The following is a 576,716-nucleotide window of genomic DNA, read 5'->3' as shown; positions in this document are numbered from 1 at the left end:
TTTCTAGAAATACTATGAAATAGCATTTCTAGAAAGGCATTTGTAGAGAAATGTAGCCACATGTCCAGAAACTACAGGGTGAATGAATGTGGAAGTCTCTGTAGAATAGAATAATAACTAAGAGAGAAGATTATTGGCCAGCCATTTGAAGTGGTAGCCACCTCCCTGGAAAATGGATTCTGGTTTGTTTTGCTGATTCAGGAAATGGTGGTCCTCGTGCTCTGGACAAAGTTTTCCAGGATGTTCCAAGAATTAAGTATTCTGGGTAGCAAACACCTTTACCAGGATGTCTCCCTGAGTTTATTTTTGCAATTCATTTTCAAAATTTGAATATAGTTGACAGGCTTTTCCGTTTCCCCATTATCTGTTATCTTGTTGATTTTACCATACTTAGTTCTCTCTGACATCCACAAACTTACCTTTTCTGTCTTTGAGTCATCTGGCAATTAGTTAAAAATTCCTTGCCTGCCTTCATCTTGCCTGATAAAACTGTTAAACACGACAGGGACAAATGCAGAGCTGGGTGCACACTCCGGAGGCCTCCCTTCGGGCTGACATGGCTCCGTTAGTAAGGAGTTCAACTAGATTTGAAATCCCAGCACTATGCCGTCATCAATGCTGTGTATCGTGGGGGCCCATTAACTGGGAGAGGGGAGCACAGGCGGGGGACACTAGGATTCACCATGAACTGAGAAGCAGAAGTGAGTGCTGGGGCTTAAAAGTGTTTTATCCATTCAAGAAACTGCAGATGGAAGAAGCAGCCTCCTGCGGAAGCCAGACCTTCTTTCCTGAGCTGCAGGCCTGTGCGTCCAGTGAGTGATTTCCCGGCCATCTCCACTGGGCGTATCAGAGGGAACTCAACCCAAACAAGGCACCGATTAAACCCATCTCTCCCACCCCGCCAGGAACTGCCTCCTCTCCCCCTTATTTCATACCCCTAGTGTCCCTTCCTTCCACATTGCTTTCAGAATGAACTTTCTAGCACATCTAATATTGTGCCTTCCTTGTTTAAAATTTGTTCATGGCTTGCTCTGTATACAAGGTTGGACAATTAACTTCACGAACTTGTTGCCATGATGTTGCTAACCTTTTTTGATATCAGAGGGATTATTCATTATGAATTTGTACCACTGGACAAACAGTTAACCAAGTTCACTATTTGAAAGTACTGAAAAGGCTGCATGAAAAAGTTAGAAGACCTAAACTTTTTGCCAACAATCATGGCTCTTGTATCACGACAGTGTTCTAGCTCACACAGCACTGTCTGTGAGGGAGTTTTTAGCCAGTAAACAAATAACTGTATTGGAACACCCTCCCTCCTCACCTGATCTGGCCCCCAATTACTTCTTTCTTTACCCGAAGATAAAGGAAATACTGAAAGGAAGACATTCTGATGACATTCAGAACACCACGGGTAATATGACGACAGCTCTGATGGCCATTCCAGAAAAAGAGTTCCCAAATTGCTTTGAAGGGTGGAGTAGGCACTGGCGTCGGTGCATAGCTTCCCAAGGGGAGTACTTCAAAAGTGACCATAGTGATATTCAGCAGTGAGGTATGTAGCGCTTTTTCTAGGGTTAGTTCATGGAATAAATTGTCCAACTTCATATGCAGGACAAAGTCCGAAGTCCTTTTTATGGATGAAAGACTGTGATCTGATCTTGCCCAACCTGCCATCTTCATCTGCTCACTGCCTTGTTACTTTACATCCACACTGACCATCTTGGTTTTCCTGAACATGTTATGTTTCTCATTCTCTTACATTCGCATTTTTTATTGCCTCTGGTCAGAACCCCATGTCTCCCTGACAGCCCCCTATTTAACCTCCAAGCTTTAATTCCAGAGCGATGTTCTCTGTGATGCCTGAAGAGACTTTACAGAGAAGCCTTCACAGACCCTCCTGGCTGGCTCATGGGTCCCCCCAGTGCTCAGAGTAAACCATGCACGACACAGTTTTGTGCTGCTTGTGGGTATCATAATTGTGTTTTCCTCCTGAAGGCAAGGTCTGTGCCATTCCATCCTGAAACCTCCAGCACCTTATGGAGTATCTAGCTCCTAGAAGGTGCTTGTGAGATGAAGGACAACTGAGTAAGACTAGAGGTAGGGAACTATGGAAAGAAAGACAAGCAGGGACCATTAGTGAGGCTGGATCCTCACTAAAGGACAAGATTCCTATTTGCAGATGTTTCTTCTACACCCCACTTGTGGCTCCACCTAACCCATGCGGTGGTAGCTAGTGGTCCAGCTATCTCCATTCCTCTCTTCTTCCTTCAGTAGTAGAACTGCAGAGTTTAGCGGGGCACATGGGTTCCCAGCCAGAGACTACATTTCTCCCATTCCCTTACAAGATGTGGTCATGCAGCAAAGCTCTGGCCAATTTGATGTGAGAAGAAGAAAAACCATGTGGCAGTTTCATGTTGTGCCATTAAAAAGAATGAAGCACATTCTCCTCGACATGTTCCTGTGCCTCTAACCCTGGTCCACCAGGCCCTAGACTGTGATTCCAGGAGAGATAGTTCTGTCTTGTTAACCCATTGTAGTTTTGGGTCTCCGTAGAGATTGGACTTAAATAATAAATGTTTTTTTAAAGAAATGTTCATGAACTGCTCTTTGTTATTTAACAGAAACATGCCTTGGCATATACCTTTATGTACAAATTTTATCACATTTGTTAAAAAAATATGAAAATTTTCAAACATACACAATAATCTTTATTGTGGTATGTGCTTTATATTTTTTCTTTTCTGTTCTTTTATAGTAATAAGATGTTATATTTAGAGTTAATACTTATCTCTGATCCCAATTCTTCTTTTTTCCTCAGAAACAACTTCTGTTCTGATTTTATAGTTATCAATCTCATGCATATTTTTATACTTTTAACTATATGTTTATGTGCCTCTAAACATATAGCACTTTTGTGTGTTTTGAACATTTAGAAAAGCATATACTTTTTTCTAGTCAATATTAGGCTTTTGTGATTTGTCTATGCTGATTTATATTTTGTCTGTGTTCTTTCAATATTTTAACTACTATGTAATATTTCACTGAATGAATATAGTTCAATTTAGTGATCCTGTTAGTGATGAATCTTGAGGTTGTTTCTAATTTATAACTATTATGAACAATTGTTACACACACACCCTTATTACTGTCTTTTGCAGTCACATGCAAGAGCGATTATGCGGCAGAACCAATATTTGAAGAGCTACTAACCTAGCGTTTCCCAAAATGAGAAAATATACTAAACTGGCTAAAATTCAAAAGGTTTATGAACCCTAGAGCCAAGGTTGATGACTAGTCATCTTTTGGAACATTTGCAGGTATCATGACAATGGAAAGAGAGTTCTAGAAGGTTTTGTACTGACAAATGCGCTGGCCCAAAAGTGACACATGGCACTTATCTCACAACTATTGGCCAGAACTAGTCACATGCCCTCACCCAAGCACAAGGGGCCAGACAGTGTAATCCTAGTCTAACATGTGCCCAGAAGGAGAGAAGACTTGGGATGTGTGGCAATCAACAGTAGTCATTACCATAAATTCAAACTATGCCTCTATTAAAACCACCAAATCCAAAAGCAAAAGATATTATTTTAATATCTATTTGACAAATTTGTTCAGGATTGATAATAACAACAAATAGTGACATTTATTTTATTGTGGTTTTTTTTAATTAAAGTTTATTGGGGTGACAGTTGTTAGTAAAGTTACATAGATTTCAGGTGTACAATTCTGTATTACATCCTCTATAAATCCCATTGTGTGTTCACCACCCAGAGTCAGTTCTCCTCCCATCACCATATATATATATATATATATTTAAATTTATTGGGGTGACAATTGTTAGTAAAATTACATAGATTTCAGGTGTACAATTCTGTATTACATCATCTATAAATCCCACTGTGTGTTCACCACCCAGAGTCAATTCTCCTTCCATCACCATATATTTGATCCCCCTTACCCTCATCTCCCACCCCCCACCCCCCTTACCCTCTGGTAACCACTGAACTATTGTCTGTGTCTATGAGTTTCTGTTTCTCATTTGTTTGTCTTGTTCTTTTGTTGTTTTTGGTTTATATACCACATATCAGTGAAATCACATGGTTCTCTGCTTTTTCTGTCTGACTTATTTCGCTCAGCATTACACTCTCAAGATCCATCCATGTTGTCACAAATGGTACTATTTTATCTTTTCTTACCGCCGAATAGTATTCCATTGTGTATATATACCACAACTTCTTTATCCGTTCATCTATCGAAGGACATTTTGGTTGTTTCCATGTCTTGGCCACCGTAAACAAAGCTGCAATGAACATTGGAGCACACGTGTCTTTATCTCTAAATGTTTTCAGATTTTTTGGGTAGATACCCAGGAGAGGGATTGCTGGGTCATATGGTAATTCTATTCATAATTTTTTGAGGAACCTCCACACTGCCTTCCATAATGGCTGCACCAGTCTGCATTCCCACCAACAGTGTATCAGGGTTCCTTTTTCTCCACAGCCTCTCCAACACTTGTTACTATTTGTCTTGTTGATGATAGCCATTCTGACTGGGGTGGGGTGATATCTCATTACATCACCATATATTTGATCCCCTTTACCTTCAAAATAGGGACATTTGTTAAGTGCTCCCTATAATCCTGGCTCTGGGCTCTATTTTCCTTATTTAATTAAATGTTCTCAGTGACCCTAGGTAGAAGGTACTATTATTATTCCCATTTTACAAATGAGGAGATGGAGGAAGATGCTCAAATGGATAACTAAGTCATAGAGCTAGGGTCCTCAAGAGCCCGGATGTAGACTCCAGAGCCGGCCTGGGTCGCTTCTCCCTACACAGACAGCCTAAGTGAGCCATCAAAGCCTCTGCTTTCAGGCCTCCTTGTGTAACAGAACCAGCTCCCTCTGCCTCTCCTCACAGTTTAAAGCCACTAGACTACTCTCCAGAACAGAGTTTAGCAATATTATGCTCCCACAGTAAGCACTCAAAGCCCCTCAGTGTTCTAGTCTGGAGATAAAACAGCTGTTTCCTCCAAATGGTTTATACTGAAATGTAAATGAACAAGGACGTTCAAAAAAAAAAGAAAAAAAGGAAGATAGATTTAAGTTCTTGCCTTTTAAAATTTTTATCATATCCCATGCAAGCTTACTGTTTTTGTTTAATCTTGCCATTCCTTTTCTTCTTCCTTGTATGCTCTTTTTCTTAGGGATATGCAAACTTTATTAGTCAGCTCCTCTTTCAAGCTCTGTGTGCTTTTGTGTTTGAGAATTGGAAATCAGGTACTTTTACTGTTAGCCCCAGGGTGGATCTGAGCAGGAGGAAGCTTTATGAATAATCAAGGTTGACATCTCCAACGTTGTTCCTTCATTATAAATATTGTTAAAGGAGCTGTGACCACCATGGGCTCCCACTGAACAGAGTGTGCGGGGGGAGGCAGAGACAACCTTTGATTTCAGCTCTCTCCTGGTTATCACTCCACTGATGACCCTGGAGTTGACAGGTCTCTTAGATTTGGCTGCGTTTTTGTGTTTTTTTTTTCAGAAAGTTTCTCTTCAATTAGCATAAGTGTTTGGTCTGCAGGAAGCTGGGTTCATCTCACCAACTCTAAAGGCTAAGAACCATAGTTAATATTAGTGCTGTGCATTGCCTTAGCCTGAATCCCTAATGAATGCCGCACTGCTTTGTGACTTGACCATTTTAGTTCCATTTGGATTAGTTACAGCATCATGATCTTTTTCAGAGGGAAAACAAATGCTAGTGCCCAAGGTCTCTGGTCCTTCTCCACCTCCTGCGAAAGTGTAGGCTCCACAAATGTCTGAAAAGGCACCAGTATTCTATCCATATGTCTATTAAGGTGCCCCTACTCACTTGTACATTACTAATCCTTGGTAATAATGTTAACAAACCATTCTTTAGATTTTTCTTGTTTGCCTGACGCTGTTTCTATTTTCAAAATTGAGGACACATGCAAACTTGAATTTATACCACACGAGTCAACCTGTATAAATTTCCTCTGGCTTATCCCATACCCAGCTTCATTGCCTTCTAACCACTCCCAATCAATTCACCAAAGAGTGTTATAAAACCCATTACATACTAAGAAACGTTATGGACTTCACCTCATTTAATTGTCCTAATAGTCCTGTGAGGAAGGTGACATTGCTATTCTGATTTTCTTGAAAGGTACAGACCTAGGCTTGGGGAGTGAAGGGACTTGCCCAAGGTCACATGATGAGTCATGGTTAGAATTAGGGATGAAATGCTTGGCCTCTAGTTCAAACCCTCTACTCACTTGCTTAGTCCACATTTATTAGCCATATTTGCCATTCATGCATTCTGCCAGCATTATTGAGTATTTGTTTATGTCAGGCACTGAGAGCACGAAGATAACTAAAGCGGAGTTCTCAGGAGTTCAAATCCTAGTCAGGGAGAAAGCCTTATTAACTGGTGCTGATGACACTAATACTAAGATACTCAACAATGCAGTGGTTGAAAGGGGGAAATTTGGGGGCATGGAGAACAGCCATTTAACATGCTCTCAGAAGCTCAGGGAAACCTTCTTGGAGGAAGTGATATGTGGAGATGAGTCTTGAGATAAAAGGTAGGTCTCTTATTAAAAAGTTGCTGAGAGCCTGCTTTTAGGTATAGGGAGAGGAAAGAGATTCCTTCCTTTTCTAGACCCTTTTAAAACACTTCAGATACTTTTGAGTAAGCCTCCCAAGGATTTTGATGTGTACACATACATGTGTGTACTTAGGGTTCAAAAACCACATTCCCAAATGCAAAAATGCATTTTCGTTTTGCCAGATGTGGGCATAGGGAAGATAGGAGGGGCAGCGGCTTTGGGGAGGAAATTTGTGTCTATTTTGGGATGTGTTGACTTTGAGATGTTTGTAGGAAGTCCAAGTGAAGAAATACTGGCATTTGGCTGAGCAATGCTCATCTGGAGCTCAAGAGGGAAACCGGGGCTGGGGATGTAAATGTAGGAATCATCGTCATGTAGGAAGGCAGTAAAATCAGCATGCAAGCAGCAGATGAGAAGGCCAAAGCTCGAGCCCTGAAAAATATCCATGTTTAGGAGACAAGCAGAGAAGTGCCCTCAAAGGACACTAGGACAGACTTACCAAAGAGGTAGGAGGAAAATAAGGGGAGTGTGGTATCATGAAACCCCAGGGAACATTTCAAGAAGAGAGAGAACTCAATAGTGTGATGTTACTGTCAAGCATATGATATTCAGTGACACAGGTCCATTTGGATTTGGCATCTAGGAAGCATTACCAGCCTATTTGAGAGCAGTTTCAGTGGGATGTGTGTCAAACTCTCAACTGCAGGAGTGGAAGAGTGAACGGAGGGGTGGAAGTTGGAGATCACTGTTTAGGAGTTGGTCTTTGAACAGTGACAGACCACTCAGTTTCTCTGAAGAAGAGGAGAGATGTAGGGAAGTAGCTGGAGAGGGATGCAGTGTTCAGGGAGGAAATGACAAGGTGGAAGAGGGCATTAGGATGCTGATTGGGTGTGTCTAGCAGACAGGGAGGGGGCAGTCAGCTAGCTGAGGAAGTCTCCAAGATGGGGGAAAGGTAGTGGAGTCCAGGGCAGGGATGGAAGGATTTGCCTAAGCAAGAGAAGGAATCCTTTTCTCTTTGGCAGGGAAGACAGCAGAATGGCTCACAACTAGGATGGGTGGTAGGAATCAAGACTCCAGGATAGGGGCCGGCCCGGTGGCTCAGGTGGTTAGAGCTCCGTGCTCCTAACGCCGAAGGCTGCCGGTTCGATTCCCACATGGGCCAGTGGGCTCTCAACCACAAGGTTGCCAGTTCAATTCCTCGAGTCCCGCGAGGGATGGTGGGCTCTGCCCCCTGCAACTAAGATTGAACAGGGCACCTTGAGCTGAGCTGCCTCACGGATGGCTCAGTTGTTGGTTGGAGCATGGGCTCTCAACCACAAGGTTGCCAGTTCGATTCCTCGAGTCCCACAAGGGATGGTGGGCAGTGCCCCCTGCAACTAAGATTGAACACGGCACCTTGAGCTGAGCTGCAGCTGAGCTCCCGGATGGCTCAGTTGGTTGGAGTGTGTCCTCTCAACCACAAGGTTGCCGGTTCCACTCCCGCAAGGGATGGTGGGCTGTGCCCCCTGCAACTAGCAACAGCAACTGGACCTGGACCTGAGCTGCGCCCTCCACAACTAAGATTGAAAGGACAACAACTTGACTTGGAAAAAAGAAGTCCTGGAAGTACACACTGTTCCCCAATAAAGTCCTGTTCCCCTTCCCCAATAAAATCTTAAAAAAAAGAAAAAAAGACTCCAGAATAATTTTCTGAGTGCTATGTGTCAGGTACTGTGCCATTCACACACAGAAATGAACTGTTGCAGTTCCCATTCTATAGGAAATGGAGGCTCAAAGAAGTCGAGTAGGTTTGCCCAGGCCACAGCCGGTGTGCAGAACTGGGAGTGGAACACACACAGTCTAGCCGCAGTGTCTGCTTTCTGACCACAGGCTCTGCGGTAGGAGGAGGCAAGGCTAGTGACTCAAAGAGTCAGAGAGCTTCGAAAGTGGAGCAAGAGGTCTTCCTCAGGTCTCCTTTGTTGCCCTGGTTCGACCTCTCTCCAAGATGGCCGTCGCTTTCAGGAAAATTAATTCACTTTGCTCCTTGGAGGTCAAATAATGTGTGTGTGTTGAGGGTGTGAATATTTGACACCTTTTCACTATCTGTATTCATCATCTCAGAGTTATTTTGTGTGCTTGTGTGTTTCTCAAGCTAGAGTTTTCAAATAAATTTAGGGGACTCTGTGCCTTTTCTGTAAGAATTTACATTTTCATTTGTTTTTGCTTTAAGGAAATCATAAAATATCTTAATATAACTATTCTTTGGATCATTGAGGTGATCACTTGTAATTAGCCCTTACCCCAGAATTTTAGGCCCCATGTTACATTTGTATTTATAACTCTGTTGGCACCAAGAACCCAGCTATGTTTATTGATTTGGGCTAGTGAGAAAAGATCAGAGGCTTAAGATGTAAATAATATAGTCATAACAAGTGAAGGCCAAATGAACTCAGCAAATATTTATTACTGGGTGCTATGGAAGAGAATAAAAGATACAGGAAGAATCTAAGATATCAGTCATTCTTTCAGGGAGATTGCATTCTATTTGAAAACACTGGACTAACATAAATAAAACCAGTTGGAATGATTTTAGGGCTTAAGTGGCTGAGGTTTTGATAAGGCTCTTCAGCAAAAATGTGAAGGGAAAAAAAAGAAAATTTCTGTCTTAGACCCGGCCTAGCGTGAATAGCCCTGTCCCAGCTTGAATGGCTCATTATCACCACTCAACAGCTTTCTCATTCCTTGCCTTGTTTAGGGGGCTGGCGAGTCAAAGCACTGTACCTCTTCCTTACTGTGTGTACCCCTGTCCCTCAATACCCAGTGGGGTGGCTAATACTGCCAGCTTTGAACCCCTAGGAAAAATATGGAAAACTGTCTTCAGCTGAAAAGTGGTTACTAAGTGCCCATTAAAGCTCTAGCTGGTCTGAATACCAAGAAACCAAGAAGAGTTCATATGCTTGCTTGTGTGTGACTCATGGACACCTTCCTTTTCCGTGACTATAACCAGTGCTGGCGTACACAAGGAAACACAAAAGTGAACAGAATTATTTAAGTGGATGGAGAGCACAGAAAGAAAGATACTTTTCCCTACCAACAAAGGTTTTAGAAAGAAAGAATTTTCTTTAGAAAGAAAAATATATGGCTTTGGCTTGAGGACAAATGATACATCCTATTCCATTCAAAACCCCTACTTATCACCAAATTGAATATTGAAACCCACGTGTTCATAATCACAGGAATACAGAGTACAGCATAGGGAATATAGTCATACTATTGGAATTCCTATATGTGGTGTCAGGTGGGTACTAGACTTATTGGGGGAATCACGTCGTAAGTTACATAAATGTCTAACCCCTATGCTGTACAATTGAAACTAATGTAATTTGAATGTCAACTGTGATTGAAAAAAAAACCACAAAAAACCCCAAAAAACCCATTTGTTCAGTTGAACCTGTGGGAGTTGAGTGGGAGGTGATTGGGTCTATAGTCCCACCTATATTCCCATTGCAGAGAATGTGAAAGAAGAGGGCCATAGCTGGACCACTGGGACCCTGAGGACAGCCATCCTGTCCTCTCCTGTCAGTGGACTGACAAGTATCTCTGAGCCTGACCAGAGCAGCAACTTGTCCTCCCTTGAAGTTGGGTGGTGGGGGAGCGGGGGCGTCTGGTGGGGAAAAGGGGGCTGCAGTGGCCCCATCTCCTACACATTTAATGAGGCACCAACATGTTGTGTTGCTCTTAGAGGATCCAGGGCATGTTCGAGTCAGCACCAGGGTGGGAGTCTGCATGGTGCAGGTTGTGTTGCTCGGCTTTCAGGAACAGAACTCAATTCATTTCCCAGAGGGGATTAGGCTGAGAAGTCAATTCACATGCACAAATCCCACAGGAGACTAATGCTCAAGCTGGAGTGATGATGTATTAATTGGCAGTGGGAGCGTGTGCCCGGCATCAGCTTCCTGCACCAGACACACTCTCCTTTATGTTTGTACACTCAAGAGATTAAATTATAGGTTAGAAAATTGCTAGATGAGTCCCAAGTTTAAGTAGAGGAACTCAATATCCTTGAGCAATAACTTGAAGAATTGCTCTTCTCCAATCTAAGGATATGTCTGTCATAGGAGTCAATATTGATTAGATTGAGAGCAACAGTCTCACGGACAATAATTTTACTGTAAATTAGAAGATTTTGTCATTATATTTATTTTTATTGAGATATAATTGACATATAACATGTCAGTTTCATGTATATAACAATGATTTGGTATTTATATATATTGCAAAATGATTACCATGTAAGTCTAGTTAACATCCATCACCACACATAGTTATAAATATGTTCTTTCTGTGATAAAAGTTGTTAAGATCTACTCTCTTAGATTATATGTGTTGTGGTTCATTTGTAGATCATCTGACGATAGTTATGATTTGTACTGATGCTTTGCAGAGAACATTTTGAAGAGGCACCTTAGTCTTATGTTATAAGTCATCTCTAACTGTGGGCAACATTCTGGATGATTTCCACAAATGGCCAATGCATAACTTCACATTGACTTTTATTAATTTCAGTTTCTTAGAGCGTATTTTCTCTCCTGGTCTCATAATTCTGTGTGTATGTTGTATTTGAAGCTTAGCAGTTTACTGTTCTGAGCACAGTTTAGAGCAGAATAGAACAAAGGCAATGAATTAACATTGCCAAGTACTGTGCTAGAAATTCTGAGATGCCTGGTGAGGTAGAAGAATCCCCATTTTGTACGTTAGGAAATTGATCTGAGGAAGGGTCAGGAACTGTCCGAGGATATGTGGCTGGAAGTAGCTTGGAGTCCAGCTGAGGCTTCCATCCAAAGGAAGCACTTTGGGAATTCAAAATTTATCTCTTCCAGTTGAAGGAGGTGAGACTGTCTGTGTCCTGAAGGGCAGGTAAGAGTAGGAAGAGGAGAAAAATTTGATTTAATGAATAAGTGTTCATTGCCATGGCTGACCCACCACGTGGCGTTTACATTGAATTTCAGCTACTACACTTTTCAAAGAATGTAGATAAACTGGGGTGTATTTAAGGTGATGTTTCCAGCCTTTAATCCACCATGGATAATGTGATTGATCACATTCACAGGAGCAAAATATTCACCTGGGTATTTTTAGTTTCTTCCCAGGGTTTGCCACAAGATAACGTAGAAGCTATCTTTAATTCTGGGTGCAGTGGCTGTAGTCATTTACTCTTTTTTTTCTTATTGATCACAAGAATGATTGTGTTACAAAATCCGGGTTGAAATCCACTGATTTAGAGATCAGAAACCAGGATGATGATGGAATCAGAATCATGTTCTATGAAGAATGATGCAAGGAACTGGACATCTTTAAAAGAGAGTGTTCAGGACATGGTAGGGGTTTCAAATATTTGTATTTGGGGGGCTGTCATATGAAGGGGTTAGATATGTCCCAAAGAGAACCCAAGCGGCATAACTTGCATCATGGGTTAAAGCCCCAGGATAAAAAACTGACTCAGAATAAGGAAAACATTTGAAGGTCATGTGAGAGGAAGGAAGGATCTCCCTCATTAGGCAGTGAGCTCCCTGTTGCTGGGGCTGTTGGAGCGAGGGCGGGACAACCATTTGTTACAGATGCTGCTAAAGACTTTCAAGGTCTGGATAGGGGCTGGAGCTGATGGATTTAAAACTCATTTCAAATCTAAAAATTTAAAGCTAATAATTTAAAAACTATTTATTGAATTTCCATTGTTTATGAAACATGAGATAGTTTTAATAACCTGATTAATAACCAACAAATCAAAATTTTAGAATCTTTGAATTCAACCACGCATTTTTTCTTCAAAACTCCAAAGCCAAAAAGGTCTTGGCTTCTGAAGAGATGACAAAGTTGGTTGTAGATTATTGACTGTGTTTGAAAAAAGTATACTTGAAAAGGAAAGTTTTTCAGGAGCCATTGCATTAGAATAAAGAAATCCTTGAGAATAAAGAGGACTTAAGAATAAAGAAGTCCTTGGTATTTGTCAAGAGTTTATTTCCCTCCCCACCCGATACCAAGCTTATGATAAATGATTATTGAAGTAAGTTATCTATTTGCTGTCTAAGGATTTAGTATATAAATGCCATGGGAATGTGTAAAATTACTTCCAGGAAAAGCATATGGAAAGAAAGGCCTAAGTTATCTGAGGTTTTCTTTCTCTGTGTAGCATTTCCTGTTTATGTGTAACTTGGAACAGGTGTATCAGACGTGCTGTGTTTGTTTTAAGTTCCTTTGGCTCTCAGGTGTTTGTAGAACACAAAGGGTAGTCTTCACTTCAGATCTTATAATGGACGCCACAGTAGTACATTTTTATCACACGGATTTTTCTGTCCATCAGGAAGCAGTAATCTCATTCCAATTACTTTTTGAAATCGAGATGTATAGGTGTTGAAGTTTTGCTGTAACAAAGCAACTTTTGGTTAAGCATTTTGGTTTTCTTCCCTATAAGAATATTTGAAAAAGGAGCAATGGGGATGGTCACTGGATTCTGGTGGCTGATGGCCAATGACCACTGAGAAAATTGCTTAACAGGGTAGATAGATAACATAAGGTTGGAAGAGAAAGAGTTTGAAGAATAATTTTCATTCCTAGCACTATTTGTCTTCCATCTCTATATTCCCAACAGTAAGCAGAATACCTAGGGCACAGTAGGTAATCAACACATGTTTTGGGATGAGTGACTTTTAGGAAAAGGAAATCTACACTAAATTTCAGTTATTTCTTTTACTGAGACCCTATCTATTTGACTGATTGAAAAGCAAAAATTCCAGTCATCATCCAGTTGTTAAATATTTAAGCTGCCAAATCATTTATTTGATTGATGTTTATACCTTTAGAATTGACTGACTGCTTTGGCTCAGGGTAGATAGTTCTTGTCAGCCAGTGGTTACATTTTCATGTATAACCAGATGACTTATGTTGCTCACATCAGACACAAGCATAAATCAGGACAGTCCAATAATTGGTACTTGGGTTTCTTCTGGCTGGAATGATATCTTGGCCACTCTGGTGTTAATGACACTGAATGTGCAGTGATTGAACAGCAGTTGCCAGCTGACTAAGGAAGTTTCCTACCCTGAAGAGATCTTAAAATACATTGTAAAATAGAACTGGCTGGTGAATGAGGGTTCAGCTAAGTGTGAATACAATTCTAGATCATGGCAGAGAGTGACTCTCCACTGAGAGAAGCTGAGCAGAGGTAGACTAAAGTAGGTCACAAATAATATATTTTTTAGGTTTCTAGATGTGGAGGACAGACTTTAAGGTGGTCCCCGTGATCTCTGCTTCCTGGCATTTATGCTTTTGTATAATCCCCTCCCCTTGTGTGTAGGCAAGATCTGTGACATATTTCTAAGCAGTAGAGTATGCCTAAGGTGATGGGGTATCACTCCTGTGATGACATTACATCATATAAGGATCTATCTTTTTTTTTAAAAAACTAAAGTTTGTTGGGGTGACAATTGTTAGTAAAGAACATAGATTTCAGGTGTACAATTCTGTAATACATCATCTATATATCACATTGTGTGTTCACCACCCAGAGTTAGTTCTCTTTCCATCACCATATATTAGACCCCATTTACCCTCATCTCCCACCCCCCACCCACCTTACCCTCTAGTAACCACTAAACTATTGTTTGCGTCTATGAGTTTTTGTTCCTTCATTTGTTTGTTTTATTCTTTTGTTGTTTTCAGTTTTATATAACACATGTCAGTGAAGTTATACGGTTCTCTACTTTTTCTGTAGAGACTTATTTCGCTTACCATTATAATCTCAAGATCCATCCATGTTGTCACAAATGGTACTATTTTATCTTTTCTTACCGCCGAATAGTATTCCATTGTGGATATATCCCACAACTTCTTTATCCATTCATCTATCAAAGGACATTTTGGTTGTTTCCATGTCTTGGCCACTGTAAATAAAGCTGCAGTGACCATTGGAGCATACATGACTTTGTGGATAAATGTTTTCAGATTTTTTTGGTAGATACCCAGGAGAGGGATTGCTGGGTCATATGGTAATTCTATTTGTAATTTTTTGAGGAACCTCCACACTGCCTTCCATAATGGCTGCACCAGTCTGCATTCCAGGGGAGATTTTAAGAGGCTTACCTCATGCCACCATTTTTATGACATCATCTTCATAAGGCTCTATCTTGATAGCCATATTGCTCTAGAGTCTTCCTCTCCCTGCTGGCCTGGAAGAAACAAGATGCCATGAGTCCTACAAGGGCAAGTACACGAATTCTCCCAACAACCTAAGTGAGCCTAGAGACAGATCCTTTCCCAGCTAAGTTTCTAGATGAGAACCCAGTACAGCCTGCAGGGGACACAGCTAAGCTGTGCTTGGACTCCTGACCTGCAGAATCTGTGAGATGATAAACATATGTGGTTTAGCTTTGAGGTGATAATAGAAAACATATATACTAGTCATTTTTCTTACATAAAGTTTTGACTGTAGTGTCTGTGTTCATAATATACACCCAGGAGTCTACTGCAAGATGCCATAATATGCTAACTCTCCTGGATTCGCTACATAACTATTGAATACTGACTTTTACAAAGGAGGAAGAAGAAGAATAAAGAATGGTTATAGAGTCTGTATTCCTATTGTCAAGCCTAATAATTTGTATGTTTGAATTATTTACTAGGATATTTGTGTTGAAAGAAAATAGAAACATGATTGAATTCTCACACATGTGGTTAAATCTTGGATTGGAATTTATGGTCAGTGTGGAGATACTATGTGGTCACCATTGATCCCCTTTCTTTGCCCTTTCCTGGTTTCTCTGTTGGTGAAATATATTTCTTTCCCTCACTGATGTTGGGCTTAGCCATATGTCTTGCTTTGGCCAATGGGGATATGGTAAAAGTGATAGTATACAGCTCTGAACTGAGGCTTAAAAGGTTTGGCAAATTGCCAGCAATTTTGTGATCCTGCCCTATACCTTGAGAAAAGCACACCCAAGGTAGCCACTACTTTTTAGCTTGGATTTCTGAATGAGAAACACCCAGAACACACGTGAATTTGACCTACTGCTTGAAGCCAAACTGTCCCAGAGACTTAATAATGAGAAGTAAATATTTGTTGTTATAAATGTCTGAGATTTTTGGGATTGTTTGCTATACAGGGTCATTACAACAATTGCTGAATAATCTCAAGTCCAAAGGCTCATTCACATTAGATTTTAAATGAAGCTAACACTGTTTTTATCCTTGTTTTTATCCCTAGATAAACTTGTTAATTGCTTTTCCTTCCTGTAGCAGTCCATTTGGTCCTTTTTGGACAAGACCTTTTAGGTTGTGTTTCCTAGTTATGTTCTATTCAACACTGGTGTTATTTTAGATGATTACTTGTGTTCTGTGAAACAACAATTTTATATTCATGCAAGTTAAAAAAAGACTGATAATGTTTATTAGCTCTAAGAAATTCCACAGTGAAAAAAAGGACTCATACTAAATATAATCTAACCCAATATTTTTCAATCTTATTTGACTGTGAAACCTCTCCCCCACCCCCACCCCGAACAGTTCACACCTTGTTCCGCTGGATCCAGTGGATACTGCTGTTCAAGGCAGCCTGTGCTCCCCTACCTGACCTTGCCATATTACAAACAGACAGTGTGCAGTATAAATTTAGAATGGTGCCCTCAAAACTGAAGGCTATTAGGCTGATACTTCCGAAGTCACTGATTGGTATATCTCTCCATGAGATATGACAGAACCTGGGTAAGGAAGACGCCCAGAAGAAGGCAGATGATAAAGGCCTGGACATTGCAAAGTCCTGGATCTTCAGCCAGGTTCAAGAGTCGTCTTCTGGGAAGTCAGGGAAGAAGATCATGGGGACTCAGTCCTTGTTGTTCAAGGTGTGGCTGGGTGATTTGCATCCTGTGAATGATTGATTCCAGTCTAATATAGAATGACTTGATGTTTGGTCCAAATTGGTCTGACAGTGCTGCTTTGGAAGTCTGACATGTTTTTAAGTCCAAGGATCACTTGTTAGAAGTCCATATAAAATGAATGCTTAGACACATGGGGTTAATAGCATTTCCTGCTATCAATGAATTTGCTGGGGAATGAACGATTCCGATTTCTGGCTTGAAACGGGGTAATCTCAACTGCTTACAAGTACATTAAAAATGAACAAATATACCAGGGTGCCAAAAAAATGTATACAAGTGACTTGTATTCATCTTTTGTTATTGGTATATATTGAGTATTACAATTTTAATACAGTATTTTCCTTTCTTAAAATGTGTATATATTTTTTTGGTACCCTCTATATTGCTACAAGAAAAAAAAACTTTTAAAACATTCCCCAAATACGTTAAATCGCCAGTTTGGCAATAGGAAGTGATTATTTGCTCTCCCTCAGGCTGTTTTCAAACTACAGTTGACAATTCTTGCTAATCTAATATCTGCCTGTTGAAGATACTCAGGTATTAAAGAGAAATGAAAAGGGAGATCACGTTTTGCATATGCCCCTAGACCGAACACTCATAGTCACAAAACCAAAATGCACAACTGCCCTGATTTCCGCAAAATGCTGACTCTGACCTTAGAACTTAAGCTCTCTTCATGTCAGTGGGACCTTGTCACTTCCTAGCTAACCAGCTACAGACAAGTAAGCTTATGTGATGAAAGGAATGCAAGCTACTCGTAACAAGTCACAACAGAAAATAAGTGACTTGTTCATACTTTACAAACTGAGCTGTAACTACGGAGACCTGAGAACTTCTTAACCACCTTCTGTTTGGAAGTCTCTCTGCTCGTGAGCAGTTTGCTTCTCGCTGAGTAAAATATTCACATCAGGTAAAGCTCTCTGAATATTCTTCTGACAGATTCCTTTAATGGGTGTTCTGGTTATTTCATTTCAAGTGTTTGGGAGCTGGTCTGTGCTTTCAGATGGGAATGGCTAGGCAGTTCTAGGGCAGGTGGCATTGACTGTGAGAGCCATGGAGATAACAGCCTTAAAAATGGTTTTGATGGAAGAATGAGATTAGCATATTAATTAAGGCCTTCATATCCAGTAATGATCTCATTTGCTTATATAAACAGATGACAACATTGGGAGAAATATCTTAACTGCCACCCCCCTTTTTTTGTATATGAGTGAATTTTGGTAAAATATGAGAATGGCTATTCCAGAGCTCTGGAAGCTAAAACCAAATGTTCTGTTTGTAGCCACTGTGCCTGTTTTCATGTGCTGGTCCCCCCTTGTTTGCTTGCTTTTTCTCATCTACGAAACAGGGAACTGTGACGGGGGGGGGGGGGGGGACTGGTTATAATGTTTCTTGATAAACCTTCGTAAAGCAATGTGCTGTTGCGAGTAATAGGCTCCATTCATTATTAGCCCAGTTGATTTTCATTTACACTTGGCTCTAACAATTAGCTTGAGCAGGTGTGAAGGTGATGGAGGGGCTGGGACACCCAGAGGTCAGCCTTGGCTAGATGTGATAAATTAACCATTATTATCAGCAGTGAAAGTGGTTCTTTACGCTTGTCAGCAGCAAACAAAGGGACAACATATCTCACATAAACTCACTGTTCAGAGCTGGGTTTGCTGAAGTATCAGAGTTTCCTTCCAGGCCTTGCAGACCGATGGAAGGGAGGCAAGTACCCACATTAGTAGAGGTGAGGGCGCCTTGAAGGGATCACTTGGTTGAAGGAGTAGCATGAGGATGTCCCCACCTGGGTTGTTTTCCAATGTTCGCCCATTCCAATATGAAGCCATCAGTAGCCTTTGCTGGTGATGGGGGATTTACCTGTGCTTATAGATTATTAGGGGGTGATGGGTATGGACTTCAACAAAACAGACACAGTTTTTACACAGGGTGTAGATAGCTGCATATTTCCGTATACCAATCAATAGAACAATACCTTATAATTGAACATGGTTGTATTCAATGGAAAGAAAAAGTTCATCAGCATTCTTCAGTTTTCCATCTGTCCTAGTTCTACAGAACTTCGACAGACGTAAAACTCAGAAAGAAGGTGCGGTAGTGTCCACAGATATCAACCCCAGACCCTGCCTACTCTAGACCTAATGGATCCAAGTGTTCTGCTGCTGAAAGAGGAAGTGTTTTCCCACTTAGTTATCTCCTGGTGTGGAAATTCACTGAGCATACCCAGAGGTGAAATAGTCAAATAAGGGAAGAGGTGAGAATTGGCAATCACTACCCATATAGTGAAATCCCATAGGTATTGTTTGGTTTGACAATTTGGGGGAACTGTTATGGACTGGCCCTATTTGGAGATGGGGTCTATAAGAAAGTAAGTAAGGTTAAATGAGGTCATGATTGTGGGGCCCAGACCCAAAAGAATAAGTGTCCTCATGAAAAGAGTCACCAGAGAGCCACCTCTCTTTCTCCATGCACGTGCATGGAAAAGCCTTGTGAGTACATAGTGAGATGATAGTTGTCTAAAAGCCAGGAAGAGAGCCTTTAGCAGAAACTGAATTTTCTGTTCCCTTGATCATGGACCTCTAGACTCCAGAAGTGGGAGAAAACAGTTTTACAAATGTCTGTTTAAGCCAGTTTGTGGTAGTTTGTTATGGCAGCCCAAGAAGACTAAGATAGAGACTAAAACTCTGATTGGAATATTAGAGCACGTAAGTGGACTTTGTTGACAATGAGCTTTGTTTTAGAATGATTAAACTTAGCCTTCAGTGAGGAACTGTCGTGTCCCTATGTATAAGTCTTTGCTCTTGGGCTGCTAAGACCACATAGAGTTTTCCAGGCTCGGCCTGGGGGTGACTGCCTGGCTGCCAGGGTTCTCTAAGTTAAGCAAGGCATGGCTGGGGGGGGTGTCTCAGTTTCACAAGTTCTCCCTATGTTGTGAATGGTACATCAACTGTACCTACTAGTTTGTAGTCCAGATACCCTTTGATTTACCCTTGTCAGGAAAGAAAATAAAACCAACCTTTCAGTCGACTATTGGGGTGAGGGCTTGTTCCATGGCAGGGATCTTGGAGTCTGACTATTTCTTAAATAGCCTTCAAACAAGTATTACTTATTTAATTACCTACCCCCTTTACTCCCACCTCCAGATGCTTCCACTTCAGGAGGCTTTTGAAATTACTGTGATTCCTGCGAGTGACATACGTACTCTTGAGCTATCAGAGCTTATATACCTGAGGGATAGCAATGGTAGAGACGGGGGTAAGTTGGGTGTCAGCAGGAAACACTTGGGATCCAGTTCAGGTCACACACACAGGGCCTGTGGAACTACATAAAGGATCATACAAAAAAAATGGAAACAGCTGAGAAAAGAACCTTTGAATAGTGAAAACCAGCTAGTTTGAACAGTTATCCTGGTTCCCCTCTTAAAAACCATGTGCAAATGGCTGGTGCGTTAAAAACCAGCTCATTTGATAATAAGTGATGATAAAGTAACTAGAACAATGTCTGTAGAGAAACCCTGAGAAAAAAAGCAAAATGTATTAGCCGATGATCAACATTCACCAGAAAGATGTTGTCATGCGATGGATAAAAACTGCGATGAACATTTTGACATAAATTTTTTAAAAACTCAATGAAGCAATAATACTTCTATTAACAAGTACCACCAGGTAGAAATGCAATATTTGAAAGAGGAAATAGTGAGAGTAGGAGGAGAAGTAATATAAACTAGTAGTAGGACTCAGGAAAGAAGTAGAGGGGAAAAAAATAAATGCAGAAATGAAGACAAAATTAGGAGAAGTAACAAACAATGTGGAAACTACTGCTAGGGACATAAAAAATAAAAATGAGAAAAGTGAACACAGTGAAATAAAAGAATTTTTAAAAAAATTACGAGAAAATGATAGAGGAGATACACAAGGGAGAGCCAACAAGCATGTAAGTGGAATACTCAAAGAAGAAAACTAAAAACGGATACAGAACAAATATTTTAAAATATAATTTTGGACAGAAAAAGACTTGAATGTACACACTGAAAAGTCATACTGGGTGCCAAGGAAAATTAACTCAGGATGATAAACACCAAGACAGATCTTATAAAAGTTACTGGACTTGAAAGATGACCACTAGGAAGAGTTGGTGGAGGAAAAACGATTTCACTTAGACGAAAAAAAAAATTGGCTGGGATCACACTTTTCCAGAGCATATTTTAACAGCAGCAGGTTACAGGGCGCTGCTTAGCATTTCCTTAAGGAAAGAGTGAGCCAACCACACTGTTGTTCCAATATAATGGCTGATCATGCAGGAATCTAAGGAATATTAGGTGTCTGGGCACAAAAATGTAAGAGAATGCCCCAAATCTCTGTAATCAAGAATATATTTAATGCAATATTAAAATAAATAAAAGTTAATGGAAAAATTTATGAGAAGTAAAATATCAAGATTTTAAATAAAGACAGGATCACTATTAATGATTTCTTTTCCTTTGCACCTGCTACAGTATGATTTGACCCAGCAGTGTCAAGAACCCTTCCTGAAGAAATTACTAGAAGACAAATTTTAGCTAACCACAATATAACTAGGCTGATACTAGCAAAAGGATTAGAAGAAACACTGAATATACTTAACAGTATCATTAAGAGTGAGAAAAATGTGGGGTTTAGAATAACAGAAAAAATATAAATATCATATACCCTCTTATAATTAAATAAAATCTCTATTAAGCAAACTCAAATGTTGGGATAGCTAGGAAATAATAATTATATAAATACTATACATATCAGAAACTATGAGATATAGCTAAAGCAATTTTCAGAGGATAATTTATATGTACATACATACATACATACATGTATATATATATATATATATATATATATATATATATATATATATACACACACACATATACAAACATAAAAATAGAAATACATGTCATAAGCATCCAATTTAAAAGTTAGAAAAGGAAAAACAATAAATTGGAAGAAAGAATATAAATAGAAAATGATAAGTTTAGTAGAACTAGTAAATCCTATAGCTTTGGAAAGATAAAACATTTGCTTATTCAGTATAAAAAGGAGAAAGTGCAAATATAAAAAAATAGGAAACAATAAGGGAGAATTATAGAAAAGGAGGAAACTAAAATAATTATAAGAAACTCACGTGTCCCATTTGGGAGACCCCCTCAGGGATGACGTAGATGCCTGATCTCTGCACTGTACACCTGAAGCTGAACAACAATGAATGCCAACTATAATTTTATATATATATAAAATACATATATATACATATATATGTATGTATGTACATACTTATAAGAAGCGGAGTACAGCATTAGGAATAGAGACAGTGGAAATATAATGGCTGTGTGCGATGTCAGAGGGATAGTGGATGGGGGGAGGGGGATTCACACAGTGTGAGGGATATAAATGATAAACGTCTAAGTATTGCTTTGTCTTGTGCACCTGAAACTAATAAAAATAAAAAAAAATCAATTAAAAAAATAATAATAATTATAAAAAACTAATTTGCTCAATTAGTTTATCAAAATAGCCTTGAAAAGATACAGATTTAAACAGATACATCACAAAAATAGAGGCCATTGTCCAAGAACCACCCTCTGAAAGTACTAAGACCAGATGATTTCACAGAGAATTTCTACAATGTCATTAAAGAGCAGTTCATTTTAATGATATTTCAGTTGTTCCAGAACATCGATGAAAGAGGACAATCTTCAAATTCTCTTCAGGAAGCCAGTGTAAAACTGGCATTAAAACCTAACAGAAATTACACAAAAAAAGAAAGTCACAGACCAATCTCATTTGTGAGTATAGATGTAAAAATTCTAAATAAAATATTCACAAGCATAATCCAGAAACATATGAAAAGAAGAAATCATGTGGGGTGTTGTTTAAAAACCACACATTTGAATATTAGAAAATCTATTACCATAATTCATATTGGAAAATCTAAGAAAGAAATCATATGATTATATCCACAAATGCTGGAAAAGCTTTTGAAAAAATTCAACACCTATCCTTGATAGAAAACACTCAGTAAAATTGGATATTTCTTAAATATAAAATATATTTATCTGGCTTCAAAACAAACATTTTTAATGGAGAAACCCTGGACTTATTCCCCCCAAAGTCAGGAATCAGACAAAGATGGGGAGTAGCGAACATTGTGCTGGAGGCTAGAGCTGCGCCTCAACATCTTAAAATAGAAGAAATACATTAAAGTGATAAAGGAGCAAACGTGATCTCTATTGGCAGATGATATTGTCATGTACCTAAAAAACATATGAGAAAAAAACCTAGAGCAAGTAGAGAATTTAGTAAAATAGTAGGGTGTGAAATTAACAAACAGAAATTAATAGTTTTCATGTACACAAAGAACAATCAAATAGAAGATAAAATGAAGGGGATAAAACCCATCTGCAAAACCAACCCCAAAGATAAAATACATAGGAGTAAATTTAGCAATAAGTGTAAAAGTTGTATACAAAGAAAACTTAAAAACATTCCCAAAGGACTTAAAATAATTGAAAAAAGTGGAGAAAAGCATATCCTGTCCTTGACTAGGAAGAGTCAGTGTCAGAGATATCAGTCTTCTCTAAGTTAATTTATAAATTTAATACTATGCCTCAAAAATACCCAAGAGATTTTCGTTTTCTTCAGAACCAGGCAGCGTTATTGCTACATATAGGATTTTTTTTTTCCTAAAAAGAGCTAGGAAAACTTTGAGAAAGCAAAAGTTAGGGGGGACTAGATATTCTAGATATTAAGGTATGCTATAAAGCCTCAGATATTAAATTAGTGTGTCATTAGTGCATGTAGTCAGAACAATGAAATAGAGTAGAAAGTCCAGAGATAGATCTTAAAACATATACAATTTTAATATATGAAAAGGTGGCAGTGTGAATCAGTGGGGAAAAGTGAACTGTTTAAAAATGATGAGACAATGGGGTAACCTCTGGAAAAAATAAAGTTGGATCCATATTTCACAGTGTATACCAAGAAAAATTTAAATGGGTAGACATTTTAATACGAGTAAATGAAGCCATGAAATTTTTTTAAAGAATGAAAGAAATACTTTATATCTCAGAATAAGAAAGGCTTTGTAAACTATGACAAAATCTGGAAGCCTTAGGAGAAAACATCAATACGCAATACGTTCAAGTGTGTGTGTGTGTGTGTGTGTGAATGTGCATATCTGTATGGTTTTTGTTGTTTTTTTACATGGCAAAAAATATCAACAAAATCAAAAGAAAGATGACCTATAGGGAAAAATATTTTAAGCTCATATTGCAAAGATCTAATTTCCCGAATATATTGAGTTTCTACAATTTCAACAAAAAAAACACTTATAAGACAGTTCATCAAAAGGGAAACAAAAGTGATCCTTAAATATATGCAAAGATGCTCAAACGCACACACAATAAGAGAGAAAGATCTGTTAAAACCACACTGAGATATCGTGATTTACAAGTTTGGCAAAAGCTAAAAGTTTGGTAACATATCATGTTGGTAAGGATGTGGGGAAACGGGCTCTTTCATACATTGCTGGTGGAAGTGTAAGTAAGTGTAACTCCTTTGGAGGGCAATTTGGCAATGGTATGAGAGTTATAAATGCATATACCCTCTCATCCAGCAATTCAACATCTAGGAATTTACCTTGCAGATATACTTAGGAATTTGTGTAGTAACTTATGTATATATATTGTAGCACTGTTTATTTGTTGAAAGATTGGAAGTAGCCTAGAGGTCTATGAATATGGGACTGTTAAAGAATACGATGAAACTGTAACAAAGAATGAGGATATTCTTTATATACCAATTTGGAAGGGTCTCTAAGGTACATCATTAAGTAAAAAAGGAAGGTGAAGGACAGTATAGTGTTTGGATAAAATAAGAGGCAGAAAAATATATACTGTGTGTGTATATACATTGTAAATATCCCTGGAAAGATAAACCAGAAACTAATAACAGTGGTTGTCTGTTGGAGGAAGGCGGGAACTCTGTAGATGGGTACATGGGTGGAATAGAGACTTCTCAGAGTATGCCATTTTGTCCTTTTGGATATTTGAACCACCAGCATATTTTACCTATTCAAAACAGTAAATGAATAATTTTTTAAAAATCTAGAGGTAGGTATAAGAACTTACATAGAACTTGCATATTTAAAATGGCAACAACAAAAAAATTCATTACATTACAAGAGAATTGCAACAAGATTCCCAAAGAGCTAAGCTCTTTGGAATTTGTGTTGCATTTAACTTTTGAGACAAATACCATATAAATAAGAACTGTAAACTTCATCACTAAGCACCATTCCAAGCTATGATACCTGAACCGGTGGATATTAAACCTCCTACACCACCATTCATGGTTCTGTGGTGATGATTAATGGTGTTTAGCTTCATAAGCTATAGTTCCTATGAGATGCTTAAATAAAAAGGAGAGATGTAATTGTGTTCAAATTATCTCAAACTTATGTCAAGTTCCTTATCAGCTTACCATTGTAATAACTTAATAGAAGTAAAAACTTAAGTCTTAACTGCTTTAGATATCACATATGTTAAAAAGACACTAATGGTATTTTGTAAGATTGATAGTTTCACTGAATATAATCAGATCATTGGATTTGTGTTGACCAGTAGGCAGGATAGGGACAAAAATACTTAAACCACCCCAAATTGCTTTGCATACTTTTTAGTTAACTAGAAAATATTATTAAACAGGTTAACTTACTTCCTATCATTATAAAAGTTCTTCACATCAAAATCATGTTTATTGTAAACATTTAGAAAATTCAGATAAAGAAAAAGGAGAAAATAAATAAACCATCATGTAAAATAATCTTTGCTAGTATTTTGATGTCTTTTCCTAGCCTGCATATGTTTTTTAAAAACCACAAAAATTGATCCTACTTTTTTATGACTTGCTTTGCACATAGGATTTTTATATAACAGCATTTCCAATGTCAATTAACATTCTGGAACATGATTTTTAATGACTCCTGTGCATTGCATTGTGTGGATGCCCCTACAAAACTGGTTTTGTAGTCCTAGACATCTAAGGACAACATATTGCCAAAGCACTAATTAAAATTTTCCTATATTTTGCTTATGATGAATTTAGTTTGCTTGTTTTTTAAGTTCTCTGTAGAGTTTTCATGCTGGCTGCCTGAGAAGGATGCAATCCTTCGTCTTGTCCTATAGTGGATGCAGTCCAAAAGGCCAGACTTGAAATGTGCCTGCTTCATTTTCCTCTGGGGTGAGAAGACTGAGCACCATTGGATGGACTGTGTCTCCCAAAGCCACTTGAAACGATGGTTTTGCTGGCTGATGATTGTTTAGACTGTCCCTAAGATGCTTTAAGATGTTATAGCAGCGCATATTAAAAACTAACTATGGTGAGGGTGTCTCGGCAAAGGATCTTTTCTTTTTTCCTTGTAGCATCGTTTTTGGAAAGCTAGCAGAAATTTGACAGTGTAAGATCTACTAACCTGGCCCAAGCATTTGGAATCAGGACCTTCGTCTCAAGTTTTGCCAAATGACATGATTTTAGAAAATCATCCTTTTGATTGTATTTTCAGCATTTTTTTTAAAATCTTTTATTTATTTAAGTGTGTTTTCCCAGGACCCATCAGCTCCAAGTCACGTAGTTGTTTCAAACTTATTGCACGCGGTGCAGCTCAGTGGCCCCTGTGGGGATTGAACCAGCAACCTTGTTGTTAAGAACACCACACTAACCAACTGAGCTAACCGGCCGCCCCTATTTTCAACTTTCTTTATCAAACAATATGTTGTATAAATTTCCACTTTGATTTCAGTTTAGAAAATGTACATTCGAATTATAATGTGGAGGATTACACGGTTTTAATTTTGCTTTAGTCATTTGCGATGTGATTGAAACTAGACAAGTTATGGTCTATCTCTAGTTTTCTCAGAAGTGAACAAACTTTCCTTCCCTGATAATGACTACAAAGATTGCAAACAAATGTTGGCTCAGTATATGCTATATGAGTGAATGAAACAGTTTTTAAGTATTCCTAAGCACATTACATAACTTTTCATTTATAAAAGAATAATATACTACTTATAAATAATTATGTTTTGTTTCTTACATTGTCTCCTGAGGCTTATTGGATGATATTATTAGCTTTCTGTGAGTTACTATACATATATATATATATATATATATATATATATATATATATATATAATGAGAAAAATGATAAAAGTGGAGATTCCTTTAAAATATCCGTAGTGAAGTTTTTGCTGGTTACAAATCAGCAGGATTCTGTTTTATATCCATCTGTCCTTATTTGTATCTCCAAGTCCTCTTACCTCAGATTTTTCTGGTGGGAGGGGGAGGGGGTGTTCAGGTGTATCTTGGAATGTGTGCTAAGGGCAAGTCAAGAGCAAGCTAGAACCTCAAATGGAGAAATAACAGAAGTCAAAGTAAGGACCCAGAAGGGTGTTGCTGGGGTGCCCAGAATATCGAGAGCCAGAGCATTTGCCCCACGTGCCATGTGACTGTGACACTGAAGCTAAAGGGACTCTTCCAGCTTTCTGTCTCCCACCTGACTCCTCTTGAGCACTCTGGGATGAGGTCACCTCACAGGCTTCCACACACCAGCGTGAGGAGCAGCCCCATCGAATAAACTTGGGCATATAACGTGACAAGGAGAAGTGTCTAGGGCAGGGGTGTCCAAACTGCAGCCCGCGGGCCAACTGTGGCCCACAATCCATTTTTAATTGGCCCGCAGCAAATTCTAAAAATATATTTAGTTTACTTAAATAAAGCAGGTGAGGCAATACGTACTTCACCTTGAGTGAGTGGCCCGGCTGTTTGTGTATTTTACTGCATATGGCCCTTGGTAAAAAACGTTGAAAAAAGTTTGGACAGCCCTGGTCTAGGGGATGCCTGAAAAGCTCATCCTAGAAGGGCAAAGTACCTTTGTCTCCAGGGCTGCGGAGCAGACAGCCAGGCTAGGACCATCGCAGTGAGTACTGGCCAAGCCAAGAGAATGGACCACAGATTTACTAGCTGCAAATTCCAGCCCTGAGGCTGTCAGGACCCAACAGCTGGTCATTGTTCTAGAAACCCAGAAGTACCAGCCAGCTCATGTCCAAGGTCCCTCTCTCTCAAGTTTACCAGGATGTGTATGACACCACCCTCTCCCGACACCCAGATGCTCTCTTAGAGAAAGAAATAGCAAGAAAGAAAGGCTGACAAACTGAATGTTTTCTAAAATGGCCGAATAAACAATCAGATCACACTTAGCTTTCAACTCAATTAAACATTTGGCTATTTTTTTTCCTTAATAAGTAGTAGATGGGAGCTTGTGAAGGAAAACATCAGCTATAGGGGAAGGAAAAGAAGCTGCATTTTCTCTCCACTTCTAAATCATTATAAATCAAATCTGTGGTTCTAATGTTAAGCAAAAATAATGAACTCCCTTCATTTCTTGAGTTGTTTTAATCCTAGGATATTAGTACTATTCACTAACTGTTATGATATTTCTCTGAGTGAGAAATATATTGGAAGTATTATCTGAGCTGCTATTCAGTAGTAGAAACGAGTAAGTCCACAAATGCCCTGGTTACCAATATTTAAATTCTGATATACACATAACGAAGGCAAGGATGTACATTGTGGAAGGAATGTATGAAACAAGTATAAAATGAGAAATAAGAATGGCAATTAATAGCTTTTGAAGAAATACCATAAAAAGTGAAGACAAAACAGGACTCTATGAGGTACTTATTTCATTAAGTTGAAAATTAAATTAAGAAAATGTAAAAATAGAACAACTTTTAGAAGAGAATCAGGGGAAATATCAGATTTAAAGCACACCATTTAAAAATGCATACAGTGTATTTGCTCTAGAGTAAAAAAAATTATAGATAGATAGATAGATAGATAGATAGATAGATAGATAGATAGATAGATAGATCGTGAATAGCTTTAGTTCTTTAAGCACCTCAAAGCACTTGGGAAGTGTTTCTTTGCAGAGGGCACCCAAAGTTGATTTGTTTGCTAAAAAGTGAGATTTGGGCATGGGGAATAATGAAGTGAAATAGTGTGTGCTAATTAGAAGTTGAACGAAGAAGGCAGTGGAGGTGAATTTTTATTCATTTTTTATGGCAAATAGTTGTGATGTAGATAATTATTCAGGAACCAAGAGAAACACTTTACTTGAACTGTTTTTATTCCATTTCTAGGGCTTTCCATCTCAAAACCTCTCTCAGCAAATAAAAGTTGTCTTAAAATTTAGATACCAAATCTGCTCTTGTGAAGGTTGAGGCAGATGAACTCTTAGAAGCTCAGTTACTATTTGTTGGGGAGATGGGTCCTCTCGCCTCTCAGTTGTATGAATGTAGTGTAGAAGGAGCAAAGCTTACTGATTCAGTCCGAAAGGGCTAATCTACTTTACAAGGGAACAAATTATCTCCTGGAGTCCATGTACCTACTATCTCTTCAAACCTCTTGAAATCAAATTCATTAATAAGTAGAGGGAGGAGGAAAGATGGAACAAGGTAGGAAGGATGGAGTGGGTATACTCAGAACTCTTAGAAAAGCAATTCAATTTACGGGTTACTAGCGTCAGCTTCAAATGAGAAAATACTTATTGTAGATCATTTGTTAACCCTACTAGTGCATGTGTTAAAGGGCTTTAATCCTGCTAACAATACTTTAAAAAAGTCCTTAGCTTGGAATTTTCCATACAGTATTGAAATAAGGCAGATCTTGTGATTTTTAGTCTGAAAAATCCCAGACTGACAGAAGGCAAGACTACAGATGGGAAAATGTAAAGAAAAAAATCCAATTGTGATACTGTCATTATCGCAGTACTTAAGTTGCACTGATCTATTAAAACTTTCACCTTCATATCTCCTGTATAGATACTAGAGATGAGTGAAATTCAAGAAATAATCTACAGAATTTGCTCAACCAGGAGTGATTTCGGGGAGCCTATTTTGAATGAATTCTCTCTAACGAACTAATTTCTCTTGTTCCTATGAAATCACTTAATGGATATTATCTAACAGCATGTTGGTGTCAGAAGCCTTCTGAGGACTACTTAACATCTGGTTGAAAATAACTGTGTTTTGGATGTAGCTGTTTCAGTCAATTGCGTGGTTTCCCCATCAGGTAGCATATTTTAATCCTAGTGGATAAGAAAGGTGTCTGTGGTTTGGCTTTTACAGAATTTAATTGTATTCATACTGTATAATTTATGGCTTAATTGTTCAGTGTCTGATATCTGCTAATTGCTTCAGGTGTGTTCTGCTCCCTCTACATAGATTGTCTTTCCAGCACCTTGAGGGCAGAGGCCAAATCTTAATACTTTTGTGTGCATTGCATCTCCTAATAAAAGTAGTCTCTTACTTTGATTTTCAAGGTTCCCCAGGGAACAAAAAGTATGCATGTGTGTCTGCATGTGTATATATCTATATCTATCTATCAATCTATTTATTTATAGCTCCATAGTATTGATTGCTTTTCTTTATCAAAGAACACATATAATGCAGATGTTTTTTTGTTTTTTTAAGTATGATTAAAAGGTGTTTTATTTTGTTTTTAACAACTAATTATACCATCTTCTCTCTCCAATAGGGATGTTTCACGCCTTTCCTTGGAAGAAAGTTATTCAGCTCTTTCTGACTACTTCTCCTGAAAGGTAGGTTTATCCATTTGGATTCATTCAGCTGCAAATAACAGAATATCCAGCTATTCACATTGCAAACTCTAGATTCCATTGATGAAGAAGAAGGGGTCAGGGATTTTTCTTAGGTTGGCCAACCAACAGTACCAGCACACTTGCTTTGGGAATCAAAGTTACCTCTATTGAATAATTTTATCAGTGTGTGTACTTCCTCTGGCTAAAATTTTAACTCCCTAGAATTACTGTCTATGAAATTTCATTCTGAATGTTTGAACATATGGAATAATATTCTCTTTTTGATCAGAAAACTCTTCAAATATTTCTTGACAGCTTTATGGAGGTTTAATTTATGTACATAAAGTCACCTGTTGTAGCTGCATAATTCATTGATTTTAGTGAATGTAAGGAGTTGTGACGTCACCACCGCCATCCAGGTTAAGAACATTTTCATTCCCCCATATAGTATACCCTTGTGCTCCTTTGTAGTCAGTCCCTAATTCTACCTCTCCCACCTCAGTCCCAGGCAGCCTCTGATCTGCTTCCTGGATCTAAATGTATTCCTAGGTTGGTTTTTTTGTTTTGTTTTTGTTGGTGGAATTGTAAATGGCTTTGTTTTCTTAATTTCTTTTTCTGATAGTTCATTGTTAATGTGTAGAAATACAACTAGTTTTTGTATATTGACTTTGTACCCTGCAGTGTACTGAATTCATTTGTTCTAACAGTTTTTTACTGGCATCTTTAGGGTTTCCTATATGTAAAATCAGGTCATCTGCAGATTCAGACAGTTGTATTTTTCCTTTCCGATTTGTGTGCCTTTGATTTCTTTTTCTTGCCTAATTGCTCTGGCAAGGACTTCCAATACTATGTTGAATAAGAGTGATGAGAGTGGATATCTTTGTGTTGTTCTTGATCTTAGAGGAAATGTTTTCAGCTTTTCACCACTGAGTATGATGTTAGTTGTGACCTTTATTGTGTTGAGATATGTTTGTTTTCTATTCTGTTTGCTGAGAGTTTTTGACATGAGTAGATGTTCAATTTTGTCAAATGCTTTTGCTACATCTATTGAGATAATCATTGATTTACAGGTGTTGAATTATCTTTTTATCATGGACAACTTGATCATGGTCTATGATACTTTTAATGTACTGTTGAATTTGGTTTGCTAATGTTTTGTTGAGGATTTTTGCATGTATGTTCATCAGGGACAAACATAATGATTATAGTTATTTAAAATTCCCTACCTGATAATTCCAATATCAGTGTCAAAGCTGAGTATGGTTCTGATGCTTACTTTGTCACTTCAGGCTGTTTATTCTAGTCTTTTAACCTGCCTTATATTTTTTATTGAAAGCCGGACATGATGTATTGGTTAATAGGAACTGAGTAAACAGACTTTTAGGGTGAGGTTTTATGTTTATCTAATTAGGAGTTAGGCTGTGTTTAATGTTTCCTGTAGATGTAGGTGTTGGGAGCTTTGATTTTCTCTCATGTTCTTGTTTTTGTCTCTCCTATTGTCTTTGGGCTTTCCTAGAAACTACCTAAAGAGAGTTGTTGTTTTGTAGCTCTCTTGGCTGTCATCCACTGTTGTAATACTGGAATTCTGTTGATGTGTCGGTAAGTATTGGGAAGGGGAAGCATTCTGTAACCTTATGATTAAATTTCAGGGTGTTCTTTTTAATGGACCTGATTCCTTTCAGATTTGTTTCTTAGCCTTTCTTTTTCTTCCTCCCTTGACGTGAGACAGAAAGGCTCAAAGGGTGCTCAGGCTGTCTAATTGCCATTCTCCTAGGTCAGATAAGGGTCTGGTGAAATAATTTCTCTTGAGGGCAGGCCTTTGTTATGGAGAACCGAATTCTCTGGTCATTTTTTATAATGGTTATTTTTTTCTCTCCCAGTTTCAGACTTATTTTGCTATTATAATAGTATCAGAAAGTGTAGGGGAATTATCTCCACAAAGAGCAATGAGTCAATTTGAGAATACACATCCCTCCTTGTAAAAATGATATATCCTGTGAATTATAACATGACTAATTCGGTAAGCTCTCCTGAGTAATATTCTTTTGCATTTTATAGCACTTTACAGTTTACAACGAACTTTACCTCATACCATGTCATGCTTACAACAACCCTATGATTGATTGAGTGGAACTGTCCCTTCTTTATAGATGAATGAGACTCAGGAGATCTGTATTGCACAAATACAAGCCCTTTCTACAATGTTACAAAGTAGTTAATAGGTGCATTTAGGCCTGGAACTTTTATCTGGGAGCCATGGCTCCTAGCACAGTGTTCCTTCCAGTATTATTAGGTCATGTTGCCAAATTTGGGAAGATTTATAGGCTCCTCCAGGTGTTTTCTCTTTGGCTTTACTAACAGTCTGAAATCATGCTACACAGCCTCCTCCTCTACTTGCAAACAGTGGTGCCCCATTGCTTTCACCCATCTTTTCTCTACCAGCCTGAACTATGACCAAGTCTGAGGGTGAACTGTGTTCCTTAATCCCAAGGTGAAAACGACTCAAAAAAAGAACAGCATTTTCAAGAAAGGAAGTCAGTACTCCACAGAGGCCTTGGCTGGTTTGAGAGAAGAGGAAAATACATGCCTAATCTTTTGATCTATCAAACAAAAGGCATGTTCTCAAGTGAATAGATGCAACACACAGGGGTTTAATTAGTGAGCTTGGGGAGGGAAAATAAAGTACACAAATAATGTGTTTATTTTGTGTGGGGTGTATAATATATGCAGGCCATAATCACAGAGATGCGAGGTGGATAATGTGTAAGATTTTCTTGACCATTCCCTGGAGTCAGAATGGGTTTGGGATCACTTTTTACTCCAGACTCCTCTGTCTCATCTAACTGGCAGCATGGGTAAGGGTTCTTTTGCCATTTTTTTTGAGTCAGAGATTCATCATGGAGGCGTAGGGTGTTATGTAAAGCCTTTTGGGGTGTGTGCATTGTCTTCTGTCTTCTCTGTGAATAAGGGGCCCCTTAACCCCTGGAGGCCCATGTAGTTCATAGATGAAGTGGGAAAAAAAATGAAACTCCTCGCTTTTCCCTGTAAAACCTACTTTTCTAAATTCTTAAATCAGCTGAGCTGATGGCAGGGGTGGTGAGAGGGCTGATTACTCCAGTTCCAAGCATCGCAGGCTGATTGCAGAATGGCTGCTGCTGTGATAACAACCTCTTACAGTGGTATAGGGCTTCTGAAAGTTACTACGTGCCTTATCATCCCCTCTTGCCTATACAATTCATAATAACTCTAGGAGAATGTCCAATAGGGTATGGGCCCCTTCTACAGGCAAGGAAACAGAGTCAGAGAGGGTAAGTGATTAACCCAAGGTCATATAGCTGGTGGGTGTTGAGCACAACCTAATCCCAACCGTTTGGTCCCACATCCAGCAATCCCTTCCACATAATTGGGGACAGGTTTTTGTCCCACTTTTCTTCCCTTAGAATGGTGAGTAGCAGGATTCAAAATAATCAGGGGGAATCCTAGAGTGGGGTGTGTGTGTGTGTGTGTGTGTGTGTGTGTGTGTAGTGTGTGTGTATGGGGGTGTATGTGTGTGTGGTGTGTGGTGTGGTGTGTGTGTATGGTTGTGTGTGTGGTGTGTGCATAGTGTGTGTGTATGGGGTGTATGTGTGTGTATGGTTGTATCTGTGATGTGTGTGTGTGGTGTCTGTGTATGGTTGTGTGTGGTATGTGTGAGTGGTATGTGGTGTGGTGTGTGTGTGTATGGTTGTGTGTGTGGTGTGTGTGGTATGGTGTGTGTGTGTATGGTTGTGTGTGTGGTGTGTGTGTATGGTAGTATGTGTGGTGTGTGTGGTGTGTGTGTGTATGGTGTGTGAGTGGTGTGTGGTGTGGTGTGTGTACGTGTGTGGTGTGTGTGTGTGGTGTGTGTACGTGTGTGGTGTGTGTGTGTGGTGTGTGTGTGGTGTGAGTGTGTATGGTTGTGTGTGTGGTATGTGTGTGTGGGGTGTGTGGTGGGTGTGTGTGTGTGTGTGTGTGTGTGTGTGTCTCCTACAGCATTATAAGAGAAAGCGCGGACAGCTGCCTTAGGATGGGCTTTCCAGGACAGTGGGCTATTTCTGGGAAGAGTCACTGACTAACAGGGTTTGATCCATAATTGTTTCTATTTAGAACCTTCTTGATTTTTGGCATAGTGGGGAAAAGCCCTGCATGTGGAATGAGGTGAGCTGGCTTCATGCTCTGTATCGCCTGGGAAATTTTAAGGAAGTTATTTAATATTTAGTCCTTAAATCCTTGTTCTCAAAAGGATTCAATAATTTTTAAAAAAAATGAATATTATGGCACAAGATAAAAATGGAAAATAAGTTAAAAATTGGTAAAGGGAAACATTAGGTAGGACATTTTGCAGCTCCCTTAAGAGTGAATAATGTAAAGGGGTAGGGCTCATGGATGTCAGGGGACAAGGTGTGGGTATTTGTTACAAGTACGACTTAGTGATAAAGGAATTGAAAAGTCTCATGGTTTGTGCTTTAGTGATGGTCCTGATTTCTTGAGCATCAAAAGAGTCACAACAAATATTTCCTTCGAGAACAAAATGGAGCGCAGAGTGACATTCTCAACACACATTGCATGAAGTCCCCTTCACTTTCTGGAGAAGAGCCACAAATTGGGTTCTAAGTGTCCATGCAGCCAAAGCAGGAGACAGCCACAGTCTGCTCCAGGGACCAGCAAACCTTTCTTTGACGGATCAGATTGTACATATTTTCAGCGTTGTGGGCCACATACATACATTTCTGTCGCATTTTCTTTTCTTTTTCGTTTGTTCTGTTTTGTTTTTCATAGCCCTTAGCGTGCAGACCATATAAAAACAAGTTGTGAGCCAGATTTGACCATCCTTTACTGATCTCTGCCAGATAAATGCTGTTAATAAGTTGCTATGGGGAGACACAAGAGTGGTAGATAACAAAATCTTAGATAAATGTGTGTAGGGACTCTTCATGGAATGGACACTACGGAGAAGCAGTCATATATTTTAAAAATCATCCCGGGGAAGGATTAATATCCACTGTTGAAAACGGGCGAGCCAGACTAGATGCTCCTGATTTCAAATATGTATCAGCTCCACGTAAGGTGAGAGGCAAGTCATTGTACCTGTACAAGCCGCTGTTTTCTCCTCCTCTCTAAGATGGGGATGATAATAAGTGTTCTGCTCTCCTTCCAGGGTAATTGCAAAGATCAAATGAATTTCTATATGTGAAATTGCCTTGTAAACAATTCTAACAACCACTAAAGTATAAGTTACTATTTATCAGCTCAGCCAGTCAGCTGCCAGGGAGCTGGCCAACCATACTCACAAGAAACCATACAGAGTACCTGTTCTAGAGAAGATTCCCATCTAGTGAGGGAAGAGGGGCAAAAGAAGGGAGAATTTCAGTGCAACCCACACGCAAAGACACATGCATGGACCAGCCCTGGTCTCTAGGAGCTCATGGTGAGTCAAACCAAAATGGCACCAAAGTAACAAATCCAAATATAAAATCATATGTATTTATAGAGAGGCACTCAGTAACTTGGTTATAGAGATGTATTTGCTGTTGTAACAATGTACTGACACCTGTGTTTACCTGAGCCCTTATTTTTATTTTATTATTTTATCTTATTATTTGCTAGACGTTGTGCTAAGCCCTTCACTAACATTATTTCACAACTATCCTAAGGAGTAGGTCTTGGTATCTCCATTGTCCAGACAAGGAAACTGAGGCTTGAGTCATCAGGCAAATATCACATGGCTAGTCAATGGAAGAGTTGGGAAGAATGGTTAGAAGTAGGCAAGGCTAGCTGGTAGGCTTCCTGGATGAGGAGAGTTTGAAGCATTGTTTTAGAGAAAGAGAAGGACAAGGGCAACTGGGATGCTTTGGGCTGTAGGATCTAGCAAGTAAGTTCAGTTTCCTCTTGTTATTCACACTCCCAAGTTCCCCAGGTCCTTCCTGTCACCTGACATGGCTTCTCTAATTCCTTCAAAAGGATGAGCTCAGCAGGCAGGCAGCTTGCAGGTGCCAAATGTGTGGCTGTCCTTTGCTATTGTACTTAATTTCATAGAAACCGTTGGAGGCTTGAATCCAGGGTCCCATGGTTCCACTCACCTCTGCCCCCTCAGCTGTTGTGGGACCTTGGGAGGTATCCACCCTTCTCTGGGCTCATTTGTTTTCTCTGCGGATTGAGATGTTGTTGGTCTCTCAGGGCCCTTCTACTTGTGGAATATGCTAGATTGAAATGTCCTTAAAGGCAGCTAATGGTTAGGGAATGATGCTTTCTTAGGAATGTCGGAACACCAAGCACTGGATCCTGGGCCCACAGGAAAATGAGGTGTCCTCTAAATGAATTTTCCAAATACCTGAGGCTGGTCTTCATAAACCATCAAACTGTGTTTTACATGAGGATGGAAATCTGTTCTACGATGTGTTATGCTTTTTATTTCTTATTAAACAGACCATTACAAATATTGATCTTTTCATTTACCATCCTGCCCATTTTTGTTCTGTAAAATTCTCAGATATATTTATTGAGTTATCTAAAGATGCTTTGCCTTACACTGACTGGCCCCTGGATAGTACGTTCAAGAAATCTTATATCTGATTTCTGTGGTTTTTCAGTCTCTATCATGTGATATATTAACCTTTTGCCATTGTCTGTGTGACGTCACTGCTAACTTCTCACATGTATGAATTTCTGGCTTCAAATATGCTCTGAGCTAGGAGACCAGATTCCTTTCTTTATTTGGATGTAAGAGGAAATAAGATTAGAATGGGAGCCCATGAATGAAGTGAGCTTTGGAGATGAACTTTTGGACATCCGTTTTAGGTCTTTTTTGCTTGTTTTGGGGTTCTTAGCTGTAATCAAGACTGACTGAAAAGCAAACTTTAGATTAGGGATGTTTCTTCATTTTGGCATACAAATCCCAAATGGCCCTGCAGTTTATTCCTTTCCCCACAGGTCAGCGTCCCAGTAAGCTAAGGAAGTATGATTCTTTTCATCTTTTTTTGTGTTCTCTGTTCTTATTGTCAAGACCTCTCATGATTTTAATATTGTTCCCTGAATTTCCACCCTCACCACCTCTCAGCTGCTGGGTTACTCTGTGGAAAAATGTCCAGAAAAGCACGTCCTCCTCTGTAACAGTACCTGTGACTGGAAGTGCCAAATTCTGTAGGTTTGGCTTTTTCTTGCTTTGTTAATTGCTAATTGATTTAATCGTCCTCAGCTTCTGTAACCTCCTGGCCATCATCAAGCCCAAGAACTCAGGAGACATCTCATTTCCAACCTCAATTCTTCCCTGAATGACATAGGGGGGACTCTGTAAACAGGTTGACTTGTGAGTATCATTTATGTTCATTAGCGCTAATTATTATGTACATGCAGCCAGAGGCTGAAACACATCTTTTATAAATGGAAAGAGTGCATAACTAAATGGCTACTTCTACATATTATGTTGACTATGGTTTCTCTTTTTCTTCCCTTTATTTCCCAGTCTGGTATGATTCCATGTACTAACCTCCCTCACCATTAGGAAACTTGTTCAGTATTTTCCCTGTCTGATTTCTTTTTGATAGGAGGGCAAGGAAGGGTGAGATACTATCACTAATATCCCTGGTGTCTGGCCTATTAGCCTTTCCCCCCCTTCTTTTGGTCCCATGATTTTATTCTACCAATACTTTCCATGTCATCAGAATGACGTTGGAAGATGACCTGATGAATTCTACTCTCTTGATCACAGGCCATGTTTCTTCATTTTGTTGGTAAGGGTGAGGTGCGCCTGGCCAGTCACTGCCCGAGATGGCACTTTGAGGACAGAGCAAGAGTGCAGTTTCCAGGCTCTTGGCCTCACATGGAAAGGTGCTGGCTCAGGTAGTAAATGGCCATCAACTGTGATTGGATGGCCATCAGCTGTGGCTAGTTGGCCATCAGCTGTAACCAGTGAGCCATTGGCCACTAATATAACTGCTGTGGCTATGTTGGGGAGTCAAGGAGAGCCGGGTCGGTCGGTTGGCAGAAAAGCGGACAGCAGGTCGCACGTTGTGTGAATCCAGCCTCCAGTGAGACTATAGTGGTATGACTCCCCTATCTATGGCTCCGTGGATGTTCCTTTTTGGCCTCACCACATCCTGCGTTCTTATGTGGGGAGCGGGAGCAGAGACCCCGCAGGCCGCCCAGCGTGACACATGGCGCAGCGAGCAGGGTTTCCCGCCCGACAGGCACTTAGCCAGAGTTCTTCACCACACACAAGGCTGGCTGGGCCACCAGTAGCAACAAGGGTCAGCAGCCCTTTCCACACAATCATTGGCAAATGGCAATTTAGCCTTTTCTACTTTGCAAAGAGGTGGTCAGCAATGGAACAGCACGCCAGAAGGAAAGGGGTCAACTTTTCAGCACACCCCTTTTAAAAGGTTGCTGCCCTCTAATCTAATCCAATAGTTTATTTACTGCTCTTGTCACCTTCCCAAAGTACTGTGAACTCAAAGGGTTTGTATCCACATCTCAGCCGGTTGCTCTTCACCTTGGAGTTGGTCTCTTAGTTCTGCTTGCATTTCTGCTGAACTTGGATCTTTGACTACAAAAGTGTGATGTACTACTTTCAATATGCAGATATCATAGTGGTTAAATATGGAATGTTGTGAAATAGAATTGTTAGAGCATATGAAACCTATCTGCATTCCTTGAACGTAAAAATCATTGACTAATAATAGCATCAAATTCTTATTTATGGGTTTGCTTTCAGTTTCTTTGTCCAATTGTAGTATCACAATTAAAAGTTCCATTTTCCCTCACAGTGGAACCAGTTATTAGAACTCTGTATCTTAAACTGTGGAAGCACTAAATTTTGATGGTATCTACAGTAGAAGCAGTTCCAGCACACAAACTGAGATGCAAACAGAAAATGGGAGAATCTCAGCTAATTCCTCAGAGTAAATTAGAAGATGCGTCTGCATTTACAATGGTAAAATCAATAGAACAAAAATACATCTAAGGGTAATTTAAAGCAATGGCGAGTTTTAAAAATAGCTATTAAAAAGTACTTAATCGTGTCTTTTTAGGTTTATCTATATTTATAAAGAGCGATTTTTCAATTAACATACATTGGTGTAATTCACTGAACCTGTCGGCAGAGGTTAGGGATGATTTATCCTCTTACTTTCTTTCAATGCGTATCTTTGCACATGCAAGCATTAGTTGAAGAACTTTATGATTTGGAGAAGATGGATAAGGCAACCTGGGCAGAGCGCCAAGCACAGGCTATACAGGAGCCCAGACTGAAGCCGAGCCTGGATAACGGATGGTGTCAGATCAGGGATGACCCAAACTCTGGGCTGACAGTTCCGAGATGTGGGCAGGCAGCTTGGGGCTTTGGAGCAGCAAGTCATGACCATGTAGGATCCGTTCTGGGTTTGTCATTGACAAGCTATGGCATCTTGAGCTTGGACAGCAACTTCTTCAGACCCACGTTTTCTCATTTATACCATAGGAATAACAAAGTCTGCCCTATGGGGATTATGAAAAGGCAATGAGATCCAGAAATAGAATTCCTATCAGAATAAACAGTGCCTCCTGAGCAGAAAGTACACCATATTGGCTCAGACTTCTTGCCAAACCAGCTTCCTTTGTTATTTTTTAGATGTTAAAATGTGAAATAAGAAACTAAAAGACAATGGGTAATACTATGTTATACTAATATTTAAATTTAAGTCTTATAATGATAAGGGTAAATCATGTGGCACAGATGGGGCTTGTTGGGGTCTCAAGGATAAAATTCATTGTCAGGGGTCTACCCTGAACTCCTGCTAAATCCAGGTCAAGTTTATATTAGTTCAAAGGCTATAGTACATACCATAGGCTATGTAGGCTATGTATGGATTTATTTTTAAACTAACGCAGAATGAGTTCTGCAAAGTACACTAAGGAAGTGAGAAAGTTGCATTCTACCTTTTGTTTTTGTGATTCCAAGTTCTCACTGGTGCAGCTAGAGGCTCTGAATTTTGAGACTTTCATGGTTCCTTTTCCTAGCAACCATTTTAATTTTCTCCCGTTCTGCCAAATTTTATTGGAAGTCTAGCAAATGTTTTAAATAAATGCTTCATTGGGAGTAGAAGCAGTTTCTGCAGCTGTATTAAAGTGACCGTTTCAAGTTGGCTAGCACGAGCACTGAATAAACACATATTGATATTATAGAACAAAATAATATATTAGCGCATTGCTCATTTGTGCTCCAGTAGTCACCCTGATACTATTCGTCATGTGGGAAGTGACAAACACAATTACACCCGAGTGCTAATAGAGTGGAAGGGCAAAACTGCCTGACCTCGGCATCCTGGGTCGATTTAAATGTTTGATGTCTCATTGAATTAGTATCACAGTGTGAAAGACAAAGCTCAAACTAATGGAAATGAGCCTGGACATGCAATACTGCTGATTGGGCTGACATAATTAGAATAATATTCCGTACAGAGCTAATAACAAGCCAAAGAAATAAATAACCAAGAGATAACCTAATTGCCGCACGCTAAAATGTTCTTTTGAATATGCTAAGGTTAGCATTTTCTATTTACTTATAAAGCACACTGGTGCGCTTAAAAGAAAAGCGTGGTGAGCATGGCCGAGGGGATGGCCACCAAAATACATGGCCGTCCGGAGGGCCCAGCCTCCCTGGTGGCTATTTGCCAATAAACCTTTTTGTGGACCTACTCTGTGTCGAGACGCATGTCTAGGAGAGGGAGATGGGGACAGTGTGAACCAGACACACACCTTACCCTCCAGGAGCGTATGGCCTTGTGGGACTGATGATATATGTACATAAAAACAGCACAGAGGGGGAGGAGATCAGTGTGAGAAGGCCAATCTGAAGAGTGTTAAGAAAACTCCACTGAAGGAGGCTTCACTTTTAACACATTTGCAAATTCTGTGGCCTGGAGACTCAAATCTGAAGTACAGTAATTTACTGGGGTTGTACTTTCAAAGTACTTACTGTTTGGTTTCTTATCCAGATATCTGGGTAAGAAGTTTCCAATTCGTTGTAGATTCCAGTCTCCCAAAGAAGGAAAGGCAATGCTGGGATTGTCGCCAGTCTTTGGTTATGCTGGAGGAGTACTCATAAAAATCCCTTCTATTTGTGTGGTTCTTTTACAGTTTTCACCTATGTTATTGTGCTCAGCTCCTGCAAGTTCTAAGGCAAAGAAGCACATTCTATATACCTGATTGTAAGCATCCAAAGGGGAGGGAGGCGGTGTAGGAAAACACTCAGAAGTGGACCACTCAGGCCTTATGGAAATGAGAGCTCAATTCATTTTGGTTCACTGCTGTATCTCCAGTGCTGAGAATGCCGCCTGGTACATAACAGGTGCTGAATAAATATTTGTTGAATGGATGCTTATGTGCTTAACCTCCGTTCTCTCCTTTAAACCTCCTAGCAATCTGGAGATGGGAACTATTAATAAGCTCTGTTTTACACAGAAGGAAATCAGAGCTTGGAAAGGTTAAGTGACTTGTCCCTAGTCACACAACTAAGAACTGGTGGGCCCATGCTGACCCAGAGCTTGTGGAGGTTGTGAGTGTAGATTCTTCTGAGGAATTTGGTTATGAAAGGATGAGGGGAAACAAAGGTATAGGTTGAGCTTGAGACAGGGATGCTAAGAAGAGATTTCTAGACAAAGAGAAAGCAGCTATGAAGAAGGAACTGTCAAGCCTCATGGAACAGTGAGAAGCAGGGCTGATGAATTTTCTGCCTTTAACAAACAGGAAATCTGAGATTTAAAAAAAATTAAGTGACGACTCAATTAGCAAGTGGCAAAATAGGACTAAATACTGGGACTTCTGAGGCGTGTTTACCATATCAGCATTATTTGCACGTCATTGGCTTATACGCTGCCAAGTTTCAAGTTAGATTTTAGTAAAATTTTCACACAAAATGAGCAAGCAGCATGGAATCATGAAAATACAGGGATAGGAATTAAGAATTATGTGTCCTGGTCTCAGCTTTGCTATTAATTGGCTGTATGGCCTTAGGTTAATCCCTTCACCTTTCTGGGCCAGTCTCATCCAGCTCTAAGTTCCTAGTGACCTGTGGAATATTTTTGAGTTATCTACTGTTTCAGATGACCCCCAGTCCAGCTCCTTGTGAATATAAAGCTAATGAGGAGTGGTTTCTGTGAAATCTCCTACGTCCCTTCACAGTTTCTCAAACTCTTTTGGTCAATGAGCCACCATAAACTAGATAACCTAAACCACTGTTTTTACAGTTAAGGCATCCTGTAAAAGACCTTGCCAAAGAAAAGAGGTAAAATGGCATGGGCTTTTGTGAGAATGTGATGGATAATATGTAGGTTTGTAAAATGCTAAGTGGAAGTTGTTCATACCCAAGTCATAGGTTTAACCCACTCACTGATTGATAAAAAAACAAAAAACAAAAAACAAAAAAAACAACAAAAAAACATTTGAGCATCTAGTGTGAGCCAAGTGTAGTGTCACTTATTTGCACAGATGTGGTAAGAGGTCATCCAGCCTGTGGCTTCCTTGTAGGTTATAGACATTATTCAAAGAACCATGGCCCAAGGTGGGACATCATAGAGATGTTCTTTAAATTCCTGTGGTAAAAGTTGCTTCATGTAAAAGAGGAGAAGGAGGAGGATGATGATGGTAAAGATTATTTTTTGTTGGTAGACATGGTCTGTTAATGTTTTGGTTAATGAAATCTTTTATTATGCTTTGAAGACAGCTGAGCCGTTGAGTTCTAGTACAATGAAACGTGAAATGGTAAGTTCATTTATGTTGGATTTCAAAACATGATGCTGTACCTATGAGGTTCATGGAGCTTGACTACAGTCAAGTCCTCTACGGGAAAATAACTTTGGGGACCCCCTGTCGAGATAAGTATTTTTTATTAAAGCAGTAGCAAAATGTTCAAGACTGGGTATTTTCTCCTATGCTTATAACTATTCATGTTGTGGTAGTTCAGACCCTCATCATTGCTCACCTGGATTATGCTCATGACTTCCTAACTAGTCTCTCTTTCTGGCCTCGTGGGATTGCCCTAGGGGGACCAAGGGCTAGTTCTGAAAATGAAACCCCTGTGTTTCCTGTGGCCTCATATCCTTTAGAGGCTTCCACAGCTCCCACGATCAGTCTAACCTTAGGTGAGAGCAGGGCCATCTTGGACTGGGTTCAATCCCCGTCACTGTTCTCTCTTAATCCTTCCCTTCTGCATCCTTTGCTCTAACTTTATAGAACTGCCTGGAGTCCCTGAGTAAACCATTCTCTACTCACACCCCCAGAACTGAGTCTGTACTATTTCCCCGTCACGAAGGTTTTTCCTTTTATTTTCTCCTTGGCTTACTCCTCCTGGTGCTTCAAGACTCACCCCAATAGTCACTTTCTCTAAGAAGGTGGACCAGATCTCAGAAACCCCTCTGAGTCCCTCTCTAAAGGAACCCGGAGGTATGATTGGTTGTTAGAGGTCTGTCTTTCCCATGAGATCAGAGTGCACATGGAGACAGCAGGCTCTAGAGCCAGGCAGCCTGTGCAGAATTTCAGCTCTTCCACTTACTAGATATGTCCTCAGGTAAGTTACTTAACCACTTTGTGCTGCAGTTTCCTCATCTATGAGACAGGAATAATAATGGTACCTCTCTCCTATGGCCGGTGTGAGAATTACACGTGTAATATTCTTGCCTGACAAATAATGTGTGCTATATGAGTATTGGCTATTACTATTAGTGGTAGTAGTGGTAGAAATAGATGTAAAATAATTTAGAATAATGCCTGGCACGTAATAACTGTTAAACAGCTGTTGATGATGATGATGATGATGATGAGAAGGAAGAGGAGGGTGATTGGCTCCCCAGGGAAAGGTGACTTGGAAGCCTTGCAGTAAAGGGTAAGGATTCAGAATGCAGAGGTTTGAGGTGTCACTGAGACATGTCCCTACGACGTTGAGTAGTAGCTCCTAACCTGCAGGAAGGTAATTATCCCCTGCACTCCTGGCTCGGGTGCCTAGAATCTCAGCTCAGGATAGTTAGTGAGCTTTGCTATTGCCCTGGAGATGCTTCTTGGCAAGCAGCAGAGTTCACGATCTATATAAGATGGCAGCAACAAATGTGGTTCACGGCTGGCTGGTTGGTCTTGGCAGTGACTGAGAAAGTCAATATTTAAAAAGCAATTTTTTTCCCTCTGGCAAGAAGTGATGTCAGTGACAGGTGTGATAGGCTGGATGAAACCTGCCCTTTGTGATATGGACGATGTTCGCAATGTAAAATCGCTCAAAGGATTCAACCCCAGGACTGCCTGTTTCCCATATTGCTCTGGAACTCACTGAACAGTTCTGGAACTTGGAATGTCTGAGCACATAGCCTTCAAAATGAGAAAGACAGCCTTGCCGTGGAGTTCCTGTGCCTCTTTACTGGTGAGGCTGCTTTGTTGTTTTCTCATCATAGCTTTTATTATTTCTCTTTAAAAGGATGGTGATAAATGTCACTTCTGTGTATGTGAGTATGTGTGCCTTCCTTGGAAAGAGAGGTATGGGCCTACCCGAAGAACACATTATTTCATTTCACTAAGGGTTAAAAGCATTAGTTCAGTTTATTACCAGTTGATCCTGAGAGAGGAATGCTGAGCCAGCAATGGCCACATGTGTTTTGTAGCCAGAGTATTTCTTTGAATTTGGTTTGCTGATGAGTTACTTAAAGGGATATATTCAAGAGGAAGCAGAAAGCCAAGGGTGGGAAATGCAAAGCCAGTTGCCAATTACAGTAGATTCCAGCCAGTGATGGGGAAAAGGAAAGCAGTATAACTTACTGTACTTAGTCCTTCAGTGAGATTGTGCTTAACGTCCTGGTGGGCTAGACCATTGATCTGGAAGCCTAGGGTATAGGAGGACACCCCCTCCTTTGCAAGTAAGCCTCTGAGTAGCCAGAAGGATTCTTCCCAAGTGTTATCACATAGGGATTTTCAAAACTCAAAGCATGCCCACACATTTTGAAACAAACCCAATACGAATGCAGCTCTCAAATTGCTTCTAGCCAAGATCATGAGACTAAACAAAACAATGAATTCATTAGACTCCTGTGCGATTTGTGAGTTTAAAAATCTTGCTGTAGAAGCTGAAAATATATCTGGGAAGGGATCATTTGACCTTTGAATCATTGGGGGTGTTGAAAAGATGCTAAATCAGTAGCAGGGAGTGGATGGCAAAAAGATAGGGGAAAATAATTAATTTTAATATTCTGACCTAGCATCCATCCATACAGGACTTCCAACAGACACAAAAGAAGCCCTGTCTCTGTTTTATTCAAAATGGGAATTACCATGTTAGTGCTTGCTGCTTTTGCGATGCAATTCACTGTTTTCGTCATTCAACTACTTTGATGGAGAGCTTCTTGTGTGCAGAGCACCAGTTACCATGTTTAAGAAAAGACAGTGTGCACAGCATATGTGCAGTGTGGAAGGTGACCCCTCAACTGTGCAGCCCAACGTTTCTCTTTTTTTCATATTGTTTCCGAATTGGGACAGACTTGGGAAGGACAATAGACCCCTTACTTGCTATATTTTAATCTAATTGTAGCAATGTTTAATCTAATTGTGAAATGTTAGAAAATACATCTAAAAGGTTTATGTGGAAGCAAGAAAAATTTGAAATCTCTTGATAAAATCCATTTCCATTGACTGCTCTTAAGAAGGAATGGGTAGGCCACCAACTTCTAATCAGAGGTTCAGGGATGTATTTTGGAGACGGACCACTTAAAACAGCATCATCACCCCAAATTAAACAAAGCCCTTATAAACAAAGCTTGGTTCCCCATCTTCTTCTGAATATTCCAGCTAACAGATGAACAGCTGAGTCATGTTAAAATACTGTCAGCTGATGTTGAAAATTTGAGTTATCTGCAATTGTGTCTTTTCCATATGATAGTGAACCCTGTAATCTTGAATGGTCAGGCAAGGGGTGCTTCTTATGTTGATACCAAAATGTATTGCCAAATTCACAAGTAATATCAAGTTGCAACAAGATACACTGTAGGAAATTTTGAATCAGGCACGTCAGAATTTTCTAGGGCATGAGGGTATTATAACATTGATTTTGGTAAATTTGACAGTATTGTAGTTAGAGATTCCTACTGGTCTGTGAGATAAACAAGCTTTACTCTTATGGAATGGAAATTCTTCTATTGGCCATACATGTAGATGGCATAAATAAAACAGTATGGGTAACCACCCAATGTTGTTGCCATTTGTGTTCACGTCAAACTGAAGCACGTCCCCTTTGTGTGCTGGTTCCTCTACCTTGAATTGTCACTCAGCTCTTAACCACAGCGCTTTACATTGTTGGACACGTACTATGTGTCAGGCACTGTTACAACATTTATAAACATTATCTCATAAAATCTTCTTAATATCCTTAAGAGGCAGATACCATGTCCATCTCCATTTTACTGAGGAAAACGCTGAGACCCACAATGTCAAGTCAGATAGTAAGTGATACAGAGCTGATTTTACACCCAGGTCCATCTGAGGCCAAAATTACTGTTTTGTATTTGAACACAGAACACATATGCCAGGAGCCCTATGCAAGTCCCAGGATGTAGGACCATTCCCGTGGATTCCATGGTCAGTCTGAGTATACATATTGTTAACCAATGGCTCTTTTCACAGACCAGTGGTTTACCCTCCAAATCTGGGAAGTGCATGTGTCAAGATCTGCTTGGTGCCCTGACCCCGTATTTCTTTTCTCCCCATTCTTGGAGTCCTTTTTCATCTGCTCCGGCCTCTGGGGACAGTCTTGAACAGAGAAGGTGAGCGTGGACTATTAGTTCAGCTCAGCCTCAGCCTGCCCCAACCTGGTACCCGGCTTCGTCTCGTTGCCAAGGCCTCACCTGTCCCACAGTTTCCCACAATTTGGGTAAATGGGGACCAGCTCTATGACGGGGCCCTGCTACCTGCTCAGGGACTTTCTCTAAGCCATCACCGACTCTGCCTTTCTGATGGCACCCATTTCTGTGGCATGTCTTTTACTTCTTAGCACCTGCCCATGGGCCCAGCCAGTTTTTGGCCTCAGCTCTTTTAGTGCCCAGTCTCTCTCCACAGTTTATCCTTCTGTGCCCAGCTCACTATTAAACAAAGAGAGTTCAGGATAGTACATAAGTGGTAGTAATGATTTGTCACCATGCGATTTCCATCCCTAAGCACAGTGTCTGGCACTTAGTGGGTCCTGATTCAGTAGTTACTGAATGGCTCAAATGCAGCACCCATTGTTTGCTTGGCACTTGCTAGAGTTTTATGTAAATTATCTCATTTTATTTTATATCTTTCTACACTGAAGTGTAGTTTATAGACATTAAAATGTACAAGCCTGAAGTGCACAATTTGATGAGTTGGACACCTGTGTGACAGATAGAAACCTTGTGTGACAGATAGAAACCTTCTGTCACCCTAAAAAGTTCTCGTGTGTCCTTCCCCGTGAGTCCCTGAGCTCTGCCCAGAGGTAAGCACAGTTCTGATTTCTTTAGGCATGGTTTGGTCTTGCCTGTTACTGAACTTCATATGAATAGAACCACACAGCATGTCTTTTCTGTGGTGGGTTTCTTTCAGGAAACAGAGTGTTTTTAAAAACTTTCATTTCATGTTAATCCTTAAAACAAGCTTGCAAGGGGTACATTGTAGTGTCTTATTAAGTAACTTACACAAGGCTACAACTGACAGGTGACCTAACCAAGATTTGAATCCAGCTCTGGCTGCAAAGTCATGGAGCTGCGACTTGAAACATGGAGAAAACAACAGCACGCCATTCTGTGAAAGCCCTTTCTTAGGTCCTAGATCCAGCATCCAGCCAAAATTCCTCATTAAAAAAGATCTGAAAGCTTGTTTTTCTCTTTTTGCTCAAGCATGCCAAAACCACAGGAATTTTCCTGAGGGTTGATTCCCCTGCAGTGTTGTACATCCCAGTGAGGCAGCCATTGTCAGCCCTACAAAGATGGTCTGGAGCTTGTAGAAATGCTGGGGCTTAGCAGTTAGGTGTTCTGTCTGTCTTTAAAATGAGGACGAGTCCCGGGCAGGTGTGAATTGTCCCTCTTGTGATGGCACTGATCCTGTGTCCACATTTGCTCCATCGACCACCTTTACTAAATGCTTTCTGATTGGGCATGATCTTCAATAAGAGGCAAGGGAAGTAAAAGACGCAGTCATGGTCCTTGAGGAATTTGCATTTTAATGGGGCGAGTGGATGACCAAAGAGTGGGATGTACAGAAATGCAAGCAATAGAAACATGGACACATGTATACGTGCCAATAGTAGATGTGTTCTTGGAGGGATTCCTGGTATGACTGAGTTGAGAGACAGAGAGAGAGTTAGTGAATTAGTTAGTTAGTTCTGGGTCTATGGGGCATATGGTGGGACTATTATCAATGAAATCTTCGTAGAGGGAGGAAAAGGTAGCAATGATCTAAGAAGATTTAGAGCATAGATTCTAGAGAGAGAGACTGCTTACTAGCTGTGTAATTTGGGGAAGGTATGTGATCTCTCTAAGTCTCAGTTTTCTCATCTGAAATACAGACATTCTGGGAGTGACCTTTTCGGGTTGTTGTGGGGGGTCAGGGCAGAGACTGTGAAGCACTTAGCACGTGCCTGATGTACAGTAAATGTTACAACAGCTCCCCCTCCTCCTCTGTCCGGTGAAATGGGATGATTTGTACGTCAGGTAGAGTAGTAGGAGCTCTCTCTGTATTATCTCACTTAGAACTTTCACCACGATGACAGTCAGTGTCATCATCCCCATTTTATTATAATAAAGCTGAAGGCTAGAGAGGCAAGTGATTTATCCAATGTCTCAAGGTAATAAATGGCAAACTCAGGAATCCAAGTTAGGTCTGAAATTCTGAGCCCAATCTTTCCTGACTTTGACGTTTGGAAGCAGTCCCTCCAAGGACTTGTAAGACATGGTGTGACAGAAAGGAATAAGAATAGCAACAGCGGTTGCTATTAACGAAGCTTGCCAGATGGCCGGGATTGTGCCAGGTCCTTCCCATGCGTCCTCTCGGATCCTGACCAGAAGCCTATAAATCCCCTTTTGTAGAACAGGAAAGTGGGACTCAGGGAGGATAAGTCTCCCAGTGTTCATCAGCGGATATTGGGCAGAAATTTTGTGAGGAAATGGGGATTGCTCTTACGGTATTATAGATTTGGATGAACACTGGACATGCAAAACTCAGCTATGGGCCTGTCCCAGTGCCCAGAAGAAGTGGTTGGGGCACGTACTTGTGAACATACACGTGAGGAAATGAGACCACTTGGCCAATAATTGCAAAGCTCCCCCTTCCCTGTTTTATACAAACTTATCATAATTGTCAGTAGGTACAAATTCCAATTCTGCCACTTACTGGCTGTGCAGCCTTGTATAAATTACTTTACTTCTCAAAGTACCTCACTGGTTAGAGAATGTAGACAAAAAATGCTACTCCACAGAATTGTTATGCTAATTAGCTACTGTGTGTAACATACACGTTGTGGTACATACACCTGGCAGGCCCGCTATAGATGGCTATGACTATTCCACACACCATCCTTGCGTTGGAGAGCACAGCAGAGAGAGGAGTTGGGATGGATTACAGGTTATCAGCAGGGGAGCTGTCACTACTGTTACTGAGGTGGGCACGTTGAAGGGGAGGAATGTTTTAGGAGGTTTCAGATTGTGCCGGGTGGGAAGAGCTCATGGATTGCATTTTGGATGTGGAAAGAGCGTTAGAAGTAATAGTTGGAGGTAAAGATTGGGGAAACTTATTGGCATACATGTAGCCATTAGCACCATGTGGCTAGACGGCTTGCTTACGTGCCATAATAAGTTACAGAGAGCTAGAATGGGCAGGGTTGAGAAGCTGTTGGTCAGGAGTAAGGAGTGGAGAATGTGTGTGTGTGTGCATGAGGGCAAGGTGGAGGTTATGTTTCTTATTATAAATGCTGTGGAACAAGCACTGGCATATCAGATCAAGGACATTTTCCCCTGTCTTAATAGCTTTAAATAATTGCGACAGAACCAGTGACTAAAGTAAGATAAATTTTACATTTAGCATATGTGGAAATATTATGAATAGTTGCAGACTCAGTTCACTTTGATGCCCTTTGACAATCTGATAATTTTTGCAAAGATGTACTTAAGATGCTGTTTCATGCGAAGTTCAGATTTTTTCGCCTTGTTTAAAAAATACACGACATCATTAATTTGCAGGCCTGTATATTAATTTTGCTGAGAGCACCGTTTATTTCTTTTTCTCTCCACTTTGTTTAAAGTCAGTTGTTGACAACTCTCAAGCGTGTCAAACTCTCACCGCCAATAATTGCTTAAGGACCCCTAACTTCTACAAATGTTGGTTCCAGCTCCAAACCCCATGCTAGCCCTGGAAGAATAAAAAAAAAAAAGAAAGAAGAAGAGAGAGAGAGAAGGGGGAAGAAAGAACTTCTTCTGATGAATTTTTGATTTTCCTTCTTAACAAAGAAATGTCTGAGATTCAAAGCAATAGCTTAAAGTGATATTATAAAATAGAATATGGAGTGCACTGTTCTGAATGACTCTTTGCTTTTAATGTGGGGCTGAAAAATTGTCAGTGCCTTTTTTGATTAGATGGGATTTTTTTTTTTTTTTGTTCTTGATCTAAGAATTGAGAAAAACATGCTACTTGCATTTGAATATGGCATGAGCAGAGCTGTAATGTACTGGAGATAAAGTAATAGCAGCAACGCCTGAAGGCAACACCTGAATCTCCAGGTCAGTGCCATCTCTCTTCAGATCGCTGCTGCGCCCCTCTTGCTGTGGCTGCTTTATTAGGCCTAATTAGGTGGGCTGTCACTTTTATTGGTGATGGGAAAAGAAGATAAGTAGATCACTTGTGTCATCTATCTCTATCCCGATGTGTCTAAAAAGTCTAAAGTGATTGCTGTAGGCCACAAATATATACCACAAGAGGGAGAGGGAGCAGAGAAAAAAAAAAAAAAAAAAACACACCCAGAACTGTAATAAAAAAAAAGAAAGAAAGAAAGAAAAGGAAAAAAATCCTCTAGGAATGCCTTACCTTTGGCACTGCTGTGTGTAATTTCAAACCCAGAGAGAAGAGCCTCAGGAGCATCCTGGAAGCCCTTTTGTTCTGAGGGAGAAGGTTGTCTAATGGGTTTTCATAGCTGAATGGAGTGTGGGGTAGGAAAAAATGCTTCTTACTTAGAGTGTGGCGATAGGTTCTCAAGAAAAAGTTTGTCCAAGTTGTAACAAGAGCCCCACCTATGGTATTGCTGCACAGTAAAGAGGCACATTAATTAGAACCCCAGAGCTGCAGTTTTTGTGTGTGTGTGGTGATTGCAATAGTGACAGGGAGGAGATTTCTGAAAGTTTTAATAATGGAATTCTATGTGGGAAAATATTTCCTTCCTTGCCAGTAAAAATGGTGCCAATACAGATAAATAGCCCAGAGGACATTGTAGTGTTCTCTTCAGCTACAGCCAACTGCTTGAATCTGTCAGAACAATGGCTTCCTTTCTTCAGGAAAGGACTTCTGACCTAACGGCGTTTCTGAAAATGACTGGCAAATCCAGTTCTTTCCAAACACTACTAGCTCGATGCTCTCTCACCCACTGGTTGTGGGATAAACTTTGGCTGCTGGCCCTTAATTACAATCTGTTGATTATGACTTTTGAGTGGAATCCTTTTGCCCAATTGTGTCTCCTCAGTGTTATTATAAATTATATGTGGGGACCATATTTTTATACTTTCTATCCATGCCATGCCTAGAACCATGCTAAGTATGCATTGAGGGCTTGAAAAATAGAGGTTTCATTAATTTCTTAATTCCTGTGACTGAGTGAGTGGGTTTTTCAGTGTCCAATGAGAACTTTAATTTGCTGTGTTATACAGAATGATAACCCCATAAAATAATTTAAAATTACGTATGAAGTACTTCTTGATGATGTTTACATGATACCAGATGTTTGGACTGAATCTGAATTTTTGCTCATCACTTTGATATTTATTATATACATTATCAAATATATAGATTGATTAGATAGAATTTATTCCTGAGGCGACTGTAGTTTACACTTTCTATTCTGGAAAGATAGAAAACATTATAATCAGAAAACTGTTGGGGAGGCAAGGTCACATCAACTAAAATTAGTCAATGTACTAGTAAACTTCATCATTTTTTAATACGACTTTAATCAACCTGGATTATAGTAACTGCAGTTCATAGCCCTTACTATGTGCTAGGCACTTGGTTAAGTGCTTTACATACATTACTTCATTTTAGCTTTATCAAACCCTTTAAAAGATATTACCGATTTTACAGATGAGAAAACTGAGACTGTGAACAATTAAGTAACTTTCCCAAGTCCGCATCGCGGGTAAATGAAAGAACTGGAATCTAAATTCATGTCTGTTCAATTGCAAAGCTTACACTCTTAACCAGTGTTCGGCTCAGTCTCCTACTTCTACATGTTGCTCAAGAAAATGTTTTGCTTCTTTGAGAAAAATAATTTCATCAACTCATAGACTCATGGAATTTTAGGTTAGAAGAAACTTTTATCACTGATTTTCTGAGTTGATTGAGTTGTCTTAGGGTAGGACTGTTGGACTTAAGAACAATTTTTATTGTGATCTTTGACATTTAAACATTAAGCAATAGTGAAAATAATTTGGATTCATTTTGTCTGAAATAAATGGTGCAGGCATCAGATAATGGAAGCATTTGTCACTCGAGTCAGGAGGACTGTCCCTAAGTAGAGTTGAACTTTAAGGGTGCTGAAATCCTGTCTGACCAAAATTTTGCTTCCCTTCATCTTATCGGTATATGGTGTAGTAAGAATTTTAAAGCATTTGTAAAATGATTGCTATATGCCATGCATGCCCATATATTATTTAATTCTTTTAAGAGCATTGAGATTGTGGTATTGTCTCTTTTTTACAGGTGAAGAACAGAAGTTCTCAAATCCAGTCTCTATTCTTTCTACTGTTCTTTCTGTTTTCTAGCAAGAGGGTTTCTGATGGGGCATAAATAAAATGTTTCATCACCTGAAAATTCAGAGGAGGTATAGTGGGGAGGGGTGAGGTTTTCAACACTTTGGTAATTGAAAGATTGGACCAGGACTCTTGTCTAGAAAAATGGAACCTCCCGTTCAGAAGTGGTGACATGAGGAGTAAGAGTGGGAAGGACGTAGGCATGTTTTGGTCACCTGACAATCTTGCTGGTACCAGTTTGTCAATTGGTACAAGGCTTGATCTGTATCCAATGATCTTTTTGTAGGAGCCATTTGCTGGATCCATTCAAATCTGTTGTCTTGTTCGATTCATTTCTAATGAGTCAGCATCATCTGGTGCAGGCCCAGCAAAATTCTGACATACTGCCACCCACCTTTCTTGTTATCATGGCAGACATCGTCAGTTTGCCGCAGTAGCTTGCCAAGACCAGACTTGATATCAGAATCTCAACATAGTGCTTGAGGGAATTATTATGAATTCATCAGAGTTGGTAGACAACTTGAGACCTATTTGTCAGCCCTGGGTGACTGGGGCTGACAGTAACTCTTCTCTGCTGTCTGCATGGACTGAGGCAAGCATTCATCTCTCTGAGCCTCAACCATCATCCATAAAGAAGACGCATTCCCAACCCATAGGGGTTACTTAACCCAAACTCCCAGGGGAATCAAATGAGATTTATGATAAATAAAAATAAGACTCATTTTCAATGTGGAGAGATATTAGTTTTACAGAAATTGACTATTGTTTTGAGAAAACTATAGTCCATTAATCTAGTCACCCAACGTAGAATCATTATTGGTTTCGCTCTTTGCTTTACTCCCCGATATCCAACCAGGTCTCTAAATTTTGTTGATTTTTCCATTTAAATAGCTTTCGAATCCTCCCTGCTTTCTTCCCAAGCACACTAGAACAGAATACATGCCCTCATTATGGGCATTTTAGGTCACTGGCCTCTCTGCCACTAGTCCCCCCAGCTTCTAGTATATTCTCTATGACTCTATGGCTAGAGTGACTGCTTCAGACAGATCAGGTCCCTTCTCTGCTCCCTAGTCCGGCACATGTGGCCTTTCCCTTCCCACCCCCTCCATCTCCTCTGTATATCCCCGTTCTCTTAATCCCTCACTCTCTTTATGACACTGTGATTTTCCTCAGGCTGTGCCCCTGCAAAGGCCATTCAGTGTCATAGTCCATTTGGCAAAGTCAGACTCCCCTCTTGTGGCCCAATTCAGTGTTGCTTGGCTAGGCCTCCAGAGGGGCTGCAGAGGAGAAACATTTCTGCAGATGGTTTGGGATGGGTTGCCCACCTGTGTCCCCGGGTCTGGTTGTGGTATTTTCTGCAGCTAGGGAGTGAGCCCCAGGGGACAAAGGGCTCCAAGACGGAGGCAGGTGGCAGACTTTAGGTGCAAATACTCACAGGCAGTATGGTTTCCTCAAGTAAAGATGTCTAAATCTCAGAAGAGTCCACAGGGCCTGAGAATAAGAAGGAAGCTGCTCACATGGAAGGGAAACTGGTTGTGTAGATTTAAAATTTTGGCAAAAATCCCTGTCTGCCCTATTCAACTAGAAACGTCACCCGTGCACACACCTGACTCTGTGGAGCATGACAGGACTTGTGCTTATTGTCAGTGCCCAAGCACCTCGGTACATGCTCGCGTGGTTCTCCCTCTCCTCTCCTCCTTTTCCTCTACTTTATCTTCCCTGCGCCCCTGAAGTTGATAAATAATTACAATGACATTTAAAATTTTACAATACTCACATAGATCAGTTCATCTACATGACAACCAGGTAAGGTGCGTTCCTGTTTTATCCAGTTTTAGAAATGAATGAATGAATTGAGGTCCAGAGAAGTTAAATTTTTTCTTTAAAGTCACATAGTTTGGAGGTCATGGAATTGGGATTGACACGAAGGGTCTTCAACTCTACATCTCAGGGTATTGTTGTGTGTGTGTTTTTTTATAAGTATTGTGACATTGGTATTTAACTTGGCATTATGCTTCAATTTGTAGCATCTTTCTTGGCATTGACAGATTTTGTTTTCCAAACTCTCTGAGCAACTTGCTTTGGCTGCTCTAGATGAAAAGCCATTTAATGTGTTTGTACGTATGCTATCCTGTATCATAATTTGCCAGTATCGTTATACTTGCCCCTTGCCTTATAAATTCCTCTTATGTAGGTCTCCCAAGGACTGTGAGTAACTTCAGGGCAGGGTATATCATATATCACTCCTGATTTGTCACATATCATCAGGCCCAAGCACACAGGCCCGGCACAGAATAACTGTCTGATCAAAGTTTATTAAATGAGTGAACGATTCATAATAAAAGCTATCATTTGATTAATGCTCAGTATTACTAGCCACTTTGCTTTATTCTTTATATACATTAACTCATTCCGTTTCAATTAGAGCAAATCGAGGCCTGTACTATTATGATTCCCATTTTACAGCTTGGAAAACAGAGGCTTGGAGAGGTTAAGTAACTTGCCAGGGGTCATCCAGCAACAGTAAATGGTGGAGCTGAAATGCAAGCCCAGGTCATAGTCTGCTCACTTATCCCGAGGTTCTGCTGTGTCCAGCGAATGAGTAACACCTGTACCAAGGGGCCTGATAAGAGGGAGGGGCTTTGACATCAGAACATCTGAGTTTCAATTTTGCCTTTTACCAACTGAGAAGCTTCGAGAAAGGAACTTTAGCCTCTCTGCATCTCAATTTCCTCCTCTGTGAAACAAGTGATAGTCTGTGCTTCACAGGTGAGGTATGAGGATCAAACTCTGCTATGGCTGGAGGCTTTGTAATTCCAAAGAACTTTCTAGGTGGTTCGTCAGTGATGTTTTTGCTGTAGATGTCACAAGGCTGACAGCAGACCCCTGCTGGTGAGCCACAGGTCTCTTGTGTGTCCTGCTCAGGGCTGGCCTCCAAGAGGCTCCCTGGCCTGTGCTGAGTCTGGTGGGGAGCCTGTGCCTGTGGACTCATCAGTGAGCTATGCTGGGGTGTTTCTAACTATACTTTAGCTAGGGGGCCAGCCAGCACACTTTATCTTCTCAAAAGAAAAATAAAATTGTCTTTTGACTTTTGGGTGAACTCATCTGAATTCTTCTCTTTTTTTAAATTTATTGGGGTGACAATTGTTAGTAAAATTACATAGATTTCAGGTGTACAATTCTGTATTACATCATCTATAAATCCCACTGTGTGTTCACCACCCAGAGTCAGTTCTCTTTCCATCACCATATATTTGATCCCCTTTACCCTCATCTCCCACCCCCACCCCCCTTACCCTCTGGTAACCACTAAACTATTGTTTGTGTCTATGAGTTTTTGTTTCTCATTTGTTTGTCCTGTTCTTTTGTTGTTTTTGGTTTATATACCACATATCAGTGAAATCATGTTTCTCTGCTTTTTCTGTCTGACTTATTTCACTTAGCATCATACTCTCAAGATCCATCTATGTTGTCACAAATGTTCCTATATCATCTTTTCTTACCGCTGAATAGTGTTCCATTGTGTATGTATACCACAACTTCTTTATCCATTCATCTATCGAAGGACATTTTGGTTGTTTCCATGTCTTGGCCACAGTAAACAAAGCTGCAATGAACATTGGAGCACACGTGTCTTTATGGATAAATGTTTTCAGATTTTTTGGGTATATACCCTGGAGAAAGATTGCTGGGTCACATGGTAATTCTATTCGTAATTTTTTGAGGAACCTCCACACTGCCTTCCATAGCGGCTGCACCAGTCTGCATTCCCACCAACAGTGTATGAGGGTTCTTTTTTGTCCACAGCCTCTCCAGCACTTGTTACTATTTGTCTTGTTGATGATGGCCATTCTAACTGGGGTAAGGTGATATCTCATTGTGGTTTTTATTTGCATTTCTCTGATGATGAGTGATGTTGAGCATTTTTTCATATGTCTATTTGCCATTTGTATGTCCTCTTTGGAGAAATGTCTCTTCAGGTCATCTGCCCATTTTTCAATTGGGTTGTTTGTTTTTTTGTTGTTAAGTTTCATGAGTTCCTTGTATATTTTGGATATTAGCCCCTTATCGGAGGCACTGTTCGCAAAAATTTTCTCCCATTCAGTTGGTTGCCTCTTTATTTTGTCGATGGTTTCTTTTGCTGTGCCGAAGCTTTTTTGTTTTTAAGTTTATTCACTTAATGCTTATTTATTGAATGCTTACTCCGTGCTAGGCATGCTGCTAGGAGTAGTTTACAAAGGTGAAGAAGACATAGTTGCTGTGTTCAAAGGTCTCACAGCTGAGTTGAGGAAATACATACATAAACAGATACTTAATTTTTTTTTTTCTTTTTAGAAGCTTTTAAGTAATCTGAATTCTTGACATGTTTTGCCTTTTGCAGGAAAGGTAGCTTCCCCAGGCACATTGCTCCCATTCCTCAACTCCGTTCTTTATTTCTTTTCCTTTCCTTTTGTTGCTCACTGACCACGTAGAGCAGCAATGAGAAGCTCATGTAACAATTTGAAAATCAGATCTTTTGTGAACTACCTCTTCAGTTTCCCTCTGGCCAGTAGGATTTCTCTGATTTCTCATGTAATGTAAAAATTAAGCTTGTGAACTCAGGGGTCAGATTTGCCTGGGTTCAAATCCCAGCTCTACAACTTAGCGAGTGTGTGAAGCTAGATACGCTACTTAGCTCCTCTAAGCCTCAGTTTTCACATTTATAAAAGGGGGTGACAACAGTAGTCATATGAAACCTAAATGAGTTAATGCAGGGAAAACACTCAGAACCATGCCTAGTACTTCATAAATACTTCAAAAAGTTATATATTTAAAAGATGTGCCATTGTTTTCAATTCTACTCCATAACTCTGTGCTGCTGACCATGATATTGAGAACTCTGAAAGGACTTCAAAAGAGCAGGAACTGTAACATTTCATCAGGCTAATTTTTATACGACACCTAAATTAAACCGCTGGCTGAACAGAGAGAAATTGACCACCGTTGGCTTTTATACATAAAAGCCTAAGCATTTGGCTATTTCAAAACGATTGTATAACAATAAAAATGTTGACCTTCTTTCAGTCTTAGCTAGAAATGTGGAGTCAGCTCTGGTGCTTGGTGTGCGTGTGGCTATCACTCCATCCTGTCATCCAGGTTCTTAAGCGCAGGGTTATGACACCCTCAAGTGTTGTGGTCACTTGTGAAGTGTGGCCCAAATAATTGATCATTATTGATAAAGTACTCAAAATTGTGAATACTTTCTAAAAAATTATCCCTTTTACAAATGAGAGTAGATCAGTAATAATGTATTTCCAATTCTCTCGTATTCTGGGGGGTTTCTTGAATGGGTGAGGTGGGCCAAGTTATAATTAGCTCCCTGAAACCTGCGAGTACTCTTAACACTGTGGAGCCTGGGAATTTTGGTGGTGCTTCACTTCCCCCTTTTGTTTTGGGATATTTGAATCTGGGCATGCAAATGGGTTCAAGTTTGATATGTTGATTATCACCAGTACAGAAAAGCTTGAGAATTGCTGATTAGAATAAGTTCCCACCTAGTTTAGGAATATATCTTAACAGCAGTGGTTTTTAAACTGTGTTCCTTGGAGCCCAATGGGGTTGGCTGAGAGCCTTCGGGATTAAAACAAGGTGAGTGAATGGAATTCTAGGTTCTCCACCTGCTACTTCCACCAGAGCAGTGCTATTTTCACTTGTGTCATATTTTGGGATTTCACATGGGAGTTTGAGAAAAATACGCTAATTTTTTTCTTTTTTAAACTGTTAATAGCACCCATGGTAGATAGTCTTGCAGCCTCTGAGTGTCTTTACTTTTTAAGTTACCCTATTGATTTTATTACTGGACAGTCTGCTAGTTAGTTCTCCTGGAGGCCCGGAATCTGCTTCATTGTATCCTCTAACCCCTGGTCATAATTTTGTCTCCTGAAAAACACAGAGCAGGTTAGCTCCTTTATTGCTCAGCAACACATGACCATAAACACTTATAGAATTAATGCTCCAGAAAAGTGGCCCAAAAGGCAATGAAGTTGTGTTTTGGTAGTTTTCCTGGGGCATGGATTGGGGTCATTAGAGGATAGTAATGAGAGCCAATCATCTGCTAGGAAGTCCATCACCCATCATCCACATCGTTACCATTTCCCGTCGTTATACATGCAACAATTCTGAAAGGCTTAAGAAAACATTCTCTTCTTTCTTCATGAAAAGCAGTTGTGAAAAACGCCATAATTCCTATTGTTGTTGATGAAAGAGAAGAAAAGGCAATCACATCTTATGAAGTGATGGTAACAAGATTTGTGGTAGGCCCACTCAAGAATTGTACAACTCTCTATGCTTAATGTGATCGTAGGAATATTTGTGTTAACCTGGAATTATAGTTACAGCCAAATGTTTTCTCTTAATGGTCAATAAGAGCAAGGAGAGTTCATTATGTTAGCTTTTCTGTTATTCAGAAAATGGTCTAATTGTATTAATGATTTTCTGAGTTTCACTATAATCACATTAACATTAGATTTTTTTTTTATTCCTTGGATTAAAAAAATACACTGCTAAAATGCTCAAATATTATTCTGTATTAATGGCTTCTTGGTCCAATTAGTGAGCATTATTGTTGCAATATATTTATACTCACACAGCACACCAGAGACGGCGCAAAACACTCCTGTATACAAACAAGCATGAAAAAACAGATTTCCGGAACCGGTTTCATTCTTTTACATTAAAAAAACACACCTCATGGCTAATTTCCTAATTGCCACTTGCTTGGCTAACAACTGCAATGAGAAGGACTGTTGATGGGCTTTTCCCGCTTTTAAAACCCCTGTTGAAAACACGGTTGTGTTGTAGCCCCTTTTTGAATATTGAGCGGGCTTACTTGGCTTGCTCCTGCCTCATCTCTTCAGGTGGCAGCACAGGCCACCTCCTGGCAGAGGACGGCACTCACTGCCCACTGCAGGTGATATAACCTATTTGTGAGGCAGATTTTAAAGAGAGATTCCGTATTTTAATGGTCAGTTAGTAGCTGGCTACCCAGCGTCGGTGCTCTCCGCCTGGGGACAGCAAGGCTGGGCTTATTAAATATTGAAAAGTTGTTCATTACTGTGTGGATCTGCGACAACAGTCCATCTGCATATTGAGAAAACAGCAAGTTTACCTCCTTCAGAATAGCTGCTCCAGTTTGGAGGAAGGACTAATGTTTGTCTGGCTAAAGATGCATAAAAATGCAGCCTCTATCTTGGAGAGCTGCTTTGTTGCTTTTTTTTTCCCCCTTGAAAGTGAAAATTTTAAAAACCAAACCTGCTTCTGGAGAGAGAATTAAAAACAAACACACCTTTTGACAATTTTGTTATCTAATACTGGCTTTTTGGAGGAAATACCAGATTGTGAAATACTAACTTAAACTGGGTTGGTACATTATAAGAAAATACTTTTGATTAAATTGCTTTGGATTCTAAGCAGCTAAGAAATTTGGTAGGATGTAAGTAAGTTGTAAGGGATAGACTAATGAGATATGAACCCTTTCCCTGAAGTTTTCTCAACAATTGGAAAACTATAATCACCAAGGGCTCGGTCAATGCCAGCTGCAAATTAGGAACCCAGGCACATGCAACCCATCTTGTCTTTAGAGAGATTTTGTATACATGACGTAGTTGTTAATTACCAATTAAATGCCAAGATCTCATGAAGAATATTACACAGGTGTTAGACCAGTGGTCCAACCAGCCCATTGTTTAGTTTCTGACCCGGATATGAATCACGATTGCCCAAAAAGAAGTCCCTGAAAATATCTGGGATATAACCGAGCTGTGCACAGTTTTCCGTCATGATCAGGTATGGCTACATCACTAATGAGTTTCCATAAACCTTGCTGACTCGACTTCATTTTCAAACTGCGATTCAGTGATTCAGTATGAACGAGGACCAGTGTCATCTTTCTGTCGATTCCCATCAGTCTGCATTGTGACCAGACACATGAACTTCACCATTTCCCATGGGTTTTCAGGTGTGTACGGATATGGATAAATAAAACAACGAGGCCGTTGATCGCAGGGATAATTCCTGGTGCATTCTGAACCGTGTGCTGGTGTTCCTCCTTTGCTCCCCGTTCCTTCTGATTCCTCGCCTCCTTTGGCTGTTGCATATTTGAGAGTCTTTCTCTTTTAGACATGTTAAATCAGACCAATGGTCCTTCTGAGAGTTAAATGGTGGAAACATAGCCTCTACAATGCCATCCTTACAGATTAGAGATGTCCTCTAGCCATCACTAACCTCTGATTGCTGGAACAAAACTTCGTTGGGATTTGCATTTCATGTTTCTCAGTGGATGTGTTCTGTGTTTTACATGTTTTTCCATCTGTAACATTTGCCTTATTCCCTAGCTGGTAACTCAGTTTGTTACCCTATAACGCTGCTTTTGAAGAACGTAGTGAATAAGAGCCTGGGCTCAATTTTGACCATCACTGTGGATCTTTTCTTCACAACTTATTAGTTCTGGAACCCTGGGCAAATAAGTCACTTTTTTATGTCTCAGTGTTTCAGTTGTACAGTGAGGGCAATAATAATATCAGTCTTATGGGGTTGTTATTTGTATTAAATAATTAACATCAAGTGCTTAGTGCCAATGCTTACTTAGCACATAGTAAATGCTTAATGTACGTTAGTCATTATTACTATCATTGTGGATTCAATAACATCATCCAACGCTAATTGAACACCTTTTCTGGACAGTCACTGGGGATAAAGAGATAGTAAAACATAGACATTATCTTGGAATAAGCACAGAGTCTAGTGGCAGAAATAGACAAGGAAGCAATTGCAGCGCTGGGTAATGAAGTACTTTTGTAATAACATGTTCATTGATTCTTATTTGGTTTTTAAAACAATTCGGTGAGATATTAACCCCGTTTTCATATGAGGATTCTGAGGCCCAGGCAAGTGAAATGAAGAGCCTGCAGCCACGGGGCCGAGACAAATCTCTTTTAAGCCTCTGGCCTCCCATCTCACCTCTTGCTATGGGCACCAGGCCAACCTGCCTCACGGCCACACATGCCTATATTGTTGCTGGTGATTTTGCACGAACTTCCTGCCTCTATTTGGCTCTATAACTTCCCATGCATTATGGCCTCCATTGATTCCATTAGGGACATGGTGCTATAGAAAGAGCATGGGGCGAGGGTGCAAGGTTACTCTAGGCACATTCCACGCCTATTATGTTGCATAAATACTTACCTTGTGTGCTCATCTCTGTGGACCTCAGTTCCTCCCATTGTTTAATGAAGGCTTTGATGAGCACAGTGGTTTTCAGAAGGTGGGTTCTGGGGTGGTCCCTCAGTTGCCATCTTGGAGAGTGAGATCCACCCGCTCTGTTAAAGGTTCCTGCTTTTACCTGTGTCAATATATTAGTGTTTCATGAAAATTATGTTTGAAAGAAGGAGTCTGGTGCTTACAGACATTTTTGAAACCCTATCAATGGAATGACTTTGAACATCTTAGTCTAAACTTCCATGATTTCAGTTGTTGAAAAAGCAATGAGAAACCCTAGAAAGAGGAAAAGTTGTTTACTATATATCCCCACCTTCTCAACCTCTTCCAAGAAATGCTCAAAAACAAAGTATAAATTATTTTTAATAGCTAAATGAGTAGTAATTAGGTTTCTTAAGATTAGATCTCCCTTATATAAATAAAATTAACAGCTGTTTAAAAATCACTGTGCTACTGTGTAATGGAGTGATTGTGGAGTTAAAGGACCCAAGTTCTGGCTCCAGTGTGTGCTGTGCGTCACTCCACTGTTCTGAGCGCTGGTTTTCCTTGCTCGGCCTGCCTCCCAGGATTAAGACAGAGATAACTGAAGTGAATGTAGCAGCTATGAAAACGTTAGTTCTTCTTTTATGATTGCTTTTAACATGTTGATAAAGTTCCAGTTAATATTTGTAAGGTTTTCAAATCTTTAGCTTCTCAGTGTTTCAGACATTTCTCTCCAACATGCTCCCATGGCAGGATGTCTCTGGAGTTTGTTCCAACGGATTGGTCTTTAGTTAACAAGTAGGATGTGTGTGTGTGTGTGTGTGTGTGTGTGTGTGTGTATTGTTGTTATTGTCATTGCTATCCCGGCTGACAAATGGGTTTAGGTCCAGACTTCCCCCTACATTATTCATGAAAAATTTCAGATCACCTGAGGCTAACCTAGTTCCTCTCACAAGTCTTTGGCGACTAATAATCTCACTGCCATCTGAAGAGAAGTCTGCCAAGCAAAGAATCTCCTCCCTGCTCTTTCCCTTAAGAAACACTTTAGCATGTCTAGCACACGGCAGCTTTAAATTAGGTTTGAATAAAACACTGTGATAAATAAGTAAGTGTCTCCCCTACACAGATTGCCACTTGTTTGGGGATTACAGTATCGATTTTCGAATGTTGCTGAGATTTAGACACGGGTTAATTAAACATTTACATATATGTGCTGAACAATATATTGCATGGTACAATAATGTGCACTTTAATCAGATACCGTGGGTGTTTGTGTTTGCTTTTTCCATGTTAATTGGCACCATGCTGGCTCAAGCTTAGGTATTTGGCTAGATGGAAGAAAATAGACATGGTGTTTTAAATATTTTAATTAGGACCAGCAGTTCTCTGCTCCCTCATTTCTCATTGGATTGTTTTTCATGCATGAATAAATTAGCTAGCATGGAAGTACCCTGTAGAAAGCGGTTGCCCTCTGGCCATAAAAAGAGTCCTGTTCATTAATACTTTAATGAAATTAGCTGTGAGCAAAATATTATTCCTTTTAACTGTGTTCTAATTTCTTAATTTTAATTAGGCACATAATTGTAGGGAGTTGAAATTATCTTCATGTTCAGCAACTATGTTCCATCATCAGGAGCCTGTGGCTGAAACACCACACACTCCCAATGTGTTCCAGCAGGAAATTTTCTGTCCAACTTTTTTTCCCCCATTTGCTTCGCCAAAGATCCCTCTCACCCTCACTTCACTGGAGATCCATGATGTGATATTTCAGAGCTCCTGCTCCTGATTCAAGCCACTGGTAAGGAGGCTTTCAGACTGTGGATCCCTTTAGGAGTGAGGCAGTGTGGAGGACTACAAAGAATCTGCTCTGGTGATTTTTTTTTTTCTTCCAGTTTTGGTCTCCTCAGGCCCCCACCTCAACTATCTGCCCTCTTTGTTTTATTTTAGCGTTTCTGTGTCTCTCTTCATGACTTAGTATTTTATTGGCTGGGTCAGATTGGATATTGGAGCTCTGTGAGGGCAGGGAATTTCTTTCTTTATGAATCCCCAGTTTGTGGCACGTAGTTCCTAGTTTATACTAATGTAGTTGTTGAATGCATGCTACTTAATGGAACTGTGGATTCCATACTGCTGCAGTTTCCTCATATAAGTGGTGGCATTTTACAATGCTTTAGGTAAATAAGAGAGTCCAAAGGTAAAAACCAAAATGAAACTTCTGAATTTGATAGACTACTATTCTGAACTTGCTGAGTTTTGATTTTAGAAGAAATGCTATGGAATCTGGATTAAAATATAAGTGAGAAATAAAAAACTTATATACATTTCTTCATAATACTCCCTAAAATTCAAACTGTTTAGCGTGATATGTATTGAGTATATGATATGATAACTACTGAAAATAACAAATTTATTTAATTGTTTGTGTCATTCTTGCCAATCACCCCTAGCACCCTTAACATAACATCATACACCTGGACTGATGGTTTTTAAGTGAAATGAGTAGAGCACTGACTCACTAAAATATTTTATAGATATTAACTAAGTATAGGTAAATATATTATGGATCCATCAAAAAGTTACATATTTGATCTGATATGTAAAATGGGAATAATAATAGTACGTCTCTCATGAGTTTATTGGGCGTGTTAAGTGAGTACATACCGGACGCATAGAAGAGTACCTGACACATAGTGAGTACTCAATAAATTTAAGATACTATTATTGACATGCTTATTAATACTTGTGTCTAGATTGTCATTTTGCAAACTGTATAACATTTGACAGTATTTTATAATGTGAAAAGCCTCTTAAACCTTTGATCTCACTTAATTTAACTGCATCTATTTAATAATAAAAAAAGATAAGATGTCCCATTTTACAGAATGAGGCAAATCTTATCACACCCATTTTCTTAAAATATAATTCCACTAATGAGACCATGTCTCAGATTTAGGTAGATGCTTACTCAAACCAGAATTCAGGGATTTCAGTTATTGACTATGTAAAATGCTATGAACACAGGGGAAGCGTCCTGCCTGTTGCCCAGACCCCTCTTCCCGTTCCCAAGGTAAACAAGATCCCGCAGTTGCTTCAGATTCTTCCCATGCATGTTTTTAGCTTTTAATGTATGTAAATCATAAATAAATAATATATAGTGACTGAGGCAGATTCCAGTTTTGTACACCAGAAACATAAAATTTTGGTAGCCTTTTAAGGTAAATATTCATTTATAATGAGAAAGAAAATTATAACAAATTATAAAAACTTAAAAATATGAAAACCACAAAAAATCTTATAAAACATTTTTGTTAACTATTTGACACACCTCTGTTATACTTTTTCTTTAATTTTTTGGCTGCATAGTTTTTATGTTATATGAAATATTTTAGTAATATTGTCTATATGGTTTTCTAAATAAGCTTTTTCTAAATAGATACTATTTCCTGAACCTTTAGAGAAATAATTTTAGTTAAATAATAATCTGAGTAAAAAGACAATTTTTTTTCCTTTAGCATGGTTGGTCAAGTATTTTTTAGTCTTGATAGTTAAAATTCGTAAAGCATGTAACTTTACAGACAGAAATACTCATTTTGCGTGCTACTGCTATGGGTTTTTTGCTTTACAAACACAAAAATTATGCTAAATTCTCATTTGTAAGATTTACCCCCCAAAAAAACAAAACAGTGTGTTCATAATTGTATATACAGCACTATGAGTCTATTCCTGACAAGAGAGAACTTTGTTTTGACTAGGAGTCAATGAAAACCAAATCTCCTTTTTATGATTTTACATGTCTGGCTGGAAGAATTTCTCACAGACCAGCTTCTGCTTCCATACATTTCAAACTTTGTTGTTGATTTTGGGGGGTGTTGGGTTTTTTTGTTTGTTTGTTTTGTTTTGTTTTTGTTTGTTTGTTTGTTTGTTTTACTCTTACTATACTTCCAGAGCCTGGTGCTATAGGGCACGTTTATGTCTTGATCTGACCTTGGACAATGTACCTTTGAGTCAGATGCCACACCTGAGGGTCCACTGATGGGCAGCAGGAGTATTCCTGGAAACAGTTCCTACATTGAATGAGTAGTGAAGTCCATGAACATGTCTCACAAAACCTAACTTAAATGTGTCTCCAGCTTAACTTCTAAGTCAGATTCCCAAAATTCCCATGGTTGCTCCAGTGTCACCTGAGATTAAGGGAAGGGAGAAAAATGGCGAAGTTGGTATAGGATGAGACAACGGTTTTAACCAAGTGTGGTTAAAATATTTTGCTTGTACAAATTTTACAAAACATATGAATATGTGAACACATTGCCAGAGCCACTCCCAGGGCTTTGGATGGGGCCCAGACAAGTAAGAGGCCCTGGATCTTATTTCATTAGCATTGGAGTAATTCGTCTTAATAGGATAGTTACGTATAACGACAAATTCTCCATCAGTATTATGATACTGTACTTATCTTTTGGTAACTTGTTTTATTACTTAAAATTAAGGTTTTCAGATTTATCCTTATTTGTAACGTGTCAGTTTTACTCATTTTAACTTCTATGCCATATTCCATTTAATGAAACTACCACTGTTTATTTTTATTTTTTATTTTTTAATTAAATTAATTAATTAATTTACTTATTTAAATTAAAGTTTATTGGGGCAACAATTGTTAGTATAGTTACATAACTTTCACGTGAACAACTCTGTAATACATTACCTATATCTCACATTGTGTGTTCACCACCCAGAGTTAGTTCTCTTTCCATCACCATATATCAGACACCATTTACCCTCTTCTAGAGCCCCACTTCCCCCTCTCCCCTTACCCTCTGGTAACCCCTAAACTATTGTCTATGTCTATGAGGTTTTGTTCTTTCAGTTGTTTGTCTTGTTCTTTTGTTGTTTTTGATTTAATACCACATATCAGTGAAATCATATTTTCTGTCTGACTTATTTCGCTTAGCATTATAATCTCAAGATCCATCCATGTTGTCACAAATGGTACTATTTTATCTTTTCTTACTGCCGAATAGTATTCCGTTGTGTATATAAAACATAACTTCTTTATCCATTCATCTATCGAAGGACATTTTGGTTGTTTCCATGTCTTGGCCACCATAAATAAAGCTGCAATGACCATTGGAGCACACATGACTTTGTGGATAAATATTTTCAGATTTTTGGGTAGATACCCAGGAGAGAGATTGCTGAGTCATATGGTAATTCTATTCTTAATTTTTTGAGGAACCTCCACACTGCCTTCCATGCGGTTGTACCAATCTGCATTCCCACCAACAGGGTATGAAGGTTCCTTTTTCTCCACAGCCTCTCCAACACTTGTTACTATTTGTCTTGTTGGTGATAGCCATTCTAACTGGGGTGATGTGATATCTCATTGTGGTTTTTATTTGCATTTCTCTGATGATTAGTGATGTTGAACATTTTTTCATGTCTATTTGCCATTTGTATGTCCTCTTTGGAGAAATGTCTCTTCAGGTCCTCTGCCCATTTTTCAATTGGGTTGTTTGCTTTTTTGTTGTTGATTTGAATGAGTTCCTTGTATATTTTGGATATTAGCCCTTATTGGAGGCGCTGTTTGCAAAAATCTTCTCCTATTCAGTTGGTTGCCTCTTTATTTTGTCGATGGTTTCTTTTGCTGTGCAGAAGCTTTTAAGTTTGATATAGTCCCATTCATTTATTTTAGCTTTTACTTCCTTTGCCTTTGGAGTCAAATTCATAAAATGCTCTTTGAACCCAAAGTCCACAAATTTAATACCTATGTTTTCTTCTATGCAGTTTATTGTTTCAGGTCTTACACTTAAGTCTTTGATCCATTTGGAATTAATTTTGGTACATGGTGACAGATAGCAGTCCAGTTTCATTCTTTTGCACGTGGCTTTCCAATTCTCCCAGCACCATTTATTGAAGAGGCTGTCTTTTCTCCATTGTATGTTTTTTGCTTCTTTGTCAAAAATTATCTGTCCATATTTATGTGGTTTTATTTCTGGGTTCTCAGTTCTATTCCATTGGTCTATGTGTCTGTTTTTCTGCCAATACCATGCTGTTTTGATTATTGTAGCCCTGTAGTACAAGCTAAAGTCAGGGAGTGTGATACCTCCAGTATTGTTCTTTTTTCTTAAGATTGCTTTGGCTATTCGGGGTCTTTTGTGGTTCCATACAAATCTGATGATTTTTTGCTCTATTCCTTTAAAAAATGCCATTGGGATTTTGATGGGGATGGCATTAAATCTTTATATTACTGTGGGTAATATGGCCATTTTAACTATGTTGATTCTTCCAATCCATAAGCGCGGAAATGTCTTTCCATTTCTTTGTGTCTTCTTCCGTTTCTTTTAAAAATGTCTTATAGTTTTCAGCATATAGGTCTTTCACATCCTTGCTTAAGTTTATTCCTAGGTATTTTATTTTTTTGTTGTAATTGCAAAAGGCATTGTTTATTTCTTTTTCTGAGATTTCATTGTTAGTATATAGAAATGCAATGGACTTTTGTACATTGATTTTATAGCTGGAAACTTTATTGTATTCGTCGATGGTTTCTAATAGCTTTTTGGTGGAGTCTTTAGGGTTTTCTATATAGAGCATCATGTCATCTGCAAAGAGTGACAATTTAACTTCTTCAATCCTAATTTGGATGCCTTTTATCTCTTTCTCTTGCCTGATTGCTCTGGCAAGGACTTCCAACACTATGTTGAAAAGCAGAGGTGATAGGGGACAGCCCTGTTGTGTTCCTTAATGTAGAGCAATGGGCTTCAGTTTTTCACCATTAATTATGAGATTAGCTGAGGGTTTGTCATATATAGCCTTTGTTATGTTAAGTTGTTTTCCTTCTATACGTATTAAGTGTTTTAATCATAAATGGATGTTGTATCTTGTCAAATGCTTTTTCTGCATCAATTGATATAATCGTATGATTTTTATTCTTTATTTTGTTTATGTGATGTATCACATTGATGGATTTGCATATGTTGAACCATCCTTGTGCCCCTGGGATGAACCCCACTTGGTCGTGATGAATAATCTTTTTAATGCATTGTTGCATTCGATTTGCTAGAATTTTGTTTAGGATTTTTGCATCTGTATTCATCAGAGATATTGGTCTGTAGTTTTCTTTTTGTGTGTTATCCTTACCAGGTTTTGGTATCAGGGTAATGTTGGCCTCATAAAATGAGTTAGGGAGTGTTGTCTCTTCTTCAATTTTTTAGAAGAATTTGAGTAGGACAGGTATTAGATCCTCTTTGAAGGTTTGGTAGAATTCACTAATGAAGCTGTCTGGTCCCAGACTTTTGCTTTTGGGAAGGTTTCGGATGACTGATTCAATTTCCTTACTGGTGAGCGGTATATTTAGATTTTCCAGTTCTTTGTGATTCAGCCTAGAAAGGCTATATGCTTATAAGAATGTATCCATTTCTTCTAGGATATTGAATTTGGTGGCATATAGTCCTTCATAGTATTCTTGGATGATCCTTTGTATTTCTGTGGCATCCGTGATAACTTCCCCACTTTCATTTCTGATTGTGTTTATTAGAGTCTTCTCTCTTTTTATCTTAGTGAGTCTAGCCAAGGGTTTGTCAATTTTGTTAATCTTTTCAAAGAACCAGCTCTTTGTCACATTAATTTTTTCTATTGTCTTTTTGTTCTCTATTTCATTTAGTTCTGCTCTGATTTTTATTATTTCCTTTCTTCTGCTGACCTTGGGTTTCTTTTCTTTTTTTCCTAGTTCTTTAAGGTGTAACGTGAGGTTATTTATTTGGGATATTTCTTGTTTCTTGAAATAGGCCTGTAATGATGTAAATTTCCTTCTTAACACTGCTTTCGCTGCATCCCATAAATTTTGGTAGGATGTATTTTCATTCTCATTTGTTTCTATGTGTCTTTTGTTCTTTCCTCTTATTTCTTCTTTGACCCAGTCATTCTTTAAAAGTATGTTGTTTAATCTCCACGTATTTGTGGTTTTTCCTGCTTTTCTTTTGCAGATGATAATCTAATTTCAAAGCCTGTGATCAGAGAATATGCTTGGTATGATTTCAGTCTTCTTAAATTTGCTGAGGCTATGACCCAATATGTGGTCTATCCTTGAGAATGTTCCATGTACACTAGAAAAAAATGTGTAGTCTGATGTTTTAGGATGAAGTGCTCTGTAAATGTCAATTATGTCCATTTCATCTAATGTGTCATTTAGGGCTGCTATTTCTTTATTTATTTTCTGTTTGAATGATCTATCCATAGCTGTTAATGATGTATTTAGGTCCCCTAGTATAATTGTATTTTGGTTAATTTCTCCCTTTAGTTCTGTTAGTAGTTGCTTGGTATATTTCGGTGCTCCCTGATTGGGGGCATAAATATTGATGACTGTTATGTCTTCTTGTTATATAGTCCCCTTTACCATTATGAAATGTCCATCTTTGTCTCTTGTTACTTTTTCACCCGAAGTCTGTTTCATCTGATATCATTATGGCTACACCTGATTTTGTCTGGATACCATTTGCTTGGAGTGTCAATTTCCACCCTTTCACTTTGAGTATATGCTTGTCATTGTAGCTGAGATGTGTGTCTTGGAGACAGCGTATGGTTGGGTTTCGTTTTTTAATCCAATCTGCTATTCTGTGCCTTTTTATTGGTGAGTTCAGTCCATTTACATTAGGGTGATTATTGATATGTGAGGATTTCCTATCATTCTATCTTTAGTTTTCTGGTAAGGCTGTGTCTCCATTGTTTCTTTGCCTTTTTGTTGTTGTCTGTTATTTCTGTGTGGTGGTATTCTATGATGTCGCCCTCTGTTTCTTCTTTTACTACAGTATATATTTCAGTTCTGGATTCTATGATGTTTCCCTCTGTTTCTTCTTTTACTACAGTATATATTTCAGTTCTGGATTTTTTTTGAGTGGTTACCCTTAAGTTTATGTAAAAGAAAGTTTGATATTTAGAGTATTCCGTTTTCTTCAGCATGCTTACTTTCTCCATTCCCATATTCCGGTTCAGGCCTTTACTCTCCCCTTTTTTATGTTTTGGTTGCCACAAATTGTCCCTGTTGATGGTGGTCGAATAGCCTCCTTTAGTATTTCTTGTAGTGCAGGTCGTGTATTAGAAAATTCCCTCAGCTTTTGTATGTCTGGAAAGGTCTTTATTCCTCCTTCATATCTAAAGGATATCTTTGCTGGATATATTATTCTTGGCTCATAATTTCTTTCTTTCAATAGTTTGAATATTTGATTCTGCTCCCTCCTGTCTTGTAGAGTTTCTGTTGAAAAATCTGATAATATTCCAATGGGCTTTCCATTGTAGGTTACTGTCTTCTTTTCCTTGGCTACCTTGAGGATTTTTTCTTTGTTGTTGATTTTTGATAGCTTCAATACAGTGTGCCTTGGAGAAGGCCGGTTGGGGTTGAGGTAATTACGTGTTCTGTTGGCTTCTTGGATTCAAAGATCCAGTTCTTTTCACAAGTTTGGGAAGTTCTCATTGACTATTTGCTTGAGTATGCTCTCTGTTCCCTTCTCTCTTTCTTCTTCTTTTGGTATGCCCATTATTCTTAAATTGCTCTTTCTGATGGAGTCAGAAAGTTCTTGTAGAGTTCTTTCATTTCTTTTAAGTCTCAAGTCTCTTTCTTCTTCCATCCATGGCATTTCCAGTCTTCTATCTTCGATGTCACTGATTCTTTCCTCCATCTGGTCAATTCTACTATATAAGCTGGCTATTTCATCTTTCATTTCTTTTATTGAGTTCTTAATCTCCAGAAATTCTATTTGGTTCTTATTTAAAATTTCAATCTCCTTGGTAAAATGTTCATTTTGTTCTTTGGTTGTGTTTCTGAGTTCATTAAACTGCCTGTGTTTTCTTGCATCTCGTCGAGTTTTCTAAGAACTGCAATCTTGAATTCTCTGTCATTTAAGTCACATATTTCCATGTCTTTAAGTTCATTTTCTGGAGACTTTTCATTTTCTTTCTGAGCTGTCTTGTTGCCTTGATTATTCATGGCAATTAATGATTTATTATTTCTCTTCCTAGACATCCACAGGAGTGGGTTCTGCAACAGGTTGATAGAAAGAGGTCTTTCTTTTGTTTTCCAGTAGGTGTGGGTAAAATGTTTTATTTTCTCTCTGACTGCAGCCTTTTATTCTCTCTCACACTATACTGTTACATTTTCTCTGCACTATTCCAGCTTCTCACACAATGTGGGGTTTCCCTGGAAGGTGGGCTTCTCCTCGGTGAACAGTTCGCCTGGATCTTAGGGCGCTGCCTCTGTGGGGGGATGTGGAGAGCTTCTGAAGTTCCAAAGCTCTTCCTGCACCAGATTCAGAGCCTGTGTGTTTCAGCAACTCTGTTTACTCTTGAAGTGATCCACCCAGATAGATGGGGAGAGAGGCAGGGTGGGTTGTGAGAGGTGGCCCAGAGCAATGGTGGCAACCACCACCACAGACAGTCCTGCTTCCACAGCTCCCTCGCCTTTGCCAGAAAGCTGGGCTGCAAATCCATGTCTGCGGACCACAGTTCTCAGAACTGCAAATATTCTGTTCTTTTGATCTGACTCTGCTACTGTTTCGCTTCTAGCACTGGGCAGGTGGGGGTGGGGAAGCTCTGGGAAGGTAGGGAAGGGGTGGCTGGGCTCAGTGCCTAAGGATTCCGCTCTCTGCTTGGCAGTGAGGGCTTAAACCACCGTTTTCAGCCTTCTTCCCTCAGTCTTTTCTCCGAAGTCTCTGCTGTAAGCGTTGGGTTCAGCTGTATTATATGCTGTCCCCTCAGCCCTGTGGGCCATAAGTGGAGCCCTATCAGTTCGAGTTCCTCTCTTTCCCACAGCTGCGGTAGTTCTGGAATGCAGTGAGCTCGGAACACTAAGCTAGGTCTGCATCCTGCACCTGTGTGGCCCCGTCTCTGCACTTCTGCTTTCCCTCCTCCCCTGCTCCCACAATTTGCCCACCGTTAGATTATTTCAGTAGTGAGCCGCTTCATCTTGCCTGTCTGCTGGGCAGGGAGTCCTTTGTGGAGTTACAGTTGTTCAATTTGTTGTAAATTCCAGGGGCAATTTCAAGAGGCTCACCTCACACCACCATTTTTATGACGTCCTCTTTTTATTTTTAGTTTCCTCTTAATAGCATTTAGTTAGTTTCCAATTTTTTACCACTAGACCTTCTTTTTTTTAATTTTTTTAATTTGTATAGTAGTTAAAATTGTATCCATAAAATTCTTGCACATAGTACTTTTTTGTTTTTTCTATCTCTATTTTTTAATCTGTACTTTAGATATTTTTATTTCTTTTGTGAACAATTATCCATTTCTCCCTTTTAGCTATGTCTAATCTGCTGTTAAAGCAATTCATTTTATTTTATGATACAAATAATACTGAGTAAATGTCCTTGTACTTGTCTTCTTATGCACACATGCAAAAAGACCTCTAGAGATGTAGCATAGCATACTGATTAAGAGCATGAAGTCTGGCATCAGATTATTGAGGGGTTTGTTTGTTTGTTTGTTTATAGATTTTATTGTGGAACAGTGTGTTTCTCCAGGGCCCATCAGCTCCAAGTCATTGTCCTTCAATCTAGCTGTGGAGGGTGCAGCTCCCCTCCAAATCTAGTTGCTGTTTTCAATCTTTAGTTACAGGGAGCGCATCCCACCATCCCATGCAGGAATTGAACTGGCAACCTTGTTGTTGAGAGCTGGTGCTCTAACCAACTCAGCCAGCCAGCCACCCCTCTGGAAGCTCAGCGGCAGTTCGTTGTCTTCAATCTAGTTGTGGAGGGCACAGCTCACTGGTCCATGAGGGAATCAAACTGGCAACCATGTTGTTCAGAGCTTAGCAGTCTAACCAACTGAGCCATCTGACCGCCCCTAGACTGTTGAGTTTTAATCCTAGCTCTGCTGTTAACTAGTTATGTGGCTTTGGACAAGTCATTTAACCTCTCTGTGCAATGAGTACCTCCCTCAGGGGTTTGTTGCAAGGATTAAATGAGTTAATATATAAAACATTTAGAACGGGGCTTGGCATATAATCAACTTGTGTGACGGTTTGTATTATTATTCTTGTTTACCAAGGATTGGCATTACTTGTTTGTAAAATATGTACATATTCCACTGTATTAGATGTTGCCAAGTTGCTTTTCACAGTTGTACATATTTATTCTCCTTCTCAAAATAAATGAGAGTTTATGTTATCTTGCATCATATTCTACTTTTGGTATTGTTAATGTTCTTAAAGATTTTGACAATCTGATGGTATGAAATCATATCTCTTTGTTGTTTTAATTTGTGTTTCTCTCCTTTTTACTGAGGTTGAGCACCTTTTCTATGGTATTAGTCATTCAAGGTTCCTCTTTTATGAATTACTTTTCATATTCTTCTTTGCTGATTTTTTCTTTTGTATTGTTTATCTTTTTCTTACTGACTTGTAGAAGTTATATATATATTCTGGGTACTAATTTCTTATTGAATTCTGTGTATGAATAGCAAGATTTCTTCTGATCTGTGGTTTTGCCTTTTAACTTTGATTTCTTTTTGTTAGAAGTTTTAATTTTAATGTACCCCAATTTAGCAATCTTTTCTAACATACTTAGGCCTTTTGTGTTTTTGAGAAATTACTCCCATACCATTAGGTCCTAAAAATATTCTCTTCTATAATTTTTTTCTAAATGTTCTGGAAGCTTCTTTTTCACATTTAGTTCTTAATACATTTAAAGTATATTTTTGTGTATAATATCAGATTATGACATAGTTTCTTTCTTCATGTGGATAGCTGGTTGTTCAGATGCTGTTTGGTGACTAGTCCTTCCTTTCCTTGATGCTTGTTATGACTCCAAGTTCCCTTGTACATGGGGGGTCACTTTCTGGGCTGTCTGTTATATTTCACTGATCTATTTATCCCCGAGCCACAGCACAATTTTTGTTATGGATTTATAATATGTCTGTAAAGCTGGTGAGCTCCCCTTGTCCTTATTCTTTAAAATTGTCTCAGCTATTTCATAGTCATTCACTTCCATGTGGATTTTAGAGTCAGCTTGTCAAATTACACACACACTCACACACACACACACACACACACACACACACACACACACACTGCACATCACAGCCATGTTGGGGCTTTGATTGCAATTGCATTTTATTTAGAGGTCAGTTAGAGTGAGAAGTGACATATTTATGACATTGAGTCTTCCCCTAATAATCACTATATATCTTTTCACTCATTTAGATCTTCTTTTCTGTCTTTTAATAGTTTTATAATTTTATCCATAAAATTCTTGCACATAGTATTTTTGATCTTTGTTTTTTCAGTGTGTACTTTTGCCTGGCTTTTTTTCTTACTGTGAACAATTTTCCAATTCCCAGTTCTCCCTTTAGCTATGTCTAATCTGCAGTTAAACCAATTCATTGAATTTTTAATTTCAGCTACTGGGGTATTTCTTTTGTTTTGTAATTTCTATTTGAATCTTTTTAAGCAATACTTTTCCATTTTTTGCCGTAACTCTCTACCGTCCCATCTACTTTCTTAAACATATTAGTCCTCTTAAAGTCCTTCTCTGATAACACCAATATCTGTATATGTAATGAGTCTAAAACTAGTGGATTTTTCCTCTTAATTGTCAGGTTATTTTTATCTTTATGCATGTTTGGTTATACAGTGGTACCTCTGTTTTCTAACTCCGTTCTGGAACACCATTTGAGTTCTGAAATGTTCAAAAACTGAGGCACTGTTTCCCCATAGAAAGTAATGCAAAATGGATTAATCCATTCCAGACCTTTAAAATCAACCCCTAATACTGCAAATTTAGCGTGAATTTTACTATCTAATGATACCATAGATCCATAAAATTTACTGCGTTCGTAAACCGAAATGTTTGTCAACGGAGATGTTTGAAAACCGAGGTACCACTGCTGTATTTTTATTAACTGTCAGGCAAAATGTATACAAATTTTAGAGCTAATTTGAAATCTGGATATAATTTTATAGTCCTCAAAAGAAAATTTATTTTTACTCTGTAAGGCATTAAGATAGAGGGTGTATTAGTTGTCTATTGCTGAGTAACGAATTACCTCAGAACTCAGTGACTTCAGACAACAAACATTTATTATCTTAGTGATTCTGTATATAAGGAATCTAGGTGTGGCTTAGTGGGTGACTCTGTCTTTAAGTCTCTTACAAGTTTGAAATTCAGGTACTGGCAGGGTCTCTGGTCTCATTTGACAGCTCCCCTGGGGAAAGACCTGCTTCCCAGTTCACTGGCATGACTGTTGGCAGGACTCAGGGCTTCACTGGCTATTTGCTGGAGATGCTGATTCCTTGGATATAGACTTCCTTTCTGGATCGCCTCATTACCTGGTATCAGGCTATCCTCAGAGTAAGTGAGAGAAGCAGAGGGTAAGACAGGACAGGTTTCTTATAACCTGATCTCAGAAGTGAGCTCACGTTTACCAGTTCTTTTTGTTAGAATGCAGTCACTACCTCCAGCCTGCGCTCAAGGGCATGGGTACCAGGAGGTCGGTATCATTGAGGGTGACCTTAGAAGCTGTCTACCACAAGGACAGATGATCTTATCCAGTGCGGGATTACACTAATGGGAAACTGAACTTCAGTCATTGTGACGGCTGGCCTTTTTCCAGTTCATGTTTAGCATGGCCACTGTCCCCTGGTGAACCCTAGGTTCTAATTATTTCCCCTACAGTCCCGTGAGGCTACTGAAGGTTCTGCTCATTTTCTAAGCCTTTCTGCCATCACTTTAAAATCAGCAGATGCCTAAAGGGCAAAATTGTATGGTTCAACTCTCTAAGCCATCTCCTTCTGGGATCCTATTTCCCCAAGTCTTGATACATTTTAGTGTTCTTTTGCCTTCAAATAGATATGTTTCTTTATTGTCTATCTTTTCTAGATATTTTCAGTGGGAGGGCTGTTCTGATCCAAGCTTGTCCACTATAGCTGGAAGACAAAGAACTAACTCTGGTTGAAACCAGGTTGAGTCCCATGTTTACTCCTGGTTCATTAGTGATCGGGAGGGTTGGGTTTCATAGATTAAGCTTCACTTGGGGGCTATGTTCTCTCTCTCTCTCTCGTGAATATGTGTGAGCTAAGCAGACCCTTTTGGAGGTATTCATTACACACGTATAATTGTCTTTTATCGCTCATCATCAGAAAGAACAGGTATTAAGCTAATCAGAAAGAATATGAAATTGAAAAAGACTTGTATTTATTATATACTAAAATTCCAGAAAACATTCAAATTTTTTAATAATCAAAGTATTTTTTTTTAAATAGGTTGTTCCACCCAATTAGGTTTATGAGGTATCTAGTTGTCTAGGGAATTCATGAGACTGGGTTATGTCTCTTTATTTCGGAGTTCCAGTATCTAGAATGGTGTCAGAATAAGTTAGATGTTCAACAAAAGTTTTCAAATTGAGTTAGATTAATATTACAATAAAGTTACAACATCTTGGCTAATTATGGGTAGGGAGTTAGAAGGTGATATGTTGGTAGGTCTAGGATGTAAAAATTTTTCCATATAACCAATATTCTCCTGAATGATTTAATTTTAAAAACTATCCATCTCAACAGTAAATCCTCAAAGCATGAGCTATATAAATAAAGAAAGGAAGAAAGAAAGGAAGAGGGAGAAAGTATTTAAGTGGTGGAGGCTTGGAAGTGGGCACTTTGTCCCTTCTAGTTAATATACTTCAGGCATGTGGGAAAGCCTTCAATGTACTCTTCTGGTTTGGAGTTGGGATGTGGTGTAGTGGCCACAAACTTCTGTGGGTTTCAATACAAAATGGCTACATAGATGTGGCCCAAATGAAATCATATGGACTAAATGTGCTATTAGATATTTGCATTTTAAAACAGTTTCAGCCGGTTATGAGAGGAGGGGTTGGACAAGGTTGACTATCTGTTAAAGAGCAATTTGGCCAAGGGTGTTTACTGCATGAGTTCTAAGTAGTGTGTGTTCTAGGTATTATTGCTACAGCCTGCCTAAGGCAGGTAGTCCAGATGTTGTAGTTCTTCATTATCCCTTTCCTCTGTGAACTGAATTCGGGTTGGTTTGTAATTCACAACAAAACATTATAAAACTAGTCTTGCTATAACTTGGGAGCAATTTTCTTCTTTTTCACAGATTGCTGCTAGAAACAAGAAGGCTAAGAGATTTGTCATTTCCAGTGGCAATCTAGCTTTGCTATATAAACAATTTAAAATATAATGTGCTGTATGGTCTGGTAGCATGTGACATGTCCATGTGGAGTATTTACTTTTTACCTGTGGTCAGTCTTCCATCAATCTGAATACTCTTAGGACTCAAGATGGAAAGGCTGGAATTACATAACCTCTAAGCCATCATTCATCACTTGGCCAACAATTGCTTCTGATCGAGCAAGCAGGAGTATTATTTATTGATAGAAGTCATTGGAAAGAAACAATTTTGATGTTGTCAAAGAAGCAGCTGAGGATTTAAATCATGTAGTACTGAAACTGCAGGGAAAAATGTCTGTCTGTCTGTCTGTCTATCTATCTATCTATCTATCTATCTATCTATCTATCTATCTATCTACTGTGTTTCCCAAAAAATAAGACCTAGCCAGACAATCAGCTCTAATGCAATGCGTCTTTTGGAGCAAAAATTAATATAAGACCCAGTCTTATATTATATTATATTGTATTATATTATATTATATTATATTATATTATATTATATAAGACTGGGTCTTATATTATAGCAAAATAAGACTCCGTCTTATATTAATTTTTGTTCCAAAAGACGCATTAGAGCTGATTGTCCAGCTAGGTCTTATTTTCGGGGAAACACGATATCTATCTATCTGTCAATCATCTATCCATCTCTTTATCTTTCTATGCATTTCTCTCATTGTTCCAAGATGGACTTAAGAGACTGATACAAATACACATCACACATATATTCTCTCTCTCTCTCTCTCTCTCTCTCTCTCTCTCTCTCTCTCTCACATACACACACATAAACACATACACACACACACACACCATTCTTTCCTAAGGAAAAGATTGGAAGATGATAAGTATATAGATAGGCATAGCAATAAGATTGGAAGACTATACTCCAAAATCTTAACTAATATTATCTCTGAATGGTGGGATTATAGATTATTTTTATTTCCCTCTTGAGCTTTTCTACATTGCACAATGTTTCTGCAATGGATATATACTAGGTTGGTGCAAAAATAATTGCAGTTTTTTAATTGCAAAAAATGCAATTACTTTTGCACCAACCTAATAGCTTATTGTGATAATATGATGTAATAAGAAATGCATATTTTTGTCTTCATTCCCAGTTCCTGGCATAGACCTCCTAAAACCCTTATAATTTTCTGAGTGATATAGGTAATAGAAGCATCTTTTGTTATAATATTTATTTTTACTCCCTGGTTCCTGACACAAGAGCTTCTAAGACCCTTGGAATCTAGAGTGATAAGAGTGTCTTTTGGTAATGAGATGACTGATGGCTGAGGACTCCTGGATAGCTTCAGGATGGGGATTGGGTACCAGAAAAACCAAGCATTACTGGCCTTTCCAGATCAACCTCTCATCTTCTGGGGAGGGGAGAGGGACTGGAGACTAAGTTAGTAATCAATCGTGCCTACATGGTGAAGCCTCCATAGAAACCCCTTAAACTACGGTAAATGCATCCATTTGCTGAGAGGATGGCACACCCCAACTCCACTGGGACAGAAGTTCCTATGGTTGGGACCCTTCTGGACCTCATCCTATAGACTTTTACCTCTGACTGTTCATTTGTATTCTTTATACTATTCTTTATAATAAACCAGTAAATGTAAGCTAAGTGTTTTACCAAGTTCTGTGAGCCATTATAGCAAATTATCAAACCTGAGGAGGGGGCTGTGGGAACCTCTGATTTGTAGCCAAGTTGGACAGAATTGTGGATACCTGGGCACCCAATACTTCTGACTGGAGTCTGAAGTGGGGCAATCTTGTGGGACCGAGCCCTTAACCTGTGGGTCTTCACTAACTCTGGGTAGTGTCAAAATTGAATTAAACTGTAGAACACCTAGTTGGTGTCTGCAGGAAACTGAGCAATTGGTTGTGTAGAAAATCTACACACTGGTGACAGAAATATTGTAAATAGAGAAATAGCTTTTCCTTTTATATATTTTAAATAAATGCTAATAAGTAACTGATTTTAAAAAATAATTTTCTATTAGAATCTCGCTAAACGATAAATAGTTATGTGTCAAAAATTACGTATACTCCATATAACAAAAAAATGTTTTAGAGAAGAAAGTAAGAATAGAAGCAAGCTGAAAGAAGGAATGAGTTTAGCTACAAAGAAGCAGGCTGGGAAGTATGGTATTGATGGTGAAAGTGGCCTCAAATTTGTGGAGTTTTTCCTCCACCGACACAACAAAGGTGCCAATCCTTGGTGATTGTCTGACAAAGTACCTAGGGCTAAAATAAGTCTACTGCTCAGGAGAAGCAAGAGGATTTTTGGCCCTGATACCAAAGACTACTGTCTTAAGAGTCTTCCTAAAAAGTAGCTTCTGTATATCCATGTAGACATTTTGGAGGGCAGTCCTCTCAGGACCCATGCAGTACCTTGGTAGGAGGACAGTGGGAGGGAGCCAACTCATGTGGCACCATAACAGTTCTCCATGCATGCTGCCTCTCTCCTGGCCCAGACCATCAGCATATCTCACCTGGGCGGCTGCACCTGCCAATGAACGCCTCTCCCCATGTATACTCGGGCTTCCCTCCAGCTCATTCTACACATGGGAGCCAGTGATTACACATCAAATCATGTTGTCACTGGTCTTCCTACTTCTGTTCTTTGATCCCCTTTGATTTATTTTAACATGACAGTCAGAGTGATCTGCAACCTTAATTAAATCATGCATGTCACTATTTACAACTTTGCAATGGCTTTACATTCCTCTTCAGACAAAGACCACAATCTTTACAACCGCCGTCAAGGCTCTTGGCGACTGGCCCTGGCCTACCTTTCAGCTTCATTTCTACCTCTCTCCCCTTGACCCTCCTTGACAGGTAATGTGCCGCCCTGCACTCCGTCTTACTTCAGGCCATTTGTCTTTGCCATTCCCTGTGCCAAGGATGTGCCCTCTCTTAGCCCTTTATACCTGTTCATCCTTCTTTTATTTATAATTCAGTTAAAAAATCCAAACAAAGTCTGCTCCCCCTTTTATAATTTCCAATATGATCTTATATTTTTTTCCTTCCAAGAACTTACCGCAGTTTGTGGATTTCTTTTGTTTGTGTAATTGTTTCATTTGTTTTGGTCTCCCATCCCTAGATGGGTTCCATGAGAGTGGGGAATCTTTTGCTTATCACCATATGCCTTGTGGCCACAGGGCTTGAACACATGATAGAAGCTCAATCAATGCTCGATGAATGAATGAGTGTCTTAAAAATTTCACTGGAGGGTCTTTCATTCACTCCTCCCACCATTCTGCCTTTAATCACGAGTTTGGAAGCAAGATCAAGAAGGAAATTGGAAGCCTAGTCATCCCTTGGTCTGGAGCATCTCTCTGAAGAGAGTGGGGATTATAGGTTCCTGGGCAACAGAAGAAGGTCCCAGAAGAACACAGCTAGCCAACATCCTCTAGTCAATATTTTAGATTTTGGGATTCAACACTCTGTTTTCTGTTTGTAGTTTTTTGGGGGATGGAAACAACTTTCAATTTTGAAGGAAAGGAGGCATGAGCTCTAAAATTGCATCAAAGTCATATTCAGAGTTCTTGCAGGAGAAGGAATCATGGAGTAGCTGGATGGAATTGTGTGAGGATGAACAAAGAAGGTTGAAAAATGTATGTAAAAACATTTATCAGGTTTTGGAAAACAACATTCTTCAGAATTTTGACTTGTTAATATAAAGCATGGGATTTTAATTTGGTAATGTTCCACCTTTTGCTGATTCTTCCTATTCTTTTTTTAAAAAACTATGAGAAACGTTTATATTCAGGATCAAAATCCAATTTTACACCTCCAAATGTGTCTCAGAATATTAGATGACAAGATGGTGTATAGTATTTGTAAGAACGTCCTATGGGAACGTGACTGTTCAGTTGCAGTTAATGATCCTTGCAATTCTGTTCAAAACTACTTTTTTTTTTTTTTTTTTTTTTTGCTTGATGGTTGCTTCATGGACTGGCACTTTCTTCAAGCTTAGAGTTGAGAATTCTTTGTTCATACCATGTTTGCAAAATAGCTATTTGGCTTATTAGTTTGGCCATTTTGCTTATTAAAGTCATCTTGGACCCATGGAGGTATTCTTACGGTAGCTTAAAAATAAAACTTTCTTAAATTTGAAATAAATCTTTCATTGCATACCATGTTTCCTTGAAAATAAGACCTAGCCGGACCATCAATTCTAATGTGTCTTTTGGAGCAAAAATTAAAATAAAACCCAGTGTTATATTATATTACATAAGATCATAACAGCCGGTCTTTATATTATATTATATTATATTATATTATATTATATTACATTACATTATATTATATAAGACCCAGTCTTATTTTAATATAATTAAAATGTATTAATTATATTAATTTTTATATAATATAATTATATAAATTTTAATTTATATAATATAATTATATAAATTTTAATTTATATAATTATAATATTAATTTTTGCTCCAAAAGACACATTAGAGCTGATGGTCCGGCTAGGTCTTATTTTGGGGGAAACACGGTATATGCCATGTGATAGTGACAATTTATTTAGCAATACTTAGTAGAAATAAACTAGAATGTATATCACCAACATAAGACATACTTTTTATTACCATCCCTTAGCTCATTTCTATAAATGGGGGGAAAGATACAAATGTTTGCGGAGGGGAGGAAGTGAAGGGGGAGAGTAAATACATGGAAGTTAATAGAGAAAAAGAGGGAAGGATGAGGGCGATTATGCAATTTTGGAAAAGGAAGTCTTAAATCCTGAGGTCTGGAACAAGGACTCTCCACCCATTTATTCAATAAATAATTACTGATTGTATAAGAGTTAGGCACTATGCTGGTATATTTAGAAGCAAAAAAAAATGATCAAGGGCCCTGTTTTCATGACGCTTGCCATCTAATAAAGAGAAACAGGCATTAAACAAATACTCATACAAATAAATACACACTTGCAAATTATGATTTCAAAAACCCAAGAGATTTAATAAGATTATATTAAGGAGACCTGCTTTAGATGTGGGAAGAAGTCAGGGAAATTTTACCTATTAAAGAACTTTTAAGCTGAGACCTAAAAGATATCTCAGATCTGGCTAACTACAAAGGACAAAGAGCATTTTCGGTGAAAGAAACATGCAGAGAGCATGACGCCTTTAAGAAATTGAAAAGTCAGTGTGGTTAGTGCAGAGGACAAGAGGAGAGGTGAGAGGTCCTTGTTGGCTGTGTGGGGTAAAGCGCTTGGAGTTTCTCCGTAACTGTGATGGGGAGGTACCTAAGAGTTTACAGTTGGGAGTGGCATGACCCGATTTGGTTTTCAAGATCACTCTGGCTAAAGTATGGGGAATGGATAAGGAGGACAAGAGATATGATGGGAACATTTAAAAAATAGCAACTATGTGAGATACTGAAAGGCCCCCGTCTAAATCATTCATATCTGCCTATCACTGATTCTGAAAAATTACTTCCTTTGGGTTGAGATATTAAAACCCCCTAATGTATTATGGGGTGCAGTGACAAACCATTATTATGCACCCTAATATGAAAAACTAGGTCCTCTTGCAAGCTGCTAATGGCAGAGCATATGGATACAACCACTTGACAAAGGATCTTTTGTGGCTTTACCTCTATTAGCTCAGGCAGTAATGATTTTTTAAAAATTTTATTTTAAAAAACTATAGCAAATGTGGCAAAATAAGAACATTTGTTAAATGTGTGTTGTGGTACATGGAGAACTATCGTATTACTTTATGTAAGTTGGAAGTATGGGAGTAAATACAGAAACATTTTGAATTTAAAAATGAAATCATTTAAAAAACCAAAAACAGAAAGAGAATAGAGCCAGGGAAGGACACGGAAAAAGAAAAGGAAAATACCACTTGGTGAACAGTTTTACCTAGAGTCTCCCTGCCTTCACAAGCTTAGTTCTGGTTTTATCAAGCATTGGCCTTCTGTGTTGGGAATATCACTTCATTTTGGAGAAGTTTACATATTTTAAATATTCAGTTGTTTCCCATCTCCCTACTCTAATGGAGATGATCTAGTGATGGAAAGAAAATGAGGGAAAAATAAAGTATAATCCCAGTATCAAGGATGCTGTCAGGAACAATTCCAGGGGCCAATGTGAATTACGCAACACAGCTGCCCTATCCAGAATTGCTTATTAACGGATTTTTTGGGAGGTGTGGGGGAGTGGGGCAATGAATTAGTTTGGGATACTCGAGGGGCCTCCGCTGTATCTGTAAGGTTTCATTTCCTTAAGAAAAACATATCTGGAGCAAATATGGCAAAATGTTAAGCTATGACAAAGTGAATGGTAAATTATGTTTGTGATTGTTACATGATTTTCTATTTTTGATTCCATTAAGTATTTCATAATAAAAATAACCTTTGAGATGTCTTAGAAGGAAACTTAGTAAGGGATGCTCATTTTATATGACTGTAGCTGTAACGGAGGTGCAAATATGAATGCCTACAAATGCAATTTAAGGCCCCCAGTTCTAAAATATTGGTTTTAATATTAAGTTTTTAAGTCTGTTTTTATTTCTTACATGTGTTACCTCCAACATAGATGAAATATATTACTGTTGGTATACAGTAATGTGGGTGAGCTAGAAGGTACATGTTAACCTAGTTGCCTATAAGAAATCAGGAAGTTACTTCCGTGTTTCTGTTCCCTAGATTGGAGAAAGGGCATCTAAGTCCCTTGTCTTTCAGTGTTAATTTCTTTTAGTTGCTGCAAGCTTCAGAAATTATTTTCATTTATTTTTTGAGCACAGAACAGACTGCAAATATGATGAAAATAGAAGAGACTTATTTAAATCCTTGATAGGACAACGTTACGTTTACTCCACCTAGTCTTGAAGATTAGCAGATGACATCAGAGGTGTGTTTAAATTGCCCAAATTTGATGTTTTTCTTAATATTAGTGGCACTAGAAATAGAAATGTCAAACACGGAAGCTCCCAGAGAGTTTCTCATGTCTACAAAAGCGAGTCACCTCAGTCCTCTCACTTAGTTTTACTCTAAAAGTCCAAGTGTTTGCTTTATAAATAATGATACCAAGCTGCCTGAAGCTAATGCCCTTTGTGGTCAGGGGAGATTTGGACATGAAAGCAAACATCATCAATTTTTTAAGAAATGGAAAGGAGTTACAGATGTGGAGAACTATAAGGGCTCATGTGTGCTGGGCTTCAATCTGTCTGAAATTGGGGACATTTTAAATGAAAATCAGTTCAATCATCAAGTTCTTTTGGGGAGAGGGAGGCTTGACTTTTGGACACATGCTCCCCTTTCCTAACTTGCACCCCTTACTCCCCCATATTATGAAGACAGGTTCAACTTCACCAATGACACAACGAGCAGTGACTTGTTAAAGGCAATCTGAAGTGCTCAGAATTGCGTTTATCTGTTTGAACTGAAACCCACATTGACTTCTGTTGGGATTTAGGACATGCTACTCCAAACATGGCGCCTTTGCATGTTGACAGTTTTAAGCTAAAGGAGGTTGAGAAAACAGCAGAAGGAAAGTCACTCTGTCCTTCTCCTCACCATCCTCTCCTGAAACACATCTTAAACACTCATGTGAGAGGTGCCCTCCTTATACCTGAAGGAAAGGAGCATGCTTATCTCTGCAGACAAAGAGATGCTGAGAAGAGTCTGAACAAACAACCGTTGCTAAGTTTTCCCCAGTTGACTAGTTACCGTAGACTCTTTGATGTATCATATTTCTACACAACTGTCCATCACTTCATCAAACCTAGCAAAAAAATACTCAGGTCTATTTCCTTGGGTCTTCATTTCCCTATGAAGGCTCCAGCGTCATGTAAAATGTATATTAAATAAACGTGTCTACTTTTATTAATCTGTCTTTGTCAGTTTAATTTTCCGACCCAGCCAGGGACCCTAAGATGGTTATGGAAAACTTATTCCTTACCTAAACTTCATGGTAAATTGAACACTTACACTCAAGTATCTCCTTTCACTTTTCCTTTCCTCAGCAATATTTAAATGAGTTCTGAAAGAAAAAATAAATAAACATAATTTTTCTTAAATTTTCATTTGACAGTTGACAGAATCCCTATTTTACAATTTTACTTTTTGTTTAAAGAAACCATAATTTCTGTAGTATATATTGTATATGTAATTGCAAAGAACAATTTTGGTGTTTCTTTTGTTCTTAGAATTATTAATTATTAGTGGATTAAGAACCATTGCTAATTGGCACACTGAATCGCTTTCCCAATGTTGTTTCAAACATGTTAATATATATTAAGCTAACTTATTTTCTATCGACATAGAATTTTGTGGTAGATAATTTTCTAACAGAAATAAAGTGCTCATTTAAAAAGAAAAGATTTAGGTGTGTGTAACAAGTCCTCAGAAGCAGGCAAGGCTGTGTTTTGATACCATTAATTACTTTTGAGTATCAAACTGCTGTATTCATGCTAATTGCTAAATCCTGTGGGATCTCACTAAGATGAGGTATAGCCAAGAATAGACAATAAAACCCCAAATCAGCTGAGATGATGATTTTAACATCTTAAAGACCATATTTAACAAGTATATTCCAGTCATGATATGGAGTTAGTAGAGCCAGAAACCCTTCATTAGTGAATAACTGTTTTGGGGGTGAAGACAGTTCTGCCGGGAAAAAGGAAGTTAATATGTTTGTTTACTCTTGAGGTCCCTTCCAACCCCAGAACAACACATGATTCCACTTCTAGATCTCTATGGATAAATTTAAGCTGACAACCTAGTGGCTAATATTTTTACGTTTACTTATTTTCAATTCACCTACATGGTGGAGATAAAGTCATGTGTCTTCACTCCACCCCCACTCTTCTCAACATGGACTGATGGAGAAAGATATTGTGAGAGAAGAACACTGAGAGAATGAGACAGAGAGAAGGATAGGGGGACAAATAAAGTCAAACAGAAAGCAAAGAGAGAAAAGTGGTGAGAAAAAGAGAGACACAGCCTAAGAAGGAGCATGATCGAGAGAGAGAAATTGGAGAATTGCAGTGATCATTTTCCAAGTAGTAACATACTATGTTGAGAACCATCCAAATCTCAGCTTATGCTATTAAATAGGTGCCAAAATAGGTTAAAGGTCTTTCATGCTCATGTTTCTGGAGAAAGAAGACAGCAAAAAGTGAGCTGGGAATTTGCCTGTAATAGGCCAAATCTCCTTGCTGGGCGTAAGAGAAACATGGCTGAAATTTGTGATTGATAGATGATCAGAATAAATTTCTTGAAATCACCTGCAAAGGCACCAAACCGAAATCCTGCTGATTGTTTCCTTTAGGACATAGCCATCATAAGAACCTTTCCAAAGCAGCAGCATCTTTGAAAGCACATTAATGAAATTGGGCATGATTAAATGGAAGCGAGTCTTTTGTTTGCTTTTATTAAAATGAGTCTCTCTTGAAACAGATCCATTTCCCATTTCTTACGGTCTTATCAGAAGATGCCATTGCAGTGGGAACCAAGTGCTCCCTTTCCAATTTAATGGGAAATCAAAAGTGCAGAGCTACCGGCACAGACAAAAACCAACAACTCTGAAGGATGACCCTTCAGTGGAAATGCATTATGGGGAGGCCATGTGTTTTCCTGGAACTCACATTTTAACCCCAGCGTGGTTCCTTGTACTTTATCTTAGTAAAATCCCAGCTTATGTTATATGTTACACAGTGTCTGGGGTGGGCAAACAGTCATTGTGATAGCTCAGATTGCTGTAAAACCTCATATTCTTAGAGAGGATATTATAGGTGTAAAGACCAGTGAAGTTGATAATGAAATAGCAAGTATTCCTTTAGGATTTTGATGTCAAAGAAAGGAGCTCGTTGCTTCTGTTGCCAAGAAACTGTCAAATATGCCTTAATTATGATTAATAACGTACATATACCTGAGAAGATTTTTTTTTTCCTCCCTCATGCTGATTTTCTTAAAATGCCCCTTTGCTAACTATTATCTCAGGGGCCAACACAGCTGTAGTTTTGGGGACAGACTAGGATGGTGTCTCTGTGTGCTGTAGTGTTTATAAAACATTTGTGTTTGGCTAAACAATTCAGGTTCCAACATCTCTCCATGTTCATTGCAGTTGCTAGTTTTACAATGAGAAAAGAATGTGTTTGGTAGACAATTTAAATCTTTTTCATAAATGAACTGTCTGATGTTCAAGCAAATCGGTAAATATTTATCATTTGCTCTGGAAGAGGATGGCAATCATTATGCCTCTGAGCAGTTTTATTGTTTTTAGATGAGGGAAAAATGGGGAGTAGTAATGATACTGACGTAGGAGTTAAGAAAGAAGCACATATTAATTGTGAATTGTGGCCAAACAAGTGTAATAGAGCTGTCTTGATAGTTGTAGTGTGGTAAACAATACTGGTCAGTGATCACACACACACACACACACACACACTCACACACACACACACAGAAATAAAAATGGAAACCATTTATTGCAGAGTTCTATGTAATGATGAACAGTTAGCTCTGTGTTATTTAGACAAAGTGAATTCAGAAGTATGTATGTTGAAAAAGGATATTAGAAAGAGTTGTGTATGAATTCTGTACAGGTTTTGGCTTCTTTTTTTTTTTTTTTTTTGTCTATACATATCTTTGCTTATCCTTGTTAACATTCCCAGAGTGTTTTCTATTTGCAAAGTGCTTTACTCTGGTTTTATTAGTTATTCCCAGTGTAATATACACCTGACATCATTCTATTGTTTAGGTAAAGTTAACGGGCCTCAGAATTCAGTGAGTTGATGGCTCTGTCTCCAGCTTAATTAGACAGTTTAAGCTCTAATTGGCTGATGTTAAGTCAATCAATCAGTGAGAGAGTTGCACGTTCACTCACTGGGAATTGTGGGAGCAATTGATCTAGTTGCTGCCAGACACTTCAGAAGAAATTGCTTATTCAGAGCGAACAGCATGTTGCAAAGGGCCCTGATAGCGGGTGTCTATGAACGTCTGGTCAAGTGTAGCCTACATCTCCACCTCATGTGCAGACTTTGAGGAAGAGCAGGTTACCCTATCCCTCATGCTAGAGAAGGGACACGCGTTAGAATCAAATGTGTTTGCTCACCAAGCTGGAGACAGGTGACTGTCAACTATAATAAAAGCTGCTGTGGAAAGGGATGCAAGGACAAGTCGGAATACCACATATGGTGATTGTTGTGCGGGATGTCATGCTTGCTGCGCCATTTGTCATGTGGGGCAGCCTGCAGGGTCTCTGCTCCCGCTCTCCACATAAGAACGCAGGACATGGTGAGGCCAAAAAGGAACACCCACGGAGCCATAGGTAGGGGAGTCATACCACTATATTCTCGCTGGCAGCTGGCTCGGAGACACAGGAAACAGGAGCCACACGGTCCGCAACCCTCACTCCGCCGCTTGCAGGCTCAGCCACCATCTTCTTGCTAGCCCCCATTCGCTGTTAGCGTAGCCACAGCAGTTATATTAGTGGCCAATGGCTCACTGGTTACAGCTGACGGCCACAGCTGATGGCCGTCCAATCACAGTTGATGGCCATTTGCTACCTGAGCCAGCACCTTTCTATGTGAGGCCAAGAGCCTGGAAACTGCTCTCTGGGGACTGTGTCCCCACAGTGATGAGACTGCTGTGTGATCAAGCGTGCTGGAATGTGGGTACCAGAGCCCCCAGAGCCACTCAAATTCTGATCTATTGGACTGTGAGTTTCTTGAGTAAAAACTGTCCCATGCATGTTTGTATCACAGGGTGTATTCCTTGGCCTCATGTGCAGTATTTACTGAAAAATTACTGAATAAATACACTAAAATACTACTCCAGTAGTAGATAAACCACTGCTCAAAACGTATGTTTATTTTCAAAGCCAGTTTTACCCAGTCATAAAAAAGAGGCTGCTTCCTTTCTTAAAATATTTGTTTTCAATCTGGAAACTCAATATGTATTAGTTAATATTTATCATCTGAGTGGTCGTCTACCTTATTTTTCTGGCTTTGGTTCTAAGCAGTGTCCTCAAGTCAAACCTCCCCACCTATGAATATGCACAAAAATGTGCTGTATCGATCAGTATGGGGATGGAGACTCAGGGTATCCACCTTGAAGACTGTGGATATTTGGTTGTATAAATTCTGATGTGTATGAAAAGAGCCAGTCATGACACAATGCTCATAAATTGTGAAGATTCATAATGGTTTCATGCAGTTCATTATGTATTCTCTCCACTTCTGTGGATTTTTTAAAATTTCCTATAAAAAAGTTAAATAAAAGCATCAACTACATAACTTCTATTCTCATGTTGTTCAATTTGATGCACAGACTTGTAGGGCTGCCAGATCCTCTAAAAGCCTTTTAATCCCTACCCTTTACTTTGCTCAAGAAGAAACTGAGGATATGATGGTAAAGGACTTCCAAAGCTCAGTTATAACTGAGCTAATGCAAGAAGCCAGTCACTATAAGGGACTTGGTTTTGGCTATTTTGAAGATGGCACCGTTGGTGTTACCTTAAATGTGTGAGTAAATAGGTAGTTGAGAAAGCATTTTAATCAACATTGCAGTCCTGTGGTTGTACAAGAAAAACCGAGGCAGGTAATATGATAAATAAATCCAGAAGTCAACCTTAGTCTAAATATCCAGAGAGTTTGAGGAAAATACTTTTAAATGTAGTCTTGAATTTCCTTCTAGTTGATTTTGGCATGTTAGATTTAATTTATAATACCAAAAAATCTCTGCATGATCTGGCCCCTGCTGGCCTCTCTGAGCTCTTCTGATATTTTCTTCCTCATTCACTACAGTGCAAATCTCCTGGCTGTTCTGACCCTCCAGTGTGCCACGATTGTTCCCCTGCAAGCCTTTGAGCTCATTATTTCCTCTGCCTGGAACTCTCTTCTGTATCTTCACAAGTCTGGGTCCTTCTCATTATATTTATTTTAAATAGACTTTATTTTTTAGTGCAGTTTTAAATTCACAGCAAAAATGAAAAAAAAAAAAGTGCAGAGTTTTCTATATGCTCCCCCCACCCCCGTCCCCCAGGCATAGCTTCCCCATTATCAATAGCCCCAGCAGAGCGGTACCTTTATTACCATTGATGAACCTACATTGACATCATAATCACCCAGAGTTTATAGTTTATGTTAAGGTTCATCTTTGCTGTTATACAGTCTATGGTTTGGACAAATGTATAATGAATGACGTATCATACAGAACAGCTTCACTACCCAGACAATCCTCTGTGCTCTGCCTATTCATCCCTCCCTCCCTCCTAACCCTTACCCAATATTTTTTACATCTGTTCATATATTACCTTCTCAGGGAAGCCTTTTCTCAGCAGTTTAGCCAAAATAGCAACCTCTCCTTACCCCTTACTCTCTTTTATTCTCACTATGGCATTTACTAATACCTGAAATTGTCATATCAGTTTGGCTGAATTTTTTCCTACTTCTATCCATTGTAAGTCCCCTCCTACCCCCTATCCCTGTCCCCGATTATAAGAGTAGAATATATTGTTCCCTGCTCTATCCCACAGCTCCTAGAACAGTGTCTGGCATGTGGTAGATCCTCAGTAAATATTTGTGGAATGTATGGATCTATGAGTTTCTTTAATGTGTCAGGAACCATACTGGTGATACAAACATGAGTTAGGCACAACCTCTTCCCTAAAGAAGCTTATATCTTAGAGTGGAAGACCATTGCATTTATAAAATAATCTAATAAGTGCCGTGATTAAGCATCGTGGTATGAGAATCAAGTAAAGGGCCATTTAACTGAGACTTGGGGAATCAAAGAAGCTTTACCAGAGAAAATAACACTTTGACGAAGACTTACAGAATAAGGAGGACTTAGTCTGGGAAGTAGATGCCATCAGTGTCCTACTCACATCTCCTTGACATTCCCCACTCAGATGCTCCCTGACTCCACAACTTCTAACCTATCTGAGAGCAAACTCCGTCAGTGCAGGGAGCAGGCTGGGCGTTCTGGGGAGTTAAGTACCCACCAGGAGCAACCCACAGTGACTAATGGAGCAGGTGATAAATACCCCAGCTTCCTTGTGGGCAACCCAAGGTGCATTCTACACTGTCTCTCAGTGATCCCCAGGGGGAGAAAGCCTTACTTGCTCACAATTTGCACTCACGATAGGATTCCTTCTCTTCCCTCTCTCACATTCCCACTTCCCTACCTGTGTTTCCTGGAGTCACCTCCAAAATTACTTTCCCTCAAATGCTTGTTTCAGGTTCTGAGTCTGGGAGAATCCAGCTTAAGACATCTAGCAAAGAACAAAAGAGCCAAGGGCATTCTGGACAGAGGCAAAAGCTTTTATAAAAGCCCAGATTGGAGAAGGGCCTGACATATTTAGAGAATAATGAAAAATTAATTGTGAATTAATTATGAGGTGAATGGCTGGGAGAAGCAGAAGATGACGATGGAAAAATATTGGACCAGTTCATTTGCCTCTCGTATGGATTTCTGTAAGAATAGTGGTAGCAGATTTGCACTAATCTACCCATAGTTCTCCCTATGTGAATAGGAAAAAAATATATGTATATACTTATGTATACACAGAATTTATACACACACACATATATATTTAACCCGGGTTTTTATAAGTGCTTAAAAATAGAGCAAAAGTACCTGGCTTAGGCTGGGAATTACACCCATAATCTTATTCCCTTTCAGACTCATCTTTTCATCAAATACACTAATTAGACACAGAGCGGTAACAGAGGTGAATGACAGTTTTGTATGTCAAGTTAAAAATGAGAACAAAAATCAGTCAATATAAAATAATTTGTACCTTGATCTGGAGTTTTCAAATAAAGACCTGAACAGCCTGCCAGGAATAAAATGGCTTGTGCCTGAGCTTTCCCCTGCTGCCCAGAAGATCTGATGGGACGAACTATCTGTGGCTTCCAAAGTGTTTTTGGTCCCCACGTCCCTGACCTCATGCATTTTTTGAAGGGGAAATCTTCAGAGAAACCCATGCTACATTTAACTTTGGGATCTCTCTTGTGGGCTTGTGTCTAACCAGACACAGCCGATCTGAATATTTCCTGCATGCTAAGCAGACCATTGTCAGACGCTTCCTCTAGGCTAGATTGTTATAAATGCTGTTTATGATCCTGCTATGACAACTGTGAAGGACATGGCAAAGAATTTATCACAGGATTATTCATCCACCAGCAGAATACCTAATAAGATTCTAAATGACCCAAGATGATAATAAGATCTAGCTTGTAGCAATAAGGTATTAATAAACTGCTTTTTTCAATAAGGGAGAGTCCTGGCATCATTACCCTGACATATTTGTTTTGCTTATATTTTGCGAGCAAAGTAGGGCTGCTGGATTGAATAGTAAATTTATAAAAACCCCTGATGTATGAAAAATACAACCCACATGAAGTGGAACCCATAGGTTACAGTCAAGAGCACGGTGTTTGCCGACGACATCCAAGAGCCAGACTCCCAAGCCATCGATTTTAATTGTTCCGTGCCATTTGCCTTTGTATTTAAAAATTATATAAGAATAATATATTGCCCGCTGTTGACCACAAGGCCATAATTCAAATGAAGAAATTTAGTAAAATCATAAACCAAGAAAGTGCAGTGTAGATGAATAATGGATGAAACGGGAATACTGAATTCAAAATGAAATCCGGGATTCTGCTGTGTGTTCCTGTTTTCAAAATAAAACTGTTTAGTACTGAGTTAATAAAAAATGGATCCTGTTTGTTGTCCCTCAACTATTCATAGGAAAGAAAGTGTCAAAGAGTTCAAGATCCCATCATTAGTGAATTTTTGAATAGCAGAAACTGGAAAAGTGAGAAGTAACTCCATACTGCCCTGGTTTTACCTTTGCCTTACAGCTTCTTTCAATGACAACAACACAAGGCCCCAAATGCTGGAAATACTTTTACTTCATTTCCAGGAAAGTAGCCTTGCACCTTGGAAGATGTTCTCTAGTGAATGAAATTCATCAGAGCAAATGTCAGCACTGAGATCCACAATGTTCTTTTTTTATTGAGTTACTGAGTTATGTGTAAACAATAAAATTCTCAACTCCCAAGTATATACAGTTTGAAGAGTTTTGACAAATGAGTTCCTGTGTAACTATCACTCAAAACAAGTTATGGAACACTGTCATCTCCTTAGAAAGTTCCCTTGCCCCTCCATTCCAGTTAGCGTCCTCCATGCTTAAGCCCCGGGGACCGTTGTTGTGACTTGTATCCTGTAGATTAGATTTGCTTGTTGTCCACCTTCATATAAATTGAAACATACAGTATAGTCTTTTGGGTCTACCGTTTTTCACTCATCATAATGTTTTTGAGATTAATTTATGTTGTTATATCAATTGTTCATTACTTTTTGTTGCTGTGTGGCTGTACCACACTGTAGTTATCCATTCTTTTGTTGATACATACTTCATGGTTCCCAGCTTAGGGCTATTATAAGTAAAGCTGCTATGAACATTTATGTACTAATCCTTTTGTTAACTCACAATGCGTCACAGCCTGGATATGAAAGCTAAAACTCTAAAACCTCTAGAAGAAAATTAAATCTTCACAACCCTAGGGACAGGCAAAAATTTCCTGCCCTGTTTCCCCAAAAATAAGACCTAGCTGGATAATCAGCTCTAATGCGTCTTTTGGAGCAAAAATTAATATAAGAGTAATATAATATAATTATATTATATTAGACCCAGTATTATACTATGTTATGTTATGTTATGTTATGTTATGTTATGTTATGTTATGTTATGTTATGTTTGTTATGTTATGTTATGTTATGTTATGTTATGTTATGTTATGTTATGTTATGTTATGTTATGTTATGTGACACGGTCTTATAGTAAAATAAGACCGGGTCTTATATTAATTTTTGCTCCAAAAGACGCATTAGAGCTGATTGTCCAGCTAGTCTTATTTTCAGGGAAACACAGTAGATAAGATACCAAAAGCATGAACTGTAAAATGAACAACCAATAAATAGGACTTCCTCAAAATTTAAAACTTCTACTCACCATGTACAAATCTTTTCGTGGATCTACATTTTCATTTATTGTAAGTAAGTACCTAGGAGTGGGCTTACTAGCAATACTAAGTCACGGGTTAAAATTTCTTGTATAAGAAACTGCCGAATGGTTCTTCAGCTTGTTCTATTTTACACTCCCACCAACCATGTGGAACAGAGTTCCAGATGCTGGCTCCATGCCCTTGTCAACGGTTAGTACTGTACATTTCTTTTTATCTTAGCCATTCTGGTGGGTTTGAAATGGCAGCTAACTGGTTTTCACTATCAACAATGTTTATAAATTTAAAAATGACCAAATAGGTAGATTAGCAACTGATTGGAATTGTATTGTAGTTTAGACTCACAATTTGCCACATTCCTTTAGTGTGAAGTCCACACATTAAACATTTAAAGCAGGATATTTTGATCATTGCATTTTAGACTGCCAGGTCATCTTCAAATTGCCTTTGATCACATTCCCTCCATGTTTGTCTCCAACTCCTGCTCTTTGGCCCACTGATTAGTGATAACTCATGGAAAAGATTTAATATTGTTAGTTAAGCATTCCACCTGACTGGTCTAAAAGACATACAGCTAAAATAACCTAAAGCCTGGGTAAAATTACTCAAGTTACAGAGTATTATTTCATGTGTAAGACATGATTTGCAGGAAATCTAAAACTGCTTTTTCATTAAAGAAGTAGATTGTGCGAAGCCTGTACTGGAGCACTGGGTTCAGATGAAAGCCTAATGGAAACCACATTGCTAGACCTTCTCAACAAGCTGGACCCTCATTAAAGTAAGATATAGTGAAAGTGCTGCCTGCTACCTACAGGTTATGGCATTTACTGTAAGAGAATCTCTTGGCAAATAAAATAGGGATTTTCACTCCTCTTCAACATGATTTATATACTTTCAATCTACCATGTGGGGCATTCTTACACATGGGGTGGGGCCTATTGAGTTGTAGCCAAAATGTCTATCTTCTTGCATTTCTTTTCATTAAGTGCCACATGAAAACGGCCTGTTCCATTATGGATACCCTCAGAGTTCTTTAGGATTGAACTTCACATTACTGATCTTCAAAGAGCTGCTTGTGCATGATGTACTAGAAAGGCCAGGAAGCCTCCCAGTGTCTGATGGTTACTCTGCTCCCTTCTGAGAACAGTGGCCAGAGGCTGGTCCCTGGATATAAATTGCCCTCTTTGTGGTGTGACCTTGCAGCTCTGGCCAGAGCTGATGGCCTGGAAATTGCTACCTGTCACAAAGGCACTTAACCATAGACTGAGAATGATGAAAATGATGATAATGATGACGATAACAACAGCCATTAATCTAACACTTATCACCATCAAGTGTAGCTTAGTATTTTTGTCAGGAAAATGACCCTAAGACATAGAACTTTTTGGGTTGCTGTGCTCTGCCACTAGGGGGTAGCATCATTGCTGTTGCCTGTGTCCATCAAATGTGAATTCTGTTTACATTTTCTTAATTTTTCCAGGAGTATTTTTTCCCACTTAGAATGAATATAAGCGATCCTCTTGTTAGTATAGTAATTTTATAATTTAAGAAATGAGACTGGTGTCTCATAAATGCTGCAAAAGAAGTACAGGGAGGGAATACAATTTTTTCTCTTTTCAATCCATTATTGTATGTCTTCATTAATTATTCTACCCATAGTAGTTTTGCTTGTTAGAAAGTGTTTACTTTCAGTAATAAATTATCATGTACTTTCTGTACTCTGCACTTGCTTGTAGCACTTAGTCTTCCACCCATTGTATGAGAAGGGGTTATTTATGGTTATTTTTGGGGGGAGGGGAAATGCATCTCATATGCTGGGGAACACGGCAGAAGACACCTACCCTGACCTCAAGGATCTTACATTTTAGTTGTAAAGATTAAATGAATGCACATCAATTAGACTTATCAGATATAAAACAGGAGTGTTTAAAAAAATCTCCCAGCATGATGGAGAATTTATCAATTTCTTCTTGTAATTTGGTTAATCTTTTTCTTTATATAGTTTGATTCAATTGATTTCATAATTGTTATATCTTCTTGCAGAATTGGTCATCTTATTTCTTATTTTCTGTTTTGTTTTGTTTTGTTTTGTTTTTAGAACCTTGTCTCTTTCTTTAGTTTTTCTTTTTTAATTAAAGTTGATTGGGTTGACAATTGTTGGTAAAGTTACATAGATTTCAGGTGTACAATTCTGTAATACATCATCTATATATCACATTGTGTGTTCACCACCCAGAGTCAGTTCTCTTCTTATTTATTATTATATGTCTTTTTAACTCCTGTTTTTACCTTTAAATTATTTTTCTCTGATATTAGTATTTTTTTAACTTTCTTTGAATTAGTATTTGACTGACATATCTTTTTTCATTCTTTACCTTTCAACCTTTGTCATTATATTTCATACATGTCTCTTTTAAATAACATATAACTGAATTATTAAAAATTTAAGAATATCTTTCTTTAATTGGTTAGTTTAATTCACTTAAATTTCATGAATTAAATCACAGTTTCTTTGGACTTTTTCCCATAATCTTGTTTGTTGTTTCAGTGTACCCTGCCTTTTCTTAGCTTAGTTTTTCCTTGTTTTCTTTTTTGGTTTAATTTTTTTATTAAAGTATAGTTGGCATTAACATACTGATTCGACATTTTTATACCTTATGATGTTGTCACCACACTAAGTCTAGTATCCATCTGTCACTGTGCAAAGCTATTACAATATTATTGACTATATTCCCTGTGCCATGGCTTATTTATTTTATAACTGGAAGTTTGTGCCTATTATTCCCCTTCACCTTTCTCTCTCATGTCCCCAACCATGTCCTTGCTGGCAACCATTAGTTTGTTTTCTGTTTCTATGAGTCTGGTTTTGTTTTGTTTGTTTTCTTTAGATTCCATATATAAGTGAAATCATATGGTATCATTCCCTGTCTGATTTATTTCACTTAGCATAATGCCATCAAGGTCCATCCATGTTGTCACAAAAGGCTAGATTTCATTCTTTTTTATTGCTGAATAATATTCAATTGTGTATATACATATATAGGTATGTGTATATATATATATATATATATATATATATATATATATATATATATATATATGTATACATGTATATGTGGATATACATGTATATCCACATCTATGCATGTAGATGTGGAATATGTATATTCCACATCTTCTTTATCCATTCATCTATCAATGGACATCTAGATTGCTTCCATATCTTGGCTATTGTAAATAATGCTGTAGTGAACATAGGGGTACATATATCTTTTTGAATTAGAAGTTTTGTTTTCTTTGGATAAATGTCCAGGAGTGGAATTGCTGGGTTTTATTATAGTCCTTTTTTTAGTTTTTTGAGGAATTTCCATACTGTTTTACAATTCACCAACAGTGAATTTACAATTTCACCAACAGTGCAAGAGGCTTCTCTTTTCTCTACATCCTCACCAACACTTATTATTTGTTGATTTCTTGACACTATTGGCTTAGATTGTTCTCCTTTACTGACTTCCCTTGGATAGACTGAATTTTCTTTATTCCTTTTCCCCTTTCTATTGGTTTGAAATTCATATATTCTATTTCTTATCTTTTAATGGTTGTCATTAAATTTTTAATATGCATACATGAAGCCAAAATTTGATATTTCTTCCTTTTTCTAAAATTATACAAGAATCTTTGTACCCAAAGATCCCACTCATCATCCATGGTATTTTTCCCTCAGGAATTTAATTATTCATTGGTTCAAAATGAGACATCTTTACCGTTGTTTTTTTCAGCACGTGTTTATTTAGATTTAACTCACATGTTTATCATTTTCTCCCCTCACTATTGCTCTTTGCAATGCTGTTCCTTTATTATGGGTTCAATTTCCTTTCTACTATGTACATCCTTTAGCAGTTTCAGCACAATCAGTGAATAGTAGTCTCACAATCTTTGTTTGATTGAAAAATGTCTTTACTTTATCATGCAATTTGAGTGATCATTTTGCTTACTTTTTCTTCTCAGTACCTTGAAGATATTATTCCTTTGTCTTCTGGTGTCTCTTTTAAAAATGTTTTATTGAGGTATAATACACACATAGAAAAGCACACATATTATGAGTGTACAGTTCAATGAGCCCATGTAATCAAAACCTAGATAAAGAAATAGAACACGGCCAGCACCCCAGAAGCTCTCCTTATGTCCCCTGCTAGCCACTAGTCCCCCAAAAGTTAAACACTATTTAGACTTCTACCAATATAGATTAGTTTTGTTTTGGTTTCTATTTTTGCTGATGAGAAATCTGCCATCAATCTAATCTTTATTTATAATTTATCTTTTTCTCTCATTTCTTTTAAGATTTTATTTTTGATAATCTGCAATTTCATATAGATATAGATATAGATATAGATATAGACATAGATATAGATATAGAGATATATACACTTAAATCTGGACAGATTTTCATTTAGTTTTATTGAATTAACATATTTTTTAACATTTAAAAACATTTTTAAATTATTTTCATTTTACAAATTAATGAATCAGCCCATCAGAATTTATTTAGCCCATCACTATTTGTTAAATATTTGGTCTCTGGTGATTCCTATTTAATAACACCATGTTATGAACCTCATTTTAATATGTATATGTTTAACAGAGGGTGTCAAAAAATGTATACATGTGTTAAGAAAGGAAAACTGCATTAAATTTGTAATACTCAATATATACCGATAACAAAAGATGAATACAAGTCACGTTTGACTTCTGCAATTACAAGAGGTGCTCAAAGTGGTTACCATCAGCGTCCAGACACTTCTGATTACGGCGAACTACTGCTTGAGCAATGTTGACTAGTGTCCACTTGTATACATTTTTTTGGCACCCCTGGTATATATGGATTTATTTCTATTTTCTCTACTTTGCATTTGTCATATTTCCTAAATCTAAGGATATGTTTTTCATAAATTCTGGGAAAATCTCATCCATTATCTCGTTGAATATTTGCTTCTCCCTCATGCTTTTTACTCCATCTTTCTGAAACTCCTAAGATTTTTTTTACACACACACACACACACACACACACACACACACACACACACAGAGGATGCCAAAAAATGTATACCCGTTTTAAGAAAGGAAAAGACTGTATTAAAATTACGCTGATGATAACCACTTGAGCACCTCTTGTAATTGCAGAAGTCAAATGTGACTTGTATTCATCTTTTGTTATTGGTATATACTGAGTATTACAATTTTAATACAGTTTTTTCCTTTTTAAAAATGTGTATACATTTTTTTGGCACCCTGTGTGTGTGTGTGTATGATCTTACTTTGTCCTGTATAACTGAACTTTTTTGTATTTTCTCTTAATTTTTCTATGTTGCATTCTGGATAATTTCCTGATTTATCTTTTCTTTCATTGATTCTTGTCTGTTGTATCTGATCTAATGTTAAATCTGTTTGTCATGGGATGAATTGTGTCCTCTAAAAAAGATACATTGAAATCCTAACCCCCAGTACTTTAGAATGTAACCTTATTTGGAAATAGGGTCTTGATAGAGGTAATCAAGTTAAAATGAAGTCGTTAGGGTGAGCTCTAACCCAATCTGACTGGTGTCCATAAAAAGAGGGATGAGGGTGGAATTTGGACACAGAGACATGCCCAGAGCGAGTATTGTGTGAAGAGACAGAGGAGAATGCCATGTGAAGATTGACGTCATGCTGCCACAAGCCAAGGAACATTTAGGGTCCCAGAGGCTGGAAGAGTCAAGGAAGAATCCTTCCTCTACAGGTGTCACAGGACCGTGGCCCTGCTCACACCTTGATTTCAGGCTTGTAGTCTCTACAACTGTGACACACACATTCTGTTGTTCTAAGCCACCCAGTTTGTGCTGTTCTGTTATAGCAGCCCTAGGACATTAATACACCATTTATTAAGTTTTAAATTTCAACGATTCTTGGTTTTTTTCTTTTTTTTTAATTTCCAGAAGTAGAACATGACTTTTTCAGATCTATTTCTTTTTATTATATGGTATCTTGCATTGTGGCTTCTAACCTTTCCTTATGTCTTTAATTGTTTTGAATATACTTACTTACTTGTATTGCCTGTTTCAGATTATTCTATTATCTTAAATTCTTAGAGTATAATCTTCCCATTGGTTCTATCTGCTTACTCTGTCTTTTGGAGGATCATTTCCTCTTGTAATTCATAATTTTTTTTTTTAATTGTGAGCTTACTTTCAGCAAGGGGACTCCCATGTTCCTTGGGTTGTGAAACCATCTGTACAGAGTAGCTTTGTATTTTCTTATGATGGGCATCTCAGTGGTTTTACTGGTCTGCACTGGGTCATGCCCAAACAGGCTTGGAGTTTTGACATTCCATAACTGACTTTCTTCACCACTTGAAGCTGATGAAAGACAAAATTCCTTGATTGCTCTCTGTGCCTTCTAGGATCTTGATGTCACACAGGCTTGTCCGGTCTATTAGTTCCTTACCTTGCATGGGCGCCGTTGCACCTGTCCTATTGCTAAGTGGCCATGTAAAACCCTAGCCTCTCACCATTTGGCCCTGTACCTGGATCCACACCCTGCTGGGCTACCAGACCATTGGTGCACAGGTGACAAGATGGCAGCTCTGGCTATGTATTCCTCTTCATTTCTAGTGCCTGGGAATTTCTTTCTTCTCTACTCTCTCTTTCTCATGCTTTCTTCCAAGTTTGGTTCTGTTTCAAAAAAGTTTTTGCTACATTTCCTCCAGCATTTCTATGCCATTTTAAAGAGCAAGAAGATTGCAGGCTGTGTTAGGGCAGTCTGCTGTGTCACTGAAATGCAAAGCTGGGACCAACTTCTGACACTAAACGATTGTGAAAAAACGGTCAGTGCCTGATGGTAGGGGTTTTCAGGAGGGAGAGGTTCACCAAAGAGTGGGAACAGCCGAACACTGAGGAATGCTAGGTGAAGTTCAGGTTAGGGAGGGTTAATATTTTTTACAATATTTCTACATGTCAATTAGACTTAGAGCTATGTGTAAGGACAGAGATGTGTGTCCACTGCCCAGCACAGTCGTGTGCGGGTGGCGTTGTTATTTTCTGCAGATTGACAACTTTCCTCTTCTTCCTGCTCTTTCCTATGTCTTTTCCTTTGTAGAAACAAAGCTGTGCTCTGTGAACTGCAGGAAGCCAGGTTTTTGCAGGAAGCACCATGGCTTCAAAAACCCACCATGTTAACTCCGTCCTCAGGGCAGTGGACGGTGTGAAGAAAGGAATTAGAAAGGTTCCTAGGGTGTTTCAACCTGCAGTTAATGGAGAAAGGAGGTTCAAGTCAGAATTTGGGGTTTTAATTTTTAATTTCTTCAACTGTGACTTCATTGTCAAAAAAAAAAGTAGAAAGCGAATCTGCTCCACTTTGGAAATGCCCTCAGTACCCACTGACGCAGAGATATCTATCTACTCTAACTCCTGGAGGGGGCTGCAAAAATTAAATGAAAAAGCAGAAGTGAACATGCCTTAGAATGAAAATGTATTATATAAGAGAGGGAGCATAAGCTAGTGGTTTAGTACACGGACTCCAGAGCCACAATAGGTTTGAAGTCTTCACTCTGCGACTAACTAGCTGTTTGGAAATGTTGCTTAAATTATCCGTGCCTCAGTTTCCTCACCTGTAAAATGGGGATAATAGCCAATGTACATCTTAGAATTGTGGTGGGCGTTAAAAGAGATGTAATAGTGCCTGACATATAGTAAGTTCTCAATAAATGTTACTTTATATGACATCCCTTGATATCATGTCTATATAAGACCTACTCTTAGGTCCAGAGGCCCCAAGCAGGTTTAGAAATAGGATCAGAATGTTTGCGAACTCTCTGGAATTGTACCCCAAAATGTGTGTGAGTGTGTGCATGTGCATGCACATATTTGTGAGGAGGTGGTTAATTTTTCTTGGGAGCCAGTCATTATTTTCCATCAAATTCTTTTAAAAAGATATGCAACCCCCAAAATGTGAAGAATGACTTCTGCTTGAATCAAAGGATCATAATGCTAAGTACTCTGACGCATTCACATAGGCTTTATGGCCCTTGTTTAGCTTGGTAAACATTGAATGGGAGCCTGGCCCTGGCCCTGGCCCTGGACAGTCACTCAGCCATGCAGGAGCAGCTCTGTCCCCCATGTGCTTTCTCTGTACCCAGGGAAGACCCAAACGAGAACCCCAGGTCACTCTGATGATTTCTGCTGAACGCCATCACTGTCATGACTTCCTTAACAGGCAATTCCAGTGCCAGGCAAATCAAACTTATTACTAAGATTGTCTGTAGAAGGACTGAAGATTCTCTTAGAGCTTTTCCTTGAGAGTAATGTGGGATTTTATCCCTTTCCATGAAGTGCCATGAGACCCTTCTGGTTATTTTCAGTAAAAACTGAAGGTCGTGAGATTGGGAGACCTTGGTGAAGTGTCCTAAGGTACATAATGGAGGGCTCCCCAAACCTGATAAACTGAGACTCATTAGACTATTTTCTTCTGTCCTTTAAACTCTGTCTTGCTTTGACTCAGCCCAGGCATTTAAACAGATTTGGCAAGTCTTGCAAAGGTGTAAATGTCAGACTTTTTCTTTTTTCTTAATGATGTGTATCCTCTAAATAGTGATGCCATCAATAGGGGATGTTGTGTTGCTGTTATTTCTTCCCTTCTAGTCTCAGAAGCCTTTTAACATATGTAAAAATATTTATATAGTGTTTCAAGTCCATCGCATTCAGCACCAACATGCTCCTTTGAGCTCTCCCTTTTGATAATATCATATTTAACTCAAAGGAAGTCGTAGGCATATCGAGGGCAGATAGTAGGTACAAATCTGACAAAAAGCTAATGAGCTCTCTGGTGATTATCAGGGAGGACGGTGACTCATTAAATCTCATTTCCTGGGCAAGTCCACATAGGGAGAAGAAATGATGTGAAATAAAGACCTGAGACCCTAATGCAGGCAGATTTATGGGCAGCTGTGTAAGTAGCCACATGCTACTGAGTGCAAATAGGGAGATGTTTTAATGCGGCTCTCTGAAATATTTCATTGGTTATTTTACTAAATTTTTAAAATAGTTTTATTGTTTTCTGTTAGGAATTAGCCCCCCAGCAGGGAGGGTCCTGAAACCACATGGGGATGTCTTTTGGCTGGATTCAATCCGAGATCTTGTTCCCCTACGTAATGTCTCTTTATGTGTGATCACATTGTCCTTGGTATTCAAGGCTCTGCTGAAAAGAGGTTCGGGATGGCTGGAATGCGTCAACACTTCTTTAGTTCCAAAGTGTATGAGTATCTGCTTAGAACCAATCCTCTTCTAGGTTCCTCAGTGTGAATCATTTTTCATTGAATCATTTTTCACGTCTAAGAAATTTTTTATTTTTAAAGGACAAGCCATAATAAGCAAGACAAAGAAGATACTGCAGTTTGTTTTTGACACCTTAACTTCCTTTTAAATGTCTTCCTTCACCTTCCTGGTGTTTGCTTCTTTCTATCTTGTTCCTCACCCTTGGGTTCTGGGAGGTTTCTTACCATGAAATAGTTAAATGACAATATCTTAAGATATTGCTCTTCTCAGGGACTCATAAATGAATTTCTAGTGGTAGAATTTTAGATGTCATAGCAGGTTGGGTGGAATCGTGGTATTTTGTATGTCTCACATCACACCCATTCATCAGGCCAACCTTGTTGCTCAATTGTCTCATGAATATTGACGTTTAAAACTATTTGTTAGAGGAATTACCTGTTGACTGGTGAGGGGAGACTAAGAAGTGGTGTGTGGTACCTATTGCTATGTGACCAGTTACTACCTCATCACATAACCTCATTTGGGAGCCTTGTCCTGAAACAAGAGAGATCACTCTTAGTTTCATATTCTTCCCTAATCTTTGTATTTCTAGATTCTACCCATGTCGTCAACTTCTAGACTTGCGACTAAGATCCATGCTTTCTGTCACAACCATGAAGAGAAGGGTCACCTACAGGTATGATTTACTTTTAAAGGGCTGTGGGCAGGATTTCTAATGGGGAAATCATTCCAGTCAGCCTTTACATAGCAAAGATGGGTTTGCCAATGCAGAATGTCAAGATGATTTAGATTAATTCATGTCCCAACTCATGTTCACGTTGAACATCCAGTATTTGAGACTGTTCATCTTTTAAGGTCATAGATATCTAAGATAGCATATTGGGGTAGACCATGTCAAAAGAAAGGGGGGAGGCGTATGTGAGATCTTAGTTCACATCGTGAAAGGTGAGTGAAAGTACCATATTTTCTTGATTCAAAAATGCATGTTAAGAAAAACATTACAATGTGTTATAGTTCATAAAATCACCTTGCGGTTTGTAAATATGCTTAATATTGTATTTTATTATTTTCTCCGCGAATATCTGTCATTAAATCTTGTAGGCAATGTTTCGTTAAAATTTAGGAAATACCATTTGTTCCCTCTGGGCTAGAAGGGCTCTTCACAAATTCTTGTTTGCATGTTGGCTTATAAACACACCACAGCTAACTCGCTTCTATTGCCGATGAAAGCAAGGCTAGGCAACTCCTTAAAAACAAATAAAAAGTGTTCAAGTTGCAGAAGACACAGCTTAGACATGATGGATGGCTGAAATATCTAAGCTGGGGCAAGCTGTCAAGGCAGAACAGTTGTGGATGAGGCCCTCACCCCAGTCCCATGGCAGACGTAAACGTGAGGGTGTTGAAGGTGTGTCCAGCACTGGAGACCAGAACAGTAAAAGAGACTGGGCAGATTCAGACAACACAGGTTTCAGAAGCAGGATCTATAGAGAACACTGGGAGCATGAACCGGCAGTAACACGTGCTGATAGATATGCTTAGAAAAAGTTTTGAAAGGATATAACCCCAAAGTATTAACAGCATTGAGGAGTGAGATGGTGGGGAGCAGATAGTTCATCATTCTTACTTTTCATTGGTACACATCTGTTGCTAAATATCTTTTTAATTTAAGAAATTATAAAAATCATTAAAGAGAGAAAATATACCCCAGAACTAAAAACAGTTTTCAGCTGCTAAGATACAGGTCTGGCAAATCCAAAATAATTTATTTAGACAACCGTTGGCACCTTGCTCGGCTTCTGTATGCCCAGTGCCTCTGTATCTCGGGCCAGCCCTGACAATGTGGGGGCACAGAAAGGATCCGATCCCGACAGCAGGGCCAGGACGCCTCCTCCAGTTGTTCCCAGGCAGTGTTTGAAGGAGGAATGCTAGGCTGCAGAGACCACCCACTCAAGAGCTACCCAGGATGGACCAGTGGCTGAGGTTTCCCTTCTCTGAGTGTGGGAGGGTATGTGGCTTGCTCCATGCCACTGGCAGAGGGGAAGATTGAACACCCTGTTTTATGAAAGCAAACATTAAGTTAGTCTCCTGCACTTTAGGACTGTTGTCAGTACCCACCTAGAAAGGAGCCTGTTTTCCCCCAAAGAGCGGGGAATGCTGAGCACCACCAATGCTCCCGTTTTCTGGTGCCATGTCAAGCAAGCCAGAGAGCGAAAAACAAACAACTTTACTTTCCCTTCTCTTTCGTGTGCGTGGAACAAGAAAATGAAGGTAGGTGGTGGCCCATCTGTGATTGTGAGTGGAAAATGTCTCCTATAAAGCATCATTCATGATTTAAGCAAAAGGGGAAAAGGGATGCCATGAAAACTACCAACACCATGTATTTATTTTCTGAAAAGGTGTTTACCCACAGGATGTACCTTCAATGTATTTGAATTCTTGCTTTTCCAGAGCCACCTCCATCCATGTTGCATTGTCCTTCTTCTGTTGTCGTCTACTGCCTGTTCCTAAACATCTTTTTTACTGGAGATACTTTGGCAACTTTGAAAACTAAGTCCTATGAACAAGTGTGGCTCTCTGTGTGTGTGTGTGTTTAGTGGGTGCTGTTTCTGAGTTGAAATTGAATCAGCAAAGAATGCCTGGATCTTTGTGGTTAAAAATTCTTAAAAAGCACTATTTTTGTAAAAGTAGCCAGAAATGGCTTGGTGGTGCTTTCTTTCATCTGGCCCACCTCCTTGCCTTACTGGGGAGTTGGGGCCATTTGGCATGAAGTGAAGAGTGAACACTAATGAAACATTACAAGTTCTGGGCAGCACCAAGCAGAATCAGAGTGGCTTTGCCATCTGCTGCTGCTCACCTTATGTGCTTGTGTTTTTTCCTTCAAACTTCAGTGTTTCGTTCCAGCGAACCCCTTTGAAAGAGATGTATGCGGCTGGCAATGGTCGGGGGTGGGGGGATCAACATGAATAAGAAATTATTCTTACACATTTGAAGTTATAGGCCTATTATACTTGCCTTGTAGGGAAACACTGGGCTTTACCCAACTATTGCTACATTCAACAAATTTCAGTACTTATTAGAGCTTGGAGTTGGGTTGCTCGGTTCCAGCTCGGCTTGTATGAATTGTCTGTGGCTTTTCAGAGTCTCCTCTGATTCCTGGATTCACAGTGAAGGAGGCTGCATGCGTAGGGCAACTTTTCCCAACCTGAAAAATTTGTAACTAGCTTTAAATTGTTTAAATCTTTTTCACCTTGGGCCTCAGGACAAGACAAAGTGTGTAAAGAGAACCCGTGGTAACTATATTTGTTCAGGAGGGAGCAGAGGAGAGAAGTGGGCTCCAAATGGCAATAGTTTGCCCTAAAACCCCCGGGGTGGTAGTTGGGAAATAGCAAAGAATTGGAAACAGCAGATTGAAGTCTCTGATCAAGCCCAAATCAGTTGTTTGAGTGTGGCAACTTGGAGCCATCCTTTGCTCATCTGTAATGTGAGTATGATAAAATACTGATTTCAGGTAATTTAGAGATGTAAATAAACTAATGAAAATTCCTTACAGTGTACATGCTTTTTACAACTATTCTTTTTAGTACCGCTAATACTAGTTTGCCTGTCTCTTGTATCTGAAGTTATGATGATAGCTTTGAAAAAGAGGGCCCTCCAGTGGGTTGAGTAAGACATCTATGTGGAAGAATATGGGTCAAAATAATATAATAAGTTATATCGAACACTTATCTTTGCATCGAGATTCAAAACCCAGCACCGCCAATTACTAGTTGTGTGACCCTGGGAGAGTTACCATTTCCATGCCTTCATTTCTCTCTCCATAAACCAACAGTCCCTATTTCACAAAGTTGTTATGAGAACTAAATAATTATCTCTAAAGCACTTAGAAGAGGGCTCTGAAACTATTTCAGCATAATAGGTCACCCAACCCCCGGGCAGCTCCATACCTTTCATGGTGATAGAATGAGAACATACTGTTTCCTGACTTCTGAGGCTGTACTACTGCTCGGCGTCCCAGAAGCGGGTCTGCCTCCTCCTCAGGGTACCATAGCGGCATTTGCAGAGTGGTTGTATCGGCCCATTTCTGGGGGGGCGGTTATATGGCGTGGATCCCTCTCAGCAGTGTCTCTACTCTCGGCTGTTCTTCCTGCAAGACAATGACCGTCGTGGACTAGTTGCCTGAGTTACAACAGTGTTCCAGGTTTTGCCATTAAGAAATTCTAAATCCCCAAATCCCACGAGACCATGTCTTTTTCTGTAGGAAAAGAGCAAGACTTCTTTCCCCTTCCTATCACCAAATGGAACTATGCTATCTAGGTGAAATATCTGATGGAAAGGAAGTAAATAGATGAATGAAACCATGGTGGAATTAAGATCAAATATTAAGATTATTCAGGCAGGGGGCTGAATGACGTACGCAGATATAGGCAATTGAAGTAATTCCTTTAAATATAAGGACAATTATTACCACACCACGTCCTGGCTGAGATTAATATGGGAGGCAACAATTGATCTAAGACAATTACTATAATTTTATACCAAGAATTACAGATGCATCTCATTTTATATAAATCTTGGTGTGAAAAGCCTAGATTTACAAAAGAGACTATTAGTGTTAAAAGATAAAATAAGGCATCTTAAAACATTTTAAGAGTTTATTTGCACAAAAAGCAATTCAAATTGGGCAGCATCCATTCTAGCTGGTAGAAAGGAGCCCCAACGAGCTGTACAAAATGAAAGACTTTTATAGACAGAGGGAGTGGGAAAAAGAAAGTAATACTGGGCAAAAAAACTGCTTAATTTATTGCAAAGTTACTTTCTTTTAGGGCAGTGGTCTATCTGGCAAATTATATAACTAGTGCTGATCAGGCAATTCCTGGTTAACTGGATTAAGATTCAATTTCTGGGAAAACCGAAACTATAATTAAGTCTCCGTTTGGTGATAAGCAACTCCATGTTGAGCCTGTGGTCTTGCTATTAACAATTCCCCCTTATTGATCAGACTCATTCCTAACTGAGAGATGTGATCAAAATGTACCAGGTACCACTATGGGGTCCTCACAGTTTATTGCTGAATCTCTGTATGGTATTTATAGGTCATGATGTCTTTTTGCTGAATCTCTGTGGTATTCACAGATCATGATGCCTGGTTCACCTTCTTTATGTTGGTATTCTCTTCATTCCTTTTCTAACATTCAAGTCTTAAGGAGATTATTTGCTTGGCGGTTAGCTGCTATAGATATACATTTAAAGCTTTTGAGAGAATGCAGTTCACCAGGGAGAATACTATGATTATTATAAGCAGCATACGATTGTCCCCCTCTTATCTGCAGTTTCGCTTGCTGTGGTTTCAGTTACACATGGTCAACCATAGTCAGAAAATATTACATGGAAAATTCCAGAAAGAAACAATTCGTAAGTTTTAAATTGTGCGCCATTCTGAGTAGTGTGATAAAATCTTGTGCTGTCTCACCCCATCCCATCCAGGATTTGAGTCTCCCCTTTAGCCAAAGTATCCATGCTGTATACATTACCCATTAGTCATTTAGTAGTCATCTTGGTTATTAGGGAAAGAGAGAGATTGAGAGAGAGATTGAGAGAGAGAGAGAGAGAGAGAGAGAGAGAGAGAGAGAGAGAGAGAGAGAGAAACAGAGAAACAGAGAAACAGAGAGAGAAACAGAGAGAAAGCACACATTCACATAACTTTTACTACAGTGTTTTATTAGAATTGTTCTATTTATTATTAGTTATTGTGTTTAATCTCTTATTGTGTCTAATGTATAAGTTAATCTTTACCATAGGTATGTATTACAGGGGGGAAAATACTGTATATAGGGTACTAGCCACAGTTTTAGGCATCCACTGGGGTCTTGGAACATTTCCCCCACAAATAAGGGGCAACTATTTCCAATGTTTGGAGAGCACTTCAGAGCCATCGTCCCTAAGACCCAAACCAGTCAGAATCAAATAAGTCAAAGGAAGACTCCCATTGAAGAAGTCACTTTCTTAAGCCATCTGGTTTTTTCAGTGATCTTATGTAGCTGAGTCTCACCCTCCCCAGAAGTGTCAATCCCAGTGCAGCAAGTGGTGTTGGCCGTAGCGCAAACACCTCCTGGCTCAGCTGAAAGATAATCGAGGATATTTTATTATCATGACAACTTCATTCAGAGAGTCTAGGGATTTTCGTTGGGCAGCTGTCACTTTCGCAGCAGATTCTGCAATGTCTTCAAGAGTTGAGAGGTTCCGGGTCACAGCCTCATTTGCACTTACTCCTAGCCAGGGCAGTAGCGATCTGCCCAAGGAAGCTAGGTTTGAATCAGGAATGCCTCCTGGTAACTGCCATCTGAGTCTGTGGCTCATGCCTGGGAAGGTGACAGCCCTGGAGACCAGTAAAATGTAAGGGTCTGTAGGCCACACAGGCTGCTTTATTCTGGTTAACCCTGCCTCATGTCCCTTTCTTTGTACAAAGCTTGGATGCTGGGTTTGGAGTTAACTGGGCCAAGCAAATGGAACCCCTATGCTTAGGGAGTCTGACACAATACAGGGGTCTGAGTTGGTTTTAGAGAAACTGAGGCATTGGACGTCAGGGAGAAGTTTGTGAAAGGCAGAACTATAGCATCACCAGCAGTTGGAGTTTGGATTGCCCCCCCACCCCGCAACCCTCACAATGGCCTGAGATGTGTGAACAGTGGCATTATCTTTCCAGGCCAGAGCATGACAAAAGGTGAACAAAAAGCTTATACAGACACTCATGGTGTAAGAATTAGGAAAAGAATGGTCAGAGAGGGAAGGAGGACTGGAAAGAAACATTTTGATCCAATGTCTTAAGAAGAAGCAATGTACCAGGTCTGACAATTAAGTTCATGAACTTGTTGCAATACTGTTGCTAACCTTTTTTGATTATCAGAGGGATTATGCATTATAAATTTGTACCAATCAGACAAACAGTTAACCAAGTTTACTAATTGGAAGTGCTGAAAAGGCTGTGTGAAAAAGTTAGACGACCTGAACTTTTCGCCAGCATTTCATGGCTCTTGCATCATGACAATGCACCAGCTCACACAGCACTGTCTGTGAGGGAGTGTTTAGCCAGTGAACAAATAACAGTATTGGAACACCCTCCCTACTCACCTGATCTGGCCCCCAATAACTTCTTTCTTTACACGAAGATAAAGGAAATATTGAAAGGAAGACATTTTTTATGACATTCAGGACATCAAGGGTAATCTGACCCTTTTAACAGCTAACCATCACCTTAAGTTATCTTTGTTGCTGACAAATTCTGTAACAGAGATAGCATGAGGTTATTTAACTTTGTAAACCTAGGTAGAATAAAAGTATTATATTTAATGATAATAATTTTAAAGGCATGTCTGTTTTAATTGAACAACAAACTTAAACTAGCTTTTATTTACTGAACAGTATTCTAAATCACGTGAACTTGAAAAACATTTGGGTTAGTTTTTATACTTCTGAGCATATACTTGATTTATATAAACTTGTTTGTCTTTTCAGCCAATTAAGTAAGGTTCTTTACAAATTAATTTTGGCAAAATTATTCAGAGGTAGAAAAAAAATCACACATTTATAACATACTTACATACACATACAGACAGATGCAAAGCTCTTACAGCTTTTGTTTTAAAATTTTAGCCAGAAGACAGGTATGATACTGTCTTTTCCTGAAAATAAGACCTAGCTGGACAATCAGCTCTAATGTGTCTTTTGGAGCAAAAATTAATATAAGACTCGGTCTTATTTTACTATAGTATAAAACTGGGTCTATAATTTAATATAATATGATGTAATATAATATGGAGTCTTATGTTAATTTTTGCTCCAAAAGACACATTAGAGCTGATTGTCCGGCTAAGTCTTATTTTCGGGGAAACTGGTAATGCAAAACTCACTAACTTATAAAAAGAACTGTTGCATCCAAATTATTTTTCTGGTAGATGGAATAAGTTAAGATTATTTGCTAATGCTGAAAAAAATTCCTATCAGACTCTGAATATCAGCTTCCAATTTGGCCAACTTTTGACCAATAGAGCTGCTTAAAAAACAAAATCATTTTGAATATTTTGTCAGGTTTCAGCTGAGACAAACAATAAATATTCCTGGCAGTATTGAAAAACCCCATGGAAACAATACGCTTCCCCAAAGAGGGTGCAAAAGATACTACCCTCCCAGGATCCAGAGCCACTCCCAAAGGTAACCAAAAGAAGGAAAGACTTAGACAATTCCCCTGAGAGCTGGCAGTAGTTGGTAGGACCCTACTGACAAATGGAATGCAACCCACATTTCTGTCCAGCCATATCTAGCCAAAATGGGGTACAACCCACATTTCTGTCTGGCCATATTATGGGGAATCCTTACCTGACAGTTGCCAAGCCAAGTTCTCAGGACCCAAAACAAGACAAACAAGAAAGCAATAGCTGTCTCTGAGAGAAAAAGAATAAAAAACCAAAGGGTACCTGAAAAATTCACAAGTCACAATTCAAAGACCTAATTCTTATATTCTTCCTGCCAATATAAATTTGGGAAGGAATGGACAACATGAAATGTTACCTTACTCTCTCAACCAGGCACCATAGATAGAGATCTGGGAGAGCTGACTTTTGTAAGAATTTTCACTCTTTGTGGGCTACTGTGTTTCCCCAAAAGTAAGACCTAGCCGGACAATCAGCTCTAATGCGTCTTTTGGAGCAAAAATTAATATAAGATCCAATCTTACAGTAAAATAAGACCTGGTATTATATCATATTATATTATATTATATTATGTTATATTATGTTGTGTTATATTATGTTGTATTATATTATATTATATTATATTATATTATATTATATTATATTATATTATATTATATTATACCAGGTCTTATATTACAGTACAATAAGACTGGGTCTTATATTAATTTTTGCTCCAAAAGACGCTTAGAGCTGATTGTCCAGCTAGTCTTATTTTCAGGGAAACACAGTTGGTTGTTGTCCCAGGATTCCATCTGCAGGCTCTGGAGCGAGATGCTCTCATCCTAGTCACCAAAAACTGTAGAGGAAGAAAAATCATTTTCCATTTACCCTTTATAGTGTGCTTGGCTGAAACCCCTTTTTCTCTATGGTACCTCATAAGTGGATAAGCTTATGGTTAAAAGTTCTCCACTGTGGCCACTGTAATTTAAGATTATCTTTGATAAGGTTAACCTACTTGTTCAGACTTGAAACAAAATTTTATTCCCCTGAGGCCTCACACTGGACCCAATCCCGCTTAGGTGATGCCCAGTTTGATGCTGAACCCAGTCCACGTTTTTCAGTCAATCTCATTTCAACTCCAGCCAGTTTCTGGACCCGGTGCAGAAACAGAAATGCTAAAATAAAGTCTGAACATTCATAACTTAGCAAAAGCTGTGGAGCTAAGATTCAAGAGGACCTACCCATCACCTCTAGAGGCAGCAAGAAAACAGTGAACTCAAGGGGCTCAACAGGTACTTATACCTGGTTGCTCATTGCTCCTGGCGGCTATCGGGGGTCTCCGTCAGTTCCTTCTTCTGACACCAGAACTGTTAAAAGATAAACTGAGGCATATTAAAAGTTTTAAGAGTTTATCTGAGCAAAAATCGATTTGAATTGCACAGCATTCAATCTAGCAAATAGAAAGGAGCTCTGAGAAATGAAATGAAATGAAAGACATATTAGCAGAAAGGAGAGGGAACAAGGAAGTGATACCAGCCCCAAAACTGCCTTGGTCATTATAGTCACTTTCCTTTGGAGGATGGTAGGGATCCATCAGACAGGTTACCTCACTAGTGCTGTTCAGGGGATTCCTGACTGACTGGTTGAGGAGTCCGCTTCTGGGAAAGCCAGAACTGTAATTAAGTCTCAATTTGGTGACCTGGGGCTTAGCATAAGTAACTCAATTTTGGGCTTGTTGTCTTATTTTTAATATTGCTAATAAGTAGTAGCTTAAAAACAACACTTTAAGGTTTTCAAAGTCTTTTACATCTAATTGGTCATTTTTATAGACAAGGAAACAGAATTCACTATAAAATACAGACTACTTGTCCATATGATATCTCCTGGGATGTTTAAAATACGATTATGCTTACCAAAATCCAACTATCTTCTACATTTTCAGGAATATACTTATAGAAAAATATAGAAAGGAAATGAAATTTTCTGGTATATTGTGGTTACATTTAATAAATCAATATTTTGGATGCAAAAATGTGTAATACAACACAGTTATTAGGGTGGTGCAAAAGTGATTGTGGCTTAAAATGTTAAAAATAATTGCAAAAATCACAATTACTTTTGCACCTACTTAATGTATGATTTATAAGACAAACAAGGGATTAAATGAAAAATATTAATTCACAGAGCACCGTAGGGAGTATGGACCATTAATGGGCCCAATTTAAAGTTTGGAGTTGAACCTTTGATCCTGTGAGTGTGTGTCAGTGACGATATATATGTATCACCTCATTTGAGGGTCAACCAAAAGTCTAAAATTTGAAGCTTTAATAGATGGGAGGTTCAGGCAACATGGCTCCTAGCTCTGCCTGTGACAGGCAGGTGCTTGGCACAGAGTGCACCCACAAGTTGCTTGAACAGGTACGCACCCCACTTTACTCAGAGCTCCCAGTTTCCCCTTCTCAAGCCCTCTCATCAACATGTTGGGGAAATAGCATCTCCTTTGCCTGCCTCACTTCCACTCCACTGCTGTGAAAGGATGCAAAGTGCAGCTGGGCAGGCCAGCAGCGTAGGCTTGAGCTGTGCTCCTCACGCGTAGTGGAGGGACCCAGGCTGGTCTGCAAGTGCTTTGTTACCAGTCTGAGGTGAAGGAGGCATAGACATCGAGGGTAAGCCTTGAGAAACTTTCACGTAGATTTGACACGGCTGCAACATCCAAGCGTCGCTCCTGAAATGTAATTTTATGTCCGTCGAATTTAATTGTTTTAAAATTGGGCTTGCTATTTGTATATGGTTTTGTTTTTATTTCATTTTTTTTCCTGGCAATTCATTTTTATTGTTGTTTTGCAAAGGTACAGGTGTGTGACAGGTTGGAAAGAAGGCAAACGGGCTCTTCATCACTGATAATTAAATCATTTGAGGAGTGCCAACATAGAGCCTAAGTGTGTGGACTCTGGAGTAATAGCGCCTAGATAGATGACGTGGTTATCTGGGTGACGACGATATGAGTGCATATCTGTATGACTTTGGGGAACTTACCCTCTTCTACCTTGATTTCCTTATCTGTAAAATGAGGGTAGTGGTAATTGGACCTACCTCATTGGCTCGTGAGGAGTAGAGAGATTAATACTTGCAAGGCTCTTAGAAAAGAGTCTCATACAGAGTAAGGGCAGGGGATCACTTTAGCTATTGTCACTTGCACTCCCAGACCTGCTTGCTCACCTGTCTCTTGGCATAAACCAGGGCTTATGACTTATGCATTATGGCTTCTGAGGGCCCTGGACACTTACTTTTCTGGGCCTTTTCTTCCACTGAAAAAAATTACACATTATATTTTATGACATTGTTGGTATAAAGATGAGTATGATCCGGGCTGGAGTCATTATTCTATATTCATTACCATTGTATTCATTTTTTCCTTCTGATTTTAAAGTACATTAGAACTGAGACATTTCTGAAGGCCCCTAGAAGTATCTTGGGCCCTGGGTACTGTGCCTTCTGTTGGCGAGGCTGGCCCTGGTGTAGCCCGCCCTTCCCTTGCTGGAAAGCTCTTCTTTTGAACATCTTCTCTTGAACATCATTCTTTCTCCTCTTGAGCATCTCCTCTTCATCATTTGAGACTCCATCCAAGTTTCCTTCTCAGTCTGTCCTTTGGGTATCACAGTATTCTAATTGTCTATTTACCAATCTGTCTCCCAGGCTCGATTATAAGTCCTTCAAGCTCAAGAAACACCTGTCTCCCCAGTGCTAAGCACATTATAGTTCACTTAATTAATCGCTTCATGTGGTTGGGTAAAATGTGTCATGGTAGAGGGAACAGCATGGATTAGGGACTCAGAAACTCTTGAAAGGTTTATTCAGAAAACAGGAGAAGTTTAACGACAATCATTTTGTTCCCATTTCCTGCTAGCACCTGAACACTGGTGGATTCCTAAACACAAGGCGGATATAATTTGAGTGTCAAGTAGCAAGAGCTTTACTGGACAGTTGCCACAGCAGTGGGCCCGTCCCCTGATTCACATTAACGAGAGCTCCATTCATACATCACGCTCGGAACAGACCCCTAAAGCTGATCTGCTGCCTCATTAAAAGCTCTCAGTGTTGAGTGATAGGTCTGGCTGAGCAGGCCCTAGAAGCAGAACAGCAACATGTTCTGCTCATGTCAGATGTGGCAAGGCTGGTGTCGAGAGGAGCCCTAGCAAGAGGATGCTGTGGCTGACCCACAGGGTAAAAGTCTCTACCAGGGGATGATCCAATCTGCTGGATTTCCTGCTGCAGCACCTTCCCAACAAGGCAGAATCATGCTTTATTTCACAGCGTTGCCCATTCTCACCAGCTACTGACTATGCAGAGGTGCTCCAACTTCAGTTGCCTGGAAAGCACCGTGTATCTTGTTGAGTGTGCAGACCCTGGGCCCACTCCAGGACATCTGCATCAGTGGGTCTGGGAGGGAGCCCAGAACTCACAGGTTTAACAAGCAGCCAGATAACTAACGTTGCAGATGGATTAGATCACACTTGAAGACCATGGATGCTGCTAGTTATTAGATAAGCTTTGAACCGGTGAGAATCCTTTCTTCTGGCCCCAATGGTCTATGTCCATAGCTCTTAGCTCTCATTTCTTGGATGTCTGGAACACAGTATAATATTTAAACATGGAAGGAAGCCAGAAATATTCCCTTTATGCCCCAAACCATCTCCCTTGCAGATCCTAAAGCCCCCACTTTTCTTGACCTTCTGGTTTTAGGGGTTGGCACATGGGCATCTGCAACATAGAGTCATGCGTCGTTTTTTCCAGCTCAGAACTGAGTTCTCTGCTGAGAAACCAGCTCGCTGGAACTCTGCACTGGAGTTCCATTTACTATTAAGGACTCTAATGAGGAGGGACAGGCAATTATTATTATTTATTTCACTAATTAGCCAGATAATCATTCATTTTGAAACTATTCAGGGTTGGAAATCTGTTCATTTTGTGCCCTTTGTGTAAAGCGGATTCATTTTATTTTCCCCCCTTTCCTTTACAAAAACGGCTGCTTTGTTAAATGAGCAGTAAAGGTAGGGGGAGAGAATGGGGGAATTAAAAAAAGAGAGAGAGATAATTTCTGAGCTGTGAAGATAATGCAACAATGAGCCAGAGTCCATAAAAACATCACCTTTCAGTCTCTGAAGACATAATGCTTGATGATAACCATAAAACATGTTAGTGCAAAATAAATTGCTGTTCTATTCAAATCCTTAAACGTACTATTGTGGATGTCACTGGAGACACGGAACTCTTTTTTCCGATCCCTAGGTATATTTTATCATAATTTGTGGGGTGGGTGACAGCCTTGTACACATGGTTGCCTTTTCCTGCTCAGTTAGCTTGTCAAGGTCAGAGTCCTTTGGCCTTTTATGAATGTAGGACTATTAAGAAATGAGCAGGATACCGAATAGCATGGAAAGGAAACTTTATTTTTCTTTACTAGTCAGTACATTACGTGTTCATAGTGTTTGTCTATAATAAGTTACCATTCTATTATCCAGGTTATTTTGGTGGGTGGAAGGGGATGTAGTTGTTGTTTTGATGCTCTGCATCTTATTTTTGTTGTGAGATGGGAAGAACTTCTGGGAGGTTGGGATGCATTTTCAATGTCACAAAATAAAGTGTTGAGAAGCACTTCCACTTTCAGGGAGAGTTTTTTTTCAGAGTGGATAATTACAATGGGGAGTTGGTGCTTCTACAGGGTGGGCATGCAGGATGGCACTGTTTTGTAAGCCAAGTCTCCTAGATACAACCAGCCTGGTAGATTAGGCTGAGAGTCTGTTTTCTTTCTTTTTCTTTTCTTTTCTTTTTTTATGACTTCCATTTTGAGAATTAAAACCAGATCAGAGGATGATAGAAGCTATAGCTAAGCATCTCAGTCCAATGAAATGTAAGATGATGGCCATTTCTCATAGAAATGGAAACCCTTGGTAAGCACTGGGGTGGGGGAAGGATCCAAGCAAACGGCAGAGGAGGCTTCACCTCCCTCAAGGATGACCTAGGTATCTCCCATAGCTTAACAATAGATGTTTGCCTTTGCGTACTTCTCAATAGGGTAAAGGATTCAATGTAGGGAACTTCTAGCCTGAATGACTCTTCGTAGGCTCCTGTGTTGTCAGTAACACTGGAAATTGCTCAGTAGTCTTGATGAAAGCAGTCAAAAAGACAAACACGTCCTTGTGCAGAAAGTTCAAGGAACCATTATTCCCAGGTCTTCAATTGTGCCTACTAAACTTGCAGAAGCTCTATCAGAGGGAATCTTTTATGCCCCAGTATGTGGAGGTATCAGGGTTAATTTTGATAAGAGCAGCAGCAAGAAAAATGCCCTAGGATCTATTCTACCTACCACCACAGTGATAAAATATTTACTGGGGAAAAAAAATAAAAAGAACTTTGAAAAGTCCTTCTAGCATTGAATATATAGATCCTAACATGTTAATTTACCGGAGTTGATCTGTATACTTTATTTAGAAGAAAAATAGATGTAAATGAAAGAAATGTTTACACTACTGAAGAGTGAGACACAATTACTGAATCCAAGAACCACTATAGTATAGTGCTGGCATATTAAAAAAAGTGAATTTGATTATTTTAAATAATTATGCTCTTTTCTTGAAAGCACTTTCAAGAGCACTAGGGAAAGAAAAATTTGAAGGTACTGAAAAACTAGTCAAGCTGCATTTCTAAAAGATTTTTTCCAATTTTTTTTAAATTGGGGAATATTGGGGAACAGTGTGTTTCTCCAGGGCACATCAGCTCCAAGTCATTGTCCTTCAATCTAGTTGTGGAGGGCACAACTCAGCTCCAAGTCCAGTCACCGTTTTTAATTTTAGTTGCAGGGGGCACAGCCCACCATCCCATGCGGGAATTGAACTGGCAGCCTTGTTGTTGAGAGCTCGTGATCTAACCACCTGAGCCATCCGGCCGCCCCTCCAGTAGCTCAGTGGCAACTCATTGTCTTCAATCTAGTTGTGGAGGGCGCAGCTCACTGACCCATGTGGGAAGTGAACCAGCAACCCTGTTGTTCAGAGCCCGCGCTTTAACCAACTGAGCCATCCAGCCGCCCCCTCTAAAAGATTTTAAATAACCTAGGCTTCTGAAGGTCATCTTTCCAAGTTACATGCACTGCATGATGACTACGAAAGAGATTAATGGACAAATGCCGCAGGTTAGATTGTACACTAGCCACGTGAAGAAACAGAATTTTGTAATAATTGTTTAATATGGTAAAGGATAGAAATTAACAGTTAAGAAAGAAAAATGGCTGAAATAGAAAGCAAAGATGGAGTGAGACAAGGTAAGCTGGAAGCCCTCTTCCCCGTTATAAGGTCCTACGTTTACTACAACATTCAGGTGGCTATGGGAGCATCACTTTTTAGTGTCCGTGGGTCTGGATAAAGAGAGTGGCAGCAGATGAGAGAGTATTTTCTCCCCTTAAGAACAGGCTTTCAAAGTGATACTTTCTCAGACTTTGAGACATGTACAAGGGGTTGTCAAAGTAAGCTTTGTAAGCAGTGGTTCCAGTCGATCAGAAGTTGAGAAACCCGAGGTCTATGTGAGGCCAGCACTTCCAACGTTCCATAAACTCGCTTGAGGGAACCAAAATATGTTTTTCTGATCAGTCTTATCAATAATGGTTTTCCTCCAACATTTTTTTCAAGCACTTGCCTGCATCAGAGTACTTGCACTGGTTCCCTCCTCCTAGAATGTTCTTCCTCCAGATAGGCGTGTCACTTGTTCCCTAACTTCATTAAGGATTCTGCTCAAATGTCACTCATCAGTGCTACCTTCCTTCCCCAACTAGGCTTTTGAGAATAACAACTTCCTGTCACTCTCTAACCCCACCCTCCTTTTTTTCCACTCCTTAGCCCTTAATCATCATCTGATGTAAAATATTTGTCTGTCTGTCTTCCTCATTAGAAAGTAAGTTCAATTAGGGTAGGATCTGTGCCATATGGAAACTCCCAGCAAGTTGGCCTTTGCTCACTGCTGTATGCCCAGTGCCTCTAATTGTGCCGCCACATCATAGGAACAAATGAATGTTTGTTGAATGAATGAATGAATAATAATAATCACAATACCTTCCCTTTTTTGTGCACTTTCCCTGTGCCAAGCTCCACACTGAGTTGCCCACACACTTTAGGGCATGCCATCTGCAATGGCCTACAAGCTGGATCACAGTCCTTTGCACTGCAGTTCACAGCCAAGGAGGCACTTCTAGTGACGCCACCTGCACAGACTCCGTGCTAAGGACTACAGAGCTGCCCTGAGGATATTAGCACTTTCTACCTTTTCCCTAAGAAAGAATTTGCTATGACATGTGAATTTAAAAAGAAAATGAAATTAAGAAAACATCAAAGTTACAAAAAAAAGTAGTAGGAAAGGAGAACTTGGCGCAGAAGGACTTTAATTTCAGCAGGCTTCTTGGAAGGGACCTTTTGCTTAGGACTGCCATATTGGGGGGGGGGGTATGCCGAATGCATAGTTAAATTTGAACTTGAGACTAGCAAAGAATGTGTGTGTTTTTTAAGTTATGAATATGTTCCATATATTGTGTGGCACATATTTAGGCTTAAAAATTATACATTGTTTATATGAAATTCAGATTTAATGGGGCATCCTGTACTTCATTTGGCAATTTCGTGATGAATTTCAGAAAGGTACTTTATCAACCCTCCCTCTACTGGTTTCCATTTCTAACAAGACAGAGCAGAAAAGATAATAATGAATATAATAGTAATAAAAACAGTTACAGTTACTGCTTCTGTTCCCCAAGAACTGGGTGCCCTTTGCATACATCCTTGCTAGTCCTCACGCGAACTCTGCAGGTAGATTATCTTCCATTCTTCAGATAAGGAAATTGAAGCTCAGAGCAGATAAGTAATTTGCCTAACATCACACAGCCAAGAAGCCAATTTTCCTTCTATAACACTGATCATCACCTGATGTACAATATTTTAATTTTTTTAGTTTGTCTTCTCCACTAGAAAGTGAGTTCTATGAGGATAAGGTCTATGCCCCAAAGAGCGTCCTGATGCCCAGGTCTCTCTGTCCCCCATGACCCCGCTCTGTGCTTCGAAGTACTAAGTTAGAGCCAATCCACAAGCAGGAAGAGCTGTTCCTACCTGACCCGCAGAAGGAACTGGCAGGGATCTAAACACCCATCTCTGCCTCCTTGGTCCTCACATCCTGAGCAACTTTTGTGCCTAATCTGGTCCTTCCCCCGTGGGATCATTGAGATATGGGACTTCCATGTTATTACTTTTTTGTTGGTTTCACTTGAAAAAAAACCTAAGGATAAATAGAAAACAGCAACAGCTTCTGCTGTTTCAGTTTCAGACTCACGTGCATTTTATTCTAAATGACAATATTTAACAACAAAATTGCTTCATTTCAACCTCATTGCATTCCTTCAAGTGGTAATACTATAATTTAAAACTAATAAATGCAACAGAATGAATATATTGCTTTCATTAATCCCCAATACTGCTTATTTTCAGCACTTTTAAATTATTTGGGTGTGCTCAATAGATTTAGTTGAAATGGAAAAAGAATCATTCAAATTTCAGACCATTTGTAATTATCCATTTATCTGCTGTTTCCCAGCCAAGTAACTGAACTTCAAAGTAGCATTTAGTTTGAATGATTTCTCCCCACCCCCTGCCTGGTATGAAACAGTGAATTAGTCAAGTAAAAATGTCTGTGGAATTGAAGGTGCTATAAACAAGGGCATCATATCCTCTGAATTATCAACCAGCACAGGTGATGTTGATTGCATGTCATAGTGTCCCAAGGACATCCAAAGTGACAGTGGAAACTTTCTGTGTCTATGCCCAAAGTGAAGTGAAGAATTAAGGCAATAATCTCAACATTTTTCTATGTGTCCTTTTCTTGATTCCCAAGTATTTAAAGGAAATATGAAATTATAAGGTCTTTAAGTACCAGAACTTAAGCACTAAATTGCTTAAAAGACAGGATGCCTCATTAAGTTTCAATTTCATATAGACATAGAATAATTTTTTAGTATAAGTATGTCCCAAATATTGCATCCTGTATTTTTATCTGCTATATCTGGCAGCCCTTTTGAGGACCAAGACCTTGCATTTTATGAACTTGCCTGGTATTGTTTTTTAAACATGGCAGTGACTAATCATAGAGGCTGGAATTTATTGAGTGACTACTATGTGCTGAGCATTTTCCTACAGGCTTTATGTTTATGATCATCCACTTCTCACAATAATCCTGTCAGTTAGGTATATTACTATCCCATTTTGCAAATACAGGAAAGTGAGTTTTGGAAAGGTTAAGGTACTCACCTGGAATCTCAGCAAATATGGGGTAGTGGAGGGTGATGGTTAGGGTCTGTACAGAAACCTTTCAGATTTCACTACACCATTGTGCTTTCCAATTAAATGAAAACAGATGTCCAGTTGAGGATAAGATCATGTGTCTCTCTAACTTTTCTTTAAAGGTACAAATAACAGTCTTAAATTTATATGTACATATTCAAGGTTGAGTTTTGCAATGTGTACATTAAGGCATACACACTAACAATTAAATTCACGAACTCATCCTAGAAAAAGTACTACATACCTTATTGCTAAATATCACTACGGTCACCTTCAAAGTACTCTCCTTGGGAAGCTATGCACCAACGCCAGCGCCTAGTTCACCTTTCAAAGCAGTTTTGGAACTCTTTTTCTGGAATGGCCATCAGAGCTGTCGTTGTATTACTCTTGATGTCCTGAATGCCATCAAAATGTCTTCCTTTCAATATTTCCTTTATCTTCAGGTAAAGAACAAGTCATTGGGGGCCAGATCAGGAGAGTAGGAAGAGTGTTCCAATACAGTTATTTGTTGACTGGCTAAAAACTCCCCCACAGACAGTGCTGTGTGAGCTGGTACATTGTTGTGATGCAAGGGCCAGGAATTGTTGGCGAAAAGTTTAGGTTGTTTTCATCTAACTTTTTCACGCAGCCTTTCCAGCACTGCCAAATAGTAAACTTGTTTAACTGTTTGTTCAGTTGGTAAAAATTTATAATGAATAATCCCTCTGATATCAAAAAAGGTTAGCAACATCATTGCAACAAGTTCATGAAATTAATTGTCAGACCTCGTACATGCAGAACTGATTGTAGTGGCAAATGGATTGACTCATCCCCTTATTAGTAAAAGGAACCTCCTAACTATGGCAAAAATACAAATTCATGGTGTGAAATACAACAGCAATAATGGGACAAAACTTAAAATGAGTGAAAACAGCTCTCAAAGAATTACTTGTTTTGAACTCAGTAAAATTGCTGTTATTTCATCTAAGTTTAAATTCATTGTGGTTGTCCTGAGGTGTTTAAATTTAATTCTGGTGTTTTTGAATTGTGGATTTGCTTAAACATAGGCTCCATCTCCTAATTGCATAATGCACAAGTTCATTTGCAAATGAACAGGTTCCATGCTGAGGGTCTTACCATAACATTTCTTCTTAAATATCTATTGCATGGAATTATTGAAAAGATGATGAAACAACGTTTTGGAAAAATTCAATAGAAGAAAACAGCGCCCACGACACAGCACAATTGTTTTCATTTTTGCACATTCGTTTTCTGTTACTGATTTCTGAAGTGCCCAGAACTGACAGAGATTCCACGTTGCTTGTTAGAAATGAATTCATGGTTTCTGTCAAGAAAAAACTGCCTACATAGAAGAAAAGGCAGACGAAGAAAGAAAACTCATCTTGCAGTTCAAAGCTATGCTATTTTTTTGGTTCTTTTTTTTTGTTGTTTTTTTTTAATTCCATGAAGAGGGCATGCAATGAAGGGTTAAGCTGGTTTTTTGTTGTTGTTGTTGTTGTTTTCCTCTTTCACCATAATTATTCCCTTTATTTTGGAGGCACTGAGGACCTGAGAATTTATTTCTGGAATCAGAGATCAGTAGGTCCAAGCACCTATCATAGAATTAATTGAAAGAAATTAAAATTCAGGTGGGACTCTTTGGTCCTTCCAATATTCATTTATTGAGCTCCCATCAGGCACTCAGCACGGGATTAAGTTGTGGGGACAGAGCCCCAGAGAGTAGTTTACAGGCTCTCGGCCTCACGTGAAGGGGTACTGGCTCGGGTGGTGAATGGCCGTCGGCTGTGGCTGATTGGCCATCAGCTGTGGCCGGTTAGCCAATTGGCCGCTGGTATAACTGCTGCGACTACGGAGGATTGCCCAGGAGCCGAGCAGAGCCGAGCAGAGCCGAAGCGAGCGGAAGAGGAGAGCCGAGGAGAGCGGAAGAGGAGAGCCGAGAGAGAGGAACAGAGGGGATAGTGGAGAAGAGTCCTCAGTCGGTCGGTTGGCGGAAAAGCGGATGGCAGGTCACGCGTCCGGTGGGCCCAGCCTCCAGTGAGACCGTGGTGGTATGGCTCCCCTACCTATGGCTCTGTGGGTGTTCCTTTTCGGCCTCACCATATCCTGCGTTCTTGTGTGGGGAGCGGGAGCAGAGACCCCGCAGGCCGCCCCGCCTGAAAGATGGCACGGCGAGAAGGCCTCTGCGCACGACAAATGGCGCAGCGAGCAGGGCCTCCCGCACGACAAAGTACTAGAAATGAACAAACATGTACTCAGCTTGAACTTGCCGTGCTATGGCAGCAGTCTGAGTGTGGACAGATAGCAGCATTGTGCTGATGGACTGAACCGACTGACGTGGCAAGGAGCAAGACGAAAGGGTCGTGATTATTCCAAGAGAGATGCCTCGATCCAGGAGGTACTGTGGGTCATTTGGTTACACTCCTCAATCAGCTCCTCAGGGTACTCAGTCAGTTAACAGGACTCCTTGAAGTGAGAAGACGGGTAAAAATTTAAAGAAAACAATGATTTGCCAGAAAATTAAGGGAATTCAACTGCAGCTCCAGTCGAGCTACCTTGTTATGTAATACAAATTGTTCAACCAGAGGATCAGTGCAGGGGTTGTGGAAGAGCTAGTTACACTTGCAAAAAGTGAAATGATTTACATTTCGAAGCCACAGCTGGTATGAAAATAAACATTGAATCAGTTCCTTCCTCTAAGTCCATGTTCCATTAGAATAACTACGGTAGGTGACATTTTTCACATTTTAATTGGTGTTTTGCTGATTTTATCAGAATTTCTGCTGATCAAAGCAAATTGGCTATTTATTTATTTTGCAATGAAGCTAACTGTTCACTGCAAGTTTAATGTACTGTAATGAATTTTAAATATCCTCCTAGTCAGATTACAAAGTGTTTGAATCAAGATGTCCTTGTTACACTTACATTATTAATTACTCAAATGACAAAAAGGAACTTCCAGATATAATGTTACATTTTAAATAGATCTGAATTGGACCAAAATATGGGGCCTGCATTAAAAGATGTCGGAAAAATAAAAATATTTCCTCCTGCAGTCTGCTTAACCCACTCATACCTGCTTCTTTTTTAGACATATGATAAATACTTTCATTATTAGTTTATTTTCATAGCTCACAGAACAATAAGTTTTTATGTTATTTACACTCCAGTGACTTTGGTTTAATTGGCTTCTTTTATGTTATTTATATAAATATAAATCATACTGGATTTTAAAGTATTAATGGAGCATTTTATGTTATAATGCTGTTTTCATCCAGGCTAGCACTCCATAAATTCATACTACCCTTGGGTAACTGCTAAAGGTCTGTACAAAATTACCTTACAAGTTGAACAAATGCACACTGAACTTTAACTGAACACGTGCTTGGGATGAAAAGATCCAGTGACTTATACTTCATTTGCGTTTGAGTTAGCAAATTAATTTATTCAAATATTTCTGGAGGGCAATTCTTAGGACTTGATGCTTGGAAAACTACATAGATTTGTCTTTCAAGGCACTATAACAAAGCAAAGCAAAAAGTCCATTTTCATAAAACTGAGTTTTACGTGTTGGCTTCCACTAGTTGAAGGAACATGGGTGAGTATACCCTGAGGACCCGCAGAGATGGCAACTGTCAAGTAAAGAGGTTGGCTGAAAGGTCTTTTGGATCCATTTAAATGTCTGCACTTGTAGGTTTTTATAAACACCCATTCAGTGAGCTTTGGACATTTTTTTCTCAAATCCTAAGACGATGTTGTAAGTAAATAGAATTCTCTTATGTCGCTCACATTTCTAAATAAACTTTAAGATTTTATAGATATTTAGGCTTTTGCAAGTGACTCTCTATGTATTGGCCTCTTTCAATGATGGAAGGCATATAAAAAAACAAAAGTCAATAAAAGATGTTTTCGAAGGGACAAGTGATGCAATTTCGATTGATGGTTAAAAGTGATGTGCCTTTCATTACTGAAAAGAACATCTTTTTATTTATTCCGTTTGTAGTTTGCTGTGCCTAAACCACTTGTCTCATGTATTTTGTCCAGTTTTATGCTTATTTAGAGCAGGAGGGAAAGTTTAATCATCGCCCTTTTAATTTTATTTCTGTAGAATATTAATATATTTAACTTCATTGTGTCTAATTGGAGCTTAAAGATTAATCACTTTTTTGTTAATACAGCATTAATAAATTTTAAAAATCATGTGCCTTAGGGTGGGGATGGGGAACAAATAAACCGATGTCAGTTTAAGCAAAAAACCAATAATTGTATAATGTGATGGAAGTGGTAACTTAATTTTGGTTTATGTAGGGAGAATTAGGTACCCATCTGGAGCACAGCCTTGATCTTTATGGTGACAAAGGTAGTGAATGGAGGACGAAATGTTTCTTGAGCATTTATTTCTGAGATGTCACTCGAACCCGACCCAAACACAGCTTTCGTTACTGAGAGGCACATGACGTGAGCTGGGTCACTTGTCTTTGTCCCTGCACTAGCATGTTCAGTTTTCAAAGTTCCAGAGAGATCCAGGACAAGAATATTTTGTGATTGAAAGAACTCTTGGAATCAAAGAGGTCTTCCTAGCTGGAAAGCTTTGGTCAAGTTACTTAACCTGTCTCAGCCTTGGTTTTCTCGTTTGTAAAACAGGGATAGGCATAGTGTTTGCATTATGGGGTTGTTGTGAGAAATGAAGGAAATCAGCACAACACTTTGTCCCTAACAGTTGCTCAATAAATAGTTATTGTAATGTGTCTTTGGTAAACTTATTCCATACAAGTTCGAAAGGGTATCAACAAGTAAGTCGTGCTGCTAACTATGGCACGTTTTCAAACTCAAATAGAAACTACTGGGAAAATAACAAATATTGATTTAGTGAGAATGATGTCACTGAAGAGAAGAGAGACTGTCTGGTACCTCAAGAAGTACTAAAATAAGTACTACACGAGATGTTACAAAAACAGCTTGTAGACAACAGCAGCTGTTCTCAGTATGAATTACGTGCTCTCTACAAAGGGGGCACAATGATCAAGCTGCTGGAAAGAAACTGGAGACAGTTCACTGAGTTTGGACTGCACCTAACAAGCGGAAAAGCAGAGTCAGGTTGGTGAATGTGGCATATATTTGCTTTCTTGCCTTAAATAGCTCTTCCAGTTTACAGAAAACTTACACATTTTCTCACTTTGTTGTCACACCAGCCCAGTGATGCAGGTGGTTCAGATGTAATTGTCCCATTTACAGAGGAAGTCATTGTGTGTCGGGATGTAAGGGGTTTGCCCAAGACAGAACTTGTGCCAGGTCATCCGTCCTTTGAAGGAGCTGCCTCAATAAGTAGTTTAACCTCATCGAAATAGCTAACAATTATTAAAACAATTCATTTAATCCTTACAATTGACCTATGGATAGGTATATAACCATTAACCTCATTTTACAGATAAGGAGAAACTGAGGCACAGAAAGTTGAAGCAAGTTGTACAATAACTTAGTAGGAGACCTGGGATTTGAAGTCTGGCTTCAGAATCTACACATTTTACATTAGTCTTTCCTACCTCCAATGGGCCAGAATTGAGAATAATCTGTGGTTCTCAAACTTTATCAAGCATCAGAATCCCCTGGAGGGTTTGTTCGACCAGAGTGTCTGATTCATCACATCTGGAGTGAAGCTGGAGAATTTGCATTTCTAACAAGTTCTCAGGTGCTGCTAATGCTGACGGTCTGAGACCATATTTGAGACCCTTGGTCTAGAGCAGAGACACACAATTTTGATGGCCCAGTGTCATGTCCGAGTGGGCTGTGGCCCCAGGGGTAAGGTGTCCGCAACTCTGGGAGCTGGAAGAAGATGCGTGGAGCCAAAGGCAGAGCAGACATCCTTTATTTACTGAATTCCTGGACACAGCCAGGCTCATTGCTGGACACGGCCAGCCTCGTCAGGGTGCAACCAGCAGCCCCATTTCTCAGCAGCCAGCCTCATAAAATGGCCGGACCTTTTATACCACGCCAAGACAAAAGTGGCACACAGCCAAGGTGCTTACATAAGGGTATACACAAACAGCAACATCTTCAGGATGGATGGCTCCTGCGCAACATTCCATTTCATGTGACCAGCGGGTCGCTGGGTCAGGGCCACCAGATGGTAGGGGAGGAAGTCCCTACACCCAGACACACTGCACACCGCAGGATTCTTTGACGTTTGAAAGAGGTAAACATCTAACTTGGGGGAAGGGGACTGCATCTGTATGAGCATTCTCCGTAGACTTCGTACCTCAAGGTATCTCTAGCATCCTCTAAATACCAAGGTGAAACCACTTGTTTGAATGCTTAGAATGGGCTCCCTGAGAAAAGCTAATTTGTGTAGTTATGGTCATTCCCAGGGATGGGGATGGGGGTGGGGAGCAAGAAGAATCACATGGACCCCCTTCTGATTATTATTGTGTGTAATCAGTTAAAGTGATTATCACGGGAGGTCTGGAAATGGACAAGAAAAGAGCAGATGGAAGAAGGAACATCATTTCTTTCGTTTCGTAACAAGGGGCAATGAGAGTTGTAGGAGGATTGTGTACATTCAGATCGCTGGAACCATGGCTGCTTTTCTGATGTTTTTAGCAATATTATTATTTTAATGACCAAGGTGACAGTTTGATTACATTGCTTAGAAATATCCAGACAATGGTGAACTTGTTTATTCATTTGCTGAGGTATTGCAATGAAAATAACACAGCAATAAGGAATAAAGACTTTGTGCTATTATACTCTGCTGTTTAATTATTTTTAATGTTATCCAAGCTCTCTGTTTTATGCATTTATTAAACTTCATACAAAAATATACTAATCTAACAGTCATGATTGATTACATTGGTCATTTGAAAAAGAAATTCAGTCTGAAATGGTAGTGAGCTCACCCTGCAGAGACCTGGTCCCTTGTTCCCCCTGCCTGGAATCCAGGCAATCTCTGCCCACAGATACCCTCAGCATTGCTTGGCATGGGGCCCCTATATACAGGCACTTGTTTTTGTCAGACTCCACAAACCTCTGCGGAGGGTGTCTGTTCTCTGTCAGCTTGGCTGAGTATTCAAGGTGTTTAATTTTACAAAAGAAATGAGTACATGGCAGGGAATAAAACTTTGAACCCAGGGCTGTCTGTTGCTTATCAAAATCGCTGTTGGAAAGAAACTCATTTATGGAGGATTTTCTGAAGGAGAGGATTTTCATCTCAGCCACCATGGTATTCTGCATCACTGGGTCGGCCAGGCTACCTAAGAGCCAGGTATCTAGTAGGTACCATTTTGACCACCTCCCCATCTCACTGAGTTGCTTACACTGAATTGCATTTCATTCAGCCATTTACCACTGGCTTTCATCAATCAGTGTTAAAAAGAAAGGGCTGAAAGACATACTCATTGCATTTACTTTAAGGTTGTTGAAGTACATTGCTCATTACATTACACACATACACTTTCAATCTTTTTCTTTGTATTTATGAAATGTTTCAAACACACAGAAAGTAGTAGACCCCAAAGTAGTCATGAAAAGTTTACTTTTTACCATATCTGTATTATTTTGAAAAGGAAATAGAATGTTTTAATTACCCTTTCCCCCAACCCCCCACCCTTCCCCTCTCCCTAGAGATAATCACTATGTAGGAGTTTGTGTGTATCTTTCCTGGTCACATTTTGTGTGTCGTTAGTACATGTCTACGTTTGTAAAGCATGTCTAATATTGTTTGGAAGGTTTTCAAAAGTTTCCATTAAGTGTCATGTAGTGTATCTACATTTGTACACAGTGGGCTCTGTATAAGAAACTTGTGTTGGGTATTATGCTGAGCGTCTGTTTTTCTCATGGGCACCGGGGAACATATAAATGTGTTGCTCTCTGTGCAGTGGTTGTTGGGAATCTGAACTCTAATTTGTCCACTTTCATTTTGTCCTTTTCCTTCATCTGAATAGTTCCTTACCTTATTTGCCCTCTGCCTACATTTCTTCATTTAATTTCTTGAAGTTTTTTGCATGTATATTCTTATAACAAGATCCTTTTTTCTTATATTTTTTAGCTACACCTCTTCCCCTCCCATTCAATGCCTTTTCCACTTATATACTAGTTACCAGTAGGCGCCAACTGTCACCCCATCCCCGCTTGAGCATTGAACCCATGACAATTGGCAGGATTTACTATATGCTAAGCATGACATTGTATTTAGAAAAATAAATTTGATAAGCCTAAAATCCAGATGCATTATCCAAGAAAACAGGTACAAAATATGTAATAGATTTCCATGTTAAAATACTTCCTGCCCAGGAGTGGAACCCTGTAGTTTATTCCCCAGTCCAAAAGTTGTTGTCAGTAATAGAAAGAGCCTTAGGCTAGCCAGTTGATGAGCACACATCACGATATTTTTATAATTCGGAGCCAAGATGATTGTACAGCAAAGGAGCAGAAGCCTGAGGAAGCTATTAACAATTTAAGAATTTACCATTTCCAGTTAGTGCAAGAATGTTAATAACATTTCCAAAGAGAAGTATAGGGATGGCATGTGTTATGACTCTGAGATATATTTTATATAGTAAAATATTAAAATGTCAGAGTTCGATGTTTTACCCTTTGAGCTTTTGCTAAGTTTCCTTCCAACTTATAGTTAAGCACGACTCTGGGATTTTTTTCTAAAGGCAGTCATTCTAAATACATCTGAACTCATCATCTTGGAGTTATAATGGCTACCTTGAATGGCTCTGTGAGCCTCAATGATAACCAAGTGAATCCTCCAAATTCAGTCATGAGACAAGAGTAGTTATATATTAATTTTAGTAGAAAAGAGCACTTTCAAACAGCATAGAAGTGTTTAATCAAGTAGGGGTAAATATTTCTACAAGACATACAGAGAAATTAGTATAATTTGTTTTTTAAATAAATAGTAAATATGAACTTTAATATCATTGATATCCATCCATGTGTTCAATTAAGGCTTTTTTTTTTCATACTCAGCACATCATAACTCTAATATCTATACAAATAATTGTGTTGTTAAATAACACAACTTTATTAATACACAAGTCATAATAATGTCACAATTACCTCATTCACATATCCATATGTGCATATACTTATATATAAAAAATATTTACTGAACTCATATTGTATGGTAGACACTCAGGTACTAGAAATACGACGATGAATAAGATCTGTACCGTGCTCTCAAGAAACCTACAATTTTTTTGTGAGTTATAAATAAACAATTGTAGTAAAATGTTACAACTGATATTTTTGATTAATATAAAAAGTGTGTGAAAACACTAATAAAGAAGTAAATTAATCCTGCCAGAAACCATCAAGGGCAGCAAGAAACAGAGGTTACATTTGAATAAGAATAGTTTAAGAAAGCATTTCCTGACTTCTCAGGATAGATTTAATCTTCCTTAATCTCTCTCTCTCCTGAATAATATATACTTATCTCCATACGTATTACTATATTTCACTGTAGTTAATACTTCCCATATCCTTCTAGTCAATTAGAGAGAGCTCCTTGAGGACAGAAAAAATGCTTTATTCAATTTTGTATCCTTAGTACCTAGCACAGGATAGAAGCTCAATAAAATGTTTGTTGAATGAATAAACAAGAGTCAAAAAACCTCAAGAGAGAATTTAAACTACTTTTAACTAAATGAAAATGTGTGGCAGCTGGACTCTCCCTGAGGACTGAAACAGTGGCAGCAGCCATTTTTGCCATGTAGTTCTGCTGTGTTGCTGCCAGCACTGGTGGATACCATTTTGGAATCCTCCCTCTAGCCTGCTAATGCCAGTGGGTGCACCCTGCTGATATCCTTGCCCACACTTACGTCTCAGGCCTCACAGCCAGCCACACTGGAGCCAGCCCCACCCACCCAGTGCGCCTGCCACAATAGAAGGGCACATCCAGCCCACACAAGGGACACCCCTCAAGCACCCAGCTTTGGTGTCCAGAGGGGATTATGCTGCTGGGCCCCGCAGGATTCCTCCTACATTAGTCAACTTCTTCAAGACTAGATAATGTAGTTAATCTACCTAATACATAGAAATAAACACAGAGAATTTGGTGAAATGAGGAGACAAAAGAGTATGTTCCAAACAAGAGAACAAGATGAAACCTCAGAAAAAGAACTAAGTGAAATGGAGATAAACAATCTACCTGATAAAAAGTTGGAAGTAATGGTATAAAGATGCTCACTAGACTCGGGAGAAGAATGGATGAATACAGTGAGAACTTCAGAAAAGAGATAGGAAATATAAGAAAGTACCAATCAAGCTGAAAAATACAATAACCGAAATGAACTATACACTAGAGGGAATCAACAACAAATTAGATGATACAGAAGAGTAGGTCAGTGACCTGGAAGAGAGAGTAGTGGAAATCACCCAAGCTGAACAACAAAAAGACAAAAGAATTTTTAAAAATGAGGGACCTCATCAAGGTCTTTAAATGATGTTAGGAATAACATTAAGCATGCTAACATTCACATTATAGGGGTCTCACAAGAAGAAGAGAGAGAAAGAGGCAAAAAACTTATTTGAAGGAATAATAGGTGAAAACTTCCCTGACCTGTGGAAGGAAACAGACATCCAGGTTCAGGAAGCACAGAGCGTCCCAAACAAGATGAACCCAAAGAGGTGCTCACCAAGACACATCATAATTAAAATGCTAAAAGTTAAAGAGGGAATCTTAAAAGCAGCAAAAGAAAGCAACTGGTTATGTACAGGGGAACCCCTCTGAAGGCAGACTATCAGCTGCCTTCAGCAGAAACTTTGCAGACCAGAAGGGAGTGACACAATATATTCAAAGTGCTATAAGGAAAAAGAACTACAACTTCTACCCAGCAAGGTTATCATTCAGAATTGAAGGAGAGTTTCCCAGACAAGCACAAGTTAAAGGAGTTCATCACCACTAAACTGGTTTTACAAGAAATGTTAAAGGGACTTCTTTAAACAGAAAAGGAAAGGCTATAACTAGAAATAAGAAAATGTGAAAGGAAAACATTCCCACTGGTAAAGTCAAACATAGTAAAGGTGGTGCATCAACCACTTATAAAGCTAATATGAAGTTAAAAAGACAAAAGTAGCAAAATCATCTATATAATAGTGAAATGATACAAAAAAATTTGTAAAATATGATGGCAAAAACATAAAATGTCGGGGGTGGAGGGGTAATATATAGTGCTTTTAGAATGCATTCAAACTTAAGTGACCATCAACTTAAAATAGATTGCTGTATACATGGGTTGTTATGTATGAAGTTCATGGTAATCAAAAACATATGATAAACACACAAAAAATAAAGAGAAAGGAATCCAAACATAATAGTAAAGAAAGTAATCACAAGGGATGAGAGCAGAGAAGAAGGGAACAGAGAAGAACTACAACAACGACCAGAAAACAATTAACAAAATGGCAGTAAATACATACCTATAAATAATTACTTGAAATGTAAATGGACTAAATCCTCCAATCAAAAGGCATAGGGTGGCTAAATGGATAAAAAACAAGACGATACATATGCTGCCTACAAGAGACTCACTTCAGGCCTAAATATTAATACAAAGACTGAAAGTGAAGGAATGGAAAAAGGTTTTTTTATGCCAGTGGAAATGAAAAAAACGCTGGGGTAGCTTTTGTCTGTCAGACAAAATAGACTTTAAAACAAAGACTGTAACAAGAGACAAAGACCGTTACATAATGATAAAGTGATTAATTTAACAAGTGAATATAACACTTATAAATATTTATGCATCCCACATAGGAGCACCTAAACAATAAATCAAATATTATTATAACAGACATAAAAGAAGAAATTGACAGTATTACAATGATAGGAGGGGCTTTAGAACCCCACTTACATCAATAAGGAAACATTGGCTTTAAATGACACATTACACCAGAGAGAATTTAGAACATTCTATCCAAAAACAGAAGAAGTCACATTCTTTTGAATGCACATGGAACATTCTCCAGGATAGGTCACATGTTAGGTCACAAAACAAGTCCCAATAAATTTAAGAAGATTGAAATTATATCACGTGGGGCAGCCAATGGCTCAGTTGGTTAGAGCGCGAGCTGTTAACAACAAAGTTGCCAGTTCGATTTCCACATGGGCCAGTGAACTGTGCCCTCCACAACTGGGTTGAGAACAACGGCTTGAGCTTGGAGCTGAGCGCAGCCAGTTGACTCAGTGATTGAGCGCGGTTCTCATGGCACCAAGGTTGCCGGTTCAAGTCCTATATGGGCCAGTGAGCTGCGCCCTCTACAACTAAATTGAAAACAACAACTTGACTTGGAGCTGAGCTGCAACCCCCACAACTATACTGAAAAAACAATGACTTGACATTCTGGAAAAACACACTGTTCCCCAGTATTCCCCAATTTAAAAAAAAAAAAGAAAAGAAATTATATTAAGCATCTTTTCTGAACACATCACTATGAAACTAGAAATCAGTTACAAGAAGAAAACTGGAAAAAACCTCAAGCACATGGAGACAAAAAACATGCTACTAAACAACCAATGGGTCAACAAGGAAATCAAAGAGACAATTAAAAAATACATTGAGAGAAGTGAAAATGGAAACATAGCGTTCCAATTTATGGGACACAGCAAAAGCAATTCTAAGAGGGAAGTTTACAATGATACAGGCCTACCTTCAGAATCAAGAAAAATCTCAATAAAACAATCTTACACATAACGGAACTAGAAAAAAAATCAAACAAAACTTAAAGTTAGTAGAAGGAAGGAAATATTAAAGAGCAGAGCACAAATAAATGAAATAGAGACTAAAAAATAACAGAAAACTTTAAAGAAACTAAGAGCTGGTTCTTTGAAAAAATAAACAAAATTGATAAACCTTTAGTCAGACTCATCAAGAAAAAAATAGAGAGGGCATAAATAAATAAAATCAGAAATGAAAGAGAAGTGACAACTGATACCACAGAAATACAAAGGATCATAAAAGAATATAATATGCCAACAAATTGGACACCCTAAAAGAAATGGATTAATTTCTAGAAACATACTATCTCCAAGACTGAATCAGGAGGAAACAGAAAGCCTGAACAGACTTATTACTAGTAATGAAATTGAATCAGAAATCAAAAAAGTCCCAACAAATGAAATGAAAGAAGAAGAGTTAACACTTAAAGAAGAATTAATACCTATGCTTTTCAAACTAGTCCAAAAAATTAAAGAGAAAGAAAGGTTTCCAAATTCATTCTAAAAAAAAAAACTACAAGAAAGAAAATTACAGGCCAATATCCCTGATGAACATAGATGCAAAAATCCTCAGCAAAATATTAACAAACCGAATTCAACAATACACTGAAAAGATTATGCATGCACCATGATCAAGTGGGATTTATTCCACATATGCAAGGATGATTCAATATCTGCAAATCAATGTGACACACCACATTAACAAAACAAAGGGTAAAAATCATATGTTCAGCTCAAAAGATGCAGAAAAACATTTGACAAAATTCAACATCCATTTATGATTAAAAAAATTATTTCCACAAAGTGGTTATAGAGGGAATATACCTCAATATAATAAAAGCCATGTATAACAAACCCACAGCTAACATCATACTCAATGGTGAAAAGATGAAATCTTTTCCTTTAAGATTAATACAAGAATGCCTACTCTCCTAACTTTTATTCAACAGAGTATTGGAAGTCTTAGCCACAGAAATTATGCAAGAAAAAGAGAAGGTATCCAAATTAAAAAGGAAGAAGTAAAATTGTCACTATTTGTAGATGACATGATACTATATATAGAAAACCTTAACGACTCCACCAAAAACTATTCAAACTAATAAATGAATTCAATAAAGTTGCAGAATGGAAAATATGAAGAAATCTGTTGTGTTCCTAAGCACTAATAATGAATTATCAGAAAGAGAAATCAGGAAAACAATTCCAATTACAATTGTATCAAAAAGAATAGAATACTTAGAAATAAATTTAACCAAGGAGGGGAAAGATCAGTATACTGAAAACTATAAGACATTGATTAAAGAAATTAAGATGACATAAGTGAATGGAAAGATATATTATGCTTATTGATTGGAAGAACTAATACTATTAAAATGTCTATACTGCCCAAATCAATCTACAGATTCAATGCAATCCCCATCAAAATACCAATGGCTTTTTTCACAAAACTAGAACAAATAATTCTAAAATTTGTATGGAGCTACAAAAGACCCCAAATAGCCAAAGCAATCTTAAGAGAGAACAAAGTGGAAGGTGTAATGTTCCTTGGTATCAAACTATACTAAAAGGTTATAGTAATCAAAACAGTATGGCATTGTCACAAAACAGACACATAGATCAAGGAAACAGAATAGAGAGCCCAGAAATAAACCCACACCTATATAGGCAATTAATGTGTGACAAAGGAGGCAAGAATATACAATGGGGAAAAGACAGTCTTTTCAATAAATGATGTTGGGAAAACTAGACGGCTACATACAAAAGAATAAACTGGATCAGATTTTTACACCATATACAAAAATAAGCTCAAAATGGATTAAAAGCTTAAATGTAAGACCTGATAGATAAAACTCCTAGAATAAAACATAGGCAGTAAACTCTTTAACCTCGGTCTTAGCAATATTTTTTTTATCTGTCTCCACGTAGAAGGACAACAATTGCAAAAAATAAATGGGACTACATCAAACTAAAAAGCTTTGGCAAAGGAAACCATTAACAAAATGAAAAGGCACCCAATAAACTTAAAAAAAAAAAAAAAAAGAAAAGGCCACCTACACAATGGGAGAAGATATTTGCAAATGATATATCCAAATAGCACTTAATATCCAAAATACATAAAGAATTTATATAACTTAATATCAAAAAATCCAAACAAGGGGTAGACAGTTAGCTCAGTTGGTTAGAGCGTGGTGCTGGTTCGATCCTTGCATGGGCCACTGTGAGTTGCGCCTCCTTAAAAAAAAAAGAAAAACAAAATCCAATTTGTTTAAAAAAATGGACAGAGGACCTGAGTAGACATTTTCCAAAGAAGACATACAGACGGATCAATAGACACATGGAAAGATACTCAACATCATCAGTCATCAGGGAAATGCAAATCACAACCACAATGAGATACCACCTCACACCAGTCAGAATGGTTATTATCAAAAAGACAACAAATAACAAGTATTAGTAAGGATGTGGAGAAAAGGGAACCCTTGTGTAGTGTTGGTGGGAGTGTAAATTGGTGCAGCCACCATGGAAAACAGTATGGAGGTTCCTCAGAAAATTAAGACTAGAACTACCATATGACCCAGTGTAATTTCACTTCTGAGTATTTATCTGAAAAAAAATGAAGACATTAATTTGAAAAGATATATGTACCTCTGTGTTCATTGCAGCATTATTTATAATAGCCAAGATATAAAATCTACCTAAGTGTCTATCGATAGATGAATGGATAAAGAAGATGTGGTACACACACATGCACACGCACACACACACACACCACACACACATATTAGCTAGTTGTGACAACATGGATCAACTTAGTGCTGCGTATTATGTTAAATGAAATAAGTCAGACAGAGAAAGACAAATACCTATGATTTCACTTATATGTGGAATCTAAAATGCAAAACATACGAACAAACAAAGCAAAACAGAAACAGACCCAGATACAGAAAACAAACTGATGGTGGCCAGAGGGGACAGAGGTAGGGAGATGGGCAAAATAGGTAAAAGGATTTAAGAGGCACTAACTTCCAGTTATGAAATAAGTAAGTCATGAGGATGTAATGTACAATATAAGGAACAAAGTCAATAATATTGTAATAACTACGTATAGCGACAGATGGTTACTAGAATTAATGTGGTGATCATTTCATATGATATTTAAATGTTGAATCACTATGTTGTACACCTGAAACTAATATAATACTGTATGTCAACTATACTACAATAAAAAAAGAAATTGGATAACAACTTCTCACTTTAAAAAGTGTCAGTTATAAGGAAAGATGAAGCATTTATGTTGTTTTCCATGTACAAAGAGTACATTGGGGTAATCAAATAGCCCTAGGTGATGAGTGAAAGTTTTCTTTATAAGGAAGTTCCACATAATAAAAATATAAGAATAGTAGAATCGGAAAGTCATCATTTTTAACCTCTAATAAATAATGGAGTCGGGCAATAATCATCAATGAATAAAACCATTACATGAAATTTTATTGGAAACTTTCAAATGGAGGGAGCAGACTACCATGCCCCAGACCTATGGATCAGTCTTCCCATCAGACAGTGAATGCATGTCTCCTGATATGCCGCCAGTTATGAAGCACTGTTGATGACCTAAAAAGCTGAACTGGAATATAATCAAACTTTTCAAAGCTCACTTCAATTTAGAGGAGGTATGAAGGATGAATGCACAATCAATTGAGACTACAAGTAAACAGACAAATCCCAAATGCTGGATCTTCTATAGGACATTTGGTTTCTTCACAAGTCAATTACCTGAAAAAAGGAAAAAATAAAGGCGGGGGGGGAGGAGAGACAATTCTAGATTGAGACACTTTAGATAACTAAATATAATGTGTGGACCCTCTTTGGATCCCAAAAAACTAAATGTGAAACCATTTTAAACACTTAGGGAAATCTGAACGTGTCTAAATTTTAAATGATACCAAGAAATTTTGTGATTACTTAGGTGTGTAAAAATGGTAATATGGTTATGGAAAGTAATGTCATATTTTCTAGAGATGCATACTCAAGTATGTGGAACTAAAATGACATGATGTCTGGGATTTACTTTAAAATAATTTGTCAAAAAATGAAAGCGAGAAAAGAGGAGGAGGAGGAGGGGGAAGAAGAAGAAGATAATAACAACAGGGATGATGAAGATGGAGAGAGAGAAAAATGTGGAATTAATCATAGCTATAATAAAATAAAATTTTCCTAAACTGAAGAAAGACTCAAGTGCTAGCATCCCTCAGAAATCAACATGTCATGTAGACTCAAAAAAATGTGTACTTGTTAGGGTGAAATTAACAAGCTTGAGTATGAATATATGTCATTTTTTCGCTAACAAGTAGAGAACCTGTTTGCCTTTCAGATAACTCCTAAACTTCTACTGTAACTGACACGTGATCACAAAGAATATGTTGGCTTTATTCTTTGGGTTTTTTTTAGTGGTAGTGTTCTGGAATTTTGATTTGCAAATTTATCTCAAATTGCATTTTGATTGTATTCTCTCTCTCTCTCTCTCTCTCTCTCTCTCTCTCTTTCTCTCCCCCTCCCTCCCCCCTGCCTCCCTTCACTCTCCCCTTGCCCCGCCTCCACCTCCAGTCCAAAAAGATGCTTATTCTGCTAGCTCTGGGCTCCTATGTTGTCATATTTAAGATAAATCCACTCACCAACACTGGTGGTATCTTAGCTGTGTCTTCTTTCTCCTGCCCGAATTTATTTGGTTATTCCTTATACTGATTACCTAGAATAACTTTGCAACCAGTTTGTCAAGTTCTATAAACTATCCCACTGCCATTTGTTTGGGATTGCATTGATTTTTGTAAAGAGAATTGAGATAATTGATATGTATGCAATATTGTATCTTCTTACCTAGAAACAAGGCTATCATTCTGGTCTTCTTTTATATCTGTCAGTACATTTTATAGATTTTTTTCACATTATTCTTGCACATTTCTTCTTTACTATTACTGTGAATGGGCTTTTTAAAAATTGCACTTTTAATTAGTTATTAATGGTGTATGGAAAGTTCTTGATTTTCATATGTTGCTCTTATATCAGCCATCTGGAAAAATTCTCATAATTGTTTAAAAATTGATTGGAAATAATCTAAATCTTTATCAGTAGAGGAATTATGAAATTATCCAGGGTAAAGCTAGTTAATGGAAAATTATGCAGCTCTTTAGAAAAAAAGAATATAGATGCATATATATGTATATATGTGTATATATATATATATATATATATATATATACACACACACACATATATATATGGAGAAAGAGAGAGAGAGAGAGAGAGAGAGAGAGAGAGAGATTGAGAGAGAAAAAACCATCTCCAAGATGAAATGTAATAAAAGTGAGTAAGCCAAAAAAATATTGGAGAACAATAATATAGTATAGTGTAAGTATGTAAAATGACTGCATCTGGATATATGCGTATACAATATAAATGCATAGAATAAGGTCTGGAAAAATGCATCCTGATGTTAACAGTGTTACCCTTGGGTAGGGGAGTAAAGGAGATTTATCACTTTTTTTCTATAAATGCTTTTGTATTGTTTGAGTTTTTTCTAAAACATGAATTTGATAATTTGTAATTAAAAGAAAAATATAAAAAAATAAATATGATACTGGGAAATAGACAAGTTAATAAAGATTGACAAGGAGAAACCTCCAGGAAGAGTAGATATAAGTTCATAGAAAACCCTCACGAATCATTAATTTCTACAATATCTTTAAAGTCCCTTCCATTCAGCTTTGGAAATCTGTGGCTCTACACAACCTGTCAAGAAGTATTACTAGCATCTATTAGAGCAGAAAATGAAGATAAAATGTAGCACCGCTGTCCAATGAAATCAGTGGAGAAAACCCCTCTCCGATGTTTATCTACCTCATGTGATATGTCCTATGCAAGAGCCATGGACTAGTAAAAGACCTAAATAAATTAGCTGGCTAAAGGAATTGGGTAATTTTCCTTGTAGCTCTCTCTCATTGCCAGCTGGAAACCAGATAAGACCAGCCTTTATTTCCCAGGTCTTTCTAGTGTCTAGAGTTTCTACATGGGAAACTCTTCCAACCTGAATTTAGGAAGGGAAGCCCTGTTGGTTTACCTGTATCAGGTGTGTTGAGAAACCCTTCTTTGTCTTGAAGCAAAGCTCTTCCTTGGCTTGGCACAGGAGTTCTTTCTGAAAGGCCCCTGACGACGTTATATTTCTATAGATGTTTGTGTCATGTCCCTTGCAGTGCGTTAAAGAGTTATATTTACGTTGTATCAGAAGCAAGTTTTGGCAGTTGTGTGACCTGGACTTTAATTTTTATACACGTTAAATGGAGATCGATGGTGAATACCCCACACAGAGTCTAGGAGTGCTTCTCAAAACTTGATGTAGGAAACATGTGAGGACACTGATTCAGTTCTGAGATAGACCCTTGCACTTGCATTTCCAAGTAGTTCCCAGGTTATGTGGATGTGGCTGGTCAGGGAACCACACTTAAAGTACCCAAAGTATATATAGCACATGCTTGGTACTCAAGTGTTTGTTGAATGAGTCCTCTTCTGTCCTAATCCCCAGAAATGTGAAACCTCCTGTAGCAACACTCCCTTCCTCTTCGATGTCCATGTTAGAGGGGGAGGAATTGTTCTTTCTGGAAAATTAAGTCTACCAAGCTATTGCATTCTACACACTTCCACCCGCATCACAGGGTTCTACCCACGTGGAGGAAGGACCCAGGGCTGTTTTTCCATACAGCCAGCATTGCGGTGTGCACCCTGATTTAGTCACCCTTTCCCAGCCCACTCTGGCATAATTAGCAGTCTCTGCCCCATAGAGATGCCCCACTGGCGCTACAGGTGAGCAGCACAGACAGCCACGCAGGAAAGTGGAGTTTCCTTTTGCAAGACCAGCTTTTCCCTAGAGCCACAGCCACTTTCTTCCTCTGCGGTACTGACCTACTCAAGCACTAAATTGGTTCACAAAACTTGACAAACCAAAACAATGAAAATCAAGCAGCGCATGGACTCCAACACAGAAGTGTCCTAAACAGAGCAAGGATTAACAGTTATCCAGACTGGTGTCTTGAAACATGTACTGCCGTCTTGGCTTTCCCTTTCACTGGAGAATGAACAGTGTTTGCCTGTTGAGCGGTGGTCAAAATGCCTCATAAATGAAAATCTCAAGCCTGGTCCTTTTGCAGTTATTTTCCTTAGAGTAGATCAAAAGCTCAGTTGGAAAACGCTCGAAATATTCTTTTGGAGTGAACTAGGTGTGTTTTGGGCAGATGGAGATGTTAGTTTTAGTGTATGGAACCATGTTTAATATTTTAAGAATTGTCTTGTTCAAGAGTACTGAATTGTGTAGACAGAAAAATTCTGTTGTTTTATGACCAATTTAACAGTCATTCTCGCCTATTGACTGCTCAGCTGAGGGCTCTGGGGGTGCAGTGTTAACGGAATTCACTTGGGGATTTTAGCATGTGCACATTAGCTGAATAGATCAGGCTGTGATTTGTAGCAGGAGCCGGTTTTACAGGGAGCATTTTCCACCCACCCACAGCTTCATGGTGACGTTGGAATCTGTCTAGTTGGTGTAGGATCAGTAGCTTAAGGAGCTAATGAATATTCATTTCTTTTCCCTGGGTACAGAGTAAAATAACCAGTAATTAGTATAATATTTAATACTTCTATTCAAAATAAATAAATCTTTTGTAAAAAAAAAAAAACCTAATTATTATAATATAGCAAATTCCACATATGTAACTAGAATTGGATGTGGTGTTTTGAAATGCTTCTAAGCCCTCATTTACATGTTTGAGATTAGTTAATTATTCCCCTTGTATGCATAAAACAGAACTCTAAATTTTTACCTGCATTTATTATTCATTTTCCTATCTCCCAAGTTTAGCTGATTCTAATATTTAAATTTTTCTTTTTTTGGATACTGAAGATATTTGTATTTTGAAGTAATGTGTTGAATTTGGATTTGCTCTTGTCCCTTCTCTTGTTCCATAGATATAGGATGCAAATGGCTTATGGAAATTCCCAAGGTGGTGTTTCTTATCTGATTCGTGTGGCAAGGTTTAGCTGTTCCAATTTTTTAAAATATATGTGTTTGAGCACATAATACGTGGTAGGCACTGTGCAGGGTGCTTTCACTTATGTCATCACGTTTTTATTCTGCAACAATCCTGTAGGATTTGTTTTTCTATCACCATTCTATAGTTAAGGAAACTGAACTCAGAGGTTAACTCCCTTCGTGCAAAGTGTAAAATGCTAAATTATACATGTAGCTGAATCCAAATCTAGTTTACAACTACAAGATTCTGAAACTTGTTTTTCCCAGTTGCTGGGAGGAGAAAGGTTTGGAGGAGGTGATGATATGCTTGTGTGCAAATAAAATTTCTCCAAGGTGTCGTCATGGGCTTGGGTGTTTGTGGGTGCCATCCTCTGCTGGGGGTGAAGGACAGCCCAGGACCTGTGGCCTTGTAAGCCCGTACTTTCTGGGCCTGTGATAAACAAGGAAACTTCTGACCTACAGCCCAGAGGTTTCTTAGTGATGCTGCCTAGTGCTTACCAAAGATCATTCACATTTTTGCCTAAATGCAAATGTATAGATCAGTGTAGAATGCAGAGTCCGTGAAGACCTAGGTAATTCATAGTGCTGCAATTCTCAATTCTATGAAAAAGTGCAAATGCTGGCCTGCAGGGAGTTTGTACGAGTCATCCGGGGTGGGGAGCAGAAGCTAAAGCCCTATTTCAGATTCTTTTGAAAAATCCCTAGGACAACTAGAATTCAGGTTTCTGATCATGGCCTGCAGGCCCCATGTGGCCCAGCTTCTGCCTGCCTCGTGTGTTCCCTTTCTGTGCTTTGCACCCTCCAGCCACACTCGTGTCACCTCCTTTCTGTTACTCTAACATGCACATTTGTTCTTGCCTCAAAACCTTTGCATTTATTGTTCCCTCTGCTTGGGGTGCTTTTCCTTGCTGTCTCCACATGGCTGATTGTTTTCTCAGTTCAGGCCTTAGCTCAGATACCCACTCCACACAGAGCCTTCCCTGCCACCCCACCCCATCTAAAGGAGACTCTCCCTATGACCCCCCACAACCCTCCAGGAGCTCATTATCATATGAACCAGTTCACCTGACTGCAGAGCACTTTGCTTTCTGAAATGATCTTTGCTTATTTTCTTTTTATTGACTGTTTTGTTTCTCACTTTCGCATCCAGAGGAGCTCTCGCACATAGCAGTTCCTTGATAAACATGTGTTGAATAAATGAATGAATAAATCCACGAATGAATGCAAGTTAGACTTAAAGAATTACAAATTCTAGCATTTGAGGGCACTTGCTCACTAATTTTTCACAACTTTACACCCAGTATCTCTATTTGATTATTGCCAGTAAGAGAAAGCTCATTACTTTATGAAACAGAGTCTTCATTTTTTTTATATTGAGAGGCTGTATAGGACTGTGGAAAATAATGCAAATCGAAATCTGTTATGAACTAGCTGTGGACCTTGGTTAGGTTAGTTCACATTGCTTTGTCCTGTTTCCTCATCTGAAAAGGGGGTGACAATACCTACTTGGACAATCTGTTGTTAGAAATAAATGAAGCCAAGTAGACAAAGTGTCATGCGTATGTATATACACATGGTATATGAAGGCTAGCATGTGAAAAGGGTCAAAAATGTTATTTTTCTTCTTCTTTTTTTTTGTTCTCTCTGCTACTTTGTCCTGTATTGTGCATCTCACACATATTCACATTTAATCCTACCCATGAGGTAGGTACTGTGCATCAGTCCTATTTTACAGATGAGAAAACAGAGGGTAGTGCTGTTAAGTGGTTTGCCCAAGGTTCCCCTTCTAAGAAATGGTCCAATCGTGGTGGTGAAGTTCTCTTCCTACCCTACTAAACCTACCTCTTCCCTCTCCCTGCAACACCAAACAGCAGACAGGTTGATAAAATGGAAAGATACAAACGTGTTGGCCAATTTAACTCTCAGAATGGCAGACAGCATCTGCTGCCCCCCCCACCCCCACCCCCAACCAGGGCAGCACAGTTGGCTGGAGCTAGAGGGCCTGCGCAAAGGAGATGAGCAAATGTGTGCAGAGGAGGATGCACCTACCTCTCGTGCTAGGGCCCCAGCCCCTCTACCCTTATAGCACCACACCCCCCTCTCAGTTAATTCGGGCTTCGCCTCTGAAATGAATGAAGTGATGAGCCCATTGCTATTACAGCTTGTCACTATCGTTGCTGCCAAGTAACTCTAGCAAATTGCTACTGGTCACGGCGACGCTCCAGCCATGGTTGCTGGGTATCATGTAAGCTAATTAGGAAGTGGACATTTAGGAGGCAGCAGAGCAATGAAGAGTGTGGTTTAGAGTCTGACTTGAGTTTAAACTCTCATTCTATCAGTGTGACTTTGGGCTACTTATTTTCTAGATTTTCTGTTTGCTCCTTCTGTATAATAGGAATAATTCCATTTACCTCCTAAGGCTTAGTTGGAGAATTAAATATACCCAGCACATGTCAACTGGTAGTACATGATAGCGGCTACAACCATCCCCTTTTACTGCCGATAGCATTATCCTCCAGGTAGAAAGAAAGTTGGCGGAAATGGTTGGAAATAGCTCAGGGCTCCAACCATGACCCCATTGTAACAGGGCCAATGCAGAAAGGCTCTTCTTGTTTCCAACTTGTGTTTTGTTTTCTGAGTGATAAGTGAATTCTGGAGGGATTAGACAGTTTACTTCTGAACACGTCTTAGTAGGGTGGAAGTAATGTGAGTAATAAATTATCCTCTCTTCCCCAAGATCTTCCCGGTCATTATTCTCTAATGTAATTAGAATCCCAGATGCAGATCCATCTATCTTCATCAAGAAGCTGTGGTCAACCAGGAGAAATGCTTACTGCAAAGGAAGGATAGAGTTTCCATGGAGTGCTAGAGATTCCAACTCAGAAACCTGAGCTGACATCCCAAAGCAGGGGTAAGGGCTTTCTTCTCAAATGTGCATGTCTAGGCAATTGCTTTCCTTATAACAGTCAACTCAAATGTATTAGTTAGAAATCTCTCGAAGGTATCTAGAGTATATTCTTGTTTGTGTGGTTCTCCTCCCTTTAATGTGATAGGAAAGCATCCAAACTTCCTTGGGTTTCCTCTCACCACATCCCTCAAAGTTTCTAGCACCTAGAATCTAGGCTCTAGTGTCATTTGTGGTCATTCGTGGCATCTTTGGCTTTCTGGGACATTGTGTGGCTAATACATCTAGATGATATGGCAGTCAAAATATCTACCAAATGGACCTGGGTGCTGCTAGAAGAAAATACAACAGATAAAGTTCTGTCTCCATTGAACCTCCAAAGGAAAATAAGTAAATTCTTATGGTCTATATCAGGGGTGTCCAAACTGCCGCCCGCGGGCCAACTGCAGCCCGCGATCCACTGTTAATTGGCCTGCAGCAAATTCCAAAAATATATTTAGTTTACTTAAATAAACCAGGTGAGGCAATACATACTTCACCTCGAGTGAGTGGCCCGGCTGTTTGTGTATTTTACCGCATATGGCCCTTGGTGAAAATCGATGAAAAAAGTTTGGACACCCCTTGTCTATATGCTTCTCTCCAAGGGAAATATAATCAGATGGTGTGATTAGAAGACTCGTTAGAGACTATCCAGCTCAAAATCGTTCTCCCCAAGCCCTAATATATTCATTAAAATTTCTGTATTTGAATATACCTTCCTTTTTCCTCCCTCCCTCCCCTCTTCATGTGAATGATTAAAGCTTGGGAGGGGAGGGATCCTGGCTATCTTGCTCACCACTGTTTCTTTAGCACTCAGGACATATAGTAGAAGCTCAACCAAAGTTTGCTAAATAAATGGATAAATGGACATTTACTGAGTACCTATTGTATTCTGAGTTCTTCAATCCTTAGAGTTAAAATTGCGTTTCCTGGGCCAGCCCAGTGGCTCAGGCGGGTGGAGCTCCGTGCTCCTAACTCCGAAGGCTGCTGGTTGGATTCCCACATGGGCCAGTGGGCTCTCAACCACAAGGTTTCCAGTTCAACCTCGAGTCCCGCAAGGGATAGTGGGCTCCGCCCCCTGCAACTAAGATTGAAAACGGCACCTTGAGTTGAGCTGCCGCTGAGCTCCCGGATGGCTCAGTTGGTTGGAGCACAGGCTCTCAACCACAAGGTTGCCAGTTTGATTCCTCGAGTCCCACAAGGGATGGTGGGCAGCGTCCCCTGCAACTAGCAACGGCAACTGGACCTGGAGCTGGAGCTGAGCTGCGCCTTCCACAGCTAAGACTGAAAGAACAGCAACTTGAAGCTGAATGGCACCCTCCACAACTAAGACTGAAGGGACAACTTGACTTGGAAAAAAGTCCTGGAAGTACTATTCCCCAATAAAGTCCTGTTAAAATAAATAAAATAAAATTATGTTTTCCAAATTCAGCTATTTACATACTTCCTTCCCAGTATGTGCGAGATCTATGAGCTAGTTTTTCTTCTATTATTTGTCATTTTCCTTTAAATTGCCTTTCTTTATGCTTAGCATCACCCAAAGCAATAATATCCATGAAATTACTGATTTGGTGTCTGTTTACATTTTTTTCTAATTTACATTAAATTTGTAACTATTAAAATAAAGACTCTTGTACCACCTAAAATCATCTCCAGGGCCTCTACTAAAATACTAAAGAGTTTTAAACGTTGCTGATCATACCCATTAGCTATGAACCTCTAAAGTAAAGGGGGCCCAGGAACAGAAGTTCTGCAGAACAGACTTCATAGTGGGGGCTGGTGCTCAAGGGGGCAGATGACTCACACATTCCGGAGAGGCAGTGGGTACTGTGGGAAGCGTCTGCTCTTGTGGTTCTAACTCTGTGACTTGGTTGGGTAAATCATCTGCTGAGCCACTTGTCCCTCAAATCTAGTATGAAAGCAACAACTACAACCATACATCAGGGTTTGAAAAGCATTAACAACGTGTGAAGAACCATTTATATCCAATAATAACTATGTAACAGATGCACAATAAATATTTTTAAAATTTATCATGAGGTCAATAAGCAATTAATATGAAATTGAATGCCAAAAAGCAGAAAAGGATTGGAAAAGTATTTAATTCATTCACTCATTCATTATTTGGTTTGTTCATCCATCCAATAAATACTTAACTATGTTCTAGCCCCAAAACTAGGTGCTGAGAGTATTGTAGCAAAAAGGCTGACATAGTTCGTCTTGTAGTCTAGTTGGAAACCTACTTTCCAAACTTTTATGAGACTAGGTGCGGCTCTTTCCTTATTGCTTACTCTGTTTCTCACCAACCAGTTAGAACTTGCCATTCTGGTGGGTTTATCTTCTCACTCCCTCGCCAGTTGGTGGAGCACATTGGCCACCGCTGCCTTAAAAAAGAATCTGGAAGTGTGACTTGAGAAAAGACCACAGAACTGAGAGAATTTCACACAGCAAAGCACTAATGAGAATCTGTCTCCATTCCTAATTATAAAGAATTAACTGTTAAAAATTTAGTGTTTCCACTTCTTGTGGGAATTCCCTTTGCCAAAGGAAAGAACAAATGTGGTAGGCACAGATTCGGAGTTTGTAAATGTAGGAAGGTTAGAGTGTGAAATCTATAATATGGCAGACATGCTTAGTGCAACATATAAATATCACTACTGAGCACATTAGACCCCTGAGTCCTAACGGGGTTTTCCTTGACAGGCCGGCTAAGAGAAGGGGCCATTAGCAGGCCTCAATGAAAACGAGCGCTATTCTGCTTATAATCGCCCCATCTCCCACCTGCTTATTATCCTCACAATGCTTCAATTTGTTTATTTTTCTTTAGTTGATTTTATTTTTTAAAAAAACAAGGAATGTATATTTATTGTAGACAAAAATAGCAAATACAGATTGATGGAAGAAAATGAAACAAAAATTATCTATTATCTCACTACCCAGGAAATATTAATAGCCGTTGCATTTTGGGATATAGTCATGTATATAATTAACTTGAGATCACATTGATATCACACTGTTGGTTATCAGTCTTTTATAATTTTTTTTTTAACTTTCAACAACGAGTGACTTTTAGAATAAACCTTAGGCTTTCTATGAAGCCAAGTCTCCTAAAAAAATCATTTGAGAAGATTACTCATCCTAATAATCCACAATTCATAATCCCCCTCAGGAGAGTTTGTTAACTTTAGGGATTAACAATTGCAATGCCATGCAAGTAGCTGCTTATGTGGAGACTTGGGGACTGGTGGGGTTGGGAAGCACTTTTGCAAGTTTGCACAGGAAAGTGTCACTTAGGCTTTCCCCTGTCCTTTTTCTTCAGTTTTCAAAAGTAGAAAAATAGCAATAGCCTCAAGCAGAAAAGTGACCGCAACCCCAGTTGCTAGGCGGTCAGTATTTTTGAGGGTTGCAAGAAAACAACCATTCTCCAAGATTAATAAAGATGAATTTGTACTCTCAGTGACATGGTAACTATATTCCAGGGTTAAAGCACAGGGCTAAACGCTGTGAGCTGCAGTTGGTTTGTTTCCTGTTTCCTGTTTCTAAAGTGGTTCACAAGACTGCCACATGGGGAAATGTGCTCCAGTTACGCCTGTGCTTTCCTGTTCCACCACCGATGGTTTCCAAACTCCTCTACATTTCCGCCAAGTTTGTACCCTAGCCCCCCAACATTCTGGGGCCTCTAAGCTTTAAATGTCCAGACATGGACCCGTCAGAGGAAGAGCAGGCAGTAGAAGGCACTGCAGCAAATTCAAAGGATTACTTTCTGGTGAAGGATAAGTTTGTTATGAAAATGATGCAGTTCGTATACCTGCTCAGCAAGGAGGTGACTGTTACATTGTTCTCCAGTGCCCATGTTGGCAGATTAAAGCAGAAAAGGAATGCAATATTGATAAGCACGTCTAGTATGGCTTACTAGGGGAGAACAGAGTAACAGCCCTGCTGAGGTACCTAGGGTTTAACTTGGCTTGAGGTCCCATTAATATTGAAAAAAAGGAAGGAAGGAAGGAAGGAAGGAAGGAAGGAAGGAAGGAAGGAAGGAAGGAAGGAAGGAAAGAAAGAAAGAAAAAGAAAGAAAAAGATTTATGTTGGGAAATTTATCTGGTCTCTCCAAAACAAAAACAATTAAAAGGAGTCCAAGCACAGACTACATTTGTTTGCCTACCTATATAACTATGGTAGCTAAGGTCTTTTTGGTACTTACTATGTCTGGCATTATCTTATTTATTATCTCATTTAATTCCAACAAAGACAGTATGAAATAGGCGCTGGAGTTTGCTCAGTGCTTCAGAAGAGGAAACGGAGTCAAGGAAAAAGTTGCCCCACTTCTGGTTGACATGACTCCTAAGGCCATGTTCTGAACACTGAACTCGGCTGCACTTCCTTTGTGTTGCACATGTGACATTCCTGCAGGAGCACAGGCTCTCTTGTCACATGAGAGAGATGAACTTGGGGCTTTGAAGTGCTTCTTAGCAAACCGAAGAAGCTTTGCAAAACATGCTGCTAATGGGTCTACTCTCAGAGGCTCATCTCTCTGGGCTCCTAATGCCAGGACAGAATGAGAGATTTCACTCAGACAATCAACTTGGAATGGAAACAACCCGTAAAAAGTTGTGGTGCTCAGAAATGATAAGAAAACATAATTTAATAGAAGTTGCAGTTTCACTTTCACTTGAGGTTGAGGCCTCTTCAAGGAAAGGGGGAAAAATACTAGGGTTCAGCCTATTCTGGCTCGGCTGTCTGGCTTGAGTCTTGACTAGTCTGAGGCATGATTTCTTCATATGTTCGGTAAAAGGATTGAGCCAGATAACCCCCAGTGTGACTCAGCGGAGTGTGAGATTGGTCTGTCTGTGCTGTGGCTGGGAAGTTACAGAAAGAGGGCAGCCTCTCTTGTCTTCCATTTCTCCCTTTTCCTCGAACTCCTCGTATTGGGCAATAGCACCCCTTTGGAGAGTCAGATAAACTTGTCTTTACAGTGAGGCATCACAAACTCAACATCTGTAGAGGTCAGATAGGGTGTGTGTGTGTGTAACCCAAAACCCAAAAACCAAAACAGAGAGCAGCGACCATTGTATGCTCAATACCATTTTCCTGAAAACATCTATCACTCTCAGTCCTCTCTCTGATTTTCCCATGTTTGATAAAGACAATGGTATACAGAGATATTTCCCTATAAGAAAAACAACTGAGCAGGTACCCCATGCAAGATACACAGAGCACGACGGTAGGCTAGACTGGGCGTCAGCCACCCATTCGCTTTCTCTGCAGATCGTGCATCCTAGATCAACAAGTGGAAGCAATGTCAGTTTTAAAATATTGAGAGAACTCTTGGATTGTTCTTATGCTGATCGCTTCTATTCACCCAGAAGTTTCCTTATGGTGTAATTGGGATCTGGCCTTCTCGAAAGTGCCTACACTTATTCTCAATTACTTCTGCAAAAGGAGGGGAAGTAAGGAAGTAAAGCCAGGCGGAGATCTGTCATGGGTAACTTACTCAGCTGTTGGAAGTCTATCAATTTCTGGAAGCAGCCATGCCTCCTTAGTGTAGAACCTAACTTACACTGGGCACTCAAAAAACCTTTGTAGAATGAGAGAATAGATGATAGATAGAGAGATAGATAGAGAGAGAGAGAGATAGATAGTCAGTCCATCCTGTGTTGATGACAGGTAACCAGTTGGAGGCAAAACTGGGACTGAAACCCAGGTCAGCCATTTCCAAACACAGTACTCATTCCACAATCTTCTTCCTGTTTTGTTTTTCTCATGTACAGTTTAGTTCTTTAAACTTATGCAACTATAAACCAACGGTCTCCTAGATGCTTTCCCATGCTTAATTGTGTGATCTCTTCTTACAATATAGCAGAATGTCCCGGCACTGAGCAGGTGGGAAGTGATTGCTGCAGCCACCCAGACAGACCCTTCCCCTTCTGGAGTAAACCTGGATGTGTACACAGGGTAAACTAGGTAGGAAGGAAAGAAGAGCCTTCTCTCCAGTCCCCAACCCAAGTTATCAAATAGCTGAGTTCTTCAGGTTCAGCAAAGTGTTAAGCCAAAGCCAAGTAGCTAGCCCTCTTAGAATTACTATTCAAGTGAAATGCAGAATACTTTATGTATAAATGTTTTCAGATTTTTTGGGTAGATACCCAGGAGAGGGATTGCTGGGTCATATGGTAATTCTATTCGTAATTTTTTGAGGAACCTCCACACTGCCTTCCATAGCGGCTGCACCAGTTGAAATGCAGAATACTTAACTGAGGGCCGCGTGCTTCTCCTCAGACGTATTGTCAGTGGAAAGCTGAAGGCAGCTCTCACCCAGGATTTACAAAGTTCCCTTGGCCTTGGCCTCCTCCCGCCTCGGTTTTACCTAATGGAACATCATGAGGAGTAATAGTTCCTGCACACTGTTTGAGAAACACATTCTGAATCTTTTAGGACATTCAAGAGGTTTCCAAGCAATTTATTTTATTTTATTGGGGAACAGTGTGTTTTTTCCAGGACCCATCAGCTCCAAGTCAAGTTGTTGTCCTTTAATCTAGTTGTGGAGGGCACAGCTCAGGTCCAAGTCCAGTCACCGTTTTCAATCTAGTTGCAGGGGGCACAGCTCACTGGCCCATGTGAGAATCGAACCAGCAGTCTTGTTAAGAGCACCCTCTCTAACCAACTGAGCTAACCGGCCGCCCCTGAGCCTCTTTTTTATCTTATCTATAGAATTCATTCACTTATTCATTCTTTCATTTAACAAATATGTAGTGCGTGCCCAGTGTGGCCAGGTTCTTGCAGTGGGCACTGTTCTAGAAAGAAAGTCACCTTCCAGAAAATGAGAGAATTCCATTCCATAATTCTAATTCTTGTGGATTATCCATGCTAGGATCCATCTCTTTCTTCCCTCTCCATTTTAGGTCACTGATTTATTAAGGATACAAGACCAAGGATACAAGTTGTCCTGTAGAATATATCAAAATTCTTGAATTGCTTAATTTTTTCCCACTTGTGATGTCATTTATCTTGCTTTTCTATCTCCTATATTTCCTATAACTTGGAAGTGTATCTAAAGGCTTGACCAGATTTGGGTGAGATATTTTTGATGAGAATATTTTATAGGTGGTGCTGTGTACTTTATATTGCATCTCATCAAGAGGCATATAACATCTGGCTCTCTTACTTTTGTAGTGCTAGCACTGATCTTGGGTTTATGTCACATAGCCTGATGCCCCACATGTTTTCCCCAACTAGTGGTGGAGGTGGGGGATGCAGAAGGTAGTACTTTGATACCAGGTAAATCTAATTTCCTATCAGCCTTTCCCCTATTGTCCATAGATGGTCCTTGGTTAAATCTATCATTCCTTTAGGGATTGCAAAATGGTGATTTTCTAATTTGATCATTTCTTCTACATTTATTAACCAGTATTCATCCATAAAGAAGACCTTACCTCATCAACTGGGGCTTAATGGTTATCCTAAAATATGTTATTTACCAATTCTCAGAGCAAGGAGTTGGCAAAATGGCTGACTCCAATGATAACACACAAATTTGTTTGCTTGCTTTCTCTTTTTTGAGTATCATTATGGACTCATGGATTTTTAGATATTCACTGTGCATTAATGAATCACAGTCAGCTATTTATTTTTGATACTTCAATTGCCCCCAACTTTGGGGGTGTCCCTTGAAGTTGGGTCAATATTTGAAGATGAAAAATGATGGAAGAGATATCCTCAGCAGAAAACACATCTCAGCACTTGGCCGTGTCTGGTATTGGGCTAGATGTTGAGCACAGGGTCACATTCATAGGCCCGGGTTATTCCATTAACACTTAAGAGATGAGTCCTGAAAGTCTTGGTGAGTAAGCAAGAGCAAATTGCAGAATGAGCAGGTTTGCCTTTGAGTGGGTCCTCTGTCACCAGGCAAATGGACAAATTGAGTCAGCTAAGCTCCCCTCCCCCCACTCCCCAAGGATGCAGTCAGGTCGCTAGTTCAGCAGATGGGAGCCAATGACTCAAATCTATAAAAAGGTAAATCAGAACCGAGATGTGAGGTGGGTTTCAGTTTTTCTGTGTTTGTTCTGTTTCAGCTGTTCTCCAAACTGCAGTTACAAAAGCCAAATCAAAATGATCTCAACATTTAAGGCATAATAGTTGGGGTGTGGTGGGGTGGAGATGAAGGGTTGTTGAGAAAAACAGGTCTCGGGTAAAAGATGCTATGTTTCTCCCTCAATATATACTTTTAGCAGTGGGGCACAGGCAAGGCAGCTAGCTGTCTTCATTGGGCAGAGCACCAGTTCTCCATCCACAGAATGGGCCCAAGGCTTGCGCTGCCAAGGCTGGTGGCGATGACCAATGGCCCATAGCAGACATGGACGCATTAGATGAGTTGGAAGATCCATTATTGTTAGATAATATTAAACAAACATTTTAACCTCCACAGCTGAAAATCTTTTTTGTTTTGTTTTTGTTTTTGTTTTAAAGCAGTTTTATTCAGGCAAAACTGCTAGACAAAAAGACCAGTCTTGGGGCATGAAGTCAAACCACCAGCTGCAGGGCTAGGTGGAAAAGGCGTGCATGTCTATCGTCTCAGAGTTTGCAAGTGTTTTTATACATCAAGTAGGGGTAGAAAGATGTAAGCCGTATGAAAGAATTTACATTCACTATAGGCAAGTGGTGGGTAAAGGTAAAGCAGGGCAAGCTCTGACACAGGCACAGAGTCTGCAAAAAGAAATGTCCGCTCCTGTGGATTGGCTGTGGGCAGCAGTCTGGAAACCCCACATTGAAACCTAGAGTTCGATGGTGACTGGCTAATGGTGGTTGGCTAAAGTAACCTTTGGAAATAGCTACCTGGAAATTAATTCGAAATTCCAACAGACATGCATAGGAATGAGAGCCATCTTTTCTGAGTTGGCACGCAGCCATTAACAGACTAACAGTTCTGTCTCTTTCACTCTCCTGATGCTGTAATTTAATTCAGAACATCTCAGTATTTTCTCCTTGTCAGTAATAATCGGTAGGATCCTGGCCAGTTGTTCTGTAGACTGTATCACAATTCTGGGAGTGTCTGATGTTTTTCCCTTGTAGTATCATTTATCTTGTTCTTCTACCCCTTGTGTGTTCTAAAGCCTGCAAGTAGGAGCAAAAGTTTGGTTAAATTCTGTTGAAATGTTTTTGACCAGAATATTTTGGACGCCTAATTACCTCTCAGAATAATAACAGGAGGTACCATTCATTTAGTGCTTGATTAATAACCCTTTCAACTACCTCTTTGATGTAGGTGCTATTGTTATTCCCATTTTACAGATGAGGAAACTGAGGCACAGAAAGGTTAAGTAACTTGCCCAAGATTACACAGCTAATAAATGACAGACACAGGATTTGAACAGAAGTTTTCAGGCCTCAAAGTTGGGGCTTTTAACTACTCTGCTATGAGTGAATACTTTCTGGAGAAATCTGTAATAGATGTCTGCATCATTTGATTTCCACATCACAGAGATGAATTTTTCATTTGGGCTTCTGGGGAGCAGAACATTGGAGGTGGTGCTTCAGCCAACAAGATGACTAAAACAAATGTTTCCATTGTATCTTTTTTTTTCTTGGTCCTATTGTTCCCTTCTCTAGTGGGTACCTGGAGGGACTTGACTGCCTGCCTAGAAACGCAAAGCTTATGTTTTCTGTCATTTACTATAATTTGGAAAACCCAAATACTGACTTTAGACAGCTTGGTTTGCCCCTCAGAGAAGAGCATCTCATTCGTGGCAGATAGTCCAATAGTTACATGCTCTCCACAGAAGGTTTGGGGTTGAATGGGGCTCTCTCTGAAGCTTTACTTGTATTTTATGTTAGGAGAACTTGTCTAGGGTAGTGTTAAGTGTGTGAACTTGAGAGCAAGGCTGCCTGCATTTGCAAGTGACACACAAAGCTTGGTGCAGGGTAATCACTCAATAAAGGCCAGCTATTGTTACTGGAATGAATGGCTTTCTGAGCTCAAAAGTGGGTTATGAAGAGTATCTTTGGGCTCCTCTTTGGAGATTAAGACCAAGAAACACTAGGCCAGAGATTCTCAACGAGGGTTCTAATACCACCCGCTGGGCGCAGCCTAGTTCAGGCGGGATTCAGGGTATTCATAACAATGAAGAGAAAGTCCCCTCCCTCGTCCCCCGCACACGTGTTACACCTGTGTCCTGGGACAAGCTGGTGTTAATCCCCATTCCCCCTGCCAAACAGCCAGTGTCTTTGAAGCTCCACTTCCTGTGGCTCTTCCTGCTGTGCTGCTCAGTCACTTGCAAAGAACTTTGAGTCCCACTGACCCGGCTTGAATCCCAGTCTCCCCACAGAGTCGCTGTGTGACTCTAGGCAATTTACCCAGCTTTTCTGAGCTTCATCTCCCCATCTGTAAAAGAGAGATGATACCTATCTCGGGGGTCATGTGAGCACTTAGAACGAATAATGCGTAAAACACAGTGCCTGAACCTCCTTCCAGACGCTCCCTCTTCCTACTGTAAATGTAACCACCCTCCAAGGCCACTGAGAGCTTCCGGGAGGCACCGGGAGCCAGGAGGTCATCTTTAGTACTATTGTTAGCAGGCAGAGTTGAGATCTTAAAATAGTGAATTTTAAAAATCTACTTTTTTTTTAATGTGCAAAGCTTTCCCGCCATCCAACGTCCTAAACAAAGATAATTTAAAAATTGCTGTTTACTGAACCAGATCGTACCAACAAAGGCCCAGTTTATTCTTAAAGAGTAATATGTTTACCCTTTTAATCTTCAAACATGTAAGGTTGGATCGGTTTTTTAAATGCCCAATCTAGAGTAGTTAAATTCATAGAGAGAAAGTAGAAAGGTGGTTGTCAGGGGCTGGGAGGAAAGAGTAATGGGGAGTTAGTGTTTAATGGGGACAGAGTTTCACTTTTGCAGGATGAGAAGACTCCTGTGTATGGATGATGGTGATGGTCGCACAACAGTGTGAATGTACTTAATGCCACTGAACTGAACACTTAAAAATAGTTAAAATGGCAAATTTTATGTTAGGTGTATTTGGCCATAATTTTAAAAAAGAAAAAGAAAATTTAGTGTTAAAAACATGAATGAGTACAAATAGTCTTAATTCCCTTAAGCCTCTCGGTTCTGACAAGGACGCTAAATGGAGGCACATCTGGCACCATGTTCTAGATTCTAAAAGCCAGAATGAATCACAGCCCTTTTCAGAAGCAGCATCCCTGTGTGTGGTCCTTCGCCGCAGGCTGTGGCCAGTGTTCGGGCATTCCTGGAATCTGGACACTTTGTCTTATTTCTAAACCGGAGCCCCCTGAAAGGAAGGAACCTATTTGTTGAGGACTGTGCTAAAATCAGGTTGGGGAGGATTTTCAGGGAAATAGCTCCATAAATTGTGTGTAGATGCAAAACTAACAGGCACATGAAAGATTTGTATTTTGAAAACAAAACCCCAGTGGGATTCTCTCAGCAGAAAATGAAAAGGTCTTCTTAACATTCAGTTGAACTATTAGAGCCATTTTTGCTGTTGCAAGCACTAATGCAGGTACGGACACTGCCACAACCCCAGATTGCAGCGCAGCAAATTAGCAAGGTTTTAACTTGGCTGCAAATATCAAGCTGGCTGCTTGTCATTATGCAAAAAGGAACGGGGGTAGGGGTGGGGGTGGGTGGGAGGGGGACCGGCACCTAGCGGCAAAGCACATTATAATTGTTTAAGCAGGCCCCACAAGTCATGCATTTCAATTATTTGTTCAAAGCAGCCTGCAATTAGGAGTTGCAAACAAGGCTTTTGAATGCAAAGTCAGACAATTAAAATGTTTCATGAGTGCATTAGAGAAAGAAGTTCTGAATTAGCACTTTGAATACACAAGACCTCTTTTTCTAATCTCTAGTCCCTTTCACTCTTTGGAAAAACAAAAAAAAGAGAGTGAAAGGGGAAAGAGATGTTTGGGGCTGTTGTGGAGGTGATTTTGGTGTTTACTTATTTATATCAAATGCCTGACTAATCCAGGAAAGATTGAACCATCCTAATCGTCTCCTCATACGTTTCCATGTCTCTTGTTACTCCCCAGATCCTTGTCCCAGAATAATGGCCCAGGTGCCAAAACCCCTCTCCTCGGGGGGTCGTAAATCACTTTAAGCATCTCTCCTCCCTCTTCCCTCACCACTCTCCATTCTGTCCTTTGAAGAAGCGGGTCTATTTGAACCAGTGATTTGTGACTTTCCAGTATTTAGGGCACAACCCGGGGCTGGTTGCACTGACACACAAGATGGGAGAGACGAGTATATTGGACAGTTTGGGGATCAAGAAGGAGTGTGTTCTGGGGTTACCGGTGAGCAGAAGCTGGTGGCTCTGGGGAAGCATGAAAAATACACTAACCTGCCTTATTTCTTTGAAGGAAGACCAGCTGCTCGGCTACACTCCTTCCCCTCCCCCACCCACATCCCCACCCACACATTCCCTTCCCCAACCCACAAATACCCTACTGATATTTACATTTTATGTTATGATTTATTGTACCTTAGGACATCTTTAATTTTTTTTTTTTTGTCACAAAGCACACTTTTAGGAGAGGAGGGTATATCCGACATAGGTAAAAAAAAAAAAGTGAATGTTCTTTATTCAACCTTTTTTTTCTTTAAATAATAAGACTTCCTAAAAAACATTATTTGTGCAAGGAATCAACCATTAGTACAAAGTAAGCAATTGCAACCCCAAGCACTTTATATTGTTATTCAACGTGTAAGAGTAATCAAGAAAATCCAGACAATTTAAGGTGAAAATTTCCAACATATCAGTTAAATGTGTATATGTGTGTGTGCGCATGCCTAATTTGAGTCTACTTGGTAGTGGCCTTAATTTATCATTTCTTGTCTGCAGCAGATTTATGAAATATCATTTAAATAATCCTATGTATCCTCCTTTATAAAGAAATCACTTTTTAAAAAAGTTACTTAGTTTGGATAGAGGGAAGTCCTTAAAAACATCCCCATCCTCCTCCTGGATACTTTGAATATTACCTAAGCAATTCTTTTTTAATTAATTTGCCTCCAAGCAATCATTGCAGATGTAGAACACTTAAAATGCCAGGTATCCAATAGGTTTGATGAGCCTTTCTATGATCAATACATTCTATTTGTTGGAAAATTTTTATGATTTTCTATGGGAAATAATTCTATTATGTAGGCTATGTAAAAATAAGTTGGTTTTTTTTTTTTTTTTTCAATTAGGCCATGCATAACTAAGGATGCTGACATGATAAGTTTTAAAATCATGTCATTTTAATATTTGAGATCTGTAGGCACAACAAAATAATTGCTTTCTTTATTTTTAGTTGGCAGCAGTTTAAAATCTCTGGCTTTTTTTTTTTTTTACAGCCTCTGACATTTAAAATTATCTTTTGACATACCCAGGTGATAAACTGAATCATTTCAGATTGATTGGACTTTTGCCAATCTGTTTTTGAAAGTAGTGAGTGCCATAAAAAGAGAGAGAGAGACTTTTCTTTTAAAATAGAAAAAGCTACAGATTCTTTACCATAAGCTGTCTCAGGTAATTTACAATAGAAAGAGGTGGGGTGGGGTGCAGCTGTGGGGAAGCCCTGCATAAAATCACACTTAGGTACAACATGATTCTACGCCCAAAATGCCCTTAACACATCTGTTCCAATGGGAAACTTGAATCTAAAGGTGAAATCCACTGAAATAAACAATATCCAGGTCATACATTCAACTACTGGAAAATGACAAATAGTGAATTATATCACATTTGATGATTTCTATATTGTTTCACAACTTTTTGGCCTGCTCATTTATTTACTCATTAGGTTTATGTGTGTTACTTCTATAACCGGCTTTTTCTCTACAGAGGTAACTCAATCAGAAAGTGTGCCTATAAATTGTACCAACGCAGCTGGAATTAAACTCTAAATAGCCTGAAAACCAGCTTCAGGACTCCTTCATTTGACTGGGGTGTTGGAGAGGAAGGAAAGAAATACCCCACAACGTGTTTCTCTCTCAGGCTACTGTCACAAGTAGATATTCCTCCTGAGGGTGAGTAAAAGAAAAAACAGTTGCTACTATAAATAAGAAAGGGAGAGAAAAAACCTTCCAATTCCTGCTTTTCTAGAACTTGATTGACCCTTGAGTCTGACAGGTAAGCTGGAGATGCAGCTGAGGCTTTTTCAGGAGAAAGCTAAGGAAAAGTGACTTCGCTATCCCCCTGTATTACTCCCATTTGCATTGAACATTTCATTCCAATCCATTTCACGATCAAGAGGTATTGGGACTCTTGCCATGAAAATGCCACCATCTCTGGAACCCAGGGCTGGAAGCCAACCAGCCCTTTGGATATCTCAGTAGGAGGCAGAGAGAAGTTTCTGCTGAAGGACACCAGTACAAATGCCTTTTATGCAAAGGGACATGGGAATACTTCAAATTATCTACCTTCAAAAGCCGAGTGTTTGAGTCGCTCCCCAAGAACAGATTCCTGAGTCTGTGAAATGGAAAAACAAAGGTGTTCAGGGCTGGGTAACGGGAGGAAGACTTTTCCCAGCTGTAGAATTCAAGGATGATGAAAAGGAGATGCAACAGAATATAAAATAAATTGTGCACTGGACGATGGAAAACACAGATTTGAAAGTTAAGTGTCTGGAACAAGAGAGAGATGAGTCACTGGAATTTACAAGTTACTATAGGAAACAAAGATAAAGAGATCATGAGAGAAGTGGTAATGCTCGTAGCAAAATGGTATTTGTTAACTGCAAAACTAGACGATGGCAGAAACTGTTTGTCACCTCAGGAAAGGGGTAGGAATTATAGAAGACAACAGCAAATAACATTTACCGAGTGACCTACAGGGACAAAATGGGGTGTTTGGCAATTATGTCAAATGGTAGCACAGATTTTTCTTCTCCCTCAAAATGGTAAATCAGAGAAAATTAGGTCTGGAGGGTGTTGAGTTTCTAGTACAGGAGGCAGTGAAGCTTGGTTTGCTAGAGGGCAATGCTATTCCAGACACAGGAAAACAGCTTTTCTCTGTACCAAAAGCATGTTTCTCTTATGTTAAGGTGTTAAAAACACCTTAGATGTTAAAAACACATCTGGCTTTTTGACCTTTTTCTGTATGGCTGTAAAATGTAATACATGTGAAGAATAGTATATAAACACCTGTATAATTACCACAGTCTATCCTTCCCAACCACAAATCCCTCCTTCCCTCAGAGGTACTATCCCAAGTTTTACTGGAAGAATTCTTTTGCTTTTCTTTATACTTTTATTTCCTCTGTATACTCCCTAAACTATATAGTTTAGTTTTGCTTATTTTTGAAATCTAGATATAGGTATAGATATAGATAGAAATGAAACCGCATTCTAAGTATCTTTTGGTTCTGCATTCTTTTGTTCAACATTATTTTTGTTTTAGATTCATTTTCATTGTTGTGTGTAGGTATAGTTTGTTCACTTCCATTGCCAGATCTCTTCTTCATTGTATGAGTGTATCACAATTTGTCCATTTTGTTGTTTATGCACATTTTGGTTTGTGACAGATTAATAGCAAATCACCACCCCTGTTTTCTCCTGGATAACTATTCTTCCTAGGAACATCTGGACTACAGTTCCTAGCCCCACTTCCAGTAACGTATGGACATGGGTTCTGCCTGTCCTATAAGAACCTCTTGGGCGGCCGGATGGCTCCGTTGGTTAGAGAGCAATCTTTGAGCAACAGGATTGCCGGTTCGATTCCCACATGGGCCAGTGACCTGTGCCCTCCATGAGTAGATTGGAGACAGCGAGCTGCCACTGAGCTTCTGGAGGGGCGGCTGGATGGCTCAGTTGGTTAGACTGCGAGCTCTAGGTTGCTGGTTCAATTCTCACATCGGATGGTGGGCTGCAGCCCCTGCAATTAAAGATTGAAAAAACAGCAACTGGACTTGGAGCTGAGCTGTGCCCTCCACAACTAGATTGAAGTCCAACAACTTGGAGCTGATGGGCCCTAGAGAAACACACTGTTCCCTAAAATCCCCCCCCCAAAAAAAAGAACCTCCTATGTATGATTCTCCATGATCTTTCCTATCCATCTAGACTAGAGATGACCTCTGGGTGACCTTGGAAGCCCTGTGTGGAAGATGGTAGAGCCACAAGTTAGAGAAAGGCTGGGTTCCTGAATATCAGTAGGATGAGAGCTGCCCAGTAGAGTCCCATGATAGGAATATCCACACGGGGCTATTATGGCAGTAAGAAAAAAGCTTTCATTGGGTCAAACCCCTGAGATTTCACAAGTTATTGTAACAGCAGCCAGGTTCATCTTAACTAATATGGAATTGTTTACATTTTTGGCAATGATGAACAATACTGCTGTGAACAGTGTTGAACACGTATCTTGCTGTACCTCGTCTGCATTTCTGCGCAGTATACCCTTGGGAGGGGAACTCCTGGGTCAAGAACTATGCATACCTCCAACTGTTTGAGATAATACCAAACTGCTTCCCAAACGGTGGACCAGTTTACATTCTCATGGGCGGTGTGTCAGAGTTGTACTCCACATCCTTGTCGATACTTGGTATGATCAGAATTTTTACCTTCTGCCAAACAGAAGGGAGTCATTTCTCATGGTGGTACATAACAAGTGAGATTGCCCAGATTGTCACGTGTTTATTGGCCATGTGGATTTCCTCTTATATGAGGTCCCTGAACAAGTTTTTGCCAAATTTTCTCTTGGGGTGTCCTTTTTCTATGGTGTATAGGATTTCTTTATATATTCTGGATATTAGGTTTTCATAAATTTTATGTTTTGGCAGTTATCTTCACCAAGACTATGGCAAAAATTGTCTTTTCAGGTCTGTTTGTTTTTAATGCTGTCTTTGGTAAATATAGTTTTAATGTAGTAGAATTTGTGAACTTTATGTTTAGTGTTTTTTTAAACATCTTCATTAAAAAATCCTTCTCATTCCTGAGGTTCTAAATATATTCTATATTATCTTATAAAATCTTTATAGCTTTGTCTTTTATATTTAGTTTTTTAATCACTCCATAATTACTATTTGCATATTGTATGAGATAGGGGCCCAGTTTCAGTTTTTCCCATATGGATACTCAATTGTTCCTGTTTCATTAACTGAAAAGTTAAAAATTTTTCCCACTGCTCTGCTTTGCTACCTGTTATATGTCAAGTGTTGATACATGCAAGGTTATGTTTTGGTACTTTGTAATTTATTCCAGTAGTCTCTTTGTTTCTCTCTGTACCAATTCCACGATATCTTGATTGTTTTTGCTTTATAATGCCTTGGTGTCTGGTATAGCAAGACATACCAAGAATTATTTTTCAAAAGTGCCTTGGATTTTTGAAGCCCATTCCATTTACATATGAAATTTATGATCATCTTGAATTATCCAAAATGACCTGTTGAGATTTTAACTAGGACATCACTTAATCTGTAAATAAATTTAGGGAAAATTGACAATGTTATTGAGTCCTCCAACCCATGAATATGCCATATCCCTCCAAATATTTAGATCTTCCTTAATGGCTCTCAATGATTTTTGTATATTGGTTTTTGTATCTAGAAACTTCCCAAATTCATGTTAATTCTAATAATTTAGAGTTTGCTAGAATAACTTATTTATATAGATTAAAATGTTTTTCTACTTAAACTTATTATCCACAAGTAATGAGTTTTGTTTCTTCCTTTCCAATCCTTATAACTTGTAATTTCTTTTTCTTGCTGTATAGCTTAGGGCCTCCTGTAAAGGCTCAGTGGATGTGGTCATAGCAAACATCCTCTATATTTCTCAGTACCAAAGGGAAAGCTTTTAATATTTTACCATTAAATGTGGTTTGCTCTAGGATTTTTATAGATATCCCTTATTAGACTAAGGAATTTCCCTCCGAATTCTGGTTTGCAAGAATTACATTGATTATCAAAAGATAAGTTTGCATACTGGTATAAACTCCATTTGATCATAACGTATTGTTATCTTCCTCAAACATTGTTAGAGTTTTGCTTACCAAAAATTTCTTAATGATTTTTGCATCTTAATGATTTTTGCAAGGACCTTTCTCATCTCTGGTCCTTGTGAAGTTTTAGAATAAAAGTTATACTAGTTTCATATGAGCTGGGGATGTGTCCATTTAATGTAAATCATCAAATATATAGGCAGACAGTAGTTCATCATCTCCTCATTCTCTGTTAATTATCCGAGGAGTTAATTTATAGTGATGTCTACTTTTTCATTCCTGATATTGCTTATTTGTACCTTTTATTTTTCTCAATCATTCTCAATTGTGACTTGTCACTTTTATTAACCTTTTCAAACAACCATCTCTTGTTTGTTGATCTTCTCTATTGTATATTTCTTTTCTATTTCATAAATTACACCTTATCTTTTGTAATTCCTTCCTGTTGCTTTCTTTGAATTTATTTTGCTATCCCTTTACATTTGTTTTTATGGCTGTTATTTATCTAATTTAATGCTCACTTGGTAAAAGGAAATAATGGTGACATCTGCTATCACATGGGGTTAAGGCGAGCTGAAATCTTGCCTAGCATGAACTCTTATTAGAAGTTGTACAAATGGAAGGTCATGAGCTCCAATATTGGAGATGCTCATTCAGATATCATTTATTTTAAGGATAAATGGGAATAAATTCAAAGGTTATTTATTTTAAAGCTTGGAAAGGAACACAGAAGTCCCTCTACAGCTTAGGGGTTGGGATCCTGATAGTTACTCTTATAAGAAAATTTGAAATTAAGTAACTTGGGATTTAAGGGGGGAAATATGATTGAGGAGCCAAGAAAAGAAGTAAATCTATAAAAGTCCACAAAATAGTAATGTGTTTAAGCTAAAACAACAGAGACCACACCTTCCATAAAGGCAATCTCAATGATGTTTTCCATACTTTAGTAATAATGAAATTGTATCATTGGTTTCCAGTGGCTATCTCTTGTTTTATAGAAATCTTTCTTTCTTTCTTTCTTTCTTTCTTTCTTTCTTTCTTTCTTTCTTTCTTTCTTTCTTTCTTTCTTTCTTTCTTTCTTTCTTTCTTCCTTCCTTCCTTCCTTCCTTCCTTCCTTCCTTCCTTCCTTCCTTCCTTCCTTCCTTCTTTCTTTCTTTCTTTTTGCAGTTTCAGTAGAAGACTTGTAAATTTACTCTGTGTATGTGTGCATGTCTCTATGTGTGTGTGTATAGGTATGCACCCTAAGCAGTCTTTTTGCCTGGGTCTCATCCTTCTCTTAATGTCCAATGCTCTCCTGACTTTATTCTTTAGGAATTACTCAGTTTACTTCCAAGAATTGTTCTTATATATACCACTGCACAGATACTATTAGAATGCATTTATAAGCCCACCCTTCCTTCATTTCTTCCTTCCTTCTATCCTTCCTTCCTTCCCTCCTCTTCCTTCCTCCCACAAACACCTATTAAGTACCTACTATTTACTGTCCAAGCATTGTTCAAAAGACTGAGAATAAAACAATGAACAAACTAGAGAAAAATTTCAGCTCTTAAGTAGTTTGCAAATCTAGTGGGAGCAGGCAGACAATACCAAGATAAACAAATAAAATATAAATGTCAGATAGTGTGAGTGCTATGGAGAAACATAAATCAGGTAAAGAGGGCAGGGGGCTCAAGGGAGTAGAAAATTTGGCTGAGGGAAGTTTGCAATTTAGATGGTATAATGAGGGGAGACCTCAATGGGAAGGTGACATTCAAGTAAAGACTTGAGGAGAACAAGGGAGGAACGTGTAGTTATGGGGAGTCTGGGACAGGGAACAGTCCAGGTGGAGGGAACAAGTGCAAATGCAAGGTCACGGTAAGGCTTTTAGTCTGAGGAAAACAGGAAGCCATGTAGAGGTTATAAGCAGACTAGTGACATAATATGACTTCTGCTCTAAAATATTACTCTAGTTATTGTGTTGAGAGTAGGCCAAGAAAGGGCAAGGATGGAAGTCGGGAGACCAGTGAGAAGGCCGTTGGGATGGAGTCAGAGGGGACAGGATTTGTTGATGGGTCAGGTGAGGACTGTGAGATAAAGTATGAGATCCAAGATGGCTCCACAATTTTTCGGTTTGAACAATTAGTAGAATAAAGTTGATATAAACAGGGATGAGGGCAGAAGGAGTCGGTTTGGAAGAGTAGATCAGGAGTTCAATCTTGGATATGCTACATAAGTGTGTGATGCAACCAAGGGAAGGATCTGGATATCGGAGTCCAAATTGAGGTGCAAGGTAGGCCGTCATTATAAATTTGAGAATTATAAGCATGTAGAAGTTTTGTGCAGCTTTAGCATAAAAATATCTTTTTGTTCTCCATCACTCACTTTAGCTCACAAGTTTTTCCTCCAAAATTCCATATTTCCCCTTTTGTAAATTATCCTAAACAAAAATGATTATCCTGGAACTGAAATTCTCCTAGTGTGGCTTCTAGATAAGAAATAGTTCAAACGTTCATCCCAAAATATGAATTTCTGAAAAAACATATATGAATTCTCCACCAAAATAGATATATAAATTTAGAAAGTAAAACACGGCAAGACAAATATGTAATTATTAATTATCTACAAATCCACTACAAACTTAAGTCCATATTGTATGGAGCAAGAATTTAAAACTGTAAACTCTTGGGCTCATTTGGTGCCATCTCTCTAATTTCAGTTCCTACTAACCTCAATGTTGGTTTTCCATTTTGCTTCAAGAAGAGCCTTTGCATTCTCTCATCCGTGTTGCCCACAGTTTTGACTTTCCAGTTTTACTTTCTGTGACCTCTAGTGTCTGAGGCTACCTGATTCAACTGTGGAGTCAAAAGGGTCCCCCCTCCCCCCACTTACACTGTAAAAAATGTTTATCACATGTAACTCGTACTCTTAGCTCTCATTAAATAAGCACATTCAGATAAGACTTCTCCTTGCCATTCTCAAACTCCCTTTCTTGATATTGGCCAAATCAGAAAAGTCAAAGGAGAGATCAAAATACTTTCCTTTCATCTCCTCTGCCTAATGATGCAGTACTCAGACTTCCAGTCAGGCGACATATGTATCTGAAATATTTCAATATCATATCTTTTTATACTTTCTTCTCTATCTAAGTATTCTATTTGCCTTTCCATCCAGCTCTCTTTCCTTCCTTTTATCCATCCACCTACCCATCAATCTATTTAACAACCACCCGAGGTTCTTTGTAGTTTCCAAACTGCTTTTGTTGTGGTCTTCTCACAGCAATGTACTGGATGAAGGAAGAAAAAAATTCTATATTTATGCAGCCTAGCCTCAGTGAATATAAGACAACTGTATTTCTACTCATTTTCCCTCTAATTTACTCCTCCCTCCTTTCAGATGTCCACCATCCATACTATATTTAATTCTGTTCTTTTTCTCATTATCTGGTATGTTCTAGCCATCTAGCCATGGCTAGACGTATATTACAGGCAGTTCTTAGAATTTACTACTTTGTCTCTTTGTCCAAAGTTACCATATTTTACCCTGTATAATGCGCTCCTGTATATAATGTGCAGTCACGTTTTTGGCCCAAACTTTCAGGGGAAAAAAATCTTTCATTTTAATTTTTTAATTCAAAATTTTATTTGTTTACATTCAGGTACTCGTTTTTTGTATTATAAAGGAATTTTAGCATTTATTTTTTAACATATTATGGTACAAGAAATTTTATGTAACAAATAATTACAAAACACAGGAACAGATGCAAGGCACAAGAAATTGTATATACTGGTAACAAATTTATGATATTTACGCATCATAGAAGGCCAAGAACTCTTCATTGTTGCAAGTTCATTGTAAGTTCAACAAAACTGATTATCATATTCCAGAGTATTATTTTGCTACATATATTGTTATTGGTTTCTAGAGTTATACTTTTAACTCATAAGCATGAATAAAAGAATTAAAAACATTCATATATATAAGGAATTAGTACTACTTATGTATAATGCACATCCTTATTTTTCCCTCGCAAATTTGGGCAAAAAAGTGTGCATTATACACGGCAAAATACGGTACACTCAGACATTCCCCCAAACCCACTTTTGGGGGCTTGAGATTTTGCTGTTATTAAAAGGTTTCTGATGCAATCTTCTGTAAAGAATTGAGGAAAACTGAAATCCTATTTTAACACTGGGGATTCCAGTTCCCTCTGATCTCAAAGCCTCTCCTTTGTCTCATCTATTAGCAATAGATGTCATTGTCATTACCTTGCCAAAGCTAATCCCTTCTCTGTGCCCACACCCACCCACCTCTGCTGAAAGCTTAGCTCTTGCATCTTCTGAGACGCTTACCTTAATTGCATCTTGCATCTTGAATCTCTCCTTCTCTGCTAGCTCTTTTCCTCAAGTCTACAACATTTTAGGTGTCTCCAGCTCTAACAGATACCCTCTCTGTTAGCTCCTGCTAATACTGCCATTGCCGCCACACACATTACCTGCTACTTCACCTTGCCCACCATCATCTTCTCACTCCTTCACCCCTTGCAACCTGGCTCACACTCTCACTGCTTTCCTGACAGCTCCTTTCCAGATCATCAGGGACCCAGGGCAATGGTGTTTTCTTAAAACATACTCTGTCCTCAACTCTGTGCACTTAACCCCAGGTGAAGTTTAGCAGAAGGAGCTGTTGACAGTAAAAGCAGGTTTTTGTTAGAGAAAGGCTGCTACTTGGTTAAGACTTGGTTTATTTACAGTGATTTGGTCCTCAGTTTTAAACCAGAAACTGGACTTTTTTTCTGTGTTCTCAGAGTTGACAATACCCTTGAGTATGGGCTGACTCTCAACTAAACTCTCAAGTGATTAACACAATGGTAGGGAGAACTTTATTTCCTGGTATGTAACATCCAGCAAAATTTGATTATACTCACAGTATGCCCAATGGAATGGTAACAGCTAAATGCGATGTCAGAGGGGTAGTCGATTGGGGTTGGGAGAGGGGATTATTACTATGTGAGGGGTGTAAATGTCTAACTATTACATTGTTTTGGACACCTGAAACTAACTTAAAAAAATAAAAAAAGATTAGTGAGAAAATTTCCAAATTACAAATAATAATATTCATCATCATCGCAGTGTGCCTTGTAAGTATTAGCTGCAGTGTGATGTATTGGAATGGAAAGGCTGTGAAATTAAATAGACTTGCGCTGGAATCTGACTCCATCTTTCATTGGTTAGTTATTTAATTTTAGAGACTTGTTTAGCTTCTCTGGCCCTCAGTTTCTGTATCTGTAAAAATGAGTATATTACCTATTTTGGAGGATTGTTATAAAATTGATCAACATGTCACAGTATTATCACATACAAAGTGCCAAATGTCATCAATATCATCACCAAACATTTGAACACTGGGGCATGCCAGGCATAGTAGCTGATTGGGCTACAAACTGTGACTGGTACACAAACCTTCAGGATAGCTTCAGTTCAGTGTGATGGAAGAGATAACCAGTTTGGTGCAACGTGAGAACTAGCATGGAAATATGTCAGAGGCATTCTGCATGCACAGAAGTACTCCTTATCTGCTTGGGGCTTCCCTCTTATCTTTGCTGGACTAACTCATGCCCTCCTCTACATCTCAGGTTAGGCGCCACACTTTCCCTGACGTGATTGGCGGCCATGTGTTCCTGTACTTAGTGTTTTATGGTATTCATCCTCTTGGTAATTACTTGTTTATTGTCTGTTGTAGACTATTAGCCCCTTGAAGCCAAGGAATATCTCGTGTTGTTCATTGCTATATCCCCATGACTAATGCAGTGACTGGCACAGAGTAGGAGCTCAAGATATGTTTTTAGTTGAATTGAGAACTGCAAGGGGTTTGATGGGTTGTATGAGGGATTGATTGGAAATAAGTGAAAATATTGTAGAGACAAGATAATAAAGAGCCTTTTTTGTTGTAAGGAGTTCGGACCTTATATAGCAGAGAATGGTGAACCTGTGAAAGATGTTAAGCAAGGAACATGATCAGATTGCTACCGTAGGCAGAAAGAATAGGGCCCCAGGCAGAGAGCAGGAGGAAGGGAAGGATGAAGTGCCAGAAACAAAGGAGGGAGGAGAAGAGATCATTCTTAAGAAAAGGTGCAGCTACCAGACCAGCCAGGAGTAGATTCTGGTGGCCAAGAGCAGACCCAGGACTCCGTCTTGTCACTCAAGGTGAACTTTAGCTAATTATAATGAATTATGATATTATTAGTATTGCAGACGGGGAAAATCTCCACCCCCTGTGCCGCCATGGCAGTTCTGACAAAGGCCGAATAAGGACGAGAGAATTCCACCTCCCCACGGGAAGGAGTGGCCGTGCGGACCCACCTAGGAAGGCGGATAACACCACCCCTAGCACTTGAATATTTCACACCCTCATTTTGAAAATAATAAATTCCTAGGCTTCCTTGTTCTTTGGGCAGTTGCTGTTCTCCTGGCCTGCCCACTCCCACCATTTTGGGAGTGTACTATCCTATTTCTTTTAATAAATCTGCTGCTTGTTTGGCTTATTCGGTGAGTCCTTGAATTCGTTCCTGTGGCATTCACCAAGAACCCGTTTTTCAGCAACAAGATGGGAGTTTAGGAAGTTCATTCAGGTTCAAGTGTAGTATGCTATGAGGTATACGTGCATGTTGGGCAGTGGGGGACAAAAGGGATCCTCGAGTCCCGCTGAAGACCCGGTAAGGAATCGTGAGGACCTAAACGAAGGCAATGGCAACGAGGATGGAGCAAGACGTTTGAAAGTTAGAATTAATGGGATTAAGTGAACAAGTAGATGTGAGAAAGAAGAAAGAAGAAAAAGTCTATGTTGGCTTCCAAGTTTGTAGCTTGTATGGTGGATGGTGGCAGAAATTCATTATTTCAAAAGGTGAGCTTTGGAATCAGACGTGACATCAGGTGACATTAGCCTTAGCTTTCCCAACTATAAAATGAAAATTTTAATAACTACCTTTTGGGGTTGGGGAGGTAGGAAAGGGCTGGCACCAAGCAAAGGCAACACTTAAGTTATTCCATTTGTTCCCACCTCCCTATAACCAGGCTCTGCCTAAAAGAATGAAAAGGGAGGAAGATAGAGAATTTGATTTTATAAACTAAGTTGTAGACATCTTTGTGGTAGTTACATTTTGAATACACAACAGAAAGTCTTAAAATTGAAAGTAGTTCCTACAACGTTGTAAGCTTCTATAGCTCTTTGTTTAAGAGATTTTTCTTAGCGAAGTCATGTATTTTTTTCCCCTTCATAGACTTTTGGAACCCGTTTTGAATAGAACAAGTTGAAACAGGTTTGCTCTGTGGAACATTAGAAATAGCATAGACTTCGGGATCAGACTTGATGGAGGGAGACTGTCTAATTGTGACTTAGACTCCTCACTAAAGAATGGAACAAATGGTTGTTACCACTCAGGATATCAAGGATGAAATACCTCGCAGGCGGATACCTATCAGTATGCTTGGAACACAGTCACTCAATAAATGTTGGTTTCTTTCCTTCACAGTCCTAAATCACAACACAAATATTTAAAAAAAAAATTTTTTTAAGAACCACTGAACGCCCACAAGCCAACCTGCAGTCTGTACACACTCTTTCAGCCAAATTTCCACTTCCTTTGACTACACTACTCAACAAAGATTGCTTGTGATAATGGGTTGACCAAAGACAATGGAATTAAAGGCCAACTCACTAACATTTGGGGTGAATTAGAAAACTAAACTAAAAATGCATGCTAGCGTTCATATTCAATGTGAAGAGTTAAAATGGAAAGTATAATTCAGTTATCTCTCAATTACCCAGAAAATAGTTTGTCACGGTGCCTCATGATTTCCAAGCACTTGGCACAGTTAAGATAAGAGGGCAAATCTATATTAACTTGCTTTGCTGCTAGTTTTGTTTGGAGACATCATCTCTAATGTCATCCTTCTCACAAGGGTGCATAACTTTGTAGAAGACATACTTTATCTGCGGGAAGAGAAAAAATGTCTTCTTTTTAAACCTCAAATCTTTTAATTTATAAAGTTGAGAACTGTTACCAATTATTCATTATTCTTTAGCCACCAGTTCTTGTTTTCATCCACAGTAACAAAGAAGTCAGCTGTTTGTACATAAGCTTTTTACTTAAAGCTTAAATTCCTATCATAGAAGTCAAGTTAAACAATAGATGCTGCTCAATTATGCCATTTTTTAATTTTAAGAAACAAAGATAAATGATATTTGCTAGTGAGAATGCTAACATTTTCACTGAAATTTTATATAAGCAAATATTTTGGAGCATGTCACTAATAATTTGGGTTGTAGTGAGAATTATATTTCTGTTCCTTCGGAGACGAGTTTCAGGCAGAATTAGGCATTCCCTCTGTCAAACTAGTCTGTTTCCAGAGCCTCTGTTCTTTCTAATATATCACAGGTTAAATCTGTTTAAACATGTTCTCTTCAAAAAAGATTTCAAAAATCTGCACGTGTGTGTGTGTGTGTGTGTGTGTGTGTGTGTGTGTGTGTGTGATGATGACATGGCAGGCCAAAGTTTCAAAACAGTTTTTTAATGAACTGATTAAAGTCAGTAACTTTGAGGAAAATGGGTAGTGTTTTTGAAAAGATTAAATTAAGTTTAAAAAATAAATCTAAGACCATAACTTCTGTGAAGACATTCTTGGTTTGAAATTGGATAAATGGCCTAATTTTCTCATTCTTGTTAGTAACATAATATCGCAGTTGCCATTTTATGAACTGACATGATCCTGACATAGGAGAATAAATGTGGATTTGCGAAAGATTCTCTAAAACTAAAGCTGGTGATATTATTACAGCACTTTTAGAAGAGGTATCAGAAATGTCTGCTATAATTTGACTTTATTTGTGATATTAAGTAGTCGAATAGCTTTGATAGTAAACAAAAAATCAATATATAATATTACACTCTTACTTACATACCACTATCGTTTACTTTTTTTATAATTAAAATGACCTACTGCCCTTGTTGGCCTGGAACTTTCTGGTTTTAGCACTGAAAGTTTCCCTCCGTCCCAGGCAAAAATACAGAGTGACCCTATTTTTAACCTTTGATATAAAGTATCAATGACTCTGAAATAGCATTTAGAATATTATCCCAAATTTTTCTTTTGAAAAGGATAGGGTGATATGTAAGTTTTTTTATCTTTTGGGGGCAGAATTACTGATGTATTTGTCTTTGAATTTGGCAGTTTATATCAAAATAGGTGACGTAGTATTTTCTTTTCAAATCTAAATGTTCCTGATTTTGAATCATGAGCACCACTACCGTTTTTCCCCCGAAAATAAGACCTAACCGGAAAATAAGCCCTAGCATGATTTTTCAGGAGTTCATCCCCTGAACATAAGCCCTAATGTGCCTTTTGGAGCAAAACTTAATATAATACCCAGTCTTATTTTCAGGGAAACGCGGTATATGATCTACTCCTGCAACTTTCTCTTCCGCCACCCCCATTGTTTTATGATCTCATTTTCCCATGAAGTGTAGTCCCGGATATAAACGTAACCAAGCAACTGAGATGGGCAGGTTCTTGAAATGCTTTGGAATGAGGAAACCAACATCGGAGGCAGCGTCTTTAATTCTTTGCAAACCTTGCTGCACCTCATCAAACCTGAAACCCCTGCCCCATCCCACCCCAAAGCAACAAGCTTCAACTGGACACTTGAGACTTCCTCAGTTTGGCTACAAAGGGGTCAGATCACCTTTGCCAGTGAATTCCAGCTCCTCAAATTGAGATTCTTGTCGCTGTCCATGTTTGCTTTGATTCCCAGCCAAAATTCTCCCCTTCATTGCAAGTCACTTTGCTCCAGAGTGCAAAGTGACTTGTGGTACCCCAAAATTCATATGTCGAAATCCTAACCCCGACTGTGATGATGTTGGGAGGTGGAAATCCTAACCCCGACTGTGATGATGTTGGGAGGTGACTAGGTCGTGAGGGTGGAGCCTTCGTGAATGGGATTAGTGCCCTTATGAAAGGAGTTATTTTCTTCTTCCTGTCTCTCATGTGATGGTACAATGAGAAATCATCAGTCTGTAACCCAGAAGAGAGCTCTCGCCAGAATCCAACCATATTGGCAATCTGATCTTGGACTTCCAGCTTCCAAAATTATGAGTAATAAATTTCTGTTGTTTATGGACCCAGTTCTAAAAAAACATTTTACCCATATTATCTCATTTAAACTTTATAAACCCCCATGAAATTGGTGCTGTCATTACCTCCATTCTACACAGAAGGAAACGGAGGCTCAGCCAGGCTAACTGTGACAGCCAGTTTCACCAGCGAGTAAATGATAGAAATGGGACTCTCATCCAGGTATGATTTTTGGATATGAGTTTGTGCCATCATGGGTTGAGACTTTAGAGGATATTAAGAGGGGGCTGAATTTAATTGTGTATGTAGGATGAATGTGAATCTCGGAGGACTAACAATGGTAGATTGAATAATAGGCCCATGAAGATATCAGGTCCTGATCCCTGGAACCTGTGAACATTACCTTATTTTGGTTTTTTTTTTAAAGGACATTGCAGGTGTGATTAAACTAAAGCGTGAGATCAGGGGAATATTCTGAATTATCCAGGTGGCACCTAAATGCAATCATATGTATCCTTATAAGAGGAGAGCAGAGGGAGATTTGCACACAGAAAAAGAGAAAAGGGCAGAGATTGGAAGGATGTGATCACAAGGAAGCCAACAATCCCAGCAGCCACCAGAAGCTACAAGGGGCTGGAAACAGATTCTCTTCTGGAACCTCTCGAGAGAGGGTGGCGCTACCATCACCTTGATTTCCTTCCAGTGAGTGATACTGATTTCTGACTTGTGGCCCATACAAGTGTGAGAGAATAAATTTCTGCTGTTTTAAGCCACCAAGTTTATGGTAATTTGTTACATCAGCCTTAGGAAACTAATACAAATGGTAATTAACATTTAGATCTCTGGCTTTTTTTTATCATTCCAAAGATGTAGATGTTGAATAAAGCTTCCTACATCTGCACAGTGGTGCGTAAATGAGGGACAAATCTTTTTATTTATTTATTTTTTTCTAACACTAACAGCAGTTGTAGGGACGGAGTCCCAGAGAGCAGTTTCCAGGCTTTCGACCTCACATGGAAAGGCGCTGGCTTGGGTAGTAGATGGTCGTCAGCTGTGATCAGAGGGCCATCAGGTGTAACCAGTTGGCCATTAGCAACTATTGTTTTGTATGTAAGTGCTGTGGCTATGCTGGCAAGCGGGGATTTTGGTTGGTTGGTTGGTTGGTTGGCAGTAAGCGGACTGCGGATTGCGAATCATGTGACTTCTTCTTCCTTGTATCTCCAACCCAGCCGCAAGCGAGAATATAGTGGTATGAACCCCCTATCCATGGCTCTGTTGGTGTTCCTTTTTGGCCTTACCATACTCTGTGTCCGCCCACTGAGAGGGGGAGCGGGAGCTGAGATCCTGCATGACACATGGCGCAATGAGCAGGGTATGGCGCCGGCCAAAATCCCCAAAGGGATAATAGAGCAGTTTATACATATGAAAGCTCTGATTCGGGAGACCCGTGAGGAGCTGAGCTGGGAGCATGAGACGCAATCTTCTTGGGAGAAACGTGACGCCTCGGTCAATTGGTGGTCCTCTCAAGCCTCCGGATAGCACGGCGCCCTATTGGCCATAGCAGGCGTTGCCTTCCTTTCGGTAATCTGCTGCTGCTATAGGCTCTGAGGGTTGTGGACATCTTATTCCGAGGCCACCACCCACTCGGACACCTGGCACAGCGAACAGGATTCCAGCCAAGTAAGAATGATGTCTGACTCTGGGCAGGAGGACATGTGGCCCCCACACAGTGTGTGGTGCCTGGGGCCCACTGTTCTCAGGAGTTGGACCCCCGTGGAGGGGTGGGAAGACGTGGATGGCTCTCTGACCAGCATAGTAAGAGCTGTGCAGCTGCGGGATAGCTGGACCCCCGTGGAAGGGTGGGAAGACGTGGACAGTTCTCCATCCAGCATAGACTGGAGAAAGGAAAGGTCATTGTGGCCATGTGGGCAGGGAAGTGCTCGCTGAGGCAGCTCAGATGTGGGACTTGTAGTCCCAGGAGGAAACGCTTGCTGAGTCCTCAGTGGAGGATGCAGGTGAAGTCAAGCTCATCCCTCATCCCCAGGTTGGGGAGGACTTGGAGATCTCGCCCTGCGGAGAGGGCACTCAGTGTGAGGCCAACGCACAGCCCTGGTGAATAACTGTGGACTCTGGGGAATTGAATAGGGTAATGCCACCTGTGCACGCTGCGGTGCCTTCCATCCCTGATTTGATGGACCGCTTGGCAGTGTGCTTGGGAACATACCACCATGTAGTGGAACTGGCGGATGTTTGCTTCCTATGTCTCAACCGGCCGCCATTGAGAATATGTAAGCGCCTTGGCTGTGAGCCCTATTGTTTCAGCACGGTACCTTGAGAAACTCTGGCTATGCCCAGGAAGTTTGGCTGTGCCCAGAAAAGCTGGTGGTATCCTGAGAACCCTAGCTGTGCCCAGAAAGTCGGTGGACATCGAGGGACAACCCCTGGGAGATTGCTTGGGCTGGACTGAAACTTTTTCTCGTGAGCTGGGTTCCTGGTACAGGGCCTCTCGCAAAAGATGCTTGTCACGTAGATTGTGACCCTAGAGGGGTGGAGTGTGGGGACAGAATTCTAGAGAGCAGCTTCCAGTCTCTCGACCTCATGTGAAAAGGTGATGGCTCGGTTTTTAGATGGCCATCAGCTATAATCAGATGGCCATCAGCTGTGATCAGATGGGCCATCAACTGTGATCAGATGGCCATCAGCTGTGATCAGAGGGCCATCAGCTGTAACCAGTAGGCCATTAGCCACTATTATTTTGTATATAACTTCCATGGCTATGCTGGCAAGAGCAGATTTCCTTTGGTTGGTTGGTTGGTTGGTTGGTTGGTTGGTTGGTTGGTTGGTTGGTTGGTTGGCAGAGAAGTGGACTGCAGATTGCAGATCGTGTGGCTCCTCCTTCCTGTGTCTCCAACCCAGCCACCAGCGAGAATATAGTGGTATGAACCCCCTATCCATGGCTCTGTGGGTGTTCCTTTATGGCCTTACCATACTCTATGTCCACATGCCTAGAGGGGGAGCAGCAGCTGAGACCCTGAATGACAGCAGTCATTCCCAAACTTAGCTCAACACTGGAATTACCTGGGGAGGTTAAAATTCCCCAATGCCCAGCCACCAAACCAATTACACCAGGTTCTCTGGAGGTAAGACTCAGACATCAGTACTTTTTAAAGTTCCCAGATGATTCCAAGATGTAGCCATGTTTGGGAACCAGTGACTTAGAGAGAGGGCGAAAGCTTCTCTTTTTGTGCTTGGAAGGCTGTCTATAATCTGGGTGTGGATTTCTAACTGCCTGCTAACTGTCCTCACCTGGTTGCCATGCACCTCAAACTAAATGTATCAGAAACAGGGCTTATTCTTTTCTCTCTGCAAACTCACTCCCTGTCCTGTACCCCCAGTGTGGGTACTGGCACCACCAGATTCTCTGTTACTTTGACACCATGTGACTACTCACTCTACTCCCACCTTGCCCCCACACCCCAGATACAGACTCTCCTCCCATCTAAGGCCTTGAGTGGGATTTGGGTGTGGTGGAGGGGACGAATGGACTCAAAGTTGAAGCCATTCCCACTGTCACACAGAGCTACTGCTTTTTAGAAATACCTGACTAATAAAGTTCTATGAAAGATATTTGAAAAATGAATTCTACTGCTTAAAAAATGGAAAAAGAAATGAATGCAGTATGACTGCCATTACACACACTGTGTGTGAAACAGAGGACACATTTTCTTAAGAGCTGTAATATGGGGAGCTGCTTGGAATGATAAACCTGATAGCTTACTGTGTCTGGCCAAAAGGCAGCTGCGAAGCTGTAGAAAGAGGCCCAGACACAATAAAACAGCTGTAAGAAGTCCGAAGAGGAAGGCAGGCCACATCTTCAGAGCCAGAAACTACCCCTCACTGTAAAACTAGGAGACATTCCTTCCTTTTCACATATAGGTAAACCAAAACTCAGAGAGGTTAAGACATGCATCCAAGGTCACACAGCTAGTAAATGATGGTTGCTAGATTTGAACCTGGATCTTGCTCATCCCAAGGCCTCCTGGCTTAAACTCCTAGGTTGGTCTTTCTATTTTCATCCTACCCATTGTTTTTCAAACTTTGGTGTATATAAGAATCACCTGGACTGTTTGTTAAGGATGCCAATTCCTAGGCTTAGCTGCTGGAATTGGTCCAGATACAGCAGGTTCGGAGTGAGGCCCAGGCACATGTGTTGTTTTTTAAAAAAAACAACAAGCATCCCAGGTGATTCTCATGCAAACAGGATATAGACCACACTCTGAAAAACCTGACCTACCTCTTACGCTGGATTTGTACATGGGGAAGATGCACTTGCTTTCAAGAACCTGCTGAAACAGTTGAAGATAATGAGAAGCTTAACCACCACCACTACCCCCTACCATCCCCCTCCCCCCCCCAACCCACACACACACACACACACTTTTCAGAGAGGGATCTTTGGGCTTAGGCTGTCTAGGGAATTGGAGGACTGGGCTTCCGTTGGCATTCCAGCAAGATCCGACCAGGTGCAGGAGCCAGGGGCAGTACCGTCTCCTGGGAAAACCTGGTTACTTCCCAACCCCTCCAAAATCCCATAGATCCTACATTCTATGGAGAGTGGGTGAAGTGGTTTTAACATTGCCAAGAGAACCCAATTTTAGGGTCAAATTTTGCAAGAATAGCCAAATGCTACTGAGTGTCCCCTTCGTGGCCTGCCTGAAAGAGATCATTAAAAACTCACTTATCTGTTGACTTGGCTCTCAGCTGCAGGACGCCTTCTGCTACTGAGGCTCATAATGGTAGCTTTGAAGTCCAGCGCAAGTGTGAATTTATTGTTTTGTAAAGACCAGATTCCTGAACAGGTCATAAATTACCTTGTTAGACAAAGGTTTCTGGGGAAATGTAATGTGTTGAAACCTTCAGTGGGTGATTATCCTAACACATTGCTGGCAGAGCAAATAACTAGCACACAGATACCAAAACCCAATAGCTGCCAAACTCCAGAGAAGCAGCAGCTATGCAAGGCTTTGAAATCCTAGTTACTCTTTTTCCTAGGTGACACAGTAGCAAGTTTTTAAAACTTGGCTCCTCATTCCTGATCTTGTTCAGGATAAGTCTGTTTGAGGAATCCAGTGAAATGTAGCTAAATACCATTAAAGTGGATTTTGGTGGTTCTATTCTCCTGGGTTACAAGAAGGTTCCTTTTCATTGTTGGTTCATCTTCTTTCCTGTGCTCACACCTTTCCTATCTGTCTAGGTGACCTTCCCAGAGTTACAACTGGCACGATTAGCTCTTTGACACTGTCACTGATTGGTCATTATCTGATACTTAGGGTCACCTCTCTTTTCTCCTGACCTGGTATGAAATAGCCTCTGTTACAAACCATGTCATCTTCTCTTCTTCAATAATTTTGCTATTTCTAGCTAAATGGAGGGCCTTGAGTAGACTCAAAATGCAAGCTGGAAAAAAAAGAAAAATCAGGTTAACATCTGGATTGTAATCTTTCTTTTAGAGTAATTTTTTTTTAATGTGATGAGAAAAATAATACATGCTCATTGTAGGGAATTTAGATAACACAGAAAATACATAAAAGGAAAATAAAAACTACCCCAAGCCTATCAGCCAGAAAGAGCCGCTATTTAGGCTTAAAAATGGGCTTATACTGAGCATATTGCTTTATAACCTGCTTTTCCACAAAGCTAGATATCACAGACATTTGCTCGTGTCATTGAAAATTCATTTACAACATCTTTTCAAATGACTGTAAAGTAGACATACGCCTAAGTTTGTTGGTTAGAAGAAAATGCTAGTACTTCTCAAGTACTTAGTTAAGGGATGTAAAAGATAATTGCCTTCCTTTCTGTGGGTCAAGAGCATCATTCATTTGTTGAACAAATATTTATTGAGCCACCTGTGTTACATGCTGTTCAAGATGCTATGGATATAGCCCAAACAGGATAGACAAAACTCTCTGTCCTCATAGAGCTCCATGGGAGTATTAGAGTATACTTTTTTTAATTGGTGAATTACCTTTTCAAAACAGAGACTATTAGTTGTATACAGCAAACTCCCATCAAATAAAGGCTACTGTTGTTATAAATCCTCAGGAATTAATGTTACCACAAAATACTATGTGTTTTTGTTTATACTCCATCTAGCAGAGGACCTAATACACAGTAGGTGCTCAAAATATTGGTTAAATGAATAATTGATAAGTTGGTGAGTCAAACATAATTGAACTCGGTCTGCTTATCAAAAGTTAGGAGTTCTTCCCAGAATTCAGAAAGGAAATAAAAGCTAACTGTGCCATGGTAGCTCTTCTCTCCTAGGACATTTGTCCACGTAGGAGAGGGCAAATGGAATCAGATAGCCTTGTCAGGAGTCCCCTCCAAGCCCAAGTTTTCTGCTTGTGGGCATAGAGTGCTATGCTAAAGTTCAAGAGACTTATCATGGCACTGCCACATGCCCTCTGGAAAGGAAGGGGCTGGGGCAGCTCTACACTGTTCAGACATTCACAGGCAAGGAGAGAGAATTGGCTCATTAATCTCAGTAGCAAAAGAAACAGTGCTTTACAGAGAATTGTGGGCTTTCAGGGAAAGCATGAAAGTATGTGCTGTCCGTGAGCAAGACATAGGCTTGATATATGTGGTATTCAGAGACTCAGAACCTGGAAAAAGCAGAGATCAAGTTCTTTTCGCCTATTTGATTTGTGTCTGATGCGCACATTTTGACAGATAATTAGCAGGTCATAGAGAGTATCTGCAAGGCAATGAAATACTACAACTTACAGGTCGCTGGCTCCAGATGGCAGACTGTATGTTAAGAGTCATCCTGAAGTTGGATTGCCAGATCTCTGACGTTTGCAAAAAATGATCATAGAAAATGGTTGAATTTGCTTTAAGGCAGAACCTAATAAATACTGGTGCATTGTGGGAACTGAAGCAGTAAATCTGTCATTTTTGCTAAGGACTAGTAAATGCTTTGAGAGCAGGATGGGATGAGAGGGTGGGTTTGCTGAATTAGAGAGGGTGAAATAAAATATGTAAATGTGACTGAAAGAAATGTTAATGAAGCAGAGCTCATTTCTGTAGGTGAGGAGCTTTTCGCCTCTAGAAGGGATGTGGAAGAGCTGGCTAGTGGTTTGATGGTCAAGGTTTCCTTTATAGAAGAGGGAAGAGACCCAGTGAGGGTTCATTTCAGGTCAGTTCTATGTCAGATCACTCCTGACTTCTGTGCAATATTGAACAATGATAATCAATCCCTATGTATAAACAGGGTGGGTTACTGGGAGTGAGTCTGAGAACGGGGATTCAGGCCTGGGGCTTTACTCCAAACCCCTTTCTCTGTACCCAACTGTTTGGGGGCAGACCCTGGCTACACAAATCTGGGTTTAACCCTGAAGCTCTTCCCCTTAATTGCACTGTTACTTGGACAACTTCCTCACCTCTCAGCTTGACAAGGAAAACTTCAAGGGGAATATTCTCTGAGTAGAAACCCACAGATAATGATTAGGGGAGCAGACTTTCTTCAGATCACATGAGTTTTAGAAATCCTATTTCTATGTTTAAACTTGTGGGGATGCATATTGACTTTAAGCCTCCTCATAGCTTTCCATGTGGCTGTTTCACAGACATCTCAAATTTGCCATGTTGAAAATATTGCCCACACGTGTCATAAATCCATCTGGGCCCTGCCACCTACACTACCATTGGACTGCAAGCTCCCGGATAGTCATTGTGTTGATTTCTTTTGTCACCACACCCTCAGGGCCTGGCGCAGCACCTGGCACATTGCAGGCATCCGATATTTGTTTCACGAACAAAGAATTGTCTCGTCCTTCTGTCTCTAGTGACTCCTTTTCTCCAGGACCTCAACACACTGTCATCGGAACTGAAATACCAGTCCCATGTATTACCTACTTAAATAGCTGAAATGGCTCCACACTGCAGGAAGGAAAATGTATGAACCCAGCCTATCTTTCTAACCCTATCTCCTGCTGCTCTCCGAGTCCCTTCTCTGAGCTCCAGCTAAATAGGAACAGCCCAGTCTTTCCAGCCAGGCCACGACTGCATACCTCTGTGCTTTCCCATACTCCTCCTTCAGGCTGGACACCAATCTGTGAGGAACAAGATGTCAATCCCATACACCTCCTCAAAAAAAAAAAAAAAAAAAAAATCCCAGAGATTTCTCAGTGGTGTTTAGAATCAAAATCATGTTATCCTCTATATTTTTTAGAGGAAGTGGTTGTGCAAATCATCCCTGGCATTCTCAAATAAACACATTGTTGTTGGGAAATGTATTTGTCAGGAGGGAAATATTCATTTATTTGAGTAGACCTGTCAAGTCACCTTTTTTTCTTGTATTCCCTGTGTTGTACTTTACGTCCCTGTAAATATTTTAAAACTACCAATTTGTACTTCTTAATCTTTTCACCCTTTTCACCCAAACCCCCCTACAACCTGGCAACCATCAGTTTGTTCTCTGTATCTATGAGTCTGCTTCTGTTTTGTTTTGTCGTTTATTTTGTTCTATAGATTCCACACATAAGTGCAATCATATGGCATTTGTCTTTCTCTGACATATTCACTTAGCATAATACCCTATAGGTCCATCCTTGTTGTCGGAAGTGGTAAGCTTTCATCATTTTTTATAGTTGAGTAATATTCCATATATATCTATCATCTCTTCTTTATCCAATCATTTATCGATGGACACTTAGTGTGCTTCCATATATTGGCTATGCACATAAGTGTGCATTATCTTTTTGCATAAGTGTTTTGGATTTCTTCCGCTAAATACCCAGAAGTGGAATTTCTTGGTCATAAGGAAGTTCCATTTTTAATTTTTTTTTCTGGTGGGAAATTTATTTTTTTTTAATTTTATTTTTTAATTTTATTTTTTTTTCCAAGTCAAGTTGTTGTCCTTTCAATCTTAGTTGTGGAGGGTGCCATTCAGCTTCAAGTTGTTGTCTTTTTAGTCTTAGTTGTGGAGGGCACAGCTCAGCTCCAGGTCCAGTTCCTATTGCTATTTGCAGGGGGTGCAGCCCACCATCCCTTGCGGGAGTCGAACTGACAATCTTGTGGTTGAGAGGATGCGCTCCAACGAACTGAGCCATCTGGGAGCTCAGTGGCAGCTCAGCTCAAGGTGCCATGTTCAATCTTAGTTGCAGGGGGCGCTGCCCACCATCCCTTGCGGGAGTCGAGGAATTGAACTGGCGACCTTGTGGTTGAGAGCCCGCTCTCCAACCAAATGAGCCATCTGGGAGGCAACTTAGCTCAAGGTGTCATGTTCAATCTTAGTTGCCGGGGGCGGAGCCCACCATCCCTTGCAGGAATCAAGGGGTTGAACTGGCAACCTTGTGGTTGAGAGCCCACTGGCCCATATGGGAATCGAGCCAGCAGCCTTCAGAGGTAGGAGCATAGAGCTCTAACCGCCTGAGCCACCAGGCCGGCCCCTATTTTTAATTTTTTGAGGAACCTCTATATTGTTTTCCATAGTGGCTGCACCAATCTGCAATCCCACCAACAGTGCACGAGGGTTCCCTTTTCTCCACATCCTCACCAACACCTGTTGTTTGTTGATTTATTGATGATGGCCCATTTATTGATGATGGTGCGAAGTGATATCTCATTGTAGTTTTAATTTGCATTTCTCTGGTGATTAGTGATGTTGAGCATCTTTTCATATGTCTATTGACCATCTGTGTATCCTCCTTGGTGAAATAGCTATTTAGGTCCTTTGCCCATTTTTAAATTGGATTGTTTGTTTTTTGGTGTTGAGTTGTATGAGTTCTTTATAAATTTTGGATCTTAACTCTGTATTGGATATATTATTGGTGAATATCTTCTTCCATTCAGTAGGTTGTCTTCATTTTATTGATGGTTTCCTCTGTTGTGCAAAAACTTTTTAGTTTTATGTAGTCCTATTTGGTTTATTTTTTCTTTTGTTTCCCTTGCCTAAGGAATTATATCAGAAAAAATATATTACTAAAAACAATGTCAGAGAGTTTACTTCCTCTATTTTCTTCTAGGAGTTTTATGGTTTCAGGTCTTACATTTAAGTATTTAATCCACTTTGAGTTTATTCTTATATCTGATGTAAGAAAGTGCTCTAGTTTTATTTTTTGTATGTTTATGTTCAGTTTTCCCAATGCCATTTATTGACTATCGAGCTCTACCCCATTGTATAATCTGGCCTCTGTTGTTGTAAATTAATTGACCATATGGACATGGGTGTATTTCTGGGCTCTCTGTTCAGTTCCCTTGATCTATGCCAGTATCATGCTGTTTTGATTACCATAACCTTGTAGTATAGTTTGATATCAGAGCGTGTGATACCTTCAGCTTTGTTTTTCTTTCTCAGGGTTGCTTTGCTATTCAGGATCTTTTTTGGTTCTATATAAATTTTAGAATTATTTGTTCTAGTTCTGTGAAAAATGCCATTGGTATTTTGATAGGGATTCCATTAAATGTATAGATTGCTTTGGGTAGTCTGGACAGTTTAACAATGCAAATTCTTCATCAGCATGGTATATGCTTCAATTTATTTGTATCTTCTTCAGTTTCTTTCTTCCATGTCTTGTAATTTTTTTCGAAGTACAGGTCTTTTTTTTTTTTATTTATTGGGTGACAATTGTTAGTAAAATTACATAGATTTCAGGTGTACAATTCTGTATTACATCATCTATAAATCCCATTGTGTGTTCACCACCCAGAGTCAGTTCTCCTTCCATCACCATATATTTGATCCCCCTTACCCTCATCTCCCACCCCCCACCAGAAGTACACGTCTTTTACCTCCTTGGTTAAAATTATTCCTAGGTTTTTTGGGTTTTAGGGGGTTTTTTTGATGCAGTTGTAAATGGGATTTTTTTCTTAATTTCTCTTTCTGATATTTTGTTATTAGTGTATAAAAATACAACCAATTTCTGAATGTGAATTTTGAATCCTGCTATTTTACTAAATTCATTTATCAGTTCTAATAGTTTTTGGTGGGATCTTTGGAGTTCTCTCTATGTAGTATCATGTCATCTACAAATAATGACAGTTTTACTTCTGTCTTTCCAATTGGGATGCATTTTATTTCTTTTTTCTTGTCTGATTGCTGTTGTTAGGACTTCCAATACTATGTTGAATAACAGTGATGAAAGTAGGCATTGCTGTCTTGTTCCTGATCTTAAGGAAACCGCTTTTCCCACTGAGTGTGATGTTAGTTGTGGGTTTGTCATATATGGCCTTTATTATGTTGAAGTATGTTCCCTCTGTTCCCACTTTGCTGAGAGTTTTTATTATAAATGGATGCTGAATTTTGTCAAACACTTTTTTTGCATCTGTTGATATAATCAAATGATTTTTATCTTTCATTTTGCTTATGTGGTATGTCATGTTAATTGATTTGTGGATATTCAGCCAACCTAGCATCCCAGGAATAAATCCCACTTGATCATGGTTTATGATTTTTTTAATGTGTTGCTGAATTCAGCTTGCTAATATTTTGTTGAGGATTTTTGCATCTATGTTCATCAGGGATATCAGCCTATAAATTTTTTTTTTTTTGATAGTGTCTTTGTCTGATTTTGGTATCAGGGTAATGCTGGCCTCATAAAATGAGTTTGGGAGCTTTCCCTCCTTTTGAATTTATTGGACTAGTTTGAGAAATATGGGTGTTCATTCTTCTTTGAATGTTTGATAAAATTCACCTGTGAAGACTTCTGGTCCAAGACTTGTTTTTTGGGAGATTTTTGGTTGCTGATTTGATTTTGTTAGTAGTAATTAGTCTCTTCAGATTTTCTGTTTCTTCTTTTTTCAGACTTGAAAGATTGTATGTTTCTAAGAAATTATTGCTTCCACATTGTCCAATCTGTTGGCATATAATTGTTTATTGTATTTTCTTATAATTCTTTGTATTTCTATTGTGTCAGTTATCACTTCTCCTCTTACATTTCTGATTTTATTTATTTGGGTCCTCTCTCATTTTTTCTTGATGATTCTGGTTATAGGTTAATCAATTTTGTTTATCTTTTCAAAGAACCAGCTCTTGATTTCGTTGATCTTTTGTATTGTATTTTTAGACTCTATTTCATTTATTTCCACTCTGATGTTTATTATTTTCTTCCTTCTGCTTACTTTGGGCTTTGTTTGTTGTTCTTTTTCTAGTCCTTTAGGTGTAAGATTAGATTGTCTTTTTGAGATTTTTCTTGTTGCTTTAGGTAGGCCAGTATTGTTCCTCTTAAGACTGCTTTCACTATGTCCCATAGATTTTGGGTCATTGTGTTTTCATTTGCTTTGTCTCAAGGTATCTTTTGATTTCTTTTTTGATCTCATTGTTAACCCACTCGTTGTTTAGTAGCATGTTATTTAGCTTCCGTGTATTTGTGTGTTTTTCAGTTTTCTAGTTTCATACCATTTTGGTCAGAGAAGGTGCTTGATATGATTTCAATCTTAAATTTATTGAGACTTGTTTTGTGGCCTAACATGTGGTCTATCCTGGAGAATGTTCCATGTGCACTTGAAAAGAATGTGTATGCTGCGGCTTTAGAGTGAAATGCTTTAAAAGTATCAGTTAAATCCATCTAGTCTAATGGGTCATTTAAGGCTTCTGTTTTCTTGTTGATTTTTTGTCTGGAAGATCTAGCCATTGATGACAATGCAGTGTTAAAGTCTCCTACTATAACTGTATTACTGTGGATCTTTTCCTTTGTGTCCGTTGATATTTGCTTTATGTACTTATATGCTCTATGTTGGGTGCATAAATGTTTACAAGGGTTATATCCTGTGCTTGGATTGACTCCTTTATCATTATGAAATGTCCTTCTTTGTCTCTTATTAGAACCTTTGTTTTAAAGTCTGTTTTGTCAGCTTTTTTCTCATTTCATTCACCTAAAATATCTTTTTCCATCCCTTTACTTTCTGTCTCTGTGTTTCTTTCAATCTAAATGGGTCTCTTGTAGACAGCACATATGTGGGTCTTATTTTCTTATCCATTCAGCTACCTTATGTCTTTTGATTGGAGCATTTAATCTATTTACAGTCAAAGTGATTATTGAAAATGGTTATTGATAGGTACAGAGTTATTGCCATTTTATTATTCCTATTTATGTTCTTCCCACCCCACCTCCCTTTTTCTTAATGAAGGGCCTTTAACATTTCTTCTAATACTGGTTTGGTGGTGATGAAATCCTTTAGCTTTTTCTTGTCTGGGAAGTTTTTTTGAATGATAGCCTTGCTGGGTCGAGTAATCTTGGTTGTAGGTTCTTGCTTTTCATCACTTTGAATATTTTGTGCCAATCCCTTGTGGCCTGCAAAGTTTCTGTTGAGAAATTGTCAAGGTCACCTTTAAAGATAAATGAAATCTTTACTACTAGGAAAATGCCCTATGTACAACTACACTATGTAGGAATCGCTTTCACATCTGTAGGAAGGTATTATTCTGCTGCCTTTCCTTATGTCTCATCTGGTGACAGAAATCATTTTGGAACCAGATAGATTTCTGTCCCCCCAAGGAGGGACATATGTGGAAGTAATTTGGGTATGGACTAGTGTGATTAAGAAAATGACTGGGAGAGATTCTCCAGGAAGCTTCTGGAAGAGTTGGAGAATGCCAGGGAGAAGTAGGCCTAACCTCTGCTTAAATCTCAGTCTTTTGGCCTGTAGTCCACCTCAAGATGCAATCTCAAGTCTGTGGACATTCTTCAGGAACATCCAGGGCTGCAGAATTTCTATTCCTCACGGCACCAGAACATCTACCTTCCAATTTCTGGTCAGCCTTCTCTCCCCAAAGGAAAAAATAAATAAATAAATAAATAAATAAATAAATAAATAAATAAATAAATAAATAAAACACCTCCCCTCCCTTCCCCAACGTGCTTTCTCCCTTCCTTCCTGCTCCGTTCAAGAATCTCTTTCTAGTTCACAAAACCCATTTGCCGAGCTCTCAGGCAAACAGAACTGCACAGAGTATGTCTTTGGTCACTTCATTTGTACTCGTTGTGCCAGCACCATGAAAACTTCATTGTGTCCTTGTCTCAACGTAGGGATCCTTCTCCTTCATTCTAGGAAGAGTTTTGTGTGTATATAGGGAAAACCTGAGCTTTCCAAAGAGGTGAGGTTATTAAGCAATAGGGTCAGTGACCAAATTCATGGGGAAGGTTGGACTCCATCCTTACAGACACTGTATTTTTCTCAGATTCGGAGTGAATTGGGCCTGTCTGTCTGTTCTTACCCTTGAAAGTTAATTTAGAATTTTCCAAATTCTTAGTATGGTTCATCACCCCTCCTATGACTGGCCCTTCATCTCTCTTGTTCTCCCTTGGGCCAGTGGATGTCAGTGGGAAAAGTCTAATGATGACTTCTCTTTTGATGGTGCGAGTCCCTGTGGGTATCTCCCAGGTAAAGAGGAGGCCGTGGGAGTAGCAGCATCACTGTTTAGTCAATATTGCCTTTTGAAGGTGTGGAAGGCCTGGATCACCAGCCTGCCTTTGCTTGACAAATGATGAAGATAATGAAAGTGAAGGTGCAGTGTGGAGCGGCCACGACAGTCTGGGCACGTCTCTCCTCACCACCTGTTTGGTGAGCTCGTGTTTATTCCTCACCTTTGAAGGGTATGCGGGCTGTGTGAACAGGGCCTGGGTCTGTGAACACCCAGATCCTGGAGCAAAGCAAGGTTGGAAGACAGATGAAGGGAATGCTTTCAAACAATATTGCTTTCTCTAATTAGTGCCTACAGAGAGCTCCCTGAGGAGCTTCAGGTGACCTCAGCCTTGCGAGGCTCAGGTATTTCTCAGTACCGACAGGGGCTGGAAACCTTTTCACTTTGCACAGACCGGTCTGGGAATCTTGAAAGCATTCATTTTCTTTCCACCTACTGTGCTTCTGGGTGTGTGTGTGTGGTAGGTTGGGGGTGGGGTGGAAGATTCTCTGAGATGTTTGTTCTCATTGTTCTTTTGGTTCTGGTAGTATTCTGTGCACAGGAAAGTTCCCATTCCTTGTTCCTTCTGTTTGAGACTCTTCTGGGAGGCTGCAGGCTACCCTGTGCATGACCTTTTCTGACCACACCCTGAAAGTTTCTGCTTTTCTATCTTACCTTTGCATTCTGTGGGGAAGAAATTGTAAGAACTCTGACTGTGGGCCAAGGCCTTTCTTTATTATACCCAGGGCTTTGCGAGACCAGAAATATCATCACAGTACTATAGAAGAGAAAACTGGAGTTCCCAGAGGCTAGAAACATGCCAAGGCCACACAGCAGCTATCTCCTAGGCAGGATTTGCACTCAGGTCTGCCTGGCTCTCAGCTGCCACACCATCCTGCCTACCTTGAGAAAGGGTGGGATGTGTGAGTACAAAGCAGCCTCCTGAAATCAGCTTTGCCTTAAAAGATAGAAGCTACAAGAGCCAAAGAGTAAGCATGTCTAGTGGCCCTTTGAAACCTCAGGACTGACAGCTTGGCAGGGCCGTACTAGGTTAGGAGTCAGATGAGTCAGATCCTAGTTGGACTGTACAACTCCCTGTTCACAAGAGCTCGAGACAAATCACCTGCACTTTCTGAGCTGCTTTCCTCATCTGGGAGATGGAGCTAATATTAGGTTGGTGCAAAAGTAACTGCGGTTTTTGCAATTATTTTTAACTTTTTAAGCTGCAATTATATTTGCACCAGCCTAATAATACCTGCCCATTCCACTTTGCAAGATGGTTTTGAAGGAGCTTTGTGGACTGATAAGTACTTTACGAACGTAAGGGCCTCCTAGATGAGACGTTTTCAAAAAAGAGCCATGATTACAGGAGTATATTGGGCATATTTTATTTTTTCATGGTACGTCACTGATGTGTTCTTAGATATGTTCAACCTTCACAGAGTCTCACCTTCAAAAACACAGTCCAGTAAGATCCTAGTCTTCCTTATGTCTGAGTTATAACAAATGAATGAACACCAACCCTCTGTGCTTATTAGGAAATGCAACTTCCTTGAAAGTCTCTTCTTGGTGACTATTCTTGGCTCAAATGCTTCCCAGTCTATTGGATAAAAAAATTTAATACGACCTTCTTTTGTGTTGTTTATTGGCCAATATGTTTCATGCCTCATTTACCTTCAATTCACATTTTTATTCATCAGAATATTTGCTCTGCCTGTGTGTGTGTGTGTGTGTGTGTGTGTGTGTGTGTGTGCGTGTGTGCATGTGTGTATGTATGACAGAAAATCTTTAAACACTAGCCAGATGATAGGATATTTATTTTGTATTTTGCCAAACTACATTATTTCTATACATTGTTTTAAAACCAAAAGAGCAAAGGAAAAGCAATTAAGAATTTTGCCTCAAATGAGCAGCCTCTGACATGCCTAAGATGACGAGGGTCAGTTTCTGCTCCATGCAAACCTTTTAATTGCATGCAGCCTGAATCAGCGTGGTCCTCTCTGACCTGGAGCCTCAGACCCCTTATTTTGCCCCCCACCGGTGCCCATCCTTCATGTGAGTTTGTAATTCTGTTATGCCCTCCCAGCAGGCAAGGGGGCTGGAGCCAGGCTGGTTTTCTTGCAATTAATGAACAGCAAGAGCACATAATTATGACATTCCTAAAGAGGACTCCCCTTTCAACAAGTGGAGAGTTCATCTTTTCTCCCTCCTCTTGCCAATTTCCATACCTACAGTCACATCTCGTCAGGTTTGAGAATATTATTGTTATTGGGAATCTTTTTCGCAGGCTTTATTTTTAAACTGCTACAAACAAAAAATTTTTAACCTGAGAAGTAGATCATTATATTAACCACACTTCTCTTGTTTTATGTATTCCTTTATTCCACTGATTCCCTTGCATACCATTTTCATGTGTTTATACCATGCTTATGTGTGTGTGTGTGTGCGTGTGCGTGTGCATGTGTGTGTGTGTGTGTGTGTGTGTGTGTGTGTGTAAATGGCCATGAGCTTTCATCATTGATTTTCCTTTGAACCAACTCTCTGCGCCAACTGTTAGGAGTTTTCAGTTCACTTTGGATGTGGTTTTGTACTATGGCAAGTGAATCCCATGTGTAGACACACAAGTCTGCCATTTTCACCTGGAAATGTGATCAGAGATTTTAGAAATTCTCTCAGTGAATTTTTCTTTTCCTCATATCTCCTAAAAACTCACCCACCTGATAGGATCTTAAATTCTGAAAGACTGTCCATTCCTGTGACTATCCGTTCGTTGAGGAAGAGGGGATTGATACCACGATGTGATGGAGGGAACCAAGTGACAGTAGTAGATGGGGCTGATGGATGGTAGAAGGAACACCTAGAGCTGACACCAGGTCAGTCACTAGGCATGAATCCTTGAGGAATCATATAAACCACCTCAGTTTTCTAAATTTGTAAAATGGACTTAGTACCTGCATTGTAATGTTGACTTGCAGTTAAATGAAATAAGTATTGACAAGCAACAATCTCAACGATTGGCATATACAAGGGGTTTGATAGGTGTTGGTTTTATCAGAACATCTTTCTTTGGAGTGATTTGAAGTTTCCGGCTGAATTCAGGTACTAGGAAAAAGCTCCTTACCTGGGAGGACAGCAGAAAATGAGTATGAATTGCCACAAGAGGTTTGTTATATTTGCACAAGAGGTGTGGGGAACAGCTATGGGCCTTTCAAAGCTAGTTAACCAGAGATGGGTTGTGCAGGAAAGCAGGAGTAACATTAAGATATCGGTCGATACATATTTTTAAATATTGCTTGTGTATTTTTATATATTGCTTCTCTATTGTTCAACCATAGACAAGTGACTATCTCTGAAATGGGAGTTGGGAGCTTGAATCCAAGACCCAACCATAGACTTTGGTTTCCTCACCAGTCAGTGGGGGTGGGGGTCAGAGTTTCTCTGTGGGACAGCGTAATTCTTCCTGTATGCGATAGGCCGGGGACTGGGGAACAATAGCAGCCCCAGTCGTTGTTACACCAGCCTCTCTCCCCATTCCACATGCCCCTTGGGGGAAGTGCCCAGATCCCCAGGGTGCCTTCCAGTGCTGGCTTTCAGTGAGTCTGTGCTCACCCAGAATGGGTAAGAAAGCATTGTCATGTTGGTTGGACTATATGGTCACTTCCTTTATTTACTTCCAAACCACCTTTATGACAGAGGGCAGATTGATTGAAATAAGATATAGGCTTGGTATAACAGTGACCAGGGAAGACTGCATGCATCCTTTTTTTTTGCATTCTTCCTCTCAGCCCAACTTCTCCCCTGCATTTTAGGTAAAACCACCCACCACACACCATCCTTGTAGGACTGAACGCTGGTGACATTCACTGAGGCAAAAACACAGTGCCTGGCTTTTACTATGTGTTCAATATGGTTTGTTTTTGTTTTTGTTTTCTTAATTGTGGAATATTGGGGAACAGTGTGCTTCTCCAGGGCCTATCAGCTCCAAGTCATTGTCCTTCAGTCTAGCTGTGGAGGGCGCAGCTCAGCTCCAAGTCCTGTTGCCGTTTTCAACCTTTAGTTGCAAGCAGCGCAGCCCACCATCCCATGCGGGAATTGAACCTGCAACCTTGTTGTTGAGAGCTCCCGCTCTAACCAACTGAGCCATCCGGGCCTCCCTCCAGAAACCCAGTGGCAGCTTGCTGTCCTCAATCTAGTTGTGGAGGGTGCAGCTAACGGCCCATGTGGGAATCGAACCGGCAACTCTATTGTTCAGAGCCCATGCTCCAACCAACTGAGCCATCTGGTCGCCCCTCAATATGGTTTTTAAAGGATGATTGTGTTAGTGGTTATCAGGTGCCCAATATGACAACCTTTTTAGATAACTGCACATACATCTGCATGCATCATAGAGAGTGTTGGCTTCCCTGAACGACATTGAAAATGGTCACAGTGTCACTCTCTGCCTCTTACTGTATCCGGGGACACCTCCGTGCTGAAGGTCTTTCTGGTTCGATGATATCCCCAGACTTCTTAGGGTGGCTGAGAAGTTGCATATGGCCACTCTGCAACGAGGAAAGGGAATGGAATGAGATTGGGAGAGCCCATGGGCAAACTGTTTAGAACTTTGGTTTACCACCTCCCAGAAACCTTTCCATATTACTTTGCTAGGCCAAATGCAAAGTAAAGTTATTAAATAGAACAAGACAAAGGTCCTCGTTGTTTTTGCGCTGAAATCCATGATATTTACCTTCAGATGTGGATAAACAGAAAGCCATCTCCTCAGCTGCAAACTGGGCTAGTGCTGGAGGGTCAGTTAGCAGCAGCCTTTGACATTTAGAAAACTAGACCAGATGCTTTTAGTGCATTAAAATCAGATTTTTTATTTATATTTACATATGTAAATACCCTTTTCTCTTTCCAATTTTTTCTTTGTATTTATATAGTTGCATTATACCCTGAACACAATCACTATGATTAGCAATATTTATTTACAATTAAGAAATATTTATTTTGCTGTGATTTGATTTCGCCCCTATTTTCAAATGCAGTAAAGTCAAATGCTTTAATGGTGAAGATGGCATAGGAAGAGGATTGAATCCAATAGCTCGTACACATTTGAATAAGGCTATGCTTTCTATTACTACCTCGTAAGGGCATCTTCCCTTAGCTCAGGTTCGCCAGGTCTAGAATTACCCTTATCCGTGCCCACTCCTTCACCAAGGCTAGGAGGATGGCAATCACTAAAACTGAAATCCTCAGAAACCCCATCGTGGGAGGGAGTGGGTCTTCTCCGTCTAGTCTACCCATTCTGATGAAGAATTTCAAGAAAGGTCTTTCCCCTACAGTGGGAACATTTTGGCTTCCTGCTGACTTCCTGGGGTTGGACGATGCTTGAGCATCGCATGTTAAGCTTTTATCATCTCCAAGGGTGACATGTTGGGATGAAATAGTCACTGGGCAGCTTTTGGATGGCTTTCTAATCCCTGTAATATCATCAATAATAGGTTCTTGGAAACTGCGACTTTAAGTGAAATGATGTATAACGAAACCAATTCTCCCAAAGGCTAATTGATATAAAAAAGAGTTAAGTTCCCACAGCATATTTCTAGTCACAAGAACCTCACCAAACTTCTAAATAAAGACCCAAAACACTTACATTAAGCAGTGAAATGAATATGAGCTATACATACTTTTAAGAAAGAATAATAATAGCAAATAAGACCATTATTTTCCAACCTGCTGATTCCAGTTCAGGGTCATGGGTGGCCAAAGCCTGTTCCAGCAGCTCAGGACACAAGGTGGGAACCCACCCTGGACAGGACGCCCTTCCATCACAGGGCACACTCACTTACACCCACACACACACTCACACTCAGATTGGGACAACGCACCAGTTCACCTAACGGGCACATCTTTGGGATGTAGGAAGAAACTGTAATCCCCGGAGAAAACCTACACAGACAAGGGGAGAAGGTAGGTGCAGACTCCACACAGACAGTGGCCCCAGCCCAGATTTGATTTTTTTTTCTTCTGATCAATGTTATGAAACAACGTTGAATAAAACAGTGTTATTCAAGGACCTGCTGTACTTTGGAAAATTAAAAATAGGAGTTTCTTTTCAAGTTGGATATTTATATTCTTGTCAAATTATATTTCTGCTTCTGGCTTCCAAGAACAGCAGGACTTGATGTAAAATGTCCACAGAGTGCCTGGGGCATGAGTGTGGCCTCCCTCCTCTGACTGGGGCTTCCCCAAGGCTCTCTGTGGACTCTCTGAGACCTGGGCCCAGGGCTCACCTTTGCGAGTCCTTCCTTTGGGGGAATGAATAGGTATGTCATTTAATCAATTTGGGCTACTAGCCTAGGGTTATTAAAAAGCAGGTGTTGATCATGGGAGTAATTACTAAGGGTTGCATACCCCAAATGATTTACAATCTGAGATCTAAAGCAAAAAATTCATTCTCACATGTCAGCTCTCCTTCTTTTCTCCCCCTGCCTCGAATGTGCTGCTATAATGAATGCACCTCCAAGAACCTCACCTGCCAAGAGGTGTTCTGCTGCCGGTGTCATGAGATTTCTCTAGAGATCTACATGTAGAGCAGGCTCCATGTACTAAATCCACACAAAGGGCCATCCCCGCCCTTCCCCAGCTCACATTTTATAATGCTCAGTCTGAAATGACCTTTAAAAAGCCAGATAATATTTTATTTACCTTTTTTCTCCCATTTACTGTTAAATGTTAATGAAGGTAAGAGATTCAAATTCCTGCTAATAAAACACTTTAATTGACTCAAGTGTAACCATAACTGTAAATTGGCTACTTTGTCCCTTAGCGCTTCCTGCCCCTGACTCTGCCGCCTGTGCAGTTTTGGAAGTTGGCAGCAAACATTTTCTTTGTTCTTTCTGGGCTTCACGTGCAGCCTGTGGGCCCTACTCCAGGACAGACAACCAGGAACAACCTCGGATCACTCCTTTCAAGAGAATTAACTGCCCTTTATCTGTATCTGTTGTGGTCTCTCTCTGTTGAAATTCTTCAGATTCAGGGCTCATTTGAAGCATCACCTCCTCCAGGAAGTCAGATAGGATCACTGCTTTCCTCTGTAGGATCCCTGCTTTCCTTTCATCCGCCTCCAAATGGCCATAGAATTTTGAGACTTTCTCTGTGATCCTTCTCACTTTGCCTTTTATTATAGTAACTTCTGCAGCTGTGTTTTCTCCTTACTCAGATTAGAAACCCGATGCATGGTTGTGCTCAGTAAGTCTATTAAATTGAATGAACTGATTTGAGTGAGAAGGAAAAAAAGATTTCACTGTCCTACACCATACCAATTTCCTAGGGCATGTTAAAATTATTTACTAAATGGTCTTCACCTGGATTTCTTAGGCAAGGCCACTCGCTATTCAAAACTTGTAATAACTTGCTGTTTTAGAGAGAGTTTCAAAAAAGAAGAAAATGGCATAATCTACACCCCCATAATTAAAAAAAAAAAAAAAAAAAAAAAAAAAAAAAAAAAACGGAGAGACAGCCTCTGTCTGATCTTATTCAGGGTGGGATGGAGCGATCAGAGGAAGTAACTGGGCCAGGGTTCACTTTCTCTCGGGCAGAGGCTGCAGGCTTAGCTACTCCTGTGCTAAGTGAAGCTCTGATGGACCATGGGCCTCCCAGCATGTTGTCTGGACTGTAGTTGAGTGGGTCTGTGAACGTTTTCCAGCTCTGGGAGAGGCCGGTTTTAGATGACAGATGGGCCAGTTTCCAGTCAGCAGCATCTATCACCAGTAAGCTCTGGGCTCCTGGGGGAAGAAGTGGCTTTAGTCAATGATAGTATGTGAAAGAGGCAGAAGAGCAGAGAAATTAAGACAATGCTCAATTAGTTGTGTGATCTTGAATGAGATAGTTCATCTCTCTGTGCCCCAGATTCCCCCTCTGTAAAATGGGGGTAATTGCAATTGTATCTCTATCCTTCATAGAGATATTTTGACAAGTGATTTTAGTGCAAAGAACATAAGTGAAAAGCTTTTGGAATAATGCCTGGCACACAATAAGTAGTGTTAGCTTTTATTACTTTTCCTAGTCTGGAAGCAGAAGAGAAGAATGATAAAAAGAAAAAAGGTGAAATAGTCTTTCTCCTTTTCATGGCAAGATCTTGAACTTTGGAGAAGGGATTCTCTGCTTGTACCTCACCAGCTGCCTTCACCCACAGTTGCTCCCTAGGAATCCTCCATTCCAGGTCCATTTCAAGAACCTCCTCTTTTAGGAAGCCTTTCCTGATACCCCACCTTCTCCCATTCTCCTCCACCTTTCCACAGTGTTTTGACACCCATTTTGGCACTTCTCCTAAATATGGCCTCCACCTGCTTTACGGCTTCTGGGGTCTCTTTCCAGTCATTTAAGTTAATGGGTCTCAACTAGGTTCCCACAGAATACGTCAGTCCTGGAGTTAAACGAAATATTCTGCTGCTGAGACCGAATAATGTACTTTGTTTCTCCATTCAGAGAAAAGTACAAGTCAGTGGATGGTGCTTCTTCAATTTTACGTTTTCCTCCCATCAACTCTGCTTATTCCATCTGCACCTACCTCCACTTAATTACCCATGACTGTCGCTCAACCCCAGCTCACCCTTTGGACTCACCTCGGAACATTAGCAACCATCATTGCTCATACACCTGACCAATTAAAAGAGAGATTCTGGGGGTGGGTCCTGGGCATCGGTAGAGTTTTTAAAGTCCCCTAGGTGATTGTAATGTACAGCCAGGGCTGAGAACCACAAATCAACAACGATCTTGTCTAAAGAACTGATCATCAAAAAGTGAGTGTAGAATATGTATCTTAGTGGGAAATTTTGGAGATAGATAATCTGGCTTAGTTTCATAATTTAATACATTCCGATGAACAATTGTTCATGGCTCTCTTTTTCCGCAGAAAACATCTCTCAGTCCTATTTTTGACATGTGGTTGCATGGCTCTTTTCTTTCAGGTTGGGTTGTGTCGTGGCCTGCTCTAGTGTTTTACCTGCTGAAACTGCTGGATGTCAGCAAACCTGTCTGCTGGTCAGCACCCACGCCAGCAAAGCTTTTGAAATCATAGGCTTCTGGTAGCGTGGTCTAGTGACTTTTGCCCTGTTGCTGTAGCTGCAGATGCCTTTGCTTTCATAGCCTGTTTATCAGTATAGCCTGTTGGCCACAAGAGGGACGAGGAGAGACAGTGTGAATGGCTTAACAAACAATTCCCCAGTACTGGGGCAAAGTAGGAAACACATCTTCCCTCTAAGGTGGGAGAGTGGCGTCTTTATATAGGACAAACAAACCGTACTAACAAGGATCTTTGTCACACACGATTGTATAGAAAATACTTTATCTATGAAGAAATTTGGAATTCCGGAATATGCCCTGAGTTAGAGCATTAGCCAAACTATAAGATTCGCGCTAAAATAGTCTGCAGTGCTCAGCAATGGAGCTAGACACAGTTGAAGCGCCATCGTCACTTCCTGTGTGACAGTAGGGGTAAGTCCAGACGAGATATGAAAAGCAATGTGCTTATTGGAATGCACTTAAAGAGTTAGAGTTAGGCTTTACCTAATTTTATTAGAAATTTAAGGAACACCTGATGGTCCATTTATATGTTTTCGTATCTGTAGAGAAACTGTAATAGTTTTCAGTTAATAGCTTTAATTAAATCAATACCCAAACATTTTCTGCCTTTCAATAACTAAATATTCATTTGTGACCCCACAGCTAGTTCTTATGAGTGAAATTCCTTTCACATAGCACGTGGCATTCACCTGTTCTTGCTCCCAATGAAGTGAAAGAGACTCAGTCAGGAGTTAGGCCTGATCATTAATCCAAAAGTATCTATGGCCTCTACTTCGCTCTCTTGTAATATGTCCAATTCACACTGCTAACCCAGGGCTCAACATCCTTTCCATCTTTTAACACTATGGACACGTTTGCATGGGCTTTATTACAGATTCCTGGTAGGGAGAGACACCTGTAGTAGGAGGAGGGTGGCAAGGGGTCTCAAGGCAGTCATGCAGTTATCCTTGTAACTCGTGGGCTTACTCCTAGGCACTGCTTCCTCATTACCTCACAATGCTGTAAAGCCTCTGTGAGAGAGAACCACCCTCAGGGAGGCGAGGAAACAAGACCTGGAGATGCTGTTTTGTGGTTTTATCTGCCTTCAGTCTCCCCCTTAGTACCTGTAGCTTAAACATGACAGGAACAGCCCTATAAAATTAGCTTCGTGGGATGAGACAGGAAGAAAAACGTCAAGAAGTCAGCCCCTCCCCTGACCCTCTTCTCAATCTGTGTTGATACACTCTCACTTGAGGAGTTTTTAGCCCACTAGACAAAATGCTCTGTGGCTCTTATTGGTTTAATAAACAGACCAAACTCTTGAGGACAAAAGAGGACAAACCTGCCCACTGAAAATTGTGTGACTTGGACTCTTAAAAAGCTTGTGTTCGACTAGGCGAATAGAATATTTTGAATTGAATAAATTGTGTCCCTCACCACTCTCTCCTAACACAACGCTCAGGGCTTGTGTAACAAGTATTTATTGTAGGCAACACCCCAGGCCATGCAGGATGGACCAGTGTCTTGTTAGGAAAATATTTTACAGGTTTGGTGGTTTTGAAGAGTGATATATCTGAGGTTAACGCTTCCTGGACTTCAGGGACATAAGGTTTTTTCAAAAGGTTTTTGCCTTCAAATATGGAAAATAGACTCTTTGTGGTGAGTGTGCTTTGCCTGCTACAAAGACTGAATTTATAAACATCTGTTTGTGAAAAAGTTGCAATTCTCAACATCATGGCATGATCTTCTAAACAAATACATAAATGATCTTTAGTACGCATGGACATCTTTTGCATTTGAATATAAAAATCCACTGAGGGAGGGAGAAGGGAGAGAAAGAAATGGGTAAATAAATACAAAAAAAACTCTTAAGAGCTTCTTGGCTAGTTTCAAGAATGCCCCACAAAACAGGTTTTCATGGTTGTATGAGGGTGATGTGATCCTATTCAAGTTTCTTTCCTTTCTTTGGAATTTCTGAAGAAGCTGTTGCAAATGGCTTTGGGAACTGTTCCTAAAATAGATTTTAGAGATGAAAAAAATGAGAGAATGCATAGACAATTTGAGACAAATGATAGCCTCTGATACTGACGCTGAGATTGTAAGATGACTGCTGTGCCTTGCAAGAAATGAATATTCAGGATGCCCCTGCTGGGTGCCTTTTCCTATTTGAACCAACTACTGTTTGGGCCATGATTCACTTGTTACCAGATTAAACACTCTTTGCACACAGCAGAGTAACTTTACGAAGTCGGATTTTGAAGTGCAAACATCTTTTCTGCTCTGGCCACGGAACCTGTCACAATCTTCATCGGGAACTGAATTAAGTTTAAAATATCATCAGAGGGTGTTGATCTCTCTTGGGCTTGGAGCTGTCCTCTGTACATCCGGCATTTTTCTGTTGACACTGCGTATCACTTAGCAACAGGCCTGAAAGGCCTTATATGCATTGATTGCTCACCATTGTCTTTACGGGGTGGAAGTGTTAACTGAATAACCCCCACACACACACCAGACGGTTGTTCCTCTCATGTTGATAATCTGTTTACATCAAAATATTGTTTATTCCATTCTCTGATCTCCTGATTGTTACATCTCTAGCTGAAGGAATGCAGTGAATTCCCTACGGGGTAAAGAACCCAAATCTACTTTCCAGATATAGAGTGATGAGAGCAGTTTTGTCCCTCGTTCTCCTGATAAAACATTAAATGCATTTGACAGCTAACTGCAGACGATAATGCCAAGGTTCTTCTCTGATTCTCAGAGGATGGAGAAGTTACAAGCCTGAAATTGCCCCATAAAGAGAAAATATTCCCTTTGGTCTGTGAATAGTTTTGAAATAAACGGCAGGATATGTTATATGGCTGTGAAGATGTTAAGGCTTTAAAATGAATGGCGGGCTCTGACATCATCTGAATGAAAAGGAAATATGGCCTATCCAAGGGGTGTTTTCAGAATGAATGAAATTTCAAAGTAGAAATTCTTGCTTGAGAGGCGAGGGGAGTACACATTTCTGCGTCAATAGCCATGGCTGAAGCAATAGACAGAGCTGGTGGGTCAAACAGGCAGCTACCTCAGACCGCTCCCTTTTACAGTGATCTATTTACTGAGGCAACTTTTTCTCAAATGTCTCAGACAATGACAGCATTTCAGCCTAGGGATTTTACATGCAGCAAAGCCCAGATTGGTGGGTTTGATGCCTACCTTCATCCAACCACGTGGCAGAGACAAAGTAGAAATATTGTGGCTACCTGCCCTACAACTAACTGCTAGTTTTCAGAAATCTCTTTTGCTCCTTTGTGAGTTTGTATCATACTATATCAAGCTAAAAGAGGAGAACAATCAATCAATGTCTTGAGAACTATGCCAACGAGGCAAGCAATTTCAAAATCAACCCACTAATTATATTGCTTTGGCATTACTTTCTGCCTGGTAAAAGAGAGCTGTAATATAAAATCATAGTGCCAAACGGTCCTTTTGTAAATTTTAAAGTTTTTGGGTTTTTTCCTCCCCACAGTCCACTTTATCAAATAAGAAATCTATTTTAAAGACTCCAATTGTATTCATGTTTCCCCTTTGATAAAGGCCTCAGGCCTTTACTCTATGCCTTGGTAGAAAGAAGAATGCAATCCCCAACTGTTGGACATAGACACATATGAATGGGGAGATGAGAACCACAGCAGGAAAAGATGGGGATTGTGATCGGTATTTATGTCATCCCTGAGGAGTTATGTGAATACCTTCATTATTAGAAATAAAAATATTTTTAACTATCATACAAGTTTTTAATTGATACCCATCTCCTCTCACATTCCTTCCCCCCCCAAAAAAAAAAACTCTCAGTATTCTCTCTGCATGTTAATTCTGTGGCTAGTCATCTTGGCTTGGGTCGAGTATTACATGAATGCTGCTTCTATAAACATTTCACTGCTACCAGTTGGATTTTTCACAGCATTAACTTTAACTACATGGGTGTTTGTAATGGAATAAAACTTCAAATTGACGTTTTGCCATATTGCTAGTTAAAGTGGGCCTTGAGTAGAGATGGATGTGCGCCTCATTTCATGGGAAAATTGTTATCTCGCAGGCCAAGTTTAAGTTGCAGGTGACTGTAGCTTCACCCAGAAAGTCTAAAAGAAAAAATATACACCAACAAAAACCCTACTTTTACATGAAATTCCTCAGCAATTTTCCAAGTGCATATTAATTTCACATTGATTTTAACTCTGCACAAGCTTAAATCAATTGAGTAGAAAATAACAGGTTTCAATTCAAACACCGGAGAGAAATTACTTAGTGTGGAACCAAGGAAGTAAGTTGGAAGAATTTGCTCACTGTCCCTTTCAAGATACTTGCCACTTCCTTTGCATTGAAATGCATTTAAGGACAAAGTTCGTAGCTGCTTCTGCCCAGGAATCAAAGGCTTCCATTATAAGAGGCAGATGATTTAATTGTGGCTTAGATGACCCCACAAATGGCGCAGCCACTTTGAACTCAGTTGAGCGGGTGATGGTGGTTTGTAAAAATCATTGCATTACCTGACTCCCAAATTTCAAGAGGGTTAGGAGCAAACATCACTTGAATGGCAATCAGTCCTTTTCTAAAGCACCCATAACTCCATCTAAAACGTCTTCCTTTTTCTCAGAATTATTCTACCTCGGTCTAACAATGTTGATATTAAGATGATAACAGGGAGAAGGCTGGAAGACGGGGGCCCCTCTTTATAGTTAAATGTTATCTGCTTAGACTAATATTGCAGTTGCCACCCACTGACATAATTTGTTTCACAGTCACAGCTTGGCAGCATGAATCAAATGTTGACATTCTAATTTCATGCACACATGGGCGTTTGGCTGAGCAGGCCGGCAGCCTCCAGACCATTCTCTCTGTACCTGTGTAAATCAGGCCGACAAGGCGAGCTCTCCACAGCCTGCCAGCCACGTTGCTCTTTTTCTGTTGAGAGAATTTCTGAGCCTGGCTTCTTCCCCTCAGAGTGTTTGTTTGTTTCTGCCTCCCACCTTACAGAGTGTCACACATGCTCTTTTACTCCTGTGGGCAACATGATTTTGTTTTTTATTTTCCTCCTTTTAATTACGATTTTCAGAACTTTTCTTGAGATCTCAATGAGCAGGTAATTTTCCTCGTTGGTGTCTGAATCCGTCACAAATGTCTCTTTGAGAAAACACCATGGAGAGTAAGTGAGAAAAAAACCACACTGATGAATGAGACAAAGAAATGCTGCTTTCCTTCTGGTATGGACTGGCTTATGCACCCCCAAGTTCATAGGTTGAACTCCCAATGTGCCTGTATTAGAGATAGGACCTTTAAAGAGGTAACTAAGGTTAACTGAGGTCATATGGGTGGGGCCCTAATCCAATGGGACTGGTGTCCTTATAAGAAGAGGAAGCGATACCAGGGACAGACAAACACAGAGAAAAGGCCATTCGAGGACACAGAAAAAAGGCCACCATCTGCAGGCCAAGGAGAGAGGCCTCAGCAGAAACCAAACCAGTGAACCCCTTGATTTGAAAGACTTCCAGTCTCCAGAACTGTGAGAAAATATGTAGTTTAAAAATGTATGTAGTTTAAGCCTCCCACTCTATGGTATTTTGTTATGTCAGCCCAAGCAAACTAATACATCCTCCCACTTAAAGTCCAAACTTCCTATGAGTGCTCTACCATTGATCAGGTGGCTTGTGGAGCCACCTGCGCCCATGGTTCCTCCACTAGACATTGTCAATGTGAAGAGAATTTTAGGGCTACAGCCATCAAAAACTTGAATGAAACCAGCAGAGCGTTGCAGGGCAGCCCCTGTTTGACCTTCCACTCAGGAAGGATTAATGGCCAGCCCTTTATGTTAGAAGAGGATGCTCCGACCACTTTCAGCTGGATGTGGGGAGTATTCCAGTGACAAGTTGGCCTAAGCCAGTCCCGTGTTCATACTTGGTTCTTCTAGGTCATGACTTAGCAGGGAGTGGGTGGGGTTCAGACGTAGTGTTGTTACTGTCGGCTGAGGCACGGAGTAGAACAATTGATTTATACAAAGAGGCAGTCACATCTACGTCTGTGGCCTAATTGTCTTGCCTTTTTCCAGCCTTGATTTCATTGAGTCTTTCAGGTCCATTTTTCCTACTAATGGGATGTTTCCAAAATGAGCCGAGGCCCACACTCAGTGGGAAATTCTTCCCAGAAATTATTTGTCAATCATTTGTCAATCATTTGGTCATCAAAGACTTATCCTTCTTGCTAGCCAAGAGTTTTGTATGGAAGCACAAAAATATTCTGAAGATGTTTGTCCCCCTTAAAGAGTTGATGCTCCAGAATCTGTCCCACATAGGAATGTTGAAAACTAATATTGTCCACCAAAGAGCAAATCATGTACTCTGGAGAAGAAGGTTTGGGACCCAGCCTGAGTGCTGTCTTTGGGATCCATCATTTGTCTTCTTGGCTGTCAAGGTCTTCACTTGTAGAACAAGGTTAATATCTCTGGTCACTTCCAGTTTATTGATTTGATGATTCTTCTATTTTACAAAAGTAAAACAGGTCACAAAAGTCCCCAAAAGCAATGGAATGAAAATCAGTGATTCAAAATCAGCTCAACCTCAACAAAAACATACTGAATACCTGCTGTGTGCCAGACACGATGCGAAGTGCTGGGTCCACAGAAAGGAGTGAGATACAATCCTCAACCTCTAAATACAAAGGGAAAATGAGATCAAACTTCAGGGGAGAAAGAAAGTCTGTAACAGCAGAAGTATTGTGTAGTATGGCTTATATGTCTGTTTAAGGGCAAATGTTATTTACTAAACTGAACTCGGTTTACAGAAGAATATGGAGTGATTCTTCCCTGGCCCATGGAAATAAAACTTAATGGCTACTAATTAACTGTGTGACCTGGAGGAGCACATAATCTTTCTGGGTCAAGGTCATCGTCTCTTTTAAATATGGGGATTGGACTATGCTTTCTAAGATTTCTTCCAGTACTGATGTTATATAATTATGGGACTGTAAACTAGCTAGACAAATAATACTGCCAAGAACCCCCAAACATAGAAGAAATTGACTGAATTGCTAGAAAAGGGTTTTCCCTCATGTTTCTGACATAACAAGGTATAATACAGCCTTCTTGTTGCCAACACATTTGTGAATTAGTTGTGAAAAAATATTCAAAAGACTAATCTATGTGAGTGGCAGTGACTAAAATTATCTGAAAGAATTTGTCACTGATGGATTCTCCCCTTGCCACCACCGCAAACTTTGTATTCCTTTGACTCAGTTATTTAAAACTAATTCTGAATTTCCTGTTGATGTGGTGCTGCCATAGTCATCTTTGTAACAAATGCCTCATGTTCTTTCGAGAATGTCCAGGGGCCTCTCAGGTTGAACCCAAATGTCTCAAGCTGCAATTCAAGCTTTGTGTTTTTCTTTTCTGATTCAGAACTGTTGCCTCGCCACCCCGCAAAAGTACCTGACTTCGTCACGCCAGGGCCTCCCCGTCCCCCTCACAAACCATCACTCAAACTTTCCTCCAGCTTCAGTACCTTCTCTCCTCCATCTGCTTCCCAGGAGGTCTAGGTTCAAGATTCCAACTCCGTGAACACTTGGTCCTTACCTAACTCCACAGAAGTTTCTTCTTTTACTCAATCCAACATTTCTGTATGTCATTTAGCTGCCTCACACGTGCTTACACATTTCCTTCAGGTGCTTCTCTGACTCGATGAATCATCTGGGTTTTTATCTCTCAGCTAGGATGGAAAGTGTTCTAACATAAATACCACGCCTTCCCTGTTTTTTACGCTTCCCGTGATGGGTGGCTAAAGTGCACAGTGATGCTCAATAAGTGTTTATAAAATTAAATTGAAAAATCTGAAAACAGTTATTTTGTTTGTAGCCTCGCTGAATTTCAACAATGTTTTCTCATTACTGTAACTGTGGACGAGACCTGGTGACCAGCAGAAACCTGAAATTTGGAGTCGGATAGATTTGTGTTCACATCCCAGCTCTGATAATTTACTCTATCAATCATGAAACATTTATTGAGCAACTACTGTGTGGGAGACTTGGGACTTGATGACGGATAAATAAATTAATAGGGTGTAGTCCTTGCATTTAAGAAGTTCAGGGTCTGGGAACTATATGACTTCATTGCTCTGAGCTTCAGTTTCTTCAACTGTAAATGAGAGTGATGACAATTACATTGGATTATTGTTACTTCAATAATTAGTTTTCTCTTATTTCTTAAGGGCATAAATTAAGAACTTGATTCCCTAATGGTTCTATTTTTTTCTTCTTTAAAATGACTCTCCTGTAGGTTCATTTTGTTGGGAAATTAGTCATGAATTTGAATCCACTTATATTTTAAATTTTAGATTAGACGTGGTCACATAAAAAAACAAATCCAACCATTGATTCTGAGACTGATGCTGATAATCTCACTTGTCGATTATTAGATTATCTTTGTGCATTATCTTTTTATCTTTTCGCATGAGTGCTTTGGGGACCCAGCCTCAAGAAGATAACCTTTAAAATTTAGGGAGACAGAAAGTATGCCTCAGGTATGAGTGATTCCTCCTTGGCGTGGCATGGTTTACATTCAGACACAGAGTGGTGACCTATGAGAAAGCAGGTGCCTTCCAGAAGAAGCTGAGAGGCAGACAGACTATATAACCTGGGGATCAAGTACAGCCAAAAGATGCTGTGATCAGTGAGACCACTGTCAGCAGTCAGAAAAATCTGCCTTGTCTCTGAATTCTTTGACCCCATGTGCTTCTCCCTTGGGAGAGAGGTGTTGGGGTTCTGTTAGAAGGGAACCCAGCTCTATCTGCCCTGCGAGTGAGTACTGGTTCCGCCCGTCCTAGAAGAGGAGCCGTGGAACCAGAGTATCCGCTGCACAGCCTCTGCTTGTGTCACTGAGGGGCACCGCGAAGTTTCTCTAAGGTGCTGGTTTGGTAAAGAGAAGTTCTTCTTGCCTAATAAACCAATCACAGTGTTGAATTTTACCATAAAGATTTGTTGAGGTGATCTTTGAACTTTGATTCATGGTACATGCAACTAGAAGTTAAACTTGGACAAATTGGAAGCAAGGCCTGATGTAGCAATGAGTCTAAATGGCAGCATATTTAAAAGGTGATGCAGTGATTCGGTTCCCCCACGCGTAAGATGAAGAGATTGGAAGGATTCTTCTAGTGCTAATCCTCAATGACCCTGAGAATAGAATAGAAATGAATTAACGCTGCTCCAAAGTACCTAAAGAAGTTAAAGAAATTGATGAATGTCGGAATGATTGTTTTCCTCTTACTTATGTGACATCATGTATAGTGTTAGTGATAATGCCACTAAGACATTTGTAGAAATATAAAAATTCAGGTCCTTACTAATTGCTGTGATTCTCTGCTAGGCACCTGACCTTTTGGTGCTACAAGTCCATCTCTTTCAACGGGAGATCCAAAGGCTATTATTCCTCCTCTGGCTTGTAATTGAAGCTCAATAAACATGTGTTAAATTATGAGTGAGGATTAAGCACAATACATGTAGAGTATTTTGTGGTCTGTATCTAATTTTCATTCGTTATCAGCAAACTTCTACTCTTCCTTTCAACACAGCACTGCCATCACTTCCTCAGGGAAGCCTTCCTTGATTATCCACCCAATAATAAATCTCCAGTTATGTAGTCTCTTGGCACCATATCAATTACTTGTGGAATATAGTAGCATTGTACTTTTCCTGTTTGGTTTGTTAGATTATTTGACTATTGTCTCTCACCCAACTAGGCTCTAAGCTCCGGCAGATAAGGCCCTATCTCATTTTACTCCCTCCTGTATCCCTAGTGAGAAGCATAGTGAGTAGCCTGCTACTCGTGGACACACAACACATACTATATTTATTGTAGGAAACAGGGAAAAGCAGAAAGAAGAATGAAAACATAACTGTTTTTAATAACCTGAGCTAGAGTGGCAAATATTGCCTAGCAGAATTCAGACAGCTTGCTAATGAATCAAAGAAAACAATTTGTGATAATCTTGGAGCTTCTGTACATGCAAAGGAATCCAAGAAGGGATACCAAGTTGCTTGTTATTACTTAGGTTGACTTTCTAGCCCTGGATTCTTCCAAAATTGTTTGGGGCTTTTACCAGTCTTATTTGTTCTTACAAGTAAGAACAGTATCAAAACAGAGATTAACCTAAAGGAAGTACACACAGCAGGTTTCCACCCCGCCCCTGGGATAATGACATTAAAGGGTTGAGTACTGATTTGGGCTTGTGTTTCCTGGCAGCTCAGGCAAAAGGGGAAACGTGCAGTTTTCTTTTTCTGACCAAAAAAACCATTCAGATCATCAGCAGACATATGTTTTCCCGGCACCAAGCTCCAGCAGAAATTTCTGAAAGCACAGTTTCTTCTTTCTAAGAAAGGTCTGTCCAGCAGGCGTTGGTGTGCCATTACATTCAGGCAAAACTTGTCTGTATTTTGAATTTTGTTTATAGGGAGTTACTTCTCTAGAGAAGACCAAAGTAATGTCATCCCAAGAGAGTGGGACTCTTTTGCTTTGTTTTAGTGCCTTGAGCTTCCTTGGCTTCTCCTGAGCCCCCAAAGCCCCCAGAATGTGAACACCTGAGGCTCAGAGTGAAAGAGCCTTCCTCCAGGCCTTCCTTCCACCGCACTGAGAATATTTGTGTGCTGTTGACATTTGAATGTTTCCTGTAACAACAGCGTATACTATCAGTATTTCATTAAGCAGAAGCGAGTATATTTTTCCTCTTTGCTCTGTTATTTATCCACCATCTGGCTAGATCAGAAGATGAAGTTTGGAAGGAAGTTTTCCTTTCTTCTTGCGGCTAATCCGGGATCTGACAGAAGGGTGGAATCAATCTCTAGATCAGGTAGAAGGAAATCAGCCCTCCCCTGATGTGGCAGGTGAACCACCCAAAGGCAACATACGGAGTTAACAGGCAGGTACAAAGGTCTTTACTTAAGGATGAAAAGGGCTGTCTGTGCTCTGCCAACTGGTTTGTGGGAAGGTGGTTTCTGGACTGCTCCATTTACTCGGCCACAGTGGCACAAATGGGCTTCTCAGGCATCCAGGCTATCAGGGGGAGCCCATGGGTATCAGAAGTGAAGAAAAGTCAAGAGCAAACCGTGACATTAGGCAAGGGGATTAGAGGATTCCAGATTGAATCCAGTTAAATTCACTTTTCTCTTTCAAAATAATTTTTATCTCAGTTGAGTCAAATATACAGTAAGTGAATGGTGAAGTGTTATACATTAGGCCCACTTACTAGGTCAACAGAAACTAAAAGTCTTAATGCTGCATTTAAATGATTTAGTGCCTGTTTTTTGTGTGTTTGTTTCTGATTTGTTAGGAATCTTCTGTGCTTGCAGGTAGGAAAAACGGAGAGAACAATCTGAGCGGGTGAGGAAGAAATCCGTATTACAAGGAGGGACATATAATAAGCCTTTTGGTCTCTCTTCACCTCTTTTTAGTTGTTCAGGAAGAAAACTGATCTTTGGTCCTGCTAATACTGTTTCAACTTGTCATGCCCAAGGTCATGTCCAGTGGCCACCCTGGAAGATTCTAACTATGTAAATGCTATTTCTTGCACACTAGGAAAGGCAGAAGTTTTTTATACTTGGGTTATTTTATCCCCTCTTAATTTATCATTTCAAAATGAAGCCTCAAATCATAAGAAAAATGGGTGAAGGCTTATAGTCATATAGCATGTGGTTAATTGAGAGAGACTCATCCAAATGAACTCACCTTGCCTAAGCGGAATCCTGCCAGCTGGCCATTTTGAATCAGACACTACTACGTATGGAACTTGGTAGCAGCAAACTGAAAAACACACATCCTGGGAAAATTCTACCAACGTGTTCCAGTCTCCTCAGGCGGATCTTTGGCATGTTTTTCAACTTTGGGGTGGCCTGTACCTTTAAATATAATTTTTATTTTTTTTTTTCTCAGAGAGAAGATAAGTCATTGAGAGTGAAATGTATCTTTAAGACAGAAGATTATCTTATCAAGGCAGAGTTTCTCAAACAGAGCCAATTTTGCTGTCCTCCAGGGAGCATTTAGCAATATTTGAGGATGTTTGGGGTCTGAGAGAGCCAGGGTTACTGCTAAGAAACCTACAAGGCATAGGACTGTCCCCACAGCAAAGAAGTGTTCAGCTCAAAGAGAATCTTCCTCCCAGTGTGTGGGAACAGAAGATTCTTCTAGACCCATAAAGAAGCCTTTCTCATCCTAAAAATATTTCAGTGATGTCTTCAGTACTGATTCTCCTTCTTTGTGGAAGATTCTAGTGCTCCATGGGGACGACAAATAGTAAATGCAGATTTCAAATGATTGATTAAAAAAAAAGAGCCTTCTAAGCCATTTGTCTGTCCTCGTCCTTAGTCTTGATGTGCTCTGTAGGTTACTCTTATCATAAAGACAGTATGAATGACTGTCTCAGCGCCTTTCCTCATTAATGCTGCTAGAAATTGATGAGTAGCTTTCTGGAACTGTGGATTTTTTTGGCAAGAATTATAGCTCTTATTTATTTTGGAGGACCCGTGCAGCTTTCTAAGTAAATATGTATAGAAAATTCCCCCCAAAATAAACACTACAAGTAATTGCCTGATCTATGAAGTTGACATTTTGGCTTTGTGATTTGCTCTGATATGTAAAAATCTAATTTTCTCCATGGAATGATGCCACTGCAAAATTGTCAGTAAATTAGAATCAGTGGTTTACTTAGAATGTGAGTAATAGCTTCTGTTATGATGTATCAATATTTATTTATAGTTTCTTAAATTGACCCAAATCTACTTGGCAAGTGTTAAATACACAAGTAAATATGGCAATAGAGTGATAGAGGCTTGAATTCTTCTCTTCTGAGCTCATGTGACAAAAATCTCTTTGAGAATGTATTTGATGATTGGTGTGTTGAGATCTTGGTCCACTTTTTTTGAATTGACAAAATACGTTCATCAGGTCTGTAATAAATTCAAAATTTATCTAAATCAAAAGTTCTTAGTGCTTTATCATCTGATCAGCGAGACAAAAAGCTGACATAAGTCTAAGAAACGCTTCTTTGAACATTGATTTCTATACCTGGGTATTCTTAATCATATAAATATGAAATTAGAGTGTCATAGCAAACAAACCATTGGGAAAAAATCTACCTCTTAGATGTACATTTATTATTTTAAAAGGCTCAAATTAGATGTAACAATATCTCCAAATAAATAACAGAAAGTTGCTGATTAATTGTCACCCCAAAAACACGAAACAAGGGCCTTTGCATGCTTAGGTTAGTCTGCCTTAAGCTCCTGTTAACATTCCAAAATTAATTTGAAACCTCTAACAGACACTGATTGGTTTTTTGTTTTTGTTTTTTAAAATCCAGTTTGAGCTCTTCTAAAATGGTACTTTCAGTACAAGTATCTGGGAATTATATGTATTCATTCTTTATGGGATAACTTACAAGTAGTATAAGTTATCTTGGATATCAGTGTTTCCTTCCTTTAAATTTATGTTGAAGGTACTATGTCAGTAAGTATATGGGGATGCTTACCACATAACTGATTATATGATAAAAGACTGGAAATAATTAAATGTTCAAATTTATGGAGTTAAATAAATTTTACTATAGCCACATGACAGAATATTATGCTGCCACTAAAAATGATGATGTCAAACAATACTGATATGGAATAATGATGATGAACTAGTAAGTGAAAAACACTGATTACCAACAGCGTGCATAATATTGTATAATTTTGAATATACATATTTGTGGTAGGCGGTCCCTAAGATGGCCCCCTGTGATCCTCACCTCCTGGTAGTCATGGTGTTGTGTAATCTCCCCACCTCCACACTGGGTAGGGCTGGTCAATGTAACCCATAGCACATGCAGAATTGATGGAGTGTGACTTCTGAATCAAAGTATATAGCACATTTCAGCTTCTGAATTGCTTTGTGGATCACTCTCTCTGGGGAAGCCGAATGTCATGTCGTTGAAGACACTCAAGCAGCCATGTGAAAGGTCCACATAACAAAGAACTGAGGCCTCCTGCCTACAGCCAGCACCAAGCCGGGGGTGTGACTGCAGCATCTTGGAAGTGGATCCTCCAGCCCCAGTCAAGACTTCAGATGACTGCATCCTGAGTGCCACCTCATGAGAAACCCTCAGAGCACCTCGTAAAACCCCAAGAAATCACCCTAGTTTCTCTAAAGGAGAAACCCATGTTTCTATGTTAAATGGAACAGGCACAGGACCTGCTGGGTTGTTTGGGTGGAGAAGATGGCCATGAGACATGAGGGGCCCAATAAAAATCCCTTCCCCATTTGAGGCATCAAATCTCTAGCAAGCCCCAGCAAAAAGCACACTATTCATCCTCTAGAAAGGGGAATAGTGAGCTATTCAGCATCTGTTGCCACACTAGTATAGACTCATTTATCAAAAGATTCAGAAAGTATATCAGGAAGGTATGCTGGAAGTCAGTTTGTGAGGTACATTCCTAGGGAACTGAGGCAATGCTATAGTTTGTTGCAGCCAGACTTCCACAGAGCTGGGACTCAGAGAGTGTGCAGTGTGATTGAAGGCTCCCAATGAAATGACACATTGATAATGCTGCACCTAACATGGTGTGACACGGGCTACTTCTTTTTTGGACTTGACTGAAGTCGAATACAGTCTGAGTGAAAACCACTTACTGGAGGGGGAGATAATCATGGGTAACCTCTTTGATGTGCCTTGGCCTATTTTACTTTTTAAGCTGCACACAGCCAAATTCTAATTTTGAGGAAGGGTTTCTACAATATATGCTAAATCCTCAGTTTCTGTGGTATTTTTATGACAGCCTTGACTTTTAAAGTGGAACCAAATTTCACTTGGAAAATGAGCCAACCAAGCATGTTTCTGGTCCCAAATTGAGCTTTGGTGCCCTTGGTCTGTCACTCTCACTCCTAAGGTTTCAGTAATTTGAGAAGGATAGAGGCCTGGGGATCCAGAGCCACCGTAGAGTTGGAGTAGGGGAGTATGAAGATGGGGTGTCTAAGGGAGGAAAACTGGATTGTCACACAGATCATATCCTATAAGTGAGCCGAGAGACACTGATGTATAAATACACACTGCCAAGTCTGGGGGACAGTGGAGATGGGGAGAACTGTGTTGATAACTGTAAGTGGGACAGAAATTGTGGGTATAGTCTGACAAGTCCACAACAAGCCTCCCAGTGCCATTCCCCCCTCACCCACCATGCTCTTCGCCAGCCTCTGGCTCTAATATGAGGGGCCAGTCTGTCCAGCATTGGACCCTGGTAAAACACTGTTAGATCTTGCCATTTGCTTAGGAAGAGAGCGAGTCTGTTTTTTCGCAAAACCAGTTGATGATGTGCCTTTTCCTTCTCAATTGTAAATAATTCTTTGTTTTTATTTTAACGTTGGGGTAGGAGGAAGGGGGGACATATAAATTTGTTGCATGACGAAAATGACTTCACTATTGGCATGTCCTCCAGTCAACAGGACATTTTGTTGAAGAAGAGCATCTTGGTAACTAAACCCTTTTCAACAGCTTTAAAGGTTTTAGTTATAGTGATGGAATGAAAGGCTTGGGATTGTTTCTGTAGCACTGAAGTGATAAAAATTAGAGTGCAGAAATTGGACTGCCCCTTGGAGTAATGTAAATTAAAATTATAAATAAAGGTGCAGAGGCTTAAACAATAAGAAGAAGAAGAACCACAAAAGGCTCAGAAAGCAAATAGAAAGATGTTGGATTAAAGAGAATGAATTGAACATATTTAATGGTGCTCCCTCCCCAAACGCCTTTCAAGTGCTATTAAAACGGATATTTTAAAGAATAAACTACAAGGAAAATTGAGTTTGCAAAGAGAAATGATTACAACAAAATTTTGGAGGACAGTAAGAAGAAGGACGGTGATAAATGTGTCAGATATCTTCTGTACACTATTTCAAATCTACATAGCCTCGGGAAGGGCAAGAGAGCTGAAAGACACTCCTGCAAGAACTCGGGGCTGTTCTGAGTGCACTGCAGGGGCTCCCCAATGCCTGGGACAGAGCAGAAAGGAAGACCTGAGGCGCAGCAAGCTGGGAGTTACACTGGAGAGCCAGGGGAACTGTCCAGTGATCCGAAAGGCTGGCAGCCCGGCTTTAAGCAGAGGCAGATACCTCATAGTCAAGACGTGGGTGCTGGGCGGTAAAGCACCAAGATCTTCAGATCTCCACGGCCATTTGGTTGGTGGCTTCATTGAAAGTTTTCACGTTTTGCAAAATACCTTTTAGTTTTTCCTCATAATTTTCTAACCAAATTTCCATAACTAAATTAATTTGTTACACCACCTTTCCGTCTGAAAATGATGTGTGTGTGTGTGTGTGTGTGTGTGTGTGTGTGAAAGAATTCAAGCCATTTTATTGTCGTCTACAGTTACGAGCTCATATTCTATTAAAAATTATTTGAGAAATTTTTGTTGAACGTTTCATTCTGATTTTAATTGATGTCTTCAGTTCCTTTTTAGCTATTGGGAGGAAACTTACCAAATTTGCTGTGTGCTTGCTTTCACGGGCTCTCAGTATTGGCCACTTTATTTTCGTTCTTTTACCATGATAGCTTTCTGTTTTGCTCTGTAGCAGCCAACTGCAATTGCCATGTGCTGGAGATCTGGAACATTCCTTGTTGTAGTCCTAGCCCTAGCTTCTGCATCCCCACTCAATTCCACATCAGGAGGATGCCTTCATGTTAAATTTTTAAAATTGTCAGTCCTTATTTTTTAACTGTACTTTAATTATAATTAAAATAAATGTTTCAGTTACCGATTATGATTTACACAGGAATCACTATAACTTCAGCTGTCTGCATTTTATGTTTTATATTCAAATAAACACATTATAAAGTTACATTAGTGCATAGGGGGGAAAAAATCATATTCACTGAATCAGTCTCCCCACTGGCTGGAGCAGTGACGTGCTTATTTGTAATAAGGAATTGATACCAGTGCCTGCTACACTACACGCACTACAACGTCATAATAATATCTTATGCAATGCAATGGTTACAGTGAAGTGTAGTCTTACCATTAAGATAAAGTTGAATTTAACAGAAGAGTATTTTACACTCCTTCAGTACTCACATTTAAACCGTAACTAGTTAAAATTAAATACAGTTAAACCTTTAGTTCCTCTGTCAGGGCAGCCACATTTCAAGTGCTCAGTGGCCACACGTTTCAAATGGCTGCCTTACAGGACAGTGCCACTATGGACAGTAAGACAGGGAAACCTATTAGAGCGCCAGGCATTTTGTTAGGTCCTTTCAGACATGATCTCGGTCATTCCTCCAAACAGTCCTATGTGTTGCTGTCTACGTTTTACCTAAAGAAGCAGGCTCATTGAGATTCACTGACATGTCCAGAGTCAGTTCATCAGGGAAGGAGCTGGAAGGACAACTGTTAGTCTGAACCCACAGCCCACGTGTGTGTCGTGTGTCGTGACGACGTGGCCAACGCTTGGGTGGAGTGATATGTATCATTGAGCAGGAAAACCTGTATGCTTTTTCCATATCTCCCTACCGCCTTTATTTTTTTAAGATTTTATTGGGGAAGGGGAACAGGACTTTATTGGGGAACAGTGTGTAATTCCAGGCCTTTTTTCTAAGTCAAGTTGTCCCTTCAATCTTAGTTGTGGAGGGTGCCATTCAGCTTCAAGTTGTTGTCCTTTCAGTCTTAGTTGTGGAGGGCGCAGCTCAGCTCCAGGTCCAGTTGCCGGTTTTTTTCCTAGTTGCAGGGAGCGCAGCCCACCATCCCTTGCAGGAGTCGAGGAGTTGAACTGGCAACCTTGTGGTTGAGAGCCCACTGGCACATGTGGGAATCAAACCGGCAGGCTTCGGAGTTAGGAGCATGGAGCTCCAACCGCCTGAGCCACCGGGCCCGCCCTACTGCCTTTTAAAGTTTACAAGCCTCTAATTGTTTTAATGATTTCGTATGAGTGAAAGCTGGAACATGCATTTATTCAAGATGTATTTATTGTCTCCCAGGGGCCAGGCACTATTCTAGCGAGCCAAACACTGAGTCCCTGCCTTCATGGAGCTTACAGTCTTACCCAAATGGAGCTGAAATTGTGAAAACAACAACAAAACCAAAACACTTTCAGTGAGACAGTTTTCTCAAAATTAAATTTTGAGAACGGGCTTAAAGTAAAGTTCTCAAGGTGATGGTGCCGTTTTGTGATTTTAGGATGGGATAAGGTCTCTCTGCAACTCAGTGATTTTAGGATGGGATAAGGTCTCTCTGCCACTTGGTGATTTTAAGATGGGATTAGGTCTGTCTGACACTCAGTGATTTTAGGATGGGATAAGGTCTCTCTGCCTACAGTAATTCTGCCAAAGGTGGTCATGCAAATAGTTGCTTAGTAGGAGCTTTTGTGAAGGAATATGAAGTAATTACCTCCAATTCAGGGTAGAGATGTTCATTCCTGTTTGTCCATTTTTATCCTTGGGGCTAACATGGTGCACTCTCTCAGTAGATGTGGGCAACAGAGCAAAGGGGTACATGGTAAACCTGGAACGACAATTCCTCCCCGATCCAGACCACCAGACTGATTAGGGCACTTTTTTGTCCTAGGGAAGCACAATCGGATCACCCTATGCTCAGATACTGATTTGATCAGTAAAATCATGATCTTACACTGTACCATAAGTATGGCTTATTTTGAAAGTACTGCAAAAGTTGCAACAAGCACGGTTTTCTTTGTCTGAGTGGTACAGTCAGCTCTGTAATATTGTGCCACCTGTGGTTTAGGATGCCGCTGAGTAGCACTGGGGGCTGGGTCTTCAAGGGTAAAGATTTATGCAAATGAAAGGTTTTTTTTCCTTAAACACAGCCTCAGGGAAAATAACTCTTAGTATTTTAGAATTCAACCAGATCATTGTACAAATAAGAAAACCTAAAATTCAGAGAGGTTAAGTGATTAATCCAAGGTCACAAAGCATATTCATTCAGTGAGACGAGGACCTCTACACTTTCTTTCCAACTAATGGATTATGTGGGTGAGGAGAGGAAGAAGCGAGGAGGAGGGAGGGAGAATCAGAGGCAGCTAAAGATTGTGTATAAAATTCAGTAAGGCTAAGGTTTTAAAAACCCTTCTGTCCTTTCTACTCTAACATTAGGCAGATTTCTTAACTTTGCTGAGTTTCAGAAACTCAGTTGTGAAATGAGGATGACACAGACTTCCTAGGATTCCCGTGCAGATTTGATAAGACGAAGCATGTGAAAATGCCTCAACCACTCAAAGATAAGACTTTTCCTTCACTCATATCTCAAAGTACCACTTCCTTTTATTGGTCTTTAAACTATTCATTTCAAACTTCAAGCTCCCCAGGCCCCAGTCTTAAGTGTTCTGGATTGGTGGATCAAACTCTGCTGCCCTCCACCTGCTGGCCCCAACCTCCCTTGGGACTCTTTGTCTCCCAAGACTTTTCCAGTTCTCCCCCCAGAATCCCATATACCAGCCTCTTCCTTGTCACCTCTCAGGATCTGGCCCATCCTAGTTGGAGTTCCACCTAACAATAGGAAGCCTTTTCAAGTATTTGGATAGTGTGACAGGCTTCAAAGTGCTTTTACAGGCATTCTCGCCTTTGATCCTCACAACAGCCCTGCAGGGGACCCAGGGCAGCTGTTATCATCCAAGTTTTACCGCTAAATCAACCAGTGTGCCTCGAAGTGAAGTAATTTGCCCAAGGCCACAAGCTGGAGAACCGCTTGGTCTGCACGAAGGAACACAGCCTTTGGGGTCAGGAACTCCTAGGTTCAAGTCTCAGCTTTGCCACCTCCTAATGGTGTGGCCTTGGGTAAGTCTTCCTGAGCCTCAGTGTCCCCCTCTGTAAAATGGAGATATTTGTTTGCATATAAAGATTGCATATTTTATATAGGCAGGACTTAGTGTAGATAACAAGTATTTAGCGAGCAAGACAAGAATCCAGTGCATCTCACCATCTCTTTACACAGTTTTTCAATACTGCTCCAACTGAAAGTAAGTGTTTATCCCTCAACGAGGGGAGCATTCATTGTCTTTGTCAGGCGTCTGGTTTCATGCCTCAGAAACAAACTCTGGCTGACAAACAGCAAGTAGGATTTTGCTAAGACACTGTTAGGGTCACAAGATGGGAGAGATGAAAAATCACTTCCTGGGAAGGAACCACGGCAGCCCCAGGGATCTTAGCAGTGCCAACCCTTTCATCCCCATGTGTTTCTCTCCACTCGAAATCTGAACTTACAGATGATATGATTGATCTGGCTTGAGTCGTGTGCCCATCACGTGGGCAGGGGTGGCTGGTAGCCCACTGGAAAAATATGGAATGGAGGAAAGGCAGTTCCACAAAGGAGAATGCTCTCAATTAAAGGAATTCCATTATTTAGTCCTCAGGTAACTCTAAAACCAACAGTCATGTGAGCCTAGTTGTATTCACTTGTACTTCTGTCTTAACATCCAGCTAGACCATTGGTCCTGGGGAGTCAGGGTGGGAGTCAAGGGGAGGACACCTCTGTCTTAATGGTTAGATTCAATATGGAAGCCCACAGACTGACCCGGTGGCTTGCAAATAATTGGTGCTCAGTAAATATCAGATGATTGATAGATTGTGCTGATTTTATTATAGTCCTTGATCTTTCCAGGCCAAAAAACAATTTAGATCTTTCCTTATCCTCGCTCTTAAACCTCAAAACCCCTACCTACATGCAGTCACCAAGAAAGCAATCCATCAATAACAATTCACCTAATTAGCTTGCTCACATGGACCAATAGAGTCCTCAGGCCTAGCCACTTCTCACCACAACCACTGGGTGAGGTGTCAGGTGTCTTACTAAAGGACTTGATTAATAAGTCATTCTAATTGAAGCTGAATACAATTAATTGCATAATTTTGAACTCTTCAAGTTTAATTCCACAGAAATTACATCACAGAATTGGGGTAGGATGAAGTATTTCTAATGAAAGGAATAAATAAAAACTTGCACAAGCACTGGTTTGTATTTGTGACATGTTACGCACACGCCAGGCCTGGACTCTTGCCATTCCTGCCAAGAAAAATTTGCAAAGCTCAAATACGTATATGAATCCCTAAACATGTGGCCCATTATTGAAAAACCAGACACTCTTATCCTAGTCAAGCCCAACAGTTTAATACCGTGACGCCCTATTTAAATCTGTCCTGGTATTGTTCTTTTTGTAGACAGAGATCCCAAATTGGCTCGTATAATTTGGGGGGTCTTTTGGTTTTGGTCTTATTTTCTTTCTCTTTGTAGTTCCCTTAAATGGGTTCTTTCAAATGGTTATTAACTTACTAGAGGACACGTCAGAAAACAGATGATGAATAAAAATAGTCCACCTTTGACAAAACTTTTACCCAATTGAGCAGGAAGGATTTTCATGAGGAAAACGGAGAAATTAATTAATTAACTGTAACTGAATTTCACCTCTTTAACCTTAACTCGTGAGCAAAGCTGAGCTAAATAAACATCTGACCATTCAATCTCTTCCACTTAAGGTTAACTTGAGTTTATTATTCAGGCTACTGCCCTTGTGTATTAGGCAACGCATAAATTACGCATACTAATTACCCTGGATGGGGCACCACTTTAATGAATTCTTTTAATTAAACTGCAACACGGTGGTTTTGCACAGGATGGTCTATATTTCATCCTTAAACTACGTTAACCTTCATCTTTGTCGGGACAGCTCACATGTCCAACTGAAGAAGGTCTGAGTTTAATTCATCTAAGTATGTACATTCAGCAACCCCTGCTCCCCTTGACTATCATAGGAAAATTTGAAAAATGTTTCTCTTCTGCTCTGGGGTTAAGAAATTAGATGCCTCTGAAAAGTTATGATTGTGCTATGGATACCAAGGTTGGGGGGAGGGAAAAGGCAAAACAAAACAAAAAATTGAAATGACGGAATCAACCAGCATAACTTTGTAGCCCTTAAAATATGAAGAATAAAAATCTTATTAAAATGTTCTTACTAATATGTGCTACTAAGCATGGGACACTCTTCACTTTGTGATCTTTATATTACAGAATTTACCGTAAATCATCTATATCATGAGTTTAGTTTTCAAAGATACAGTTAGTTTTCTGTTACCTGTAACAATTTGTGGATGGAGCAGCAGAGAAATTGAAACCCCTGTGTATTTTAACCGTGAATATTAATCTTCTCTTGTCTTTACTGAGTCCTGCTTCTAGGTATTAAAATGGACAGTTCTGAGTTTTACCTCCCTAATATCTGAAGGTGGGGGCAGTGCCAAGGGGAGGAGGGGAGAAAATCAAACAGCTGAAAGACTATCTAGATACCAGGAACCTTGATAACCTCCAACTCAGTCAACGCATATTGAGCACCTACTGTATTCCTAGCACTATGCTTGGTGCCAGAATATCATGGTGATTGAAAAATGCTCTATTTTTGTTTTTGTTTTTTTAAAGAAAAGGAACGCTTGCACATTTATATGCAAATTCAGGAAGGTGCACACACAAGAACACTGCTGAGGGATTTGCTTCTGGGAAGTATTGGAGATCTGAGTTGGGAGGGAAAGGTACTTATTATTCTGTATCTCCTCCTCCTCTTCCCCCTCCTATCATGGCTATGTCATACTTTTTAATTCAAAAAATAAAAAACAATAAAAATATCTAGAGAGTTTATATTCCACTGGGAGAGACAAACACATCACAATGTAATGTGGTAAATGCTGTGATAGGTGCACCTATAGACTATTCTGGAAACACAAACGAGGGATCATGCAACTCTGTCTGGTGGAGTCAGGGAGGGCTCCTCAGAGGAGGTGGCCATTTAAGTTGGATCTTGAAGCGTGAGTGTGAGAGCTTGTCAGGCTGAGCACCAGCTCTCGAGTAAAGGGAAAGGGATAATAGCATAAGATGATTCTTCCATCCACCCTACATTGTTCTCTCTTAGGAATTTTGTTAATAGTTATGCTCTTGTAGGCCTTTCCTGATGACATAAGGAAGCAGTGTTTAAATCATTCTAATTTCTGACAAGATGACTGAGAGTGATACTTTGTAAATGATCCCAAAGAAAAGTTACTCGCTCCAGAAAACAGTTGGATATGCCTGAAATTCTGACTTCAGAATAATTCCAACATCCCCGTAAATTTTTACCAAGCCCCAATTTAAACTGAAATTTATACAAAAGCAACTGACCTGTAGGATAGAACCACTCTTCATTTTGATGGGAAAGATAAAGAATACAGGCATACCATGTTCTATTGCACTTTGCTTTATTGTGCTTCAAAGATGTTGCATTTCTTTTACAAATTGAAGGCAGGATGCTCCGCCAGCAAAAAGAGTATGACTCACCTTATTGCAGCGGTCTGGGACTGAACCTGCACTATCTCTGAGGTATGACTGTACAGGGCATTTTTTATCAGCAACGTCTAGCTCTTAATATCGTATCATTGCATTTAGAAATGGAATTCTCACTCTTTCCTGACCTTCACCTTGTAGCTACAGTAGAGGAAAGATACAGAAAATGAAGACCATAATGGTCTTATATTCCATATTTTACCATTGATGGAGTTCTTTGGGGCACCAAGCTCCCTTATTCTGAGTCCATTATGGAGGCCTGTATGGACTGGGCTGTTCTATGTGCCGCAAAGGAAAGAATTCCTGTCTTCTAACCAGTGCAAGGAGTCCTAGAAAGAGTGTTGGTAGAATTTGGCTGGGTGCTTTGAGCCTTTTGAGAAGTCCATTTGCATAGGCAGTGGTTGCATAGGGTTGCATAGGCAGTGACTATTTGCATATGCAGTGACAGGAAGAGACTAGCAGATTTATCGCATCAGTATGCTGGCTGACGCTCACGCGTATGATCAATACCTTTCAGTTATTTACTGAGCCACAGCTATGCGTCAGATGTAGGGGATGCAGAGATGAATGTCACTTTTCCTGCTTTCCAATAGCTCACAGGGGAAAAAAAAGGAGTCACAGACAACACTGTAATACAGTGGAATGTGCTCTGCTAACCTGAGAGCCTGAAGGCCCCTAACTATAGTGCAAATACACCTTTGAAATGGGAGCTGTTCCAAAATGCTGAACTCCTGTTTTCCACTTTAGACCAAAGAAGCAGAAGAAAGAGAAGATGGTTGAAATGCACGGGTAGAATATAATTTAAAGGCAGAGAGTTCTGTAACTGGTAGGTGACTAAACCCTAAGGGAGATTTTTCTCTCTCCTGACCCTCAGCACATTTAGGAAGCCCCGCAGCTTGTTAAACAATCTATGACAAAAATAGGCTCCAGAGTGATTTTTTATGATGATGTAGGTGGCTCTGGTGTCAGACAGCCCAGTCCCCATCCGGATGTACTGTGTGACCTTGAGCAAGTCACTTAACCTCTCTACCTCAGCTTCCTCCTCTGTAAAACTTGGATAATAATAGGAGCTACATCACAGGCTGATGATGGTGATTAAATGAGATACTGCATATAAAGTACTTAGCAAAGTGATGGGCCTCTAGCAATCAGTAAGTGTTAGCTATTATTGTAATTAGTATGAGTAAGGTAAGTGCTTCTTGGACCTCAAAGCAAGAAGATTTTATTACTGCATTATTAAAATGAACCTAGGACTCTTGCAAAGCTGGTAGAGTATAAGAATGTAAGGTGTTTGAACACTGTAATCACATAGGCATGGCAAGCTTCAAAATACACACACACACACACACACACACACACACACACACACACACACATTCATTTCAGGTTATAAACCAAATTACTGCTACAGATGACCCATTTGAAAGGCCTGGGATGAATTCTTAATCACCTGAATGCTACTTTTCTTGGCCTGCTTAACAGCTGAAAGGAAAGTGTTCGTCCTTTCTGAAGCTGTGGATTCCTGAGATGGCTTGTCCAACAGAGAGGCTGAGTGCATGCTTGCTATCCAGTGTGCCTTAGAGAAGAGGGTATATCCCAAACAGCAAAGCACTGGAGGAAAGGCCCTTGCCCCCAGGAGGGCACACTCAGGCCACAGTGGTGACCTGGAGGCAGCCACCTGGGGCCCCCCATTCCCCAAGACTCAGCTTTGATCCCTTTGTGTTTCATGGCTTCCCGAGTGGCGTTTTCTGCCCCAGGCTTTCCACATGCAGTGTCTTGTGCTGCTCTCCTCGGAACATATGTTGTGACCCACCATCTGGCCCTTCTGCAGCTCCCCAGTGGCCGTGGTATGAAAACCTGGCTGTTTGGCAGCTACAAGTGCCTACAACCCCTTTGGTCTTTTTCTTGGTCTGAGTGTTTTTCAACATCGGTGGATGTAATTAGGAAGAACTAACCCAAGCATATGGACCCAGGACTGCATTATGACCACGAGGGGCGCGTTACAAGAGGAGCTGCTCTGGGCAGGCCCAGCCCCAGGCTTCTGGGCAACTGCAGTGAATGTGCCCGTGGAACTGGCTCGCCAGTTTACAGCTGGGTGCAGTGACACACAGGCTTAAAGCTCAACCTCTGTGAACGAAGCGCGGAAGGTTGGTGGTACTCGCTGACATCCAGGGCTTGGCTGAGGGGAAAGGAGGCAGCTTGCTGATGAGAACACGTGTCTGTTGGCACTATGCAGTGGAGAAAATACCAGAACTCCTCAAATCCTGGGGTCAGCAGCGTTTGTATTGCTTCTCTTTAAACAGAGGAAGACCCACCAGTTGCTGAATAGCGGTTATTTCCAGAGGGTATGGGGTGAAAAGCCAAAACCAAGTTCCAGAGAGTTGAAAATAAAAGATCAAATTTGAAAGTGTAAATTACTGTATGTACATACAATGGAATCCTGAGCAGCAAAATGAAAGGATGGGGCAAATTATTTATGTACTGATATGGAAAGAACTTCAGGATGTATTAACCAAAAAACAGGAAAAAAGATAGAAAAATAACAGTGTGCAGACCCTTCTACCATTTGTGTAAAATGGTTGGGGGTGAGGCAGGTATGTCTGTATTTGCTTGTGTATGCATAAGAGTGTCTGGTAGGATATACAAGAAACTAATAACATTGGTTACCTATTTTGGAGTGGCACGAAGAACCTGAGCTGATGGGAGGGAGCGGCATGGGAAGAAATTCCATTGTATACTCTTATTTATTTTAACCTAATATTTAAATGTATTTCTCCTTCAAAAATGTAATAAATTTAAAAGTGTTTAAAAGTTTTGAAAGTGGAATTATAAAACATTGACAGGCCAGTGAAGATTGCATGCTAGTACATTTATGAATATATTTTTATTACTTTGTGCACATCTTTCCACATGAATAGACTATTTGATTTCCAACAATGTCTTCCATAACTGATTATCATAGGATGGAATAACTTATGCATTGCATATTTTACACTGAGCATTTTTCTATCAAGGAAAAACAAAATAAATGTAAGTTGTATTAATTAATAAAGTCAGGGTTTGAATATGGTTATATGTTAATAACTAGAAGGAAGCATTAATCCTTTGTCCTTTTCCCTATGATTCAGCTAAGATTTGTTTTAACAGGTATAACACACTGTTGCCAATTTGGTATACAGTCCACAGTTTTCATTGCATGAAACCGGAGTTTATGTAGTATAGTTCATGCTCTATCTAGACAGGGATAGGTTTGTTCAGGAACTTTTCTGAAAGATTCTTTACTTAGTTCTTTGTCCAGAAAGAATATCAGTTGGCTCCTGCAGGTTCAATTTTTATTTTCTGACGGTATCTCGGGGCATTAGGAAGATGACCAAGATGCCTTCTTGGAATAAGCTATATACTATTTACAAACTGGTAAAACCAAGGATATTTGGGTTCCTTATATTCTCTCTCTGTCTCTGTCTCTCTCTCAAACAGCTTTAACCATAGTGCTTTTTCTAATAAATCCATTTTCACTTCTCTAAAAAACTATGGACATCCTTATTAATTTAGCTAAACTAGAACTGACTTTAGCTAAACTTAGCTAAACCAGGATTCCTTTCTCTATAGAGTCCCAGATTAGGATTAGCCACAATAGAAATTTGCATTAGGATTTGGAAATCAGAAGTGAAGTCGTATCAGATTTTAGCGTTAGGCTTTGAATGTTGGTTTAGGGTATCAGGCGCTGTAGTAACTTGCTAGGCTGTCGCTGATCTGCTAGCTCACTTTGTGGGTGTATCTGGGAACACAGCTCCTCTGGCTCCCACAGCGTTTCCTCCCTTTGCTTTTCCAAGTCTTGGATGACCAGTATGTGTGGCAAAACATACTAGCTTTTTCCTGCAAGTCATCCACGTCACTGATGATGGAGGCCTGGATAGACAGATGCAGGTTGCAGTACATCTTCCTGGGTTCTGATTTGTCCTTGTTTTCCTGCACTGCATTGTTAAGTCTTCTTTCTCGATTGCCAACCCAGCTGAGTGTGCCAAATTCAGACCCAACACCAGACATACAGGCAATAGCCTTGTATAGACTTCTCCATTTGCTTCTACAATTGCATAAAGCCTAATCCCCATAATTAATCTTTTGTCCTATATCTCTTATAGTGGTTCTGTGTTTCTGATTGCCCTTTGACTATACACTATCCCAAAATGTCCAGAGACACGTCTTAGTGTTGTCATTGCTAATAGCACAGCAAACGTAGGCAATAGTATCTCCATTTTGCAAGTAAGAAAGCTAACCCTAGAAAGAAACTCAGCGCCAAGTTGAGAATCTAACTCTAACTCCCACCACACTCTATTGCCTTGGCTTCCAACGTAAGAGAGGAGCATAGCACAAAAGAACATTGTCGTAATAGCTAAAAAATTAGCCTTCCGAACAGACTAAAGAGAACATTCCTGGCTCCTATTTCAGTACCGAGGCTCCAAATGGCACTTATATTGTGACACAAGGCAAACAGCTAGAACAAAAATGTTCTGGATATCTGGGGTTGAGGAGATGGGTGACATTAGCCGCATAACTTTCTTAGGTATTCTAAATGACTGCAAGGATGAGAGTTAGCCATGTGGTGCTTGGTACAATGAACTAAGGAATTTGTATTCATTCTATACAATGACAAAAAGTCTTCTACAACAATATCCATAAATATCCCCAAAGCCTGAGAATACTAAGTAATGTTTGACAATGTGGATTTTTTTTTTTTTTAAGATTTTATTGGGGAAGGGGAACAGGACTTTATTGGGGAACAGTGTGTACTTCCAGGACTTTTTGCCAAGTCAAGTTGTTGTCCCTTCAATCTTAGTTGTGGAGGGTGCTGTTCAGCTTCAAGTTGTTGTCCTTTCAGTCTTAGTTGTGGAGGGCGCAGCTCAGCTCCAGGTCCAGTTGCCGTTGCTAGTTGCAGGGGGCACAGCCCACCATCCCTTGCGGGAGTCAAACCGGCAACCTTGTGGTTGAGAGGACGCACTCCAACCAACTGAGCCATCCCGGAGCTCAGCGGCAGCTCAGTTCAAGGTGCCGTGTTCAATTTTAGTTGCAGGGGGCGCTGCCCACCATCCCTTGCAGGAGTCGAGGAATTGAACTGGCAACCTTGTGGTTGAGAGCCCACTGGCCCATGTGGGAATCAAACCAGCAGCCTTCGGAGTTAGGAGCATGGAGCTCTAACCGCCTGAGCCACCCGGCCGGCCCTGACAATGTGGATTTTTGAATACTTTCTGCTGGTTCCAGCTCTCCTTAGAAATACATACAAAAGTAATACCTCTTCCACTGGGTTATGCTAAAAATTTTCATTAGCCAAAAGTACTAAAAAATGTGATTTTCAAATCTAAATTAAAGTTGGCTGTGGAAAATGAAAGTCAGTACCAACTAGAAAACACAGAGCCAAAGAGAAATTCTCAATTTTGTGTATTAGTTGAAATGGAGCAGAGAAAGTGTTATGAGAGAGCAAGTCAGTTTGGGAATGACAGATTTCTGGAAAGCCCTGGGCTAGTTCATGTCTTGGGACACAGGAGGTTCTGGATCAATGCGGCAGAGAATTTAAGATCAGGCCTATTTGTAACCAAGTTCACTATATGTTGAGAGAATTGTATTAGTCTGCGTGGGTTGCTATAGCAGATACCACAGGCTTAAACAACAAACATTTATTTCCTCACAATTCTGGAGGCTAGAAGTCCATGATCAAGATGCCAGCCAGTTTCATTTCTTGTGAGACCTCTCTTGCTGGCCCATGACAGCCACCTTTCCGTGTGCTCACTTGGCCTTTCTTTGCGGCATGTGTGGGGAGAAAGAGAGAGCAAGCTCTCTGATAGGTCTTTTTGTAAGGACACTAATGCTGTCAGATCAGGTCCCCACTCTTACAGCCTCATATATTTTAATTACTTCCTGAGAGGCTTCATCTCCAAATACAGACACATTGGGGGTTTCAACATATGAATGCAGGGAACTAAGCACATTCAGTCCTTCACAAGAGTAAATATCTGTGGTAGAAAGAGAGTCATCCAAACCACAGCCTAGCATTCTGTCTGTATCTCCCTTATAAAGCTTGTCTAGATAAAAGATTCCGTTTTGATTAAGGACCACGAGTAAACAAGAGTAAATGAGAAGACCTTGGGATTTCAACTTTGTGTTTGAACTTCATCCATTTTGCCTTTCACATCACCATCTCAAATTTCTCCAACATGTTCAGGTTGTAACCCCTCTGATTAAGGAAATAAGGCTTGCCTTACCTTAACAGGCAATTAGCTTTTACAATTAAATTGGGAGAGTCATGATTAATGACCTTGCTAATTGTTCTCCCCTGATGTGCACATTAACACATGCAATATGCTCAAAATTCTGAGGAACATTCACTCTTTGAGCCTACTATGCTCCGTCATTAAGATCCAAAGCTGAGGGAGGCTCAAACCCTGCCCTCCAGGAGATCAGAATCTAGTACCAACGGTGTGTAAACAGACATACTATTACAAGGAAGAGATCGTGTCAATTTTCCTCATGTCTGGCACAGCACCAACATAATGTACACCTTGGCCAATTAATTGCCAGTAACCCCAGGAGGACAGTGGATAGGAAAATGGTACCATGGACATGCAGTAGAGATTCTGAATCATTGGTAGGTAATGTGGCAGTTTTCTAGAATGTTTTCAAAGTAAGGGAATATGTTCAAACTCCACAAACTAAGTGGAAGCCAGACTTTTATTCTAATAAGAAGCTAGAACAATATTTCCAATTGTCCAGTTAATTGTTTTCATGTAAAGAAATCCTACCCATTCTTTAGGACTCAATTCCTCTATGGAGTCTCGTTCAATTCTGACAGCTGGACGTGATGGTTTTCCCTCAGAACACTCTGGTACTCTGTTGTACTCACCTGCCATTGATCATTTAATGCCTTCTTACGTAATTCCATTATCATGTATGGGGAGTTTTGCATCCTAAAAGCCAAATATCAGAACTGTAGAAGGTTAGACTAGAAAGCTCTCAGAGAGAGCCTTTGATTCAGCTTGCTCCATTTACAAATGAGGAAACTGAGGCCCATTCAAAGAACAATCATTGAGAGATTAAGACTCTCTGGGATTGTGACATTTATCCACAGACTTACAGGAGGTAGAGACAGTTGGTGCAATGCCTTAGAGAGGGCACAGGCCTGACATGTTTGCAAAGGCCTCTTAGCCAGGAGGCTATTGTAGCCGAAATAGAGACAGCAAAAAAGAGGTGGAAGGGGGCTGGGGTTAGACCATGGAGGCCCTGTGGGCTTATAGTCATTTACTCTGAGGGAAATGGGAGCCATTGAAAGGGTTTGGTTTTTTGTATGTTTCTTTGGGGTTTTATTGTTGTTTTGGTCAGCTTTAGTGAGGTATAATTTACATAGAGTAAAGTTCACCAGTTCTAAATGTACAATTTACTGACTTAACAAGTGTATTTACTTGAGTAAATAACACCACAATCAAGGTATAGAATAGCTCCATCACCCCCCAAAAGTTCTCTCACATCCCTTTGGAGCCAATCTCTGCTTCTATTCCCAGCTCTTGGCAACCACTGATCTGATTTCTGTTCCTGTATTTTTGCTTTTTCCAGAAATTTATATAAAAGGAATTGGATAGCATGTAACATTTGTATCTGGTTTCTTTTACTCAGAATAATGCTTTTGAGACTCATCCAATCTTTTGCATATATCAGTAGTTTCGTTGTGGGGTATTCCATAGTGTGGACGTACCCATTTGCTTATCCATTTACCAGTTGAAAAATATTTGGATTGTTTCCAGCTTGGGGTCATTATAAATAAGGCTGCTAGAAACACCCTCATGTGTAGGACTTTATGCAGAATTTTTATTTCTTTTGGGTAAATCCCTAGATGTGGAATTGCTGGGCCATATGATAAGTATATGTTTAACTTCATAAAAAATTACCAAATGATTTTCCAAGATATATGTCCATTGTGTTTTCCCATCGACAATGTATGAGCGTTCCAGAAATCCTGCATCCTCATCATCACTTGGTATTGTTGGGTTTTAAATTTTAGTTATTCTTATTTATTTATTTATTTTTGGTCTATTAGAATTTATTTGGCATGTTTGAGCTGTGGGAGGTCAGATTAGAGCTGAGAGAAAAAATCATAACCTCAAATTTTAGTGATTCTAATAGTTGGCTTTTAATTTGCATTTTCCTATTGAGTGATATTTTTGAGCATGCATCTTTTCAAGAGCTTACTTGCCATCCATATCTCTTCTTTGGTGAGTGTCTGTTCAAATCTTTCCCCATTACTTTTAGTCTTCTTATTATCGAGTTATAAAAGTTCCTTATATGAGGTACGATCAAAACCTACAGTGAATGTTTAAATTGAAAAAAAATTTATTATAATAAAAGACATATTGCCATTAATCTCCTCAAAATACTCCCCCTTGCTTTGAACACACATCATTCTTGCCACTTTCTTTTTTTTTTTAGATAGTTTAATAGTTTATAGTTGTGAAGACTGTGAAATGGTTTTTTTTGTTTTTGTTTTTTTAGTTTTTATTGGGGAATATTGGGGAACAGTGTGTTTTTCCAGGGCCCATCAGCTCCAAGTCATTGTCGTTCAATCTAGTTGTGGAGGGCGCAGCTCAGCTCCAACTCCAGTCACCGTTTTCAATCTTCAGTTGCAGGGGGCACCGCAGCCCACCATCCCATGTAGGAATTGAACCGGCAAGAATTGAACCAGCAGCCCTCTTGTTCAGAGCTTGTGCTCTAACAAACTGAACCACCCGGCCACCCCTAAAAGAATCACTCTTGTGGCTGTGACTTGCTCAACATCAAAGCCAAGCCTCAACTATCCATTGTACAAGGGTATTTCAAATGATTGGAGAAAGTGAAAAATAATCAAGCATCATCATATCAATAAGCATTCTCAAATAAATCTCAACGTATTGCATCAAACAAAGAGACTGTATTAGTAGAAGATTTAAGAGTATTAGAATGTTATATGCATGTAGACCAGCTCCAGCAAGTGAAACTTCTTCATGCTTGCCTTTGGTAAATTATTTGAAGGCAAAGGGAGTCTAACTGAGCCCAAAAAGAATGCCTCCCAAAAGTGGAAGTCATTGAAACCATGATATGATCTCAGATCCTTTTTTCTTTCCTAGAAGCTGGGTGACTGCAAAAGTAACAATATTTTTGAAAGCAGACTGCTTGAATTCTTCTTGCTATTTTTGTAGGATCTTGGTTCTTCCAGAAATGTACTGGTTTTTTAAATGGAAGGAATATGAATGCTATTGTAATTCGTAAGTCAGCAGGGGAAGACTCTGTGGCTTCCCAGATAATCTCCCTGCCCTTTGAGCCTCATTCCTGCCAGTTTCCTACCTGTCAGAAATCAAGGTGTTTATATGCAAATAAAACACCATTCCCCACCCCCACCACCATTAACATTTTTTCTCTTGATAATATTGCTCATTGGTAGTGGTTCTCCCTTTCTAAAATATGGCAGTTTCTACCTTTGTTGGTAGAGTTGTTCCAACTACAAGTCATTTGAATGAGCTGTGTGGTATTACAGGAAATTGTGAAAGTTGTCATGTCATTACTGACTGGGTGATTTTGGGCAAATCATTTAAGCTGAGCTTTATCTTGTCCAGTAAATTGTAGCTATCACCATGAACTACCCTCTGCCACAAGACTTGTGTGAATCAGGAGCCCTGTGGTCACCATCTGCAAGTGGGCACATGCCCCCTCTGTGGGCCTGGCCATGCCGCTGCTGCTCTTCCAGGAGCAAGGCATCACCCTGCACGGGAGTGCGGAAATCATGGCCGAGTTCTTCTCATCTGGCATCAACAGCATTTTATATCAGCATGGCATATATTCATCTGAAGCCTTTACTCGAGTGCAGAAATATGGACTCACCTTCCTTGTAAACTCTGATCCTGAGCTCATGAAATACCTAAATAATGTGGTGGAACAACTAAAAGATTGGTCATACAAGTGTTCAGTTCAGAAACTGGTGGTAGTCATCTCAAATATTGAGAGTGGTGAGGTCCTTGAAAGACGGCAGTTTGATATTGAGTATGACAGGACTGCCAAAGAGGACAGTATACCCAGAGAAGTCTCAGAAAGCTATCCAAGATGAACTCTGTTCAGTGACCAGACAGATCACAGCTACAGCGACATTTCTGCCACTGTTGGAAGTTCCTTGTTCATATGATCTACTGATTTATGCAGACAAAGATTTGGTTGTACCTGAAAAATGGGAAGAGTTGGGATCACAGTTCATTACCAATTCTGAGCAAGTCTGTCTTCGTTCATTCGCTACTACAATCCACAAAGTAAATAGCATGGTGGCCCGCAAAATCCCTGTCAGTGACTAAAGATGAGATGAGAACAATACTGTAATTTTCAAATATGCTTTTCCTAAAACCAAGTGAACTGTAGTTCATATATTTTATTTCATTGGCTAATTTTTAGATGGGGAAACTTAACATACTCTACTGAACCATGCTTAATTGTCCCATTTTTTGTTACCTGTTTGTCTTTCCATAGGGTTCACATAATTTTTTGCATACTGTCCAAAAGGGAACCAGCAAAATTACATCGGCACGATAATGTCAATTCCTTTGAAGGTGGTAACTGTAGATGGAAAAACTTCCTATAAAACTAAATGCCTTGGGGCAGCTGGTTAGCTCAGTTGGTTAGAGCACAATGCTCATAACACCAGGGTTGCCAGTTCGATCCCCACATGGGCTACTGTGAGCTGTGCCTCCACAACTATATTGAAACAACTACTTGACTTGGAGCTGATGTGTCCTAGAGAAATACACTTAAAATAAATAAAAGTTTTGGGAAAAAAAAAAAAAAAAAAGCTAAATGCCTCCCTAAATCAGAACTTTTGGTCAAGTATCTTGACTCAAAATATAGGTAGAGAAATATTTAAATAAGACACACAGCAAAAGAAGTTTGAATATTCAAAATCTTTATTTAGTCCTAAAGTAACTGATAATCCATAATTAACAAAATATTACTATTAGGTCCTTTTGCCATTCATTTCATTTGTATAGTTTCCATATTGAAAAAAATCTCAAATTATTTTATTTTAATTTATATAACTTATACCCACAAAGCTATCAATATTTCTACTGTTTAAATTCTGGTGTTACAGAACTCTTAAATGTCTTTTTGTGTTTTATAAAATCAAGCTTTAAATGACAATGATAAATTAAGTTAAATATGTATTTAAAAAAAGACTTGTGCTAATCAAATGTGACAATGTACATAACGATATCCTAAGGACTCTGGGAGCACAGTATACAAGTGTTGGTCACTAGAATTGCAAACAATAGATAGTCTTGATTCTGTGGACCTGCTTCCATCTTTTTAAAAACATATTGAGCTAAGATGGTATTTATTGGGTAGCCACAATAGGCTTTGCATGGTACAAATTACTGTGGGGTAGAAAATAAGTATAGGTAGAGTGCTTATCCCTTGAAAGAGATTGTAATTTCAGCAGGGAGAAAATTTTTGTATACATGAAATAATGAAAGACCAAAAATAATAGCTTATCTTTGGAAATGCTTTTAAAGTTGCTGATTTCCTTCACATGCTTCCTCTCATCTCATTCTTACAAACAACTGTGTGTAGGACAGATATTTTTGTCTTCATTTTACAGATTATGAAACCTGGGTCCTGGAAGCCCAGGTGATTTCCCCAAAGTTATAAAGTTCATGAACAGTGGAGTTGGGATCCAAATCCAGATTTTCTGGCTTCTAGTCCAGAAAATCTATTCCAATGATTCTCAAACTTTGATGAAGTGAAGAACCAAGGAGGGAACTTGTTAAAAAATTCAAGTTCCTGAATCAGTTGACTGGGGTCTAAGAGTCTGATCTTTAAACAAACAGTTCAGATGATTGTCTTGTAGGTAGACTGCAATGGGTTTCCACATTTACTCTTCTAGCTCAGACCAGGCAGAGAGCTAAGACACTTCTGTACAACTGGCATGCAGAGTACAGTGGTTCTGAGTGCAAATAGTGGAGCCTGGCTGCCTGCATTTAAAACCTGCTTTCACTACTTACTAGCTGGGCAAATTATGTCACCACTGTGCCTCAGTTCCCCATCTATAAAATGGGCATAGTACCAGTGCTTACTACTTCACAGGCTTGTGATGAAAATTAAATAAGTTATGGATTATAAAGTAATTAGAGCAGTGCTGGGATACAGCAGGCTTTGAGTTTGCAAGAAGGGCAACGTGCCCCATAGAAACACTGCCATGTGAAGGAGGATGGGGGACAGTCTCTCTGAGATGCAGTGGCCTCATCCCTCACCATAAACAACTCGCGTTCCTTCATGTCATACCCACTCTTCTGACCTTGCATACAGCTATGGGTAGCCCTAGGTATCAATTCCTTGGGAGGCAGACTACAGCCAGTTATTACTGCTTGCAAAGTAACTGGAAGGTTCTAAGGGGCCCTTCAGCCTTAAGTCGACTTTGTTGCTTTATCCCATTTAAATCCACATTCTCTGTTGAAGGAAATAAACCAACACAGTAAAGCTTGCTGATAGCCACTCCATCTGTATTATGGCACACAATGATGGCTGGAAGTTAAAGGTTTGATATATAGGTCTATTTTTTTATTGCCAGTCCCTGCCCCTGAAGAAAGTATTAAAATTTCCAGATGAGTAACCAAACAATAAATAGATGAGACAGTTGCTGTGAATATCAGATTTTTTGCATAATAATGAGATATTGCTGGATAATGCACTCTGCCATCCCCAGTTTGTCTAAATTATCATTTTGATTGGTCAAATGCATAAGAAAGATATACCAATAAAGTCATGTCAAATGCTCCATTGTAAATTGATGCAGGATGGAGATTTCTTCAGGTTTGAGGTGAGGTGGGGGCAGGGAGAACGGTTCCTCAGTAAATAACTTTGGTGGGTGTTTTCTTCAGCCAAATCCTAATCAAAGGCATCCGAAGTCCTCGCTTTTCCAGGGCCACATGCATAAACATGAGGTAGCTTGTACCTTCTAAGGCCTTGTGTATTGTTTTTGGAATTGAAAATAAGAACCAAGTTTGGAAAAGAAGGGTTGTTCTAGGACATGTGAGGTTTGTTTTGTGTGGAGCATTTCCCCCTTGATTTTGCCTACCTGAGATATAACATCAGAGTTTTGATAGAACTTTTGAATCAGAAAGACCTGTCATTAGGGAACACGATGTCAATATATCCAAATAGCTCTTTTGCTACCTTAGAAAAATGGAAGAATTCTGTAAGTTCTAAATTGGAATGAAAACTAAAATTGCCTGAAGTATTTTGACTTTCAACTCCTCTTTCTTCTTGGTTATGTAACATGGGGTTTAATATGTTTGGTAGTTTACCCTGGATTTTATTTTTAAACTTTTCCTTTTGCTGTGTTGAACTATCATTTCCCCCGGTTTTGATTTAAGTTTTCTGTGGCCTGGCCTGTGAATTCTGTGAGGTGAGGAGCTATATCTTAGCATGACTTATGAGCCTTGAGGGGCTTGCACGTAGTAGGTGCTCAAGCAGACCATAGGCCTACCACTCAGTCTAGGATTGCTAAACATGTATCGTGTTTTGAAATTTTAAAAACAATAACCAAACATAAGATAGTGTGGTATTTATTATAAACAAATACAGCAATCGTTTATCAAAGACCAAGCATGCACTGTGCACCATACACACATTAGCTCACTTACTGTGTACCTCATGGTGAAGAGGAAACTCTTACCTATATTTTACAGGGAAAGAAATTGAGGCTCCAAAATGCTTGGTAGTTAGGCCAAGGTGACAGTCAGTAAGTGACTCCAAGGCTCCTTTCACAAAGCCAAGTATTCTTGGCCATTATCATTATTAAACTATATCACTCCATCCTTTTGTCTCCTGGATTCCTGGTCAGCAACTGAGCTGATATGCCCCCTGACATTTAAGTGATTTGCAGGTTGGAATGTGTTTTCAGAAACCCCACACATCCAAGGGGCTCTTGGCAAAGTTGAGATAAAGGACCTTCTTAGCGTGATGGAGCTGAAGATTTCCCAGCAGTCAGAAGGCTGCATACTCTAATAAAGAGGAAAAATGCATGAAGGAAAAATGGGAATTGTTTTCTAAAAAGATACTATATCTATAAAGAAATCCCTAGATGTAGTGGAGAAATATAATTAGGGCTTGTTTCAAAATCTGTAAAATATATAGTGTGATGACTTGGATATTGAAGGGAAACCATTGCAACCCCAAGGGAAGAACCTTTTGTTGGGTTGATTTGCTGTGATTAATTTATTATTAATTAATGACACTTCAGGATGATTTGAGGAAAAGGATACAAAGTGTGACATAGACCAGGGGTAATATCTTTCCTGTATTAGTCTAGTCACTATTGAAGATGACTACAAATGTTTTGGCTGTTATTCTGACAGATACTGTTTATAGCTCATTGGTTTAAGTTCTATGTATATCTGTGCACAACTTCCCATCCCCACGCCCCCTCCTCACCCAGTGAGTTCCTTGAAGGCATAGATTGACTATTTTCGAGGGCTGAGTATAATATCTGACCAAAAAAGTAAATATAATTATAGTATAATAAAAAATAAATATTTGGTTTTCATCCCAGGTTCCTGGCACAGAGCTCCTAAAAACCCTTGGAATTTATTGTCTTTTATATGCTAATGAATGACTCCTGGGGAGGCCCTAAATAGCTTCTGGATGGGGCCTAGTCACCAGAAAAACCAACTAAGTGGTTACAGAGTTAGAATTTTCAGCCCTACCTCCGGAGAGGGGAGAGAGGCTGGAGATTGAATTCAATCACCAATGGCCAGCGATTTAATTAATCATGCCTACATAATAAGACCACCACTAAAACCTCTAAATGATGGGGTTCAGGGAGCTTCCAGATTAGTGAACACATTGATGTACTGAGAAGGTGGCATGCCCAGAGAGGGCATGGAAACTCTGTGCCCCACTCTCTACCTCCAAATACCTTGCCCTGTGCATCTCTTCCATTTGGCTGTTCCTGAGTTGTATCCTTTATAATAAACTGGTGAGTTGTTCTACCACATTACTGAGCATGAGGGGGATTGCTGTGGGAACCCCTGAATTTGCAATCAGCTGAGCAGTAGTGCAGGTAGCCTGGAAACCTCCACTTGCAGCTGGTGTCTGAAGTGGGGGCAGTCTTGTGGGACTGAACCCTCGTTCTATATATGGGGTCTCCACTAACTTTGGGTAGCTAGTGTCAGAATTAAATTGAATTGTAGGACACCCACTTGGTGTTGGAGAATTGAAGAATTGGTTGTTTGTTTGGAAAAGACACAATATTTGATATCGGGAAAAAAAAAAACACCATCATGTTTTATGAAGAAAGGGAGAGAGGGGGGAGGGAGGAATCTTTGTTACTTAGTGCATTTTAGTCACAAGTAAATGAAAACCTGATTCCAACTGACTTCAGTAGTAGAGGAAGCTAACTGGTTCATTACATTTCAAGGTCTAAGGGAGGACCAGTATCAAGCAGTGCTCTATAGAATGATTCAACAATGTCCAAAAGACTATTTCTTTCCGTCTCTCCACTCTTCCTCCTGCAGTGCCAGCTGCATCTTAAGGTGGTGTTTTTGGGCTTCCCAAGAGGGCAGTCAGCAACTCCCAGCTACTTCTCTTTTAATTCCAGTAGAAAAGAGTGTCTGTCTTCGAGGAAGCCTTTCTGTCAGAATTCTGAGAGTCACTCTGATTGCACCAACTGAGGTCACATGCCCATTTCTAACCAATCACTGTGCCTGAGAATGCCCTGATTGGCTTAGTATAGGTTATTTATTTGGTAGAAACAGCTTTCTTGTCACCTCATGCATTCCCAAATTGAAATGGGATGTTTTGGAAAGGGAAGAATAGATGCTGAGAAGGAAACCAACTAATCTCTATTTAATTTGGAATGTTGCTTACGTGACACAACAAGTGATATCGTTCCTAAATATATTCATATGGTTGTTTACTACCTTAATGCAAAATATTTTAAGCAACTATTCCCTAACAAATGTTACATTCAGGAGAGGTCAGGCCTTACCATAAACTAACTATGTAGTATATTGCATATTGGATCAAACAAATGGTGTGTTTGACAGTACTTTGTAAACTACAAAGCCTGAAAAATATATGAGATTATTCCATGAGCAACTGGAGAAATATAAGCACATACTGAGAGCTGTGACAGAGTTTCAGTGTTTGATCCAAGTTCTTTAACAAGCTTGAATAAGTTTAATAGCCCCCAATTCACAATCAAATGGATTATTACTTGATGAAAATTTAAACTTCATCTTGACTTTTTGCCAGATTTATAGCTCATTTACCAACCAATAAACATAGGTATGATAGCAAAAACATCACAGACCAATTGGCACTCTAAAGTTTTTAGCCCTGGGATTGGCAAATTTTGTCTTAAAGAGCCACATAATAAATATTTTAGGCTTTGTAAGTCATGTAATGTCTGTTGCAACTTAACTCTGCTATAGTAACACAAAAGCAGCCATAGACAATGTGTAAATGAATGAATATTGCTGTATTCCTATAAACTTTGTATGTGGGTACTGAAATTTAAATTTCATATAATTTTCATGTATCATGAAACATTATTAATCTTTTGTTTTTTTCAAGTATTTAAATGGTAAAAACCATGTTTAGTTCATGGGCTGTGCAAAAACAGGTGACAAGCTGGATTTGGCTCATGGACTGTAATTTACCAACCCCCATTTTACTTCAGTGCTGCAAAACTGTATTTATAAAGAGGAGATGAAAATGGCATTACCTGAACCAAAAATATGTGCATTCACAAAAAATGTCACCCTACTTTGCATGCAGATTCTGTAAGTTTAGTCATTTTTTGGTTTCTTTCACTAAACTTTTCTTTTAAATTATTATTATTATTTTTTAAAGTTTTATTGGGGAGTATTAGGGAACAGTGTGTTTCTCCAGGGCCCATCAGCTCCAAGTCAAGTCGTTGTCCTTCAGTCTAGTTATGGAGGGCGCAGCTCAGCTCCAAGTCCAGTCTTTGTTTTCAGTCTAGTTACGGGGAACATAGCCCACCATCCCAGGTGGGAATCAAACCGGCAACCCTGTTGTTAAGAGCTCGCACTCTAACCAACTGAGCCATCCGGCCACTCCTGTTTCACTAAACTTTTGATACCAGTGAATGATCCAAAATTTCCAGAATTCACACCTCTACCTTTAAAGTTAGAAAGATTTAAGCTTTTTTGAAGAAACATGGGAGTGAATTCAGGTTATGACTGGACATCTTCAAGATCACTTAACATTTACCCAAATTCAGCATTTTCCTCCCAAAGTCCCTAGCTCTCAACCACTCCTATTTCCATTAATGAAACCTCATTGCTAGTTAAGCAGGACTGAATCTTTACAGTCATTGTGCAGTGAGCATTCTAAAGGAATCTTGCTTAGTCTGAGGGTTCTGTGTAGTGGACCTCCCTGGGCCCTGGGACATGACCCTTACCTGGTCAGAGTACCATATCTCCTCAGCTACAGTGATTGGTTTATTTTTTATTATTTTTACTTATTATTTATTTATTTAAGGAGGGCGCAGCTCTCAAGTGGCCCCTATGGGAATTGAACCAGCAACCATGGTGTTATTAGCATCACATTTTTTGTTTGTTTGTTTGTTTTTTAATTTATTTTTTAAATTTATTGGGGTGATAATTGTTAGTAAAATTACATAGATTTCAGGTGTACAATTCTGTATTACATCATCTATAAATCCCATTGTGTGTTCACCAGAGTCAGTTCTCCTTCCATCACCATATATTAGCATCACGTTTTAACCAACTGAGCTAACCGGCCACCCCTACAGTGATTGGTTTAGAGATGGACTGATGACCCAAAGAGAAACAAATATACTCCTTCATGGGACTTTTGTTAGAACTATCAAGTTAAATTGGGTTTCTGTTACTTGTAACCCAAGGAATCCTGAATAATTGAATTGCCATTTAATTCTTTTGAGTCTTACTTCTCCTTCGCACTCCCCTCTCTCACTACCTGGTCGGTCACTGTGGCCTCTAATTTATTGGATATATCTTTCAAATCATCCCTTTCTATTCCTAATTATTTCACCATTATCTCCTATTTCTCACAGTAGCCTCACGTGGTATTGTAGTCAGTAAATATTTTTGGAAGACAAGCTCTGTGCTATAATGGCAGTGAAATACATTGGCAAGAGCACTGGATTTGGAGTCAGGTAAAAACTGGGTTTGAATTTCATTCAGCCACTTAACAGATATTAGTTTCCCTGTTTATATATATGAGAATCACCTCATGGGTTAATGTGAGGATTAAAGGAGAATTAACACATGTGAATCAAAGAGTGCACATTCACCATCAGCACCCAAGTAATAAGGGTTCTTATTGGGTGAAACGAGCTGTGAAATACCCGTCTAGAATCCTTGAAGAACATTCAGCTGTCCTTTCCAAGGTCCTGGTTCTCCTTTCACTCATCTTGCTCACTTCCTGTCAAGGCCATTTCAGTGTACATCTTCACTGCTCATAAATCTCCTAAGATCTCCACTAGCTTCACAGACTCTGCAGTCTGGCCCAGGAACCCTCCATCTTCTGTCTCCAACCACTTTGACCTCCCTCTGGTCCCCACCATGTGGCCTCTGTCTGCCAGAAATGCCACTTGAAGTCCTTATGCTAATAAACTTGAGTTTGAGCTGTTGCCTTCATCTAGTCCTGAACCCCAAAAGCTCTCAAGGCCTTTTGTTCTTCTTCTTTCTCCTCTTCCTCCTCAGAATCTACATAGAACCTGTTCTCCAATGTGTGCACTCTCCTCCTCTTCCTGCAGATCAGGGTTTGTTGGGTATGTATGTGTAGCCATTTCTTTGTTGCCCAGCTCCTAGCACAGTGGAATACCCATTCCCAGGCTTCAGTAAACATGGGTTGAGTGAAGGAATATAGACTGTCCAGAGGTCATGGATTAAGTCACCCAGGATCATAAGGACACTATTATTCAGGATTCAGTCTGGAAAACAGAAATCACACTAGATATTTCAAACAGAGCAAATTTAATACAGAGAGTCAGTTACATGGGTGTTGATAGGCTTAGCGCACAAATAAAGGAACCCTGAGAAAACATCAAGGTAGCATCTGCAGGAAGCAGCTACCACTTCTGGGACCACAGAACAGAAAGGGAGAGATTGGAGACGGCAGAACCTAGGACTGTGGAGAGGGGCCCCATAGAGCCAAGACCCAGACCTGAGGAAGGGGTGCTTCCCAGCTGGCTGATGCCTCTGGAGGTCAACAGACTGACCCTGAGGAGCTGTTGCTTGGACCTCAGCGGTCACACCTCAGGGGGCATGGGGAGGCTGGCTCTGGAAGTGCTGAAAGAAGGTGGAGTGTGGAGCCAAAGCCACTTTGGGAGGGGAGCAGGGAACAGCAAAATCAGGAGGAAGTTTCCTTCTCCTCTCCTCTGTCCTTCCAACTTTCCTCTAGGACTTCCTCTTTGCAGAACCTCAGAGGAAGTTGGCTGGCAAATGAATTTGGGAAATAAAAGTTTCAGAACAAAGCATAGAGGGCTGAATTTGGAGCTTAGAGAGGATAGGTAACTAGCCAGCTCAACATTTCTAATATAACTCTCATTTTTTACAGGAAGAAAGTAAGGCTCAGAGGGTTTCAGTGATCGATTTTCTCAATGGCCCCTCTTTAAATTGATTTCATGATCTTAATCTACCTCCTTAAGAATAGTGCTGTTATTTTTATTTCAGGAGGAGATAGTCCCCAAACTTGATAAATTGTGAGAATATATTTCTATTTCTCCTCTCTCTTTTGGACACTTTATGCTGATTCATGGAATGTAGTATATACCATATAAGATAACACATGTTACTGTAAACGATTAAGGAAAAAGAGAAAAAAAAAAAAAAAAGCTTACTGCTTTGCCAAGTTTATTGCTTCCAAACCAGGGTACTTTTCATAAGGTTCAGGAAGGGTCATGTGAATCAACCTCCCCAAAAGCATATGAGTTTCCAGTTACCACCAAGTTGTTGGTGCGGGCAAGGGTATTTCAGGAGCACTCTGAAAAACAAGCATAACAAATTACAGCAAAAATAATCACAGAAAACTTCTACTCCAAAGTGGTAGCACGTTTTGTTTAATTTTTTTTTTTCCTGTAAGAAAGTTGGTAAATGAAAACAGAACAAGAACATCTCCTAACCAGATTATTTAGTATCTAAAAGCATCTTCTCCCAGTGTCCCCTTTCCTCTGCCAGCTGCTGAACCCCAGGGAATATGGACATTCACAGACATCAGTCCCAGAGGACTGGCAGTTGACTAGTTGAGCCCTGCATGGATGGAGATTGTGAAGCTCATAAATAGAACAGAGTCAGGGAGAAAAGTGCAAAAAGGACCCTGAGCTTTACAGTTGGATCCATCTTTAAAGATGAGGTGAGCTGTAGTGACTCCAAGACTAAGCATTCGAGTCTTTCTAGTAATAGACCCAGGACCTCTTGTAGGGGGCTCATGTGCAGTGTAGAGAGGCCAGAAACACAGGGTATAAACCCTAACTTGTCACACTGAACCACCAAATGAGGGTGAGGTCATCAAGAAGCTTGGGTGAACTACACTAGCATTCTCAGCCCAATCACATACAGCAAGCAGAGCTGTTAGGAAAAGGCTGAGACTCCAAGCTCACCACAAACGGGGAGCCTACTCCCCAAGTATCAGTACATACTGTGGCCTCAGGAGTCACTTACAATTGAGGCCCATGGTCAAAAGGGAGGCCAAAGCTGGATAGTAAACACAAAGACACACAACCTTCTTAAAATGCATAATACTTATAAAAATATATACATGCCAGCCTTTTGGTAGTTGGATTGAAAAAAAATATGTGAGTACCCAGCATACTCTTAGAAAGTACCACTAAAGAAATTTGAACATTAAGAGAGAACACCAAATATCGACCCCTTCAATATTTGGTTCCATCAGCAAGAAACAAAATTATATTTACTGAGATGGAAAGTTACATAAATCTTCTCCCTCCCTGCTTCCTTCCTCCCTCCCTCTCTCCTTCCTTCCCTCCTTTATCCTCCTTTCTTTTTTCCTTCTGTCTAAAATCACATTGAAAGTACAAAAATGGTACTTCTTCCCCCGTCGTTTATTTTATGATCTGACAGAGACTGTGAGGGAAGAAAAAGACACATAGGTTAGTAATTTTCTTCTAACCACATGAACACATTCCTGCATAGACTTCATAGCAGCTGCCTTCATTCCCAAAAGATTTTAGTTAATCGTGCATGGATCCAGGTTGGTTGGCTATACCTTACGTCTGTCTTTGAGGGGTAGGGGGTGGGGGGGCAGTGTTCCATTGTGACCTTTTTAGTATCTGATCTGAGATCAAAAATCAAAAATTGCTGTGAACATAAAGGGGTATTTTGGGTTCTATTGAAGGTGATCTTCTGTTCCCCCACCAATCAGTTTAATAGAAGATAGTTTAGTAAGAAAATGCAATGTAGTGAATCATAACTCACAGCCAAGCTGGGAAGGGTAAGAGAAGTAACAAAAGCATAATTAGATTGGCAGCTGCAAAAATCACCTTGTGTCTGAGATCATTAGCTTAAAACCAGCAGAAGGTAACCCTTCTTCTCCCTCTGTAGACCTTACTGAGCTTGCTATATCCCCTGAGTCTGGAAAATCATGTTAGCTGCTACCTTCAGTAAAAAAGTATCTTTATATTAAACCAGCCATTATTAGAGTCCATTGGGCACTGATACCATTTACTAGCCGGGTAACCTTGGGCAAATTAGTGAAATGCCCTGTGCCTCGATATTCTCATCTGTAAAACGAACATTAAAAAAAAAAGCAAAAAAAAAAAAAAAAAAAAAGCACCGCTCATAAGGTTGTTGTTAGGATTAAATGAGTTAATATTTGTAAAGAACTTAGGACAGCTCCTGGCCCATGGTAAATGCTATGTAGGCATTGGTTAAATATTGAAAAGTGGGAAGGAAGTAGCTTGTGCCATTGGTTGGTGGGGAAAAGAAGACTCAAATGCCTCGATTTTTAGTATCTGTCCCTATGTGTCTGGCTGTCACACTATTTCCTCTTGTGTCTTTTCAGCAACCTTAATACCAATTTGTTCACATTGTATCTCAAAATCTATGAAAAGGCTCACTTTGGGAGAATATGCAAAAATAAAGGAACAACAGTTTCCCTTGCCATAACACCCCTTTTCACTGCTAAGTTACTACACAGGGGTGGGAACAGGACTTTAGATGGTGACAATTTGAGGGTTAAAAAATAGCATGAAAAACAAACCTTCCCCCTTTGAGTCCACAGTCTGTCCTGAAGAACTTAAGACTAAATTCCTCTTAGGCAAGACAATTTTTTTTTTTTTAATTGGGGAATATTGGGGGACAGTGTGATTTTTCCAGGACCCATCAGTCGTTGTCCTTCAATCTAGTTGTGGAGGGTGCAGCTCAGCTCCAAGTCCAGTTGCCACTTTCAGTCTTAGTTGCTGTTAGTTGCAGAGGGCACAGCCCACCATCCCATGTGGGAATTGAACCGGCAGCCTTGTTGTTAAGAGCTCGCACTCTGACCAACTGAGCCATCCGGCTGCGCCTCTGGCAGTTCAGCGGCAGCTCGCTGTCTTCAATCTAGTTATGGAGGGCACAGCTCACTGGCCCATGTGGGAATCGAACCGGCAACTCTATTGTTAAGAGCTCAGGCTCTAACCAACTGAGCCATCCGGCCACCCCAGGCAGGACAATTTCTAATAGGAATTTTTATTTTATTGTTTCCCTGTCATAGAGAGTAATAGTAACTTAAGTTTGCAAGACACTTCACAGCACTTTCATGTACTTTGCTCCACTTGGTCACTGAGACAAGCCTTGGAGGGCACCCTTATTCTTATGTGAGAGGCAGGTAACTAAGAGCTAAGAAGATCTGCTCAGAACCATTTAGACAAAAGATGATAAAACTAGGACTCAAATTCAGGTCGTCTGACCAACATGTTTTCTTGAATGATCTTGTTTGTGCAGCTGATGCTTAGTACTATTTACCACATTGGATTGAATCAGACTGAGTTGAATTGGCGTGAAGTGAATTAAAAGCACATGGGGTCAGATGTCATGGGGGACCCTTTTAAAGGACCATGCTAACAGAAACATCAGATTTTCTTCCAGCTTCTCTTCCTCTCAGCCTTCTTTCCCCCTCCTCTTTATTTCTTTATTTCTCCTCTCTGTGTTAAGTGAGCCAAGACAGTGGTAGGAGTGATCCACTCAAGGGATGGTAGTTGGGGGAGTCTGGAAAAGTAATTGTCAACAAATTCCTTGAGTTTCATCATCTTTTTTGTGTTCCCCTCATCAAAACACATGGATTCCGATTCAGAAGAATGATGTCAACCTGAGCCTGCTTCTGCTAGTTGTTGCTCCTCTTCCTGGATGCCCTCCAACCAACAAACACTCCCCAGGTGCCTGTGTCGTGTCTCACACAGTGTAAAGACAGTTTATTAAAAACAAAGACTATCTCAAGGTCAGGGAAATCAGACATGAAGGTATCACATAAGAAAGGTCAAAATGAAATGCTGCTTGCAATAAGGAGACAAAAGCTGAAGCTCAGATTCTTTGCCCTTTTCTGCCCTCCCCTCGTCCCCTCACCCCCATCTCCCACTCTGAGAGTAACCCATAGCAAAGCAGCTGAAGAAATGATATATTCAGTATCTCCTGTGGCCCTGGAGCCTTCAGACTTGTCTGTCTGGAAGACTTTTTCAGTTTCAGGGAGGGTGTTAGGGACTTAAGAAATGCTTCAGATGGAGAGTGGATCCCATTCTCATTAGATGTGGGACTGAGCAGTGAGCATTCCCTGTAGTTACACAAACTACCCAAGAGCCCCACTTAAATAGTGCAGCTCGTCATGCTGTGTAAACTGCCTTAAGATGATGTGAGCCTATACTGTCAGAAAAAAACCTTCCTTTTGACAATTTCGATACCTTTATAATTTCTGATTTTCAATAGCATTTGTTGGGCATTGGTGGTAGGACTGAACACATGTTTCACTTTCAGTATCTGATTTTGGTGTTATTAAATTATTTCGATGTTGATAAAGGAATGTATCAATGGAATTTACCAAATGAATAAAATAAAAGAATTGGTTTTCCTGGAATTTCTCAGGACCTTTCCAGCTCTAATAGTCAGTGTGTTTCTGATTCTAAGTTGAGGCAATATTGCTCTGGGACCCCAGGTAGAGGGCAGATAGCAATGGGAATGTAAGAACCAAAGCTGGAATCCTAAATTAAATCACATTATTGAATTTGCAGGGAGCTACTTGGGAATTCCACATGCCAGTGCTAATGTATTTTACATCATTGGAAACAGTGTTTAGTTAAGTATAAAAGATGTTCACTGCAACAAGCTTTGTATTAGCAAAAACAAACAAATAAAAACAAAAGCTAAAATCTGTCAAAATGCCCCATCCAACCATTTAGTATGCTACTCAGTTGGCATATTATACAACCATTAAAATAGAAGGTTATGAAAACTGTGTATTGCCATGTTATGAAAACATGGGAAAACATGGGAAATGCTTGTATAATGCTGGGGAAAAGCAATATATACAACTGTATGTATACTGTATTTTCCATTATAATTATGGAAAATATTGCAAGGAGAAATGGGCTATTTTAAAATATGCATAGGGCAAACATAGAAAAAATTCCTATAACATAGTTGTAGCATATTTACAGTAAAGACTGAATTTCTAAATGAAATTGAACAGAACCAATTATATATTTAGAAATCAATATAAACCCCTTCATAAACTACCATTTCTCACTGCAGTGAAATTCCAAGTAATTATATGATTTATTCAGCATTTGTCATTTTAAGAATTGGATAATGTTTGGTTACACAGCAAAGAATAATTAGCAATATAATTAATCAAATTGCTGTTTATATTTCTGTCAAAGGTAATCATTTTCATTCTCTTGTTTTATGGAAGGGGTCCTCCTTTTATTAAAATCAGTAGCATCCACAAGTAAATTGAAATGCATTTCACATCTTTTAATTGTACAAACTTAGTATCACAGCTGAAACCTGCAGTCAGTACTTTCATTTACTGACACCAGGAACAAAGGCCTGGCGGTCTTACCTAAGCTAAACATACAGGACTATTGTCAGAACCCCTATTCATTCAGTCAGTTCTTCTGTGTTGGGGAGAGCAATCACTCTATATACACAACCTGTACTCATCTGACAGTCAGAAATTTTATCTTTGGCTGTTCTCCCCGCGTTCTCCCTACCCACCAACATACCCTACAAGGATGAGAACTGTTAGCATCTTCCAGGCAGTCATGAAAATAATTTGATTCAGTCTGACTAACCTGTTGATCATAGAAAGGTCGAGTAGTCATTTGTCAGTTTTTCTCCAATATGAAATCATGCCAGGAATCTTGAGACAGAACATTATTTCAGTTTTTGTTTGTTTGGTGTCTTTTGTGTGTTTTTTTTGGTAACAGACACAAATATCATGGCACCCAAGGTGATAGGGAACTAACTATTCAATGATCATTTTATTGTTATGAGTAGACCTTCAGTCTATCAAATATATGTAAATAAATAAAATATGTCCTGGTATTTCCAAGTGAGCCAGATATTTGCAGCTCTGTTTCACTGTAGCAGGTCTTGTGGGGGAGTTCAGATGCCCAGAATTTTCCTGTTGTGTGAAACCATTCTTGGCTGTAATGTCTCTCCAAGGAGCTGCTCTAATTAATGCAAAACACTCTAGATACTACTTAATAAATACTAAGCTTCCTTTAAGTGGCATGAAATAAGATCCTTCTTTGAACAGTTTCTCTACATGCTACTGTGTGCTGGAATCATCAGACCAATACATTGTGTTTCAAGAAGGAGGGGAGAGAAATCAAGAGCAAAAGTAAAGTTTAGAAACAATTATTTCTGCAAACCAACAACTCTTTCTGTACTGTATATCTTGGTAAACCCAGTCAACAGGGAATACTCTGGGGAAAAAAATTAACTGAGTAAATAAAAATATACAGACTGCACAGCCTGAATCAGAATCACAATGTCTCTAAACAACAGATGCTTAAAGAATGCTTTTTATCTGCGAGCTTAATCTGCTCTAATTAATGCTCCGAGTTTGTTCTTTCAAAAGCTTGCAACTGATTTGACACCGGTTATTTGCAGACAGAGGCAAGAGGAGGCTGCCTCCAAAGAAGAACGCTTTGTCCATATATTCTTGAAAATGTTCTGGAAGGAAAATCTTCCAAGGAAGTTTTTTTTTTTTAGCCAACTACATTTTTTCATGGATAATTTCTGATTATTTCATTATTAGTTCTAGTGAATTTGACAGCTTATGAACATAAAATAACCAATTCTTCAGTATCTTTTTTTGTATCTATAGATCAGAGCCACTTCCTGTCCCCAGCTCCAGACACCAATCCTACGAATTAAATGAAGAATAGCGTCAAATATGACCTTACAAATCTTGAAGATAAAATGAAAAGGGTTCAAGGTTTTGATATACCTGGAAAAAGTACCAGGCAAAAATTTTAAATACAATAGAAAACCTTTTAAATATTTTCTCCTTCACATCAGATCTCATTTAGACTTCAAGTTTGAGAAAAATTGGTTCATCCTTCTGCAGTCACACTTCAAAAGCTGAGCGGTCTGCTTCTTTATTTTTCCCTGCTCTGTCTCTAGAAGCAGTTCTAACAGTCACTGTAAGCTCTCTAAGATGTTAACACATAAAAGTCTATTAAGTTCACCAAAACAAAAATGTCAAACATCGAAGGCACAGGATAGAAGTATTGCCACAAAATTGTCCTAATTATCTCTGCCGCATGTGGCTCATTTTTTACCCCTGAGAATGGGGAATGAAAATGTAAGAAGATTCTGACTTGGAAATTCTAACCAAAGAGTATCTTCTCTCCTGACTTTTACCCAACAAGTTTACTAACATGGTGCTCACATAGTGGTGTGTGGAGAGAGAGAGAGAGAGACAAGCAGGTGAGGTGGAAGCTCAGCTTTCAAGTCTATTGTGACACCAATGACCAGATATTAGTTAAAAGAAGAAAACTGGATGACCCAGGTGCAATTCTGGTCTTTGAAAACAATCTGTTTATGTAATCCATGCCAAGCAAGTAGGGAAGAGACTTGGAGATGTGTGTGATATAATGATGTTTATATTGATGTAGATAAAGATTTGTTTACATCAAAGTTATTACCTCAGATCTGAGTCAGTCGATCACCAAGAGCTTCTTGGGAATCCTGAGGCCCACATTGCCACCTCCACTCACTTTCTTCCCCTCCCCCATTTTTCAGAAGCCAGAGGATGCCTGCTGCATCTTGCACTGTAGTGCAAACAGATCCCCGCAAAGGGAGAGGAAGATAAAATGAATTTAAATTCCAAAGGGGTTCCAGTGCCGGTTTCCTAGTCCCCGAGTCAGCAATGTGTTTGTGAAAATTCAGCCTTTTTGTCTCCCAGTAAAAAGGAGCTAAATCTACATCGGTGGCCTAGTCTCGGGTTGCTATTCTTTGCATTTTCTATTCGAGTGAATGAGAGTGAATGAAGTGGCCGGGACCCTTCATTTGATCTACTCAATTGCATAAAGTGACAGAATTCTAATATATTTGTTTAATGCTTTTCAATGGGCTTTCACTTTTTTTGCTTGCAAATGAAGCATCCATGGGCAAAGTTTCGTCCCCCTTTAATACCAGGACATATTTCATAACTCAGGCCATGGTTTTAAGTGATCTTGAGAGGAGTTTTAGACTCAAAAAGTGGAAAATAAAGAAACAGATGTGAAGTTATTGTAAATTCCTAGAGTGGGCTCTGGGGCTATTGTGCCCCCACGGCGGGCGGTCCAGGGGCTGTGCCTTTCATGCTGTAATTGAAACATATTAATTAGATAATTTGTTGTTAGTTTAAACGAAACAAATGCATCCCCTTTGAGGCTTCACAGCCAGTGGGTTGGGTTGTTTTTGTTTTGTTTTTTTGTTTGGGTGTCTCTCTGCATATGTGGCTTTAGGAAGAAAAACAATAATTGACACTTATATAAAGAATTTGAGAACAGATCCTGACCCTTTCTGTTCCTTAAATGGATGCCTTTTTCATTTGTAAAAGTATAAACCATCCCTCACCCACCCCCACCTTGCATAAACTAATGTAAAACCTTCTGTTTGCAACTCTGCATTAGATTTCCTTCCTCCCACCCTCCAACTCACCCCACTGGAGCACCTGGCCAGATTTATGCTTCTAAGACACTCAATGTTCTTGTCTATTTGAAAGGCATTAAACTCGCTGCTATAATATATAAGCCATTCTGAGGATCATTTGCTAGCACCGCTCTTGCTAGTCTTACTCCACGTTTCAAAACCCCAACCCAGGCAATAGAAGCAGAGAGAACTTGTGCAGCTTCTCTTGAGAAAGTGCACAAAATTCATCCATTGTAATGTAAGCATTTCCCCAAATCACCGAGAAAGCCGTTTATACAGTTGAGTACAGCATGTTAAAAACCAAAAGTAACAGAATAGCCAAGTTTTCAAATCAAACACCTAAGTTTAAAAAAAACAATCCTGCCCAAATTTACAAAATTGAAAATAATCCTTCTTAACTCGATTCTCAAGATAAGACCCTGAACATACACCTCACTGGTGGTATCTCTCCCAGTTTTATTTTAAAGCTGTGTGTATTGACTTTGGACTTGAGCCAGGTGAAAAGATTTAACATGACAAAGAGAGCCATTGAAGGTATCATAGTTATAAACTTCCTTATTTGTGGGGCACTTCAGCTAAACAGGGTGTAAGTCTCAAAGCTAGGGATAGAGAGGGGTGGAGACGTGTATGTTTGGGCTGCCTTTGGATTTTTGATCAAGGTCAAAATATCATCAATGGATTTTTTACTTGACTCATTCAACTTCGTCTGAGAAAAGATGCCTGCAATTGTGAAAGGAGGGTTCACAATGCCCAAGTTATTTCATTCTTTGCAATACACCATGACGAACTTACCAGCTGAAAAGGACGTTTTCAAATACTAAGTTGAAATCACTCCTTTGCTAAAAATCAGAAAGATCTGCATCTTACTTCCATTTAGTCAATGTATGTATGTACACATCACCTAACTCTGAATTCTACTGGCTATTATAGGAAGAATATTTTACCTGACTATCTAAGCTGATAATTTATAAAATGTTTGAGGCCCATGTTTGTATGTTTCCTTCATTCTCAGTTGGAATTGTTAGTAAAATAGATGAGATTAGAATATTCTAGAGATGGCCTTAAATTTATTTTGCAGGACATGATGAAAATGTATTTAATTTTTTTAAAATGTAGGTGATTTCTTGTTGAAAACAAAGTTTCAAGAGTTTTCTACTCGGGCGGCTAAGTTTTCCAGGCTTTCTTTGGCTGATCTTGTTGATTTAATTGTGAATTGGGCTTGATGAATGAGTTTGGTTGTCCCGTCTGACGAGCTTTAGTAGCTTCATGCATTTTAATCAGTCCAATGATTCATTTATTTTCCACTTTTTTTTTTTTTTTGGCTGTGTGTGGGATCCTTCCTTTTTAAAAATGGTCACAACAGGATTAATTACCCTTTGCATTAATCCTAAAATTTTTTTCAGATAACCCTTTAAATATATAAGGGTTGCAGGTGCTAAGGATTCTACTTGTGGAGTATAGTGATCACGATTTCTACTTGGGTTTCCGAGTTGCATACAGGGTCTCCTGTTTAATCATTTTACACAGTAAAGTGTTAATCACCATTTAAGTTTTTCTTTGTCTTGTAACTTCATTAGTTGAATACACCCCTCACTCTGGAAATATTGTGACCCCTTCAATAAAGTTTCAATTGGCCTTGAGCCATAAGTTCTTGGCAAATTTAAATTCTCTGCAAAAATCTGAAGAAAAGCAAATATTTAGTAGAGTCAAGCATTTAAAGTAACTTCATTCATTTCTTTCAAATAAATGCATCAAGCATTATTTTCCCACATGAAGGTGTGAAAAGAAATGTTTAATTCAAGGTGAACAGGTTTCTTTACATGCAAGATGAAATTTTAGGGAAATTCTGAAAAAGAATATTTCAACAACTGCAATAATTTAAAGGAGCAAGGAAATGAACACTCACTCCAAATAAGATGCCTCAGAATATAAGCACTGAGTAAGCAAATCTGTTTTTACTTTTTGTGTCTCCATGTCCTCTCTCCCTGATTTCCACATAAACCTTACATTTATAGAAGTGCTGTATTCTTTTTGTAAAATGTGTATTTTAAGACAAACAAAATACTTATAGAGTACTATATTTTTTTCAATTAGTTTTTCTTTCAGCACTACACCTGTGCACCTGATCTATACTAGAAATAGTTTGTTTCCTCTTTCTGCAGAAATATCTTTAAAAGTCAATCTGAATAATTTCTCTCTCAATCTGCAAGTGCATGAAGAGTTTCCGCTGTTTTAAAAATAAGATAGTAACAAGACAAACTACTCAATGTATTGCAGAAAGCATCTTAGAGAAGCACCACGTCTGTCATTTGTAAAGTTGATTCTTTGCAGCAACTCTTCAAAAACACACAAAACTAAAATTTGAATTTACATATTTTAATGAGAAAATATTATTTGGACTAGGTTCATAATTTAATGTAGACACCTTTTTAAAATTCTTTGTCTTAAAACAGGCATGCTGGGAACAAGGACATCAATATTTAAAATGCCATGCTAATTCTGTACAGGGAGGGAGAAAAATGAAAGGTAAAAATTTTACAGCTCTGATGACACTACAACTTTTTTAACTTAAGCGGGTCACACCGGAACAGCAGTTCGTTTTTTCAGCAAATTACCTAAGACTCTAAAGGAATACAGCAAACAAAAGTGCATTTTACACAGTGTATAATCATTCCTATTCACAAGCATTTACATCTCTTGGCAGCCCTTAGCTTCTTGGAAAAGTTCTTGTAGCAAACAAACAGGACTTGTCCCTGGGAGACCTACCCGGTGACATCTCCTTCATGTTACCAGTTTATCTAAATTCTTCCAGGGTTGCCCTTGATGGTGTCTTAGTCTGGGCTTAGTTCATTTTCTTTTCCTTCCAACTATAAAATAAATAGCTAAAAATGTCTCTAAGTAATCGGAAAGTTAACATCCCAATTAACTTTCCCATCCCACCTTCCCTCCCCTAAACGTGGCCAGAAATGAAGAGTAAACATTCACATTACAACAGGTAAAGTGGGCTTTGCCCGCTAGCCCGCCAAGCAATAGATTCAAGTTCACTGTTTACATTTTACCGGGCGCTTTGTAAACAATACAAGGTTACTTTTAGTTTTGTTTTGCTTCTGTTGAGGACAAGCCTCCCCTTCCCAGTTTGGCAGCCTCTCACCTAACTCCCAGCTCCTGGAGCCTCTGGCAGGACACAAAACCCAAAACAAAAAACTCGGCAGAAGCCGGGGAAGCAGATTCTCTACTCTGGTAAGCTGCGGTCCGCCCTTCCCCTGCCGGATGGGCGGAGGCGTGTGGGGTAGGAACATTAGTGGTCTTTTTTCGCGGCAGATTTCCAAGACGACAAGAGATCCGGCCCTTCGCTGGGCGGCTGCAGCCCTCAGCGAAGATCTGCTCAAGGAAACCTCTGAGGCGGTTCCTCTGTTGGAATTAACTGCGCTGAGTCCGGAGCCCCACCGATCCCGGCGGAAGGAAGACGCACTGCTCTCGGCGAAGGCGGGAGGCAGGATTTCCCCTGCCTCTTAAATGGGAGGGGGTTTCCGGGGCCCCCGGGATGGGACCGCTTGGCTCAGGTGGCCCCTGCCTTCCCTTCCTGTGGGGGTAGGACAACTCCCACGCGCCTCCAGGCCCATCTGCAAACTTTGTGTTTTGTCTCCTGGGTCCAAAACAAAGTTCTCATGGGGGAGACAGGGTTGACCGAAGGTGAAATGGACAAGTCAGGGTGGCGGTCCCAGGGGAGGGAGGGCAAGACTGGGAGCGGGGGAAGGCGAGTGCGCTGGCAGGGAGGGGAACAAGAGGGTCGGCGGCCGCTGCGGGTCAGTGCACCGCCACTGAGTGCAAGGCGGAGGCCGGGCTGGTGAGCGTTTCGCTGGGAGTGGCGGGGCTGCTTTGGCTGGTGGCTGTTTGCGAGGACGTGGGGCTGAGTGAGGGTGGCGAGTTCGAGAGCAAGGTCGGAATGGGCGCCGGCAGCGCTGGCAGCGCGGGCACTGCGGCGGGCGTGGGCTTAATGGGCACCGGGATGGCGGGCAGCGTCTGGCCGGCTGCGTGGCACAGAGGCTTCAACGGCACGCCATAGGCGCTGTATTCGCCACTAGCCATGGAGATTGGGGTGGCAGAATCGATCATGCCTGCGGAACCGTACACGTGTGGCCAGCCAGTGCCCAGCGAGCTGCCCATGGTAGTCAACTGGTTGGGGAGCGGGTAGGCGGCGGGCACTGGCTGCATGGCGGAGAAGGCCAGCCCCCCTGGCATCTTGTACTCGCGCGCGATGATATTCTCGATGGCGAAAGGATGCTTGAAGCCTGAAGGCTGCGCGACGCCGCCCAGGTTATAGGCGGCGGCCGGCATCTGCGGCAGGTGCGTGCCGGAGGCAGCCAGCGCGCTCAGGCGCAGCTTGGCCTGCTGCTGTAGATACTGCGCAGCATCGGCGGGCTTGCTGGGCGCCAGGTGGTCTGACTTGAGCACCTTGAAGCGCTTGCGGCGCCGCAGGAAGCTGCCGTTCTCGAACATGTCCCCGCAGCTGGGGTGCAGCGCCCAGAAGCTGCCCTTGCCTGGCTGGTCTGGCCGCCGCGGGATCTTGATGAAGCAGTCGTTGAAGGAGAGGTTGTGGCGCAGGCTGTTCTGCCAGCGCTGCGTGTTCTCACGGTAGTAGGGGAAGCGGTCCATGATGAACTTGTAGATCTCGCTTAACGGTAGCATCTTCTCCGGTGAGCTCTGGATGGCCATGGCGGTCAGCGAGATGTACGAATAGGGCGGCTTCTGGTCGCTGTACGTGTTGCGGCCCGGCCGAGGCATCTTGTTTGCCCCCTGTTTGCTCTGGGTCCGCACGGGCCGGCGGCTGCTCGGATCTGAGAAGAGGAAAAGATAATGGGACGGGGGGCATGGATGCACAGACAGACACCGCGAAATCAACCAGGCCGAGTACAGACTTGGGGGTGGCGCGTAGGGGCTGCGGCGCTGGACCAGGTGGCACCCGCGCTCTTTAGCCAGCAACTTTGCGTGCAGAGTGGGGCGCAGTCAGGGGGGTGGGAGGCGCAAGGGTGGTGTGGAAATATACCGGAACTGGAGCGGGTACCGGGGCAGGGATGCAACCGAGAGCGGCTCACCTCAAAGTTGCTCCAAGTTGCTCGTCCGCATCCGGGATGGAGCTCCTGCTCGCCGCGTCCTTCCTGGCACGCAGCCGGGGCACAGTGTCCCAGCACGGCTGGGCTCCGCAGCTCAGCCTCGCAGCGCCCGGCGCCGCCTGGTCCTCAGCGCCTCTGGCCTTGCGCTCCGCGGGCGGCGGAGCTCGGCTGCGAATTATCGGCGAGGATGGTGGCGGCGGCGGCCTCGGGGCGCCGGAGAGCGCTGCTGTGGGCTCCGCAGCTCCGCGGAACTAGGTGGCTGCCTCCATGTCCTCCCTCGAACCATCTGATAGTTTTAAGCGGTGACAGGAGCAGAAAAGACCCCTGTAGCGGCGCTTCATTAATGTGCCACTTCTTAGCTATCATATGACAATCGCCTTGGGAGGAGGAGGAAGAGGAGGGGGAGCAGGGGCTGCAGAGGGAGGGGACTGGGCGAGAGGGGAGAGCCTGGCCAGCTCCGGTTTCTTTCACACCTATTTACGTGGACACCTTGGCCAATAGGAATCACTTCTAGCTCAAGACTGGGCGAGGGGGAAGAACCTCGGCCACCGGCGGGGAGCGGGACACGCCGGCCAGGGTGCACGTTGTGAAGGTATGAGGAGGCGGCGGCCGCGGAGCAGGGATTCAGGCGACCACTCATGTTCACAGACCGAGCTGCTGCGCAGATGATGTTTAACATGGAAATTGCTTGGCTGGGGTGTTCTGTTTCCTCCGCATTGTTATCGGGTTTGTATTGTTTGCTAACTTCAGGCACGGCTTTCCCCTTTTCCTGTGCTTGGCATTACCCGGGGCTGGTAGCATGGGTTATTATAATGAAAATACACCCTTCTCCCTCGTCCTGCCTCCCAGAGGCAGGTCAAAGTTTGATTTGACCTTCCTAGGCTGCTGCCTTAGCTCTGCACAGTGGGTGTGTAGCTTTTAAGTGATGGGATTTTAAAAATTCTTATAAAAATATAGTAGGGCAACCCTGTAAGAGCCCAATTTGAACCTAACTATATTGACCACATTTAAAAGAAATTAAAATAACGTATGTGGGCGACTAGGCAGGTCTTCACTTTAAGTCTTCCAGGAATTTGATTAGACACAGGACGAAGGCTCTGCGGCTGTTGGGACAGACCTGAAAAGGGCCCGAGTTTGTCTGACACGCTTTATCACTAGGTGAACCGCAGGATCTCTTGCTTACCCCAGGTGGTTTGAAATTTTAGGAGTTAGGCGTTGCCTGGAAGCTTGCATTTTACAGCCGGAACTTTCTCCCCTCCCCCCTTTTTTGCATAGAAAGAACCTGTTTCGAGTTTGGAGAGTTCAGCAAAAGCTGCCTGCTACCCCACTAAAGCAGCCATACCTTCTAGACTTGCAAAGAACAGGGGAGTTTAACTTTTTTTTGAGGTAGGAGAGGGCGGGGATTTGCCTCGGGTCACCCTGCCTGCTGAGGGGCGGCAAGCTCCCTTCTGTTCTGATTTGTCTCAGGAGGTTCAATGAGATTATTGTTATTATTATTATTGTCGTTGTCGTCATCAAATTGCAATGAAATAGTGAGTCGACCCCGCCTGCCTGCACGCAGTGTAAGAGTAGACTCCAGGAGTTCCCACTGGGTTTTGCATATTCTTCAGCCTTTATGGTTTTAAAAAGAAATTTCTTTTACCATGATGTTAAAAACTCAGTACTTACAGCTCACACGGGATCAATCATCTTCAGTCTAGAAATGTGCGAACTTTTTGTTTCTTTTTCTTTTGAGAAGGAGGAAGTGGTGGTGGTGGGAGAGTTCTGAGGTTTTGATACTTTTCGTGATATTAGAGCATTATTTGTGGAGTTGTTTGGGATTAGTATTTAAAAAAAAAATCTTCCAGTGCGCGCGCGCGCGCGTACACACACACACACACACACACACACACACACACCACCATTAACCAGTTTCAGAGATGGTCAATAACTCACCAAAACGTAACTTAAACACGATGAATTTAGGAGATTAAACAATTTCATTAATATTGAAATGGCTCTCGCGCCTGGGCTGTCTCGCTTGAGATGCAAGCGCACGTTTTTCAATATTAACAGAAGTGCTTGAAGAAAAGAATAATGTCATCTTCCTAATTCGGAAAAAATAACCAGGAGGAAGAGGTGGGGGCGCGAGGGTGGGGGAGGGACGCTGACCTGTCTCTGGGGGCTCAGATGGAGGACAGATAAACTCCGCTGCTGAACCAGCTGGACCCGGTTGGAACCTCTGCCGAGCTTCGGCGGGAAGCAGCGGTATTTGGTGGAGCTGTATGCGCTTTACCTCCTAAGGAGGTGTGGCATTTCGGGGCTTATTTGGTGCGGCCACGTTTGGCTTCAGGGTCCTGGGATGGGAGGAGCTGGGGAGTAGGGTAGCCTGCGGGACCCCTGATGACGAACGGTAGTGAGGGCTTGTGTTACCCAGATGGAAAGGCTTTCCTGCTCCAGAAGGCAGCTGGTGGCCTCGGAGGTCCAAAACACAGGGTGCTCCTATGGACAAGGCAGGAGCGCTCCTGGGAAGGAGCATCGAAGTCCCTACGGACTTTTAGGATCCTCTTAGCAAATATGTGCATACTAATATATAGAGTTTAGATAAAATATTTAAAATGGTTGGTTTCGGGATATGGAATTATAGGAGTGAAAGATTTCTGTTCCCCCAGTGACAGCTAGGAAGATTCTTTTCTCTTGAGTGTGTGTGTGCGCGCTACCGCTTTCGCGCTTGTTGAGGGTGGGGGATGGCAAGAGAAAGGTTTTCTTGTTTTAACAATTGGCATTTTGTTGTCTTGAAAGGGACCTTTGTTTAGCTGTCGAAATCATTGCGTGGAGTAAACAGAAGATTAAATTATAAGAGTGGAAACGTTTGGGTTAAAAAACAAAAAGCCAAGTTTAATAAATCTTTGTCCATTTCTCTGGGAAAGTTGTCATCACCAAGTTTGGGAGATGTGAGGATACAAGTAGGAATTCGTGCTTGAGGAATCTTCAAAGTTTGGCCAGGGTGAGGATGGGAGGTGAGGTTCATTGCCTACCCCCAGGGCTAATTAAGGAAATCGAACCCGGTAGCACAAGTTTGCCTTGATGGGGGTGAGGAGTTGTGAGATGCACATTTAAAACGTGTCCTTGGCTACAACATTGTGTTTTGATTCCTACTGAAGATCCGCAAAGCCCAGGGGAAGAGGGAGAGGATTTGCATGCTATTTACAGCGTTTTAAGACTGGTATTATGGCGAAGGGGGTGAAGGGGGGAGAAGAAGCACTTTCCAGAAATCTTGAAAAGTGCATCAGAGTCTATTGTACAGAACCCAAAACAAACAGAAGCTTTGGGGAGGGGGGCACATCCGACCCGGAGGCTTAGGGAGTTGTTGGGAAAACTGTATAAAATACACATAAGTCAATTATACCCATGTGTAAACCAAATGGAAATCTCTTTCGCGCAATAGCCATTCATCGCCTCCGCGGAGCCCACCACCGACCACCTTTCTGCTTGGAGAGTTTGCAATAGCCTCTTTTCCCACAAGCTGGACCACACACGGCTACAGATTTCGTAATAATTTATGCTAATTTCCCTCCATAAATCCACAATTCGCTTCAGTGGCACCCGGGCTGCTGAGGGAGTAAAAAGGAGACAGAGAGGTGACAAATACAATATTGATTTTGATTCCTTCTGTTGTCAAGCAGGTGTATATGTGTGCGTGAACGGTGGGGCTGGCGTTTGGGGGCGGGGGCTGTAGGAGAGGAAAACCTTGCCGAGCCCGGCCGGCCCCTCTATCCACACTCCAGAAAGTAACGCACCCTGGTTTGTTAATATTTACCAAACACCAACGGGAGGTGGAGGGAAAGTACCCGGCAGCTTCCGAAGGTTTCCTAGGCGCCAAAAACAATACCCGCCTTCCCCACTTGGAAAGTGAACTCTGAGCTGCCTGGAGCGTTTCGACTAAGCCTTCCTTGGCCCCCCTCCTCCTCCTGTGGCGCTCCTCGCCCTTCCCTCCCTCTCCGCGAGTCTCTCCCCGCCCCCAGTCCGCGTCTCTGCTCCCTCTCCTCTTTACCCTTCCTTACTGCACCCTTCTCCCTCATTTCCGTTGGCTTCGCCTCCTCCCCCCCCCCCCCCCCCCGCCGCCTTCCATTTTTTCCATCTTCTCTAGCAAATGGGCTGTGAAATGTGCCGGCGGTTGGGGGAGAGGTGGAGGGCTGGTGCGGCGATTTCAGGTTTTAGGGTCTCCTTCGGCCCGCCCCACCTTTCCAGGCCGCCTCCCTCATTTGCCCAAGTTCTCCGCTCCCTCTGGGAACCCGCGCTAACGCACCGCGCTGCTTTGTCCCATCAGTCATTCTTCACCAAATCTGCATTTTGGTGGCGTGAAACGACTTAGCTTTCCTTTCAAAAGGATTTTGTTCCCGGGGCATTCAGCACTAAAACAAACTCCCTCAGCCTGTCAGCGGTCAATTAAAAAAAAAAAAATTGTCGTTCTGAGTGTCCTGGGGGGTGTTTGTCCCCGGAATCTGTGCGCCTCAGCCACCAAGCACCCCCACCTGCCACAGCCTGGCTCTAAGTTCTGCAGGTGGGGACTAGAGTGAACCTGCTCAATGAGTTCGCTCAACCTGGGGCCACGAGAACCAACGATCTTGCGGGTTCATGGGCCTCAGAGACCCGCACCCAGTTGGGCACCTCATTAGGGGAAACCCAGGGACCATGACTCTCCCCCGAGTGCCCTGGGAGTTTGATTCCGCACTGCCTGGCCACTTCAACCGAGTCTGGCGGGAAATCCTCCTACCCAAAGAAGAGAGGCAGGGGAGGAGACACATTGTGTTCTGGTGCCAAGGGCCAACAGGCAGTGAAATGACTCTGCTCCCCCCCTCCCACAAACACACCTCTTTGCCATCGCCCCCCACTCCCACACCCGTGCACTAGGCCCCAAAGTAGCACACCTGTTTTTCCCAACTAGTAGGAAAGAATGTCTGCCAAGGAATTTGGAACCATGTATTTCATTGGTTGGTGACTGGGTTACATGGGATTTGGACCTTAGTTCATAACAGGGAGGTTGGAAAGAAACTTTTGATGAGTATGTTGTCTAAAATCAATTCCCTCCCTGTCCAATCTTGCTGGGTTCTAAGAAAGGCAAGAGTCTCCACCACCTGCTCAGTCTTCTCTCTCATCCAAACTGGGGGGGGGGGGGGGGTTAAATTCAGCGGTGTCCCCTTCTTAGTCCCTGTCACCTGGTAAGGCCTGGTAAGACCTCTGATTGTGGCACCTTGTAGTTAAAACCTAGGTTTTCCTTGGGTTTGGGAGACAAGGTGTGGCAACACCTCACCCCTTTAGAAGTATTTTTCCTAGCAGCTGCTGCAATTTGCAGAGTAAAGAAGGCTCAGTTTTCCCTCCACCTCAAGCACAAAACAAACAGTAGCCAGTGTTAAAAGCCAGGTTCTGCTAGACTTCCATCCTCAAGAGGTGCTACCCCCACCTGTAGTGAACAGGCAATTTCAGTGCCTGTGAAAACTCTTGCCCTGCTGGCCACAATACCCTCTCTTTCGAATCAGTGTGCTAAATACCATTTGGTTTTTGCTTGCTGTGATTTGCTCTGAGATTTCAAGCCTTAGTTTCCAAATCCTAGTCCTCCTTTGCATGAACGATTGCATAGCTTTAAATTGAGCATTACCAAACCTACAAATGTATTTGTCTAAAAAGTTATTTGCAAAAGGTTGGTGGAAGGATTTTTGTTGTGGTTGCTAAACCCTCACCATAAGTTTTGCTCTGCACTGTGCGAAATCGAAGAAGCAATTCAATTCTATTATTATTATTGGAGGAAATATTGCTAAAGCCACCTTGGTATTGAAGGGATTAACTTGCTTTTCTCCCAGCCCCTAACTCTGGGGTTAAGACAGCAGTAGATCAACTGTATAATGTGTGCACTGTTCGCTCATTTGTACATGCAGAACAAAGGTTGGACTAAGCCAAATTGCATTGCACTTGTGAACCGAGTCCCGATGTGAAGTATCTTTTACAGCGGGGGGAATGAGAACAATTTCGTGTATGTCTAAAAGGGAATAACAAAGCCACTTTCTCGAGCATCTCAAAGTGAAGTAGCGAGGCGTGACATTCCCAGGGTGAGGAGGGACAAAAGCAGGGTCAGGGGGATGAAAAAGAGAATCAAACAGCCACTTTCACATGTCTGCCCTCAACTGCTGCACCTCTCCATAATAGGAAACAAATGTTGTAAAAGGGGGGATTGCTCCCATTCATTCAAAATAGCAAATGATAGCTAAACAACATTGTCAAAACTGAATCAACTTCTGTGCAGTACCACCCAGAAAAAGGTATTGTGTTTTGTTTAATAGCGGGGTGGAGCAAGGGGTCTTTTTAAAATTTTTTTTTTAAGAGGAGAGGGAGAGAAAATCACCCTATACTTTTCATATTAATTTTCTTTGTCAGGAATTAGTTTGCTCAGATCTTGAGGGGGAAATCAGTATCTCTGGCTATGCACCCACTCTTAAAAGGTTATGTTTGCAGGAATTTGGGCAATGCAGGAACAGGAAGACGATTTTTAGCTTTCTAAAGTGTTTCTAAGCTGCCAATAAGTGGGAAAACTGTTTTAATCTCCTTTGAATGTGTTATCCAGAAAAAATAAGATGATGGTTGCAATAGGATATTAGGGTAAATCCTGTACAGTAGACTAAATGTACTTTGCTCATAAATTGGAATAAAATCGATTCTGGGAAGAACTGCAGACATGTGAAATGGAGAATATTTTGCATCCATAATATTTGTTGGTGCACTCTGCCGTTTTGTTACGAAACCGGATAACCTGTAGGTGTCCAGCCTTAAAACCCCGTGCTTCTGCTTTGTTTGTTCAGGCTGACAAGGCAGAGAGCTTAACCCGGTGGACGTGTGCTTATGTGTTTTCTTAATGGCAGAACCAGGTTTTGCTGAAGAGCACAGCAGCCTTTAGATATAACTCGCTGTTTCTGGGAAGGTTAAAACTATTTGATCTCTCTCTCTCTGTCTCTGTCTCTCTGTCTCTCTCTCTCTCTCTGTCTCTCTCTCTCTCTCTCGTTTTTTTCTTTTCTTTTTCTTTCTTTCTTTTTTTTTTTTTTGTCTCCATGCTTCCCCCGCTGAGCTGCCACCCACAAAGCGGGTTTGAAAAAGAAAGAAAAGAAAGCAAGCGGCTGATCCTTACTGGCCTCCCCCAACGAAGAATGGCTAGGAGGCGGGGACTGGAGGGGCCTGCAGGGCAGCCCCACGCTCGCCGCCCCTGGGCGGCGAGGTCCTTCCGCTCAGGCGGGTCTCACCTGGGACTGGGGCTTGGTTTAGCTTGTCCCCACGCGGGGTGCCAACCTCTCGCTGCGCGCCCTGGTCCTTCGCAGCGCCCCTGCTTCGGGCGTTGAATTTGCTCACTCTTGGTGAGTTGCTGTCTATTGACAAGCTTTAGGGAGAAAGCAGGTTGCCCCGAGGGCTTACTGACGCCCCCACAAACAGATCCACCGCCCTCTGCGTTCCTTTATGTTTGCTTCCTTCTTTCCTCTCCCTCTCTCACATTCTGGTTTCAATTTCTGCAGCGGTGTGAACACCAGATTTTAGGTCCGTAAACAAACTAGCTACCTTCCCAGCAATGCAGAATGTCCGAATCCGCAGTGCATTTCCTTTTGTACCCAACTCGCCCAACCTAAAGAGATGGAGAAAGGGAGGAGGGAGGGCGGAAGGAAACAGAAAACTCAAGCATCCCCGCCCTCCACCCCCATCACCCGCACGCCTCGGCGGTGTAACGGGAGCCCGTGATGAGTGGGTGGCTCAGGAGAGTGGAATAAATCATTAACTACCCTTCATAGCATCCGTGCAGTTTTAGGAGACTTTGGAACTTCTGATTGTGACTGACATCGCTCACCGCCCCCATATCAGTGACTTTAGTAAGCAACTCCTCACTTCCTCATTTATTTAATATTTTTATTTGGTTAGAATTTTTGAAATATATATGTATATATTTAAAATAAATATTAAGTCGGCACTGCCATTGTATCCCCTTAAAGTGCTCCCTCCTCGCAATCTTTCGGGTAAATCCAGAACCTCGGAGCATTTAGTACTTCCAAAAAGACTGGTCCCGCAGGTGATTTTCTTTGGAGCGATCACCATTTGTTTGTGGTTGCCATAGCGATTTGATTGGCGGAGCCGTTGGCTTTCCGTCACTGAGGTAGGCTGTGGGCGCGCCGGCCTTAAGAAAACCTCTTACCTCTCACTTCACCCCACCCAGCCCCCAAGCAGTTTGAGTTCGTAGTCTTTAGCGCTCCTGAATCCCCGGAGCTTGGGGAGGCGATTGATCTTTACGTTCCGTCCGTTCATCCTCTTGTCACCTACTTTTCTTTAATTGAAAACAAAAGCTACACACAAACAGGGTAAAATAGATGAGCCATACAGCACGATTCAGATGCTCCCCCCACACACACACGTCTTTTACTCCTTTCCGGAAAGACAGGGAGCCTTGGGCCTCATAGGTTCCCCAGATCTTCCTTCGGTCATTATGAGCAACTTCGATTTTCCTTCGCGTCCGGATCCCCGCGACCTGTTGAAGACGCCGAGTCGCGGCGCGCCAAGCTCCGCGTCTAAATTGGTTATGTAAACTGCTTGTGTATTTCACATTATCATCCCGCTGTCTGGAGGCAATGTAGATTTTCTAAAGATCTAATGAATAAACAACCAGCAACTGCTGGCGGTGTAATTTACATTGTTAATGCCTACATGTGTATAATAAATATGCATTTGTATGTCTTCAAATAAACTCTTTTTAGTTTCTAACCTGTGGTGTTTTTTTTTTTTTTCTTCAAAAAAGAAGGAAGGGGTGGGGGGAACCTCGTTTTCCCTAAGAACAAGAGTTATTTCACTTGCGTGGATCTAGTGAAAATGGATCTATCGTGGAGCCCAGATGTAGGGTCTGCAGCCCGGCTGTCCCTCCCACCCTACGAGGAAAGCTTGGCTGGATGAACCTGCGCACTGGCCTCGCTAAGTAAGGGAGAACGCGCCCAGGAACCGAGGGGCGCGGTTTTGGGGGCCGCAGCGCTTCTCGAGGGAGTGGGAACCGGAAGAGAAGGGACAGCATCCACAGAATCTGGGTACTCCTCCCCCAAAGAGAAGTCCCAGGGGCTTCTCTCAATCGCAGCTTGGGTTGGGAGAATCGGGGCTGCTGTGGCTTCGACCACCTCTGGGAAGAGTACCCGGGGAATTTTTCTACCGACGACGTTTCCCCACGCGCCTCTGTAGACAGCATTTCGGACCAGCCTGGGGGGGCTGCAGGGAGGAAAGAGAGGGCTCGGGGTCGGGGTGCTACACTATGCCCTATCAGCCACTTCCTCCGGTACGGCAGCCTCTCGGAGGGCAGCAGGAACACGGCAGCTCCTGGGAGAAACCGCCTTCAGAGCCGCGGGGTTCGGACCCAGCCTAGCTGCTGTTTTCAGAAGTCGAACGCCCTCCCTGCACGTCCCGCGCTGCTTATTTCAGGCCCGGCGCCGACGTTTGATATCTCTCCCCTCCACCAACCAGGTGCCACTTTCTTAGCGCGCTTGAAGGCAAATGTCTCATCTTTTCCCGTACTGGATATGGAATACATTATTTTAATTAAGTCTATGGCGACTTACTTTCCTCTGAGATCTATTCCACGGTGCAATTAGGAACGTATTGGTGCTGGTTATATGAATATTCAGGAGCGTGTCAATTAATTAGCAGACAGAGGAATCTCATTATGGTGCTCAAAACCCTTTTAGTGTTAAGCAGAATTAAGGGAGTATTTGGTAATGCGCTGGATTAGTGAATATTTTACTGTGCACTCATTTAACTTCATTATCATAGCACTTACACTACTCTCTGATTTTATTAATTAAACTGCTCATTAATTTGTCCAAAAAAAGATGAAAGTTTTAATGTGCCGCCCAGTAACTTGGAAAGTAAACTTTCGCCCGCTTGGGTCTTCGCTGCCGGCCAGAAGAGGATAACTAGATAGCGGCTTGCACAGCCGGAGATAGAAGCGCGATTCCCCACTCCCTCCACCCTGCAGTTTCAGGGAGCGCAGTGACCTGGCTTCCCGCACTCGGGGAGCAGCGGAAGGTCTGGGAGGAAGGGCAGCGACCGGACACCTTTCGCTTTTTGCCTCCCGGGATGGCTTGGAAATGAATCGTCCTTCAGGACTCAAAAAAAAAGAAAGAAAAAAGAAAGAAAAGAAAAAAAGAAAGAAAGCCTTTCGCACTTTCACCGGAATGCGGGTGACTGGGCGCGGAGCGATTTGTTCAGGGACGTGGAAAGTGTCCTGACTCTTACGGTCCGCGTGCCTGGACGCCTCACCTCCAAGCCTTAAGGCTCGCTGTTTCCCAAAGGCTTGCGCAAAATGCACTTGGTGGGGTCAGCATCTACAACGCCCCCTAAGGGCCTGCTGAGCGCAGCAGCCACGTCCCCGGACGCTTGAGGCCTCTGCGGGAGTACCCTGCCCTAGACCTGGGCCACCTCTGAGGCATAATCTGGGTTTGTGCCCACGTGGGGCTCACGCCCACCTGCACCTCCCCCACCCTACCCTGAAAGGTTAGAAAGACAAATATTAAAATTACTTGCACAAAGGGAACTGCTAAAGAGATCCCAAATTAATATGCATGTAAAATTAATTAGTTGCATTTCGTGACATCAAAATAAGTACCTGGGAAACAGAACACCTTCTGGGCATTGGGAACATATGCTGGAATTAGAGTTAATTGACTAATTACATAAATTAGGCATTAATTTTGCAACACATCAAGTATAAAAGATATCTCAATTAATTGTGCATAAATTACCAGGTGAAACGGGGCGGCGGTCCAGCCAGGATCCAGGTTCTCCGATCTCTCTGTTCGTTAGGGCCCTAAACCTAGACGCTCAGGTTGCCACAGGCTGGAGGATGAGCAGAGACCCAGATTTGCGCGAGAGTCCCCGCCCCCGCGCAGGCTGATGACCCCGGGCAATCGTTAATGCGAAGGGAACTACCCCACTCATTAAAATCAATTACGTGCAGTTAGACTGATCAGCTTTTGTTGGAAAGAAGCGCAGCAGACCCCCTTTTACTAATGCTAATACCACCACCACCCCCGTCCATTTTAGCTAGTCCTGTAGACATCTGGGGGCCCTCGCTGAGTGCGTCCCGCAGTCCTGTGCACTCATTTAACTTATCGTAGCACTTCCTGGTCCTCAGTTTCCCTCGATGAGGAGGTTAATTTTTCTGGATTTGACGTCAGCTCTGGGCCACTTTCGATCTATCTAGCCATGCTGGACGCCTGCTTTCTCTTGTTCTGCATCCTTGTGGGCTCCCCACCACTCCTCACCCAGTAATCCAACTTGGAGGAGTGAGGCCAAGTGATTTGATTCTCTTGGGTTTTGAAGTGGGTGTAAATTAACCTCCGGGATGTAAAATCTAGGTAAATAAACCCATACATTCTCCTAGAGGACTGGTTTGTCAGAGTCCCCAATTCCCCCTCTCACCCCTCCCCCATATGATTACTTTCTTATGGATGAAAGATCAGAATGGATATAGCATAGGTGTTCAGTTTAATTGGAGGTCCCTGCTCCAGGGAATACACTAGGAATTTTCCCTCAACGAACCACCAAATGTAACATTTATTTTGCCTTTCAAACAGCTTATTGTTGGCAAAATATTAACGATCTTGGCAGCAAGTTTCCCCTATGTTCTTTTCTACACATTTTAAGTGAAAGAAAAAGGTGTCCCAAAGGAAAAGGGTTATTTGGGCAATGGATAAAGTGCCACCTCCAAACCCTAGTTTCAACAACTCTCATAAGCATTCCTCACATAAATTACCACCAATTACAACACAGTTTGGTTCTGTTGCTCTAGTGGAACGTTACTAATGGAGATTTCTCAGCACCTTGAGCAGTGGTCCTGTGCCTGGTCGTTTGTGGAAGTATCTGATGTCACAGACCTGGGCCATACCCCCAGGATCCTTCAGTTGTAATAATTCTCTTCTTTTTGCCAAAGCAAACAGAATGAAAGGAAATCCTGAGAAACCCTTTATCATCTGCTTATATATATCTTCATCAAGGTGCCTCGGTGACCTTAGAATATAATCCTCACTGCTGATGGGCTAAAGCAATCGATGAATTCCTGAGTTTACTGAGACAAACATTCATTTTGATGTAGAGGTTTCCTGCAGTAGTAGCCAGATGCTGAAGGTACTTGAGGGAGATGTTGACAAGTGGGTAATTGTCAGCAGAACTGAAACAGATACTTTGTTTACAGTTGAGCATGATTAATTAAGAGTAAATAAAACAGCACTTTATAAAATCCAAGTTCAAAAAAGGCTGTATATCTCTAGGAATACAAAAGTGGACTTAACATACAAGGTCTAGTTTAGCCAGACCCTTGAAGCAGCAGCTGGCAGAAGTGTGGATCAGAAGTAGATACACTTTATTACTTTCCAGCTAATCTACTTAAAAAAAAAAATTTTGTGTGTGTGCCAAATTTATAGAACTGGATTAGAAACATTTTTCTCCTAATTAGCTGAAATTTAAATTTCTTTTATTAAAAGATTATTCTTCCTCCCTCCATTCTTCCTTTAAAATGTGAAACTCACTTAATGGGAAATAATTTTCAGAGAGAGCCAGATGTAATAAACCCGAACCGATGTTGTCAAACGAGGTTATTAAATGCCACTGTGATTCTTCAGTTTGCAAGAGAGCGTTTCTATTCCCTGTGGCTCTAATAAATTGCAGAGGCCAGACTTTAGTAAACATCTGATTGTCCAACATAATAAATTTTAATGGAACAGGAAATATGTCTTTCTTTCAAAGCAGTGTGAGTTGTGTACACAAAGATGTTTTTCGTTTGTTCATTTTTTGGCCTCTATCCTGCTAGACGAGAGAAGACAAGGCCAACACCTTCCTAACAAACTTTGCTAATCATATTTGTGCGGATTAGTGCTGCAGACATGCCAATCAATTCCTTTGGACAGATGCCTTGGATGGATTGATCTACAGCTAACTGGACAGTCTTCGTATTGTAATATAATGCCCAATGAAGTTCAAAATAATGAGCCGAAGGCAGTTAGAAATAATTTTGGATCACTAACAAGTTAGTTAAATTCAGTGCTGTTGTCCTACTGTAAGCATGGACAGAGAAACAAACCAGGCAAATGACATGCAAACCAGGCAATAACATGCAAACCAGGACTTGGTGTGGGTTGTTAGGAAAGAGCTTTCTCTTGAGACTTCGTGCAGTTGAGAACTTTCTCTAGGAGCTTCTGAGACAAAACCAAAAACAGAGGTGAGGGAGAAGGAGAGGGAAGAGGAAAGAGGGAGTGGGAGAGGGAGAGAAAACGAGGAGAGAGATGGAACCTTCTTTTTGTGTGAGCCATGGACTTTTTGTGAACCAGTACTTTTTCTTTTCCCTTAAACCTGTTTGAGCTAAGTTCTTAAGGGGTCATGGCTAATATACTTTAACTATTGTCATGAAACCCCAGCAGCTTTCACACTAAAAATCTTGCCTATTCTTTCCATTTTTTTTCTCACTAGGAGGAGCAACTCATGACAGGCCAACTGGATAGCTCTTGGGCTTTGGGTCCCAAGGAATTTCATTTCCTTCCCTGATGATTGTATTGGTTTGATGATTGTAAACTTGTGGGGATACTTATCAAAGCTTTTAGAGCCTACCAGTCTTAGGATGAGGAGCTAAAGTAATTTCTCCATCAGCATATTCCTAAACCTTTAAGCAATCTTAGAAGTCAGGCAGCTTGCCTTCCCTCTCTCCCTCCCTCTTTTCTTTCCTCATATTCTCTTTCTCCCTTCTTCCTTTCCTTCTGTCCATAAGCATTTCTGAGGACTGATTCATTCCTAGGCCATTGAATAGCAAAGCAGGGCCCTGATAAATTAATTCCAGGAGTTTAAATGTCCACCGGTGAAAGAAAATACTCAAGATTAGGCACCCAATTTTCAGATTTGAGTTTTTCCATGTTGGAAGCTCTGCATGATTTCAGTCATTTAAAAACTGCGTTCTTTCTTTTGATCCTCACAATAACCCATAGAGAATGGAATCTATGAATAAAAATGGTTAACAGCCACTGAGAACTTTGAATTAGGCCAGCAGTTCTAAAATTATAGTTCTGGGACCCTGGAGTTCTCTGAGAGGCTTTCATGGGTTCCATGAGGTTAGAGTGAACTTCAAAATAACACTAAGGCATTATTTACCTTTTTTCACTCTTATTCTTTCACTAGTGTACAGTGGATTTTTCCAGAAGTACCGTATGTGCTTTTAAAAACATATCAAATACAGAAACAGACATGAGAATCCAATTGTCTTGTATTAAGCCAGGTATTAAACAGATTTGCAAAAATGTAAAACAATGGTACTATTCTGTTTTTTTTGTTTGTTTGTTTTTAGAAAATACAGTTATTTTTCATAAAAATGAGTTATTCATGTTAACATGTAATGGATTTATTATCTTTAGATGAATTATTTAAATATTTTTAAATGTTTTCAGTTCCAATACTACAGTAAATGTGTATAGATAGGACTCCGATAAACAAATGCTTTTGGGGTAGGCTCTGCGATCACTCTTGTTTTAAAGATAAGGAAACAAAGGTTGGGAAAGAGCTTAGGAAATTCCAAGTTTCCACAAATAGTTGACTGGGAGCTCAAGGCTCTCTGCTTCCAGAATTTGACATTTGACTTCTATTTTATATTTGAAATTGAAGTATTCCTATTCACGGTTGAAACTGCTAAGACCCAAAGAGGTTATGTGATTTGCCTAAGCTCCTACAGTCAATGATTGAGTTAGGGCTTAAACTGATTCTTCCCACTAGAGCTGGTGGCCACTGTACCCCCAGTGCCCTTTTCCGAGGTGTGCTAGGAAACTGGCTCTTGAAGGAGAAAAGCCTTCATTCGTAGTATTTGCCAATTTCTGTAGTGTAAATACTCCCACCACAGCTGATTTCAAACCATGACTTGACATCAGGGAAGCAATGAGCACAACTGGCTTTTATCACAACCGGTAAAAGCTAGCTTGAGGATACCATTGCCTCCACCCATCTCCCATATAATATTGCTCCCTGTTTTTGAAATTGTTTCCAAGTCACCTCAAGACAACCATGATATGGTAGACAATTCCATGATCTTGGACTCAAAAGACTTGGGTTAAACTCCCAGCTCTGCTACTTAACCGACAGAGTAAATTTGGGCAAGTAATTTCATCTCTCAGACTCAGTTTCTGCTTGTGACACAGGGACATTAATATTTGCCCTGCCTGTTTTTCACGATGTGTGTGTGTGTGTGTGTGTGTGTGTGTGTACAGGAAATACATTCATGTATATGAAATCACTTTGTGAAATGTAAAATGCTGCACAAATGTGAGACACGGTGACTGGATCCATCTGTTCCTTGTTAGGTGTGCCCAGCTCAAAGGCCGCCTCTGAGACACCTTACTCAGGGCCTTTATCCCTGGTAGAACTGATGATTTTCTTGTTACACCCCCGTAATACTTTATTCATACTGCTACTTCACTGCTCACATTTCATCTCCTGAGTGCTGTTAAATCTCTCTCTCATCAAAGCAGCAGAATGTGATGGTTAAATTCTCAGAATCTAGAGCAGTGCTGTCCAATAAAAATATAGTGTAAGCCACATATGTAATTTTTTAAAAAATATTTAATTGGGGAAGGGGAATAGGACTTTATTGGGGAACAGTGTATACTTCCAGGACTTTTTCCAAGTCAAGTTGTTGTCCTTTCAATCTTAGTTGTGGAGGGGGCAACTCAGCTCCAGGTCCAGTTGCCATTGTTAGTTTCAGGGGGTGCAGCCCACCATCCCTTGTGGGAGTCGAACCGGCAACCTTGAGGTTGAGAGCCCACTGGCCCAGGTAGGAATCGAACCTGCAGCCTTCTGCATTAGGAGCACGGAGCTCTAACCGCCTAAGCCACCGGACCAGCCCCTTTATGTGTAGCTTTTGATATGTTATATTTTTGTTTTCATTCAGTTGAAAACATTTTTTTAATTTCCCTTATGATTTCTTCTTTGATCCATGTGTTGTTTAGAAGTCTGTTGTTTAATTTTCAATTACTTGGGTATTTCCAGATTTTTAAAAACTCATTTGTAGTTCAAATCCATTGTTGTCAGAAACCACACTTTGTTTGATCTTAATCCTATTATATTTACTGAGACTTTTTAAATGGCATAATATATGGTTTATTCTGGTGAATGTTTCAAGTACACTTGAAAAAATATATTTAGTCTGCTGTTAGATAGAGTGTTCCATTACTGTCAATTAGGTCAATGTGGTGGAGACTGTGGTTCAAGTCTTATATATTCTTCCTGTGGCTTTCTGTTTACTTGTTCTATCATTTACGTACTAAGAGATGAATGTTGAAGTCTCTAAAATTGTGGATTTGTCCATTTCTTCTTTTAATACCATTAGTCTTTGGCTTCATGTATGTTGAATTTCTATTTTACTTGTATGCATATTGAGGATTGTTATGCTTTCTTGATTAATTAATCCCTTTATCTGTGAAATGTCTATCTTTATCCCTTGTTTATTCCTTGGTTTGAAGTCTGTGTTATCTGAGGTTTCTTTTTTTTAAAATTTATTGGGATGACAATTGTTAGTAAAATTACATAGCTTTCAGGTGTACAATTCTGTATTACATCATCTATAAATCCCATTGTGTGTTCATCACCCAGAGTCAGTTCTCCTTCCATCACCATATATTTGATCCCCTTTACCCTCATCTCCCACCCCCCACCCCGTTACGCTCTGGTAACCACTAAACTATTGTCTGTGTCTATGAGTTTTTGTTTCTCATTTGTTTGTCTTGTTCTTTTGTTGTTTTTGGTTTATATACCACATATCAGTGAAATCATATGGTTCTCTGCTTTTTTTGTCTGACTTATTTCACTTAGCATTATACTCTCAAGATCCATCCATGTTGTCACAAATGTTCCTATATCATCTTTTCTTACCGCCTAATTGCATTCCATTGTGTATATATACCACAACTTCTTTATCCATTCATCTATTGAAGGACATTTTGGTTGTTCCCATGTCTTGGCCATCATAAACACAGTTGCAATGAACATTGGAGCACACGTGTCTTTATGTATAAATGTTTTCAGATTTTTTGGGTAGATACCAAGGAGAGGGATTGCTGGGTCACATGGTAATTCTATTCGTAATTTTTTGAGGAACCTCCACACTGCCTTCCATAATGGCTGCACCTATCTGCATTCCCACCAATAGTGTATGAGGGTTCCCTTTTCTCCACAGCCTCTCCAACACTAGTTACTATTTGTCTTATTGATGATAGCCATTCTGACTGGGGTGAGGTGATATCTCATTGTGGTTTTTATTTGCATTTCTCTGATGATTAGTGATGTTAAGCATTTTTTCATATGTCTATTTGCCATTTGTATGTCCTCTTTGGAGAAATGTCTCTTCAGGTCTTCTGCCCATTTTCCAATTGGGTTGTTTTGTTGTTGTTGAGTTTTATGAGTTCCTTGTATATTTGGGATATTAGCTCCTTATCGGAAGCACTGTTTGCAAAAATCTTCTCCCATTCAGTTGGTTGCCTCTTTATTTTGTCGATGGTTTCTTTTGCTGTGCAGAAGCTTTTAAGTTTCATATAGTCCCATTCGTTTATTTTAGCTTTTACTTCTCTTGCCTTTGGAGTCAAATTCATAAAATGCTCTTTGAACCCAAGGTCCATAAGTTTAGTACCTATGTTTTGTTCTATGCAGTTTATTCTGTCAGGCCTTATGCTTAAGTCTTGGATCCATTTTGAATTAATTTTGGTACATGGTGACAGATAGCAGTCCAGTTTCATTCTTTTGCACGTGGCTATCCAATTCTCCCAGCACCATTTATTGAAGAGGCTGTCTTTTCTCCATTGTATGTTTTTTGCTTCTTTGTCAAAAATTATCTGTCCATATTTATGTGGTTTTATTTCTGGGTTCTCAATTCTATTCCATTGGTCTATGTGTCTGTTTTTCTGCCAATACCATGCTGTTTTGATTATTGTAGCCCTGTAGTACAAGCTAAAGTCAGGGAGTGTGATACCTCCAGTATTGTTCTTTTCTCTTAAGATTGCTTTGGCTATTCGGGGTCTTTTGTGGTTCCAAACAAATCTGATGATTTTTTTGTTCCATTTCTTTAAAAAATGCCATTGGGATTTTGATGGGGATTGCATTAAATCTGTATATTGCTTTGGGTAATATGGCCATTTAAACTATGTTGATTCTTCCAATCCATGAGCACGGAATGTCTTTCCATTTATTTGTGTCTTCTTCAATTTCTTTTAAAAATGTCTTATAGTTTTCAGCATATAGGTCTTTCACATCCTTGGTGAAGTTTATTCCTAGGTATTTTATTCTTTTTGCTGCAATTGCAAAAGGAATTGTGTTTTGTATTTCTTTTTCTGAGATTTCATTGTTTGTATATAGGGATGCAATGGACTTTTGTGCATTGATTTTGTAGGCAGCAACTTTACTGTATTCGTTGATTGTTTCTAATAGCTTTTTGGTAGAGTCTTTAGGGTTTTCTATATATAGCATCATGTCATCTGCAAAGAGTGATAATTTCACTTCTTCATTCCCAATTTGGATGCCTTCTATTTCTTTCTCTTGCCTGATTGCTCTGGCAAGGTCTTCCAACACTATGTTGAAAAGCAGAGGTGATAGGGGACATCCCTGTCGTGTTCCTGAACGTAGAGCAAAGGGCTTCAGTTTTTCACCATTAATTATGAGATTAGCTGAGGGTTTGTCATATATGGCCTTTATTATGTTAAGGTATTTTCCTTCTATACCTATTTTATTAAGTGTTTTAATCATAAATGGATGTTGCATCTTCAGTTTTTTGGAAGAGTTTGAGCAGGATTGGTATTAGATCTTCTTTGAAGGTTTGGTAGAATTCACTAGTGAAGCCATCTGGTCCCAGATTTTTGCTTTTGGGAAGGTTTTGGATGACTGATTCAATTTCGTTACTGGTGATCGGTCTGTTTAGATTTTCCAGTTCTTCATGGTTCAGCCTAGGAAGGCTATGTTTCTAAGAACTTGTCCATTTCTTCTAGGTTATTGAATTTCATGGCATATAGTCCTTCATAGTATTCTTGGATGATCCTTTGTATTTCTGTGTTGTCTGTGATAACGTCCCCTTTTTCCTTTCTGATTTTGTTACTTAGTGTCTTCTCGCTTTTTATCTTAGTGAGTCTAGCCAAGGGTTTGTCAGTTTTGTTAATCATTTCAAAGAACCAGCTTTTTGTCACATTAATTTTTTTCTATTGTCTTTTTGTTCTCTATTTCATTTAAGTGTGCTCTGATTTTTGTTATTTCCTTTCTTCTGCTGACCTTGGGTTTCATTTGTTCTTCTTTTTCTAGTTCTTTAAGGTGTAACATGAGGTTATTTATTTGGGATTTTTCTTGTTTCTTGAGATAGGCCTGTAGTGATATAAATTTCCCTCTTAAAACTGCTTTCGCTGCATCCCAAAAATTTTGGTGGGATATATTTTCATTGTCATTTGTGTCTATGTATCTTTTGATCTCTCCTCTAACTTCTTCATTGACCCAGTCGTTCTTTAAAAGTATGTTGTTTAATCTCCATGTGTTTGTGTTTTTTCCTGCTTTCTTTTTGCAGTTGATATCCAATTTCAAAGCCTTGTGATCAGAGAATATGCTTGGTATGATTTCAATCTTAAATTTGCTGAGACTGATTTTATGTCCCAATATATGGTCTATCCTTGAGAATGTTCCATGTACATTAGAAAGAAAATGTATAGTCTGATGTTTTAGGATGAAGTGCTCTATATATGTCAATTATGTCCATTTCATCTAATGTGTCATTTAAGGCTGCTATTTCGTTATTTATTTTCTGTTTGGATGATCTATCCATAGCTGTCAATGATGTATTTAAGTCTCCAAGTATAATTGTGTTTTGGTCAATTTCTCCCTTTAGTTCTGTTAGTAGTTGCTTGGTGTATTTTGGTGCTCCCTGATTGGGGGCATAAATATTGATGACTGTTATGTCTTCTTGTTGTATAGTCCCCTTTACCATTATGAAATGTCCATCTTTGTCTCTTGTTACTTTTTCACCCTGAAGACTATGTCATCTGATATCAGTATGGTACACCTGATTTTGTCTGGATACCATTTGCTTGGAGTGTCAATTTCTACCCTTTCACTTTGAGTCTATGCTTGTCGTTGTAGCTGAGATGTGTGTCTTGGAGACAGCATATGGTTGGGTTTAGTTTTTTGATCCAATCTGCTACTCTGTGCCTTTTTATTGGTGAGTTCAGTCCATTTACATTTAGGGTGACTATTGATATGTGAGGATTTCCTGTCATTCTGTCTTTAGTTTTCTGGTAAGGCTGTGTCTCCATTGTTTCTTTGCCTTTTTGTTGTTGTCTATTATTTCTGTGTGGTGGTATCCCATGATGTTTCCCTCTGTTTCTTCTTTTATTACAGTATATATTTCAGTTCTGGATTTTTTTTTGAGTGGTTACCCTTAGTTTATGTAAAAGAAAGTTTGATATTTAGAATATTCCGTTTTCTTCAGCGTGCTTACTTTTCCATTCCCATATTCCGGTTCAGGCCGTTACTCTCCCCCTTGTTATGTTTCGGTTACCACAAATTGTCCCTGTTGATGGTGGTCAAATAGCCTCCTTTAGTATTTCTTGTAGTGCAGGTTGTGTATTAGAAAATTCCCTCAGCTTCTGTATGTTTGGAAAGGTCTTTATTCCTCCTTCATATCTAAAGGATATCTTTGCTGGATATATTATTCTTGGCTCATAATTTCTCTCTTTCAATAGTTTGAATATTTGGTTCCACTCCCTCCTGGCTTATAGAGTTTCTGCTGAAAAATCTGATGATAATCTAATGGGCTTTCCTTTGTAGGTTACTGTCTTCTTTTCCCTGGCTGCCTTGAGGATTCTTTCTTTGTCGTTAATTTTTGACAGCTTCAATACAATGTGCCTTGGAGAAGGCCTGTTGGGATTGAGGTAATTAGGTGTTCTATTTGCTTCTTATATTCGAGGATCCAGTTCTGTCCACAAGTTTGGGAAGTTCTCATCGACAATTTGTTTGAATATATTCTCTGTTCCCTTCTCTCTTTCTTCTCCTTCTGGTATGCCCATTATTCTTAAATTGCTCTTTCTGATGGAGTCAGAAAGTTCTTGTAGAGTTCTTTCATTTCTTTTAAGTCTCAAGTCTCTTTCTTCTTCCATCCGTGTAATTTCCAGGTTTCTATCTTCGATGTCACTGATTCTTTCCTCCATCTGGTCAACTTTACTACCTAAGCTGGCTATTTCATTCTTCATTTCTTTTATTGAGTTCTTAATCTCCAGAAATTCTATTTGGTTCTTTTTTAAAATTTCAATCTCCTTGGTAAAATGTTCATTTTGTTCTTTGATTGTGTTTCGGAGTTCATTAAACTGCCTGTCTGTGTTTTCTTGCACCTCGTCGAGTTTTCTAAGAACTGTGATCTTGAATTCTCTGTCATTTAAGTCACATATTTCCATGTCTTTAAGTTCATTTTCTGGAGACTTTTCATTTTCTTTCTGAGCTGTCTTGTTGCCTTGGTTATTCATGGCAATTACTGATTTATTATTTCTCTTCCTAGACATCTACAGGAGTGGCTTCTGCAACAGGTTGATAGGAACAGGTCTTTCTTTTGTTTTCCAGTACTTGTTGGTAGAATGTTTTATTTTCTCTCCAACTGCAGCCTTTTTTTCTCTATCACATGGTAGTGCTATGTTTTCTGTGCACTATTCCAGCTTCTCTCACAATGGGGGAATTCCCTGGGAGACGGGCTTCTCCTCTGTTAATAGTTCGCCTGGGTCACAGGGCGCAGTGTCCCGGTGGGTACGCGGAGAGCTTTTGAAGTTCCAAAGCTCTTCCTGCACTAGATTCAGAGCCCGTATGTTTCAACAGTTCTGTTTGCTCCTGCAGGGTTCTGCCCAGATAGGTGGGGCCAGGGGAGGGGTGAGTTGTGAGAGGTGGCCCAGAGCAATGGCCGCGACCACCACCACAGCCGGTCCTGCTTCCACAGCTCCCTCCCCCTTGCTGGAACTAGTTGGGCTGCAAATCTGTGTCTGCGGTCCACAGTTCTCAGAACAGCAAATATTCTGTTCTTTTGATCTGACATGGCTACTGTTCCGCTTCTAGCACCCGGCAGGTGGGGGCGGGGTGAGCTCTGGGAGGGTAGGGAGGGGATGGCTAGTCTCAGTGCCTAAGGCTTCCGTTCTCTGCTCGGCAATGAGGGCTTAAACCACCGTTTTCAGCCTTCTTCCCTCAGTCTTTTCTCCGAGGTCTCTGCTGTGAGCGTTGGGTTCAGCCGTGTTGTATGCTGCCCCCTCAGCCCTGTGGGCCATAAGCGGAGCCCTAGCAGTCCAAGTTCTTCCCTCTCCTGCAACTGCCGTAGTTCTGGAATGCAGCGAGCTCGGAGCATTGAGCTAGGTCTGCGTCCTGTGCCCGCGCGGCTCCGTCTCCGCGCTTCTCCCTTACCTCCTCCCTGGCTCGCGATTCGCCCACCTTTAGGTGAATTTCGTAGTGGGCCTCTTTGTCGTGCCTGTCTGCTGTGCAGGGAGTCCTTTGTGGAGTTTATTGTTGTTCAATTTGTTGTAAATTCTAGGGGAGCTTTACAGAGGCTCACCTCACGCCATCATTTTGATGCCATCTCCTTATCTGATGTTAATATAGCCATTTCAGCCTTATTTTGATTAGGGCTCATACAGAATCTCTTTCCATACTTTTCTTTTTAAGCTTTTTGTATTTTTATATTTAGAGTGGGTTTCTTGTAGACAACATATAATTGGGTTTGCATTTTTATCTCCTCTGACACAGTGTTTTAAACAGAGGATTTAGATCATTTACCATCTTTTAGAGAGCTACCTTGCTATTTTGTTTTTGTTTTTGTTTTGTCCCATATGTTTGTTATTTCCTTTCTTTTCTTTTATTGTCATCTTTTAAAATACTTTTATGATTTCATTTTATCTTCACTATTATCTTAGTAGTTCTACAGTTTTTCTTTCTTTCCTTATTTTTTCTTTTGTGGTTGCTCTAGGGTTTAAAATACATGATTTTAATTTGTTAGTCTATTGTCAAATAATATTATGCTACTTCACGTGTAAAAACTTTATAACAATATACTCCTACATTCCTCCTCTTGTCTTTTGTACTATTGTTATAATATATTTTATTTCTACATATGCTCTGAATTGTGGAATGCAGTGTTATTATTTTTGCTTAAAACAGTGAATTATCTTTAAAGAGATTTAAAAATGAGAACAAATGTCCTGTATTTTCCTAAATATATACCTCATTATTCCTCATAACTTTGTGTAGATCCAAATCTGCTTCTGGAATCATTTTCCTTCTTCTTGACGAACTTCCTTTAATGTTTCTCATAGTGCAGGTCTGTTGGTTATGAATTCTCTCAACATTTTTGTTTTGTCTGTGAAAATATTTATTTGGACGTAAATTTTAATGATATTTTCACTGGCTGTAGAATTCTAGATTATCAAGTTTTTTTTCTTTTACTACTTTGATATTTTCGTTTTATTGTCTTTTTCTTTTTTTTTAAAGATTTTTTATTGGGGAAGGGGAACAGGACTTTATTGGGGAACAGTGTGTACTTCCAAGCCTTTTTTTCCAAGTCAAGTTGTTATCCTTTCAATCTCAGTTGTGGAGGGTGCCGTTCAGCTTCAAGTTGTTTTCCTTTCAGTCTTAGTTGTGGAGGGCGCAACTCAGCTCCAGGTCCAGTTGCCGTTGCTAGTTGCAGGGGCCACAGCCCACCATCCCTTGCGGGATTCGAGGAATTGAACTGGCAACCTTGTGGTTGAGAGCTCGTGCTTGAACCAACTGAGCCATCCAGGAGGCAGCTCAGCTCAAGGTGCCATGTTCAATCTTAGTTGCAGGGGGCAGAGCCCAGCATCCCTTGTGGGACTTGAGGAGTTGAACCGGCAGCCTTGTGGTTGAGAGCCTACTGGCCCATGTGGGAATCAAATTGGCAGCCTTTGGAGTTAGGAGCATGGAGCTGTAACCGCCTGAGCCACCAGGCCGGCCTGTTCTATTGTCTTTTGATTTCCATGGATTCTTATGAAAAGTCTCTTATAATTCTCATTTTTTGTTCCTATATACAGATTGTGTATTTTCTCTCTGGCTGCTTTGAAGATTTTATCACTGGTTTCAATAATTTGATTTTCATGCTCTGTGGTGTGTGTGTGTGTGTGTGTGTGTGTGTGTGTGTGTTCTGGTTGGATTTCATTGAGATCCTTGGATCTGTGAGTATATTTTCATGACATTTGGAAAAAATTTTAGCCATTATTCTACAAATATTTTTTTGTCCCTCCTTCCTCTTCATTTTGGAACTCTAATTTCACATGTGTTAAATTGCTCAATACTGTCCCACAGATCACTGATTTTTATGTTTTTTCTTTCTCTGCCTCATTTTGGGTAAATTTTATTGCTATATTTCAATTCTTGATTGTTTCTTCTACAGTGTCTGTTGTTATTCCCATTCAGTACATTTTCATTTCTGATATTTTGTTTTTGATGTCTAGAAGTTTCTTTTGGGTGTTTTTTTAGAAGCCCATCTGTGCTAATTAATCATCTCTGTCCTACCTGGATCTGTTTTTATTCAAGGATTTTTTTGTCCTCATTATGCTTCATATTCTTTTCATGTCAGGTAATTTTTTTTATCATATTCCATTCATTGTGAATTTTAAGTTGTTGAGTGCTGAAATACATTTGAAAGAGTGTTGAACAAAACTCAGTTATTTGATCACTCTGAATCTTGATTTCAAGCTTTATTTTGACTGGTTCGGAGCAGGCTTTAGTCAAGGGCTATTTTAGTTCTACTACTAAGGTATGACCCCTTCAGAGAATTCTACCTGATGTGCTGTGCATAACAAGTTCTCTCCATTTTACTTGGTTTAAAAGGAAACTATTCCTAACTCTGTGTGAGCTCCAATAATTGTTTTGCTTACTACTTTCCAGTACTTCTTTCCTTGACCTTGTAGATAGATCTGTACTCAGCTAGACTCTATGAACTCTTGTGCAGATCTCTAGTCATCTAGCCTGCAAAGTCTAAATATCCAATTCTTCCAAAACTCCAGTTTGTCATCTTAGCCAGTGATCACTGTTGGACTTTATTTGGATTCTTTCTCCTTATGCTGTGGCCTAGAAGCTACCTCTAGGCAGTAAGCTGGGGTTATCATAGGTTGTCCCTCATTTGTTTTCCATTGCTCAGGGACTACAGTCCTTCTCTCCCTGAAACAATTTTTAAATTTATTTTGCATGATTATGTAGTTGTTTAATGTGGGAAGACAATTCCCACAAAAGTTAATTTTTCATGGGCAAAACAAAAGTCTTTCTATGAATAAAATTTATTGTGAAAGAGTTTTACTGAGTAGAATATTCCCTTTTCTAGAAAGTTAATAAAAAGGTTTTGTTTTTTTTCCATTTTGAAATGTCACAAGTCTTTTGAAGATTAAGACAAACTGAAAGTCTCTAATTTTCAACATTCTTGGACTAACAGGAAGAATATCAGTGCTTTATTTTTTTATGGGGTCTCATTTTTTACAATATAAATCACTTTTTAAAAATCAGGCTTTATGTACACAAAGATATTGTAAGGAAATATATGGTATTGGGCTGCTTAAGATTATCTTTTCTAGAAAATGCAATACCTTCTTGATCATTTAAGCTCTTATTAAATTACTTTTTTTATTCCTAGTTACCAGTTGGGTTTTAAGAATTGCACAAGTGACAATTTATATAAATGGCAGTCTTGGTATCTAATGACTTAAAAATTAAAAAATGATAAACCATCAGTGACTTCATATAAAGTATGGATGAGTCCTTTCTCAGTATCAAAATTTTATGCACAATGAGGATAAGAAGAAATATCTATACATGGCTGGTATCAGAATGTGCACTTTCCACTTCAATAGAGACCATTCACGGATTCTTAAGAATAAAATTCTACTCTTAAGCTGTCTAAACAGGTTGTAAACATTTATGATTTTCTTTTCTTGAATTAACCTAATCCTTTGTAATAAATTGAGTTTCTGTGTTTAGCAGAGCTATTGAAGACTAATTTAAGAGGCAGGAGTTTGAGGAATTAGAAATATGTTGAATTAAATGTGTTCAAATATTTCTTTCCTCTTATGTGTTAAGTACTTTGTAAAAATAATTACTTTCATTCTCATTTGCTAGAGAGAAACTTTTCCTTATGTATTTCATTATCCCTCAATAGAAATAAGGTTTCCTAAAATACCTATCACATTTTATTGTCATATTACTTTTAACTGTAAAGACAGATATGTTTGGAGTTCTCATAATTTGGTAATTCCTCTATTATGTTGTATTTTTTATATCCTGATAATTAAGCGTGGTATCATCAATAGAGATGACAACCATAATTATGAAATTGTATAGCACCTATAGGAAGGGATGGTTAGATTCCTTATAAACACTGTATTGGTCCTTTATTCTTATATCTGAAAAAAATGTTAGAATTTTGCTGGTTGCCACCATATTTTGGGCTATTGAAATACTAATGCCTTTCTGTCCCCATTTTTCTTCTAAATAATCAAAATAAAATAATTGAATATCTATAAAAAGGGCTGAACTTTAAAAACTTCATAGATTTTATTTTCATTTTGTTTATAGCTTATTTGTGTTATGTGAAATTGCATTTCAGGGTTTGTATATTACTTAGAGGAATAACTGCAGCATCTTTCCTCTTGACATAATTATATTTTTAATGATAAAAAGAAAATCATGATGTCATGATGCCTGTGGTTCCTCTGGTGTTCTTTCTTATCAATTAAAAATAAACCAGAGTTTCTAATTCCCCAATCCCTTGGAGATTTATTTACAAAGCAACCTGAATTTTTACCTTCATGCGAAAACATCACATTGTTTACAAGATGAATATTAAAATAATACAATTAGAAAGAAAAGTGTTTTCCTTTGGGGTTGAAAGAGAGAGACAGACACGTTGGGATATAGCAGGAAACATGTTATCTGCAAAGCTGATTTGATATTAATGCATTCTGTTAATCAAATTTATTTTCTGTATTGAGTGAAGTTAACATTAATCCTTTAATTTGCAAATACTACAGGTCTAAAAATTACATTTCTGAGTTGATCACTGGTGGTTATGCTACATGATACCATTGTAAGCTTGCTGCTGAATAGATTATTTACACACACACTCTAGCAAATGAAATTATCCCCAACATATTTTTCCTGCAAAATTAGTAGAAATGCTGGTTGCTATTAAACCTGATCAGCTGGTATCACAGCAGGGTATTTGTGAAAAAATTACTTAATATCTCTTTGTTTACAGTCTTCACTGAGGTGAATATATTTAATGTAATTATTCAACTGCTAACCAGCTACTGATGTTAACTATTTCCTTTTAAAGAAGTTGCATTTTTAACAAAACCTATGCCACACCAAAGGGTTTATTTTCATTTTCGTAAGAATTTTATTTTGCATATATATCTAGAAAGGGAATCTAAGTGAAGAAGTCTTGTGCTGATTAAGTCCAAAGGTGTTATAACACAGGAAATTTAAACATTCTTGCATCTTCAGAAAGGATAGCATTTTGTAGAACTAAAAAATTTAGATTTCTTAATCAACCAGTGATTTGTAAGACAATTTGGGGACAATTCACTTTGAGTGCCTCAATTTCCCTTTTGAAGCAGCAATTAAACCTTAATAGGACCACTGTGGATTTCGTGAAATAGACTGGAACAAACTTAGATTAAAAACAGTGACTAATCTATAAACTTCTATTCTTTTATTGTTATAGGAAAAATTACTCCAAATCAGAAATGGGCAAAATATGTAAATATAATGCCCGTAGATATACATGTAATGCCTGTTGATTTTAAGGGAAGCCATGCCAACAAATATGAGTAGCGTTTGTTTTGTTGTTGTTGTTTTTTTAACTTTTTTTAAAAATAATTTTCAGGTGCACAAAACAATGTAATAGTTAGACATTTATCATTTATATCCCTCACACAGTGACAAACCCCCTCCCCCCATCAACTACCCCTCTGACAAAATGTGGGTAGCATTTGATTCTGAATGTCTTCAGTTGGTTCAACAATTTAGTGTTTTAGTTACATTTATATTTCACTATATCCTTCAAACAACTCCAAGAATGAATTTTATATCTTGAATCATTAGACCAGTCTTAAAACTGCATTCTCTTTCTTTACATATGTAACTAGTTGGCTAACAAGGTCACTTGGTTGGTTATCCAGGAAACCTCTAATCCAAAACCTATTAATTTTTCTTGGCTATGTTATGTGACTTTAAACTGGAAAAGAATCTTTTAAAAATTACATTGCTCCCCAAGCATCATTCTAAGGAGCAGAAGGTAGCTGGATTGGCTATTATTTGGGAGTTTGGAAAAGCAGCTTAATAGTATTCATATTAAAAATTATGAACCCTGAGAGTTATAACTTCTCTCTCCAGTACATTATTAACTGAACCTTGGCTCAACTCTTATTTTGATGGAAGAACTTGTGCTGTTTTCTTGTGTTTATTTGAGTTCTCAGAATTCTTGAATTAAAAAAAATCATAATTAAAGCAATTATTATGTAATAATTTTACAGATATTTATGTTATTATTTGTGGGAGGTTAGAAATGGTATACGTTTTTGTTCACACCAAATTCTTATACTGCGCACAATTTCCAACACATAGTGGGTACTCAACAAATATTTGTTGGACAGGTGAATGTCAGCTTCCTCTGCATCCTTTTGTTGGCATACGCTTGTTATACCTGTCTAACTACCGTGTTCTCCCTAAAATAAGACCTACCCGGACAATTAGCTCTAATGTATTTTTTGGAGCAAAATTTAGTGCAGGGAATTGGTTATACAGATACCAGAAGAGCTGAGAAGATTAAAAAAAGAGGATGGGAAGGCAACCCAAAAGTTAACAGCAGCAGGAAGTCACACCCCTAGACTAGAAGGGCAAAAGGAGGAAGTGGTATTACCACAGCACGGGGCCTGGGAGTGCCTGATAGAACCTGAAACTACAGGGGACCTGTGTGATGGACACTGACAGCAAGCAGGCTGTTACCAGGGAGGCATCAGAGGCAGAGAAGGAAGTGAGAAATACTCTGGCTTCTCCTTTCTTTCTGTCCTCCAATTTCTCATTGGAAAACCCTGCAGAATGCCCACTGACATGGGTGCATAAGGAAAGCTGCCTGCATTACCTCTCCTCCTCATTCCTCATCTACAGAACAGGGAAGGGGGAGGAATGAATCTGAGAACAAACAGGCCATGGGGTGATCCACTACCAAAGGAAGATGCTTTAGGATAATGCCAATTCTATGCTTTCTGTCTCCCAATCCCATGTCCCTTTCTGCATAGTTAACTCCCACCCCAGGATGACTTTACCAGTGACACTTCACCAGTGCCCTTTTATCTAAGAGATCCCTTCTTGGGGCACCTGATAACTCAAGATTGAGCAACTGGCCTATATTTTACACTCTGCTTGCCCGGCCCAGTAGAGATAAATCCAGCCCCGTGGACCGTACTTCAGAGCTCATCCTCCAGCCCCCGACATGATCTCATGCCAAGAACTGGAGGGTGATCCACAGAGTTTGAGGTGGAGAAAGCAATGTGATCTCGGTGACTCAGGCCTGAGTCCAAAATTTCAGTGATGTGATTAGAGCAGCCTCTCATCACAATTCTAGGTTTACACTCTTCAATGAAAATTTTTTTCATTGGCAATTATTGGTCTTTAACGTTTATTTTTGATTCATCAGGGAGAGTTTCATTTGTGTTGTGAAATAAGGGCAACTGTAAAATAATATACTATTATTGTGTTATTATTACTATGCATAAAATCTTTCACTAAGCATCTGCTTTGATCTCTATGATAACTCCATGACATTAAGGCCGAGTGTCTCACGCTCGGCCCAGTTGACTTTCTGGGCTGGACAGTCTTCTTTGGGGGCTGTCCTGAGCATAGTAGAATTTTTCGTATCATTCCTTGCCTCTTACCCACTAGACACCATTTGCACTCTCTTCCCCCACATTGTGACAACTAAAAATGTCTCCAGATATTACCGCATGTCTCTGGGGAGGTGAAAATCACCCCTGGTTGAGAACCACTGTGTTAAGGGGAGTATGATTATTATGATCCCATTTTATAGGTTAAGAAAATGAAAGCTGAAGATGTTAAAGGAACATGCCAGGGCTTCTTATACACTGCTCTTTTATTTTAAGTTTCTACATAGGCTATACGTCAAATATCAGTCGGAAATTCTTGGGGTGAAAACTTTGCTGGTCTATCTTCAAAGTTAAAATTGAGACCCAAAATGCAAGAAGAAAAGACACTACTTAACTTTTTTGAAATCCATATCTAGGCCCTAGAAATTGAAGTGAGAATCTTGATTCTGACAACTGAAAGGTTGTAGGATGGTATCCTAATAGTTACATGTTGTAAGAAATTGAGTGTCTGGACTATTGGGGACAGACCTGGAATGTGCTTAGCAGGGAAAATAGCACTAGTGGCTTTCCATCTGGCTTTGACTTAATGACTAAATTATTCTAATTTTTTCCCTACATTTTAAATCTTTGGTTTCTTCAAGATAAGAACACCTTAATTTCCCTTCTACATCTGTCTGCTCATTAATGTGCCTGTTTTCCTCTTTGTCAGCAGTTGGCTACCAGATGAAGTTTAGATAAATTGTCGTCAGCTTACCTTATAGTTGTTTTATGATGGGGTTTGGATGGAAGAGTTACAGCAGATACTTCCAATGAGAAGAGGCCGCTCTCTTTCTCTGTGGTTCATTGAACCCATATGGATCAGAACAGCTGGAAGGATGGATTTGCTCGAGGCCAGCAATTGTGTCGCCAACCGTGACTCCCACTTGCTGACCCTTGTATAATGTATTGCAGTTGATGGAGTGTTGATCACTCCTTTTCATTTAGTGATGGATGGTATTATTTAAAACTGATGGTTTTGTAAGCCATTGGTGAGTTTCCATATCTCACAGATGTGAGTGAGGCAGATAGTCAATAAATAATGCCATGTTCTAGAGGAATATGCACTGCTCTCCACCATGCGGGTGAAATTGTCCTGCTAACAAGCAGGTGTGAAGGTAGCTCAGACCTGGAATGGAAAGGCTTCTAGAAAAAACGATTTCTGGCTGGTATCATTATAAGCAAACATGCCTCTTTCCAGGCCTGTGTTTTAAGATTGCCTTATATAAGACGCCCGATTTCCTAGGTCAGCTCCTGAAAGTACTTGCGTTACCTACAGTGCTAATCTGTGGCTAGCAGTTATAGCAAAGCCTGAGAGGACACAGCTTTACTGATTGAGATACACTCACTCAGGGTGGGTAGTGGGTGCCACTTCACAAAAGGTGATTTTCTTTGATCATATAAGGTCATGTGAGCCATCCATAGAGTTTTCTGGAAGAACTGTCATGGTTGACACCATTAAACTTTTACATCATCCATATAACTTCCCCCTGGCACTGAGTCCATGCTCCGCAAGTGACTTTCCGTGTGCGACTTGGCTTTCCAAGTATCCCTATTTCCAAGTAGTGTACAGGGCAGAGAAACCAATGGGACTGTCCTCGGCAATATACATGACAGGCATATTTTTCATTATATGATTAATAAACTGGCATCGAGTTGAAAAATGAATAAAGTCAGTTAAAAGAGCTTTGATAGTCATAAAAAGGTCAGATGTAGTCTTTGTATTATAGGTACGTTCATTTGTATAGGAGAGGTAAAATGAAGCCCCAGAGTGGTTTTAGCACTTCACCAGATACTCTTCACATAGTTTTCCAGTTGTTGTGTGGAGTTTTCTCTCCCCCAGCACATGGTAAGTTTCCTCTGGCAGGAGTCTTTTTTTTCTACTATTTTTGTATATACCATAGTACATAGTACTAGGTACTATGCTAGGGACATGCTTAACATTCACTTAAAATGTATCACTTGTTTTCCGAATCCCCTAATATATTGACTTAATTAATTAATTCAAGTAAAGAGGGAGAAGAGTATATTTCAAGTACAATGGAGGGCTATGAAATGCTAACTTGATTGACTTGTAGTATTATCTACACTGGGGCCACCTGTGGTAAGCCCCCATTACTGTGTAATCCATGACGCCTTTTTCTAAAGGAGTATTTATTGTGAGTTCCAATATATGTGTGTGCCTTAAGGAGCAATAGTAGAGGCTACTGCTGTATTGAATTTATATAAAGGAAGGAAAATTCTAAATGCATCAGGAGGAAGGGTAGTACATTTATGATCTGAACTCCTATTGTGATATTTGGCTACTACACTAAACGGGACGACTGGAACAGTGAGGAGCTCTGCAAAACGGATTTCTTGGAATAATTCTGCCCTAGATGCTGGTGTGGATATCACATGACTTTAAAATTCGGGGACAGAGAGGGCCGATTCAAGTAGGAAATTCTCAGATAAAGGATAAAATCTTGCTGGTTAGCATCGGTATTTATCCCCAATTTCGCTGGTTAAAAATAATTTAATATTGTATTCACTTTACGTTGCTTTGAATCTTGGGATTTTTATGCCTTTGCTTGGCTTTAACACACTGTTTTAGTCTTTCTGGTAACCTTTGAGCGGTCATAGACAATGTGCTCATTTGTGTGTACTGCACCTGAAATTTCCAGTGTACTACTTGGGTAATAAATCCCTGTGTCAGTCTCTTGTGGCTGTTCTAATAAATGATCACAAGCTTGGTGGCTTTAAACAAGAAATGTATTCTCTCACAGTTCTGGAGGCCAGGAGTCTGAAATCAGTATCACTGGGCTCAGATCAATCAGCTCTTTCCAAAGGGCAGTGCTCCCTCCAGAGGCTCTAAAGGAAATCTATTCGTTGCCTCTTCCAGTTTCTGATGGGTGCTGCTTCCTTGGCTCGTGGCCACATCACTCTTTGCCTCCATGGTCACGTTGCTTCTCTTCTGTCTGTCAAATCTGCCTTTGCCTCCCTGTTCTAAGGACACGTGTAATTGCATTTAGGTCCCACCTGTATAATCCTGGATATTCTTCTCACCTCAAAATCTTTAATCTCATCAGCAAAGTCCTTTTTTCGGCATATAAGGAAACATTCATAGGCTTCAGGGATTAGGACGTGGATGTTTTGGGGGTCAGGGGAAATATTATTCAGTTTCCCTGAATTATTTATTAATTGACATAGCACTTTAGTTCAAAATCCTTTTCCCTCAGTACTTACAAAGCATTTTCTTCTATTGCTTTCTAGCATTCCATGTTATGTATAAGAAGTCCAATGCCATTTGATTACCATTTTTTAGAAAGTACTCCCTGCCCCAAACACACTTAGACATACTACAAGCTTAAAAGGTTTTCCTTTTATTCTCAAGTATTATCAATTTCTCAATATATTATGTCTCCCCCCTCCATATTTCTATGAAATATTTAGCATGTCCTTTCATCCTAACCACTTAAATCTTTCTTTGCTTCAGGGCAATACACTTTTTAGTATTTCTGTATTTGTTTTCCTCTATCTTCTCTGTTATCTCTTTTTAGAACTCAGATAGATTTTAGATCTCAAATATCATTCATGACTCTTAATTTTCCTTTGAACATCTTATCCCTTTGTTATATTTGTACTGTATTTTGCAAAAATAACCTCCGCTTAAGCTTTGTATAGTGAATTTTAGTCATGTTGTTTCTGATATTCAGTTGTCCTGTTTGAATTACTTTTTGTTTTGGCTCTTTTACTTTTAATTTCTAGGAACTCTGGATACTTCTTTTTAAATAGTAGCCATTATAGTTTTATGGTTCGGGTGTTTTGAATCTCTGAAGATTTTAACTACGTTCTTAAAAATTACCTTCCTTTTCCTGCATTAATCTGTTCCCTCTCATTGAAGTATTATACAAAGATAAATTGGGTTTCTTCTGCATTATTATAAAGCCACATGATAAGAACCTCTCTGTGACTTCCACACTTAACCACACCAAGCTCAGCCCTTAGGAGAGACATGTTCAGCCTCAGGTGAATGCAGTTGTCCAATTGTTGCAAAATATAATGATTCTAAGGTTACTCACAAAAGGAATGCATTCAATGGGCAATTTCCAACTAACGGAGAGCAAATCTTCCCTAACAGGTCATAAGCCTTTTGGAAGTTCAAACCACATTGATCTCTCCATTTTGAGGCACTACGGGACTTTTTATGTGTATCATACTACTTAGTATTTCAGTACACATTTTATCCGATGCTGTATGTATAGGACTTAGCACAGTTCTGGCCCATAATTGTTGCTTAATCAATATTTATTAAATAAAAGAATGAGCAAATATATGGAATTCCAGGGTTGGATTAGGTTATCACTTGATTTATATTGAAGGCAGAATCTAAAGAAAACGAAGTCTTTGGGGAAGAACATTTTATCCCATACTTCATCATGTATTGCCTCATGGATAGTTGGAGCGAAGTGAAAATATAGCCAGAGGACACATCTTACAGAGGGCTTCCTGGGCACTTGAGAATGGCCACCGTTAGTAAAGAGCACTTCCTCTGCCTATCCATTCTCCTAGAGATAAGAGGGAGGACAAACTGCTTTAATGCCCCTCACGTTTCCATGCCTTTGTCGGAGCTGTTTCTTCTTCCACAAGGACCTCTCCCCTCTGCCCCATCCAGCCTTCCCTGACTACTTCAAACCACATTGATCTCTCCATTTTGAGGCACTATGGGACTTTTTATGTGTATCACACTACTTAGTACTTCAGTTTTATTGAACAAATATTTATTTTCTCTGTACTTGGCTCTGAGCTAGGTTCCAAAAGTGACACAAAGATGAAAAAACTCACAGTCTTGCTTTCAAAGAACCTTCAGCCTGGTAGGGAATTTAGTATATAATAAATAACTATAATAAAACTCAGCAGAACAAGTAACATGGGACTTATGAAACAATGTGCATGGGCGGTTTAGGATGGGGAGAAATGACATTTATCTAATGTAGCTTCAAAAGGTATGTATCTTTGGCAATGGGCTTAGAAGTTGGACAGGATTTTGTCAGAAGGTAATGGAGGTCCAGGGAGGAAAGGAGAAGACAGAAGCAATTATGTATAGAGTGTTCAATTAAAATCACAAAGGGCAGAAAAAGAGTAGAACAAAAATAGGAACAAAGAACAAGTGTAACAAATAGAAAACAGTAACAAATATGGTAGCTATTAATCCAAGTATATCAATAATCATTTTGAATGTCAGTGGTTGAAATGCACCAATTAAAAGACAGATTGTCAGAATGGATCAAAAAACAAGACTCAACTATATGTTATCTATAAAAACCCACTTTAAATATAAGACACTTATAGATTAAAAGTAAGTGGATAGTGAAAGGTATACCATGCTAAGACTAATGAAAAGAAAGCTAAAGCAGCAGTATTAATTTCAGACAGAGCAGATTTCAAAAGGGAATTTATCAGGGATAAAGAAAGGCATTACATAATGATAAAGGGGAGGGTCAGTTCTCCAAAAAGATATAACAGAATATCTACAAAATATCTACAGCTAATATCATACTTAACTGTGAGAAACTGGATGCTTTCCTACTAAGATCAGGAACAAGGCAAGGATGTCCCCTTTCACCACTGAAAACAACATCATACCATCATGCTGGACATACTAGCTAATGCAATAAGACAAGAAAGGAAATGAAAAGTGTACTGATTGGGAACAAAGGAATACAACTATCTTTGTTCACAGATGACATGATTGTCTATGTAGAAAATCTGAAATAATCAACAAAAAACCCTGGAACTAATAAGCAATTATAGCAAGGTTGCAGGATACAAAGTTAAAATATAAAAGTCAATCTCTTCCCTATATACCAGCAACAAACAGAAGAATTTGAAATTAAAAACACAATACCACATACATTAGCACCCCCTCTAAAGAAATAATTATGAATATAACACAATAGGTATAAAATCTTTATGAAGAAAACTACAAAACTCTGATGAATGCCAAAAAAAAAGGAACTAAATAAATGGGGAGATAGTCCATGTTCATGAATAGGAAGACTCAATATCATCAAAATGTCAGTTTTCCCCAGCTTGATCTGTAGATTCAATGAAATCCCAATCTAAATCCCAGCAAGTTATTTTGTGGATATTAGGAAAGTGATTCTAAAGTTTATATGGAAAGGTGATAGACACAGAATAGCAAATACAATATTGGGGAAGAACAAAGTTGGAAGACTGACATACTCTAAGACTTACTATAAAGCTACAGTAGTGCAGCATGAACTCTCAAGTTTATTGCAGTTCCTCTCATGTTGCCCACATCACATATGGATGTACTCTGCCTGGTCTCAGTAGGCATGTGGTGATAAGAAAAAATAATGTTAGCTGTGTTTGGACAGCGTTTTTGAGGTTGCGATTACCATGATAAGGAGTTGGTTTTCTAGTTTTTGAGTGTTTCACACACATCATCCTGCAAACTGGATATACTATCAAGACTCTGAAGATTAGAGAGCAGCAGTGAAGAGCTGAGTCACTGAATTCCCAGAGCACAGGTGAGCAGACTGGGTATGCGGGCTTAAAGCTGTGTCCCACTGAGCTGCCATCAACCATTGAGAAATAGTGAGCTAAATAGAAAGTGCCTTCCATCAGAGAATAAACTCCTTGGGCACTGGGAATAAATATATCTCACACTTATCTTGGATCTTCTGTAATTCCAGCTGACTTCTACACTTGGACCAGAATTCACAAACTTTACCATGGCCTAAAGGTCCTGAATGATCTAGCTTCTGACTATTGTACCTTTTGAGGTAGACTGAGTTTATTTGTTTTCTTATCTCATTGTTTTACCTCTCAAATTTAGAAGTTATACATGTTATTTCTATTCTTTGATTCACTGTCCTCAAATGTTTTATGCATCTTTAAGTTAATTAACATCTTAACCACTTTTCTGAATAATACAAGAAAACTTTGATCAGATTACTACTTTTCAACTAATATAATGTTGTTGATCAGAAGTTTAGATCCTCTTTTAATTCCATGAATTATATATTATTATTTTTATACAGATAAATAATCGGTCAGTTCCCCAATTTCTTTGGTCGTCTTTCCTTATTGCATCTCAGACCTTTCTTCTGAGATTGTTTTCCTTCTTTCTAACTATAATCTTTTAGAAATTTCTTTAGTGAAAGTTCACTGATGGTAAATTCTCTCCATTTCTTTTTCTGTTTTTAAAATCAGAAAATAAAATTAATTTGCTTTCATTCTTAAAAGATGAAGAGGTGGTTGGTAGATGATGGTAAACAGGATCAAATATGTGGTGATGGAAGGAAAACTGACTTTGGGTGGTGAACACACAATGTGATATATAGATGATGTATTACAGAATTGTATACTTGAAACCTATGTATCTTTACTAACCATTGTCACCCCAATAAACTTTAATTAAAAACAAAAACTTAAAAAAATAGCTCTGCTAGGTACATAATTATAGGTGAACCTTTATTTATTTTTTGCTTAGCTCTTTAAAGAGATAATTTACCATCTCCTGGCTTCCATCATTGCTATTCATCTAACTGCTATTCTGTGGAGATGCTCTGTCTTTTCTCTCTTGGTGCTTGTAAGATCTTTTTTGTTTTGTCTTCAGTTCTTGGCAGTTTTACCACAATGTGTCTAAGATTTATTTAATCTTGTTAATTTTTTTGGTAGTAGCTGTGCTTCTTGTATGTATGGATTTATAGCTTTCTTCCTTTCTATAATATTCTCAGCCATTATTTTTACTTCCTCTTCTCTATTCTAATTCTATCCTTCTGCAAGTTTGATAAGGCATATGTTAGATCTTTTCATATTTCATTTCTCTTAAGTTCTATTAATATTTTCCATCTCCTAATCTCTGTGTTGCATTCTGATGAATTCCCCTGATCTATATTCTAGTAAATTAATTCTCTCTTCAACTATGTGCTATATGCTGTTTAATACTGAATTCATTTTTTCCTTTAGATGTTTATTTTTTAAATCAACTTTATTGAGGTATAATTTACTTAAAGAAAATGCACCTGTAGTAAGTATACAGTTTGGCAGTTTTTGACAAATACACTAACCTGTGGAATCATCACCCAAAATAAGCATACTAAGCATTTCCATAGCCACAAAAATTTCCCATAAAATTTTCCCTTTGGATCTACTCTCTTCCTCCCCCAACTTTGATCTCTGGCAACTACTAATCTGTTTTCTGTACCTATAGGTTAGATTTTTCTACTTTAGGATTTTATATAAATGGAATCATACAGTATGCACGCTTTGATTTTTGGTTTCTTTCACTCAGCAAAATGCTTTGAGATTCATTCACATTGTGTGTATCAGCAGTTCCAAACATTTTCTTTCTCAGTAGTATTCTATTCAATGGATATACCACAAATTTGTAGTCCATTTTCCTATTGATGGACATTTGGGTTGCTTCCAAATTTTTGGCTCTTATGAATGAAGCAGTTATGAATATTTATGTACAAGTCTTTGTGTGGACATATATTTTTGTTTCTCTTGGGTAAATACTTAGAAGTAGGATTGCTGGATTGTATGATAAATATATGTTTAACTTTAAAAGAAAATGCTAAACTCTTTTCTAATGTGGCTGTACATATTAATTCCCATTAGCAACGTTTAAGAATTCTAATTGTTCCATGTTCTCACCCACATTTGTTATGGTTAGTCTTTTTCATTTTAACCATTCTAGCAGGTATGTGGTGGCTTTAATTTGCATTTCACTAATGACTAATAATGTTAAGAATATTTTCATGTGTTTAATGGCTCTTCACATAGCTTCTTTAGTGAAACGTCTGTTCAAATATTATGACCATTTTAAAATTTGGGTTATTTATATTTTTATTGTTGAGGTGTAAGAGTTCTTTGTATATTCTGAATAGGAGTCCTTTATCAGGTGTATGTTTTATATATGTTTTGAGGTTCGGATTCAGGTTCAGGATTTTTTGTTTTGTTTTGTTTTGCATGTAGGTATCCATTTTTCCCGCAGAACTACTTGTTCATGAGACTGTCTTTTTCAGCTTGAATAACCTTGGCATCTTTTTTGAAAATCAAATATATATATATATATATATATGTATATATACATATATATATATATATATGTATATATACATGTATATATATATATAGCTGAACTCTATTCAGTTCCATTGAGCTCATGCTTCAAGCTTTCTCAAAATCTCTCAAACCTCAAACAAGCAGCATGTGGCCTTGGCATGCTCTGTACCTCTTGCTGAGCAGACTCAAGCCAGGCACTAGCAGCAGCCGGCCTTGGTTTGCGGCTTGGCCTCTCGAGGCACCTCCAAGCCTAGCATGGGTGACTGCCAGCTGAGGATTACTTTGTGGCTCATACCAGGTGTCCTAGAGCAGGCCACAGGCTGCAGCTGAATTTGACTTGTGGTAGGGACCCTCCAGGAAGCTCTGGGGCTGCCCCAGCTGGTGGCCGTTTTCAATTGAGTCAAAGTACCAGCCAGCTGCCTCAACAGATGATATACCCATAGGGTACACTGGGCAGGCACCAGAACTCTGCTTAAGCAAATCTTGCTCTATAGGGTCAGCTCCTGCACAACAGCTCCTCCGCTGTAGTCACAGCCAGTCCTCACAACAAATCAGCCTGAGGGTCAGTCCCTCTCATTGACGTGCAAATCACAACCAAGGCTCAGCTACAGCAGGAGGGCACATATGACTCACACAAGGGACACACCTGGAGCACCTGGTTCAGTTGACCAGGGAAATTGCACCACTGGGCACCGCAGGACACCTACTATGTAAGGCCACTCTACCAAGACCAGGAGACACAGCAGCTCTACCTAACACATAGAAACAAGCACAGGGAGGCAGCCAAAATGGGAGGACAAACATGTACCAAATGAAAGAATAGAACAAAAGTCCAGAAAAAGAACTAAACAATATGGAGACAGCCCATCTACCAGAAGCACAGTTAAAAACACTGGTTATAAGGATGCTCAGTGATCTCAGTGAGAACTTTAACAAATTATAAGAAGCATAAAAATAGAGATAGAAAACATAAAAAAGAACCAGTAGGAAATAAAGAATACAACAACTGAAATAAAGAATACATTAGAGGGAATCAACAGTAGATCAGATGAAGCAAAGAATTGAATCAGTGATTTAGAAGATAAAGTAGCAGAAAATACCCAAACAGAACAGCAAAAAGAAAAAAAGAATCAAAAAAAAAAATGAGGATAGTTTTAGGGGCCTCTGGGACAACATCATGTGTGCAAACATTCACATCATAGGGGTACCAGAAAAAGGAGAGAGCAAGCAATTGACAACCTATTTGAAGAAATCATGACAAAAACCTCCCTAACCTGGCAAAGGAAATAAATATACAAACCCAGGAAGTGCAAAACAAGGTGGACCCAAAGAGGCCAACACCGCGACACATCATAATTAAAATGTCAGAGGTTAAAGACAAAGAGAGAATCTTAAGAGCAGCAAGAGAAAAGCAGTTAGTGACCTACGAGGGAGGACCCATAAGACTCCGCTGATTTCTCAAGAGAAACTGTGCTGGCCAGAATGGATTGGCAAGAAATATTCAAAGTGCTGAAAAGCAAGGACCTACAACCAAGATCACTCTATCCAGCAAAGCTATCATTTAAAATTGAAGGAGAGATAAAGAGCTTCCAGACAAGGAAAAGTTAAAGGAAATCGTAACCATCAAACCAGTATTACAAGAAATGTAAGAGGGACTTCTTTAAGAAGAACAAGAAAAAAACATAAAAAATATAAATAATAAAATGGCAATTACATATCGATCAACAATTACTTTAAATGTAAATGGATTAAATATTGTAGTCAAAAGGCATAAGGTGGCGGAATAGATAAGAAAACAAGATCCTAACATATGCTGCCTACGAGAGATTCACTTCCGATTAGCGACACACAGAATGAAAGTAAAGGGATGAGTAAAAGTATTTCATGAAAATAGAAACGATTAAAAAAAAAAAAAAGCTGGGGTAGCAATACTTATATCAAACAAAATAGACTTTAAAACAAAGACTATAACAAGAGATAAAGGAGAACCCAGTAATCCCATTTCCGGGTATTTATCCAAAGAAACCCAAAATACTACTTTGAATGGAAATGTACATCTATATATTCATTGCAGTATTATTTCCAATAGCCAAGATAGGTAGGCATCTTGGGTGTCCATAGATGGATGAATGGATAAAGAAGAGATGGTACATATATACAAAGGAATATTACTTGGCCATAAAAATGAATGAAATCTTGCCATCTTCACAACATGAATGGACTGAGAGGGTGTTGTGATGAGTGAAGGAAGTCAGACAGAAAAAGACAAATACTGGATGATTTCATTTATGTGTGGAATCTAAATAACAAAATAAACAAGCAAGACAGAAACAAACTCATACATACGTAGATCACTTTGATGGTTGCCAGCAGGAGGGGTTTGAAGGGGTGGGTGAAAAAGGGGAAGGGACTAATTAGTACAGATCGGTAGTTACAAAATAGTCATGGGGATGTACAATATAGCATAAGGAATATAATCAGTTGTATTTTAATAACTGTTTATGGTGTTAGATGGGTACTAGATTTATTGGTGTGATCACTTCATAAGTTATATAAATGTCTAATCATTATGTTGTACACCTGAAACTAATACAATATTGTCAACTATAATTGAAAAATTAAAAAATTATTTAAAGAGAAGAAAATCAGGTAGTGTAAATCCTTAACTTTGATTTTCTTTTCCAAAATTGTTTTGGCTTTTCTTGGTCCTTTGAATTTCCATATACATTTTTGAGTAAGCTTGTCAATATCTATAGAATTACCTGCTCAGATTTAGATTAAAATCGCACTGGCTCTTTAGATCAATTTGGGGATAACTGATACCTTAACAACAGTGAGCCTTCCCATCCATGGTCATGGTATAGCTCTCCTTTTTATAAAGGTCTTCTTTAATTTCTGTCATTAATGTTTTGTAGTTTTCAACCAACAGGTCTTGCAAATATTTGCTAAATTTATCTCTTAAGTGTTTAATGCATTTTTTGTTATATTTTTTACAATTTTAATTTGCATTTTTATAGCTAGTATGTAAAAATATAATTAATTTTTCAATATTGACCTTGTATACATGTGTGACCTTGATAAACTTAATTACTAGCTCTATGAACATTTTGTAGTTTACTAATATTTGTCTAATACTACATAACGAATTAGCCCCAAACTTAAATGGCTTAAAACAATATTTATTATCTCACAGTTTTTGTGGGTCAGGAGTCTGGATATGGCTTAGCTGCATCCTCTGGCTCAGGGTCTCTCACAAAGCTGAAATCAGGATGTTGGCCAGAGCTGCTATACTTTCAGGGCTTAAATGGAGAAGAACCTGCCTGTACAATGTTGAACAGAAGTGGTAAGAATGGACATCTTTGAGTTGTATCTGATCTTAGGCGGAAAGACTTCAGCCTGTCTCTGTTAAGTATGATGATAGCAGAAGGATTTTTTTTTTGTAGGTCCCCTTTATCAGCTTGAGGTTCGTTTAAACATATTGGAAAGTTAAGTAATAAGAGTAAATTTTTAAAAAGGCATCTTTTTATAGGAAACTAAAATAAAGACTCACAATCTCTTTTCTAAAACCTATGGGCCTTTATGTTTAAGAATTGAAAAATTTCAGAGTTCAGAATGATAAATCAGTACATATAGTATTTATTACTTAAAAATTCCTTGTGAACATAATCAAAGACATAAATATTTCTGTAACAAAATATGAATGTTCACTCTATGAGGAATAAATAAAATCTTTAATAGTCTCATATCAGTTCAGGTGAGGTTTAGCCATTAAATGAACTCCAATCAGATCAAGTTTTGCTAACAGAGTATGATAAAACTGTTCATAGCTTGTTTTGGATTGTAGAATTGTAGATAAGACATTGAGGATTTATAATAGTAATAATAAACAGATAGAAGGTGGAAAATTTGAATGGAAGTTGAAACATGCTAAAAGCCTTGCCTTAGGAGAAGACTTTGGTAGAAAAATAATTCTAAAGCACCCAACATGTGAGGCAGAGTGACAGAGAAGTCTCAATTGACAAAGACAATAGTCTTAACTGATTAAAGTTGTATTGTTTTAGTTTTTCAAATTTGTAAAAACATATGACTACTTGAGCACATTGCTAAGGCCCCTCCCAAGGCCTTGGGAAAGGTTCGTACACATGAGAGGTCCTAAAGCTTAGACTGAATTTCGTGGTAAATCTGACTCTGTGTACAAGGAAACAGAATTGTTCAAGTAATGGCTCAGAGCCTGACTTTGTTTGCCCCCTTGCTCAACAATTACATATATCCTTTAGTAAAAACTGTCTATGAACTTTATATATTCGTATAAAAATAAGACAATGCTATGCTTGCTTTCATCCATACAAATTGTATTGAGCACAATTTTCCCTCTATTTTATTCTTTTAATGGCTGCATAAAATTTTGTCATACAAACATACCATAATTTAGCCTAACTCCTATTTGATGGAATTTAAATTGTTTATAATAGTTCTCACTAGCAATATTGCAATGAACATTTTTTGTAACTATATCTGCACAGATATGTATTTCTGTAAGAGAAATACCTAGAAGAGATTACTTTGTCAAAAAGAAATGTGTTTAAATTTTGGATAGATTCCTCTAAATTGACTTTCCTAAAAGTTTGTATAGATATGCTCCCTACTAGAAGTGCATGAGTCTGTCACTTTCCTTACTCCTAGTCCGTATTGGGTATGATCATTGTACATAATCTTGAAATCTGATCTAGTATCAGGTACAGACATGGTATCTGTAATGTTGCCTTGTTGTTTTGATTTGCATTTCTTTCATCATTAGTGAAATTGAACATTTTTATTTTTATGAATAACCATTTCCTCTGTTTCTTTCTGTATGTTTTATTTGTTTGTTTGCCAGTTGTGATATAGAGGTACTCATCATTTTCATTGATTTGTAAAAGACCTTCTTATTGCTACCGTGTTTTCCCAAAAATAAGACATAGCTGGACAATCAGCTCTAATGCGTCTTTTGGAGCAAAAATTAATATAAGACCCGGTAGTATAGTATAGTATAGTATAGTATAGTATAGTATAGTATAGTATAGTATAGTATAGTATAGTATATTTTATTATATTATAAGATCCGATAATATTATTATATTATATTATATTATATTATATTATATTATATTATATTATATTATATTATATTATATTATTTATACCTGGTCTTATATTATAGTAAAATAAGACCAGGTCTTATATTAATTTTTCCTCCAAAATACGCACTAGAGCTGATTGTCCAGCTAGGTCTTATTTTCGGGGAAACACGGGGTATTAGTAGTTTTTACATTTCCCCCAGTTTGTCAATTCCCGTTTGGTTTCAGATAGAGCTAGTTACAAGGTTTGACTCTATCATGCTTGCTGTGTGATTCTGGTGAAACAATTTAAGCCTTAGTTTCCTCACATGCTAAAAGGGAACAATACCAGCGTTGTATGTTGTATGTATGTAGGTTGTATGTGTCAATTTGACTGAGCCATAGAGCCCAGACATTTGGTCACATACTATTCTGGGTGTATTTATGAGAGTGTTTCTAGATTAGACTAACATTTGAATGTGTAGACTAAGTAAAGCAGATTGCTCTTCCTAATGTGGGTTTCATCCAATCAATTGAAGACTTAACTAGAACAAAAAAGTTGAGTGAGAGGGAATTCCTCCCCTGCCTGACTGTGAGCCGGGATGTTGGTCTTTTCTGACCTTTAGATTTAGATGGAAACATCAGCTCTTCTTGGATCTCGAGCCTGCTGGCTTTTGGACTAGAACTTCCACCATTGGCTCTCCTGGTTCTCAGGCCTTTTGACTGGGACTGGAACTGTACTTTGGTTATCCTGGGTCTCCAACTTGCTGACTACAGATCTTGGGGCTTCTCAGCCTTCATAATCACTTGAGCCAGTTCCTTATAATAAATCCCTTTATTACACACACACACACACACACACACACACACACACACACACGCACACACCCTATTGGCTTTGTTTCTCTGGAAAACTCTGACTAATGCAATTAGTGCTAGTGGGAGGAAAGGAATCTATATATGTGAAGACTTACTTCCTGTCACATAGTAAGAATTGAATAAAGGTTAATTCAAGTTAACTTTATTTGAATCAATTTTTTTGACATTCACAAATTTTACGTAGATATATGAATCCTCTCCTTTATGACTTATTCAAAAATTTTTTCCTAGTACTTGTGCATTCCTAAGTGCCTCTACTTTTTGTGTGTAAAAAGTTAATCCAAAAAAATCCATCTGGAAATTTATTTTTATATATGTGTTTTATATATATATTTTATATAATTTGGGATTTAATATTTTCCCTGAAATAGGTAGCCAGTTCTTCTATTTATTGAATAATCTATAGTTTCCATGTCTTTAAAAGCACCATTGTCAAGAAAGTCTTTCAGGTCAAGGGAAAAACATTGCTGCTATGAGGATTATAAATTGTGTATCTATATATTGACATAGAAGTATGCTCAAAATAATCTATTTCCTGTTTCTTGTCCTGACAACCTAGAGGGAAAGACAACAAAGGGATACTTGTAGTTTTCTTGTTCACATACCTGACTATGTAAACAAAGATGTTAAAGCTGATTGGTATATTAAAAGCCATTTAGTAGTTAAACACAATCCAGGCAAACAGAGGCAGCGGAAAGGTATTGATTTTGTGTCACATAAATGAAAGTGGAACATCTAGACCTGAAATAATGCTCCCAGGGCACTTTTCGGTGTGATCAGGCAAAGCTGGAGAACATGTGGTATTTAATGATGTGAGAACTCGTTTCTCTGAGGTCAATGGTATGTGCTTAACCTTTAGGCTCTCACATGGCCCGCTGCCCCACTGGTTTATGGAGTGGAGGCCGACATGATTGGGGATTTAGTGCAGTGATGACTTGATTTTGCTGATGCTCGCTGCTCTTACCCAGAAATGGTGAACAAATCCATGGCAGAGGCTGCTGCCTGAGCTCTTCTGAGCTGCCCACACCCATCTCTCATTTCAGACTTATCTCCCGAGGTGGAAGGAACACAGCTTTCTTTGGAAAACAGGACTTCTCACCTCACAGTGAGGAAAGAACGGCTTTATAATTTCGTTTTAACGTCTTAAACAACCTACAAAAGGCAAACACAAAGTCTAGATGAGTCTAGATCAAAACTGATTTTGTTTTTAGTTCTCATTTTCCATAAGTTTCCACCTTGTCATTTAGTGGTTTCCAACGTTGTTTGGAAAAAATACTAGTCCTTTGAGACTCTGCTAGGAAGGAAAGGGGAGGGAGGTTAAGCTGGCTGAGGTTTGGGACCTAGGATACCCCTTTTTTGGAGACTTGCAGTGTACAACAGCAAAGTTCAGCTCCATCAGTTGAGAAATGTGTTTTATTTAAAACCTGTCGACTTTCTATTTACATTTGACTCCCCAAAGCATTAAAAAAAAAAAAAAAAGTAACACATACACTGCTTTAAAAATTGTGTGTAAAACAAAACGTTGCTTTTTGAATGCTCTTTACCATTAGTTTCCAGGATATGCCAAGACGTGCCTTCTTATGAAAGGAAAATAATTGACCGTAAGACATAATCAAAATATCAGGGAAGAATTCCAACCTTCATATTAAAGCTCGCTCTCCCACCTTTGTCAATGTGCAGCGAATGCTGCCCTGTGTATCTTTCAAAGAAGTTAGTCAAGCAGAGGCATCCTGTAACTCTGGAGCACATGGGACCCTAACCAAGGTGGATACTGTAAACAGCTCCTCCTTTCCCAGACAGGCCAAGTGAGGCCTAGAAAGGCTGATGAGGTGGGTCAAAAGCCACATACTGAGTTATGTCAGCATCTGGAAGCTGGCTCTGTTTTTCTGTCCTTCTCTCTGGTTTTGTCCTCTTTATGGCAGAGTAAATCCTCAAACTGGAGTCTTCTGCACTTACGGGCCACAACCACTCACAGCAATGTTTACTGGAAGTGTCACGTCAAGAAGCTGTCCCTGAAAAGTAAGGAAAAGCAAATCCCTCCACCCCCGCCCCACCTCCTGAAACCTTAGGTCTGGCAGACTGTGATGAGATCTTGGAGGTTCCCAGGTTAGCATTACCTGAGAGACAGAGTGACTGATTCACAGAGGATGAGTTCATGGGCCAAAGTTCATGGGCCATGAGTTCATGGCCATCTGAGGAGCGCAACTATGTCAGGGAAAAACAAAAGCCTTTGTAGCGTCTTATGATATGATCATATTATTTTTCTCCTTTAATTTGTTGATGTCATAATTATGTTAAAAGACTTCCTAATACTGAATTATCATTGCATTTCTAGAGTAAAACCTACTTGGTCATAGAGCATTGTTATTTTGATACACTGCTAGATTCTCTCTCCTAATACTTGATTTAAAATTTTGTATTTAAATTCCTAAATGAGATCAGGCTATAGTTTTCTATTTTTGTGCCATTTTTATCAGGTTTTGGTATTAAGGTTGTGTTGGAATCATAAAATGATTTATTATGGTCTGAAATATTTTGAATTATAAAGGAATTATCTGTTCCTGAAAGGTGAGACAGAACTCAGCTGTGAAACTCTTTCGTTCTGGTTATTTAAAAATGATAGATCTTCAGTCATTGTTATAATGTCTTCTATGATAACTAGTCTATTCAAGTTTTGTCCTGTTTTGTAAATCAATTTCTTTTGCGAACTTCTTAAAAACAGCTTTATTGGGGTATAATTTACATGTCACAAAATTCAATGACTTTTAGTAATGTGCAATTTTTTAAGTGTACAATTCTACGACATTTAGTAATAAAGATCAACTTTAGTCATTCCTGTTTTTCTAGAAAATATCCGCTTCCTCCAGGTTTTTAACTGTTTCTGTAGAATGGCTGATAATGTTTTCTTACACACCAATGCAAATGTTGGCTTTACAAATGAAGGTGCCAGTGTGAGAGAAAAGAGAAGGAAATGGAGATAATGTCAGAGATAATAGAGATAATGGCAGCAAGTGAACTAGTGGGAGCATATTTATTAACACAGCCAAGCAGTACATAAGTCAGCAGCTGCAAACTTAACGTCCCCGATTGGAAGGACTTTCTAACTGCTTGCCTAGCTTAGGTGTTCAAAGTTCCCTACATCAGAGCCAGACTGAAAAGTTTCAGTCCAGGAAGGCAGAGCCACAGCATCTGTCACTTGCCATGTCTTTATGGGTTTTAGTTGGCCCCTTCCTTCAATTAAGAATTCTCATAATAATATGTGTATTTTACCACTTTATGTAAGGAAATTTCACTGTGGGCGTGACCATGTGTCAAAAGATTTTTAACACCAACAATCCTCCAAGCTGAAGCCATCACATTAAAATCAAAGTTGAATATAAAATTCTCAATACCACTAAATTGTAGAATGTGGCTATGTTAGAGAAAATGTAAGATAAACCAAAGCAAGTATGAATTTATGCCCTATTTTAAAAAACCCTCTTTTATTAAAGTATAATTTACATAGAGTAAAATTTATACTTTTGAGTTGTACAGTTCCCATGAGTTTTCATAAATGTATATAGTCCTATTACCCACCATCAAAATCAAGATAGAGACTATTTCTATCATCTCCAAATTTTCCCTTATACCCTTCTCATCAATCCTCTCTCACAACACCCAATCCCTGGCAATCACTGATCTGACTTCTGTGTCTATAGTTTTGCCTTTTCAAGATTATTATATAAGTAGAATTATACAATATGAGTCTGTGTTTGACCTCTTTATCAGTATTTCTGAGATTCATTCATTGCATGGGTCAGTTAGTGCCTTTTCCTTGCCGAATGCCACTGTGTTGTATGGATGCACTGCAACTTACTTGCGTATTCACCCTTTAAAAGATATTTGAGGTGTTTCTAGTTTGTGGCGATTATCTGTTAAGCTGCTCTAAAGATTCACATCCACGTTTTTGTATGGACATATGTTTGCATTTCTCTTGGGTAAATACTTTGGAGTAGGATTGCTGGGTTGTATGGTAATACGTGTTTAACTTTCTAAGAACATGGCAACTGCTGTTCCAAAGTGACTACCATTTTGCGTTCCCACCAGTAATGTAAGAGACTTGGAGCTGTTCCATATCCTCACCAACCTTCATATTTTCAGACTTTTTAATGCTTGGCCATTCTGGTATGTATGGTATTTCATAGTGGTATCTCACTGTGTTTTTCATTTGTATTTTCAAATGATTTGGGTGTTTATTTGCCATCACATCTCTTTGGTGAATTGTCTGTTTAAATTTTAGCCCATTTTAAAACTTCACTTATTTGTTTTCTTATTATTGAGTTGTAAGAGTTCTTAATATATTCTGGATACAAGTCCTTTATTTGTTTTGCAAATATTTTCCCAGTTTGTAGTTTGTCATTTCATTTTCATAACTGAGTCTTTAGAAGAGCAAAAATGTTTAATTTTGAGAAAGTCTAATATACCGAGGTTCTTTTTCTTCTGTGGTTTGTACTGTTTGTGTTCTAACTAAGAAATCTTTTTAAAAAGATTTTTATTAAACTATAGCTAACATAGAATATCATATTAGTTTCTGGTGTAAATAATAGTTATTCGACATTTATATACCCAAAGAAGTGATGACCATGGTAAGTCCAGCAACCGTCTGACACCGTACTACGCTATCACAATATTATTGAACTATATTCCCTGTGCTGTATATTACATCCCCATGACTTGCTTTTTTTTTTAACTTAAAGTTTATTGGGGTGACAATTGTTAGTAAAGCTACATAGATTTCAGGTGTACAACTCTGCATTACATCATCTATAAATCACATTGTGTGTTCACCACCCAGAGTCAGTTCTCCTTCCATCACCATATATTTCATCCCCTTTACCCTCATCTACCACCCCCCACCCCCCTGACCCTCTGGTGACTTACTTGTTTTATACCTGGAAATTTGAGCCTCTAATTCCCCTTCATCTTCCCCCATTTAAAAAAAAAATTTCAAGTACAGTCAACATTCAATATTATTTTATATTAGTTTCAGGTGTACTGCCTAGTGGTTAGACATTTGTATAATTTAGGAAGTCATCCCCCTGATTAGTCTATTGCTCACCTGGCACTATACATAGTTATTGACTCTCTAGGCTTTACCTTACACCCTTAAATGTTTAATTTTTAATGTTACTGTAAACAGTACTGTTTTGAAATGTTTAATTTCCAGTTACTCATTGTTAATATACAGAAATACAACTGATTTTTTAATATTGTCTTGTCATCTGTGACCTTACTAAACTTACTTATTAGTTCTAGTAGTTTTTCAGTGGCATCCCAATGCTTTTTTTGAATGAGTTATATCCTGTTATGTCAAAATACAATTGTGATCTTGGGGGTGGGGGCTATTTATTTTTTGTTTGATACGCACAGGTGCCTGGTTAAAGAGTGATGGAGATTTTCATAAGCCTTACAATGACCACAAAATATTTTTTAGGATTGCTTGAATGCATCCCCTATGTATAAAATAAATCATACTGTCCATCTTCTGCACACTATTAGAAATTGTTACTTCTCTCAATTGGACTAACAGGCATTTCCAGGACCTTCTGTGTTACGGGCTAGGATATTGATGATAGAAGATTATATGTGCGTATGCTATGGTGTATGTGTATGGATTTTGAAGCTGACTATAAATTTCCTGAGGTAAAGATGGGGGAGTGGGCTTCTATCAACAAGTAGCAGATAGAGATAGTGGGGGCAGAATTTGGAGACCTTATAGAAAAGATTTAAGATCCACTGGTATGTCGTAATTGTCAATGTGGGACTGTATAGTTTATATTGGTGTTTCCTAAATTGAGTTCTGTGATACTCCAGTGGTTTTCCCCCTTCTCAGTAAAAATTCAATGATCAAATAAATTTGGGAAACGCTTCATACCATATCCTCTTTTTGGAGTTTTACAATATCCATTAGTATAGTAAAGGTTGTAAAAAAAACCTGAAGACACATGTTTACACAGCTTTGTTTAACCCAGCATTCCCCAAACTCATTTGACCATGAAATCCTTCTTTAATATAAACCCTCCTAATATCCAAAAGCTCTTAGCCTAGTCTCTGCAAAATACCCTCAGGAAAATACTGCCATGGATATCCTATGATCTCTTTCTTACCTTCAATATGAGAACAATGCTCATATAATATTATTATGTAAGAACTGATTGCTACAAAATGTTCTGAGCAATAGAGTGTCCTTAGAATTCTAGAATGGAAAGAAGTTTATGTTTTAGATGTCTTTATTTCCTTCTGTTTCAACTTAGAAATGAGGAGCAAATATTTTCCCAATATATGCTATTCAACTAAGCCAAGGGAACGAGTCTCCCACACACTTCAGTGTTTGCTGGTCTTTCTTGATGTTCTCCTTTGCTTGTACTTCAGACTCTCTTTCTTGCTTTGTTCTGATTTGTTGCGAAATTGAGCCATCAAACTGTAAAAAAGGTTTCCTACTAGAGGCATTATGCCACCTGCTTATCTGCTTTGTGTGGTGATCAGGGCCATGGGAGAAAAATAGATACTTTTCATTTTTCACAGAAAATAGTTTTCTAATGACTGACAGCATGCAATTAAACCAATGAAATAAACAACATTGCAATGTTTAGTGTGAAGCAGCTTGTGTTGTAATTGATCTTATTTGAGACAACAGCTGCTGACAGGATTTGTGTTGATCCTTGACGCAAAGTTGTGGCTTTTAAGAAAAGTGCAGCTGGAAACCTGCTCCAAATTGCTTGCCTCTGTAATTAAAAGTATAAATGTTTCAAGTAGAATACATCCTATTAGTAAGATTTTAGGAAACAAAAAGTTAATTTATTCACATTCGATATGGTCTGTAAATGCCACCATTATAGGCCTTCTACTGGCCTTTGATTAGCTATGGATTAATAAAACTTTTATACCTCCTTTGTCAGCCTCATTTTGAACTCTGTTTTTGCATACTGTTACTATTAAATAAATGAATTAGTGTCCAGAAATGTGTCATGCATATTACCTAGCAGCAGGAAGCATAATACAGTGGTCAGCTCCCCAGGAGCGTTATAAATCCTAATGCGCTCAGTAACCTGCTCACGTGGACCTATTAAAAGCATGATGATTTAGTGGAGCAGTATTTGTGCTTAACAATGGAATTTTAGTTAATTCAAAACAATGTAAATCATCTCCAATTACGGTATTTGAATATTCACAGTTGCTTCACAAGTACATGTACTGTTGCTAAGACAAAAAATGATTCTTTTTTTTAAGCATTGAGTTACTTGCCTGGAGTAACATTCAGGCAGGTTTTGGTAGCTTATGGTGAAAGTAACCAACCTTGGAGAACAATATTTATCTGGCACAGCTTGCTAACACTCAGCCAAAGCAAAATAAGGTATCAAAGAAAAAAAAAAAAAGGGACGTGGGGGAAGCAGGAGCAGGGCCCCCAGTGCTGATGTACCTGGAGAGTCAGGTGAGCGGCTTAATTGTGCTAGTGAGATGTTGCTAGTACGCTCATTCCTCCAGGCAGCTGGGGGCTCTTTTGTTGCTGCTGTTATCAAAGTCCTTTCAGATCCATGTCAGTAGCTTCTTGATACCACAACTGCTGCTGCATCCCTGTGGGTACAGCACAGACCAGAGAGTATCTTCCGGTTTGAAAGGGCTCTTTTATGCTCAAGGTCTCAGAGGGCCTTTCCAGGAAATAATGATGATTAGCTGTCCGGTTGGCAGCGACTGCTGTCCACGTTGCAGGCCCTTGGTGCTCTGCAGGATCAGCTTGGACTTCAGCCTCAGAGAGGGGACCAGCCCACTTGCCTGCCAATCTTCAGCCTTTTCAGCGAGGTGAAATAGGAGGGAAAATAATGAGGAACAGGGTGACCTTTATTGAAAGAGTTTATTCTGTATATTGTGGATCTGGCCATGTAGGGACAAAGCACAACTTTTCTGCCCTTCCAAATAAGTCTGGGATCAATCCAATGCTTTCATTTGGTAAAAAACAAAACGTGGAGAGAATGCTATCAGACACATTTGTCCACCGTTTGCCAAGGAGCAAATTCCACTTTGTGTAGAATTGTACGTATTTGCAATACCAACCTGTTTTAGTCAGTGATCAATAGGGTTAGTGGCTTTGCAATCAGCAAGCCTGGATTCAAAACTTGATGCTGTCTCTTAAAATCTGGGTGCCCTTGGGTGACTTACTTTCCCTCTCTGAACCTCAATGTAGCCATCTGTAAAGGAGATACAGGTTTATGGGCAATAATATGTTGTTCTGTGGTGATGGAGTATAGATTAAGTGAAGTGATGTACATAAAACACTCACAGGGTAGTTACTGCTGTTTTTACTGCTAATTCACAAGGTGTATGATTATGTTGAATAAATGTGGTCTTGGTTAGAGGTTGTATGTATAGTCTGAGCAAGTTGTTTCTTGCTCTGATTTCACATAACAACCATAGTTCTCTATTGACTTTGTTTTCTCTTTCCCTCCACCCATTCATCTGTCCATCCAGCTTTCCAATCATCCATCCTCCATCCACCCAATTAACAATACTACATATGCATGGTAAAAAAAAAAAAATTAAACACTGCTAAACAGGAAAGTCTCTTACCTCGTCCCCCTGACCCTCAGCTCCTGTCTCCAGAGGTGACTGCAGTTACTAGATTCCGCTGTATCCTTCCAGAGGTATTCCATGCACACACAAACACATATGGCATACCCCAAAAGGAGCAGAGTACTATCTACACTGTTCAGCATCTAAAAAGTTCACGATATATCTTGTGAGTTTTCATATTAGTACATTATCATCTGCCTCAGACTTCTTAATAGCTGCCGAGTGTTATGTACTGTGGGAATATCTTAGTTTATTTGTCTGGTCCTCTATGGATGGGCACTTCTGTTGCTTTTCATCTTTTGCAGTTACACACAGTGCTGCAGAGAATATCTTTCTATGCATATGGGCGAATATGGCTACAGGATATGCTTACGGTATAGGATAAATTCCTAGAGATGGCTCTTCTAGGTCATATTTTTATAGAAATTGCTAAATTGCCCTCAAAAAAGATTGTACTAATCTACCCACCCTCCAATAATATGAGAATACCAGTTTCCCCACACCCTTGCCATCTTGTGTTGACTTTTAGTTTAGATCCTCACTAGTGTTTCAAAGCTTCATATAATATCCTGACCAAGTTAATTTACTTCTTTCCTAATTACTGACTTTTCAGAACCTACAGATCTAAGCAATAAAGTGTAGAAGCTAAAAGTTAAAGTTAAATAAGTAGAAACAAACAGAGCCATACACTTTTAGAAATAAAGGGGCTTTGGAGATGGTTTAGTCCAGCGGAAGAAAACCAAGGCTTTCAGTGCTCGGGTGACTTCTGTAAAGCCCCACGTTTCATGGCACTTAATGGCAAGTAGAGATGGGGCTTGGTTCTCCTGATCTGAGTCCAGTCCTCTTTTATCCCATCACACTGTTCCCAGTGTGTGACTGTCCTTGTGCCACATGGATCAGACTGTTTTCCTACATACAGTCACTTTCCAAAGGCAGACGTGATGAGGTGTGGTGAGTGTTGAATTCAAGGTCAGCTGGCCTGGGTTCAAGTACCAGCTCTGTAATTTATTGATCATGTCTTTGGCAAGTTACCTAACCTCTCAGAGCATCAGAATTTTCATCTATAAAACAGTGGTGGTGATTGCTAATTCCATGGTACCTACAAGGAGTGAGTGCTTTGCTAAGTGTCTGGCAGGTATAAATGTTCAGTGTTTCATTTTCTAATTTTTCATTTGCACAAGTACTTAGCATATTTCTGTTTCATGAGTATGATGTCTGTTGCTTATACTATTTTTTAATTCTAAAATAGTGTCCTTGTTTCATCAAATGTAGATTAAAAAGAACAGGTCTCTATGACAAGCCTACCCTTTTCTATTGATGGCAGTGGGGGTGTGGAAGAAGTTACACCTTATTTTCATGGCAGCAACCTATTTCTAGGATGCTTGTTTTGCTTGTGAATGGCCAATAGCCAGTACCCCTCATCAGCATTTCAGGGAAGGAAAATCTAGTGAATTCCCCATTGCCCTTTCATTGACGGGTGGAATGAGAAGGGAGGAACATCAAGTGTTACCAGTTTTGACTGTGGAACTAGAAATATTTGCATCCCTTGGAAAATTACCACAATCCTGCCAAATATTTGTTAAGAACTCACATGTGGGCAGGTTATACAGCTGTGGTCCTGGGCCTGGGCTGAGAGAGGAAGGGACAGATCAGGAGTAAGAAGTGAGGTCCTAGTGAGACCACTGCCAGTCATTAGCCATGTGATCACCTGATAAATCTCCAACCTTTCAGCATTTCAGTATCTTCGTCAATAAAACTGTGATAAGATTCTATTTGATTGACTTAGTGTTTATATTCAAGGTACTACTCATCAAGCATAGTGATACCTATGATTTAGCAGTCCCTTGCTATAAGCTAGGCACAGGCCAGCCTCCCTGCTCTTTGAGGCAGGTACTATAATTATCATCATCCCTGGAAGTACCCTTCCTTTACTGATAAAGAACTGGGGAGTTGGGGCGGCCGGTTAGCTCAGTTGGTTAGACGCAGTGCTCTTAACAAGGTTGCAGTTTGATTCCCACATGGGCCACTGTGAGCTGCACCCTCCACAACTAGATTGAAACAACTACTTGACTTGGAGCTGATGGGTCCTGGAAAAATACACTTAAAAAACAAACAAACTGGGGACTTAGGGAGGTGACCTACTTTGCCTCAAGTCACACAGCCAGTCAGTGGCAGAGTTGGGGCTTAGCCCCAGGTCTCTCTTACTTCAAAGACTGCACTTAACTATACCATCCTGCCTCTGGGGCCACTCTGTGGGGATAGATAGCATTTTCCCTATTTGGCAGTCAACTGAGATTCAGAGCTGGTGGGTGGGCATTACAGATCATCTCACAGGGTTTGGAGAGGATGTCAGAAAGTGCTATATAGATGCAACCCCTTTGTAGAGATGAGCTTTTTAATTGGACCATTGCAGATGTGTCATGCTGATGGGTAAAAGCACATACACTGCAAGGAATGATGCTGCAAGAGCAACTGGATAGATAGGAGGGGAGACTTGCCAGTGAGTTGCTTTGCTTAAACAATATGCCTAGCAAAAATTTTTGTTGTGTTTTTCATATAATCTTACTGAATTTTTTGACATGGTGTAAACATAACCATAAATGGTTACTATAAACACTGTAAAGTATTGTTTTATGTTCCAGATTGCAAATGACTGCATGCAGAAATTAATATACATGTTCACACAGGTATATACATATCACATTTATATACATATACACATTAATATACATATATCTATATGTGTGTATGTATGCTTAAGCTTTCTTGTAATTCCTTAGGTAGAAAGAATAGAAATGTGTGCCAATGCTTAAAACTATAGTTGTAGGGAGTTATTAAGGCAGTAATTTACCACTACAAAAATGAAAAAATAAAAATAGATCAGGTTGCCCTTTATTCATGAAAACAAATTCATTCAATAAATATTCTACTAAGTATAATAGTTCCAGCTTCTATTTAGTGTTTCTAATAACTCTTGTGTTTTATTTTCTAAGCAGAACATAAACGAGAAAGATGCATAGTACCCCAAGGCAATATAATACAATGAATATATGGTTTGTCGGGGCAGCCGGTTAACTCGGTTGGTTAGAACGTGATGCTCTTAACAACAAGGTTGCCGGTTCGATCCCCACATGGGCCACTGTGAGCTGTGCCCTCCACAACTAGATTGAAACAATTACTTGACTTGGAGCTGATGGGTCCTGGGAAAACACTTAAAATAAATAAAAGTTAAAAAATATATATATATATATATGCACATATATATGTGTGTGTGTGTGTGTGTGTGTATATATATAACTTTTTTATCAAACACTTGGAAATTAAAAAAAAACCAATGAACCTAGAAATTATTCATTATCTGACCATCTATTGATAACTGCTGTTAATATTGGTATATTTTTTCCAGTTTTTTTCTATCAGTGTGTTGTGAGCATCTCAACACTAGAAACTTGCTGAGGATCCAAGGAAAATTAATTCTGTATCAAATACCAGTCAGGAGAAAATGAAAGAAGTGGTGTTTAGTTATTCTTGTTTAAAGGACTTATATTATAATTGAGATACTGGAAATAATTGACCAAGACTTGCTGTAGCATATGAAACAATATGTAGCCAACCCATTTGCAAAATCTACACATGATCATTTTCTTAAGAGAATTCTTGGTTATTAGAAACCTAGAACATTTCAGAATTCCCATAAAACCAATAAATAATTAAAATAAACATGAAGCTACCAAAAGTATCCTAGTGGGTGACTTTGCTCACTTTTCTTTCCTCAGTATTTAACTGCAGCCTCGACCTGTCTTCTAGCTCCAGGCCAACATGGGTCACACAATGAGACATCCCAACTTGTCATCTTGCAAACTTAGTATGTCCAAACTGAACTCTTGCTCTCCCACCCCTACCTGCCTGTCCCCTGGTCTCCCCCATGTATTGACACATCCACCCTCCCGTTACTTGAACCAGAAATTTAGGAGTAACCGTGGCATTCCTTCTGGACTTCCTTTTCACATCCAATCAGTTTTGTCGTTTATACACCCCAAGTCTCTCTCCAACATGTCCACTTTTCTCCATCTCCTTGACCCTAACTCCAGCCGTAGCCACAGTCATGTTTTGAACCACAGTGAAAGCTCACTCACTGACCTCTCTGCTTCCCCTCCAGCTCAACTTCCAGCCAAGCATCCAATCAAGGGCATTACACATTTCTGCTCAAAATTCTTCAGTGGCTTCCCACTACTTTTAGGAAAAACCCAAAGTCTTTTTTTTTTTTTTTTTTTTTTAAATTAAATTTATTGGGGTGACAATTGTTAGTAAAATTACATAGATTTCAGGTGTACAATTCTGTATTACATCATCTATAAATCCCATTGGGTGTTCACCACCCAGAGTCAGTTCTCCTTCCATCACCATATATTTGATCCCCTTTACCCTCATCTCCCACCCCCGCCTCCCTTGCACTCTGGTGACCACTAAACTATTGTCTGTGTCTATGAGTTTTTATTTCTCATTTGTTTGTTTTGTTCTTTTGTTGTTTTGGGTTTATACACCACATATCAGTGAAATCATATGGTTCTCTGCTTTTTCTGTCTGACTTATTTCGCTTAGCATCATACTCTCAAGATCCATCCATGTTGTCACAAATGTTCCTATTTCATCTTTTCTTACCGCTGAATAGTATTCCATTGTGTATATATACCACAACTTCTTTATCCATTCATCTATCGAAGGACATTTTGGTTGCTTCCATGTCTTGGCCACCGTAAACAAAGCTGCAATGAACATTGGAGCACACGTGTCTTTATCTCTAAATGTTTTCAGATTTTTTGGGTAGATACCCAGAAGAGGGATTGCTGGGTCATATGGCAATTCTATTCGTAATTCTTTGAGAAACCTCCACACTGCCTTCCATAATGGCTGTACCAGTCTGCATTCCCACCAACAGTGTATGAGGGTTCCTTTTTCTCCACAGCCTCTCCAACATTTGTTATTATTTGTCTTGTTGATGATAGCCATTCTGACTGGGGTAAGGTGATATCTCATTGTGGTTTTGATTTGCATTTCTCTGATGATTAGTGATGTTGAGCATTTTTTCATATGTCTATTTGCCATTTGTATGTCCTCTTTGGAGAAATGTCTCTTCAAGTCCTCTGCCCATTTTTCAATTGAAAACCCAAAGTCTTCAGGGTGGTGTCTAAGGCCACTCGTTCGCTCTCCTGGCCCACAACCCTTCTTTAGCTTCATCTTTCTCCCTCTTTCATTTACTTTGTTCCAACCTCATTGGCCCTCTTAGTTCACTGAACTTGGCAGGACCTTCCCTCCTCAGGGGCTTTGCATATGCTGCTCCTTAATACTTTAATTCTCTTCTGTGTGGCCTAGCTCCCTCCTATTCATGCTTTAGATTTCACTGTAAATATCTCTTCCTCAGAGACCTTTCCTGAACTTTTCCTTTCATTCAAAAACATTTCCCCCCTTACATTTTCGTATAGAGCCCTGTAGTTCCCTTCACAGCCACCATGATGGTTTATTGTTATTACTTAATTACATGATTATTTAATCTCTTTCTTCCCACTAGACTATACGTTCCCTGAGGACAGGGCTTGTGTCTGTTTTGCTCATTGCTGCACCCTCAGAAGCATAATGCCCCAGCACATAGTAGGACTCAAATATTCATTGACAAAGTGAATGGTTCTTTTCTTCCTTTACTGCTTCTTTCTGGAATTAAAAAGGATTGTACAAACCTGGGAAGTGGAGGAAAAAGGTTTCCAGCAATTTTTTTCCAGCATTTTCTTCTCCATTGGCTCCAACTACCATCAAGAGGGAATTGCCACTGTGTGTGATCCCTGACTGACAAACTTCCTGCAAAAAATCCCTCTTTCCCATCCATTTATCTATACTATCACTTTAGTTCACTTTAGCCACCTTCTTGCTACCTAAAATTATTAGTCTCTCTTTTTAAAGATTTTTATTAAGATATAGCTAACATAGAATATTACATTGGTTTCCGGTGTAAACAATAGTTATTCGACATTTATATACCCAAAGAAGTGATCACCATGGTAAGTCCAGCAACCATCTGACACCATACTATGCTATCACAATATTACTGACTATATTCCCTGTGCTGTACATCCCCCTCACTTATTTGTTTTATACCTGAAGATTTGAATTCTTATTCCCTTCACCTTTTCCCCGTTCTTTTAAAAAGTTTTCAATTATAGTTAACATTCAGTATTATTTTATATTAGTTTCAGGTGTACAGCATAGCGATTAGACACTTGTATAATTTAAGAAATGATCCCCTGACTACTCTAGTACCCACCTGGCACTACACACAGTTATTACCATATTATTGACTATATTCCCTATGCTTTACTTTATATCCCCATCACTATTTCGTAACTACAAATTTGTATTTCTTAATGCCTTCACCTTTCTCATCCTGCGCCCAATCCTTCCATCTATCACTCCGATAACCTAAACCTAGTACCATCTGACACCACACGTAGTTATTACAATATTACTGACTATATTCCTTATGCTGTACCCTACATCCCCATGACTACTTTGTAATAACCAATTTGTACTTCTTAATCCCTTTTCCTTTTTCACCTATTCCCCACCCCCAATCTGGCAACCATCAAAATGTTCTCTGTATCTATGAGTTTGTTTCTGTTTTGTTTGTTTATTTTGTTCTTTAGATTTCACATATAAGCAAAATCACATTGCTTCTCTCTTTCTCTGTCTGGCATACTTTACTCAGTACAACATGCTCCAGGTCCATTAGTGTTGCTGCAGATGACAAGAACCCTTTCCCTTCCATGACTGAGCAATATTCCATCATATATATGCACCACCTCCTCTTTATCCATTCCTCCATCAACAGACACCCAAGCTGCCTCCACATCTTGGCCATTGTAAACAATGTTGCAATGAACATACAGATGCACACATCCCTTTGAAGTAGCATTTGGGGTTTCTTGGGATAAATACCCAGAAGTGGAATTACTGGGTCCTTTGTCTCTTGTTATAGCCTTGTTTTAAAGTCTATTTTGTCTGGTATAAGTTTGGCTACCCCAAACTTTGTTTGTTTGTTTCCATTTTCATGAAATATATTTTTCCCATCCCTTACTTTCAGTCTGTGTGTATTTAAATCTGAAGTGAGTCTTTTGTAGGCAGCAAATGTGAGAGCCTTGTTTTCTTATCCATTCAGCCACCCTGTCTTTTGATTGGAGTATTTAATCCATTTACATTGAAAGTAATTGTTGATAGAACGTAGTTACTGCCATTTTATTATTCATATTTTTAATTTCTTCTTCTTCTTCTTCTTCTTCTTCTTCTTCTTCTTCTTCTTCTTCTTCTTCTTCTTCTTCTTCCTCTCCTCCTCATCCTCTTCCTCCTCTTCTTCCTCCTCTTCCTCCTCCTCCTCCGCCTTCTTGTTCTCCAAGAAATCCCTTTAACATTTCTTGTAATACTGGTTTGATGGTTATGATTTCCTTTAGCTTTTCCTTGTCTGGGAAGCTCCTTATCTCTCCTTCAATTTTAAATAATAGCTTTGCTGGGTAGAGTAATCTTGGTTGTAGGTCCTTGCTTTTCGTCACTTTGAATATTTCCTGCTAATCCATTCTGGCCTGCACAGTTTTTGTTGAGAAATCAACTTACAGTCTTATGGGCGCTCCCTTTTAGGTAACTAACTGCCTTTCTCTTGCTGCTCTTAAGATTTTCTCTTTGTCTTTAACCTTTGGCATTTTAATTATGATGTGTCTTGTTGTTGGTCTCTTTGGGTTCATCTTGTTTGGGACTCTCTATACTTCCTGGGTTTGTATATTTATTTCCTTCACCAGGTTAGGGAAGTTTTTTCCATCATTATTTCTTCAAATAGGTTTTCAGTTCCTTGCTCTCTCTCTTTTCTCCTTCTGGTACCCCTATGATGTGAATGTTGGTATGCTTGATGTTGTTCCAGAGGCCCCTTAAACTATCCTCATTTTTTTGGATTCTTTTTTCTTTTTGCTATTCTGTTTGGGTATTTTCTGCTACCTTGTCTTCTAAATTGTTGATTCGGTTGTCTGCTTTATCTAATCTACTGTAATTCCTTCTGATGTATTCTTAATTTCAGTTATTGTATTCTTTATTTCTGACTGGTTCTTTTTTATATTTTCTATTTCCATTTTTATGTTTCCTATCTCTTTGTAGAAGTTCTCACTGAGATCACCGAGCATCCTTATAGCCAGTGTTTTGAACTCTGCTTCTGGTAGATTGGTTGTCTCCATTTTGTTTAATTCTTTTTCTGGAGTTTTGTTCTGTTCTTTCATTTGGGACATGTTTGCTTCCCCATTTTGGCTGCCTCCCTGTGCTTGTTTCTATGTATTAGGTAGAGCTGCTGTGTCTCCTGGTCTTAGTAGAATGGCCTTATATAGTAGGTGTGCTATGGGACCCAGTAGCACAGTTTCCCTGGTCACCTGAGCTGGGTGCTCAAGGTATGTCCCTTGTATGGGTTGTGTGTGCCTTCCTGCTGTAGTCGAGCCTTCTTGTCATTTTCATGTCAATGAGAGGATTGACTCACAGACTGATTGGTTTTAAGGACTGGCTGTGACTACAGTGGAGGAGCTATTGTGCATGGGTTGACCCTATAGAGCAGGATTGGCTTTAGCAGGGCTCTGGTGCCTGCCCAGTGTACCCTATGGGTGTATCATCTGCTGAGGTAGCTGGCTGGTACTTCATCTCAGTTGAAAGCCAGCCACCACCCATGCCTGCCCCAGGGTTTCCTGGGAGTGGCCACATCCTGTGCCCTGCTCAGGGCCACCTTGTATGAGCCACAAAGAAATCCGCAGATGGGTACCACCATGCTCAACTTGGAGGTGGCTTGAGAGGCCAAGCTGCAAACCGAAGTCAGCTGTCACTAGGGCTGGTCAGCCAGAGGTATGGGACACACCAAAGTCAGATACTGCTTGTTTGGGTTTTGTGAACCTTTGAGAGACTTTAGGAATGTCTGAAGTATAGCCAAGACTGACCATTTGTTAGGAAAATCTGCTGGAAGTGCCTTGGGTGTGCCTGGAAGTTGGGTGGGGCAGGGTCTTAGGGAATCAGGGTGAACAAACAGTGTTAGCTAGGTTGATGGAGACTCAAATATGGTAGCATCTGTGTCTGCACACCAGGACAGGGGCAGGGCTGAACAAAGAAATAATGGTTTCCGCCAGCTCCTCCATCCATGAGAAAGTTGCCTCTCTAGGCCTGGCCCTGAAGCCAGACAATTTGGTTCCTCTCTGTATGACCCTTGTGTCTTTCGAGCCACTGCCCCAGTGCTGGAGCTTAGAGTGAATGAGTCCATTAGCAAGTAAGTCTGTGCCCGGGCCCCTTAATAGGAGCACCTGAAAATCTAACAGCCCTCCATCTCACTCAGCCACAATCTCTTCTGGCTTTCACAGCCAGAAGTTATGGGATTTTTCTCCCTGGCACTGAAACCCTGGTCTGCAGTGCCTGGTTTGGGGCTGAGACCCCTTGCTCCTCCAGGGGGATTTCAGCAGCTGAGATATCCTTCCCTACATTTAATGGTCACACATGTGCGTGGGACCAGCCCATTCCACATCTCTGCCCCTCCTACCAGTCTCAAGGCGGCTTCTTCTGTATGTCCTTAGTTGTGGGGTTTCAGTTTAGCCAGACTTCAGGTGATTCTCAACGATGGTTCTGTAGTTTAGTTGTAATTTTGATGTAGTCATAAGAGTAGGTAAGCATAACGTTTACCTACTCTGCCACCTTGACTGGATCATTATCTTTTTTGAACTCCTTTGGTACCTATGGTCTATCTGAGTGGTATGCAGTGTTCATAAGGCTCCGGTCTTAAGAGTCAGCCCCAGGACAATGATGTGGCTTAGAGGACCAGCTAACCCTAAGTCTTTTAAAAGTGATACATAGTCCCCAAGCAATACTCCTTTTAAAATTCATATTGTTGTTTAATCCACTCAACAAATATTTATTCAACATGTGTCTGTGCCGAGACTGTGTTCTACCAGGTACACCATCAAGCCAAAGCTGACAGAGTTTCTGCCCTTATGAAGCTTGTGGTCCAGTGTTGTTTAAACATTGAAAAACACAGTCACACAGGCTCATGTGGACACCACCCAAGATTTACTGTGGAACCTGAACCAGACCAGAAAGATATTGCACAAAGGCCATGAAATATCCTACTGTCTTTTTTCCAGGAATACCACCAATAATGCCATATAAATTTCTAGGTTTCTGAACTCCAAATGTTATTAGGAATATTGACCACCTGTAGCTGACCTTTGTTCACCATGCCATATCCCTCAGCCTGTCTGATTTTGATAAATTGTGGCAGACTGTTCCATACACCAATTGTATGCACTGCAGAGTTTCTGCTCAGTGCTCTCTAATATACAGAAGACCACTCAGCCATGCACAGGTGCAATTCAGAGAGAGAGAGAGAGAGAGAGAGAGAGAGAGAGAGAGAGAGAGAGAGAGAGAGAGAGAGAGAGAGAGTTGGGTGATGGGAGGAATCAATGTGGGTCATGTGTCAATTGTCAAATGTCCCAGCCTCCCATCCCATGGTGGTGCATTTCCAAGGCTTGCTCTCCGTGGTTCCACAGAGGCTCTCTACAGGGGGATTGAGCCCAGTTTCTCAGCTGCACCCAGCACATGAACACACTTCTGTTGTACTTCTTTCTCGCCTGTCTCTTCTTTGAAACAGACTACTTGCTCCTGGTTACAGGGTTTGCTTTCAGAGGAACACAATCTAAGACACACCCCCAAACTCTGGATTGTCCTCAAATAGAGGAAATATTTAATCTGTTTTACACTGCCATTTTCTTCATGAAATTAACCCCATAAACTTGGACTAACGTCCCTGATTTCACTTTCACTCTTGCCAAGTTTAACAAGAAATTTAATGTTTGTTCGTTGCTCTGGGGGCTTATACAGATGCCCAGGTAGCTGGTCTTGCACCCCTTCCAACAGGTGGGCACTGCAGGGGTGAATGTGAATGTCCAGGTTTTCCTAGTAAGGCCACCCATGGCTGGAGTCACTGGAAAAACTCCCCAGCTGGGGAGGACAGAAGAGGGAGCTATGAGACCTTTATTCTTGGGTATATTCTAAGAGTAGGAAATGCCCTCTTCTATCTGCTACTGAGTTAGGGGCCAGGGCAACTTCCCGAACCCTGAAAAATGTTGGGATGTGAAGGGAGGAGCTGTAAGTTGGTCCCCTGCCTCGACTGCCAGAAGAGTACCTGATGGAAGCTTATGTGAGGCTGTCGGCAGTCGCCTGGGCATCTTCATTCTGGATGCTGCTGGTTGGGAAACTTCAGAGCTTTGACCTCCTAGCAGTGTTGCAAGAGGCTGATTTCCCTACTGGCCCTGCCCATAGCAGTATATAGCCCTGCTCAACCCCTGCTTAAATTTTCTCTCTTTGATCCATGCCATATACCTTTAAGCCTAAGAGCTCTTTAGGCTGGTGGCACCCATGACACCTAGTCCTTGTCCATTTTCAGACCAAAGCCTTTTCCATGGTCGGTGGGCAGCAGTGTGTATTCTCAATCCCATATTGCACCTCCCCCATGCCTACTCTGCGCGTGGCTCTCCCATCTGTGTGGGAATGCACCTCCTCCTGGTGATTCTAGATTTTAAGGAATCACCCAAATCCTATAGAGTCAACTTCTTTTCTTTCCCCACCTTCCTTTCCCCCCTTAGCTTATAATTAGCCATTTTTCTTCTTAGTTTTGAAGTCTGCTTATTTTAAATTCATCAGTGAGTTAGTCCTATGGGAGTTACTCTCAATTATAAATTGAAGACTAATTGTGCCGCGATCACTGTTGCTCTAAGACGCCTCCACTGTAATCGCTTCCTAAATTAACTCTTGCCTCTTATTTAACACGAAGTTAAGGCTTTAAAATGAGCTGTGATTTGTAGTAGGAAACCCAGCAGTTGGTGAACTGAAGTCACAATGACATTTTAAAAAAATTCCTTTTCATTTGAATTCTGGATTATTTTTAAAATCTAAAAGTAAAATTTGCACAATGGAAACAGTGTAGATTTTCCTTTTACTGTAAATAGTTTATCACATAACATTAAAGTTTTCCTGATTATCGCCAGTCTTGTTCTGAAAAACAGTTTCTGAAAAACTTAAATCATTCCCCCCAACACAGACCGTATTTTTTATATTGCCATGGTATGTTTTCTTACTCAGGGTGCCTCTTTTTTTGGGGTGAGGGGGGGCTGATGTTGGGAGGGGAAAATTACCTACTGATCAGAGTAGGTTGCATGATTTCCTCTATTTTGAGCTCCTCTTCGAACATTGGCATTCTCACAATTGGGTGACAGTCAGCTGGAGAGAGCTAATTGTGTATTAACCTGGAAGGGGAGAGGTAATAACGTAGTGCCCACAAGAGGAGGTAAGGCAGTGCCTTGAATCAAGATGCCATAATGGAAAAAAGACGAGCTGTTCACACAGACAGCATCCCACATGGTCGACCAAGGATTGGTCCCCTTGCAGACATTATCTTCAGGACACTTCCATCAAGGAATTGAAGAGGTGACTGCTACAAGTTTGATCCACACTGAAATTCAGACTCTGAGTTAGGAATACACTTGTTAATTTCTGGCAGGATATGGCTATGTGATTTTAAGTATAAATTAAAAAGTAACTTAAAGGGTTTCTTAAAAGGTTCTTTTGGTCTTAAGCAAAGGATGATGATGATATAAAAAGCCTCCAGTTGGTTTCCCCCAAAAGGACTGGCAGGGGCTCAGCTCACTTGGTTTGCTGTTTTTGCCACTCTACTCAGTTGCAGGGTCATGCCTGTTCTGCGTCAGCCTTCTGGTTACAACACAGGCACAGCTCAAGGCAGACTGGCCTTGAAGACAGTTATCAGATACCAAGGCAAAACCAAAAGGAAATGGACAAAAGAAATGTCAGACACATAAAACCATCAAATTTCTGAAGTATGTTTCAGATCTGACAAAAGCTGCTTCCTAGCCAAGTCTCCACCACAGGCTCTCTCCACCGGGACCCTGCTGCTCCCTGCCTGCCTCTTCCTCATGGGCACCATCTATGTCCTGCCACTGCAGAGTGACCCCTAGGGATTCTAGCCTCTTCTCTGCTGAGTTCTAAAGACATCACTTCAGCTCAGTTGGTCACAGTTCTTCCTCTGAGGGACTCTTCTCATCCACAGGCAATTGGAGTTTGGTGAGGAAGGGCAAAGACTGATCTCATGTTCCCAGCTCAGATGGTTACCCCTGGGTATCAGCCTGAGAATTCTGACTCGGCTTAGATGCTCCCCATACAAAAGATCAATTTCAGAGTTAGAAATGGAAGAGTGATATCCTTGAGCTGCCAACACACCCAAATTGAACTCAAGTCCTGAAAGGTTTGTGACCAGTATGGAGTTGCCAAATAATAAACCACAACTTCTCCATCTGCCTGTTGACCACTTGTGGCAGCAGTGGCAAATGTCCTCAACCATTTAATTCCAAAATTAAACTGCATTTCCATATTATAAGCATCAATTAATGTGTGTAGATAATACAGAAACTATAGAAAAGTAGGAGAAAGTGGGGAAACTCACCCATAGTTAGAGATACCTAGAGGTAAATACTATTAACATTTTGGTACAGTGACTTCCATTCTTTCCCCCTGATATAGTAGAGATTGCATTACTTATACAATTTTAATTTAACATTATAATATGCACATTTCCTTGTGTTCACATAAATTTATAAACATATTTCATATAAATATATTTGCACAATATATTATTGGCATATATTAATAATATATTTATCCAATATTTAAAATAATTATAATATACACAAATATCTAAACATGTATTTGTAAATATATACAAACATGGGTTTGCAAATACATTTATATAAGTTTGTAAATATATTTAATATATTTGTAAATATATTTAATGACTGCATGATAATCCATTGGATATAAGATAGTTTGCTTAACCTAAAAATGAGTCAAAATAAACCCTTTCAAGTCTCCCTGTTATTATAAGCATTCCAGTGAGCTCATTTGAGCTTCTGTGTGTATACATTATATATCATTCTTTTGTATATATATATATAAAAAGCATTGTTTTGTAAAAGGTCTGTTCTTTAGTTACTAGGAGAGTTAACCAAAAAAGTGTCATTAATGCTGTAACTAACCCCTTGTGCATAAACACTTTTTAGGTATTTAAGTAAACAGGCTAGTTTCTTCACAATGGGTTCCCGGAAGGGGGACGACTAGGTCAAAGAGTATAAACTGTGTGAAGGCTTTTTGATGCTCTTTGCCAAAGTTCCCTGTCCCTTTTAAAGGGACACTAGGAAAACTAGTTTTGTGACAGCCACAGAGGCTCTTACTAATTCAAGGGAAAGGATTTGCCCCTTAGCTGATTTGAAACTGAATAGAATGAATATTCTTTTACATACTGCAAAACAGCGCATTAGTGAGTGACCCTCATGCAAAAGTGCAGCCTGCTTTGTTCATTCCTGAAGGCAAATTAACATCCAACTAGTCTACCAAGGACATGCTTGTAGGATTTCAAGATTCCCCCAGAGCTATCTTCCAAATGTTAACAACAGCGATTTTTAAAATTTATGTCATTTTACATTAATGACACTTGTTTTGTTAACTCTCCTGGATAACTGGAGAATAGGCCTTTCACGAAACAATCCTTTTAATAAACATAAAATAATATACATATGTTATAATGTATATGAACATTATAATGTATATGCACACACACACGGACTCAAATGAACTCAATGATAATTCTTAGCATATATCTTGGATGAAGCAGATTTAATTTCTCCCTTTTCAACACATACAACAATTTGCAGTTGCATTTCCGTTGGACAGGATAGTTGGTACCACCTGCTGTTACTGCAGAAATGAAGGCTCCTCTCCCTTTTGTAATGTTACACATGGATGAATGGAAGCACAGGAATTTGCTAACAAATGACTCTACCTGCTCTTTGGCACTGTTTCCCCCTCCTTCCGCCTCTCAGACAGACATTTCTTGCCTATCCAAAGCCATTTGAATTCCCAGTTCAAAGAATCTTTGTGAGATGGCCAATTTGTTCCCAAGAGCATTGGACACATATTTCATGGGTGGTGTCTTCATGCCAGTCTGATCCCGCACACACCAGTTTCGAGAATGCTTGCCACCACACCCGCCAGCGCACAGCAAGCTGCCACAGTCAAGAGGACCATGGTTTAATCATATTCACATGGTGTCCTGTCTCCTGTGAGGTGTACTGAGTGCCCACTGGGTAGTTCACATCCCTGTGAAGAGCAGATTGGTGGCAACTCTGAGGGAAGCAAACATACTAACACATTGTAATCAGATTCCCAGGGCACAGTGTTTTGCCTAGCCCAGCAATTAGAGATTTCCCCTTGGAAATATTATTCACCTGAAAGTCTTCCAATCAAAAACACTGTACTAAAGGAGGAAAGGGTTACATAGAGCTCTATAGTCAGTCCAGAAATGTGTGCATAGATGTGTGTGTGTCCCTATTTTTGTGCACATTCACATACAGCACAAATTACATACCCCAAACATATGTATGAGATAAACAGCGATGCTGTTCCACCATCTGTGCACGGAAGCAGAGGAAACAGTCCTTTCCAAGGTTACACATCTCTGAAGGCTCTTTTAGCCTGGGCCCTGATCATATGCATAAATAGGCGTTTCACCAAGTGGGTGACTAATTCGTTCATCTTGATTGATAATTAAAACCGACAATGAACAGATCAACACAAATCACGAGGGCAAAAACATCTGGGACTCAGTTTAATGAGAATACCCCAAAACCTCTTTAGTGGTAATTGCATTGCAAGCACCAAATAGCTTTCACAGTTGTTTTTGCAAATGATACAAATTAGCACCCAAGATCTGAAAAGTATACTGACTGTAAAAACATTGGGGAATTGGACAGGGACCTGGGTAGTTTGGCCAAATATATGTATTAACCTAGATACATGCTGGCATATAATTTGGGGACCTCTTATAGCAAAAAAAGTTAAGACTACAGAATCCTACTGCTATTTGCACTTGGAACTCCCAGGTGAACAAGTTCATCTATGAGGCATTTTTTTCCTTTCCCCACAGAATTCTTTACCAATTTCACACAAATACCCTGAGACTATTTAAATATCCAAGATGCTTAAAATCAGCAGTTTAAATCCTTTTCTTTGTTAGGAAATGTAGATACCACACAAACAATTTGAAGGTTTTAGGGGTACTTAGTAATATCTAAAAAGTCCAGGAAAGCTGTAATAAGACATAATAATAACAATTGCATAACTCATTAGATCTAAACATACCTAGAGAAATAATAAGAAGAGATTTCCCAAGCGATCAACTCTGTTTTTGGTGTATTTCTTTCTTCAGGCACCTCTGCCTGTGTCCAGCACGAAGTCAGGAGTGGGTGCTTACTGTACAAATCCTGCAGAGGGAAATTTCAGACAGATAACACATGACAGGCTGGACCAGGCAGACTTCAGTTAAAAAAAACAAACACAAAAGAAGGTTTCATCAAATGTGGAGTGGTGAAAAGAATGCCTATGCCTTTCTCGCTATCTAAATGCTCTTTCCTTCCTGTTGCTTAGCTCCATTTCCTTTTTCAAGACTTTGCTGACAGCTGCACACCAGGAGACTGGGTGTTCCCACTCGTACAGCATCTGCTTGCATTGCTCTTTAGCACTTGGCCTCTTCTACTACCTTCACTGATTCATTTCTGCCTTCTAAGCTTCGAAGATGCTCAATGCATGTGTGCTAGTGGAACCCCATCTTTTTGAAACCCTGTTCTTTTGCAAAGCATTTCTATATGCAGTTTCCCCATGTGGGGATGCCCCCAAAGTCAGCAATGTAATGTCCCAAGGTCAGCCAGGCACATTCTGTGAACCCACTTTACAGAAAAGATGTTGTAGCTCAGAGAGATTGCATGACCTCCCCAATGTCATGCACCCACTAAGATACAATTAGAACTTCCAAGCAAGCTGCCCGGGCTGCTGAAATGAAACATGGTTAATCAGACTCATCAAAAAAAAAAAAAAAAAAAAAAATTTCTTTCTGTCTTTTGGAATTCTCTAACAATATTAATGAAACAACTTGAGATGAGTACATTTTAGGCTCCTCATCTTTTACCTATGGGGAATCTGTAGAAAATTAAGCGCTTGTTGAAATATAGTTATCAAGCCGCATTGGTGATGGTTCCAACTGCTTTGTCAAGGGACAGTGGGAAATGAGTAATAATACCCATATCTGCGTAACCTTCCAGAGAGACCTGGGGGCTCAGAGTCATTCTACAGAAGAACAGTAATGGATGAATAGTGTTGTGTCTTTTCAAACAATCCTCCTCCTCAAAGCCACAGTATTTTGCTTCAAGCGAAATCAAGTTAAAGTAACTTAGAACAATATGCAATAGGGAAAATGTCACCAAAAGTATTTAAATGAACATTAAAGGCATCCAGAAGGGGAGGGGTAGTCCCAATTCTGTCTGGAAGACTCTTAAGGAGACAGTTAAGCCCTCATGTCTGTATATAACTCTCTAGTCCTTTCCTTCTTTTTCTTTAACAGCAGCAAAGCCTCCATGTCTAATTCCTTGTTGCCGCATTACCTTTTGGATCTAATATGTGAAGCAACTTCTGTAACCAAGAGGCAATCATTTTGAAATTATAAATGACAGGTTATGATATGGACCTTGCAGTGGCATAACTGGAAGTAATGTCTCTACTAACCCTCAGTGTAGACATCTGTCCCATTGTAACTAGAATAGGGGTGGGGAAACCATGGCCAAATCCGGCTGCCACCTGTTTTTGCATAGGCTGTGAGTTAGCAATGGTTTTAACCTTCTTAGTGGTTGGAAAAAAACAAAAGAAGACTATTTTATGACATGTGAAAATTATATGAAATTCACATTTTAGTAGCCACGAAAAGTTTTCTTGAAATACAACCATACTCATTCATTTCCATGTTGACGCTGACTGCTTTCATGCTAAAACAGCACAGTTACGTGATTGTGACAGGGACCTATGACTGCAAAGCCTAAAATATTTGCTATCTGATTCATTACAGAAAAAGCCAGACCTAGAAGAAAGCATTGCTGAGACAACATGAAAGGTTGTAGACCTAATAAATGTATACTTTACAGATTAATTCAACACTGTGTTTGGAACAAAAAACACTATATCCTTTTTCTAAACTGATACACAGGTTTCTAAAATGTTAATGGCAATTACTAGGGCATATAGTCACAGGCTGCTTCCATGCCCCTATTCCTCGCCTCTGTTTCAGCATTTACTGCACTGTGAAAATTGTAACTAGGTGGCCAGATTTGGTTATTTAGTCATTGTCTTTTGCATTCTTAACAACTTGATAAATTATTTGTGGCACCACTCTTCCAAAATAGTTTCTAATCCAGATTAAACATTTTAGTTAGTAGCACAACTAATGGAATCCCAAAGTATTCAAATAAGAATTAAATTGTAAAAATATATCAGGCAAAGGTATGGAAATTTCTAAAGAGATGGCATTAATAACGGCTCAGTAATGAAGAGCAATCTGGGAAAATACAGTCTGTAAACAATTACCTTCCTACTTAATTCCTCCCGCATTTACAATATTACCAAGCAGAGATTTTAAGTGGAAAGATTGTCTTATTCTACGGGGAATCTATTGAATTTAGTACTTAGAATGAATTCATTTGGGGGTGTTTAAAGGGAATTTTTTTTACCTTGTCAAATTCATTGTATTAAAAAACTAATAAAAAGTGAAGAAATACTTTGTATCACACAGTATGTCCTACATCTCTGAAATTTCCATACTGTTAATACCTATAAGTAGACATGTTTGCTTTAAAAATTGAATTACTATACTAAAATTTGTTCCAGAAAATGTTTAATATATCCTTTAATGGGAAAGACTTGAAATTTTAAAAATAACGTGAAACTCAGATCTGGACAACTTTCTCCACATTAGGGTTATTCGAGCCATCTCATTTAGAAAGAGAAATGACAAAGAATTCCTTTTATAATCTTCGAAGCCCAGCCACTGTATGGTGTTAGAATTGGTTGGGGGTGGGGCGGGAGTGGGGGTGGGAATCTCTGAGCTTAGTCAATACTGTAAGTACGATGGCACATTCCCAAAACATTCACCAGACCATCCACAGGCCTCTGTCTTGAAAACTTACAGCTGCTATATTCCATGACAAAATCCTGTATGTATGTGTGGGTTTTGTTATTAACTCTAGGTTTGCATTAGAATTCCCTATCTTACAGCTTGGAGCTAAACTCTGTTTACAAAACAGTATTTACACTTGACTAATTTTGCAGATCAAACTAATTAAATCAATTAAACTGGTGATTAACCAAATGAAGGCTGATTGCAAAAATTAGTGGGTTTATTTTGGAGGACTGGAAGTAAGCTAATTACTGCAGTGATTACTTGAACCTGGAGTACTCTAAATGTGGTATAAATTGAAACCTCATAGTGAATTAGGCTGGGAATTCATTACAGTTTAAAGCACTGTTAATACTATTCAGTCTGTTCCTCCTTGGGGAAAATTTCCTCTCTCTGTGTTTTGTATACTGATAAACAACACTTGGGTCGTGTGCTTTTTATAGCGTGACACAGTAAAATTGGGGATACTGGAGAAAGTTATTTACTTTTAGGGTGGATATACACCAGTGCCTGTCAAACTTTAAAGTACCTTTGAAGCCCTTGAGGATCTTCCAAAAGGAGGAGTATGATTTAGTACGTTAGGGTGGGAGTGGTGGTCAGGGCAGGGACATGGGGTCCTGGGCGGAGGTGTATGGAGCTGTACACACGTGCAGGGATATGTGACTATGCCCAAGAGCTGAGATTCTGTCTGCCTCTCAAGGTCCTTGGTGACACTGATGTGGCTGGTTCCTGAACCACACTTTCAGTAACAAGCACATACACTGAAGTGGACAGACATATAAACTGTCAGAATTAGACTTAGTGCTTCAGGATGGGATATAGAGACCAAGTTAACATTCCTTGATGATGAAAACTGACCCACTATTGCTAGACAAGCCTGAGCATCAGCTGATGTTAGTAATGGCTACTACTGATGGGTCCTCATCAAGTGGTTTCTCTCATGATCTTCTCCTGCAGGCGTGTTAGTAACAGAGTATTTATGTCCACACATAATGCACTCTACTAATTGGTTTTTAAAGCATATCATTTTAACAAAATGTGAATACAGCTGAGTGTGTGGTCTACAGTTGCTGATTTAAATATCACTGAGCTTTCGGTTCTCTGTTTTGCCTTAGTTTCAGATTTATGAGATGGTATTTACAATAATAAAAGAAAGGCTTCAGCCTCTGTTCAAAGATGCAATTAAATCTAGGAGAGAGATGTCGGTTTTATGCAAAATTTTAAAGGGAAGCAAGCAGCTTCTTTTTGTAACCAAACTGTAGGATAGACTTATCTTTATTTTCAGTGTTGCATATTCATTTTAGATATTGGATGGGGCGGAGTTAATTTTCCCAGTTAATCAAGGAACCTGTCTTGACATTTGGTTTCCTGCATGTTGCAGGTTCAAAGCAACGAACACCTTATCCCTACAGGAAACCCCACAACCTTCAGCAACGACTATTCAGACTATTCGTTGCCATTTGATAAGCAGTGCCCCCTGTGTGCCAGGGGCTAGTGAGTGCAAATTTGAATAAATTAAGGCCACAGACTATGTTTTAATAAGAACAGAGCTTTCAGAAAGGAAAGACACATTTGAAGAATTTCCATCTGGTAGAAGAACAACACTCACAAGAAACAACTTGATGTTAGGAACACATTGCTCATGGCCTTGTGTTAAAGTGTCAAGAAACACTTTTTTGCAATTCTTTTTGCAATGCTTCTTAGATTATTTTTTTCATGTTACAAGTTCTGTGGTAGTACTTGAATTTTTCCTAGATGTTTGAGACCTTTGCAAGCTGCCTGCTTCCTGGTCCCAGTGTGAACTTGCAACCCTGAGTCTATGGATGGAGTTGGAGAAGGTGCAGGAGGTTGAGCTGAATCTGTGCAGATCCCAGAGAAGTGGCTTTAAAAAGTAAATATTTGATGTAAGCCTGTCCGACTGGCCTCTTCTTTCTAAAATGTAAATATAGTAAACAAAAGTTACCGGCTGGACTTTTTAGTTGAATAAAGTTTTATGATGGTAACCTTTGTAGATTTTTACCAAGCTGAATTAGTTGAAGATGTTTGACATAAACATGGAAGGATTTTCTTGTCTTATTGAGGAAACATCATCAGGATATTTCCATTAATTACCAATTAACAGACTGGAGAATTCCTAATTATGGATGATGACAAAAGCAAATGACTAATCAATTGAGAGGCTGTGCGGGTGACACTTGCCTCAGTGAACTCACCACTGTTAGGGACTACCTACATGGATTTTGTTCACTGACCTGAGTGGCGAAACTATTTGTCTCATGGAGAAAGATGATAGTCACTGGAAACACACACACACACACACACACACACACACACACACACACACACACACGCATCCAGGTGTGTCTGTATATAACTTTCCTGTATACACATGGGAATCCTAATATCTGTTACAGTATCAGGAAGTCAGTTCATTATTTTACAATGAGAAGCCTTAGTTCATTTGGGATGCTATAACAAAATTCCAGAGACTGGGTGGCTTATAAACAGCAAACATTTATTTCTCATAGTTCTTGAAGCTAGGAAGTCCAAGATCAAGGCACCTGCAGATTGTTTGTCTGGTGAGAACCAGCTTTCTCATTAATGGCCATCTTTTCACTTTAATGTCACATAGTGGAAGGGGCAAGGGAGCTTTTTTGGACCTCTTTTATACAGGCACTAATCCCATTCATGAGGGCTCTGCCCTCATGACCTAATCAGCTCTCAAAGATCCCACTTCCTAATTCCATCACCTTACAGGTTTGGACTTCAACATATGAATTTTGGGAGTTCAGATTGTTCACACAGAGCTGCCCAGGGCATCCATTCCTTATAAGAAAAGCTAACAGAAGCCCACTTATCAGAAGCTTGCTGATATTAGGGAAAGCATCTCAGTAAAGATAGTATGAGGCACTCTTACCTTGTCAAGGAAGACTTCCCTAGAGCATTCCATGCATGGGCACTGACAGTGATTGCCTCCAGGAGTCTGGTTTTTAAATAGTCTATGATTCTTCTAAATCTCTCTCTGTATACCTCTTTCTCTTAACAGGTTGCAATGATGTTGATTAGGTTATGGCTTATTAACTACCATGTTTCCCAGAAAATATGACCAGGTCTTATATTAATTTTTGCTCCACAAGATGCATTAGGGCTTATGTTCAGGGGATGTCATCCTGAAAAATCATGCTAGGGTTTATTTTCCGGTTAGGTCTTATTTTTGGGGAAACACGGTATAACCCTATCCCTGGTCCATCTTTAAGAGATGCATCCCAGATCACCTTGACTGTATTTTGGATCTTCCTAAACCTAGTCTCCTTGTTTTCTCCCACAGCTAATCACACATAGTATATGGACTTTGTTTCCAAGTTCTCAGAGGAATAGTTACCTAATTGTCATCTCCATGTACAATCCCACCAGTGAAAGCACTTTTCGATTCACATGTACAGTCAGAATTTGGAGAGCTTTTCTGAGTGTAATATCATCTCCCGTTTTCTATCTCTAATTAAGAAGGTACCCTGTAGGTTGTTAGAATCACTGAGTTCTTTGCATCTTCCTAACAGTTGTTGTGGCAGAAGAGTCCAATCCTGGAGATATGATTTCATGTCATTCTACAGAGTGTGTGTTCCACTGTGGGTTACTAGTTGATGTCTGTTCCTCCCTTCTTTCTTGCAAACATACACTCACGCTTATCTAGGTACCTACTCTGCAGGAAATGTGACCACAGCTCAGGGGTAAATCCTGATTAGGCTAACCCAAGCCTAATGGTAACCTCATTTCCATTGCCAGTGATTACTTGAGAAGAAGTCATGTGGCTGAGTTTTAGCCAATGCAACTAGAGTGGAAATCTGCTTTGGGCTTCTAGAAATGATGCCTTCTCTTATAAGGAAACATGAGGAAGAAATGGCTCACTTCTTCCTGTGAAAGTGAACCAGTGTATCTGCTGGCCCATGAAGGGAGCCAGTCTGAGGGCAAAGCAGACATGTTGACATTGGCAGATGGAAAAGATAGAAAGGACCTGGGCCCTTCATGACATCACCAAGCTGCTGATGGAGCTGGCCAACTCAGGACTTCATCATGTAATGCATGTCCTTTTTTTGGTTTATTTTTTAAATCTTAATTAAATGTATTGGGGTAACATTATATAAGTTTCAGGTGTACAACTTTATAAAACAATATCTGTACTATTACTCCATTGTGTGCTCGCCACTTATAGTCTCCTTATCTGTAGTCTCCTGTCACTAGCTGCAGTCTGACCGTTGCATTCACGAATTTGACACCGTGTACTTACATTGGCAGCTCTGTACAAACAGCTCGGTAAGGTTTCATAACCTTGGTATATCAGTGTCTCACAGCTGTGTTCCTGTTGACGTGTGGCAGTGTCTTGCTGAGTGACATTCTTTATTGTTGTTGCATGTTTTTGTGTGCTGTCACGAGAATGTCTGAGCTTGAATTAGAGCAATAAACAAACATTCAATTTCTCGTTAAACTTGGCAAGAGTGGAAGTGAAATCAGGGATGTGTTAGTCCAAGTTTACGGGGATAATGCCATGAAGAAAATGGCAGTGTATAAATGGTTTAAACGTTTCTCCGAGGGGAGAGAACACGTCACTGATGAAGAGAGGTCAGAGCGACCAGTAACAAGCAGAACTGATGAAAACATGCAAAAATTCGTCAAATTGTGGGTCAAAATCCTTGGCTGATTTTGAGAAGCATAGCAGACCAAGTAAACATCAATAGAGAAACAGTTCGAAAAATCTTAACTGAAAATCTTGGCATGAGAGAGGCGTGTGCGAAAATAGTCTCAAAGGAGCTCTTGCATCAGGACAATGCACCAGCTCACACAGCACTGTCTGTGAGGGAATTTTTAGCCAGTAAACAAATAACTGTATCGGAACACCCTCCCTACTCACCTGATCTGGCCCCCAATGACTTCTTTCTTTACCTGAAGATAAAGGAAATATTGAAAGGAAGACATTTTGATGACATTCAGGACATCAAGTGTAAAATGACAACATCTCTGATGGCCATTCCAGAAAAAGAGTTCCAAAATTGCTTTGAAGGGTGGGCTACCCTGTTTCCCCGAAAATAAGACTTAGCCGGACAATCAGCTCTAATGCATCTTTTGGAGCAAAAACTAATATAAGACCCGGTCTTATAAGACCGGGTCTTATATTAATTTTTGTAAAATAAGACCGGGTCTTACCTAACATAGTATAATATAAGACTAAGTCTTATATTAATTTTTTCTCCAAAAGACGCATTGAGCTGATTGTCTGGCTAGGTCTTATTTTTGGGGAAACACAGTAGGCGCTGGCGTCGGTGCCTTGCTTCCCAAGGGAAGTACTTCGAAGGTGACCATAATGATATTCAACAATGGGGTACATAGCACTTTTTCTAGGATAAGTTCGCTAACTTAATTATCAGACCTTGTATATATGACCCCCTTTACCCTGTTCATCCTCCCCCGACCCCTACAGTTTCTTTTTCTATTAAGCCATTTGAGTTAGGATCCCTGTTAGGTACAGCTAAAAACAATAGAAACTTTTATCCTTGATATGGAAAGCTACATATTTTTTCTTATGCAATCCAAACTTTTGACTCTTTCTGTGTTTGTTCTAGACAAGCCCTGGGACTTTCATCTTTCCTATTGATTCCATCTCTTTGTTTTTCAGATAAATAAATGGATTGAATAAATAAATCCAGGACGTGGATACACAAAACTGTACCAGAACTCTCTCAGTTATTGTTAGCCAAGAAGACCCCTCTCCAAAGCTTTCTCTTGTTGACTCACAGCTCCTGGGAAACTTTTCTCTTGGAAGCTGAGTAGACTGAGTCATTCTTTCCAAATCTGCCTTCTGCTGCAAAGAGTCCAGGTAAAGGATAAATTTATTTTGGCCAGATGCAAAGTCTCACCTGTACTGCTGCAGTTTGGAATTAGCAAAATGCCTATTTAAGATTTCAACCAGGTCACTTTTCCACACCTCTACACTTTTGCTGGATACAGCATTCAAAATGTTAAGCTAATTTGCATTTGATTATTTGATTATTTCAAAAAGTACACATTCAGGTATTGAATTACCAGTATGGGATGTTAACACAAACAAGGTAAGCAGCACAAAGTAAATTGCAATGTGGTGGTAAGTAAACATATCCACAGATTAGAATAGCAAACACGTAACCCACTAATGAAATTTATACTAACCTACAGTGGAAATATTTAATATTAAGAGTGCAGTCTCCTTTAACCTGGCAGCTAGGGAGATTCTTTTCTGAATATTCTTTTGGAATATGACTTATACAGGGTAATCAATCCATTAGCCCAACTTGCAGTGAAATGGATTAATTTATCTTATGATATTGCATGATTTCAGGTATGAAAAGAATCAGAGAGAAATCCTTTTTCCTTGGAACCTTGAGGAAGCCTGACATGAGCTTTTGAAAGATTTCACAAAGCAGCTTTCACGTAGATACATTCATGCAACAGTCTTGCACACCTGATACGTGAGAGGCATCTGGCATCCTGTGAGATGCTGGGGAGTTTGTAAGGATGAGTCAGACTTAGACTCTACACCCAGGAGGATCCCGAATAAGACATTAACTTAGAATAGTGACAGAAAAAGAGAAAAATGACTCTAAGATTTTGCACCTGGAGAACTGTGAGGAAAGTGATGCTGCGAGGAAGATGGAGAAACTGGGAGAGGTTTCTGGTTTCAGATAAGCTTAGATTTCAGCGTGTTTAATCTCAGAGGTCGCAGGCCAGAGCTGTAGAGATGTTTTTATGATGCTGGATATCACCAGACTGAATTCCCACTTTTATGAGATACTCTGATTACATTTATCTTAACGAATTTTCTTTGCACTAATAACTAGACCATCCTTAACAGGCAGATCTTTTGGTTTGGAAATGTATTGTTATTACATAGTAATTAAATATTAGACCTGGAAAGGAAATACTCAGGAGATCATTTTGTTTGACCTTTGTCAGGGCCAGTCCTGAGCACAAGATGGGGGAACATCATAGCCCAGTGAGAATTCTGTTTCTGACCATGACCCTTGGATGAGTCAGTTAGTCTCTCTGACTTCGGGTTTCTCATCTGTAAAGGTAGGTTGGGCTAATTAACTCCACAGACTTCCCCTGATTTCTGTAACAGCTTAGGGTCTTGTTCACATCCCAATTCTATTATGCCCTTGATACTCACCTCTGTCAGAATTATTTAATAAAAATGTGTACAACTTTTTAGCTTCCCAAAGTATGGTCATTATTTTCACATTTGTTCCTTTGTAAGCCCTGAAATGGTGACATTATTAATGACACCTCCAATCAGATGAAGAAATTGTGACATGGAGAGATTAAGGGGCTGCCAAGGTCCCTGGCTGGTGCATTGAGCCCAGGCCCCCTTTCAATTCTCCCTCCCCCCACAAATTCCCTCCATCCTATATGCTCCAGTCTCAGGTTGGTCCACTCATGAGTGGACTTTAATTGGGGACCTCTTAAATAGATACTGCTAGCCTTTGAGATTCCTGAAAGAGAGATTTTTTTAAACTTTTCATTTTGAAATTACATTTACAGAAAAGTTGCAGATAGCAAAGAGTCCTATATACTTCTCACCCATCTTCTCCTAATATTAACACCTTCCATAACCACAGTGCATTTGTCAACACTAAGAAATTACATTGGTACAATACTATGAACTAAACTACAGACTTCATTTGGATTTCACCAGTTTAAATTTTTAATGAACAAATCAGTAAATTGGAGACTGGAAATAGGGTCAGGGATATAGCCTTCTGGCCCCCATCACATAATACCATGTACTTATGTGTGTGACAGGGCTTGCCATACAGCAGCATAGACTTCTCACACCGATGCAACGGCCACAGGGAACATTGCTTACCCAAAGTTCCAAATGCCTCGGTTTGTAGACAGCACACCAGTGAGCAGACCAAAGACACATTTCAGATCCTGTCTTTAATGGACAAGATGCTGACAATCACCATCCATCATTTCCTACGTACAATCCTTTCCTGGAAGATACTGCAGTATTATTCAAAACGTGCCAAAGTGGGCAGGAGATCCCAAGAGTAATTGTGAGTTATGAGGTCATGGGGACCTCATTGCAAACTATTTGCAAAACTTAATTGGGGTAATAAATAAAGTAAGCATGTAAATTAGATGGAAGACTACAGGGTGAATTAGAAGGAGGCCATTAGCCTGCATAGTCAAAATGCCTTCTTTCTGTTCTGTAGTATTTGCTGAGTTGAACTGTTAATCGAGGAAGCATTAAATTCACATATCCTAAAATTTCACAACTAAAATAACTTGGAAGGAAAACCATTTAATGAGATCCTTTCTGGATAAGATGTGAACTTTATTTTGTTATGATTAGGTACTTAGGTATTTTCAGATAGAGGATGGTCTGGCATTCACATTAGAATCTACCTAGCCCCCACCCCCTCCACCAGGGTAGGAATTCATCTTAACCAGGGTACTTAGAAGCAAATGCAGAAGAAACAATAACGCTCAAAAGGAATGAAACTAGAAAGCCATTTCCAACCCTTGAAAACAAATAGATCTGTAGGCTGAAATAGGGCGATCCCTCTCTTTCTCTCTTTCCTTTTTTCATTTCTTTTATAAACTAGGTGGTCAAAAATAACTTCAGACCTGACCTTTTTTTTTCACATACCTGAAGAATGAGTAAAGGGGCTTCTTCCAGGTACAATGAATATTTTTAAAACAACAAGAGAAACCAAGCGCCCAAATACTGCCTCTAATCCTCCAGCCAAGTCAAGTCTTACAGCAGCTTTTTTTTTTTTTTTTAAGCAGTTGATTGAATGAATACAAATGCCTCTCTGTTGTCACTTGGGATGCCACTTGATATATCCCATTTTCTAGACTCTAATTATTCCATTTGTAGACATGAATGCTATTTAGATGTGAGCTAATTCAGCATGGTAACTCAATTAGATTTGTACCGACTTGGATTTATGAAACATCAATGGGTTCTTGGTGAGACCAATGGGACTGTGAGCGATTCATCCCGAAGTCACACCGACACAGCCTCTCAGGAGCTCAATTAAACATGCCAGCCACGAGGATGTTTTTTAGCTGGAATGTTTCACAATTAAAATAAAAAAGATTTCTGTGTTCCTCGGCATGCATGGCCCAGCAGAAAAGACCAGTAATGACACAGGCTGAAGTTTTCCTTTAGGTTATATGCTGTCGCCATCAAAGAAGGCTCTTTCGTTCAGCTGGGCTTCAGAGCACCTGTGTGGCTGGCTGCCGGCCTCAGTCCATCTATGCGGCAAAGATCATGAAGTTTCATATTGCCTCATGTTCAAGGGCATACAATAAATGTTGGTTGAACTAAATCGCTGTTCATCTTAGAGCCTGCATCTGCATCTTGGTTCTGAGAGCTGAAAGGCAGATGCTGAATAGCAAACAAAAATAGGAGAAATCTCAAAGTGTTGAAAAATTATACTATTTTCAGCATCAAGATGTGGCCCGTGGTCAGAACAGGAGGGAAACGATTTGAAACCAGGACTAGCCCCTAATGGATACCTTGTAAGAAGTACTCTTTTTATGGAAATGGTATTACTGTGCAATTCTGTGCTGGGCTTCGGAACACAGGTAAGCACCTGCGTGTTACATGCTTGTGCCTGGCAAAGATTTGCCTTGTGTTCCAGCTTCTTCACTGTGGGAGTGTTTGATGGCTCAAGCCTTCACTGGTTCTCAACACAGGGCCTGGCACAGAGGCCATCCAGGATTCCCCACTATCTAAGAGTAGGGAGTTCCTATGAAACCTTTTAAAAGCCTAACTGGCATGAAGCAAAGAAGCAATCACCTTAGGACATATCCTGCTAAGGGATGTGCAAGATAATTCAAGATAAAGCACAGATACTCACAGACACAGTTTAAAGCTATGGCGGCTTGATGTTGAGATACTGGGGGGTGTTCCCAGGAAGAAGCTTGGCACTGCCATTGTCACTGCTTAGGGTGCCGCTGCCTCTATAACAGCTCACTGCAAAACAAATGCTGAATGCTATTTTCGATTTTCACCTTTTTTTTTTTGTAAAAGTGAAAATCCTCTTTGGATTTCTTTTGGTTAATGAAAGCAGATACTAATGTAGGTCTTTCCTAAAAGCAAAGTGGCATAAAGCAAACTTTCAAAAAGTGGGGCATACCTGTACTTGAAAATACTGTGTGAATTCATGAAACAACCTTACAGGTCTGAATTCATTTTGTCAATGATGAAGCCACTTTGGAAATGTTTGTTGTCATTTTTCTAAGTCAAGCCTTAGATAAGAAAGACGATCATGTTTGTTTTTCCAAGACCTGGATGAGGGTCATCAATTTTTTAATATCTCCTTTTATCTTCCTCTCTATTTAACCCTAATATTTATTTCTATTGTGAGACTGATTATCATTAGTTATAGAACAGTAGTAGTAGAAGCAGTAATACTTGGTTAAATAGTATAAATAACATTTGCCTTGCATGTCATAATTTTCAAATTGCAGTTTTACAGAACTTCTGTCATTTCATCCCCATAACACTCCGGTAGAACCAACATGATTCCCTCTGTTTTATAACTGAGGAGACTGGTCCAGAGAGGTAGTGTGTCTTGCCTAAGGCCGTACAGCTAAATCTCGGTGAAGCTGATATTTCAATCTTATCCTCTCCAGTTAAATTCTTCTCGTGTGGTATAACAGAAAAGCGCATGGATTTTAAATCAGAAAACTCTGTCTTACATTCTAGTTTTATCATTTCAAATCTTTTAAGCATGGCTAGGGAGATAGATTTAGCCTCAGCGCATGATGAATCTGGGGGCATTCTTGAGTTTGATTTGAGGAGAACTTCCAAAATTTGATCCTTGAAATGAATCCCTGGGACGGCCTGATGATGCTGGCACAGCACCAGCAGGCTAGGGGCAGCACAGGAGGGCTTCATGTTATGCAGAGAGAGGAGGTTCTCCAAGCCTGTGCACCTCAGTCAATCTCACAGGAACCTTGGCTTACACTGGACACACAGGGAAGGCCTTTATTGTTCCTGTAGCAACTCCCCTTCTAGCGTCTAATTTCTTAGAGTAATGGTCTCTGCAAAGACTTTCTGAAGAGCCACCTGAAAGAGAGTTTATTTGTACTCTGTTTGCATCAATTAACAAATGTATAATTCACTGCAGTCTTGCTATTCCCACACAGACCAACCTACTCTCCTTGGCTTGGTTTCATTCCAGGAACTGCCCCCTCAAATAGCAGAGAACGTCAGAAAGACCACAGTGCTGGGTGTTAGGAAAGGCCACGCCCCCACCATCCTGCTCTGTGGCTGACCCTGTGGGACTAAGTGGCCATCAGCTGGCTGCAGCCTTCGGCAATTCACCCAACTCCTCTAGCCTTATTTTCTCCATCCGTACCAATAGTGCTGTCCTCAAAAACTGGTGGAAGCATTAAGTAAAATAACATGTGTGGAAGGAAACACTTTTTGTCTACTATTAACCTGTTTCCAAGGGACACCATACCATTCATGCTATATGTCTTTTTTTTTTAATCCATGTTTGTAAAATACCACACCTTAGAAATGCACAATGGGCTTTGGCATATCAAAGAATCTGAGAAATGAACTCTGGAAATTTGTTTAATGTAACATTTCACAAACTATTTGACCACAGAACCCAATTTTCTTTTATAGTCATGTGCCACTTAACGAGGGGATACGTTCTGAGAAATACGTCATTAGGTGATGTCGTTGTTGTGTGAACAGCGTAGAGTGCACTTACACAAACCTAGATGGCACAGCTTACTGTGATTGTGTGCACTATTATATGATTGTCAGCACAGCAGGCTTATTACACCAGCATCACCACAAACACACGAGTAGCTGTAGTTTAAGTCCTGACTGTTGGCTTTTTTTGTGTGTAATGCAGGTGCCTAACTTAAGCTTTGATTGCAGAGGCATCCATTTCAGAGTCATCCACCTCCAGGAAGGCTATCTGGAATGCACAAATCGCGCAGGCACAGGACTGGATAAAGAGCCAGGCCACCTCCCACATTGAGGCTGCTTTGTTTTAGAGATTTTGGTTGATTTAGATAACTGCCCATTCGGACTACTTTTTTTTTTCTTTCTCTTCCTATGCTTTAAATTCCTGCTCTCGTGTTTTAAATTCACCAATAAAGAGAACCTGTGAAACCCGAAGCTCCACCCTCGAACCCAATAAAAGCAGAATCCCAGGCCCACGCATGCGAACTCTCACTCGCTACCTGGGACCTCGCTTGTTTGCTCCAGGGCCTGTAAGTAACAAGCTCTTTTTTCTTTCCAAGTTTCCTAGTGGTTATCGCTGAAGGGCATCTCGTAATCGTAAGACCACAGGGTAGGTCCAGTCCTAACATTGGTTTAGAAAGGGGGACGTCTGTGGGAAGCTCACGGCTAGGTGAAGCCCCCAGGCATTTCTAGCGGATAGCAGGACCAGCGATAGGCTGAGGTGGCATAAAACAGTCATGCGTGGTGCTAGGAATTTAGGACTAGGCGATAGGGGTTTTTTCAGCTCCATTATAGTCTTATGGGACCACCGTCTATATTCGGTCCCTCCTAGACCTAGATGTCATCCTATGGTGCATGACTGTAATATCTAATGTCAATGTTATCGTCAGCGTTAAAGCATGAATCCACACCACTGGCTCCCATGGCTCTGCGATGGGCAGGTGGTTCTACCTCTGCACCTCTCCCCTCCCTCCACCTGCCTCAGCTTTCTTCTGTGTTGTTGGGCTTCCCCAAGTGTTCGCAAAGATGACTCACATTCTACAGCTAAGGAACCCAGGAGAAAGAGCATCTCCTTCTCCGTAATTCTAGAAATGGTGCTGCTCTAGCTCATGGGCAAACTCGTGAGTACTGTGCCCAAACTTGAGGCCATCACTGTGGGCAGAAGGAGGAATCTTCTCCCTGGTCAGGCCCAGGTTACACGCTTACTTCTGGAAGGGCCAGTCGTATCCACGTGGACTGAAAATACCATAGGAGAGGTTGGTTCTTGGAAAGAGTGGTGTTACAAAAATAAAAAGGCTGGTTTGAGCCTTAGTGAAGGAATTCTAGGTAAACAAACAAACAAACAAACAAAAACCCACAGTAGGTACACTTGTGTCATCCCTTCTCTATCATTCCTTTTCTGGGGAGAGAGGGTCATAAACTTTGGTACATATAAGAATCCCCTGGGAAATTTATTGAAAATCTTGATTTCAGGGTCTTACCCCACCTCTAAGATTCTGATTCCACCTTCTCAGGTTTTGCTCAGAATCTGTCCTTTTTGCAAGCACCAGATACAGGTGGCCCACACACCATATTTTGAGAAACACAGGAAATAGATGCTTCTAGTAGTTCTCAATCTTTGCTACATATCAAAATTACCTACCAAATCAACATTTGCAGGGATGAGGCTGGCCAAGTAAATTTAACATCGACCCTCAGGTGTTTCTGATGTGCCCTAAAGCAGTTTGCTGTGACTATGAATCAGCTGGGCATCTTTTTAAGCTGCAGATTCTGATTCCCTAGGCTTAGGATAGGGCCTGAAATTCTGTATTTCTAGCAAGGTGTCAAGTGCCGCTGCTGTATCTGGTCCATGGACCACACTTTGAGAAGCAAGACACTAGTGGCTGAGAACCACGTGTGTATTTGGTTTGTGTATTTTAAGACTGTGTCCTTCGAAGTCTTCCAGCCTGTCAGGCAAACATGAAAGGGCCTTTTCTTTCTCATAGGATTTTTTCATGCTGATGTTTCTCATTTTGTTCTGGGCTGTACAGACCTCATCTTCAAGAGGCTCAAAGAGAACACAGCCCAACCCCTATAAATTGGAGTGCACGTCTTCCATTTAACTAACGCTTCGATGCTCCAGATCTCATTTAGACTCTGGAAAGACAAAGAAAAGGGATACAGGATTCCTTAGGGAGCTCACACTTAGGGTGACCAACTATCCTGTTTTGCCTGGGTCTGTCCTGGTGGTTATAGCACTGAAAGTGTGACCCTGGCAGTCACACTTTATTGAGAAAGAATAAAGACTATTACAGGCCAGTAACTCTAACACAGGTAGTGACTACAGATATAGGAAACCAGCTAATTCAGCCTGAGGAAAAGCCAGGTTAGAGCTGGCCTCAGAGGCTGACTAGGAGTTCACTAGGTTGGGGGCTGAGGCTAAAGAGGGAGGGGGTATTAAAAGCCGAGGGAAAGCGTGTACAAAAGACAAAAGTACAGAGATACATGTGTATGATATTACGCCTAACTGTCGCGCACCTCATCTCTTTTGAATGCAGCCCCATCTTAATTTGACAAGGTTCAGTAATCTGAGCATGATGGTTCACTGGAAAGGATTCTCTCCTCCCTCCCCCATAAAGCCCTGGCCACCTGTGGGGAGGGAATAGAGCCCCAACCTGCAGCTCTGCGAACCAGCCTGTTTTCTCATAGCCAAGTCCATTATTTAGCTTGGCAAATGTATCATTTTCATGATTTGTGTCTGGATATTTTTCTGACCATATTTCTCTGCCCTGTTTTGGTTCATGCATCCATTCAACAAATATTTATCATATACTTACTGTGTGCCAGACAGTTCTAAGCACTTGCAATATATCACCAAACAAACACCCCTGCTTTCAGGAAGCATATATTCTAGAAGAGGAAATAGACAATGAGCAGTAAGCATTTAAAAAGTAAATGACACATGTTGGCAGGTCATTAAGTGCTGTGGGGGGGGGGAAACAGAAAGTAAAGGTTATCAGGACTTTACACAGGTAGTCGGGAAAGACTTTTCCAATTTGGTGATAATTTGAGCAGAAGTCTGAAGGAAATAGGGGACTGACAGGGAAGCTATCTGCAGGAAGACATTTTAGGCCAAAGGAAGTGCAGTGCACAGGTCCTGAGGGTGCCTGACGTGTAAGGACCAACAAGGAGACTAATGGGTTTGGAGCAGACTAAATGAGGCAGGGTGCATAGGAAGAATAGAGACTAGATGTGGGGCCCGGGGCTGGATTGACAGTGAGTGGGATGGGAGCCCTTGGAGGAGGTCTGAGCAGAAGAGGAACGTGATCCGACTTATATTTTAGAGTATCCTCTGACTTCTGGTTGAGAAGCCACCATTTGTGGGGCAAGGGTATAAGTAGGGAGCCTGGTTGTGAGGCTATCACAGTACCCCAGGGAAGAGATGACAGCAGCTCTGACAAAGGTGGGTGCAGGGGCGGGGTGAGAAGTGGCTCTCTGGGTCCGCTGATTCCTAACTCATCATGGCCTTACAGAATCCAGAGAATTTGTCCAACTACCTGGGTGATCTGGGTGAACCTCTCCATCCTCCCAGGGCTTTCTTTTCATCATCTATAAAATGATGCCAAACAGCAATATTTCCCTAACCAAACTCACAAGGTTCTCATGAGGATTCAATGAGATCACACCTTGGAAAGCAGGGAGGAAACCGCCGATGAGTCAGACGCACCAGCTAGATATCTAATCTGCCCGTACAGAGAATGAAATGCTTCTCTCTCTCATTGGTTCAGACAGTTCACAAAGGGGTGCTACTGAATTTGAAGGTTAAACCCCAAATCATAGATCGAGAGAGATGTTTATGATTATCTGGTCAAACTCTAGATGTCTCAAGTAAGGAAACTTAGATGCAGAGAGAAAGGCGGCTTTCCCAGGACAACCCAGAGAGTGGTGGAACCACATGAGGGTCCTAGTTCAGAGTCTTCCCTTACCAAGCGGCCCATTCAAAAGTGGTGACAAATGTCCCTATCTGGAAGGCTAATCGAAGCACAGTTCCTATAAAAAAGGAAGAGAAGGCTCTCCATTGTGAGGCGTACACAGCTTTGTAGCTTTGAGGCACATCATTGCATTTCATCCTATGATGCCAAGATGTTTCGAATGCCCCGTTTTTCAAATAAGGAAACGGGCTCCAAAGATCGGCTGAACCACCCCAGGTTACACACGTGGCTAGGAAAGGATTGCAGCTCATGTCTCCTGGCACCTAACCCAGGGCTCTTTCCCCTGTATTGAATGAAAACTTATGGAGAGAGCTGAAATTGGTTTAATTTTGGGAGGTATTATCTCTATTGTTCTAATTATTCTCCCTAAATCCTTCAGCTGAGGATTCAAAGGAGAATTGCTATTGCTATTTGTAGTCTAGTGCTTATTAGAAATTCTGAGCTTTTACACTGGAAGTTTCAACAGGCTTACTGTGATACTTTTGAAGTGTTGAGTGTAAATTTAAGTCTAAAAAACATTCTCAAGCCCAGCACACTGACATGTTTTTAGATAATGGTTGGAAGGGTTATGTAAGTGGATGCTTTACAGAGAGACACACACTGAGGTTCACACACTGCAATTCTCAGAACCCTAAGAGGAAAGAGAGCAAGAGAGTGAGGTCAGAAGGTACTGGAATTGGTGCAGAGATCACAGGCAAAACGGTTGTTGAGAAAGTTGACCTAAGAGACTCGTCTTTGCTGTTCATCTGGAATATGTGACATGTCGCTTGGTTTTAACTTTATTCTTTTGAATCAAGAGATAGAAGAAGGTTTGAGGAGGCAAAAATTTCTGCCAGAACACAAAACACAGGGTAAGGAAACTAAAGTTTGAAATGTCAGTATATTCTCTGGAACTAGTCATGGCTAAGGTTGATGCAGACTTGGAATCCACCATATGAATACAGGATCCTCGCAATTTACCTTGGCAGCAGACACAGAGGCCCGAGAGCTATGCGCTTAGCTACACCAAGTCCCTTGGCCAGATATTGGGGGTCCTCTGGCTGTGAATCTGTGGGTGGAGTCCCCAGGGCACCATGGCCCCAGAGCTGTGGTTTTCTCTAACAGCCCCCACTCCCCTGTCCACCATGACCATCTTATCACTGCTGAGCTATCACCCTATTTCTGATTTGAACCCTAAGCCCAGGAGGATTGAAGTCCCATCATACACACAGATGAGATCTTCCTAAACCCCTCTTTCCTGAAAGTGAGCCATCTCACTGACCCCAGCTAGTGGCTCACGCCCACTTCCTGTCCGTCAAACCTCTCCAGGAACTGCCACACTGCCACCTTCTGGCCTCTCAGATATGTTCGCTGGCAGCAGGCTCTGGCACTGCCCTCTCCAATCTATGGCTAGACTCTGGAGCCCATGATGTCTGCCTAGGGGGCTCTAGCTCCTTGGGATGTGGTGCTGGTGACAGCCTAAAATGGGGTTTCCCATTCTTCCAATAGCCACCCTGAGGGTTCCATTAAGTCTCATGGCTGAAGCTGTTTAAATTAAGGCTATCAATAAAATTACTAGTTATTATGATCATTGCCATTCATTGAGTGAAATCTTTATAGTTAGATCTGGGTTCCAGTCCCTATCCTGACACTTACTAGCTGTGTGACCTTAGACAAGTTAGTTTACCTCTCTGAGCCTCATTTTCCCATCTATAAAATAGGGGTCATAATAGTACCTATCTTAATCTGAAGTTATTTGAATGGATAATGTGTGACTTGTAGTTTTAAGTAAGATAATACATGCAAAGTGCTTTGCAAAGTACCTGGCGTATAAGCATTTGATCAACGCTAGCCATGACTATCTGTGGTGGCAGTAAGTACCATCATTAATTAACCAGTAGTAGCATAGGCCAAGCACCCTTCCAGGGGCTTCATTTAATATTTATGGTTACATAATATGTATTATTTCTGAAAACTTGCAAGTAAAACAACATTAAACCCATTTTACAGATAAACAAGCTGAAACTTAGAGCTTCTAAGTAATGCATCAGAGCCACACATTGGTAAGTGAAATGGCTAGAATCTGAGTTTGACTCCCAGCCTGAGCTCTTTAGTCTTGAGGATGTGGATGGCAATGAAAGCCTTGAATGGCAGCTCATTATAACAATAGAAGGGTAGGTGGTCACGTCCTCTGTGATTAATGGCCTCAAGCATGGAACAAATAGTGTTGCAAATAGTAACTACTTCAGGGTGCAGAGGAAGAGACAATTATTTAGGCAGGCTTATTAACAGACAAGCTTTAAGAGAGAATTTTTCACTCATTTTTTAAAACCCTTTTTCCTGCTTATCAGAGCAATACATATGCCATACATAAAAATTCAAAGACTTATTTTACTCCTAACTTTATCTTACCCTCCTATTTTTTTCTGTATCTATTTCTAACTCTTCCTACTACCCAGTACGTTGCCAGCATAACTAACCTGTTAAGCTTTTTTTGGTAATGTCTATTAAGATTACAATTGCACACACTTTCTGATCAGCACTGCTACTTTTAAGACTTTTTTTTTTTCAAAATAAAACACCAGTAATTGAGGACATATTCACAAGTACATTTTTGTAGCATTGCTTACAGTGGCCAAATTAGAAACAACACAGTGTCTTTATGTCTGTCAATAATGCCACACTTGTGACTGAGAGACCACGATGTGGCTATTAAAGGCTGAATTAGCTTTCTCTACGTTGACCTGAATGAAACTGTCTTAGAATCTTAACAGCTTATAATTTGGGAACCAAATCTATTTGAATGCACGATAAAGTAATATAGGGAGAAGTAAAAGCTTATGTTCACATTTGATCCAAAAAAGACATTTGCACAAGCACAGCACTGGGGACACATAACTCAATAGCATCTTGTGTGACATGGGCATAGGGGTTTGGGTAGGTGGTAAACTCAGTATAATCTAACTGTATGGGGGCCAAGAAAGTTAGTGGGTAGGTTGGGGAGACCTAGAGCATTTAGAGGAGGGGAGGAGATAATCCCGTTCTTCTCTAGGCTGACCACATCTAGACAATCACATTCAGTTGTAAAATAAGGATGCTCACGGGGTAGTAATGTTGAAATCATGTCATTGGAGACATACTCAAAGGAAATGTATTTCTTTATTCTGAAGAACAGCAGACTCAAAGCACACATTATAATTGGCACCCAATTTCATGTTACATGAACTATTAGGCTTTTTCTACAGAAACTCAAAGCTAAAACCAGGATCAATGGGCAGAAGCCATCAGGAGCTGAAGCTTGGCCCAATATAAGGAACACATTTATAACCATGAGAGCTGACCAAGTAGCCAGCGGCTCGGCCTGGAAATTCCAGTCGCCTGTCTTCTCTCCACAGGTGTGGAAGGGACCTGGTGGGAATAGTGAGCAAGGAGTCAGATATAAACTGGGAGCACCAGGGTGCCTACTACCATTTCTCTACCCATTTACAACCCTAATCAGAGGATATTCAAGGTTGTCATTGGATGCTGAGATCTGACTTCAGTCATGAGAGACTGGGAGAGGCAATGTAAAACCTTGCCTGTAACCTCCAGCTATCAAGTTGAACAGACCCAGGTTTAAATCCTGCCTCACCGCCTCTTGTTCTGTGACGCAGGCAAATTACTAACCTCTCCAAATCTGTTTGCTTATCTGTAAAATAGGAATAGTATTGCTTTCTTCCTCAAAAAGCTGTTTTATAAGGGTTATTTGAGATGATAATTCATATAATATGTTTAACCCATGAGTGCACATAGTGAATTCTCAATAGGTATTTTTAAGTTAAATTATGATAACGATGCTTGTCTTTCTCATTACATTAGTTAATTTTTCACAGCGTGAAGCAAGAGTGTTTTCTAACACTCTTAGACAGAACCATAAATATCTCTATATTTTCTGAGACTTCTAAAGTTTACAAATAGCAGTTCATCTGGTTCACTTAGTATATTTGATTGCTTTCCAGATAGATGTCAGAAAAAGAACACTGAATCTGGAGTCATTGGCTCCAAGTTCCAGAGATCTGGCTGTCATGTCTTAGGGAGGTAACTCGAGAGTCCCAGTTTTCTCCTCTATAAAGTAAGGATAGGCACCTGTTACTACCTAATTCAGAGACTTGTATGGAGGAAGAAATGGCATAACATATAGAAGTGCTTTTCAAATTATAAAATACTAGGCAATTAGGAACTATTATTATTGTCATGAAGTATAATTTCTCTGGCCCTAAAAAACTAAGATTACCAAAGGCAAAACTTAATCCTAAACCTTATAGGGTATAGGAATACATTTACAGAAAAGAAAAAAGAAAAAGAAAAAGAAAGAAAAAAAGGATGTCATACCCTGTAAAAATGGGCATTGTCAGCTTTACAGAAAACTGTCTGGAACTTCAATTTACCTTTCCAGGTAAAAGAAATAGAAGAGAAACTAGGGTATGACAAAGCATTTGCCCAGATGCTTTCCTTAAGGGTAGACTTTGCTTATATGATGATAGAAGGAGAACTGACTCTGGGTGGTGAACACACAATGTGATACATAGATGATGTAATACAGAATTGTACACCTGAAATCTATGTAATTTTACTAACAATTGTCATCCCAATAAACTTTAATAAAAATAAAAAAAGGAGTAGGCTTTGCTATTTAGTTAGCTATAATAAATTGAACATTCTTAGTTGCTAATTATAACAGAAGAGAGGGATGCACTTGAAGAAGGAGGGCTGGGCCAAAGCAGAATAAATACAGGTTTAAGGTCAAGACCTTTAGCACTGGATGGGCTCTTGGAGATGATTTTACCAAAGGGAAGGATTCAGTAAAGATATAAAGTAACTTGCCTGTAACGTTATTGCTCAAAGGAACAGCACTTGACAATGCCCTCCCAAGGTTAGTGCTTTGGTGTTTTTGTTTTGATTTCTAAGTAGATTCTGGGGAGCAAGTAAGGTAAGGAGGAGAAAGAAGGGAAAGGTAGAGAAAATGTCCTTTAACTGAGAGGAAATCATTTCTACTACCCCTCACAAAGGAATCGAACACATTCATGAGTATGTATGGGAAATGCTTGATTTTTGATGGAGGATAAACTTCTCCCCCCCAGGAAATAAAGTATCAAAGTCTCCACTATTTGAACTCGATTCTAAAGGGGAAAATATTAAAATTTGAGAAAAGGTTTCATGCTCTAAGATGTTTATTACAGTACCATTCCTGATAGCGAAGAATTGGAACAACCCATGTGTTCAACGAATGAGAGGATATTTAAGTAAATTATGACATAGCCTATCAAACATTATTCAGCCATTACAAATGGTGGTGGTACCAAGATTACAAAATAAAACAAGCAAATGCTTTTCTTATAGTGAGGAAAGGAAGGAAGAGAGCGTGGGGTGGACAATATTGGTCAGAGAGAGGATGCAGAGGAGGATTCTATTGTGCTGCAGGAGGAAAGGGATAAAAGTAGGTCAGTAGATACAAAATGAGTTAAGTTAGTAAGTTTATTAAAGGTGTGAATTTCAATAGGACTTTATGAAGACACAGACAAATCACAGAGAGGTGAGCACAGTTGAAACAGTTTGTACTTTTTTGACTGCAGGAAGAAGGAGGCCAAGAACAGAGTGGGAGGCTACCCAAGTGGGGTCATGGTGTCCATCGAGGCTGTCACTGAGCACTCTTCATGCCCAGTGGCTTTGACAATGAGGCACTTACCTTATGAAGAGAAATTCCACATGTAAATTTGGTGAATAGTAATATGAGGTAATGACACCGCGGGAGAAGGTCCCGGGAGGAATGTGAGAACAGACATCAACATCGTGACAGACAGTTTTATAACTGTGAACAAGAGTGTGCATATGTGCCAGGAGACTGCAGATCTCTTATTTCTCCCTAGTTTTGTTGCGTCAGATATTTTCCTTTCTGCACGATCTCACCTGGACATGCCAATGGAACTGTCACCTGGAAGGCACCTTCTGTCTAAACCCCTCCTGTATAAGCTGGCGGGGTTGTTGCCATTGTAACAGTCTGTTGGGTGGATTGCTTTCCTTGTTCTTACCACTCCGCAAGAAGACGGAGGGTATCTAGAGAGGAAAGCAGGCCAAGAACCAAGAGTCAACAGTTACAATATATATTCACAGTATTAGCATCAAAAACATGTATGGACATGCATGGAAAAAGAATAGTCGAAAAGAAATTCATTTCAGTACCAGCAGTAATTGCCTTTGGATGATGTCAACATGGAGGAAATGTTTTTTCCTTCTTTTCACATGGCTGTGAATTTTCCAGATTTCGTTTAATGAAAGAGTGTGACTATTATAATTTATAAAGATTAAGCATCAGAAGATTAAGAATAACCAAGCATCAGATTAAACTAGAAAGTAGCACTATTTGGTGGTGGAGGAAACTTTCCTTCGTATTTTTTTTCCTCATTATTAGAGTGATACATGCTAATTGTAGGAAATTCCTGGTACTAATTTAACCTCTAACTTCATTTTACTATGCTACTCTTGTTTTTTCTTCAACCTGTCAAAAATCCTTTTTTTAGAAAGAGAAGCAGTATCAACTCATCAATCTCCCATTTTTATGTATTTTATCAGATTATTTTACAATATCAAGGTGAATAAAGAAAATATTAACAATCTTCTCCATTCCCATTCTTACCCAGATAATGTTAACATATGATTTGTAATCTACCAGTCTTTCTCTGTTTTCATACACAAATATAGGGGCTTCCTAATTTTAAAATGATACTATATTAAACATATTGCTCTCTTATATTTTTCCCTTAACAATACATAGATCAGATATGAGACACAGAGATGAAGTAACTTGTCCATGGTCACACAGCTAATGAGGGGGATTTTAAATGAAGAAAATGCCTGGAGTCTGAGATTTTAGCTACCACAAAGGACTACCCCTTTCAGAAAAGAAGGCCCAGAACAGATCCAAGGGAGCTGGTTAGTATTTGGGGGGTGGGGGAGGATGAACAGGAGCATGCTAGCCCACAGTGATTTTCCCTCTTCCTTCCAAACTTCTAAAGTCAGTACTATTTACTGACTTTACACATCCCCTCTGTGCAGACTTTCCTCCCTTCTTAAAGAGGGGCAGTCACTTGCTTCAAATCTCATATATTGGCCGTACCATAGGTGCTCAGGAGATGGTGGCGGTTGGTCAGTTGCTTTGGGCATAACCCGTCTGTTCGTCTTTGGCAGGTAGCTGTGCATTTTGACTCACACAGGTCCCTAGTTGTTTGTTTTCCCACCAAGCAGCCTTATGGTTCTTACATTAAAGAGGAAGGATGTCAACATTTCTGTCTGCAAATGCTCTTGGGTTCAGGCAATTCTCAATGTGACAGACAATTTTTATAACTGTGAAAAAAAAACTGTACATATGTGCCAACTGACTTGGGACATTTAGTGCCTCTTTTAATTAAAATTCAGACAGAAGTTTTAGATTTGTTACTGAATATCCACTGTTAACACCAATGAATAGTTCATCCTGCATTGATCATAACCTGTAGGAAATTGCTATTTATAATTCACAAGTCACTTTCTTCCCTGCCTCTTTCCATTTCCATCTATACTTACTTCTCTACTCTCACCTCATTATTATTGTCTTCTTGCCTTTAGATAAAAAAGGTGGGGGGAAGCTTTGTTCATTAAATACTGCATTATTATGAACTTTATATTGAAAGTCTGATGTTCAGGTTTGTAAATATAATCATGGAGTTGCTGTTGGTCACGTGAATTCAATTTGATCCAACAAACATCTGCGGAGTGCCAGTGTATGCCCTGCCGTGTACTAGCCAGTGCGTGCCCTGAAGTGTACTAGGTGCTGCAGATACAAAGATCATGTACAATAGCATGGATAGATGATTTACAGCATGCTCTGCAAAGGACAGTGGAAGTGTGGGCACACTACAGTGGAAGCACAGAAAAGAAACTGATAGGAGAGAAGAAGAGGTGAGGGATGCCTTTGTGGAAGAAGCTGTTGTTTAGTTGGGTTTTGAAGGGTGAGGAAGAGTTCAATAGGTGGTCAAGTGGAAAAACAAAGTTATCAAGGCAAAGGAAACAGCATTTGCAAAGGCACAGTGGTAAGAAATTCCATGTATGTCTGCCATTTAGTGATAATGGAGTGTGATGGGCAGAGGAAGGAGGGGTACAAAATGAGGATGGATAGGTTTTCAGGGGTTATTTAGACTCTTTTTTTTTTTTCAGACCCTTAATTGGTATAGAGTGTTTTTTTTAAATCATAGTGACCTCTTCGTTTTACACGTGAGGCTTGGAGAGGTTAGACAAGCTACCCAAATCACACAGTAAAGTGAAGGAGCTAGAATTTGTCCAACTCAAAATCTGAAGTTTCTTCATTTCACACCTTCCTGGAGAAGGGCCAGAGAGAACTAGATACCAGACATTTTCCTCAAGCTACTCTCACCTGGTATGGCTACAGACACAGATCTATGCGGTGCTTTCTTGGACAATTTATTATGGAGTGTGGAAAAGAACAGGCTATCTCCTTTGAATACTTGGTATTTAAGACAGGGATCTGATGATGCTCATTAAATATATACTGAGACAGTGTGTTCTTTCTTTCTGAAGTTCATCACAAAATGGAACTTTAGGTGGGGACAATTTATGACATAGATTTCCTATTCCCCCAACCAAGTCTTAATAGATATGTCACGGGAGTCTCGGTTCTTCTTGCTGAGGCAGTGAAGAATCAAAGGTCAGCAAGCTGAGTAGTATGCAGGCAGGGTTTATTAGTGATATGCTCTCATTGAAGAGAACAGGCCTCACCCAGGTGGGAGAGCCCTAGCTGAGGTGGGGGGTGGGAGGAAGACAGGGCAGGTCGGCCCTTGTCCCGAGGACTTACAGTTTGCCAGGTGGGGTGAGGGAGTTACACATTGATTTGGCGGGAAAAGGTGGTGCATGCTCTTCCACAGGAGGGGGTGACCTCCTAAGATGAGTGGAGATCTGCTGACTCAGATCCTTATCTTGCTCCAGACCACCTCTCGTCATCTGTTGCTGTAAAAACTGCTACATGACTGGAGGCAGTTAATCAAAGCTATTTATGAGTTTTTTCTGTAGGCACCATGGACCCCCTCCCACTCCATCCTCTCTCTCCTACATTTTCTAACTTCTACCTAACAGATCTGAGATAGAAGAGCTGAAATTAAGCTGTTCTAGAAAAATTGGGATGTATGGTTATCATAACCCTAGTAGTTATTTTAAAAGGCAAATTCACAGGGGTAAAAAAGTTATTTTACAGGACTAAAAGTTCAAGAACTTTGAAATCCATATCCACAGGGTTGGTTTTGTTTTTTTCTTGGAGTTCCTTATGTTTTACGTTGGTGATTAAACAGCCCAGACTTACGTAACATTTTTTCCTCAGGAGTTCTGTCTCTCCTTTCTATCCTCTTTTTCCATTTCAGCACTCCCCTCCTGCTCTGACTCACCTCTAACTCTTCTGCTCTAACTCACCTCTGTGGTATTGCCTCATCTGCCCCTGTAACAGGAAGAAAAAAAAAAAGGAGCTGGTACATTAACTCACTCAAAGGCTTTGGGGACTAATGGTGACTTTATCTGCTATCCCTTTAAAGGTACACGATTTACATTTTAAAAAAGAAGGCTTGAGGCAGTGGTGTTTATCTCCAAGGAGTGACTCTCCCATGGTAGAATTTCTGACAATCTTTCTTGGGAGAAATAACAATGATAACAATCCACGGGCATTTTGCTGTGGTCTCTCATGAGCCCTGCACAGAGCTAAGCACTTGCATGTGTGAAAAATTCTCACAACAACCTGCCAAAGAGTCGTGATCATCCCCACTCAGAACAGGGCGCTATGATTCAGAGAGATGACGTTACTCAGGTTATTCACTAAGGCCAAGGGAGATTAGAACCTGGGTGTGTCTGGTTTACAAGCCCTCCCTTTTCTGGCCCTCTGGCCGCTTCCCAAAAAGGAGATGATAGTGTCCTTCCGGTCAGCTGGTCTCCTTGGTGCTGGATTGTTTCCTCCACCTACTTTTTCTGGGACAGGTACAACGTGCACCTGGCAATGAAAGAACAAGGCAGGATGCTGCAGGCTCCTCCAGAACAAACACTACCCCAGAGTTTTGCCAGCATGCTTGATCAGCAATGTGGTCTCCACTTTACCCTCTTTGGAAGACTTTCTGCTTCTCAGGTAGAGTTTCTCACACAGAAGGATTTCCTCAAATGAAGGAATCAAAAAGCAGGACCAGGGACTCAGGACTTATTGTGACATCTTTATGCTGACCCACGCTGATACACTATTTCACAGTGAGTGGTCTTTTCAAATTGCCTGCAGGTGTTAGTTTAAGAGAGCAGATAAAAAAGAAAAGTTAAAAAGATTTTTAAGGTTTCGTAAAAGGGAACGATTGATACACATCAGGCCCAGTAATAATGCCCTACAAACCTGTCAGTTTGTAGTAAAGTGACAAGAGTAGCTGAGGGGAATCTTGCATGGTTTATGGTCATAAACTTGGTTCACTTTGATGAATCAACTAGTTTGAATTATTAGAAAAGTGAAATGAAATATTTGCCCTGGTTCCAGAATTTCCAAATGCCCCTGCAGGATAAAAAATTCCTTTTCTCTGTCTATTTAGTTTTATAATATGCATAATAGTCTCCATGAAGCATCTTGTCCTGAATTTATCAGAGCTTTAAACAAATGTCATGATGTTTTAATTTAATGATTAATGTTATCCATTTAAATATCGTAGATCTTTTTTTGTCCTTGCTCAACTAGCCCACAGATGGGGACTTTCTCGTTACAAAGGCAGATTCTTAAATACCACTTAGAAAACGAAAAGAAAAAAAAGACAGCATGTCTGCAATAAATATTGCAGCCAATTAGGCTTCATCATAGTAATTTCTCTGGTTTTGTAATGTTTGTTTACTGGATTTTGTAGGGAAATTGTTGCCACTTCTGATATCCAGAATCATAAAACCTCCATCCTCATGTTTTCCTGCAATGGAAAGTGATGATAATGGGAAAGATTTTTCTTTCTTCCTGGACCCCATCTCTATTATGAATTAAACATTCGAAGATCCAGACCCAAACTGTAAATCTGTTTGTACACATTCAGGAAAGCTCTCATATATTTCCTAAAAACCCACACATTAATATTGCTTACTTTTCAGCAGGGGTAAATGGGGGTCTTAGAGACCTCCTCAGAACAGGCTGGAGTTAAATAATATTGCATGTTTTTCATTTTACTGTAATGAATGCAAAGCTATTAAATAACCTTTTAAAGAGTTGGTGTAATTATCTGTAAACAGTAATGTTACAAAAAAAAGGTCAAGTTGTCCTGCCATTAGATGTTTATGGATATAAACTAGATTTATGTTTCCATAAAACAGGCACCGACTAACTAGATTAATTCTCCACAAACTAAACCAACTGTAGTAATATTTAGACACAATAAAATGATACCAATTAAAACAATTTTATTTTTTGTGTCATATTGATTAATGGTGCACTAAAATTAACCAGAGACCCTAAACTCAGAATGGTTGGCAAAAGGCATCCACATCTCAATATTATTACCAACAAGAAGAGCAGTTAAGTGAGATGGCTGTGCAATAGTATGAATATTTAATTAATAATTAGTCATGTAATTTCTCCTCAGGAATTATTATCCCTCAAACTGGTTTGTGAATTTAATTATTAGCAGCCTTTTTGTTTCCATGTCCCCTCATTACTGTCAGGATTGATGTAACATAAACTTCATTAAAAATTAAAGCAAGAGTCTTAATTACAAGGCTACCCTGACTGAAGTTAGAATTAGCCAAGTCAGTGATGTGCAAATGAGTGCATTATTTAAGAAACATGCTGGAAGTAGTTATGCTAATGTAGAAGGTTCGCAGTAGCAGACCTTTTCACTTGCAGTTGCATATTCATTAAATGCACTATGCAAATTTAATGTAGCAGTCTTAGTAATGCGTTGTTAATTTATTCAGATTTATTGAGTACGACTTGTAAAAAAAGTACAAATTTAATTACTCTATCTAGTAGGGATGATATTAGGAGCTAGCAGAGGTTTAAAATGTGTTGATCTGGATTACTGTAGTTTGACGGAAGACACGGTATCAAAGGACACAATTTTGATAACTGGGCTTGAAAGAATATTTGATTTACTTATGGAATGATCTAAGAAATCACTAAAATTGCACATGTTCCTTCCCAATAGGAAAGTAAAAAAGTCTCGGTTGTATTAACTTAAGAGCTAAAGCAGTGCTGAGTCCACAGCCTAATGGTCGTAATGACTCTACAGAGACCAGTAAAGGTTATGGATTGAGATCGGCGTGAAGCAAACTGTCTTTGTGGAAAGTTCATTGGTGGCTGCCTGCGCCTCCGCCCCTGCCGTGCGCTGACAACCGCCCGGTGCAACAACTGGAAACCTCGCTTGGCTCTCCACTGGAACCGCCCTGGTGACCGTGCAGGGTGCTATCTTTTAAGATGGGCGGATGCTTGGGTGGAGAAACTGAGAGCGATCATAAACCACACCCGCACCAGACACCCTGGCATCCACATTTACTGAGAGGACCCCCAGGGACTGCTCTTTACACATCTGTGCTCACCTAATTCCCGGATAATCCCTTCAGCGTAGTTTTTCTTATCCCCATTTTACAGATGTGGAAACTGAGGCTGAGGTTGGAGCAGTAATTGATGCCGTTAAAAGAGCTGGGTTTCAGACCTAGACCAGTGTTCCTACCAAACCTGAGTTCACTGCTCCCCTCCCTACCGGCTTCTCTCTTTGCCACCTTTCTCCTCTCCTCCCTCTTTCCTTTTCCCCTTCCTTTACCTTTTTTTTTTTTTTTTGCCCCCTCCTCTTTCTTTGTCTCTCCTCCTTTCCTTTCAGAAATTCCTCTCATCCTGCAACTCTCTTGCACTATTTCAGTCCCTTTCCATTCCTTGCCGCTTGTCTCCTTCCTCACTCTCTTCCTTTCTTTTCCTCCGTCTGCCCTCCCTCCTTTCCTTTTCCTCCTACTCTTCAGTTGCCCCGTAATATCTTTTCCTTTCACTCCCGATTCATTCTTATGCATACACCTAGGTGTGTAGATATAATTTAAAAGCGGAAAATGGCTGACCTTTTCCTCTTAAACAAGAACTACAAACAAATATATAGGTTAAATTGGGATAAAATTGTTTAAAATTTAACAAAGCAGCCTGTGACAGCCCCATTAAGGTTGTGGTAGGAAACAAAACCGAGAGTCCTCTCTTTGACCTAAGGCTCAGAGGTCACTGTGAATGTCACTACTAGCAGCTTGATTGGCTTAGAGCTCCCTGTCCTTCTTGTAAAATGTTTAACAGTTTCTTGGCCTTTATAATCACAAAAATGAGTCCTGTACATTTTTAATATTATTAATATTTTATCTTGGTTCTGGGGTCTACTGCTTCAGATTGGTAAATCTTGGGGAAAAATCAATACACACTTTACTGCGTTTCAGTAATGAACAGGCCAAATGATTACTCACCCCACTGAATGTCTGGTTCTCAGCACCCACCTTTGGAAGTAATCCAAGCGCTGTGATATATTCAAACAGTCTGACCTGTACGTATTGATCTCTGTCTGACAGAGGGAGAAGCTGAGCAGCTCACCTTAAGGTGAGGGAGGGTATGAATTGATCGCAGGCTGAAACTTGGTACCTATATAAAGACCTTTCTGAATAATTAATAAGGATCCAAAAAATTAGTTAGGTGGCAAAGCAGATGTTCTGGGTCTCTTGTATGAATCTTTTCTTATCAGATCTTATCAGAATCAGATCTTATGTCCCACATCTGAAGGTGAATGAGTCACATCCTACCCACCCCCTTCCTGGCTGCTGTCCATTGCTCTGTTTAATGCATGTTATTCTGCCTTGCATCATGCTTAACTCGTGTGTGTGTGCGTGTCTGCCTGCCATTGGATTATACTATAAACTTCTGGGCATCAAGGAATGAGCTCGTTTGTCTTTGGGTAGTGGCAGTGGGGTACTGGTAAGTGCTTACCAACCAGCTCCCTAAAAAAATAATAAGCCCTGGTTTGTAGTGTTTACTGATTTCCTTGGTAAATGCTCCCACCATGTCGATTTCAAGCTCCTGACACGAAGTCACTAAATGCAAAGTTGGGAAGAGAGAAAGTGGCACACGGTTACATAGGGCATCTACCACCACACAGATACAATAGATGGAAATAAATAAAAAGAGCATAGATAGCAATAAAATGTAAAATAAACAGGAAGGGGTAGGTTTTGCACATTAACTACCTTTGCTTTTAATATAACATTGTACATTTATATAATTTTTAACACTGTTTGGGTTTAATAATCTCACAAAATTCCACGATTGGCTCCAGCTCCTCAGCGAGTATGCTGTTACAAACACCACCACAATCAGTAAAAACAAAAAACAAAACTGGGACTGTTTCTCCCATTAAAGTGGTGCTTTATTATTTCTATCAGGGGGAGGCAACCCAACCCCAAAATAAGAATTTGAGTCCAAAAAATCTTCAATGTCATATCAAAAATTAATATAAGACCCGGTCTTATTTTACTATAATATAAGACTGCGTCTAATATAATATAATATAATATAATATATTACCTGGTCTTATTAATTTTTGCTCCAAAAGACACATTAGAGCTGATTGTCTGGCTAGGTCTTATTTTCGAGGAAACACGGTATCTTAGGGTTTATTTCTTGGCTCTGTATTCTATTCCATTGGTCTATATATGTCTGTCCTTTGTCAGTACCACACTGGTGAGATTTTTGCCGCAAAAGGTTGGCATCTTGGAGCAGATAGAAAACTTTTAATGATGGCAGAGATGTGTACATGTTTATTGCCTGGATATATGGGGCAAGAGAAAGGAGGGGGTCAGTGGCACCTTATTCATTATTCAGCCAAAAAAAGAAAAAGAAAAAAATCTGTGGTTCTGGTACCACATACACCAGGTGCAGTGTTGGTGTGGTGGCTACAAAGATCAATGTGACTGGGAGTCTGCTGGTTTGGGGAATAGGGTGAACTCCCTGCAGAAGGGACAGTTAAGTCCAGATAATAGGAGGGGCAGGGTTGGGGACAAAGCCTGGTCCTAAGCCTGAAAAAAAGTTGGTCTGTTCACTGAACAGCTGAGAAGCCCGAGTGGCTGGCGTGCAGTTGGCAAGTGGGATGGGGGAGTGCAATGAAGCTGGTGGGTATCAGCAAGGGCCAAGTGACTCAGTCCCTTGTGGGTTGTGTTGAAGATTCAGAACGGAATTGGAATTGACTTTTTGAGGCACGCTGAGGTCATCCCTTGTTATACTCACCCGCCCCCCCCCGACACACCTACACTGTATGACTTTTGCTTGTACCTCTGTCTTGCCTGTTAGGCACTAAACTCCTGAAGGGCAGGCCCAGATATCCAGAGGGTTAGCACAGGGTCTAGTCCACCACAGGGACTAAATTAAAACATGTATGGAAGTGAATGAATGGGTGCATCTCTGCCTTCATTCTCCTTACAGCTGTGGGCTCGGGTTTGGGCTTGATCTAACTCAGAGGTGGCACTTCTGACTGAGCCAGACCTGAGACCTGCTGGAAAGGCTCAGACCTCAGGACCTCACTGCTCTCAAGAGGGGCCAGCCGAGCCATGAGTAGACATTCCTTCCAACTCTCTGCTTTTTGGCACCTCTGGGAGCTTTTTAAGTTCTCATAGAAACTGTGGTCAATGTAATAGGCTAAGACAGGTGCACCCTGTGCCTCGGGGAGAAATGGGAGCCCATGCAGCTTGGAGCTCAGGAGTACCTTCATTGCTTCACCTGTTCCCTAAGGTGTGCGTGTGTGGTAAGATTTCACGGGTACCTAAAGACCCCCATGCCCTGTCCCACCAACTGGATCTTGTAGCTAGCCAATTCTTTACACAGAAAAGAATACTAAGGTATCAAAAGGTTAAATAACCTGTCTGAGGATGTATACAGCTGGTCCTCTGAATAACATCGTTTCATTCAATGTCTTTTTCATTATCATGTTGATGAGATGTCTTAGGAACAGTAACTCTTGTGAATCAATTAGTCTATGGTAAAATTGGTTTTGCTATACATCATTTCGCTTAAAGTCACAGAACCTATGGATGATGATGATTATGATGATGATGTTAAGTGAGGACTTACTGTAGTTGATAAGTGATAGAGCAGGGACCAAATCAAGTGTGTTTGATGTAAAGCCTGTATAGTCAAAGCCAGGTCTGTTTGACATAGTGCTGCCATTTAATTTGGGGGCTGGAAGAAGTAGCAAAAGGTCAGTTTTATCTAGCATTTCCAAATTTCCTGGAGAAGCCACATCACATGGGGATACTTGTGAATCATGGCATTTTCCAGGTCGGTCCATGGGGATTAGAAATGCTTGATTGAGTCTGGGATGGGGTCGGGGAGTTTGTATTGAACAAGGCGATTGTTTTCAAGGAAGTTTGGGAAATACTAAAGTAGGAATGAGCCATGTGTGCTTTCTTCAGCATTGAAGCATATAAAGATATTGGCCCAAACATATACTCATATTCTCTCCACAAAAGAACTGGTTTAATCCATCAGAAACATGAATTCAAACACTAATTCAGAAAATGTGTCAAAGCCACATGCAATAAGAGAGAAGAAAGGAGGCTGAAGGCTGATCAGAAGACAGAATACTGGTGAGTTGTGTAGCAATAGTACCTGGGGGCTGATTGCCCACAAAATGGCTAATGCATTGATCTCAGACTGGTTCTTCAGTTTTCCTGAGCCTTGGTTTTCTAATCTGCAAAATGGTGACAATTATATCACCATGATAAAAAGTGTGAAGGTTAAGTGAGAACTGGCCTGGAACAGCATAGTGGTGAGTGTCAATTCTGGCCCCACACTGCCCAGGTTCATGTCTTAGCTATGCCAGTGCTCCCTGTGTGCCTTTCAGTAAATTACTTCTCTCTAAAAAAAGACCTACTCATAGGGTTGTTGTAAAGACTTATTGTAAAGTACTTAGCACAGTGCTAGACAAATAGTAGATGTTGTGATAATATCTGATAGAACATTATTGGACTACTTGGCACACGTAGGTCTTAATGCATATGATTTTCCCTTCAGATATTATAATTGGACCTAAAAGCCAGGTTCGTGGTGACTTTAGAGAGCAAAGCAGAGGCCACCCAAAGACAGTTGTTTGGACCTTGGCTCGTTTTGCTCTAAAGGCTGAAGTGAAGGGTATACCCATCCCTCTGAAGGAAGATGGAGAAACAGCCTCTCCTGGTTGTTGTCACTGATGATCAAGGCATTTCTCCTCTCTGAGCTGAGTTCCCTTATTTATAAGAGGTGATTTCTAGCTTTGAAATCCTATAATTCAATGAAAAATACTCCTTGAACTTAACCTTCAAATGTCAGTCACTTTGCTGGAAATTTGGGGACTGGGGAGAAATCACCAGGGAGACTGGGTCGTTATGACTTTCTCCTCAGCAAGTAACCTTTTTATTTAAGACCCCTCAGTCATACAGATTTTCACATGTGCATGGCTTTGCTTAGCTTGTCCTCCTGAAATGATGGCCTTAATCATAGATTCTAATTGGAACAGGATCCACCTCAATTTATTCCTAATGCCTCAGAAAAGCAGAACTGTTTCTACGAATAAATTGAGATGGATTCTATTCCAATTAACAGTTTGACTCAGTTAAAGTGTTGTTAACCCACTGCTGTCCTCTGATCACCATCCAATTCATGGATGGCAAGTTGCTGGCCTCGCCAGAACTAGCAAGGAGATGAGAGCCAGCTAAACATGGTCACCACTTTAAGTGGTGTGGACCCAATTCTCTCCTGTTTTCACCGTAGCTATTCAAGGGGCGCTATCAGTTAGCTTGCTTTGAGCTGGGATTGGGTGGCGCCATTCTTTCTAAATAGGAAATAGGATATTCTCATCGTATTCAGACAGATTCTGTATCAGGCTTCTCCAGAGAAACAAAATCAATAGGATGTATGTATACATAGACGTATGCTAAGGAATTGGCCTATGGGATTGTAGCATCTGGCAAGTCTGAAATATGTAGTAGAGGCCATCAGGCTAGAAACTCAGGACTTCCGTGTTACAGTCTTGAGGCAGAATTCCTTCTTCTCCAGGAAATGTCAGTTTTTGCTCTTAAGGTCTTCACTTGATTGGATGAGACCCACCTACATTATGGAGCATAATCTCCTTTATTTAAAACCAACTACCCAATACCTCGGTAGCAACATCGAGACTAGTGTTTGATGGAACAACTGGGCACCATAGTCTGGCCAAGTTGACACATAAAATTAAGCATCACAGATTCTACAAGTTATATTCCCAGTCCCCAGAAGGAATCTGCCTAGACTTGAGACTGGGTGTAAAGAAGGGCAGCAAGCATGAAGCACTGTAACTCTGAGGGACACCCAGTGCCACCTGTCACAGAGGGCTCACTTTTTGTTAGATGCCTTTCCCATACCACACCCCTCATCTCATGCCTCCAGGTATATTTTCCCCAAGGTAGGAGTCACGATGCTTTGTTGGGCAAAGGCAGGACCGGTTCTCTGTGATGATCCAGTAATGTCAGGCTGACAGCAATCAGCAAGCCCACAGATACCAAAGGAAGGGAGAGTAGACACAAGCTACGGATTTCTATAAACCAGGAGGTAAATATTCATGATTGAGCACCCAGCCTGGCAGGCACACTCAGGAGATTTTGACCAAAATAGAGCCTCAGAATTTCCATTTCCACTGGGCAAACAGGAAAATGAGACGAAGCAAAATTGATGTGTGTGGAAAGCAGAGAGATTGGGCATTTACATCTATTTAATTAAGGCACACATTGTAACCTCTATTTACTTCTGTTTAATTAAGGGATTGCTCATTTCAGAGGCGATATCATGCTGGGCCTTCTACTACTTTTGTGATTCAAAGCTCAACTAAAAGATGTATGGGAAATAGTTTGGTGATCTTGGCTCAGTCCCTAACGGCGAGAGCTTCATATTATAAAGCCAAGATACTATGCTGCCAGACTTGCAAAAAGAGAGTCAAAGGGCTTATCAAGAAAATGATGTCTTCCGGACAGGGCATTTGTAAGAATGTATGTTATTCTAAAATAATTCTGATCAAAAGTTAGAACTACAGTGGATTCCTTGTGGAATAACCAATTGTACTTGAATAGGAAAAGAAAGAGTCAAGGAAAATTATCAGAGCTTTATAGGTTCCTAACTTATATGAAATTTATTTGGTATATTCACCAAACTGAAAATGCCCCCTCAGGCAAAAAATTGGCTCTGCCCAGGTAGAGGCGGCAGAGGCAGCGAGGGTAAGAGGGAAGACAAAGTGGGGGGACATGTTTTTCTAAATACGAGCGTGTCAGAGTTTCCATCTTACTGAGGTGTCGATTACATTTTTTCTCCTTGAAGGAGATGTTTCAGGACTAAGGTGACTCATTATTTCATCTGACGTTTTCCTTTCTTTTCTTTTTTTGGCAGTGCTCTAAGAAATGCCCCTAGCGTGCCTCTTCTTTATAAGTTATGTGAGTCGCGGTTAAGTAGAAAAGGAGCATGGAAAGAGCTATGTGAGAAGGAAGGAGGGGAAGAGATGGTGAGTATTTCTAGGGAGTGAGGAGGGGGAAGAGCACAGTTTGGGGTCTCCATCCAACTTGCCAGACTCTGATTATCCAGCTAGATTCGCTATCTCTAATGAACATCACCATTTAATATCTACCACGGCATTAGCTGGCTAAGGGGAAAAAGTAATCAGCTGGGTCCCACCAGCTTCCTCAGTACCCTCCCCGTATCACCAGGAAGCAAAATGCTTCTTAATAGTGGTCTCCTGGAGACAACGCTCTCGACCCTTATTTAAGTCAAAGCAGAGAATGGGATGACATAAGAGATGAAATACTGCCTTGATTGCTGGATGTTTTTGCACAGTAGGTCTAGCCTGTAACTCCTCTGGCTCAGGGGCCACACCTTATACCCGTGTGATGACCTCCCAGCCCCTCGCTAGGGCTTTGCACTTTGAGTGCTGGATTAATACAAAAAGGATGGGTGAATGCTTTGCTCCTGTCAAGTTGATTTGTTTTTCTTAAACTCACTGCATATTCTTCTCTCACTTCCTGGAAAGCCCTTATTCAATCTTCTCCATGTACCAAGCCCTGGCCACTTGCCAAGGCCCAGAATATGTCCCTTTACTTCCATGAGGTCTTTCAAACTTACCCGCCCTTAAATAGCAATCCTGCCTCCAAAGACCTACTGACCACGACTGATTTCCTGGTTGGTAAAGAACATATGGTGCTTATTAGTTTTGTTTTTTTAATATATGTCCTGTCTCCTCAACAGATAGATACTGACTCTGTGCATGACCCATCTCTGGATGCTCCCCCCTCCACAACCTAGCACCGCCCCCATGCCCTGTGCATAATGGGCTCTCAGTTAGTGTCTGTAGTTGATAATGGATTTGGTAGCGCTCTGATGGAGTACACTGTGAGCTCCTCCAGGAAAAGGGCCCAGCCTGTCTTGTTCAATATTGGATTCCTAGTACCTATTATGGGAGCTGTTTAAAGAATATTGTTACATGAGTAGTTGAATACATTTATGTGTGGGAGGCAATGCCTTGCTGCTAAGTCTGAAATCACACCACGAATGTCCATCAGTTACTGACCACATAGGCATTTAAGGAAAAGTTTTCTCTTCCCTAAAGGGGACTGAATTTTAATTAATATATAGTGTCTCAACACTTCTGAGTAGAGAACTAATTCAAGACACTTTTGAGCCCCCACTACCTCAGGATACTAGGCTAGACATGGCAGGAATGAAGAGGTGACGGAGATGCCGTCCCTATCCCAGGAGAGCTTAAAGTCTAGTAGTGGAGTTCTTCAAGGAAGCAAGCAAAAACTACAAGGGGGGGATATAAAGCAAGGAGCTGTGGGGGAATAAAGTACATGTGGTTAGAAGGATCAGGAAAGATTTGATGGACATGGTAACTGTTAAGAAGGGAAGAGTTCATGTAGGCAGAAATAAAGGAGAAAGGCATTCCAGGTGAAGAGGAAAAAACAGCACCTGCACAGGTATAAAGGTGTGAAAAGTTATGGTATGCTCAAAAAAATAGCAAGTGGTTCAGGGAGCTTGGCAGAAAGAAAGGTTGGAGTTGAGATGGAAAGTTAGACAGGGGCTACATTGTAAAGAGCCTTGCCGCCATGGTAGGGCAGCTGGAGAATGTCTTACAGGCAAAGGGGGACGGGGTGGTGTACTTGCAAAATATTACACTCCCATGAAAACTTCTAACTCTCCCAATTCACAGCTGAAAAGCTGCTAGTTCTGTTCTATTTGCAGAAGTGGAGATTTGTTCATGAATCTAAATCACAGAGTGAATTCTTGATAAGCCGTCAACTCTGTCCTGTCAATAGTTTTGAGGGTTTCAAACTGCATTCGATGGAAATTTGGAGTTCTGCACAGGTTTGCCTGGATTCCATGGGAGTATTTCTTTCTGATGGAGTAAGTTTCTATTCCTGTGAAGGCACAGATTTATTTATTGGTTATAGTTTAAGGTGGTGAGAGACTACTGCGTTTAATTATCGTTCCTTTCTCGTCAGTTGCCATTCATTCAATGGGTACTGCATGCTGCTGAATTAAGATTATAGTGGTGAGTCAAACAAAGAGGTTTGAAGTCTATTATGAATTTCCTAGACCTTAATCGGAAATTATAATACAAAATGGTCCACAAATTACACCTTTACAATCTTAGGCAGTGTTGCAGAGACCGTCAACTGTACACCTAAACACATTCTCCCCTTCTTCTGTGGTATTACACTTGTAGTCAGTCTTAGCTACACTACATTTCCCAGCCTCGCTTGCAGTTAACTTTAGTCATGTGACATTCTTCTTGCCAATAAAATGTGAGCCGAATGGATATGTGCCTTTTCTCTATCTGGGACATAAATCATTAACTAGATAAGTCTCCTCTGGAGTCTCTTTCTCCCTCCCGATGGCTGGAACCTGAACATGGCTGAAAGTCATCTTCACTCATGCATATAATGACAGTACCCTAAAGGATGCTAGAGCTAGAACTTAAAAGGAACCTTGGTTCCTTTGTGACTTCAAGGAGGAGAGACCATTCTTCTCAGAACTGTTATGGAAAGAAAAACAAAGGGTTGTATTTTTGAAGCCACTTCCTCTTTCAATCTTTTGTTATAACAGCTTAGCTTAAACCTAATAATGTTGAAGTTGGTGCCATAGGTGTAGTGATACCATAACCCAAACCTAAACTACATAAACTTGGCTTAGCTGTCGGATGGTAGATGGTGAGGAAACAGATATTTCAGGCTAGAAAGTTTGTGACCTTTATTATGCCATGGCAAAATATTTCGTAATGTTCTGTCATTATAATTTGAAGGCAGGCTGTATAACAACCAACTCTATAGCTCCAGAGAAACAGGTTGGAAAGAGCCAGAATGTCAATGTGTATTATCTTGGCTTTTAGCAAATATTACAAGAAAGATTATTTTTAAGCAAGGGTGCAAGTGGAGATGAAAGAGAATAGAGAATGCCCAGAAATTGGAAGCCTCAAAAGTTGGAACAATAGCTACCTCTGTACCCCAAATAGCAGGAGATAAAATTGTAGGTGCTCAGACTTTGGCAAAGATAAAACTAAAGGTGCTGCCTTCTCACCTATGCACTTTGTTTCAGGTGCCCTCAGACTAGTCACTACGTACGGAGAGAGTGAGACACACAAGAGCCCACTAGAGAACAAGAGAGACAGGGAGAGGGAGAGAGAGAAGAAAGGGGGGAGAGGTCAAGTTGACTCAAAAACTACGTCTAAAAACACCTTTGGGTTGGTTACTGGTACATGAAACTAACTAGAAGCCACAAAGCTTACTAAATTTTAAGTATTGTCAAAGAAGCCAGAAGCGTCTACTGTAAAAACGTGGTGGTTCCAGCCTCAAGCAGGCCTTAGGGTCCCAAATTTGAACCAGCAAGGAGTAGCTGTGAAAGGTGTTTGACCACCAGTAAAGGCATGTTCCAAACCTACTTCCAATGTGGCCACGGAGGATGAAGGATAAGGCGGGACTTTTTAGAGGATGAAGCCATAGGCTGCATAGGAAGAGAAATACGTTTTTCTTGGTGAACATATCCAGGATCTCACCAGAGAATATCCTCCATGTCAGGGAAGGTTGGCTTTTCATTTTTTCCCAGTAGGATTTAATCATTGCTATCAGCCAATAGCTGCTCTGTGTTTTGCATGCTATAGTGGTTGTCCTGATTCTGCTCCACCACTGCCTATGGGAGGTGGGACAGATAACACGTCTTTAGTTTATAGGTTGCTAGACTTGAGAGACCAAATCTGGTCCTGTGAGGACTGTATCTCACAGAGAGAGATCCTGGGCTTGGAGTGAGATGGAACTTGTAGTAATCTTCCTCCCAGCTCTAGAAGGCAGTATGGGGGACGATGAGGGTGCACACAGAAGTGTGGACGATGGTGGGTACTGCTACCTGTCCTCCAAAACCCATTACCTCCTTCTTCCATAGTGATGAGTTGGCTATCAGCTAGTCATGACTGCCCAGCCTCCTTTACAGTTAAGTGTGGCCATGTGGCTAAGTGTTCGCTAATGGGCTGTGAGTTATTATGATGTTTGTCACTTTTGCTCTGGGGCCTTATGTTCTTCTCCACGTTTCTCTTCCCCTTCCCCTGAAACCTGGACTGCAATTGTGCAGGTGGTGACAATGCCCTAGAAATGGGAAAGCGACAAATTCGAAGAAATTGAGTTCTTGGATGGTCATCCTGAACAGGGCTGCCACCTCAGTACTGTTGCGTGAGAAAGATAAACTTCTATATTCGTGTGGTTCCTGGAACTTTAGGTCTCTTCACTATAGCAGCTTAGCTTCCCCTGAACTAATTCACAGATAAGAGTACATTTAATTCCAAGTGCAAACAAGGATCACATCATAAAATGCACAGTCCAGTTCCACAGTTTGATCAGGGTCATGCAAAATGTCTTGTTACTAGTCTTTGGTTGCAAAACTCCTGTAAAGTCCGATGTAAAGTTATTGGGCCAATCTTTGGTCTTATATAATTTCAGAACATCTCATATGGGAGAACATGATCATAAAATTCTTCAAAATAAAAATTTTAATACGAATTTTTAAAGGAACTAAGTAACTGACAGAATTTGGAGAATGTGAGTAGAAAAGCTCTCATGAAATCCATCCAACAAGATCACAATACCACAAAGTCTAGGGATGACTAGGTTATTTGAGAAGAACTAACAATTTTCTGTTTAAACCCGTCTGAATGGTTTTGGATGGCTTTCCATCTATGAAGCTAAGGAAGAAAGAGCTATTTCTCCAAACAAGGTGGATCTTTCCTACCACTGTATCTTTACTTAAACTCATCTCGCTGCCTGGTACATTTTTCCAGTTCCTTTCGTTCTTCCATGATGAAATTCTGCTCATCTTTAAAGCCCAGCTCAAGGGTGACCACCTATGAGAAGACTTCCTGGTTCCCTCCCCTCTCCCACTTCCCTCTCTCCCTGCAGCGCTTGGTTTGCAGTGCTGAGAGAGCATCTTTCATAGCAATTTCAGTTAGTAGTTGTTCCAGGCTAGATTAACCATGGACTACTTAAAGGCAAGGACGAGATCTTATTTGTCTCCATCCTTTGTTCTTGGCCCACACCTGGCATAGAGCAAGCTGCCCACAAATAGTTGTTGAATTAAATGAGTGCCCGTTCCCAGGTCCTACACACTTTCTATACCCAAAGGAGTAGAGCCAGTTGGGTGAGGGGAGGGGTGGCCCTAATGGCAGCCCCTTTGTGTAATTATCCACTTCCAGTGAATAATGGGGCTTCAGCACTGTCTGATTCTTTGATGAAGATGAAACTATTTAATAAGGTTTGGTTGCTCATCTCATCATCTTCCCGCATCACACCCTTCCTGACGAGTTCATTAGCTGGAAGAAAAATTGATGACCTCGTTAGTTCTGCACATTGGTTCACTTAGGACAAATCGGAGCTTTAGAATGTCGCTCAACTCAGACCCAGAGTGGGACAAGGTCTCACTCTCAGGACTGTTTGGATACACTGTGCCCTTGGTGTGGGTTGCTCGGGGAGTTTCTGTTTGAAATAGTGTCTTTTCCAATGTAAATATCCCTCTCTTAGGTTTTCCCTCATCTGCTCAGTGAGGAATACACCACTCCCTCACGGGGCCAAAGGCAGGCTCACCTTCTCTCCACACCCACCCTGAAATTTTTCTCTCTGCCACCCACTGAAATCTTGTCATCCACCAGGGCTTAGTTTACTTCCAGGCCCCACCTCAAGGCACGAAACAGTCGCTGCATCCTCAGGGTCATAACTCAGGTGAATTTGGAAACAGCATGAGTTGGAATCTCAACCAAAGGACCAGGAGAAGAGGAATAAATCAGGACAAGGTCGGGAGAAAGGCATGGAGTTGCAGGGACTGCTGGGCTCTATACATTTAGCCAAGGATCTGAAACACTGAGTCTGCAGAAGCAGAAGCTGTGGTTGGTTCTGGTGCTGTCCAAGGGACCCATTTTTGCAAGGAGAACATGGTGGCCACAGGGACCTGGGTGGTAGGTGATCCTGAGGGTCAGGGGCAGAGGTTGAAGGATTGTGGTCCTGGGTGATGCTCTATTCCTTCTTCCTCAAATGTTCTTTCTCCTTCTCTAACTTCACCCTATTTGCCTAACAAACTCGTACTGAGTTTTTAAAACTCAGCTTGTTCTAGAAAGTCTTTCCTGTCATCCTCCCTAATGCTGTTGGTCACTCCCATGCTTGTGTTAGCTCTCCATCTTGATCACATTTTTAGGGCTGCTTTTGTCACACGGTGTTGTGATTATTCATGAAAAGATGGGTTTCGTTGGCCTTCCAGAGAGCTCTTAAGAGTACAGATTTTGTTTTTTCCTCCCTTGCATCTTCAGTGCCCAGCTGCCACCCAGTAGACATTAAACAGTTATCTGTGAACTAAAAAGATGAATGAATGGTGACACCAGCTTGCAGCTGGTGAGTGAGTTCACATAAGAGGTGGGAGAGGATGGGCACAGTGGAGCCTCTCGGCTGCTGCAGATATCCAATGCTTCACGCCGTTACTACTGAATGACAGAGTGGAGTGTGATACCAGGACACCAAGGCAAAAGGCAAGTCCCAGGGCCTACTAGCGGGGTATCTTGTATAATAAAAATGTGGATTTGGGTTTTGACGGAGTTGTTGTTAAATGTTTTTGACACACGGTAACGTTGTTGACACTGGTTCAGCTGCTGCTTTACACTGGTTGATTGTGTTTATACTGGGTAATCGCTTCAATAGCTTCTTTTTAAATTTATTTTGTTTTTTTTAAATTTAGATATAATTGACATAAAACAGTATCTTAGTTTCAGATATACAACATAATGATTTAATATTTGTATATGTTGTGAAATGATCACAATAACCCTAGTTAACATACATCACCACAAATGGTTACAAATTTATTTTCTTGTGATAAAAGCTTTTAAGATTTACTCTCTTAGCAACTTTCAAGTATACAATATAGTATTATTAATCACCATTCTGTACATGACAACCCTATGATTTATTTACTTTGTAACTGGAAGTTTGCAATTTTTTACCCCCTTCACCCATTTTGCCTTCCCCCCAGCTGGCTTCCTGCAACCACCAGTCTGGTCTCTGTATCCATGAGCTCTGTTTGTTTCTTTTAGATTCCATATGTAAGTGATATCATACAATATTTCTCTTTCTCTGTTTGTCTTATTTCACTTAGCTTAATGCCCTCAAGGTCCATCCATGTTGTCACAAATGATAAGATTCCTTCTTTTTCATGGCTGAATAGTACTCTATTGTGTATGTATACCACAATTTCTTTATCCATTCATCCATGGATGGTCACTTGGGTTGCTTCCACATCTTGGCTATTGTAAATGATGGTGCAATAAACACGGGGGGTGCAACAAGTCACTGTTTTCATTTCTTTAGGTAAATACCCAGAAGTGGAATTTCTGGATTGTATGGTAGTTCTATTTTTAATGTTTCGAGGAAACCCCACACTGTTGTCCACAGTGGCTGCAGTTTACAGTCCCACCAACAGTGCACAAGGCTTCCCTTTCCTCCACATCCTCACTAATATTTGTTATTCCTTATCTTTTGGATAATAGGCATGAGGTGATATCTCATTGTCGTTCTGATTTGCATTTCCTTGATGACTAGTGATACTGAGCATCTTTTCATGTACTTGTCGCCATCTGTATGTCTTCTGTGAAAAAATGTCTATTCGGATCCTCTGTCCATTTTTTAATTGGATTGTTTGTTTTCTGCAATTGAGTTGTATGTGTTCTTTATATATTTTGAATATTAACCCCTTATCAGATATGTAATTTGCAAATATTTTCTTCCATTTGGTAGGTTGGTTGCCTTTTAATTTTGTTGATGGTTCCCTTTACTGTGCAGAAGCTTTGTAGTTTGATGTAGTCCCACTTGTTCATTTTTGCTTTTGTTGCCTTAATACCTTCTTCTTTTCCCTGTGTTTTCCATTTTAAAAAAATGGTGGCAGCACACAGACACATGGCTTATTGCTGGGCTAAATCCAGACATTTGGAACATTGCAAGCCAGCCTGGGGCCTATATCCTAAGGCCATGCTCATCTGGGAGAGAATGTCAAAGATCATTTGTTTATACGGAACAAAACCCCCCTCAAACTAATGTAAATTTTAAAAGACAGTGCAGGAAGTTTCTGCGACAGTCACTGGGACAGTTTGGAGACTCATCTGTTGAAGTAATGGATCTCCTTTTTGGATCTCATCATTTACAGGCCCCTTGGGCATGTGGCTGCTTCTTTCTGGCCCTTTACCAGTAGCCTGGATAGAGGCTATTTCTGCAAAAGCGCTTGTGTGAGAATCTATCCTGGAGCTGGCAGAGAGTCTCAAAGTAGCAGGGCTGTCCTTTCCAGGGGTCAAGTTCAATAAAGATTAACCTGGAAGAGAAACTGGGAACTTCTCTGCTTGCCAGGGAAGCTCATTTAGAAGTCATAACTTAGAAGTGAGTTCAAAGAAAGAAACTGGGACCAAGATGGAGTAGACTAAAATGGTCTAGGAGAACAAGAGCAAGGCAAAATCAAGGAAAAATATAGAGGATAGTAACAGGTTGTACAACAGGAAATGGAAATGGCTTTTCTTTGTGAAGTGCTCTTCAGTTTACAGAGCACATTCCTGTACATTGGTTGCCCAGTGAGTTCCCTAGGGTTGGAACTGAGTCCAGTTCAAATCTGTATTCCTTCAAATCCCTCTCACCAGTAATGCCCACTCTGGTACAAAGCAGGTGTCTGGCAAATGGAAACACTCAGTCCTTATGGTAAGACTATGAGGCAAATATGACATAAAGTTGTCCCACTTGATGGTAAAGGAAATAGAGTCTCAGAGTAGACAAATGACATACCCAGGAACATACAGATAGTAAATGATGAAAACAGGACTCAAACCCAGTACGTTTTTCTCCTGGCACAGTTGTCTTTCCACAATACCATGAGGAAATGAACTAGCCTTAAAGATCAGGGAGTGTGAAAGAGAACATATGGGTGGGGAATAATTTTGATGGATATTAACTGTTTTGACAAGATGCCTTTTAACTGCATTTTAACCCTTTTGTGGTACACTTAGAAATTAAATTGTAAATTTTTGCAGTAAGGACCTTGTCTTTCAGCGCCGCCCCCCCCCCACGGTACCCCCCTCCCCCACAGTGGGGTGATATCCTAGAATATCTGTAAAGAGAGGGTAGGAGCTTTGTTTCATTAAAACAAATCTGCCATCCACTTTCCACTGAGCTGGTTACAAAGACACCTCTTTAACACTCAGCATCAGCGTGACATATGGTTGCATAGCTTTCTAGGGAATTTCAAGGATTTTGTTCACAACCAATTAAGCTCACCTGTTCTTTCTCCCCCGTAGGAGCTGGAACAGGCAAAAAGGGTTAATGTGCTTTTCCAAAGCAGTGTTCCCCTAGCACTTATCAAATGCTACTCGCACCTCTTCCTTGCCTCCCCCTATAAATGTTAACTAGGCAGGAGAGGTTTGATGCTGGCGGAAAGGAATCAGGTTTCCATATTTGACAAGCTGACAAGTGGAGGAAATTCATGGATTATACGGCTAGGAGCAATAGCTTTCTAATTTGTTATCCTGCTTCTTATCCACAGTTTTTTCTTTTTCTTTTTCTGAAGCCTACCTATGTCGCAGGGCATAGGTAAGTGGCCTGAATCTCCTTTCCATCTCGCTTTGGCTGCTCTGTTTCTAACGAGCCACGATCTTGGAGCCCTTTCTTAGTAAGGTCTGTGTGCTGCTGGATGTCTTTGCCTCCTTCCCCTTCTACCTGCTGGGGTGTTCTGGGCCACTCTCTCCACCTGGAGAGAGTTTGCTCTATGGACAGGTGCCTTTGACAGAGCACAAAGCCCCTGCTGTGTGTGTGCCACATTTTCCGCCACCCTGAGCATCCGTTTCCTAAAAACAATCTTGAGAATTTAGCTGGAGTGGTGTTCCCCTCTGGGCTGCTCTGTGACTCAGCCTGTCACCAGAGAGGATTTGGGACAAGCAAAGCTGCTGCCCCTAGGCTTTGGGGAATTGCTGTTCTGCATTAGAGGTTTACACTGAGGTGATAAAACTTCCTAAGACCCTCTTAAGGAAACGGGGTGGTGGTTAGTATGAGGAGTCATGTGGTACTACCGTGTTTCCCCAAAAATAAGACCTAGCCAGACAATCAGCTCTAATGCGTCTTTTGGAGCAAAAATTAATATAAGACCTGGTATTATATGCTATGCTATCATGTTATGTTATGTTATGTTATGTTATGTTATGTTATGTTATGTTATGTTATGTTATAGACCCAGTCTTATAGTAAAGTAAGACCTGGTCTTATATTAATTTTTGCTCCAAAAGACGCATTAGAGCTGATTGTCCAGCTAGGTCTTATTTTTGAGGAAACACGGTAGAACTGGTACCGGAAGCTGACAGCTACCACGAACAGAGGCTGCCACATGACTTAGGCACTTTCCCAGTTTCCCAGTGAGATTGGTTTGGTTAATTACTGTTGCCTCCAAAGCACCTCATGGAGTCACCTGCTGGCTCACAGACAGACCACTCTTGTGTCAGGTGCCCTTCTCGTCTCCAGTCAGTGGTTGTCCCTGGGTAAGGAACAGTCTGTGCTGCCTCTCTCATAAGGGAGCTGAGGACAGGGCAATCCTAGCCAGAAGATGACAATGGGCATGTCATGATCAGAACAAATAGCCCGTGACTCATGCAGAGAGCCAGTGGGGGAAGGAGGAGAGTTGACAAAGAAGGTGGCTTTGTTTGCCACCGGAAGCCATGTAAGACCTGGGACTGGAATGGACACAGCTGGCTTATAATGTAATTCTTTTCGTTACCACAAAATAGTTATGGAATGCCCCTCTCTCTTTTACATGTCCCTTGTGACTTTTTTTTAAACTTTTATTTATTTAAGTGTGTTTTTCCAGGACCCACCAGCTCCAAGTCAAAGTAGTTGTTTCAATCTAGTTGTACAGGGTGCGGCTCACAGTGGCAAACTTGATTGAACTGGCAACCTTGTTGTTAAGAGGACCGCACTCTAACCAACTGAGCCAACCAGCTGCCCCCCTCGTGACTATTTTTGATAACTACTGTCCCCTTCAAGCCTGCCCTTTCTGATCATTTAAATTAGATCTTATATGCATAATAATTATAGTACATGTCTGTTTCTGCTTGTCCCACTTTTCCTCCTTCATGTTTTAATAGCACTTCCCAGTTTTCCTTTGGGGGATCATCCCCCACTGTTAGTCCACTTTCTTCAAGTGAAGCTGGTCCCATTCCCATTTCCAACCGGCCAGTCCCATCCTCTTGGATATGGTGATTGGTTTGGGAATGGCCACATGGCCCAAGCCTGACCATTAAGAAGCTGCCTGCTACTTTAGTTAACATTTTGGGAAAGAGAGTGTCTTTATTTCTGAAATTGCAGGCTCTAAGGTCCATACCAATGTGGAACTGCTGGGGGCATTTTTGACACCATGTTGGCCCAAAAGAAGAGAGCTAAAGACATTGTCCTGATGAAATCATTTAAGTCCCTATATTTAGTCAAGTCTAAAAACAGCTAAGCCTCTGGACATCTCAATGATACGAGCAAATAATCTACTCCCCACACCCCATTTTTGTGTCTAAAGCCAGTTTCAACGCATTTCTGTCATTTCCAACCATGAGTTCCAGTTGATACAAAAATATTCCAAGAGGATGAATGTTGGGGGACTGAAGGAAGAGATTTGTCCTCTGCCCAGTCCCAGGGTTATGAGTAGGTGGGGTCGGTCTGATTCTACAAACCCAAAGGAAATCTCAGTCCTGGAGAATGAGTTCTAAGGCTTTGGTGAGCATCTGGGATGCAAGGATTCAGGTAACTCTTCCACCCTCTGTCCACTCCCCACCAGCGTGTGGGCTCAGTCAGTGGTGCTGGGTTGGCTTTTTGATGTGGACTCTTAGAGAAGAGTCTCCCTCTTATAATGCACCTCTTTGGATTCCCTTTGTACTTAGGCTCTGAGAGTCCCGGCCACGTTGCCTCATGCTAAGGGACTGTTTCCTACCTTGTAAATGGTGTGAGAAGATGGCTCTGGACTGCCCTCCATGCAGGAGCAAGTCCTGTCCTCAGAGTAGACTCCACAGGCAGTTAGTTTTAGGCTTGGGAGAAACACTGCCTCTTCTGTTCCTTTGGAGATCTCATCTTTCCTGGTCATAGAATCGTAAGATCTTATTAGGGTATAAGCCAAGGGGAAAGAGGTCAGTTTGGCATCTCGCCTATGAGTCTATTAGCCCAGTCACCACAAAGTCCTCTCTGCTATCCTACTCCTCTGCTCTGACTGTTCCTCGTCAGTATCCTAGTGGCACAGCTACTTGCAATTGCCGCTCTGCTAACAGTACACGGGAGAATTCCGGTGTCTGGGCCAAGGCTCTACTCCCTGATGTTCCCAAGCCGGGGAGATTTCTCTTCTCCCTGACTCTGCTGTTCTTTGTCTCCCAGGCCTCCACAACATTATTTGTGCTCAGAGTCTCGCACCATCTTTCCTGGAAGTAGCTCCTTCCACTTCGGAACCCACCCATCTCCTCTAGGGCTGAAGGCCCATCTAGGGGAGTGAGGACAGGTGGCCCACCATCTCCTTAAAAGCCCCATCTTTCTCCTTTACACATAATAACCCAAATACACAAACAACTAATGTAAATAAACAGCCAACGTCCAGCTCTCAGGCTGGAATCAGGTGGAACAACAGTCATTCCAAGAAAACCCTGACCACAAAGAAGCCCAGGAGCTTGAAGAAAGTGTTTACTTTTTAGTTAACTACAGAATCTACTTTTCAAATGTCAAAATGCTTACAGAAAAAAGTTGCTTATTGTTCACTTGTTAACAAAGGGGTCTTTCTACCATCAAGGCAAGTGTTTTTTTTTTTCCAGTGGTGAGCTAATTTCTCTCCCTATTAAACAATGATTCTCTGCTCTTTCTCTCTCTCCTGCTTACAGGCACTTATTAACATCCCACAGGAAGTGGTGTTTATATAGGGCTCCTTGATTGACGAATTCCGGGGAATGAACCTTCTTTATAGGATGTGGGGCTGTGCTCAAAAACACCCTGTGTGTCAAGTAGCCAAGCTGCCCACGCAACCCTCAGTGCACAGCTCCTGTCTGGCACTGCCACGCTGAAGGTAAGGGGACAAAAGTTGTTGGTCATTCGTTGTTCCGTTTCATGTTCATCCTTCCATCTCCCCTAGGTGGGGATGGTCCGTCTCTCAGTCTTTCTTCCTGCTCCCTGTTCTCTGTCTCCCTCTTCCTCTCTCCTCCCCAAATCCTTTTGTCTCCTCCACCCACCCACACTTTACAACAGCAAAAAATGAAACTAATTTACACTGAAGATTTAATTAAACCAAACATTTGCTTGTTAAACTGAATTGTAGAAAAATAGGATTCTCTAACTCCTGTTAAAGGAATCCCAGGCACTAGATAGATTTCAGCAAGCAGGTAGAAAGGTGTTGTGGAAAGGAATGAGTCCCTTGAATTGGCACAAAGTCTACTCAGCTGTCTATGATTGCAGATAACGAAAATGTAGACCTTTGCCACCATCACTGGGTAGGACCTGGAGAACTGATTCAAGACCTCTTTATGCTCTAACCTTGGTCCATTGTCCAGTAGAGAAAATCCAAACCCAGGATCAGTTTTTGTGGAGCTTGATACTTATACAATCTGGAGGATGGGAGGGGGCTGACCAAAAATTACAAAATTACAGATATAAAATTAGGTATGAATGGTTATATTTATTTAGAATAATAATTGAAATCAAAATAAATGATAAATTTTAAACTATCACAAGCATCACAAAATCGGGAAAAATAACATTAATTAGAAACTCATTAGCTACTTGACATATTTTTATAATACTTTCCCCCCAATATTTCCTAGCTGCAAACACTTTGCCTCCTCAAATGCAATATTTCTATAAAGAACCTTAAAGATAATTTCATTTAATGTGATTGACCAAAAATTTTTCTCTTATTGACCATTTAGAAAATCTTTTTTTTCAGCTTTGCAAATAGTTATTGGTAATGTCACATATATTTTTAGGATTCTTTTTAAATTTAGGAAAAATCTCACTCAGTTTCTTTCATTTAAAACTTCTGACCATTTCAAATTTTGTTGTGCAAGGACTCATCTTAAATATTCTCTGAAGTGATACCATGCATTAACCATTCTGCTGTAAAAGTCCTCATTATGGGCACATAGTATATGGATATTGTGTTATCGTCATTCACGTTGTATTTTATAGAGATACATAAAATGTATGACTGGATTCAGTATTTTTGAGGAAAAGCATAAAGCATTCGACATGTCACGTAGCTGTTCGCAGTACTGCTAATGGTTTGTGCCTATCAACACAAGGATTCTTATATATCCTAAGTCATGCAATTCTTACCAAAATTCTAGAAAACATAGTAATTGTGTACCCTGAATTACCGAGTTTATTGTTGACAGGAGATCCAACTTCCGTTCTGAGTAAGTGGTGATGGGAACTGAATACTCTTCTTACAATTTTCCACATCTGATGATGGGAAGATTTCTTCACGTAATCATTTTCTGCATTTCTCCTTTCTTACCCACATATGTCTGGTGTCAGGTGGCCAAGGATGTAGTCATATGGCTCTAGCACCTCCTGCTCTGCATCTTTATGAGTCAGCAAAGTGAGCAATAGGAGTATTCCTGGAAGACATACCTATACTAGTGTGGTAAGTGATACTGGCATAGCTCTACATGGAAGAGACTCTGAACTACATGAATATAAACCACTGAGCCCAATCGAAATGGATCACTAACTCAACTTCCCCTTAGCTGGATCCCTAAGACGCTCATGACGACTTTAGCACCACGTAACACGAGGATCAGTATGAAAGGAGGGTCCGAGTGAAAGAGGGGAAATCAGGTGAGAAAGATATGGCATCTTAAACCACTTATTAACCATTTATAGCTAAAATATCTTACTTTTGCAAAGGTTATAAACACATATGACCATGTGAACAAATTGCTAGATTCCATCCTGGGGTCTTGGACAGGCTTTGCAAGTGAGGGGCACTGAAGCTTAATTTCCGTTAGCATCACAACTAATCTGCCTCTGCTTGTGAATTGCAGGACATGGCTAAACCAATGTGCCACTCCCTCTTTACCTGCTTTTTCCTTGACCTGGAAGACCCCTGCATTAACATGAGTCTGAAGGCTCCTTCCTCCAAACTGCCTGCCTGGACCTGTACTCCCTCTGCAGCCATCAGCCTTCTCTCCTGAACCCAGGTCAGCCCCCCCCCACCCCCAATCTCTCCTGACCTCAACATTCCGTTGTCTTTACTCCAAGAATACCAGGTACAATTTTTTATTGTTCCATTTGTTTTTTTTTCATGAGTCATCAATGATGTTTTTTTACACTGCAAACCTCATTTTATTTCTGCCTATATTCTATTTTCTGCCTATATTAATTCTGCTTCTAGGTTTGAGCTTTTTGACAAAGAGCATCCTTACTGTTTCATGGTATATTACTCTGCTGGGATCTGGTAGAGCTCTTGGCCTCCATGTTAGGGACCTCTACTTTGCTGTTGTCCCTCAGGGTTGTTATTTGTTGTTGTTTTCATGTGTCTCTGAATTATTGATGCAGTGAATTAGTCAGGACTCTTTCAGTCACCAGTGATGGACTTCCCAACTCAACATAGCTTGAGCAAATAAAGGGGAATATTTTTGGCTCTTGTCCAAGGTTAGTTCTGAGTTCGAGTACAGTTGGATCTAAGCGCATAGGCAGTGTCGTCTTCTTTCTTTTATCTCTTTATCTCTTGGCTCAGCTTCTCCCTGTGTGTTGGCTTTATTTTCTTCTTCTGTAGATGGGCGGTGAGGTGCATGGCTGGTAGCAGCTCCAGGCTTACATTATCATAGCTTATGATGTAAGAGGAAAGAGATACCCTGCTTTTTTTGACGTGTTCTATTAAATCCTGTGGAATGACTGATTGGTTTTTGCCTGGGTCCCATGCCCTTCTCATGGGCTGATCCCTACAGACAGGGCCTGGCGAACCAGGACTGGCAGCGCTTGCCTACTCCTACCTCCAGGGAATTGGACACCACCGTTGGCACCAGCTCCTCACGTCTCATGATTGGAGTGGGAAGAAGTCCCTCAAATGAACAGAGAGGCAGCCCAGATAAATTGAAACCACATGTATTCTCTACACATAGGTAAAGCTAAATAGCGACATACAAAAATGTTTTACATTAGAATTGACATAATATCTTCCTTGCTTCCCTAAATTTGCAATTTCATTCAATCAGTGTGAAAGTCATTTAAAACTAGCCTAGTACACAGGATCTCTGGTAATCTATTATTCTCCTATACAGCTGACCCTTGAACAACATAAGAGTTAGGAGCACGGACCATCCCCCTTCACAGTTGAAGATTCATGTACAACTTTTGACTCCCCAAAAATTTTACTGGGAGCCAACTGTTGACCGGAAGCCTTACCCGTAACGTGAACAGTCGATTAATACATATTTTGTATGCTATAAGTATTATACACTGTATTCTTATAACAAAGTAAGAGAAAATAAAATGTTATTAAGAGAATCATAAGGAAGAGAAAACACATTTATAGTATTTATTGAAAAAAGTCCACATACAAGTGGACCCATGCAGTTCAAACCCATGTTGTTCAAGGGTGAGCTGTAGTTCAACTAGGTCCCTGTTGTATGTCAGTTTCCCAGGAAACAGATTCTGAGGCTATGAAATTTATGTGCACGAGAAGAGTGAAGGGAGGAGATTTGGGCAGAGGAACTGAACTGCAATGTAGTTGCAACAGAGGCTTCAGGAGATCTTATGGGAGCTTTGGAACTAGGATGGCCCTTCAGAGTTGTCCTAAATGAGGCAAGGGAGGGCAGGGCTTTATATCCTCCTTTGATCAGCCATTGAACGGAGGCTGCCCCCAGGAGCAGTTCTGTGGCTGAAAGCTGTTCCTGGAGAGGACTCAGCTGTGAGCCAACAGTCCCAGCAGCTGGGAAAGTGCATTGCTAGATCCTGAAGGGGGATGTGAGTAGTGCTCTATTGTGTCCACTTTAGTAGATTTACAAAGAGTGGAAAAGAGTTACATAATTCTAATATTTAAATATTAAAGGCTAAGTGTGGCTAGATATGTCCTTATACATGTTATCACTTGATATATTTCTTTATAATCACAGATGTTGAGTTGTACACTTGAGAATCCATATTTTAAACTGTTTCTTCCAATGTGATAAATGTTTTTTGATGTTTTAAAATGAATGATGTAAATGCGAATTCTGGTAAGTTCTATAGAGACATTATAAACAAGACTTAAAGATGCAAAGCAGGGAAATTCTGAGAGCTCATGTTATGTTGCTGCCTTATATGTGTATGTGGAACCCTGACTTTCTGTAAAAGAGCTAATTATCTGCTAATCCCTCAAATGTTAGGCTCTTTAAACCAGGAATGGCAAAAGCACTGCACTCAAGGAACCACTATGGTTAGTATTCTTTCCTTCCAGCTTCCCAACCTCCCCAGCCACCTATCAACATAGTATAACAGAAAATCTTAGACTGGGGAATTTAGACAACAAACATTTATTCCTCATAGTTCTGGAGTCTGGAAGTCTGACATCAGGGTGACAGCATGGTTGGCTTCTTGGTGACAGCCCTCTCCCTGGTTTACAGATGGCTGCTTTTTTGTTGTATCCTCACATGGTGGGGAGGGAGGGAGGGAGGGAGGGAGGGAGGGAGGGAGGGAGAGAGAGAGAGAGAGAGAGAGAGAGAGAGAGAGGAGAGAAAACAGCCCTGGTCTCTAGCCCCTCATAAGGTTGCCAATCCCATCATGGCAGCTTCACCCCCATGAACTCATCTAAACCCAATTACCTCCCAAAGGCTTCACCTTCAAATATGAATGGGGGTGTGGGGGTAGGGTGGGGACAGGTTGGGGAGAGGAGGACACACACATTCAGTTCAAAGCAGCATCCCTGGTTTAGACCTCAGACTATCTATACTCGCAATTCACCTTTCTTAGCCTCTTTATCTGCATTTCTGTTTTAGACCTCTTTTGGTATTAATTATTCCTGTATTCCCACTTTTAGAAGAAGAGGATTTTCAACCCACTCCCATATGTAGAATCCTGGGATTTGCTCAATCTGCAAGCCCGTGTGGACATGCAAGTTGGATTTTTCCCCAACTGGTCCAGTTAAAGGCAGATCCTCTGCCATCTCTCCACCATTCTTGATCTCCCCACCAATACTCCTCATTAGTCAGATGACTTTACATTTGAGCTGAGCTATAAATGGCTTTAAAGCAGAAGTGACAAATGACATTGCAAGGGCGCGATCTGATAGGCAGCTGAATTTTGTTTGGCCTACACCATGTTTTAACAATTTGAACCAATATTTAACAGTCCGAAGATGTCACCCACAATAAAATCTGGATTTCTCTCCGCTCTCTCTAAAAAAAAATCAAAAAAAAAAAAAAATCAGATGACAGATGACTCAGCAATGCAAGTATTTCTACATATCAACTCTTGGCTCAAGCTGAAAAGCTGCCACCCCAGATCACCAGAGTTCCCACCACTCACTGTCATCTTACACCTGCTCCCTTCACTCATTTATGTTACCCACCTGGGTTCTGTAGTTTACAACCCTGCTTTTAGTTAATGTTCCTCCCAGGTGGTATTTGGCAGGCAGTGCAAGCTATTGGCAGGAAAGTAGGGCCAAAAGCATGATGCAATCATGACAGAAGGAAAGAAGAAAATCAAACCCCAGGGTTTTCAATAACATCATGCATGTTTCCTGATGTAAAGAAATTAGGCTCACCCCCTTGTCAATTTCACAGAACAAATGACACATCATCTGTGGAACGAATTGTGGCTTTTGACAGACGGTCCACAGTGAATCGCTGGTAACCTCTTGACACTTGTTACTCATCTGTTACTAAGGAAGAGACTCAGAAAATGTTGGAAAACTATGTGGCATGTTCCCTTCTCCTGGGTTAAGGATGCTGCCAAGTGAAAGTGTGAGGTGTGCTGCCAAAGAGAAGTCTTTTGTCTGACAAAAGGCAACATCCAATTTCCTCGCCTTAAGAACTATTTCCTCTACAGACTAGCAAGGCAGGCCCGTAGGAACTCATGCCAGCCTGCCCCAGCTAGACATTTTCTTATTTTAAGGCTAACAGAGGATGAAGAAACATAGAAAGAAAGGAATGAAAAATTGATGACACCACAGCAGCAGAGATACTAATGGTGTCAGATGAATGGGTTTTTCTTAGTAAAATATGAAAACTACTACTTGGTGTACACTCAGCCCTACCAATTTTAAAAGCAAAATACTTTCGTTTGAGTCTTACCAATGTTAAAACCTAAAATACCTTCATTCAGCATTTACGTTATGCTTAGACTTATCTAGTTTAAGTATGCTTTCAAATCAGTTGTAATGTTTTCTTTTCAAGGAAAAGAAAAGGTTTTAAAACTCGTATTGTGTAGAGGGGTATCTTCTTTGCAAGGCTGGGTGAAAGGGCTGACGCGTTTGCAGACCTCATTATACAGAGGATTCTAATCAGAGGTTGGTTCAGTCTCTGCTCCCCCACCCCGCACCCCATGCCTTCCCTTGGCACATTACTTCCTGTAATATGTACATTTCTTAATTTAATGGCTTCATTAGCCTATTGTAGCTTTCTTATAGCTGGAATGGGCCAGAGCAGTGATGAACGGTTTATCAGGAAAGTAGCTCAAGGGTAGACCTCATGGATATTGCAGTAGCACCTTAATCGGAAAATCCAGAGGACTGGTGATGGTGGGAGGGGAGAGAGAAGGACATTTGGATCACCAGAGAATTTCTTCCCCTGGCTCTTCTGCCTCAGAAACATTAAAAAACCTAATGCAGCTTTATTCTCCATCCTCCTTTACGCCTTAAATGTCTGCCTTTTGGGCATGGACTGTAATAGACTAGGGCTTTAGGACCAGTTTCTCTGAGAAGCAGCCAGTGTTCAAGAAGGGCCCTTGACACCATTCTGACTTAATGCTAGACACATCTGCAGCTACTTGGACAAAATTGACATTGTCTGGAGTGCAAAGCAATCGCCTCGCGCAGCATTAGGGAGCATTTACTCTTGAGCCGTGCTACCAGACAGCAAATCTTGACCTTTAGGAGTTCAGAGATTAGATTTCATTGCTGCAGGCGTTGAAGATATTGTTAGGAATTTGTTGCTATTCAAAGCAGATTTCAGGGGTTACCTATGGGTTTAATTCATCGCATCAATCATTTTTGGAAGGTTCTTTTAAAGCCAAGATAGCTTCAAATAAAAACTAGGATTACTTTTACATTGATTGTCAGTAGTTGGTGAGGAGCAAAGGGGGAACACTCTTGAGATGCTGTAAAAGTTTTTGTATTTGTTCCTTCCCTGGCAGGCATTCTGTGGCATTGGAGACAAAAGGCGTGTTTCTTCAATAGGCATGTGAGGCAGTTGCTGCAGGAACAGACAGGAAATGAGAATGAGGATTTGACTAACCTCTGATGTAGATTTCTCAAGCCCTTTAACACATTCAGTGCACAGAGCTCCTGCAGGTTATCTCAAAGTGCATCATTTAAAACAAAACCTGTTTAAGCCAATAGGGGTTAAATGGGGCTTATTTCGTTGGGCTAGCGCATATAGGGACCCAGGCTCCTCTTCTCTTTGTGCGTGGGTGTGTATCTGTGTGTGCACATATGGGAGTGTGTGTGTGCACGCTCGTGTGTGTACATGCCTGCACATATAGGCAGCCTCTCTTAACTGGAGGTCAGTTTCCCAGCTCCCTCAGCCCTCTTGATCCCGAGGAGTGTATAGGAAAGATTTCTGAGGGTCTCTGGAAAGGCAGTATCACACAGTGACTGGACTCTGCCATGTGCTTTCCTTCTTTCAGCAGACTTTCGTCTGATCCTTATTGATTTTTATTTACCAAGCAATTCCTATTAAGTGCTTTTCCTCAGCTCCGCAATCCATAGTGATTAAACACCTCCAAGGGGACCTTGTCTCCACTGTTTTTCTTCACATCTCTAAATTTGCTTCTTATTTCTCAAAAGAGGGAGATTGTCCTACATGATCCTATAGCATTGATTTTATTGCAACTAGAAGGTGATAAGGATTGCTTTTCAAGGCAGGTACAATAACAGCAAAAGAAACAAGAACTAAAGCTTAGGAAGGCAGCAGATACAAACATTAGCACAGGGAGAGAGCTGGCCCCCTACAGGGCAGTAATGGGGCCCTGAGAGATAGATAATAGGTTACGTGCAGGTCAGTATGTTTAATTATTGTCATTTAGAAAGATTTTTTTTTATCTAAAATTGTCAACATTTGAACGTTCCATTGCTGGAAAGAGGAAGCTCTATTATCAAGAAAAAGCCTATCTTTGGAGCAAGTTGTCACGTGATACTCCTGAGGACGCGAGACCCTGTTAGGACAGGTGCCTATCAGGTGAGCAATGTACCGTGCTGCTGGTGCTCAGCCTTGTGTCTGTGGCACGCTGCATGTCAATGGGGAAACGAAGAAGAACTGCTCTCCCATTCAAGTGGAAGATGCAGTTGCCAGGCCCTTGTCCCCATCGTCAGCGGAAGAGTTCCTGTGTGGCAGGCATAACACTCCATGAGGTAGGCGTGACTGCCCATTGAGCAGAGAGAAACACTGAGATCACAAAGCTAAGTAACTTGCCTGCGGTAACACAACCACCGAAGCACATCACTGGGCTTCACACTCGACTTGGTCTATTTAAAGGTTCTTGCTCGTACCATCAAGCCAACCTATTGCTCCCACACAGATGAGTAAACTGAGGCACATGGAGTGAAATGGTCTTGATCAAGTTGCAGAAGACAACCAGAACAAATATTTCATTCTCAGTCTACTGGCCTTCTGCTAAACCATACTTCATCTCTCTATATAAATTAGAAATCAGGGACATGTTAGTTCAAGTTTATGGGACTAATGTCATGAAGAAAACGGCAGTGTACAAGGATTAAACGTTTTTCTGAGGGGCGAGAAAGCATCACTGATGAAGAGAGTTCAGGGCAGCCAGTAATGAGAAGAACCGATGAAAACAGTTCAAAAATTTGTTGAATTGTGCATCACACTCATCGGCTGTGAGAAGCATAGCAGACCAAGTAAATATCGATAGAGAAACAGTTCGGAAAATCTTAACTGAAAATCTTGGCATGAGAAAGGTGTGTGCAAAAATAGTCTCAAAGGAGCTCTTGCATCACGACAATGCACCAGCTCACACGGCACTGTCTGTGAGGGAGTTTTTAGCCAGTAAACAAATAACTGCATTGGAACACCCTCCCTACTCACCTGTCAGGTCCCCAGTGACTTCTTTCTTTACCCGAAGAGAAAGAAAATATTGAAAGGAAGACATTTTGATGACATTCAGGACATCAAGGGTCAGATGACGATAGCTCTGATGGCCATTATAGAAAAAAAGTTCCAAAATTGCTTTGAAGGGTGGACTAGGCGCTGGCATCAGTGCATAGCTTCCCAAGGGAAGTACTTCGAAGGTCACCATAGTGATATTCAGCAATGAGGTGTGTAGCACTTTTTCTAGGATGAGTTTGTGAACTTAATTGTCCAACCTCGTATGTAAACCTAGATTGTTAAGAAAGGATCATAATGTATATTCTGTTTTATAGCCAGCTTATTTCACTTAAAAATATTGGGGCCATCTTTCCATGTCATTAAGTTTTCTGCAATGTCATTTTCTTTGGCTGCGTGATAACTTATTGAATGAATGTATCATCGCCTATGTTTATTTGGTTAATAACTTACCTAGAGTGCTTTTGTTGACGGCCCCAGAACCCCAGCCAGATGAAGGAGGTCTTTAAATATCACCTCCCAGAACAATGTCCTTGGGCCCTGTCCCCCCTCCTGTTATTACTACATGGTAAATGAAAGCTGCAGGCCCCATCCCTTCAGGTCCTAACACCATGTGAGGTAACATGCCATAACATGTGCAGAACCTCTGAAGTAAGTCCTGGGCTTGGTCGGCGCTTATTACATGGTTATTCCCACTCCTCTCACTCACACAGTACACAGCCCCGGTGGAGTACTGCACCTGTGGCGCCCAGTGTTTCCTCCTCTAGGTCACTCAGCACTGGGGATGGAGCATTCTAACCTTCCTCGGAGAAGTGAGGCACCTGAGGCTCAAGCTTCAGTGACTTACCAAGAGCACCCAACGGAGGGTCCCAACACTAGATTCTGAACACTGACTTTTAGATTCTAAGTTTACTAGAATTTCTATTGTAATGTGGTGCTGTGTGGGAACAAAAGGAAGAGGAAAGAAGGAAGGAAGGAAGGAAAAAAGAAAGGAAGGAAGAAAGGAAAACAGAAAAGCTTATCTTTTTAGCCCTGTTGGGGTGTGTGTGTGTGTGTGTGTGTGTGTGTGTAAAGACGGACACCTGTGGCCCTGGTGCTCTGTGGGCAGGCAGCGGGAGCAGGGGGCCTCCCCAGTCCATCCGGTACACACCTGATTGCATCTGTCCCACCAAGATAACAGAGGAACAGAGAGGAACTGCTTTCTGGGATCTCAAAAGACAAAGCCATTCTTTCTGTGCTTTTGCAGCTGGGAATAATCAACCACATGCATTTGTGCCTGCACGGTGGAGAAGCGCCCACTAAGAGGAGACACCAAGCTCTGTGATAACAGCTGAAGGAGCTGGGCCTGAGATCTGTCTTCACACGTTGGAGGGGCTGGGCTGAGCAGAGAAGTTATATCTGAGCTCTGAGGCCTCCTCAGGCCAGACATGGGGTCAGTCAGTGAAAGGTCCAAGGACAGCATTTTCTTCCCATTCTCAGAAGGAATGTTCTTACAGCCACACAGCATCACCTTGGTAGGCAGGCAATGGGGTCACAGACTCGGTGGAAAGAGCACGGACTTTGGCATTACCCTGGGTTTGGCTCTCACTGACTCTATTAGCTGCGGGCCATAGGAAAGTCATGCAATGTGTTTGAGTCCCAGTTTCCTCAGGGTAAAGGAAGGCAAGTAGTTACAGGGATATGAAAATAATGTAAGCAAGTGTGTGTGTATATGCATACAATGCTGGGCATATATCAAAAACTCCATAAATGTTGTCTTCCACGCTCCCCGTGTCTGGATGTTACATTAGAGGGGGTATTAAAACCACATGGATGGTCTGTTATTCTTGAAGTTTTCTGAATCTGAGAGTCTGTGATTTTGTGAGTTCATGAAATTGTGTGTGGGGGTGCTGGGGGAGACATGGTGGTGAGGTAAACAGAGCTCCAAGGAGAGAGCTGATGTAGGCATACCTTCTTTTACAAATTGAAGGCAAGACCCTCCGCCAGCAAAAAGATTACAACTCACTTTATTATGATACTGGCTTTATTACAGGTCTGGAACTGAACCTGCAATATCTCTGAGGTCTGCCTGTACTTTGAATAATGATTTATCTAAATCTCTTTAGCATGCAAATAGAGTAGGCTGTGTTTCTCTAATGTAGTGGCAACAGGTTGGCTAGGTGACCTTACCAGCCCTTCCAGAGTCTCCTTAGTATCTCCAAGATGACCCAGATAAGTACACAGTCTAAGCACAAATTGTTTGCTTATTGTGAAAATTCAGCATCAAGGCAAGTCCCCTCTTGTCTCCCCCTAGTCCCTAAGCTCCTCCCCCATAGAAAATTGGGAGCTGCCTCGCCCTGCAACTGTCAATGTGATGGGAAGGTGAAAATGCACACTCTGTTCTAATATTGCCAGTGGTTAATGATTCCTTGGATGACAGTCAGATGTTAAAAAGCTACATTGATTTTTTTTTTAGGATGCCAGTATAACATTCCCTTCACTCCCATAGTCAGCTTACCTCCCTCAGCTCCTAAAGTTGGCTATCCACAAGGAGAAGCAGGTGCTTAGAAGAATATATGAGGTCGGACAATTAAGTTCATTAACTCATCCTAGAAAAAGTGCTATATACGTCATTGCTAAGTATCACTACGGTCACATTCGAAGTACTCCCCTTGGGAAGCTATGCACCAACACCAGAGCATAATCCACTCTTCAAAGCAATTTTGGAACTCTCTTTCTGGAATGGCCATCAGCGCTGGCATCATACTACCCTTTATGTCCGGAATGTCCTTCAAATGTCTTCCTTTCAATATTTCCTTTATCTTTGAGTAAAGGAAGAAAGAAGTCATTGGAGGCCAGACCAGGTGAGTAGGGAGGGTGTTCCAATACAGTTATTTGTTTACTGACTAAAAACTCCCTCACAGACAGTGCCATGTGAGCTGGTGCATTGTCGTGATGCAAAAGACATGAATTGTTGGTGAAAAATTCAGGTCATCTAACTTTTTCACGCAGCCTTTTCAGCACTTCCAAATAGTAAACTTGGTTAACTGTCCAGTTGCTACAAATTCATAATGAATAATCCCTCTGATATCAAAAAAGGTTAGCAACATTGTTGCAATAAGCTCACGAACTTAATTGTGAGACCTCGTATCATTTGGGGCAGCAGGAGGAGACCCCAAGGAAAAGTATTCTTCCCATGAAATATTTCTTGATCCCAGAACAAGAGTCGCAGTCCTTGCAAAACAGTAAACTGTCAAACAACTTTTATTTGACATCTGGTTTATTGGTTTTTTTTCATCCAATCACCATGCATTTATTGAACAGCTTAGTAGGCTCTGGAAATGTCCCATTGATTCACGAGGTCCCTGCCCTTACGATGTTTGTTGTCTAGTGGAGAAGAGTTGCTTTGAAACTTGGGGACGTAGGTTGTGGTCTGCCCAGCCATGGTGGGCTGTCACATCACTTCACCAAACTAAGGGAGAAGTGGGGCGCTCTTGGGCATGGTGCCCTAGCACACTGGACCCCTGCTGAGCCAGGGTCCCATTGCAAAGGCAGAAGGATGGGCTCACTCACACAGTGCATCGCAGGTAGAGAAGAACAGGTGGTAAATCCTTTGCAAGGCTTTCTAAACTTCTGCAAGGTAATTCTAAAATAAACAAATGAGCCACGTCAAGGGGCTTACTGATGAATCACACCTGAAATGTTCATTTGTCTGCTTCCTGTGTTTTTGTGCTAGCTAGTTTTTAGGTTGTGCTCTCTACCCATTATCCAGAGTTTAAAAAATGTTGGTCCTTCCTTCTCTCCCCACCCCATCCTAAACAGTATTTCCCCTTTTAGATTCCCATTTCACCCAGTTTTCTTTCAGGATCTCACTCTCATCTGAGCTCAGTAGTGGCAGAGCAAGCAGTTCCAATCTGTGCCCCAGCTTGGTCCCCAACTTCAGGGTCTCCTTTGGAAGAGACCGTCACAGTCTGGGGATAAGACAGAGAAAATGAAGAGGAGAAGGAAGTAACAGTCACTGAGCATCTCCTCTGTGAAAGGCAAGGTCACGTTGAGTGTGATAATAACCACAGCACCAGATCCTTCTTCCTAAAATCCAAGAATCTGACAAACCAAGATCTTTCTGAAGTTTGTAGCGAACTCCCTGGCTGGCAAAACTGGGTCTGAACTGACATGAGTCTATTTATAGTCTTGTAGTTATTATACTTAGTATGAATATTCAGATATTTCATTAAAGAAATATTAATGTGTTTAGTTATGAGATGCTGCCATATACCCTGTTGAGGGTGTTATGTAATTTATGGAAAATGCCCCGTCTTACCTTTCTAAAATTCAAAACATTCTGAATTCTTAAACACATTGGTCTCAGGGATTTCTTTTAAGGGCTTGTGGAACTATATATTTTTCAGTCTATCTTACGATCTCATCTTTATCTTCTGTAGAGACAATTTTTCTTTAATACGCTTGGGAGTACAAAGCAGAAGCTTTTCTAAAACTATTTTTTTGCTTTTCACCACATATCCTTTCTGCCACGCATCCTAAATTAGCTGTCATTTCATGTATACTATACATAGCAGCTTGGGTTTTGGGGGGATTTTTTGTAATTAAAAAAAGTCCTTATTGGTTTTTTGTTGTTATTTAACAGCTTTATTGAGGCATAATTTATGTATCGTAAGATGCACTTGTCTTGAGTCTACAGTGCAATGACTTTTAGCCAATTTACAGAGTTTTGTGACCATCATCACAATGTAATTGTGGAGCATTTTCATCACCCCCCAAAAGTAACCTCACATCCATTTGTAGTCACTCTCCATTCCCACCCGCAGAAAACCACTGCTATAGAAACTTTGTGTCTATATTTTTGCGACCACACTATATGCTAGCCACAGTCCACACAATCCTTCGGAGAAAACCGAGGCTGAAGTGACTAGTAAAGAATGAAGCTGGGATTTGGTGCAGGTCTTCAGACTCTAGAGTTCATGATCTTTCCAAGGGCTGCCAGAGGAGGTCAGCAGTGGCCCCTCACCGGACGGGATCAGAGATGACGGTAGCCCAGACAGGGATGTGGGAGAAAGGAGTGATCCACAGGGTCATGAATTGGATGACCTTTAGGCTCCAGCCAGTTCTAAACTTTCCTGAGGCTATAAATCCATAAAATGCTTCCAACTAAGCCAGGGACTTACTTTAATGAATAGATAAGAATGATATGTCATGAACAGACTAATTGCATATAAAAGGAATGCTTCTGAAGTGTGCACTGTGTTCTCTTAAGCACTTTAAAAGCCCCCCCCAGAGATGCTGTTTGCAGTCACAATTTGCATTATCAATGAAGAGGCAGTTCTCCAAGCAAAGGGAAGCATCAGCCTTGCCCTGATTCAAATCACCGCACATTCCAACATATTGATGTTCAAATTAATGAAACCTTTGGATAGATTTATTGTCTCAGCTTTTTAAATGTGAAGTTGGTACTTCTGGTGTAATTGTCCTGGTATGCTAGTGTTGCAGTTACACGAGGCTAGTTGATAGAATGAAACACCCTGTGCTACACTTGAGGAAACATCTATTATGTTATTATTATTATAAAGAATTAATAATTTCCTCTCTGTGCATTAAGAGAAGTCCATTACCAAAGCCAGCCGAGTTTGCCTGCAGCCCTCTCAACCCTTCTCTCTGCATCATACCCTTCTCTGTGGCACAGACTATTACCTGCTCCTCCACCCTCCCCAGATTTCAGGAACCATGTGTTCTTTCTGTACTCTCTACCCAAGCAAAACCCAGGCCTTGGGAAAGACTTATGCCCCATCGTCTATGCTTTGGTATAATGTTTAGATCACTGAAATCCCCAAATAGAGATTCCAGGTCCCTGGGTTTTAAACCCTCTGGCAGTTTTGGAGTAAAAGAAAATTTGATCCCCGATGAAGATATTTCAGGGCAGAGATATGAGTTTTGTAATTTGTAGACTTTTCTGCATACTTCTAAAATTTCGTTGCATGTTGTTAAAAGATGAACTGGCGGCCTAATAAAAATGTTAAGTGTTTACATGAACAAAAATTGATTCGAACTGAGCAGCATTCAATCTAGTAGATGGAAAGGAGGTCCGAGGAGTTCTACAAAACTAAAGGTTTTTATAGGCAGAAGGGAGTGGGAAGAAGGACATTATACTGGGCAAAAAGGCAGGTTGATTATTGCAAAATTACTTTCTTGTATGGCATGGCGGTGGTCTGTCAGGCAGATTACCTAACTCGTGCTGAGCAGACAATTCCTCATGACTGGTTTAAGATTCCATTTCTGGGAATACCGAAACTGTTACTAAGCCTCGGTTTGGTGACGTGGCGCTTAGCATAAGCAACTCCATTTTGGGCCTGTTGTCTTTTGGGCCTTTAACAATATGTTACAATTAACATCTATATATCTTTTCGCTTGGCAAACAGTTGTAACCTATTTTCTATCACTTAATCATGATGATGATCCTATGAAGATGATATTGTCAATTGTTAATTTTATATATTATCGATGTTATCATTATTAGTGAATGGTAATAAGTGAGATAAGGTATATAATGCACTTAGTACTGGGCTTTCTAACTTAGAGAATACATGCGATAAGTTAGCTATTGATGTGATATTTTTAAATCCTCACCCTTACTTTTAGAGGCAAGGAAAATGAGGCTCATTGATATTACAGAACTTACCCAAGGCTCACAAAGCTACTAACAGTGGGGTGGGGATTGAAATTTCATGTCTATTTTCTCTGGGACACACCGTCCATAACAGCTTAAATAACATGGCCCTTACGGGCTCTGTGACCTTGGGCAAGGTCATGTTATTTATCAAATTATGCCACTGCCAATAAAATCACAGATCACAAAATCAAGGGCCTGAGCTTTACAGCTTAGGAACAAATTTCCCTGGACCTGGAATTCTTCATCTCTTCCTGGTAAATTAGAAAGAGTACACAGCTTTCCTTCCACAAATGGCAGCAATGTGGTTTTATTTAGCCTTAGAAATGTATACCCCTGATACATATATTACAAGGAGTATTTTTCTGCTAGAAGTAGTTTGTTATAAGTTAGTGCCCCAATGGAGACAGATTTTAAAATATTAACAACAAACTAGTAATATAGGATTTTCCCAAATGTTCTCTTACATCTGTGAATCTCATTATAATTTGTCCCCTTCACTTCTCAACAGCACCATGACATGTCCCTGCACCTAGTCAAATGCTTCCGTCTAAGCATATTTTCATATGAGAGCACTCATCTTGTTGGATAGTAAGGTTGCCTGAAGACGTACTTTGGGATGCCGGGGTCAGCATGACTAGGAGCCCCAGATTACGTTCACTTTCAATTTCTTCATTGGCAAGAGGAGGACTTCAGTAACATAGTGCAGCTGGAATTGGTCTATGACTCATTCAGCCTCCTGAGAAACAAGGTGGTAATGAGGTGGGAGGGAAAGAGTTGGGGGTGAGGATGGAGGGTGGCAAATGTGTTCCCTCTGAAAAAGAGAGCTCTGCCAGGAAATGCCATAATGGGTCTCTCCTCACAGTTGGAATGCAGCTCCTGTTAAACATTTGCTTAATACCCACCAGTGCCTTTTTTTTGGCTAGTTTTTCTATTTTGCTGACCTGCAAAATCTTTCTTGCCTCTTACCCTAATCATTGGTTTTGGAATTTATGCATATTTTAACATGGAATTTGATCATTGTTTCCTTTTCCCAAATAATATTGTTAAAACGACAAACACTGCCTAACATGGACAAGCTGTTTCTTCACTGACTGTGCAGTGAGAGCGATTAAGCTGAGTCCTTTACCCCTACGAGGGCTGACCTGAGAGACTTCCTACCTCATCGTGTCTAGCACACGTGCATCATCTAGACCAGAAGTTACAAAGCAAAAGGTCACGACCAAATCAAGCTCACAGACGTGTTCCATTTGGTTCGCACAATTGAAGAAAAAAAAATTTTAGTGGTTGCCAACTTTAAAATAAATCTGGAGTGTTCACATAAAAATAACAAATAAGTTTCCAGCATCTTTTGACAAATCCAAAGCGTTGCACACTGGGCCCACCATTGCCCATAGTGATGCCAGGTGCTGCTTATATAGCTGTGTCCTTTTAGAAGAGGCATGTTCTCTCCAGACTGCTCTGGTCTACACCTCCTCCTGGTGTCTCGAAAAAAGCTTGGCCCCTGTAGGCATTTGAGGTTACAATCACAGAAGATTAGTCAATGGCTGCCACCCTCCAAAAGCAAACACAAACCTACTACCAAACATTACCACTTCTAATTATTTATTATAAGGACACACAATGATACATTACCATTTGGGAGAAGGTATACATGGTCAGCCCACACTTAGGCAGGTGCATAGTAATTTGTTTCTGTGATGGCATCCACAGGGTGCTGTGTGGCTATGCCTTCTCCCCTGCCCCCATGTGTGGCTATGCCTTCTCCTCTGCCCCCAGGCCAGCAAGTCCTAGAGAGGGCAGAGAACAAGCTTTGACATGAGGCAGATCTAGCTCAGATTCTAGTTGGGCCATTCAGTAATCACACGGTGTTGGGCAAGTCATTTAACCTCTCCCACTCCTCCATAAAACAGGGATGCTATGAGGGTAAAATGAGCAAACGCCTGTTTGCAGAGACCTGACCCACTTAAACACTAAACACATGTTCCCTGCTTCTGTTCTCTCCCTTCAAGCCAATAACTAGATTGAGTTGGCAAGCTCCCTCACTGAACTGACAGCCAAATCCGTCAAAGTGATTGCCAGAAAACACACAGAACCCTCCATGTGGAGAAGTGGTGTGTTGTGGAACTCCATTTGATACAGAAAGCCCCTATTGGAGCAGTGTGGGCGTCCTGAAGGTACTGGTGCCCCAAGTTGGCAAGAGCTCTCAATGGTGCATCTTCCCTCAGGATGAACCTGGATATGTCCTTTGTCATAGTTGTTGCTGAACTGGAATTACTTAAAAAGGAAGTATGGAGCCTGCGACTTTGAGATCAGATTTCAGAGTGGAGCCCAAAGGCTTCCCGTTAAGTGTGAACACTGTATGAGAAATAACAATAGGGAGTGAGATATGCTAAACGTGTGATACATGAATTTACATTCAATAAAAAACCCTTCTGGCTATAATTATCACATTTTTGCTAATATTGAGATTCTAGATGTCAGACTTGCTATTTGAGTAAACTAATTAAAGAACGTTTTTTCCTAGCCTTGACAAACAGTCTTTTTCATAGAAAGTTTTCAAACGCATTTGGGGGTGAGGGGAGAGGAGGGCTGAAACAGCCTGGTCTACGTGACTGATCAACCCCAGGGGCAGCTCACCTCTGCTTTTCCTTTTCTCCATCCCTTTCCACCTCCCCCATTCCCAGCTTTGTTTTGTGTTCTTTTGTTAAGGGCACTATTTTCAGACAGGCATTAATGCGTCCTTTTTGATGCGTTAGCCAAATAGTTCTAGGTGGAATTGCCTCTTAAGATTTCCTCTTTGGCTGTGGCACATTCAGACTCAAATTGTGCTCAGTAGGGCCATTGTCACATTATAACTGGGAAAATGTTTCATCATGTGTTATAGAACAAGATGGAATCTTCCCTAAGGAGCTCAGGGATCAAAGCAGAGGAGAAAGATTAATTTTTATGCATCAGGTTATCATAGAGGGAGAAGGAAACATTAAGGTTGCCAGAGAGGAGATTTTCTCGTCTAATATCGACACAGAGGATGTTAGGAGCACGTTGGCTCTGTTCTCAGATTTGTTTTTACCGTTGAAGTGCTCAGAGCTCGGTCCTAAGCTTGTTTACACATATTTCAGGTTTTATAAAGGGCGTCCCTTAAAAAAGACATCATTTTCACAGCCTTTAAGCACATCTAAAAATATTTTGATTGTTTTGACTCCATAAAGATAATAGCTATATTTCAGACAATTTTGAAAATAAAAGACAGGAAAAAAAAAAGGGAAAGAAATGACTTTTGATTCTATTATTCTAATCCAGCAACTCTGGTGATTTTCTTTTCACCTTTTAAAGGATGTTACTTTTTAACGTGCTTGCAAACATATGTACGTGATTTTATGTCCTGTTTCTTTTGTTCACCTAAGAGTTTACTATACATTATTTTCCGCACCCTCATATAGATTTTTCTCAAGCACATGCACCCAGTTTATTCAGCACTTCTGTTATTAGAAATTCGGGAGACTTTTTTTTTTTCACTCTAAAAAATATATTTACACACCGGGATTTAGCCATATTTTGATTTATAATCTTAGAATAACTTCTCCAAAGTGGAATTTCTGGATCAAAGGTTTAAATACTAAGATTTTGATGCAAATTGCAAAAATTGTTTTCTAATACACCAGTGGAATGCCCTTTTATCATATCGGATGCCATTTTAGTTCATTTGTACTTTGTGAACTTTCAGAAAAAAATTATTTTTATATTTTGCTTAAATTTTTTGATAAATCACAAAGCATCATATATGGCAGCAATTATTCTTACTAATAATTGCCCTCGATAAATAAACGTTGTACCATTTAATGACAAAACATTAGTACCGCAGAGTGTTTGAGAGCAGTGTAGTGATGAAGAGTCTGGAGGTGGGAGTCAGGCTGCCTGGGCTCAAAGCTGGGCTCTACCATTTACCAGCTATGAGATTTTAGGTCAGGATTTCTCAGCTTTGGCACTATTGACATTTGGGGCTGACAATTTTTTTTTTTTTTTTCCTGTGGTTAACTATGCTGTGCATTTTAGGATGTTGAACAATATCCCTGACTTCTACTGCCCCCTCTCCTCAATGTGACAACCAAACATGTCTTCCACCAAGGCCAAATGTTCCTTGGGGACAACACCTCCCCACCTTAAGAATCATTGCCTTAGGCAAATTACCAAACCTCTCAGTGCTCAATTTCTGTGTGTAAAACGGGGATAAAAGTAATACCTGAAGGAGTTATTGAGAAGACTAAGAAGATTTGTCCCTGTAGAGCATGGAGAAGAGGGGCTGCCACATGCCAACCTCAGTATCAGCTGTTATTGAATTCCTGATGACTGCTTTTAAGTATAATGCGTGTTTGTTATTTTTACTGTAAAATGATTGCATAATTTGAAATATTTAGGAAAGTATCAGAAGCTAATAATGATCTCTTATAACCCTAACATCCAGAGACCACCCTATTTACCTTAAGGTGTGTTTTCTTCTTAAGCATCTAGAAGAGTTCCTAGCGCATTACAGTTGCTTAGTAAATGTGTTGGATGAATATAAAATGTGAGATCAAGTTATATATATATATATATATATATATATATATGTTATATGTATGTTATATATATGTGTGTATATATATATATAAAGTTTTGCATCCTGTTTTTCTCCCCTACCACTGCATTATGGCTATTTGCCTATGTGTTTGGAAATTCTTTGAAAAGATATTTAATAAATGCATAATATCAACTCTGAGTGCTCGCTAATTTAATTAATTATCATATATATTTTGGGGCATGAACATGTTAGTTTTTTTACAGATAATATTTTTTCTAACTTTTTATCATTAGAATTTTCAAACATATATAGAAGTTGAAAGAATAGTACAATATACACCCATATTTCAAACTTTTTAAAAAACATTGTGCCATATTTTCTGTGTGTGTGTGTGTGTGTGTGTGTGTGTGTGTGTGTGTGTGTATCTACATGGATATAGATGTGGATTGAGTATTTTTCATTGTTTTGTGGGACTACTTAAAAGTTAATTGCAAATATAACATTTCACTCATAAAGATTATAGCATGCCTCTCCTCAGAATAAAGACATAACCACTTTTTAAATTTGTCTAACTGTTCCCTTGTAGTGTCATATATCTTGTTCCTCCAGCCTCTGGATTTTCATAAACTGGAAGGTAGATCTAAAGTCTTCATTAGACTTAAGTAAACAGTTTTGGCAAGGACAGTTCACAGGTGATTGCATCATCAGGACGCTATAGCAATAGGCTGTCCCATGATCAGTGATGTGAAGTTTGATTACTTGATTAAGGCGGTGACTGCTAGATTTCTTTACTTAGAGGTTATGATTTTTCCTTTGCAATCAGTACATATTCTACAGGGTGCTACTTTGTTACCATATGACTATCCTATTCCCCAACAACTTTTCCCCTAATGGTTTTTAGCATCATTGGTGATTCTCGCCTAAACCAATTATTTCATTGGGAGCTTCAAATGGTGATTTTTCTAATTCTATTAGTTTACCTACATTTAATAACTGCCGTTCTTCTGATAAGAAGAGTTATCCTTCTCCAAATGCAAGGTTAATGCTTACTTCTTATGTTCTTACTTCTTAAGTACTAATTTAAAGAGTGAGATAAATGACTTTTGTTTGTTTTTCCTTCTCTTATTTACTATTTTTCAGTATTACCATGGACTGGTGGATTTTTCTTTAGTGTCTTACAATCAATTAGAAACACTTCCTGATGCTGAAGTTGTCTAATGGACACCCGTCCAGGTTGACTTGAGTGTCTTTTGATATCCCTCTGGTAGCCCTTGGGCATCCTTACTTCTTGGCTCAATGCGTTCCAGGCTTACTCCTACATTTTCTATCTCAGCTCTGGAATCAGCCATTTCCCCCACGGAGGCTTGGATCCTTTTAGTCCTGAATGATATAAATAATCTTTTGATGAATACTTTTATATGTAAGATTTTTACCAAAATTGCTTGATTTGAAATTATTTTGACAAAGATTGTGAACTTTTTAATGCCTTTAATATACTTACCAAATTGCTGTACAGCCACTAGGAATAATACATTCCCTCTCATTCTTGAGAATGCCTATCTCACTGCATTCACACTGACATTAATTTTTTAATACGATAAGTAACCCTTTATTACAAGTAAGACTGAACAGCTCAGTTTTATGGGTGTTTATAAGTTTATTCATTTTCATGTATTTTGCCCTTTTTCTATTGTGGTATATGAAAGTTTAAAAAATGTATCAAAGACTTGAATCTTTTGCCTACTGTGCTTGTTGCAGGTAATTTGGCTAGAGTCTTTTTGGTGTGTTTTTTTTTTTTTTTCTGATTGTCAGACTTTAATTTTTAAGTGGTTAATTGTATATAGCATTTCCTTGGTGATTTAATTCGTTTCTCTAGTGCATAGGCATTCCCTGCCCAATGTAAGAAAAGTTCAATTTTTCTGTATATTTTCTTCCCATTTAAAAATATAAGTAAAATTAAGTTTTTAATATTTACACTTAGTTTTCAAATCTTGTGGACTATACTTAGGGCTATAGTTTGAGGTGAGAATCTAACTTAATTTTTTTCCCAAAAGTGAATTTTCCTCATATCACATGAGGAATAATCCATCACTTTCTCACTGGTATGTGAGTGTTCCTTCATTTTATATACATATATACCAGAAAAATGTATGCAAGTGGACACTTTGGTCAGTGCTCTACTCAAGCAGTAGTTCGTTGTAATCAGAAGTGTCTGGACGCTGATGGTAACCACTTTGAGCACCTCTTGTAATTGCAGAAGTCAAATGTGACTTATGTTCATCTTTTGTTAATGTTATATACTGAGTATTACAATTTTAATAGTTTTTTCCTTTCTTAAAATGTGTGTACATTTCTTTGGCATACCGTGGGTGTGTGTATGTGTGTGTTCATATTTATCTGTCAATTTCTGCACCAGTACCATACTGTTTTAATGTTGAAGCTTTTAAATGTATTTTAATATGCAGGATGCTTCTTTTAACTCTTCTTTTACACTTTTTTCAAGATAAACTGTAGAATAATTTTGTCATTTTTAGAAAAGATTTTTTTTACGCTTGAAACAATTTCTCATTTCCTAGATGGGAATTAGGGATTTTGTAATAACACTAAAATTTGCTGTGGGATGAGGTAACATACAATAAAATGAAAGCATTTGAAGTTGTGATGTGCCTCTGAGACAGGGCACGGTCAGTGTTGATTGGGCTTACTAGCAATTAGGTCTTAAACGACTCTTGAGGTAAGGACAAACGTCCCCTTTTCATGGCATAAAAAGATCATCATGGTTACTGCAACTCTTGTTTCTAATTTAAAAGTTGAGACACTTGGTTTGATAAGTGGAATGATATTTATGAAAGTAGAGGGAAATGATATTTTAAGTGTGAACTTTCCTGGAAACTTTGAGATCTGTATAAGCATTGGTCATGCAGCCACCAGATTCAGTCATTTTATTTGGGGCTATACATTCCAGTCCAAGCAGTGTTTGCTTTCCTTTTAATAGGGGTTACACTCTCCAAGATATAATTTACATGGAGAAAGCCATCGTGGGCTAAGTCTGTGACTATCAAGATATACAGTAATTCAGATCCTTACAGTGTAATACAATGGGGAAAAGCATGTCCTTTGGCATCAGACAGACATTGGTTTGGATCTTTACTCTGCCTCTTCCCAGCAGCGTAACCTTGGATAATAGCAGAGTTGAGAAGATTAAATGTGATGCAGTATGTAAAGTACTCAGCAGCGCCTTGCATATAATAAACACTTAATCATATCAGCTACATTATCCCTATAACCAATACAATGACTCCTGCTGCTATTATTATTATTGTTGTTTTGGTTATTGTTCAGGATTGAGATGAATGATTGCTCCTTGAGCAACTTAGCTCTGTTGTATTTCCATATGGAGTCTCAGTTATAGTCAGCTCAGAGATTCTACCAACAGCTTTACAGTCCTAATAAGTGGTGTGTTTTTCTGTAATGAGGAATCAATACCAACTACGAATGTCGTACAATGAAGTACAGTGCCAGAACAATGCCCATAAAAGCCAAAGGAGGGGAAAGTAATATCAATTCAGAATTCTAAGAAAGCAATAATAATAATAATAATAATAAAAACAAGAATCCCATCCATTTTTAGACTCTCCTGAAAAGGCATACTTTTCATCTTGGACTAAACGAAGGTGAAGTCAAAGCTTTAACTTACGTATTTGCCTAGTATAAGTAGTGTATCTTATGCTCTTTCCTTGGCGTGAAAAGGTAATGTTTCTATTCTTTCTCCTAAAAGGAAATTAGGTCTGATTACCGTGCTTCTAACACAGCCTTGACAACAGAGGACAGCCTTATAAAGATTCAGCCTCTAATTTAAATGTGACATTATAGAGCTGTCTGGGCATTTGGATAATTCCTTCAGACATCTCAAAGTGGTGCGTACAGGGTCATTAATCAGCAGCTCAATATTTTATTCATATACTGGCTGGGATAAAGCAGGAGGAAGACTGAGATCCAAGATGAGGAAGGAATTATTAGTAACATATTGCGTCAAAATAATCAGGTTTTTAAATGAGCATGGAAAGTTAATAAAAACAGTTAGCATGGCCAAGACCTTAGGCTTCCTAAGAAAAAGCAATTACAGGTCTGATTAGTGAAAAACACTAAGCTATGACCCAAGTAATAGTTAGAGAGATTCCTATTTCTAGATCAGGGTAAATCCATAAACTGATTAAAATAAGGTGATTAAATTCTCTATAAGGCCCTACAGATATCCTAAGATGCCAGGTAGATCCACTTGAATCTCTCTGTCCTCTCCTTTCCCTTCCCATTGTCAGTGCATTTGTTCAAGTCTTAATTATTTCTTGTTTCGTTTCTGACAAACACTCAGCACTAGTCTCCTTTCATCTTAGCTTCCTCATACCACTCCCCTTTCCTTCTTACCACAAGGACTGTCTTTCTAAAACTCACAGCAGGCCCCATCTCCTCTACCTAAACTTCTCTTGTGCCTTTTCATTGCTTAAGATTTTTTCACATATGTTATATCTCAGTAAAAAAAATGTGAATGAAGTAGCCATGTTGACAGGGTCTGGGGAACATCCAAGCAGCAGGAACTGCAAGATTTCAGATTGTGGAAGAACTCATGTGATTATGTTAAGGGGCAGGAAAAGGCCACTGTGGCTGAGTGCAGGGCAAAGTGGTAGGCGGGATATATGAGAGAGAGTGTGTATTTCATTCTAAGTGAAGTGAGACCCCATTAGAAGGTTTTAAGCAGGGCAAATGCCGTATAACTTGATTTGTGCTTTAGAAAGTTCCTCTCCCATTAAAAGAGAATATTTAATGTTTAAAAGATAACACGTAACTTTATGGAAGAAGAACTATAGGGAGCAAAGACGAGGCAGGAAGAGAAATTAGTAAGCCGCCACAGGGCTCCAAGTGAGAGACGGTGGTAGCCTCCACTAGCATTGGAGCCACGGAAATCGTGCATATCCTCCTCAATGTATTTGTCCATTGAACTGCTGATGACCATTTGGGTAATTTCCAGCTGGGAGCTATTGCAAGTAATGCTCCTATGAATATTCTTGTACTTGTCATTTGGGTCACAGATGTACACATTTCTGTTGAATATATCCCTAGGAGTGGAATTACTGTGTCAATGAGTGTAGTAGGCACTAACATTCAGATAACTGTATACTCTTGTTATCTCAACACACCAAAAACACATGCATCTCTCTACTGGGGACTTTTGTGAGACCATGGTTGTTGCATTTGGCCCACAGAAGCCAGAAATGTCAGAAAATTAATGCCCCCTGCTATGGACTGAATGTCTGTGTTCCCCATAATTCATATGATGAAACCCTAGACCCCAATATGATGATATTTGGAGGTGGGGCCTTTGGGAGGTAACTAAGTCATGACCGTGACCATGGAGCCTCATGAATGACATTAATGCCCTTATAAGAAGAGACAAAAGAGAAGATCTCTCTCTCAGCCATGTGAGAATACATGAGAAGGTGCTGCTACAAGCCAGGAACAGGGTCCTCACCAGAGCCTTGCTGTGCTACTACCCTGATCTGGAAATTCCAGCCTCCAGAATTTTGAGAAATGTTTATTGTTTAAGCCACCCAGTCTATGCTATCTTGTGATAGGAGCCTCAACTGACTAAGACACTTCTAGAAGGAGCGCTCAGTAGACAGTGGATAAAAATCCAGATTCCTTGCTCTTTATTTGGGATAACTCTAGGCTGGTTCTACACAGTCGCTCAGAGTTTCCCAGCAGGACTGAGTGACGGAGCTCCAACTGCCGACGGTGGTAACTGGCATGATAAGGCACCTTATGGGCTTTATTGCCTTCCCAATATTACTTGCAAATTCCCTGCCAGTGGTTCTATGTCCCTTCTAGTCCTGGCTGCCTCAGTTGCCCTTGATACTTTAAAATAACGGATTTTGTTTGTGCCTACTTTTACCCAGCTTTCGTAAGGTATAAGAATTAATCTGGTACATGCTACTTATAACAGTTGGAAGAGTAGGACCTACGGACATTTCATATTAGCTTTTATTAAATAATTCAGTTTTGGGGGAATCTTCAGTCAGTAACTTGGACTGGCCATTCCATCTATATTTGTCAATAGTGAAGATCGGAGACAAGTTAGAAATAGAAGAAATAATTTGTTATGGTGTGCCCCCAAAGGAATATTGATGAAGGTCAGCCCACTCAATAGTCTATTAACCCTTAAATGTGTAGAAATAGAGGCTACAAGGCAAGCAATTAGACAACCTTTGCCATCAGCATGAGTACTTTTTTCTCTACATTGTCTATAGAGTATCGATATGTTTTTATACCTAATGCCTTGTATTAGAAAGAACACTATATATCAAACTGCTGAAAGTCATCTGTTCACACACATTTCTAACCTGACTGCACCATCTTTTAAAGAATCTGTTACAGATACAAGTTTTTTCACACATAATTTATTTTCTGTCCGTTGATTTTAAAGAGTACATCCAACACACTGGTATGCTTTGTTTAAACATGTATTATTTTCTCTCCTTTTGCCTCCGTCTTCTCTATTCTGAAATGTTGGAAAACAGAACCTGGGTAATTTATTATACTTGAGCTAAAAATTTAACCAAAAACAGACTGTATGTTGCAAAAAGGACCTAAAGAACATGAAGAGATTTTTCACTTACTGGTCTCTTAAAAATAATTTAAAAAGATATTGGGGTGGTAGAAGAAGGTAAACTGACTCTGAGTGGTGAACACACAATGTGATATATAGATGATGTATTACAGATTTGTACACTTGAAACCTATGTAATTTTACTAACCATTGTCACTCCAATAAATTTTAATTAAAAAAAGATATTTATTAAGAATCTACTATGTATTGACAACTGAAGATACAGTAGAGAACAAAGCAGTTTTAAAAAATCCTACCCTCATGGGACTTGAATTTCAGTAGGAGGAGATAGAAAAGGCAAATAAGTAAAATATACAGTATGTCAAATGAAAATAAGTGCTACATGAAAGGCACGGATCTTTCACTAATCTGGCAGATTTCACTTGAAGAGATAGCTACGGCTGGTGGGGTCAATTCTAGGGTAAGAGGGTCCCAATATCCAAACTAAGAGGAGTGTTTCTCCAAGGCACCTTGAGTTATAGAGCTGAGAAGTAGGCCTAGAATCATTGATGGAAGGAGTTATTGTGTTGAGTGTCAGGTCCAAAGAGTAAAGAAAGAATAAGACCAAGGAAGGAAGAGCCAAGTTGGGATTTGGGGGCTGGGAGGTGGGACTCAGTGAGGTGTAAGAACTTGGTCTGTGAGTTGGATCAGAACCAGGTTCAGGGGGGATGAGCATGAGAACAGTGAGCTAGCTCTGTGGTACAGGGCACTTCCGGCCTGTCATGCAAGTCTGGCAAAACCGATGACTAGTACTGGCTTCTTGTAGGTCCTTGACTAACACACTTCCCAGGAGTCCTCTTTATGACGTATATTTTGCCTTATGGCCTCACTTGCTACTTTTTCTTCACCTGGGAGAATGCCACGGAAATGATTTGCCATATCTTTTAATTTTACATTTGAGCATAGAGTACGTCTACTGCCCTGGATGCATAAGGACGACAGCATAATGAGGAGGCCATAGTTTGAAGCCCTAACTCGGGCTGTTGAGTCTTCTGAGTCCCTCTGTCCCTGTTTAGCTCTTCCTTGTCCCCCACTCCATGCTGAGGACAGACAACACCCCTTCTGCCAACTTACAGAAGCTCTCCCCTCTTTCAGGCAATCAGAGGACACCAAGCAAGGATGGAGTCTCAGGCAGAATCCCAGGGAGGGGAGCTTCTGCCTGACACTCTGGAATGTGAGTTACCCCTCAGAGTTGTCCCAGCCTGAAGCAGGGGAGCTGACACTTTCATACCCCGCTGTCTATCAGTTGGTGGTTAAGAGCTGCCCATCAGGGCCTAAATACCTGGACCATGCTGGCTGTCAGGTGTGGAGCAAAGCAGGCTGAGGGCAGCCTTCCCAGGACAGCTGCTGGTATTAGCTGCTGGAATCTGAAGCACTCTGGTCAGAGCAACAGTATTTTCTACTACCATGGGCTTCGGCTTAATATTTTGAGTCAAGCGGTTCTACTGCTAAAAGAAACATATGGTGTAAAAAAACCACTGTAGCAAGCAGAGGAATAAAACATGTTTTGGTGTAAATACTTCCCTTTCATCTTTTGCAAGGGGACATGTTATATCTTCAAGCAGAGTTGGTGATCCTGTTAATGAACAGCTTAGGTAGACAGGTTGATCCTGGACAAGAAAAAGTCATTGTGGATATCATCCACTAAGGACAATTAAGAGTTGACTATATAAATTAACAGGTGATGCTATATAAATTAAAACATATCTCATTGTTTTTATAATTTTATTTTTATTTATTTTTATTTTTTTATTTAAGTGTTTTTTCCAGGACCCATCAGCTCCAAGTCAAGTAGTTGTTTCAATCTTGTTGTGGAGGGCGCAGCTCACACTGGCTCATGCGGGGATCGAACCGGCAACCTTGTTAAGAGCATCACACTCTAACCAACTGAGCCATCCGGCCTCCCCCATATCTCATTTTTTTAAGCAGGAAGGCCCCAATGTGATTATTTCTGGTGAAATGTTTCACATGTGCCACTTTCCTTATTTCTCTCTGTCGGGTTGAGGAAACAGAAGGTACTAGCAGAAATCAAGCCTGGAAAGTAGTTCTTCATCAAATAGACAGGCCTTACCTTGGAGCTCATCTCCCTTGGCCGTGAAAACCTGAATATCCCTATTTTATTCTTGTCCCCATTATCCACTTCATTAGATAGTTTCCACTAACCATGGGTGTCCAGGCAACAAAACCCTACAGGCTGGGACCATTCATTCATCTCACAAAGGCACGTCGTCAGGTTCCAGCATGAGCACAGCCAAGACTTTGCCCTCCAGTCACTGACTCTCACTGCCCGGAAACATGTCTGTCTAAATCAGCATCTGCTCTAGTGTGTTTGGTATTTGGATTTCATTTTAAAAGGCATCTAGGCGTATGGCTGCATGAAGCACTTTATGATGGCTAAAACAAGCACCCAAAGAGGGACAGTGTCCTTTGGCCAGGCCTGAATAACAGTTCCCACACTTACAACATAGATTAATTGTCACAGACCTCTTCGTTTCTAACCAAGCTGCCTTCCTACATCTACGCAGTGATGGTGCTGTTATATATACCTGCTGTAAGAAAAATGCACTATGTCATATTGACTATCCATTTTATTTACAGATTTCCTGCTGAAGGATCTCTGTGGGGGCCGGGTGATTTAGGTAGCTGACACATCATTCAGCTCCTTTGCGAGAACTGATTAGCAAAACTGGATCATGCCTTCTGCTGAGATTTCTCTCTCACCAATAATTTGAGATAAGAGCTCATTTTTATTTCAGGTTCCTGAGCACACTGAACCTAATTTTGTAAAGGTGACTGGATACATCTGGGTGTAATTGCAAAATGAGTTTAACCAGGAAGATACAATAATTTTATACGTAGACCTCATAGTTTCTACAAACAAGGAGATGGGGAGATTAATTGGGACTCACACATCTTGGAACGCCAAAATGCAGCTGCTGTTGACATCTGCAGAGCCAGATGTTGGTGCTTGACTTGACATCTCTTGCTACGCATGGAGAGTGATGTCTGTTCACTTCTGATGGAAGAAGGGCAAAGTCAGCATATGTGTGCAACAAGCACTAAAGCATTGATTTGAGAGAAAAAGAAAAGTGATTTCACTGAAATGCAAGTCTCCTTTTACTCTCAAAATAAAATACAACTTAATCTATACTATGGCTAAAATAGATCCAGGTGTATTTGCTCCTACCATTCCCCCGTACTGGAAACAACCTCTTCTTCCTTCCCATCTCCCCACCACTGTGCTTTTGATAGATTTATGCCCACAGCTGAAAACTCAGTGAGCATTTCATGTTGAAGCCTTCATGAATTTCATCATAACACCATCTATTGTGTCTAGAGGCTTTTTCACTTACAAGGCACTTTCAGATAGATTTTCACATTCGACTCTCACAATATCTTTATAAGGCTCTTGTATTGTCATCTCATTGTGCAGATGAGGAAACAGACTCAGGGTGGGTTTGACAAGCTAGGTGACTTGCCCTCGTCAGTCCACGAGGAAGTGGCAGAGCTGGGGTGAGGACCCAGGGCTCCAACAACCCAGGCTGCCCTTCCCCCTCACACTTGGGTATGGCGTTTGCTTTTATTACCAGGTACATCAACATGTTGCTTTGTAATTCCCTCATGGACCTGTATGAAGACACAGGAGCAATGAAATAAAAATACCATATTTGATGCTTTCTTTCCTCAGCACCCCCTTATCTTGTGGAGGATTGGTCTTCTTTCAATTCTTCTGCCTGGAAATGGCTTCCCTTAACATGGCAGAAGAGACAATTACCTACCTGGAAAGGTTTTACACAGGCACCAGAAGGACCATTCTGTTCAAAACTATCCCCCATCCAAAGACCATTGCTTGGAAGTCCACCACCCTTTGGGTACCTCACTCTCTTTGGATCTCTTTTAAAATGCACATGTCCCTGGGCAAGGTGACATTGATTTAACTGGTGCTAAGGTGTTACTGATTCACTCGTTTCAACAGCATACAGTCAGAGATACCTAGGACAGCCTGGAGAAAATCCGGGGCACTAAAAAGGGAGGAGGGGCAGTGAAGAAGTGTGAGCACGAGTGTTTCTAAAAAGATTCTGGTTGGTAGTTCTTGGGACTGAGAACCCAGAAGCTTCCATTGTATGTGAGAATCCTTCCCTATCTGTGAGGCTACTGGCAGGAGGCCGGGGATCCCTTGGCTTCCCTCAGGGGTCTCCTGCTGGTTCATCTTGGGCCAACAGTACATTTCACCTGGGCTGCATTCAGCAGGGCCAGGGGCACAGCTGGAATAGGCAAGAACAGGCACTGCACACTAGCCAGCAGGTGGAGGGTAACTTCCGGAGTTCTCTGGCTGTGGAAGCCAGAGATGGCAACCTCCTTTTCGCGTCTGATAAATCCCTCGGCTGCTCTTAACACAGTGACTGATCTAATCATTATGGTAACAGAATGTAGAAACAGGAACTTTCAGGGAAGTCCTTTTTCTTGTGCTGGGAGAGAAAAGGTCCTGGTAATAAGGAAGCCTCGGGATTAAGGTTTAACTTGAGATCTGAATCCTACCCTGTTGTCTTGTGGATTGCTGCCCTAAGGTGGAGAAATCTGGAATTCTTTTCTTTTCTTTTTTTTTTTTTTTTGATTCACTAACCAACCTAGTAATATTGTCTTGTGCCATTTTTAATTTCAAAACAGTAATTTTAACTGAGAGCAGTGTGTGTTAGGGGCAAGTGGTTTCAAAATAAAAGGCGAAGGACCCCTGGGAAATTGCCTTCCACACTTCACATCCCACGTTGAGAATGTTTCTGGCCCCTCATGTCACTTGCAGCCAAGTTTGTCTAGGTGAGTTCAGTTGACCTAAATCGCCAGGATTTGACTAGTCAAGGGGGTGGCCCGTACGTTTCTGGCTTCCTTCATTATCTGCTGTGAGCTTGCATGGGCCCTAGCTGTGCCTCATTTATGTGGGTTTAGAAGTCGTTATTTCCAGAGTTTACTTCCATCAGAGAACGAGGGGAGGAAGGAGAAAGGAAAGGAGGAAGTAAATCTCCTTGCATAAGCAATTGCAGAAACTCTAGAAACATGCAGCATCGTTGTAGAGATACCAAATCTTCCTCCCCCCAACTGTAATTGCTCCTGACCCTGACCTACCTACCTATGATTCTCAAGTTCGATAATGGCAAGGATTCTAAAGCAGTCTCCTCAGTTCTTCAAACCCTCAGAGCTACCCTATTTTAGAGAAATCTGAATATAGAGGCAAATTGGTACTGGGCAGAAGAGAGACCATGTTTTCTATACCAGTAGTTGTGGCTTATTATCATGAAACAGTATATGAAATTGTCCTGTGAAAATCTAGGAAGCATAGGCCACAACTGTGGAATGTGATTCAGTATATGAAAAAAACAAAAGAAAGAGTTCAACGTACTAGCAAGCATTCTAAATACATTATACAGGTATAATTCCATTTGTGGTGCTAGATCTTAATATGAGAAGGAAATCACTTTAGTCTGACTTTGAAATTTTGAATATTTTCATGCAAGCTACCATTGTCCACTCCAGTGGAAGTGAAATGCTGGATGATAATGAAGATATTAATAATAAACAGCTATGACTTACTGACTGTTTTCTGTGTGCTGAGCTCTGTGCTCAGAGCTTTTCACATCTATCTCATTTAATCTTCAGAACAACCCTATATGGTGTTTTCTCTTCTTTATCTTTTTTTTTCGATTGTGAAAAATATTGTTGGTTTATAGGTGAGGAAAATGGAGTTTCGGGACATTAAAGAATTTGCCCATAGTGTCATAACTAGTACATGGCAGTACCAGGATTCATTGGGGTCTGTCTGAATTAAGTCTGGGCACCTAACCACTAAACTCAGCTCTCTCAAAAATAGCTTCTGGTACAGTAAATAGGACAGAAGAAAAAATGTATTTATTTGTCATGTATAGGATGGGGCCCAAGAAGAGTAATAGTCTGCCACTAGAATTCAGCCAAGAGTTTCATGGCAAATATTGAAACAATGAGTGTGAAATTTGTTCATTATTCCAACAGCAGGCCTCCCAGTGAAGTCACTGTTCAAATATCTTCTTCCAAATTAATTGAAAGCTCTGTGAAAGAAAGCCATTTTGCTCTCACTGTTTCTCTTGGCAGCCCCAAGTGTGTTGGCCAACTAGATAGCCCGTTGAGGAAATTGCACGAGACTGAGAAGAAACAGAATGTTTCTGGGACTCTCAAGGGTGCCGACTCCTCTCAAATTAGGCAAAAATTATTCTTGGTTCATAGCTTAGCTCCAATACTAGAAAGTCTAAGGGAAAATGGTCCTGCCTGGACTGTCCTGCATAGCTGAATGGAGCCCAAGAGTGGGCTCCCTAGAGGCAGCTGGGTAATGGCATCTTCGTTAGTCTGAGTCCCTTTCAGCCACTTTCCAAACCTCTTATCCTGGAAGGCGTCGTGAGCAAAAGAGTGGGTGAATTAATTAATCTCAGGGCTGGCAATTTTCCTAGCTAATTATGCTCTTGGATCACGGGGTTGCTGAGTGGAGTCTCCTTCGGGTAGATTCCTGGATTTTGACCTCCCTTTATTCTAGCAGAGTGAAGCAAAGGCGAGTGATAGCCATCTCTTTCCCCTTTCCAATTACTCCCCCACAATTCTCCCTACGCACTTCTGGTGGTCACAGATTTTGCTGGACAAGATTTAAACTACATTTGAAATCTGCAAAGAAAAGGATTTTACAGTTGATTAATATAATGCTCGTGGTTCCATGCCCAAAAGTGGTGTGCTTGAGAACAATGCATATTTCAGACAGAGATACTTGGCCCCTCCTAGAAACTTCTTTACAGACCACGGGGGCACCTTCTTGGTATTTTTTTCCAGAGCTGTGCATGAAGCGATTTGAAAGAGAGAATCCCTGTGTAACACCTCAGCTCATTGTGAAAGTTAAATGAGCTAATACAGGCAATGAATGAGACTAGTGCCGGGTACATGAGAAGTGATCAGTCAATGTTAGCTGTTATTAATTAATGTCAACCACCCTGTCCTCTTCAGTTTACTGACAAGGAAACTGAGGCCCAGGAATATAAATGAACTTTTCAAGATCACATTGAAAGCCAGTGGCAGGGTTGGAACTAGAATCCCAGATTTATGGTTCCTTTTACATGTTACTCATAAAATGAACAACTGTTTATTAAGTTCTTTATTCTGTGCCAGATCCTAGCTGAGGATACAAAAGTGGAAAAGAACAAAAAGACAGTGGAAAACCCCGCCAGGGGTTTCTTGTTTATGCAAAGGGACAATATGACACATACATGTCATATGGGTGACAACCAGCTGGGGTCTAAAGGTGATTTTCAAGTTATCTAGGTAGTTTTGAAATTTCCACTGGGTAAAGTCAATAGCAGTGGCTCCTGATACCAACTTTTTACAATTTGTTTTTTAATACTAAATATTTTAACTTCTTTAAAAATTTGTTGAGTATGCGATTTTCCTCATATTCACGTATTGTTTTTTTAAAGGAGGTTGCACATACTGGTAACATTCTGCCATCCCAGTCATCCCAGCAACGATCCTCATGGAAGCTTTCCATACATTCACCACCGTTCCTCCCACATGATCCATTTCAGGTCTCAAGATACCACCTGAGAGGATATTGGAGGCCATCTTTGTGCTGTTGAATAAGCCTCCTTTCCTCTCTCCCTTCCCGCCTTCCCTCCATCTCTCCCTCCTTACCTCCCTCTCTTCTTTCCTTTCTTTCTCTGATTAAGATCCCCTATTTAATAAACAAGGACCTTGAATGATCAGTCACCTTTGACACAGCGTTATACATTCCATACAGCAAGACTAGACAGACATGGATCTGGAAATCTAAATTTCCCCAAACGAGTAACGAGAAAACTTGGTGAGATACTGGGACGGTCAGAGCGCTTGCCATCTACTCTCCTTTCTTTGGCACGTAGCAGAAGTTCCCCTGGTCTAAGTCTTCCATGGAATACCCTATAGACAACTAGGGAAGACGTCATCTTTATATTTAGAATCTGAAATACAGGACATAGCAAAATGGATGGGGGAGGGAGGATTGAATGATACAGAGACGGAAGCAGTTGGTAGGACAGGTTGTGCCGGGCTTAGTCGATCCTGCTTTCTGGCTTCCTTCATTCTCTGCTGTGAACAGGCCCTGGGTCTGCTTGGAAAGTGTTTTCTACAGAGTTTATATCCATCAGGCTGAGTGGATAAAACTACAGTTGACTCTTGAACAACGCTGGGGTTAGGGACACCGACCTCCTGCACAGTCAAAGATCTGTATATAACTTTTGACTCCTCCAAAATGTAACTACTAATAAATAGCCGACTGTTGACCAGAAGCCCTATCCATAGCATAAACAGTCAATTAACACATATTTTATATGTCATGTGTATTATATACTATATGCTGACAATAAAGTAAGCTAGAGAAAAAAATGTCATTAAGAATAAGGAAGAGAAATATTTATTGAAAAAACTTCACATATAAGTGGACCTGCATAGTTCAATCCCATATTATTCAGGAGTCAACTGTAGTTTAATAAGAAGGTATTTAAAAGGAGACCCATTTTCATTCATTCATTCAGCACTTACAGCTCTATTAAGGGGACTTCCATGAGAGGCAAACAGGGAAAGGGGAGGCTGTACGTCCGCCAGCTGGTCTGACTGAATCCTGCCTGTGCACCATGGGTACATAACCATAGTGCTTACCTATGACATCATGAGGACACCTACGCACCCCGATCCACCCTCCTGAAACTTGCTCATGCATAGTGTTTTGGTGATGAGAAAATGACAGAACATACATGAAAAGTGTTTCGTAACTTGGGAAGACACCTGTGTGCAGGAAAGCATTGCTCCATTGTGTGAGTGACAGTGTCTCTAGTGTGGGAAATTGACGGTGTGATCATGCCAACTCCAGGCATGTTTATATGTGTTAGGTGAAAGCGATAGATAGGTAACTCTTTGCATGTGTGGGCAGAGTTTGTGAAAGTACAAGAAAGGGAGGTTTAGATACGGCTATGAAAATAACACTTGCTCACTCTTTTGGCGTCTCAGCCGTATCCAACTAAACCTATAAAAATCCCCTACAAAATTTAGGCGGAGTAGCATTTGCTTCTTTCTATTCTTCTTGTGTTTTTAAACTGAAAACCTGTGTTTTTAGGAGTTTATGTGTCTGTTTTTTCAGACCTGATTATCACTTATTGGGAAAAGCTTGACAAGGAGAGGAAGGAGCTGCCCGTAACACCAGAATACGAGGTGTCTTCTCTTGGGTCCTCTGGCCCAGAGTTGTCCTTGTGACAGTGGCAGTTCATGCCAGGGCATGTATGGCGTGAGGGGACTAGCAAGTCAGGGCTTAGAGACATATTAGTGCCGACATTTCAGTTCCACCAGCAGGTACTATGTGCCCACTCCGTATCAGCCATTCTGCTAGATGCTGAGGACGCCACAAGGAAGCTCTGAGGACAGACTTGTGGAGACAAGACACAACGTGGCAATTTCCAAATAATGCAGAAGGTACTATGCAAAAAGGCGTACGCAGGATCCTTCATGGGAGGTGGTTTCCTACAAAGATGACACTGGAACCGAGTCAAATATATGGAGATGGTGTGAGACTAGACTCTGGTTGGTGAGCACACAATGCAACATACAGATGTTGTTGTATTGTGGAATCGTACACCTGAAACTTACATAATGTTATTAACCAATGTCACCCCAATAAATTTAATTACATTTAAAAGAAGGACTATGGGGGTGGCTGGTTGCAAGGAGGGGAAGGTCACTGTGGGCAGAGGACTGGCATGAACAAAGACGCTGAGGAGGGAAATGTGGGCGGGGAGGCAGGTCAGAGGAAACCTACCTGGAGTCTGATAATTCTGTTATTAAATGCAAAGCCTTTGTACACTAAAATTCCACATTCCTTTATGAAAATCAGAACACACAAGTCATTTTGAATAAACCAAGTCATTGATTTTGTTTAAAAAAAAAAAAAGCAAAGCCTGGTGAGGTTGGTGAGAGGTAAGGTGAGCTACCTAGGAATGATAGAAGGGAAGATGCAAAATCCAAGGGCTTTTAGCCAAAGCAAACACAAGCAAACTGGTCGTGAAGACCCAGATAAGCAGGTTACAGCGCCCCAGACAACAGAACGCTTACAAGGGCGTTAGTATTGGAAAATGTGGCTTCTGGAGCAGGGCTGTTGCTCTGTGCCCTTTTTATGTTATGTGTTTGGAGCGGGACACAGATAAGAAGCCTATGCAGGAACAGTATCCCAGCTATGACAGGGCCAGAGATTCTGGGCTAAACAAACTGAAGACTACTTGGCGTGTCCTCAAAAACACTGTCCTTTACAGACCCATCAATGTCTCTCAGTCCCTTTCAACCTTATGCATGTACAGAGGGTGCCAAAAAAATGTCTACACATTTTAAGAAAGGCAAAAACTGTATTAAAATTGTAATACTCAATATATACCGATAACAAAGGAAGAATACAAAATGTGTATACATTTTTTTTGGCACCCCGGTATTTGTCTAATAGTGAGTTTCATGTTTACTAAAGGAATTCAGTAAAACCATAATAAGTGAGAATCTCTTAAGATAACCTTTTTCTCCAGATTAAAAAAAAAGATATATGATTGCTTTGAGGAAAATTCAGATAATGCAGACAGGTCTGGAGAATAAAATTTAATTGCGTCATCCAAGGATAAGCATTGGTAATATCTTATGTATGGCATATGTTTTTATTTTCCATTTCCACTTACCATTACAGACCGAATCCTTTCCGCACAGAGAAGGTGGGTGTGCCAGTTGCCAATTTATTACCTCTCAGTTTCAAATTCACTTTCCTTTGCCCCGCTTGGCGACACTGGAGCTGGGCCCTGTGGCCACTGCTCCTTTGCCAGCTGGCTGGATGTTGATGGGGGTGCTGGAATGCCACTGTGGCCGGCTAAACAGGAGGAAGGCCGGCTAAACAGGCCTTTCCCGGCCCTGGCGCCAGCAAGGCTGGAGGAGAAGGCCTGCTAGCGCTCACCGCTGCTTCTTGTGTGGACCAGCTCCACTACCTGCACCCTCCAGCAAGTTCTCCCATGACCGAGCGTCCATTCTCTGCACTAGGTCTGGTCTGCAGCCTCTGGCAAATTTCTCCACCACCTGGCAGGCTGACCCTACAGACCATTTCTGGCCCACACCCTCCTGCGCGAGTCTTTGCCACAAGCAGGCTGAGTCTTACCCTTACGGAGGGCAAGTTCTTGGTTTGTTCTTACTCCTCTCGGGATGTGCTACTTCTGAACTCCTTAAAGTTCTCTTTTACCCCTTTTTGTAAGTAACCACCTTTTACTAGTTAGCACATCTTGGTACTAAATGTTTCCTGTTCAAGTTGCTGGTGTTGTTTCTTAACTGAACTGTTGTTTCTACTTCTTAACTGTGAACGCTGACTGTGTACACAGCGGGGAAAAGAGAGATGTCAGAGTAATTTGGGAGAAAAGAACTGTTCTCTCCCTCTTCTCTGCAAAATTATAACACACACATGCCCCTACCCAAAGGCCATTGAGAATCACTAGGGTTATACATTCTTTTTGTTGTAGCCCAGGCTTTCCTGAAAGCAAACCTGAGGCACTGCTTATGTGCTATATTTTATTAGTGAGTACAGTCAAAGGGAGCAAGAATAAAGGACCGAATGACTAAAGCAGGGAAGGAGAGACACCTAATATAAAGGCACATTAGCAAGCTGGCTGCCTCTAAGTATGAGTGATTGCCCAAATTTGCCACGCTTCCGATAAGTGGCATAAACTGCTTTAGGCGTGCCACTGACTCCAGGTACCTACAAGGGGCTGGCATTGCATTTAAGTTCTTCACTGGGCATGTCTTCTTTGTGATGCATACTGCTACAATCTCTGCACATCTCTGATTATTTTTCTCAGCGCAAATTACTTAAAATATGTTTATTGCGTCAAAGTAAACGGAATGAGAATCTTTAACCAGAACTTTACTGGAAATTTCAGATAACCAGAATCCCCCACTTCCTGAGCATTCTGGTTAACAGAAACTTTTGTGTTTACTATGTTTTCTGCAGTTGAATATCTCAGTTGTAAGAACAGATGTGCCATTCATTGAATGGCATGGTTTTGCAAGTGTGTGTGTGTGTGTGTGTGTGCGCGTGCGCGTGTCTGGTGGGGACGGGTGTCGTGAGGTGGAACTACCAAAGGATACGCATTCAAACAGAATGTTTTGCAAATTCATATACCTTTATCCATAAAATTCCAGGATGTGTTATTTTCAATATCACAAACTTGGCATCTATTGACCTTCAAAGATTCTTTAGTTTCTTTTGAATCACTCTTGACCACTGAAAATCCTGGGGACCCCACTGAGCACCCCAACTTCACTGGATGGAGTAGCGGGCACAGAGTAGCTGGAGGGGAAGCACACAACTGTTGTCCTTTTAAAAAGTGCACACACTTGAAGTTGGTTAAAAACTGGACTAGCCAAATTTGTCATCCTCTCTACGAAGCACGAGCAAAACCAGGAAAAGGAATTGAAGCCAAAAGGTCGGGGCCAGGTAGACCCAGGAAATGAGGGGTGAGGGGAGTGAAGGAGAGAAGGAAGCAGGAAGAATGGGAACCAGGTATGCAGAGAAGGAAGCCAGAACACCTAACTACTTCTGACCAGTTTTTACAACTGGCGTGGGCAGAAGACCCTGACTGAAGGGTCACGCCAACCAGACCACTGAACTTGAACAATGACTGTGTCTTCTGCCTGCCAACTCTACCCCCACCTTGGGGTCGTGCTTTTGTCAGGGCTCACCTAGCTTTTAACAGAACATCAGACTGCCATTTATAGAGGGTAACAGTGTCTACAGCTTTTCCTCAAAATTATCACCCTGAATTTCTTTCCCTGATGTATGATTTATGCTACAAAAGAGAAAAGGAGAGTACACCACTATTTACATAATTTTATTAATTCTAGAAACTCTGATGGTGGCAACATAGCACAAGATGAAGGAGCCCTAGAGTGTGTGTGTGTGTGTGTGTGTGTGTGTGTGTGTGTGTGTGTGTGTTGGCAGGTCTTACTGGCCATTCTCTATTGCAGACACACTAGCCTCCACTTCAACTTCACCTGCCCAATATTGGACCCAAATTGTTGGATCCAATATTTAGCTTGAGTTCAGCTGTCTATTTGGCTGGCCCTGGCCTTTAATCCAGGGTCCTTCACCCACATGGGTCATAAAAACTGGTAAGGAGTTCTGGGCATTCTAGTTTTATTCCCAGTGAAAAGTCCTCCTTTTTCCTCAGTATTTGGATGAATCTGAGAAATTGGCATTTGCTTGCTTTCTTGGCTTCTCAGTTCACTTGATGGATTTAGATCTTTGTATGATTTGATTGCTCTGTTGGAGAAGTGAAAGGAAACTTATGGAACTGTTCTGTCCAAAACAAGATAACTCCTTGGAATCCAAGCAACTCTTCCCAGAGCTTGTAGCAGAGTAGGCTGGGAGCACATTGGACGGGAGAGAGGGAGGTAATATTATAGAAAGCATGATCCTGGCTCTTAATGTTTTGGGGTCACGGATCCCTTTGGAAATCTATTGAAAGCTATGAATCCTCTCTCAGAAAAATGCCCAAACACATAAAATTTTCCACATTAATTCTCAGCACTTGTGGCCCTCTTTTGGAAACCTATCCCTGGAGCCTGGTTTTAAAAGTTTCCAACTTAGATAAAACAAATGAAAAATAGCACAAGATAATGTTATGATCAGGAGCTAAATTGATGGTATATGTGTGACTATGTGTAAACTGACCGTGAATGCAAAAAGGACTTCTGGAAAGTGGCAAACACTGTAATTGTCTCCAAAAATACGATCCAGGAGTTTTGTGATCCAGATGGGCATTTCCTACATCTTTGACTATGAAAAGCTCCAGGAAATGGCTCTCCGTACTTGCCTCCTCCCCAGAGGAACTGCACATTAGGTGTCTCAGTAGGTATCCAATAAACACTGTTTTTGAGATAAATACACTTGAATTCCTCACATGAGCACCACGTCTTTGCTGCCCTGTAAAATCCTACCACCTGTGTGTTAGTCATCTGGTTCGGTGAGAAACACACCAGGGGGCCGCTGAGGCAGCTTAGAGCTGGGGTGACCAAACTTTTTTCAACGGTTTTCACCAAGGGCCATATGCGGTAAAATACACAAACAGCCGGGCCACTCACTCGAGGTGAAGTACATATTGCCTCACCTGGTTTATTTAAGTAAACTAAAAATATTTTTGGAATTTGCTGCGGGCCAATTAACAATGGCTCATGGGCTGCAGTTTGAACACCCCTGACTTAGAGGTAGGTGTGGAGTTTTGTTTGTGAAAGGACTCGAAAGCTTCCAGAAATTGTGCTGAAAACCATGAGTCCTGGGTAGAAGGAAATCAGAAAAACTTGAAACAATTGGCAACGGTTTTGTTTTTAACAGCAAATACAAGTTTAGAGTATAATTTAATAATGGCGTCCATTTAAAACCTAGAGTTACAGCAGTCTTCATATTTTCTGTTAGCAACCACTCACTGAGAGCCTGCTGTGTTCTGGATACGTGCTGGATCCTGCAGATCTAGGGCTCTGCCAGTGTGAGCGCGACAGATCTGAACCCTGTCCTCACAGAACTTAATCTGGAAGGGACTGCAGAGACCATCCCCCTGGTCATTTCGTAGGTGAAGAAAGTAGGTCCCAGTAAGAAGGGGAATGATTAGTCCAGGATCACGCAGCTAATTAGGGACTGAATTATGACCAGAGACCAGGGCTTCTGGCTCTCCAAGAGCACAATCATGTCACTAAGAATTTGAGGGTGAAATTGAGGTGATTGTAATTACAATCAAACATTTTTTAAGCTTCTCCTGGATTCTGTACCAACCCTTGGCTAAGGGCCAGAGATACTGAGATGTATAATAAACAGTTTCATCTTTAAGATATGGCAACTACAGCAATTTTGGTTGTAGAAGCCAATGATTTTAGTGGGGTGGCTTTTTACATGGCCCAACTCCAACCCACCAACAAAACAAACAAAAAAGAGCTTATTTAGGGGATCCCAGTCAATTCTTGGGGCGCAAAATAGGAAAAAGGAAAACAGAAGAAAGAGGAGACAAATGGCAACAATAAAAATGTCAAGCAGAAATTGAGCCATGTTTAGGTGGTGGGAGAACTTAGAGGAGGTTATGTTCCCGGTGCAACCTTGTAAACTACCCTGGCAAAGAGCCAACCCCCTTGGGGAGCCACATGTTTGTAGAGCCCAGTCAGCTTTGGAAAGGGGTGAAAGGATAGCATCAGAAAGTGCAACTACCTAGGGTGAAAAAGCCCTGACCATAAATACTTTGACGAGATAGAATTTCTAACACATTGTGTGCCTGGGGCTTCCAGGTGGGCCTTTGAAATCTTTCCTCAGGGTTTGGCAACAGTGTGGTACGACTTTATTGATGTATCCATTAGAAAGTGACATGATTTGCTTACTAAGTTTCTCTTTAATTTGCATCTTAATGTCCTATCATTAGGATATAAGTACAGGCAAAGAGAATTGAGTCATTTAGAAATACCCTCTGGGGACTGAACTCAGAAGGCTGCAGCCTGGAAAAGTGGGTATCCGATCTGTACCTTGGGAAGTGTTTTGAAATGAACCCACTTGCTGCAGTAGTGGATCTGAGAGGCTGAGGTGCAGAGGAGTCAGTCATAAGCAGCATGTGTGTTTCGTCTGAAGTTGGTGCTCATCAAGGTCAGTTTTCAGTGTCTCCAAGAAGCCACTGGTGATTTGGGTTTGGGTTTCTCCTGCTTGTGTTTGTGCCTTCGGAGGTTTGTAGACAGTGCCACAGCAGTTGCCTCCTGACCTGTGCACTTTTGCTTTGGAACTAACCTTCTTTGGTTTGGGTACCTAAGAAATAGTATCATGTAAGGGAACCAAACAGCCCTGGGTTTAATTCTTTCAGTGAGTTAGATAACATCTTTGAATCTCAGAGAGCTCTTACCTGGAAAATAGGTATAACAGTTCATTTGAAAAGCTGTTGTGAGGCTCAAATGAGATAATATACTTAGAATGTCTAGCATAGTATCTGACTCAGCAGGTCCCTAAAAGCATACCTGTTCCTCACTTTTCTGTGAATGCCTTGTTTGGTTTCTGAACTTTTTGAACTCCCAAATGACGCTCTCTGGGGACCAAATGCAGGGCTCCTGACCACCCAAAATGCACTTTTCTCTGACCCACTTTCTACAATGCACTTTGATTGCCTACAATGACTACTTCTTGTAAACGGGCAAAGAGCATCAAATGATTTGTCTAAGTCTGTTCAGGAAAGAATTTGATCCACCCTTCCTCTTTTGTCCTGCCAGAACTGAGGGCCCCAGCTGTGTGTACATAACACGAGGGCGAAAAGCGCACTAGACAGCATCTAGTCCAACCCTCTCAGTTTCGAGATGAAGAAATCAAAGGTGAGAAGGATGCAGGGACATGGCCAACGCTGTGTAGCCATTTAATAGCCATTTAATTTAGTTGCAGAATTAGGAAGAACAAATGTCGCCTGTTTTTATGGAGATTTTATCATTTTCAAAGTACTTTTGCATATTTTATTTTATCCTCACTACAACTTTGAAAAGAAGACAAAGTATTATCATTCCCATTTTACTGATGAGCAAACAGATTCAAAGAGGAGGCAATCCCTAAGTCTCAAACCCAGGTTTCTGAATGCTGGTTCTTGTGTCCTATCCAGGCCCCAACTGGAAAGCCGCCAATGCTTTCCTGAGTAGCTCTGAAAAGTGTATCCATGGTCCAAACCTGGGATCCCTTACATATCACTGGTCTTCCCTGACAAAGGGAGGAAAATTCTTAGATAAATCCTTCAAGGCAAAGAGACTCTGGGACAGAACACGTGGGGAACAAGGCAAAGAGACTCTGGGAAAGAACACGTGGGGAAAACTAACCCCAAGCAAATTTGTTCATTCATTCATTCATTCATTCATTCATTCAATTATATATCAAATATTTACTGAGCAGCCCAATATTGAAAGAACTATGCTAGGTGATGCAAGAATATGGAGCTGATTAAAATAACATCTCTGCCCTCCAGGAACTTATAATCTAGCAAAGGAGTTTACCATCTGTGAGCATTTATCTAGCAAAGGGACCCTCTCTTTTAAATAATAAAATAAAAATAAAACTTTACTATTTGAAATGTTTGGGTCTACCTTTAGATTAATAACTATAGTCTGGAGATCGTAAAAACAGATAACTGAGGGTCCTTCTAAATTCCAGGGCTGAAATTCTGAGCATCACTTATTGCTGTATAACTGAGAATGTAGACCAAGAAAGTCTGGACAATTGTATTCAGTCTGGACTGACACCCTGAAGATTTATTCCTAAGTATATATAGGTTTCATTGTTGTTTCTTTTCCTGATTAGATTCTAGGAACAGGGAATCTAGCATTTTGAGACTGTAATTAATTGGATTTTTAGCTGATTGAGCTGCTATTGTATGAGGTCTGACAATAAAGTTCGCGAACTCATCCTAGAAAAAGGGCTACATACCTCATTGCTGAATATCACTAGGTCACCTTCGAAGTACTCCCCTGGGGAAGCTATGCACCGACGCCAGCACCTAGTCCATCCTTCAAGCAATTTTGGAACTTTTTCTGGAAGGGCCATCAGAGCTGTTGCCGTATTACCCTTGATGTCCTGAATGTCGTCAAAATGTCTTCCTTTCAATATTTCCTTTATCTTCGGGTAAAGAAAAAAATCATTGAGGGCCAGATCAGGTGAGTAGGGAGGGTGTTCCAATACAGTTATTTGTTTCCTGGCTAAACACTCCCTCACAGATAGTGCTGTGTGAGCTGGTGCATTGTCATGATGCAAGAGCCATGAATTGTTGGCAAGAAGTTCAGGTCGTTTAACTTTTCCACGCACCCTTTTCAGCACTTCCAAATAGTAACCTTCGTTAATTGTGTGTCCAGTTGGAACAAATTCATAATAAATAATTCCTCTGATATCAAAGAAGTTTAGCAACATCATTGCAACAAGTTCTTGAACTTTATTGTCCAACCTTGTATATATTTTACAAAGAAAAATGGTACTAGGAAAAAAATCCATATTCATTCATTAAATAATCATAAAGTTCTATTTGCCAAATGACATGTGATAGTATGAGTCAGGTCTTTAACTACAAGGGGTTTCTAATCTTGATCACAGATGGCAAACATACAACATGAACGCTGCCACGTCAGCTTCTCGTGCTCATGACAGATAGTACCAATTGCTGACAGGACTCTTGATGCTTCTAGATTGGGTCTCAGAATAATTCTCATCACAAAGCTTCAGATTACTACCAATTATTAAAAGTTTTTTACTTGTTGAAACTTACTTGTCACCTCTGTGCCAAATGAACACTTTCTGATCCAATAGAGCTGGAGAAAACTTAGTGGTGTATCCAATAAGGCCAAAACAAAAGACCAGACCAAGATGAGTATAAATCTACTTCACTTCTCTCTTTAAATTCTTCCATGTATTTAAATTTATTACATGGTAGAGAAACTTCTTTTGTTAAATACTTGAAGCTTGGTTTTAATCAGGTCTATGTACAATTCAGTAATAGGGCAAAACAAAATTGTAAATCTCATCAACAGGTTTTAACTATATAAAAACTACTGGATAGTCACATTAACAAAAATGAAGAGGTACGCATTTAAGGTTGCCTATGGTCTATTTGAATTCTAGTTTTATAAGTCAGTTTCTATAAACGTCTGGCTAAAACACCTTTCTTGTAAACACTGACAGAAGTGTACCAAAGTGTCTTTTTTGTTGGATTTGAATTTTTTCCCTCAAAGTGGGCAGAGTTGGACCCGTCAGAGGAAATAATTCAGACTGACCTTGACAATTAAGATTAGTTACCCACTAACTATAAATCCTGTTACTCAAGACAGCAGAGGGTGAAAAAAGAGCTGGTGTTTTGCACAGACCACAGGTGATGCAAACACCGTGGGATGGGTGTGCTATGGAGTAAATCTGTCACCACCCTGGCCTGAATTCACGGAGCCACAGGCACCAGAATAAGATCTTACCTGACGCTACATGCCAGATCACAGGTGTGGCCTGTTGTCCAGCTCTAGATTGAAAAAGCAGGAGGCTGCTCTAGATGGTAAAAAACTTGCAGACCATGTAACTGAAGTACTCATGAGGAAGGAGCAAGCCTCCATGGGGTAGCAGATCTAGGTTTTATGGGGCCTAAAGTTTGTACAGTTGGTGGGGGGGGGCAGGGTAGGGAGATCTCCTGTAAGAAAAAGAATACAAAATTACAAATACAAGATTAGATGTGAATTTGAATACTTTTGAATGAGAAAATAGATCACAACAAATTACAGTACTGGAGCCTTGGAGATTCAGGTCACTTTTTTCTGAGAGCTCTAGGTAGTTTACCAGAAATATTTAAGTATAAATACTTCCTATTGGAAATCTGGCTCCTTCTGCCCTCCTAGGACCCTCGGTAACTCTCAGTACATAATGGGACTTATGCTAGTGAGGGGTCCTGATACTCGAGCTTTGATAGCTTCATGGTTAATCCACCCCTGGTTGTGTAGTGCACGCAGGTGGGGAGGAAGCCTTCGAGGGTTGGTGGGAAATATGCTACTAGCTGCGTCTACCAGTTCAAGGGCTATGGATTCGCTTCTCCTGTGTTCCTGGGCATAGAACTTGGGCCCAAGGTAGGAACCGCAGCAAGGTAGATTTGGACAACACAGTATAAGAACTTTAACAACCAGACCTGTTCATTCACAGAATTCGCTTCCTGGCCATGGCAGGAGGAAGAGCAGAAATGGAATCATCCCTTTTCAGAGTTCTGTAATCTAGATCTCCTCATGAGGGATAGTGTTTGCTCTGGAATTTGATCTTTAACATCCTTCAAACTCCCAAGCTCTGTGCCATTCCATTATCATCTGTTCTTCTTGCCAGTCCTGTTTTCACTTATCCTTTCTTTAGGGACCACAAGTGACTTTTGGGAGAAGCCACCCCCTCTCACTGTCAGCCAGTGTGGTTTGCCACGTTGTGGGCTCATACCGTCCTCCTCTCCAGCCCCAGGATAGACAAATGTTCTCGTTCTGGCCACTGGAGCCAATCCAAGGACAGGGCATGACTGAAGTCAGTGCGATGAGAGTAGTCTTGGAATGTTGGTGTTCTGTTAGGAATAGAAGAGCTCTCTTTTGGCTGGAGTTGCTGAACCAGAAAATGCTGAGTTCCTGTGGTCACCTTGCCCGTGTTAGAGAGAAGCCACTGAAAAGGAAATAAAGCTGAGCGATATACATTTGCTGGCAGTGTTTGGGAACCTGAATTAAGCCATACCTGAAGTTTGAATCAGTAAATCCCCAGTTTTCTCAAACTGGTTTGAATTGGACATAATTCGTTGACTCACTAAGCCCTGAAAACCATCCTAGAGACTGAACCCCCCACCTAACGTTTTTGCATAAACACCTCCTAGCTTTTTTTCCAAGGAGGTTATGGTTGGTCTCATTTATACTACTTTAGATGTTTAAAAGTATTGTTTTGTTTGGTTGATTTTGTTAGTATTTTGAATTTCTAGCCCACTTGTGGCATCACAATGCTTTTATAAATTAAGGTTCTGGTTTGCAGTTTTCACTCACATGACATCTATAATAGAGTTTCATACTTTTGCATATAGGTAATCAAACTTGCCCACTTAGAAGACTAAGGTGATGTATGTGTTTACCTTTGGAAAGTATGAGGAGAATTTTGCTATGGCAGGTATTTCACGTCTTTTTCATCTTGATTACTAATACAAGATTTATGCTCCCGCTCACAGACTATGACAAGCTAATAAATTAGACTTGCTGACAACCCTTCAATAAAGAACCTATTTTTCTACAGTTAACAGTCTTTTTTAGATATTAATAAGCTTACTTAGTGTTAATCATCTTGACATAGGCAAAACTGTCTCCTAAAGAATATAAACTCTAACGAAGACTAACATACTAAAAGTGCTATTTTTCTTATGTATAATTCTTTAAGTAAAACACAAACGTGAAGTCAACATACTGTACATGCAGTTCTTGCTTTTCATAGTAGTGCAGAAATGTAGACGTGACTGACCAAGATGGAACCCTATAAGTCATTCTTAATAACCATGAGAAAAATTACAATTGTTTCGTGACCTTTAAAAATTTTTGTCAAAACATTAAAATCTATCTTACTGTTGATTATAAATGTATAAGGAATCTTTTTAAATAGTAAAACTAATATTTATTTAGTACATTGTAATTTAAAACATTAGAAACATTGAGAATTAAAGTATTTATTTGGAAAAGACAAAAAAAACAATAATCAAAGTAGTTCAAACAGTGCTTGCCTTCTTTTCATCATGTAACTTATGACATGGAACAGGCATCTTTCTATGCCTTGGTGAATTGTTATACCTCTTTCTATGATTGATCAGCTTCCAACATTTTAACCTTTGTATTTTTAGTGGTGTGAAATATCTCCAAGTTTTCCTTTAATGTGAAGTTTTTTTTCTGGCGTCATTGCCTCTGGGACTTCTTTATCATTTTCATCATAAGCAAAATGGGTGGGATGTCTGCCTATAAATCAAGTCCCAGGACTCTATCAGCATTGAATAGACTTACTTAGGCAGAGTTTGGGGTCTGAAACCCAGACCCCAAAGCCAAGTCAGTGTTAGAAATTGTAGTGCATTATGTATTTTCCATGTGTCTTCCTTAGATCATGCTCTCATTTGGTTCTTATTATTACTGTTTGAGTTAGCCTTGGCAGAACCAATTATCCCCATTTTAGAGCTAAGGCAACTGAGACCCAAAGGAATGGAATGGCAATAGTTAGGAGGATGCTCATCAGCCCCATTTCCTGTTCCTGGGCACAGAGCTGAACTACATTTCCCAGCCCCTTACAAATAGGTAGCGACACAAGACCAGTTCTCACCAATTGAATGTGAGAGAAGGGATATGGCACTTATGTGCTGGGACAGTTAAGAGAAGATGAGATTTCTCTACGCAGTCCTTCCTTCCCCCTCTACAGTGACCCTACAGACCACTTGTGAGGATGGTGGGACCACAGTGGAAAGAGCCTGGGTCCCTGAGTCACCTCTTGGAGGAAATCTGTCCAACCTACATTGAACTGTGCATCTTTAGTTCGACTCATTTTTAAAACCTTTATGGTTTTGTTGTTTTTACAATTTATAGCTTTTTAACCTTTTTTAAATTTGTTGCTTGGATAGAGAAATACAATTGACTTCCGCATATTAAGTTGGTAGAAACTTAGTACACTTTTTGTTTAATCTAATAGTTTCTCAGACAATTCTTTTTGTGTATAAAAACACTATCATTTATGAATATTTTCTTTTTCAAACTTTTGGGTATGTCTTTTTCTTGTCTTGCTATCTAGGGACACCTTCAGAAACATGTCATACAGAAATGGTGCTTGGGAGGGGTATCACTATTTTGCTCTTGATCTTTCACAAATAAGTATGACATTTACCATAGATTTTATATAAATATTCCATATAAGATTAAGAAATTTTTCCATCTATTCTTAGTTTGCTCTATGTTCTACTTGTGTAAAAGTATACTTATTTGTATCTTGGATATTTGTTAGAACATCTCTGAAAAACCATCTGGGCCTAATGTTTCCTTTATGGATAAGTTTTAGCTATCAATTGGGTTTCTTTAATATTATTAGGACTATGCAGTACTCTTTTTCAAGTCTTTTTTGGTAAACTTTATTTTTCTTGACGTTTGTCCTTCTTATCCATTTATTTGATCATCATGTTTGTTAATTATCTTTTAAATTTTTTCTGCTTCTGTATTTATGTCTCCATTTTCATTCCTAATAGTTTGTTTATGCCATCTATCATTTTTTTCTTGATTAGTGATGCTAAGGGTTTGTCAATGTTTTGAGCTTTTTTCTAAAGAAAAAATCTTCGACTTTATTGTTTATTTTCTATTTCATTAATTTTTGCTTGCATCTTCATTATTTTTTCATTTAGTCAGTATTTCTTCTGCTCTTCTTTTTCTAACATCTTGAGAGAAATGGCAATTTGAGATACCTTTTAGCTTTCCTCTGACCATTTGAAGCTACAAATTTTCCTCTAAGTAGTACTTTGGCTATAGTCCACAAGTTTTGGTATGGAGTCTTTTTTGTTACTCCACTCTAAGTATTTTTTAATTAATTCCTTATTTGAACCATGAGTATTCAGATGTACATATTTAATTTCCAAACGTTTGGGTTTTCCTGTTTATCTCTTTGTTATTTTTTAATTTAATTGCATTTTGGACACAGAATGTGAATTTCATACACTTGCTTTATGACCATGTATGAGCACAATTTTGTATGTTCTGTGTAAGTTTGAAACGTGTGGTAGGCAGAATAATGGCCTCTCAAAGATACCTATGCCCTAATGCCTAGAACCTGTGGACAGGCAAAGAGAACTTTGTCAATGTGCTTATGGTTACAGACTTTGATAATGGGAAGATGATCCCAGATTGTCCTGTGGGCCCAATCTCAATACATGAGCCCTTTAAAGTGGAGGAATTTCTCCTGTTAGTTAGAGATATGGCAGAAAAGATGATGTGTGAGAAAGACTTGACCATCGTTGCTGGCTTTGAAGACAAATGGTTCCATGAGCCACACAATGTGGGGTGGCCTCTAGAAGCTAGTAACCCTAGGCTAACAGCCAGCAAGGAAATGGGGACCTCAGTCCTACAACTGCATGGAACTGAATTCTGCCAAAAACCTGCATGAACCAGGGAGCCTATGCTCCCCCAGAGCTTCAATAAGGGCAGCAGTCCTGGCACGTTGGTTTTAGCCTGGTAAGATCCATATGGATTTCTGACCTATAAAACTGAGATAATAAATTTATACTGTTTTAAGATGCTGTATTTGTGGTAATGTGTTATGGCAGCAATAGAATACTAACACAAAAGTATGTGTGCTTTCCAGTTCAGTAGAGTGTTTTATATTTATACATTAGATGAAGTTTGTTAATTATGTTTAGATCAACTATAGCCTTATTGATTATCTTTCTTATGAATAATTGAGAAAGGTAAACGTGAATATTTTTTCAGTTTCTCTTTGTAGTTCTATCAAATTGGCTTTACATGTGTTGAAGTCATATTATTAAGTACATAATCATTAAGCATTGTTATTTATAATTGTCATATTGTAATCCATTCTGAAAATCTTTGTTATTTAACTATATAGTTTAGTCTTTTAAATTTATTGAAGTTAGTGAGATGTTGGGGTTCATTTATGCTCTCCTATTTTGTGTTTTTCATTTGTCCTTCCTAATCTGTCTTTTTTTCTCCTTTCTTGCCCTTTTCTAGATATGATCATATTTCTCTTTCCCTCATTCTTTTTTTATTCTCTCCAAAGTTAGGAGTTTATACTCTACTTCTATGCTTTTATTGACTACCCTAAACATTTTAATATATGTAATTAATGTTTTTAAAATACAAAATTAATATATATTTTTTAAATTAAAGTTTATTGGGGTGACAATTGTTAGTAAAGTTACGTAGGAGAGGGGTGGTACATGAGGGTAAAAGGGATCAAAATTAATATTTTATCCTTTTCAAAAACAATAAAAGGAGCTTAGAACATTTTAATTCTGATCATCCCTATCCTTATTTGCATTTTCTTCCTATATTTTAATTATATCTTATTTTTTTATCAGTCTCACATATTACACAATTATTGTTTTATAAAATAAGCTTTCAGTTAGTTTTATCTATATATTTATCAATTCCTGGGCTGATAGTCTTTCTTTAAATATTAAACTTTCATTTGGGATCATTTTTCCTCTGCCTGCGTGATATCACAGAATTTTCTTTCATGATGATATCTTGGTGGAAAACTCTGTTTTTGCTGTTCTGAAAATATCCTTTCTTTACTCTGTTCCTGGGAGGTAATTTTATTGTGTATGCAATTCTATGTGAACAATATTTTTTCTCCTCTCAGAACATTAGATCAACTGTCAGACTAAGTAAATTCCTCTGCAGATAAACTATCTTTTTCCCATAGCTGGGTTTAATATCATCTTCTTTTATTCAATATTTTGAAATTTTATTTCATTGTCCTCATATGAATTTCTTTGTATTTATGCTGCTTGAGAGTCCTTAGGCTCTTGGAACTGAAAGTTAGTGTCTTTTGTCAATTCTGAAAAAATTTCAGTCATTACCTTTTGATTCCCTCTCACCTCTTATTTCATCTCTCAGTAACCCTGATTAGACATAAGTAAGACATTTTCACTGTATATTCCATGTCACTTGCTTTATCTTTAATGTAACATCTCTTTTCAATTGTTTGGGTCTGTGTGGCATTGTGAATAATTTCTTCATCTCTGTCATTTCACTGATACTCTCTTTAGCTGCATCTAGTTTATCCATTGAGTTTTATCCCAATTATTTGATATTTTATTTTTAGAAATTTTATTTGGTTCTTTTTTCAAATCAATTTTATCATTTTTAAGATTCCATGTCCTAATTCATATTAAACATTTTAAAGCATAATTATTTTTATTTGAGGCCTAAAGTTCCAATATTCTCTTGATTGATATTTCTGTTAGCTGTCATATATGCTACCTTGTTTCTTTATTATTATTATTTTACTATGACCTCAAATTTTATGACTATTTTGAAAAACTTGGTTTAAAGTATATTGCTCTACAAAGGGTTTAAGATTTGCTTCATCTAGAGGCCTTACACCATTTTAAACTAAATTTTTGGCTTGAACTTATTTATAATATACGGAAAGTGTAATTTGGGTTGCAAATCTGTATGTGGGCTGATTTGTGGTTATGAAAGATTTTGTTTCCCCTCTTCCCATTGCCAAGATTGGGAATGGTGATTTTCTTTTTGTTCCCCTCTATGGGTATGTTTAGTTGTTGTTCACTATTTTTCTGATTACACAATTCTCTAGGAATCCAGATTAATTCAGGGATTTCCCATTGGACTCTCCATCGTGGATGGGCTATAAGTTTTATCTTCTGTCTCCCTTTTCCTATGCAATAGTCAAATGGAAGCTCAAAATCACCAGAATTTATCAGAAACTCTTCAGTATGAAAGCTGACCTCATTTCTCTAATTTGTACTTCCACCATAGTTTTGCCATCTGAGAATTCCTTACTTTATTTCCAGCTCAACAATGTATTCCTGAAGGTTTTTTGTTTTGTTTGTTTTTTTAATTCATTTAGGGAGAGCTGTTTGGGGTTTCTACTTTACCATATTATTAGAAAGGAATTAAAAAACAAATTATATTAATTTATCCACTGAAGATGTATTGCTAAGTACCTGGCATATAAAAAATAATAAAATCCAGTCTGTTTTAAAAGAGATGACAGTCTTAGTGACTGGCTTCTCTGGGATTTCTTATTGGAATCCGTAAAATTTTCTGTATTAAATTTATGTGAGAAAATATAATATAGCCAGTATTCTCTCAAAAGAGAATCTAATAGCTACATAATATGAATGCATAAACTAATTGATTAATAAACAAGTCGGTGTTTGCTGTGTTACACTTGAGTCATTTTCCCCCCTGAGCCTAATACAGTACAAGAAATATAGAGGAGAAGCCTTACCCAAGAGACCAGAGGACAGCCATGCGTACAACCCCTGCAGCACTTCTGTGCTTTGTTTTGTTTTTCCCAGATAGGTTTTGTTAGTTGTCAGCGGCACAGTTCTAATGAGAACTGAGAGCCATGACTACATAAGGTAGGTTAAGCTGTTCCAGTTGTATGTAATGTATCACGTTCAGTAACAACTCTTTGTCTTCTCCTAACCACTTCCTGATTCCATTTTACAATTCTTTGCCATGTGAAGATGAAGACTAGTAACAGGCTGACACACTGTGGTAGGGAGGGGGTTGAGGGCCAGATAAATGCTAGCAATTCTAACTCATGCTTAGAAATACAGGTAATAGTTCATTTCCATAGAATTCCTTGACATGTGGAAACATTTAAAATGTAGTCTTGATGATCCGGATAGACAGGAGTTGTTGGGAAAGCCTGATGAGTAATTTATCTAAAACAATGGTAACCAGCAATAAGAATATTTTATGTCACTATAAAGCCATGTAATACCATCCTATAGCTGATGGGTAACTTGAATGGGGCACAACTCGAAACACTTCTTCACTGAAACAAGAAATTCTTCCTTTATCTCAAATATAATTATCCATTTAAATGTCATGGGTCAATTTATTAACACTTTATTCATCGGGGTGTAACCTTTATTAGGCTTTATAGCTCCCAGAAATTATATCCTACACAAATACAATAGAGATTTAAATGTTCTGCCGAGTGAGCTGACGGCTTCTGCCTTTATAGTGTCATTCAGTAATGGACCTTGACCAGCAAAAGATTTGATAAGTATAAAATATTACTGCTTGATGCTAATTTGGTTCCTTTTTAATGACTGATAATCCTTGTCAATTTAGTGTGATCGTCACAATCCAGTATTGTTTCCCACCCTGGATGTGATTGTAATAGGAGCCATTAAGTGTGTCTGCATAATAAAATTAGTCAGGGAAGCTATGTACATTGTTTCCAGGCCTTTGAATTTCCATTATAGTGGTGAGGGTTGTTGAAGTGAAAAGTCAGCCATCAGCTCAACCAAGTCCCTGGCTCCTCAGATGCTATGCAAAGGACTGGTGATGACTCTGTTAAGAAGTCTGTTCTTAGAGTCCTAGAAAATTCATCATGTATAAATAGGAGCTGTAGATTTTGGGCTGGGAGAGATGCTTTGGTCCTGATTTGCCTAACAAAGCTTTACACAGCTCCAAAGCTTAAATACATAGTCAATCTTTCACACCTAAAATTTGAAAGCGGGAAGCCTCTCTTCCGTTTGGAGATTTAGCGCTCATTTGGGATGTTGCTGTATTAAAGAGCTTGGAATTACTTGACATCTTTAAATGTATGATCCGATCGCACTGCCCCCTTGTAGGGATTTACAGGACTTGAGGGGAAGGCAGAGATAAGGACCTCATCACTATGTAAAGGCAGTGAAATAAATAAATGTATCTGCCTCCTTGCCCTTCCCATTCCCCCAGCTTATATGGGATCAAGTTTCGATTCCTTTTTCCTACAGCTTCTCTGACGTTGGTCCCCTGAGAACTATCTCCTTACCACCTGCCAGAGAAACACTGAAGACTTTGTACCAGAGAAAGATCTGTTTTGCTTTTGAACTAAGTAGTGCTCATTTTAACAATCCAGAAATTTATATTCTAAATGTTCAGAAAGTCTGGATTGAGAGCAAAAGGCAATCAAATGTGAAGGCAGCATCAGACCTTCCCAGCAAAGGACTTGTTGATGATATTATTATGTAACACTAGCTAAAGTTTTGTTGTTGTTGTTGTTGGTGTTGTTGTTTACCGAGCCCTCTGAGCCATTAAAACTTAGATTATTAGAAATAAGGGTGCTTGTTCAGCGTTAGAGTATAGAGCAAGCAACCATTCATTTTTCAACACCGAGTGTTACAGTAAACCAACAGTTCATGGTTTAAAAAAGAAAAATATTAATTAAAAACAAGCAGAAAACATAATGTCTGTATGGTAAGTGTCTATTATCATTTCTCTTCTGCAGGAAAGCAAAGACTATTACACAAATCAAAAATGAGGTTTGTTCCATGAAAGATTGCAGCACAGTGGACTTGGTACCCTTTGTCCATCGGCAAGCTCCATTCTTCCTCTGTGGATTTCAGCCTCTTTCTCTCCTCTATCTGACCAGTCTAGTTGTCTCCTTAGGCAGATCCAAGAACATCTACCCCCAGCCAGCTGCCTCTAGAAAGTAGCAGGGTTGCATGGTCTTTTGAAGAGTCCTGTAGGAGGTAACCCAAGGGCAGCCCTCCCTTCCTCTATCCCACTCAGATGTGGGCAGTGGCAGGCCCATGGGGATGCCGCCCTCTTTTGAGGGGCTTAAAGAAGACACATTTTTCCAATGTCAGAGTGTCCTGCAAGGGCTGCCTTAATTTCCAAACACCAGGCCTCTTAGACTTCTTGTGGTGGTGATAACAAAGGCTAGATTTTTCTGGAAACATAGCTTATTGTTTCCCCCCCTTGATGCCTACAACTATTCATTTGCTTGTCTAACCGTCTCTCGGTTATAAACTCCTTTAAGGGAATGTCTTGTTCTCTCATATGTCTCTGGCTCCTAGTACGGTGCCTGGTCACAATTAAGTGTACAATCAATGTTTGTTGAATAATCAATTACTTCCTCTGGCCTCTCTAACTATCCAAAACCTGTCCATCTTTAAAATCCCAGATCAAGTCCTCTATAAAGACTTCTCAGATAATTTCACACCATAGCAGTCCCTCAGAATGCATAGCACTTACTATCTATTTCACTCTTAAGGGAGTTGGTCACACAATTCTTTATAACACCTTTACCATTGGTGTTTTGTATTGCAACTTAAAGTTTTGTGCGTTTAAGTGTCTCATCTCTAACCAGATTGCAAAATTCTTGAGAATGCCATTATCATTTTGAGGTGCCCCCAGTAGAAAGGGCTCTTAGTCCAGTACTTAGCACATTACACGTATTTAATAAATGTTAGTCATTAGCTAACAAAGCCTAGCCCAACACCTCTTATATGGTCAGTATGTACTGATTAATGAATGAGTTGATAATGGGAAATCTAATAAAGACATCATTTAGTATATGCCAACCATTGTCCATTAGATAATACACACACACACACACACACTTTTAGGGGATCTGCCCTCCCTTATCTGCCCTTAATGCCTCATTAGTCATTTCTCAGAGTGACTCCAACCTCCTGATCGTGGTTGAGCAGACCAGAACTGCTCACCTAACCCTAGATTAGCCCATTGTTGGGCAAGTCCGTGATCAAAATGATAAATCAGAATAATCTGAGTCCTCTGTCATTGATTCAGTGTGGGGAAGCTCAGAGTCTTAAGTGGGTGTCAGCAGGTATTAAAACGAAAAAGATGTTCAAGAAGTCACAGCATGAAGACTGAAACGGAGTAGCCATGACAGGCCACATGCAGGCCCAAGTCATGAGGTAGAAACCCCACGTAAGCAGAAAAAGCCAGTCAGTACAATGAGGGAAAACCTAAACAGGGCTCCAGAAAGAAGCGGAGATACCAAGGCATCCAGAAACACATCCCTGAGGATATTTTCCATTCTGGTTCCAGACAGTTCATGCATCTCATTATCAGAACTCCCTTTGACCACCTCACACTCAGGATGGCTATGGTCCCCCCCCCCCCAAAAAAAAAACAACCCAGAAAATTACTGGGGTTTGTGAGTATGTGGAGATATTGGGACCCTGGTGCACTGTTGCTGAGAATGGAAAATGATATTGCCACTGTGGAAAATGGTATGGTGGCTTCTTAAAAAATTAAACATAGAATTACCATATGATCAGTTCCATACAAAAATGTGAAAGCAGGAAAGAGATATTCATATACCCATGTTCATAGCAGCATTGTTCACAATAGCCAAAGGTGAAAGCAATCCAAGTGTCCATCCACAGATGAGTGGATAAATAAAATGTGGTGTATGTATACAGTGGAATATTGTTGGTTCTAAAAAGGAAGAAAATGCTGACACATGCTACAACCTTGAACACATTATGCTAGGTAAAATAGGCCAGTCACGAAAGAACAAATATTGTATGATTCCACTAACATGGGTTACCTAGAATAGCCAAATTCATAGAGACAGAAAGCAGAATAGTGGTTGCCAGAGGCTGGCGGGTTATTGTTTAATGGGTACAGTTTCAGTGAGTGAAGATGAAAATGTTCTGGAGATGGATGGTGGGAATTGTTGCACAACAATGTGAACATACTTAATGCCACTAAACTGTACACTTAAAAATGGTTAAGATGGTAAATTTTACATTTCGTGTGTTTTACCACAATTAAAAAAAACCCCAAAACAAAACAACCTCCCTTTGACTTGAGGCAACTTGAGTTACAGCCAAACTAAAAAAGTACCATTTTATAAATGTGAAACATCCATTTTTCTCAAGACTAGAACAGAGACTCACTCAAGCAAGCAATGGCAGTGGGATGGGGGGATTGCAGGAGGGCGATGTTGTGAGTAAATGAGAGGAGGAATCCCAGAACAGGATTGGTGGAGACAGGAAATGCACCCTAGGTTTACATCCGGCCTGAGCAGCAGGAGTCAAGGATCTTCCCTCTGGCTCCTTTATGTTATTATCTTTCCTCCGGTCTCTGCCTTGGTGTGTCTTTTTGCCTCTTTTTCACTCGCTTTTATTCTATTTCAAATCTTCTGCTCATTCATGCCTTCAGTTTACTTGTAACTTTGGCCCTTCTTGGTCTAGAACAGCCGTCTAGCCTTTCTCGCGCCAGACTGTGGAAAGAGTATTGTAAACGGAAAATTCTTTAGTGCCACCTTGGTTAAAATTGTAGTGGAATCCATTTGCCATACCTTTCAATGATCTTTAATAAAGTGTTCTTGTGGTTAAGAGATTTTGAGAATGCAAAATACTGGGCTAGCCATTCTCTTTTTTAAAAAAGGTAAAGAAGAAGATTGGTCACCATTTACATGCTCATTCTCATATTTAAGGTAAATCCATACTTATTTTCTGTCTTTTGTCATCTTGTACATTTTGATTTGTATTTCTTAACTAAGAAGACCAGAGGACTTCCTTTTGTTGTATTCAGAGGTTTGCTTTAGTCATTCTGAAGAACCCTGACTTATAACCTCAAGACTATAAATATTTGTTAGTGAAAACCACATTTATTAGAATGTTTGTTATACAGAATTGGATTTGTTCCCTTAAAGTTACAAACTATGTTTGCTCACCAAACCTGTGCAATTAACCACTGAACAACACCTCATTCATTTACCTATAATTAATTCAACAAATACAAATGGCTGTGCAGAATGTTTTAAAATTAGGAACACTTTTAAAGACATTTGCCCTTGCAAAAGTTATTTTGCAAGTAAAATTTAGAGATGACTCTGGTAAGTAACCTTTCAGAATGGTTCCTAATGACCCTGCTTCCTGGTATTCACACCCTCTGTAATACCCTCTCATTGAATGTGGGCTGGGCCTAGCCACTTGCTTCTCATGAATAGAATATGGAAAAAGTGAAAGGATGTCCTGATGGAATTTTTTGATATGTTGACTTGGCTCAGCTACAGTCCCCAGTTATTCAATTAGACACTAATCTAGGTGTTACTGTGAAGGCATTAAATGTGATTAAAGTCCATAATCAAGTTACTTTAAGTAAGAGAGATTATCCTACATAATCTGGGTGGATGAGATTCAATAGCTGAAGCTTCCCTGAAGAAGAAAACTGGCGACCTGTGGACTGCAGCTCAGCCCGTGCCCGAGTCCCAGCCTGTCCTTCCTGAGGTCCCACCCTGCACATCTCTGACTTGTGTAGCCAGCTCTCACAATCACATAAACCACTTCCTTGTCATGAATCTCTTACATATGTCTCCTACTGGTTCTGCTTCTCTGGTTGAATCCTGACACAGATGTCACTTCAGAGATTAAGTTGTAAAGACTGTGACATTCGTCTTGCATGCATTTTCTCCCTGGCTCTTCTAACATGCATGCTCTGACGGAAAGCCACCTGCAAGGAAATGAGAGAGGCCTCCAGCCAACGAGGAACTCAATCTAACTGAATCCTGCCAACAACCATGTGAGGGAGCTCAGAAGTGGACCCTGCCCTTGAGATGACTACAGCCTCAGCCAACACCTTGATTACAGCCTCATTAGAGATCTTAAAGCAGACGGCCCAGTGAAACTGTGCCTGGAAATTATGAGATAAAGTAATGCTTATTGTTGTTTAAAGCCACTGCCTGTGGGAGTAATTTGTTTTGCTACAATAGGTAACTAATACAGATTGACTCCAACAAATTGATTTTAAAACACAGTGCAAAATCTCATTCTTCCAGATAAACTTTTAGCCACTGACAACACCCAATTTGCTTCACATTTTCCAATTCATTGTTCTAAGATAGAAATTGAATTGATCCAACACATGAAAAGAGGGACCTAAGAACAGGCCACTGAACAGAGCTGAACATAATTGTTTGCTGTCTTTGGGTCAGGTGCCCATCTATGGTTCAATCAGCTGGGGCCATGGTGGGGAGGGTGGTTGGGATGTAGAGCTTTGTGGTTCAACCAAAAGCTGATGTTCTGCAAAAGCTATAGGTGAGAAGAGTTGATGAGCCAATCCAGAATCATAATGTATATGCCTAACAAAGAGCCAGAGTCACAGAACTGTAAATATATCCAGCCATTGGTGATATTCAAATACAGAGGGTGCCAAAAAAGGTATACATGTTTTAAGAAAGGAAAAAAACTGTATTAAAATTGTAATAGTCAATATATACTGATAACAAAAGATGAATACAAGTCATGTGTATACATTTTTTTGGCACCCCCGGTATTTAATAACCTTATAGTAAAGGTACCTCCCTTTCCAAATGATCTTTGGTCAATCAGGTCAATCAGAATGGATGCCAGCTGTATGCCATCCTGGTATGTACAAATGAATATCAGTCCTGATATAAGCCCCAAACACCTTTATGCATATTTATTTTCAAGTATTTAGATACCAAAAGTGTTAAAAGAGCAGAAAACAGGTCTTTTGAATGAACTAAGTTTACAACATCAAGAGAAAAGATATATTAAAAAGCCTAGTGTCTCAGCCAGGGTCTCCGTTACTTTTTCCTTGTGAACAAATTTTCAAACCATGGAACATTTTACTAAGACTTGAAAAATCAGGAGCAAGCTTTCAAAATTCTCTGATGAGTCTTTCTAACAGGTCATAGAGGTCACCTCTTTATCATGGTCAGGATTTTTCAGTTGCAGAACAGCTGTCCTTGGCTGAAATGAAATGCACACTGATGGACTCAATATCTGCAAAATTTCACTATCTCACAAATATCCGTGCTTTCTTCATTTTGCGACAGGAACAGCATTGTGTAGTAGATTATTGGTCAGCAAATACCATGTTTTCCTGAAAATAAGACCTAGCTGGACAATCAGCTCTAATGCGCCTTTTGGAGCAAAAATTAATATAAGACCCAGGCTTATTCTACTATAATATAAGACTAGGTCTTTATGATATGATATGATGTGATGTGATATGATGGGATGTGATATGGTATAATATAATATAATATAATATAATATAATATAATATAATATAATATAATATAATATAATATAATATAATACCAGGTCTTATATTAATTTTTGCTCCAAAGACGCGTTTGAGCTGATTGTCCAGCCAGGTCTTACTTTTGGGATAACACGGTATTCACTTCTTCCCCCACTCCCAGTTTCCTGTGAGGAATATATGTCCCTGCCCCTTTGATGCTGAGCTTGGCCCTGTGACTTGCTTTGGCCTCATGATCAGCACAGTGTACTGCCCTGTCACTTGACTTGGGCTTGGCCATCCATGTGATTTGCTCTGGCCAATGTGGAGTTAACCAAAGCTAGAAGACTTGAAATAAGGTTGCATTTCACCATAGGATGAGCATTCTTTGGGTAAACTCTTGTTTAAGGATGATGAGACTTATGGAGCAGACCTTGATCAAACCTACAACTTTGTGATGGTGAATTTTTTGTGTCAACTTGACTGGCCTAAGGGATGCCCAGATTACCGATAAAACATTATTTCTGGGTGTGCCTGAGAGGGTGTTTCTGGACCGAGACTAGGATTTGAATCGGTAAACTGAGTAAAGAAGATCCGCCCTCTGTGATGTGAGCAAGCATCACCCAATCTGCTGAGGACCAGAACAAAACAAAAAGGCAGAGGAAGGGTGAACTCGCTCTCGCTTCTCGAACTGGGACATCCATCTTCTCATGCCCCCAGTCCTCGGAGCTCCTGTTCTCAGGCCTTCAGACTCAGACTGAATGATGTCATAAGCTTTCCTGGTTTTCCAACTTGCAGATGGCATATTTTGGGACTTCTCAGCCTCCATAATCACACGAGCCAATTCCTGTAATAATTCTTCTCCTATATGTCTCCATATATTCTATCGGTTCTATTTCTCTGGAGAACTCTGATTAATACAAGCTTGGAGCTAGATCAGCTGAAGCCCAAATGATCCACAGACATGTGAGAGAAAAAATGTTAAAATTGGTTGCTTTTTTTCATTTCTTTTTAATCCGTGCTTCTCCAGGCAAGATTTTTGTTCAGCCTTTGCTAAGTATATTCCTCCTGACTGTCACAAAGTTATTATGGTCTTTTTTGGACAAGATGATGTATTTAACTGTGGCCTTGCAGTGTCACAGAGAAACTCACAGATAAACAAAAGGCTATCACAAAGAAACCCCACACCAGGCCCACAGCACATGCCAAGCTTCAAGGAGCGGTTCCACAGATGTGCCCACAGAAGTTTAAGAGGCAGCTTAACAGATGTACAAAGCTGCAGATCAGAGGGGATATAAAACAGTTAAACTTGCTTAAAGGCACAATGTGTCACCATCTAACGGTTACACGCATCCTAAGCCCCACCAAAGAGGAACATGCGTAGGTGCTGCTCCTGGCTGTCAGCATGCCAGAAGATTCTAAAAACGCCATGCTGTGATATGTTGCCCTCCTGCCTGGGAAGCTACTATTAAGCGGAGTATTTACTGCACCTATTCAGACAGGAGCGGCAGTACAGAGTGCTACCTGTCTTCTGGTTGGATAAATTAGTTGTGGGTGTCACAAGATTATAGCTGCCTATTGTTCTGTCTGCTGAAGGTGGGAAGAAATGAAAGCCCCTGGTCTGCCCTTGTAATGTTTCCTGTGAAATGCAGGAGGCAGCCTCTTTTCTTCCCAAGTTAATGGCAAAACAAGATCTGGACTGACTATATTAGAGTTTGGGGCATAATTAAAAAGACAACACATGGCAAAGACGGAGGAGGAGGAAGCGTTTATTTATAGCGGGAGGGCATGTATGACAGGAAGGGAGGGCAAAGCAAGGAACCTGGGAAAATCAAATGTGCATGCCACAAACGGTGAGCTCCCTGCGCTGCTGTATAAACTGCTGCTGAAATCAGAACAGAAATGTTCGGTAGTCTGCAGAAATGATGTTCAATTTGTTCAACTCCTCTCAAAATATTTTTTATATAAATTGTTTTGCCCTCACATTTCCATGATATATGGAGCTATGAACTCTAAATTAGTGTTAAGAGAAATTGACAAGCTCTGCATTAAAAAATACCAGCCAGCCAGCCCTACAGGCTTAATTATAGAAGGAGGACATGATGGGTGCAAAAAGCATGTTTCAAAATTTTACCACATGCAATATAAATAAAAGATTATCTCGTCTACTAGTAACCTTACAGATCAAAAGGAAGATAGGAAAGTGACTTCACTGGCATTTATAATTATTTATCTTGCCTGAATATTTTTGTTGTATTTTGACAAATCCAAAATTTGTGGTTTTTATTTTTGTGTGTTTTCTTTTGTTCTAGTGCAGAAGTGGTAGTAGCCCTACTTTGTGCATCTCAAATGAAGGTTTGGGAAATCATGCAAATTAAAATAGCATACACTTAAAATGAAGAATGTTTTCTACAGTCAGATAAGACGATGAGATTTATTCTGCAGCAGCTATCTCTTGAGTACCTACTATGTGCAAGCATTATACAGGTGATTTTAAAAAGGTGTCCTTTATAATGCTTCTAAAAGTGTTTATATTTATATATCCTGAGTTTTTATGCTTATATTTTCCTTTCCAAAGCCATGCCCTTTTATAGTGGTTATGGTTTCACACTGGATTTTTTTATATTGTGATTCATCAACACAAAAACGAGGAATGATCTTAGACCTCAGCCTTGATGTTCAGTCCCATTGCCCAAACACCGTTCTCCCCACCGGCTGCCATTAGAAATTCCTCCATGTCTTATTTATCATTTTGATCATTGCATGGTGCCATATGATTAACGTGACCAGATGATCTGATTTACCCAGGACATTTTTTTTTGAGATTTTATTGGGGAAGGGGAACAGTGTGTACTTCCAGGACTTTTTTCCAAGTCAAGTTGTTGTCCTTTCAATCTTAGTTGTGGAGAGCACAGCTCAGCACCAGGTCCATTTGCCAGTTGCTAGTTGCAGGGGGCGGAGACCACCATCCCTTGCGGGACTCGAGGAATTGAACTGGCAACCTTGTGGTTGAGAGCCCACTGGCCCATGTGGGAATCGAACTGGCAGCTTTCGGAGTTAGGAGCATGGAGCTCTAACCACCTGAGCCACCAGGTCGGCCCTACCCAGGACATTCTTGATTTACTCCTATTGTTCAGCAAAATTAACAGCCCTCAATAGTATCCAAGTTTGGACAATGAATTATACTTCACCCTATATATAATGTGCTTTTATTCCTAGTAAAGCTAGGAAGTATTGAATAAGTGAGTGTGTGAGTGAATGAATATATGTGGGTGGAGATTATTAGATAATTACAGCCGGCTCTTTGAAATTTGCAGGCTCAGTTCAGTCCTGAAGGATGCTGCCTAAGGGAAAATTGACTTGAATCAAAAATGACATCCCCTTCAGATTAAAGCAAAGTTTCTTAATCTCAAAATTATTGACATTTTGGGTCAGATAATTCTTTGTTGTGAGAGGCTATCCTGTGCATCCTAGGATGTTTGGAAGTATCCCTAGCCTCCATCTACTAAATGCCAACAGCATTCTCCATCCCATCTGTGACAACCAAAAATATCTCCAGACATTGCCAAATATCCTCTGGGAGAGGACAAATCGCTCCCTAATTGAGAATCACTGGGTTAGAGAATGGATATAAAAGATTTCCTAAAATTACTGAAGATAAGGAAAGAAAGAAAGACACAGTGAAGCATATGAAGCACCAGAGCATTCTGCACACACCCAATACCATATACTTTTAAAGCCTAAAATACAAAATTTATTTTAAATTTTGAAATTCATGTAGTATATGATAGCAAATGAGAACGCAAAGGTAAGTCAAGTTCTGGGTTTAGCCTCTACTCATTTATTTTGCTGTGGGAGATCGTATTTAGTAATTTCTTCATTTGCTTATATGTTGGTAAACATGGACTCAATCAAATCATGTTATTTTGTTGCTTTGTAGTGCCAGCTTTATGAAAAAATGGCATGATCTGTGTCTCTTCTAGACTGGACTTGAATGAGAACCAATGAGAGTTTGGATTTTTTCTTTTTCACCCCTCTCCTCCCGAATTTTTTCTTTCTTTTTTTTTTTTTTGTACTTACATTTTTAAATTGAAATCACTTGTATTTTCCATAAAACAAATGAAGGTACAAAGAAGGTAAGGCATATTTCCTTCCAAATGAGAAAAATGTTAAATTGTAGTATCAAATGGATGTGGCTAATATATTTCAATTGATATAAAATACTGAAATTAGATGTTAGATTTCAGTTATATCTCAATAAAAATAAAAAATAAAAATAAATTTCTCCCCTACTAACCCCCCAAAACCCTGAAATTAGAAATAGGTTGTATCTTAAAGAATTTTAAAAAGAAAAAAAATCTGTTGCTTCAAATTATACTGCAAATACTAATTAATGCATTATCCATTATCTTTTTTCAAATTCACATAACCCAAGACAGATGCATATGAAAGTTTAAGTAGATTTCTCCTTTTAATCTTGAAAATATTTTCAGATTTACATGAGACTAGCTATTTTGACAGTTTTAGCTGTCAAAACTTATCTTCTATCAATTCATATATGATACATCACAATGATTCACATTGAAAATACTTGGCCAAACGCTCCTCTCTAATTTCTAAATGCTAAAAATTGCTTAAAGGAATTTTGGAAACATTTTCAATTGTAGTACATAGATTTAATCTAATTTTTAAATACAGTGTTGAATAAACCACCCACAGTGAGTGTTTTCACTCCATTTCTTTCTAAAAAAAAAAAAGCTCACTAAAAACACCCAAAAAAACAGAGTAGGCAATATCTTTACTCACTTACTGTGTCTACACAGTTCCTGATGATCTGAAAGAATTAGTAACTAATTCGTAACAAAAATGTATTTAGCATCTGCAAAATTTCACCTAGTTCTGCTATAGTGGAGTGTTGTGGACACAGGTGTGATTACAGAGTAACTCCAATATCCCAAAGTTTACCTGTCCAACACATGTATCATGCATGTCCCATATGCCATTTAAAATTGTCTAGTAGCCACATTAAAAAAGTAAAAATATGTAAGTGAAATTAATTTTAATATATTTTGTTTGAACCAGTGTATACAAAATACGTAATTGGTATCAAAATTATTAATGAGATGTTTTTACATTCTTTTTCTTCTTGTTCTAAGTCTTCAATATCCAGCAAGTATTTTACGCTTTCAGTACATCTCCATTTGGAGTAGTACATTTCAAGTGCTCAAATAGACCACATGTGACTGGTGGCTACTATATTGAGCAGTGCAGACCTGGAGCAAGGTCTCTGAAGTTTGATGCCCTTAAGAGCTCATTGGGGTTTGAGAAGAAAAATCTTTGAAAACCTGTATGTATTTATTTTTATTCCATTATTTAAAAAATATTCTCTAACACATTCGATTAAAGAAAATACACAGTTACAATTAGGGTTTCTAACAGATATATTAGATATATTCTACGTGAGAGAGAGGGAGAAAGAGAGAGAGACTATGAATGACTAAGATGGCAGTCACTGTGATTTTTTTATAACCTAGCCTTCAAATGCTTTCAGAAACAGAATCTAATTCCCCTTACTTTGCACTGAACTGAACTTAGTAACAATTCTAATGGATGGGCTAAAGCCGAAGTATTTTTTTTCTCTGTGTATTGCTGGAGTTTTATCTTTATGAATATTGATGCTGTTATTCTGTACTTCATTCTTCACTGTTTGTTGCACTTTTGAACAAAATAAGAAACCCAATTTTGACTCATTTAATGCTCATTGTCCTGTATACAACCTTGACTGACTTTAGGGTGACTAACTGGTTTTCTTTTGGTTTGCATTTGTCTGGTATATTTCACTCATTCTTTTGTTTTCGGCCTTTCTGAATCACTTTGCTTTACAAGTATGTCTTACGTGTGACATAAAGTTTAGATTTGCTTTGTGATCCATTCTAAAAGTTATTTTTTTAATAGGTGAATTGAGTCCATTATATTTACTGGCATGACAGATAAGTTTTATCTTATTTTTGTCATATTATTTTATATTGTGTTTTTTTTTTTTTAAATGGAACTCTTTTTTTTTTTTTTTTTTTTTTTTTTTTTAATTGGGGAGGGGGAACAGGACTTTATTAGGGAACAGTGTGTACTTCTAGGACTTTTTTTCCAAGTCAAGTTGTTGTCCTTTCAGTCTTAGTTGTGGAGGGCGCAGCTCAGCTCCAGGTCCAGTTGCCATTTTCCAGTTGCAGGGGGCACAGCCCACCATTCCTTGCAGTAGTTGAACTGGCAACCTTGTGGTTGAGAGCCCACTGGCCCATGTGGGAATTGAACCAGCAGCCTTCGGAGTTAGGAGCATGGAGCTCTAACTGCCTGAGCCACCGGGCCGGCCCCTATATTGTGTTTTTATTTTACAGTTTTGTGAAAGTTTTCAGCGTATGTTCTATTTGTTTACCTATATGCATTTTAAACCTGTTTTTCCATGATAAATAGGAAATTTGATATTTTTTACAAGTGGTTACCCTTACTTGTAAGTTTATATGATAATGAATCCTCAATTTCTTTCAACAATATATATTACTTATTCAGAGCATAAGGAATTTATATATTTCTTTTTTCTCCCCATTTTCTTTCCCATCATCAATTTTTGATAATTATTTTATCTTTCTTAGGGTTCTCTTTTTGTACTATTAGATATCCTCTTGCCTATATTAATTGATTTGTTAGTATTAAAATGATATCCTTTAACCAGCAAGTATTAAAGATGAGGAAACCACATGAAGATTTTTGTATGTGAATTTGCTTAGCCTTTATTTTCCAGCTTCTTTCACTTTTACCCTCCCAACTAATATTATTAGGTTAGTGCAAAAGTAATTGCAGTTTTTGCAATTTTTTTTAACCTTTTAAACAGCAGTTACTTTTGTACCAACCTAATACTTACATCATGTCTACATTGTTAGAGCACATAATATTTACTTTCTGTCCTGTAACTCAAATCACACATTTATTTAATCTTAGTGCTAATAAATTCAGTGTTTATGTTGGTCCCTTTTCTCTTGTATCTTGATTGGCTAAAGTTGATACTCTAGGACATTCCTCAAGAAGGGCTTATAGGAAAAACATTCTCTGAATTCTTGCATGTTCAAGAATATTTGCCTGTTGTCCTTCTACCCAAATAACATCCGTAGATTATATATTCTTTCCTTGAGGCTATCATAGGTGTTACTCCTCTGACTTAGAGGTCAGCCTAGCTTTGATTACTGCTGTGTAGAAGTCTGAGGACAGCACACCTTTTTAATTTTATAAATGACTCTTTGCTGAGCTGCCCAAAGAATGTTGTTATTGTCCTGCTGTTGTCTTCAAGTTCAATGATTTTACTAGGATACGTCTCAGTGTGGGCTGTTCTAAATCAGTTTTCCCTGAAATATGGTACGTCCTTTCATATGTAGATACAAATTTCTTTTATTTCAAGTAAGTTTTCTCAAATTTTATCTTAAGTATTTTGTAAGGATTCAATATATTCTTCTTTACCAACTCCAAGTACGTATATGTTGAATCTCCTGTGCCTATGCTATGCATCTCTTCCTTCTATCCTAACTTTCTTCATTTTCACTTCTTTTATCTTCCTTCCACCCCCACCTCCCATTTCTGTCCTCCATCCCCCAGTATGTTTTTGCAGCATCTTATCCCCATGGTGCTTCATCCAATTTCACTTTAATTTCTGTGATGGTTTTATTTTCCTTCAGCCCTTTTCCTAAGCTCTGCCAGATCACATTTCACCTTCTCCTCTCTCATCTCATGATCTCTTCGCTGAGTTCTTGCGTCTTTGATTTGTGTTCTTCCTTTGAAGAATCAATTGTTTCACCAAGTTTTTAAAATTTTTGGCAAAACGTTTGGTCATAATTTTCATGAACCCTGTTGTGAAATTTTGGGTGCTTTTTTGCCAGTTGTTTTATTCTCTTCCTGTGCTTCTGTTGATCCTCTGATTCGTTTTGAATAAAAATAAAATCTTTGCAATATGAGTTTTTCCTCAGCCAGATATTTGCAAAAAGTTCACATTGAGGAAGGGCCAGGGCCAACTGGAACTTTTCTTATGTGGCAGAGTTTTGTGTCTAAATTTGTTGTTCTTAAGTCGATATGCCTTAGCAACTATGAGGTTTTTCCAAAGCAAAGTTCGTCTTCTCCCCCTCTGGCAGAGAAAAACTGCTTCCTATAAATATGACTTGTCTCTCTGATTTCTCTTTCAGCCTCGCTTTTTCTTCTTCTTGGAATAAAACCAGGTACTAGACTCCTGGTACTAAACCAGGAGGCTGCCAGCATAGGCACTGTGTTTCTGCTGTTACATACAAGGTATTAGGTTTCATATATCAGGGGAGACTTCCACCTTTGAAGAGTGTGTTTTGTCTTTTTCTAAAATCTGTGCTGCAATGTCCTCTCTCTTCGTGCATTCATAAGTGATCTCCACTACTTTTGGCAACCCTGCCACTTATTTTATAGTTTGGGGTTCTAGCTGTGTCTTAATTTTGTCAGAAATGGAGTTTGTTTTTTCGCATTTTCCTTGTTGCTTTTGAGTTGTTTCAAGGAAGGGAAGGAAGAACTGCTTTATGGCACCATATACAAGCCCCAAGTCTCTTTCATCCTTTTAAAATTATCAGTATTTGGATATCTTTAATGCTCACAATATTTTAAAACATGTATAAAATTTATATAAAATATGCCATACCTACGTATCAATAGATGACATATAAATATATTAGGTTGCATGTTCCCTCCAAATTTTTTTTTTTGAGATAACTGACCAAAAAACTTAGAGAATACTGAAGTCAAGAAAATCGTATGAATTAAATGCTGTTATAATGGTAGCTGCCTAAGGCTGTTCATCCAGAGAAAAGTAACTTCTCCTCCTCTAATAAGTCTAGATAGATGTCATACACCATATGAGCAGTATGCGTTGAGGAAAAAAATGGTTTGAGTACTATTGGATAGAAATAATAACACTTTTTAGGTTTATAAAAATGTTTTATTAAGTACATACAAGAATTATTTATAAATATATTTTTTAAAGTAACAGTAAAATGAACACTGCATACCTTCCATTCAGCTTAGAAATAAAACACCACAAATAGCCCTGAAACCTCTGTGTACCTATTCCCAAGCCCAACCCCTTTTTTCTTTGCTACTTAGGGTAACCACAAATCTGAATTATGTATTTATCATTCCCTTACTAATCAGTATAGTTTACCACATAACAATAGATCTCTGAATAATACAGTAGTTTTCTACTTTGTGTAAGGTAATAATTCACTATGTATTTTTTTATATTTATCCGTTCTGGTATTGACAACAGCTGGGTTATTTTCAGTTTCTCTCTATGATAAGCAATGACACTGAACTTGCTTGTGTTTGACATTGGCAGCAACTTTTCAAGGATATCTATCTAGAAGTAAATTTTCTAAGTCATAGGATATGTGTCTCTTGAACTTTATTGAATAATACCAAATATTGTTCCAAAGTAGTTGAAATAATTTATATTCCCACCAGGAATGTATACAAAAGTTTCCATTTTTCTACATCTTCATCAGCATTTGATATTACTAGACATTTTAACTTTTGTCAATCTGGTCAACTTAAACAATTATTTTTCATTGTGGTTATCATTTGCACTTGAAGTTGATCAAATTTGTATTTGTTTATTTTATTGGTCATAAGTGGTTCATCTTGTTTGAAATGTCTTTTAATATATTTGCCCATTTCCTCTTGTGTTGTTTGCTTTGCTGCAATTTGCATTTATTTCGTAATGATTGTTAATTGTTACAGTTATTTTTCTAGAAAAATTTTGCTAGTTTTATGTGTCAGAAATACCTTTTCTCAGTTTGTGGCTTCTTTTCCCTTTTTCATTTTTTTCCTTTAATGAAGTTCTTTTTTAATTTTATTCATTTCAGGTGTACAAAACAATGTAATAGACATTTACACCCCTCACAAAGTGATAACCTCCCTCCGCCAATCTACTCCCCTCTGACATCGTATATAGCTGTTACAATTCCATTGACTCTATTCCCTACTCTGTACTCCACATCCTGTGACTGTATATATATTAAATTATAGTTGACATTCACTGTTATTCAGCTTCAGCTTCAGGTGTACAGCACAGTGGTCAGGCATCTACACCGTCGGTGAAATGTTTTCCCTAATAAGACAAGTGCCCATCTGACACCCTACAAAATCTTGACAACATTATTGATTATATTCCCCAAACTGTATTTCGTATCCACATGGCTATATTGTGATTGCTGATTTGTACTTTCTAATCCCTTTACTTTCTCCCCCATCCTCACCCCCTCCTACCTAACAACCCTCAGGATTTTTTTTCCCTGTATCTCTGAGTCTATATCTGTTTTGTTTGTTCGTTTGTTCTGTTCTTTAGATTCCACATACAAGTGAGATCATATGGTATTTGTCTTTCTCCGTCTGACTTATTTCACTTAGCATAATGTTCTCTAGTTCCATCCATGTCATTGCAAATGGTAATATTTCATTCTTCTTTATGGCCGAGTAATACTCCATTGTATAAATATATCACAGTTTCTTTACCCAATCATCTATCAGTGGGCATTTTGGTTGTTTCCATGTCTTGGCTATTGTGAATAGTGCTGCAAGAAACATAAGGGCACATATATTTTTCTGAATTAGTGTTTTGGATTTCTTTGGATAGATACCCAGGAGTGGTATTGCTGGGTCATAAGGTAGTTCCATTTTCAATTTTTTGAGGTAACCTCCATACAATTTTCCATAGTGGCTGCACCAATCTGCAATCCCACCAATGGTGCACGAGGGTTCCCTTTTCTCCATATCCTCGCCAGCACTTGTTGTTTGTTGATTTATTGATGATAGCCATTCTGACTGGGGTGAGGTGGTATCTCATTGTGGTTTTTATTTGCATTTCTCTAATGATTAGTGACGTTTAGCATTTTTTCATATGTCCATTGGCCATTTGTATGTCCTCTTTAGAGAAAAGTCTCGTCATGTCCTCTGCCCATTTTTCAATTGAGTTATTTGTTTTTTCGGTGTTGAGTTATATGAGTTTTTTATAAATTTTGATTATTAGCCCCTTTATCAGCTATATCATTGGCAAATAACACTTTTGATAGTTTTGCAGTTTGAGTTTGCAAAGCACTTTCATATACATTATTTCATTTGAGCCTCTAAATGACCCGTTGAAGGAGACATCATTATTTCCTTTTTGCAAACATGGAAAATGAGGCCCACAGAGGTGAAGTGACTTATTTAAGGCACACAATTGAATGTCAAGCCATGGTCACTGGAGTCCTCAACCGCTGCCTAGGATTTAGGGAATGAAAATGTTCCTTGGTAGGACATGAGCCCATACAAAGAGAGTCCTATAGTTTAAGAAGTTGCCAAGTCACAGAACTTTCCTAATTAGAACATGTTAATCCTGATTTTATTTTTAATGAGACAAAAGCAGAGTGAAATATTCATTTCTTCAAATATTTGAGGTAATCTTTTCAAAATCTCTTAGGTTGGCTCCACAGCACACACACAAAAAAAGAGATATATTCATTCTTCAGTTTATTTCATCAATACGTGTGCTCAATGCTGATAACTGAACCCAAAAAGAATTTCAGAATTAGAGCTGGAAAATAGTCTAATACTTGTTGTTATCTTAAACATTTTGTTTTCAACTTACTCAGTGTTCAGATGACCAGTGGCTTGGTATTAAGTCAATTATTATTTGAGAGTACATCAAATAACCAACAGTTAAAATGTCAGAATAAATATCTTGATTCTTTTGAAATAAACTGCCTCTTCCATAATTTATTCTGATGCTTCATGGCCAGATGCTATGCAATCAAATAATTGAAACTTCTATCAGTTCTAAACATAGCTTAGGCACAGTCAAGTGTGTCGTATTTTATTGATTTATTAATATTAGTATAGTCAGAATGTGTGTGTGTGTGTGTGTGTGTGTGTGTGTGTGTGTGTGTGTGTTGGGGAACACACAAGATAATCATGAATAGATTATCTGTGCGCAAAGATTTCAAAAGATGTATAAGCTCCATTTTGAGTTAGGCGTCATCTAACAACCACAACCAATTGCATTCATAAAGTTATACCCTCAAAACTATTTGAATAAGATTGTTTTTAATATAATTAAAAGAACTCCTATCACAGATAGCCAAAAGATTTTTTCAATGAGCATTTCTAAAATAATATTGAAAATTTGGGAAGGGTTGATTTTCTAAGTAAATTCTAGGTTTTGGCATCGTTGGTAATCTCTCCTTGACAAATATACTTGTCTAGAAAGTGTTCACTTTTTACTGTTAAAAGATAAATTGCAAAACTACAGAAATAACAGAAGGAAAGTAGGAAGGAAGAAATGGAGGGAGAGGAAGAAAGAGGGAGAAAGATTTCATTGACAATTATATATTTTTGTATTTAGAATATCATATGAAACTAAAAGTTGATAAGAGGCTTTTTTATATGAAATTATCACCCTACTTTCTGTACCTAATTCTACAGGCCCTAAAATGGCTAATTAAAACCTAACTGTATTGCTTAGTTAATTCAGTTGACAGTTAACCCTAGGGAATATTCTGGCAGTTAATTATATACGTTGACAATTTTTATATGGTTGGTATAAATTTATAGTGATACAGCTATAAAATCCCACCCCACCAACCAAAGTTTTGTTCATACAAAGGCCCAGATTAATCTTAATCAGTAGTGAGAAATGTAATTGAGCTAGTTTGATAAGTGATTATTCCTCAGCTTCAAGGAGCTCGTCATTCTTATAAATTATTTTTGTGCTGCAGTGCAATCTGCAGAAAGATGTATATGGTATTGCTAAGGAGCACACATTGGTGAATAAATAAGAACCTCTCTCTCACACGCACACACCTTTTAAAGTTAAATTTCTACTCACCTTCAAGTTTGACTCTATTTCAGACTCTAAATAAACAACTAGTCTGAGCCCATGAACTTGCTAGGTTAAGACTAGGATTGAAACTCAAACAAAAGGAATTTATGGTCTAACTGGGAGACAAGACTTTGAAGATGTAAACCAATCAGAGAAATAAGACAGAACTGAGTAGGGTACCAAAATACATGGGGCTTTGTGGAGAGCACTATGAGTTCTTGGGTTTCAAGGAGGAAGTGGGGCTGTGGGGATTAGAGGAAGCAGAGTGGTTGCCACCTTGGTGTGATAAGAGCTGCAGTAGCTTTGCTACCCAGGGAGGCGGACACAAAGCAAGCAAAGTCTGTCTACTCATGTTGGGTCCATGGGGATAGCTTGTCTAGGAATATGGTGTCTGAGATGAGTTTTAAAAGACATAGAGTTTGTCAAGAAGAAAAAGAAGGCCTGGGTGAATAGCTCAAAGACAGAAAACATTTTAAAATACCAAGACGTTTAGACTTTCCCCGTAAGTTACTAGGGCCTTGAGAGTTTTCAGGTAGGAGAAGGATATGGTCAGATCTGGATTTTAGAAAGTCCTTCTGACAGTGGAATCTAGACCGTTAGAGATGGGAAATGACTTCAGAGGCGTCACACATGGTAGGACCTGAACTGAAGGAGTTGGGGTAGAGGTGAAGGTTAGGAGATCAATTGCCACTGCATAAACGTGGACTAAAGAATTTTTTTTATTTTTTTACTGGTATTGAATAATTCTTTTTGGAAGGCATAGTCAAAGAGAGATTATAGGTGGTTGCTCTCTTCAGAATTATACAAGTTACTCCCTGCCACCATATGCTTTGTGAGGTCTGTAGTCTCCAATCCAAATCAACAAATAATTGTGGAGCAAGATTGTGCTCTGCCCTGGGAAGATTCAGTTTCTGTGCCTCACACATTCCACTCCAGCCATTTGGAATGGGTATCAGAAGCTGCCTTGCATGACTAAGCACCCTGCAATATGCAAAGCAGTCTTTTATGTAGGCAGTGTAGAAGAAGAGAAAAAAATTGATGTTTTCCATTATCCAGTGAGTTCCATCCATCCACCCTTACCAGTGAATTAAGTGTGAATAAATAAATACAACCAAGTTCACTGGTAACCTTTAGTGCCTTCCATTAATCAGAGTAATAAGGGGTCTTTTCTGGGGTCTTCACTGATACTCTAGAAAGAAAAATGGTGACATGAGGTCAGTTTAGCTCTAGCCCTATGACACTTTGTCAATATGATATTGGCAATTCAGTTATGGTAAAAAATAAGGGCATTATTTAGCTGTTAGGAGTTAGTAAATAGATTATTTATTATGTTGTCTGTCATCAATCAGAACCCCAAGCCAACAAGACACCAGCTGCCTCCATAATTTTCCTGCAAAGGTCTAAAACAGTTTGCTTGGGCTCCCTTCCTCCCTCCCTTCTCGCTTTCTCTTTCTCTTCCTCTATCCCTCTCCTTCCCCCTCTCTCTCCCCCTGCTTCTCCTTCCCTCTCTCCCTCTGTGTGTGTGTGTGTGAAAATGTTATAATATTTGAGGTTGATGAATGTGGAAATTTATTAACAGGAAATGAAAACTGATAGGTATTTAACATTTAATGTGAAATAATCTGCTGTAACATAAAAAACTCAAAATAATACTAACTGTTTTAATTGTGCATGATAATTAAACTGTCACTGTGGTGATTAAAAAGATAGGTGGATAGTAAGTTATTGACACAAGCTCTTCAAATAAAGTGGGCTAATTTTATAACTAAATTTAATTTAACTTGAATGATTACCTGCTTCTCTCATGTCTTTTTTTTTATTTTATTTTTTTAGTGACAGCATCAAAATCTGGTTTTATCAGTTTTTACCGGAGATGATAAACCCAAAGTAACTGAATCAGCAGGTGTTAATAAAAATATCCAGCAATAAAAATTTCTGATAAAATCTTCACTTTTGCTAACAGGAAATGATTATTTACTACATAGTGAGAGAACTGTAGGTTAGTTATTTGGGAAAAGTGTGTGTTTGTACATCTCACAGCATATGTCTGAATAAATTCAGGGTGGATTCAAGTTAAAATTTTTAATTCAAACACAGACAGAATTTTTAAAAAATGTAACTGAGTATATATAAATCTCTTGAAGGGAAATAAATTGTCTGCACTAGAAATTCCATAAAAATCTTATAATCTTCCATTCTTAATCTGTCATTGTCTGGTTTTGGTATAAAGGTATATAAGCCTTACCTAATTAGTTGGGAAAGTGTCCCCTCTTCCTGTGTTTTCTAGGGAACTTTGGTCTATTAGAGCTCAATCTGTGTTTTCTTTATGGGAAGATTTTAAACTAATGTTCTGATTTCTTATAATTAAGGGACAGTTCAAGCTTTCTGTTTCTTATTGAGTCAGTTTGGCTAAGTTATATTTTTCTAGGCGTTTGTCCATTACATCTAATTATCTAAATAAATTGGCATGAAATTGTTCATAGTATTCCTTAATTATATTTTTAAATTTCAGCTGTATGTTTATGTTTCCCTTTTCTTCTGTATATTAATCATTTCTATTTTCTTGGTCAATGTTACCAAAAATTTCTCAACTTCATTAGTCTTTTAAAAGAAGAAACTTTGTGCTTTTATTCTATTACATGTTTTCTTTTTCATTGGTTACTGTTTTGATATTTATTTTCTTCTTCTGTACATGTTTTATAGTTTATTCTGTTCTACCTTTTAAAACTTTTTAATTGGACACCATTTATTAATTTTCATATTTTATTCTTTTCTAATGTAAGAACTTAAGTGTATAAAATACCACTTTCACTACTCCTAGTGAAAGTTTTGACATGTATAATTTTCACAATTTATGTAATAAACATTTTATATATACATATACATATATATACATATATACATATATATATATATAATATATAATTTCATCTTTGACCCAGGAGATGCCACCAACTTGGCCCCTTCAACCTCCTTGGAAATTTAGGCAAGTTTGATCCTAATGTATGGTGGCTGGGGCAAAAGTAAAAATGGATATCTACATATTCATGTCTAAATGCTTAAAAGTTACAAATCAAGCCTACAACTGTCCCATAAAATATGTTCCATCCCCCTACTTTGAAAAATATATCTTCACACAACAAAATAGAGAATTATGTGTAAAACTATGTGTTTTATATGACTGAAAGATGGCAAAATACTAAAAGCTTCTGGAGTTTATTATTTTGTACGTGTCTAGGTATTCTTTTGATAGCTTAGTGAGATTTGACTGGCAAATAAAATAAGGACTTACATAATTCATAACTACATATAATTTCAGAAAATTTGTTTTTCTTGCATTCATTTCAGAAAATCCCTTGTTACCCTGCAATCAAGATGTTTACATAGTTTGTTTTCTATTAGCATAAATGATCTAAAAGATCAAAAAATAAATTGCAGTTGCATTCAAAGTATACATGTAAATATTTGCCCATCAAAATCATACACTGAATTCAGTTTTTTAGATCAAGAAACTGAAACTTTCTAACAATTTAAATGTTTAAAATTATTATATATTTGTATAATATAAAATCATTTGTCATTTTAGTGCTCAATATCTCTCTAGTTTCTAATGTAAAAAATAAGTGTTATATAAGTGTGATATCTATCACACTTCACACACGGCATATTAAACCTGCAGATATGTGAGTGTAATAGTACATAATATGAATTGTTTAATGTTGGAAAATTTTCTCTGCAGCCTTGTATATCTGTTGCAAATACTGTGCTAATTTGTGAGTCTCTCCAGAACCACAAATTGGACAGAAAGAGAAGCGGGGGGAAAAAGATGGACACTTGAGGCTATAGAAGAATACTTTATTGTGTGACAACCTATTGCATTTACTCCAAAGAAAAGATTTTAACAAGTTGATTAATTTAGCTTTTATTTTTTCTAAAGGCTTCTACCCCTCGAATCCTCCCTACCTGCTAATGCAGTAGCCATCTCCAACAACCCAAACCTCCTCATCTCTAGATTTATCAACCTTTGTTTAGATCCTACCCGCCACAAGTGGGCCTTAATAGTGAGTCGTGAGAGTGGTTGTGTAATGTACTGTCATGCTGTGCCAATGCTGAGCCCGTGTCTTTAACATATGTGTGTATGTGTATTGTGTGTGTGTATGTGTTTAGGACATGAGAAGCTTCTCTAAAGCATGGGCCCAAGGCAGGGTCCTCTCTTGCCCTGGTCTAACAGTGGTATAGGTCAGCTTTCACGTCCTTTCCCTGCCGGCCCACTTTACGTAGGCATGTATAACAGGCAAAGTTGCTGTCAGGTAGCTACCCTCCTCCTTGCTCCGCTGGCTTTATCCAACCCCACCTACATTTTTGCTGCTTTTTCTAGTAGAAAGACAGGGATCTTTAGCAAACTCCTCTACCTCTTATAAAGCTAGCAGTATCTCCAAGAGTATGTTCTTTCTAGGGTTTAATTCTAGAACTCCTGCACTGGTCTACAGTCAAAGGGTTCCTTTGAGTACCTAGTTGGCCATAATTCCAGAAGTAGAAGTCCCCCACCCCCGTCAATGTATTGAAATTTTCTGTATCATGTCCTCACATAGATTGCAAGCTCTTTGAGGCCACTGGTTGTGTGTTATTTATGTTTAAACCCACCACCAATATCTGGCACATCATACACATTTAATAAATATTTATTGACATAAAATGACCAAGGAAGTCACAAAAGAAAGGACAGATTTGATTTTGTAAAAGCAAAATGTTCTGTAAGTTAGAAACACTCCCGATAGCCTTAGGAAAATATCTGCAGCAAATATTGCAGAGAGCTGTCATCTTTAGTAAGTAAAGAGTTCAGACAAATAGATGAGAAAAAAACTACAACCAATATAGGTAAATGGGTAAAGTGCCTAAAAGATAATTCTGAAAGGAGGAAATAGAGCTAGATAGAAACTCCAAAACTAACACAATGCTTTGTAACCAACTTGGCAGTAAAAAGCCTCAAAGGATTCGCTTTATTTGACCTACTAATTCCACTGCTAAAAATCTATCTAAGAGAATTATAAATTTTGGAGGAGAAAGTTTATTTATGTAACTCAAGCATAGTAAGGCCTTTCTTCTTCTATCTCACTATCTCATAGGATGTTCTTTGATATCTTTGCTGGGGGATATAGTGGGAGGAGTGAGGACCCAGAGTTCAGGCATTCAGAGTCCACAAGATAACTACTAGAACATCATGGAACACTAGACATTTGCCTCCTGTTGAGTTTCATGCTGCCCACTGGGTGTGAGTAACCCTGCATCCTTGTAGCAGCCATCAACATCTGGGCCTGATGGAAACACAGAAAAAGATTCCCAGATGATCACACAGGGTGGAATGCAAAAGGTCTTCATTCTAATTATATCCAAATTAAAAGGTCTGCCCACCAACATTTAATGGTACTATCACAACTCAGAAATAGTTACTTCTAGAGAGTGTTGGTTCCAAGTGGCCTTGAGCCCCTTGGAAATCTGAGGCTTTAATTCCGGTGGAATGGTCAAAAGAGCTTATTAGCAGAAGGATTAGAACATCTCAGTTTACCCAGCCAGCTGCCCAGGCCATTTTATGGCACAGAAGCTCTCTGCCCAGGTAGCCCCTCCTTGATGATAATTAGTAAAAATTATCTTTCTTGGAACCATAATGACACAAAATCTAGATACAGACAGCACATCCCTAGCTGTCCATCAAGAAGTACTAATGTGCTATGCTGCAACCTGCCATTAAGAGAGCTTTTTACCACCACCAGGCCACTTGTCATTTCTCTGCAGAATGCACTCAGCTGGATCAACCTGTAATACGCTAACGTGATTTCAACTAAATGATAGAGCTAAATACCAGACAAGTAGGGCACTTGGAGTGGAAAAGAAAGGGAATGAAATAACTATCATTACCTCCCTAAACTTCAACAACTATGAAAGAGCCCTCTTTCCAAGAAGTCCAGATCCCCAATTTCAGGCGGTGTAATGGCAGCCAGCTTTGCAGAACAGGGACAGAAACACTTGTTCGCTGATGAAATCTCTTGTCTGTCCTGTTGAACAGGTGGAGATGATCCTCCGGCATCCATCCCAGCCCAAGGTTTGGGCCTCTGACCTCACAGTCCATTTGATCCTAAAGCAGTGGTTTGTAGACTCCATTTAGAATCTTAGTGAAAATTAATAACAACTATGGACTCCCATTCAAGAGAAATGCGCACATGCTCCTTTGTACACAGTATCAGTGGGGCACAAGGACCCCAGAGGGCCATCTGTGGAGCCCCTTAAACTATCAGCTCGTTCTCACTATACTCAGGTCACCACTCCCCATTCCTGTGTCTGTCACAGGCCTCCTTCATGGAGCGTGGGGCTCTATTCTGCGGAATGAGGAAGCAGCATTACAAACTTTACCAGCATAGATCCAGGAGGCCACTGGACTTCATTTCAGGAGGCCTGTGGGTAAAACTTCCTTGTCACTCTGTCCATAAATGTCCATACTGCTCTAGAGAGACCCTTCCCAGTCTGGCTTCCCTTTCAGTGGATTTATGTGTAGTTCTCTAACTATGTCGAAAAGCAGTTTGGTGCTAAGAAAAAAGAAAACCACTTATGGTAAGAAATTAAGAGGGAAATTACATGAGGCTTTTTTTTTTTAATTGGTATTCTAGCTGCATTTTTCAACTAAGAGTCATGAAATCATTTCCTTAGCCAGAAGTATCATTATCCTCATTTCACAGGTGGAAAACTGGGAATTACAGAGAGGTTAATGGCTATGTCTAAAAGCACACAGCACGCCCTCATAAGAAGGAGCTGGAAATACAGGTGTAGTCAAGGGTTCATACTGTTCTGTGATAACCCAAACTTGATGAACAAATTTGGCTTGGCCCTAATTGGCATTCAATTTTAAAAAATGTCTTTCATTAAAAAATATAATTTGAAGTACTGGGTAATTGCCTCACATTTGATTAAGGCAGAGTCTATTGGATTAACATGATTAATAGATAAAATTATAATCAAACAGAAAGCAGTACAAAAGGTGACGAAGTCATGTATCACATTAAGATACTAAATTTTTAAAAGATGGATGTGCTGAAGATCTTTTTACATTAGTAATATTCATTTCACAGTGGATCACACACTGTTCAGCTATTGTTAGTGATGTAATTAGAATGAAATTTGTGTTCAGGATTAAAAAAAGAAGTACTTGGGAAATGTTTTGATTTCACAGTAAAGAAAACCCCAGCTGTCCACTTTCTGATTCTCCCCAAATCATTTGGTTCAAGCGTAATTTCTCAAACTGATAATGCAGCGGGCCACTCAGTGGTTATCCCTGCTCAGAACTAAATATAGTTAATGCCACATCCAACTCCAAAGTCCCTTTCAGAAACTGTAACATTCACCAGCCTGAACTGGGATAGCATATTCCACAGTTTTTTACTATACATGCAAAATTGTAATCCCAATAGGAACTTAGTTAATTGATATGAAACTTCTCTAGGTAGCATCAGCTACGTTCGGACAGCCAGACTGGAGGTTAAATGAAAAATAGAATGCTTGAGTTTTCATTTGTCACTCAGTCTTAAACCCTTTTTGCCCAAGAAATGGAAGCTGCCCTGACATAAATGGGGGTGGGTGTGAATGTATTAGGTTGGTGCAAAAGTAATTGCAGTTTAAATGGTTAAAAATAATTGCAAAACCACAATTACCTTTGCACCACCCTAATAACATTCTTCTCACTACCAAGACTTGTCTGTTTCAGAATGACTGGGTGGTCACAGCCTCTTTCCCAGAACTTCCATGTCTGCATTAACTGAGAGGAGGGAAGGAACTGGTGGAGGTTTTAAGCATTCCATAATCTTCATCAATGTCCCAATAGCCAACTCACATCACATACAATATAAAGAAAAAACTGGCTTCCTAAGCAAACACAGTTCCAGTGCAGTCTCCTAGTCACCATCCAATTAACTTCAAGATTTTCCCATTTAGAAAATCTGAAACCACCACTGCAGTCCCTGTTCTTGTCATGTCATTACTTTCAGAAGCATACTCCGGTCAGGCAAATGTCTAAGAATCTGGGATTGAAAGATGGCCTTAGAACAATGAGTTAGACTTCCTTGGCTCTCACAATAACAAAATGTTTAAGGACTGATGGTATTTCCTGTTGGCAAGGATTTGCAGAACAAAGAATTTCATATACAATTTGTTAGAGTATATATTGGATGGGAGTTGGTAGTATCTATCGAAATATTAAGAAAATGTGCATGTTCTTTGACCAAGCCATTCCATGGACACCTATGCACAGTGATATGGATTCAAGGCTGCTCATTATAGCACTGTTTGTATAGCATAATATTGGAAACAAGCTAATGATTCATAAGTTGGAAAATGGCTAAAGAAATCATGATACAGTAACACTATGGAATACTTCTAGATCTCTTTTTTTTAAATCCAACCAAATGTCAAGGAAAGATTTCCCTGATATACTTTAAATAAAAAAAGTAAGTGATAGAAATAAATGTTTATATAACGCAATATAACTGCATGTATTTTAAAAACAGTATATGTGTATTCTATGTTCTTAAATGGATAGAAAAAAGATTGGAATGGGCACATCATCAGATGTTACCAGGGTTGACCTCTGGAGAGGAGAAATGAGTTGGGAGGTGAAGAGGGGTGAGGAGATAAAGGAGAAATTTAACTTTCTACTCAATCTACTTCAGTAATTTATTCTAATATGTATATAGTATCTTCATCATGTCGAAATAAAAGGAGACGGTATCTCCTTACAAGGCACTAGATAGTCAACTGCGATGAAGTGGAAATCCCACCTGATCCATTCAAGCAGGACAAACCACTTAACTTCTCTGCACCTCAGTTTTCTCATCTGTTAAATGGGAACAATACCTACCTCACAGGATTGTTGTAAAGGGTCACAAGACAGAATGCTTACAAAAGCTCTGTTTACTGTTAAACTTAAGTGATTATGAAATATTAAACCAGAATTATTTCAAGGTCAGGAAGAAAGAGTTGATATAATTACTGTGACTTTGGGAAATAACCAGCTAAGTTGTGATGGTTTTATAATGATTAAAGAAATCATTCTAAGGAGTCTGCCCTGAAGGGGATGGGTGCTCCAAGTCATAATAATCCTGGGAAGAGGTTTACCCTGGGACATTAAATGAGCAATGGAGGGGGGGGAAATCCTCCTCTTTTTGGGGCTGGGAAGTCGTTTGGAACAGATCCAATGTCCTGAGAAACCTGACAGAAGCCCCGTTAGAGGGTAAGCTTCCACCAGCCCCTTGCAGGCTGGCAGTAAGGCTGGGAATAAGCCCCACCTGACACTCTAAGGCAAGTTCGAGCCTATATGGCGTTTGTAAGTGATTTTCCATGTAGAATTTTTCTTCTGTTATAGCTGAATCTTCAAATAAATTCTCATTAAAAGTTGGAACCTGTTGTCAACGGTTCAATGGAGAAATAGCAACGGGCCTGGTCTACTGCTCCGTGCCTAAGAGTCCTCTCCTGGAATGTGGACGTTGGGCAGGACTAAAGACGCCTGAATCTCCTCCGTTATTCACGGCTTGGGGCCTTGTATCTATGGCTGCATCGGAGAATAGAGTGGCCGTGTTGAGGACAGGCTGATGGTCTCATCTCCTTCCATCTCGGGGGACCATTAGGAAGTTCCTTGGCTCAGATGCAGTTCTGCTTCCTACTCCTGATTTGGTTCTCTGTCAAGCTGCTTGCATTGTCTCAATACTTACATTCTCTCTGTCTAGGCACATGCTGTCTGTTTGGACACATCCTCCTGGCAATCTTTTTTAATGTTTGTATTGATTCTGCCTGCTCTATGATGTTGTTAATTGCCTCTAAGGACCTAAATGGTGACAGACTCAATGGTGCAGTTGTGCAGTGTGTAGATTGTTCCTCTGAGGGCCAGACTTTTAGAGACAGCTGTATTAACTTAGGTAGAAAATACCTTGCAAGATGTATTTCTGGGCAGAAACTGGTGATGCTGAAGGTTAAGATGTGGGAAAAATACAGGGAGAATACTCTCCATATTTTTACTCAAGAGCACAGAATCACAGATTGTATCATAGCTAGCCTCTTTGTGATTATTTTCATAAGCTGCTTTAAATCCTCTCTGGAACCATGGTAGGAAAATACACAAACAAGCAAGTAAACAAATACACGCCTACATAAATAAATAGCACTTATTGCGTACTTACTATGTGCCAAGTAATGTGCTGAGTGTTTTCCAATTCACTATTGCCCTTAATCCTCACAACAACCTGTTCATCATAATTCTATTCCCAGGGATTTGTCAGATATTTGCCATAAGAGATAGGGTCATGTGGGTCTTCTTTTCTTTTCTTTCTTTTTTGTTTTTTGTCCAGCCTCTGCAGCAGGCAAGGCAAGGGAAGCAGCAGGAGAGAAGGAAGAGTGCTGCCGCCGGGAGAACCTCTAAAATGAGGTGGAGGAGGTGTTCACAAGTGTTTAGGACACTCAAGCCTGAGAGTCAAGGCTTGACTTTGATTGCCAGATACGCTAAAGAAATTGTTTCTTTAACAAAACGCTAAAGCTTTGTTTCTGCTTTCTTTTTGGTGGCGTTTTCTACATAAATGGAAGATATCACTGAAGGGATAACTGGTCAAACAGGGCAAATAAGAAGCAAAACTCTCACTTTCCTTTTCACTTGCAACCCAAGTCCTTGTATTTCAGTGTGCATCTGTGATGAGACTCCTGCTTGTGTAGTACCCTGGACACTTCTTGTCACAATTCCCCTAAAGCCCTGAAAAAAGAAAAAAGGTTGTGCTTTTAGGATGCAATAGGTCTTTCATTTGCATGACTAGGTTTCTCTGATGTAGGAAGCCCACCTTCACATTTGTGGGTGTGTGACACAGTCAAGTCTAAAACACCTTCTGATGTCTGAACCTCCCCATGAGCAAGAGGGAAGCATGTGGCTCTGATTTGGTCAGGGCTTCTGAGGCCCTGAGCTGGTAGTGGGTGAGGAGTGTCCTGCTGAGAAACAGCATCCAAACATAAGTGTTGGTCTTGTACCAAATAGATAGTGCAAACAAAGTACGGGTCCAAAGGAGGTGGATGGAAAGGCAGCAACAAGAGGAACTACATACAAACCAGTGCAAAGATTATAAGAAGGGTTCAGCTCTTCCTGGAGAGATTCTCAGGGTGCTGGAAAGTGAGCGTTGAGGGCTTTTTATAGCACTTGTTGGGTGGGGTGGAAGTTGTTCATAACACTTACAACTGTTTCAGGGAACTTGGTTGGGTTCACTATGCATGAGAAGGAACTCCATAATATTAGCCCAATGGTTTAACTTTTGTTCAAGCAAAACAGCCTCTTTTAATGGTTATTGAAGCAACAGACAGTCAGAATGCTGTCATTTAGGTAAGTTGCAGCTGACTGTTTCAGACATAAGCTGTCAGAGAAACTAGATGCTGTTGTCATTTAGGCTGTCTGAGAGTTTACCTTGTGTGTGCACGTACAGGCATGGCCATGTACATGTGCGTATACACACACACACACACACACACACACACGCAAGCACACTGTTGTAATAAGAAACATACAGTAGGTGAACAAGGAAAGAATCTGCATTGCCTCAAAACCACCAGTTCTCTCTTGTGTTCATTTAATTCACTGGACAAAAATAGTAATATAAAATATTTTACTGAGCCAGACAGAAAATTCTTTTCAACCTATTAATTGATGTGGATATTTATGTCAGGTCCCACTATGTATATAGTATATGTCTATACAGATCTAGTATGTACTATAGGTAGCATGTACAACAGGAATGCATGAAACCGTCTTTAATGTTGAGGAATTTACAATCTTTTGTAAATGGTAAAAATTCAACAAATCAAACACTTCTCAAGACAGGCATAAATTTTCCTAAATAACAAATTATGTTGCCAGAACATTACATTTGCATTGTTCCCTCAAGCGGTCAATTCCATGGCCTAAGAGACATCAGAGGTTCCAATTGCTTCTCTTTGGGCAGGATTTGGCATCCAGCATCAAGCCCCTCACTATCATCAAGTTCTCCTCAACTCATTTGATAAGGTTCTAGAGGTCCCGTTATGGGCGGAGGTGGAGGAAGAGGTGGGACAAGTAATGAGGAAGATTCCACATAAATGCAAGAATCATCACAACATGACGAGAAGCCTAGTGTGAGAAGAAGCTGGTTATAAGAAAGATTTATTCCACAAAAGTTCTTATGTTTGCTTTATGTAATACCCAGGAGGGACGGTTGCCCTCACATCTGCTCTGGAGTATAGAAGGAAAGATTTCTATTGATTAGATTAGGTAGATTTTAGGGGGCTGAGTGAGTTGGTCATTGATTTTTTGTCCATTAAATTTTATTGGGGTGACAGTGGTTAGCAAAATTACATAGGTTTCAAGTGTACAACTCTGTAATACATATGCGTGTTCTCCACCCAGGTACAGTTCTCCTTCCATCACCATATATTTGATCCCTTTTACCCTCTTCTACCAACCCCCCTTTACCCTCTGGTAACCACTAAACTATTGTCTGTGTCTATGAGTTTTTGTTTATTTGTTTGTCTTGTTCCTTTGTTGCTTTCAGTTTTGTATCCCACATATCAGTGAAGTCATATGGCTCTTGACTTTTTCTGTCTGACTTATTTCGCTTAACATAATAATCTCAAGATCCATCCATGTTTTCACAAATGGCACTATTTCATCTTTTCTTATGGCAGAGAAGTATTCCATTGTGTATATATACCATAACTTCTTTATCCAATCATCTATCAAAGGACACTTTGGTTATTTCCATGTCTTGGCCACTGTAAATAAAGCTGCAGGAACATTGGAGCCCATATATCTTTACGGATAAATGTTTTCAGATTTTTTGGGTATATACCCAGGAGAAGGATTGCTGGGTCATATGATAATTCTTAATTTTTTGAGAAACCTCCACACTGCCTTCCATAGCAGCTACACCAATTTGCATTCCTACCAACAGTGTATGAGCTTTCCTTTTTCTTCACAGCCTCTGTTGGTTGTTGATTTAAAAGAATGAAGTCAAGTGTAGACAACTTTAAAACATTGCTACTACATCCGTGCATCTAATGGAGTCACTTGTGAGTCATCAGGCTCTAGAGTATAATGATTTATCAAGCATGGCACACAAAGTGAACCAACTTAACACTTGCTGCAGGGGTCAGAATTTCCATGGCCTTTGATCAGATATATATCTATATCTATATATCTAGATAGATAGATAGATAGATAGATAGATAGATAGATAGATAGATAGATAGATAGATAGATAGATAGATAGATATTTGGTCAGTAACATTTACAGGTAGGTAAAATAATCAAGTACTTGGTGAGAAATCAGATGGTTTGTGGCTAATTGGCAAAAGCATAGGTTACATTGTTATTTGGATTTTATCCACTTCATGAAAAAGTCTTGAGATTTTTAGAAAGAACACATTTATGTTGATACCATGATACGCAGCCCATTCAATAGTGTGCAAACATCTACCATCTTTCCTCCCTGACCTGCCCTCATGCTTGCCTGCTCACGGGAGCCTCAAAATCTGCAGTGACTTTTGTGTTCTGTCAGATAATAAGATTATGTGTGACACCTTTGTTCCTTTACTAATTTATTTTACAAAAATGGAAAATGAAACCCTCTGTTCTGTCTTTAACTTAGAATGGAACAGGATGAAGAAAATTGAAGCCTGAAGTATAATCACTAAAATGCCTATCTGTTCTTTGAAGCGTTTCTAAGCAACTCTTAGAGGCGGAGAAGAGTGCCAAAGGTGTTCCGTGTTGTTCCTTGAAGGCACTGTTCCCTCTCCACAGCACCAGCCCAGTCATCCTTTCTGGAAGAGCCTTCCCAGACCTAGTTAATAGCCTCTGAATGTGTGTCTGGGCCATTGACCACCTTTAAAATCAGTCACCAGCACTGCCCATGCTGCTCCAGGCGTGGGGCCCCACCCTGGTGGCTCACCGTGAGCTCATGCCCCAACAGAAGCAGTAGGACCTATTCTTATGACCCATGATTCATCACCTGCTAAGTCACTATCTTCCTGTTGTCTTTAGAAACAGGAGAAGGTATTCCAGAAGCAATTTCTCTGTGGAGCGTTTCCTTCCATTCAAAAAAGACAAATGTTGTTAACCTAGTGTCTGCTCAGGCTATCAGAGCAAAATGCCATAGACGATGGGGTGGCTTAAACAGTAGACATTTATTTCTCACAGTTCTGGAGGCTAGAATTCCAAGATCAAGATTCTGGCCAATTCAGTTTCTGGTGAGGCCTCTTTTCCTGGCCACCTTCTTATTATGTCATTTCCTTGGTGTGCGCTCTGGGAATGAGAAGGAGATTACGGATAGCTTCTTACAAGGACACTAATCCTAGCGGATCAGGTCCCACCCTTATGACCTCATTTAATCTTAATTACATCCCAAGAGTCCCCTTCTCCAAATACTGCCATACTAGGTGTTAGGGCTTCACAAATATTCAGTCTGTACCACGGAGTGTACTTCTAATTTTGTCTTTTACATTCTCAATTCATCATGCATGATCTTCATGTTGCTGCACAATCTTTATAACCATCTTTTCACCTTTCTCAGCTATATTATTTCATTTTTCCTTATTAAAAGGTTTGGGGAAATTCAGGGAAGTATAGTGAAGAAAATTTAAAATCACTTGGCTATAATCATTACTAAATTTTAGTGCATTCTCTTTCAGTATTTCTCAGTATATTTCTATATATTATATATAGAATATATGTTTACACAATGGATTATATAAATTTAATAGCCAGATTTTGTTGCTTGTATCATAAGTATTTCTCCAATGTTCTTAAAAATTATTGGATTACATATTTTAACAACTGCCTAATATTTTATAACATCATAGTACCACAATTTATTTAACCAAACTCATATTGTTGAACTTTTAAGTTGTTTCCAGTTTTTCACTATTATAAATAATATATTAAGTAATATTATGGCTTATAAACATTTGTGTACACTTCATATTTGTTCTATCCCAGGTTACTGCTAAATCAAATAGTAAAAATATTTTAATGCTCTTATTCATATTGTCAGTTTATTTTACAGAATCTCAACAATGATTATTCATGGTTTTAAAAAATACTATTTGAAAAAGAGAAATAAGCACAGCACAAAGAAATAAACCGGCAACCTTGTTGTTGAGAGCTCACACTCTAACCAACTGAGCCATCTGGCCACCCCTAAAGATTTTTAACATTAATGATGTTAAATTGTACTCCAAAAGTTTGTACTGCTTTATACTTTCATCAACAGTGTAAGACCAGTACCTTTGCTGGTAGGGAGAATAACACGTAATCACTGTACACTTAACAAGTGGAAAATCATATTTCAATTTAATGTCCATATTTATTTAAAAGATTGAATATATTTCATGATGTTTGGCCAATTTTATTATTTCATTAGTTACCTGTTAGTGTTCTTTGACCATTTTTTTTAATTGAAAGTATCCATCATTCTCTTTTTGATTTGTGAGATCTTCCTATATATTTAAGCAGAATTTCTTAAACTATGTTCCACAGATAATTAATGTTTCATGAAATGATAATAAATGTTCTGCTAAAATTGGAAAAAAATTGATATTGGAGATATTTTTATTAAAACTTTAAGTGTATATGTAAGAAAAATATTAAACAAATTTAATAGTTATTATTTGTATCTGTTTTTGAGATATTGTCTGTTATATCTGAGAATGCCAGGCAATTGCATGAGAAAATACCTAATGCATATACATTCAGTGTCACTACTGCTCATTCACCAAGCATCACCTCATGTGTCACGAGGCTGTCATATATCTATTCAGTGGTCACGAGGATGTCATATAGCTTATCTTACAATGTCAACATATATCTGTGATATATTTAATGTTATATGTAAATCATGAATCAAATTTTAACTCTTTTTGAATCAATTAAGTTGCTTTTGAGACTACCTATTCTTATCTATTTATTACTGTCATTTGTCAAGATATTTTCCATGATGTTTCTTTTTATAGTAGTATTTTTTGCTGTATATTTGTTACTGTAACTACAAATTTTTTGAATTGTCTAAATTTTCTAAAATTGTTTGAGCCTGTTTCTTTATCAATATCAATCATTAAAACATATATTAACTTTTTCTTATAAAAGTTGTGAAATTTACCATAATTTTACTTCCTTTCTCTCCCTCCATCTTGCTTCTTTTCTTGGTATGATCAAAGATTTTAAACCTAGATTCTTTTTTTTTTAAGAATCTTTCATTTAATGATTCCAAAAGACGCTAGGAATAAATTATAAACTTTTAAGTGTCTCAGTTTATCCATCATTGAAAGATATTTCCTAATAAAATGGAAAATCACCCAATTATCATTTTTTTAAGGATACTTGGGCAGGGTAATGATGACAGACAACAGTAACTGTAATTTTGAAAAAAAAAAAATATATATATATATATATATATATATATATATATATATATATATATATATATATATATATAATTGGGGAAGGGGAACAGGACTGTATTGGGGAACAGTGTGTACTTCCAGGACTTTTTTCCAAGTCAAGTTGTTGTCCTTTCGTCTTAATTGTGGAGGGTGCCGTTCAGCTTTCAAGTTGTCCTTTCGTCTTAGTTGCAGAGGGCGCAGCTCAGCTCCAGGTCCAGTTGCTGTTGTTAGTTGCAGGAGTCACAGCCCACCATCCCTTGCGGGAGTCAAACTGGCAACCTTGTGGTTGAGAGGATGCGCCCCAACCAACTGAGTCATCCGAAGCTCAGCAGCAGCTCAGCTCAAGGTGCCATGTTCAATCTTAGTTGCAGGGGGCGGACCCCACCATCCCTTGCGGGACTCGAGGAGTTGAACCGGCAACCTTGTGGTTGAGAGCCCACTGGCCCATGAGGGAATTGAACCGGCAGCCTTCGGAGTTAGGATCACAGAGCTCCAACTGCCTGAGCCACCGGGCTGGCCCCAATATGTATTTTTTTAATGGCCATAATCCCTAAGCAAATCTACTAATAAAATTCCTCCAAAGAATTGCATTCCTGTGGGTAAGCCAATTGGCTTAGATCTCTTTCGTGAAGGTAACTTCTGGTTCTAACAGGTAACCATGGAGCTATTCTTTCCTTTATAGCTTTCCAACCCTAGGATTGGGTTGTACAGATTCTAAAGAAGAAAAAGCAAATCTGTATAATCCTACTTGTAGTTAGAACTACCCCTAAACCCTTCAAGAAAGATGGTCCATTGCCTTGTTTTGTAAAATAGACCTAGATTCTTATTATTATTACTTTTACATTGTGAAGTTTCTTAAAGAATGCTTTTTTTTAAAATTAAAGTTTATTGGGGTGACAATTTTTAGTAAAGTTTCATAGGTTTCAGGTGTACAATTCTATAATACATCATCTATATATCACATTGTGTGTTCACCACCCAGAGTCAGTTCTTTTTCCATCAACATATGTTTGATCCCTTTTGCCTTCATCTACAACCCCCCCCCCCCCCCCCGTTTACCCTCTGGTAACCTGTGTCTATGAGTTTTCGTTTAAAGAATGCTTTTTAACATTTGCATTATCTCTGTTCATTCTACCATTTCTTCTATATTGCATCTTATCTATTCTTGAGTTCTTTATTTTGATTCACTTTTTAATCAAAATATTTTTACTTTTAAAAGAGATATATGTTATTGGTAGGTTCAAAATACTTGAATTTCTGATTATTTGTCTCTGAGTCTTTTGCACAGAAGATAAGAGTCTCTGGTCATAGTCCTTTATTTTGAACCCTCTGGTAGCTTTTGCTCCATTGTCTTATCAAATTTAGTGTTGTAGTAAAGAAATTTGACCTTTTGTTTTACTTTGTAAATAGTTATAGGAATTTTTTTTCAAAAATACAACAAAACCTGTCTAGGTATGAGTTTCTTCACTAATTTGCCAGCCACTCAATTAACTCCTTTGCTTTGAATATTCAAGTCTTTTATCAGCTGATGGAAGTTGTCTTCTATTATATTTTTTATTATTGCTTCTCTTCTGTCTGCTATGTCTTCTTATTCTAGAATTCCTTATATAAATGTTTTGAATTTTTGGTATCTCTCTTCAATGTCAATCTCTTCTATCCTGGTAAATCTCTTCTAAGTCATGGGGGAACATGTATAGCTATCAATTTCCTTCATTGTCTGTAGTTTGCTGCCTCCATTTTAGTTTTTAATTTAGCACTCATATTTTTTTATCGTTATAACCTCTTTCTTGGACTGAATTTTTCTGCTCAGGCTCTATTCATGTCTTCTCTAGCTTTATGATTCAAACTCCTCCTGAATCTTGACAAGACCATTTATTTGAAGTTTTCAATTTTATCTTGTTGCTTCAGTAATAAGAGACAAATTGATTGCTAAGATTTGTCCCCTTCTCTTGAACTGCTCTGTCTTTTCAATTGTTTTTCACAGTATACGCACTGGTCTGCTTTTATGAGTTCAGATAAGTCTGAAATTGTTGAGATCCCTATTCAAACATTTTAGCCCAAACAAATGGAGAGAAAAAAAAAAGTTTAAATGTGCTGTAGTTTTCTTATATCTGGAAGCCAGTGGAAAATAATGAATAAGGTATAGCAGGAATAGTTACAGCAGGGAGCTTCACCTCTGTGCCTATGAGTTTTGTCTACATCTTAGTTATGGCTGCCCAGAGTACTCCAGGCAGCGCCCCAAGTCCAAGGTTGCCCTCATAAAGAGTCAGCCACAGCAGTGCTGTATATTTGCTCAGCTTGTCTAGTCACATCAAACATAATAATAACAACGATAATAGCTAACATTTTTGAGTGCTTATAATGTGCCAGCCACTGCTTTGACCTTGGGTGGAAACACTACAGAAAGAGTCCTATTATTTGTGGTTTACTCTTCTTGGATGTTTCCTAGAGAAATTACTGAGATTGAGATTTGATCCCTTCACCCTAAGGCCAACCAATAATAGCTAGAGGGACCAAATAATTTATCATCTAAGCTGAGATAATTTTGAAAGCAAAAAGAAGAGAAAGAGAGAGCGAGAGAGATAATTACCAAACAACAAAGGTAAACTGGGACTGTCCCAGGTAAACTGGAATATTTGGTCACTGAAGTCATAGCACACCCTTGCCTCCAGCTTTTGTTGCTCTGACTTAGAGTCTACGTATGTGCTCAAATTGCCCTTTTAACTAAGAGGTCCTCAACCAAATTTTTAGTGACTGCCTAATAATTTATGTATTTCCCATTATTTAATCATTTCCTTATTGATGGGTAATTAGGCTGCATAAAATTGTAGAAACTGAAGATGTACGCTCCCTATAAGTATGTGTATCTATGTATCTATAATTCAGAAAGTCTTTTACGTTCTCATAGTATGAATGTGAAATGTTTTCCTATCTTTGGAGTCATTAATAAGTTACATTATGAAGTATTTTAAATTAAGGCACTCTGTTCTGATTGGTTTATAGAGATTAAATAAGGTCCTATAAGTTAAATAGTCTTAAAATTCCCAGAAAATAAAGAAATTGAACTCCGAATACATAAAGTATGCTACACATAAAAACTATTACATGGGGCAAAGCATAGTAGGTAGGGTGGGAGAAGCCCTGGAGAGTGAGAGGAGGTTGATTAGGGTGTCCCCGTGGGAACAAAGGTAGTGGCAGTGACTGGTTATGCACAAATGGGTTAATCCAATTAGTAAATATACTAACAATAATGGGAGTCTGATTTCTCATTGTCGAAGAAGGGAATTACTGATAAGGAGAAAACTACAACAAACCATGTGGTATCGGATTCAAATTGAAAGTATCGATTTATACTCATGGTTTAATGTGTAGATATACATATCATATCTATATAGCTATCTTTAGCCATGACAACTAAAAGCAACATGTGATTCTGATCTGGATCCTTTTATTATAAAGACATTATAGAAACAATTGACGAAACTTGAATAGAGTGTGAGGACAAGATGATAGTAATATGCTAATGTTAATTTCCTAATTTTGATGATTGTAGTTTGGTTATGTAGGAGAATATATTCATTTGTAGGAAATTTACCCTAAAATAGTCTTGGATAATAAAATATCATAACAGCAACTTACTCTCAAATGGTATAAGAGAAGTTCTTTGTACACCAGTTGCAATTTTTGAAAGTTTGATATTGTTTCAAACTAAAAGAAAATTTACATGGTGCAAAAGTGTGAACATATTGATGATTCTTGATACAAATTGCTAAGTTGCTTTCCAAAAGGGATGGACCTCTTCTTATAACCATGCAGTTCCATTTTTTTTCCCTATTAAATTTTTGTCAGGTAAGCCAGGCATTCAAAGACCTTATTTTCAGTCCTACCTGTCACATTTTATAATAGAAGTGCTGATTTTCATGAACTCACTTATTATCTCAATGTGGGGGTAATCACTCATTGTATCATTAGCTGATAATGACTAGATGAGTTGATTGAGCTGTAAATGACTGCGGTTAGAGATTGCAGCTCTAGCTGATTAGATAAATATGCCACATATTTCATTTTGATCGTATCAATTTCACTATCATTTGACTGGGATGTCTTCCTTCATCTTAAAGTTCTCATTAAGATATGGTAATTTCGCTGAACTATGATTGTATGCAGGACTTCTATCAGCCAAAACCAATAGTTACAAAAAAGGAAGGTTATTTTACATTTACCCAAATGCATAGCTATATGATTTTAGGCACTTTTGAAATCTGAAGGTCTTTCTTTACAAAGTGAAAAATGTCTTTATTATACTTGGAGAAGCACACACTCCAAGTGTGGTAGGGCAGGCAGACCAGTGCTTCTTTAATTGAGTATCTTGTGTAATTTAGGAATTTTAGTGAAGAGATTTGTGGGGTGTTCTCCAGTACATCCTAAAGAATGGCTGTCTTTGGTACCTGGTGTCAGGCATATTCTAGGGCATTGCTTCATACACTTTCAAGTACAGATGAATCTTGTTAAAATGTAGGTCTGGTTCAGTAGGTCTGGGGTAGAACCTAAGAGTCTGCATTTCCAACAAGCTCCTGGGCAATGCCAGAGCTGCTGGTGCACAAACCACACTCAGTGAGCTCACTTATGCAGTTTCTTCGAGACCGGACCTCAGAGGTTACGTGTGAGGAGAGGCTTGCACACTGGAGAATCTGCTACTCACCTCCTCGAGAGCAGTTAATCCAGCTGCAAGCTGGATAGACCGTGACAGTGACCACAGTGCACAATTTTATTGGGCCAAGATTGTGTACTTAAGAAAACAGCCAAAAGTGTGACAGAATTGACCATAGAGTGCTATGCTTTTTATTAGAATGTAGGCCATCTCTCTTTTTTTCTCTCCTAAAGCTCCTTGTATTATAAATCCCTGGGGAAGACAAGTCACTGTTGTTCCATGGAAAGGAAAGAGAGGGGAAGATGAGGAAATGGGGTGTGATGAGCTGCCTTCAGTACCTCCCGGTAAATAGGAATCTTGTCTGGTCTGGTGAGTCACAAAATGATGCAAGGTTTAGGTTTAAGTTTATTCAGTCATTTTCTCTATGTTGGATAATGGAAGGATCCTCTAGGCTGAGTGTCACTGGGCTTTTTCCATGAATAGCTTGGATTCAGAATTTTTAGGGATGAATTTTGCTCTATGGTAAACAAAGGCGTAATAAGCCAGCACTTTCTACTTCAAGTGGTCTCTTACCCTTGGGAAACTGGATAATACCCTCCCCATTTTATACCTGGAAATTAAAGCTTTAGGATGCAAATGAACTTACTCAAGATCATATATCTAATAAGTGGTGGAGGTGGGATTTGAATTCTATTACAAAGCTCAAGGCTTGCCTTCTAATATGCCAGGCTTCTTCTCTAAGAATATTAGTATAAGAAAAATATTCTAGTTTAAATCAACGAAAAATTGGTGATGTGCTGGGATTTTGTGGCTTGACCAAGATTACACAACTATTAAGTGATGGGGAAAGAATTCAAACCCAGGTCTAACCGATGCACAGGTTTTACATAACACCCACTTCCCCTAAGGATCCACGAATCGTGCTGCTAACAGCAGTAACATGAATACTACATCATACTTTTACAGCACTTTAAAGTCCTGAGTTGTCATTTGGGTCCCACAATATTCCTGAGAGGTGAGTAGGGCAGGCTTTCCATGCAGTTCACAAGTTTAGAAACCAAGACTGTGAAAGTTAAACCCAAGGGCTCACAAGAAAGAGGTGGCCCTACAATGTAGTTCATGAGCAGTGAATTCCGTGAGCCTTCACTGTCATCAAAAGACCTCAGCATGTATTGGAGCATTTTTTAATGGATATACCCCCAACCGTGCACAGAGATTTAGCTCCATTTTAAAGCAGTTATTTCGAAGCTAGCCATGGTTGTGGTCTACTTTTAGATTCCTTTAATAATAATGGTAGCTGTCTTAATAGGAATTTGAGTCCCTTCAATGCATAAAAATGAAAATGACATGGGCCTGCTTCAAGGAACACACAATCTAGTAGACATGCAAAGACAGAGACAGATGAAAAATTCATTTGAGTCTATATGTAAAGAAGTAAATACAAATCAAGGCAAGGATATAAGTGACTAAGGAATATAAATACCCCTTCTGGAAAAAGGAGAGCTACTTTGTATTTTGCAGGTGAATTTTCCATAAAGGACAGTTGCCATTGTTTTGGTACACAGAAAAGTTTGGCTCTTCATTTCTCCTTTCTATGTGGAAGAGCCAAAATAAACCTGTCAGAAATCTTTTGGAATTTTATCCTTGATAAGCAATTATTATGAGCCCTACTCAGAGTAATCTCCAGTTTCTCTGTTGGACCACTTCACTCCATTTGTAAATTGAACAAACAAAAACCTCTTCTCAAAACATGATTTTTTTTACCTGGACAACTCTTATTCATCCTTCAGGTCTCAGCTTAGCCTTGTGCACACTGGGAAACTTTTCTCATTCTCCAATTTTGGATGGAGTAAAGTATGTAGCAGTCTGTATAGGTTAGGCTGTGCTGCAATAAAAAACATCCTCCAAATCTCAGTGGCTTAAAGAAAAATAAAGGTTTATTTCTGATGCACACTGTATTTCCATAGCGGATAACTGGGAGTTCTGCTCCATGCCAGCCTCTCCCCGTGTTCCGAGCCCAATGGAGCCTACTTGTACTTAATGCCAGTCACCAAGAAGGAAAAGAGCTGTCCACCTAGATATGACTTGTGTTACTTCTATTCGTATTTCACTAGCCAAAGTAAGTCATGCCTAACTTTAAAGAAGTAAAGAAGTCCAATCCTACCTTGTGCCAAGGAGAAGACCCAGAATCTCAGTGAATATCACTAATAACGAGTCCAGAGCTCTTCCTGCTAGCTCCCAGTAGCCCAGTACTCCAATTACAGTACTTCTTACACTGCATTGCAATTACCTAGTTACAGTCAGTATCCCCTCACTAGACTTCAAGTTTCTTAAGGACAGGCACTCAAACTTACCTTTATATCCAATACCTGCCACGGTGTGTGGCACATGCATACACTCTGTGCAAAAACTTGAATGAAGAGGACAGTGGCCTCTTTTTTAAAAATGCAGGTCTGTGTCTTTACATTTATGATTTCAAAACAATTACAGTTGAAATGCTATTTATGTCTTGTGTTCCTTAGGAAAGATATACATATAGCCTTGAGCTGCAACTCTGACTTTGCTTTTGAATGCAAATATTTTAACAAGTATAACACACAGAAGCTTGAACTATCAATTATTCCTAGCGGTATATGTAAAATATCTTGTTTATCCCAGAGATCCTAAATTAGACTAAAGATAAAAACTCTACCTTTAAAAATACATCTCTGAGGTTTTATATTTGTCCTCAACTTATCTTAAAGATGAATCAAAAGTTAGAACTGGTTAATATTTAAGAAAAAAAGCAGTATTTATCTATTTTTCTAAATAAATCTTAGAAACTTATTTCTAAATTTCTAGATTAGTAATTGCTAATTAAGGATAAAATTCCAAAGGATATAGAATATTCAGAATATTCTAAAATTCTGTGTTAGAATGACAAGTAAATGCAAAAGATGAGTTATCCTTCATTGGTTTCTATGTTTATAAGTAGTTATTAATTTTCCTATATGTTTCAGGCTTTAAAAGAGATCAGTTGAATTTCTACCACAATAAATTTGTTTAGGAAATAACTCACCAATTTATTATGGAATTCAACCAAAATGGTAAATTCTTTAAAATATCCAATTTCAAATTAAAAATTTTTTTTTAAATATCCAATATCCAGTTACTGACAAATAGCTTGAATAAATTAAGTGGCATGTTCCCAGCAAGTTTGTGTGTATAAATATAACCATAAGGTTCTTTGGGAGAAAACACAATGTATGTGTTTGTAATAAAAATTACAGTCTGCCGAAATGTCACATTTCCTTAACTACAAATTTATTTTCAGAGGAACCATATCATCTTTTAAATGCAAGTATTGGAGGTAGCAATTATTTGATTTGATGTAAAGAATATGCTTAGTTTTAAAAGCGTTTTTAGTTTTAAAAGCTTTCATCAGATTGACCCCAGGAAAATCAATAGCATGTTTTATGTTTTTATATTATTATAACATTTTAATTTGATCATCATGATACTTTTCTCAGGTAGAGGAGTCTCAGCTATGTTAGCCCTCTCTAATTTGACTGTTTTCCTACTGTAATTCAGTGTCCTGTTTTCAGTCCACTCTCCAATAGTTACATATTAATAAAGAAATTTTAGTGAATCCTTTCAGGACCTAGCACTGAGTCAGCTTCCCTCCGATTTGGGCAAGGAAATTTATCTCCTTCAAAACGGAATTCTTCCTATGGAATTTTCTCCTTTTACTGATGACAAAAACCCCCTTGTTGACTTATGGAATGTATCTGAATGTCTATTTAAGAGAAATATGAGTTCCAATGAATAGACATTCATTTCTAGGGGTATAGCACCTTGTTTTTAACATTTAAAAACAACCGTGGAACTTGTTTGATGATATTAAAAAGTAACCAAATTGGAAATTATTCAAGACCCCTGAAGGATGAAGTAGATAATATTAGCTCTTCCTGAAAATCTGTAGCATGGTTTGAACTGGGTGAAACAGTGAAATAAATGAAGTTGATCTTGCTATTCTTTTCTCATCATTCAGTCTTTTCAACAAATATTTGCTGAGCATCACTACACACTAGGACCTGTGTGTTTGTGGTTAGTATTAAAATGGTGAGCCGAAACCAGTCGAGAGTATAATGGGAAAAGAAATACATTAATCAAATAGTTATCAAGTAATGCATAGTGACAACCTGAAATAACACTCTGAAGGGTGGTAACCATTCTTTGAAGGTAGATACGAAAGAACTTGAATTTGAGTGCCAGAGAAGCCTTGCCTGAGTTGATGACCTGTGATCTGAGATATAATGGATAAAAAGGTGTGGGTGGGACCTGGGAGAAAGAGCAAATGAATAGAATGGAAACACACAGAGCAAGCTGTGGTTGGGGAACAGAGGCTGACAGGGTGTAAGAAGAGGCTAGGAAGATTGGCAGGACCCAAACCACACAGGGCCTTATAAAGCATGCTAAGGATTTTGGTGCTCCTCATAAGGGCAATAGAGAGCCACGGACACATTTTAAACAAGCGATGAACATGATTAGATTCATGTTCTGGAAAACAAATTCCTCTAACTTCATTGTGGAGGTTAATAAGAAACCAGTGTGGTGTAGGGAGAATAGTGCGAAGTCTGAACCAGAGGTAGTGGTGGCTTAGATTTAGTATAGCAGCAGTGGCAAAGATGAGAAGTGGACAGATCTGAGAGACATTTAGACAAAATTGAGACCTGGTGGTGGACTGGCTCTAAAGGAGAAGGAAGAGAAAAGAGTCGAGGATGAGGCTAAAGTCTGTCTTAAACAATGTTTTGGGTGCTGGCACTATTTATCCAGTTAGAAAACATGAGAGAACCCGGGTTGAGTCTAGATGTCGGACATGCTGAATTTGAGGGGCCCTCGAAAGAGCCAGGGGAAGATGTTGAGGGCTCAGAGCAGAGGTCTGGGCTGGAGATTTAAATTTGCCAGTCACTGGTAATTAAAACAATGGAGATATATGGAGTGAGGGACGGCAAAAAGAGCAGAAGAACTAGGAGAGAACCAGAAGGAACTTCTTCTCGTGGCCTGGGTAGAGGCAAATAAGCCTGCATGGGAGACTTGAAATGGGATAACCAGAAGCTAAGAGGAAAACCAGGAAAGTATAGTATGTAGCTCAGAAGTAAGCGGGAAAGTGCTTTTAAGAAGGAGGGAATGATCACTAGTGTCAATTTCTGCTGAGGGAATCAAGAGAATTGAGATTGAAACATGTACCTTGGATTTAACAACAGAGCAAGTGATGGCAGAGGTGTGAATGTGTTTAAATATCAGTGGGAAGCCGTTGGCTGGGAGGGAGGGGCCACGTACAAACAAAACAGAGAGGCGACTTTAATTCTGACTCTCTCCAACATCATCCCAATGGTCTAGTCACTTTTTTTTTTTTTTTTTTTTTTTAAGATTTTATTGGGGAAGGGCAACAGAACTTTATTGGGGAACAGTGTGTACTTCCAGGGCTTTTTTCCAAGTCAAGTTGTTGTCCTTTCAATCTTAGTTGTAGAGGGTGCCGTGCAGCTTCAAGTTGTTGTCCTTTCAGTCTTAGTTGTGGAGGGCGCAGCTCAGCTCCAGGTCCAGTTGCCGTTACTAGTTGTAGGGGGCGCAGCCCACCATCCCTTGCAGGAGTCGAACTGACAACCTTGTGGTTGAGAGGATGCACTCCAACCAACTAAGCCATCCGGGAACTCAGCGGCAGCTCAGCTCAAGGTGCTGTGTTCAATCTTAGTTGCAGTGGGCGCTGCCCACCATCCCGTGTGGGAGTCGAGGAATTGAACTGACAACCTTGTGGTTGAGAGCCCACTGGCCCATGTGGGAATCGAACCGGCAGCCTTCGGAGTTAGGAGCATGGAGCTCTAACCGCCTGAGCCACTGGGCTGGCCTGGTCTAGTCACTTTTTATTCTACACTGTGTTAGACAATTCAGGGCATCTCCCTAACCTGCATTTTATCCTGTATAAAATGAGAGTCGTCCTATTGCTACATCACACAGGATGCTTCGGAAGATTAAAATAAGACAATAGATGAACAGAGGCTCTAAACTAGAAAATGGAATTAAAAGATTAGCAATGATTATTTCCCCTTAATCTGTGGTTCAGCCAAAGTTTACCTTTTCTATATTCTCTTCCTTCAGGTTCTTACTTGGTAGATAACACACCCAGTAACAGAAAGAATGTCACTGTCTCCCTCTCTCCCCCAAATCAAGTCACTCAACCTTGTGAGGTTTTCAGACGGTTTTGTTTTGTTTTGAACCAAAGGAGTCATTTAGAAAAATAAGGCAAGAATGCCATCTTGGGGTTTCTGCTGACAGCACAGGCAACCTGAGCAGCAGATGGGAAAACGTATGTTCCTAGAGGTTGTTCAGTGTCACTACAACAATGTACTCAGATCCTTAAGGGCTTTTTCTGGTTGACTAAATTTAACTGTTAGAAACCTATAATTAAACAATTAAAAATTTTAAAGTTAGACTAATTCACAACATTTGGGTTTGGGTCTTTCCTTATTGAGATCCTAGCTAGATCATGCTTAACTTTTGCATACCCATTGGTGGTCTTATCTATCCGCAATCTGCTTGACAAGATGACTCAGAGTTTGGGGACAGCGTTTGGTAACTTCCTTTCTCACCCATCTTTTCTGCTTATCTCAGGATATATTAAAAGAAACTGGTAACAGAATTGCATAGGTTTTCTGTTTATTTTACGTTGAGAGGGATGGGGTTTAACGCTTATAGAATCAGCTCTCAAGGTTCGACAGGGTTGACTACAAAGCAATAGGATTTCTGAGTGGAGATGAGTTTTATTCCTTAATAAGACAACTTTATAATCTTTTACTTGTATAATTTTCCCATCATAGTTTTGTTTTTTAAAAGGTAGCGGAGAAGGCAGTATCCTGTGGTTAGCATTCTTCATTGATTTTTCTGCACCTCACCCTTATCTACTAAAGAGAAGTAAATACAGTCAAAGTTGCAGAAAATCCACCAGCAAGTAATTTGGAACCCAATTTTGTGTGTTTCCTTCTTCACAAATTCTTCCTATTTAAAGAGAAATCTTGCTTTTAATAAGGTTGCCTGTGGAATTCTATGCATGAGAGACACCGTCTAGGGTGATGTGAAATTTGCAAGATGTAAATAAACACTGGTTTTCATTATGTCATAGTCACACATAGGTTATCGCCACCCAGCCCTGTTAGGTTTTTAAAAATTCCTTACCTATCTGGCATGGGGCTAGAAATTGGTAAACATTTGTTGAATCTAATGTGTGTCTGAAAGGTAAGGTTTACACCTTGTTGTTTTTTTTTTCTTTTCCTTCAAGTTTCAGTGGGTGCTCTTGTCTCCCACGAGTCTGGACATGTTATAGTTCTGACGACAGCATCTGTGAGGCATGGTGATGCAGCTACAAAAGAGAAAGTTGAGTATACCAATCAAGGCAAATACTGATTACTTGTTCCTTGTCTTTTCTACTACAAAGAACAGTAGGATAGTTATTTAAAATCAAAAGGCAAAGAAATTAGAAAAAAAATTTTTTTAACTGATGTAAAAGGGGGAAAGTATGTCAAGAAGTGAGGGGGTAGGAAAGTTGAAATGATTATCTTGATGCATGCTCAAAGTCTCCTCCTAAACCCCCAGAGGTGGGTTGGGACCAAGTTTTGAGTCTGGGCCCTTTGTGAGCTGTGACCTTGGGTAAGTAACTTAAACTCTCTAAGCCTCAGATTCCTCATCTGTAAAATAGGATTCATAATGGTACCTTAGTTCACCTGGAATTCCTACCAGTCCACTCACTCTCCCATACTGCCTTGGAAGGAGCAAGCCCCCTCCTTAACACGTATGTATGTTACTCCTGCCAGGGGAAAGAGTGACCACACAAAAATGTGGTTTGTTGAGATATACTAAAATCTCTATTAAGCAAGAACTGCTAGGTTGACTTGCAAAAATGAACATCAGATACGTGAATTAAGCAAGGATTTGAACCATTTGGAGATATAGGGAATGCAGGTTAAAGCAACTTCAAGAGTCTACTAACTATGAGAGGAAAAAATCAATGAGAAAGAATTGAAAAGAGGAGTAGTCACTGAATGTGCCCAGGCAAAGACAAAGTCCCAGGAGAAACAAATTAGTTCAAGGAGAGTTCTTCAAACGTCCAAACCTTCTCCCCATGCCCGCGCTTGACTGATGACATTGCTTCCTATTTCAGTAAAATTAGAGAAGTACTCAGAGAAGAACCCCTACTGATTCCCATCACATACATCAACCTGCCAGCATCTATGCCCAGAGCTGCCAACTTCCTTCCTGTTACTATATGTGGTGGTTTAAAAATATATCCTCAAACTCTTTGACATTCAGAGAATTTTCAAAAAGTAAAACCTAAATCCCCTCCCCTTGACTAAAACTTAATAACTCATTTCTAACAAATAGCATGTAGAGACGCTGAGGGTGTGTGATTTACAAGACTAAATTATAAAATCATTGAGGCCTCTACCTTGTTCTTTCTCGGATTCCTTGTTCTGGAGGAAACTGCCACGGAGAGGTCCATCTGGTGAAGAACTGGAGCTTCCTGCCACCAGCCAACGTGAACTTGCCAGTCATGCGAATGAGCCATCTTGGAAACAAATCTTCAGCCCCCAGTCAAACCGTCAGATGACTACAGCCTTGGCTACATCTTGACTACAACCTCATGAGTGACCTTGAGCCAGAACCACCCAGCTTAGATGCTGCTAAACTCCTGACCGATGGAAATTGTGTGAGATAATAAATGTGGGTTTTCTTGTTGTTTCAAGACACTAAATTTTGGGGTAATTTATGATGTATCCATAGATAACTAACACATTCTGGATGAATTGTCCATGCTGCCATCTTAGGTTAACCTCTCCTTTGTGTTCTAGGTCCTATCCCTTCTCACCAACTCAAAAATATTGTTCAAGCAAAGTGTCCCGTTTCACTTCTATATCACCAATATTTTCCTCTTTAGTGGGTCATTCCCATCAGAATACCGGCATGTTATAGTACCTCTCATCTAGAAAGCAAACAAATACACAACCCCCTTCTAGCTAGCCAATTTCTGTATTCCCTTCCATAGCAAAATTCCTCAAAAAAGTCTATACTCTTCTGTTTTCTTTCTTTCCATTCTTTGCTGAACTCCCTCAAGTTACTTCTTCCCCCTCCACTCCACTGAAAAAGCTCTTGTCAGGGTCTTCAGTGATCTCAACACTAAAATCCAATGTTCCCATTTTGTTTGATCTCTCAACATCATTGGAAATCATTGAACACTTGTTTTACTTTCTTTCTGGGGTGCCCCTCTCTCTTGGTTCTCCATCTAGTCTTCTGATCACTCCTCAAGTGTCTTTGGTTAATTCTTCCTTATCTTCCTGATCTCTACTTGTCATGATGCTCCAGGGCTCAGTCTTTGGATCAATTTTTTCCCCCAAGAAATCTGTCATCATTATCCCCACCCCCTCTGATGACTGATTAACTCTATATCGCCCATGACCCCTGCTTAGTGTGAGGCTCAGGATTCCGGGAACACTCAACCTCGGCTATAACCAACTGACAGCACTTTAGGCTGTGCCTCTACCAAGCCACATCAAAGTAACTAACTTTTTCAAAAATCAGCGAAACCAGTTATTTTTATATACTAAAACCAAAGTCACAGCAGATGTGGGATTGTTTTTGTCATTCTTCAACTGGTTGAGTGATATTAGATCAACTACCTTATACCAGGATTGCTGTGGGGGGTGGAGGAGGAACTAGCCTGTGCATTGTAGGATGTTTACCAACATCCCTGGCCTCTCCCTACTAGATGCCAGTAGTTACCCAACCCTAGGTGTGATCATCAAAATGCCTGCAGACATTACCAAATATCTTTAAATGTGCCACTTAAATATATTGCTACATTCGTCCTCTAGGGTACAAAACCACCCTCTCTCAGGACCAACTGCCTTAGACATAAGTTGTGTGTGTGTATAAGTAGGCACATAGCTTGAGGGATTCATTCAGTATTGATTAAGGGAGAAAAAGTCTAATATAAATCCTTCTTAGGCTATGGTGAATTAAGGCCTATAGTTATGGTAAATTAAGGCACTGCTACAAAGACCAGTCAACTGACAGGTATTCAAAAAGGCTGCTGGAAATGAGGGACTAAAAATAGGCAAGGCTAGTACGTCCCCACCCAGAGCAGCAATAGCTTATACATGCCTGTATTATTCTTCTATGACACTGTTGTGAAGTGGTCTTAGAATTTCCCTACAAGGCTATGAGCACATTGAGGACAAGGGCTAGCCTCTCACACAGTTCCTGGTACCTACCTAGTTGGTGTTCAATACTGTTTCATTGAAACAGAATGTGGTACCCCTCTATCCCAGGCCCAAAGCACAGGGTTCACTCGCCCTTCCTTCCACTTGCAGCTTTCTGACTGCATGTGGCCCCACTCTCTAAACCTGACTTTTGCTTTCATTTTAGCCAGGTTCTTTACAAAAACCTTTCACTTGGCAAGGAACTAAGTATGCCCTAAGTTAATGGAACAAGGCGGTATCCATAGCCCCCCGAGGAAACCTGGCTATTGTGATAATGACATTCTCCAGGGGAAGATACTAACTAGAAAACCCCATCACTCCCACCCCATCACCACCCATAACCCCCTGGTAGTGGACAGAGAAACCTAACTGCTTCCCTACAATTTCGAAAGGATAGCTGTTTTGGGGAGGAGGGATGGGGGTTGCTGTTGCTTGGAGGGAAAGGGGCAGCTAACATGATTCTCTCATAAGGAAACTTCTAGAACACTAGGGCTAGAAAGAACTGTAGAATGTGTTGTCTAGTCCTTTCTACAGAGAACAGCCTTCAATGCCCAGGGAGAAGTGACTTGTCTGAAGTCAAACAGAATTTTAGCAACACAGCGCTGACCAAAACTCTGGAGAATAATCGTGATAACTAAAAATGGTTCTCAATGCAGGGCTGTTTGCACCTCACTGTGCTGTCCTGGTTGGCAAACGTAGAGCATTTAGGAGACACCTCTGCCACAGAAGGACGAGCTCAACACTGTGGCAGAGCTCCGCTCCACCTCGGCACCCCAGCCCCACCCCCCAACCTTGACTCACAGCTCAGAGGCTCTCTGCATCCTTGGACAGTTCCTACTTGCATCTGCATCGATTAAACCTTGATCTCATTTATTATCTCAGGAAATGGTCTCAAGGTCACAGGGCTGGAAATTTAATTATGGTAGCAGTATATTAAGTGGCACATTTAAAGATGCTGAATTGTAGTAATTAATTTTTTGGATGGTGGTCTCGGAGGAACGGGTTTTCTTCACATTGGGTGTTTGGCATCCATCATGGCCATTGAGCTTGGCAGCTGTCTTTTAGCTTTAAACTGCCTCGTTATTCATCTTTTATGACTAGCCTTTAAAAACATGAGGCACCGATATCCCCTTTTATTGTAATATATGTGTGTGGTGGGAACGGAGCCATACTTCACCTTTGCTATAAAACATGAACCAAGGGTGCCAGCAGCTACCTGAGCTGGCCTCTAAATTGAGACAACAATTACCCTTCGCTGACATCTAGTGTCAAAGCATGAGATATAGCCAGAGTCCTGCATCCACTGGCCTGGAAAACTTATGCTTCCCCAGTGATAAAGCCACAGCCCAGGAGGCTCCAGCTCCAGCTGTAAGATGGGAAGCAGAAGGATGAATGTAGCCCTGGCTATTGACTTTGCTGGGGCACTAGGTTATCAAATGGGGCACCCGTCTGCCAAGGCCTTAAAGAGCTTGTAATGTTTAATGAAGGGACAGTCATTAAATGTGTTTGGTTCAAATATCAGGCTCGATGAGCCTGGGTGGTACTTAATAGAGAGGTGGAAAAATATGAATTAAATTAGAGAGATTCATTAAAGAAATTGGCCTGGAGCCCAAGAATGACTGGTTGTCAGAGCTGCTAGGAGCTAGCTCATCCGGGAAGGAAAACTCAAACTAGTTTTATGTTTTAAATTCCAGAATACTACTGTAAAATATGTTTAAATACTGGTCAGCCTGGGCTTGTGGAGAGAGGGATAGCCATAAAATCAAATATTTTATAGAATGGAATATGGCCAGAATGCCAGAAGGCTAGAATTTTTCTCCCCCACTGGAAAATCTGTGGCCTTTGCCTCCTACACAGAATTTATACATTTTCAAAGTAGAGATCCCAATCTCTCCCCATTTCAGATAAGGTCTGCTCTATCCTCTATTTGAGGGTTTCTCAGTCTAGGCACTATTGATATTTCGGTTAATTCTTGGTTGGGCGGGTATGTGGGGGGCGGTTCTGTCCTGTGCAGTGTAGGATATCTAGCAGCACCTCTGACCTCTACCCCCTGGATGCCAGAAGTCCTCCTTCCCATAATTGTGATAACTGAAAATATCTCCAGACAGTGCCAGATATCCCCTGGAAAGCAAAATTGCCCTGGTTGAGAACCACTGGTCTATTCTCATCTCAGGAAGCAGGCTCCAACCCCTACTCGATCTGCCTAAAGGACTATTTGTTGGCTCTAGTACGCGCTGTGGGCCCAGCACATCTGCGTTGTCCTCGTAGCTGGCCTGATGACCACTCGTGCCTGACTTTAACCACATCTTTGTTGTCTAGCTTGTATGTTGGATTTTGGCCTGGTGAACTCTAACTCAGCTCTGGCCACAGTCCTGGTGAAGTTTTACCATGAGCATCACTTGCTCTCCTGACCTTACTTTGGTAATATTCATCCCATAGCGGAGTCCCAATATTAGCTTAAGTATCTCCACCCCAGTCAGTCAGATAATCAACACATATTTCCTGCTGGGGATTCCATGGGAAACAAGACAGTCAAAAGCACTGCCATCACGAGATTTACATTTTAGTGGTGAGATAGCCAGCAAGCACATTAATAAATAAGCTATATTCAGATGATAAATGCAATAAAGAAAATTAACCAGGTAATTAGATAGAGTGTAGAGGAGATGGCAGGCTCTATGGTCAGTGAATGCCTCACTGAAGTAGTGAAGACAGACAAGATATGAACAATGGGAAGAAGGTGGCCTTGAATAAGTGTTCTTTCCATTACAACAGGCTATATTTCAAGAAGAAATTTAATAAGATTATATCATATGCAGAATAAAGTACATAAATCTTAAGTGTACGTCTCAATGAATTGTCATACACACTCAGTTACTTGTATATACTCATGTAACCCCCTCCCGGATTAAGATACAAAACCTTTCCATCATCGCAGGTTTATTCTTGCCCCTTTCTTGTCAGTACATACCTCCAGAGAAAACTATTCTTTGATCACCATTGATTCATTTTGCCAACAGGCAGCATTATATTTTATTTTGTTTTGTCTAGGAGAGCAAGTCAGTAACTTTTCATAAATCCTTGTAAACCTCCAGGTACTTTTAAAACCAAAGGAGGCCACTACAAATCCCTTAGGAAACTATAGGAACCAGTTGTGATGGGACCTCACAGCTTCAAGCCCCTGCCAGGCGAACCCAACATGGCTGATTCTGCGATGCCCAGAGGGGAGGAGAGACACCAGGGGAGGCAGAGTCTCTGTGCTTTCATCCCTACCTCATTCCTTCTTGTTTGCTGAACAAACATTCCTGCCAGAGAGAACAGCAGAAAAACAGTGGGCTCTGTCAGCTCCCCGTTAATCAACGAGGCTGTAACAAATCACAGGATGAAGGCTATGACACATCAATTACACTAAAAACTGAGGGCATCTACGGGAACTGGCAATCAGGCACAGGACCGTCAGGTCACCTCCATCCAGCCCGATGAGGCCTGGAGGCCTTGCTATTTATTGGTCCAGCTATGGGATGATGGCTCAGAGGTGAGAGGTGGCTACAGTGTAAGAAATGCTTCATGTGGTCCTTGGTCTGAGTGAAGATTCCAGGGTCTAAATGGACTGTGCTGGGTGTATGCTTCTTTGAGCTAGTTCTGGATGACGGTTTTTCACAGAAATTAGTTTTGATGAAGAGAAATGACCCAGTAATTGGAAACTTGTTTCTACCTCTGCCATTGACCAACTAGAAACTTGAGCAACTGAGTTGACCACTTGGTGTCTCAGTTGCTTCTGGTACATGTGCTATACCGCCTCATGAAAGCATTACCTTTTGAAGTCAAAAAAGGTATAAATTTATGAGTGATTATATCTATAAAAGAGTCAGTATTTATTCATCATCCACTCGATAACATTGACTGTGACCACTATGTATCAGTGCTTCATACCCCTCGAGGAGTTCACAGTAAAGATGAGAAGACACATTGAGTTGGAAGTGAGAAAACCACATGCAGGCAACCAACAAAAGCTACCACCTACATTATAGTCCACCAAGCTGTGAGTTCCCCAAAGAGAAGGCTTGCGTTGCATAGTTCTTTGCAATGAGGCAGCTGATGCCTGAGAACTGGAGCAATCAGATTTCTTAGGTTTGTCTGGGCCAGCCTTGTGTGGGGTGTAGTGGAACTCCTCAGCTCTTATCCTATCTATTCCCATTTCCCACTGCCTCACCACTCCCTCAATGTGAAAATGGAGCAGAGAAAAAAGACCTAAGTGGGAGGTGTCATGGAACTCAGTGGAGAGCAGTAAAAGGTTGGCTAAATTCAAGACAGTGCACTGGCACTGGTGCTATCAGAGCCATACATAGGACAAAGCACTTGCTCAAAGTGACACAGCCAATTAATGAGCTGATACTGGCTGGTCTTCTGATTCCATGCTATTTCTTGGTAATAGGAACTGGCTTACTAAATAAGAGTTCTTAGCTACAAGCAACAGAGACTAATTTTGGCTGATAAAGGAGAAAAGGAGTTTGTTCAATAAAAAGATATTGCCCCGGGGGCGGCCCGGTGGCTCAGGCGGTTAAAGCTCCATGCTCCTAACTCCGAAGGCTGCCGGTTCGATTCCCTCATGGGCCAGTGGGCTCTCAACCACAGGTTGCCAGTTCAATTCCCCAAGTCCCACTAGGGATGGTGGGCTCTACCCCCTGCAACTAAGATTGAACACAGCACCTTGAGCTGAGCTGCCACTGAGCTCCCAGATGGCTCAGTTGGTTGGAGCGCATCCTCTCAACCACAAGGTTGCCGGTTCGACTCCCGCAAGGGATGGAGGGCTGTGCCCCCTGCAACTAGAAAAACGGCAACTGGACCTGGAGCTGAGCTGCGCCCTCCACAACTAAGACTGAAAGGACAACAACTTGACTTAGAAAAAAAGGCCTGGAAGTACACACTGTTCCCTAATAAAGTCTTAAAAAAAAAGACTTTATCCCCAATAAAATCTTAAAAAAAAAAAAAAAAAAGATATTGCCCGGATAAAAATCACCAGTGGATAAGAAAATCATAAGGCAAAAAGTTTTTGAAGAACAGGTTACTCACAGTAGATTACTAAAGCACAGATAACTTACTACAAGGTTAGTTGCAAAAAGGAAACACCACGTATTTACAAATGGAGAGATCTAGCAACGGTCATGCTAACGAAGTTATCAAATCTAGCATCCCCAATAGTGGCACACTATCAGTACATAATAAACACAGCCCCACCTGTAAAATGCACTTGCCAAAAAGAAAAAGTAAACTTTAATCTAATCAGGACTCTAGCCCTAACTTCAGATTTACAGGAAATACAAGAGACACGAATAAATTAAACACCACAAAGAGGAAACTATTGGACTGATCAGAAATATCGCACAGCCTATGAGACAACTGTTTACCCTTCAAAAAGCCAATGTCATGAGTAAACTTTTAAAAGTTAGAAGTACTCTAGACTAAAAGAGAATAAAGAGAGACAACCACTAATTACAATATTAAACCTAGATTGGATACTATTTTAGAAAAAAAAAAAGTTATAGAAGATATTCTCAGACTGGAGGAATTTTAAATAGAGACTGTATTCCAGGTAGTATTATGAATTAATATTGTCAGATTTGATAACAGTATTGTGGTTTTATGGGAGATTATACTTATGCTTAGGAAACGCGCTCTGAAATATTTAGGAGTAAAATGTCAACTTCAAGTGGACAGTTTTCAAGTGGTATACCAAAAAATAAGAATAAAATAAAAAATACACACATATGCACGTACATGGAGGGAGATAGGGATACAGCAAATATGGTAGAAGGAGACCTGTTGTTGAAGCTAGGTGGAGATAACACACGTAGGTATTCATCAGAGAGGGGTGGTGAAGGATACTGGGAATTTGGAGAGTTGGTGTGAAAAGACTGGAGGGCCAGCAGGAGGCGACACTACTGGCCAGGTGAGAGCTGGCCACTGCAGCTGCCTCCCTGACAGCCAGAAGATGCCACCTCTCTCTGCCACATCTGCACCAGGAATTTACCCTTGAAACCACTTGGGTAAGTCTCTCATTGCCTCTGCTGCACCAAAAGCTGGGCACCAGTGCCACCCACTACACCGGCAACAATGGAAAAAAAGGCTACACACTTGTTTTCTCTCATGGCTCAGGTGAATCGACTTTCCTACCGGTGGATCTGATTGCGGGAGCCTACTTCTGAGGCCTGTGTCTTGCCGCAGGGTAAGCTGGTAATTGGCATATTGGTGCTGCTTCTCTTGGTGAGGCAAGCAAAAGATAACAGGCGCCTTCAATCGGATAGGTGCTGGCTGCGTAGAACGGTCATATATGTAAATCGCCAAAAGTCCAGTCTCTATCCTAGTACTTAACTTGCATGACTGCGAGATACTTCCAGGTGAGAAAAATAATTTTGACTTTCTTTTCCATCTTTGCCAGATTCATATATAGCATTTCTTTAATGTTGAGTCCTGGGTATAGGTATTTATTTATGGACCAACTCAGATTTATTCATTTGGGCATAAGCCTTGACTGTAAGTTACTCTCTTAGTTGTTTTCTGGTTAAATGCTGAGAGGCCTTCAGGCATGGATTATTCATAAACTAAAATGTATTATGATTATTATGTTCACAATCGTTCAACAATACACCCTCTCATCAGAATGCATAATCAAGACATTGCATAGAGGAAATTTTTTAAAGCCTTTGTTTTATCCATTGAAAATCTAAGAGGATGACAGTGAAGCTCCCCTGGCAGTTGGTGATAGATTCAAGTACAACTGAATTCGTATTTGCCATGACCTAATATTAATATTCATTAACACATTTTATATTGATAAATTCAGAAAAGGTATTCACGGTGCTTTCTCAGAGACTGCTAGGAAGTAGATTCAACCCCTTCATTTGTCATCATTATGGGGGAAGAGCTATGGTCCGCAACTTATCATTTGTTTATGGCAGTAAGTACAGCAAAGGAGCTAGCTATAAGGGGTGGCACAGCAAGGCTGCCCATCCTCCCTCCTCTTCCCTGTCTCCAGGGTTGAGAATGCCATGTATCCTCGAGACTCAAGCCACACACCTACGAGCCATCCCGGATACCTTCCTCTCCATTTCTGGCTCCCAACAATCAATCCATCCCTCGTCCGGTTGATTTTAATTCTTTAATATCTCTCAAATCCATTCACTTCTCTCCATTTCCTTCTATATCAATCTTTGCCTGGGCCACCGCGATTTCCCCTATATTTCAATACCCTCCAAACTGGCCTCCCTACTCTGCTCTTCACCTGTAGCCTGAAGGATCTGTTTAAGCGCAAACCAGGTTGATCTCACCTCCCCACTCCAACCTAAAAGTTTTCTCAGTGGTTTGCAGTTGCACTTACAATATAATCCTTAACTCGGCCTTTATGGCTTCCTGGCTGTTGCATCCTCCCCACACCATCAGCTTCCCAGTCTCACCTGGCAATCTCTCTCCCTTGTTCACTGGGCTCTGGCTACACCAACCTCATTTTAGTATTTATGCTCTGTTAAAAAACAAAATTCAACCAAGTAAATTTGAAGATCTAGTTGGCTTTATTAAGCGATTCATGCATCTGGTAGCATCTCTTCTAGCAACTAGATGGGCTCTCTGGGGGGTTGTACAAAATGGAAAGTTTTTATAGGAAGAAGGATGGGGCAAGGGAGCTATTAACAAAAGAAAAGAATTATTTTGGATCCAGGACGTCTCTTGGTGGGGGGAAGTGAGGGTGGAGAGAACCAAGGGTTTTTATCATGCAGATTGCCTCTTCTTTCTATGGGGGTGGGGGTAGAGAGGAGGGAGAGGGCCCAGACTACCTTACTGTCTGTCGCTTCACCAGAAAATTCGAGACTGGTTAAGATTACATTTCTGGAAGAGATTGAGACTATTGTTAGATCAGGTATTAAATCTAGGTTTGGCATCTTGGGCTATTAGCACTAATAATGCCATTTGGGCTTGTGGTTTTCTCTTTAACAGCTTCAAGCTCCTTCTCCCCTCCAAGGCTTTACATGTAGTGTCCCCTCTGCCTGCTATTTGTTCCTTCCCCACCTGTACCCATTCCAAGGTAATGCTCCCCACAAACTCGATCTGTTCTATATCGTCATAGCACCCTCCGTCTTTTCTATATCCATCACATTTGAAATTGTACATATGTTGGTGTTATTGTTCGATGACTTCTATTAACCGTACAAGACTACACAAGAGTTTGAAGGCAGGGAGAGTGTTTCAACCCCTTTGCATCCTCAGCTCCTAGCACAAAGCCTAGGTAAGTAAGATGCTAAGTATGGATTTCCTGAATGAAAAATACGTTTGAACAAATGAATGAATGGAAGTGACCACAGAGGGGGATGATCACAGAGAGGTCAGAGAAGGGTGACAAAGCCCAGAAAACATTTAGATAGCACCATGGATTAAATATTGTCTTTGAACCAGGATTTATACACAAGGTCATGAATGCTGGCTGATCTCGTGTCTTCTCCCCAATTGAGAGATAGATAATTCTAGAGATTTGAAGAGCAACAAAAATGGACTCAGACCTTGCTAAGATCTCAATCCAAACAGAGTTCCATGATTGAAATTCCTATAGCCACCTCCCCTGAATTGCACTCAACTTTCCTAAATGAGATTTTATGGGAACTGATTGTGATTAGATAAATGGGTGACTCCACTAATGTATAATACAATTTTCAATTACAGCATATGTACAATAATTTACATTTCTTGTTTGATGGTGTGATATTTATGTGACATATTCTGGATGAGACTCGGCTGCTGTTTACATAATGATCTTGCTTTTCTCTCACAGAAGATCTGGTTCTCAATCTTTTTGTGTGTGCTGCTAGGTATTGTCATTCCAAGATAAACATTGTATATTATAGGATGTGCAGGTTAAAAACATCAATAAAGTAATAATCTAGATGGGTTTTAATAATTCTTATTGATGCCACTGGATTAGGTAATAGAATGGTTCACCTTTCATAAAACGTTAGAATAAAAATGTCCCTAAAATTACAGTAAATTTTTTGTGATCTGCTCGCTCTGTGATCACTCCAATGGCACAGTGCCATTGAGCAGCAAAAACGAATCTTTCATCGAATATATTTGACCATTAATAACATGATATTCAGCACCTGCACACTTCTCTGAAGTTGGAACAATATCAAAGGAAAGTGTCTTTTTTCTGACATTTAAAACTAAGTATTCAGGAAACAAATGCTTTTATGCATTTAACCCCCAATATTATTCCTCCCCTCCTAGCTGGAGATGGTTGACAGACAAGGGAGAAAAATAACTCCCAACCCAACACCTTCCAGATAGAAAACTCTTAACATAGTGAGGGGGAGGGCAGGACAGCACAAAGTTGCCATGTTTAATGAATCCAATGTAAGGTTCAAGACCCAGCAAGTATCAAGGTAAAATGCAGGTGGTCTTGACCCCAGGGGGCCACATCTGGGGACAAGAGAAGGCCAAGTAGGTACCTCTGATATAGGAATCCGCTGTCTGGTGTGTTCCCAGGATTCATGGTCTCACGTACCTGAAGAATGAGAATGCAAACCAGAGTGGCAAGGGTTAAGCAGTAGTTTTATTGTCAAGCACAAGAGAAAAAGCTCTCTGGAGAGAGGAGAGGGGGCTCCAAAAATGGCGTGCCCTCCCATAACAGGGCTATGCTAGGAACCATAATGTCTCTGAGTCAGAGCTGATTAGTTTCCTGCACTTGGGCGGTTAAATTTGGCGGGCTCTGTAAGCTGAGTGGCTCCCCCCCCCCCCTTACACCTGAGCTGATAGTTGGGGAGGGGAGGGGGCTCTGCAGCTTTGAATGGCTTTGTTAGCTATTCAAGTTATTTCCTCTGGCTTTGTTATGGTCTCCGCCTTAATCCCCTCCACCGTGGCCAAGTCCCTGACTGCCTAGGGTTTTTCTATCTCACCTCCACCCTACTTTGGCCAGAATACCTCTCCTTTTACCCTTGTCATAAACTGGTGCTCCCAGGAAGAGTTCATTCAAAAAGGAAAACTGGCTGTTTTTAAACTTTCACAAAAACACTTAATAGTGAAGAGTATTAGTCTAGATATAAGCTCTCTGAGCTACATTTGCTCATTTATAAAATGAAGAGTTTGTATTTAATGGTCTCTAGCATGCCCCTATTTTTACAATATGTACTGTTTTATATTCCAGGCCAAAACACTAGTGTAGATGTGGGTATTATTTGGTATAACAATCTAATTATGCCATGTTATCAAAGAGCATGCTTGCCTCCCTTTAACATAACAAGGGAAGTAAATAAAACATTCAGGCGTGGAACCAGCAATACATCAACAGAGCTGGTCTCAAATATAAAACGCTCATTTTAACATGAGTCAACTAGAAAGTCAGATAGCCCTCTCAGCTTTGAGAGTACATGCTGAAATACTTTATCTTTCTCAAGATTTGTCACCATTCAAAGAGCCCAACACTAGATTAAGTTACAAATAAACCTATCATTTTACTGTACATAAGAAATATTAATAATTTCGGATAGTATTCTTTTAGTCATAACTTATTCTAGCAGTAAGCAATTTGTTGAGTTTCTCTTCCTGTCTGCAAATAAACAAAAACTCACCAGCTAAATCAATTATAGCAAAATCATAAAATCAAATACTATGCAGCCAGCCATTAAAATGATGCTATGAATGTATAGTTGGCTTGGAAAAATGTCCAAAATATATTCAGTGAAAAATCAAATAACAAAGCAGCATGTATAATATTTCATTTTTGAAAAACAAGTCACATGTATACATATAAATGCAGAAAAATTTTTGTAGGCTAACCATAGTTATCTTTGCATAGCAGGATTATAAGTGATTATTGTCTTCTTCTGTGTTACCTTCTAGTGTCCTGAAATTTTTAGAGAGAGTTTACACTAATATTGAAAATTTTTTATAAAGCAATTTTGGATAAAAGAAAACCTCACAAATTTATTGCTTCCATATATTATTTAGAAACGTACGAATGACAGCTCCTTAGAAATAGTGAATTATCAAGAATCACCAAACTTTCTCTGTAAAGGGCCAGACAGTAAATATTTCAGGCTCATGGCCATATGTTGATTTCACAAGCATTCAGCTTTGCCATTGTGGCACAAAAGCATCCATGGACACTAGGTAAATGAATACAGGTGACTGTGTCCCAATGCGACTTTATGAAACAAGAGGTATAGTTAGCCAGCCCCTAGTGTAGCAAAAGGAACCACCTGGGCTTCAGGGCACAGGGAGATCAGGGCTTATTTAAATCCTTTCTCCACTGTGCAGAGCTCCATAACCACTGCAGGAGTTGCTTCCCTTGTATGTGAAATGGAAACAATAACACTCCCTTGAAGACTTCTGTCAGAAAGTGCATGTCACAAAACTGCTCACACACAATAAGGGTTGTTTCCTGCTTTCTTTCTTTTCATGGTAGAACTGGGGTGGGGGGGAATGAAGTATGTTAAATAAAATAAGATTTTAAAGCAAACTAATTGCAACACCAGCATTTATCCACAACAAAACCGTTTTATAGCTTAAAGTAGGTCAGGCTATGAAATAGGGTGAGGAGAGGCAAAATGACCCAGTTGGAGGACTTTAATTTTCATTTCACTGCTCCAGGGATGGCGACAACTACAGAATGCTTTGAAAGCCCACGTTCTATCTTTAATAACACATGCAATGTATCTAATAAGGTTCATGTTGGATGTACCCTGATAGACAAGAAGTCATTCAGAACTAGAGGCATTAAACACTCCCCCAATACTTTTCACGTACAATAGCATATTAACCCATTTTCTGGGAGTCGGCTTCGTGGGTGGGCTCAGGCACCTACTATTCTAAAAATATGTAATGGACATCATCATGTCTGCATGATGACAAATCATTGAGACACCTTAGATTTCTCTTTTCGTTCCTTGCTGCTCATAATGATGTCTGTTGTCCTGCACCTCATTCCTATCATAGAAAATGGGAGAGACATTTTACAAACGATCAAAATATATCAGCCTCTCATTTATTGACCTTCCAAAGAAATGTAATAGTTCTCATTCGTGAGTTTAAAACTCTTTCACTACCCATAATACTTCATTAGTTTCTGTCTCCATGTCTAAGAAACGTCATATATATATATATAGTTGTTTTTTTTTATTTTGCTGCTCAGCGTCTCTGCTGATTGAAGGTAACTGATTAGATTCAAAATGTTACAGAGATTCAAAGGGAAAAACAACCTTACCTATCATGAGTGGTACTTTACATTCTCATGACCCCACGGTGCCAATATCATGTCTCACGAAAGCCAGAGAAGTAAAAACATGAAACTGAAGAGAAATCTCCCTTAAGAACTTAGATTCCATTCACACCAAGGTGGTTGTGATTAGCAATTTCCCCCCAGAAAAACCTTTAAAACATGAAAAAAAATGTGAATACCAAACATACATCACCATAACAATATTACACGATGGCAGCTGGTTAGCAGTCTGAAACAGAAACCCACTACAATTCTGGTGCTTGTTTAATCACTAACGTCAGCACAGAACTGTAGTGAGGGAAGAACTTCTACAGCACCTGCTAAGAACTTTCCCTTTCCTAAAGACAAAGAGAAGGAATTCCAGCTAGTGGGTTGGGAACAGCTCTCATGTTCTGTATTTAAATACATTTCTTCAATATAATATTCACATCCAAGTACAGCAATTTATGCTTATTCCTTTTCATTTCCAGAGAAATAAAGACTGTAGTAGGCAGAGAGCCCTGTTCAAATGAGAAGGGCTTGCGGGAACAGGAAGTACCGTGGTCTGTACCTTGCACACAAGTCCCGGACTAGGCGGGGAAAAAGCTGGAATCCAGCACAAGCTCAAGCCCTGTCCCCTCCTAATTAGCAGGAAGGAGTTGTGAGAGCTGGCTCCAGCCGTGAGTGCTTGCCCCATGGGTGCTTGGGCAAATTCAGGCGATCCCAGATGGAGACTCGACTAGAACACCTAGATTTCTCCAGGAGATCAAAACCCAGTATGAGAGTAGTTGAAGGTGGGACTGCATTGAAAGGCAATACTATACAGTAAGGAATTATTGACAACCTTCGTACAACAGATATTTGTTTACCATATGTTTGGGGAAACAGATGACCTCTGGAAAATGTATATTCTAGAGCAACAGCTAATGTAATGACATATAATAGTTTCAATGAAAGGATGGATATGACCGTGAATGATTCATTGTTGGGAGACGGGTGATGCCAGGGGAGGACAGGAAAGAGGAGACTTTAGTCAGAGGAGTAAACATTTGAGCTTGGCTTTGACAGAGTTCATCAACTAGACAAAGAGGAATGGGTATTTCATGCAGAAGGACCTGCCTCAGCAAAGTTTGGAGGCGTGGAACTTGCCAAATTTGGGAGAAAGCAAATAGTTTTGTGTATCTGGAATGTAGGGTCTGACTGGAGATAAGGTTCGGGACCTGGAGGAGTAGAAGGAAGCGGTTGTAAAAGGTCTCTGTACTTGGCAAAGGAGTTTGAGTGCAATCCCGGAGGCAATGAGGTTGACTAAAGCGCACTTGTAGTTTTAAAACATAGCTTTACACATGTAGTCAGGAGGTGGACTTCAGTGTAGACTTTAAGGAAACTGGAGAACACTGAGGTAAAGTTTTTTTTTTAAAATAAATAAATTGTACTGAATACTGCCCTAAGTGTTTTTAAACAAATCAACTAATATAAAACAACAAGCCTCTGAGGTAGATACTAATATTCTCCCTGTTTTACAGATGAGGGAACTGAGGCACAAAGAAGTTAAGTAACCTATCCTAGGTCACACAGCAAATAAGTTGTAGAGGCAGGATAAAACCCCAGTCTGGCTCCAGCATTTGTGCTCCAAACCATTTTGCTAAGTTTTTTTGTCTTGGGCACTGGGCCGAGTCTGCAGCTCATTGGAAGTGCTCAGTTAATGTTGGGGCTGACCTAACCTCCCACTGCTCTCATCTTTCAATAACTGGGCTGCCTTTTTAGTATCACCCCATTCCCTATCTACCTGAAGCATCTGCTGGAAGTCAGGGAGAACTTGTTCTTGTAGCACCCACTTCTCTTTCATTCTCTTCAGTCAATAGTCACTTTCCACTTATAGTCTGTAAAATGGTGTCAACAAAGCAGATCATGGGGCTCCAAAGAAGAAATTTAAAAATCTGTAATTTTGTATTTATATATAGTTTTGGGACAGTGAATTTCTTGTTTAATTTTGTGAGCTATCCTTTGAAAGAAACTTCTAACTACTATAGAACACTTTTGACATGAGTCTGTAAAATTGATTGAGACAGTTTGCCAAAGCTGCCAGTCTTACTTAATGACTTACTATAACCTCCAGTTTTATTAGGTCTATATTTCTAGTATATTGGCACATATATTAATGACTGGCCCATGAATAAACTGACAGTTTTAAAACGATGCGAGATACCTTGTTTTCTTACGGGGAATTCATTTTTGCCTTGAACTTACAGTAAAATGATTATTAGTTTGGTAAATTATGACTCCAATGTTCTTATGATCACTTTAGCAATAGAAAGACTGTCTAGATTTCATTTCTTGACGAAACTATACTCTGGACAAGTCTCTTTAGTTAATCTCATGCTCTAGCAAGTAGGACTATTGATTTCATAGTCATAAACTTTCCAAGCAGGAAAACATTCTCTAGGGGTCTGTGGTTTTCTGTATTAGTAATATCCAAACCTAGTTTAACAACACTCCACAGTATTTTCCAGTATCTTAAAGGATATGTTAAATACACACACACACACACACACACACACACACGCACGCACACTGGAGGTGCCAAAAAAAATGTATACAAGTGGACACTTTAGTCAATGTTGCTCAAGCAGTAGTTCGCCGTAATCAGAAGTGTCTGGATGCTGATGGTAACCACTTTGAGCACCTCTTGTAATTGCAGAAGTCAAACGTGAATTGTATTCATCTTTTGTTATCAGTATATATTGAGTATTACAATTTTATCCGTTTTTTCCTTTCTTAAAATGTGTATACAGTTTTTTGGCACTGTGTGTGTGCGTGTGTGTATCAAAGCAAACTTAACTTGAATTCTCTTTAACTTTTAAAAAAATACATATAGAACATTTTAAAGTGAGATAGGATATTAATAAAATAAACATTGTGAATCTCACAACAATAACAAAAATTATTTGGATAGTCTACTGTCCAATATGAAAAAATTTGCATCATTCCCCCAAAAGTAAGCACCAGATGTGCCATGTTTTTTATTTGTGTTTTGCAAAGTCAAAGTCTGGTTGAGATGTGGTAGAAGCAAAAAGTACTGAGTTATTCCTGAATCACCCTATTTTCCAGGCATTTCTTCTCAATTCACTACCTTTTCGAAAGATAAACTTTGAAATTAATGCGACAACTCCAAAGTGACAGTGAAGAAACAGAAATTTTTCATTTGAAATTAACTCAGACAATCTGAACCAGACATACTGTCAGTCAGTCAAATTGTGGGGATTACATTGTTTGAGGGTGATTCCCAAATGCCTAGCATAATTCAAGACCAATTTTCCCACAGAGCTGACAAAGGATACCGTGTTTCCCCAAAAATAAGACCGGGTCTTATATTAATTTTTGCTCCAAAAGACACATTACGGCTTATGTTCAGGGGATGTCATCCTGAAAAATCATGCTAGGGCTTATTTTCCGGTTAGGGTTTATTTTCGGGGAAACACCAGCAGCTGCTTTGTTTCCTAGTTTGAGTGGCGCCACCGTGTGGCAATAGGGTAAAGTTTACAAGTCACTCAACCGGGTTGTTTCAAAATTATGAGATTCCTCACACTTTCATTTTTCCATTTGGGAATATTGGCATTCTTTAAAATTTTGTACATAAGTAGAGAATCAACTTATGTTTTCATATTATATGGTTTCAAATTAGTATGTTTCAGATTCACATAAAATATGAACATGTTGTGTTTTTATGTAGTAGCTGTATGCAGAGTGGTTAAGAGAATGCACTTTGGAGGGTAACCCAGCTCTGCTACCTAATCTCTGTATAATCTTGGGCAAATTACTCAACCCTTCCAAATTTTAGTTTCTTATCTGTGAAATGGAGATAGTATTGGTACTTATCCTAATGGATTGTTATGAGGATTGAATTACATCATGTAAAACACTGAGAACAGTTCCTGGCACATAGTAAGTCACCTAGAAGTTTTCTGTTATTGCATTTCTATTAGTATTATTAAGCCTGAAGAGACTTTAATAAGTCATCCGATTCACCTTTCTAAATCAATTCAGGGTCCACCCTAATCCAATTCATAAGAGATCAACAGCAGTGACTAAGCTAAGGGAATAGACTGCAGCTATCTTTTTGCCGTTTAAAAACTAGTACCATACTTTGAGATGATTGTTTTAAAAGAAATCAAAATAACTTCAGTGTCTTTGTGTCAAATTACATCACTTAAATGCTCATCTACAAATGACCAGGCTTCAACATTTTAACTGTACCTGTGAAATCCATTCTTCTAGACAGGTGCCTCCCAAACTTTCATATGTATGTAAATAACCAGGGATTCTTGTTTAAATGTAGATTCTGATTCTGTAGGCCTGGATGGTTCCTGAGATTTTTGCATGTCTTACAAGTTCCCAAATGACACCGATGCTGTTGGCCTGCAGGACACACTTTAAGTAGCAACGCTTTAAATCACTGAAATTCATTTCCATTTCCACTTTATTACTGTCTTCCCCTGTCACTCAGCAGAACATGGTGAGTTCATTACAAGTCAGAGGAAAGCCATAAGAACCAAGATAATACCTTCTATGTTCTTCACTTTTCCTTCATTGTTTGCGAGGGCAATGACTGCCAAGGTAAGGGAAGGGTGGGTATCTAAACAGACCTGGGGAAAGTGTACAAGGACTAAGTGTTATTATAATTGTCGACTTCCACTGTGCCAGAATTTCCAGAAAATTGGAAATAGTATAGTTCACATTTATACATAAATGCCTCATGTGTGAAAAGCAGAAGAGGCAGTGCAAAGCCATTCTAAAGTGTAAAACAGGGGTGCCACCACCCTGGAGACCTCTCAGGGAGTGAGAATCACATGAGACACACGTAAATGTGCTTTCTAAACTTCTAAAATAAGTTAAGGGCTTTATTATTTGTAAATCAATGCCGAAAATGTTGTAACTTCAAAAAGTGTTTGGTAATTTGCATAAGCTTATCTAATATCAATTAGTTATGATCCAGGCTAACCAGATGCACTTTTATTGTCAGAGTCAGAGATTAGAAAATTACAGACCAACAAACGGGGTGTTGTGGAAAAGACCCAAGAAGTTGAGAGCTTCGTGGGAATCTATTGTGAGGTTCTGACAGCATCAACTCACACCAATAAACAATTTAAATAATTTTCAGAGGCTAGAAACATATCCTTCACAATATATATGTGCTTTTTAAAATTAATATGACTGCAGTTCATGAGACACCTTCTTACACTTATTGCTATTGGCTGAATTTCTAAAAACATAGGTTGGTTCATTTTAAAAAAGAAGTACCAGTATCCAAAATAGTGCTTTAGTGTATTGAGAATTCTCCCTGCTAATAATTAATTCCGTGTGTTCTTTAGGTTCCATATTACTTTGAGGAAAATCTGAAATAGAGAAAACCCTATTTTTATTAATGTCAGGGTTCTTGTGGCTCCTGACTGTGTGTCCATTTCAAGTGCACTTGGGCCTTCAAGACGGAATTTCTTAACTTTTTGAATCTAGAAACATTTCCAAGGAGCATTTGCAAGAAAACTGCTTCAAATTGGAATCCTTCCGCTCGGGTACAATCATGCAAACAGCCGGCAGAATTTATTTAACCTTCAGCCAACTGCTCAACCAACTTGAAATTATTGATAGCCCATCAGCAATGATCAAGATGGAGAGGCTAAATGAAGAGGTGCTTTTTTTTACAAGAGAGCCATTGAGCTGGTAACAGGACTTGAAATGCCGTGTCAGCTCAGCTCGCGTGGTCAGGGAGCTCAGCTGCTGGAGGGAAATAAAACTGTTCAGTTATGGCCGCCCTCCAATCAGTCACAGGGGTAATGGTGTTTGGCTTCAGTCAGGTTGTATGTCAGCAAATATACATCTCTTAGACAGCCCCTAAGAGTGCCTTAAGATCATGCTTATTGTTTTATATAGATAGGGGTCGGATGCTGATAGATGGTGGTCATAGGCCATCGAAATAAATTTTACCATGTTCAGCAGGTAAAGTTAATCTCAATACTGGAGAATGAGAGAGCCGTTTTGATAGAATATTCATTCCATTGACAGTGATGGGACATTTTTCCTCTGTTAATGTCTGGTGCAGATCATATGAGAGCAGATATCCTCTCCTCCCTACTCCCCAGCCCCCAGTGTATGAAGTCCGCCTGCAGAAAAGACACCTCAGATACAATCTGAGAGATTAACTACGATTGAAATTTAAAGACAGAGTTTGGTAGAAGGAGCTCTCCAGGGAACTGAACTTACCCTGCAGTGGGCAAAGTGACACAAGGATCACATATAGAATTAAAGAGCCATTGGTTGTTATATTGGATTATTTATGCTCTGTCCTTAGTTCAAGGAAACATTGGAAGCAGCATTAAGTGGTCACTAAGTCATCGATGGAAAGTTTGTGGCACAGGGTGGCCACCCTCTCCCAAGCCTGTTGGACATCAGCAGTTAGCCATAACACCCTTTCCCACCAAGGCCACATGAAGTTCAGACTCTCAATCCAGTATTTCAGACACTCAGATTAAAACAAGTCTGCTACCATCCACTAAGTCTTTCTTATTTTATTTTTTTTTAAAGATTTTATTGGGGAAGGGGAACAGGACTTTTTTGGGGAACAGAGTGTATTTCCAGGACTTTTTTCTAGTCAAGTTGTTGTCCTTTCAATCTTAGTTGTGGAGGGTGCCGTTCAGCTTCAAGTTGTTGTCCTTTCAGTCTTAGTTGTGGAGGGCGCAGCTCAGCTCCAGGTCTAGTTGCTGTTGCTAGTTGCAGGGGGCGCAGCCCACCATCTCTTGCGGAAGTCAAACCGGCAACCTTGTGGTTGAGAGGACACATTCCAACCAACTGAGCCATCCGGGAGCTCAGCGGCAGTTCAGCTCAAGGTGCCATGTTCAATCTTAGTTGCAGGGGGCGCTGCCCACCATCCCTTGCAGGACTCGAGGAATTGAACTGGCAGCCTTGTGGTTGAGAGCCCACTGGCCCGTGTGGGAATCAAACCGGCAGCCTTCGCAGTTAGGAGCATGGAGCTCTAACCGCCTGAGCCACCAGGCCAGCCCTCCACTAAGTCTTTAAAACCTAGAAATCTGCCTTCAAACATTCAAAGAAATACAGTGAGTCTTCTAAAAGTTTCTGGAAGGGCCATTAGAGGGTGACTCCAGTAGTAGAGCCTCTGAAAAACAGAATATGATAAAGTCCCTCAAAGACAATCTGTCTGTCTTTGAGAGATTTTCCTTAGGAATGACAAATGAGGCCCAGGAGAAACAGGACACCGCCCTATTCGCTGGAGAAATGAGAAGACTTTTTCAAAGGATTGGATCCTCTTATCCCCAGGCCAAGAGTCAGTGAGACTCACAGATCTGAGTCAGTGAGCCTACAAGTGCCCCTCAGAGCCAATCTTCATTAGAAATTCTTAGCAAGTTTGAAAGGGAGAAGGGAAAGAAGTATTAGAAGAATGTTAACCTCAGAGTGACTTTATGCTCACATTATGGCAGATAGACTTAAAGCAAGCAGCCCATTCGCTAGTGACTTCACCCCTTATAACATCTGCTGTAGAACGTGAGACTTGCCTCATTTCCCTGGCTTATTGCTTTATCAGACTGGTTTCCTTGGACAGTATGACTTAGTACTTGGTTGGGGATTAAAAAAAATAAACTAAATTCTCATTGTCTTAATTTGGTGAGAGTAGGTGTTTTTTTAAGATGTGTTTACCTTCTTGTTGTCTACTTTTTTGGGGGCAGGGTGTTGCTCACATATCTCAATGTCTCAGGGGTAGTAAGTACCCAGCCCAATAAAACCAGCACCTCTATTTCATTATTCAGCACCTCCATTTCATAAAGAAGCCCTAAATTCGGCTGCTGTCTGGATTTTTAAGCATAGTCTACCTTGAGTAGGCCCATTTCTACATCTAGGCCAAAGTATGTATGTATATTAAGTTCATGTCCCCTAAAAAAATATTTTTTAAACCTATTGACTGACTAGACTGTCTTAGAATCTAAAACGTCAATCTTCACTATTTTGATTCACAACTATTCTATACGCACAAGTCTTTTTTAATAATATAATGTGCTATATGGTGTTCCAATAAGAAAAATTACTACAGAATATAAAGGAAAGGCTGCTCTGAATTAGTCTCAATTATACACTTTTTAAAAAATACCCTTAAAAGTTTTTTTTTGAAATAATGAAAATTCTTAATGAAGTCCTGCCAAACAGAGCTCCTAGAGGGCCTTCCTTTGATGAATAAATTAAGAATTTTTAATTCACTAATTTAATGGTTTCCTTCCCATTCCTTAAGGAAGGAATTGGCATCTACTGCAACCTTATGTCACCTATAGGGCTCAGCAAGCTGTCATGACCAAGGCTGACATTCAGAAGAGTGAATAGATGAATGTGTTTTAAGGAGTATGAAAATCATTTGCTGTCTTGAGTAAACATTTCTTCCATATTTTTATTTTACAATCTGACACTTTTTTAGCCAGTGCAAAGTTCTGTTTTAGTTCAATCCATTAAAGAGTGATTATAAATTCCATGTAAGTGGAATTCAAATATGTAGTCTAACTTGACTTTAAGATGCAGCACTATAAATTGAGAGCCTTCAAAATATGCTTGCCTTTTACCCAGTAATTTCATGTTTAGAAATAGTAAATAAGGGATTAGGTAAAGATTCCGGTAAAAGAATGTTCATTACTTGAAAGCAATATAAATGTCCATGTATACAGTCAATGGAATAATATTCAAAACAGCCTTTCAAAACAGTCTTGCGGGTAATTATTTAGTGACTTGGAAAGATCATAATAATATATTACTAAGATTTTTTTTTTTTAAATCGGGTTAAAGGTGACCCAGCAGAGTTTGGGAGATGGGCAACATAGAGGCAGACTGAGCAATGAATTAAGAGAAACAGATTTCTTGCTGTCAGAAAAGAATGTTACAAATGTGAAAAGAGGGAATGTTAGACTTAACTCTGTAGTGTTGGACTGGAATTTGAGATATTGGTATGAACTCGTGGTGTTTGATATGCATAAACATAAAACCAAATATAAATGTAAATGTATATGAATTGTGTGTGTGTATTTCCCGACTCTGTTCACCCTGAGCGCCTGGGAACAGCAACACTCCAGCAGCAATAAGCACACCACTCGTTAGATATTGGTGTCTACATACCACAGCCCCTTAAAAGGAACCAGCTCCTTGGAGAAATGGCCAGAAAAGGGAAAGCACACAGTAAGCCCGGGACATTTTGTTCCCGAAAGTTAAGGTTGTCCTCAATGAACAATGGTGACATGTCAAAAGGACTTGGAAGCTAGCTTGTAGTGGCTCCCACTGGCCCAATCTGGGACAATTTCATGGCCAGAATAATTAATGATAATAATCTTTGCTTTTTAAAAAATATTTGGACATTTTATACAACATCAAGTAAGCATTAAGTAAGCCTGTCTGTGCAATTCATATGTTTCTGAATATGGTGCATTTCTGAGACTTTATTTCTATGTAACTTTGCAATTTGAGGAGGATGTTTTTAGTGGCCTCCTGTGTCTTCAGTGAACTGAGCACACGTAGCTGTATTCCAGCACCTCTGTGCTGATAATATCCCACATTTGTAACTGGGGCCCTATCCTTTCATGGTAATAATTAGCATTTGTATAACACTTTATTATTGAAAAAACCACCTATTCATATATTATATCTTTCAAACCTTACTATTCAAACAAATGCTGTGTCCACTTATTTAAAATGAGCCAGGACAGTGAGGAGGCTCTAGATCTGACACTCCAGATCTGGGCCAGGTGAAAGCTAGAGACCAAACAGATAAGCATTCAGTCTCTGGAAACATTACCAAAACATAATTGAGCCCCAACCACTGGCTCAGGACAGAGCTCCAGCCTCTGAGGGAAGGAAGACCACGGACAAGATAAGACTTTAGTCTGAAGGGAAATTTCTCTATTAGGAGGTTAGCAGAGGCATAGTTGGGAATCAAGAACAAAGTAGAAATCTGTCAATATGATCTAAGAATCAAGGGTATACAAATTGAAAACACAAATTTGCAAGTTCTAAATAAATTATGATGAATGAATGAATGAGATACCAGGCTTGTAGCAGAGGTGATTTGATACTAGTCATTGTATGTTGATCTAGAACTTAATATTATTCCTAGGAACTGGAGGATGACTGGACCTATAATTAAGAATCAAATGCACCATCTTGGGACTGAAAGGAGGAATGAAGCCAAGTGGGGCTTTTCATTAATTCAAAGTTGCTGAGAATAAAAGTTATCTGGGGAGCTTCCTAACTATGCAGATTCTCAGCCACTTCCCTTAGAAATCCTGATTCAGGAGGTCTTGGGTAGGGCACAGAAATTTTTAGCAAGTACCCTAAGTTGGTCAGTGGAATCATCTTCTATTCCTAATTAAGCAATAAGCCACTTAAGGACCGACAGCATTCCTTAAATTTCTTGTGTCCCCCATAGGCTCTAAATATATGATGTAACTGCTCAATATACATGCTGGTTGAAATCTCTCCCATTTTAAATTCCAGATCACTGGAATTGACCACTTAGTAAGATCATAGAGAGTCAACTGCTGAAGAAGTTAAGACTAGCCACCAGCTTAAAGCTAATTGATTACTCCTGTCTTTAATGAGCTAGACATTGTAGAGGAAACAGAGGTGAGCAGAACACAGAATCTGCCTTTAAGGTAATTACAAAGTAGTGGGGTAACAGATTTTTACAGAAATTTAATACAAAGCAGAATTTGATGAGTGTTATGATATGAATAAAAGTGCTGAAAGAGTGAAGCAATTAGGAAAGGTTAGCTATGCCTTGGACAACAGGTCAGATTTTAATAGATGATAGAGATAGGAGTGGTCATTTCACACAAAGGCTTTCATTCATTCACTAACTCATTCGTTCATTCATTCATTCAACGAATGTTTACTGAGAACCTACTACGTGCCAAGCCCTGTCGTAGTGGTTAGGGATACAGCAGTGTGCAGAATTAAGTCCCTGCTTATATTCTGGGGCGGGGAGGGGAGATAATCAATAAACAAGTAAATTAATAATGACATGTTATGCTGTACTACATAAATACTGACATTCTATATTTTGTATATGGCAGCCATGTGAAAACTGAACTGAAAGGAGACAAGATGGGAGCAGGAAGGCCAATTAGGAGACCAGGATAAGAACAGAGGAAGGCATGACAAGAATCCAACTTATCACGTGGACAGTAAGAATGGAAAGAAATCGATTCAAGAGACATTTTAGAGAGAAGCTGTAGCAAGGGCATAGCAGTGTCAGAATATAAATTACTACAAGGATAGCATGAAAAATGCATATGAGAACATTGCAATTAGTTTTCAGAACCTAAAGACCCAGGTCCTGACCCTCCTCTGCTGTCCATTCTCATCATCTCTAGAATGATGTTTCCCAGGCCCCTCTGACTACCACATGGCCCTGGAAATGATATGAAAGAATGACAGTAGATGTGCCTTTCCCTCCAGTGGGCAATCTGCTTCTGTGAGGCTAATCCCCTTTGAGGGACACTTCTTTACATGTCATTTCCTGATTATTTGTCTGTAAGGCAACCTGTAGAGTAAAGCCCTGGTCACTGACTTAAACATTTCATGCTATATCAGGATAACAGATTGTAAAACACAATGGCAGGGCACTGTGGAAGCTCAGCAATCGATCACATTTTTTGTTTTCCAATCCACAGTATAGGCTTTGGGAAGAAGTATTGAATCTAGTTGTTTTAACTGAGGAACTATAAGTGACCATCACCTTTGTTTTCACTTTTATGCCCTTGATACTGACCATATGAATAGAAGGACTGAAGGAAAGAAGGAAGGAAGGAAGGAAGGAAGGAAGGAAGGAAGGAAGGAAGGAAGGAAGGAAGGAAGGGGCTTTTAGTAATTAATGGATCCTAACCCAAATTTTTGTAAATGGAATCACCTTGAATACTATTAGGGTATTTGATGTAAACATGTTTGGTGTAAAATAATGAACAAACTCTAAAAAGACCAGAAATTCTCATTTACTGAAATTATAAAATAAGTGTTATTTAACATTTTACAGATTATAACGTACTTTCACAAATATTTCATATGTCCTAAAGCTTAGACTCCAAGCAGCAACCTCTGATGTAGGGATTGTTGTTAACCCAATTTCACAGATCAGGAAGCAATTTCATGAGGTCAAGTGACTTGCCCAAGGTGATACTAATAGAAGCTGATGGGCCCAAACTCTAGGTTTTTTTTTTTAGAGTCCCTCTTCCCTCCCTCATTTATATGAATAACAGACCTGAATTTGTACATATTGAGTTTGCTTAAAGCCAGACAAAGCTAATTTTTTATAGATAATTACCTCTTCATAGTACCAAGGGGCTTTCTTGACAAATATACAGGTTGCTATTTTAATAAGATGCCAAAAGGTTATTGAAAAGTCAATAAATAATTTTAAAATGATTCAAGTGTACCTCACTTTATACATGATGCATGAGAGGATTCCATTATTTAAAGAAATCCTCTTGTCCCTCCTTTCGAAAGTGAGTCCTTCACCTAACAAAGGAAGTTATCACTGATCAGACTTACAATTACCATTGTATCAGTGAGGATTTTCAGTTGTAAGCAATCGAGGCCAATACTGGCTATCTTAGGCAAAGAGAGAAAATATTGGAAGGATAGCCAGATTCACAGGAAGCTAGAGAATCATGCTTGAAAACTAGAGTACAAGGGAGCCAGATGAACCAAGGTTAACCCACAGGAAGTCTGGACCTTCACCAGCACTCCCTTGACAAGGATGCTGACCTCCTATATCCCTTTGTGCCTCCACTTGGTCGCGATCCAAAGTCCTGGGAGCGAGTGTCTGATTGGCTGAGCATACCATGGCTGTGCCATGGCTGAGCTGAGGAAGAATCAGGTCCCCTTAATTTCTCAGAGATGGGAATTGCCTTCTCACTAAGACTAGCTACAATGTTGAATTGCCCCAAAAGGTGATCCAGATGCTAATGGAAGAGGAGGGAGGGAAGGAAGAACTAGATAATGGATGCCAAAAAAATAAATAAATAAAAATCCAGTCCAAAAATGTTCATCACAGTGTTGTTTATCATGGTTAAAAGGGAGAGGGGCGGAGCAGCTCTCTCTGACAATAAGAGATTTAGTTAAATAGATTATAGGGCTGTTCATATAATAGAAAACCCTGAAGCTATGAAAACAATGTTAAGGAAGAATATTAATGATCTGAGAAGATAGTTATTAAGAGAAAAAATAGATTATAAAGCAATATTTCAAATAAGAGCTTACTTTGTAAATAAGAACAATGAAAGTATATGTACCCTAAATTAGTAGTAGTTATCTCTGAGTAATAGAATTAGAAATGTTTATTTTTTTCTCAATGCTTAGCCCTGCGATAGCATTATATTACTTTAAAATTTTTAAAAGCTAGTATAATATGCATATTTTTTCATTAAATACAAACTCTTAATTTCTGTTTAAATATTCACATCAATTATTTATATTTACTTTAAGTTATACATATAATATGTATATGTGTGTAAATATATATTTATGTATGTAATGTATATATATAGAGAGAGAGAATGGGTGTGTGGGGGTATCTATATATTCCATAGCTTCATCCACTTCCTTCCTTTTAATATTTTACTAAAACTGCTCAATTGTAAACTCCCTGAGGAGAGTGGCCATGTCTTTAACCCTTTGTATCTTACAAAGAACTTACCACACACCCTATACATATTAAACACTCATTTATTATTGAGGAAAAATCTCATTAGACAGAAAAGAGCAACGTGGAGATTTTTTTTAAAAGCCCAAGTTATGTTTGAATCCTGGCTTCAGTGTTTAATAACTGTGTGTCTTTGAGTGAGTCACTTCACTTCTCTGAGGCTTCTTTTGTGTAAAATGGTGCCGTGGTCAGAAATAACATATGAATGCATGTACTCTTTGACCCATGCTCTCCTGCATGTTAACTTGCATTCTTAAGAAATAATGTATTTGCAGGTTTATTCACGGTAGCATTGTTTGTGATCACAAAAGATTTAAAATAACCTAAATGTCCATCGATAAAGAATTGATTAAATAAAATACAGTACCTGCATACAATGACATCATAAAGATTGGGGAAGATTGTTTCATATTGATGTTGAAAAGTCTCTAAGATATATCATTAAATGCTGAACCGTGTGTAGAGTATACTATCATTTATCCATAAGAGGGTAAGGAAAGAATGCATTTATTTACATATATATGCAAAAGTTAGCTCTAAAGAAACTGATAACATTAAGTACCTGTGGAATGAAATAGCACCAGAACACAGTAACATTAGGCGCCCATGGGAAGCGTTGTTGACAGGCTGGGGGTCAAAGGTAGCAGGGAGAGTTTTCACAGTATACTCTTTCATACTTAAGAATTTTTGAAACTTCTGAATATATTTTCTATTCAAAAATAAATAATATAACTTAAACTTAAGGGATTGAAAATAAAAAAATAATGTTGTAAAATACCTAGCTTGTGGTTGACACTTAGATACCAGCTTCTGTTAGATAAGGTACCGTGTTTCCCCGAAAATAAGACCCAGTCTTATATTAATTTTTGCTCCAGTAGGGCATATTTTCAGGGGATGCTTATTTTTTCATGTACAAGAATCTACATTTATTCAAATATAGTCATGTCATCTTCTTCTGGAACATCGTCATAACGTGCTAAATGCGTCCGTCTGGCTGAGATCTTCACTGGGGCTTATTTTCGGGGTAGGTCTTATTTTCGGGGAAACTATCATAGCTGTGAGGTTACTTGCTTTTTTCTCTAAATATTAACCTTGCTCCCTCTGGTGGAAAAGCCAGAAACTGCTCTAAGCGAGAGAAAAATTGAAAAACTCACAAGTAAATGAGAAGTGGATTGGATACCTACCTTCATCTTCCCTAGCCTCTCCAGTCCACGCCTTTTCAAGGTAGCCCTCAACTTAGGGAGACTGGCATCTGAGTGTTTCCCCAACGCACACAGACAGTTAAAAATATATGTACTCACAATGGCCGGAGGACGTAGCTCGGTTTGCACAGACCTATAAACTCCAGGACAGTATATTTTAAAATAGATAATCTAGAAATAAATGTCCACATATTGTCCAATGATCCAGGCAACTCAACTGCTGCTATTCAATCACAATCATGATTTTTAATGAGGATAACTAATTCTAATAGCTTCCACGATTAAGACGTCCAAGGCAGTTGTACTACTCTGTATTAGTTGATACCTGTGTTGCTGAAAAAGTGATATTTACATCAGAATTTTTTCTACTGTGGGCCCTAGTGTAACCTCAGGAATATTTAAATCCCATTAGCCCTACCCCCACTGAAAGGGGAACTGATTTCATTGGGAATCAACACATGTTTTCCACCTTTTGGGGAGAAAAATCTCAGGACTTGGGCATGATTAACAGAAAAGGCTCTGTATAGCACTATGAGGAATAATTACACTATAAATTTCATCTTTGTTTGCCAAATGAGAAATGCCTTTTTAAAAATATGATCCACTCTTTTCCCCCAACTTTATCGTCTAGGTAAATATAATTAGGTAATGGATGATGATTTGTTAGCATTTTATTTCCTGTGTTTGCAAGGGCATTAACAGTGACTATAAAGCTCACAACAGATATGGTCAGTTGCTGATTTTCAGAGGCGAGAACGTGACTTTTGAGAATCAGATGGGCCAGACTCAGGCATTCTTGCAAATTAACTCTTCCTGTATTCCGAACAGGATCAGAGAGACTTGTCTTAGCTGATTTGCATGCACTAATTGCTAGTTCTGAGTAAATGTGGAGTGATCACCTACACAATTACATTCATAAATTAATATTTTTTACTTCACAGTTATTTACACTCAGGAAGAAACAGTACAAATAATTTTAAGGCTGTGTCTACACTTACATAATGAAGTGGTTAATTAAAGCAATGAGCTAGTTAATGACAGGCCTAAAAATTTTTCATGAAATATCCATATATGGAAGGAAGAAATGTCTTTGCCTGAATAATTCTCATAATTGCCTCAACATTGGATTTCACTTTCTACACACAGAGATATGCTCTACACGACACTTTGATTAAGAATCTGGATTATCCTCTGATTTCTCATGGGCGGTGTGGATGCCAAGGCTATCTGCCAAGGTAACATGACTAAACCAGAGACATCACACAGAGATGAGATAGTCCCGCTGAGAAGGACTGGCCACCGGCTGATTCAGGCAGGCAGGCAGGTGGCAATGAATATACAGAAACAGAGGCTTAAGCTGAGACCAGAGTAAGTCAGTCATGGATACTCAATACCAAAGAGCCCCTCTATCACCCCCAGCCCAGAGTGACCCGTTCCAATTTTAAAGGAGCCTATCCTTTTACTGAGCTCTGACCCTTTGGTCCAATAGACCTCTGACCTTAATGTTAGAGACCAAATTCCCTCGAACGGCTTGCTTCGCATCTGGAGTCGGGTCTGCAACAAATCATAATCACTTGAGTTTGGACAACCACCTCACTCATTGAGGAAAAACCTAGCTTTTTCTCTATTTCTGACCAACAGAACTGTGAACAAATTAATGAGTACTGTTTTAAGCTACTAAGTTTACAGTGATTTGTAATGCAGCAACAGAAAACTGTTTTAGGTAGATAAGTTTAATGGCTATAATTAAGACTGATTGTAATAGAAAGAATCTGGAGGACACAACACCAGTTAGAAATTACTACAGTCATCCAGGATGAGAGGATAAAGGCCTGCACTGACATGTTAACAGTAAAAAGCAGGAGGAAAAACTAGTAACAGATTATGATGGAAGAGTCAATTAGACTTGGTATCCACAAAATGTGCAGGTATAGTAAATGGCTGTTAGCAATGATTAACTGAACAATTCTTTGGAAATCAATCAGAACTTTCTTCTGCTATCTTTTCTGCTACTATATTGGATGGTATATTCCACTGTTGAAATATTCCATTTGGCTTCTGTGTGTGTATTAGCTTCTCAACTAGAAAATAAGCTCCTATCAGACAGAATTATTTACATACACTTCCCTGAATTCTCTCATGGAATCAAATGTTATAGATGTGAAATAATTTAATTAAGTTACAGTGTACTTCCCCATGTACCTATTAGACTGGCTCAAATCAGAACAAGCTGCCAATAGTGTTGACAAGGATGCAGAACAACTGGAACTGTCATGCATTGCACGAGGGAATGAAAAATGGTATAGCCACTTGGGAAAACAGTTTGGCAGTTTCTTGTAAAGTTAGACATACACTTACCGTACAATCCAGAAATGCTACTCTTAGGTATTTACCCAAGAAAAATAAAGACATATACACACACAAACCCCCTTACTTAAATGTTTATAGCAGCTTTATTCAAAAGCATCAAAATGGCGGTGGCCGGTTAGCTCAATTGGTTAAAGCATGGTTCTCTTAACAAGAGCTGGTTGGATCCCCACATGGGCCACTGTGAACTGCACCTTCTACAACTAGATTGCTACAACTACTTGACTTAGAGCTAATGGGTCCTGGAAAAACATACCTAAAATAAATAAAAGTTAAAAAAAAAAAAGCATAAAAATGGAAACAACCCAAATATCCATCAACTGGTGGATAAATTATGATACATCTATACATCCATACGATGAAAACCAAGTACTACTCAGCAATAAAACTGAATGAACAACTGATACATGCAATAAGAATGGATAAAAGTATACTGCTAAATGAAAGAAGACAAAATCAAAAGGCTACATGCTGTATGATGCCATTTATATGACATTCTCAAAACGACAGAACTATAGGAACAAAGAGTAGATTAATTGTTGCCAGGGGCAAAGTTTGGGGATGAGTCAAAGGGGACTTCTCAGGATAACAGAAATATTCTATATCTTGTTCTGGTGGTGGTTACAAGTCTGTATATATTTATCAAAATTCATGGAACTGTATATCTAAACATGGTGAATTTTAATATATGTAAATTAAACTTTGATAATTCTGAGTTAAGAAAAAGAAAGAAAATTATAATACACCAACAAGCACTCTGTAGTAGCTTCATTATCTGTCTAATGACATAAGCCCCTGTCTAGATCTTTAGAGCTTTTCAAGGCTGGGGGCAAAGCATAGTAGTATGTGATAGCCTCCCTTCTCCCACCTCCCAACTTCTGCAAGAAATATATATGCGTTAAATTAAGTAAAATAATTTATTTTTACACAGAGAAATCTGACAAAAACAACAACGGTTGTACTAAAGGGGGAAGGAAGAGAAGAAAATATTTTAATAGAACATATTCAGGGTGATGATAAGGTATAAAAGCAAGGAGGTCCTGCCAAGCCCAGACAGCATATTTACCCAAATGTGTACCAGGCCTTCCAATCTGTTTTTAGCCCCAACTGGCGCCATGTATCCCATCTTCCACTCTCTGGCGCCATGTATCAACAGCCGCTTAACTCCTGAAAGAGTTTAGATAGACCCACTCCAAACACAGGTCGCTGAGCAATTTTATTCCTACTTTCCATATCTTAGAGAGGTCTCTGCCTGTAGGCATACACAAGTATCTACGGCAGGCCAAGCTTAGGAAGGGCTGTGGCAACATTCTTATGTTCATACTTCTACTGATATAAAACGCAGATACAACTGGTAATTTCCTCTTTATATTTGACCTGGCTTGAACGTAATTTCTGTATAAACAGAGGGAATGGACTACTATAAGGCCCATCTCTAATCTTAAAGAAAAGAGGGACGATTTACCCTATTCTCTTCTTGTAATTTCATACTAATGCACACTAAACTTCCCGGTCACCCAAATGACACAGTTTAGGAAAAGTATGTCAAATGAGAAGTTGGTGTCATGGTGAGGCAGGAAGGAGTGATAACAATAGTACTAGTATAAGTGAAAACATTAAGACTGAGAGGACATTAAAAATAAAAGGCAAAAGAATTCTGTTTTAGCATGATGGCATCTTACGCATTCAGAGAGATGTAGGCATTTCTGTTTTACTATGTTGGTTGTCTTTCCTGAGTTTTATCTTTAAATTCAAGATAGGGGTATAAATTTTTAAAAGTAATTAAATACCACTCCCTGTGAGAATAGAGGAATTTGAATTTAAAATTAATAATATTTCCAATATGTTAAAAGTTAACTACATCCCATGTTCAATATTTTCTTAAATAACGATTGTATGTAACGGGCCATTCTGAAGTATAATAAATGATGCCTTCTAAATTCTAATAATAGCTGGCATTACTTATGACCCTTTCTGTAGCAATAGCCAATAAAAAAGATCATATTTTCAGTATATACATATCATTTTGAAGACTCTAACGTTCAGAAGTGAGTCAATTTATTTAATTTATAGGAATATGAAAACCATTCTAGGAATAATATTTTATGATTCTACTCTCATCAATTTCTGATGCTCTAAATTTTCTTTTTAAGCATCTCCATTTTCCATTGTCATGTCTGAATTACTTTTATTATTGTATTTTACCTATTTCAATGTCTACTTTTCTTTTATAAATAAATTAACCAGTTGAAGTCAAAATGAGCATAGAAACCCTTAAGATTTAAAACACACTTTAATTACCATATATCATGCCATTAAGAAAAATCAGATATAGCTCTCTCTCTGATAAGAATTATGTTTATATTTATCTAATTAAATTTGACTTATTAAAATCAATCTCTAACAGAAATAAAAACAGAAATATACTAAAAATTAACTGTATTTTTATTTTATTACTTAAAAATATTTATACAATTTGAATGCTGGTAAAACTGTATTTCTGTTATTTCTTCTGCTTGTTTCACTTTTTTAAAAAAGCTGTACATGAAAGATGTACATGTACTAAAACCTGTACATAAATAAAAATCAAATGACTATATAGACATATATATAGCAGCAGACAATACTATAAAATGCCTCTGTAAAACCTATACTGTTAAAGATGCTCGTAATACCAAAGATCAGAAAATTATCAGAGATTTCTTTAATTCAGAGAATAGCATAATTAATTTCAGATAAGTCCTTGTCTGGTCAATTAAGTCCATGAAAACTTTCTTCTGGTTTTTCATTCATCATTTATGTTTCCCCATTAGGCATTTTATAACAAATCAGAAGAATAAATCCAATTTGCTATGATCTAAGTATTGTGAGCGTTCAGTCTTATATAACCTCTAGACTGTAAAAGGCCGCCAATTACCTTCTGTTGTAATGGATAGTGAGGGAAATGAGAAAGAGAAATTGGGTTTTTCAAAAGGACTAAATATCATCTAAAAATCAGTTTATTGTCCATGGTTAGATATTTGACCCTTATAAAGAAATTGCATGATATGTTTCAGAATCACTTTATATTATTCATTACATTAAACCTGTTGCGTTTCACTCCCCTAATTATTTACAATTCTTACCCACTCCTTCAATTAGTTTTCCCTTTGACTAGTTTATTTTAATTATCATGTTCACTTTTCCAAAACTAAATTTGGTATTTTCCATGATAGAATAAATAAATTTTTTCTTGCCCTAATAACCTAAATATGTTAACACATGCATAGCTATTATAAAATGTGTTGCAAAATTTTTAAGATTAGATAGAAGAGATGGAAATTGATACCAAGTTTTAAGAAATTTACTGGAAAGTTTTGTGACATTACACTCTGGTCCCAATTTATGGTTTAGAAACTAAAAGCAAAATAACCCAATATATGGACCCACAAATAATAACCAATCCTGACACAAATGCCTTATTTTTTATGAACATGTTTCATCTACCCTGTTAGATCATCAGCCTTTCCAGGACAGAGCCAAAGTAATGCCTCCCACCCTCTGCCATGTAGCATATGCCTAGTAAATATTAGGAAATAAATGTTTGAACTGGTTTTGTAAAACCAATGAATCTTTGCCATGTATATTTATCCCAAAATGAAATATTATGTCACTTAAGATATACAACTACTAAGTTATTTGCACATCATATGAATTCTGCACAAGTCTAACAAATCAATTAACTTTATTTTCAGTTGTGAGTTCCTGAGTGTACATTTCTTCGATATACCAATCTCAGGGAATGGGGTTGCTTTTGTTGCCCTAAGATTATATGTCAATCTTCACAATATAGTACAAAAAAGAACATTTCCTTTAGAAAATAATTTTTGTTTCCAACTTACCCTTTTGGTTTGACATTGTTCGACATTTTATGCTAGTAGAAAAAAAATAAAATTATTTTAAATGTGCAAATGAAATAATGGCCAACAAAACACTGTTCTCTGCACTGGATAATAGAGTTTTAATGTATTTCTGCTGTCATGTTGGTGTATTTGTGTGATAATTTTATGTGACAGTGTAATTAAATTGTAAAACAATTCCCATTTCCTATGTATTTTATCTATTTATCATCATTTATTTCTTTACCTTCTTTTTCTGCAATAAATATTATTGTAAGGAGAGTTAAATAAGTTAAACCAATGCAATTACTTTTACAGATTGAAATTAACTTCATATATCAATTTGTATGCATTTATACAAAGTACCTACAACTTGCCCGGTATAAATAAATGTGTTTATTGCAGTATATTTATGATGTCACTGTGGTTTCCATGTTTGCCTTCCTTTTGAGTAATGATCTATATGTTTAAACTTGACATTTTAACAGTATTTTCAAACAATTTCATTCATTATCAAATAACAATTTATTATACTATGGCAATTTCATACCATTTACTGAACCTTTTAGACACCCTTAAACAATGATTTATCAACCAATATACAGATTTTAATGCTTATCACAGCAAATACAGAGAGTAACATTAAATTTACTTGATAAGAGAGAACTAAATTATCTTTTTTAAAAAATCCTGATGAGTCATATTTAGTAATAGCTAGTATACATTTATAGCTATACTAGAAATTAAGAGAAGTATATTTGATTGTTCCATTCTTTATATAATAAGATGATTAATTTTAAAATCTGTGTGCACATCAACCGTATAACCCCAAAAGTTGATTTTAAAGAAAAGAAAGAAGAAAAGATATTTTAAATGTTGTAGGTACTGACCGCTTGGTAGCTTTTTGTGTCTTGACTTCTCGATAGGAGGGACATTTTCTGCTCAGGAAAGTCATCTCTGGGTGACAAATCTGGGATGATCCAGATGGGTCACATGTGAAACCAATGGCTACTTACAGTAAATCCTATCTGCTTGCTACACACAAGACATATCCAGATCATCCTCATGAGAACTGACCATGTCATCCTCTCTGGAGCATCCCACTGAAGTTATGTGGTTGTGAACTTTATTAGGGAGGAAATTGAATTTCTCCAACCAAAGGAGGCAAATCACACAGTTGATTCAATGAAGACTACAGGCCTCAGAGAATGCTGGCAGAAAATTTAGGTTTAAAGACAAACAATTAACAAGGACAGAAAGGGAGGGGGGAGAAACAAGACACGCTTCCTTTCAAATAGGATCATTTACATAAAACATTAAGTCTGATAAAGATTTCTGTCAGTGTGTAGGAGGATCTGTATTTCTTTAGTTATCCAAATCCAGAATGAATTAATTTGACACTAATTGCAGAAGGATTAAATTTATTCAATCTCTATAGACTACTCCTTGACTATTAAAATTAAATGAAGATAAAAATGAATTATTCTTTCCTAGATCAAAAATTAAACACCAAACCAATTTATGAGGTTGTGGGGGAAGATGGGCAGTGAAGATCACAACCTGTGACTTTTTTTCCTAACATAGATTGAAATGAGAAGCTTATTTTTGGATAGATTTATTAATTTAATAAAAAGGTCTCTTATTTAGGACGCCCCAGAGACTCCTTTAGAAAATATATTATACCCTTGCTATAAGAACCTAAAAATATATTATGCATTTTTATGAATACTTTAAAAATACGTAACTATGCCAAGACATTGGTTTGCTGGAGAATGACATTTTTAATAGTCAAAACACAAAAAGAATTATTAAAATGACAAAAGAGGAACAAGTTTTAAGTGATTTCATTTCAACATGTGTCCTCTATTCCTCCAGGTCTGATAAAGAACTGAAGCAAAAACTATTATAAGAAAAAGCCAATCTTATAAACTAAACTTTGAAAGAACTCCTCATTTTCAGAAATGCCCTTAAACAAAAAATATCAATTCAAGGCAATGCCTGAGACTTCCTGAGACTGCCATCTGTTTCTTCATTTGCTGTTGCCTGTTTCCTAGTCTTAGAGAATTCATATTGCATATGCATATTGCATACTGGCGTAGACTTATGTATGTATATGGATTGTCTTTATTATGTCGTTTTAAAAAAAAGATAAACAGTATTATGTAACGTGTAATTTTCAGACGTTTGTACTTAAACATCCACATAACATTTTAGTGAATTCCTAAAATTTAAGAAAAGGAAATGATAAGCCCAGCTTTAGGCAAAAAGCTAAATTAAGTAAAATGAGTCTTTGGTACCTCATAAATTACTGACAAGGAAACTGAAAGTCTGGGGAAGATGGGTAACTTGTCCAAGGTCACAGAAACTATAGCAGAATAAGGAATAGAATGCCTCTCCTAATCCCAATCCAGTCCCCAGTCTTCCATTTTAGCATAAGGTTTATGTGTTAAACCCTTCTATGAAAAATAATTGCATTTAAACATGAATCAATGTCATAAGCTAATTAAGGGAAGACTAATAATGTAATTTCAGGCATTAGTCATCTTATTGATTCAAATTCACCCCCACACTCTCATATCCCACTACACACAGAAGGCATATTAGATAAAATTTTTGTAAGTTTTTAAAATAATGCCTGGGTAAGGTCATTGTCAGGTGGAATAGCAATCTCACAATTTTACATATATATGTACATATATTATACATATATGTATAATATACATATAATACACATCGATGTGCAATATACATATAACACACACATATAACATACATATAATACACATATATGATAATCACCTTTTAATTTTTATATTTGTATTAATTAAAAATACATTTGCCTCACATAGAACCATGTTAGCACCTTGTTTGTAAAATAGAATAAAATTCCCTATTGACTCAACAATTGTTTCTGTATTTTGAAATGCATTTGTTTTCTTGAAACAAATAAAATTATGCTTTGACTCTAAAGATGCAGAATAAATGATTAATGCTTTGGTGAATGGCAGTGTTATATCTGATTTTGTGTTAATCGATGTAGAGACTATAATTGATTGCAGAAGAGTTTACCTTAGTTGATCAATTCTCACTTTTATTTACCCACCTCAGAAAGAATTTAAAAAGCATTATCACTGGTAAAAATCATCATCAATCAATCAATCAAACTCTGCTTTTTTCTAATTGGAAGCTATTATTTGTTTGTATGTTTCTAAATATAGATGGCTATACTTCTACTAACAATTCATATCTTAAAGGAGAAGAGAGAAATCGACTTCCCTCTTCAAAATTAATCTTTATTTTAGTAATATGCCAATTATGGTTATTGTAATAAGTAATTGGCTTATTTAGTAATAAGCCAATCATGTCTCAGTACTTTTGCAAAAGATTAATTAATAAGTGATTTTTTTTGTAAAGACCCCTATTCAGGGTAAATGGAACTCTGTCCATCATCTTCTTTCCAAATGATAACCATGATCTCCAATCTATTCGTTGCTGTGATTTTGCTAAATTTCATGCTTTTATATTATAAAATGTATATCCTCAGGTAGTTTTAAATTCATATTTGTCATTTCTTTTATGCTATTACAGACACATCTTCACAGAGGACTTGAATATGGACCCTATGATTTGTTTACACAATTAGTTTTGATGAGTGATCTAAGGTAGTATTAGTCTTTCCTAATTTGTGTTAAATAAAATGTACATCTCATCCTCAACATGACTGTGTCTAGATCTGAACTGTTGCTCTCACATGATTTCTACCCATGAGCTAGCTATTTTCCTGAACAAGTTGAATCCTTCAAGTCCTGTGAACTAAAATTCTTTAGCAAATAAGCCTAGTTTTCCCCTTGAATGGCCATAATCTAACTCTGCATATGGAAATATTTCTTACTGTGTTTCCCCGAAAATAAGACCTAATCGGAAAATAAGCCCTAGCATAATTTTTCAGGATGACATCCCCTGAACATAAGCCCTAATGCGTCTTTTGGAGCAAAAATTAATATAAGACCCGGTCTTATTTTCGGGGAAACACAGTAGAAATATGTGCTGCTGCTTCCCTCTGTGTACTCTGTGGAATGTGGAAGCATCACACAACAGTGATGTGTACTAGTTGAGTGCAGTCCAATTAGATTTTCTGAAATAGGGAAGCACATAAAATAAATTCTGTCTGGAACCATTTCTTTTACCTGTTCATTGTAGAAAAGAAACTTGTCACCATGCCAAACACAAAACTGCTGCTGGGTTTAGTTTTGAATTTTATAAAGTGAATAAGTGAAAAATATATACACATTCATCTCATACTCAAGTTATGAATAATTAAATGAATATATAATTATATCCAGTCTTACCCTCAAGCTCAACCAGCAAAGACATCATCAGCCCATGTAAAAAGGATACTTCATATTTTTTCAGAAATTGAGTGAGCTGCTGAGTGTCACTGAATTTGTATGCTCATAAGCAAAATTAACAATCTGTCTATAAAATTATACAGTGAAGAGTACAGCAGCATTCACGATTTTTATTTAATGTACATTATGCCTTCTGAAATTTGAATTTATGCAAGCATTTTCTTAGTGTTGTCTCAAATGTCTTCTTTATCATCTCTCATCTTACCTCTGGTCCAAGTTGGGGTGGGATGGGGAGCAGGCACAGACTCAGCACCTCTTCAGATCTATTTTGGCTGAACGCTTTTGTTTTGATGTATGAAGTATGACAAAGTGACATGAGTGATTTTAGCACACGCACTAAAGCATATATTCAAATGAGTGTTCCCTCAAAGTTGTTCTTTTAGGACTTATCCTAATAATGTTGTCATTGTACAAGACATGTTTCAATCTCTTCTTTGGGAGCACAATTATAAAGTAATAATTGATTGCTTTCCCATGTTGCTCATTATAGTGGCTCCGAATAAATCCTTAGCATTAAAATAATCTTTTTTTCAATCTGGCCTTCGGCTACTTATTTTTGTGACTGGTTTTTCACACCCACTCATTCTCCCACTGCTTGTGCTCCAGGCAGGAAGAAGGCAGTTCCTAGCAGCCTCTGTGTATTTGTACAAGTCAATGCCTTTGCTTGGAAGATCCTCCTCTTATTATTAAACTCTTTTGCTGTGACGTTGGATATTTTCCTGTGGCTTGCGCTATCAACAACAAAGATGTTTTGTATGCCACATTGTTTAACAGAATAAATTTTTTGTAATAAATTGTAATTGCAATAGATTTTTTTATGTCATCAATGCCATTAGATTCTAATTTATCTATACTTAAATTGATGCCACTTAGTATGTTTTGAGTATTTTTTGCTAAAATTCAATATAATGATAAATTTATTACCATATTACAAAGGTTTAAAATAAAAATGTCATTTATGTACAAAGCAGCTCAAAATGTTACTAAATGCCTAAAATAGTAAAAAATATCAACTTTTTATTTTTTGTGGATTTTTGACACATTTTGAAAAAGAACTTGAAATCAATTAGTGCAGTGAAAAAGTTAAGCTCAAGATCACCTCCTTCAGAAAGTCTTCGTTTACTGACCCCACCTCCCACCTGCCCCCAATCTATTTTGCTCCCTTCTGTTTAACTGCCAGTTAAAGTGTCAAGTTCACCGCAATCCACCAAATTGTTCACTGCCTTCATTTGCCCCTCTTCCTGACTAGTCACTGAGTTCCTTGAAGGTAGATATTGTGTCGTTTTTATTTGTGACATCAGAGCGGAAAGGTATTGACTCACAATATTATTCAATAAAGGTTTGTCCAATGATGACTTGTGAATGGATGCAAAGGTTTGTCAAAATGTTTATGAATGGATACTTGAATGAAGTGGGTGACCTAAGACAGCAACTTTGAAGGTAAATATTCATTTGATGCAGACCTCCACGAGTTCAAGAACTACTGGATTATTCAATAAATGATGTTAGGCAAACTGTTTCATCAGTTTAGTAAAATCAGATTCCCTACCTCATGTAATAAGCATTTATACACAATTCCAGTTGGATTTAATGTTCATTATTTTTTTAAAGATGGAACTATAAACAACTATGACTACTTGTATACTTTTAGGGTGAGGAGGGCCGATTTAAACATAACACCAAAGCCATAAACCACAAAAGATAAGGTTAATGGTGGTTCTGAGCTAATGTATGACTTTCCAAATGACGCCTCTACTTAGGGACTGAAGGCCACACTTCTTCCTCCTGAATTATTTTCCAAATTTTTAAAAGTCTAAGTACCCGCCTATTCAAGGAGGCACACAAAAAAAACAAATGATTATAAAGATGCACTAAAGATTATCCAAAAATCTGGAAACACAGGGTAAATAGTATCCTTTTTATACCTTTTTCATATTAACAATTGGACCTACTGTTTAAGGTATTTCACCTAAAAGTTGAAGGAAAATATATTGAGCATATTATTTGAAAATGTTAACTAGCATATTGTTTGAAAATGTTAGTTCTGTTTCTGACTTTTTAAACATTCCATGAAGTGTAACTTTTAACTATAAAAAATGGAGCAACCTAAATGTTCTATAAGTAATTGTTAGTACATGAATTATCCATATTAAAAATGATGTTGAAATATACTTATTGACCTGAAAAAAAGTGCGTATTTTGAAATTAAAGAAAAAATTAGATCCTAAACTATTAGGTACAAATTATTTTAATTTAATATAAATTAATACATCCTGAAAGGATATACATAAATGTATTAATACTGTTACCTTTTTTGCCTCATCTGTAGTTTCTAATGCTTCAACAATAAGTATAGATAATTCATGAGATGGGGATAAAAAGACAAATAGAATGGCTTATTCAAAACCAAAGCAAACACTGATTGAACTTATTAAACAATAAAGTTTCTGAAATGAGAAACTGAAGATTGCACTGTATATGATTTCCAATGATTTTCTGCCACCCTGTGGAGAATACTACCCATTGCAGGACTGAAATAAGCAGAATACGCAACTATGAAATATCTGTAATTGTAGATGAAATTGCTTACAGGAACAGGCCCAAGAAGTTGTTCAGTGAAAGCTGTTTATCAATTGATTAGTTTTGTTTGTTCTCTCTGCTAGCTATTTAACAAAATTTCTAGGAGGCAGATAATAATTACCTATGATTACAATATGACAAGTACTGATCTAATGTATATGACTTTATCTCACAAAAACCCGATGAGATATTATTTTTTTCCTGTTTTATAGATGAAACACAGAGAGTTTAACCACCTGCCAACAGTGAGTAAATGTTAAAGCAATTAAATCCGGGAGCTGCATTGTGAGTCAATGATTTAAATTTTTGAGGTTTTCAGTTCCTCCCAGGCCCCATTCCCGAAGGCCTTATTCAAATAGTTGACTGCTGCTCCTTTGAAGGGATTTAGCGGGTGAGCTTTCTGATGGATTATGATATTCTCTAAACTCATCTTTATCCTTGAAGTTGTAGAGCAGGGTTGCTACTCAAAGTATGATCCATACACTTGGGCCTTTCAGAGAACTGTTACTGGTCTACGGTAAGAACAGTACAGAAATTGAATTAGCATTTAGAAATCTTGATGACAATTTTACAGGTACTTTGATGACTACAGACTCTAAGGATAAAATGTTTCTAATGTTTCTATCTTACCAAAACATGGTCCATGACTAATTGAAAATTTTATTAAATAATAAATCGATCGCTCCAGCCTACATATAGTTTGACAAGCACTGTTGCAGAGCCAAGTTGTGCACCCTCGAGTTTTACCAGTCTGGATTCTTCTGAGGTCTAGTTCCCCAAAATGAGACCTCAGCTATTTTTCCTCCCTTCGTTTTATCCATTTTATAATATACAATTAGTGCAGCAATCAATAAAGCCAACATAAATGACATTAAAATGGCTCTTTGAGACGCTAGTCCGCGTCCCAGCGCAGATCAAGGAAGCGCCTGCAGCGTCAGAGGCGCCGCCAAGAAGGCGTCAACTGCTCCCGCCAGTCAAGCGGGAATTTCGGGCGGCCGCACGGGCGCATGCGCAGGCGGCAGTCTGCGACGGCCGAGGGGGTACGGGGACTGTTCGGCTTCGGGAAGACGCCACGCCCCCGCACCCGCCGGCTGGGCGCCTGTAGGAGGTGGGGATGCAGTCACTTCCTCCCGGGCAGCTGTCTGCATCCGGGTCAGCTGCTCCGCTGCCGCTACCGTTGCCGCTGTGATCGGGATACCGGGCCCGGGTCTCCATTGCCGTCCGAGGGGAGCGGGCTCCGCTCGGCGCTACTACTTTCTGCGACCTGGCCGGCAGCCCCACGTCGCAGGCCTGGAGGGGCGAAGAAGACGAGGGGGCCAAGGCTTCCTCCGGGGTGAGTGCAGCTCGGGAAAACTGGGTACAGCGTGTCTGGGCGGGGAACAGGCCTGGGGGCTGGCGTCTGAGGGTCTCGTGTCCCCGGTCGGCGGGAGAAAGGAAGCCCAGAGGATTAGCCTTTGTAGGGGGCGCCATAGAACCTGCCCGGGAGACGCTTCCCGATCCCCGCCCTGCTTAGGCCCCCGCCCTTGGCTCGGCTCCTGTTTGCATTTACCATCCTTGTCCCCCCTCCCCCCGCCCATCCACCCCCTTTTCCGTTTGTGGTGGTTGTCCTTGGAATGGAACCTGCCCGCTTCTCGGCCCCCCCGCACACACCCCGGTCTGGGTGCGGTGACTGGGCCACGTTGGTCCCCTGTTATGACCAGCGTCGGTCTTGGTGTAGAACAAAGGAGGTTGGACTTCTGATGTGCCTCGTACCCTCGGAGAATAAAGCACGGAAACGGCTTTTGTAATCAGGGCTTTTATAGATCTCTTACGCGAAAAAGCCGGGTTCCTGCGTTGATTCAGGCACTACCTTTTGCCTAAATAACGGGCAAAAGTGATTTGGGTTTCCTGGATGCATCTGATGCCACTGGAGAGCTATTAGCCCAGCTCATGTTAAATGAAAACTTTATTTGAGTCTATTACGTTGCTTTGAAACTTTCCTTGTCTGTCTGTCCCGGGAGTTCTTTGAGGGCACAGCTTTTGTCATGTTCTTCTAGGTAGTCTTGGCGCCTTCCATGTAGGTAGTTGAAGTGTGGGTGCATTTTAGTGGTTTTTCATCCTCATCTTTTTTGATTAGGATCTCTATTTCTCCTAATGCTTAATTTTATAAAAATTTTTTTTTTAATTAAACGTGTTCTTCATAATTCTGCATTTTGTAAATGAGTACGATTCTTCAAAATTGTAACTGAAGTTACCCAATTTAGTTACCTTACAGACTGTTTTCTTGATGATCTTACACATCTTCTCCTTAGTTGTCATTTTACATTTTCTCTAAACTATTCTTGGTCTTCATAATCTCTGTTGCAGCCTAATATTGTTGGGCTTAGACAGGAAGTATGACAGGTCCGCTTCTGCAAACATAGAACTTGAACTAGATCACCTGTAGGCATTACAGCTTTGAAGCTAAGTGTAACCAAATCTGGCATTACAGGCTTATTCCGTATAAGGTTGCCAGTGAACTGGAGATACTGTGCTGTGTCACAAACAGTCTAGGTCTGGGAACCAGGATGTAGTGTCATTTGCCTCATATATAAGATAAAATGAGGATAATAACACCAGTGTTTTATACTTCATCAAATTATTGGTTGGTACATAGGAGATGACAAATGTACAAATGGTTAGTAAACATGAAAAGCATTCTTTGGGAAAGCAGTTCTCTTCATTTCATCTGAAGTAATGCTGGTAAAAAGAAGTGAGAAGGAAGGCGTTTAAGAAAAGTAGCATATTTAGCCAGATCTAATAAACTAACCGTGGTTGACAGTGGATCAAAAGATATTTTGTTAAGCTTATGTAAAGCAGAATACTAGTATAATATGACGATATTACAAAATTGTAATATTTGTAACTCTGCAACAAAGTGTCAGAGATCAGTTATTAGACTTCAATCATTTTAAAGGTCTCAGAGCATCTCCAGTATGTTCTTCTTACTGTTAATAAATGTACCTTTTATAGGTGGCATAATTATACTTTGCTTTATTTTCACAATTTTGAGAAAAGTCAGCACCATTGCAATTTTTCTTGAATTTTGTCTGAACATTTCTGATAGAGTATCTCATTTCATTTTTTAAATTGAGGTATAATTGACATGCAGCATTTTATTAGTTTCAGCTGTACAACATGATTCGGTATTTGTATATATTATGAAATATGAAATGACATCACCACACAGAGTTACAAAAAATTTTTTTCTTGTGATGAAAACTTTTAAGATCTGTATCTTAGCAACGCTGTAGCTTAGCAATGTTCAAATATGTAATACAATATTATTAACTATAGTCACCATGCTGTACATTACATCTCCAGGACTTAGAATAACTGGAAATTGCTACCTTTTCACCGCCTTCACTCAGTATGCCCCCCACCTCTATCATCCACCAATATGTACTCTGTATCTATGAGCTCAGTTTTGTGGTTTTTTAGTAGATTCCATATATAAGTGAGATCATAGAGTATTTGTCTTTGTCTGACTTCACTGTGTGTGTGTGTGTGTGTGTGTGTGTGTGTGTGTGTGTGTACACACACCACATTTTCTTTAACCATTCATTCACTGATGGACTATTAGGTGGCTTCCATATCTTGGCTGTTGTAAATAATGCTGCAATAAACTGGGGTGCGTGTATCTTTTCGAAATAGTGATTTCATTTCCTTTGGATAAAGACCCAGAAGTGGAATTACGGGGATCATATGGTAGTTCTATTTTTAATTTTTAAGGAACTTCGAAACTTTTCCGTAGTGGCTGCACCAATTTCCATTCCCACCACCAGTGCACGAAGGTTCCTTTTTCTCCACATCCTCACTAGCATTTGTTATTTCTTGTCCTTTTGATAATAGCCACTCTAATAGGTGGCTACTGTAAGGTTACATTGTGTCATTTCATTCTTAGAAACCTACGTAACCTTGCGCTCAAGAAAGCATATAGGATTTTTCCAGGGGTGTTTTGGTGATCTTCATAAATACATAGGATGGCCTAAATTATTTTCCTGTGGTGCTATCCGTGTTGCCAGTCTCATAGGAAAAAGTGAACATAAATATTTAGGATAAGTCCCTTTCACTTAAATAGGGCAGTGAAAGCTTTGCCTGGGCATTTCCTTCTGCCAGTTGTAATTGATTTCAGCATAGATGTGGTTACTAGCACTTATTCCAACAATAGTGTTAAACTACATAGTAAAAGTACCATGTGAAATTATAATTCAGACATTTCTAAATATGATCTTAATGTTTAATTTTTGCTTATATTGCTAAGCTGCATGGGGAAAACCCCTTGGTTGAATTTACCACTGCACCTCCCTTCTGAAGGTGTGTCAGGAGGAAATCCATTATCTCCTTGATTTTTAACCTCACTAAGGTGAGTGGCTGTTCTGAATTTTTATCTGTGACCTCCACTTATACCTGACATCAGTAATGACGGGCCACAACTGCCACAAGTCTATTGAGAAATCAGGTTATTCCTGTTGCATTAGGTTATTTTAACAAAATAGCATTGCAAAGTGTTATTTCCGCATTCTAATTTCCGAAGTCTGAACAAAAAAATGGGAAACAGCCACAGTTAACTTGTGTCAGCAGTATCCTGATTTCCTTCAAAATAGTTGTGCTTATATTGCTCCTTTCTTGTTTGTTTCCTGTTCTAACAGTTGCTGAGGATAAAGTGTTTCCAAGAACAGTACTCTCTCAATTATTTGAACTGTTTTTATTTACCCAGTGTACTTTCCCCCCTAAAGTTCATGACGAAATGGTCAAAAGTGAGTCTCTTTATCTCTCCTCCTAGGTTCCATTTAACTAGCTTATTTATTTATCCCCAAACTAAATATCCATGTTTATATGCTGTGGGGTATTAACATCACATGTCAGTATGATACTAAAATAAAAATTGAATGAATCGGCTGAGAGAGCTGAATGAAGTACTTGGGCTATCTGTGTTTAGAGGGGCTGTTTTCTAGTGATGGACTTGTTCAGGTGGTAAAGCAGCTAAAAGACATGGTTTGTCTTCTAGAATTTCACAAGATACATATTTTCTCTTGCAAACAAGGAATACTTGTACCAACATAAATTGATACTGCATGTGTGTAGGTTGCCCCAGATATTTTCAGTACACTCTGTGAGGGGTAAAACATAACAGGAAGCCTCTTTACATAGTTTAATAACAAAAATAAGCCTAAGAAATTGAGCAAAAGAAAGGCTTGCTGTCTAGTGTCATACCTTATAATTACATATTTATTCATTTAATATTTACAGGCCTGTTATGTTCCAGGTACTGTGTGCTTGGTTTTGGGAATGTAGTGGTAGCAACTTTCAGTGACTTATTTTTGAAATAGTAAATATTTTTCTGCATTGGTGGGATATTTGAAAAAGATACCCAGAACATCCTGATATTTTCCCAACCCCCAGTAAAAAGGTGGGACAAAATAATGGAAAGCCTTTCTGATTATTGAATTTAGGGAAATACATTCACTTTAGAGTGAGTTTCAAAGACTTCAGGAAACATTGAGAAGTATAGTGAGTTAAAATTTGGAAGAGATTAAGGGTATCAGTTTTCAACCTTTAGTAATAGAATGCTTCCATCTCACCTGACCATAGCTCCAGAGTAGTAAGTATTAAGAATTTGGGCTTTTTTGGCCATAATTTTGTTTTGTTGTTTTGTTTTATTTAATTTGGTATTATAAATAGAAGAGGTTTATTTTTTGAATTAAAGTTTATTGGAGTGACAATTGTTAGTAAAGTTACATAGATTTCAGGTGTACAATTCTGTATTACATCATCTATATCTCACATTGTGTGTTCACTACCTAGAGTCAGTTCTCCTTCCATCACCATATATTTGATCCCCTTTACCCTCATCTACCACCCCCCTCCCCTGTTACCCTCTGGTAACCACTGAACTATTGTCTGTGTCTATGAGTTTTTGTTTCTCATTTGTTTGTCTTGTTCTTTTGTTGTTTTTGTTTTATATACCACATATCAGTGAAATCACATGGTTTTCTGCTTTTTCTGACATTTCACTTAGCATTATAATCTCAAGATCCATCCATGTTGTCACAAATGTTCCTATATCATCTTTTCTTACCACCGAATAGTATTCCATGGTGTATATATACCACAACTTCTTTATCCATTCATCTATCGAAGGACATTTTGGTTGTTTCTATGTCTTGGCCACCGTAAATAAAGCTGCAGTGAACATTGGAGCACACTTGTCTTTATGGATAAATGTTTTCAGATTTTTGGGGTAGATACCCAGGAGAGGGATTGCTGGGTTATATGGTAATTCTATTCGTAATTTTTTGAGGAACCTCCACACTGCCTTCCATAGCGGCTGCACCAGTCTGCATTCCCACCCACAGTGTATGAGGGTTCCTTTTTCTCCACAGCCTCTCCAACACTTGTTACTATTTGTCTTGTTGATGATAGCCATTCTGACTGGGGTGAGGTGATATCTCATTGTGGTTTTTATTTACATTTCTCTGATGATTAGTGATGTTGAGCATTTTTTCATATGTCTATTTGCCATTTGTGTGTCCTCATTGGAGCAATGTCTCTTCAGGTCCTCTACCCATTTTTCAATTGGGTTGTTTGTTTTTTTGTTGTTGAGTTGCATGAGTTCCTTGTATATTTTGGATAGAAGAGGTATTTTACTAACGTAGGTATCCCTTTTTTGTTTATTTTCCTCTGCACAGAGGAAGAGTTGCTGTCAGAGAACAACCTATGGAGTGATCATTGAAGGTGTATGTTAATTGCTTTAAAGTACAGACTATGTATTAGAAACAGAAAATACAAAATAGGTCAAAATTATTGTATTTTAAGTGTGTTTTTATTAATTCCTCAAAATTACTTAGCTCACTGTTTTCCCAGAGAATTAAAAATGCCTTACTCCTATATATAAATTAACTGACTTTTCAAAGCAAATATGTTGGTGAGGAAAAGACAGCATTTGTCATTTTTCTACGTTAGCAGTTGGGTCCTCAAAAATTTAAACCTTTTGATAATGTTTGAAACCTCTGCTTGAGCATATGTAAGAATTCAAACTGGAAAGAGAGCCTCCCAATTTTGGCAGCGATAGGAATATAGTTCATCATGTGAAATCTAACACTTTAGAAAATTTCCAATGTAATTTTGTTTTTCTAGAGCATAATGGTTTTTCTACACAACTTTGTGCATCTTTTGAGTATTGTCGTGATACAGCAGATAAGGCAACCATAAAACGTGACCACGTGTTTTAGAAGACTAAGGGGAAGTAAATGTGAATGGCTTGCACCATTTGTTTTATTTGATAAGTATTTTTAAAAGTTATTCATACATGGTTTTAAAAGTCCAATAGTTTAGAAGGATTTACTATGAAAAGAAGCAATCATTCTCTCCATCCCACCCTTTCTTCGTCCATTGCTGTCATCTACTTTTAACATTGTTTTTAATACTTCTAGTAATATCTTCTAGTAATATCTTTCTGTCTCTTAAGAAATACTTTATGTTTTACTGCTTTTTTAATAAATAACTTTAGACACCTATTGATTTACTGTAATGTAAGTGAATTAAATATTCATTTATACCTCTTGCTCCCTAAAGTTGTCACAATTTTTGTTGCACTGTTAACCAGTTGATCTTCATGACTTTTTAAATAATGTATTTAAACCTCTAATTCTTATCCCATCAACCAAACAAATTTCTAGGTTCCTCAGTTGGTAAAAGGAACGGATGTTGTCACCCACATCCTTCCTTGGAAAAACTAAAATTTATGGCTTAAGTTAAAACATGTAGTTGGATGAACAAAAATATTCACTAAGTTCACTATCTGAAAACTTATGCTGAACTACATGAGAAAAACATGGTATAGATATGAAGCAAATGAAAATGTAGCCTAATTCATTTACTGGACAGTTGCTGAATGCCTTTTTTAAATGGCTCAGGAATTGCGGTATTGAAACCATAGAAAAGGAAATATAAATGACTGTACCACTGGCTCTGCTGAATCCTAAGTACACATGCTGTTTACTAGTGTTCAATTTCTAGAAATAACCTCAATCCAGGACAGAAAATTTAATTATGGATCTAGAATAGAGAACATATTTATTCCTTCCGCCCCCCCCCCCCAATTGTTTTTACATAATTCACAATACCTAGTAAATTTTAAATCACAACCTGGGGCACACATGCATAGATGTAACTAAAAACAAATATGAATATATATATATATATATATATATATATATATATATATATATATATATACTGTTTTCTTCTCTAACTTTTGTTTTAAGTGGTAATTGTGACTCAGTATAATTGAATTCATGACCAGATGATTGAGCTTTAGCTCAGTGGGTGATAAGATGGAGGTGTAAGATTATAGATAAAAAGTAAAAGTGGAAAATAAGTTGTAAATTTTTCCTCTGCTATGCAAGAGAATGGGTTCTTGCCATCTGCGGTGGCATGGAGGGTATTGTGCTGAGTGGAATGTATCAGAGAAAGGCAGATGCAATGTGATTTCACTTACATGTGGAATCGAGAGAACAAAATAAACAAATCAGAAACAAACTTGTAGATACAAAGAACATTTTGATGGTTGCCATTTTGATGGTTGCCAGATGGGGTGAGCGAAAAGGGAAGGTATTAAGAAGTACATGTTGGTTGTTAAACAGCCATTGGGGATGTAGGGTACAGCATAAGGACTGTAGTCAATATTGCAATAACTGTATGGTGTCAGATGGGTACTAGATTTATCAGGGTGATAGATGAACGGGGGGTGGGAGGTAGGGTGAACAAGACAGAGATTAAGAAGCCCAAATTAGTAGTTACAAAATAGTCATGGGAATGTAAAATGAAGCATAAGAAATATAGTCAATGATATGGTAATGACTGTGTATAGTGCTAGGTGGGTACTAGACTAGTCAGGGGGATCTCTTCTTAAATTATATATGTAAATGTCTAACCACCATGCTATGTTATACACCTGAAATTAATATGAAATATTACTGAATGTCAGCTGTAAATGAAAAATTTTAAAGGGGGGAGGAAGGTGAAGGGGAATAAGAGGTTTAAATTTCCAGGTATAAAACAAATAAGTGACGAGAATGTAATGTACAGCATAGGAATATATTCAAAAATATTGTGGTAGTGTGATACGGTGTCAGGTGGTTGCTGGAATTACCATGGTGATTGCTTCTAATTGTATAAATGTTAAATTATATAAATGTTGAATAACTGGTGTACACCTGACTAATATTGTATGTTAGCTATATTTTAATAAAAATCATTTTTAAAAAAACTTTTTTTTCCTTTTCACAGGACATTGGCTCTCTGGATTATCAGGAGTTGGGAGTTGACATTGAGTCCAAGCTGAGGATGGAAGGTGTGGAACTTAAAGAAGAATGGCAAGATGAAGATTTTCCAATGTGAGCAGTACTTTGAAATGAAAACAGATTTAGAACAAAACTTCAGTATTTCTTTATTGCAATGTCACCTATTAAATGAATATTGGGCTTAATTTTCTGCTTTTAAGAAAAAGCATATTAAATAAATAAGCAAGGATTTCCTAGATCATCTAGCTAGCTACCTTGACACATTTTCATTTGTATTTGAAGTTGTACTGGCACCAGGTGAGTTAATAGAAAAGAGCAAAGGCAGACCATGTTGTTGTTTTCCTTTCCAATTTTATTGAGAAATAATTGGCATGTATCACTAAGTTTAAGGCATACAGCATGATGGTTTGCAGACCTTATATTTAAATGATGCTTCCATCCCATCATGATCAGAAAATCATCCAGTGCACAGTAAAGTCTCTTTGTAGTTGGAATATGAACAGCTGGTGGGAGTACTGAGTCACTGCAGTAATACATGATGGTAATAGTAATATAGAAATGTTGAACTCAAAAGAATTGTAGCCATCCTTACCATATTACCATTGTGAGTAACAATTTAGCTTTATCGTACATTGTATCATATATTACATTAAATTCATGCATTTGAATACTTGTTTTGTAGGTTTATAATTTTTTGTTTTATAGAGTTATATTTAAGGGCAGTGACATAAGAATTTATATCTACTTTTATGTGTTACTTATATAAATATATAAGACACTCTGAAAACTTTCTTTAAAAGTGGTTTGTAAAGTACTAAAGCTTAAGAAACACTGCTTTATTCAGTTTTCCGTATAATTGTTTCTATGAGCTATTTTTAATAGAGCTTTGAACTTCAAAATAAATTTTTCTTTTTAGTTTCTTAGTTAAAAAGTATGTCTGTGTCTTCTAGACCTTTACCAGAAGATGACAGCATTGAAGCAGATATATTAGCTGTAACTGGACCAGAGAGCCAGCCTGGTAAGAATGTGACGCTTTCAGTTTCAGGAAAATGATAGACTTTAATTGTGCTATTTTTTAACACACTTCTTTGTCAAAAATATAGTCAGTGTTTGTTCCATTATAGGGAGCCAAAGGATAATAAGTTCAGTGTTGAGGAAAGCATGTTTGGAATGCTTTGGAAATTTTTGGAAATTTATCTTTCCAAATACATATCCTTGTTTTTTGAAAATGTCTACGCTAAAAGAGAGGAGATCATTTTTACTGTTAAGAGGTGACTATGAGGTCTGCCTCTATTGTTAGGATATATCATCTTGCCATGACATAGTGATCAAAATCCATAGTTGTAAATTAGTGCTTTGGAATTGTGTTTAATTAATGTTATTTTTTCCTAAGGATGAAGTGGACATTTAAGCATTCCTTCTAATATATCTTTCACTTTGTTTACCCATTCCAGACTCACTAGAAGTTAATGGAAATAAAGTAAGAAAGAAACTAATGGCTCCAGACATTAGCCTGACCCTGGATCCTAGCGATGGCTCTGTGTTGTCAGATGATTTGGACGAAAGTGGGGAGATTGACTTAGATGGCTTAGACACACCATCAGAGAATAGTAACGAATTTGAGTGGGAAGGTAATTGTTTCATTCTTTTATTTGACATTTTATTAATGAATGTCTTTATATACACATGTTTTTATAACATTCTTATATTAGGATAATTGGGAAAACTTAAAACTTGATCATGAAACCAACTAAAATCAATGATTAAAGGATTTTGTTGAAATATGATGTTATTCTTTGTAAAGTTGGTGCACTTTTTACTGTGACATGAAATTCTGCTAACACCGAATAGTCTCATGGATTTCAAACTGTTTATAGTAGATTACACAAGTGGCTTTATTTTTTTATTTTTTTTCTTAATTGCCCAATGCTGTAAAGTTATGTTTTTTCAAGGTTGCTCCCAAAATACTGCTTGATAATTATGGCATATTCTTATATTCAGTTGATCAGCTAAGAAAAAAGCTTTGAAGGGACATAATTTAGGGAATGTGCTAAAAGTAGTTAAGGGTTTGCAGAGAGGTTGTTCTGAAGGGAGGTTTTTGAGGGTGATTTTTTAAAAGGGGTTTACCTGATGGGGCTGTACTTTGTAAAGAACCACCTTGAATTAAAGTATACTCTTAGTCCCCAAACCTTATATTCCTTATCATTTGTTACTTGGCATTCAAGGGAATTGTTATGTGTTTTGCTTTGCGTGCTTTCTATAATTAGATAATTGTTGTCCACAATATCTTTGTATAGTTGTTAATTTATGTGTATATATATATTCCATGTTGAAAATGATTTTGACTTCAAAGCAGTGTTTAGCACTAAGTATCTTACCTGCAGCAAAAAGTAAGATCCTTGATATGCTTGCTGTATCTTTTGTTCCTTTTTCTTACCTGTTTTACTGGTTCAATAAGCAGTCCAGTAATAAGCAATATTTTATAAAAATACTGAAATAGTTTTCTGCCTATGTGTTTTGTCTCTTCTTTCTTTAATGCTGCTGTAGTCATTTCCTGGAAGGATATTTTCCGTTAACAGCTTTATCTTGGAAACAAACAACTAACATGCAGTAGGTTCCCCCTCCCCCCATCTTTTGGTAAGGCCTGTGATACTAAAATTTTGAAAATCATTACATCATTAACAATCAGCTAAAATGCAATTTTGAAATATAAATTACACCTAATCATTGGTGCTTATGCTTTGGCTAATGTCAATTTAAAATATACTTTTGCATGTATACTTCAGAATATTATCGATAAATTTCTGCTTTATAAAACTGATCAACTGAGAAATAACCAATGGCTAGTTAACCACTTTCTATCTGGTATAATGTTTGGGGAATAATTTATGTGCTCAACAACAGAACACAGTTTGTTCCCAGATTATTAAGTAATTATAGTGTTGATAGCTGTCAAAGACAATGTTGTAATAGTCTGGAAAGGCATTGTAGGGCCAATGTACTAAGATTTTGATGGCTGTATGAATTGCCTTTCCTGAACTTGTGGATATACGTTGCATTGTAATTAGGTGCTTTCTGAATTCGGCAATACAAAAAAGTTAAAGAACCAGGATTTCTAAAAGCATAAAATCGCCTCGTATCAAGAGCAAGTCTCTTCCTCTATTATGGAAGAAATACTTAAAATTCTACAGAGGGTATCATGAAAAATTCTCTGAACATTCTAATTAGATAGTAAAGTGGTTAACATGTAATTTGATTTTTATGGTATAAATAACAATTTGGGATTCAAAAACCTTTTATTTTGACAGATGATCTTCCAAAACCCAAAACTACTGAAGTTATTAGGAAAGGTTCAATTACTGAATACACAGCAGCAGAGGAAAAAGAAGATGGACGACGCTGGCGTATGTTCAGAATTGGAGAACAGGACCACAGGGTTGATATGAAGGCAATTGAACCCTATAAAAAAGTTATTAGCCATGGAGGTAAGAGTTACCAAAGGGTGTTCAGATTTCTGAATGCAATATCAGAAACCTAAATGCTTAAAGAAACTCGCCCTTGATATTACACAATTTCAAAACATAATAAACATTTATCATTTCATTTTAAAAATATATCAGGTTTGAAGTAAAAGGATAAAACCAACATTTAAAAATCGTTAATACATGTGTGTAGTAAGTTCAAAAGGTATAAGTACAGTGAAAACTCTCTCTTTCCCACACCATCCCTAGAACCCTCCCAAAACTGGAACTTTACTCTCTTGCCTTTTTATCCATTTATAATTTATATACAGTGACATACTCTAGTCATTTTTTTTGTAGCATTTGTAAATTTTTTTCTAGCTTTATTAAGATATAATTGACATATACGATTGCATTATAAGTTTAAAATTACAGCATATTGATATGATACACTTACATATTGCAAAGTGATCACCACCAGAGCCTTAGCTAACACTTGCGTCAGGTCACATAATTATCATTTTTTTATGGTAAGAACATTTATAAATCTACTCTCTTGACAAGTACATAATACAGTATTATTAACTATAGTCACCATGCTATACATTAGATCCCCAGAACTTACTCATCTTTTAACTGGACATTTGTACTCACTGACCAATATCTCCCCTTCCCTCCACCCCTAGTAACCACTATTGTTTCTATTTCTCTTTTTAGATTCCATATATGATATCATACAGTATTTGTCTTTTGTCTGACCTATTTCACTTACAAATGCTCTAATCTTAAGTGTACAATCGAGTGAGTTTTATCATATAGCCATATATACCCATATGTCCTACACCCCTAGACATAGAGAACATTGTCATTGTCCCAGAAAATTATCTAATACTCCCTCCCAAGGAGTACCTCCTCTCTAGTAACCACTATGCCAGTCTGCCCCGTGATTAGTTTTGCCTGTTCTAGAATTTCATGTGCTTGGAATCATAATGCACTCTTTGGCCTACTTCTTTTGCGCAGCATAATGTTTTTGAGATTCATCCATATTGTTGCATGCACCTGTACTTCATTCCTTTGTATTGCTGAGTGCTGTTCTATTGCATTGGTAAACCACAGTTTGCTTGTCCATTCTTCTTTTTTTTTTTTTTTTTACAAAGATTGGCCTAAGTGAGGTTTTCTTTGTATTAATTATGCTTGTAGATCATAATACTCTTGAAACAGTGGTTTAACATCTTTTTTTTTTTAATTTATTTTTTAAATTTATTGGGGTGACAATTGTTAGTAAAATTACAGATTTCAGGTGTACAATTCTGTAACACATCATCTATAAATCCCATTGTGTGTTAACCACCCAGAGTCAATTCTCCTTCCATCACCATATATTTGATCCCCCTTACCCTCATCTCCCACCCCCCACCCCCTTACCCTCTGGTAACCACTAAACTATTGTCTGTGTGTCCATTCTTCTTTTGATGGACATGTTAGTTTCCAGTTTGAGCAATTATGATTAAGACTGCCATGAGTATTCTTGTAGTCCTTTGTGGATATAAGTAAAACCTGGCTTTTTAAACTATGACTCTTAATTTACTTTAAAATACTGAACAAATCATTCATCTTTACCACAAAGTAGAAAACTAGTTCATTCCACATTTTTATGGAGCACCTACTTTGCATATTTGTGAGATATACAAAAACATAAGGCTCTGTCTCTTCCCTTAAGACCGTTACAAGTCAAATAGGTAAAGCTATGAAGTATAGTTATATCTTCTATCAGTCTGGCTGTGCTGTATATAGACGTTTACCTAGGCACTATGTAAATAGAGCCAGAATGTTAGTGGTAGTCAAAATACAACTCACTCTGTAGAGCATGTCACGTTACCTGAAATCCTAATGCAGGACAGGGCCACATAGGTCAAGCAGATTGGTGTTTTCACGTAGAGTCATTTCCATTTCATTTACTCTTTACCAAATGTGTTCCCCATCTTGTTTCCATAGACTTCATTCATCTGAAAGCAAATCACTCGAATATTTGCAGTTATATTATTCTGCCTAATTTAATCAGATGGGGGGGAAAAACCAGGATAATCTGGATCAGGAAGTCCACAGACGCATTAATTCAGCTAGTTCATAGGAAGCAAGTTGTGAGACTTACCTCATGGTTTAAACATTATTATTTTTCAGAAATAATACTTTATTCTTATGGGAAAATAATTAGGGCTATTTTATCCTATTGAATTATCAATATGTATTGTGATAAGGGATTAAGAAAGGTAGTGAAGAGTCTAACCTTTGAAATGTTCAAACCTTTTCAGTGCATGTTTGTAAACAGAAATGAAAGTTAAAGCAAAAATATTTGTTACTGGATACAGCTTAATATCTAGAGATTATAATTGAAACATAGCACATTTTAGCAGTTTTTCTTCATTTATAGTTATATCAGAGATGGGATCCTTTCTGAGGTATTAATACCCTAAAGTCTATAAAATGCTAGACATCGTCGAATGTAAAACTATTTTTTAAAAAGCACCCACTTAAACCATAAGTTGCATAAGAATGTTTTATTGCAGATACTGTTGTGTTGTGTCTGCTTGGATTATATCACTGTATTTGTCTACTTGGTAAAAGAAGTCTGGCTATCTGATTATGCTGGTTTGAGTTTCTAGTTTTTATGCCCACCCTTTCCTCTTAAAATTTTAGATTGTTTTGAGAAGAGGGGATTTAAAGATCTGAGAAAAAAAGAATAATAATAATACTTTTTGATCCAATAATAATAATAATACTTTTTGATCCAGAAATGTGTGGAAGATAGTAGACCCACTATATTCTATCAACCATATAGATATCCTCTGAAAAATCTTCACAAATTATGCTGGTGATTTTATCTTTGGTTTCTTTTTCAGGATATTATGGGGATGGATTAAATGCCATTGTTGTGTTTGCTGTCTGTTTTATGCCTGAAAGTGGTCAACCTAACTATAGATACCTGATGGACAATCTGTTTAAGTAAGTATAGCTTCACAAAAATGTTTGGACGTAATTCTGAGTTAATGGGATGTCCAATTTGAGGAAGTGAACTTTAGCTGGGTAAAAATTATAAATATCCCAGTTCTGGTTCTTTAAGTATTTATTATTTGGCATTATGAAACTATTTGTTTTCCAACTAGACAGAAAAAACTGTTATTTTCAAACTGGAATAGGCATTTCACATTATCTGTTTCAGCTTCTTTTACATATGAGGACACATTGATTATAAAGAAGTGATTTTCATCTCAAAATTATATGACTAAATTACATTTACCCCCAAGAAGCCAAATGTAACTAAGCTGTATCAGTTCTGTTTTATTTCTACAGAGTCATTCTATTTCTCAAGTTAGTGGCGTTTTTTTAAAAACTTTGTTGTGGCAAATTTCAGACATATACAAAGGTAGAGAGAAGTATGTTGAATGTTTGTGTACCAGTCATCCACTTCCGCAATTATCAATTTACACTTCATTCCCACAATTTATATCATGCTTCCCTGAAAATAAGACCCACCTGGAAAATAAGCCCTAGCATGATATTTCAGGATGCTCGTGATATAAAATAAGCCCTACCGTATTTCCCCTAAAATAATACCAGGTCTTATATTATTAATTTTTGTTCCAAAAGACGCATTAGGGCTTATTTTATATCACGAGCATCCTGAAAAATCATGCTAGCGCTTATTTTCCAGTTAGGTCTTACTTTGGGGGAAACACGGTACTGCCCCCACTGTATAATTTTGAAGCAAATGTTAGACATCATGTCATTTCATCTATAAACATTTCAATATGTATTTCTCAAAGATAAGAACTCTTATCTCAATAAATATAATTAATTTTAAAAATAAATAAAACAACTCTTTAAACAATCATACCAATTAATGCAATTTAAATTTTTAATTGTTTTTGCTATTGTTGAAGGGGAGGGAAGGGAACTGAATAATTTGGATAATCTAGTTTGATTCTGCAAAGCTATATCTAAGTCTTTAGTTTGTTTTTACAGGTATGTTATTGGCACTTTGGAGCTGTTAGTAGCAGAAAACTACATGATAGTTTATTTAAATGGTGCAACAACTCGAAGAAAAATGCCCAGTCTGGGATGGCTCAGGAAATGCTACCAGCAAATTGATAGAAGGTACTGTAAATACCAGTTGAAAGCTAGTTTGAAGAATTTTTATAATGGCCTTATTAGATTAAATTTTATTTTCTGTTGCCACTTACAGGTGCCATGTGTCTACTTCCTAAATTACATTAATTTCATAGCAAGTTTCTGTTTTCTTGAGAGAGTATTTTAGTGTTATGGAAGAAATCAATTTTGATCTGTTTTGTAAAGAATAACTTTAATTCCTTAAAACAGATTTACATAATACCTCTTTATTTCTCCTTATTTATATGACAGTGAACATTTTCCTGTAATTTACATTTTGGGAAAAGATGGAGAACTTAATACATTTTCTATTTTATTACACTCTGAGTTTTGCCTAATTGACAGTGTTAGCGTATTTTATGTTAAAGTGCTTGTTTAGCCATCATCTTTCTTTGGAATGAGCCCTGGAAGTATTTCCCTGGGAGTTAGTCATCCATGCTAATGAAAGGAACTTGGATCCTCCAGTTGGTTTGATTTGACCATAGTTAATTCGAATTACTTTAATCAACTCAGACTGATTAATAGGTTTCTCTTTATACCTAATTATGATGTTGGCTAGTTATTGTGATTTAAAAGAAATCCTTAATGATCACTTATTTAAGTATGAAATATGTGTGATATAACAGTTGTCTAGAATAATGTCTCTAATTTTTAATAAAAGTGTTAGACTTCTTTCTTGCCTATTCCCTTTGGTGATCTTCACTCCCACCTTTCTGCCTGTACAGTGCCTTTCTTGGTGGAATTAGTACTAGTTTTCCCTACTCCTGTAAAAATGAAAACACTTTACTTCTGTGTTCGGTATTGACCTCTACCACTGGTTGACAGAGTCCAGAAGACAAGTGGATGTATGCTAGGAGACATTTATCAACAGGCTCTACATAAATTCAGCCAAATGAAGTAAAGTTTATTTCATAGCAATAGGAGGGACCATCAGAATTCAAGAGTATATTTTCTTGTCTTTGAAGGACTATAACATCTAAACTTTTGGATGAGGAGTTTTCAATTAATGTATATACTTCCTACATGCTTACTGATATCTTAACTTCTAGCATTAGAATTTGTAGAGCTTTTTAAATTGTCTTTTTTTTTTTTTTTTTAACTCCAGGTTACGGAAAAACCTAAAATCTCTAATCATCGTACATCCCTCTTGGTTTATCAGAACACTTCTGGCTGTTACAAGACCGTTTATTAGGTAATTTTCTGAAAGCCATTGACTTAAAAAAAAGCAAAATTGCAAACTCCTTGTATGAATTTCTTGTCAGTTCTGTTGGTCAGAAATATTGAGGTAATTATTTTTATTTTCTTCCATAGCTCAAAATTCAGCCAAAAAATTAGATACGTCTTTAATTTGGCAGAACTAGCGGAACTTGTCCCCATGGAATATGTTGGCATACCAGAATGCATAAAACAGTATGTTTTGTTTTATTTCTTTAATTGTGTTGGATCTTTATATGTTGATGTACAAGAGGTAAATATTTTTCAGTACTCATTTTTTCTCATTTTATGTAAGTATTTTGTAACTTATTTTGTTTTTATGACAAAGAAAAAGGGGAAGAAGCCATTTTCCAACACCTTCCCCATAAGTCACCATTTTCTTAAGGACATCAGTTGAAGTAGTAGGAAAAATTATTTTTGCATGTGATTTATATTTGTAGAGACTGGTTACAATCTAAGAAATGATATCCTATTTGGTCAATACTAAAGAACATTCTCCAACTTATATATGCTGCTCTCCTAATTTGAATAAGCTCATCATGACATGGAATAATCATATTACTAGAGAAATAAAATATTTATTTATATCAGCATAACTAATACTTTCCAGTGGCTGGAATTTATTCTGTTTATCAAATTCACTTACTTCCATCTAACTTAAGAGGACTTGGTAAAGGCTGTTAACATAAATACTTGCGTATCACAGTGCTGTGAAGTAGAAAAAAGTTTCTTTGTTCTCTTAATCTGAGATTTTAGTCTGTTTAATGTGTCAAAGCCAGATTTCTTAAGTCAGTTTTGACTTTCTACTGTAGTGTATTAAATATTTTTGGTTTTGCCTGCAAACTTACATAATTTTATTTTTAATGCCTTTTTTTGAATTTTTGTTCCTCTTCATAACATGTATATTTACTGAAATAACTCTTCCCTACCAAGGTATGAAGAAGAAAAGTTAAAAAAGAAACAAAAAAGGTATATGCACACCTTGACTGGGTTGCATCTAGACTAGTCCATTTGCATTGCACAGACTAACTCTACTTTATTGGTTGGTTAGCTTGTGGACAAAGATAATCGCATTTGTAAATATAAATACACTGCAGAATCTAAATACAGAGTGAATGCAAAATTCCTGGTGCTGAATCTGGCTTGGATTCACTCTGTTTTAACACCATATATAATGCCAATGAGGAGTTAAAGGCTACAGCCCATCCTCCTTTTTGGTATAAATACTGATGGTAAAACCAGAGAAATTACAAAGAATACTATTTGAAAAACTAATTACTTTTAAGACTCTCTGTTTCACTATATTTTTTAAATCTGTAACTTGTCCTTTTGAAATATATGTGCGCTTTTTAAAGAAATATTTATTTCCCTGGGGTTGATTATATTTACAATGCACGTGTTCTTTGGCTAACCAACATTGATTTCCTTGTACGCTTAAATGGCCTGCTAACCAGTCAAATTCTACATGTGATAAAATTCCTAAAAGTTCAATGTACCATTTAATAGTTAAAAACTCTGCTTTCCATCATAAATTTAATTTCGAATACTTCTGCTTTGAGCATAATGAACTATTATCTATTAATACCTTGGCATAGAAGATGAAAGGCAAGGGTATAAAACAGTTAACATTTTATATAGTAATTTTAAAAAGTGTAGGATTTGGTTCTAACTTGTTAATGGACTTTTAAAATCCTGACAATTGGCAACACAGTTTAATGCATCTTTCTTAAGACAGTGAAAAATTTATGTGTAGTTATCATTTTGACCATTCTGAGGAACCAATTGTAAGTAACTGGAACTGGAACGTTCTTAACTTTGGACATATTTTGGCTCAGTTGATGAACAAGAATTCAGTTGACTAGGTGATAGAATCATAGCTTTACATTTCTTGGACACTTTTCAGTTTAACAAAACACTTTAAAATAGAGAGATGGACAGTGATTTTTAGATCTTGCTAATTTCTCATTCCTTTCTAGGCATTGGTGTGCATTTGCCAAACAAGTGGCTAAAATTAAAAATATAATCTGTAATTGTAGAATATCTTGAAGCCAGCTTCTTCATGGATTTCAAAATGAATTGCCTTTATTGATGAAATCTGCTATATTGTGCCTTTTTACAACGTTCTTATTATTTAATTACCTGTTAAATAGTTCAGTAATTAAATAATTTAGTGGAACTATAAACTTTTTTTAATGTATTGTTTAAAACCTACCACTACTATTTTATCTTATTATTATTTTCTTTTTTTTACTTTTGTTTAACCTTAAATGGAATCATTACATATATCTTTCAGGTACTTCTTAATTTTTGTACAAAATTTCTTTAGCCTTAAAAAAAAAATCCTTGTCAGTTTGAAAATAACATTCGAGTCTTAAAAACAGAAGGGCATGTTTTTAAAACCAAATGTTAACAGGCTGCAAATAGGGGAGCTTACTTAAGAAGAAATCGCTATGATGAGTAGTGGTGATAAGGAGGACACAAAACTGAATATTGAAGTACAGTCATGTGTAGCCTAACGACAGGGTTCTGTTCTGAGAAATGTGTCATTAGGCAATTTCTTCATTGTGCGAACATCTTAGAGTGCACATTATAAACCTAGATGGGAGAGCCTACTACACACCTAAACTACATGGTACAGCCTATTACTACTAGGCTACATAGCTGTACAGCATGTAAACCTGTACGTGCTGTAATTGTACTGAATACTAACTATACTGTTAAGCAGTTGTAACACAATGGGAAATGTTTGTTTATCTAAACATGGAAAAGGTACAGTAAAAACACAGCACAAAAGATGAAAAATGGTCCACCTGTCTAGGGAGGTGGAGTCTGCAGGACTGGAAGTTGCTCTGAGTGAGTGTCAGTGAGTGAGTGCTGAGTGAGCGTGAAGGCCGAGGAACCTGATGCACTGTATTGTGTGGCGCTATGACATTACAACGTCACTAGGCAATGGGAATTTTCAGCTCCGCTACAATCTTATCGGACCGTTGCAGTATATGCAGTCCATCATTCATTGAAACGTCGTTATGCAGCTCATGACTGTAGTGGCATTTTAATATTTCACTTAAGAAAATCATTTTTGTTTTTCCTGACACACTCGTATCGCTTAGATCCCTGCCCCAGCTGTGCTACAATTCAACATTTCAATATATCTGTTGTAATTTAAACTTTTAACAAGAAGTTTATGTGCATTTGTATGTAACTTTTATAATCTTTAAAGAAACAACAGTCACAGTATTCTTGCCAGTGTCCTCTTGACTTAAAAAATTATCTTTCCTGGTTGGGGAAATGTTTGGTCACCTTTTTATCACAATGTCTGCTTCTTTGCAAAGCTTTGTTTTTAACAGAATAATATTCTATGCTAAAAGTAGTCATTGTTTTTGGAAAGAAAATTGTTCAGTTGCTGGTGTTTTATTATCTATAATTTTTTCATTAAACAGAGTTGATCAAGAGCTTAATGGAAAACAGGATGAACCAAAAAGTGAACAGTAAGTTTGGCATCTAGTCCAAACACGACTGAAGAATGTGCTGGTGAAGCAATGCTCTTTTTGCATTTATAATGCATTTATTGGCCCTGATTTTTATGTAACCTGTTACAAAATTGACTTGACTTTTTCTTAATGGACTTTTGTATACGGGACTGTTCACTGCTGTATTGGTTTGCAAATCTCATGAATTTAGCTCTTAACTAGCTAATTATAATCATTTTATATTTTATATTGCTAAAAGCAAAGAACCACACTTTATATAAAAGCGGTTTTTGCATTTGTTTATTGAATGATGTGTCTTCTTCAGTAAAATATTTATATGCCTAAATGGTAAAGGAAAGAGATAATATATATTTTTATGGTTTGAGCAATATTTTTTAATGTATACCTGTACCTGTCATGTGGAAGAATATGCAGGTAAATAAGACCATGGTTTTGTAAAATGCATGTTAGAATTTTTGTGTTTTGTAAATGGTTAACTACATTTCCTGGATAACTTTAAAAAATAAAGTGGCTCATAAGGTGAGGGAGGGACAGTTAAACTGGTTATGAATATCCAAAGGCCATGTACATAATCTAAATAGGTCAGTACCATCCTAAGGTTTTTTTTATCACTTAGCCTATATTGTTCCTTAATTCAGAAGCACAAATACAAGTGCATTGCACACTTTTTCCTTTTTAAACGTAAAGGAAGACAAGTCAAAAAGCCATTTTTAGAACTAGAGAATTTAAGCGTCTAAGAATTGGGGTTTGTATATATATGTATATATGGGACATTTTATCTTCTGGCCAAAAGTCAGATCTTTATAAAAATCTTAGGTTTATTCACTAATGTGAAATAAGCTGTGTCCAGGGTTTCACTCTCCTGAATTTGTATGAGTGCAGTGTAGTATTCAGAGAATGTGATGAGTTATTCACTGTCACTAGTTTTCTGTAGAAACCAGGCGCTGCTGTTTTAACTGCTCTCAATGTGGGCACTTTACCAAAATACTTCCATATCAGTTATTTGAACTTCCTAGGTGTTTGAGCTAGTCAAATATTGTGTGTTTTCACATTTCCTGTTGAATCATGTTGACAGTACTGTAAATTAAGTTATTTTGTAAGTTTTAGAGCATCATTATATGCTGTTTGGGATGACACACTTGATATAAGCATATAAACTCCTTGTTTAATTTGGTAAGTACCTTGACTCTACGTTGAAATAAATTGTACTTATGCTCCCAAACAGAACTTAATTTACCCATAAAACCATCCTAAAACAACAGATTTATCTAATATTGTGTCATATGCTTGTGTAACTTACATGTGTTTGGTAAACTTGGTACACTCTAGACCTTCCTAGAAGGTAATTTACAAAAAAAAGTGTCCTAGAATAGCAAAATTGAAGTGGATGAAAGCTAAGGTTTGAAGATTTATTCTCCAAACTTGATTTTCCTCCACATCAAGTATTGAACACACATGTGGCTTTTGCCATTGCCATTTTTAGTGTCAAGTTTCAACTGAAAAAGAGAATTTTGCTTTTTTGTCATCCTCAGTCAAATTTGGCATGCTAACTTAAGTCCAATTATGGGAGATGCTGGAGGATTCACAGGATGAAACGTTTCTCAGCAACCTTCTAACTTAGCTTGCATCCTGAAGCTGTAGACAGATCCTGTACTGATGTCATTACAGTGAATAAAGTCAAAACCATTATAGCTTGATGAAATGTTAGAAACACTTTGTACTGAAAAAGCAAACTAACAATAACTTAGGCATTCCTTCTGACTTTACCATATGAGGATCATGAATAAAGGATCATTGAATTTAATTGTAATTAGAGTCTATGTTTTTAGAGCGCTTTAAGTAGTCTTTTATGTGTAAGTCATCATCTCGCTTAAAATGGGCTGAGCTTTTTAAATAGGTGGTTTTCCTCCACATCAAGTACCCAGTTCTTCAGTTTCAACAACACTTTATTGTGTTTATTAACTTTTCCTTTTACAAGCATTGTTCCTAACTACAGATACGATTTGTTACAAAAGTGGTGCGTTTTCCTAATTTTTTTTTTTTTTTAAGTAGAAGTAGCCTGTATTTTATTAGGACATTAAGATGGAACAGTGATAACACTTTGAATATAATGAAAGGATATGCTGTGAATCACTAGATTCAAAGGATACCTGCTCTAGCCTACACCTTAATGGAATCTGGTCTAGGGACTTGCCTCATAATAAATGTTTCATAATTATAGAATTTAAGATCATAATTAGTAGGTTAGAAGGAAGACATTTATTAAATTTGTTATTTGTAATTTGTAGCTATGTAACATTTTCCCCATGTCATTTGATTTTTAATTTTTCACTACTGATTGAGATGAAAATACATGTAACTATTTTATCTTTTGCTTGCGTCATGGATCTGACATAACTGGTTTAATTTGATGCATCTTTCACTTTTGTTGTTACACGTGGGCTCTGAGTGCCTCTTTTTAGTCAAAAGTTTCTCATATAAAGTAATTTGATTGTGTTTTGCTTGGTCATATTCCTAAGTAGCGCCAAGGAAAGATTCTATATTGACCTTGCAGTTTAAACTTAATACCCTTTAACTCAGGAGGGTGTGTAATAAAAAAAAGCATGATTCAAAGTAGGGCCTAGCAGGTAGTTTAAAAGGAAGATAACAAACAAGGAAGTAAAAGGAAGAAAACTATAAAGGGGTAAAGAGTTAGCTGTCACCTAAGATGCCACTGAATGTGTCCCTGTTAAGGGAAGTACTTTATGTGGCCGTTATTGGTACCATTTCTTGTATCCAGCAGGAAAATCTGCAGACTACACACACAGTATGTGAAGAGGAAACTATAGAGTGAAGGGGGGAAAGGCTGATAATACCTATAATGAGAATTCATATTTTCCTCTGCTTTGTCCCTTCATACAGAAGCAAGTTTGAACAGAGAGGGTCAGCATTTACAGTGCTCAGATTAAAGTTTAGGACTAGGTTACTTTTCATATTTCATGCTTGGTAAATTTCGTCTTGCAATGTGGACATCACTTTTTAGTAACTGCACTGAATACCGAAATTTGCTGATTGACAAGTAAATATCGGTAGCTAGAAATTCTTCAGTTGCAACTCCAGAATTTAAAAAGGTTAGGGATCTGATTTTTTATAGAGATTTTTTTTTTTGTAAATGACTATATAGCATTACTGTTTGGCTGTTTTTATGTGTGTGCTCAGGGAATTTGAAAGTGATTTAATGTAGGAAGTGGCTTTTTAGAGTTCGTCAATTAATAAATTAGCATTAGGATATATCGGGTAGAACAGGCCAGTTTGCTGATGAGATTGGTAAAGTTGTATATAAGGTTACAGCTTTATGCTGCCTTTTCCCGTTATATGTGGAAAATTGCTAACATTGCTCAATCAGAAGGGAGTAGGAGATGGGCTGAAAATAGAGATTGCTACTCCATTTTTCGTTTTCATGCCTACATTTTTCCCGTCGTATATAGATTTTTGAGAAATGGATCACAAATCTCAAAAGGATGGGATGGGTAGAGCAATTAATGTATTTGTAAGTTAGACCAACTATTCTGTTAGAATTTACCTTGTCATAGGGAACAGGAATTGTGTAATTTGAGTTGCTGGGAGAGAGTCAAGAATTTAGATTTGCATGGGAAGATCAGCTGGTTAGGGAAGTGGGATGTTCTAAAGTACAGAAGAATTACCTAGGGAGCCTTTTACTCCCTTCTTCCCCGTTCCAAGGTTCTGAATAAATTTGAGTCAGATCAGTGGTGAGCCCCATAATGTAACTCTCCTTTAAAGTTGTAAATGATAATTGAAAATAAGGTAATGTGTTGAACAGTAAGGAATGACACTAAAATTTGAAGAGAATTATTTGTTGCAATGGTATATGATAGATTTACTTAATTTCTTATGTTTTGAGAACTTCTTAAAAATGCTACGAAAAGTTCACAAAAAGCACTTAATGACAAATTAGACACCAGGTAAAAATCAAGGGTTTAATGCTTTCAAACAAAGAATTATATTAAACTGTTTGCTTTAGATAGCTGTATGATCCTATCTTTAAAAACATTCTACAAGAAGTTAAAACATTTGCATTTTGAAATTTTTGTTTTCATATTCAGTGTGGCTACGGAGGAACTTGGAAAATAGTATCAGCTACTCCACTGCACTTTTTGTATATGGACTTTCTAAAGTGCCCATTAAACAGTTTATTTACATAAACCTAGCTAGTAAATATTGGTGTCCCTGGCCACTGACTTGCACAGCCCTTGGGGCATCATTCAAATAGAACACAGTTCAGAGTTTGTTAGATACTAACGCACTTTGATACATATTTCAAAAATTCAATTTTTTTTTCCTTACCATCGGTTCACATGTTGCCATTTAGACAATGTGCTATGATGATTTTACTATTCAGATGATGTTGCCTAGCCTAGTGCTGTCATTTTACAGTGTGAGAAATTAAATTCTGATGACTGTGTGCAAGATAAGATGTTGATGTCCACGTGAAAAATACTAGGGTTGTCTTGATTTACTGAGGTGATGTAATATTTTCCTTTGACTTGTTAGGAATACAGTAACTTGTGTCCTGATCTGTTGCACATCATATTTTTGCAACAATAATGAATTTAAATAAATTAATTGGAAAGTTTGTTTTTGACTCATTTTATCACATTTTTCTGTCTCCCATTGTGATGCTAAATTTTTACACTGAGTTATCTTGTAAACCTTTCAAACAGTTTCAGACTTTTACTCTTGCTTCTCTTTCTGTAATCTGGGTGCTGCTTCCTATTGTTCAGGGGGGTGAGGAGTTCGCCCTACTTTAATTTAAAATATTAACTATAATCAAACTTTGTGTTTTATTGTTTAGAATTGTTTTAGTTGGGAATCTAGTGATGAAATCAGTTCAGTAAGTGGTTGAAAACATGGCACAAATGAGAACTTCTTTAGCTATAGACCTTCTGGGAGGTTCCACCTGGTAGTGGTTGTTTTTGCATTTACTCCTTAATCACTATTCTGCTACTTAATGGTCAATAGCTGTGTACATTACTGCTGCCTTTAATCCACAGTTAGGATACCATTTGGGATTATATTAACTCGAAATAGATTGAAGTATTTGCCTTGCATTTGGAACAAACACTAAATACAAATTTTCCCAAATTAAAATTCTTCATGAATCACAAACTGAAAACTTGCTGGGCCAAATGAATTGCAGCCTTATTTTGCATGGTAAATAAATACCTGCTATAATATTTTCAGAATTTGTCTTCAATTTACCATTGCAAGGTCTTCAACAGTAGTAACCCTGAATACACCTCAGGCATAAAATGTGACTGCCTAGCATTTCGTAATTTTGAATTTTACAATGGAGATTAATCTAAAAATTATCATTCCTTTATGAATGATTTAGTAAACCTGGTGAATTACTTGAAAAGTTGGCCTGTACCACGGGTCTAGGGCTTGAAAGCGGCGGCCCTACGCCCGTCCTTCTCATCAAAGCCCCGCCCTCCTTTCGCAAAACTTGAATGGCGTGCAGAAGCTGGTGGTGGGCGGGCCGTCCCAGGGCCCTGCGTGATGTCACTTCCAGGTTCTGCGAACATTTCCGGGTCGTTGGCCAAGCAGTGGTTTCTGCGGCGACCGCGGAGGTGGTGCGGGGAGTAGCTACCTCCTGCTGGGCTCCTGGCTGTGCTGCTTCTGTCTGCTCCGCGGCAGGAGGCGCCTTCTCCACAGGTACGGGGTGAGCTGGGCCCACGCTCCCTGTTCCCGTCCCCCAGAGCTGGGGCTACCTACGGTCGGTTGGGTCTTTTCCGAGGGCAGCGTTGAAGGCGAGGCCCTTCCCTCCCGGGTCTTGGCTAAGATCCGTTACCACCTTCGCTGCCGGATGGCCCCGTGGCCGGCACCCGGGAAGGGAAGGGAGGCGGCGGGTGACGGTTGCGTCTAGAGGCGGGAGGTTATCCGCCGGGCGCCCACTGAACGGTCCTAGGGGGAGGGCCTGCGCCTCAGCCCAGCGCCGAGTGTTTAGCCAGGATTCTTGAGCCAAAACATCCAGGGTTTTGCGGTGGGAGGTGCCGAGTATCCGGGGAGCACATTCCCTAAGTGTCTCATTCTTGCGCTTCGCTTGTATGAAGTCCACCTTCCAATTTCTTGCGAATTCCGGAAAGAATGAATTTAACTGAATGGTTTGATCTCCAAGGATGAGGACGGGAGTAACTGAGTTACTTACATGGGAGCTTTCTTTAATTTTATAAACTGCAAAATTAAAGCGCTAAATTTATACGGTTGATAACACGTCTAAAAGATTTGAACATTTCACAAGGAATTTTTAAGAATCTTAGATCATTAAAGTAAATAATTTTTACAAGCGTTTAAATAACAGCTAACTTTCACTAATTTTTATTGTGGTATAATAGACATATTTGTTTCAACATAATGATGACTCGATATTGGTATACATTGCGAAATAATCACCACAGTTACAAAAATTTTTTTCTTGTGAGGACTTTTAAGATCTACTCTGTTAGCAACTTTCAAATAGGCAATACAAATATTATTAGCTACAGTCACCATGTTGTACATTATATCCCAGGGCTTATTTTATAACTGGAAGTTTGTGCCTTTTGACAGCACCTTCCACCCTATGTTTGTTTATTTGTTTTAGATTCCACATAGGAGATGGTACAGTATTTGTTTTTCTCTGTCTTATTTCTCTTACCATAATACCCTCAAGGTTCATCCATGGTGTCGCAAGTGGCAAGGTTTTATTCTTTATTTTAGGGCCAAATAGTAAGTATTCCATCGTATACATAGCAGGGCTGCTTTATAATGTTGATAAGAAAAAAAAATTGATTCCCAGTGGGAGCCAGTTGTCTGTGCGGAGTTTGCGTGTACTCCCCCGTGTCTGTGGGTTTTCTCCAGGTGCTCCAGTTTCGTCCTGCATCCCAGAGAAGTGCGTGTGAGGTAAATTGACATGTCTACATTTGTCCCAGTCTGAGTGTGGGTGTGAGTGAGTGTGCCCTGCGATTGAAGGGTGTGCTGTCCAGGGTGGGTTCCCACCTTATACCCTGTACTGCTGGGATAGGCTCCAGCACTTGTGATCCTGAACTGGAATAAGCGGGTTAAAAAATAATGATCTTAGTTGTTTCTATTACTTTTTCTTAAATGTATGTATATAGCTCACATTTATTTTAATGTTTAATGTTAGATGTGTTTAGGGTCTGTCTTTAGAAGTGTGGTGATGTTTTTGTGACCAGAAATATACCATAAGAACTTAACTCTTGTTTGTATCAATTATCTGTGGTAAAATTGGTTTCGTTACAGTCCTTGCGCTTAAAGTCACAGTTTCCAAGAACCTAATGACAATGTTAAGTGAGGACTTAACTGTCTCTACCATGTCATCTTTATCCATTCATCCCTTGATGGACAGTTAGGATGCTTCCGTATCTTAGCTATTGTAAATAATGCTGGAACAAACATGGCGGTGAAAATATCTTAGAGTGTTTTTTGTTTTCTTCAGATAAATACCCAGAAGTGGAATTTTTGGGTCATATGGTAGTTCTGTGTTTAATTTTTTGAGGAACCTTCATACTGTGTTTTTTGTTTTTTTTTAAAGTAGGGTACAAATTTATTTACCCCTTGTTTATCTGGAATTATTATTACTATTATTATTTTATATTGGGGAACAGTGTGTTTCTCCAGGGCCCATCAGCTCCAAGTCGTTGTCCTTCAGTCTAGTTATGGAGGGTGCAGCTCATCTCCAAGTCCAATCACCCTTTTCAATCTTTAGTTGCCCCGGGGGGTGGGCTGGGTAGGAGGGGTGGGCACAGCCCACCATCCCCTGTGGGAATTGAACCCGCAATGTTGTATGGCACCTTGTTGAGAGCTCTCGATCTAACCAGCTGAGCCATCCGGCCGCCCCCACACTCTTTTCCGTAGTGGCTGCACCACTGTTACCTTCTCACCAACAGTGCACAAGGCTTTCCGTTTCTCCACATCCTCGCCAACACGTATTTCTTGACATTTTGAAAATATCCATTCTAACAGGCATGAGGTGTCATCTCATTATGATTTTGATTTACATTTCCTGATGATTAGTGATGTTGAGCATCTTTTCATATACCAGTTGGCCATCTGTATGTCTTTGGAAAAATACTCAGATCCTCTGCCCATTTTTTAATCAAGTTGTTTGTTTTTTGCTGTTGACTTGTATGACTTCTTTATATATAATTACAGATATTAACTCCTTATCGGATACATGATTTGCAAGTATTTTCTGCCGTGCAGTAGGCTGCCTTTTCATTTTGCTGTGCAGAAGCTCTTTAGTTTGGTGTAGTCCCACTTACTTATTTTTCCTTTTGTTGCCTTTGCTTTTGGAGTCAGATCCAAAAATTACTTAGCAAGACCGGTGTTAAAGACCTTCCCATCCATGTTTTCTTCTAGTTTTATGGTTTCAGGTCTTATATTCAAGTCTTTAATTCATTTCAAGTTACTTTTTGTGTATGGTGTAATAAGCTAGTTTGAGTTTTCTGGCATGTGACTGTCCAGTTTTCCAAGCACCATTTATTGAAGAGACTGTCCTTTCTCCATTGTATATTCTCGGCTCCTTTGTCATAGACTAATTGACCATATATGTGTGGGTTTATTTCTGGGTTCTCTGTTCTGTTGAGCTTTGTGTCTTTTTTTTTTAATGCCCATACCATACAGTTTTGATTGCTATAGCTTTGTAATATAGATTGAAATTAGGGAGCTGATAGCTCCAGCTCTGTTCCTTTTAAAGATTGCTTTGATCATTTGGAATCTTTTGTACTTCCTTATAAATTTTGGGATAGTTCTATTTCTGTGAAAAATGCCGTTGAATATTTGATAGAGATTGCACTGAATCTGTAGATTGCTTTGTATGGACTTTTTTAAATATTTTTTTTCAATTACAGTTGACATACAATATTATGTTAGTTTCAGGTGACAACATAGTGATTAGACATTTATATAACTTAACAAAGTGATCACCCCGATAAATCTAGTACCCATCTGACACCACACAGTTATTGCAATATTATTGACTATATTACCTATGCTGTACTTTACATCCCTGTGACGGTTTTTATAACTGGCATTTTGTACATCTTAGCCTCTTCACCTTTTTCTACCATCCTCCAACCACCCTCCCATCTGGCAACCGTCATTTTATTGTCTGTATATATGAGTTTGTTTCTGTTTTGTTCGTTTGTTTTGCAGATTCCACATAAAAGTGAGATCATATGGAATTTGTCTTTTTCTGTACCACTTATTTCACTTAGTATACAATATTCTAAGTCCATTCATGTTGTCGCAAATGGCAAGATTTCGTTCTTTTTATGGCTGAGTAATATTCCATTGTATATATGTACCACATCTTTACCATTTTGTCTATTGATGGACACTTAAGTTGAGGTTGCTACCATATCTTGGTTATTATAAATAAAGAATGCTGCAATACAGGTGCATAAATCTTTTTGAATTAGTGTTTTGAATTTCTTCAGATAAATGTACAGAAGTGGAATTGCTGTATCATATATTAGTTCAATTAAAATTTTTTAAAAAATTTTTTGGGGGTGGGGGGGTATATTGGGGAACAGTGTGTTTTTCCAGGGCCCATCAGCTCCAAGTCAAGTCATTTTCCTTCAATCTAATTGTGGAGGGCGCAGCTCATCTCCAGGTCGAGTCACCGTTTTCAATCTTTAGTGGCAGGGGGCGCAGCCCACCATCCCATGGGGGAATTGAACTGGCAGTCTTGTTGTTAGGAACTCACGCTCTAACCAACTAAGCCATCTGGCAGCTCAGCAGCAGCTCGTTGTCTTCAATCTAGCTGTGGAGGGCACAGCTCACTGGCTCATGTGGGAATCAAACTGGCAACCCTGTTGTTCAGAGCTCGCACTCTAACTAACTGAGCCATCTAGCCACTCCCTCAATTAAATTTTCTTGACAAACCTCCATACTGTTTTCCATAGAGGCTGCATCAATTTTCAATCCCACCAGTAGTGCACAAGGGTTCCCATTTCTCTACATCCTCACCAGCACCTGTTGTTTGTTGATTCATTGATGGTAGCCATTCTGACAGGTGTGAGGTGACATCTCATTGTGGTTTTAATTTGCATTTCCCTGATGGTTAGTGATGTTTGGGCATCTTTTCATATTTCTATTGGTCATCTGTATGTCCTCTTTGGAGAAATGTCTATTTAAATCCTCTGCCCATTTTTTTTATTGGATTATTTGTTTTGTTGATGTTAAGTTGTATGAATTCCTTATATATTTTGGATATTAACCCCTTATTGGCTGTATCGTTGGCGAATACCTTCTCCCATTTACGTAGGAAGTCTCCCATTCCGTAGGAAACCATCTATTGATGGTTTCCTTTGCTATGCAAAATTTTTTAGTTTGACATAGTCCCAATTTGTTTATTTTTTCTTTTGATTCCTTGTCCAAGATATATCAGAAAAAAATATTACTAAAAGAAATGTCAGAGTTTACTGCCCTGTTTTTTTCTAGGAGTTCTGTGGTTTCAGGTCTTACATATAAGTCTTTAATACATTTTGAGTTTATTCTTGTATATGGTTAAAGAAGGTGGTCTAGTTTCATTTTTTTGCGTGTATCCGGTTTTCTGAGCACCATTTATTGAAGAGTCTGTCTTTACCCCTATTATATATCCTTGCCTCCCAATATGGATTAATTATCCATATACGTGTGGGTTTATTTCTGGGTTCTCTGTTGTGTGTCTGTTTTCATGCCAGTGCCATGCTCTTTTCATTACTATAGACTTGTAGTACGAGGTCTGACAATTAAGTTCGCGAACTCGTCCTAGAAAAAGTGCTCCATACCTCATTGTTGAATATCACTATGGTGACCTTCAAAGTACTCCCCTTGGGAAGCTATGTACCAATGCCAGCCCCTAGTCCACCCTTCAAAGCAATTTTGGAACTTTTTCTGTAATGGCTGTCAGAGCTGTCATTGTACTACCCTTGATATCCTGAATGTTCAAAATGTCTTCCTTTCAATATTTCCTTTATCTTCAGGTAAAAAAAGAAGTCATTGGGGGCCAGATCAGGTGAGTAGGGAGGGTGTTCCAATACAGTTATTTGTTTACTGGCTAAAAACTCCCTCACAGACAGTGCTGTGTGAGCTGGTGCATTGTCGTGATGCAAGAGCCGAGGATTGTTGGTGAAAAGTGCAGGTCGTCTAATTTTTTTCATGCAGCCTTTTCAGCACTTCCAAATAGTAAATTTGGTTAACTGTTTGTCCAGTTGATACAAATTTATAATGAATAAGCCCTCTGATACCAAAAAAGGTTAGTAACATGATTGCAACACGTTCACAAAGTGAATTGTCAGACCTCGTATAGTATCTGGTAGCATGGTACCTCCAACTTTGTTCCTCTTAAGATTATTTTTGCTATTCAGGGATCTTGGGGCTCCACATAAAATTTAGGATTATTTGTTCCAGTGTGAAAATTGTCATTGGTATTTTCATAGGGATTGCATTGGATCTGTAGATTATTTGGGGTGGTATGAACATTTTAACGAAATTAATTCTTCCTTTCCATGAGCACAATATATGCATCCATTTATTTCTATCTTCAGTTTCTTTTTTCAGTGTCTTACAGTTTTCTGAGTATAGGTCTTTTATCTCCTTGGTTAAATTTATTCCTAGGTATTTTGTTCCTTTTGATGCAATTGTAAATGGGATTGTTTTCTTAATTTTTCTTTCTGATACTTCAGTATTTGTATATAAAAATGCCACTGATTTCTGAATATTAGTTTTGTATCCAGTTACTTTACTGAATTCATTTATTATAATTGTTTTTTGGGGACTACTTTAGAATTCTCTCTAGTATCATGTCATCTGTAAATAATGACTGTTTTACTTCTTTCCAATTCAGATGCCTTTAATTTTCAATTTTCTGTGGCTAGGACTTCCAATACTATGTTGAATAAAAGTGGTGAAAGTGGACATCTTTGTCTTGTTCTTGATCTTAAAAAGCTTTCAGCTTTTCACTGTTGAGTATGATGTTAGCTGTGGGTTTGTCATGTATGGCCTTTATGTGTTGAGGTGTGTTCCCTCTGTCCCCTTTGCTGAGAGTTATTATCATAAAGAGGTGTTGATTTTGTCAAATGTTTTTTTCTGTATCTATTGATATGATCATGTGGTTTTTATCCTTTATTTTATGTAGTGTATCATGTTAATTGATTTGCAGATATTGAACCAGCCTTGCATACTGGGAGTAAATCCCACTTGATTGTGGTGTATGGTCTTTCTCATGTATTGCTGAATTCGATTTGCTAATATTTTGTTGGCATCTATGTTCATCAGGGATAGTGGCCTATAATTTTCTTTTTTTTGTAGTGTCTTTGTCTGGTTTTGCCATCAGGGGTAGTATAGACATTTTAACAATATTCTTCCAATCCATAAGAATGGAATATCTTTTCATTTATTTGTGTCTTCAATTTCTTTCATCAATGTTTTATAGTTTTCAGTGTACAGGTCTTTCACCTCCTTGGTTAAATTTATTCCTAGACATTTTTTTCTTTCTGATGCAATTGTAAATAGAATTTTCTTAAATTATCTTGCTGATAGTTTGTTAACTTATAGCTATTACAGGTCACTCTTAGACTTTTGTCATAACACCAGATTCTGTACTCCTACATTTTCACGTTTATATCTCCCTATTGGAACCTCTCCTCGCCCTTTTTAACCTCCCTCCCCACTCACACACATTTAATTTACTGATTTTTTTTTGCCTTCATTTATTGAACAAATATTTGTTTCCTATGTGTGTCAGTTACTGTTTGTTCTTGATGCCTGGTTTACTTATAGATTTATAAGTAAATTATATAATATGTTAGGAGGTGATGGTGCCATCAGTAAACATAGCAGAATAAGGGGGATTGGGAAATTCCAGAGTGGAGGCTGGAGTTTGTATTTCAAATACTGCAGTCAATTTAGGTCTGATTACGTACGTGCTTTATTCAAAGGAATTAAGAGAACCAAGTGAATATTTGGGGGAAGAATATTCCAGGTAGAAAGAATAGCTTTTTCAAAGGCTTCCATAGGCTGGAACATGTCTGTCATGGCCTAAGCATAACAAGGAAGCCAGTGAGTCTGGAGAAGGGCAAGAGCAAGGGAGAGATGGTAGATAAATTCAGAAACATAGTAGGTAGCCAGATTATTCTAAGGACTAGTGAAATGGAAGCCATGGGAAGTTTTGAGCAGAGAAGGGTTATGTTCTAACCTATGTTTTAAAAGATCACCTGGCTGCTGAGTTGGGATTAGAGTGTAGGGGGCAAGCATGGAAGGAAGGAAAGCAGTTGGGAATCCATTTCAATAACCCAAATGACAGATGGTAGAAATACAGATGAGGGTGCTAGCAATGGAAACGGTGAGAAATGGTGGGATTCTGAATGCATTTTGAAGGAAGAGTTTACAGGATTTGCTAGGGATTGGATGTGGAGGTGAGATTGGGAGTATGGGGGATAACTTCAAAGGTTTTTGCCTAAGCCCATGGAAGTATAGAGTGATATCAACTGAGATGGGAAAGACAACAAGTAGAGATGTTGAGTAGGCCGTTGGATCCAGGAGTGAGTTCAGGGGAGAGGTCTGTGCTGGCATATGAAGTTGGGAGTCACAGCAATGATATTTAAAGCCATGAGACTGAATGTTACCACCAAGGAATGAGCATAGACAGAAAGCAGCAGAGAACCAAGGATGGTGTCTTGTGACATTAAAAGTTCAGGGAGAAGAGGGTCAACCAACAAACAATATTGAGAAGAATGAACCAGTGAGTTTAAGAGAACAACCCAAAAAATGTGGTTTCCCGCAAGCTAAACCAAGTCTTTATCAAAGAAGAGGGAGTAATCCCTGTGTCAAATGCTTAAATCTGGTGAAAACTGAGAATTGAGGATTAGTTTTACCAATTGATGTCTGTCCCCATCTGTTTCATTTGAGTGTGCGAGGCAAAAGCCTATAAGGAGTGAGTTTAAGAGAAAAATAGGAGAAAAGGAATGAGAGACAGTGAGAACAGACAACTCTTCCAAGTTCTGTTGCAAAGAGGAACAGAAATAGTGTAGCGGGTGAAGGAAGTGGATTGAGACTTTTTTTAAAAGATGGGAGAAGTACCCACCTATTTGCTGATGGGAATGATTGATAGAGATGGGAAATTTGATGGTGAGGGAGAGAAGGACTGATTGTATTTTTGGAACAATATCCTTGAGTGGACTAGAGGGGATAGGACGTGACACACAGGTAGGTATTTAGGTAACAGCACGGATAGTTCAACTGTTAATGACAGACATGTAGGCAAAGTATATGGGTACAGATATTGTAGGTGGTTAGATGTAATTTTGAGAGTCTGGAGGTTTTCATTGCTTCAGTTTCCTCAGTAAAGTAGAAATCTTTGTATTGCATTCAGATATCTTTATAATATCTGATATTATAAAGGTATTTTGAAATACCACAAGGTTATTTGTTCAGAAGAATTTATTGAATACATACTGCATACTAGGCATTATTCTAAATGGTAAACATATAACTTCATGGAAAATCAGTTGTAGTGGATGGAAACAGAATAAGCACATATATGTCAACTTCAATTAATGATACGATGAGAATAAAGAAGTGTAAGGGGGAAGGGAGATCGTTCTTTTGTATAAATTGGTCACAGAAGTCCTGTCTGATGAAGTGACCAACTTATACCAAAGAACGATCTCCCTTCCCCCTTACACTTCTTTATTCTCATCGTATCATTAATTGAAGTTGACATATATGTGCTTATTCTGTTTCCATCCACTACAACAGGTTTTCCATGAAGTTATATATTTATATTTGAGCAGAGATCTGAATCAAATGAGGAAGTGAACCATGCAGGTATCTGAGAAGGACATCTGAAGCAAAAGGAACAGCCATTGCGAAGGTCCTAAAGCAAGAATTCTTACCATGTTGAAGAGCAAGGACCCAGTCTGGAGCGAATGAGGGAGTACGTGGAAGCAGAAAAGTTCAGAGAGTTAAGTCGGAGACCCAGATCTTATAGGCCTTGCAACCAGTAGAAGGATGTTTTTATTCTGAGATGGGATACTGGTCTTGGGGGTTTTGAATAAATGAGTGATGTGGTTTATGTTTTAAAAGGCTTGGTGTAGCTGCTCTGCGGGGTGTGGGTGGGGTGGGATAGGCAAGAGTAGAAACTGGGCTGTCACAGTACTCTTAGTGACACCATAATGGTGACTTCTAATAGTGGCGAAGGTAAAAGTTGTCAGATTCTGGCTGTGTTTAGAAGGAAGAGCTGAAAGGATTGGCTAACAAATTTGATGTCGAGCGAGAGAAGTTAATGTTGACTATTAAGGTTTCTGGGCTGTCTTACTGTGAGACTGGATTTACTGTTTAGTGAGGTGGGCAAACTCAGGGCAGAAAAGGTTCAGAGGGGCACTATGAGGAATTTGGTTTTGACAAATTTATTTAGCTGCCTACTTGATAATTCCATCTAGTAGCAAGTAGGCAATTGTATATATGGCACCAAGGGGAGAAGTCAGGACTGGAAGTAATTGGAGAGTCATCAGCAGATAGATAGTATTCAAAGCATAAGCCAAGATGAGATGACTAAGGGAGTAAAGAAAGCATACAGAGAAGACGTGCTAGAAGCCTGAAGGTAGTTAGAAGTTGGGGTGCTGAGGAGGAACCCACAAAAGAAAACCAGAAATACACAGTAAGTGGTATCCAGTGACGTGGGAGGAGAGAACTGAGTGTGGGGTCCCAAAAGCCAAAGAAAAGGCTTCAAGAAGACAGGAACGGTCTAGTGTATCAAAAACTCACACGATCTAGTGTATCAAAAACTCACACGGTGCGTAATGTGAAGACTAACAACTGATCATTATTTTTGCTTAGTGTTACCTGATGATTACTCCTTGACTATATCTCCTCTGTTCATCTCCAAACTGAAAGTTCCATGAGGTCGGGGTCTTATACTTGACATGCAGTAGAAGCTCAGTAAATATTTGTTGAATCTGTACTTCTGCCACGCTCATCCCTCATCTCTTTCTAATCTTGTGCTCATGTACATTTCTTCATATGGCTGCCAGTTGTCTGACCTTTCCTGCCAGGAATGCTTCAGGGGCTCCCCATTACCTGCATTATAAAACCCTGTACCTCTCCTGATGGAACAAATCCAACCGCCATCTTTTTCAGCTTCATCTCCTACCACTTACAATTTGTACTTACACCCTAATAATCCGGGATATTTTGTATTTCTCTTCACAAACTGTTTGGCTTTCCTCTCTTGCTTGGCTAAAGTCTAGCTTGAAGAATCAGGATGCTTTGGTGAGTCAACTCAGTCAGTCCACAGTCACCTCCGTAGTGTGCTTTATTCCTCTGTCACAGTTTATTTATTCTCTGTTGAATTTAAAGTTTTTGTATGTCTGTGACCTTCCCTAGAGTATAACTTTTAGGGTCAGGAGTGTATTTTATTTCACCTTCTTCTCCCTGGTACCTATCACAGTGCTATCTTCTTGGTAGGCACTCTGTAAGTACCAAATTTTAAGGAAAATGATGGGGAAGTCATGTAAATGTGAGCTGAAGATTGTCTGAATCAGTTACTTGACAGTAAGTAGAAAGGAATGGTACATGGTAAATTCTACGCTAGGTCATAATGCAAACTTTTGAAAGAAATGGTAAAGATGTACATTTTAATAAATATAGAGAGTACCAAAAAATGTATACACATTTTAAGAAAGGAAAACTGTATTAAAATTGTAATACTCAATATATACCAATAAAAGATGAATACAAGTCACGTTTGACTTCTGCAATTACAAGAGGTGCTCAAAGTGGTTACCATCAGCGTCCAGACACTTCTCATTATGGTGAACTACTGCTTGAGCAACGTTGACCGAAGTGTCCACTTGTATACATTTTTTTGGCACCTCCAGTTTGTCTATACTTTGTATAAAGGACTATAAATGCCTATGTCAAAATAGCAAAAATTAATTAGAAAATAATTTTTAACTATTCCTTGTGATTCTAAAATTATATAGTAATTTGCAATTACTAAGAGTTCTGATAGTATATTAGAATATATATATGAGTATTAGAATATAAAGAATTGTGAAGTAGACTTTCATACATGTTTTATAATGTTTTCTTTTTTAATACTTTTATATTAAATTTTTAGGAGATCAATGCAAGACTGAATAAGAAAAAAAAACAATTTCTTCCTTCTAAGCCATGGCATATCAGTTATACAGAAATACCACTTTGGGAAACAGTCTTCAGGAAAGCCTCGATGAGCTCATACAGGTACGAGACTAAAAGTCAACATTTTTGTTTAAAATGGGTCTATCATAATTCTGTTACCGTGTTTCCCCGAAAATAAAACCTAGCCAGACCATCAGCTCTAATGCGTCTTTTGGAGCAAAAATAAATATAAGACCCAGTATTGTATTGTATTACATTACATTATATTTCATATATTATGTAAGACTCAGTCTTATATTAAAATAAGACTTGGTCTTATATTAATTTTTGCTTCAAAAGATGCATTAGAGCTGATGGTCTATCTAGGTCTTATTTTCGGGGAAACGCGGTATATCTATTATCCCAGGCAAAGAGGTTAAATGTGTTAGACCGTTTGACCCAGTAAGTCAGTATTTAGATTAATAATCTTTAATTCCTGTGTATTATACCAGGATGACTATGGGGCATATAATATGATGATTGAATGATATAGTTGAATATATCTAAATTTTCAAAGATTTTTGTTAAAGATTAGAATATTGGTTTTCTCCTCATTTATAAGAAATGTAGCTTTAAGATAATTTTGAACAATTTAATAGTCATGAGATTTCAGAATTTATATTTCAATTTTAGGACAATTAACCTATTTTTTATATGAACCTCTCTCATTTAAGAAGTATTTCCATTTGTTTTCATATATTTAATGAGCTTCAATAAGCTGTATTAGATTTTTAAAAATATATTATTGGTCCTGTTTTTTATTTAAAAGAAACTTTAATTTATTGAACACCTCTTTCCAAACTCTGTGAAGGAATGATAGAGTTTTGTCCTGATAATGTAATACCACTTCATATTTTCTTCTTAAAATTACGTTTGTGTCAACATATTGCAAGAAAATATTGTCCAACTTTGCTTCTTAATTGTCAGTTACGGCAAAGGAGAATAAGAAATTCTAGTTTAGAGGCTCTGGTTAGCCTCAGTTAAATTTTTGATAATTCATATTTTTGTTTATTTTGTCTTTAATGCTCTTCTGATTTATGACCCTTACTTTTCCTCAGTCTCAACAGATCACCCCCCAACTTGCCCTTCAAGTTCTACTTCAGTTTGATAAGGCTATAAATTCAGCATTGGCTCAGAGGGTCAGGAACAGAGTCAATTTCAGGGTAAGGAAATTTTCCTAAATCTAGAATCCTGCACCCATGGTTGTTATGACAGGTTTTTTTTAGGACCCCTACATATTTGTTAGTCATAAAGGAACAGATGGCTTTAATCAAATTTTGGAACATATTTTATAATAACTAAATTATACTTTACTTTTAAATGACATAGATACTAAGATACAGAGTTTTTTTAGGTTTTTGTTCCATTGTATTATAAATCAGCCTCTGTATGTTTGGTTACCTTCCCTGAAGAATTACTGAAATTTCAAACGCCTGAAACGCAGGTTTGCAGGTAAGTGACAGAGTAATCACATAAGGTTCAGTTACGTTTTTCAAACTTTGAGCTTCACGCAGTCCAAGAAAGCACAGGGTTCTCTCTAGAAACTCCATTTTGTCACCCTCCCCATTACTCTTAGATAACATGGCTTATAAATACCTGAACTGGTGGTAGATAGCAGTCTGTTCTGGTAACTAGGTTTTATTCGAGTCATTTGTTTTGAACAGTAATCCCCATCTAAACCAAATTATCTTTCTCAATTTGATGGTAAATTCAGATTAATGAAGGCCCATTGAAAGAATCATGATTTACCCCATTGTGATACTTATAAAATCATTTAGTATATAGTGATTTTGGTTATTATATTTAATATTTATGCTTATTTTATGGTTATGCATAGCTATAAAGTAGAAATTAAAAGTTTAAAAATATATGAAAATCAATATATAAAAAGAACATACAGCTTAATTTTCATTTAAGAGAACCTCAGTGTTTGGGGTTTTGGTTTTTTGTGTGATGAAAAACACAAAAGAAAGTTTTATTTATTCAGCAAACATTTATTTCAGTTCCTGTTACATACCAGGCATTGTTCTGGATATTGGGTATACAGAGAGGAGCAAGATAGACAAAGCCCCATTTAACTTAGACTGCATGTATTTTATATTCATATAAATAAGTCTCTTACCAGTTTCCTATGCCTAAACATCTGGAGTAGAGTGTGTCTTTAAAACTATAAAATTTTATCAGTGGACTTTTAACAGTAGTGATTTAAGCAAAATTAGTTTGCTTTTGTTTTTGTATGTGTTTACTTGTTTCTATGATCTCCCCTGCTAACCTAAGCTCATTGAGGCAGGATCGTATTTGTATTGCTTACCACGGTGTCCTCATTAAATTCATTCATTCATAGCTATAATAGTTTCCCTGATTGTTTTTACTTGATAGAACATTTAGCTAAAATGCAGTTTATACTAGTACAAGTAACGCTTGCAAGAAATATTTTTGTGCTGATGCTTTGATTCTGAATTGAAGGTTTTAGGCTTATAAATATCTTGTCGAATACTAAATTTCATATGTGAATATGTGTGTGCCTGTGTGTGTATCTCAGGTTTTGATGGTATTCTGTCAGTGTCCATACTTGCAGTCTCACCCTTTTAATGTTCAAGGATATATTCCTGCTCCTTAAAAAGAAAAACTTGAGAAGAATTTCAGTTACACATGACAATAGTATTGTAGTCTTAGTGGCTAACACAGTAATTCACCAGAGCTACATCATAGGACTAAAATTAATGTTTGTAGGAAATCACTGCTTTTGTGCAACTGCAGAAAATTAACGTACACAATAACACATGTTTTTTTTAAATGTGTTTACATAAAAATTCAAATGAACTTTCATAAGTTAGCCACATGAGGGCAGTAGATATACAAATTTCCATTCAGCTTTCTTCAAATTTCAGGTACTTTGCAGACTCCTACAGTGCTAAAAATTGTCTGCTAACTAAAAACTTTTAACTCTTCCCTTAGCAAGCTTATCTAGGGATTTTTTTTTCTGTTAGGATGAAAATTAAGAAAAATCTTAAATAAGCTAAGTATTAATCATACTATTTTAAGAATTATGTATTTGAGTTCTCTTAAATTGCTTTGAAGAAAAGTGTGAGGAAAAAATGACTTCATGTTATGTCTAAATGTTTTGTTTTAAAGGGCTCTCTAAATACGTACAGATTCTGCGATAATGTGTGGACTTTTGTATTGAATGATGTTGAATTCAGAGAGGTGACAGAACTTATTAAAGTGGATAAAGTGAAAATTGTAGCCTGTGATGGTAAAAGTAAGTGTTCACCTAATCACTGTGAAAGCATAGCAACTTAAAGTCTTGTTTTTAATGCATCTTTAGAAAATTTTCGTCTGAAATTAAGGTGGAAAATAGCCAATGATCCACTCCCAGACAGAGACCTGGATTCTATCTCAACTACATTCTGACTTCTAAATCTCACTCAAACAGGCCACTTACTGATTTTAGTATAAATATTTCATATGACACGTGGACTACTTCCACAGATAGAATTTGTCGGGCTGGGGGTGGATTTTAGCTGCAAATGTGGAGTGTTTATCAGTCTTTTTCACAACCATCTTTTTCTTTAAGGAAGTATTTAATTTTGACAATTTATCCTATGATTTCTGGAGCCCTATATATTTTATATTTAAAAAGTAATTAAGATTTTAATTAACCATAAGAACCTTATCGGTCATAATAGTAAATATTTGTTCCTCTAATCTGTTATGCCTATACAGGTGTATTTTCCACAACACACCGAGGAACTTTTTCAGGTCCTTAAATGTTTCAAAAACTATACTATGATTATTTACATTCTTAAATATTAGGTTGTGCAAAAGTAATTGCGGTTTAAAAGGTTAAACTGCAAAACCGCAATTACTTTTGCACCAACCTAATATTAAACGTACTTACTTTATGATCTGAACCATTTGAATTTAAAGCAGCTATTTCTGAAATTAAATAGAGAGGACTGTCACTTGTCAAGGAAGGGGAGTTTTGAAAAGCAAGAGAAAGAGAAATGTAGAAAGTAATACCCTACATTTCTCAGATTGAGGGTTGAGGTTTTTTTGTTCTGTACATTTTGGGTTTGAAAAGAAATAATCTAATCACTGAAAAAATGTAGAGAAGAAAAACATTTGTAACAATATTTGGAGATAACATTTCACTTTTAATGTTTTGTTGTATAACCTAGTCTATACTTGTTTGCATTAACATGTATACACATACATACATTTGCGAATACCAATTTTCACACATAAGTCATTATTCTCTTAAACCTGACTTTTATAAAGAAATAGTCTCTTCCAGATGTCAGAAAGTCTCTGAAACTAGCAGTGTTACAGTTACTTGTACCTTTCAGAGGGTTAACTAATCCTTCTAAGAATTTTAAAAGCATAGGTGACTTTTTAATATAGTCATCAAATACTCAGATCTTTTTTGTCATTCAGCAAGGAACAATGTTATTTTATAGTTCCTGGATCAGAAGATAACATTTCTATTTCAGATATAATGTATACTTTTGTCTATAGTTTCCTTATAATTTAGGTTAATAGCATCTTCATAATCATAACCCTAAGGTTTTTAAGTTTTTACTAGACCTCTATCAAAATAAGTTAATGATGTAGCCCAATACTGTCCAGTAAAACTTGTATTCATGGAAATGTTCATTGTGTGCAATTTCTAATAGCCACATAAGGCTATTAAGCATTTGACATGTGTCAGGGCAGCTGAGAAATTTAATGTTTTAATTTTTATATAATTTTATTAACTTTAATCAATTTAAATAGCCACATGTGGCTAGCCCAGTGCCTAGCATATTGAACAGCACAGATGTCGAGTAGTAGTGTAATTTTCAATCATTTGAAACATAACTAAGAACCAAAATGTCAGTAAAGAAGGCCTCTGAGTAAACTTAAATAACATGTGTTTTTACTTACAGGAGCTCCTGTCTGGGGGTCCTTAGAGGGTATATTACTCTTACTTAAAGATACAAGTTATCTGTTTTTGGGAACTTAGTGGATGAAAGGTAGCAAATCAGCCTTACCTATTGCAGTGGTTTCTGAGGCGCTTGCCCCACTTACAGCACAGAGTAGTAATTTTCAAAGAAAAAGTTGAGTGTTCAAGAGAAGCTTAGATTGTGTACCATGTACTCTATGTCAGCAGAAAAGAATACAATTGTAGAAAGTTTTCTTTCCAAAATGAAAACGTAAATGGTTTGGCATTTAGAGGTAGAAGTTTAAGTAATTAAGAAAATATCATTCCTTAGTAACCAGATAAATGCAGTGCTATTATGAAATAAGCCCATTTGAGTTACAGAGAAAAAAAAAAAAGATAGCTAGAATTTCAGTCTGTTTCTCACTAGGATTTAAGTACGATTTTCTTCTAATTATGTTATAGTCCTTTGTGGTTTAAAATTTTAGGACAGTAAAGGATCTAAAAAAAATAGGTTGTTAGCAATTATATAAACCAAATGTAATGGTACATGGTTTTTCTCTAGGATAATATGGAGAGCTAAGCATTATCGTTTTACCTCTGCCTTAAAAGGAAAGTTAAGTTCTCAAGGTATTTCCATGGTCAGCTTCCCTCTTTGACTTTGCTTCCTCTTCTTCCCCACCCCTCAAACTATCAGCACTATTGCTTCCTATTTTATTTTAAGATATTAAAATATTTGAATTTAAAAGTAAGTTGCTCACTGAATTTACTCTTTCTCTTCTCTGTTTTCCTAGATACTGGCTCCAATACTACAGAATGAATAGAAAAATGGCTTTTTTTATGCCGTCTTCTGTTATTATTCATCACTTTTTAAAGAGAAGCATAGAAGAGACTTTTTTTTATTTATTCTAGGACTGCAAAAATGACTACACTGTGCTATACTATCAGAGAATCCAGTAGAAAGAAGCTTATAACTCTAGCCTCTTACATTACCTTTATTATACAGCATGAAGAAACAGAACTTTTTTTAATGACAAATCAAATGTTGTTGCCTTCCTAATAACGTTCTTTAATAAACTCATTTTAAAACTCAGCGTGGGTAATAACTGGTAGAGCTCTTAAGCTAGCAATATGAAGATACTAGATAAGCATTTTGAAAAGGCACCATGTTCCTTGCAAAGGAAATTATAAAATACATTCATTTCAGTAAAGTCAAGTTTTATCAATTGTAACAGTTGAAGGCATCAGCAGGAGCAAAACCAAATTCTAGATTGAAATTTTACTTAGAAAAATCCTTTTTAAAAGTATAAAACCAAGCGTAATCATCATCAGTATAAAAAACCTACTAAGTACAACTGAATTAGGAAAAGTTAGACGATATTTAGACAGCTTCCATAGTCAAAACAAAACCAAAAACCCTATTTCCAACAACAAAATAGTCTCCGTGTAAATTATTTCTTGAACTGGCCGTGTAAATTATTTCTTGAACTGGCCATATTGGTCAAGTTTTATACATTTTTTTTATTGGGGAAGGGGAACAGGACATTATTGGGGAACAGTGTGTATTTCCAGGACTTTTTGTTGGGGAACACAGTAAGTGTGTTTTTCCCAGGATTCACCAGCTCCATCCAAGTCAAGTTGTTATCCTTTCAATCTTAGTTGTGGAGAGCACAGCTCAGCTCCAGGTCCAGTCACTGTTGTTAGTTGCAGGGGTCACAGCCCACCATCCCCTGTGGGAGTCGAATTGGCAACCTTGTGGTGCCCCTACCATCCCTTGCGGGAGTAGAACCGGCAACCTTGTGGTTGAGAGCCCGCGCTCCAACCAGCTGAGCCATCTAGGAGCTCAGCGGCAGCTCATTGACTTCATTCTAGTTTCGGAGGGCGCAGCTCACTGGCCTGTATGGGAATCGAACTGGCAGGCCTGTTGCCCAGAGCTTGCGCTCTGACCAACCGAGCTACCCATCCGTCCAAATTGTATACATTTTCACATGATCTACATTTTACCAGTTATTAAGACTTTAAGTAAAAGGTCCTACTAAATGTATGCCCTTGGTGTACTTGAAGGAAAAAAAGTTTCCCTTTGTCCTCTAGGAATATATAATGAAGAATGGTGTTTCTGAAATATCAGAGGAAGAATGTCAGGTACAAGGTAGCTGAGTAGCTGGGATCCAGCAGCTGATTACAGATACATCAAAAGCAACTATTTTTAATAAGAATCTGGCCCTGTTTATCATTTATTTAGAGTAGGCCCTTGACAGCCCCCCATCCTGTGGTCACCCCTAGTTCAATGGGCTGAAGCTACCACATAGAGAAGAAAAATCACCCTTTCCTCCCTCTGCTGAGTGATAATAGCTGTTGGCAGTAATCTTTAGCAAAGTAGCTTTTCATAAGTATTAAAATGTTAAATAGTTCTTTATATTACACATAGTTACCTTTTTTCAGGTGTAGAAGCATGTTATATAATAGGTGTTCTTTTTAAGCAACCAATGCTCAAGTCCAGTCTATTTAGCAGCACAGAAGTGAGACTGTAAGACAATAGCCAACATTACTAGCTTTATTATGGGTGAGACCAAGTGCTATGTGTGTTACATATGAGTATGTTTTGGGGAATTCCTCACAGCAACCCTGAAAAGAAGTTTGTTCCGTGTTGACAGATTTAGAAAGTACAACTTAACCTCTCTAAATTACCAAAGGTTACATAATTAGGACTTTCTTCATTGCAATTAGTCAAAAGGCATTTTACTTTGGAGGCTCAACATTGTGGTTCGGAAACAGGTATGTTGATAGTAAACTTACAATGGTTGTAGAAATTCCTGTAAATTACGGTTTAATCCCCCCCCCTCCCCCCCCGTTATTAACAGTCACTGAGATCTCACAGAAGTGTAGGGCTGGAGTTGTATACCTGTTTAGCAATTTAAAATCCTGTAAATGATATCCATAGCTTAAGCTTGCAAGAGAGAAGCAATATGTTGACCTTACAGGAGGAGTTTCTCGTAAGATATGGTTGCCTGGCTTGACCTACTTAATAAGAATAATGACTTAGCCATTCTCTGGCTGCTCCTGCAGTGCTAACTCAGCACGTCAGTGTCCTCCTTGACACTCACGTTGAAACTAACTTTCATCCTTGCAGCCCGTTCTGTGTAATGTAGTCCAGTGTTCGCTTCCTAACTTCCCTATCAACCATCACATAGTCTGCTCCAGTTAAGTTTGAGAAACAACCCAAAAAGTCAGATCTGAGTTTCTCTTTTGTCTTTGGTTATGCAGTTTACTCCGTTTCTCGTGCTTTGCCTTTCAGAATCAAAATCTTACCCATCCTTCAAAATTTAAACCCAGTTGTATCTTTGCGTGTAACCCATGTTGATCTTTTTCGTTTGTATGTTCATACAAATGAGTCATTTAATGACACAAAAGAACAGAACAGGAAGCACTTGGGTCAGTTCTACTCATGCAGATAACTGGTAGGTAACGCCTAGTATATACTTCTTGCGGTCAGTTGAAACTGATACTCAGATTTCGATGAGCCACCCATACACACCTCTGCTTTTGGCTGGGCGGTAGTGCCGCAGTCAGAGCCTGACATTCCTCCTGTCAGGTGTAATTATTTGCGTAGTGTCACACAGCTGACACTTGCATCGTGGTATAGGTGTTCTGACTTCCCCACAGTGGTACTTGGACTCTACTGGAATTACAGGAAAGAATCACACAAGACCTCACGCCACTTTGTGTTCTCCCACCTGGCCACAGGCTCCAGAGATAAGGCGCTTATTTGCCTCTTAATGTGGAAGAGAAAATCCATTAGTCTATTGTCAGGACTAAGCAAAAGCCGGGCTTTTTGTAACATTGAAGAGTGATGCTGTTGTAACACCCAAATAGTGGACAGAGAATAGTCTCTTTGGGTTTAATGCCAGACTGGTCATTGTTTGACTTGTTTATTGTGATTTATCCTCAGCAGTGTTCTCTCTTGAATGTCCTACTCATTCCCTGATGCTGTGAACCTCCAAAAGTTCTGTGACAAGAAATGGCCTTCAAAACTGGCTCTTTTGCCCCTGCCCTGGGCAGAGAACTGAAATTGTTCTTTCCACATCTGAAGATGCATGGGCGACACTGATAAGGAGCTGGACACATGCTCTGTGCTTTCTCCCTCTGCTTTTTCTCATTCTGTTACTCAAGATGAACTACAAAATACCCCAAATAGGGCAAAAGGACAAAGGGGGAGGCATCATGCTGCCTGATTTCAAACTATATCACAAAGCCATAGTAATCAAAAACAGTATGGTATTGGCATAAAACAGACATAGATCAATGAAACAGAACAGAGCCCAGATATAACCCCACATTAATTGTCAATTAATTTGTGATAAATTTATAACATAGGAGCCAAGAATATGTGGTGAAAGAATAGCATCTTCGATAAATGGCATTGGGAGAACTGGACAAACCATGTTGCTTAATGAAATTGGGTTGCTACCTTACACCACACAAACACCAATTCAAAACAGATTAAAGCCTTGAACATAAGACCTGAAACCATAACATTCCTAGAAGAAAACATAGAAGGTAAGCTATTTGACACCAGTCTTGGCAATAATTTTTTGTATTTGACAACAAAAACAAAAATAAGGGAGACTACATCAAACTAAAAGGTACAGCAAAGGAAACCATCAACAAAATGAAATGGCAACCTATGGAATGAGAGAAAATATTTGCAAATCCTTTCTGATAAGGGATTAACATTCCAAAATCTAAAGAATTCATATAGCATATGAATGTATACAACTCAATAGCAAAAATAAATAACGGACAGAGGATCTGAATTGACACTTTCCCAAAGATGACATAAATGGCCAACAGGTTAGAATGGCTATTAAAAACAAACAAGAAATAACAAGTGTTAGTGAGGATGTGGAGAAAAGGGAAGCCTTGTACACTGTTGGTGGGAATGTAAGTTGGTGCAACCACTATGGAAAACAGTATGAAGGTTCCTCAAAAAATTAAAAATAGAGCTACCACAGGACTCAGCAATTCCTCTTCTGGGTATCTACCTAAAAGAATTGAAAGAGACTCAAATATTTGTACACCCATGTTCATATCAGCATTTTTCACGATAACCAGAAGGTGGAAGCAACCCAAGTGTCTATCAACAAATGAATAAACAAAATTTTAATTATACACATACATTGGAACATCATTCAACTTTAAAAAATCTGATGCATGCTACAGCATGGATGAAACTTGATACTAATAAGTCAGTCAAAAAAGCCAAATATTGTATGATTCCACTTACATAAGGTACTTAGAGCAGTCACATTTTATAGAGAGAATAGAATGGTGGTTGCCAGGGATGGGGGTTTGGGGGGTGGGGGTGGAAGGATTGAGGAGTTGTGTAATGGGTATAGAGTTTTGGTTTTGTAAGATGAGAAAAATCTGGAGATTGGTTGCACAACAGTGTGAATGAACTGTATGCTTAGATTTTATGTATATTGCACAATATTTTTAATCTTTAAAAATAATGCTGGGGTTGGCCGGCAGGTTAGCTCGGTTAGAGCATGGTGCTCGTAACGACAAGGTTGCCGGTTCGATCCCCACATGGGCCACTGTGAGCTGCGCCCTCCACAACTAGATGGAAACTACTTGACTTGGAGCTGATGGGTCCTGGAAAAACACACTAATACAAATTTTTTAAAAACTTGCTGAGGGAAGAAAAGTCTGCTCTCTGTCTTACCCCTGTGTATCCCAGATCTGTCTGCTCTACTCAAGCTCCATCACTTCTATGCAACTTTCCTCACCCTTCTATTTCCTATGTCTCTACCTTCCCTGAATTCCTGTACCCACCCTACTTAGCATTGAATTATCTGTCTTGACAATCTGTAGGCCCCGTGAAGGAAAGAACTACGTCTTCGGCATATTTTGGGGCCCCTTTTTTGCCTACTATAGAGGAAGTGTATCAGTCAGTGTCCAATAAGAGAACTAGAAATCACACTATTTCAAACAGAAGGAATTTAATACAGAAAGTTTGTTACCAAGGTGTTCAAAGGGCTGGAGGAGCAAAAGAGGAAAGGTAAGTGTAGCTAAAGAATAATAACTGAGGGGCTGGTCCAGTGGCTCAGGTGGTTGGAGCTCCATGCTCCTAACTCTGAAGGCTGCCAGTTCGATTCCCACATGGGCCAGTGGGCTCTCAACCAACAGGTTGCTGGTTCAACTCCTCGAGTCCGGCAAGGAATGGTGGGCTCCACCCCCTGCAACTAATATTGAACATGGCACCTTGAACTAAGCTGCCTCCCAGATGGCTCAGTTGGTTGGAGCACGTCCTCTCAACCACAAGGTTGCCGGTTCGACTCCTACAAGGGATGGTGGGCTGTGCCCCCTGCAACTAGAAAATGGCAACTGGACCTGGAGCTGAGCTGCGCCCTCCACAACTAAGACTGAAATGACAACAACTTGAAGCTGAACGGCACCCTCCACAACTAAGATTGAAAGGACAACAACTTGACTTGGAGAAAAGTCCTGGAAGTGCACACTGTTCCCCAATACAGTCCTGTTCCCCTTCCCCAATTAAAAAAAAAAAATAAAGGAACTGAGGAAGCAGTGAACATCCCTACTGCTGGAGGTAGCAAAAAGAAAAACTGTTACCCAGAGCCCACAGTCACTATGCCACTGAGGCTGTTACTGCTGCACCACACTGCCTGATGAGAAGCCAGTTGGCCTGCGCTGCCCAGCCACAGCTGGCATTTTGCTGGTGCTGCCACTCTACCTCTCACTGCACCTGTTTCTTCTGCTACTGTCACTGCCATTGCTTTTGACTCTACCAGAAGGTATAAGAAAAATGGTTTCTCCCTCTCACCTTCCAATATCCCAGAAGTGCCTCTCAAAGGTGGAACTAAACAAATCCAGCTGCAGGAAGTCTGGGAAGTATAGCTTGCGGATTTCCTGCCACTATAAAAAGAGTTCCTATGGAGCTGAAAGAACAGACAATACACAGAAAGAACAGACAACAGTCCTTTGACTATTAGCATATACACTGTTTTGCCCGTTTTGATATTTACATACAACAAACTATTTCTTACACAAAATATACTTACTCTCCCCCAAAAGAGAGACAGAGTCCCACCAGTTCCTATGAACACCTGGATGATGTTAATTCCTCTTCTAGTTAAGTCAACCCCTCTGGATATTTTGTAATTTTAAGACTAAATTGTGAAATCAATCACCACTGAAAGTTTTATGTGTAACAGTAGAAGGAGGAAATGATTAACATGTAAAAATATGTATATAAAAAAGGAATAAGCAAACAGCTGGCGTAATCCTTATTTTAATAAATCAAGTGGCCATCATCGGTTTTTTCACAGCCCATATCATTTTGCCATTGTCTTCAGTCAGCACCTTAGCTGACTAGGGTTCTTCACCTAAACTTTAGGTGGGGAGACCCTAAACTTTATTACTCAAGTTATCTAAGTCCTTAGCGAATCTTTCTTTAGTGAGTTGCTATAGCCTTCCATTAACTTTTTTACAGCTGAACACCTAGGTACTCCAGGAAGTCCCCTCCTTTGTTTCAGCAGCCATACTTCCTTGATAATTGGGATCAAGCAACCCAGTCAATACAACTGCTCCCATTGGTCCAGTGGCACAAGAACCCTAAATGCCCAAATGGGAGTCTCAATTTCCAGTTCTGTGTGAGTGTTGCTTTCCTAGTGGATACATTCCTGTCTTGGGATCCAACCAAACAGAGCCCAAAGTTGCTGGTACAGGAAGCAAAAATTGTGAGTGGCTTTTTAGACGTAGTATTGAGAAGAGTCATTCTCACTGCCCCCTACCACCCTCTGATTCAATGACAACCTATTAGCAAAAAACATCCCCAATGCTCAAATTGTGGTTTATAAATACCAAACTTTAAAAATAAAAAACTCCCATGAGAATAACTGATTAAAGGGAAGAGAAGTATAATAAACCTGTTTCAGAAACTAAGGAAGTGACTCAAAATGACTGGAGTCATGTCAAAAGGACACAGGAGCCAACTTTAAAGGGCTTTCACTAGCTGTAGTAGGCTGAATAGTGGCCCCCAAGGATAGCAGGTCCTAATCCCTCAAATATGTGAGTGTTTCCTTATATAGCAAAGATTTTACAAATGTGATTAAGGATCTTGAGATGGGGAGAGTATAGGATAATCAGAATGGGTCCTAAATTCAGTCACATGTATCTTTATAAGAAGCATGCAAAAGGAAATTTGACACAGGAGAAAAGGCAATGTGGCCATGGAGGTAGAAATGGGAGGGATGCACCTACAAGCCAAGGAATGCTGGCAGCCACCAGAAACTTCTAGAGACAAAGGACAGATTCTCCCCTAGAGCCTCCAGAGGTAGCACGGCCCTGCCAACACCTTGATTTTGGCCCAGTGAAACTGATTTTGGACTTCTGGCTTTCAGAACTGTGAAACAATACATTTCTGTTGTTTTAAGCCTCCAACTTTGTGGTAATTTGGTACAGTAACCATAGGAAAATAAAAACCAAAGATGGAGCATTTTTAGCATCATCAAAATAATTGCACTGAATCATAGCATGTAAATTTTGTTTTTAAAAATTTTTGAGTTCAAGATGACACCAACCCTCCCTCTACACACACAAATTCATTGATCATTAGGTAACCAATTCATTGTCCTGAAACCTGATAAAGGGAAATAACTACTTCAGAGTAACAATACAGTTAATGAGGAAGTTTCACTACAGACAAATTTAAAGTATTTGCAGAATTAGGATATCGCCGTTTTACAAGTCATTATGAAATAATAGAGCTAAGCAATGATCACCAATGGCTACTAAAACAATTAGGTGAAAAGATTACAGGAAATTTACAATCAGGCTGACAACTTCCAAACCCCACAGTTCAATGATACAACCCCCCCCCCGAACAAAAAAAATCACCAGAAATATGTACCTCCTGATGTGATGCAATAGGAAATACAAAATACCAACTATGAAATTTTCTTAACAAAAATTTAAACCTGAATCTGATCAAGCTTCTAAACCTAAGTACCAGTTTATAATACTTGGGAAAGAGGAATATGTTTAGTGATACTGCTGGGATCTTATCAGTAGCAGAACCTAATATATGGGGAACTACAGAGGAAAGAGAGCTAGCTTGTTCAACAAATAAATTGCCAAAACAAAAAAAGGAGGGAGAAACCTATAAAAGAAATTTATCAACCCAGTGGGTCCTGATTCAAATAACCAAACTGTAAAAACAATTATGACATGACCCCACGGGGGGAATTAAAAACTGGTTTGCTGTTTGATTAAACTAAGGAATTGTTAGGGGGATCAAATATATGGTGATGGAAGGAGAACTGACTCTGGGTGGTGAACACACAATGGGATTTATAGATGACGTAATACAGAATTGTACACCTGAAATCTATGTAATTTTGCTAACAATTGTCACCCCAATAAATTTTTTTTTTTTAATTTTTTAAAAAATTAAGGAATTGTTACTATTTTAGGTATAACATAGTTGGTGTGTTTAAAAAATATCCATTACCTATCTTAATTGAGAAATACCAAAGAATAAATGAATGAAATACTGTTTGGGATTTACTTCAAAATAGCCCTGTTGGGGTTGGAAAGTAGAGTATAACTAAAACAAGACTGGTCAGGAATTGATCATTGTTGAGGCTGGCTGATGGGTACATGGAGGTTTCATTATGCCATTCTACTTGTGTATATGTTTGAAGATTTCCATATTAAAAGGTTCCTTTTAAAAACACCTTCTACAAATCCTCACTGCTTACAGATCGTCCCAGTCCTTGATAGAAGCAGAATATCAGGTTTTCTGCAGTCTGGTCATCAGCCAGGCTTTTTATTATTATTTTTGGACAAATGCCATGATTTTACTCATATGTGGAATCTAAAAAAACAAAATAAATGAACACTCAAAACAGAAACAAACCCACAGATACAAAGAACAAATCAATGGCTGCCAGATGGGCGGGGACCTGGGGGCCAGGTGAAAAGGAGAAGGGATTAAGAAGTACAAACTGGCTGTCAGAAAACATTCATGGGGATTAAAGTACAGCGCAGGGAACGCAGTCAACAATATTGCAATTATGGAGGATGTCCGGTTGGTACCAGACCAATCGGGGTGATCACTTCATAAGGTAGATAAATGTGTAATCACTGTTTTACACCTGAAACCAACATAATACTGTATGTCAACTGTACTTAAAAAAAAAATCTTCAAAAAAAAAGTTTTCACTACACTGACGTGAAGAGATGACATTGATTGAGAAGATCCAGTGGCAGTGTAAGAAGTGTAGAAAGCGATCTATTTTGTAAGAACAAGAAATAACAAAATGCTCCCTGGGTGTATGTGTCTGGGTGTTGTGTGTGTGTTAGCATGGATACA

General features: G+C 39.3%; 3 protein-coding genes, 1 long non-coding RNA gene and 1 pseudogene across 5 annotated transcripts; 4 read left to right on the top strand and 1 right to left on the bottom strand.

Annotated features, from left to right (window-relative positions):
* Positions 1 to 231,806: 231,806 nt before the first annotated feature.
* LOC109447657 (mitotic spindle assembly checkpoint protein MAD2A pseudogene) lies at positions 231,807 to 232,422 on the top strand (annotated as a pseudogene).
* Positions 232,423 to 252,638: 20,216 nt separating this feature from the next.
* FOXB1 (forkhead box B1) lies at positions 252,639 to 255,764 on the bottom strand. The gene is made up of 2 exons (XM_019732212.3): positions 255,360 to 255,764; positions 252,639 to 255,101 (listed from the first exon to the last, which is right to left on the bottom strand). The coding sequence occupies exon 2, from the start codon at positions 255,046 to 255,048 to the stop codon at positions 254,071 to 254,073; it is 978 nt and encodes a 325-aa protein (XP_019587771.1). The 5' UTR covers positions 255,049 to 255,101; positions 255,360 to 255,764; the 3' UTR covers positions 252,639 to 254,070.
* A 94-nt stretch (positions 255,765 to 255,858) lies between these two features.
* LOC109447651 (uncharacterized) lies at positions 255,859 to 482,528 on the top strand. The gene is made up of 10 exons (XR_016020862.1): positions 255,859 to 256,103; positions 333,864 to 334,064; positions 335,177 to 335,293; positions 340,361 to 340,474; positions 376,420 to 376,601; positions 378,065 to 378,173; positions 378,277 to 378,367; positions 378,574 to 378,729; positions 379,480 to 379,653; positions 479,131 to 482,528. It is a non-coding gene; the product is annotated as an uncharacterized LOC109447651 (long non-coding RNA).
* A 41,124-nt stretch (positions 482,529 to 523,652) lies between these two features.
* BNIP2 (BCL2 interacting protein 2) lies at positions 523,653 to 548,809 on the top strand. Of its 2 annotated transcripts, XM_019732217.2 has the most exons (11): positions 523,657 to 523,849; positions 531,829 to 531,935; positions 532,793 to 532,860; positions 533,297 to 533,473; positions 535,151 to 535,327; positions 538,204 to 538,306; positions 539,327 to 539,458; positions 540,576 to 540,662; positions 540,782 to 540,880; positions 541,619 to 541,654; positions 544,126 to 545,980. In XM_019732217.2, exons 2-11 carry the CDS (start codon positions 531,886 to 531,888, stop codon positions 544,175 to 544,177), a joined length of 981 nt encoding a protein of 326 aa, XP_019587776.2. In that variant the 5' UTR covers positions 523,657 to 523,849; positions 531,829 to 531,885; the 3' UTR covers positions 544,178 to 545,980. The 2 variants fall into 2 exon arrangements, with proteins under 2 accessions (XP_019587777.2, XP_019587776.2); XM_019732218.3 differs by lacking the exon at positions 541,619 to 541,654 and having other exon boundaries at positions 523,653 to 523,849; positions 544,126 to 548,809.
* Positions 548,810 to 549,751: 942 nt separating this feature from the next.
* GTF2A2 (general transcription factor IIA subunit 2) lies at positions 549,752 to 567,416 on the top strand. Its single transcript, XM_019732219.2, has 5 exons — positions 549,752 to 549,888; positions 561,341 to 561,465; positions 562,461 to 562,565; positions 564,538 to 564,664; positions 567,118 to 567,416. The coding sequence occupies exons 2-5, from the start codon at positions 561,394 to 561,396 to the stop codon at positions 567,141 to 567,143; spliced, it is 330 nt and encodes a 109-aa protein (XP_019587778.1). The 5' UTR covers positions 549,752 to 549,888; positions 561,341 to 561,393; the 3' UTR covers positions 567,144 to 567,416.
* Positions 567,417 to 576,716: the final 9,300 nt, after the last annotated feature.

Source organism: Rhinolophus sinicus, chromosome 3 (assembly GCF_057876585.1).
Source record: "Rhinolophus sinicus isolate RSI-liver-muscle chromosome 3, RSI-T2T, whole genome shotgun sequence".
NCBI classification, from domain to species: domain Eukaryota; kingdom Metazoa; phylum Chordata; class Mammalia; order Chiroptera; family Rhinolophidae; genus Rhinolophus; species Rhinolophus sinicus.
This window is presented reverse-complemented; position numbering and strand designations above follow the sequence as displayed.

Coding starts and splice junctions, on each gene's coding strand:
- FOXB1 (XM_019732212.3), bottom strand. CDS start 255,048: ATGCCTCGGCCGGGCCGCAACACGTACAGCGACCAGAAGCCGCCCTAT.
- BNIP2 (XM_019732217.2), top strand. CDS start 531,886: ATGGAAGGTGTGGAACTTAAAGAAGAATGGCAAGATGAAGATTTTCCA. Junction 531,936..532,792: donor CAAGATGAAGATTTTCCAAT/GTGAGCAGTACT, acceptor TGTGTCTTCTAG/ACCTTTACCAGAAGATGACA. Junction 540,881..541,618: donor ATACCAGAATGCATAAAACA/GTATGTTTTGTT, acceptor TTCCCTACCAAG/GTATGAAGAAGAAAAGTTAA.
- GTF2A2 (XM_019732219.2), top strand. CDS start 561,394: ATGGCATATCAGTTATACAGAAATACCACTTTGGGAAACAGTCTTCAG. Junction 561,466..562,460: donor GCCTCGATGAGCTCATACAG/GTACGAGACTAA, acceptor ACTTTTCCTCAG/TCTCAACAGATCACCCCCCA. Junction 562,566..564,537: donor GGAACAGAGTCAATTTCAGG/GTAAGGAAATTT, acceptor TTTGTTTTAAAG/GGCTCTCTAAATACGTACAG.